The 546,285-nt window shown below is 47.8% G+C and overlaps 11 protein-coding genes across 42 annotated transcripts; 6 read left to right on the top strand and 5 right to left on the bottom strand.

The window, feature by feature from the left end:
• The first annotated feature begins 12,980 nt into the window (after positions 1 to 12,980).
• On the top strand, positions 12,981 to 47,011 carry ACYP2 (acylphosphatase 2). The gene is made up of 4 exons (XM_071582258.1): positions 12,981 to 13,282; positions 14,052 to 14,068; positions 15,803 to 15,912; positions 46,419 to 47,011. Exons 1-4 carry the CDS (start codon positions 13,213 to 13,215, stop codon positions 46,531 to 46,533), a joined length of 312 nt encoding a protein of 103 aa, XP_071438359.1. The 5' UTR covers positions 12,981 to 13,212; the 3' UTR covers positions 46,534 to 47,011.
• A 47,071-nt stretch (positions 47,012 to 94,082) lies between these two features.
• On the top strand, positions 94,083 to 212,077 carry SPTBN1 (spectrin beta, non-erythrocytic 1). Of its 5 annotated transcripts, none has more exons than XM_071582254.1 (36): positions 94,083 to 94,199; positions 128,909 to 129,107; positions 164,259 to 164,410; positions 168,452 to 168,625; positions 169,226 to 169,317; positions 169,914 to 169,994; positions 170,712 to 170,827; positions 171,666 to 171,778; positions 172,342 to 172,529; positions 174,636 to 174,753; positions 176,009 to 176,167; positions 176,759 to 177,061; positions 177,894 to 178,047; positions 178,706 to 179,576; positions 179,692 to 179,826; positions 180,412 to 181,168; positions 181,413 to 181,615; positions 185,713 to 185,803; positions 189,170 to 189,316; positions 190,749 to 191,012; positions 191,601 to 191,825; positions 192,022 to 192,111; positions 192,336 to 192,614; positions 193,748 to 193,878; positions 195,077 to 195,281; positions 195,372 to 195,746; positions 197,575 to 197,819; positions 198,134 to 198,272; positions 199,162 to 199,246; positions 200,121 to 200,317; positions 201,344 to 201,447; positions 202,004 to 202,067; positions 206,922 to 207,160; positions 208,757 to 208,930; positions 210,258 to 210,300; positions 210,695 to 212,077. In XM_071582254.1, exons 2-36 carry the CDS (start codon positions 128,960 to 128,962, stop codon positions 210,908 to 210,910), a joined length of 7,077 nt encoding a protein of 2,358 aa, XP_071438355.1. In that variant the 5' UTR covers positions 94,083 to 94,199; positions 128,909 to 128,959; the 3' UTR covers positions 210,911 to 212,077. The 5 variants fall into 5 exon arrangements, with proteins under 5 accessions (XP_071438355.1, XP_071438356.1, XP_071438354.1 ...); XM_071582255.1 differs by lacking the exon at positions 94,083 to 94,199 and adding an exon at positions 94,676 to 94,756; XM_071582253.1 differs by lacking the exon at positions 94,083 to 94,199 and adding an exon at positions 94,967 to 95,062.
• Positions 212,078 to 218,790: 6,713 nt separating this feature from the next.
• On the top strand, positions 218,791 to 305,992 carry EML6 (EMAP like 6). Of its 7 annotated transcripts, none has more exons than XM_071582241.1 (43): positions 218,796 to 219,092; positions 220,128 to 220,757; positions 244,047 to 244,206; positions 247,835 to 247,933; positions 249,274 to 249,342; positions 251,498 to 251,683; positions 253,540 to 253,675; positions 256,758 to 256,959; positions 260,399 to 260,536; positions 261,334 to 261,590; positions 262,200 to 262,412; positions 263,062 to 263,229; positions 264,072 to 264,181; positions 266,384 to 266,502; positions 267,231 to 267,417; positions 267,980 to 268,085; positions 270,681 to 270,774; positions 273,248 to 273,348; positions 274,940 to 275,142; positions 275,924 to 276,035; positions 276,192 to 276,319; positions 277,662 to 277,803; positions 278,835 to 278,987; positions 279,222 to 279,353; positions 280,116 to 280,204; positions 280,822 to 280,998; positions 281,078 to 281,279; positions 281,486 to 281,612; positions 289,873 to 289,951; positions 290,713 to 290,842; positions 291,861 to 291,959; positions 293,149 to 293,169; positions 293,510 to 293,683; positions 296,035 to 296,243; positions 296,729 to 296,886; positions 297,491 to 297,605; positions 298,385 to 298,573; positions 299,063 to 299,232; positions 299,958 to 300,120; positions 300,564 to 300,667; positions 301,616 to 301,769; positions 302,422 to 302,522; positions 304,787 to 305,992. In XM_071582241.1, the coding sequence occupies exons 2-43, from the start codon at positions 220,561 to 220,563 to the stop codon at positions 304,809 to 304,811; spliced, it is 5,898 nt and encodes a 1,965-aa protein (XP_071438342.1). In that variant the 5' UTR covers positions 218,796 to 219,092; positions 220,128 to 220,560; the 3' UTR covers positions 304,812 to 305,992. The 7 variants fall into 7 exon arrangements, with proteins under 7 accessions (XP_071438346.1, XP_071438342.1, XP_071438345.1 ...); XM_071582244.1 differs by having other exon boundaries at positions 299,060 to 299,232; positions 299,958 to 300,110; XM_071582239.1 differs by having other exon boundaries at positions 218,797 to 219,092; positions 264,075 to 264,181; positions 299,060 to 299,232.
• Positions 305,993 to 306,850: 858 nt separating this feature from the next.
• RTN4 (reticulon 4) lies at positions 306,851 to 347,627 on the bottom strand. 6 transcript variants are annotated; one of them, XM_071582252.1, is made up of 10 exons: positions 347,070 to 347,627; positions 340,867 to 340,902; positions 333,681 to 333,737; positions 330,489 to 332,903; positions 317,573 to 317,780; positions 316,045 to 316,183; positions 310,038 to 310,107; positions 309,373 to 309,419; positions 308,268 to 308,326; positions 306,851 to 307,898 (listed from the first exon to the last, which is right to left on the bottom strand). In XM_071582252.1, the coding sequence occupies exons 1-10, from the start codon at positions 347,518 to 347,520 to the stop codon at positions 307,856 to 307,858; spliced, it is 3,525 nt and encodes a 1,174-aa protein (XP_071438353.1). In that variant the 5' UTR covers positions 347,521 to 347,627; the 3' UTR covers positions 306,851 to 307,855. The 6 variants fall into 6 exon arrangements, with proteins under 6 accessions (XP_071438353.1, XP_071438347.1, XP_071438348.1 ...); XM_071582246.1 differs by lacking the exon at positions 340,867 to 340,902; XM_071582247.1 differs by lacking the exons at positions 330,489 to 332,903; positions 333,681 to 333,737 and having other exon boundaries at positions 347,070 to 347,616.
• A 43,578-nt stretch (positions 347,628 to 391,205) lies between these two features.
• RPS27A (ribosomal protein S27a) lies at positions 391,206 to 393,217 on the top strand. Its single transcript, XM_071582237.1, has 5 exons — positions 391,206 to 391,338; positions 391,941 to 391,995; positions 392,245 to 392,330; positions 392,623 to 392,754; positions 393,037 to 393,217. The coding sequence occupies exons 1-5, from the start codon at positions 391,291 to 391,293 to the stop codon at positions 393,184 to 393,186; spliced, it is 471 nt and encodes a 156-aa protein (XP_071438338.1). The 5' UTR covers positions 391,206 to 391,290; the 3' UTR covers positions 393,187 to 393,217.
• Positions 393,218 to 393,738: 521 nt separating this feature from the next.
• MTIF2 (mitochondrial translational initiation factor 2) lies at positions 393,739 to 404,002 on the bottom strand. 4 transcript variants are annotated; one of them, XM_071582234.1, is made up of 14 exons: positions 403,472 to 404,002; positions 402,259 to 402,480; positions 401,669 to 401,774; positions 400,250 to 400,421; positions 399,545 to 399,705; positions 398,924 to 399,100; positions 398,669 to 398,808; positions 397,957 to 398,081; positions 397,039 to 397,243; positions 396,226 to 396,478; positions 395,407 to 395,547; positions 394,455 to 394,619; positions 394,113 to 394,253; positions 393,739 to 393,997 (listed from the first exon to the last, which is right to left on the bottom strand). In XM_071582234.1, the coding sequence occupies exons 1-14, from the start codon at positions 403,571 to 403,573 to the stop codon at positions 393,828 to 393,830; spliced, it is 2,280 nt and encodes a 759-aa protein (XP_071438335.1). In that variant the 5' UTR covers positions 403,574 to 404,002; the 3' UTR covers positions 393,739 to 393,827. The 4 variants fall into 4 exon arrangements, with proteins under 4 accessions (XP_071438335.1, XP_071438336.1, XP_071438334.1 ...); XM_071582235.1 differs by having other exon boundaries at positions 403,313 to 403,564; XM_071582233.1 differs by lacking the exon at positions 403,472 to 404,002 and having other exon boundaries at positions 402,259 to 403,300.
• Positions 404,003 to 406,618: 2,616 nt separating this feature from the next.
• Positions 406,619 to 408,415, top strand: LOC139668508 (prolyl-tRNA synthetase associated domain-containing protein 1-like). The gene is made up of 2 exons (XM_071548110.1): positions 406,619 to 406,733; positions 407,889 to 408,415. The coding sequence occupies exons 1-2, from the start codon at positions 406,647 to 406,649 to the stop codon at positions 408,324 to 408,326; spliced, it is 525 nt and encodes a 174-aa protein (XP_071404211.1). The 5' UTR covers positions 406,619 to 406,646; the 3' UTR covers positions 408,327 to 408,415.
• Positions 408,416 to 411,261: 2,846 nt separating this feature from the next.
• Positions 411,262 to 477,851, bottom strand: CCDC88A (coiled-coil domain containing 88A). Of its 12 annotated transcripts, XM_071582225.1 has the most exons (33): positions 476,916 to 477,850; positions 476,685 to 476,785; positions 461,507 to 461,615; positions 457,640 to 457,709; positions 454,090 to 454,148; positions 453,430 to 453,513; positions 452,739 to 452,879; positions 451,887 to 452,056; positions 448,271 to 448,352; positions 447,575 to 447,733; positions 445,490 to 445,636; positions 444,884 to 445,028; positions 444,047 to 444,231; positions 442,467 to 442,604; positions 438,344 to 439,414; positions 437,777 to 437,904; positions 435,378 to 435,519; positions 434,618 to 434,794; positions 433,570 to 433,731; positions 429,381 to 429,658; positions 428,490 to 428,633; positions 427,728 to 427,914; positions 427,260 to 427,405; positions 426,615 to 426,707; positions 426,249 to 426,463; positions 421,740 to 421,823; positions 420,637 to 420,840; positions 420,293 to 420,364; positions 419,330 to 419,410; positions 417,762 to 418,027; positions 415,734 to 416,154; positions 412,852 to 412,951; positions 411,262 to 412,299 (listed from the first exon to the last, which is right to left on the bottom strand). In XM_071582225.1, the coding sequence occupies exons 1-32, from the start codon at positions 476,976 to 476,978 to the stop codon at positions 412,887 to 412,889; spliced, it is 5,589 nt and encodes a 1,862-aa protein (XP_071438326.1). In that variant the 5' UTR covers positions 476,979 to 477,850; the 3' UTR covers positions 411,262 to 412,299; positions 412,852 to 412,886. The 12 variants fall into 12 exon arrangements, with proteins under 12 accessions (XP_071438326.1, XP_071438328.1, XP_071438325.1 ...); XM_071582227.1 differs by having other exon boundaries at positions 411,262 to 412,951; positions 435,378 to 435,516; positions 476,916 to 477,851; XM_071582224.1 differs by having other exon boundaries at positions 411,262 to 412,951.
• Positions 477,852 to 495,224: 17,373 nt separating this feature from the next.
• CFAP36 (cilia and flagella associated protein 36) lies at positions 495,225 to 506,140 on the top strand. Of its 2 annotated transcripts, none has more exons than XM_071582217.1 (10): positions 495,225 to 495,386; positions 498,961 to 499,040; positions 499,915 to 500,016; positions 500,425 to 500,539; positions 501,523 to 501,610; positions 502,159 to 502,210; positions 503,029 to 503,152; positions 504,131 to 504,300; positions 504,701 to 504,853; positions 505,227 to 506,140. In XM_071582217.1, the coding sequence occupies exons 1-10, from the start codon at positions 495,272 to 495,274 to the stop codon at positions 505,311 to 505,313; spliced, it is 1,086 nt and encodes a 361-aa protein (XP_071438318.1). In that variant the 5' UTR covers positions 495,225 to 495,271; the 3' UTR covers positions 505,314 to 506,140. The 2 variants fall into 2 exon arrangements, with proteins under 2 accessions (XP_071438318.1, XP_071438319.1); XM_071582218.1 differs by having other exon boundaries at positions 495,226 to 495,386; positions 498,961 to 499,025.
• An 857-nt stretch (positions 506,141 to 506,997) lies between these two features.
• PPP4R3B (protein phosphatase 4 regulatory subunit 3B) lies at positions 506,998 to 526,212 on the bottom strand. Of its 2 annotated transcripts, none has more exons than XM_071582216.1 (16): positions 525,831 to 526,212; positions 524,610 to 524,665; positions 519,125 to 519,223; positions 517,897 to 518,517; positions 515,307 to 515,384; positions 515,033 to 515,149; positions 514,304 to 514,420; positions 513,809 to 513,940; positions 513,292 to 513,394; positions 512,333 to 512,374; positions 511,899 to 512,057; positions 511,387 to 511,556; positions 510,310 to 510,449; positions 509,917 to 510,101; positions 509,257 to 509,381; positions 506,998 to 508,548 (listed from the first exon to the last, which is right to left on the bottom strand). In XM_071582216.1, the coding sequence occupies exons 1-16, from the start codon at positions 525,970 to 525,972 to the stop codon at positions 508,453 to 508,455; spliced, it is 2,382 nt and encodes a 793-aa protein (XP_071438317.1). In that variant the 5' UTR covers positions 525,973 to 526,212; the 3' UTR covers positions 506,998 to 508,452. The 2 variants fall into 2 exon arrangements, with proteins under 2 accessions (XP_071438317.1, XP_071438316.1); XM_071582215.1 differs by having other exon boundaries at positions 509,257 to 509,459; positions 525,831 to 526,211.
• Positions 526,213 to 530,214: 4,002 nt separating this feature from the next.
• PNPT1 (polyribonucleotide nucleotidyltransferase 1) lies at positions 530,215 to 545,324 on the bottom strand. Its single transcript, XM_071582214.1, has 29 exons — positions 545,090 to 545,324; positions 544,407 to 544,467; positions 544,021 to 544,095; positions 543,340 to 543,445; positions 542,972 to 543,021; positions 542,448 to 542,511; positions 542,316 to 542,363; positions 541,515 to 541,628; positions 540,783 to 540,969; positions 539,969 to 540,020; positions 539,412 to 539,469; positions 539,190 to 539,286; positions 538,995 to 539,097; positions 538,154 to 538,224; positions 537,476 to 537,512; positions 537,018 to 537,084; positions 536,832 to 536,921; positions 536,507 to 536,560; positions 536,299 to 536,405; positions 535,630 to 535,701; positions 535,473 to 535,536; positions 534,644 to 534,727; positions 534,085 to 534,168; positions 533,324 to 533,430; positions 533,176 to 533,231; positions 532,575 to 532,653; positions 532,227 to 532,274; positions 531,752 to 531,910; positions 530,215 to 531,125 (listed from the first exon to the last, which is right to left on the bottom strand). Exons 1-29 carry the CDS (start codon positions 545,305 to 545,307, stop codon positions 531,111 to 531,113), a joined length of 2,427 nt encoding a protein of 808 aa, XP_071438315.1. The 5' UTR covers positions 545,308 to 545,324; the 3' UTR covers positions 530,215 to 531,110.
• Positions 545,325 to 546,285: the final 961 nt, after the last annotated feature.

Here is a 546,285-nt window from a genome sequence, read left to right as displayed (position 1 = left end):
CCGCAATTTGATAGCAGATTGCGCGGCCGCCTAAGAGGCTTATTTGAAATAATAACGCCAGTCAGGAGGGCAGAGCTGAGCCGCGGGCCGTGGGTGTGGATAAACGCTGATGGAGATGCGATAACACCGCCCGTACTGCTGAGAGCTGTTATCTCCAGCTGTCCGCAATAGAATTGTTAATTGAATTTCCCCCAACAATTACATCGTGCCCATACAACAGCTGCAAACTGATTAGATTTAACGCTACTGACAAGGGCAAATCCTGTTTTATGATCTTTATGCTCAAACTAGCTCTGCTTAAAATTAAAAAAAAAAAAGATGGCTAACTAAATGCTGGAACACACCAGGGGGAGGAGAAATGCCACAGGAAACCTAAATATGACAAGCCAAGGCATAATCGTGGCATTTCCCCCAGGAGTGCACTTACACCATCTACTCTCACCCTCTCAGACCTATATTTTTATAAAGGAGGCACAACAATTTTCTTTAGCCTCCCGTACTTTTGAAATGCCCTTCCATTCCTAGAAGAACTTGCATCATGTGATCTTGTGCATTGCATATATCAACTTTTACATGATTAGGAAATAGCTGGACTTTGTTATCGTTTTTGTTGTGATTTGGAGGGTGTTTGTTGCTGTCTTTCTCAGGGACTTCACAACTGTGTTGTCTCATATCTGTGTGAGGCAAAACAATTAATTTCAGAATCTCTGCCCTTTCTGTCCCAAACTACAAATGAAACTTTATGATGGCCAAATAAAGTACATCTTGGTTTAATGTTTTGCTGGTGAAAACAACAAGCAGAATTAATATGAAATGAATAGTTTTATCAGCAATTCACACAAGGATGAATTGGATAACAGGGCCAGAAGCTGTAATAAAGGAACAATATCCCTGGATAGGGAAAAGGATAAGTGAAAATATACGTGTTGAAACTGAAAAGTCTAAAACTACTTATTTTCTGTCACTTACAGGCAATTCTTTAATATGTAACTGCAAGGGAAGTTTGTTCAAACAGACATTTCCAGTGGGAAAAGTGTTTATTAAATTTGAAGCAGGCAGAGTTTGTTTGGACTTGAGAAAAATAAAACCCAAATTACTGTCCAATTTTCTGCAACTGAAGTTGGCAGATTCACAAGGAATTTCCAAGCTGCATTTTGTTGCTTCACAGCCATGTTATAAAGGAACACTCATGTCCTTTCTGACCCAAGTTTAAACTGAGGCTTGATTTTTCACGCTTTTATGAGTGCTTTGCAATGTAAATGAACACCCCTGACCTCAGGGGGCATGTTTTGTCTGAACCCACAAGCCGCCTCCTCATCTGTGACCTCAGACTAACAAGTGCTTTCCACCAGAACTAAACACTTATCTTTTTTGGGGAAAACATGCCAAGTGTGCCATCAGCCCCTCAGCCAGCCATCCTGCCATCTCCTCAGAAACACAGTTCCTCTTTCAGAATCTGAAGTAAGGCAAAAGGAGATTGCTAGTCCATTCACAACTGCAAGAGTAAGCAAACATACAGTATTTGCATTTGGAATGTGTTTTCTGCATATTGATTAATTTAATAATTACATTTAATAATTATTTAAAAACTTATTCTTTCCCCCTGCCTGAATGCTGCCATTCCACTGAATAAAACAGGAAAAAACCTGATAAATTTTGCCAAGTGAGTCAAAAATAAATGTGTTCTTCAAGTTTGCAGCATGTTTTGGCTGCAGCAGTGTGTGAGAGCACATTTGGTTCCTGAGTCACGTGATGAAGGACGGGCCTTTCATAACACAGGACGCGTCTGTGCTTCTTGCAACAACAGCTCTTCCCTCTCTTATTAAGTAGGAGGAAGAATATGAATTGTCAGCAACCCAAATATGGCTCCCACCTGTTGGGTTTGGCATTAAATCCTGAGGATTTGAGTAGTTGTGAAAAATATACAACTTTCTCATTCATGAGAAGTTTTGCCTGGTGCCCTGGGCTCAGGGCACTGGGTTGGTTGGTCACCCCTTCCCTCCCTGCACGGTGCCCCAGGGCAGCCAAACCAGCACAGGTACAGGGACTGGCACCTGGTCACTCAGCCTTTACCCTGGTTCCCAGGATATCTCAGCTCTCCAGCAACTGGTTTCCTTACAAAGGAACCCTGGCACAGGGTGCCCAGAGAAGCCGTGGCTGCCCCACCCCTGAAATGCCCAAGGCCAGGTTGGAGCACCTGGGATAGTGGGAGGTATCCCTGCACGTGGCAGGGGGTTGGAACTGGAGGATCTTTAAGGTCCCTTCCAACCCAAACCATTCCATGATTGTATGATTTACAGTTTGGAAAAGAACAGCCAATCCAACAGGAGCTTCATATTGTCACACCTGTCCTGTGACTCCATATCTCACAAAGCCCCATTGGAGAAACAAAGAGAAATAACTTGCTTTTTGATGAGGATCCTCAGACTTTCTCTCATCCCAGTGTTTCTAAATTGGTCAGTCATCCAAAGCTGGCACTGAAAGTGCCAAAGGCACAACTTAGAAACATGCCTATTGCATAAACTCCTATTTCACAGAGAATTTGTCTATTTGGGGTATGAGGACAAGAACGATTACAGCATGTGAACGAGGTGCCAAGAAACTTGAGCTTTCTGTGTAGTATGGGACAAAAATAGGTTCTTCTAAAGTGTGATTCAGAAGAACTAATTTTAGGTCCCTAAAATAAGGCTCCCTAAATACTCTATGACATGTTTCAAGTTGATGGGGAGGTGGGTTCATTGTCACCTACAGCACATAGGCTGAATATTGTTCTGTTTCTGTAATGCCTGTTTATATATTTTAATGTAAGTGAAACATTTCTCAATTTGGCCTCTGAGGCACTTGGGAAGGGGTTAAAGTGCTACAATGGGCACCTGAATAATTTGTTAAACTTTACTACCTAGACAAGGCTGACCAAATTGTGCAACATTGTTATCCTTCTCAGTGGTTCTATGAGATTTAAATCCATCCTCAGTTATATCCATTCACAAGACACTGCGTGGCCTCCACTGTTTCCCACTTGAAGTCAGTGGGTTACTGTTCTTACAATGAACAGCCACTGCTTGTACAAAAACAGGACCTAAATCCCCCTTGGTGAAACAAATTCATTTAGAGCAAAAGTGGTTTTCTCCCTCCAGTCCCTGGACTTGTTCTCTTTATGTGCCTTATTCCTGAGATTTGGAAAGCAAAATTGCCTCAAATCCACTAAGAGAATCTGCCTTTGACAGTGTTTCCTCTGAATGTCTGAAACTCCCAAAGATATCCCTGGAAACTATTGTGCCTGCAGGGAGAAAAACCAATAGACTTGAGCCTCATTATAAGAGGCTCCTTCCAAATTACTCACAGCTCTTTGAAATACATAATAATTCCTTGGACATGACAGAAATGCAGCCAACTTTGGGGAAAGAGACTGTTGGGTTTTTTTTTTCTTTTCCTCTGGAGCCACTGAGATGGATTTTTCTCAGAGTGTTGCTAAACAGAAACCAGCTGCAGAGGAGCATGTGATGACAGTCAGCTCCCAAAGGTCAGTCCCAGGGATTCTGCTGTTCCAGGACATCATGGAAACACAGTCCCTTGGCAGAGCAGTCCCTCATAGAAACTGCTCACTATGGACTGGGGTGTTCAAACTTGTTTTGCCAGGGCACAATTGTGACACACTTTACCCTGAGTGCTTGGCTACCTCATCATATTTATTGTGTTTTTAGTGGGAAATGTGTCTATTGCAGCTTCACCTGCAGTTCTCAGTTCTCTGGTTTGTCTGTTCAGATGAGAAACTGGCAGTGTCTGTTTAACCAAAAAAGAAAAGCCAGGATAATCAAATAACAGCCCAAAATCTTTGCTCAGGTTTCCAGCCTTGCTTCAAGCAGCATTCAGCACAAATAACTGTTGTGTTTATCATGGCTGTAGCTCAAGTGGTTGTTCAGGCTTTTTTTCTTTGGGTGGATTGAGTGTTCACTGTTTGGACATGTGAATCAGAAGTATTTACATATTTATGAATTCTGGAAGAGAAACAAGCTCACTTAAATATTCCCTTAAGCAACCAATCCTTTCTCTCCTGCTAAAGAATTATTTATCCTTTACTCCTGGTTTTGTGCATGGGAGACTTTGGGCACATTTCTAAAGCAGCAGCTCCTCTCATGGGATACTGTGGAGACACCCAACAGATTAACAAACCTTTGAGAGGATCACATGGAACAAACTCAGAGCTGTCTAGGATTCATTTGGTCTAATGTGGCATGTTGTTTATGCCCATGTCCTAGTAACGAGGGGATAATAACTATAATTGTGTCAGGGATTGTGGCAATGCCAGTCCTGCTGGGTAACACTGAGCTTCAAGGAACTCTAAATTGGTTTATTATTGTCTCAGGTGTCCCATTAAGAAGAGCTCGAGGTGAAGCAATGACTGTGCATTAACAGCCTTGGAGATGTAACTGTCAGGAAGGCTGTTTAGGATAGAAGGAATGTTTCAATTAAAGAACACAGTAGGCCTGTAAAGTTGGACAAACACCAGGGAGAGGGAAAAGTCGCTTTTGCCAGGTTTGTATGTTACTTGGAGGGCAAATGCAGTGGCAAACTGAGCCAGGTTCAGCCCAAAGCCATCAGCTGCCCTTCTGCTGGGCACAGCACCAAGAACTGGGGAAAGAACTATGGGGGCTTTAAAAACTCCAGTGAGAAAGAGAATCTGTCTTGAACAAAAAGAGCAGAAAAACCAGCTTGTAATCCCCCGAGAGGGCTGTGCAGGACAATGCAGTGGGCGTTCACTGTTGGTGTGATACCACTGCCTCCAACCCCATGTGTTTCTGGTTCAGTAGCTCTGCAGTGCATGGATACAGAACCTGATTCAGGCTTCCTTGGCTCTGCCAAGTGCATGCTCAGATCCTGTAGCTGTGCTCTGAATTAATCTGCTTACCCAAAGACAGAGCTGGAAAAAGGGTTGGTCTTGGAGGTTCCAGCCCCCTTTTCTCGGAGAGATGGAGTCATCAGGGTTTCTGGAATGCTGTTAGCAGGAGGCTGGGCAGGCTCTGGAATTAGAAGAAATTGCTTTAGCTCAGTTGGTTCAAACTTGGTTGGAATAACACCAAGGTCATGGGTTCAATCCCCTGTGTGGGCCCTTGACTTAAGAGTTGGACCCGATGATCCTTGTGGGTCCCTTCCAGCTCAGAATAGTCTGTGGATACATATCTATGAATACATCAGAGTCACTCTGGTTACCCCCAAGTATCCCCAGCAAACAACCACCTCTGAAAAGCAAGGTGTTTTGAAACAGGGCATGGGAAAGAGAATTTGGGGTGGTGCCAGGGGTACCAGAGGTATTGCCAAACACAGAGCACCACCAGGCTGATGTGCTTTAGCTGCACCACAGCCCATGAGACAGGCAGTGAGGACCATCAGCCCCGTGCACCCAGTGCCATCACACTCTGCACAGGTGGGGCAGCACCCCCGGGTCTCCAGGGGCTTCTCAGAGAGCAGCTGGTACCATCAGGGTGGCTTTGTTTAGTATTTCCTCCTGGCGCCCTCACTGTGACATTTTTAAACTCAGATATTCCATTTTCCTACTAGAGTCCCAGGCTCTGTGACTTTTTCTCTCTCCAGCCCCTGTAAACGTTTCTTTTCTCCAGGACAGCTCTCAGTTTCTTTTAGACTGCCCTTGGCCTTTGCTGCAGAAATGTGCCAGAACATTTTTCTGTGACAAGACCAGAAGCAAGAACTAAAGATGAAGAACTGGGTGTGCATACAACTGTACTTCCCCTCTGCATATTCTCCCTTTCCCTCAGTTAGTTCATGGGCAGACATCCTGAGTCACGGGTTATTTTGTTGTGCTTAATAGTGCTAAATTGGTTTTTCAGCCCCTCATTCATCTGCTTTTTAAGCTCATTATGTTCTGGCATCATGTTCTGCAGCCACAATTTCTGATTCATGCACAGTGGGAAAGTTGTTCCCTTTTAGATTGTCATAAAATTTGTAGCTGGTAGGTTTTCTTGTGCTGTGTGAGAAATAATGAGGCCTCTTCACCATCCATGATTGTACAGACCTGTGGCCCACAAAAAACATGCTGATCCTTCCTGTTTTATCAGAACTGCTCAATTTTTACTGTGTTGGATGGGAAGGTGGCACCAAGAAGTGTAAGAATGGGTGGAAGTTTGGGTCTGAAGTTGTCTAAGTGTTAAAGCAGTGACCAGCCCAGTGATGGCACAGGCTGCACTATCACAGTTCGAGATCCCAAAACACTAATTAGGGCTTTGCTTTGTTGCTTTGGAGAAGAAATAAAGGTCTAATGCAGTTAAGGAGAATGAATCAAATGGTTTCACAGAGCAGCAGAATGTAACAGCTGTCAACCCACCTCCCTGAGAAACCACTCCCTTACCAACCCACACTCTTTTGTGCATTCTTAGAGCTTTTGTAAAGCCCCAAATCCACCCCAAACCTGACACTGTTGTTTTAACAGCTGTGCAGAGGGTGATGCTTAAATTTCTTATGTTTCAACAGGAATAAAGAAGTCACTCCTTAAATGACCACGTGCCCTCCTCATCTTCAGCATGTGCAAGAAGAGAAAATATCAGTATCAGCAGCACCTCAAGGTGTTCCTCAAATTTTAATGAGTTGCCTGTGAATTGATATTTCATAAATCAAATGTCAGATAAATCTCCTGCTTTCCCATCAAACCAGGTGACTGAGGCTTTTAACGTGCTCCTTCTAACTGTGAGAGGGAATTTTAACATTGTTCACATGCAGAATAAATTTTCCTGAATAATGTTACTTTTACCTGTTTGTTAGTTTAGAATGTAATTTATATAAAACACCCTGGTCTTGGATTCACAAAATTAAAGTATTATTATTGTTAATTGTCCCTTTGTTCACAAACTGCTTGTAAAATTGGCTTTATGTAAAATGATATATACTGATCCTCTGTAATGCCATTATCCCCAGTCAATTTAAATCCTTTAAACTGAAATAATTTAAATGTAGGCATTATAGTAGGTGGGCTTGTGCTTAGATTTAATCATCAAGCCAAGGCTGACTCGACCCTTTATGTGAGTAGGACTGACAGACTTACCCCCAAGTTCCACCTGATTCTTATGCTTTAGGACTCAATAGTTTGAGAGTCACATTTTTGTTTGAAACGGATGTTTTTTGACATAGGGCACATCAATTCACATGTCCATGTTTTAATTACCAAACACTTCATGGTTTAAGAGAACTTTGCAGTGATGGTGCAAGTTTCCAGGGTTGATTTCCTCACAAGAAGTATTTATTTTTTACCTAGTGGTTTAGCTCCACATGGTGACTTCAGATTAAAATTTTACTATTTACCTAAGAGTCTTTACAAGTGAAAACACTTTGAAAAGCTTAATTTAAACTTTAAAAACTTAACTTTGTTTTCATGTGGTTTTGTTGGTGGAGATTTAGGGTTTATTGCCTTAGAGGAGTGCAGAGAAGTACTAAGCAAACCAAGGACTTGGAGAAGGCAATGATAAAAACATGTTGAAAAGTGGACAGAAGTTTAGTTCCACCAACTATTTATGTATCTGGATGATGTCAAACAAAATTATTGAGCTGTGAGTAGGATCCCAAGCAAGAGAACTTTGGGGACTGCTGCTTTAACTTAAAAAATATAAAAGCTCCTTTCAGAGAAACAGTTGACAGGACTTCATGCCCTAGACAGAATCAGGATACAACACAAAAATAACCCCAAACTAATACAAAATCTACACCCCATAGTCTGGCCACAGGCAAAGAACAAGCTCACCATTTTGAATCTGTTACCACACAAATTGGGTTACTTTCTGTAGGCAGCTCAGGATTGTGGAGCACCAGAGGGACAGATTTGGGTGCCTTCCACGCCAAGTTTGGCTGCAGCCCCGAGATGTGATCCGTGTGGGCAGGACCCTCACCCTGCCCAGCACTCCCTTGCCCAAGTGGGCACTGCACAGGTGGGGAACCTCCCACACGGATCAGGTTCCTGCTCTGGGAGCTCGTCTTGGAACTGGATCAGGAGACAAGTGTTGCAACCAGGTCCCCTGCCTGTGCTGTGTCACCCTGCAGAGTCACCTGCAGGGTAATCAATCACTCAAGCACCAGGCAAATCTGTCAGCAATTGTTATTTGCTGCCTGTCCATTACTACTTCCCCATTTTTATCTTTGATTGCTCCAGAAGGTAATCAAATCCCCTTTCAAAACCAAACACAGTATTGCTTTCAACATTTCTGCTGATGTTTTTCTTTAGGTCACATAGCAATACTTACAACAAAGCAACCTGGTAGATCCTTCTCAAAGGTCTTATGAAATTTATGTGGTTCAATTTCAGTTCCTGCAGGTCCACAGGACAGAGTAAGTTTTTATTTATGCTGCAGTTAAAGAACACAATTCCCTCCCATGTGGTTCTGCTTTAACACGAGACTTCATTTTTGCCAGACACTGCTTTGTTTTGTGTCTTATTAACTTAAGCCCAGATGCCTTATTTTTTTTAATAAACACCCTTTTTTCACACAGTCCTTAAACTCTCTATGGTATATGAATATAAAGCCTCAATCTTGACTTCTGTAGACACCTTTATGCCCATTCCACTTGGTTTTTATTTCCCTCTGGGGGAGCTGGCTCCTGGCTGTTGATAGAAGTGCTGGCAGAGCCCTTACAGGCCAGGAACACTTCCCTGTCTTGTATGGAATAAAAGTTATTTTATGTTTATTTCTGCACAGTTACATTTCTGTTCAGTAGTTCTGCAACAAATAATTGTTTTGTGTCTTATACTGCAGAAGGCAGACTAAAGTTTTCAAGAAGCCCTCTGGGAGCCTGTCTTGCACTTCAGGCTTCCAAGTCTTACCTTAAGTGCCTAAAAAGAACAAAGTCACTGATAACCAGTGAACTGCAGAAAGAAAAACTGGGAGATCAGACTTCAAAGAGCTTTCAGTGTATTTGGACATGATGCAAACAAGGAGTGCAAAAAAGACCCTGAAGAAGCTTGTACAGCTTTGAAATAGTCAGCAATCCTATTAACTTGCATTCAGAAACAAAGTTATTGGACATAATGCAATTTAAGAGAAGGAAATATTATATGGGAACAAGTGAAAAAGAAGGGGAGACATTTGTAATTTTGTTTGAAAAAGTAAACATAAAGGAAGGGCACTACCTTATGTAAAAGGATAGAAAATAAACTGTGTGTTACATTTTACAGCAAAAATGGAGGAAAAAAAGGAAGCTAAAGGCCAAAGTGAGCTTGCACAGCTTCTAGCCCCTTTCCTAGGTGCCCATACTCTGTAGGTAACAGCAATAATACGGCAACAGCAGCAGTGGCTTCTTTTATCTGGAGGCCTTGATGTTCTTTGGGAAAGCACTCATCCAAATCCTCTGGGGACTCTCTGCAGGTGAACAGGAGTGCAGTTTGGTTCAGATGCACAGAGTTGCACAGCTGAAGGTCCTGCCAGGAAACTCTTGCACTAAAAGGGAGCAGGAGAACAGAGATGCCATCATGGGCAGATTGTTTTATCGGCTTCCTTTTTATTGATAGTGGCCAGTGTCAGGGGCACCAATAGGTCTAATGCCCCCAACCAGCCTCACCTGGGGCCCACCCACAGCCCCTCTGCCCTCGGTGCAGCAGCTCAATTTAAGCTCAGGGTTGAGCAGAGCTGGTCCTTACAAGTTCTAGGCAGGTTTGTCTTTAGTCCTGGTGTTAGTGCTGCCTTTTGGCTGGACTTTCTCTCTGCTGTAGCTGTGTTTCCAGCTTCTGGAGGGATCCTGCTGCTGTCCAGGTACTGTGAGACTGTTGTTACTCTGTGCTGAGGTTGCTCCTTGTGCGTGTTCCTGCTGTTCCCTGATCTTTGGCTGCAATTGTAGTTTTTTGATATTTTCCTTTAATGGTTTTATTTGCTGCATTCTTTCTCTATGCAATGTCTAAGAATAACATTGTGGGGAACTGTTGCTGTGCTTGGAGGGAATATTGAAAGGAATTCTTTAAAGGCTTAATACTCAGACTAGGGGTAGAGACCTAGTGGAGAAATTTGCTGTGTCTACAATGGAGTTTTCCTAACTGCAAAAAAAAATTTGCTAAGGAAATCACTATTCTAGGCAGCTTCTAGAAAGGAGAAATCTTTTTGTACAAACTGAAATTGCAGCAGTAGTGGTACCTTGATGACTGTGTTGGGAGTGAAAGTCTGTGTAACAGAGGTGAGGACACAAGTGTTTTCCCTAAGAGGGAGAATAAAAGCTGGACAGCACAGACCTGAATTACTAAGTGATCAGAACAGAAAAAGTGGAGTTATTATGGTGAAGTAAAAGAAGAATCCTAAGCAAGGAATTATTATTGAATGTAGCAAAGACCTGGGCAAGCTGTTACCAAAGTGTTGCTGGAATTCAGTGCAGCCTGGAATTTCCTGCTCAGACTGATTATGGCTGTTGTTGCTGTGTTTTAGTAATAATAAGGTGACCTTTATTTACTGAATAGCAAACTGAGTCTGATGTGTGGTAACAGGGAAGCTGGCAGCAGTCTGAGACTCTGGGTTTGTCTTGCCAGGTGACCTAAGTGTGTTATTGCATCACAAACTCTGTTTGTCTGAAACATACAATGTGTTTGTTCACAGTCCCTTGCATTCTCTGCAGTATAATCAAGAGTATGTCTTATGCTGTTTAGGACTTTGTACAATTGGCTGTAGCTTTAGGAATTGCAACCAGCTGCTTCTCCTTAGGGCAAAGTCCCCACCCTGGAGCAAGCAGCTGGAAGTGGGAGGGGAATGAATTCAGAGCTTCCTGCAGGCTGCCTGCATTTCTGGGCTGTGTGTGCTAAAGCTTTCTTACTAATTAAAATATACAAATTCTGTTGGATTTCTAATGTTGGTTGCTTTGACTGTAAAATATTGTTTGAAAGTCTTGGACTTCTTCAAGCTCTGCTGCTTGCCATGAATTAGTGAGAAACTTGAACTTTTCTAGGGGGAAAGTGGCAAGATGTTCTTATGACAAATAAAAACTCCTCTTAAACTGACTTTTCTGAAACAATAGCAGTAGGTAGACTGGAGAGTGGCTTGGTGGTGTAATTAGGCTGCTGTTGTAAAGCTATTTTTTACCTATCTTGCTCTTCACTGCTGCCAGATGGCAGCAAATTACAAAGGATTTTCTATGTGTCCTGTGTTCTGTCTTTGTGTGGAATCCTCCTCTTTCAAAACAAAATGGTGCTGATTCCACACTAGTAAAATGTATGACCCCTTTTCAAGACAAGGGTTTAATGTGTCATGTAGTTAAAGGAAATTGCCAAGTTTTGTCCATTGTGTTCCTGTTTGGTGTGACACAGAAGCTGTCTGAGTCCATATAAATACTTGTGTTCTGTGTTGAATTGAGTGGTTGTTTCTCTAGTTAACTGTTGAGTCTTGGGAAAGAAATTCTATTATTTCTCTAGTATTTTATTTGTGTTTAACCTCCCCCTAGTCTTGAGATCCAAACCTGTGAACAACTTGGTTCTGTTGCATGGTTGCAGGACACAAACTTGTATGTGGAAAGGATAAACTTAAGGGGGGGGGGGGACACAAATAAAATTATTGCTTTTATTTTTATTGTAAAGTTGCTGTTAACTTGCCTTTACCTGTTGATGAGTAAGACAAGGTCGAGTTCATCTTCTCAGGTTGGTTAAATGCTATTCCTGGTGTAAAACTCTGCCTGAAAACAATTTTTTAAAGAAAAAAGGCAAATAGTGGGGTGAGGGGAAAAGTTAAACTGCAAGCAGACAGTAGAACACTCCAGAGAAAAACATTTGTGGTGTTTGGTTGGAGACTCAGCCTATGAAATAACCAGTTTTTAACTTTGTTTTTTGCACAAGTGGCATATAGATAAACAAAAGTACATGGTGACAGTACTGGAAAGGTTTGCTAATGAAAATTGGCAGATCCCACTGGAAGTTGGGTATAATTTGCATGAGGTGAGCCTCCTGTTTCTGGGGTCTGCTGCTCCAGGTGAGTTTGGGATTTATCCCAGCACAGGGACTGAACAGGGCAGAGAAATGTGCTGTTAAAGCTCTGGGTGAAGGTTTAAATCTCGTGGGGATGTGAGGGAAGGTGGTTGCACAGCTTTGCCAGCCAGGGATAAATTTAGGGTGTTTTTTAACATTTTGGCTTTCCACTACCTAACTTTCCACGATTGTGCAAAATCACCTCAGTGCAGCCATGTATGGAGCATGCTTTGTTTGGATGATTCCTGTAAATCCTGGAAAAGGCTAATAATGCTGGTTACCTGTGCATGGGATGCTTGAGTGGGGGCACCTCAGCGGGGTGAATGCAGCAGCACCAGCGCGGAAGGGGGAGGTGGTGCTGTTCGGACAGTTCTCTCAACATATTTCTAATCTCAAGTAGAAGCGAGAATACCGTGTGAGGGCTGTGCGGGGCCGCAGCGTGGCGGTCAGCGCTGCTGTGGGGCGGGCGGGGCCAGCCATGGCTGCCCCTCACGGCGGGAGCGCCTTCCCGCCCTCGGGATCGTGGGGGGGACCCGGCCCCGAGGGGGTCTCCGCTCGCAGCAGGAGCGCTGTCTGCCCTCGCTGTCCGCTGTTTCCCCCCTCATGGAGGGAGGGAGTCCGTCCCTCACTGTCAGGTGTGGTCTCTTCTCGCAGAGAAAGGTGATTCTCCCCTCACGGAGGGAGGAAGTTTTCCCCTCGCTGTCGGGTGTTTCTCCCTCAGAGACAGGAGTTCTCACCTCGCTGTCGGGTGTTTCTCCCCGCATAGGGACAGGCGTGTTCTCCCCTCGCTGTCGGGTGTCTTCCCGTGAGGGAGTTCTTCCCTCGCTGTTGGGTGTTCCCCCCTCACAGGGGGACGTGGTTCACCCCTCGCTGTCGGGTGTTTCTCCCCCCTCCGAGGGAGTTTCTCCCTCACGGGGACAGGGAATTCTCCCATCGCTGTCGGGTGTTTTCCCCTCACAGAGGAAGGGAGTTCTCCCCTCGCTGTCGGGTGCTCCCCCCCTCTAGCGGGAGGATGTTCTCACCTCGCTGTCGGGCGTTTCTCCCTCACAGAGGAAGGGTATTCTCCCCTCACGGAGGGAGGAAGATTTCCCCTCGCTGTTGGGCGTTTCTCCCCTCGCTGTCGGGTGTTTCCCCTCACGGCGGGCCCGCTGCCTCCCTCCCTCCCACCAGGGCTGGGTTCGGCTGCCGCCGCTCCGCTATGAGGCGGCCGCTTCTGCGGGAAGGTTGAGCCTCGCGCGTTCCCGTCCGGGCAGCGCCGCAGTGGCTCTTCCCTGGACGCTGCCATGGCCGGGCTGGCCAAAGCATCGGGCGCGCTCAAGTCGGTGGATTACGAAGTGTTCGGGCGAGTGCAGGGTAATGGCGAGCCAGGGCCGGGGCAGCCGCTCCGCGCGTGCGCGGCTGAGGCGGGCTGAGGCGGGCCAGGGCGTGCGGGGGGCTGAGGCGGGCCAGGGCGTGCGGGGGGCTGAGGCGGGCCAGGGCGTGCGGGGGGCTGAGGCGGGCCAGGGCGTGCGGGGGGCTGAGGCGGGCCAGGGGCGGAGCGGGCGCACCTGAGGGAGGGCCCGGAGCGAGGCGGAAGCACCGGGAAGGGTACTATGGAAAGGGAAGAAAAGGTTGTAAATACTCCCCTGCTTTAGGGCTCGGCTCCACCGAAAGCACAGGCGGGTCTGCCCAAAGTGGTTTCCATCGCTTTCGTGGCTTCAGTCATGCTGTTGGGTGGCCCTGTCCATTCACACACTGCAGTGTCTTTATTAGCTCTAAATGTATTAATGGAAACAGTCACTGGCTCAAGGCCACCGTGTGCACAAATTTTGTGCAGTTTGTCTAATGGTAATTTCGCAGCTGCTCTGAAATTGGTAAAAAAGCACCAATAACTCATCTAACAGTGGGATAATAAAACACATTGTATGTGGCTTACTATCTTTTTATATTAAGTGGAATTTAGTAATGCCAAGGTCATGGGTTCAATCCCCTGTGTGGGCCATTGACTTAAGAGTTGGACTCGATGATCCTTGTGGGTCCCTCCAACTCAGAATAGTCTGGGATTCTGTGAATTCCTGCAAGTGGTTTGTATTCGAATTATTTTACTGATTTTTATTATTTTAATACTTTCTTTCTTTTCTAGGTGTTTGTTTCAGGATGGTAAGGCAATACTGGATTTACCAGCTGTACTTTATAGCATAATATTTCCAGTGCTAAAAATACAGCAGCAGGTCTGTACAGTGTAAACATATCCAACCTGAACTTTGAGTCCTGGGCTAGAGGGTTGAGTATTGCAGGTGCATTTTAAAGGAGAAAAGTGGGTTTATGTTAAAATAGATTTTTAAAAGCTTATTAATGGATTGTGTAGCATCTAAAAATTGTATTTGTATTACTTGTCATGTAGTAGCCACAAGAATGTTGCCACACATTGAGCTTTGAAGAGATCAAAAGTTCTTCATTGGCTCCTGAAACAAGGTGTTCCAGTTTAATTTTTTTGAATGTTAATTTAGTGCCTGTGTTTAAGGAAGCTGAGTGTGTGTCCTTAGAAAAGTGCTCCAAATAAACACACTGTGGCTCCTGCCCCAGACAAGCATCTCCACCAGCTCTGAAAATGCAGCAGGTGCTTTTACAATTCCCAGAAATCAGGATACAAGGACACATTTGAAATAAGAGCAGGTTTTGGTCTGAAAAAAGAGGGTAATCGTTAATACTAAACTTAAAAGGTTTTATGGATAGGTTATATGTCTTGTGAAATAGTGGCAAATGGAGCTGAATGGAGGATTACAGTAGAGTTTGTCTTGAATTTAATTATTCTGTCAAGTGGGAAGCTCTGAGTCCCACCTTGCTTTGCCTCCATAATCATCTTGAGAAACACTCTTCATAGTTAGCAATTCTTTTTTTTCCTTGGCTAAATCACCCCAAAACATGTTTTGTCTTCTGAAATGGAGTCATATTAATGTGAGGTTTGGCTTTTGACAACAGAGTGTCTCAAGAGGTTGATGATGCATTGGGGACACACATTCTAAAATGTTTTGTGGCTTTTTCCACCAAATTATGTTGAAAATTCTCAGGTCTTGTTGGAGCTGTCAAGTTGTTGATATTCTGTAATAAAAAAATAACCTGGCCCATGTTTTTATCTTACACCTTTTTGACATGGAAGAAACAAAAAGAAGGAGGTACCTTTATGCAAATAAATATGTTAATGAAGTTTGTGCTATGGCTAAAAGTTTCTATTGTCCTACACTGAACAAATATTTAATGGATTTCTGCAAAACAAACTTTGTTTCCTACCATTTCAGTGTTCAGAGACAAATTATGCAAATATTTTATATGCTCATGAAAGAAAATTAAAAAACCCCTCAAGAAACAGGATACTTGGAAGTTGTGGGTTTCCTCACAAGAAGTGAGTGGCTGGGAAACCAGCACTTGTGGGATTGCAGAAATAGTAGAAAACCAATAGAAATAGAGTTCCTTTGCTGCCATTTGTTGGTAGAAATGCAGCATTTAGGGGTGAGATTCAAAGGGTCAAAGTCAGGTGGAAAGATTTAAAAGGAAACCAGAGGAAGGAAACTGAAGTTTGTAGCAAATTTAGTGAGTGTAACTGTTCTGGTTGTAGCTGAAAAGGGAAATGAGCAGGAATAGGAGTAGGTACAAGGGAATGGTGTGGTATCAGAGGACTTCTGTTATCAAAACCTTGTTCTTTTTTGAAAATTCCTGCTCCTGCTTCAGCTCCAGAGCTGACAGGAGTGTCTGAATGGCTGAGGATGAGCATCTGCCTTGGGGTTTTGTTTAAGTGTGGATCTTACAGCTACAAAAGTGGAAGTGGGGGTTTAAGTGATGCCCGTGGTGGGTGTGCTGGCACTGACTGTCCTCTCTCATTATTTCCCAACTCAGTACACAGAAGAGGAAGCCAGGAAATTAGGAGTGGTTGGCTGGGTTAAAAATACCAGCCAAGGAACTGTGACAGGCCAAGTGCAGGGCCCAGAAGATAAAGTAAATGCCATGTAAGTAATTTTGTGGTGTTTTTTTTTCTCTGAGTCTTACTAAAGTCATTTGCAGAAGCATTTTTAATAAGAAGTGACAAATAAATTCATGCACAGTAATGTAGCACAGCTTTCAGCCAGCTTTGCAGGTAAGGAGGTGCATTCCTGGAGCCTGAAAAATGGTATTATCAGCCAGTTTTAATTTCTGGTGTCACACAGTTGATCTTTGTATGGCCTTGGCATCCTCATTTATTGAGATGAAGAAAAAGCCTTCATTCCTGTTTTCAATTCATCAAAACTTCTCTGTTAAGAAACAGACTGAAAAACTTGAAGTGCTTGTTCAGACTTATTTAAATCAATTTAAAGGAAACCAGGTTTAAATATGGGTATTTTTCCTGATTAAAAAAAAACCCCAAACTAATGCATCAATACACATTTCATCCTGTCCTCTCTGCCATCTGGAAATTATTTTTTAAGTATTTTGGTGTCTTTAAAAGAATGGGTAATAATTTTCTTTATTAAATTGCCAATTTCCAGAAGCTTAAAGCAATTGCTCTGAGGAAATGATGCCTGGGAAAAACACAAAGCCCAATTCAACTGCTTCCAACTATCACTTTTTTCAAGTGTATATAAGGAGATTGTTGGAAGCTTTAAAAAATCCTTCAGGGGTTTGTTCTCTCAACAAAGAATGAGGGAGGGTAAAACTTTCCTTTTACAGATGGGCAATTATTAGTGCAACTCTTTCCCATACTGGAATTGCTTAAAAACTGAATTTTAATAAAGAGAAAAGTGGACTTTCTGCACAGAAAAGTGTCCCACTTGCTGGGAAAGAGATTTATACATGACTTAGTAATTTTCTTTTGCTCTTAACATGAGGTTGCTTATCTTAGGCTGCAAAATATTTACAAACACTGAGAAATGCTGGTTTTCTTAGAGGATGTTTATTTTCTGAAAGAACTCTGTCAATAACCTGAGCTCTGAATGTTTTGTAAACTCAATGTCTTTGTACCACACTCCCCTCTGGTTAATGTGTGAGAAGTCAGGGTTTGGTGATTCTATTTGTTGGGGCACTTTTTCATTTAAAAACCCCACACATTTGGAGCTAATAAAAATTGTTTTCAGCTGCTGTTTCTTTAATTCACATAAATCAGTGTTTTCTTCTGACATGGGACTGATGTGGCAATGCTGAAGCTGGAGTTTGGTTTTGAGGTGGGGATTATTAAACTGGGGATGCCCCAGTAAAATGAAGTAGAAAGACTTCTCCCTGCTCCCGGTGTGCATTCCAATGTATGGAAAAGGTAATGGGGTTATTTTTGGTGTTCATGTGGTGAACTTGCTGTTTGGGAACAGCTACTTTGAAAGGTCCTGATTTCTCTGTTGGTACCTGGTAATAACAGATAAAAATGGGTTTGAAGTTCTGGTAAGTTTTTTCCAGGGTTCACAGCAATTTTTTTAATAATACTCAGTGAAGGTTCTTGTGAGTTCATAATACTGTGCTCTGTATTGAAGGGTTATTTAAATGCTCTAGGAAATAAACCCAAAATAAGGCCTATCTGTGCTATGGCAGAGGAATATTATAAACCAACAACCCTAAACACACCCTTGTATTGCAGCTGTGGTGGATCAGGGCACTTTCTGTCACCACCTGCCTGTTTGTGTTTGCTGGATATTCAGAACTAACTTAAGGGACTGCGATGACAGTTCCTAAACATGCAGGATCTTCAAATTTTTAAAGAAATTGCACAATTTTCAGAGAAACAAGTGCACAAATCAATATTTATAAAATATTTCAAGAAAGTTTCCTGGTCAAGTTTGTTGCCTTGTAGAAATCCCACAGGAATAGTTTGTGCTGTGTCTTTCAGACCAATATTTCACACTTGCACAGGTTTCTAAATTAAACATTAAGCACAGAACAGTCTGAATTTTCAGAGCTGCGGCTCTTGGACTTGTAAAAATCACATGTTAATGGTAATAAAATTTATCAGTTGCTTTACTGGTTCTGGCTTTGTAATGTTGGTGTATTTTAGTGTGAAGGTGAAAAGGCTCTTTTGGTCTATCAAACAATATTTATCTTTTCATGATGCTAAACAGAACTAAAGGGGTAGGTGTGCCTTTAGAAATTACAGTTCCAGAGCAGGTAAATAGACAAAGCAATATGGGAGGGGAAAAGGGTTTGAAAAGAGGATAATGAAATGGAAAACGTAAAAAATGTGGAAACAGCACCATGAGGCTTTGCAGTGTTGCCAGAAGCACAGAGTGAATAACAAGGCTTTGTTCTGGAGCAGGATTGCATCAGACCTGTAACCCAGTGGTTTTCCAGCAGCTCCCCATCCTCTGCTGCTCTTTATTTATTTCTGTATCAGTAGTTGTGTTGTGAGGCACAGCCACGAAGCATCCAGGGCAGGCTCTTTTTTAGATGTTTTTTTTATAGAGGCTGCAAGGTAAGTTATCATTTGGGAGGAACTGGAGGGCAAACAGACAAAATATGATTATAATGGATTATTTGAAAGGTGCCATATCAAAATAGTTTGCTCTGGAGCAAACAGCTTGGCTGGCTCTGCAAAAGTAAGTTTTAAAGAAGTGTGAGCAACAGGCCCCTGAGAAGTGCTGCATGTGCAGGAAAGTTGTTCCTGATGGACCATCCACTTAGTGCTGAACATGGATATGGGATTCTGGGGAGTGGTGCTGGGAGGCTGATTCCCTAATGGACATTCCACGGGGGTGAAATCTGTCACACTGAAAACTGGCACAATGTCCCACCCTCCCCAAACCTGGGATTGCAGTGGGAATGTCACTGAGCTGCAGCAAACCCAAAATGTGGGCCCAAAATATTAACATGGTTTGACTTTGGATGTTTCCATTTCCGTTTTGTCTTCATTTTGTTTTTAATGAAAAGCTTTATTCCCAGGTGACTTTTAGATAATGTGTTTGAGCCAATTTTTCATTTTAGTTGGGAGGTAACAGAATGTTTTGAAAGGTGGTTTTTGTAAGTCTCAAGTATCTTTTTATCTGTCAGATTGCTTTGATATCCTTGCTTTTTAACTCTAGATGGAGCTGTTGGCTCTGAAGATCCTTTAGCCCATCCAGGCTCTGTTTGGAGTGAGTCTAATTTTAGGCTGCCATGGTAGAATCCATCTTTTTCCTCACCACCTTTTTCCTCACTGTATTTCATAGCCCTGTTCTGTTTGCTGCCCCACAGGGGCCACACCCATTGTCCTTTCCTACAAAAAGCTCATTTTTGGTGTTTTACCTCTCTGTAAACCAGACCACACCCAGTCACAAAAGGAGCAGAGTTGCACCATTTTAAAAACATAATAAATAAGGGGTTTTTGGCAAAGTGAAGGTGTTTTTTGCCAGCCCATGCATTGGTTGATGATAAAAAACGAGGGTAATCTTAAGTTGTGTTTTAATTCAGGGATACCCCCAGTACAGGGTTTTCATTGTAGTGTCTGTGCTATTTTTTCCCCTTTATTCATTAAATAAGGTTAGAGCTGTGTAGTCATGGTGGCTGTTGCCATGGCAACTGCACTGACAGCCTGGAACTCGCTTTCCTGGGGGAATTTTTGGAGCTTTGATGACAAATCCTTAGTTATCCAGTAAAAAAACAAGATACAAGAGTCTTTGTAGATTGCCAGATGTGGAATTTATGCCAAAAATCCAAGATTTCAACTCAGGCTGGCACTTGAAAATGTGGATGTTTTAGACAAGACAAGTGTTCTTTCTGTGTCTGGAAAGGCATGACTCTAAATATAGATGGCTTGTCTTGGAAATTGGTTTTAATTAGGAAATTAATGCTAATTTCATTTGAATGGTGTAATTTTTAATATCAATGTCAGTTAAGAAGAGTTAAGATTTAACTAGCACAATTACTTCAGTGTGTATCTGCATAGAAAAATCCAAACTAGTGAAAAGCATTGGGATACATTCTCATTTGTGATTGTAATTAACAGGTTTTACATTAATCACTGCTGAAGGTGATTTACACTGGGAATCAATAGCAGTCAGGTGAAAGAAATGATGGGATTTTTATAATTCAGTGTGGGTCCAACTGCAACAAGTACAGTTTTTTGGGTTTGGTTATACTTTTTGTTTAAAGGCAAAACTAATGTATACTGGTAAATGAAATTGGTAAACTATAATCTGTGTGGGTAATAAAATGGAAAATGTGACCATCTCTCCTCACAGTGAATGTTTGAGGTAATACTTTCTTATCTATGATTATTTGTTCATTGCCTAAAAATGACAATATGAATTGTGAATTATGCTGGTTATTGATCTGTAAATTAAATTTACTCAACTATTGATGATGGCCTGGGAAGGATTGGAATTAAACCTTGTTCTCTGGGGGTTTTGGCAGTTTAGATAGATGATTTAATTGGTTGTACCAGCTCTACTCTTAAAAGCCAAAGAATGGGGCAGGTAAGTCACAAGATGCAGGTTTCTGTTGCTGAGCTCTGAGAATAAAACCAAGCAGTAATTCCTTAGCTGAAGGAGGGAGCTGTCTGTGCTTCCAGCATAGAACTGGGGGCCCAGTGACTCCCCTTTGTGCAGCCCTTGCCTCTGGGTGCTGTCCAGCACTGTCCTGGGGACATTCCTGTGTTCTTTTCCCTGTGGGGGCCAGGAAAAGGCCCTGGGGGTGAGGGCAGAGCTGTCACTGCACTGAAGGTCACTCAGCCCACCAGTGGCTGCCAGGAATAGCAGGGCACTCCTGGCACTGCTCCTCTGCCTTGCACTGTGCTCTGAAATGCCATAAACCACAAAGCTTTTAACCATGCGCAGGTCTTTCTGGATATAGAATAGTGCAAAAAGTGTTTTCCATGCTCCTGTTTCTTTTGCTGGGGTATAAAGAGACCTGCCTTGTCTGACCTTGGGGGTTTTTTTTAGTCTGGTAGTTTTTAGAGTCAGTATGAATTTGCAGTAGCTCAGTGGAACTGGAATTCTTTATCAAGGATCTGCTTCCATTTCTAATCACTGAAGTGTTCATAGTAATGTATTTTTATAAAAATTTGTTCAATGCTAAGCATAGGCTTACAGTGCAAATAATTATTTAGGATTCACTAATACTGTGTTATTAGAGCTTAATTCTCATGTCTTCACCTTTAGAGTACTGGGTTGTTTCAAGGAGTGCAGACTGAGCAGGTTAGTGTGATTGGAGACTGAAAGAAGCTGCTGTTGAAGAGCACACCCCCCATTGACACAGGGTCACTGAGGGGAGGGCAGGGTTTGATTCTCACAGCCCGTGCCCTAAAACACGTTACTCCCTGGTCTCATACCATAAACACAAGTTGTTCAGGTACTGGAGGGAGAAGGGCACCTTTCAACAGCCTGTGGAATTTGATGCTTGAATTGATGCAGTGAGGAATAATTCTTCCTTCCAGCTCCCTCTGCAGCTGCCAGAAGTGTCTGTTTGCTTTACTGGGAGCCACATCACTCCTTTTGTTTGTTAAAATTGGAAGGTATTCCATTCTTGGTTTGTAGGTGTCTGAACAGGGGGAGCAAAGTTGCTGCAGGTCTGTGCTGCATCCTGGTCTTATTACTATTGGGCATATCAATGGTTGTTTAAATGTTATATACAGAGAACACACAAAGCTGCTTTTTACATTTATAAACCATTTCCTGGGTATTTCTGCATTTAAACAGGACTGAATCCTGGCACTGTGGCTCAGCAGTAAGAAGTGTTTCAGTGTATGCTGTCTCAGGAAGCTTGGTGTGTGATCTGGGCAGGGTGCTTTCCTTTTTTGCTGTCTCTGTGGGTGCTGCATTAAAGCTTCCAAGTCCTTGAGAGTGTTAGTACACCAAGGCTGACTTTGCTACAGAATTCCAGACTTTCACTGCCTTAACTGAGGGATTGCTGTGGTAACACACTTCCCAAATCCTTGGTGCACACTTGAAAGGGAGTAGGACTGTGAGGTTATGTTGGATTGCACTATAAACACAGGCAAGTGGAGCTGTTGTTGGAACACTGTTTGGGCATTTTCTTGCATAGCCAGAAGTGATCTGCCTTTCATCCTCACTGAGAAGTCAAACTTGTTTTGACTCTAAATTCATCTTAATTAAACCACAATAACTGTTCTGCAGCAGCTCTGTGCAGGATTGCTTGAGCTTTGTGGGAGACTGATTTCAGAATAATTCCTGTGTAATGTGATTTCTACTGGGAGCTTTTTATTCATTTTTTAATGTTGATGTTATTGGAACCACATGTACTGCTTTGGTATTTCCAAGGTGAAGGTGTTCTGTTACTGCTGATACAGTAGGATGTGGTGCAGTTCAATGCCATTATTGTGGCCTTTTGTGCTGAAGAAAGTGTTTTACATGTCCTTAGTGCTCCAACACACCACTTATGGAGACATTAATGAATAAAAGTTCAGTTTAAACCAGCACTTTTAAATGGCATTTGTACTCCAGCCTATTTTTGCACAAAAATAGTTCTTTGCCAACAAACTAGTGATTAGCAACAAAAGCATGTGCTTAGTGTAGCTTTTCTTGAAAGCTGTGCTGGATGTGATGCTTCAAACAAGGTCTGAAAATAACTAATGCCACTGTTTTATTATATATTACATATAATAATGTTATGTATAGTATTAACAGAAGGAACAACTTCAGAACTGCAATTTCTTGCTTTCCTTTTGTGTGTGCTGATACTTGATGATTAATAAGTAGGGAACAAGCCTGTTGTGACATTTTTCTGTCTTAGGAGGGGTGAAGGTTGTTTTAGGTCTGGAGATTGGTGTTTACAATCCACAGGAGAAAGCAACATTAAACTGATATTAAAGTTGCATAATGTGAGGCTGAGAGGACCTCTGAGGGGCTGCTGTCCCCAGAGTGGGTGTTACAGCCAGGGAGGGAATGTTTTTTGGGTGTGTTCCATCGTGTGTGTGGCACAGCCAGACTGTCCTGCAGGAGTGCTGGGATCATTCCAGACAGACAGCACTGGGCAGATCCTGCCCCTGAACCCTGTGCTCAGAGGTGAAGTTGGTTCTGAATTCACTGCTGTCATTGTGTACAAACCAGTGTTCTGGGGGAGAAAAGCAGCACCTCCAGGATTTCAGCATTCATTAGCCAGGGGAATCTGGGACTTCAAGCACAATATTCCTTATGCTGTGCTGCACAGGGAGTGCGAGCTGCTTAGGGCTTGTTTCATGAGCAAAGAACTTGGAAGCTGAGACACCTGTTGGGTTCATTCCCCAGATTACTGCAGTGCTGATTGGATGCATTGACAGGCTATGTTCAGTTTGTTTCCCATGTCTTTATAGAAGATGAATGTTTCACACAAGTGCTTCAGATACACCCTTTGCCACCAGCAGAAAATCCAGATAAATTGTCTGTGGTCTGCTCTTAGTGTAGTGCAGCAGTAGAAGAAATGTATCATTGGGTAACTTAATTATATAACTCAATTTTACATTGTTCTTTTTCCCCAACTCCTTCCTCTGTTCCCTCATCTCACTCTCCAGGGAAATACAATGTTTATTTGCTTAATGCCTGCCCTGAGATGCTTCCTTTGAACTCTGCTGGATGTTACCAACAGCAGAGTTGATATCACTCTGTATTTCTGCCTCTATGTGGCCCCTCTGAAGGGGGGTCCTCAAGTCTCTTTAGAGGGAATCACATCAACTTGGAGAAGCCCCTGGGTTTGGTCTGACACCCCTTTTGCTCTTCAGCTAATTTCATATAGTCACTGTATTAAAAGTTTTCTTTTCCAAGCTGCTTTTCTTAGAACTGCTTTTTCTGTAGCTGGGGTGGGACAGTTGCCTGGTTTAATCTTGAATTAATGCTCTGCCTGTGTACCTTAAATGCTTTCCACTGGTGTTTGGATTTGTGCTCTGCTCTCTTGGTGCTCAGGGCTTTTCCTGCTGTTAAAGGAACAAAAAACCAGTCTGGAAAGCATTCAGAACTCCATGAAAAAAGAGCAGTTTTTAATTCTGAAAAAAAAGGAGGTAATAAATTTAATGCCCAATTTAGAACTGGACAGCTGATAGTGATTTGGACAAAATTTCCTTGGATTCCCAATGAACAGTCTGATGGAAGAGGGTCCTGAAGGAGTAGGGTTCCTTTCCTTCTCTAAGCTATAGAATTTTAATATATGCTAGAAACAAACCATCTGAAACAAAACACCAATCTATTCTGGTTTACAAATCTCCCAGCAATCATTTAGTGACATTTCAGTCATATTTTTGGATCTGAGCAAGTCTGATGTGCCACACAGGAGCTCACCTGAAATGCTCTTTTGCTGCATAAATGCTGATGCTGAGCTCTGGCCCTGCTCCCTGTGACACTTCAAGGGCAGCACTAGAAACCCTGCAGACAGCACAGCTGGACCCCACTGTCCATCTGGGGAGGCTTTAAATTTAAACTTACATGGCTGGTGTTTTGCAGGGGAGATTTTCAGGGGTTTAGGAAATGGGCTGGTGTGGCTGGGTGTCCTAGGAGGGGTGGAGGAAAGCCAGACTTATCTCCCTGACCAGCCCTGGTTTTGTGGGCTGGATCCAGAAGCTGGAGCCTGGAAACTGAGATCTTCCTTGTTAGTCAGGGACTGCAGGGCTCCAGCCCTTTTTGTTGGAGATGAATTGCTGTATTCTGTTATCCTGCTGCCCTCAGGAACACTGGGCAGGATCCCCACCCTGTGCTGTGGGACCTGCTGGGGAGAGCAGAGCTACTGGAATGCTGTCCTAGGGATGAACCCTGCTGTCACAGTTGGCTTTATTTGTGTTTTCAGCTTTCCTCTGGCTGCTCCATCCTCTCAGTCAGGGCAGAAGTGCTGAATATTAGCCTGAGTGAAATGAGTTACAGCCCTGCTTGCGTTCACATTGAAGTGCTGTGTGCTGGCTCTGCCAGGGATTTCACTGGGATCTGCTGGGATGCCCTGGAGATCAGGATCTAATGCATTTCTGTGTTTTCAGGCTTCTGTATTGTCCTGTTTATACAGCACATGATCAGTTTGTGTGAAGTTCATCTGTCAGGACCTGCTGCTCCCCTCTCTGGGGGGGTTGGTGCTCTTGTTGCAGTAGGTGATGTCCTAAATCCATCAGTAGCACAAGTGTGAATTAAAATTGAAAATAGTTGTGTGGAGTAGCTGCATGTGGATTATTCCCATGCTGTGCATGTAGGAACTGGGGCACAGCAGAATCGGTACAGTCTCTTATGGCAAATTTGTCATGGAGCTGAAGGATTTGTGGGGCTGTTGGTACTGTTAAGCTTTGGAACAGAGTTTTCTCCCTGTAAGTTTTTGGCTCTGTGCATTGGTTGACTCAGGCCAATAAAGAAATGCTCAGAATTTCAGGATATTTTCTGCTTTTTCTAGTTTCCAGTAACTGCTTTTGGACTGCTTAAACTCTGCAGTTGTGTTATTGTGTCAGCCCATTTCTCTGCACCAGCTGGAGCAGGAGGTTTATCCCAGGTCCAGCAGAAACCCATCTTTCTAATTCCAAAATTCCCTTGGTCTTCAACAGTACAAAGAAAAAAATGTAGGCTGTGGTCAGTCAGATCTCCATTCTTCTTAACATGAGAGATTTGTGTGACCAAAGAATAGCCAGTAAAATTAAGGGAAACAGCCAGAGAGTAAGTATTAATTTATAAATGGAGACCTGCAGCACAGGGATGAACTGACTCTCAGTTGCCCAGGAATTCTGGTGCTGACTCTGAATTCCAGTTTCCTGATTTCTTCTTTACTCTTCTGATCCTGCAGTTCAGAACAAAACTGTTTGACATTCCTTGTTAGTAGCTACAAAACTCAAACGTGCCTTTTGTAGTTCTTGCACAACAGAAGTGCAGCAATTGTTAGTGTGCCAGCTGGCATTTTTTTGTTAAATGCTAACATTAGTAATAATTAATTGGATAATTACATAGAAGTTTCCTTCCTGGCTTGTGTCCATATGGATAGTATAGGCAGAAAATTCAGTGTGGAGGGGAACATTGGAGCAATTACTCGTTCCAGTGAGTGCTTGTAAACAAGGTCATCTCAGCAGGCACCAGGAAATCTCTTCTGAAATGTGATGCTGTCTTCATTAGCCTCTTAGAAGGGCTTGGGACAGCACCAGAACAGCAGCAGGATTTCTCTGCTGTGCTGTCTGAGTGCATACAGCACATTTCTCAGGGCTTGCACATCCATAGATGAACACTTAAAAACCCCAGAGTTGTAGTCTTCCATTAAAATTGTATATTCTTATCCTTGAATGCTCTTCTGCCTGAGTTTACTCACAGTTGTTCAGTAAATTTAGGTTAACAGAAACCTATTCAGTGTAGTGTCTGGTTTACTCTTTTAGCTCATATTAAGAGATGTTCCTGTTACTCCCAACCAGAAATGTGGAAGGCTGTCAACTTCAGTATTTACTGAGCCCCACACTCTGAGAAACAGTAAATATTTTGCCTGGTTGTGTTTAAGAAACTTTCAAAGTAATCTTGAGTTTTCTAGTCAGACATGCAGGGCCTGCCTGCTGGAGACATGGGAACTGCCAAGTATGGAGCATATGGACACGGAGCAGTGTGGGGATGGCAGAGGTGCCTGGGAGTTAAAATTGGTGTGGGATTGATGTGGGAAGGGATGCTGGAGCTGTGGGACAGCACTGTGACCTGTGCAGGGAGCACTGAGCAATCCTTCCCACTGAGACTTGCCACATGCCTTTATCCTGAGGAAACTACTGTTATTAACTCTCCTCTTCCTGACTGGGCTTTAATTATCCTCCCAAATGGAGATAAAAAATGAACTTAATGCCTCTAGCTGGACTCTTGCATGGAAACTTGCGTTCTCCCCAGGGGATGGTGTCACTGGCAATGTGACTCCTGTGGAAAGGCCTCAAAGAGGTCTGTGTTACCGAGGGGTTTGGAAATAGAACTTCCTGAAGTGCTCAGTGTTTTTCCAGCCCATGTGTCTCTCCAGAGGGATGCCATGAACCTTGGAACGCGTGGCTGCCGGCGGAGAGCGGAGCCCAGGTGTCTGCTGGGCCTGTGCCTGTGCATATCTCCCTGGTGCATCATGGCACTTACTGTGGCTGCACTGCCCTGCTCCCCGTGGATGCTGGACAGAAACAGGACACTTGTTTGTTCTGTGCCAGGTGATGTGTGCTGTCTGACACAGTGAACAACAGGAGCAGATGTGCCAGGGACTGGGGGCAGTGACTGAGAGGTCCTTTGGCCACGTGAGCTGTGCCCAGGGCAGCCAAGGGTTTGTTTGCAGCAGTTGCTGATTGTTGCTGTTGGTAGAGAAAGCCCCAGAGGACAAAGTGGGAAAGGACAGTTCATAGTTGCTTCAGGAATGTGTTGATGTCAGTGAAGGTATAGCTGGTATGTGGCAAGTGTTAATTTTAAACAGCTGTCTCTAGGTGGGAGTAAGTTCTGAGCTACACCTCTTGAAATCCAATGCAGAATGGGCTGGGCAGGGGATTAGGCAAATCCAGTGGGGAAAGAACACCCAGAGGGTGGAACACACAGTCCATTTCAAGGCAGTGTTGGTGCCACTTGTTTAGGGCATGGTACCCCTGTTCCTGACCTGCCTCCCTGCTCTTGGAGTGGATCAGCACTGGCACATGCCAGTGGCTTTGGGAATTAGTGTCAAGGTCACATCTAAATCCAGGAGGACAAAGTGGAAGGGCTGGGCTGTGCCCCCTCAGTCTAGGCAAGAATAACAGTGTGGTTTTATACAGCGACCCTGGGGTTTGCTGAGGAGGAAGGAATAAGATGAAGTACTCTAAATGAAGAAAACATTAGTTCTGGTTCTGTAAGCTGCTCAAAAAGCAAAGGTAAGATGAGCAGGAGAACCAGATGCTTCCATTTTTGTGTCCATGATTCTGTCCCTCTCAATAGAAAGAGCAGCAGACACTGAAATCAGGAGCACTTTGGGGCCCTGGCTCTGCTCCAGCTTGACAGGAAGCAAGATCCTCTTGTGGCAATTTAGATTGAGGGGTTTGGTTATATTTATACCACTGTAGTGTGGCAGAGTGACTGGATGACAAGAAATTCTGCCTTGATGAAATTTAAGCTGTCTAGTGATAAATAAAAAAGACTTGTGAAGGGTTTTTTCAAAGCACATAGTTCTTGATGAAAAGATTATGTTTTTTAAGGAAGGTTAAAAATTAAATTCCTTTGGGAGGAAGGGTTATAGCTCAACTTATGCCAAGAGGGTTATTGCTCAAGCAAGGAACTTCTGGTGTGGATAAAAAACGTCTAGAAAGGGAGGCTTAGTTTTTAGTTAATGACCTGTATGGAGAACAGGGGGTTTTAAGCCAGTTTTCAGGCACACTGGTAATATTTAGTTCACTGATGACTCATCTTGATTGACTGTATTGATAACAGAAGTTTTTTGTGACAATATTTTTTCTCAAATCCCCAATGCTTGGCACAAAACTGTTGTATAGGAATTGAAATTCTATTTTAAAAAAGGTTTTCAGCCTTATATTGCAGAGCAAGTTGGCACTGATGAGACAATACCAAAACCTGAGGGCAAGCAAAACATCTAATTTTGGTGTAAGGATCTCATAAGATTTCAGCTGGTCCCATGATTTCTTGGCATCTGATTAATACATCTGAATATGTGGGATTATCACTAATCTTTAGTGAAAAGAAGATAGTAAGAGTATTATGAATAATTTCCAGGTATTTCTTGTTCTGTTCAGCTTCATTGCACATTTTTTTCTTTAATAGGAGAATCAGACACCAGAACAAAAAGAGGGTAAAAATAAAGAAAATTATGTTCAAGTAATGCAACAATATATTTGTCTTATTTCTTCTAATCAGACTCAGGGTGATATTAATGAAAAAGAAAACAGGTCCCGAATCAGTTGGTTTAGCAAAATTCTGAATGTTCTCTGGGAAATGTTCAGCCAGAGCTGTATCTGAATCCAGAGAGGGGGCTCTCAATTTCTCAGCCTCAAAGTTAAAATTCTCCACCGTGGGAATCTTGTGGTACTTCTGGATGTGCCCACATTCCATCACTTCATCTCCTGCAGTCTCTCTTTGGACTGTGGGAGTTTTGGGACTTAGGAGGTGGAGGTAGGGATGTAAAGTGTAATTCAATTAAAATGTCTTGAATTTGTGGTTTGTGGTGTTTGTTCCTGTAGTTACATGAGATGAGGCTTTTTGGTAGGAATCAGCTTGACAAGTGCCATGCTGAGTTAAAATGCCACGTGTGGTGTGTCAGGTATGGTGGGGGAAACAGACAGGAGGAAACTCCCTGGGTCTGTCAGACAGTGCAGGAAAACAAAACTGGAGTGTCCTGTCCCAAAACTGTGTGCCTTTCCCTGTGTTTGGTGTCCCTGCAGTGCTTGGGTGCAGCCATGGAGCTCAGTGGACATTTCTCCAGTTATTTCTTGTGCTTTGATTTCAAGCACAGAACATAAATGGTCAAGATTCAGATTTTTTTTATTTACAATTTGAAAATCCTGAGTTGAGAAGCAGTACTGGCTGCACTGGAGCTTGGCAGGGGCTTTGGGGTTGAGCAGATTCCCCTCAGCTTTCCCTTTAGAACTCCAGAGGGTTTGAGTGATGCCAAGAAACCATTTTCCAGTTGACTTGGCGTGTACAGTGTCGTTACTGTCAGGAAAGTTTTGCTCAGAGTGTAGCTGAGTGCTGTGCCCTTGCAAACCTGGCCCGGGGAGCAGCCCTTGTTCCATTTTTCCAGCTGTATTTCCCATTTCCAGAGCCTGTCCTGGAGTCATGGCTCACTCCTGACTCATCATGCACAGGGTCCCTCGAGCCCGAAGGTTTCCAGAGTAGCAACAACCCTTGGGTTGTATCCACAACAGCAGGAACTGCCAGTTGTTAGTGACTAACACACTGGGTCAATGTCAAGAGAAGGAATTGTACTTACTCAAAAAAAGGAATTAATTTTGGCAATTAACCATCAATTGGGGCAGTAGGTTATCAGGATACAATTAATCATCAGTGCTTTTGGGTTTGAGGCAGATGTCCTAATATTGTTGTAGAAAGTGAGTTGTGAAAGAGTTGGGAGTTGTAGTGTGGGTGTTCCTCCATCAGCTTCTTCAAATACTGTTTTTAGATACTGCTTTTGGTAAGTTACTGAAGGCAAGAAGGTGCAAACAGGCCTGAGAGGGCTGAAACTGCCAGGAAAATGTATTTAGGTCCAAAATCTCTGCCAATGCCACCGGTACTGGCAGGAGCAGAAAGGTGGAGAACTTTGGAGGTTGGGCAAAGGTGTCTTCATTCCTGCAAAGACAGTTAATAAGCTGAATTCTGGGATGATGGTGCTGATGATAGAGTGGAATGACTATCAGAAGCCTTTTATTTGTCTCATCTACAATACATAGACTGCCTTTCCCTGCCTCTGTTCATTGTGCTAAAGAACACAGTTGTGTAGAGACTGTTGACACCACTCCTCATCAGCCTTTGAGTCAAATGAAAGTATCCAAGATGGTTTTCACTCATAAATTCAGCTGTTAAATCATGCAGACATTCTGCCTTTGACTCTGCTCTTTCACCTTACCCAGAGCTGGGCAAACCTCCCTGCCCAGCTGGCCTGTGCTCCTCTTTCTTCGTGTTATATCAGAGTTTTGTCCCTGATTCTTCCAATTCCCTTTTTCTGATTCACTGCTGACACCCCGTTTCTTCTGTTAGAAGCTGCCCTTCCTCAGTCTCTGCTGCAGCACTTCTGGCTCTCTGAAAAAAATGAAAGGATGTTTTAAGGTGGTTGAGTTTTGAGGATTTGATTCTCTTGTCATTTGAACGAATTTGTATGTGTTTTACTTCAACTGATCCTTGTTGATCTGCAGTAGGGGCTTTGTAGTTCAGTGTTCTTACACTAGATGTCAATCTGCTTGCATGTGTGGAAGTTGCTGTTCTGTGCCTTCTAGATATTTCTCTCACCAACTACATTGCTAGAATGCTGTTCTCCATCTGCCTTGCAGGGGAATCAGTGCCATGAGGAAAGGGATGAGTCCAAATAGCCATTTTCTTTTAGGGGTTAGTGTTGAAGAATACTTTTTCCAAATAAGACAGCAGTTTTAGGCTTGCCAAGTGTAATTAAACACTTTGATTTCAGTAAAGCTGGCTGAGAGATTTAATGGCAAATGAAGTTTGAACAGCGTGGAATGAGAAGGTGGAAAGAATTAGGTAGAAATACTCAAGTTCATTGATGAACAGCAGGTTAATATTCTTATTAATGTGGTGTTGGTTGTTGTTTCTTGCTCTTTTGGATGTTGTAGGTGTTGTCCAGCCTGGTCTGGGACAGCCCCAGCTTCTCTGGGCACCTGTGCCAGGGCCTGCCCACCTCCCAGGGAAGGATTGGGTCTGTACACCTGTTCTAAGCCCACTCTCTGAGTTTGAAGCCATTCCTCCTTGTCCTGTCCCTCCAGTTCCTGATATAAATATAACTCATAAAAATGCAGAGCAACTTGTTCCAGTGCTTCTTGCTTTAACCCCTTTCCCTCTCTTCACATACCATTCTTGCAGGGGCTGGTTGAAGTGAGAAGACCTTTGAATTTCCAGGAGTATTTCCCACCTTGCCATTGCAGAGCCAGCACTCCGAGGAACTGTTTGGGGGTGACTGTGACCAATTCCTGCAGGGAATGCAGGATTCAGTGGGTTACAGGGAAGGTTCCCCTCAGAGCAGCTCCTAATTGTTATTAACTGTGTAACTCCTTCCCTCTTTAACCTCCTCTCCTGTGTTACAATTCCAGTTTTGTGTCAGACCCTCCCCTGCATCTTCTGAGAGGCCCCAGAGTGCAAAAGCCTTTTTTATAGTTCAGCAATGTTTAAAATGTGTTTTAATTAGTGTCTGTGTTAAGATGAACTTGACTCTTGTTGGAAATATCAAAGAAATTATTTCCACTGAGGTGTGTTGCATTTACTCCAATTCTGTCAGATTAAAGTATTAAAACAACACTAATTCTGTCCTTAATATTGTGCAGGAGTTGCTACAATTTTGACATATTAATAATAGCAGGCCAATATAGGTAAAATTCTTCTTAAAGAAATGTTGTATTGTTTTCATGTCTCTGCTTGTTTGGATCAGAGTTCATATTTTTGTATGTCTGAATAAGGGAATGAAAGTTCCCCCTCATACCTGTAAGTCAAATCTCATTTATAGTTGCATCCCAACTAATTGCATTAACTGCTGAATTCTTCAAAGCTTCCAGGGCTTTGTCTGGGGCAAAAAGAAAACCCTGATTTATTTTCATTTTTGAGTACAAATCAATACCTTCCTAATATAGTTTTCCAGGATTTTCTTCAATAAATTGAAGAGAATAAAAATCTCAAACATCACTGAAGAACCAAGGTGGTCATTGATTTTAGTGATTTGGAGATCTGGTCTATATTATTTAGACATCAGTTTAAAAAGTGAGAGAATACCTTTGACATGTCAGTAAAACAGAAGGTGGAGCATTGTGGGTTGCTATGCTGGATTTTGATTTAATTTGCATCATCTCAGGTGGGAGACAGTTATTTAAGAATTGTCAGTATGGAGAGGCCTGAAGAATTTCTACTTCATTATGAAGTTAATTCCAGATGAAGGGTGAGCCAGACCTGGGTTTCTTAAAGAGCTTAATAAACAACTTGTTAATTACGGGGGGATTGATTCTAAAATATTAACAGGGTTCTTTGGCAGATCAAAATGCTTTTGAACTTCTGAAAAAAAAATTTCTTTGTTTGGGATTTTTAGGTGGTTTGAAGTCTTGGATTTTTGACTGAGATTCCTGGAAGGAATATGGTACAGTGTGGCCTTGATAGCTGTGCCTCATTTATTTGGGGGTATTTCGTTGGACTGAGTGTCAGTTGAACAGACATGAATTTGTCTGAAGTGTCTGTTAAAAGTGGTGAATGCACATAAAGTAATAATTAATGAAAAACAACTTGCTTTCAAAAACCTCTTTTGAGCTGGGATGATTTGTATTCTCTAGGCAGCATCTGTCATGCAACAGTTTCATTATCTGAAGGAATTTTGCCACGAGGGAAGTGTTTTGCATTCCATGGCACACAGAGCCTCTCCCAGGATTCACTGAGGTGCCCTGAAGAACTGCAAGTATAAAAAGGAATTGCCTGGGACTTCTCTTCAAAACTGGGTTGCCTTTCAGGACTTATCCTGGAGTGCAGTTGGAATGTTGCATAGTAACACAGCACAGATTTAGGCCCTTTATCACATTTTACATAAAAATCCCCAGCTCTAAGAGCTGTTGCTTTGGAGCAGCCCACAAAGGGGTTTATATAGAAGCACACAAGTGGAGAGTGAGTCCTGTTTTCATTCCTGCTGCTTCCATATTTGAGCATATGGATCCAGAGGAAGGTTTGTTCCCTGTCACCTGATCTTGCATTCCCACTCTGGGCTGCTGTCTCAGGGTGTTCCCTGATGTCAGACTGTGCAGCACAGATGTGGCTCGTGCCTCCCACAACCACCTCAGCAGGTCTGAGGTGTGCCCTCCTCCTCTAGTGCTTTTCCTGTTAACCTGCTGGAAATCAGCCCTGCTTGAAAGAGGAATACAGAGGGGGAAATGGAGTGATGAAGATTGGTCTGTATGTAACTGAGTGAAGTGTTCCCTGTGTCCCCTCTGTGCCTGGGTGCCCTCAGAGCTGTGGGGCTGTGCTGATTAAAGGTGGAGTTTGGAGCTGCAGCCACAGGGTCCACCCTTGGTCCAACTCCAGTCCCTTTACCAGATCATGGCACTCAGTGCCACGGCCAATCTCAGTTGAAAAACCTCCAGGGATGGGGAATCCACCCCCTCTCTGGGCAGCCCATTCCAATGCCTGAGCACTCTCTCTGCAAAGAATTTTTTCTCATCTCCAACTTCAATTTCCCCTGGCAGAGCTTGAGCCCATCGTGCCCCCTTGTCCTATTGCTGAGTGCCTGGGAGAAGAGACCAACCCCCAGCTGGCCAGAACTTCCCTTCAGGGAGTTCCAGACAGTGCTGAGGTCACCTCTGAGCCTCCTCTTCTCCAGGCTAAACACCCCCAGCTCCCTCAGCCTCTCCCCACAGCACTTGTGCTCCAGCCCCTTCTCCAGCCTCGTTGCTCTTCTCTGGCCCCGCTCCAGCCCCTCAATCTCTTTCCTGAACTGAGGGGCCCAGAACTGAACACAACACTCAAGGTGTGGCCTCCCCAAGGCAGAGTCCAGGGGAAGGGTCACTGCCCTGGGCCTACTGGCCACACTAGTTTGGATCCAGGCCAGGATCCCATTGTCCATGTCCAGGGGCAGTGGCTGGGCCTGGAGCTGTCACTCACCTGGGAATGCAGAGACAGGAGGCCAAGCTTTATTTCTCAGTCATCACCTACAACTTGATTAGCTGGGCAGCGTTTTGGGCTTTGCTTTTTTACTATTTTACTGCTGCTGAGATTAATATTTAATGAAATGTGCTGGATCTCAACTGTCATCACGTTGCTTTTTGTCTGGATTAAAAAGGGTGTTGCCTCTTCAAGTTCCTGCTGGATTTCCATGTAAGAAGCTAAACCCAGGGTCTATAAATGTATATATTTAATCTTTCAGCTGGGTATATTCCCAGTTCTTGGGGTATGTTTGTAACAAGGCTCTTGGCTTAAAATGTTTATAGATATCCTGAATAGGAAGCCGTTTCGGTGGTTAAATTTCATAGATGGTCCCTGAACTGATCTTTAATTACATCTCAAAGATAAAGGGACTCTCAAGAAAGGGACCTATGAATATTTACGAATTCCAGGGCTTTGCCTTTGATTATTGGAAAGGTAAATCATGGAAAACATCTAACAGATAAAAATGGGGTGGGAATAATTCTATGTCAAGCTAAAATGCAGAATTTTGTCCATTTGAGGGGATAAATAATTAAGGAAGCATGGTAGTATTTTTCTAGGTACTGTATCAGAATATATGGATAAGTGAGCAAAATCTCTTGAAGGAATAAAGGTTTTTGTGTCCTGGAGACAAAGGAGAAGGAAAGAACAGGAGAGTTGGTGCCAGAGTAGTGAAATATCTGCCAGTGCTTGAATTCTGAGCTCTTGTTCCTGTTGTTTCAGTAAACACAAAAACATGTAGGCAAGACTGTGACATCCTGTGCTCAGCTTAAGGCCAAAGTGGATGTACTGCTTTAATTAAATAAGCCCTTTTTGCTGCTTTGTGTTACAAGGGAAGGTTGTTCTCTGGTAAAGACACATCTCTTTACTTGCAGCTCTTGTGCTGTGTCTGTCCTGGAGCAGAGGAACAGGAGAGCTGAGTTCTGTGGGAATTGTTCATGTGTACCAGTGTTCTGGCTTTGCTGGGGCTGCACAGCACAGTGAGAATGGCAGAGCAGGGCAGGACAGACACGTGGCTGGCATATTTGAATTATTTAATTTTTCAAGTTCTGTGAGTGAATTGTCTGCATTGCAAAGAAAAGTGAAGCAACAACTGGTACTGAGCTGTTTGTGGCATTAGATCTGTTTGATGCTTAGTGAACACTTGTAGCACTGACTTTACCTAATGAATTGCTGAATGCCTCTGGTGACTGGATTTTGACATCTGTTGACTTCAAATGCCAGGATTTCCAGGCTGCTGGAGGAATTTGGTGCTAAAATCAGATGTGCTTTGGTGATTAAAGTCCTGTGGTACCCAGGAGTCTGAGGTAGTTGTTTTAAAAATGCATGTCTTTTGAACTGGAACCCTGTACATGGTTAATATATTCTATGTAGAGTTGGCAGAGCAAAGATTAGCTCTGTATTCCCTTTTTACACTATATATAAATGCAGATTTGCCCAAGTAGGATGTATTTCTCTTCTTTACACAGTGCCAGCACTTGTGCTGCTTCAGATGTCTTTGCTAATGAAAATTCCAGCAGAATAAGCAACCACTTATGTCTCCAAACATGGGAGGAGGATTCAGTAGGACCTAAGGAAGGAAGCTCTGATTGTGCCTCGCAGGAGTGATGTGCTCTGAGCTCCTTCCTGCTCTGTTACATCTGTCTAGTGCTGAAATCTGCCATAGAATCATAAATATTCTTACAAATCAGGCCTTGCTTATCGTGGAATGGGAATTCCTGAAGGCTTTGAGTGTCTCTCTGTGGAGTCAGATCTGTGGCCCAGCCACTCTGTTCATCCCACACATGCTCAGTCCTGAATTTCACTGCAGCTGTTGAGTTTGGGCTATTTTCTGGACAGTGAGGCAGCTTGTTGTTATAAACTGCATGATGACAGGGACTGGTCTGACATGAATTTTGTGAAGTGATTGTTTTAGAACTGCTCCTCAGTCACACTCCACCAATGTTTATAAGCTGGCATAACTCCTCCTATAAATTAGTTTTGTTGTTTTACCTCTAAGGTCTTGGTGCTGCAGAAAAAGGAAAACCTCTTTTACACTCTCTGCACTTAAATGGCCAAACAAACCATGAGCAAATTCCAAGAGCCTTTTGAGAGGTTTTATTCTAGGAATGCTTCAGTGTCTCCTCTGTTTCAGCTCCCTGCCTTTGGAAATCTTTGTCCCTGGAAGTATTGAGGAACTCAGGGTTTATTTTGAAGTGAGTTGAGGGTTTTATTTAAATGAGTTATTTCTTCACTTTTGAGGAAGAAACTTTCTGGGCTGTGGTTCTGAATCCCTCCATGATGTTCCTGTTCCTGCAGCTGAGCCAGGAGTGTTCCAAGGGACAAGAGCCAAACCTGCACTCAGGGATCACCTGACTGTGACCACTGCAGGGCAGACACCTTGGAGCAGAGTGGGACTGCAGGGAATCATCCCAGGGCCAGGAATTCCCTTGGAAAGCCCTTTCTGTGTGTGTGGGAGGGTGGGTGAGCTTTGTAGTGGGGAAAAAAATGTATTTCCAAGTGGTGAATCTTGATTAGCCCGGTAGCATTCCATACTCGTTCTCCTGGGTCTTAACGAGGCAATTAGCTACAAACCCTAAGCTTTGTCAAGCAGAGAATTAATGAATTATTTGTGCATAAATTTCAGTAAAATTAGCAAATAGAGAAATTCTTGCTTTTCTAGGATTTTTTGTAGTTCTCAATTCACGTTACAGTCCCTGTCCAGACAGAAGAAATCTTCAAAAATGGGGAAACGAAAGAAAGAAAATGGTATAAATTTCAGAAAACAAATGAGGTGTTTGATTCTTCTTGACAGCCCCTGAAGCCTGAGGGGAAGATGAGGGGAAAAAGGGAAGATGGAGTTTAGGAACGTAGTTATACTTTGCTGATAATTCTTTATGAAGCTTCTTGAAATATCACTGCCTGCTGTATAGTAGGAAAATATAAAGCATAAGCAACAAAAGTCAATCTGTGCAGGAGGTGCTCATGAATAGTTATTTACAAGACTTAGGAAAGCTTGAAAATAGTGTGAAATAATTGTCTTCCAAAGACATTTTATTTGATTTGGACTTTGTTAGATGTTCATGTCTTGTAAGTAGTTGTAGTTCTTTGTATAAATGTTGTTAAAAGGTCAAGTCTGTCTCACTCTGCTCATTACAGGGGTTATTATTGGCTGTAGTAGAAACAAGATGCTGCCTTCAGTAGAATTCTGCTTTTACTGTACTTTTTGAAGTCTGAAACTCAGCACCAAAGGCTTGTACTGTTAAAGGGCAGGTTGAGTCAGCAGGGAAATGTCCAAAACAAATGGGAAGTTTGGGTGGAAAGATCAAGCCAATTATCCCCATCATAAAGTAAATCTGGTTTGCTTTCTGTAAGAGGGAACTTCAAGCAGCAAATGCCATCCCTGCCTTGGGAGGGTGATAGCTTGGGAATCCCAGCCAGGGTTTATTTTGAGGGAAAAAAAGGAAGAGATCATTCTTGATTCATTTTATCACTGTTGCAAGGAAGCAGGAAAACATTTCTTTGGAAAATACTTTGTAAAGCAGAGTAATAAAAACATGATACAGGATCCAGTGACTAGCAAGAACAGGTATCAGATCTGATTTCAGCAAGTATTAAAAACCTCATTGAACAGTTTCTTTACACAAAGAAACATTGACCTAAGGTAGTTTTACATGCTCTGCTGCCCTCCTTAGATGGCTTGGAGCTTTCTGGGGGTTTTCTCCTCAGTGAGTAGATCCAGAGTGACAGTGCAGAGACCCCAGCATGGGCTCTGCCCTCGGGGTGTTGCACTCAATCAATCTTCTTTCCATCAAGACACTTTAATATTAATAGAAAAAATAAGGCCCAATGATTAGAGATGTTAAAGGTGATTGGGGTGATGTTGACATGGAGGAAAATGGGTGGGGTGTGATTGGGAGTTGTTTGGCTCTTGAGGTTCAGCTGATCTATCCAGCATCCCTCCTATTGGAGGGGTCTGGGATGAGGGCTGGAAAGGCCAAAAAAGCCTCGAAAGAAAGAACTAAGAGACTTTTTTGTTCTTTTAGCAGCACAGAAGAGTGAGGCAGTTCCACGGCACAAACCCACTTCAAGAACTAATGCCAGAACAGGCATATTTATACAACTACATGGTTGTGTATTTATATAACCACATGGTTACAGTGCATATTAATTTATTACAATGTGATTAAAATATTCATGTTTGGGCAGTACATAGGCGTGGTTAGAGGCAGAGCTTTCTGGATTTTTCTCTTGGCATCGGTTCTTGGGGTATTTTGGGTGCTCCCCCTGGTTTTCAGCCTCAGTCCATACTCTTCCTCAGTTTGGCCTTCTCAACTATTTTTCATAAGTGTCTTTGCCAAAATTTTGCAAAAAATCTTGGCTTCCTACCATTTTGTTCTGTTAATGTCTGGCTTACTTTCATTTATGGCTTCTAATACATTGTACTTTGGTCTCTAATAATTGCTTGGGCCTGGGTACAGTGAGCAACAACAAGACAACCTCAGCCCTTCCTCTCTGTTTTTTTAGTAATGTGGGTTAAGCAATTCTGCCAGGCAGGCAGCACTTTGCAAGGCAGGGTTAGATATTTTACAAAACTGGGGGGCCTTTTTCTCTTTCAGGTGAGGTATTTAATAAAGTGAAATTATAACTTTATGGGACTTAGAAAGCCAGGGGAAAGTGAAGTTTGTATTAGATCTGTCAAGTGGTGTTTGGAATGTATGTAAGTCATAAGAAAAACATCATAAAGTAATAACATGTTCAGGAAGGCAAACAGTTTCCTTGCTGTAAATGCAGTACTGTCCTTTGGGATGTGGCAGTGTGGAAGGGACAGCTGGTGCCACAAGAGCTGTGTGTTCTTCCCTGGGGCCAGCCTGGCCCATCCCACTCGGAGCCTCCCCTGCCTTGGGCTGTTGTGTCTGGAGCTGCCTCTGGGCAGCTGAGCTGGGCTGGCTTTGGGCAGGGTGTGATGGAATAAATAATTCATATCCTGGGGCTTTTGGTGGCAGAGGGGCTGTGCTTCCTGGGGAGCACTGTCTGTGCATCCTCTGTGACAGCTGCAGGGGGCCTGTGCTGTGAGCACCACACTGTGGGGGCACCTCTGGGGGCTCTGGGCAGGTGGAAACCAGAGTGACTGCAACATCCTTGTGGTAATTCATCTCCTGCCTCCCCCCTGTTGTAGCTGTCTGTGTAATGCCAGAAATATAGAGCATTATCAAAGGAAGTCTTGACAAAGCTCAGGTTTTCAGCTTATAAAATTTAAGCAAACTACTAACCAGTGTAAACCACTTGTTTTCCTGCTCATCTGTGCTCTAATAGAACATTATGAAAACATTTTCCTGTTCTTTTGATTCGGATTCTAAGATGGCAGTCAGGTGGCACTCAGCAATAGGACAAGGGGGCTCAGGCTCAAGCTCTGCCAGGGGAAATTGAAGTTGGGGATCAGAAAAAAATTCTTTGCAGAGAGAGTGCTCAGGCATTGGAATGGGCTGCCCACAGAGGGGGTGGATTCACCATCCCTGGAGGTTTTTAAACTGAGATTGGCCGTGGCACTGAGTGCCATGATCTGGTAAAGGGACTGGAGTTGGACCAAGGGTTGGACTTGATGATCTCGGAGGTCTCTTCCAACCCAGTCAACTCTGTGATTCCATGTCTACTGTTATATCACAGTTGATTTTAAAAAAGCAGTGTGAGGTTGGAGGTTAAAAAGATGGATGTAGCTGCCTCCTTGGAAAGGTTGCAATTTCAATTAACAAATTAAGTAACATGGTGTAAAATCAAGGGGTGAAATGGAGCTGAACTTGCTGAATGCTTAACAAGAAAATTGCAAAACACTGTTACAAGCTAGAGACGAAAAGAAACCCAAAATTCTCCAACTTGTTGGCTTGTGGAGTATTCCAACAGTGGCATTTTAGGGAAAGGTAAATTTATATACAGTCACTGCAACACTGGCAGTGTTAAATATTGTCCCTCAGTCTTGCTCAGAGCTCTACAAATTGGTGATGCTTCTTTTTAATATCTCCATTTTTTAAAAAATTGGAAATGGCAGCTTCTCAGTGAGCCTTCTTGGATTTTATTCACTCTCTTAACTGTTCAAAGAGATTTGTAAAGTAAGGGAGACTTTTGAGGAAAATAGCAGAATCCCAGCGGGGATTGAAGGCATTCACTCTGGTTTGGTCTGGCATTATTTTTAGCTCTTGCACAATAAATTAAGCTGTTCTCCTGTGTAAGTCTCTCAGCTACAAGGAGGAGGTGTGGCAGTGTGAGTGTTGGTGCTCCTGGGGCTGTTGTGTATGGCTGAACGTGGGTACCAGCAAACAGAAGTGTTGCCTTCCCAATTCCTGGCTGGGTTTGTCCCCTGCTCCTGTGGCTGTTGGGCTTTGCCCAGGCTGTAACAACAAGGGCTTTTGTGAAGCTGGATGGGTCAAGTGTGATAATTCATTGTGGCCTCTCAGTGCTTTGCAAAGGCCACGGTGAGGGTTTGAGGAAGGTTTGGAGGTGTCAGTGTGATGGTCAGAGGCAGCATCTGCAGGTGTCTGTTTTACACATGGTTCATGTGAGTGGTGGGTGCTGAGCTGCTCCATCAGCCTGAGGTGATTCCCAGCGGGAGCAGTTCCCCCTGGCCTGAGCTTCCTGTGGCCTTGCATTCAATAGCTGTGCAGTGAACTGGCTGTGCCATTCTGTGCAAGGAGTGGGGTTAGCCAAGATTCCTGCCCTGCCTGGTGAGCCAGCTTGTCTCCTGCAGAGGCTGATGGATTACAGGGAGAAAATACAATGGGCCTCTTAGCTGCCTCTGGCTTTCTGGGATGTGTGCTGCTCTGGGAGGACTGGCTTAACTGGAAATTCCCTTTGTCTTCTGCCTTCTGTGGGTCAGTGTGCACAGAAAAGCTTGTTTAAGTTACTGGAATGGCTGAATTTGGTTTTACTTTTCATTTGCTTCTTTACTTTGGACCAAATGACTGCAATGCTGCTCAGATTTGTCTGATAAGATCTCTGAGAGAAGCCAAAAGTTACTTGCCTGACATGGTTTAGACAGAGAGGTTTGCTGATAACTTTTAATGAAAATATACTTGTGATCTCATGTTGAAATTATTAAACTCTCCTTGAAGGTTACCAAAGTGATTAACAGGAAAATGCACAACAGATCTTGGCACTGTATATGACAAAAAAACCCCAACTCCAGGCTTGGTTTCTCTCCTTCTGGGATAATTCCTCCTCCTCAAAGTAATAGGTGAAGACATTTAACATAGATCAGATATCGATGTCAAAGTAAGTTTGAGGTACATGGGGCCAAGTTCTGTGTTAATGTAGAAGTGATCATGACTAGTTTGCATTAAAATCTTGCCAAAGACATCCAGAGTGTGGTGATTAACAGAGAAGTCATTTTTCTCCAGTTTATATAGACATGCAGCACCAAGATGTGTATTTGAGGCTTATTCAGAGGTGAGACCCCCAATATCTGTAATATCTCAGATCCTGCTAATTTGCCCTTGCTGCTGACATGCTTTGCAATATCCCTTGGGTTGTGGGTTCCCTGGGGAAGTGCTGGCCCTGGGAGCAGCAGGGAGGGAAGGAGTAAACAATGAACAGCATCCCTGAGACAGCTGGCTTTAAAACATGAGTCAGGCCCTGGTTGTGATTAACCCTCTCCCTGGCTAAGGCAGTTCCATAATGTGTCATTCCCTGTGCTGGGCAGCAGGGAGCACGGCCCCTCCTCTCCCCACACCTGAGCAGGTGCGTTGGTTTCTCTGTGTCCTTCACTCCTGCTGCCTTTAGTCCTCCGGGTATAACCCCTCCCTTGGCTTGGATTTGTGGGGCCACTGAACAGAGGGGCAGAAATTGCCCTCCCTTGCACTTTGCCTTGTTCTCCCTCTCCAATTTCCCTCCCTTTTGCTTGTGGCTTGAGTCTTCTTGGCCTTGTCCTGCCCCAAAATATGAGTCATGCTTCCCAAGGAAGAACTTGGTGTATTTTCCTCCATGTATTTTCCTCCAGCACCTTTTCTCCCCCTTAGCAAGGCCTTGGTGGCTTTTGCTGAAGCTCAAATGCTCAGTGTGCTTTGGTTGGGGTTTTTCACAGGCCAGACTGATTCAGACCATGTCAAATCCCGAGGTTTTATTGTGCAACAATAAACCCTATAAATTTTCTTTACAGATTCCTCTTTTCCTCTTGGGCTCTGGCAGCAGGAGCAGAGGTGTAGGGACAATGGAATGGGAGGTGTCTCTACTACCCAGGCTGTTGGAGGCTTTACCTACATGTGAAATTTAGGCTTATAAAAACAAAGATTGTCAGTAAAGTGTTCTTAGTCCTGAGGATTGTAGAGAAAACCTTGAAAACTGTGGCTAAAGTTCTTCCCAAAAGCTCAGAAGCCTGACAGCAACAAGGAAGAATTCCACATTTCCTCTGCAAATGTGGAAATACCAAGATTTATGAAAATTGGACAGTGCTGTTGCAGAAGGCAACATATTTTGGAGGTGTTTTATAAATATTTGCAAGCCTAGTCTATATGCTGTAAATACAGCCTTCAAAAAGATACTTCTCTGCAGTATCTTATCCTAAACAAAGGGAAATTAAGTATAAACAAGCCAGTGCCTTTATTTTGTTTCCATCTAAATAAAAGCACACATTTCTCTTGTTCCACTTAGGTGACACTGTGCTTGCGGTGAAGGGAATAATCCTAACCTGTCTAGTTCACCAGGTAGTGATGCTGTACTGGCATTGTATTTACATTTTCTGATATATAATAATATACTATCCATGTTATATAAATATTAATGGCATTTCCCTGTCCTTTTCTAGCACTGTAGACTGTAAATTTCACCAGTATCAGGATAAAAGTTTAGCCTTTTGCATACAAGAAATGAACTATTGCCGGGATAGTTTTCATATTGTAGGGAAATATTGCATTGAGAGAATAATGCCAAGCAGGCTGTTTATTTTAGAGAAAGCTGTTTTATAGCATAGGTTGGAGTTAAAAATAACCTTCTGATTCCCTGAATACAATTAATTTATTTCCTTGGTATTCCAAGCATTGTGATTTTCAGGGCTGTGCCAGCATTATTAATTATGATTATTAATCATGCCACTTGGTGCCCTGGTTTAGTTGACGTGATGGTGTTTGGTCCAAGGTTGGACTTGATGATCTTGGAGATCTTTTCCAGCCTTGTTGACCCTGATTGTCCTGTGTTAGAGGGTGAGGCTCCTTAAATAACATTTCCAGAGCACTCCCCGGGTTTGGCCTGGTCGGGACGGGTTCTGCCCAGGTGCCAGGCAGGAGCGTGTTCCTGCCTGGAATGCTGTGCCCAGCCAGGCTGTTTCTGAAGGACCCGGTCTGGGATAGAGCAGAGCAGCTCCTTGGCTGTTGTTTTCCAGAGCCCTGTTGAATAGGAAGAGCTCTGTTGCCGTGGTGATGAGCCAGCCTCGGTTAGCGGGGCTCCTTCTGGGTAATGCGGTGAGAAAAGGGAGGGAATGGCAGATCCGGTTGTTTCGGCTCCCAGGAGTAAACACCGGGACAGTGGGGATAGAGCAGCTGTGCTTCGGTGGGGACGTGTCAGGAGCTTCTGCCCTGGGCGGGGAGGTTGTGCAGCTCATAAATCTGGGATTATCCACGACTCAGAGCATGGCCAAGAGCCTCTTCATGGCCTGCAGTGCTTGAGTGGGAGAGAGACTTTTTGTAAAGGCCTGGAGTGACAGGACAGGGGGGAAGGGCTTCTGACAGAGCAGGGCTAGATGGGATATTGGGAAGGAATCCTTCCCTGGGAGGGTGTGCAGGCCCTGGCACAGGGTGCCCAGAGAAGCTGTGGCTGCCCCATCCCTGGAAGTGTCCAAGACCAGGTTGGACAGGGCTTGGAACAACCTGGGCTGGTGGGAGGTGTCCCTGCCCATGCCAGTGGGTGGGTTTTGAGGTCCCTTCCCACACAGCCATTCTGTGAAATAAAGCATGGTGGGGAATGGCTGTTTGGAGCTGAGCTCTTGTTCTGGGCTCCTTGGAGCAGCCAGTGTGGGGATGTAGCTGTGAACATTGCAGAGTAACCTTCAGCCCTGGTGTCCTGTGACAGGAATGTCCTTATTTGCTTCAGACAAGTGAGGTGGAGGGTGTCTTCACACTCCTGAGGAGCAGTGGGCAGGAGCAGTGAATTTTAAAGTGCATGCTATAAATGACAAGCTAAACCTCCAAATGCTGGTGATTGTAGCTCATCTCCTGCACACCCTGAGATCTGAAGTGAAAGGAAATTAGGAAGGCTGTGGAGCAGGAGGAGGGCACAGACCTTGTCTTAACTGTTATCTGGGTACTTGTAAGTTAATGCTATTTTTAAAAAGACCAGTGTTAGTGAAGAGATTGGAGATGGCATTAATGCCCACGAGATAAATGAGGTAACAACTGTAACTTCGAGGAAATCCTCATTTCCTGCTTTCTTAGCTTGTAAAAAATGTGCCTCTTCATAGCATTGGTGACCAGGATCTGACTTGAGCTCAGAGATGGGTGAGGAAAGTCCTCGCTTTCTCCCCTACTTCTGCATTAAATAAGGAATAAAATACTCATCCTATGAAGAGTTTCCATGGAGCTGGGTTGCTCTAGCCAGATTTTCAGTTGTGTGCCCCATCCTTATGTGACTCTGTGGAGCTGAGATGGATCAGGGTTCAGTTATTTCTTCACACATGGAACTTGGGAGGTGGAAGCAGCCAGGTGTGAATTTTTGTTGTGATCCTTTTGGCTTTGTCAGGGTAAGCTGACCTTCAAAATGGGAATGGAAAAGGAAATACTCTTTTCACTTCTGTTATCACACTTAAAACAATAACCTTTACTACTTTTAGAATATTAATTCAGTATCTCAAATACATGTTCTTCTTTTTCCCTCAAGGACATCCAATTTCATTAGAGACTTTCCTGGTCAACAAAAAGGACCTTTTTGGTTTTTTTTCCCTAATATGGAAGAAAATGGGCAGCTCTGTCCTTGGGTGTCTTTCTGTCTATTGGAATATCTGGTTTGCCTTGAGGGCTCAGCACAACATGGGAAGTTGGGTTCTGTTTCACTCCTGTTCCTGTGTTGTATTCCATATGGGAAAGGCTCCATCTAAAGCAGAGGAGGAGGGAGGTTGTTCACAACATGAAGCAAAGAACGAGAGGTGTGAAGATGTGGGAACATCTGACAAAAACTGCTTGGAGTTTCTCAGTGCTGAATTAAGGCCAGTCACACTTGGAACAGGAGATACCTGGCTCTGGTTTCTGCTCTGTGGGAAGGTGTTCCATGAAGAGCTTTTATCCGAGTGGTCAAATAGAACTGAAGGCAGGTGTGGAGTTGTCTGTGGAGAGGAATTAGCATAATTTGTGAGAGGATGGTTTGTCTCTGGTAAAAAATCTTGCACAAAGGGTCACCAGCTGTGTTTGTGTCTCAGGTGTGATACACTCATTTACTGGCTCAAGGTAAGCAATCTCTAAGCACAGTTCTCATTGTAAAGGCATCAGGATTAGGTCTCCCTGCAAGAATATTTCATTTTATAATGCTCGGTGTGATTTTGCAGAGGATTAATTAGCATAACTCAATAAGGCAACTTCTGTGGTCTTCAAATTGGTATTTAAATGAAGAATTATTTTTAATGCTGACCAGTTCTGTATCTGTACCAGTTTATGCATTATAAAAGGTGTTTGTGTGAAGGTATTTTTCCTTCAATATGGCACAGTAAATTCCTTTCCTTTTTTCTCTTTCTGAGGGTTTAGTTCAGCCAAAAATGCTGACCCAGTATTTCCTGTAAACAAACCTCTAAGCACTTACCTGCTGCAATTCCAGTGTTTGGATGTGCAGTTTGCAGGGTGCCTGTAGAACATCCAGCATCCGTTACAAATCAGGATTACTTTGACATCACTTGGATTTTTGTTTGCTATGGGTTTTTTTGCTGGTTTGGAACTCATTAATTTTCATTTCAGTTCCCATTCTGAGTTGCCAGCAGAGGGTAACTGGCAGCTGGAATTCTATTTTCATGCTATTTTAAATTATGAGTGGTTTTAGGTCCTTGCTGAAGTGTAGTATTGAACCTGCAAAGGTAATTATACCTATTTTAATTCTATTAGTAGTGTTTAAAAGGGATCATTACAGTAAATCAGCTTTCCCCTTTTTGTCAGCTGTGTTTTTATGTAATATTGTGTAACACTCCCTGAAATGCTGATGCCTTTTAAATAGCTTGGCTTGGTTTGAGAAAGGGAGGGAGCACAGAAAACAAAATACTTGGGGGAGTTTCCTTATTGAAAGATGCTTTTTATGGCTCTTAAATAAAAAAGGAGGGGAAGGCATGGCAGGAGAATAACAAAGCCCAGACACAGAGTTTGTGCTAACCCTGTGTTGTTTCTCTGCAGGAAGTCCTGGCTGAGCAAGGTGGGCAGCCCCAGCTCCCGCATCGACCGCATCAACTTCTCCAATGAAAAGGAGATCCCCAAGCTCGACTTCTCGGGGTTTAGCACCAGATACTGACCCAGGGGACACCCCAGAGCACAGCCCTGACACTTCTGCTCCATGGTGTGTCCTGGGCCTCCAGCCACTGTCACAAATGCACTAGACAGAAACATAAATGCTCCCTGTTCCCATGAAGTAAGAATTCCTAGTTTTGCTGTGCTACGCCAAGAATGTCAACGTTTAGCATCTAAAATGCTGATATCTAATTTATTGCAGCTTGAAAGACAGATAAATGCTTAAGTGTCAGTGGTTATCTGTGCACAGTGAGACTTGTTACATACCACCAGATGGTACCTGATCTTTACACTGTGACTCATATTTTAGATTCAAAATAATAAATTTGTGTTGCAGTTTGTAACCTCACCAAAAATACTAAATTGAAGAGCTGTTACATTGAGAGATTTATTGTAACATTTCTGTGCTAAAGATGATGCTCTTTGGGGTAATTAAAACGTAACGGTAACTTGAAATAAATATAAACTGTCTCAAACTGGGATTATCTAGCCAGCTCTGGTTTAAAATTGTCCATAATAATGCAGATAAGTCTTGGAACCTGATGATGAAATGTGTGGCCTCTCACTCACCCTGTTTTTTCCCTGCATACCTCCAGCTCACATCCATAGTGACTGTAAAGGATGTTTTGATCTCTTTGCTTTTTTGAAGTGCTCACTAGAATTGAAGATCTCCGTGGGGTTCCTTGTGTGGGTGTGTTTTGCTCCTGAGTGAAGGCTGTGTGGGAACGTGGTCCCTCCTGCTGCTCCTCCTCCTGTCCCTGCAGGAAATGCTGGGCCAGCCTGTGCAGCAGCAGCTCTAGTTCTCACATCAGGGCTCTCTCCACAGGCCCCACAGGGTCAGTCAGGGCTGGGCTGACCCTCACCCTCCCTGCTGCAGCCCCTGGGGCAGGGTTAGGACACCCCAGCAGACTCCATGAGGGTTCTGAGGCTGGTACTGCCCCTGGCTGCTCTGTCCCCCTTGCTAGGGCAGGTGGTGCCAACTCAGGCAGCTTCACCAAATCTGCACTTCATGGTTTTAATGTCAGAACAGACACTCCTCTGCCCTTCTCCATCTGTGCAAGGTGTGCATAGGAAGGTATTTCTGCTTATAATAGACTGATTTTCTTTGTTCCCTTGTGCATTAAGCAGCAAAATCTCTTCTCCAGAATTGGCAGGAGTTACTTTTAAATTGTGCTGTGCTTACAATCACCCCTTGTCAAAGGCATGGTCAGTGACTCTTGTTCAGCTCATGGTAAATGGCAAAGTTCAAGTATAGCAGGAGCTCAGTAGCTGTTCCATCCTCTTGGAAAGCTCTTTCCTGCCCAACAAAAGGAGTTTTATATTTTCCTTGGAGCAACCTGGCACAAGACACTCCTTTGGTCAAAGATTTCTCCAGTCAAGTTGCTTTGCTCATATTTTGGACAGCAAGGGAAAAGGAAGGCAGAGAACAAAGGGGGCATTAGATAGGGAGGAAGAGCAGCCAGAGATGGAATTTTGTCTGTGTTGGCAGGGGTGGGGCTGGGTGCTCAGAAGGACCTGGGAGTTTTACCCTGACTCCCCCAGAAAGGTAAGGCTTGAGGAGGGGGAAGCAGCCACTTAAAGTGCTTGGGTTTTCGGGGAGAAAATGTGTGAATAGAGAACTTTGGGAGGAAAAAAATGTGAATTTGTTAGAGCACCACTCCAAGGATTTGAGTGCCTTTCCTAACCAAGGAGGCTTTGCTGAGTAAATAAGCATTGCATGTGTGTCAGTGTTTCCCAGAAACTGAGCAGGATTTCCAGAGGAAAAGGGAAGGAGTGTATCACATTCCATACCTTCACAGTTCTAGGAAGTCTTAGGGCCAGTTGTCCTCTGTAGAATCTGGTTTATTGGGGGCATTTCTGTGTTGTTTTCACATGTTGCCTATTATTGCAACTAGCAAAGCCTTGGCTTGCCCTGTGTGCATTAATCTCCTCATTTCATCTCATCCTCAGATTGTTGCAGAGTCCTGAGCCCCAGACCAGCCCATTTGTGGAAGTGTAGTGTGTGCAGAACACAGAGCAGTGTCTCTAGATTTAATGAAAGCAGCATTGGTTGTGAGGAGCCAAAGGATTCCAGTGGTAAGACAGCAAAAAAGCAAGAGCAGTTGGTACTCGGACATCAGAACTGAGCTGAGATCTTGTTCCTGTTCTATCCATATTAATATCACTACATTGTGACTGTAGGTAGCCCTTAATTTCAGTTTTTACTTAGCTTTCAAAATGCAACGCAGCAAGAACAAATGTCTAGGCAGCTTCATTCTTGCTGTGTGGAAATAGTTTCTACCAAATAGTTTCTATCTAAATAGAAAGTTTCTATCTGTAGTTCCTATTCTACAAATAGTTTTTAATCTAAAAAAAGTTGAGACTTCTGGAAGTCCGTTCCCACTGTTTCCAAGTTGTTTGTGAATTCTGCACAATGCTCACTTTCTTGAGGGAAAATGCTGTGCCTGACTTGTACTCTAATTTAGTAAAGTTCACCCCATTAAACCTAAAGACCAGAGGTGTTAATTAAAATCAGAGGGTAACTCCTAAATAGCAGGCAATTTCAGAAATGTCTGGGTTTGTTTGTATTTGATTAAAGAATAGAAAATTGCATCTTCCCAAAGCAATGAGCAGACTGAGAATCCCCAGGATTCTCCTCAGGAATGATGTAATCAGGCATTATGCCTCGTGCTCCATATTTGTGGTGCTGTAATGCAGAACAGGGATGTGCTGCTGCTCCTACTCATTCCTGAGTCTCCATGCAGGGAGAAGCGTGGTGGCATCTCCTGCCATACTTTCTCCTGGGTGACACCAATCTGTCACTCTTTATTTCCTTCATGTCCTCAGGAGCTGCCTTGCTTGGCTTGTTTTCTTCTTAGAAAACTGTGGGCATGTTTGCTGCTGGAATCCTCTTACTAGACAGAGCAGAGTGGATTAGTGAGGAGAGCTCCCTGATTAATGCCTGGCTGCCAGTGCTCTGGAGGGCAGTGCTGCAGTGCCACAGGGGCAGGCACTGCTGCTGGAGCCTGGCATTGTTAAATTAGTGAGGAGAGCTCCCTGATTAATGCCTGGCTGCTCTGGAGGGCAGTGCTGCAGTGCCACAGGGGCAGGAACTGCTGCTGGAGCCTGGCATTGTTATTAAGTCTCAGCATACAGTGGCAATACCATCAGCTGGAATTCCTGTTGCATTGTTCATTCCTCCAGGCTCCTCTCAATCTGTGTAGTGGTTATAAGTATTGCTGTTAGGGGGGTCATTTCTGCCTCAAAACACACTGCAGGGGCTTAAAATAACTGCACTTGCCCCCAGTCCATTTGATATCAGTACTGACATAATTGGATAAAAAGTACTGATGTGGAAGATCAAAGGGGGAGTGACCTCAGTTTTGGTTAAAAGGGCTGCAGAAGTGGATTGGAAGGTTTGACTAGTCAAAATTCAGGATGATTTCAATAATTAGGAGGGGACTAGTTGTCTTCCACAATTAGGTGAATACACTGTAATAGTTAATTTGCCAAAGTGCAAATATAAGTGTTTAAAAGTAGTTTCTGATCAATCATCCCGTAAATCAGTTGTGAGATGTCTTTGTCCTTACCCCAGAAATGAGGAGTTACATTTGAATAGTGTTAATGGGGGAGTGGGAGAAGTTTTGGGCCCAAAATCCAACAAGCAGCTGAGTCTCTGATGCAAAGGCACTGTGGGCTCCCCTGTAGCTGTGCAAGTAGCTCCTTGGTGCTGGTTCCTCAGTGCTGTGATTCCTGTATTTTGGGAACATCAAAGGCTTGCAACACTTCTTCCTGCATTTGAGTTGTTCCTGAATGTGGACAAAGACACTTGATCAGTGTCAAAAATTCATTTTGTCCATCATAACCTTGTACTGGTGTGTGTTCCAGAAAAAAAGGGACAGTGCCCTGAGGATTTCTGGGACCAGTTCTGGATCTGCCATGCATTATCCCCAGGCTGAATCAGAGGAATACCCAGAATCCCTGGGTTCCTCCAGTAGCTGGAAGGTAACCTGGCATTCCCTGGGAACTGGCAGGGAGATAAAACAAACAATGTAGAGACACAAGTTCTGTGCTGGAGGCACTGACTTGTGTTCCACTGGAGTTGTGCCAGGGCCTTCAGTGAGAACAGTAATTGGTCATGCAACTGGAGGAGCTCGGAGCAGGGAAATGCATTATTAATGCACAGTGTTTGAGCAGGGGGAGACAAGATAGAGGCACTCAGGCAGTTCTTGGTGCTGCCTCTTTGTTTTCCTCATTACAGAAGGATCACTGTGGCTTCAGGAGCATTAGGAAAGCCTGGACTTTGTTGCATGAAGTCTGAAACCAAGGCAGGTACTCCCCATCCCAGACAGGCCAGTAATTCCCAGTGTGCACTTACAGAGCTGGGGTGCAAAGGTGGGAGCAGAGGCAAGGGCAGCCCCTCCAGGCCTTAATATAATACTAAAAATAAAATCTCAGCTGGTTATAGGGATGGTAAGTAGAGCAGGAAGACTGCAGGGACCAGAGTTCTAAGAAGATCCATGTGGAGAAATGTGCCTGTAATTGTGTTCTTGGAGCTGGACTCAATGGCACCACTGGAAATGAGTCCTTGGGGAGCAGCGTAAACACCAAGGGGTAGTGGGGAAGAGAGGCCTGGCACAAGGAAGTCTGTCTTGAAGGAGTTTTTGAGTTTGGGAAGGCCTTTATAAGCCAAAGATGAGGAGATGCTTTGAGTATGATACGTGACACTTCTGTAAGCTGAGCTGCTGCGAGGAGTTCAGTCACACTGGAGGAGAAATCCTGCTGCCAGGTAGGAAAACACAGGGGCTGTGTGTCTCCAGACAGTGAAGGGCTCTGCCAGCAGCATCTCTTCCCAGAAATAACTGTCTGCTGTCAGGAAACAGGCAGACAAAAAAACTGCAGAGCATGTTAAAGCTGGTTAATGACCCACAATGTAACTGGCAGAGCAAAAACCCTGTTCCGTTATCAGAGTCTGCTGACACTCTGGAAACAAAGTGATGACTAAATAGCAATGTGTGCTCCAAAGAGGGAGGGATACACCTCGATGAATAGGATTTAGGCACTGCTGATCACAGTTAAGCCACAGCCTGAATGCCATAGTGCTGATTCCTTACATTCATTGTGCAGCCAGTATAATCTAGCAGGCAGCAATGTGCCTGTGAGAAGGAGCAAACTATTTCTATTGTTTTAAACTTGGTTGTGGGCACAGACTGATTGACAAGGCCGTGCTTTCTCTTATTTCTGAAATACCACATTGATGTTTGTAACACTTTAGTCTGAAAGTCTGAATTCTTACATGGTACTGTTGAAAGGGACCATGAAACTCACCTCTGCTGCTTAAATTTTGAGGCTGTCTCAGCACCAAGGTGCAGGTTAAGTACCCTCAGGTGCTTAATTTGTGATCCAGGGTGTATTTTAATTGAGGGATGTCACTCCTTGTGTGTAAGACATGTTGGTGATGCCTCCATCATCCCTCTCTGGATGGCTGGCAGTGTGTGGGTGCTCCCAGCCTCTGTTTCAGTTTTTGTCCTGTGGCATAAATAATAGTTCATTTTCTGGTCTTAATACCCCTCAGAGTACACTGCAGCTCTGCACACAATTATTTGTAGAAATCATATATGAAATTACAATTTTGTTCTGACTCAGCCATAAAATTTACTCTTTGGGTGGCAGGAAATGTTGCACTCCTGAGCTGCCCTTCAGGGGGAATTCTGTAATGCTTTGGGAGGAAAGGAAAAAGGAACAGAATTAACCACAACTTGTGAAGGTTTTGACTTAGTCAAGGTACATCTAAAGCTCACCCAGATTCTGAATGAAATAACTGAATTGTCCTGAAAATCCTGAAGTAAGTCTCTGGTTGCTTTTTTAATTTCCAGAGAGTACTCAGGAAGTGTAGGGAATGAAAGCACATGGGAAAGCTGAGAGGGATTTTTGATGTATATCCTTTTTCTTTTATTCTGAAAGCCACAGCCAGGACTTACTTGCATTTTCTCCAACCTGTGTGTGGGGAATGGAGGCACTGAAAGCTGCGGTGGATGAGGCTGTGCTAATTAACACGTGCTTGAGGCAAGTGGCCAGAATTGCAAGTGCTGCTGAGTCCCAAGGGAAGGGCAGGGGTACATTAAGTTGCTTTGAAGCAAAGCCCTCAGAGAGAAGCTTTTTCCAGAGGTATAAAAGAGTTTGCAGAGCCAGAGCCATCCAGCTAAGGATGCCACAGAATCATCCATTCTGAACAACTTCAGCAATAATGAGGTGTCTTTGATGCCTTCACTGCAAAGAAGAAAAGAAAATGGGGTTTTCTCTCTGCTGCTGCAATCCAGGAGGCATTAACTTCTGGAAAGTAGAGGCTTCACCTTGGGTGCTGGTATTCCCCAAAGGAAAAGATGGAATGGCAGAGGTACAGTATTTAGTGTCAAACTGATGTGCCTAATAAGGGAAGTGAGGGGGAAATACCCTCTGAATTTTGAAAAGCTGCTTTAATTGAGGCAGCAAACAACCACAAATGAAAGATCTGCAGCCAAGAGAGAAATACTTGAGGGAGCAACCTATTTCCTAGTGACCTGAAGCAACCACTGAACTAATGCAATTGAAATAAGGATTCAGGAAAGAAAGTAAATCTTGCTACCTAGTAGAAAAATAGGTAAAAATCGGGATCTTTACCTCTTTGCTCCTGCTGCCACCTCTACTATCATGTACTTTTTGGCTGGATTGGTACATGTAGTACTTGCTGTTCAGTGGTTGTGGACTATTTGGTTATGGTTTTCTGTGTTACAATTGTTACAGAAAATGTTGCTTTCAGTGATACAAATCCTACCAATTCATGGCTTCACACTTTCCCACTGATTTATTTCTCCTCCAACATCTTTTCTCATGTTTTGCACAGCTGAGCTGTGATCCATCTCTGTGACAGAGATATTTATTCTTAGTTCAAGATGGAATTTCACACTCCTGTTCCTAGGTTACCATTTTCCTTTACCCGGGACCTGGATATTTGGATGTATGATATTGGCAACTCCAAATTTCAAGTAGAGCAACCAGAAAACAGAAGCACTTAGGCAGCTCATGCTGTCCTTTAGAAGCTGGTGCTGAGCTGTGAAGTGTAAGGACCATGCACAGGCTGTTCTACTCTGAGCTGCCTCCATGATTGTTTTTCCCCAGTCCTTTATTGCTTCAGATTAGAGTTGTCATATCCTAGTGGCTAATTCCTCTGTGTTTTCCAGCTCCCTGGAGTCTGGGGTCAGCTGGAGTTTTATAGCCTGTGAACTCCCAGAAACCTCTGCCCCTCTGGGATTTGCCTCTCCACTCTGTTCAGGCTTTCAGCCCTGACAGAGCTCCCTGTGCAGAGCCTGTGCAGACACAGCCCAGCCTTGGCTGCTGCTCAGTGCTCTGCCCCAGCTCTCCCTCCCCTGTGGCTGCCCTGCCTGGCCCAACAGCCCCACACTCCATTGAATGGTTGGGGGTGATCCTTCCTGACAGTGGAACCCCCTGGGAGTGCATTAGCCAGGCATGCAGAAAGGGGAGTGCCTGTCTGGCATAATAAAATAAACACACAAGTGGAGAAATCACCAGCCAGAGCTGGAGCTGGGGCTGCCCTCCTCATCCATCCTCATCCCACTGTGCTCCAAACCCCTCCCCTCCCTGGTGTGCTCAGTCTCTGCATTCCCTGAATATTGAAAGCTTTTCCATAAAGCTCCAGGAGCCTTTATTTATTTTCTTTCTGCAGGCATCTAGTGGGTTTTCTTCTGTTCAAGTTGCTCTCTTTCATGATGATGAAAATGTTCATATTAAAGTGAGGTCATACATGTCCAGGCTTAGGGAAATTGAATCCCTGAGCTGGCCCATCAGTTTAGCTCAGAGTCAAGTAAGTTTAATCCCAGAAAACCAAATTACATGAACCAATCTTATTTCTTCATCCCACTTTACAGTAAACAGTGTTATTAGATCCTAGAACTTCATTTATCCCTCCCTAGCCACCTCTAGCTCCTTCCCTGAAGCCCCCACTAAATCCCTCCCTGACTGCAGCCCACAATCCTTTCAGAGGCAATTGGCTTACAGCAAACAAGTGGGGCCCAGTTTGCCACCTCCCTGCCCTTCTGCCTTCTGAGAAATCCAGAATGACTAAATCCCTCCACAAGGCACCAAGCTTGGCAAGGTGCTTCATTTTTACCTCTTGCTGTAGGTGCAGTAGCCAATTTTCTCCATACCTTCCTAGGCAGTGCCCCCACTTACATTTACAGACACATTTCACTTGGGATTCTAAACAATTCTGTCATTGAGAGGGCTGAAATCCACCTGTGACCAGGTAAGTGGCTCCAATGACACATTAGGAGCTGTAAATGCAGAACCCAAAGCCTCCCATGCCCCTTAGGTGTGCTTACATTGTCTTTTAAATGTGTGTGTATGGGAAGAAAGGCACAGGAAAATTTGAACTTGTGGCCTTGTCTATTTTACCAGGGAAATCCATTTTCATTTCTGCCCTCCATGAAATTGGTGGATTCCCTTTTTTCTTGAGCTTAAATTTATTGCTGTCTCCTTTCTGGGTAAGTTATTTCTTAGGAGTAAATGAGCTTTCTGAAGGAAATATGGGCTAAAGTTGTGCAGTCACAAGAGGAGCAGTGTCCAAAAGGGTAATTTAAACCGAGGATGGGTGCTGTGGCTTATGCCACAGAGCAATGTCTCCCAGGCACTGGAAGTGGGTCTGGCTGTAGAAACATCCCCCTGGAGATGGGGTTCCTCCTTTGTAGCTCTTTGCTGCTTGGAGCTGAAAGAGGCTGTTAACTGGAAATAGGGGAGAATTACTCTGGACGGGTTGTTTTTAAGGCTGTGCGTGCTCATACAGTGCTTGGAGTGTCAGCTCAGCTCCCTGGTGCTGGACATGCTGGGTAGGGCGCAGGGGGGTAAAACCTGCTGATGCTGTAAGGTGAGAATGGAGAGCCCAAACCGCGGACTGGTGTGATTGCCCTGGGAGAAACGCCATCTGTCTATCCATCCAGGCCTTTTATCCCGATCAGTGCCCGTTCCTTCCCCCTGCCTGTGCCCAGCGGCCGGGACGGAGGCGCTGCCCGGCGCTTCGGGGGCGAGCTCCGCACAGCTCCCGCTCCGTGCTGAGAGCAGGGGCGTTTCCAGCCGCAGGGACGAGCGAGGACTGGCATAGGAGGGCCCTGGAGCCACTGCGGCTCAGCCGGTGCCGGCAGACGCCGCCGCACTCTCCTTTCCTCTGCTCTCCTCCCTGGAGCCTGAGGCTTCCCAGCACCGGAGTGCTGCCAGCCAGGCTGGCAGAGATGCGGGCGCAGCCTGCTGTCCGTGCCCGGTGTGTCTCCAGGCGCTAGCGGGGCAGGCACACCCTGCCTGCCTGAGGAGGGATTCAGGCACACACAGCCTGCTGTCCGTGCCCCGTGTGTCCCCAGGAGGAGGGCAGGCACAGGAGGGATTCAGACGCAGCAGCTTGGGATATGGAGCACGTGCAGGACGAGGCTGGAGCCTCCAGGGTTACCTGGGTGTGTGCAAAGTGGTGTGATTATTTATCCCTCTGAGAAACAGGGAAGGTTGTCCAGGCACTGCAGTGCTGCTGGAATTGAAGCTTGACTGGCTGTGTGGGCAGTCAGTGTCCAGCTTCACCTGGGGGTCCTGTCCCTCGGGTCTCCTCAGAGCTGGGACTGGTCTGGGGAGCACTGGGGTGTGGGGAGGTTTCTGTCCCTTATAGGAGCTTTTCCTGTGTGAGCTCTGGAGGGATTTGGAGGCTTCAGGCATGGACTGGCCACTGGTGGGCTCAGCAGAGTGTTAGCAAAGAAACCCGAACCAAACAACAACATAGACAGAAAAAGAAGAGAAAGGATTTGTTCCATAAACCTCAGTGTCCAACCGGGAACTGAGGTTGCAATACCAGAGCACTGTTTTGGGACTTGTAATTGAGATGTGGTTGTTTTCTGTAGATACATTTCTCAAAGGTAATTTTTCTGTCAAACTGGCTATTTTGTATGTCTTTTCTCTCATTTCTCTCTCTTTTTTTTTTTTTTAATGTAGCTACTCACACTCTGGATAAACAGTTTCACAGAGCTTTCCAAATCCAAAGATGGGGATGTCATACAAATTAATCTTTTGAAGGGAGGTATTTCCTGGAAAAGCCTTCTAAAGAATTTTTTTTTCATTAGTGAGTCCCTCATTACAGGATTAAAAGCTAAGCTACTTCTTCCCTCATTTCTTCCACAAATTAGGTTTTCATAAGACCTTTTATGTGTTTTTCTAAGTATTACAGGTCTTGCCTCTTCTGGCAGAAACAAATGTTAATAACACTAATGACTTTGCACTAATTAACTACTTTTGGGATCTGTTGCTGGGAAAGTTTAGGAATTCCTCCTTTCACAGCTTTTTACTGTCATAGCCTAAGTGTAGCTGGAAATATTCAGGGCCACATAATAAAGGAATGTCACTGACCACTTTGGGTCCAGTGGTCATGCTCAGCAGTGACAAAACATGCACAACAAGGAAATAAAAAAGGTTTGTCCCTTGGATGAAGTGTGGAATTTCTGATATATTCTGAATTCCAGTGCCAAAGGTCATTGGTGTTGCAATCCCTGTCTGAAAAATTGCTGGGCAGTGTCTGATGTTCTTACAAGGGTCTCATCTAAGGAGATAATTTCCCCCATGGAGATTTCATTATTACTTCATTTAACACTCTGGAACAAGTGGAAAAGAGTAACAGTTAACTTGAACTTTCTAACAATGGTGTTTATATACCTGTTTTCCTAGACAGGAGAGCCATGGTCATGCAGTTCAACACCGGTTTACAAGCAGTAATTCCTGGTTACATGAGAACATACAAGTAAAACTAAAACAGAAACATAGAAGATGTTCAAGCAATTGAACTGGAGCAGGTTCAGTTGGGGTGAGGATGAAAATCACATTGTGGAAAGAGCCAAACTGGGGAGAAGAGACCAGTCCAAATGTGGGACAAGAGGACCTGTATCTTTTTTAAACCCATTCCAAAAGAAACAAAAGTATTTGAGAATGTTGTTGCTATTTCTGGTTATGTTATAGGGTAAATGTCCAGGGTCACAGAGGAACTTAAAGGATAAGATTTGAAAAAGAAAGACTGGGGTTCTCTTGGCCAAGAGATCAATGACTGCAACTGAGGTGAGGTTTGACTTCCTGAGCAGCAGGCTCTGGCCTGACAATGTAGGAGTGATTAATAACAGAGAGAACATGTAATAGCAGAGTTGCTGCAAGAGCACGTTTGTTGGAGTGAGTGGGGTGTCCTGTCAGCACTGGGCTCCTGAGGCCTGAAAGAATTGGTATTTATTGCATATATAAATAGGTCTGACCACGGTTAACTTACACACTGAAGGTGTGACCGCACATCAGGGTCACTGGAGGAAGAGCTCTTGTCTTGGCCGAGTCTGATCCAGCCTGTTAACGAGGCGTTTATTTGTAAGCTGAATTGGTGTGTGGGTAAAACCAGACTGGAAACTCTGTAAGCCACGATCCCCCTTCCAGCGAAGGCGAGGGCAGCGCTGCCCACCATGAGGGCTGGGTTTGGGTGAGGGACTGGCTTTCCTCAGGGCATGTCCTGGCTGCCCCGGGCCCTGGTTGTGTGCGGAGCCTCCAGGCACAGCAATGGGGCCGATGTTTCGGTACAGAATTGCTGCTGGAGACTCAGGTGTGAGCGTTCCTTGGCTCTTTATCACTTGAATATTCTGCGGGAAGAAACTGATGGGTTGCTATGTGAGGCTTTTTTCTTGTTCTTGGAGTTACAGCACACACAATCTTTCTTTTCTTATCAGAAAACAGCCCTTGGCCCCTTGGAGAGCATTTTTTTCCTAAACATTAACTGTATATCCCACTATCGGTTCTGGTTTATCACTGTAATAAAAGGTCACTCAGCGTCTTGAAATGGCTGAACTGGCTGGCTGAGTGTTTTGTAACTGAGAACTGTTTCCTTTTGTAACTTAAGTACTTAATTGCCTCTAATTGGTTTCTATTGAAATGGAGGCTGCTCCAAGCGCCAGACCCCAGAGGAAAGGCTGGGGAAGCCCATGGTAACTGCTCATTATTAATGTGTCAGTGGGGTGATAGGAGGTGTCATTGTGGGGCAGCAAGGAGGAAAAGGAGTAAGAGGCCAAGGAGAATATCAGGCAATGATCACAGAGCGAGGGAGGGATTCTGGGAAAGATTACCAAGGTAAGTCCTGGCAAGGAGAACCAACAAAACAGAATTTGATGAGGCATAGAGTCCTCAGCTAATCAGTGTCCAAAGCAGCTGATGGAACCAGTGAAAACCTTGGGAATTAGCAAATTATTAGCACTTGGGAGAGCTGGAATCTCAGAACTAAATCAGGAATAAAACAAACAATGTTTAAAACTCTTGAACGGGCAACTCAGTCCAGAAATTGCTTTCAGGATCAACTGTGGATGGATCATAGTGAGTCATAGTCTTAGTTTGGGAGAACCAAGAAATGAACAATTTCACAGCAACTCTTTATACCACCTGACCTTCATTTCTGTCCTATGACTCAGGAGTAACTAGAAGAAAATTAGTGTGAATGAGAAGAGAATCCATTTTTGGCATTTGCTGAGGCTTAAACCCAGATTATACCTTGTCCTGGTTTCAGAACAGTGAGTGATGTCACCCAGGGCCTGCTGACCTCTGAACCAGCACATACTTTCATTTGCTTGGTGTAAACATATGTAAATATTATCAACGAGCAGAGTTCATGTATTGGTGTAAAAGTTCCTTCCTTGTCTGCTTTTGTCTTTCAGACTAAATACTTATGGCATTTTAATATTGATTATGCACAGGACTTGCCAGCAGAGACTTTGTCTCTCTCCCAAGTAAATGCTGCTTATGTTCACCAGTGGCACAATAATCCCCAATTACATTATGCAGGACTAATTAGCTCCACTGTCAGGCTGCTAAATGAGCCATTGTATTATTTGGGAGCAAAAGACACCAAAGCAAAACAGGTATGAACAATTTCAGTGTTATACAGGGGAAAGGTTTCAAACTGGGATATTGGGGAGAAATCCTTCCCTGTGAGGGTGGGCAGGCCCTGGCACAGGTGCCCAGAGGAGCTGTGGCTGCCCCATCCCTGGGAGTGTCCCAGGCCAGGTTGGATGGGAATAGGAGCAGCCTGGGATAATGGAAGGTGCCCATGGCAGGGGATGGAGCTGGATCATCGTTTAAGTCCCTTCCAACCCAAACCGTTCTGGGATTATAGTTGATATGTATGTAGTGTGAAATACCCATCAAATATCAAATGAGACCATCAGCCTTAGAGAAACCCACAATTAAGAAATGAGTCTGAGGCTTCACATAACCACAAATGTCTCTGGAGGTGTCAAAGGTGGAGCAGCACTATCAGGGTTGGGTGCTGTGGGTGCCGTTCTGAGGGGACTCTTTAAAACACAATAACAGCTGTAAATGTGCAATTTCACCTGGGGAGTCCCACGGGTGTCCTCACCCTCCACTGCACTGAGGAGTCCCCAGAGAAGTGGCTCAGGAGCAGTGGGGGAGTTGGCTTGGCCAGCCCAGCTCAGGCAGCAGCAGCACACGGGGAGCAGGTGAGACCCCTCCAAGATTTCTGCAGCATTGCATTGTGTGAACTGATCATACTGCACTGGGTGAGCTGCCCACACTGCACTGTCTACATTGTCAGAGCTGCTGTCTGCCAGCAGCTTTGTGTTGCATTGCTCACTTCTGTCTGTAGCCAGAAATGGCAAGTACCGTGCACTTTTTCAGATTGCACTTCCTGGGGAGCACTTGTCTGCAGAGATTTGTCTCCTTGTAGCAGCCTCTATTAAACACCACCCTGCTGATGTCAGTCAAGGTGCTTCCCCCTGGCTCTGCCATCCTGTAAACTACATAAACACTGAGTGTCTCTGCTCACAGAGTTCACCTCTCACTGCACCAGCAACAGCTGCTCCTCTGGCAGTTTGAACCAAACCTTTGAGTTACTATGCGGGGAAATGCTTCTGTTTAAAACCTCCCCATCTGGAGCTGTGAGGCTGTAAGAGCCTCCCTTCAGCTGTTTAAAGGTAGAGTTACTGGGTACTGTTTCTGAGGAGCTCGACTGACCTGGGCTATCAGAGGCCAGTGCTTTGTGTCCCCCTCCTGAGTGCTGGCCCTGAGCTGCTGCGTGCCCCTGGCAGCACAGGGAGCACAGAGCCAGTGAAGGGTTCTCTCTCCAGGGCTCAGGGCAGGCAGAACAGTCTCTTGTCCTTCTTTCCAAGCTGTCTCAAAAGCAAATTAATGAGAGCAAGTCTAGACCAATTTTCCCCAAACTGCTCAGACAGGCTCCCTCCCTGTTGCTGGTGTTTTGTCAGCAGAATGCCTGGTGTTTTGTGCCCTGCAAGCAGGGCCTTTGGGGAGCCAAGTCTTCCACCAAATCAGACTTAGGTGGGGAAAGCCTCATCCAAAGCGTCTGTAACAGGTGAGCTGACTGGCTGGAAAGGCAGTAGAGGTGTCCCTTTAGGGCTGTGGCAACACTGTCTTATCACCAGCTCCACTCCAGCTGCTGTGATTTCCATCACAGCTGATTTCTATGAGAAGAATTTGCTGGAGAGCAGCTGCAATCCTGCGTTTCTCAACTTCATGTGTATTTATTCTGAGGCAACTGGTTTGGGAGCCAACACCCTGGCTGACTGTGCCAGGGGGATCAAATGAGCCTGGTGCTGTCACCAGAGGGTGTTCCAGGAGAGCATGGACAGGCCTGGAGCCACCAGTGTGTTATGGCTGAACTGCACTGTCTTCACCTAAAAAACTCTCATGTAGATTGCAGTCTTAATGCCTGGAAACACCCTAAAACAGCAGATTATACTGCAGAACCCGATGTGTTTTCTCAACTGCCAGTGCAGATACACTTGAAATAAGGATAATACTGCCCTAATGCTCTGAGCTCCTCAGCTTCTGTGGGCTAATTAGTATTATGAAGTGCAGAGTGGGGCTCCCTAATTGGCAACTTCGGAGCAATCTGAGATGTGGAGGGAATAGGGCAGTGATAAAACCCTTTCAAAAACCTTTGGTAATTACAATAATTAAGAGAGGGAGGAAGAAGGGGAGATGTTTCCTTGAACAGAGGGACAGTTTCTTGTCTGCCCTTGTTTAAGGAGGGTTGGGCTGCTTGCTCAGGGCTCTTTCTCTTGAGTAATTGATGAAGCAGATTCCCTCTGCAAGACAGAAGCAAAGGTGGTGCTGACTGGGCAGATTTTGGAGCTCCTGAGGTCTCTGTCAGCAAAGGGAGGACAGTGACAGCAGAATCAGATCATTTGTTACTGCAAGAGCTCTTGTGCTGGCTTTCCTTCTTCTGGTGTGGGAGGGGAAAGAAATGGCAGTTGTTGGCTCCTTTTCCTTGCTAGTGGAGGAGAGGAGCATAGAAAATGAATGTCATGATACGGACAGGCACAAATCTCTCAGGAAATCAGTGCTCTTGGCTCACGAGGGCATCCCTGCCAGGTGTTGGCACAGAGCAGTGAGCAGGAGACTGTCAGCTCCTGGTACAGGTTTGGATGTCCCCATGTCACCTGGTGCTCAGGTGGCTGCTGCTGCACCCCAACTGCTGTGGGGTTTTAACTGTGTGGGCTGCTTTGCATTGAATCTGTAGCCAAATGGGAGGGACTTGTGAAACTGTGTTATAAGATTTACTCTGTACAGTCCAGCTGGTGTGGCAGAAATCAAAGGCCATGTTTAGAACCATGACAGCTATGGCTGAACACTGAGGAGAATGGTGAGAGGGATAATTAAGGAATTATTTTCATTTCTCTCATTCTTTCTGCAGCAAAAGTTAGAGCTGTTTCAGAGGTAAATAGTGAAATTTAGAAGGATTTTTGGGTGTGATGGTTGTTTACCTGAAGGATCTTGAAGCCTGTGACAGTCTCCAGTGGGTCACTTTGCCTGACTTAAATGTGTGCTGAAATAATATGTTCCTTTGTGACAGAAATCTGTTGAGCTCCTCTAGGAAAGATCTTGGCTTTCTTGGCTGTTTGATGTTGGCCTCGTGTCAAGGCAGATGGAAGTGGCCTGTAACAGAATGCTGGATCATCCATCCATGTCCAAGGAAGGAGAATGCTCTGAACTCCAAGCCCTTCCCCCTGGCAATGCCAATCTACTGATCCTAATATGGCCCTGGCATTGGTCAGTGCTTTTTGGCCATGTGGGAGCCCTTTGTTTGTATCCCTGGGGAGTGCAGCACCACCAGTTTGGTACAGTCTGGAGCCCCAAATGAGAGGCTGTGGGAAACTTCCATGGAGTACAGAGGGAACCTGTTTGATTGATCTCAGCCCAGCTGTGGAGCAGGTCTCAGTCTACTGAGTTCTGTTTGGCTCACCCAGGTCTGGTTTCCCACTCAGAAAGGTAAGATCATCCAAGATTTCAGAGTATTCTGAGCGGGAAGGGTCCCACAAGGACTGTTGAGCACAACTCTTAAGTGAAGGGCCCATTTGGGGCTGGAACCCACAACCCTGTTGTTATTTTTAGCACCATGCTCCAGCCAACTGAGCCCACCCCAGGTCAGCTTTGTTAGGAAACCATTGATCCACAGGAAACAAGGGCATTTGGGCAGTTAATGCTGGCTCCTGGTCTGTGCTCCCTGTGGGAAGCAGCTCCAGCAGTCCTGCTCTCCATGGTGTAGTCTGGGCAGCTCAGGTTCTGTGGGAACCCCCATGTCCTCCATTCCCCAACAGTCAGAGAGGGGTCCCCACTGGTCCTGGTGACTGTCTAGCCCAGTGGCAGCAGGCTGGGGCCAAGGGGCTGGCCCTGGCTCCCCAGTGGCCCCCTGAGCCCAGGGAGGGGGCCAAGGACAGCCCTGTGCCCTTGTCCCCCCCTGGTCTGAGCCGTGCCCGGCCCAGCTGAGTGTCTGGGCCTCCCAGACACACACAATGACTCGCCTGTGAGAACCCTGTTCCAATTACATCTTATCATCAAATCATTCTGTTCCATCACCCCACTTAATTAGCCATGGTCTTTGGTATTCCAGCAATGCTCTGCCATGCCAAAAAATGAAAGTATTCTTTGTGTGGTACACACCCAACAACTGCCTGGGCCAGCCAGAGGCACATCAACAACTGTGCCTCCTGCACTGGGGCAGTGTCTGCTGTGAAATGTAATTGCCCACTTCTGGTTTTTCAAACCACACTGATTTAGAGCTCTGGGCCTTTTCATCTGGGCACTCAGTTTTCCTTGCAGGAGAAGCAAGCTGGCTGCTCCTCAGCTGTTTGGGGAACATAAACTGATGAGTCACACGAAACCACAACTGAAAGGGTTCCTCGAGTGTGTGAGCTGTTAGTAGGGGCCTTTCTGTTTACAATTGACGATAAATGCAGGAAGAGAGGACAGGAACACTAATTAACTGCTCGTTAGCCGGGGCCCTGGACTTTAGGAAGGTGTATCAGGTGAAGGTCTGACCTAGTTGTGGCTTGTGTTTGAAAACATCCAAACCCAGGCACATCGTCACATCCCACTTTGCAACAAGAAAGTGCCTGATTTGGCAACCTGTGCTGTGAATGGCTGGGGTTTTTTCCTCCTTAAATCTGAGCAGTGAATAGTGTGGGTGAAGAGCTCTGTGGCCTGCAGAATCCTGCCTGGAATGGCTCATCAGGAAGTGTCAGCAAGGGATGCATTAGGAATTAGGAATCAGTATAATGGTTGGTTCCCTGCTACCCACTGATGCTGAGCCCCATTCTCACTGCCAGGGAGAAAGAGGCCACTGACCTACCTGTGACAAGGAACCCTTTTATTCAGTGGCCATAGGAGCTATTTATTAACCCCCCAAAGCCCTGCTCTGCCATCTGAGGCTTTTGTCAGGTGTGAGAAGGCGCTCAGCCTATTTTTGTCACACAGCAAATCCTTTTTCCTACTCTGTTTGGGGCTCAGTCCCATCCTTGGATATGAGCTCACTCTGCCTTTCACTGCCATGGAAATGTTCTATGCCTGAAGGTAGAATTTGGCTGGGATTGGAATAGATGTGTAATCTTCCCTCAGATGGGGATCCAAAGGACACCAACAGGTGCTGGTGAGCACACCCAGCCTGCAGAGATGTTTGTAAGTCCTGCATGGATCTTATATTGAAAATCTACCTTGGAGAGAACTGAGAGTTCCTACAGGAACAGGGTGAGGGTTCAGTGCATTTTCTGTATTGCCCATGTAGGACCTTAATCACCACACCAGCCAAACAGCCCAGCTGGTGGTTCCTGCCTGCTGCAATCACAGCTGGATGTGCTGCTGCCTCTTGCTCTCTGTGTGCAAATCTTTCTGTTCCTGTAATCCCTGGAAAAGTTAATTCCAGAAGCTATGTTACAATTCCAGCATTCCCAGGAACCCCTGGCTCTGGTGCCAGCTCTGAGGAAATACCTGTTCCTTTCTGCTGAGCTCTGCTTTCAGTGTGTGGGCCTGTTCCTGGGGCGAAGAGCTGCACAAGTACCCCCATCACTGGTATTTACTATTACAACACAGCCCTCCTGGCTTTTCACTTGTCTTCCTTGGGAAGTTACTTGCCTTTGTTTCCCTTCACCATCCTTTGCTGTGTGAGCCCAGCAAAGTGTCTGAACTGGGCTTTCCTTGCATCCTCAGCAGGAATTTGCCTCCCTGTCTCTCTGTCTTCAGATCATTCACCAAAAATCCCCTTTATTTTCCCCTTGTGTTTCAGGCCTTCTGCCGTGGGAGCTCTCCTGAGGCAGATGAGCTGTCAGTGGTGACAGGGCTGGCATCCTGTGGGCAAATATTCACCATTAAATTTCCTCTCCCTCCCCCTGCTGACACTGCCAATGTGTGAGGATTTCCTGGAGCTCCAGGGGTGAGTTTTGCTTTCTGTAAGCTGTTCTTATTTAGAGCAGCTGAGACTTTGTCTGGAAGGTACTTTTTTCATGAAATTTTCCTTTCACAGGTACTTCTAAACTGAAAGTGTAGGTCTATTTAAGGGGAAAGGAGGAGTTATAAAAGGCAAGAGGAGGTATAACCTCAAGCCTGTGTGAAACACAACCTTGTTCAGAGAAGCTCAGCCTTCTGCAGTGTGTAAATACCTTCCCTGCCCTTGCACTGGGCTCCAGGGATTTGTGCTGGAGAGTGAGTTAAACTGCAAGGCACGACCCGGTGGGGATGATGGATGGGGGATGCTGTGCACACACCCAGAATGTGTCACTTCCAATCTGAAGGGAAGCAATTGTTTCCATATGTTGGCACGTTCGGGGGCTTGGTGTGGAGCCAGTTGTCTGGCTGTGATCAGGCAGCAGCATCTCCAGTGATGGAAGGTTATACCTTGGAAAGGGGGTGCTCACTTTAGGCTGTATTCCTAAAAAGGATACAAATGCTGGTCACTTATCCGGGTTGTAATTTATGGTTCCAGTATGTTTTGACTTTACACAAAGGAAAAACCAGCTCTTTTCTCTATGCATATATGCATAAAAATTCCTTCCTGCCCCCTCTCCCCCAGAGGAATCCAATAAAACAATAGCTGGGCTGGGTTATGTGCTAACTTGGCTGCATGGGCTGGTGCCTGCTGAGGCTTAGAAGGTTTCTCCCTCTTTTAACCCAATTCCTTAGGGGTATTTTAACAGCTACATCCAGTTTTGTTAACTCAGTCCAGTTCCTGTTGCTCAGCTGAAATTCAGGCTCTTGGAACAGCTTCTAGAGATGCTCTGCACCTACCAAACCTCTCTGTTTGGGATTTTGGTTTTGTTGCTTTTTTAAAGTGCCAAACTAGTTGTGTGTTGCTGCACAAATGCATTAATATCACTCTGAAACTTCAGCAAGAAGATCCCTCCATGCAAGGCCTTGCTAGGTCTGCATTGAGCACAGGTACCCCAGGGAGGGATAAGGAAGAGGCTGCTGGGAGGAGGTATTTTAACATGGTAAGAAGGCACCAATTTAAAATGTTCTTCCAGTTCCCCACCTATCTACAATTCCCTGATTCACCAGTACTGGAGCAAAGCTGCCTGATGGTGATCTGGCCAGTGAGGGATCCCCTCATCCTTCCTGGCAGCACAAACCCTGCAGCAGATGTTGTATGTGTGACCCCAATTGAAAAACACCCAGGCAAGTCCTCAGAGAGGCACAGGCTCCTTTCTGTGTGCCAGGCCAGTCCTTTTGGAGAATATAATTCTAAAAATTGCTTTTTTTCCCCGCTCCCTAAATGGTGAGTGATCATCAAGCTTTTAATTCTGCAGCCAAAAGCCTCTGGCACTGTGAGACACAGTGGGCAGAACCATCCAGGTCCCTGTTCCTCCAGCTGAGAGCAATGAACACATCCCAGGCTCCTCAGCACACCCATTTCATCTGGGGGAACAGGCTCAATTAACATTTTAACTCTAGAAATGTTGGTTGGAGTGCCTGGGGGTTGTGTTTGACCACCATGATTATCTTCCCCTGCCAGAGTGGACATGTGTGGAGTGAGATGTTGGGCTGCTGAAGGCCAAGGATGCTCATTTCTTCCCAAGGTGACTTGCAGTGTTGTGAAAGGAAAGCTGAGGGGCAAACTGGTTTTTCTTTTCACTCATGTGCATGTCTTTTTGTAAATTTATTGGTACTATTACCTTATTAAGGCTCTTTACTGGAATATTTACTTAATATGTTGTGAATAGATAAAATTCTATTCAGAGAAATGAACTGATGTCTTTTAATAGATGATTAATTTGCAAGACTAATGTGCTGAAATGTCTGAGGATAGATAATGTGTTCAACAGCTACCAAAGCTTACTTTGGGAGTAATTTTATTGGGAATATAGTTTTGATCTTTGAGCAGGTGTTTGGATGTTGGGGAAAGAATCCTCAGTACTTGCATGTGAGCCACATGCACACTCAGAATTCTAGCAATGGCAACTATTCCCATGTGGTTGGAGCAGTTTGGATTCTGCCTTGTCTGTAAAGGATGGCATTTCTATGCAGCAAAAGCAGAGGGTGGAACTGATCACACTGTTCACTCCCATGGTTGGTGTGAACATATTTAAGTATATCCCTCTGTATTCCAGCACAGAGCTGGGATTTCCACATGGCTGTGGGGTTTGCTTCAGTTTCATGTATGGGTTTGGTTATTAATTATCAGGAATCACACAATTCACAGTTTGACTGAGGCCAGCACTTCTCTGTACAACAAGGAGTGTCATTCCAGCTGTGGCTCAGGCAGCTGGAGCTCCAGGCCTGCCTGCAGCTCGTGGAGCTCCTGGGCAGCTGCAGAGCCCTGTGAGTGCCATTCTGCAGGGAATTTCCGAGTCCTGTTTGCATTCCCAGCCCTCAGGGCTGCTGTTCCTGCTGCAGCAGGGCACAGGGAGGCCTGAATCACAGATTGCATTGGCTTGGAAAAGACCTCTGAGATCAAGTCCAACCCTTGGTCCAACTCCAGTCCCTTTACCAGATCATGGCACTCAGTGCCATGACCAATCTCAGGTTAAAAACCTCCAGGGATGGGGAATCCACCCCCTCTCTGGGCAGCCCATTCCAATGCCTGAGCACTCTCTCTGCAAAGTTTTTTCTGATCTCCAACTTCAATTTCCCCTGGCAGAGCTTGAGCCCATCGTGCCCCCTTGTCCTATTGCTGAGTGCCTGGGAGAAGAGACCAACCCCCAGCTGGTCAGAACTTCCCTTCAGGGAGTTCTAGACAGTGCTGAGGTCACCTCTGAGCCTCCTCTTCTCCAGGCTGAACAACCCCTGAGTTGTGACACACCTGCCAGGCCTGCTTTGGAATGACTGACCCCAAACTGCTGCCCTGTCCCACCACTCCTGCCTCCAGTGGAATGTAGGTCTGCCCGTGCTAATTAACTACTTCAGCATGGTAACTAACGGCCCTGCTAGATGTGTCAATACGAGGCTGACGCTCAGCTAACGAGCTGCTCGTATTAATTACGGCCTCATTGAGCCAGCCAGTTTGTGCAGAGTGGGAGATCCATTTCCCCCTCCTGGTGTGATGGCTCCTTCTCTCCCCTCCTGCTCTGCCTGGAGCCACGGTGACCTTGAGGGACTTGCCTGTTCCCAACCATCTCCTCCCAGATCCCATTTCCTCTGCCACTGTTCTAACCAAGGGCTTTGTTTTTGTGGTGACAGAGGTTATCACACTGAATGCTGGACCTGCCCTGGCCTCTGCTGCTCTGTGGGCCCACGGACCCCTCTTTGTGTGTGATGGTGCCTGTTCCCAAAATAAATGTCCTTAAATTAGCAGTTCAGTCACTGGCAGCAGCCTGGCTGTTGCAGCACAGCTTGATGTAGGCCAAGTAGGATTTTTTTTTTTTGAGAAAATATGCTCTTTTGAGGTTAATAATTATCTAATTACTTAGTTAATAATAGATATCTCTCCACATATTAATGGGATATCATATATTTTTCAGCAGGACTGGATCCTTTGGCAGGTGCAGGTCTTGGTCCAGCCATGATAAAGCAATAAATCAGCATCTGTCCACATGCTGCTGGTTGTTTCATAGGGATGCCAACTGCCAATTTATTCCAGTTCTCCTTCTCCTTTCTGGGTTTTTTTGAGGGTTTTGTGCCCTGGCGACTCTGACAACTTTGCAGTGCTGGGCTGTGCAGATGGAAGAGCAGTGGCCTACATTTCCCTGGGCTCAGGGAGACAGCCTGACCCACTTGAACACTGTAACCAGCCCTGCTTTCCCCGTGGCTGGGGACATGGCCCACCACTGGCACTGTTCTCATGCTGTGCCTTGAGCTGAACATGCAGGTTCTGGTCACTCTGGAGAATCTGATACAGAGAACTGAAATTGTGCTTCACATTTGTTTTCTTCCCCTCGTGCCTGGATGTGTCACGGTTCAGTGTAATGGGTCAGTCTGTGTTTCATTAAATATTAACAGTGAAAATGATTTGTGCTCATTTAGAGGGTAATACTGTTGTGCTAATGGACGGAAAATTTCCTGGAAGGCTGCTGGGAAAGGTGTAGTGGGTACTGCTCCTGAAGCATTGAGTGTCCTGCCAGGGGTATGGGGATGGGAAAAGGTACAAAATCTGTGGGAGAACAAGGAGAAAGATACTGTAATGAGTTATTCAGGCACTGCCAAGTGATCCAGCAGAGCCTTTCTGCTTTGCACTGCCCTAATTCTTCCAGCCTGGTCTCGTGCTGAGCCCAAAGCACCACTCTGAAGCCACTCCAAGAATGCTGCCCCTCAGCAAAACCTCTGAGATGTGTGAGCCCAGTCAAGTCCCCACTCCTGGGGCCACTTCCCCTTGTGGGAAACACTGTGGTCTCAAAGCCCCCAGAGCAGTGCAAGAGGAGCAGGTGCCACTGGTGTTCCCACAGCCTGTGCTGGCCTTCCTTGGCCAGGTGTGAGTGCTCCCTGGCAGGGTTGGGATGTTGTGTGTCCAGGCCCACTGGTGACTCCGGAGATGTTCCAGGCACAGCCCTCCCTCAGCCTCGGTGCAGCGCCAGGGCCCTGCTGACCAGGGAAAGGTAAGACAATGTCCATTCTCTGTGCTTAACGACATCCAGGGAGGGGCAGGGGATGTTTGTCTGGAGCTTCCGACTGTCCCTGCAGTGTGAGGGTTTGTTGCTAGATGCTTTAGATTTGCTAACAGTTCACGTTAATGACCTGCTCTTTTTTATAGTGCTGGGTCACGCTCGCCCCTGTATTTGTGAGTGTTGTAGCACCCGGGCTTCCTGTGGGTGTGATAAACAGTAACCTAATCGTAAATCACATGATCTGCATCGCTGAACAGGGTGTTTATGCTGTGACTTCACCAAACCCCACTGTCTCTGCCTGTGTAAAAGCTGCAATGAGTAAGGTAGGAGCAGGGGTAGTGCACAGCTCTGAGCATTAACTCTTGCCAGGCCCTGGCTCTTAGGAGCCTGTATGGGGTTATGCATTCCATATAAATCAGTGGCTTATCATAAATAGGCTAGAATATATACAAACAGACTCTGAGGGCTTCAGTAAGATCCAAAATGTGAGGCTCGATTGTGAGAAATGTTTTGGGAGATGCAGGGTGTGCTCGTTGCCTGTTTGTTTGAAGCAATCATGCAAAGCAGGCTCCTGTGTGGCGGTGCTGAGCAGCAGCGTGGGGATGCAGTCATAAATCCCTGGCCTACAAAGGCAGGGGCTCAGCATCGTCTCCATGGCAACCCTGCGAGCCGGAGATGAAATCTGATATGAATAGTCTGGGGGGGAAGAGCCGTATGCGAGTCACACACCCGGGCAGGGAGGCAGAGTGGTTGTGAACCAGGGCAGGGAGATGCGTCTGCTTTTACTTGTTGCTGCTCTGAGTGTTCCCGCCGTGCTGCTCCCTGAACACAGCCCAGCCATTATCCCGCGGGCTCCAGCCGCTCGGAGCCGGGCCAGGGGACACGGGGGAGCTGTGCCAGCCCTTGAGCTCATAAATGAACTCAGCACACAGCTGCATCCCCGAGCTGCTCATGTTCCCCTGCCTCATGTCAGCCCTGTGTCCCTCCCAGCGCGGGGGAGCTTTGGAGTGTGCACAGATAAAACCAGCGAGTGTCGGCCGTTCCTCGGGAGCAGAAACATTCCCCGGGGCTGCAGGGTCATGTTCACAAGACAGAGAAAGGAAACTCAGAGCAAAGCCCAATGACCTCACCCAGTCTCTTCCTGCAGAATTCCTCGGGGACAGCAGGCTCTGCAAATCACTTATCAAAACCAGACGTCAGAGGAATAGCCAAGGCATACCCCAGAATTCCTGTGGGAGGACACAGAAGTTCAGGCATTTCTCAGAGTGTTGGCTGCCCTGCTGGGGAGGAGCCCTTCCTCTCCTGTGGGGACACACTTTGGTGGATACAGGGAGAGGGGCTTTACTACTGCCCATAAACCCACGGGAGAGACTGATCCCACCGACAGCAAGGGATGCACAGACAGCCTGGAGTCGCTCTGGGGCTGTTCATTCTCTTATTTTAATATCAATAACACCAACCACGAGCTGACACCAGCGAGTAGTTGGAGGAACACAATCCTCCTTTGACATGCCAACAGCTGCACCAGGCTTGGATGGCTCCACAAAACTGTATATTTATCAGAGCCCTTTTTACCGGTGAGATTTCAGTGCCATCAACCCCTCGATTCTTCCTCTGTAAGATGATTTGTAAGGCAGTGAACACTTCCAGAGCTGCTGCTTAGAAGGCACTGGGATTCATGGAAAGGCTCAAAGCAGCCCCACTCTTCCTTTCTCTGCTTTGCTGGTGTTGTACCCCAGCGGGTTTATTCCCCCATCCCTTCGGGTGCTGCAATTCCCTGTGCCTGTGGTGGCAGCTGCTGATAAATGGGAGCCATTGTTGCTTCCGTAGGAAACAATGACAGCCAAGAGGGACAACTTGCAGCAGTCCACAGGAATGCCAAAATAGTATGTCACTGCTCTCCACAGCTAATGAAGACAAACGCTCCAAGCAGGGCTTTTGAGGGAGAAGAGAATGCTTTTGCCTACAATTTAAGTCTGTTTTTTCCCTCATCCTGAAGGGCATTAAACAAGATAACAGTGATTTTCTCTGGGCTTTCCCTCCAGACTAAGAAAACAATTGTTCAAGAGGCTGAAGGACAAGTTTTATTGGTATTTCTTAATTATTTTTCTTTGCACTTTTCACTGGCTTTCCAACAGATTTTCTCATGTATTCCTCCTTTTTAACTCAAAAAGAAAACACACCCCTATACAACGTGCTGTGATAATTCTTCATTTTTTCTTACTTGCTTTCTGTGACTGGAGTTTTTTTAATGTGAAGTGGCAGCAGCTCAGTGTTATATTTAATCAGATATTTATATAACACACACAGATCCCATCACTGTGCTAATTTACTGTTGGGCTTTGCAAAGACCAGTTTTAGTCCTTATTCCTCTAGGCATCCCATGGGGCTCCCCTGTGCCATGTGCTTTCTGGCAGGTTTGGCACCAGGCTCCAGAGTTCTGGTCACCAGCTGAGGGGTTGGGTCCCTGTGCACCCCCATGAGCTGCTCTGCTCCTTCAGCCTCGGAAATGGTCTCTGGGAGTCGTTCCCAGCAGCAAATTTTGGTTCCAAAGGGAGATGAAAGGCAGCAATTCTGTAGGAGAGCTCTAGCAGGAGGCTCCCAAACTTTCTTTGTAAGATTTTGACATGAGTGTGGGCTATTATTAGGAAATGAGCGTGATATGGAAGAGATGGGTCTTGGTTTATATCGCTTTCTCTCTCTTTATTTTAATCAGAGACTTTGTGAGCCAGAGACTAAAAAACACATTGTCAAGTCTTTGAAATGTGCTGACATTTTAGGGCTTGTGATGGTGGGTACTAAAGCCAGGAGTTCCCAGTGTTGCTGCCCAGAATGTGCACTTGAGTCTTCAGAGTGTTTGCTGCCTTTCTGTGACATTTGGAGGCATTGTTGGGAGCTCAGCCATGGAGAATTTCCTTGGGAGCTGTGCTACCCAGAGTGTCTGGCTCACTGGTCTGTGAGCTACAAAATGCTGTGAGGCACCAACAGAGGATAAAAGCACTTGTTACATTCTCACAGGTCACCAACCAACCCACAGCCACCCAAATAGGCTTAGGGAGGAGGTGCAGACTGAACAGGCAGTCCTGCCTTTTGCTGGTCAGTGAGGTGTCTGTGGGTTTTGAATATAAATGCAAGAGAAACATCAGGGAACATAGATTTTTAATTTTTTCCTCTGTCCTTAGATGGTGGGTAAGGATCAGTTAGACATGTGTGTGTGTGCTGTTCAGAGCTCAGCCACAGAATTGCTTTGGGAGCTGCTCAGTGTGTTTGGGTGGTTGGGCTGTCACTTTGGGATGTGAGTTTCCCACCTCTTTGCACACCTGGGTGGGCAGAGTTGTGTGAAAAGAAACGTGGGGGCAGGTGCCATGATGTACAGGAACCCCCAGCCCAGGCAAGCTGGAGGTGGTTTGCTGTTCATGCCTTGCATTTGTGCTGTGGAACGAGGACAGTGAGTGATGAGCCAGGTTATTGTTCCTGTAGAATGATTTAGAACAATTGGTGTGGTTTAGACCACCTGGGTGTGCAGGTGAGTTTGGAAACCCCTTACAATTAATAAGTTGTAATGGCACAAGCCTGTCACTGCTCAGCCTGAACCTGGAGTTGCACTCTGCTGCCTGATGCTTCACGAGGACGTGTCCACTGCAGTTCCATCCTTGCCCACTGCAGGAGCTCAGCCACAGGAGCTGAAGGAGGTGCCATTGTGGCTTACAGCAGCCTCCACAGCCAGTCCCGGGCTGGGGACGGGGTCCTGCCCCTGACTGGGGACGGGGTCCTGCCCCGGGCTGGAGTCACCAAACGGCGTTACTGTTTGCTGGCTGTGCTGGCTGTTCCTTGGGCCTCAGGGGCAGCTCTACCTCTCCGATACGTGTGGCTCCTCCTGGAGAGCAGAGGAGCAGCCTGAGGTTGCACCATCCAAACCTCACTTTCCAGGCCAGCTTGGCCAGTAATGCTTCCGTTTCCTGTGCCCTGTCCCGTTATCGTGGCTGTGGAGGATCAGCACCTTGAACAAAGCAGCAGCCGCTGCGAGCAACAGGGCACACTTTGAAATCAAAATAATTTGTAGGGGCCCGTGAAGTCTTCCCCAGCCCATCGGTGGCCCTGGGGTGGGCTGAAGAGCAGGGCGGTGCTGCCCACAGGATCCAGCCCTGAGACGGCACTTTGTGCCGCGGTTGTCTCAGCGCCGAGGCGTTCCCCGGGGCAGGTTAATGGAACTGCAGAGTCGGGGGGTCCAGCCCAACAAAAGGAGTGCAGCCCCCGGGGAACACACATCCCCCTGGGCTGGGAGTGTGGCAGCAGCTCAAATGCAGCCTTTGGAAAAGGCCCTGCCCTGCCACCGCGGCTCTTTGGCACAGATCAGCAGGGATTAGGCTGTGACCCATGGAAGTTCCTACTAGAACTCCTCTCTGAATGCAACTGCTGTCACTGCACATGGGAGGGGAAGTGGTTTGTGCAACCACAGAGTGTCTGTGAAACACTGTGGTTTGAACCACGGGTGAAAGTGGGGAATATCTGATCTGAAGTGAGTGAACACCAAATGTAATGGTTAAAATGTTGGGAGTTTGATCTAGGAAACCACCCTGCTGAGTAAGTGCTGGTGTCCTGATCACTGTCCTGCCCAGGATTTTATTCATATATAGCAGTAACTAAAGACAGATTTACTGGGAGCTCTGTGGGTGGTCTGGACCCCCTTCATAGCATATGTCAGTGCAGTTGTCCCTGTGGTCTTCCCTCTGCCTCCAATCCACCTCCACTTGTCCTCCAAAATGACATTTTTCAGTGTGAAGCCTATTTGCCAGTACTTGAGAGGAGGTGTGAGAGCAATGGGATCATTAAAAAATGCTAATCTTAATTTGGTTTGTTTCTAGTGACTCAGAAGAACGTGTAGAAGCCAAGCAGCACATGAGAAGGTGTGTGGGGAAGGTGAACATCTAACACAGGTTTGGCACTGATCTCCTCAGCCTCCTTCCCTGGACCAGACTGCCTGGAAACACCTGTGGACAGTGGAATGTCTCTGGTATGTGCAGCTGACACACTGGGCTCAGCTCTCTGAGCTGCTCTTGTGCAGGAGATGACACAGAGAAGACACCAAAACATTTATTCACTGCACATGTCCATTAAAACATTGACAACAGCAAGGTAGAATGTGGGCAGTGTTCATCCCACTGCTGAGCACCCAGATCAGTGTAAAAAAGAACCTGTTTCCACACTGTTTCATTGGGAACTTTTGGAGCTGTTAATTATTTAAGCCTGAGAATCAAAACAATTCCAGCCATGCAAAATTACAGAAAAATAGCCTTGTTTAAACAATTATTAGTGCATGTTTTTACAATGCTTTTTGCATATTTGGGTGTTTTGCTGAGCCATGAACTGTTTTCATTGAGCAATTGCTACTCCTGTCGCTGAAATGGGTCTATGCACCATTTATATTAACCTTGTACATAAACATTGCAAAGGCAAGATATCCTGAGAGTATTACCATGGCCTTGTCTTCAGACAAAGGAGTTTCTCAGGCTCTTGGAAGCAAATTATTCTGCAGGCTTTGGTGCTCCACACTGGAAAGAGAGGAAGGAGTTTGCTTGAATGGAACTCTGGGCTTTGGGCATTCAGCTGTGCCTTGGGAGAGCTGTGTTTGGTCCCTGGCTCTGAGCTCCCCATCCACAGGGGCCAGTGAGCCACACAATTTGATGAGCATCAGCCCTTCCTCTGCAAGGATGCTGCACTCCTGCTGTGTGGGATCAGCAGTTAAGGTACCAAGGCACCACAATACCTGGGGCCAGTCATGCCCAGCTTTAATTGTGTACTGCAGACCTGCTACTGTGCTAAATGCCCAACAGAGCCCAAGCCCAGATCCCAGGAAGAGTCTGTGGATGCTGGAGCACTGCCTGAGCCAGTGCCTGCTGATCTCCTTGGTGACAGGAGCTTGTGTCACTAACTGGTGCCTGCGTCTGCAGCGCGGGAATGACGCAGGTGGGCTGGGGTTTGGGACAAGGCTGGGGTTGAGCAATCGCAGCTCAAGGGATTTGGTGAAGAATTTGGTGAGAAAGGACAGTTGGGTGTGTTCAGAAGGTTTAATGAAAGGCTAATACAGATACCTGTGTTTGTTCACACAGACCTGTTGTCTGGGGAGTTGCTCTGAAGGGGAGCCTCAGGCTGCAGGATTAATGTAAGAACCCAGTTTGGTAAATCATCCTTTCTGTGCCCAAATCATTGGTAGAAAACAACTCTTTTGGTGAAGGTTTGTGTACAGCTCAGGTACACATGCCTGTGACTTTTATGTGCTGGAGAATCCATCCTTTGAGGAGGAACTTGCCCTGTGTCCCATGAATGGCTTTGCTGCTCTCCTGGTAGCAAGTTAAAATCGTGAGTCAGCTAATTGAGCTTGAAAAGCAGTTTAATCCTATTACAGCACAGAAGGCACCGTCTTTTTTGTTGTTCTGGCAGTAATGCTGGTTCATGCACTATTCCCAGACGTCAAGAAGCATGTTTGTAAGCAGTCTGTCTCCTCTAAAAACTGTGGATCCACAACAGAGCAATGAGTATTACACATTGCAGTGCTTGTCACTGGGACTCCCAAATCCCTTTGCCTGTGCCTTGGTTCTTCACCATTTGCACAGACCATGATGCAGATAGTTTGCCAAGATGTTTGGCTGGGATTTTTCCCTCACACACTACACCTGTGGCAAACACCTGGAGGAGGAGCAGCAAGTACCAAGAATGCATTCAGAAAGAACAGCAACCCCTTGCTTCGAAAAGGAAAGCTGTGAGGGTCAGGTTGGGCTGGTGAGGGGTTATTAGGAAAAATAATAATGAAGCAGCTGGCCTTTGAAGAAATATCTGGGCATGGAGAGTTCCTGGAGTGAGAAGCCTTTAGGGCTGTGGCACAGAGCTCTGCTGTGGCCTTGCAGTCGTGCTTGTTGCCTCTGGAGAAACAAGTTTGTGAGCTCATTATTCCACAGCAAAACTCTCTTTAGTACCTGTGAGTGTTCCATGCTTGCTGTGGGAACTCGTGTTGGCTGCTTTCCAGTGCTCCTGCTCTCCTGGGCTGTGTGACCTTCCAAGGAGAAACAGTCCAAGCTGGATTGTTCTGTGGACAAAGGCCTGTTCCTGTGGTGTGGGACTCTGTGTGCCCCAGGATGATCAGCCACTTCACTGACCTCACTTCCTTCACTTTCCTAAGGGCTTTAAAGCACAGCCCAATAAGAGGGACAGCACAGGCCTCCTGATTTAATCCCCACTCCACCCCCCAGTACCCTGTTGAAGCAGGGACATACAGGTAATGGATATTTTATTCCAGTGCTTGTGCATATTGAGCAATATATTTCCCTACTTCTGTGTCAGAGCTTGGAAGGGCAATCCATTTTTAATGAGCTGTACCAGGCACAGCTAATGTAGAACCTTAATTTTAGGTACAGAGTTTGGTTTTGTGCATGAGGGAAGGCTGTAAATCTCTGTGGGGAGTTGGGCTGACACGAGCAGAGTGTGGTCAGTGGTGGCTCAGGATCCCACGCACAGGTCAAGGAGCTGCTGCTGCTGCTGCCTGAGTCCCAGCTCATGGGACATACATAATGTAACAGCCTGTTCCAGCTGACCCATTCCAGAGCCTCTTAAAGGCTCAGTTCCCTGCAGGCAAGGACTAAAAATAAGTCATCTGAAAGGGGTACTAGCTCAGCTAATTAGCAGAGGAGCAGAGGCCTCCCTGCTGCACTGGTGACTGCTGTGGCTGCTGTGCCCCAGCCCAGCTGAGGGTGCAGCTGCTGGGGTGGAGGAGGAGCTCTCTGGCCTGGGTTCCAGCCTCTTTGGCCATCCCCAGGCCTTGGTGCCCTGGTGGTGCCCAGCTGAAACAGACCTGGCCTGGGTCCTGAGGAGAGAGGCCATGTCAGTGACAGCAAAGGTCCCAGGCCCGCGCTGCCTGTGGGGTGGTCTGAGGCTGCCATGGCCACACTGCTGGCCCTGCATCCCAGAGAGTTCTGGGCACACACAGGAGGGAACTCACTGCCAGGCAAGCAGAGAGAGACAGAAATGCACTGAGGAACTTTCCCCAGCTTCCTTTTCTGTTGGATCCCCTTCTTTACCTACTCTGCTCTCTGCAAAGCCACAGCTCCCCTTCCATGCTCTTCACTGCTAATTTGGGGTGCAGTGTAGGCATTTTTTGGTTTCCCCTAGTTCTGTTTTTGTTCTTTTTTTATTATTTTTTTCCAGCAGTCAGTGAGAACTGTTGAGTACTACATTCATGCTGATTGCAGGTGGCAGAGCAATACCAGTAAGGCCTTTGTGCCCCAGGAAATCACCAGGGCCCTTTATGGCTGCTGACTATTCATCTAGAAGCACCTTTTTTGGAATGTTCTCCTTCCCCTGCCAGTTGTTTATTCATGCATCCACAATGAGGAGCAACTGAAGGTGAGCTTACTCTTGCACTTGTAATATATTAAAATTAAAGAGCTGTGCTTCCAAGAATTGCACTCTCCTTCCCCAAACAGAAAAAGACAGGACAGACCTGAGCAAAGTGCACCAGGAGATATAATATGAACCTCACTCAGCTGACATAATTAAATACAGGGATCCACAAGATCAAAGGGCACCTGGGTAAATTAAAAGAAAAGCCTACATGGAATGGATCCATCTCTTGAGCAGCTTCATGTAGATTGAAATGATGTGAAGCTTTATCAGTCAAGGCCAAGATGAATATTGGCTGGGACTTCACTGTTTGGGCCGAGTGCACTTCTGGTTGGAGTTGAACCCAAAAACTGTTTCACAGACTGGCAGCAGTGACATGAGGTGGGAGCTGTCCCATAGGAAATGACTGTCAGAGGCAGTGATAGCGTTTCCATCAGCAGTGAGTGACACTGGGGGAAAGGTGTGTCCCCAGGATGTGTGTCTGAGCCAGGCAGGAGCCCCACAGGGAGGGAGTGACACTGGGTGCATGGGCAGGTATAGCAGGGGGAACTGGGGACTTTGAGCAACACTGAAACAGATCCAAGCTAGAGGAATGGGTGCAGGAAAGGACAGTGAATTCCTGGGAGCACTGGGGCATGGACAAACCCAAACCTGGGGCAGGTGGGAGTGACTCACATGGGCGTCAGTGGGAGCTGAAGCTGCTGGGACTCGTGCAGAGCTGGGCCAGTTTAGTATGAATTATTTTCCAGGGCACCAGTGAGAGCCTCTCTACTTGCCCAGAGAGTGTTTTTCAGTGCAGGAAGGCTCTTGTTCCTGTTCTTGAGATTTCCCACAATGCCAGCAGAGTTCAAGGTACTTCAGCATCCACCAGAACAGCTCTTGAGCTTCAAGGAGAGGAGGAGCTGAGGCCAATAGGCAGAGTTTAGAGGAACAACACATACTTGACTTTGCTATTGTAAATTATCCCACATCCTTCCTATGGCACAAACTGCCATCCCAGTTTATCTGCAGGGTAAACTCATGTCCATAATCACTGAGTGCTTATGCCCTGCTTTGCTAAGCCCTGCACTGGTTCAGAAGTCATGGGGTAAGTAACACCCCTGGAGCCAGGTGAGAGGATGGTACCTCATTCACACTTCAATGTCTGCATTGCTCCTCCAGGTCACAGCTCCTTTACAGCAGGTTGATGGTGTCTGGGGAGGGAAACAGGAGGGATCTGAAGGCCTGGGTCTGTGTGCTGAGCTCTTTCCATGGCAATTAGACAATCACGTCACTTGGAGTTAGGTGAGACCTTTGAAAACCTTCTCTTCAGAAGCACTGCCAGCTTTGCTGCCTTGCCCTGTTCCCAGTGTCCCTTGGAGTGTCCTGCTCTCCAGCCTCTGGTGCCACCCTGCAGGAGCATCTGGCTTGGCCACAGTGTGAGCAGCCTGAAGGTCTGTGCTGGGTCTGCCCTAACAGTGTCAGGAGATTTGTAACATACAGAACTGCAGTCAGTAACGAGCAGAGGTTCCCATGCAAGGAGTGGGAATGTTAAGATTGGCAACACTTTGTGCAATTGAGATGATAAATTGATTACTAAGGCTTGTTGCTAACTTAAAGCAAATTAACTTTCAGTGTTTGGCCAGGTCCTGCTGGTCTCAGAGGGGCTGTGTGTCCATCCCAGCATCCTTGACCCCACGGCCCATATGGGAGCAGGGAGGGGTCACTACATCCCTGCAAATGCTGCAGGCACTTCACATGCACCTTTCTATGTGCTCTCAGAACATCTTATTACTATTACTTTGGAGGGACTAGAAGGGATTTGGGAGTCTCCAAATAGTCAGGAAAACAACAGAGAAAATGGGGAGTGGAGATCTCTCAGCTGTGTGCTCAGTGCTTGGTGCATGCCCGTGACTGGAGATTTATTGTGCCTAAAAACCAAAGCTTTGGATTCCAGCTCAGTCACACACAGATCCAATCCACACAGGACATGCACACTGGGGGAGCCCACACACTGTTCCACCTCTCATTTAGGATCCAAGGCCTGCTTTCAATTCCCAGCCCATTTTCCCATCACCTTTGCTGTTTCTTACATAGCCATAGGGGTTTTTTATTGCTTAACAGGCTGCATGGGGGTTAAACAGCATTTACATTCACTTCTTTCTCTTATGACTGTTAGAATAACTCTGTCTCCTCCATTAGACAATGTTTAGATATTAATTGCAGGCTGATTAGTTTGCTCAGGAGCGTTCCTTGTTTGCACAGCTGAGCTGTGCATCTCAGGAGGTGATAAATAAATGTGCTCATCCCGGGAAATGTCAGTGATGGGCTTCCACTGACGTGTTCTCTCCAGAAAAGAGAAGGCAGGACAGTTGGTTTTGATTAAGGAAAATCCCTTCCAGCATTGCTGGAGATGGGCAAAGAGCAGTTTGGGGTGAGTGTAAGAATACCCAGAAGAACTTTTGATGTGGCAGAGCATTTCCCAAACAGAGCTGCAAGAGAGGGGAGCACCTGGTGGGATTCATTGCCTGGGATGTCCTGGAGGGGACAGTTGAGTGGGAATGGCTGCAGCAGGTTTTGGTTGTTCACCAAAAACTGTGCCTGGTTGAGCATCTCAGAACCACTCAGAGAAGTCATGCACAGATTGTCTTGAGACCCCACTGTGTCCCAGGAGCTTTGGTTGCTGAGAAGACATATTATAGAGAGTTGAGGTGTCTATGCCAATACCTGACACAGGTGCAGAGTCTGAGAGTCCCAGTTCCCCTTTTCCAGCAGCTTGTGAATGCCAGATTTGAACCCTTCATACCAAAGCATCATGCCTGTGGTGTCAGGCTTGGGTTAAACTTAGGACTTCAACTTTGAACAAAAGCACTTCAGCTCTTCCTCACAGACAAGTGTGTCCCATATTATGTGAGTTTGTTATAGATGGGTTAAACCTTCCTGAGCTGCTGGTTAGGAAGGCAGTTACCACAGGTGTGTGGTTTGTCCCTTCTGTGGAATTGACCTGGATTTAGACACTGTAAACCCTCAATAACACCCCCATCCTGCAGGGAGAGGCTTGTTAGAGGTCACCTGTGGGCACAGACAGAAATCCTTCCTCCAACTCCTGCTCCAGGGACAAAATCTGCGAGGTATGAAGTGCAGGGAAGCACCATTTCCTGCCCTCTCATTGCTCCCCAGTGTGGGAGGTGAAGGGAGAGGGCAGAGTGAGCTTGGCTGGCGTGGAGGGAAGGAGGCAGCACTTTGAGGGATGTATCAGTGCAAGGGTGAGGTCTGGTGTGTGGAATTGAGGAGATCAGCGTGACTGGAACAGGTTTCATGGAGCCTGAGTGTGACTGGGGAAACAGGGAGATGGGAAGCCAAATGATGGGGTTTGATGTGAAGCTCAGTGAGTGTTAGTTGTGAGCAGCAAAACCCAGCAAAGAGATGAGAAATGGAGTTAACAGCAGAAAGGAAAAGTGAGTGTCTGCTGGTTGCTATTAGGGATGTCTTTTCCTGGAAACAGAAAGAAGGCTGGGGCCCAGCAGGAAAAATTGTGTGTGATAGTTTCTAACAGGGGGAGGGATGAACTGCAATTGCTCAGCAGCTCTTCATCTGTGCAGGGGAGAGGCTGAAAACAGGGCAGTGGTTTGCTGGTTTGTGTTTGTTCTGAGGGGTTTGTGTTTTCAGCAAGGAGGGGCAGTAATCACTGCAGCACTCTAATAGGTTGCCTAATTAGAGAATAATGAATTCCCCTCCCCTTGGAACCTCCAGGTCTCTGAGGAAGACAAACAAACCAAGATGTAATCCAGTTTACCCAGAATTTATTGCTGGTGAGAGAAGTGATGAGGGATGTTGTGGCCTATGTAAGAGGGGAATTCAGGCAATTATTCCTCGTTGGGGAGTCTGTTCCTTCAGTTCTGGCACTGCTACGTCTGCTGTGCTTGATCACCACTTCAGCACTATTCCTTGTGGAGTCAGGGCTCCATGTGCCTGTGGGGCTGCAGAGAGGAGCAGGAAAGCTTTCCCTGCCTTGTGGCAACTCAGTCAGCGTGTTGGCTCCTGCCTGTGGCACCAGCCTGGCCTGGCAGCGGGAGCAGCACCAGCAAAGCCGGAGGAGGGGTTGTCTGGAGGGGCCCAAATCTCTCCTGGAGTTCTGAGGTCGACAGGAACCGGGTGATTCTAGAAGGTGCTTGTGGTTCTGTGCCTGGTGGGTCCCATTTCCAGCCTTCCCTGTGGGAATTGGCTGCTGAGGGGAAGCTGAGCCTGCTCGAGGTGTGTTCCTGTCTGTGGGGACAGGGGAGGTCACAGCGGGTGTGACACAGGAACAGGGGGCAGAATAGGACAGGCTGGGGGAAGAGGAGGAAATCTCACTTTTCTGCCAAACATGAGCATTATACTGGAGCCTTGAAATATGCCTGGATCAGGGAAATAATTTGGGAAACCACTGGAAAAATCTGTGTGGGGAGTGCTGGCCCATGGGCCCTGAGTGGTGACGCAGATGGGACAGGGATCTTGTCTGGAGCTTCAGCATCAAACCCAGAACCTGCTGGCCTTTTGGGAAGGGTGGGGAGGCCCAGGCTGTGTCCTGGGTGGAGCCCTGCTGGCTCTGAGCAGGGGCTGGGCCCAGCTCCATGGCTCTGCTCTCTGCTCCAGGCAGGCTCCCTCCTCCCAGCCCTGCAGCCTCACCGGCAGGAGCAGGGCTGCTCTGGGAAAGAGGCACAGCCAGCTGGGATTGTCATGGATCTCTGCTGGGCTTCCAACAACACGTCCTGAGTTCCTCATGAGCAGGGTGGGTATCCTGCAGGAACCTGCCTGCCCATGGCTGAGACCTGGAGCTGGTGCAGAGCTGAGTCGTGCCAGTGAAGGTCTGGGGGATGCCAAGGGAGTGTGACAATTCCCCTGCCCTGCTTTGGGGTGTGCCACCATTTGGAATGGGTTTGAGGGCAAACTTGGAGAACTGGGAAAGCTGAAGAGGTGCACAGAGAAGAAAGAGAGCACTGTGGGGGCTGTGACTGAGGCCTGTCAGGAGGAGGATCAAAGGCAGGTCTGGGTGTGCCCTGGGCTGAGCAGCCCTCTGGGAACCCTTCCACTTGGATTTTTCTCAGAGTTCAAGGCTCTGGAAAGGCAGACTCTCTTTTGGTTTTTGTCACTGACAGTTTTCTGAGGAGATATGGCAGGCTGTCACCTGGGAGCAGCTCCCTCCCTTCAGCTCTTCTGGATTCCAGATAATTCCATTTCTGTGCACTCATCATAAATATTCTGTCCTAAGTCACTGACTGAGGTTACCAAGTGCAGCCAGCACTGTGAGTGAATATTTGCAGCTCTTGGAGGGTTCTCCCCATGGCAGTGCATTCAAAGCCAACCCAGCACACAAACACTTTGCAGAACACATTAAAACTGTCTTAAAATTGCTTAATGCCACAAAAATCTTATTCCTTTTAAGTTCAGGCAAGGTGTTAATATCCTTGGCTGGCTGGAAACCTTACAAATACCTTTGACATCCCTCTTGGCTGTGCTTCCTGCTGGACCTGCCAAGCATTCTTTGGATGTCAAGGTCTGGATTTATATGCTGGAAAGCACAGGATATTCTGAGGGCACAGAGTTAACCAGGTTTGCACAAATGTGCTGGTTACATAAAATCATCTTTGAGAATGGAATGGATGCCTTGTGGCCAATCCTGAGTGTGTGGGGAGGAAGAGAAGCACATCCCAGCCAGGCCTGGCCCTGCAGGGCTCTGCCCCTCCTGTGCCCAGTCATGGCTGAAGGTCCCTGGCACATCCACACCCACACACTGACCCTCCTGAGGAGCTACTGGGCTTGAGGCTGATGAGGCTGAAGCAAAAAGGAAGGCAGGTGGGGTTTATGTTTACCTTTCAGAGGGGTTGGGTGCATTTTAAAGCATTTTTCAACAGCTAAAATAGAAAATAAACTGTGCTGGGTAGAGCAGCACAACCTGTAAAAAGGTCTGAGCTCTTGCACATTCTTCTTGTGATTTATCCCTTGACTCCAGGAGCAGGGAAGTCAGGGAGAAAAAGGTCAAATGTCTTGGAATTCCTAATAAAATGTATGTATAAGGAAGGATGAAGTTGAGCCTTTTAAATTTTTTTAAACTTCTAAATTAAAAAATAATTGTTTCTGGGGTCTGATGGTAAACAGCAAACAAACAGCCCTTTGGGGACTCTTACAGTTACTGAAAAAATGGGAATACCTTAAAGATGGGAGATGGTGGTGGGACCCAGAGATTCTGAGTGCAGTGTCCTGTCTGCTGTCATCATGTGCACAAATAAAGTATATTTGTTATACTTTTAGTTAATGGAGAGTGAGGTATTTCCAAAGGACAGCCCTGGAATGGGAGCTGAGGTTCCCCTGTGCTTCCCTGAACTGCAGCAAAGCTCTGACTGGGAGCTTTGATGAACTTTAACAACTACATTGACAATTACATTAACAATTACATGCCTGTGCTGTGAAAAGCTGATATGGATTATTACTAAGTGCATTCCATAATGGAAAATCTCCATTTTTAGGTGGGTGTGGATCCACCCTGAGCATGTCTTTGTTTATTTGTGGGATTGTTTCCTGCTTTTTCTTATCACAAACTTCCAGCTGGGAGTTAAAGAGGCGGCTGTGACGTCACCTGGGCTAAGGGATGGGAAGAGACCTTTGTGTCCATGCTTGGAAGGAGCTGGAAAACCATCCAGGGGCATGTGGACTCCTCAGCCTCCTCCCTTCAGCTGTGAGTTCAGCTCCACTGAAACACAGGGGGTAAGAGCAACAGCAAGTGGGGACTGTTTTGCAGTGATTTTTGGCCTGGTTTCACATGGAATCACATCTGTGTCCTCTGCCCTGGTTTGGAGCTGCTGTCTGAGTCCACACTGGAATTTTTAACAGGAATGAGGTTCTTACCAGTTTCCTAAAAAGAGGAGGTTGAGCAGATCAGAGCTGGATTTGCACATTTTCCCCCTACGAAATCTTTGGAACCTTCTCCCATTCCTCCTGCCCAGGTGCTCTCAGGGTTTTGGCTCAGGACTTAGGAGTAATAAATGGCATAGAATTCAATGTTCTGCTTGAAGAGACAGCAAGTCTTTATTTGAATTAACCTCTCAAGAGGTAACTCTTTAATTTGTGGGTGTTGAAGTGGCTGAAGTGTCTGTACATTGTTTTTCAAGGCCAGGAGGAATCCGTAGGGTTGTTTGGCATTTCCATGCCACAGGTCATCCAAGCTCAGGAAGAAATTCCTTCATCTGGCTGGAAGTTCCTCTTGAAGCCACAGGATCACCTTCAGAAGGGTTTTATTCTGGTATTTGCTGGAAATCATGAGCTCTCAGTACATCCAGAGGGAATGGTCCTGAGAGTGAACTACTCACAGTGGGGGCAAAATTTGCCCTTTATTTGGGGTGAATTTGCCTACTATGCCCTCAGCAGTGGATCTGGTATTTCCCTGAGGGATTTGAGCCTGAAGGGTGTTCTGTATTCAGTGAATGCAGTACTGGCTTCATCTCTGCTGGAGAAATTGGAACTAATGTCTTGATCTGATAAATGACATGCTTGAGCTAAACTAGTTTTATACTTCTGTCTGAGCCTTTCCCTGTATTAAACTTCTTTTTCTTTTGTCTCCAGACCAGCCCTCAAAAGCAGGTGCAGCACTCAGAGTAATGACAGAAGTCAAGTCATCCTTTTCTCCTGGAAAACAAAGGGCAGAGGGAGCTGACCCAGATTCCTCCTTGTCATAGTGTCAAAGTCAGTTATGAACATTTCTGAACATGCCAAATTTTACATTGCTGCTTTTTTCTACTTCAATCTGTAAGGAAAACGCTGGTACAATACATGTCAGTGGTCTTTGTTACTGAGCTGGGGCTCCAGTGACAAAATATTCCACTCTCTGAGAGCAGTGACCAGCCTGGCTGGGACTCCTGATGGGATGCCCCTTGCCCTGTCCTTGGCACCCTTCAGGCTGCTGTCCCTGCTCCATGGGGACACTGCAGAGTGCAGTGTGCCCATGGGGAGTCCTCTGGACCAGGGAATTCAGCACAAACTGCCATTCCTTTTAAACATGAATCTGAATCCAGACCTTCTTCCCATCTTGGCCTCCTCAGGAGCTGCAGTTTGAGTACAGAATGGGCTGAGCTGCTCTCCTGGGTGTGAGGCAGTAAATGTCAGCAAACATGGAAGAGAAATGGGTGAAATGGGACTAGAACTCTGGGATGGAGGGGGTGCCTCAGCTCCAGCTGTGCCAGGGATGGAGAGGCTGCCTCAGCTCCAGCTGTGCCAGGGATGGAGGGGCTGCCTCAGCTCCAGCTGTGCCAGGGATGGAGGGGGTGCCTCAGCTCCAGCTGTGCCAGGGTTAGAGGGGTGCCTCAGCTCCAGCTGTGCCAGGGATGGAGGGGCTGCCTCAGCTCCAGCTGTGCCAGGGTTAGGGGAGCTGTGTCAGCTCCACAGAGAACATCCCCTGCTCCTGCAGGACACACATTGGCTTGGGGGCTTCACTTGGTTCATGGTCTGAAGGACTGTGGTATCAGAGCATGTCTGGGCTTGTGAGCCATCAGGGAGGACGATTCTGTTTAATAGATTTTCCCTTTATTCTTTATCAATGTTCTTTAGTCCAGCTCTTGAGGTTCATTCTAAAATTAAACAAAAAATCACCCCAAAATTTGCATTTTCAAGCCACATTCCTTTGTTGGTACATTTAACCCTTATTTTCCTTTCCTGCTGTGCACTACAAACACAAAACTTGCATTACAAGTGCCAAGTGCCCCTTGGATCCCCCACCTCAGTTGGAAGGATGTCCCTGACTGTGTTTTGCCTGTGGAGCTGCTCCAAGGCCCAGGGAAGGAGCTTCCAGCAGGCCTGTGTGTCACAGACACTCCACTGACTCTGCCCACGGTGGGAAAACAGAATTTTCCATTCTCTTATTTTCCTTTCTGAAAGGACATGCAGTATGTACTGGCGTATTTTTTAAATTATTTAGACAACTGTATCCTGACAAGCTACAACTTCCTCCCGTGTAAACACAGCTCCTGTTTGTTCCTGGAGTGTGGGGCTGTGTTTATGAGGCTGGGGAGGGACCACAGTTACTGTGGTGTGTCCTTTTCCAAAAATGTCCCCCTTCATTTTCTCTGCAAACTCTGGGACATTCTCCTTATGTGAGTTTCAGTTCCTTGTACCACAAAACATGTTTTATGTAACCCATGGCTTTGTTTTTGTTCAACACTGTACCCAATTCCTGCATCCTCCCAACCTCTCAAGGAAGATCCAAATGTTGTGACTTCAGTATGGGTTTTGAATAACTACAGGTGTTTTCCACTGAGTTCCAAGAAAGGTGCAATTACAAATCTTTACCAGTCTCTGTGTATTTCATCTTCAAATTCCAGCATCAACCCCTTTGGTCGTGTATTAAAGGCCATTTTTCCATTCTAGGCTTCCCTTTTCTGGAGCTGATCAAAGCATTGAGGTGCAGAGTGCTTTGGGATGCCTTGAGTCTGAATGCAGGAAAAAAAGTCAAATTCTGGTCTGTCAGGTGCTTAAAAAAGTTCATTTCTTGGCCTGGAAAACCCCATGGTGTCCCCTGGGTTTGTGCTCTTTTCCATGGCAGCAAAAGGCTCTCAAAGCACTTGGGGACTGGGAAAACCAGCACAGGCAGCCTTGGGTGTCACAAGGTCTCTTCCCATCACCTCTCTCACCTTTCAGACTTTCCTAACAGTCATTTGGGTATTTTTTCTCCCAAACAACAGCCTTTCACATGAAACTGGATTGCCTGCAAATTCAGAAGCCTCGGGATTCTATTTCCTGAAGTCCCAAGCTCCGTTTTGCCTCCAAGGATCCCCCGTGGGTTTGGAATTGCTGCTTCCTCACCTCCAGGTGAGGGGGACCAGGTGCTCTGGGTGTGTCCTTGGGCAGCCACAGCTCGTGGGGAAATACTGACTCGTTTGGCTCTGGAAAAGTTACACTTTTCCCCATGAAAATAACCTGGAGAAAAAGTCATAACCTTTACAGCTGAGGTGACCACTGGGCTGACTGGAAATAAAGCTTGAGGAGACAGGATTCCTGGAGGGGAAGGATGCGAGAAGGGTCACCTGCTGTGGGAGTTTTGCTCTGCTTTCTCTCCCTTTGTTTTTGTTCCTAGAGGGAGAGTGGATCAAACAATGGCCTTCCGACTTGTTCGAGACTTGGGGAATAACATCCACCCTGAAAGACAGGAATTAAAGCATCGTGACCTCGGGCTAATGGTAATAGAGATGGAAGTTAGAGCGAGGGCTGAGGAAACTATCCCACAATTAAGATTTAATTCTGCAGTTCAGCATTCCCCCTCAGCCATCCACTGATGCTGCTTTGTGATGGAATTTCTGACAGATGGCTCTGGATCCTCTGGGCTTGGATAAACTGTTATTATCAGAATATTAGCAGGCTGTTAACCTTCCTCCTACCTTAGCTGGTGTGCTAATGAGGCACCAATCTCCCCTCCAGGGTCTGTTCCCTTTATGCTCCTGCACAAGTGAGTTTTCAAGGAAGCAGGGAAAGTGTTGGAGTAAATGTAGGTACAGCCTTGGAGGAGGATTTCCCTTCTCGTCCTTTCTGCAAAGGGCTAAATGGTGCTCTTGAATTTTTTTTTCTCATGTAAAAAAGAAGTTTGGACCTTGAATTCAAGAAATTAAGACCAAACTCAAAAAGGTTTTAAAATTACCACAGAAACAGAGGGAAAAGGACGTTCTGCAGGGAACTGCTGCTCTAGAACCAGGAGCAGGAAGGTATGAAATACCAGATTCACTGCTTTGAGATTCATGCAAGGCACTATTTATAGGGTGATCAGTGAAACTGCTCCAGACTGCACTTAAAAATAGATAAGCCCACGTTTCCCTCCTATGCCAGAATTTTCCCAGCTGCAGTTTCATGACTCTCTTATTGTTTTTGCTGAGCATTGCTGGTGGTTTGTGGGCACGTGGCTGGGCGGGGGGCTGATAAAATTGTATGGACAAACAGAGTCCCCTCCCTGCTTGGCAAGTGGACATTTATCCAGTCCCACCTTGGGAGTGAGGAGGGAATGTGGGTTCTGGTGCCTGTGCACAGACAAGACTCTGGTGACTCTTGAAAATGAGACTTTAGGCTTCTGAGACACTCCAGAAATTTTTCCTGCAGTTTGAAAGTCAGGTTTTATGAAAGGATGACTTGCTGTGTGGAATTCTGAGGAAATCCTGCAGGCCATGCCTTAAACCCTTAACATCTGCTCTGCTTGGCTGCTTTCAACTTTCCTTTTTTTATTTTTTTTTTGTCTCTGGCCAGATCCTTTCTGGGACAGAACTGTGACTCTGGCAGCTCTTTGCCCACCAGAGCCTGAGATCACACCCAAAGTCATCACTGTTGGATTCGTGCTGGGAGTTCCCAGCAGCAGGAGCAGGTGAGAGCAAGGTAATCACCACAGAAAGCATTGGAAAATTCATTTATGCTGAAGGGTTCTTGGAGTGTGTGCTGGTGCCTTAACCTGCCCTTAACCCACCTTCAGCTTCTGTAGGAAAAGGAGTCATAATGTCTTAAAAATGATTAAAATCTGGGACACAGCTAAGAATTTAACTTTTTTTTCCTTTATCAGTTAATGGATTAGTTGTACAGGACAACTTTGTTTTGTCAAATCACACAGACCATCCAATGTGTATTTTTCACAGAATCCCAGAATGGTTTGGGTTGGTGGGACCTTAAACCTCACCCAGTGCCACCCCCTGCCATGGCAGGGACACCTCCCACTATCCCAGGTGGCTCCAGGCCCTGTCCAGCCTGGCCTGGGACACTCCCAGGGATGGGGCAGCCACAGCGTCTCTGGGCACCTGTGCCAGGGCCTGCCCACCTCCCAGGGAGGAATTTCTCTCTAACATTCCATCTAAACCCACCCTCTGTCAGCTCAAAGCCACTACAGTTCTAATTGGATGCATTTCTAAAGCATCTACAGGAAATGAAGGGATAAAATTCTGGTGAAACATAAGGAGAAAGAATCATGTTTGGCAACAAGGGGCAAAGCTTTTGCACAGAATTGTGCAGGTTTTCCTGGGACACATAAAAGCTGAGGCTTTTGGTCACCTTCCCTCCCCTGTTCCTTTTGGTGCCCTTGAGGAAACCCTTGTGCACCAACACCTTCAACCCTGGGGGCTGAACCTCAAACTGCTGCACCACAACAGGGCCTTTGAAGGGGCAAGAAACTTCACTTTGCATCCTCCATGGCTGGATTTCCTTGTAGACATCCTCTGTGACTGGATTTCTTTGCAGGCATCCCCTGTGATTGGATTCCTCTGTATGGAGTCCTCAGGACACAAGAGCAGGTCCCAAGGCATTAGTTTTGTTGTTTAATGTACTGAGTTGAACACGGTGGCCGTGTCTGCAAGAGATGTCCTGGTAGGCTGACCCTGAGCCCCTGCCAGCTCTCACTAATGCTTCCTGTCCCTCCACAGGCCTCCTGCCAGGATTCCTCCCAGGCTGGAGGTGCTGGCAGCAGCACAGGAAAGCCATCTTGTCTTCACACTGTCAGCATTTCCACTGCTGACTCCGGTGGCGTGGGAAGGAGGCAGCAGCTGGCTCAGGCCAAGGCCAAACCTTGGTAAGTGCCCTGTGCTTGGGTCATTTTCCAGGGGTTGGGATGTTGGGCATGTGGAGAAATAGGCCTGGAGCTCCTGGGAGCTGGTGGTGGAGAGAATGGTTGGGAGTCAATGCTGTGGGCATGGGGTGGGCATGGAATAGCAGAATAGAGAAATAGAACTTTCTCAGCAAAAGGGTATGGCCAGGCCTCTGCTGTGCAGCCTGAGAGCAGAGTTACTGAGGGCCTGCATGTCCCTGCTGGCTGTTGCTTCCACTGGAACCCCTTCCTGTGGCACACACACTTCCCTGTGGCAGGGCACTGCCAGGTCTGTGCATGGAGGTGCCTGGATGAGAGTTGTTTCCTGATGCAGAGCTTGGGCTGGTCAGCCTTGTGAGCTGGTTATGGAGACGAGGGGAACTGAGTGAGGGTCAGACAGGTCTGTGTTTGCAGCAAATCCATCCCAGGGAATGCATTGCTACAAAGTGTTGCTGAAGGTGCTGCTGTAACGCTGTTGGGTGTAACCTCCATGATGAGCAGGAACAGTTCCCTGAGGAAATGTCTGTGACAGGAGCTCCCAGACACTTGTGCACACAGGGAGGGAACTGAGTGTTTCCTTCAGGCAGGTGATTGCCCATCTTTGAGTCTCCTCTCAAGAGCCTGGCCAAGTCTGCCATGAGACACAGCCCCAGTCTGGGTTTGTGCCCTTGAGCCCCACTCTGTGTCTGCAACCAGGAGTTACTGTGGAGAAGGTGTGTCAGGTGGGAGGGATGCACCTCAGCCCTGCAGGGAACCTGTGGAACTGGAACTCTGGTAGCAGAGTTCCCTGGACTCTTTTCCAGTCCAGGGGTACAGCCAGGAAGGTTTTGATGGCAGTGTGAATTTCTTGGTGTGTGTTTGTTCCATGGTCTTGGGAACTGCCACCATCCCTCCACAGAGCTTTTTGACTTTTAGCATTGCCTTAGCAATTGTGACTCTCACTATCTCAACTAGATGTGCTGCTTTTGTTTCTGCTTGGAGATACCTTTGTGCAAATCCAAATGTGGCCCTTGGGGACATGGTGTAGTTGTGGCCTGTAGTGCTGCCTTGCTGGTTGGACTCAATGACCTTGGAGGACTTTTCCAACCTAAACCATTCTGCCATTCTCCCTTTGTTTCATTTTATTTTGAACAGTGCATTAGGGTATTTAAATTAAGATTTATTTTTAAATTATCTCTCAGAGAGTCTGCAGTGTGTTTACCCTCACACACCTGTGCAGTGTTTTCCCCCTGGAGAAGGTGTCAATATGGATATATTTCTGTGGGATGAGCATCAGACAATGTTATTGAGTCCACTGACTTGGTAGATTTTCAAAAGGGAGAAAAAGCAGTTTAACTATTGCTTCGAGAAATCCTTGTTTTCCTCAGCAGAATGGGTGTGAGGGGAAAAGTCTTGAGCTTCCCAGCCGAGGTGACTACAAAGTAACGGCAAAACGGGAATGATTTAACGGGAATGATTTAGCCCAACCTGTTGCTTCCCCTTTCCACTTCACTTGGCAACAGTTTCTATCATGCCCGTTCATCCCAGTCCTTTCAGGGTGGTTAAGTGAGGGGGAATGTGGCCATCAGAGGGAACCATCTGTATCTAACTGGGATTACTGATGGTACTGGGAAGTGCTGGGAATTTACCCCGTATGTATTCCCAGATGAATTGTCACCAAACTGTCGGATTGGCGTTTCTAATGCTGTGAGTGGAAGGTTCATGCTGAAAATATGAACCAATAGGTGCAGTAATTTAAAAAAATTAAACCATCATCCTTTCTGTCAAACGTGGAGATGCTGCTTTTAACCCTCAGCAGCCAAACATTTCTACTTGCCCTATTCTTTACCAAAAGAAGAAAATGACTGTTAGTGACTGGGATAACTGGTTGGAGCCCACAATGCCCCTGCTATTCTGGTTCTTGCTTCTCCAGGCATTCTTTCCTGCCTAGTTATTTCCATGGGAATGAGTGGCCCACCCCTCTTTGAGCTCTGGGGGTTCAGACAGACACGCTCCTAAAATATGCTGCATGTTCTCACTCACTCCCAGACACTGCAATCTTTTGTCCCTGCCAACTTGCTTGATGGATATTAATAGTTGAGTGAAGGGCGATTTTTTTAGGGTGTTTCTTAATATCCTAGCATTTTAGTACAATTTATATATATTTGTATGTTTATGCACACATTTTTACTGCATCCCAAGAACTGGATATGAACCAGCACAGGTGATAAACATGGAAGTATGTTCTTAACTCTTATCAAGACTCTTGGGGGCTTCCACAGTGACAGACCATCTCCAAGAGCCTTTCTGAATTCCAGGAAAGCTTCTCCCAAGTTTGAGAGACTTAGTCCATGCAGACTCCCACTGGAAATTGGGCATCTGAGGAGGAGCAATAGGGAGGTGACTCTGGGGGAGTGGTCTTGGAAACCAAAGGAGAACAAACTATCCAAAAAACCAGGCTGATAATTTTGACAGGCTGGAAATGAAGCAATATTCCAGAGATTATGCCAGGAAGTGGATATTAAAACTTTGGCAAAGCAGCTGAGTGTGGAGGGGCAGGAGCCAGAGAAGAAGTTGAAGACAGGCACAGAGGAGAGGAACTCCAGACAGCAGTTAAATGGTTAGGAGTGAGTGTGGGGGTGAAGAGCAGGGGGAAAGGGAATGGTAACGAAGGAGGTGAAGGAATCCAAGGGTGGTTTGTTGATTTTGTGTTAAAAGACTTGGATACTGCTATTCCAGAGCTGTCCTGACAGCGAGGGACAGTGGACAGGAGGGAGGGAGCAGGGCACGAGGAGGGTGAGGGCACACGGGGATGGAACCAGCATGAGCAGAGGACACCTGAAGCAGCAATGTCTGCCTCTGACCTTGGCTGTGGAAGAGGGGAAGGAGGAAAGGCACGCAGGCTGTGGGACGACAGCAGTTTGCTCCGGGAAGACAGGCAGAATCCTGCCTAGGAAATCAGGAAAAGGGAAAGTGCCGCAGAAGGGCAGCTGGGGGCGAGTTTCAGGGCTTGTGTTACACTGGCAAAGGGAGGCTGTTTCCGTGGGAAGGTGGCGGGACTGGAGCGGGAGAGGATGACTGCAGTGAGGAAGTCAAACCCGGGATGGGGTTTCCACTCGGAATGACAGAGCAGCGGGAGGGAGAGCAGCACTAGAGGAAATGGATGCTGGGGGCGAGCCAACATTGTCTTTGCGATAGGAGCGGGTGTCAGAGGAGGAGGGGCGAGAGGGCTGGAGAGACCCAATAACCAAATAAATGTTGTACGGGAAAGGAAGGGGAGCCGGGAGCGGCTGGAGCACACCCGCGGCAGGGAGGCTGGGAGCGCGGGCCGGCGGAGGGGCAAGAGCGGGCGTGAGCGCAGGGCAGGCCCGCGGCACAGCACAGGTGAGGATGCGGGGGGTGCGGGGCGGGGCAGGGGATGCGGGGCCGGGGGATGTAGGACCGTGCCCGAGCCCCCCGCACGCAGAGCTCCCCGGGGCAGGGGATGCAGGGCTGGGCCGAGATCCCCGCAGGGCAGGGGATGCGAGGCCGTGCCGGGCCCCCGCACCGCGGGGCAGGGATGCTGGCCCGGGCTGGGCCGAGCCACCCGCACCGCAGGGCAGGAGATTCGAGGCCGTGCCGAGCCCCAGGGCTCCGCAGGGCGGGCAGGAGATGCGGGGCAGGAGGATGCAGGGCCGGACAGGGCGGGCAAGGGTCTTGCCGAGCCCCCGCAGCGCAGGGATGCGGGGCCGTGCCGAGTCCCCCGCACCGCACCGCAGGGCAGGGATGCGGAGCCGTACCGGCCCCCGCACCGCAGGGCTCCGCAGGGCAGGGGCGCGGGGCGGGCGCTCCCGCGCTGTCCCCGCCCCTCGCTCGCCCCTCGCTCCGCGCCGGGCGGAGCACACGCAGCGCAGCGCCGGGGGCTGCGGGCAGCGCCGCGCCGAGAGCCGCGCAGCACCGAGGTAGGGCTGGGACCGAGGCCGGGCTGACCCCGCGGGCCGAGTGTGCGGCCGGGCCCGGCGCTGTCAGAGCGCGGAGCGGCCCCGCCCGGCCCGGCCCTGCCCTGCCCTGCGGGCCCGGCCCGTCCCTGGGGGCCGCGGCCGCCGCCCCTGCCCTCGCTCCCTCCCTCCCTCTCTCTCTCCGTCCCTCCTGCGTTCGGCCCGTCCCCGCCCGCGGAGCCGCCCCCGCCGCGCAGCCGCACGCCCCGCGCGGTGCGGTGCGGACAGCGCGCTCCTGTCCTGCTGCTCTGCGCCGTGCCCGGAACGCACGTAATGCCCGATTCATTGGCGGGGGCCGGGAGGGGGTCGCGGCGCGCTGACAGCCCTGCCCGCGGCGGGCTTTGTGTGCGGGAGCGCCGCGCTCGGGGTGCGGGGCTGCGGGCGGGGTGCGGGGCCGAGCTGCGGGGCTGCGGTCCCAGCGCCGCCATCCCCCGCCTCCCGCAGTGAGCGGCGCGGGGCGCGGACTCGGCTCGGCTGGCTCGGGGCTGGCTCTGCTGTTAGGTGGGGACAGGCCTGATTTAACAAAAAAAATATGGCAGACTTGTGCTAGAGACAGACTGCAGCAGCGCTGGGAACGCTCGCCATGGCACCGGCGCGGGCGGGGTGTTCCATAGCCGATGTTTTTCCTCTCGGAGTGATTATACGAAAGCAGAGTGAGCATTGAATTTGTAACGTGGATGTCTTAATCGTGAGTAAAATTGTTTCAAGGTGAGTAGCGATCTGTATTTCTGCGTTGTACTCAGCATCGTTCGTAGGTACAAACGCTGCTGTTCAGAACCAGGAGCAGGATTGCAGTGAGAGAGAATGAACTGTCAAGATCCGGAGCGTTCGGTGCATCCTTCGACCTCTATTGACAGGGTGCGAGCATTATGAAAGCTGCTCGGTGAAGGGTTCAGGGGAGAGGCTGGAATGGGCACCGAGCTGCCAGGCACCTTGGGGAACAATGCTCCCGGAGCCGGGGCTGGGCGGGCAGGGCAGGGGGAAGAGATTCCGAGCGGGATCAGCCGGCTGGAAATGTCAGGGGAGGCTCCGACTCCTCAGGCCATTGCGGGAGGAAGGACTTGCATATGCTCAGAAGGCTCTGGAGGGAGAGACAGCAGATGAAAATGGAATGGGATAAAGGCCTGGGGAGGTGGGTGATGGTGGTTAGATGTGATTTCTAAAGATTTGATATCCTTCGGAATTCTGGATTTCCTCTGTGTCTCTCAGTGAAGCAGAAATGGCTGTAGCGGTGCCTCCATGACTTAGCAGTGGTTGTGGGGCTGTGGGGAGGGGACAAGGGGTTGGCTCATGTGTCACAGCCAGTGGTGGATAGGCAAAAAAAAAAGGAATATTTTGTTAGTGCATGTAGTGGCATAACCGTGGCAATACTGGGAGCTCAGGGCTGGATCAGCACCTGCTTTGGGTGTTCTGTAATGCAGGGTGAGTGCAGCAAACGGCACTGGCTACGGCAGGATGCAGCATTGGGGGATAAAATAGCAGCTTGCAGCAGTGCTGTGGCAAACCCCACGGAGATGCTGTTTCATCTCTGTGGTGGCACCAATCCTGCAGCCCTTGGGGTGCTGTGGTGCTGAGCCCTGCCTGCTCACAGGGTGATAGAGGGGCAGACCCCTCACACTGCATGTGTGGAGCCAGCACAGTGCCCTGTGCAGCAGCCTGCAAACCATGGCATGGCAGATGCCTTCTCTTCCCTCCATCATGTGTGAAATGGCATCAGCTAAACCCCAGTACTGATGGGCCTGCAATGCTCGTTGGCATTACGTCACCTGACTAAGGATTTATTTTTCATGTGGGTCAGTTACTTACAAGGTTTCATATCTGTAGCTGGAGTGCTTGTAAAATTACTGTATTTCGTTAGCAAGGAGTGCCTGGAGATGTCCTGTGGAGCACAGAGGAGAAGCTGTTTATGCAGATGTTTAAGGCTCGGACTGCAAAAGTTATTGAGACCGTTAATCTCTATAGGCACCTAAATTCCTTAGTCATCTGATCTGGGCACAAGTGAACAACCAGTACAATAGTTTGTCATTGCCCATTAGTCATGAGTCAGCTCCTAAATGCTGTCCAGGCTGCTGGCTGTGGCCACAGGCCTCCTGCTCGCTGTTCCCTGGGTCAAGGAAAACCTCTGGAAGTGGTTTCCACAGGGGCTGGATGGTGGGGTGGCATCAGGGCAAGGAGCCAGCAGCACCCCTGGCATCCTGGGGGGTTGTGTGGGACAGCAGAGCCTGCAAAAACTCCTGGTGAGCTCAGTCCTGTGCTCTTGGTGGGAACTGTGTGGAGCCATCAGGGATTTTCTGGCAGAGCAGCTCATGCCATGGGCTGCTCCTGTTCCCAGCTGATGGAGCTGCCAGCACGTTGGACCCTTCCCTCATGGCAGCTTTCCCAAGTTAAACTAGCAGGAACCTGGCCTAGATGTGGAAATCTAGTTGCCTTCTCTTGCTTTCTAGTGCATTTCCACCTTAGAAATGGACTGGTGTTTGATTGTCTCCCCAAATCCACTTGTCTGGTGGAGCACGTGGCACCGAGGGGTGTGAGGCTGCTCTGCAGAGCCCAGGCCAACCTGCCTTCCCCACTGCTGGGTGTCCTTCCCCCCACACATGGTTTGCATTTGTCAGGCTTTTATTATTGCTCTTAACATGATCTGTTGTGAATTTGTTTTTCTAATGAACACGAATACGATGTTGCAGCATTTACAGCTGCACCTCTCGAGGCTTTGCCTTCCTTTAATGAAAACATGGGTTTGGAGAGATTACATGTAAAAACAAATAAAAACAAGAAGGAAAGCTATAAGAAAAATTCTTTTCCTGCCCAGTAGACCCCAACTTCTTCAACAGCTCAATCAGAGTGATGCAGATCAATTCTACATATACTTAGGTAGGTTTTTTCTGTTTTGCCCAACTTCATGTCCTTTTCATGTATTGTTAATCCCAGAAATATTTTTTAACTGGCCATTCCTCATTAAAAATCCCAGTTTTGCATGGCAAAAGCTTTGATGTGTTTTGTTGGGTGATGGTTGAGTTCATAACAGATTTGATGGCGGGGGGGTTGTGTCTGGAACTGTTATTTCTGCTTGCAGTAAATGTATGTGATTAGCAAGAGATGTGCACCAATGTATGATCTTTGTGCCCAGGGATTGTGAACATCTTCCCATGGCCAAGGGCAGATTAAGGTTGAGGATTATATTGAGCCATTGTTTTTCAGCACCATTAACATTTTTCCCAGTCTCTTTGTGAGGGTTTTTCTCGTTGAATGGTGAAAATTTCAGGATGTTCTTACTTTTTCATATCTTTTTGCTTCCCCGCTGTTCTCTTAATATATTAATTGATCACTTACTGTGTATATTCTCTTAGTATATGTTATAAGTTATATTTGGTTTCAAGCTGCATGTGTTCTGTCACACTAGAAGTCCCTTTGGTGTGTCACCACTGCCACCAGGGAAACAAATGACACCGTTGTGCATCCAATTCTATTTCACAATGTGCTGAGTGTTAGAACTTTGCAAAGAAGGGGTGATTTGGTTTGATTTATTCAGCAGCCCCTCACACGAGGAGGGCAGTGGGGACTGACCAAAGAGCCCCTCCCTGTGAAGCCCTGGTGGAGCAGATGCTGCCCCACACCTGTTGGACACTGGGAATAGCCTGGCTGGTCATGCCCTTGGAACAGGAGAGGTGTGTGCCATTAACACCCTGTCCTGCAGCTAAAAATACTCTGCCATGGAACTGCTCACAGGTAAATGTTCCACATTTGGCAGTTTTCCTGTTTGCTGGGGTTCCAAACAGAGGCTGTTGTTCCCTTTTTGGTAAAAGTGGCCACACCTGAAGCTGCACGTGCAGAGCAGTTTGCAGCAATCTGGGAAACACGTTCAGCAATGATGCTCTTGGGTTTGGTCTCCTGGTTTTTTTCACACATTCAGAGCTGTAGGAAAGGGGAAACCATCTCTCCTGTGTTTAGGGGACACAGCTGCTGTGGGACACAGAGAGCTGTGGGCTTGCCATTGAAAGGGATGAGCAGCAAGGGGTTTGGATTTTACTTTTAAGACAGGAACAGGGATTGACTGACAGCTTAGTTTGATTGGTGTGACCACTGGGGTTGGTTTTGTTAATCATGGCTTAATTCAGCTGTGAGAAGGTGGATCCCTGGACAGGGTAGTTGCTACTCTCTGGTGTGTGGGGTGTGGGAAGATACGGAGTTGCAGCCCTGGAAGGATTTGTGCTGTGGGAATGTAACCAGCCACGCAGAGAGACAGACCCAGGGCAAAGCAGCCCTGCTCTCTGCCCAGGGAGTGGCTGACACCCGGGGTAATGGATTTGAAGGAGCCAGCTCCATGGATAGGGTGGCTCAGGTGCCCCTGTGGGGAGTGCTGGGCTGGCCCTCAGGCCAGGGGGGCTCCCACACCTTTCCTGCCTCCTGTTCCTCTACCTTTCCTGGGGTTTGGTCAAACAGCAGCCCATGAAGACACTGCCTGTGTGAAGGTCTGGGGCAGGGCTGCAGGGGAAGGATCCCAGCCCAGCCCCAATCCCTGGAGTTTGTTTCCATTCCCCTCCCTGGGGCCGTTGGGCCCAGAGCTGGGTGGGAGGTGCTCCGGGGTGACGCGAAGGTTCCTCTCCCAGCCTGGCCCTGGCCCTGAGCTCGCACTGATTGCCCAGTTTATCCCAGGCAGCACTTTGCCCAAGCCAGACCTACAGGCACCTTGGGGGAGTCTTTACTTTTCCCTGGATTCAGCCCCAGAGGTGTCCCAAGGGCTTCTACAAGGCTTTGTGTGTCTGGATCGGCACCTGTGGGTTCTGTAAGTTCCTGCCTTTTGTTCCGAGTTAATCCTGTTGTTCTGTGGATTGATTTATTATGGAATGACATGGACTGTCTGCTTTTGAGTGTTCCATGATAAAAGGCAGCCTTGTGTTTGGAATGGCAAGGGAGCTGTGGCTGGATCCTGTTTCTCAGGTCAGAGCCTGGATACAGAGGGGCTGATCCGAGAGGAACACAGAGCACACTCTGAGCTTGTGCACCAAATTCTTGTTTCTTCCACTCATAAAAGAAGTTTTGCTTAGTGTCTAAACACCACAAATACTCCAGCTAATTACAGCCAGTAGTTCCTCTGGTTTTTTTGGTGTAGAAGGGAAAAGATGCTTGCTGCATGTAAACTAATTAAATGTAGATAAATCTATTTGGACACCCACAGGTTTTGGTTTGGGCATTCCGAGCATTGGCTTTTGTCTGTAACTGAACTAATGATGAGATTTTCTTCCCAAGGGCTTTCACTGTCTTTTCTCTTGGCACCCAAATTTAGTAGGGGTGTTTTGGGGTGATCTGTGGCAGTCCCTGCAGGTGGGGTGGGTGGCTCTGGGATGCCAGAGGCACACACACTTATGGCAGCACTGGAATGAGCACAGAGCTAATCATTCTGTGCTTGTGAATGGATTCATTGCTACCTTTGGATTCTTAACCTTGTTTAGAGTAACCCATTCTTACAGTAATTTTAAATGCTTTTAGGAGGCCAGACCCTAAGCCTGGAAGAAATCTGGTTGACTCTGGTGGAGCTCCCCTGGTTATCACCAGCTGAAAATTCTGCCTTTCAGTCACTAAGTTTTGATAAAACAAACACTGGAGCCTGTTGTGTTTTATTCTGTTGGTGTTTTTGGCATCGCAGAAGCTTTTCCTGATTGTTTTCCTCATTTGAAGGCTGATTGTACTGAATGACCTCTTGCTACTGAAGGGTGGGTCAGTTTATGTGGGAAAGTGTTAGTCAGTGTGTCTGGGAGATAAGTGGGACTGCATCCCAACGAGCCCTGCGTTAACTCCTGGAATGTGCTGGGGCTGTGCCAGGAGGGTGGAAGCAGGACTGCGACAAGCAAATGCAGTCACACTCTCCCAAAATAGCTCTGTGGAGAACAGGAGACCTGCAAAGTTATCACTTACCTCATTTTCACACAAATTCTTTCCTAAAAATGGATTATTGACTGAGGGCTCGGGGTTTTTTTGGTCACATATTCCATTTGTGTTTTGAGAACCTTCAGGTGGTCTCAGGTCTTTGCCTGAGGGCAGGAAGGGGGACAAACTGTGGTACAGCCACACAGTCCTAGAGCAGGACAAGCCATTTTATACGGTGCTCATCATCACCTGGATGAGAGGGGAGATGGGTTCTGTCCCAGTGCAGGCAGCAGGAGCCTCTGCACATTCATCCTTTGCTGCCTGGCAGCAGCAGGGCAGAGATGAATCAGTGCAGCAGCCTCAGCCGTGCCCGGGCTGGCTGTGGGTGCCAGGGCTTTGGCACGAGCCCGCAGGCTCGGGCAGCCACTGCTGGGATGTTCCAGAGGGCAGTGGTTCACCACTGCAGGCTGGGCACGGACTTGGTTAAGGGTAAAACCAAACAAGTTTGATTCTCAGCCCCGTGTCAAATGTGTCAGGGCAGGAATGGGATTGCACAGCTTGACTCGCTGGCATAAGCCATTTAAACTTAAAACCTGGGATGCCCCAATTAGTTTCTTACAGAAGGAGGATGAGTTGGCTGCTGGATGGGATGGTTGCGGGGGTGGCCGGGCCTTGGGAGCCAGGTGGGATCTGCTGAGTCAGCTGGTGCTTGTGCTGAGCCCCGGAGCGAGTCTGCCTGTGCAGGATGGGTAGGAACAACCATCCCCTGTGCCTGCACTGCTGCAGGGACCTGCTCCAGGAGCCTGGGGAAGGAAAAGGAGAGGTGGGAATGGGAGGCAATCACGAGATTCAGAAGAAAAAGTCATGACCTTTCAGTGCCTGCAGATTTGAGGATGAGCTTTGCTCTGGAACAGGTGAATGGATTGTTTCATTTGCAGAGGAACACCCATCAGCTCCTGGGCTGCACTGTGAGCCTGGGATGGGCTGAGCCCACAGCACCACGAGGTGTAGCCCTGCCAAGGATCCTGACCAGCCAGCCCAGGAATCAGGGGCACATGGTGTGGGAACAAGAGCAGTGTCACGGTCCCAGAGGCTCTCCATGGCGAAGACACTGACCCCGCAGTGGTGCCAGCCCTGTGCTGCCCTGGTGTGCCATGCCCTGGGCAGGGCAGGCTGAGTGGGGCCCGAGACTGGTTCTGTGGCACACCCAGGGCCATGCTCAGGGGGATTCCCTCACCCCAGTTGCCCCTCTAAGCAGCTTTGCAGCTTCCCAGCACCCCAGCGTGTAAAGGAGCTTTGTTGCTGCTCCAGGGGACAGGTCACATCAACCCAGGGGACAGGTAAAGGGACAAAATGCCACCCTGTGAAGTGGCACCGAGCCTGGGCTTTCCCAGTCTCTCAGATTTTGTATTAGGAGGCGTGAAAATTGCCAGAAATGGCACTTTACGTAAGAGATGTGAATAATGGCTAATAATAAGTTAAACTGCCCTGAAACGCTGAGGGAGGGGGGAAGTAGCTTATTTTTAGAGCACTATTCTCACTGTCTGGTAGACAAACAAGAATAAGATGACTTGAGTTAAATGCACCACGAAGAAGTAAAGATATTTTTCGCAGAAGAGTATTGAAGTCACCATAGAGCAGAAACAATCTGTACTATCTGCCAGATCAGGAATTACACTCACAACTGCTGCTTCACTGTCTAGAGAGAAAAAAAAGGCTCTTTTATGCCCATTCTCATTGCAGTAGTGGGGTTCTTCCTGCTCTGTGATGCCTGAGCATGAAGGATCCCAACCCCTGGCTATCACACAGCTCCATCCCAGCATGGGAAATTGTGCCGTTCTCACCATCCCAGTCTGGGCACTGAGGTTTTAAACCATCTCCACATGGAAATATTCACAAGAACATACCTGAGATGATACTGTATCACTCAGTTAACGTTTCTGAGCCACACTAGAAATGTAAGGATTGTGAAGAAACATGACAAGACACCAAAATGTCGGCAGACAGGAGGCAGGGCTGGTGCTCCCTCCCTGTGGGCAGGTGTGGGTGACAGGCAGCACACAGCTCTTATCTAGCAGTGGTTTTAGTCTGAGTAATCCTAATCAGGTAGTAAATCCTGAGTGACATCATGCTGCTGCAGCAGCTGGGACAAAGATCAGCTGGAGGGGCAGAGCTGCAGAGGCTCTGGAGGGGCCTGGGGGGATATTCCTGTGAGCAAAGCACAGGGTGGGTTTTGGGGGCCTGCCCTGAGTGAGTGGAGAGGGAGCAGCACAGCCTGGACTCTGCTGTGCCTCCTGGGCAGCACTGACAGGTGAGCAGCACATGGACATTCCAGGGTCAGGCAGGGCCTCTGGATGTTGCCACAGCTGCTGCTGCCCAGCACAAGATGCCGTGAATCACCGGGGTGCAGTGGCACAACCTGCTGCAGGGTCACAGAGCCCCAGAGTCCCCATATTCCTGGCTCTGCCCTGACCCTCCAGTCAGCCTGAGGGCAGGTTTCCCAGCAGCACTGCCACCTATTCCAGGGGCCTGGAAGGAACTCTGGGACAGCTGTGGGCATGTTTAACTCCTGGTTGTCAGGAGCTGTGACAGCATGGAAGGAGCCAGGCAAGAGCTTTGGGCCTGAAGGAATTGTCAGCCAACTCAGGAGATCAGCACCCACAGCTAAAGTTTAAAGTGTGTGTGTGTTTGGGGATAAATTCATCTCCTCTCTGATGTTTAGGAGCTTGGCCATAATATCTCTGAGCAAGCTGGGAGGGCAGATATATAAAACCAGGGACAGAAATATCCTTGTATCCATTTTTGATGTCTGTGGCTCGATTGAGATGGTGCAGTTTGAGGGTGGTGACTGTTGGGAAATGGTCACTGTGGAGGCAGAATGATTGCTCTGTCAGAGGGGAAGGCATTTCCAAATTGCACCCCAAGCATGTTATTAAGGGATTAAAGGGATGGGCCACTCACCTTGGCTAACTGTCCTGAAACTGTGCTTAATAATACAGAGAAATGACTATTATGCAAATACTACTGTAACAACAAACCACACTTTGAATTTACTTTGTGCCTTACAAATGGCAAAGTCACTTGTTCCAGTGCTTGAAATGATAATCTTGTTTTCTCCAACCAGAAAGGGCTTTGGTTCCCTGTGTGGTGAAAAATATTTAATTTTGAAATGCAACACCTGATTTCTTTTTCTCTGAATTGGCTTCAGTACAGGGTAGCAGCCTGACATGTTTTGTACATAGTTTCCTTCCTTGATTAAGTAAAAATTTAAGGAGACCTCCCATTTTTGTCCTCAGGAGCAATAAATTCTTGTTCCTTACGAAAATCTGTCCATTCTGGTTTTGACTGACATCACCTGCTACCTGCAAAGGGCAGGTTTGTCTCTGCAGGGAGGGAAAGGCCTCAGTTTGCAGCAGGAGAGGTTTAGGTTGGATATTAGGGACAATATCTTCCCCAAAATGTTGTCCAGCCCTGGCACAGCTGCCCAAGGAAATGATGGAGTCATCCCTGCAGGGTTCTAAGCCGTGTGGATGTGGCACTTGGGGACAGAGTTTAGTGGTGACCTTGGCAGTGCTGAGTTAATGGTTGCACTTGGTGCTCTTAGAGGTGTTTTCCAGCCTAAATGGATCTATGATTCCATGGTTTTAGCACTTCCAGATCTGCTAGGAATAAAATGCAGTGTTTACTCAGTGCAGTTCTGCAGGCAGAATGTGGTGTGTGGGGGAAGCCTTGGGAGGAGCTCAGAGAGCAGGGGCTGGGTCTGATTCTGTTTCTCGGTGCTCCTCTTGGCTGTGCTGGTCCTTCAATGTTGCACCTTAGGGATTACTCCCCAGGAATCCCTGGGAAAAGCCTTGGCTGCTTCTTGGGGAAGTCAGTGAGCTGCCCCGGAGATGTGACCAGAGGCAACAACCTGTTCCCTGGGGTCATGTCTTGGGAATCAGGGCCTGATGGTGGGTTTGGGAGGCTCCAAACCACCTGCAGCCTATTTTCTTAATAACAATAATAATAGTTATACTATTGTGAAGTGTAACAGCTGGTTCCTGCCCCTCAGCAGTGGAATGACCCAGTCACCCTTGCCTGGGGTTTGGGTTTCTCCTGCAGGGAGCCCCAATTCCCAGGAAAGGTGTCACGTTTGGGGAAATGATGTGCCCTTTGTGTGCCATGACTGACACTTGGCACATTCTGCTGTTGGTTCGTTGCTCCAGGACCCAGCTCTCTTCCCTTGAGGAATGACCCAGGGCCTCTTGGTATGGAGTTATTGCCCTCTGGCTGTTCCTGATGGTGGCAGATTGCAGCCATAGAAGCCTCTGTGAGGTGGGATGGGATGGATTGGCATGGTATGAGCACTGAACTTGGAATGACATTGTTTAGAAGTTGTATTTTGTGGGGGAAATCCAGACAAACCACACTCTGTGGGCTTCCTGAGTCACTGGTTTGAGAAGGAAGGCCAGGGCTGTCCTGTGGTGTCAACAACAAGGGGGAGGTTTGGAATTGGAGTATCTGCCCAGACAGACACCCACCAAAGATGGGAGAAATGTGGCCAAGGGGATTTTTATACAAGTTAATTTTAGCTGGGAGTGTGGGATGTAGGGGCTTTCTATTGCCTGAATTCCCAGGGCTGCTGAGGGATGGGGAAGAAAGGAGCTGTTGTCCCAGTCAGCCCCAGTGCAGAGTGTGGCTCCCTGGGCTGGGCTGTGGCACCAGGTTGGGTTGAGCGGCCAATGCTGAGTAGCTCCAGAATCAGGAATGCTGTGCCTGTGCTGCAGGTGGTGAATCCCCAGCCCTGTTTCCATGCAGAGCCCAAAGCCATGGGAAGCACAAACCTGTCCCTGTAGAATCATAGAATGGATTGGGTTGGGAAAGACCTCTGAGATCATCAAGTCCAACCCTTGGTCCAACTCCAGTCCCTTTGCCAGATCATGGCACTCAGTGCCATGGCCAATTTCAGTTTAAAAACCTCCAGGGATGGGGAATCCACCCCCTCTCTGGGCAGCCCATTCCAGTGCCTGAGCACTCTCTCTGCAAAGAATTTTTTCCTGATCTCCAACTTCAATTTCCCCTGGCAGAGCTTGAACCCATCATGCCCCCTTGTCCTATTGCTGAGTGCCTGGGAGAAGAGATCAACCCCCACCTGGCCAGAACTTCCCTTCAGGGTGTTCTAGACAGTGCTGAGGTCACCTCTGAGCCTCCTCTTCTCCAGGCTAAACACCCCAAGCTCCCTTAGCCTCTACCCCCAGCACTTGTGCTCCAGTCCCTTCTCCAGCCTCGTTGCTCTTCTCAGTTGGGTTGGAAGAGACCTCTGAGATCAAGTCCAACCCTTGATCCAACCCCACTGTGATCACTCTGGCACTCTGTGCCATGGGCTGGTGATCACAGTGGGGTTGGATCAAGACATGGTGGATTCTCTGTCCCTGGAGGTGTTTAAGAGGACACTCAGTGCCACATCCCCTCCCTTCTCCAGCCTCATTGCTCTTCTCTGGCCCTGCTCCAGCCCCTCAATCTCTTTCCTGAACTGAGGGGCCCAGAACTGATCTCAACCCTCAATACTGTGTTGCAGTACTGTGGTTGTAAATCATCCCCAAAGCCACTGCATTGCTAAAAATAGGCCATTCCTTTCACAAATGCTATTACAATTCTGATATTGGAACATTAAACCCTCTCTGCAGCGTTAAAAATAGCTGTGAACAGAGGGATGGGCTCGTTGGTGCTGCCTGGGGTGCTGAGCACCCTGGGGGGGAGCTGAGCACCCTGGGGAGAGCTGAGCCCCTGTGCCCTCAGCCCTCAGGCACAGGGGGTGACGTGGGTGGGCACAGGGGAGTGGGTGGCAGAGGGAAAGCAGAACCAAGTGGATCAAAGCCAAGCGAAGAGCAGCTCAAATGAGGTGGGGGCACAGAGCAGGAGCAGAGAGAGAATAAACGCAGGGATTTCAGGGAGAGAAGGGCATTTGCAGGGCCAGGCTCTGCTCCTCACCCTGGTGGCACAGCCCTGGGGTGTGGGCACAGCCCTGGGGTGTGGGCACAGCTGCCTCCTGGGCAGGCTGTGGGTTCAACCCTCAACCACTGAGAATTGCAGCAAGCCGCTAATTGCCTTGGGGAGGCCACTTATACAAGGGCGGGAGCCATCCCAGGGTTGAGCCTGGTGGGAAGATCAAGGGCTTGGCAAGTTGGGATGTGTGCTCTGAGTGCTGACACCCACAGCCTACACGCTCCAGGAATGCACAAAGGAAAGGCAGGTGGTTGGTTTTCCCCCCTCCAGTGTCCTTGTGCATTAACTGAAGTAAAATTTAATAATAAAATACCATTTTGGCAAAATAACTTCCCTCAATTTGCCATCAACAAAAGATGTATTGGAAAAGAGAGTTTCCTCCAGGGTAAAGGACAAGCAAACAGGAATGACCATTGTAGGTTTAATGGGGAAAAAAATGGACTTGTCATGTGGCTTGAATGTCATCTTAATGATATTATGAGGCAAGGAAGGAACCAAACAATGCCCACCTTTATCATGGAAATGAAGGCCAGAAAGGCTTTCAGCAATCACTGTTTAGCCAAAAATAAGGGTAAAGGCAAATCTCATTTGACCATATAATCCTGTTGGTCCAGGTGAGTGGTGGGAGGGCTGTTCTTGCTGCCTTTTGAAGTTTCAAGTGAAAACAGATCCTTTTCCCCATTCTGCAGAGACACCAGCACTAACATTTATCAGCTCAGCTTGGGTTGAACCAGTTCCTTTCAGCTGGAAACCTCTGTGATGGTCAGAGCTGGAATCCTCTGGGGGAGGATCTGGAGCAGGATATTTCCCTGCAGTCCCAGCCAGGCAGGGCAGATCCCAAAGGCAGGACCAGAGTGATTTTGGTCCCTGACACTGTGGTTGGTGCCTAAGGGGCTTGGCCTGGATTTGTCCCGGGGGGAGTGCTGTTCTGGCTGGGCTGATGTGCTGCCAGGCTGGGGTGGGCAGGGTACACCTTGGTGTTGTCCGTCTGTCTGTGCTGGCAGCAGGGCCCTGGCTCCTCAGCCCTCCAACACTCCCCTCTGCTGGCTCTGGAGCTGTGCCCACCTTCAGCAGGTGCTCCAGGAAGGGTAGGGAAGGGAAGGCCCCTCTGTGCTGTCCCACTTTCCTGGCACTGAGCCCTCCTGCTCTGGTCGCAGCTCTGGGCTTGACTTCTCTGTGCCCATGTACAGCCCAGACCACAGAAACCCAAAGGAGCTGGATCTCAGGCACAGATGGCACACCTGGGAAAGCTGTGCTGTGAGGAGAGGAGAGGGCATGGCTGGGCACACACCACCCCCAGCACTCAGTGCTGCTCTGCAGGGGCCTCTGGGGGCTGCTCAATCAGCAGAGATTTTTCTCTTGCCCAGATCACCTGCTGCTGTAACCAGAGCCAGGATTACTAAGCACGTCTCTTCACCTTCCACTGGGTCCCTCAGGTGAGATACCTGCACCTGCTTTCATGCTGCAGGTGGCTGCCCTGACTCAGATCTGTACAGAAATGCATTTACTGGTTACCCTCCCTCAGTCATCCAGGAGGATTGAGTGGCTGCCCTTGGGAAGGTGGTGCTGATGTGGGACAGTGCCAGCCCCCAGTGCCCCCCCAGTCATGACCTGAACCCTATTAACCACTTTGCATACAAAGGCCTGAGGCACGTGGAGTGCCCTGTTGTGCTTGATGAGCCCCTAAGTGCATTATTTTAATTCAGTGCCATCCTGCAGGGATTACATTCTGCCAGTGGCATTGCTTCCTGGGCAGAGCACACTCCCAGGCCTCTGCTCATTGTCATCCTCCTCTGTGTTACCCTGCAAAGCTGTGGATGAAGAGGAGGGGTGAGTAGTGCCAGCCCTGGATAGTCCAGGTGTGTGGGGTGGGCATTTCCTTGGCAGTGGGTTGGCACTTCCCAGTGGTGTCAGTGATCCTTTCGTCTGACATCCCCACAGCTTTTGTCTCGCTCACTTTTACTCAGTTATTTCCATTTTCAGATGTGGGGACACAGTAAATGTCCTGACCCTGCCAGCCCTTGCCTGAGTTGCTGCGGTCATGTCTTGGATTTTATTTTGGAGGATATGAAAGTAAAAGTATCCAAAATAGCTTAAGGGCCCTTGGCTTCAGTACCCATTTTTCACTGGCAAAATGCAGCCCAGCTTTGTACAGGTGAGCAAAACTGGAAGTTATGAGAGGAGGAATGCTGAGACTTGCTGGAAGGGAAAGAAGTTGCTCAGACTTAGGGCTGGCTGTTCTCAGGAGGGGTAGAGTGCAGATCTCTTGTCCTCAACCTGCTCATAAACCATCCTTGATTAATTTAGTAGCACACTGAAGTGGAAGGAAGGAGAGGGAGCTGTGCTAACCTTGATGAAAGAGAATCTGCCTGAGGAGCAGGCAAACCCAAGCTGTAATTCCTGCAGAGCTTCAAACATGCCCCTAATTTTGCTGATTCAGGACCTCTTTTCTCGTCATCTTTGCACAGGCACCTGAAGGCAAATTAGTCCATGTCCTCATTTGTCCATCCCAGTGAGCAGTGAGGGCTGAAGGAGGAGCTGGAGCTCCCAGTAGGGGCTGGGAGAGCAGGATGGGCCTGAGCAGCGAGTGGGGCTCTGCCAGAGCAGGCTGGGCTCACGTGTGCTCAGGTCATGGGGGGAGAGCCCTAAATGGGGGGGAAAAAGACCAAAAAATGCCCTAGCAGCAATCCCAGGGCTGGAGAATTCCTGCCCAGCCCTGTGAGCACCTGCTGCTCTCAGGGCCCCTCCTCTCCCGGCGTGTTCTGTGGTGTGTCCACTTCGCTGTTCAAATTAAGTGTCCTGCAGGGTGTGATTTTTGTCTTGGTTGAAATCTCTCTCTGTGGTTATTCCCTGGGCTTGCAGAGAAGATGATGGCCCCCCTCTGATCCTGTGAGCCTTCCCAGAGCCTGGGCAGGGTGAGGGGGCCCAAAATCCCTGTACTAGAGGCAGAGCTGCTGTAAGGTGACTGTTTGGGGTAATAAAGGAGGGAGGGGACAGGTTTGGAGCACTGGGGACCCACTTCATTTGGGTGGGAGTGTTGGTGTCCAACACCTGAGCTAATGCAGCTTCCAGCATTATGCAGGTAAGGAAGTCACTCTGGGTTGGAATCTTGGTGCTGTTTTGTCTCAAACGAGGCATGTAGAGATTTAGAGGTTGTTACTTTGGAGATAAAACATTGCTGTTGGTGTTTTCTGTGGGTTCTGTTGCTGAAGGGAATGGTGACGAGGCTAAGTGTGAACCCATCGGTGGAAATGGTTAATTAATGAGTTGTTTGAGCAGTCACACTGTGTCTCCAGACTCTGCTGCTCTCAGCTCAGAGGGACACTCAGGATCCAGCACTGCTGCCCCGTCACCAGGAATAACCCGGACATGGAGCTTTCCCAGTGCTCGGTGTCAGAAAGCAGCAGGGAAGGGTTTGACACAGGAGATGTAAACTGAAAATGGGAGTATCCATTTCTCCAGGTCCCCAGCCTGTCCCCTCACGGGTTTATTTATGCCCTGAACACCCAGCTCTCCGTTTGGGCAGCTGATGGTGACTGTTCTATTTTAGCTGATAATGTGTCTGGTTGGGTGACTCCTGCCTGACACCTGGAGACAGGAGCCCAGTCCCTCTCGCTGTCCCCTGGGGTGGGAGATGAGGTCATGGGGCCCTGCTCTGCCTGGGGGAGGGAGGCTGTGACTCAGGAGTCCTTTTAATCCCCTGAAATGCCAGCCTGGTGTCCCTCTGGGACTGAAGGCGATTCCTGGCAGCCCCTGCCTTGTGTGGAATGTCTGAGGCTCTCCATGACTTCCTGCTTTCCACATTCCCTGCTGCCTGTGACCCTCACCCAGCACTGCTGTGTCCTGGGTCTGGCCAGCCTGGATTGGTGCCTTGCTGTGCTGCAGCTCTCAAACAACCCCCCCCCCCCAGGTGTGACTGTGCCCACGGCCATGGCATTGTGCTGCTGCCTGCACTGTGGTGGTCACAGCGGGTGCCAGAGAGGCTGATCCTGAGGTACCAGCAGCCCCAGGGCAAATGGCCAGGTTTCAATCAGTGTTCCTGCCCTGTGTGTGGGTTCCCGGGGTCCACTCAGGCTTGGGGAGTCCCCAGTGCTGAGTTCCAGCCCTGTGTTCCCTGCAGTACCCCCTTGCAATGCTGTGCTGTCCCAGGGAGAGTCCAGCAGCAGCCTCTGGGGAGGGAGCAGGGCAGTGCAGAGGGCTGGGCACCTTCCCTGACAGGCTGGAGGCTCCCAGCAGCCCCCAGGAATTCAGGGGGGTTACTTTACATCAAGGTTTCTCTTGGCCTCAGTTAATTTGCCTGAATTCACAGGCTGCCCAAAGCTGCTGGAACAGGGTAGCACTTCGGTTTGTGCTGCTTACACCCATTTTATACCAAAATACATCACAATAGGCTCTGAAAAGTGGAGCAGAACTGAACTGCAAGACAACCCCTGTTGTACAGGGCCTGTGATAATTTTGAATGGTATGAAGTTTTAATAGTCATGAAATCTTTGTTAAATATCCAGCATAACTCTTGTGTATCTGCAATTAATAAGTAATTCAGCCATGCCAAAGTCAAGCAAGCACAAATCCCCTTTATGCTGTACCATCTGTCTAATCTATCTGTGTCAAATATGGCTTGTTTGGGTCTGTCCTTCTGCAGTCTGTGCTGGGCAGATTAAATTAAAATTTCAGCTCAACTAAATAGTTTCTCTTGATGTTTGTAGCTCAGGTAACAACTCTGGGTTTGGTGCTGGTTTTTATAATGTGTTTGGTAAATAAGAACGTGGTAGTCAGCACAAATACCTTTTTTGTCATGGGTGGCCAGGGGTTTTTACAGCTCCAGCCCCTTTCCAGCAGTTCCTGAGCACAGCACTGCTGTGGAATAGCTGAGGGAGGGATTGTCCAGCCCCTTTCCAGGAGTTCCTGAGTACGGTACTGCTGTGGAATAGCTGAGGGAGGGCTGGTCCTTCAGGCCCTTGCAGGTGACAAGTCCCAGAGTGGACCCTGCAGATCCATGGATTGCCCAGAGCCCGTTCTGTGTAGATTCACTGCTGCCCTGGGCAAGCTCTGCTCTGTTTGGCTGCAACTTGCATCAGGTTTGTGGAAGGTCAGACAGGAATATTTCCCAGGACTTGCTGTTTCATTGCTGTTGTGCTGCTCTGTGTGTGCAGCCAGTGGTGCTGCTGCAGAGGGACAGGAACAACCCCTGGCTTTTGCTGTACCCTTTTCTTTGGACACCTTCCCAAACCAGAGGGATGCAGTGACACCTGTCCTAGGGAGGGGACAGAGGCTGCTGCTCTGGGAGCTGCTGCTGGAGCACAGGAAGCTCAGTGGGAGTGGTGGCTCTGGGGACTGTGGGCACTGATTTGTGGCTGCACAAATGGGTGGTGACTTGTTCTGCCTCTCCCTTCTGCACTTGGGTGACTGGTTTGCAGTAGAAACAGAATCTGCTGGAGGGTCTCTGGAGCAGAAAGGGTGGGCCTGAGGAGGGATGCTCAGTGAGTGACTCCTCCATCCACGTGATTCCCGGGCTCTGAAGGAAAGCACTGAGTGTGGCACCCCACTCTGGTGCTGCTGCCTTGCCCAGGGTGTGTGCCAGCCACAGTTCCCTGTCTGGGGTGCTGTTGGAGCAGCACAAGTACGGCCTGCACTCAGCATCACCCTCTCAGCCACACTGCAGAGCTGTTCCTGCGATGCCTGTTTGGAAAAAGAAGCCAAGGACAATGTGAAACTCTGTGTTTTTACTTAATCAGTGGCATTACCATGCTCTGCTGCTCACCCAGCACCTTCCCTGTGCCTCCCTGGCTTGTTCTGTGTCCCCAGCCTTCACCTGCATGTGCTTTCCATGGAGACTCCTGGTCTCCAGGCAGCCTGATGGGCAGTGCCATGTGCAGGGAGAGCAGACTCAGTGCTCAGGAATATTAAAATGGCTGAGTGGCCATGAATTGGGAGCGTTAAGATGGAGCCAACCAAGCAGAGCCTTCTGGAAGCAAGAGGGTTCTGGTTTGCTGTCCCTGCAGGGAGCATGAGACTCCTTCCTGTGTGTTGGTGGCATCGATACCATCACTAACAGTGTTTTGTGTAGAATTGCCCCTTCAGTGCTTCTCTCTGGCCACAATAAATCCCAAGTGGTGCAGGAGTAGAAACCAACAGGAAAGGAAAGACCAAAGCCCTGCTCCAAGCTCTGCTTTAACCTCTTGCTGTCCCCAGCACATGGCTTTTCATGGAGAGTATAATAATTGGAAAGCTGGCATAGTGTAATCCTGAGGTTTATATCAAAGCCTCTTATGAGTGCATGATGCATTTCCAAACACTCCCAGTAATATATTCTCTTGGAGAAGCGCACTGATCCAGGCCTTTCCTGGGTTTACTCTCCCAAATAAGGATGCACTAATTACTGCTGACCTGATTTGAATACGAGCTGGGCCGATTTCATTTAAAATATTGATTGCATTGGATTGGTTATGCTTTTGCTTTATTCCTGGAGCAGCCACGGTCCTCCCTTCCATCTGTGTGCTGAGGTGCAGCCTTGTCCCTGTTCCCATCACACAGGGATGCAGTGCTGACCTGACCTTGGCAGTTCAAACTCTCCTGGTGCTTTTCCATGGCATTCCTCACTTCTTTGTGGTGGTGGCCAGCTCTGGTGTGTGGGTGGAAGCTGTGGAGAGGATGGTGGTCAGGGCTCCAGGACACAGCTGGTCCCATCCTGGGCTGCGGTGCCAGCACCACTTGTGAGGTCTGGGAGAGCTGTGCTTTTCCCAGGGAACTGTTCTGCTGGATCCTGGTAACCAGGGGAGCTGTGCTTTATCCAGGGAACTGCTCTACTGGATCCTGGTAACCAGGGGAGCTGTGCTTTATCCAGGGAACTGCTCTACTGGATCCTGGTAACCAGGGGAGCTGTGCTTTATCCAGGGAACTGCTCTACTGGATCCTGGTAACGAGGGGAGCTGTGCTTTCCCCAAGGAAAAAGGGAGCTGTGCTTTCCCAAGGGAACTGCTCTGCTGGATCCTGGCAATGAGGGGAGCTGTGCTTTCCACAGGGATCTGCTCTGTTGGATCCTGGTAACAAGGGGAGCTGTGCTTTATCCAGGGAACTGCTCTGCTGGATCCTGGTAACAAGGGCAGCTGTGCTTTATCCAAGGAAAAGGGGAGCTGTGCCTTCCCCAAGGAAAAGGGGAGCTGTGCCTTCCTCAAGGAAAAGGGGAGCTGTGCTTTCCCCAAGGAAAAGGGGAGCTGTGCTTTCCCCAAGGAAAAAGGGGAGCTGTGCTTTCCCCAAGGAAAAAGGGGAGCTGTGCTTTCCCCAAGGAAAAAGGGGAGCTGTGCTTTCCCCAAGGAAAAAGGGGAGCTGTGCTTTCCCCAAGGAAAAAGGGGAGCTGTGCTTTCCCCAAGGAAAAAGGGGAGCTGTGCTTTCCCCAAGGAAAAGGGGAGCTGTGCTTTCCCCAAGGAAAAGGGGAGCTGTGCTTTCTCCAGGTCCGTGGCAGCTCCAGGGGGAGATCAAAGCACAGCTGGCCCTGGAGCAGGGAGAGCATCCGACCACAAGGAATTGTTCCTGCTTGAAATGCCAAGTGCAGTGAATGGCATTTGAAACAAATGCTGGGATGGGTCTGCTCCAATGAGCTCCTGGTAGGGCTTGGAGAACGTGCCCTCTGCATTCAGAGCTGTCGATCCAGCGTCGGGTTTGAAATCCCTCAAAAGAAAGCACTTTTCTGGTTGGGTTGGGGTTTTTTTATGTTTTCTTTGCACTCTTCTTTGGCAGCACTTTGAAAGCCCTAAGGTTTTGGTTTTGCCTTGAAAGTGAAACACGGCTCAGGATTTCCCCCAGGACAGGAAGCTTTTAGAGCCTGCAAAGCCAGGACAGAGCTTTCTCCTCTGCAGGGCTGCCCTCGCCCAGGATGGGTGGGGAGAGGGTGTGTGGGAGAAGGGAGAAGCAGGAGGGGCTGGAGAGCTGCCAGGCCTTTAACAGGGCTGGGTAGTAAACAGTCGTTAGGTGGAAAATGATCAGGATTAGCCCTTTCTAAATGGCTCCAGGACTGTTACGTTTTGGGGGGGTTGGTTTGGGTTTTTTTAGTGTAAATCTGCAGGTTTAAATCTGAAATGTGTGAGAACCTGGAAAAGCTAAATCAGGTTCTGCCGTTTGTCCCCATGGCTGGATCACCCTGTTGTGTTCTTTAATTGTTATTGGATTAAAGAATCATTGCAGATATATGAAATAAGGGAATGTTGACATAAGGAACAATTTGTTCAGGCAGTGATGGCAAGTGAAGGATGTCTCTCTCTTCCTGTGTGGGAATTGCTTCATCCATTTCCATAGCCCAAGACAATTCTTAGAGTCTTCTTAGTCTTCTGAAATTCAGGGAGAAGGTGGAGGTTTTCCATAGGAGACCCCGAGGGCAGGGATGTGATGCAGAAGGCAGAGCTCCAGTGGGCTGGACATGATGAGCCACAGTCTGTGCTGCAGCACTTCTGTCCTTGGAGGCACCTGGGCACATCCAGGTCTGGTGACAAAGGCAAAGCAAACCCCAACAAAATTAATCCACCCCACCCCATAAGCTGGATTTAGTTCTACTTTCATGCTTCAGGTTGAAATTTAGGGCAGATTTGGGTGGCCTGTGCAAATTCTGAGGGAAACAACAGCATTTCTGAGCCCCTTTTTATGCACTTGAAAGAACCACAACCAAAAGGGCTGAGGGTTTCACTCCATCCACTGGGAACAGCAGAAAACAGCTCAGAAGCTGCTCAAGGGGTGCCATCAGTGCAGTGGAAGTGTTTCCTCCCTGAAAGCACAGCTGTGACTGGTAAAGTGCATTTCAGACTGCAGGAAAAACTTAATCTCCAGAGACTTTTGCCACCCAAATGGACCAGATTGACTCTTTCAGTTGGGAACTGGGTGTCTGAAGCTGTAATGAGGTCTGACCTTCCCAGGAGCTGAGTTGTGCCAGCAGGGCTGGGGAGGAGGGAATGAGGAGGAGCTCAGCAGCAGCTCTGGGGAAGGACAAGGGCAATGCCAGGACTCCTGGCCAGGTGGGGGTGTGTTTGGGGGCACAGGGAGGGAGCCTGTGTGCTCCTGGCACAAGCATCACTGTGTTGGTTTGCAGAAATACAACACTTTCTGGTGTTTTATGCCTTGGGAAAACAACCAAGTGGAATGTACCTCCTTTTGCCATTTGTGCTGGTGAAAAGAAGTTGCTCATGATGCAATTTGAGGTGGCAAAACCATTAGAGGTCACTCATGAAAAATGCCAGTGACTTCCTTGGGTTTGTACTTTGCTAAGGGTTGCTGTCAGCCCCAGAACTCTGCACCTTCCAAATATTTTTTAGAATTAATTTAATGAAGCAAATTGGCTGGGACTGGGTTGCTTTTACAGGCAACTTGACCTGAGTGTTGGCCTCAACAAACTTTGGGCTCTGGGTACCAGGAGCAGCAGTCCCCAAAAATGATGAGCAGATATTGGTTGCCACATAATGGAAAAAAGGTGAAAATTATGAGGTATTTGGAATACTGAGAGGTGTAATCATGAATTCTGACTGTTGGGGATTTGGCATGATGTGTCAAGTTTAGGTTTTGGGCCATGAAGTAAGAAAGAAATGGTCTGATTGCGTTTGAAAGTTGCCAGATAATGAAAACAGCTGCCAAGATCTTATTTAAATATGAAATGAATATCGAGTGGCATTTATGGAACTCTGAAGGGAGATTGTTCTGACAGGAGACAAGTGGAGATCAAAAGTTATTGGTTTTTGAAGGAGGAATTCTAGAATATTCTTCCAGGATAGCACACATAGTTATCTTATTAAAAACTCCAAAAGCAAACAGGTGATAGAAACAATCTGTAAGATCCTGTCCAGTGGGGAGAGCTCCATAAATCTTCAACATCTGCACTCAATTATCCAGCTTCTCCAGACTTTTTTTTTTCCTGTAGTGCACATTTCTCACTATGAACTAATAGTACATAATAATAAAATCTTGGGTGTCTGCCAGCACAAACAGGGCTCTGGCTGACTTTTCCAGTGTTTGTGGAAGTAGGAAAGCAATGCAGCTGTTGGGTTGGGTCTGTGCCAGCTGAGGATCCATTTCCCAGGCAAAAAACTCCAATCAGAAAGAACTAATAATCAGATATTTCCCCTGCCATTGCTTTGTGCAGGTTTTCCCTCAGTGCCGTGAGGTTTGTGGGCAGGTTCTGGGCTTCTCACCTGGAGCACCCACAGTCCTGCTGTGTTTGCTCCTGACTCTCCCAGTGCTGGGTGAGGTGGGTCGGAGGTCCTGGTGTGGAAATACTTTGTGCTGTTCCCCGTGAGCTCCGCACGAAGGGCCCTGGAGGTTTGGGGCCAAACTGCTGTTCTTGTGTTCCTGTTCCCCTTTCCCTCCCCAGGGTGCTCCCTGCAAGCCCAGCCCTGCTCACGTGGGGCCAGGAGCTGCTCAGAGCCAAGTGCCAACAACAATAGCGGGATATTGGAAGGAGACAGAGTCCCTGGAGTGTTTATTTGCCTGTTCCACTTGGAGACTCCAGAGCTGTGAGCAGGGCCCAGGCCTTGTGCCCCGGCCATGCTCGGGGACAGCCACATGTGGCCCCGGGAGCAGAGGGGCCTTCCCCTGGCCCTGCCTCCTGGGAACTCCCTGGCCTGGCAGTGCAGCCAAGGGGCACCTCGAGGGGGAGCTGGGCAGGGCTGGGCAGGGGTTTGTGCTGGCTGGCCCTGGATGGAGGAGCTGGACTGGCTTGGAGAAGCATCTTGGGGGTGATGTGCAGCACAGCACTCCAAGGGTGAGCCATCTGACCTGGAAAATCTGGAAAGTGTCATCACTGTATCCTATATTAAATGATAAATATCTATATAAAACGATAAATACCTCTGTCTCACATGAGGCAGCACACAAGGATGTGCACTAAAATATTTATATAAAAAAAAAACCTCAACCAGAGTTGAAACATCAAAGAACCGAAATACTGACCTGAGTTATTTCAGATGTAGCTTTTCTGGGCTTTGGCTTCCCTTCTCTCATCTTATTTCCCAGGGTTTTAAATTCTGGCCTGTGTGCTTTTTCCTCCCGGGATGCATCTCAAATTGTTTGGTCACAAATGTCCTGAATAACAAATTGACTTAATTTAGATGGCATTAAGGCTTTTTAACCCATCCCCAGGGCAGGGATGCACTGAGGGCCTGCAGGCACGCCTTTAAATGGAGGCAATTATGATATATATTTCTTTTCCTTGCCTGGCTATTCTATCTATGTGTCAGATGAAAGTTGAGGGGGAAAGGTTTCTCTTAGTCTTGTTGGGAGTGGGCCAAAAAAAATGTCAAGAATGTAGAAAGGAATTAACAGCTGGTGTGCATTTAAAACTGCCATATGGGCAAAGCAGGGACTGCTCCGTTTTACCTGTTGTCTTCCTCTGGGCAGTACCCACTGACCCACGGGAGGTTTGGTGCAGAAGTGAGGAGACAGTTTGGATGTGCAGCTCTGGATTACCCTGCCAAGAAACTAATGAGTGGATGATGTGTTTTGTTTCCCCTGGGGAGGATGAGACACATTTCCTCCTCTTTGGGAGCCAGCGGCTCAAGCTGCGCTTGGTTACTCCAACCAGAAATCTCATTGGCTCCACAGAATTGTGCCATACACTGTCTGGCTTGGGGGAATCTACCTGTGTGACTGCTGACATTCCCTCCTTTCCTGGGGAAGGTCCTTCTCCAAGCAGCTTTGGCCACGTTTTGGTGAAGCACAGTCAGGGATGTGCATGTGCAGCACCTGCTGCACTTTGGGCTGATTGGCAGAACCATTTTCAACATCCCTGTTTTCAGGTGGGTATTTCATATCAAACTGCTCTGTTTCTCAGTTCACTTTCCAGTCAGCTGGCATTCCCTCCCCAACAGTGAAGTACTGGCCTCACATCATCTCACCAAAACCAAAATTTGTCATTCTGGGTTTAATTTCCTTAAAGGGAGAACAATTAGAACCCGTGTGGTACCTGTGACACACCCCAGTGCTGTGCTGCATTTGGCCATGGAGAGGCAAAGCTTTGCAAGATCCTGGCTGTGGCTGTGGCTTGGATTCCAACATCTGAAGGGAGTGTTTGTTCTGGAACAATCGCCTCCAAAACCAAATCAGAGTCCTTTATTGGGCCAGATCTTTGTCCAGACCTCCTGGGCTGCTCTCTGGCTACAGCAGGGCTGGCTCAGCGAGGGGAGGGCTCGGGAGCCTCTGGTGCCCAGAGCCAGTACGTGTGTGGGAGCAGGTGGGTCATCTGGGCAGTGCTGGGGAGTAACTGTCTTGTGTCTCGTTCAGTGACAGTCCCTGGTGCTGGACTTGGGGCTGCTCCTCCGTGGGTTGTGCTGGAGCTCCGTGTGCTGCTGCCCCAACCAGGTGTTGCTTCAGCTCCGTGCCCGCAGTTTCCTCATGGAGCGTCTGTGCAAACCCTGCCCGCCCTCGGCCTCTGGGGCTCGGGGCCTGTTTGTTTGCCAATTCCAAACCTGCCCACTGCGGAGCAGGTTCTTTCATCCGGGCTGGCCCTGTCAATGCTCCCACGGCTGCCTGGCTGTGAAATACCGCTCATAAACAGTCCCGAACAAAAGCCTCCGCAACAAAACATCCTTTTCTCCTCGGGCGTCTCCCTGGGTGCGGTTTCCCACTGCTGCTCTGCAGTTCGGGGCAGAGCCAGAACAGCTCTGGCTCATTCTTCCTCCCTGAAAGTTGTCATCAATCAGGAGCCTCCCCCGAGCAGCAGCGCCGAGCAGGGAGGAGGCTCCTGCACTCAGCCTGGCCTGAATTTCTCCTCCGCTGAGTGATGGAGCCTTTCCCTGCCCTTACATAAAAGCCTCCGGCCCGGAGGAGTCTTGTCGAGGTGTAAATCAGCGGAGCTTGACATTACTGCCTGTTTTCGTGCCCCCTCCCTGCGGACCACGCCAGGATTGCCGAGCTGGGAGTGCGCTCATCCTCCCACGGCTGCGAAGCGTTCCGGCCGTGCCGGAGCTCGGCACTGCGGCAGGAACGGGGTGGGCGGCAGGAGAGAGATGGGCAACAGAGCAGGGTGGGTGGCAGGAGGCCGGGTGGGCAGCAGGAGCGGGGTGGGCATCAGGAACCGGGTGGGCGGCAGAGCGGGGTGGGCAGCAGGGCCGGGTGGGCAGCAGAGCCGGGTGGGCAGCAGGCTCCTCCCACGGGGAGGACACAGTAATGCGGGCCAGGGAACACGGGCACAGCTCCTGCCGCTCCCACACAGCCACACGCTCAGTGTCTGTGGGTTGGGCTGGGGCCTCGAGGAAGGGCGCAAGCGGGAAGTGGAGAGGGGGCATAGAAGGGCAATAGACGGCAGGTGGTGAGTTTGCAGCCTGTGTGCTTGGTAGCCTCCTCCTCCCTAAGGAGGTCAGAGCTATCGCATCTCCTCTGGAGAGAGGAATGTGCTCCTCGGGATGGGAGTGTGGCAGTGCCTGGAGTCAGCTCAGTGTGAGCACAGGGCATGGGCGGGGTGATGGTGCTCTCCTTGTGCATGTAATTCTGGGTGAGACCCTTCCATTCAGTGAGGAGTGGGGCAGGATACTCCTGCTGTGGCTGCGTGGCTGAGGCAGCCCCGTGGCACAGAGAGAGCTCTGGGTCCTCTCCCTCCCCGGGAACAGGGGCCGTGGTGAGGCAGCCCCGTGGCACAGAGTTCTGGGCCCTCTCCCTCTCTGGGAACATGGCCATGGCTCTCCGCACCCCAGTGGGTGGATGCAGCAGAAACACACCCGTGTCCGTGGGCCACGTGGGCACAGAAGTGGGCACAGCACTCACTGTGGGCACGGAGTGGGCACAGCACTCACCGTGGGCACAGAGGCAGGCACAGCACTCACTGTGGGCACAGCACTCACCATGGGCACAGAGGTGGGCACAGCACTCACCGTGGGCACAGCACTCACCATGGGCACAGAGGTGGGCACAGCACTCACTGTGGGCACAGCACTCACCATGGGCACAGAGGTGGGCACAGCACTCACTGTGGGCACCGAGGCAGACACAGCACTCACCACACAGCCAAGTGACTCCTGAGTGGTACCTTCCTCCTGGGCCGTGTCTCACTGCAGGTTGCTGCTGTTTCCATGATGCCCTTCAGGAGGAACCACCTGGCAGTGCCAGTTTGCTGGAGCACTGTCCAAATAAACAGTGATGTCACTGAGGGCACTCAGGATGTCTGGGGCTGCCTGCCAGGCCTGGATCAGGATGTGAGGCTTTTTCTGCACAGACAGCAGTGCCTCCATCCAGAGGGGCACCAGCCTGTGACAGAGCCCAGGCTGCAGGAGTGGCTGTGCCCAGCCCTTCCCCAGGCACAGCAGGTTCACAGAGCTCTGTTTCTCCTAAGCTGGGTCACGGGAGAGTAGAGAGCAGAACATGGGGAAGCTCCTTTCCAAGGGTACCTGGTTTTGATGGGAACTCTGTGTGAGCACTTGAAAAATACTAAAAAAGACTCTGTTTTGTTCCACTGTAGAAAAACGTAAATAGCACTGTAGACAGTTGCCCTGTATTTTCACATTCTTTTGGTGAAGGTCAGCCCACAGATAGCTTCTAGAACATGGTGATACTAAAGATTGTCCTTTAAATGCCCTGCGAGTTGAGAAGGAATTTTTTTGGTAGTTTCTTTGGAAGCCTGTTGATGAGTAGTGAAATACATCAGCCATTCCACAGTCAAAAGGTTCTCTCCAAGTGTTTATTAGTGGCCTGCTGACAGTGGTACCCTCAGAGAAAGGGCTGGCCTGCCAGCTGCTGGGTGCAGGTGCAGGTGATCAGAGGGATCAGAGCACACAGGTGCTCAGGCCAGAGGAGTTGTCCTGTAAAGCCCTTACAACATTCAGGGTCCTATTCCAGTCCCCCCCAGGACACCAGCCCTGGGTTTGCTGCTCATTTCTCCCTTTTAACAGTGACCAGCTGTGTTTGCTTTTGGATGGCCGAGCACCAGGACAAGGCTGCAAAGCCTGGACAGCAGATTGGGGGATTTATTGTAAACTCCTGAACTGGCACTTGAATTGTCCTCCATGGGAGCAACCTCACTGGGCCTAAACTCTGGAAAAGGCACCTTTTCGATGGGTTACCCTACCCAGAAATGCAGCTCTTCCTGAAAATGGGTGGGAGATCTAATAACTGGGATGTGGAACTGAGAAGTGATGTGGGAATGGAGATGGGCAGAGGAACTGCAGAGCAGGGCTGAGCTGGTGCCCCAGGTGTTTCCCAGCCAAGCCACTTGCATGGCAGGACACTCCCAGACATCCTAATAATTCCAGAGACTGTCTTTCACTGACATAGGAAAGAGAGTGAGGGTGATGAAAGTGTTTTTCAAAAGTGATTGACCAAGAGCTGCCCAGATTGAAATCTGTGGCAGTTTCTTTGTTGACTCAGAAGCAGAAGGCAGGATGGCAGCTTTAGAAAATGCCCAGCTGATGTTTCACCAGATTTTTTGGGTGGGGTGCTGAGTTACTACATCTCTTGGCCATGCTGGGCCCAAAGGTGCTCTGACTTGGAGTGGAGCCATGTTTAATGCATGGCTCTCACTGAGCAGCCACGGACTACCCTGTGCCTGGAGTGCTGGAGCTGAACTGTGCTCTTACAGAACTGGCCTTGCCCAGCAGTGATGGCTGAAGGAGAGCCATGAACACACGAGGAGAGAGGTTGAGAGCTCTGTTTTGCTTACAAACTGAATCAGGAGGTTGCATTCCTGGGTCTGGGCTGGCACTGGCAGCGTATGGGGTTTCTCTCCCACAGCACAGCCCTCCTGGGTGTCCGTGTTCCTCAGTACAGGCTCTGCAGGATCCCAGCACTTCCTCTCTCAGCAGGGCTGGAGGAATGAGCTGAGGTCTGAGGGCAGAGCCCTCCCCTCAGCAGCTTGGCAAAATGTGGTTTACATTCTTCCAGGGATGAGGGGAAAGGAAGGGAAGGCCCACAAGGGATCTGGTGCTCACTCCACTCTGAAGTGTGTGTGGTAAGTTCAGCTCTGCCTCATCTTTGTGCTTCTCTTTATAAACTTCTTTCCCAAACCTGCCATTTTCTACCTAAAACATCTGAGATTTTTTCTGGTTTAGTCTTTTCACAGTTTGTGTAGTTGGTGGAGGAGCTTGGGCTTCTCTAGAGGATGGTTCAGAGGCCGTATCTATTCTGGGATGAAATTCATCTGAAGCCTCCCCTGCCCCCTCTGTGTTTTCAGGAGGCTCTTCAAATGATGTTAGCACATTTTGGGTTGCATCCTCAGCTGGGTGGAGCTACCCCAGATTACAGAGGACAAATTAGGACGCTACATATTAATTAAATTATTCTAAAGCCTTCAGGAAAAATTGGAATCCAGATTTGCTGGGTAATGGATGGGAAACTGGGTGAAACTTTGGCACCGAATGTGCAGAGCATCAGTTTAGGAGGTTTTATTGGTCTGTGCTGGAACTGAATGGTTTGAAATAGAGATTCATGTTTGCTACATAACCCATTGCAGTTATTTTGAGTTGCTCTGTGCCCTGCTGTGCTTGGCTGGTGGAACCTTGTCCTGTGCAGGGTGCTGGGTGTGCCCAGCCACCTGCTGGCAGCACTGGGGGTGCCACGGGGCTGTTCCTGCCCCCCAGGGAGCAGCACAAACACTCCCTCAGGTTGTCTCCGTGCTCACTGAATACAAAGCCACCTCCCAGCTGGAGCCTGATCTCCCAGGGCCCTCAGAGGGAAAACGGGCCCGTGAACCCCTCCCAGCTGCCTGGGCACTGGTTTCCAGTGAGGGGCTGGCTGAGCTTGGGAAGGACAGGCTGAGTGATTTTAATGACCTTTGCAGGCATTTCCAGCCTGTGTTGGGAATAAAGAGGCTTCAGTCTTGCCTTGTTTGTGCATTCCTGAAGTGCCCTACAGGCTGATTGTGGCATTTGAGTTCCTGGTAGCACAGCCTGTGCCCCCCTGGCCCTGACCTTTCAGGGAACTCTGGGCTCTCCATCCCCGATCCTGGACAGCCAGGGGAGGCAGCACCACAAAGCACAGTCAGCTTGGGAAGCAGAGACAAAACCAGGGAGCACTCTGGGGCTGGAAAATGCAGGAACAGTGTGGTTCTGTTTGTCAAAGGGAATATGGGACTGGGAGCCTGGCCCTGCATGAGAGAGAGGCAATACTGGAGGTCAAGGGAGTTACGGCCCTGCTGAGTTACTGCCTTTATTATTGTGGGATTGGTTCAGCAGCTGAAACAACAAGCCAGAATGTGAGGGAGTGTTCTCCTCAGTGCCCTGTCAGGACAGGGGAGCTCCTGTCCCTCAAGTTCTGTGCTGCAGTGCAGGGAGAGAGGCTGGAAAACACCTCCTTGGGTTCCCAGTTAAGAAATGTCCAGAACTGGGACAGGCATTTTCCAGTCTTTCCAAGCTTTATGCTCAGAAGTTCAATTTTTCAATCCAAGGGTTCTGTATAACTCTTGAGTTTCTAACTAGTATTTTGTAAAAACTTCAGGATTTGACTTGTGGGGGTGTTTGATGTGTCTCTCCTCAAGCCTCCCCAGAGGTGTCCCTATTGACCTGTGATGGGGCCAGTTTCTTCTCTGGAAACCTAAGGTGAGAATCTCACCCTGATGGGGCAACAAAATGTGGCTGGAGGCTGGGAGTTCAGAAGAACTTCCATTCTCCAGCTTAAATATCAGTTTAAAAATTATTAAGTGTCTGTTGTGCTGCTGTTATAGGAGGGAGATGAATGTTGCTCAGAATAGTTTGGTTATATTTTAACTAGGTTTTCCCTTTTTTGATAATATCACTGCTCTAAAGTGAATTTGTTGGACTGATGAGATGGTCTGAGCCATCAGTGGGAGAGAAATATAGTCTGGGATGGAAAGTATCCTGCAAAGAAAGAGTGATGGAGTTGGTTTCTGTGCTCATCCGGCCCTGGTTTCAGAGGGATAAGTGTGTAATTGTGGTTTCTTTGAGGTACAGATCTGATCTGTAGGTGCTTTGTCACAGTGGTTGTGCTCTGGTAAGCTGGAGGTGATGGAGGTGTCCCCTTCTCAGTCCTGTCACACATCCAGGGAGAGTTAAATACACAGTTGATCTCTAATAGTTGGGTTGTGTGTCTGCCTACACAAGCAATGAGACCATTGGGGCATTGCTGTTCAAAATGTATTTCCTTCAATCAAAACACCACGAAAACCTCTTGACAGTCCTTAGTAAGAGTAACATGAATCTTAAGTACAGCTTAGTGTGTTTCTTGGAAGAATAGTAACTCTTGAAAAAACAGTGTTTACTTCAAAGATAACTGTAACTATTAGAAAGTAATTCCAGATGTGTGGTTATGGCAGAACTTCAGGGATTACAGTCTCAGCCTGTTTAGTGAATTACATGATTGCATTTAAGAGTAGCCAATGAATTTTTTTAAAATTAATTCATTCTTCAGATGGGCTGAATAAAATTGTTTGTTTTCTATTATCTGAGAAACAAACAGAGCGGAATCTGGTTTATTTATGAAAATAAATACAAAAGGTCTGACCCCTGGATATGGCCTTTGAAAACTGTCTGAGAAAATGCTCTTCCTGGTAACTGATTTTTTTCTTCAAGCCATTTCTTCTTTTTGAAGAGAATGCCAACCCCCCCGCCCTCCAGTTATGCAATAGGTTTTAAAGAATGCTTTGAAATGAAATGGTTTGGGCTCTTTTGTCTCCTGAGGTCGTCTGGTGTTGGATCCATGGCAGAGGGCAGCAGTGTTGTATTTTATATTTTATCAGTGAGGAAGCTGGGGAAGGTGTGGATCTTTCTCTGCCCATGGTGGTGGGCTGTGCCGTGGACTCAGGGCCTCAAGCAGATCCACCCAATTTATTAATCCACCCCTGTGCCTCCTCATCCCTGGAATTGCCTCTAATATCTGTAAACCCAGGGGCACCCAGCACTGGCAGGTGCGTTGAGGAGGGCCTGGACCAGCTGAGAACCCCCAGTGCCTGTTTTGTCTTGTTTTAAGCCCTGTGTAACATCCTACAGACCATCTGATTTGTGAATGGTATTGAAACTGGGACCTGCTACTTCTGAACTGCCCTGACCCCAGTGTGCCTGTGGCTCTCAAACCCTGAGCGTGGGTTGGCTTGGAGGATGCTGCTCAGGATGCTGACAGCTGGAACTGGTGTTGCCTTTGGCTTTCCATGGAAAACACTGTTCCTCTCTCAGATGGACGTTTCAGCTTAAAGCCAGGCTGGGGGGTTGAAGTGACAAAGGCTTCTCTTTGTCCCTGCTCTGTGTTCTTGGTGGTCTCTGGGGGTGCTGGCGGGTGCTTTGTGCAGAGCACTGCAGGTGGCAGGGTTAAAATAAGGCTGTAAATACATGTGTGTGACATGTGTGTGTGTGTTATACACACACAGGGATTTCACCATGTGTCTGATACATGTGTGTGACATGTGTGTGTGTGTTATACACAGAGGATTTTCAGCATATGTCCAATGTATGTGTGTGACATGTATGTGTGTGTTATACACAGAGGATTTTCAGCATGTGTCTGATACATGTGTGTGACATGTATGTGTGTGTTATACACAGAGGATTTTCAGCATGTGTCTGATACATGTATGTGTGTGTTATACACACAGAGGATTTTCAGCATATGTCCAATGTATGTGTGTGACATGTATGTCTGTGTTACACACAGGGCTTTCAGCACGTGTCCAATATATGTGTATGACATGTTTGTGTGTGTTATGCACACACAGAGGATTTTTAGCATGTGTCCTCCACATGCAGGGCTGATTCCAGTTTCATTCAAGGTCTTTAACAGCAGACTCAGCTACTTTAGGAGCTGCAGAATACTCCCCAGTTAACTCTGGGTGGTTGCTGATGTTTCTTGAGTCACATGAGGACACCCTGAGCGCAGAAACAAGACGTGCTGTTGTGGCCCAGCCCAGCTGCAGGACCTCCACTCCTGGAGTTTCTGCTGAGCTTGTGTTTATCTTCCCTCCCTGTTCCTGGAGGCTCCAGCGGGTTGTGCTGGATCACAGAAAACTGTTTTGCAGCACAGACTGGAGATGCTGCTTGCTGTGGAGATGCACATTTGGGATCAGCATTCCCTGGTGTTGCCTCCCCTTCCCACACAAGGGCTCTGCTGCAAGGTGCTTATTTCCACCCTGCTCCCCTCCCTGCTATTCCTGTGCTGTGGAGCCGCATCCCAGGAAAAGGGAGTGTGATGGCAGGGAAAGAGGCACTGCTTTGATTGGAATCAGAGCAAGGATATACGTTTTCCAGCCCTATAGGTGTGGGATAACAGGCCATTTCATGCTCAATTTAGCTTTATCTGGGATAGATTTTGTTTGTGTGATGCTCAGGAAGGCTGAGAGAAGTGATAAAGCACAAGTTAGAGTTGAATTTATTCTGGATCCAGTTATGTTTATGTCTAACCAGGACAGATATATAAATAAATGAAACCCCACGGCTTGTTCCATCTGTATCAAATTACATGTCAGTGCATCCCGATTTTGGGGTCACTGCTTTTATTTTGACAGCTGGAGCTGCAGCTTTTCCAATGGCACATCTTCTCTTCCTTGGGCACTGGTGAATATAGAAAAGATGGAAACTGATGCTGTGGACCAATCTGTTCCCGCTCGTTGTTTATACCCTGGTTGCTCCATGGATTTAATTGGAATTAACCCCGATTCCTGCCCGTGTTCAGGCATCAGTGGGAGATCCCACTTGAGGATCAGCTGAAATGCTCCCAGTGGGATTTAACCCTTCCCCCGCCTTTGCTGCATCCCTGTGTGTCCCTGCGCTGTCGGGAGGGCCGAGCGCGGTGGTTCATGTCACGACAGGCGCGCGGCGGGCGGGGCCGTGCCGGGCGGCGCTGCGCCGGCAGGGGGCGCCAGCGGGGCGGGCCTGAGGCGGGAGCGGCTGCGGCGGGCGGGGCTGAGGGCGGGGCCGGCCGGGAGAGGCGGGATCGGCCGTGAGGGGCGGCCCCGGCTCCACCGTGAGGGCGAGCTCAGCCGTGAGAGGAGGCCCCAGCTCCACAGTGAGGGCGATCTTGGCCGGGAGAAGCGGCCCCGGCTCCACAGTGAGCGGCGGCCCCGATCGTGAGGGCGAACTCGGCCCTGGAGGAGCGGCCCTAGCTCTGAGCCTGGGTTCGGCCGTGAGGGGCGGCCTCAGCTCCACAGTGAGGGCGATCTTGGCTCTGAGGGCGAGCTCGGCCGGGAGAGGCGGCCCCGGCTCCACAGTGAGGGGCGGGTTCGGCCGTGAGGGGCGGCCTCAGCTCCACAGTCAGGGCAGGCTTGGTCGTGAGGGGTAGCCCCAGCCTTGAGGGGCAGCCCCGGCTCCGGGAGTGAGGGCGGGCTGGCCCCGCCGCGAACCCCGAGTCCGTGCCGGTGGCTGAGGGCGGTTGTGGCCGCAGCAGCCCCCGCGGCCACCCTGAGGGCAGCGCCCACCTCGCCCAGGTAAAGGCTCTCGGGCCTGTGAGGGGCTCGGCCTTGTCCCCGTATTTAACTGTATCGCTGGTGGCTGTTAGTGTTGCAAAGGTGGGCCGTGTGTGTCTGAGCTCCCCGTGCCCCTCAGGGCCGCCCCGGCGCTCTCGGGGCGCTCACCGGTGCCCAGCGCTGTTCCCGCAGGGTTTACATCCCTGTAACACCTCCCTCATAGCTAGTGCTGATAAATACGTGCAAGTTCCTGTTAGAAAACAGAATAAATATGCCCATAGCACCCGACTGCCTGAAAGAGGAGAAGCTCACCCTAAGAGCTGCGTTGGTGGGTGCCATGTTGTTGCTAGGGAGAGTTCAAAGCAATGCATTAATTAGATGGTTTTATCTGGATTAGTTCATAAATAAATTGTCAGGACCAGTCACAAAGTCAGCATTTGCTTGCAGAGATGGAAATGTTTTTTCAGGTTCATATTAAAAGGCTTCTGCTGGTCAAATGCTTATGTGGCTTTCTAAGGATCTGCATTTTTTTCCATCAGTATTTACACCATTTTGTAAAGGTGTTGAGGTTGTCTTTGCGCTTGAGGCTTTTCTTAGCTGAGTTATCCACAGCTCCATATGCTTTAGCCAGCACTCTCAGATCTATAAAGCTGATGGGCTGCTTTTGAAAATAACAGCAGTGAAAAGTGTCTTACTGCACCATTCCATGTGTATTCTGCTCTGTGGAGCTGAACATGATAATTTGGATATGTGGTGGCTTTTGGGAAGTACATAATTTTTAAAGAATATTTGTTCATCTGTTTATTCTCTGATGGTCTGGTTGGTACCTCACCTATTCTTGAGCTTGTGCTTCAAGCAAAAGTCACTGATTTTTGAAAACAAGTCTTGAGCTTGTACTTTACAACTTTCTTCCAATATATGTGCGTTGTCTAAAATATTATTATTGCATCTCTTTCTTTCAGAGAGGTCTTTAAGAGGAATCTGATGGTGAGGAGAGGTTAAGAAGGCTCAGGATGACGACGACGGTAGCGACAGACTACGACAACATTGAAATCCAACAGCAGTACAGCGATGTCAACAACCGCTGGGATGTGGACGACTGGGACAACGAGAACAGCTCTGCTCGGCTGTTCGAGCGCTCCCGCATCAAGGCCCTGGCTGGTAAGCACTGACCACAGGGGGCACATTCCATCCCAGTGTGCCCATTCACTCACAGGGGTGTACCGACTCCGTTTCTCACCTCATCAGTCAGTAACCATTGTGGCTGTGCATTCTAATGGTTCTGATTAGGCTTCTGTGCTTGATAATGATGCTGGTTTCCAGATTTGGAAAATAAAAATCAGAGGGATAACGAAGCTCTGCTTCAAAATATCTGCATTTGAAGGTGTGCAAAACATTTCACTTGCCCTGGAAAAGGGGAATGTGGTAGGTGGAGATAGTTGTCATGTAGTAATGAATGTTGGAACTATACAATTTTTCTGAAATACTTGCTGAATTCCACCCTCACCATCAGAGAAATGAAATTGGGTTCGATCTTCTGTGTTTAAAACATTTGATTATTGTGCATTAAAGGCTGTACATTAACCAAATTTGTTTATGCAGCAAAGAGATTACATCATGTCCTCTCAGCTCTGAGGCACTGCCCTGCAGAGTAATTTTTATGCATTCTGTAAATGATTTCCTCACTTTTATAGTAGCCTGCCCACATTTCTGACCTCTGAACAAAATGCCTTGGCAGTCTGGGACACGCATAGGAAACAGCTCAAAATATGCTGAACATTCTGGTGGTGAAATCCGAGCTCCAAGGACGGTTTTAAACCCAACACCTCCTGAGGTGTGGAAGGGGGTTTATGAACTGAGCCGCGCCGAGACAAAGTATCAGCTGCTCCATTTGTGATTCCGATGAGGACGGCCCTGGAGCGCAGGGCGCCCTTTCTGCTCTCCATTCTAGCTCTGGGGATGGGGCAGGGGCAGAACATCTTTGGTGCCAGGCACAGGGCAGGATCAGGTTTGGGGCTGAGCAGCAGGGGAATGGAGGAGTTCATGCAGGTGGGCAGAGAGCAGATCGTGTAACTGAGGACAGTAATATATCGACTTAATGAAGCTGCTCACACAGAGGGTGTGTTGGATTTTGCTGTCTTTAATTACAGCAGTTCCCATTCCAGGGGGCATTTGGAATGACAAGGAAAATGCCTGACCTGGACAGGGCTGTGCTGAGTGGGATCAGAAACAGTTTGTTTTGGTGGCAGATTAGTGGTGGATGAAAAGAATCTCAACTTGGGTTGTTTTACTTTAGTAGTCTAATCTTGTTTGAGGAAGAAACTGTGGGTTTTTTCCTGCCACGTTAGTAGTTGTGGGTTACATTCTGTTCCTTGGGTGGGAATGTTTTTTGGTCCAAAGCTCATGGGCCATGTTTGGGTGCCAGATCTTACTGCAGTTGGTTGTTCCACTTACTTTTGTAGCAAGCAGAGCTCCCCACCTGAGTAATGAATAATAAACATGAAACTCTTACTTCAAGGAGAAGTAACGCAAGGAAAGTACTTGAATTATTTAGACAGCCTAAAACAAATACCAATGTCAAAGCAAATAATTTTGCTGCAGATTCCATTCAGAGGAATATTTAAACATTTTCCCACAGTGTGGTGTATTTATTTTTCTTCTGAATAAGCATTACTCATAGTTATTTTAATTGGATACATTTTCATACCTGTAATTCTTTACTGTTAGTGCTGAGAATGCTTGTGCTGCCAAAACTTGGCTTAGCATCCTGCACTGCTGCAGCACTGCTTGACAGCCTAATCATGGTGCAGGGAGAGAGCACCGAAGAGAGGTTTGTGTTGCAAAGCTGAGGTTCTGGTCAGAGGCTGAGCCGTGGTACTCCTGGCACTGTGCAAGGTATATTTTCAGATCTGCTGTTGGGTGGGTCAGCTTTCCTTGGCTCTCCCCAGAAAGGCACTTGCAGGTTTTCAGCAGCTGCAGCCTGGAGCTGTGCTAGCAATAACCTCTGTCTTTGTCCTCTTTCAGTTGAGACAGGCTCTTTCTGGAAAGGTGTTCTCTAATTCAGCTGATTGTCATGGGATCAGGCACAATAACTGCTGTGTGAAACAGCCTGTGGCTGGTAATGCACAGAGTCATGCTGGGGGATGTCAGCAGGTTCTTCTGGGCTCTACAACCCCTACATTCACTGGCTGTTGCACCACCACTTTTCCCTGGCTGAATTTCACTGCTCTCTGAAGCAGAAGCAGCTGTGTTCTTCCTCAGAGTCTGGATTTACTGAATAATTTACTGAATACTCCAGTTTGGCTTCGATAGGCATTGGTTCTTTGTGGGGACAAGCACCTTCCCACATCTCTGAGACTGGCCACCTCCTGACAGCAGCATTTCTCTCTCCAGAGGTCCCGGATGAGGTGTATCTATGGACTGCCTGTGGTTGTCCCCTCTTGCAGTATGTCACCCTCATCAGTGACAAGATGAATGAAAAGACCGTCAGTGTCTTGCAGTTTACAAAATGCTCATGGATTGTTGTTGTTGCCCTGTCTGAGTATGAAAGGTTTCAAATGAACAGGCACTGGTTCTTTATTTTTCATCTCCAAGATGGAAGGTGTTGCATTCCAAATTAGAGCAGCCGTGGGCATGTTACGCTGCCTGACCAAGGGCTGTGTACTCACTCCCTTGGTGCCAGCATCTTCTGTCCACGTTCTTCTGCAAGCTGGGAAGTGCCTCTTCAGCAAGGCTTCCATCTTGTGCTCATTCTGGTTTACTGTCACTTAAGTGAAACTTATTTCCTCTAAGGTTAGGTAAGGTAGAGAGTGAGTAGGCGAGAAGGGAGGTCTGGAGCTGGAGTCTGATACTCTGTTCCACAAAGAGTCATGATGGCCCCACGTTCCATCAGGATGCTGAAATATTTAAACAGCAGTGGTGGTGGGTCAGCATAATCTGTGATGGGAACAGTGTCCTGGAGGAAAGCTCAGGTAGAGCTGGAATGATATGATGGTAATAGAAAAACATGGTTTGTCAGCACAGCAGCTGATAACCAATGTTGTTGAGGTGGTCTGTGTACCATGAAAAGCAGAGTGTGAAGGGTTGTTTGGTTTAAAACCAACAAATCATCTGGGAACTCAACTTTCAATCAGAATCCAGATTTGAAGGGATATGCAACCAGATTGGTTGTCATTCATGTTGAACTAACTCACTCTGCAACTGATACAAGAAGAAGGTAACTGATCCCTTCTTTGCCAAGTAAGGTATCCCAGTGCAGGAAATCGTCTTTCACCTGTCCTTGCTCTCTGTGGTGCTTTGGAAGGTCTTGTTGGAAGACCAGGTAATTCTACCCACTCTGTAGGAGTCAAACAGATATCATGTTTGAGCAAGATTCTTCATTCACAAATCCCCCAGTGTTGGATTTCGTCTGTGGAGGACCATTAGCTAACAAGATTTGTTGAGCAGCTCCTTGGGGCACTGAGCTCTTACAGAAGCCTTCAGAAACAGGTCAGTTGTTCAGCAGCATTTTTCACACTCAGCCAGGGACTGTGACATTCAGGGGAACTGTGCTTGCCACCTCAGCTGCTGTTTTCAGGTAGCATGAGAATTGTCACCTCTCACACTTTCCATTTCTTCACTTGGCTAATTCAATATTAAAAACACTTGGCTAAAGTTACTCGCTTTTCTGCTCATTTGTATGTTGCCCTTCCACCCTCTGGGTTGACCCATGTGACCAGAAGGTCTGTGACTCAGTTCTCTGGCACATGAATTAAAACCAGCTTCAAAGTTTCTGACATAAGAGGAGTTTCTTAGTGCAGGCAGGGGAAGCTGTGCCTTCCTTTTCCAGCTTCACCCAAGTGGCTGTGCATTGGCTGGGACACTGGCTGGTGTTGCACAACACGGTGTCCCTGAGCCTTCCAGGGCAATCCAGGTACAGAGGCTGCATTTGTTGGGCAGCTTTCCTTGGTTGTCCTTGTTGCACAAACTAGGCTTGCCATTCATGCCAGTGACCTGAATTCTCCAGAGGCAAAAGGAGGAAAAGCATTGAAATAGTTCCTGAAGTTACACCATGGAAAAGTTTTTCTTGTTAATGTAGTGGAGTACCCATTTCTTAAGGTTAAAAAAAATGAGAAAAAACTTGCAATGGGAAAACTCTGGGTACCATATGAGATGTTAATTAGCCCTTTTGACCCTGATATTTGAGCTGTTCCCCTCAGTGCAAACTCCAGTGCAAAAAGTCAGCAGAACAACCCCCCAAAAGAGTGCAGAGAAAGGTCCTGCATCCAGTACTCTCCAGGTGTCACACACCTGCCTGTTGCTGCTGTCAAGCATCTCACAGCAAAGTTTCCATTTGAGTATACACTAAAGATACAAAAGAATCTGCACAGTCAGAATGAAGTTTCAGGCCTCAAATCAATAAAAAAGGACAAACTACAATGATTTAGAACTCAAGAGAATAAACCTTTGGTTTCTTCTTGGCTTTGAAAGAGCATACTGAGAATAAGCCCTTGCAGGATGTTTCATGGGTATCCAGTACCTGAGCTATCCAAGACTTGAAAATCAGTGACTGATTTTAAGAACAGCAAATGGTTAAGGAGAGAGAGCTCAGTAGTCTATTGACGCTTGCAAACCAAGTTGGAAGGGCACCTGAAGGATTCGCTTGACACTGAAGAGGAATCAAAACCTTCCAGCAGTGAAATCTCCTTGGCACTGGCAGGGCAGTGCTGGTTGTGGGCCCGTGGGTTTGTTTAGCACCCAAAGGCCTAATGCAGGCGTTCTTAGATTAGCATGAAAGGGCTTATGTTGAAAATTCTTGTTTTGCTCAGATAAACGTTGATGGAATTATTTCAACAAAAGCTTTTCCAAATGTTGACCTCAGCCAGTGCTTTCCCTCTGGATTTTACTTCTGGAGTGGTTTCTCAGCTGTTGTTGCTAACCTTCCCAGAATCCACAGAGGCTGAGCTGGGAGCAGGAGTGTCACTTGGTGTGCTGTGTGTCCTGCAGGCATGAGGGGAGTGAGCAGGGCAGTGCAGAGGCTGCTGGGCTGGCACGTCACCTGCGGGGCTGGCACTGGGACTGCTCAGGCACCGGGCTCTTTCCACAGGACGAGAAGCAGCTCAGCCCATCTGCCACTGCACATTAATGCACTGGCTCTTAGAGCTGCTGGTGGAGAACTGTTTCTCAAGCAAATAGCAAAGACCAGACTATAAATAATATTTGTTCTTAGTGTTTATAAGGATTATCAGTAGACTGACCCAAAAAGAAAAGCCACTGTGTGTCTGCAGTACATAAAATAACTTCCAAGTTAACGAGAATAACTTCTATTCAATGAGGTCTCTTTGAAAATGTAACTTGGTACAGAAGTCATTTGTGTCTTATTGCTAAAACATGGTTTTTGGTATCAGTTAGGCATAGTTTGGGGGTTTGCTCCTTCTCTTTAGAATCAAACAAGTAGTGTTGCAAACTACATGGAGGTGTAAGTCAGATTCTTTGTAGTCTGATTAGATCCATGGTCCAGTGTAGCTTTGTGAGTATAGAGCCAAGCATTGATAAAAGGTCCTGCTGACCATGCCTTTCGAGTTTTCTGGAATCACACGTGCTTGTCTGCTCTGTGGACAGGATTTATGAGTACTTGGTAGCAGTGATGCATGACAGTGGTTGCATCCTGGTGAATAACTGCAATCTTGTACACATTGTCCAGGCAGGATGAGCAGAGCTGGAAAAATAGGCTTTTGGCTTCTCTGGGGCGGGAGCAGGATGGGAGCAGCTGCTGGCAGCTCTGCTCTGGAAAGTTTGACACTGCCATCACTTTGTGTCTCTGGTGAAATCCTTTCAGGACTAAGCAGTGTCGGGCTGGACACGTACACAGGACAGCCCAGAATCATGTCAGCGTGAGCCTGTATGGATTGATCCTTAGATCTCTGAGTTCCTGTGCATTCCACTCCTGGACTGGAATGCAGACCCATGGCTGCTTCTCATGGTTTCTTGTGGGAAGCTCCAGGCATTTGCCAGTCCTTCTGCACAGAGGACTCTCTGCTTGGACAGCAGTTCAGTAATTTAGCAAATAAGGTACCAGAGAATTCTGTGCTGTAGTTAAGATTAAATATAAAGAGCCATCTGTACCTAGAGGAAGAAAATGGAAAACTAATGGATGTGTGTGACTGTGTGTGCATAGCTGTGTTTGCATTTGGGATATTACCTGTGAGATACACACAGGATAATCCTGGAAGCAGGTAAATCTGTGTGACCACACCTGGGCATGTGAACACCTTCCACAGTGTGCTTCCTGCCTGCCCTGATTGTAGGTGAGAGCTGTGCCTTAACTAACCCCCAGAGCAGCACAGCACCCTCCTGTGCACTTCATTCCCTCATCCGTTCATCCCCATGGCATCGGTGAAGAGGAAGAGCTGCAGAGCGAGGCTGCCCCAAAACACTGAGCTGACAGGAGGCAGCACCAGCTGGAGCAGGGAGAGGCAGGGCAGGATTTGTGGAGGGCTGTAAAGCACTCTGGCTGCACCAGTTGCTCAGGGAAAGCAAAAATGCTCACTGGGAGACACCCTGCACAGAGTTACTGAGAGCTGAGCTGGACACTCCTGTGGGCTGGGTAAAATCGTGCTGAAGGTAGCAATTCAGGAGGAGACCTCCCAGCCAGACTGTCAGCTGGTACAGACTGCCATTCTCCCATGGCTGATGTGAGGCTGTGCTGACTTACACCTGCTGGGAACTCACCCAGAGTGGCCCATCACAGGAAACCTGAACACTGAGGAGACTATACATGTTCTTTGCTGTTGGAGTCGATGTTTTAGGGATATTTAATACTGAGAAACCACAAGCCCCTTCGCTGAGATAATGAGATCATTTTGAGATAATTTACTGAGTCTTTTTCATGGAAAGGATTTCTTCTTAATAGAAACTACATGCCAATAATAATGATTTTTTTTCTTCAAATAGTTACTTCTATCAGGGGTGAGCTTAGCTATGGATGAATTTCAAAACCTAGTCATGACCCTGTAATTCAAAAGAAGTCTTTCCACAAAAAATGCGTATGCAGAAGAGAATGTTCTGGTCTCATGTCTTTAGCATCAAACTAGCCATGTATCTGTATTTATGTTATTTATTCAGCCAAATCTGCAATGTGCCTCACATTTTTTTCCTTCTATTTGTTGCTGGGATACTGCCTGAAAGCACTCCCTGAAGTATAAATAATGTCCAGCAGAGCACACTGCAAAGCGGAATTCAATACAGGATTCAGAAATGTTTACTAATTTCTGTTAACCTTGGAGCTCTCCTAATGGGGAGAGATTAGCAATGAAATCATTCCCTCGGAACAGAGCTTTGATTCTTATCTGGAGGTAATATCCTGGAGAGATGCAAACCCTGATTGCCTGGAGATGAGTTGCCTTGACAGGGGAGAGGCAAAAAGAACAGGAACAGGGATGAGGACCAGCCAAGTAGCGAGGATGGTGAAAACCCACTCCAGGTTCCACGGTTTTTGTTTCCAGCATTCTCTCTAAGAGTTTTGAACTCTTCCAGTGGGCAACACAAACACTGCTAATTTTTTTGCCAACAATTTTTTATGTGTTTATTGTGTGATGATTTTTTCCAGTTTTCTTCCTTTAAATGTTATTAAGCCTTTAGACCAGATGGTGTCACGTGACAGCATTTGTACACCTAAGTGTGTACTGTATCTTTTTTTCTAAACATTATATAAAAATGCGTAGCTTGCTCTGGAACAGTAACTACCTGTGTTGGACACAGTTAATACTTGTCAATTGATCACTAAGCTTTTTGGCAGGGAGAGCAGCTTCCAGATAGGGAAATACTCTGGTTTATGGAAATATGTGAAGATCAGTGTGTTCTGCTGCTTGTTTCCACCCAGTTTCCATTTTGCAAGGAGCTTGAATTTTCATGCCTGAGTGATTTTGGTGTAGCAACAACAGTGCATCTTCTGTGTTCATGGTCTAACTGGGAAAAGGAGAAAAGGGTGCAAAAGGAAGAAGAGAAAAAGGAGGGTGGGAATCTCTCTCTCTTACATCTGAACATAGATGCAATTCAGATGGAGGAGAAAATAGGGAGAGGCAATGAAAATAATTCCAGCTTCTAGAAAAGTGCATTAAAATCCTTAAAAAAGAATTTTCTCTATGAACATTTAAAATGTGATTTCATGCCAAAATTTCACAGCAAGTGTGTTAAGTGTGTACCTGTGCACTGTGTTGGATTTGAGTAGAATTTTTAAGGGTTATTCATCTACATCAGGGAGAAAACCAAGTGCATTTGATGGGCAACAAATGAAACCTGGGAATGTAGTTCAGTTTTGGGGGGGTGACTTCCCTGCACTGGGGAGCTCAGGGGTCAGCAGAGCCCATTTGGGCTGGAATGCAAACCAACAGAAACCATCATTTCTTCCAAAGTGTTCTTGAGTTTTCCTGTAGCTCTGTCCTGGGGGCCTTCCTGGCAGGTGTTCCACTCCTGCAGTGAGCAAGGACATGCTGTTACAAAAGTCATGTCAACTTTCCTGTTAATCTGGGACTTGTGTAAACTGAAACCCGAAACCAGGTGGAACCGACCCAGTTTCAGTAATAAGTTCATATTCTGGCCTGATTTGTGAGAAGATTCCCAAAGGTTTTGTGCTGCTTTGGTTTCAGATGTCACAACCCAGAGGTTCCTCTGGAGCCCAAAGCTGGACTGTGCCTGGGACTTGGTGTGGAACTGCTGGAAGGCCAGCCTGGAGGTGGCAAAAGGAAAACATGTGAACAGACCTTTCTGTAATAAAAATCCTTGTCTTCTGCCTTTCAGTCTGTCCCTTTTATTTACCCTTTGATGGCATTGGCTCTCAGAAGCCCACATGAGTCACGGAGAATGTGTCTGGAAAGGACTGGGAGGACAAGGTGGTTGCCACTGACCCGAAGTCCCCTTTAAAGAGAAACACTGAGATGCTTTCTGAAATGACAGTGTTACTGAAGGGGAGATCTCTTGGTGTGACTGTGTTTCTTTCACCCTGAGGCAGTTCCCAGGTGTAGCAGGACATAGCAGGCTCCAGGGTGGGGGTTCTGCTCCCACCAATACCTGCAGCACAGGTGACGGGGTTGGCAGGCGGGCTCTGCTTGGTGTGTGGGCTGCTGCTCCCTCTGTTCCAGCATCTCGGGGGAAAACTGGAGGGAAACCAGCTAATCTTCAGGATTCATGGCATGCAAATTGTCAAATAGGATAAAAATAATGATTTCCTATTACATTCTGGAACAATCCACAGCAAAACCTCTCTTTCCTTACTCTCTTGCATGTACAGGGAGAGATTCTGTTTTTATAGGTGTGGATGGAGGCAAGTGTGTGATAATGAGTTTTCAATTCCTAATTGTGGTGCTAAGGAGATATGTAAGAACTTTACCCTCCTTCAGGAGAAGAGCAAAATGTTACGTGATTTCTCTGGCATTTCAGATTAATAAATCATCCTTTTCATCTTGTTGGTGACTAACTAGAAAAAATTACTAGAGAATTTACAAGTGCAAGAAAGAGTGAAGAGGAAAGACAAGGGTGATGATTAACCAGATTCATAATTATTGTAAGCTCGAGCTTAAAAACAGTGATTATTAGGAATTGGGAAGGTAATTTTTGCTAGAGCTAACATTAATTTCTTCCTTAGAAACATTAGTTTTTTCCTTTGTGGTCAGGATCCACTCATTTCAGCAGCAATTTTCAGAGCCCAGGACAGATCCCTTTGTTTTCTGGGGTAAGCAGCTGTCTCTGGATGTCCCTTGTACATTCATAATATCACTGTAATCAACCTCTCGTTCTCCTTGAGGCTTTGCAAGGCTCTGATCGTGCCAGCTAAGACACTCTGTGTTATGGTGAAGTGGATAATCATTTGTGTATCTATTTACTCTGAACAAGTACCAAGCAATGCAAGCCATTGTCGCCTGCCAGGTGCTGTGGGAGAGGGACAGTTCAAACAGTGCCAGCAAAAGTCATTTCACAGCTATGGGCAAAAAATGGCAACAAAATTTAGAGGGTGGAAACCCCCTGATTTTACTGCAATGCTGTAATCAGTAATTAATTACACCATGGCCAATTTCCAGCTGTGTTGACTTGGTAAGTTCTGCTTGGCCCAGTGCTCCAAAGCTATCTATGACTTTAAAGCATTCAATCCCCTGCATAACATATTATCTAATTAGTATGGTCAAGGCTTAGTCAATTGAAGATAACCACAGAAAAGGAGTAGAACCAGGTGCAGCAAAGGGCTCTGTGCTGTGAGAGCCTCGGGATCGATGGGCACAGCAGCACAAGGGCTCAGGTTTGCTCACTGCAGTGCCCAGCAACCCCCTGCATTAGGTGCTGTGACTCAGCCAGAGCTGGCAGCTGGCAGGGTGCCTGTCTGGGAGCAGCCCTGCTACATGTGGTGTAGCATTTCACAAACACAGACACGGCCCCGTTGTGCTTTGCTCTTTCCACTGAATTCCCACCAACCTGTTAAGCGGAGCCTTCAAACTGTGCGGCAGCGCCCAGCAAAGTGGCGGTGAGGCTTTGGCAGCTGAGCCAGCAGCACCTGGCACCAGGGCCTTCCCCAGGAGCTGGAACCATCTGCAACAGTCTGCCACATCTGCTGCCTGGGGGCCCGTTGTGCAGCCCAAATGCCAACCTGGACAGCAGCTCAAGGGAGGTCAGAACTTCACAGCGAGCGCTGCTGACAATGTGTTGGGGTCTGGTGTCTCTATTTGTCAGCCCTTGAACAAAATTAGCACAGTTCAAACACAGGTTCTTCCCTTCTCCTTTAGCTTTCCTCACTACTTTCTGTGTAGCCTGCACTGCTCCATCCATACCTGCTGCAATTCCTTCCCTTTTTAAGGAAACTTTTTAGTGCTACTGCACAGGCCAGGATGGGGAGGGAGGATAGAAAGGGGACAGGGACAAAAAAACTACCAAACCCCAAATTTTGTTCAGTGTTTCTTGAAGCTTACCAGGTTCAGTTGTCCCACAGAGCACAATCTGAAGTGTAAATTCATGTGTGTGTTGTTAATATTTCATGATGAGGTGGGTAAGGCCAGTCAGTGTTTTATATGGGCTGAAGCCAAATTATTATTTTTAGTTTTCAATGTTTTCCTTTTGTAATACTTTACTTTCTAATATTTTTAATAATGGCCATGTGTGTTAGTGCATTGCCTGCCAAAGGTGTTGGGAAAGCTTTCAGCTGGGGAAAAGTTCCTGACTCCTGACTTGTGGCCTTCATGGCGTTAAAAACGCTCCAGCTCCCCTGTCAGTCACTTGGACTTCAGTTTTACCATGTGAGCTCACATAGCAACACCTGTTTGCTGAAGGTGGGAAGGCAGTGAGCTGATACGCCTGCAGGTAGGGCCTGGCTGCCTGCCTGCTCTCCAGGGGAAGGGCTTGCATTTAATTATTACATAGGTCAGGCAGCACAGGCAGGGCTGCCGTTGGTAGGAAGCTGCAGGGAAAAGCTCCCTGGCGGAAATCAGCCTGTACTTGTGTGCTGGGCAAAACGTGCTCCTGGAGCTCGGGGGAGTTTGCCTGGCTGTGTTAACGGCTCAGTTTACCCAGCTCTGCCCCTGGGAATTTTGGAGCCTTTTGTATTTTTGAGTTGGCCTCCCTCCCTCCCACCCCAGCCTGGAAATCCCATGGCTGCGGCCGGCACGTGTGGGTGCCTGGGGGGAGCTGGCTCTTCCCAGCACTGAGATTAGCAGGGAGGGTTTAGCAGGAGCCCATTGTTGTCTGGGGAGCCGCATCCTGCCGGCCTGAGTGCAGGTGCTTCCTCAGCTCCCCCTGCCACCTCACAGACACGTTTGTGGGGCACGGGCCTGCAGGGCCCTGTCCCCTGCACAGCTGCCCTGGCACAGCCACCTTCTTCCCTGGCACTGTAAGGCCTGGCCGGGGCAGCTGGGGAGCCCTTCGTGGCCAGGGGTGGGTAGTGCTGAAAGGATTGAAGGCTGGCTTTGAGAAGTGTTTTAGGCTCTCCTGGAGGTGTGTGTGCTGCAGTACCAGAGCCTTGTGTAAATACAGCTATATTGAAATAAAGGGGTGCACTGAAATATGGCACTAAAATCCCTTCTGTATCAATACAACAACTACTCTGGACTAGAGCTATGGTGGTGTTTTCAGTAAAAGAGCAGAGTTAAAAGCCATAAAGTATTTATGACCTTGGGAGCAATATGCCAGGCATTTTCAACAGTCCATGTGTTTTTAGAAACTGCAGCTTCAGCTGAGAAGTGTTGGCTTCCATCACTTCTCCCTAAACTGGCAGTGGTCATGGTTGGGCTTCTCTCACATTTGTTCTCTGGTGTGCTGGCAATGGCTGGTTGAATTTCCACCTTGTGCCCAGCAGGACCTTGGGCTGCAGCGAGTCAGGGCAGTGGGCTGAGCTTCTCCCACAGAAATTGTCCTCACAGAAATTACTATATGACTTAAACCTTGTGAAATGACAGTATCCAAACAAAGGCAACATTTTGAAATGTTTAATGAGGGGATGGAGTGGGAGGAGGAGAGAACATGGATTCCAGTGGAAAGGAATTTGGAAATGCAAGAGAAGAAGAAAAGAGAAAACATTTGTGTGAACGTTATCAGCAGTTTTAAAAATGAACAGGCAAATGTTACATACTGAGAATATGAATGTGGAATTGACCTTTTAAGTTAATGATGAATAAGTGAGGGCTGGCAGCTCATGTCCCTGAGGGAAAACTGACATCCTCTGTCTAATACCATGTGCAGGAACTGACTTCTGGTGTCTAGTCCTGCTGCTGCTGTGGACGTTCGGACCTGGGCAGGGTACTGAGGTGCCAGTCAGCTCGGCAGGGCATCCTCATTTACGTTAGAGCCCTCCCCTCAGCGCACTGCACACTGATGACTGGGCAAGGAGCCACGCACACAGGGCATGTCAAAATCCTCTATATCATCGAGGAACATAAACCGAAGTGACAGGAATTGGCTGTTTAAAGAACCTTTCGACAAAGCTTTCGTTTGTTCGCGGTGTGCTGGAGCGTACATCTCCCCGCGTCCCCTCCTGGGCTGCTGCTAAATACTGAATGAGCGCTTCTGTGTGCGTGCGGCGCTGTGCAGGCGGACAGCCGTGCAGATAAATACTGAAGTGCCCTCCTTTTCATGTGATAGTAATCTGAGACTTTTCCGTTACATGAGGCTCTTCACAAAAGGTTGTAATTCCAGCAGCCTCGCTCAGGAAGGTACCACCGCGCGCCGAGCGGTGCCGGGAGCCGTGCCGGGACCCCTCGGGCAGCCGCTCCGGGCGCGGCCGAGAGACTCGCTGGGGCGGTGCAGGAGCCGGGCCGCTCCTCGCCTGCTCCGCCGCCCCTTCGCCCTTGGTACAGCCTTCCTTTCCTGCACCGTGCCGTATGGTAATCGAGTGACATCAGCCCGCGCCCGGGCGGCTGCTGATTATATTACAAACCAGCAGGAAGGTCTGAGGTGTGCGCGGCTCCTGGGAGCGCCGGCCGGGCGGCAGCGCGTGGCTCCATGCTGCCTGTACTTTGCGCTGAGTCGCAGGCTTGCTTTCATTTTACTGCGTTTCGCCAGAGCCAGGGAAGCATTTGAGTCGGATTCGAGCATTTGAGAGTTGCCTGTTGTGGAGCTGGGGAAAAAAAATCCACCCTGCTGGTGCTTTAAGTTTGAATCCATTACAGAGAGCTTACCGCCAAGCCACACTGCTGGATTTTGAACCGAAGCTGTTATTTACTTAGGGCTCAGGGGGAGCGTTTGGCCAGGGACTGCAGCCAAACTGCTCAGGAAGCTGGGATTTACCTGCATGTATGCTAGAGAAGCCTGTGGTTCCTTTATGCTGCGCTTCATCCTATCCCTGCGTTCCCTGTAAATGGAATTACAAAAATCAACCAGTATGCCCGGGCCGTTGTCCCCAGGATACGCCGCTCAGGTGCCGTACAACTATAACCAGTTAGAAGGAAGATTCAAGCAGTTACAAGGTAAGCCTGTGCGGGGTTTTGGGAGGTGTTGCCGTGCTGTGATCCCCGTAAACAAGTTAGTCTGGGCTTGTTCTCATTACAACAAGGTGAGAGAGGCCAGCAGTGGTGCTATGGGAAAAATCTCTGTGTTCTTTCGAGGGATTCTCTCTGGCTTTTCTCACTCTGAAGGTGTCCTGAGTCTTGCACAGCGTGAGGTGTGTGCCCAGCCTCTGAGCCACTCAGCCTTGCGGGTGGGGACTAACCCAGACTAAGTTGCTTAGAACAGTAGGGGCGAGAGTGAGGAAGTGTCTGCTACTTTTTTTATCCTTAAATATAATACAGTTGGAACTCTGGACATCAATCACAAACTGTGACTGTGTTTGGGGGCAGTTTGCAGTGCGAGGTCCCTTCCTAGCCCATGTACCTCCTGGTGGGTGGCTTCACTTCTTCAAATGAAGAACAGTTGCATAATTCCCAAACAAATTAGTTTGCTCACACCGTAGATCTCACAGAAAGCACTCATCATGTACTTTCTCATGCTTCTTCATTTTGGATTACTCTGCTTTTAGACAGGGAGAATGTCCTTGAAGGTTTCCCCATTAAATCCTCTGTCTCTGTGAGAAGCAGAGGGTTCTTTCGGGGCATGACCATGTGCTCTCTAAGGGATGACAGGCCTGGGCCCCAAACCCCCATGTGAGTGAGCAGGGCAGGGGGAGGATCGTGCCCAGCAGCTCTGCCCCAGGCAGGGTAGAACAGGCTCTGCTGTTCTCTGGGTAAGACACAGCCCAGGAATGAATGAACTCTGGCATTGCAGTCACAAAATAAAGAATTCTTCACCGAAAACAAACCTCCTCTTGCTCGAGCTCCATGTGACTCTGCAGATAATCCCAGGGCAGCAAAGTGCAGCCCTTCTGTGCATGTTTCTTATTTTGCTCTGGTCTGTGCGGCAAGTGTGGCCTGTGGTTCCTGTCTGAGAGGGAGGAAGAGCCTGCTTAGTGCAAAGAATGTTCCTATTTGTTGGCTTAAGGAGGGAGGGAAAAAAAAATCTTTCATTCATGGCACTTCGTCTTGTAAACCGGCACAGCAATGGCTGCAGAGTGCATGTAGTGAGACAAAATGACAACATCCTACACACGGGGTACAGAGACATTCGCGGGGCAAGGCATGGAAAACCCGGGCTCCAAAGCTGCACACGAGGGAATAGTTACAGGCTTTATCTTGGACATCTGTCAGATCTCAGTCTGCGCTACTTGTGTTAAAAAGAACGAAGTAAGTTTGTAGCACTGGGGGAATAAAAAAAAAAAACAACCAAAAAAACCCCCCAAAAAACCAAAAAACAACAATAACAACAAAACTAGGGAAAAACCCCCTGGCTCATGCCTCTTTCTTTGCTGGTTAAGTTAGCAATCTAAAGAAGGCAGATTTTATCACTTTCAGGGTCACTGCTTCAGGAATCCATTATCTGTGTGTTTACATCACACTGAAAGAGGAAAGCAGAGCTCATTGTTGAGAGCACAGAAAGTGAGTTTTCCCCTCAGTGGAATGCACTGTGTTGACTTAAAAAAAATTTAAAAAGAATGCAGTGCTCTCCGTAAACATACTGTAATTTCCTCTGGTAGAGGAGATAAAATGCAATGAATCCTCTGCAGTTGTAAGGAGGGATTTTGCAGCAGACCATCCTGTAGCTCTTTACTCATATCACAGCCTTGGAAGTGAGTGCTGCCAGTGCTCTTGCTCAGGGTGGAGCTTGGGTGCAGGAAGTGTTGTAAATTATGCACCAGATACTGCCTGAAATGCTAAATAGCCATACGAAATATCAGGTGTGCTGTAGAGGGAGTGGCTTCACTCTGCTGGCACAGAAGGTGTCTCTCCTTGGATTAATGGCTCTTTGCTTGAAAAAGATCTACAAAGCCATTATTTTGGGGCTGTAAAATCTTGAGGTGATTCTTGCTGGGAGACTCTGGTGCAAACGTTCAGTGTTCTGTGGCACTGGGCATTGCTTGGGGCACCCAGGCTCAAACCAGCAGGAATGAGCTGAATATATCTAATATTTTTAAATTACAGCTTTATCACCACTTTTACCTTTTTCACTATGGACGTGTACAAACAAGTGAAAACAGATGCATTTCAAACCTTCTTCAATCTCTGGCAAAAAGCAGGGAAGCTTTCCTGCCTTGTTATTTTGGTATTTTCCTCCATTATAAATGTTCTACCTCTCCTGCCTCTGGTGGGATGGATCTCTAGAGTGGCACCACAGGTTACCGTAACCTCTGCTCATGTTCCTCCCGCACTGAATTTATCCCTTTTGTCACAGTTCGACAGTTATCACGTGAATCCCCAGCTTAGCAGTAGATTATGGCAAGGCACTGTTCAGATCTAGTGAATGTTGGGAGTTTTCCTCAAAAGAAGCACTTGGGAGCATATTGTTTTGTCTAAAATAACAGAGCAAGTGCTCAGGCCCTGTACAAAGAGAAGTCTGAATCAGCAATGAGTAGGAGACGATTCTCTCTGATCTCCTCTTTCCTAAGACAGACAATGCATTGGGCTTGGCACTGGCAGCTTCGAATGGGGAGAGGAGCCAGGCTGATTCTCTCCCAAATGTTACTGACACAGCATGTTCGATTCATACCCGATCCCCTTGGCACTCCTACGTTCCACCTCTTTAAGTGCCTCAAAACGGTGGTTGTAACGAAATTCTTGTTCCACTTGAAGGTGGTTGTGAAGCGATTGAAGCAGGTTTTCCAGCCCTGTCCCACCGGGGCATGAGGCCAGTGCAGGTGTGGGACTGCCCTGAGGGGACCAGACCAGCTCCCTCTGCACCTGGAAAGGGTCACTTTGCAGGGAATCCCAGCTCCCGTTTGCCTTGATGGGCCGGAGGGAAGCAGGATATGGCAGAAGCCACTGCTAGGAATGCATCAAGTCTGTTTCTAAAGAAACCCTGAAGTCCTGTGTCTGATAATCCAGGAGTTTTAGCATGCCCAGTCCTTGTGCTCGTGAGAAAGTCAGCACAGGTGTGGGGAGGAAAATGCTGCAGTCAGTTGTGTTTCCTTTATTAAGTTTCAGTAAGTTCCTATTCTGGTTAGTTCACCCAGTCCTGGAATGATAAGTGAGCGATACCATCAGTGGTTGCTACCATCCTGAACCTAGGTGTGGAGTTTTGGTTCTCATGGCCACTTGTTCAGTGTGAAGGGATCATGTTGCAGGGCTGGAGCTGCTCTCTGCAAGTAAAGACAGAACCCCAAAACTCGTTTGTGGGAAACTCGGTGCCACGGAGCTTGTGCAGGTTATGTCAGTGGGGAAGATTCATCCTGCTAAGCTGAGGAATTAAATTCAAACCAGATATGTTACTATAAACAAGCTGTCATCTGTGCTACTTGAGCCTGGCATCGGCTGGGCACGGGTCTAGGAGCTGGCAGGAAAAGGTTAATGCGAGTCAGGAATCTGGAAGGAGATCCCTGGAGCTGTATCACCTTCCAGCAGGAAGACAGTGGTGTCAGCACAGGGAAGGAGCTTTCGTCGCTGCCCAGGGGCTCCTGCCCAGCTGCTTAGCAGGACTGCAGGGTATTTATTGACCTCCTGGCGTTTGGGAGCTCGGGCACTTTTATCGGCTTCCGCTCCAGGTCGTTGGAAAGTCCGAGGCTGTGCCTGAGGTGTGAGATTTCCAGTGCTAGTTACAAATGTAAAATCAGGGGGATGGGGGCGATTAGATCAGTGCTCCTGATAAATCCCAGAGTAGAGCCAGCTCTCAGGGGAGCTCTGTCGTGTGCCCTGCTGTGTGGGACGTTTTGGGTTTGGTCATTTCTGTAATGCTGCATTTCAGGTTGCAAACTGGGCATTTTTACTGGGAACCTGGTGTATTTTGGTGACCAGGCTGCCCGGGAGGAAGTGCCTTTATTTTGAGCTATGTTAGAAAGAGTATGTTTGAAAAACTGTACACTGCAATAAGCCTGGAGAAAAGGTGAGCTGTGTTTGCCATCAGAGGTGTTTATGATCAGTTCTAAACTGTTGCATGGGGATACAGACTGGCAGTGCAACTGTGTGCTGGGTGTGTGGGGCAGTTCCCTCCCTCTGACAGCAGTGCCTTGCAGCAGGGAGCTCCTTGGCCGCGATCCTTTGATCTGCAATGGCCAAGTAGTTTTGCTCTGGGTTCCACTTTGGCATGGGAAGTGACACACACTTCTGTTTGTCCCTGGTAATGGTATAACTGCAACAATGTATGGATCTGTATATGTGCGTTGGTTCACATCCAGACTGCGGCACTGCGGAAACATAGTCCTCATTTTCTGTTCCTCAGCAGGGTTTTCCCCCAGCTTTTCCTGCAAGAAAAGCTTCTCCCCAGATCCCTGCCTATGCCCAGGGATAAACAGGAGCTCCCGCTGCCAGCAGAGGGGTTTGCAGGAGCTGCAGAGCTGTCCTGCACTGGGCACAGAGTGTTCTGTGCCACCAGGATCCCCTGAGCCTCTGTGGGTGCCCCCTGAGCAGCCAGTGCCTTCCTGCTTCCAGGATTTACCTTGCAAAGGCTTTGATTGCTGGCAGCAGTGACCTGCATGGCTCCAGGCAGTGATTCCTGACCTGGGACACCCTACTTTGGCTACCAAATGGGGCACTGGCATTTCTTGTCATGGTAATTTCTGGTAAAGGCCAAATGCAGGAAGGCTGAATCTCATTCCACATGAAATGTGTCTGTTCATGCGGCTGCTTTACACGGAGTTTTGGCTTTTTCCCCCCTACCTCCTCAAATCCACTGAAGTTGCAAATATATTCCTGTTCTGTGGCAAATTTTGCTGGATTTCCTGCTGTCTGCAGCACTGCAAAGCCTGCAGGTGTCACAACTTCAGACTTGTGGTTTTGGTGAACACCTGAGCGCAGCCTACACGGCTGGAAGCCCTGTCTGAAGGGTTTTAGAGGGGTCTCAAACTCACTTGAGTGCACATTTGTGTGATAGCTGGGCTCTTATCCTTTCTAGTGCAAAGATTCCTGCCAACATACCTGCATCCTTCACTTGTTTTTGGGGCAAAAATTTACCTTTTCTGGTCATGGGGTTTGGTACTTGTGAAGACAGAGAAGGCAAGTTAAAAGAGCTCAGGGTAAGGTATTTCTGCTGTTCATGTGGTCAGTGTTGATACAGGTCGAAAAGTAAACATTTAAATTGGATTGGGCTCCTCACTGAAATAACATCAGTGAAGGTTTACAACTCTGAGCTGTTGGCTCGGGTTTTCTGTAGTCTGTTCTCTTCAGTTTTCATTTAGAGTCCATTTGTAGTACTTGGGGTTTTAACTGTGTGTAAGAGCTTGATTTGAAAGCAAACAGAACTCTCTAGGTGCTGTAGCACAAATTTATTTCAAAAAGAGTGATTCTGGTGCACTTTCTGTGGCTCTGAAATGGTGAGGTAAACAAAGCCTGTCAGCAGATATTTTCACATGGGACAGCGAGGTGGTTTGAGTACCCTGGGGGTGATTTGCAGGCAGTTAGAGCAGTAAAATGATTTGTGTGATGCTCATAACTGCTGTAAATCCCTGTGGATCTGGGAATGCAGCACAGGAACCAGCCCTTGGGTGTTTCTGCATTCCATGTCTCCAAGAGGCTCTGTGTCACAGGCCATCCCACTGTTTTGTAGGTATGTTGTAACTACCTGGGAGCTCAGGCTCCTATTCCAGATATTTTTCTTATCCAAGAGCCCTATTCAAATGGATTGTGGGTTTTGCCATTAAGTTCTGTGGAAAGTGGGGCAATAAAGAAAGCCTACGGACAGAGATGAAAGTGGTGATAAAACACCAGAACAATGGTTGTCTTCCACTCCTGAGCTCTTTCCCAAATTGCAGTTGTGTTTTCCTCCTTTTCCTTTGGTTCTTTCATCTTTCTGTTTTCTGTTGGGTGCTTGCTTTGATTATTAAAGTGGTGGAGCTGCTCCCAAAGCTAAGCAGAAATGGTAAAGAAAGGCAAATTATGGTGTGATGCACAAAATCTCCATTTCCTCAACTGTGAGATCCCAGCACAGGGGGTGGGCTTTGGTAACTGCACCCCTTCTGCTCAGAGTCTGAATTTCATGAGTGTTGGATTACTAACAGCTCTGAAGGTCTTTTTGTTCCTCTTTAAGTTGAATTGAGAAGTCTTAAGTATCAGCTATTAAATGGCAGGGTATGGCAATGACATTTCTTTCCTCATGTGAAAATGAATTATCTTCATTGAATAGGTGGGTTTGGGTAAACAAATATTATATACACCAAATATTGGGAATTAGTCCCTGTTAACTTTCAGAGCTGTGGTGAAGGAGATAGAATAACTTAAATAAGGTGGTTGAGAACCTGCCTTGCTCTTTCCACGGGAAATCACATCTGGAATTTCATTTGGAAGTCTATATCTGGGCCTGGCAGGTAGTGGCCTTTATCCCAGTGCGATTGTCTGACATAAGGACACCGAAGATTAACGCTGATTAATGAGTGTTAGTTACCAACACCCTTCCCAGCTCCCAGTGAGCCCTTTCAAAGTAAAGGGTCATTTGTGGAGAGAGTGAGGAACTCGTGCATTACTCTGCTATATATGCATTTTCAGGAGCAGTGAGCAATTTTCAGCTCCCATGCCCTCCTTAATTACATGAGGCTCACTGCTCCTGCAAATGCATATAGCTGAGTCCTCACATTTCTGTCAGAGCAGAAAAGACCAGAGGGCTGGGAAGAGACCAGAGGGCTGGATGGGGAGCACTGGTGCTTGTGACTTCTGCTGCAGAGCGCGAGGTCGCGGTGCCGGGAGAGCCCACGGGAACACAACAGGCCTTGTCCTGTGGCTGCTGGAACGAGGGTATCCCGGGCTGAGAGCCTCCTTTGTTGGGAGGGAACTGCTGTAGCCAAACTAATATTAACCAGGCTGGGAGCCCAGCTCAATGCCCCAGTGTTCAGGAGAAAGGAGCTTACAGAGAAAGGCCCTTCATTCAGTGCGAGGGGACAGCACAGCCCCGCAGACACGCAGGCAGCCACTGGGCATGGGCTGGGGGCCTTTTCAAAGGCCCTCTGAAAGAGCTGCCATTGCCAGTGGCCTTTCCACAGGACAACTGGAAGTGCTGATAATTCCTTGTTCAGTCAAGCTGGGTTTGTGCATGAAAGTATAAGCTGGGACTGCTGGAAGCACAGCCCCAGTAACTTGTGCATGGCAGACTGACACTGGACAGGGTTTTGGTGCTCTTTGGTGGGAGTCAGGAGTGTCACAATCCTGCACTGGTTTGGTAAAACTGTGTTGGGGTAGGGCATCATAAATACTTTCCATGTGTTATATGCTATTTATGTGGGCAAACAGCTAAAGTATCATCCCAATGGCATTGTAAAGGAGGCATGTTTGGTGTCCCTTGTAGAGACTTCAGTCATGGCCTTGGATATGGCCAAAATGGCCAGGCATGTGTCTTGGAGGACTGGTTTGGGATTGGGGTTGGATTGTGTAAGTTCTCCTGCCTGTTTTAGTTCAGTGAGAACTGAGTTTCCAGGTAGAGGAGCTGGAGAGTTGATCACCAGTCAGTGCAGAAAGCACAGTTGGTGAGGTACCAACGTGATCTGTGTGACCACAGCGCTCTAATCACAACCAAAGGGTTGACCTTATGGCTGCAGAGATTAAACAAAACATGTGGTTACAAAGGGATTTAGGAGTTTATCTGAAGAGAATAAATGCTGGCTGCCCAGATTGTTCTTGGAAAAACCCCTATGTTTTAAGAAAGATACTTAAATTTCACTTAATGGCTTGGCATTTCTTCAGAAGTTCAGCCAATATGCAGTGCCCACTTCTCAGATAATCTAAACCAAGGCAGCCCTGTTAAAGTAACTGCACAACAGCACAGTGCTGAGGGACTTGGTCTCAAATCCAGGCCTGCTCCTGCCTTTTTCTCACATAACAACTCCCCCTTGGCTTCAGCTTCTCCATGCTAATACCATGTGCTGTGTTCAGTCTTCTCCTTCCAAAAACCCCTGAAGTCCAGTTCTTAGTGCCCATTTTGTCCAAGCAGTGTTTCCAGTTTCTGTAAGTATGATCTGCTTGTGATTTGGTTCCAGGAAAAAAGAGAAGTGCAAACCTGGCCGTCTCATCTGCACTCAGCCAGCTACGGTTTGCTTTGGGTAATAATTAATTCTACATCTACTTTAGTACCTTTCCACAGTTATTTCCAGGCAAACTAGACTTTGGTAGAGCAACGGCTGCTTTTATCAGGGTGTGCCTGGCAATAAAATGCAAGAGGCTGCTGTGAAATCTGGGATGTGACTGTGCTGTGATTGCAGTCTGGGATGAGTAAGAGCCATTAGGGAATGGCAGTTAGGTATGGCTCAGAATAAACAGGGGAGGTATCTGGAAGCAGCACATATTGGTTGTGCTCTGAACTTCTGACCTTTCTGTTACTTATGGCAGGGAGTTCAATAACTTGGTTACCTCTGCCTTTGAAGGCTCAGTGGCTCATGTTCTCTAAATAAAAGGAATTCCTTGGGATGCAGTGTCTGTACCCACTGCCACCGCTAAATGGAGGGGCTGGGCTGTGCCCCCACATGCTGGGGCTGGAGGTGCTGGTGAAAGCCATGGGATATGTGGCAGTTCTGTGCTCAGGTGGATGAAGCCTGAGTGGACCAAGGCTCCAATCTCGAGCCCAGAAAATAAGGAAAGGACTTTGGGAACTGTTCTAGCTGTGTCTGTGGGAACTGCATCTGCTTTCTCAGAAGGGAATTGTCCCCTATTCCCTCGTCATGTCTTTGTTCACCCTGTGGGGTGTGAGTTGAGTTTCATCCTCATGGCCTCCCTGGGGACAGCAAGGTGTGTGTCACTTCCAGCTCATGGAAGTTGCTTTAGAAAACTGGCAGTGCCTACAGCCCCTTTCCTTACTGTTCCCAGGGTGACATCCTGGCCACTGCCACTTGTGCAGGTGTACTGACAGTCCCTCAGCCTTCAGCAGCAGATGAGATGCCCCTTGCCTCTGGACTGATTGCTCTGAGCTCTTGCCTAAGTCCTTATGGAACGAGTTCCCCGGGCAAGATGTGAAATTATGGCACGTTTTTTCCTTAAATCCACTGCTGCTGATACATGACTAAGTGCCTCTCTCTCTGCCTCTCCTCCAAAATAAATATGTCTGCTGGTGTATATTATAAAATTCCCACGATATAAACCTTATTTACTGGAACATTAGCTCCCCAGAGTTGAGGTGCCCTGGCATTTGCCAGCACGTGGGTGCTGATGGTGCTGTGTGCCCTGTGTGCCTGGCGCCAGCCGAGCTCCAGCCAATCCCTCACTCAGAGCCCTTGCTCCTACATACAGGCAGTCCAAGTTGTCCTGGAGAACAGACAGCACTTAAGGACACCTCATCTGTAAAGCCCTGAGCCGTGCAGCGTGTCCTGGCAGTGCCACCCCTGTAGGGATGGATTGTAGCTCTGCCCTGGCGCCAGCAGAGCTGCTCCCCAGGCTGGCTCTGCCTCTGGCAGGGCTGGGACCAGCATGGAATACAAGAGCATTTCAGAGGGGACTTCCCCCTGTTTATCCTGAATTACTGACATGACTGGGCAGGGTGGTGTGATGGCCACAGCTGTCCTTTCCCACTCCTCCAGCCTCAGGGGCATGGCCCTTCCCAGCCCGTCCTTGGCAGGTTTCAGGTGTCCTTGCATGAGCCACCCAATGCCAGAACACCTTTTGTTTTCTGAGCTGCACAACGCAGCTCTCCCTTCTGGTCTAGCTTCTGCTGCCAAGTTTAGAAACACTTCCCTGGCATCAGGTGCAGGTCACCATGGACTTCACATTCAGTAGTGTGTTCATGGAGCTTTTTCTTCTGCATGTACACCTGGTGTGTTTGAGTTAGACTGAAATGTGCCTGTAAGTTTGAAGAGCTGAAAATCAGGGACCTGTCACGTTTCAGGCTTCAGGAACACAGAATGCCATCAGTGCATTTTCATGCCTGTGTGCATGTGTGCATGTGTCCCTGTGTGCATGTGTCCCTGTGTGCTTGTGTCCCTGTGTGCATGTGTGCATGTGTACATGTGTGCATGTGTACCTGTGTACGTGTCCCTGTGTACATGTGTGCATGTGTCCCTGTGTGCATGTGTATGTGTGTGCGTGTGTACATGTGTGCATGTGTATATGTGTACATGTGTGCATGTATCCCTGTGTGCATGTGTACATGTGTGCGTGTGTCCCTGTGTGCATGTGTACATGTGTACGTGTGCATGTGTACATGTGTGCATGTGTGCATGTGTCCCTGTGTACATGTGTCCCTGTGTACATGTGTGCATGTGTGCATGTGTCCCTGTGTACATGTGTCCCTGTGTGCGTGTGTCCCTGTGACTTTGCCACGGAGCTGTGTGAGGTGGGTGCAAGCACACAAACAGTCTGAGTTCAGGGAGTCTGTGCAAGTAGGCAAGAGTTCTGTGCTTAGCCAATACCTCAGCTATGTTCTAATGACATTGCCACAGAACTGGGAGCATCAGACACTGAGCTTTCACAATTCCTTGTGCTCTGTTTTCTTTATTTAGTGCCATTATTTCATGGTCTCCTTGGGGCTTTGTTCTGGTTTTGGGGGTTCTTAAAGAAAATACCACACCACCACATTTTAAGGGAGGAATACAGAGCCCAAATGCAACATGGTTAAGGCCTCAGTGAAATCACTGACCAGGAATGTTTAGTTGCTTTTATATTGATTAGGCTGAGCTGATGATGTTGACACTTAATTTTCTGATTGCGCTAAACATGAAAGAAAGTAAATGAAGGTGAATTGTTGGGATCTCTCCTGGGTACCTTCCACTGGAGCCACACCTTTGTCCCCATGCAAAGGCTTTCAGTTGTTGTTGTCAAGGCCTGGCACAATCGGCAGGACTCACAAGTCCACTTTTAAGACTAGAAAAACAAGTGATGTGTCTGCAGGAGGATACACACTTAAGGTGTTCAAAGTATCATTTTACTCAGCTAATTCCTTCCAATTTGCATCACCTTTTAAAGCTCAGAGAGGCCTTCGAGGGTTTCAAACAAAGGGGGTTTTTCTGGTGCTGCTTTGAAAGTTACTACCTGGGCAGGAAATACGGAGCTGGAGAGTGATCTCTTTTTCCCACTCTTGCATAACTCCAAAGGCTAAAATGGTTTTGCTTAAATGTTCCACATTGTCCCACAAAAGCAGATGCATAAATGACCTTTGGATTGGAATCAAACAGACCAGCAGGAAAATGTTGAGGTGAGGAACTGGAATGCATGTGCAACTTGTTTGTGCCTCAGGGGTCTCAAGAAAGCAGGTATGGCATGAAAAGAAAGATTTCTTATTATTAATTATTATTTTTTAATTTCTTAAAAGCCCCTCTAGTGTACAGAGTGCCGGGTTGGAATGTGTGTTCAGGTTAATGCTGTGGTTCAGTTTTCTGGAGCTTTTCTTAGCCAAGTGAACAGGTGAGGGTGTCAGTTCTGCCACCTCCAGACACCCACTCCAGACTTCCCTGGGAGCTCTGCATGATGGGTTTGCAGATTAGAGCCAGAGAAGATTAGGGATTTTTCCTCTAATGCTTCTTATTGGCAGTTTGTTTCAAATCTCATTAAAATGAATGCATTTTTCAAACTCCCTTTTTAGAAATAACTGCATTTTATAACTACCAGGGTTCCTTCAGGTCCACAAGCAATTTTTATTTTAATCTACAATATTTTTGTTGCTGTTTTCATTCAGCTTTCCCCATAGCTTGGATTTAGTTTGGATCCCAGGCTTGCTGAGGCATGGCCTGGTTTACCTGTGGTGTTGCTGCTTTTATCCAGCATCCTGTCAGCACAATGTAGTGGATCTGAGTCTACAAAACAGCAGGCAATTAACAATAGGAAATTATTGTGTGACCATGAAAACTGCAGGAGCTAAACACATTGCTCAGCAAGGCTCTGAATTCAGCTCTCATTAATCCCTGATCAACACAGTGGTTGTTTAAATACATGCTCTTCCATTTGAAACATTTCTGTGATAATGAAAATTATAATTTAACAGCAATTAATTATAATGATAACATCTCTTAGTGCAGAGATTTAATATTTTGAAAGGATTAAATGCAGTTATCGTAGATTTCTTTATTTTCTATTCATGCTTTTCTGTCATTAAGGTGAAATTAGATTTAAACATGAAACCAACACAGGTTTGGCCTTTCTTTCATCTTCTCTTTGCCATTGCAATGAGTTTTTAAGGAAGCATGGTCAAAACACACCACAGATTTGACTTTTCTCTCCATGTAATGTCTGAACTTGTGCCTCCACTGAGGGAAGAGATCCCACAGCTCTCTGAAATCCCTCAGTGGGATTCCATGGGAATACTGGCAGTGCAGTCTGGCCTGTTCTGGTTTGATGTTGCTGAAATTCAGCTGATCACAGAATGCTTCTCGCTGGCAGAGTTGTTCATGTGGTCCAGCACAGCTGCTCAAGGCAGGGATGGCTTCCATGGTAGATGAGGCTGCTCAGGGCTTTGTCCCCCGGAGATGTGCTTGTCCCTCAGGATGGGGATCCGACAGGCTGTGGGGAGCTGGTGTCCAGACACCCCTCAGGGACAGCTTTCCTGCTGGAGGTCACAGCTCTGGGCTGTGCTCTGGACAGCGTGGATTCAGCACCCCTTCTGCTGAGCCCTGTGGCCGTCTGGGTGACTCACTGCTGGGTAACAGTTACGCTGCTGTGCTCCCATCCCTGGCCAGGGAGGATCCCAGGCTGCTCACAGAGCCACACTGTGGGAATAGCAGCGCTAACAGCCCTGTGTGAGAGCTGCTGCATTCTGGAGTGCTGCAGGGAGAAGAGAACAGGCTTGATAGAAACACCCCACCTTCTTCTCCCTGCCCGTGTTTTGCTTCCTATAGACAAGTGGGAATGCACTGTACAAACTCTCATTGTGCTGGGTTTGCTGAATGTGGCACAAATCAGACCTGTTGTAGGGAAGTACCTGGCATGTTCCCTGCCCGTGCCAAGCCCTGCTCTCACCCTCCCCAACACTGCCCATCAGACAGTGATGTGGACTGGTGTGGAACACTGCTTTTGTCCCCCAAAATCCCCCAGCACTTCCCTGCATTATGCTGACAGTGTTTTCTCAGGGAAACTGCTGAGACAACCCCAAGATTGTGTGTACTTGAAGCAGTGCAGTGGCCTGAGGTTTGCACTGTTCTCCTGTGGGAATGCCACAGTCAGTTTCCTGGGACAGGCCAGGGCATTCTCCAGGCTCTGTTGGATGAGGTGATTTGTCTCTTACACAAAAGGGAGAAATGGCAACAAGAGCAAAGCACTGACATAAGTCAGCCAGGAGGGGTTTGTGTCCTGTCCTGCAAAGTGCCCACAGCACTGAGGCATTTTTTGTGCTGCTGTTTACAGGAGGCCCTTTTGAACTGTCATGAGGTCAGAAAGCTATTCCTTTATTCAACTGTATGTCTGCTGTAAAGTGGTTTTGTAACATCTTTCTTCAGAAGGGAAAAAGAGAGGCCCACAGAAGGCCACCAAGGTGATCAGAGGATGGAGCAGCTGTGCTGTGAGGAAAGGCTGAGAGAGCTGGGATTGTTCAGCCTGGAGAAAGGAAGCTTCAGGGTGACCTCACTGTGGCCTTGCAGTGCCCGGAGGGAGCCTGCAGGAGAGATGGAGAGAGACTGGTGACAAGGGCCTGGAGGGACAGGCCAGGGGGGAGGTTTAGATGGGATATTGGGAAAATCCTTTCCTTTGAGGTGGGCAGACCCTGGCACAGGGTGCCCAGAGAAGCTGTGGCTGCCCCATCCCTGGGAGTGTTCAAGGCCAGGTTGGACAGGGCTTGGAGCAGCCTGGGATAATGGAAGGTGTCCCTGCCCATTGGGGTTGGACTAGAGGATCTTTACGGTCCCTTCCAACCCAAACCATTCCACGATTCTGTGATACAGTTTGGGGGCCAGGCCTTGGTTCTCTTGAACATTTGCCTTGGATTGCCCTTCAGTAATGTGAGCAGTTTTGTGTAACCAAGGGCAGAGGGTGGTGGTTGGAGCTGAAGGAGGGTGTAGGTGTTTCCAAGAGCAGCACCCAGAGGTGTTAAACCACTTTAGTCAGTCACTAGAAAGGTTGTGCTTTTCTGGTTGCTTTCATTTCATGCAGAAGAACAAGCAGTCAGTGGGTTTCCTGGAGCACCGGAGAAACAGCTGAGTGGTGGCTGTGGGTGAGATGGGCTGTGTGTTCTGGCTGTTCTCCACAGCAGGGAGCTGGGCCTGTTGTGGGGAGAGTTCCATGGGTTGTGTTCCAGTTTCCCTGAAGTTAAACAGGCAGTTCACAGAGCAACCACCAGTGCTTTTAAACATGTCATCTTCGCTTTCTGATTAAAAGGAAAAATAAAAAGCCACAGCTGAGTTCTTCCACCAGTTTAATCTGTCAAACCCAGATGACTTTCTCATTTCATTTATTTGCTGTGGGAGACTTTGCAGTGATGATTTGCAGATGAACATAATCATTCAGGTACATGAATCCAAAGCTGGCTTTTGGAAGGTTTATTTTTGAGTTGCTGACACCAAAATGCCATAAACTCTGTGTAAAAATAAAGGCAATGGAGGGACCTGCCCTTCCACACCCCGTAATGCTTGGCTAGCTCCTGGACATTGTTCTGTGCATGCTGTCATTGTGTGAGGGAGTTTGGTGCCATCAAAGAGAGAAAGCAGCAGAATTGTTTGTCCCACATGCTGCATTATGGAGCTTCCCCTCTTCTCTTTCCAGAGCATTTTCAGCAGTGAAAGTAGTCACATGCTCTAGTGTTTAATAGGCAAGGGTAGATATTTAATAGGATTTAGGAACTGGCTGGTGCATCCTAGTAAAAGCAAATGGATTGCTGAACACACCCTGACTTCTCCACAATAGTCAGAGTCAGGAAAGCAGCAAGGATTTTGCTCGTAATGAAATCACCAGCTAAAACCAACATGAACAAAATCCCCTCATTGCTTTGTCATCTTTAACATTTGCATTCAAGTTCTTGTCTAAGTCATGTTGGAGCATGTAAAAGCTTTGGTGTGATCTCAGCATTTGGGATGGGGAGTCACTCCACAGATTACTTTGTGCATTAAAATAACCATTAATAAATGCATCCTATTTGCATCAGAGCCATCAGAGTGAAAGTGAAGGAGGTGCCTTTTTCTAAACAGTGAACTCATGTGTATCATGTTCTCTGTGTGACGTGTCTAAGTTTGAGTTGCTGCAGGTTTCCTTCTGTCCCTTGTCTCTGCACATGTGTGTTTTCTACATTAGGTTCAGTTTTTCTCCCATTTTCACCGACCCCAGTTTTCAGTCCTGACCCATCATCTGCAGCTGGAGAAAAGCAGCACCCACTGTTCAGTTTATTGCCTTGCTGATAAGAGGGAGATGGTTATAGGACACTTGAATGTTCAGAAAAATGAGTTTATTTCTTTTTTTCCTACAGACACCAGACAGTCCTCCTCCTGACTGAGCAGTCCTTCCTCCTTCCTTCCTTTTCTTCCCTATGTATCAATTCCAGTATGTTCCCATTTAGACACTGTGCCTGACTGTGCATGCTTATGCATTGTTCCCTCTGGGCTTCCTGATGCCACGGGGACTAACAGAGCATGTGTGGGGCCATGTGGAAAGGCCATCATTTTGGGAGTGTTTCTCCCTGCAGATGTTTCCCTCCTCAGCTGGGCCAGTGTAGATACACAGAGCTGCTCTGTTCCCCTTTGGGCTGTATTTAGTGCTGCATCCCTTGAGTGCACCCCCCGAGCTGGCACTGCCACACGGGGCTCACCCAGGGTGGGGTCCTGCTGGGCTGTCAGGACACCAACCCAGGCTCAGCCTCTTGCCCCAGCCTGGGCACAGTCCCCAGCCTCCCTCTGAGCACACAGCCCTTGGTTTGGACAGGGAATTCAAGGACCAGGAGCCCCCAGCACTGTTTGTTTCTCAGGGTGCTGCTGGCCAGACCCACTCAGGGGTCTGTGTCCCTCAGGGCAGTGGGGCCCATCAGGGACAGCACAGGTTGGACCTGTGTTAGAGTTATTTCTTGTTTACAGTCACTCTTGGGTTACTCTGACAAATGGTGAAGGTTATCACAGCACATCCCTTCGTGGTGTTGTTTCCTGATAAAATCTTGTTTGATCACCACACTCTGCTCCCAGTAGCTGATCTGCCCTGCTCTTGGGCATCTTTCTCAACCAAAAACTTCCCAGCACAGCTGGACTTTGTGATGCTGCGAGTATTCCTGGCTATTTGCCTCCACATCCTCGTGTCTGTGACAAAGCACAGGGTGATGTCCTGCACCCTGAAGAGCTCCAGCAATGGTTATGTTGGCCTGTGAAAGGCAGCTCTGTTTTCTCTGTGCTCAGTTAAGTGAGGCTGAGCTCTGGGAAGTTCTGGGCAGCTGTGGACAGTGGGCGCAGACAAAAAGTAGTGTTCCTGGAGCAGCACTCAGTGATCCTGAGGCAGTGTGTGCAGCAGTGCCCCATGCAGTGCCCCAGCTGCTGTGGTGAGAAAAGGAGCAATTGGAAACTGCAAAAATTACTGTCAGCATGGAAATCAAAAAGATGTAAACTTGCAGGTGACCTGCTTTTGGAGTTAGGGATTGAAAGTCATCTATGACTTGTCTTGCATGAGGGATTCCGGGGATCCTTGGCCACTGACAGTGCCTGGAGCAGCTGCTGGGCTCGGCAGGGAGGCTGTTGGTGCCACTGATGACTGCGCTGTCCTGAGGTGTCTGAGCACTCAGCGGCAGTCCCAGGCTGCTCCTTTCAGCTCTCCTTTAGTGCTATAATTTCTCTGCTTCCTCCAGGAGTGTTTGGGCTCCTTGGAGAGCACCCTCTTTCCTGTGCAGGGCTGGCAGGAGCCATCACACACCATCACACACCTGCAGTCATTGTACCTGTGCAGGGCTGGCAGGAGCCATCACACACCATCACACACCTGCAGTCGTTGTACCTGTGCAGGGCTGGCAGGAGCCATCACACACCTGCAGTCATTGTACCTGTGCAGGGCTGGCAGGAGCCATCACACACCCGCAGTCGTTGTACCTGTGCAGGGCTGACAGGAGCCGTCACACACCTGCAGTCATTGTACCTGTGCAGGGCTGGCAGGAGCCATCACACACCCACAGTCGTTGTACCTGTGCAGGGCTGGCAGGAGCCATCACACACCCGCAGTTGTTGTACCTGTGCAGGGCTGGCAGCAGCACCAAACGCGTCTGCCATGCAGTCTGGAGCAGAGCCAAGGTCAGAGGTTGGCAGTGTGGTGTGACTGGTGTGGAGCAGCAAGCAGGTGTCCTTGGAGCTGTGCTTAGCAGGCAGGGCCCACAGGGAGCCACTCATGGCCAGTGCTGTGGCCTTGTGCCAGTCCAGAGGGGTTTCTCAGTCAGCTCCTGCAGCCTCACCGCTCCCAGGACAGCTACTGAAACAACTTCACCATTATTCTGCCACAGCCCCATTGAGTTCGCTCAGTGTAGCTGAGCCTGGCACAGAGGGGGATGGTGTGTGTGACCCCCTCCTGCTGTCCTGCACTGGGCACTCTGGGCTTTCAGCAAGTTGACCACAGTTTTGTTGGGATTTTTCTCATTAAATTAGTAGAGGAAGATTTGTCTCTCCTCAAGCGAGGAGGGGACTAGCTGCCTGTCTGTGATCCTGTCCAGCCAAGTTTACGTGAGCTCCAGTGTACAAACTCCAGTTTATTTACCAAAGTCCTAAACAAAGTCAGTCCTTGATGTGTCCCAGCCCCGGGGCTGCAGAGCCCTGTGTGCTGTGCTGGCAGCATTGTCGTGGGGGCTTCCGCACGAGGGACATTTCCTTCCAGTGTTGCCTCAAGATAAGTTGGATTCGCTGTTATCGATACTGTGGCTTCCGTTTTCCTGCTGTGCACGGTTTGCATGTTGCACATTTCTCTGTACCCTTGGGAAACAAATGTTTTCACAAGCTGCAGGACACTTGGGGCTCCACCTATATCCTCAAGTTTTAATTAATCTTCAAAATCTGTAACTGTGCTTTTGAAAGCATGAAAGGACATTTGTCAAAACCATCACATGAGGTTCATAAATAGTGCTCAGGGCCTGTAGCTGATGTTAAATCCCTGGTGTCACCACTTGTGGATGCACCTGGCCCTTAGTGGGAAGGTTTTTGCACACTAAGAGAGGCACAGTTGTGTTCTGTGCTTAGCTGAATTGTCAGAGCTTTGAGTACCACTTTTCTGTACATATCTTTCCCTGAAACAGACAACCTAAATTCATGGGGCTTAATTCTGTGTGTGTTTTAACCTGAAACCCCAGAGCAGAAACATACAGTTTATCAGTTAGAGAGGGTTGGTAAAAGCATTGCAAAAACCTGCTGCCATTGTGAAACACCATGTAGAAATAATCAGGAGAGGTTATAACACGACCAGCCCCAGTCACTCCACTTTGCAAACAGGCTTGGTTTGCTTTCCCACGTTGTGGGATGCGAGAAGAGAGAAGCGATGCGGGGGTAAGAAGGGCTGTGCCCTCCCCCTCCAGGGCCGAGGGTGTCAGTGGGGAATCAGAGCTGTGCTCTGCCCGTGCCAAGGGCGGGATAAAGCCTGGCCTCCCTGGGTGCCCGCGCCATGAAAGAGCGGCTGTGTCTCCGCGGTGGCATTTCCCGAGATAAGCTGGCAGGGTGCGTGGGGCCTGGCTTGGCTGCGCTGCGGGCAGCAGGGCTTTCCCACGGGGCACGCACGGACCGCTCGGCTTCGGCCCTTCTTGCTGTCAGCGGGGAAAACAAAGAGCCGTGAGGAGCTGCAGCAGCGGAGCTGCCCAAGCACACGCGAAGAGCCGCCTGTAGGCTCAGCACGAGGAGTTAGTGCTGGAACCAGCAGAGCTGCAGCCTCAGGAGGGGCTCTCGGGGTGTTTTGATCCCCTGGGCGCGCAGGGAGGAGGCGAGTGCCGCAGAGGATGGGTGGGGAGCAGGTGAGAGCAGCGGGGCGGGGGCGGAGGTGGGACCAGAGAAACCGACTCCGCCGAAAACAGGAAACCGGTATCAGAGAGCGAGGCGCAGGAAACGGGAAGGCAGAGCGGAGAGTCCGCGGCTGTTTGAACTAGAGCAGGGAAAACACACGTGAGGGCACCGCGATCAGCGCCCAAGGCACAGAGGAGCCTCCAGGCTCTGTGCCCATCCCCTCTCTCCTGAGGATGCTGAGGCAACACAGAGGAGGAGTCGGGGGAGCTTTCTCAGGGCTTTTCCCCGAGTCCCCACTGCCCCAAGGATGCACTTTGTCCTCCTTTAAGGCCACTGGACGTGGTGGGGGAGACTTTTGGGAAAGCGGCCCATCAACGCTGTCCCCAGCAGGCACCTGAAGGCCTGCCTGGAGCCTCTGATCTGTTCGCTTCCTTGCCTTGCTGTCAACAGCAGAAGATCCCAGGCTGGTGTCAGTTAACACCAGGGCACCAAAGGCTTCACAGCCTCACTTGGTGTGGCTCTGCATTTCCCACATCGTGTCTTTCATCTGGTCAAAATTAGGCTTCTTTTACTAAAACCACATGGATGTTCTTTTCCCACCCATTACTCTTGCTGTGATCCTAGACTGGGAGGTTTGTTGATAACCATAACTTTTGACCACAGATGTTTCTAATGGATGGCTTTATGATGGTATTTGGTAGCTTTCTTTTGTTTTACATAATAATTTCTATATCCAACTCATTTTTAGGATCGTGTACATCTGCATTTCTCTGTGGAGTGAGTGCAACCACTGGGTTCTCAGTGTTGTGCTTCTGTGTAGAGACTACAGTGATTAAATAAACAAACGTGCTGAGCTGTTTTGGGGCTTGTTCAAGCTGGTGAAGGGAGATGTGGTAATTTCTGTTGGAATTTTCTTTAAAAAACACCAGCTATTGCAAGGTTTCTCTTCTGTGACTCATTAAAAAGATACTTCAAGTAAAGGCACGGATTACTAGAGAAGCAGATATGCAGATACAGCATTCCCAGGACCTTGCTATAAATAGTTCACAAAATATATATTTCAGGCTAGCAGACACTCTGCAGCTCCTGCTGATTCCCTTTCTCTGCCTCTGTCACAGGGATCCTCTGCCTCACGTGGAGTGAGGGCAAACCATGAGTTCACTGAAAGCACACGCTGTTGTATCAGTAACCCCAGCTTTTACAGCTTGCCAAGCCCTGGTTTTAATTTCACACCTTACAGGGAGGTCAAAGCTGCCAAAAATGGGGCAGTTTCAGAGCAGGAGCTGTGGTCACACCCTAGCACAGGGGTAGCAAGAGCAGAGTCAGAAATCAGTGGGAGGAACTGAAATCTCAGGGTGGGGTTTGTGCAGTTGTGCAAACGCCCACTCCAGTGCAGGGCTGCTCTTCCTCCCACTTACACCGTTCTATTAGCTGACTTCTTTTCTTAGTGTCTTTATTATTTTACTTGTTTTCCAGCTTTCTGTCCTCTTCAGCCTCAGCTTCTGTAACACTCCATGCCACCAAACGTCCTGTGGGTGTGGAGGTGTCACTGGTTATGACTGTGCTGGGATTATGCCCCCACCACACTGTGCCGTGGGGAAGGGGGCACATCCTTCCTTTACAAGGAGAGCATCCATCACAACCCTGGGCAGTCAGATCTGCACCCACATTAATGTTTTCCATTTCAAACAACACACTCAGAGCTTTCAGAGCTGGAGATGTGTTGCATTGTGGTTTAGGATTCACCTGTCTCCGTGGCCTGTTTCTGCATATGCCAACAACTTCCAGAGGCTGAGGGGAGGCCTGGAGCCTCCTCTGCTCAGGGCAGCAGAGCACTGCCATTCCCATGTGTAACTGTGGATTCCAGAGGCTGAGTCTGAGCCACCTGTGTTTTGACAGGTTTGGTCTGTAGTAGCTCCCAGCTCAGTGAAAGGACTTCTGGCTGACAAGGAAGGGCTTCATCCAAAGCCCTTGGCAGAAGAATTTAACCACAGAGATGTATAATGTTTTCTGTCTGAGCGTTCTGGGCTTGGCAGATGGCTGGGTAGGAGTTTATGAATTAATGTGGACTGAGTGAGCCTGTGCAGTGAGAGAGCTCTCCGCCAATGTTTTCATGTATAAACACTTGTGAAAGACTCTGGGAAGGAAGGATGGAAAGAATCCATTTTTCTATGGCTTGAAATTAATACAAGTGCCCTACAGGCATGCAGTTATGGAAAAGTTCGTCTTGACATTGTGTAAATACAGTCACCAATGTTGAATCTGCAAATAAATATTGTCATGAGGAAGGAAAAAGTCAGTGGGAAGCTTTGGCCTCTGCTCTCTTTTGTACCTGTCTTAATCCAAAGTGACTTGTGGTATTTTGGGGACCTGTTGTGGATTTGTGTGCATATTCCAGAGCAGGTGAGCTCAGCAGGTGAGGAGAGGTGACTTTCCAGTGAAAAGGCCCAGTTTCATCAATGATTCTGCCAAGAAGACAAGCCATACCTTTCATTTAATGTTAGATGTTGGAACATCCCATTTTCAGACAGCTCCCTGAGCTGAGATTTATCCTGAGTGACGTTGTGTGTTCCCCACAGATGAACGTGAGGCTGTTCAGAAGAAGACCTTCACCAAGTGGGTGAATTCCCACTTGGCACGCGTGTCCTGCCGGATTACAGACCTGTACACTGACCTGCGTGATGGAAGGATGCTCATCAAGCTGCTGGAAGTCCTTTCAGGAGAGAGACTTGTGAGTGTCTGTTAATACCCATTGTGGTGCTGTGGTTTGGGTGGGGTTTGGCGAATCTGTGGCTCCACTCAAGTACAGCAAAACCAAGCACTGAGAGTTCAGTCTGCCAATGTCTTTTTACACTTTAAAGGAAAAGAAAGAGCTCTGTTGGTTCAGCTGGATCCAGACACCATTAAAATACCTTCCTACTGGTTTCAGTGGGAATCAAAGGAAGGAGTTTTCAAAGGTTTCTTGCTGGTAAGATGCTGAGTGCTTCCAGCAGCATGTTCCCTGCTCCCGAATCTGCCTGTGCCCAGGTAGATAAGGCTTGGGCTTTATTTGGTGAGGGGAATATCTAAAATGAATTTAAATAAGTGAGTGAAGTTCTTTGGGTGTGCTGAGACACCCCCTTTGACAGCAGCACGGGGCAGTGGTGAGAAATAAAGACCCTGCAGTGCAAACTGGGTGTGAGGAAACAGCTGGGTATCGGTTTTTCCTTCAGTTCCTTAAATGATGGCCGTGCTCTTAACTGTCTAATTTAAAGCAATCTTTTCAAAGAAACACGGGGCTTTAGCTAAGACCCAGGGCTGTGTGGGGCTGCAGCTGTGTAATCACTTGTCATCAAGCTCTCCTATTAATGGAGCTCCATGGCTTAAGACTCTGCTTAATGAGTTCAACATATGGCCAGTGCAGTGTGTGCACGGTGAGGCAAGAGAGGAGCTTTCTCAGTGCATCTGTGAGGGCAAGGGCACTCTGAGGGGCACAGCAGTGCCTGTATGGGTGGGGATAACTGATCAGTTTGCCAGCTGCAGTTTGCCCAGAAGCCCTTTCTGTCTCTGCTAGTCCATCTCCCTCAGCGAGGTGCTGGTTTGACGTTGCTCCCTGCGGGCAGCAGGTGTTTCATGCAGGGCTGACCCAGACCAACATGCCCCATGATGGAGGGCTGAGGCAGCAGCTGTGCCACCTCTGTCGCAGTGTCCCCTCCTGCCTGCCAAGATTTGCCTTGCAGTGGCCCAGGGGAAGCTCAGAGTGGCCCCCTGACTCTGACTGGGCTGTTCATGTACGTTTTACACTCCAGGTTTTGGGAAATGCAGGCAGGGCTGAGGCGGCTGTGGGGTGGGGAGCGGGCAGGAGCCTCCTCTGGAGCTGCACTTGCATCATGCTTTGTGTGTCACGCTGGCAGCTGCCAGCACCACCACAAATCCCTCTGTAGCTTCCTTATCTGGGGCTGGAGGACAGCAGGCTCTGTTTGAGCAGTGCATTCCACCACACCTTCCTGTCCACACGGGCAGCCAAGCACTGAACCCTGAGACCATTACACACACCCAAAGTATGCCAGGAGGATGGGCACAGCGTCCACTTGATGTCCTGCACTCTTTTGGAATTTACTTTAGTGGGCATTGCCTCAGTTCTGGCATCTCCATGGCCACCAAGAGAAATCTGAAGGCAGATGTTATGCAGAAAGCTTCAAATCAAGACTGTAAACACGAAAAGAAAGCAGACACTAGCTAAGTACTTTAATATGGTGTGTTTACTGTGCAGTGGAACAAGCAGGAATTGCTTCCTAACTTTTGAAATTGGCATTCACATTCTGGAGCTGGAGTCGTATTCCTGTGGAGCACTCTGGGATTTAGGATACTGATCAGGGAAGCAGGGTGGCTCTTTGCCCTCTCTGAGACCTCCAGCTTTTGCCCTGCATTTTCCAAATGCTGCTGTGATTTTAGTTGATCAAACCAGAGTCCTTGGACCTGTGTTGGAGAATTTAAAAATGAGACTGTCCAAAAAGGGCAGCACCTGCCTCTTCCTGACTTTGTTCTGTTTGGTTCCTAATCCCAGTGTTCAGTCCAGCCTTTCTACACAAGGTGCTCTGTGCAGCACAGTATTTGGGAAGAGGCTGCTGGCGTGCCATGGTCTCTGAGCACAGTGGGAAAGGATCCAGCCAGCGTGAAAGGACAGCTGTAATTTGGTTTGCACACACTGTTCACCAGCTTCTCCCAGGCAGAAAAATAAAGCTGGGAATTGTTTCCCGCATAAGATTAAGCATTGAGCGCAGTTTCTTCCATAACTAAATAAAGGATTAGTAAATTCCTTACAATTTCTGGATGCTCAAAGGTCAAACCGTTTAAGCACATTCTCTGTAGTGAGTTCTGTCATGTTTTCCCTTGGAAAGGGGAAGGGGTTGATGTAAAATCAGTTTTCCTGTGATGTGCATGTGAAGACTCTGGGTTTGGGTGCCTCCTTTGCCTGTGCTCAGTCTCTGGAACTGTGCAGCTCAGTAAATGTGCTCGTTATGGCTCACTGTGTCTCATCCGAGGGCTGTGCAGGGGAGTGTGGCAAGCACAGCCACACCTTGCACAAACCAGACTCAGACGCCTCTTCCTCTAAATAAAACATGTCTTGTGACTGGCTCTGCCTCTGCCACCTTAGTGCTGGAGCTCCTCAGAGCACCAGGACAGCTTTGCAAACCATTTTCTTTCTGCTCAGTGATTTGAGCATTAGAGTCAGTGCAGGTGCCCCCCGGGGAGGTGAGAAAGGCTGTGTGAAGGCAGAGGGGACAGGCTCAGGTGTGCCACTGCTGCTGGGAGCTGGGCACAGCCTCAGTCACTCCCGAGGGCTGGGAACGTCCTTGGGGGAGTGAGCCCAGGGCTGGGAACGTCCTTGTGATCTGAGCCGGCGGCGGAGCTGCTCCCGGCGTGCACAGGGCTGGGCTGGGCCTCCAGCTCCGCTCCCGCCCTGGGACAGCCTTCCTGCCCGTGTCCTGCCCGGTCCAGCCCGGTCCAGCCCCGGGGTTGGTGGTACCGGGGCAGGCTGGCTCGGGACTGGGACTGTCCCTGCATGGAGGCATGTCCCTCCGGCTGGGTGGGCTCTGTGTGCCGGCAGCGTTTGGGGTGGTGTGTGCTCAGGGTGCACATCCACTCCGGGCCCCCTGGGAGGCACTTCCAAAGCAGTGGCAGCTCCTGGGAATTCTCCCCTTGCTGGGAGCTCTGGGTTGACTTTCTTGGCCTCGGGAGGAGGACAGAGCCAGGCAGGCTGAGGCCGAAGGTGAAACCACCGCATGGCCTCAGGGTTTATGTGTCCCAAAGGGCATCTCTGTGGCAAGTGTTCCCTCTGCACCATCCCCTGGGGCACAGACTCTGTTCCCAGGGACTGAACCATGGCTGTGGCTCAAACCCTTCCCCTTCAATGGAGGCTGGGGTGAGGATTTTGCCTGGGCTATTTCCATGGCCAGTTAATTACTTTCAGTGCAGAAAACAAGGACATTATGATGATTAGTCGTTGGCTGAGTACCTTTGGTGACATCCCAGTGAGCACTGAACAGGCTCTTCAGCTGGTAATCTTTATCTGCAGAACAAAGTGCCTTCAATTTTATTCAGTTTTACAGATTTCTGCAGGCTGTTAATATGTTCATTGCTTTTTTCACTTGCACTGGGCCTTCATAATATCATGTTTATGTTGGTGTAGCTGATTTTTTAATTAGTGTTTTTACTTTTTTTTCCTGTGAAGAAATTGTTTGGAATAAATTTCTGTTATTTTCTTACTATTTATCCTATTTACTGACAAAAAAAGAGCAATGCCAGTTCCTCCTTAAGCAGTTGTATTGAGTCTCTTAGGGTTCAAATCTGAGCTGCCTTTTTGGAGAGGGTGGATCTGTATTTACAGAGCATTCATTCCCAACTCCCCCTATTTGCCAGTTATCAGCTTATCTCATGTCTATCTTTGCAGAATCTTCTCCTTTAGTGTGGAAGGACTTGTACTCGGGAAAATGTACTGGGTGTGGCATGATCTGAGCAGAATCATTTCTCTTCCAGCTAGTGAGTGAATATCCCAGACAGGACAGAGGAGGGGAAGCAGCAGGCAGATGAAATTGGTGCCATGTGTCCAGCTCAGATGGAGGGTGTTGGCTTTTCCACCCTGGGTTTGACACAGGCCGCCATTACCCTGGTGAAAATGGGCTGGGAGATGCAAGGAGTGGTTTTGTCCCTGGAATCTGAAGGACAAATGCAAACAGTGTGGCTGTCTGGGAGTGAGGAATGTGGTGTTTACCTTTCCTTTTCCTTCCAGCCTAAACCAACTAAAGGAAGGATGCGCATCCATTGCCTGGAGAACGTGGATAAGGCTCTGCAGTTCCTGAAAGAGCAAAGAGTGCACCTGGAAAACATGGGATCCCATGATATTGTGGATGGGAATCACAGGCTGACCCTTGGGCTGATCTGGACCATCATCCTGAGGTTCCAGGTACAGCTGTGTGCACAGACCCATGCCTGGCTGAGCTCTCCAGGCTGGTTTGGGACATGCCCCATGGAGGAGCAGAGTGCCCCCAGCTCTCCCAGCTGATGGCAGAGGGCAGTGCTGGGCACCTCCAGATAAATCAGTCTTCGTGCTGCTGCTGCTCTGGGGTGGGAGCTCCTGTGGGGAAAGTCACATGGCTTTATTTCTAAGTCACTAATACATGAGAAGCTCCAGTCACAGAACCCTTCACCAGAGCAGGAGGAGATGCTGCCTCAGCTGCCCTGCTCCTCCCTGTACTTATCCATACCCTGGCTCACTTGACACTGCCAGGATTAAGGAATTGGTTCATGTCCCAGCTAAGGGCTAAAGTGTCTTGTTTTCCAGCAAGCTGCATGTTGGTCTCTGCCCTCAGTTAAAACAAGTTGGAAAGTCCTTTTGCAGAAAGAATAGTAAATCCGTATGATAAATACATAATTTATAATAAATAGCACAGTAATAAATATTTGATAATGTTAATTTTGGTGTTTCTCAGTGTTCCTTTCATCTGTTCAAAAGAGGCAATATGTTCTCTCAGAGAAATATTGAAAACTTCTGTGTTAATTTTAGATCCAAGATATCAGTGTTGAAACTGAGGACAACAAAGAGAAGAAATCTGCTAAAGATGCTTTGCTTTTGTGGTGCCAGATGAAAACAGCTGGGTGAGTGTGGATTAAGTGATTATCTCTAAAGCTCTTGCAGCATTTTGAGTTTTCATTGACATAATTTTAAATGGGCAAACACACATCTCTCCTTAAGTGGATTCAGCCAAGAGAAGTGAATTGATGTTTACAAATCAGAAAATTCTGAATTTATGACATTAGTGCTGAGAGATAAACATACCAATCTGATAATCCCTGAGTATATATAGTAATGTGCTGACTCTTTTTCACCCTTTTCTGGAGAAATATTGATGCTTCAGCTGTTTGCCACCAACTTAACCCTCTTTTCAAATCTATGGAAAGATTTCCCAAATGTCTTTCTCTGACAGTATCCTTCTTGATAATTAACTATCCATTTGTAGGAACTGAGTATGTTTCCTCCATGAAACTTGGATGTCCCTGTGCTGATATGGGACACTCCAGCATTATTTGAGTGGTACCTCATCTTCTCCTTCCAAGAACTCTTGTGAAGGTGGTTTGTAGCAGCCTGACAGACATGCAGAATACCCAGAGCCTCAGCCAATAAGCTGTGCTGTGTGCCCACAGCTGCAGTGGGCATGTTGTACTGATGGCACTCCTTGTTCTTGTTCTGCCAGTTACCCCAATGTCAACATCCACAACTTCACCACCAGCTGGAGGGATGGGATGGCTTTCAATGCACTCATACACAAGCACAGGTATGTGTGGGAAGGTCTGCCCTGGCTCTGCACTCATCTCTCAGCTGCAGTTCCAGACCCATGGAGAGCAGGAAGCAGAGGCATTGCTAAAAGTTTCCCAGCAGCTTGCCCTGTTTGGAGCTTTACAGCCCTGGGGGTCACTGTGAGCTCAGTGGGCAGCAGCTCCTCCTGTCACAGCTCAGAGCAGGGTTTGGCTCAAAAGAGTAAATTACACCTGAGATTATTTGGGTTGGGTTTGGTTCTAGTACCTTAGTGAGGAACCCATACCCAGGTCTGGTTGCCCAGAACTGGGGGGCAGGAGTGGGGAACCACACACATAGCAGCCTGGAGGGGAAGGGAGTCCCTGCACAAGGATGGCAGCTGTGGAGCTGAGCTGGCATGGCTGGGGTGCTGCCCATGGCAAGCGTGGGCAGAGTTATCCGGGTGGCTCACACACCTCATGGGCATGAGGAGACACTCGTGACCACCCCTGAGTTCTGCTCTCCAGGGTGACCTTCCCTGCTGTTTGGCTCTCCTGTGTCCTTTCCCAGGGCTGGGGCTGCCGTGCCATGTGCTGGGCATCGCTCTGTTCCTTCAGCCCTGCCCTGGGAATGCACAGGGCTTTTGGGCACATGAGACCCTGGCAGGGTGTTCTGGGGGTTGGGGATATTAGCTGGTTCATTTGAGGGTGGCTGCACTGTGCTTTGGGAAATGTAAAGAATTTTCCATCCTGTCTAGGCCTGATCTGATTGACTTTGACAAGCTGAAGAAATCAAATGCACACTACAATCTGCAGAATGCTTTTAACCTTGCAGAGCAACACCTTGGTCTTACCAAGCTCCTGGACCCCGAGGGTAAGAATTCCTGTAGTTTCGGCACTTGAGGGCTCTTTGTGGGCTCTTTTCTCCCACCCTCCTTGTCAGAGCACATCTCTGTGATAGATTTCTGTGCTCAGGAGCAGCTGGGTGCTGCTGACTCACCTGCTGCTACAGCCAGAGAGGGAGGCAGGGAAAGCAAGGTGTGTCCTGCAGAAACCTGAGCAGCAGCAGTACAAGAGCCCTTAATCCATGTATCCATAAAGCCATTCCAGTCAGGGCATCCTTCTGATCTGCGCTGAGCAGCTGAGAGGTCTCAGGCCATTCTTCTGTGGGAGTATGTGTGCTCAGAGCTGGGACAAGAACCTCTCTTGTCACAGGGCAGAGGGGATGTGTTTGGCAAGTTTCTTCCCTGCTTTCCAGGGCCTCAGAATTGCTGCAGCAGAGGAAATACTTTGGTTTCCACCTGTATCTGTCAGATTTGCCTGGACAGAAAGACAGTTAGGTTGGAATTCCTGTCTCCAGATGCTGACACAGCACTGAAGTTCTCAGTTAACAGTAGGACTGTCAGCTCACACAGAGGAGTTATCTGCCCATGCACAAGCTGTGGCAAAGTCTGACTGTAGGGCCCAAAGGCCCCCATGCTTTAGTCCCTGCTAATCCAAAGGGATAAAGCTGCACTTAGTGACAGAGTTCAATACTGTCCAGAACCAGCCCAAAGCTGCTCAGTTTGTTTCTGATTAGGAGACAAACCCTGGGAGCTGAACTGCCACTGCCCCATGTCTGACTGCCAGACACATCCTTGGTGCACTGTGGGCTCAGGTGGGGTAACCCCTGCACTCTCAGCATGCTGAGATAACCCCTCTTTGGTTTGCAGATATCAGTGTCGATCACCCTGATGAGAAGTCAATCATCACCTACGTGGTGACCTATTACCACTACTTCTCCAAGATGAAAGCTTTGGCTGTTGAAGGAAAACGTATCGGAAAGGTTTGCAAGTTTAAATTCTAAATTGTTGCAAAGCAGGCAAAATATTTCTGACTTTTTTCCACTTGGGTGTTAGTTTTTTAAGAGTCCATGCTATGGTCGGTTTTAGTTTTGCTTTTGAACATGATTTGAATGTTAAATATTGCCATATGACTGAGGAGTAGTTAATTTCCAGCTGCCTCACATAAGAAAACACTTGGCTGGTGTTTTATTTTTGCTTGTTAATTTTGCATCGTTGCTGCCTTTCCTTTCTCATTAACTGCTTTTACCCTCTGGCTCTTCTGTATCTTCTGGAGCCCAGAGAAGGCCCTCCTTTCAGACATGTGCAGCCACTCTGTGCCCTTTGGTGACATTGCCCCCATCCTTCCAGCTGGCAGCTGAGCATGGATGCTTCTGTCAGCCCCTGCCCCTCTGTGCTGTGGGATCATGGGCATGCAGTGCTGGGCACTGCTGCTGTTCCTCGGGGCTCCCAGCCTGGCTCAGAAGACCAGTGTCCGGGAGTGTGTGTTGTGTGGGTGAGCAGCGGGCACTGCCTGTGCCTCACGCCGTGCTGTGCCGCTGTGCAGGTGCTGGACAACGCCATCGAGACAGAGAAGATGATCGAGAAGTACGAGTCGCTGGCCTCCGACCTGCTGGAGTGGATCGAGCAGACCATCATCATCCTCAACAACCGCAAGTTTGCCAACTCGCTGGTGGGAGTGCAGCAGCAGCTGCAGGCCTTCAACACCTATCGCACCGTGGAGAAGCCGCCCAAGTCAGTCTGAGCCCTGCCGCGGCCACCCACGGGGTCCTGGGCACAAACACAGTCACCTTACAGGGGTCCTGGGCACCAAACACAGTCACCCACAGGGTCCTGGGCACAAACTCAGTCACCCACGGGGTGCTGGGCACAAACACAGTCACCTTACAGGGGTGCTGGGCACGAACACAGTCACCTTACAGGGGTCCTGGGCACAAACACAGTCACTGACGGGGTTCTGGGCACCAAACACACCCCAGTCACCCACGGGGTCCTGGACACCAAACGCAGTCACCCACGGGGTGCTGGGCACGAACACAGTCACCTTACAGGGGTGCTGGGCACAAACACAGTCACCCACGGGGTGCTGGGCACAAACACAGTCACCTTATAGGGGTGCTGGGCACAAACACAGTCACCCACGGGGTCCTGGGCACAAACACAGTCACCCACGGGGTCCTGGGCACCAAACGCAGTCACCCACGGGGTCCTGGGCACCAAACACAGTTACCTTACAGGGGTCCTGGGCACCAAACACAGTCACCCATGGGTCCTGGGCACCAAACACACCCAGTCACCTTACCGGGGTCCTGGGCACCAAATGCAGTCAACCACGGGGTCCTGGGCACCAAACGCAGTCACCCACGGGGTCCTGGGCACCAAACACAGTCACCCATGGGTCCTGGGCACCAAACACACCCAGTCACCTTACCGGGGTCCTGGGCACCAAATGCAGTCAACCACGGGATCCTGGGCACCAAACGCAGTCACCCACGGGGTCCTGGGCACCAAACACAGTCACCCATGGGTCCTGGGCACCAAACACACCCAGTCACCTTACAGGGGTCCTGGGCACCAAACACACCCCATCACCCACAGGGTCCTGGGCACCAAACACACCCAGGCACCTGCAGGGGTCTTGGGCACCAAACACACCCAGTCACCCACAGGGTCCTGGGCACCAAACACACCCAGTCACCTGAGTGGTGCTGCAGAGTTTGCTTCCTGAGCAAGCCCAGCTGTGCCCCTTCTGTTTGCTGGGTGCTGTTTGCGTGCAGATATAACAACAGCAAGGAGAACAGTGTGTCTCCTACAGGATCTGGGAGCCCTGGAAGCTGCCCTGCCCTGAGAGGCCTGTCTTACCATAGCAGTGCTAATAGCACACTGTGGTGGTACAGTGGTATCACCACTCATGCTTTAATAGCAGTGTCCAGCACCAATACAGTGCTATTAAAAGATCCCTCCTGCTGATCCAGCATCAGGAGGAAGCGTGTCTGGCTTTGTAAAACAGCCCTGCTCACTAAAACTGATACAGCCAAAACTGGGCAACTTCTTTTGGGGAAGCTTCTTTTAGCATCATGATATCAGATCTGTTTATTTTTGTCTAATATAAGTTCTAATGGATAATAATCACAACCCAAAACATTAAGGAGTATCCAGACATCTTCTAAAACTGCAGACTATTCCCCAGTGCCTCTGGAGTTTGTTTTTTTCTCAGGCGTACAGCTCACTGGGAAGGGTTTAGTGGCTGCAGTTGGCTTTAAATAAAACTTCCATTTCTTGTGCTGATGGACTAAACTGGGACAAGGCACGTACTAGAATAAAAAAATGCAGCTTTCTGTCCCCCAAGGGGGTTTAAATCCAAACACTCAGCCAACTAACTTCTGTGAAGTTGCTTTTGCTCTGTGACCCAAGTGGCTCCAGGGTAAGTGTGGGCTGTTTCCAGTGCTTCCAGCTTCCACACAAGATGGAGGTGTTGATCTGAACACTCCACTTACCATGTCAATGTTTTAAAAAAGTGTTTTATTGTAGTTTATTTTAGTTGAATATATCCAATATCTTATACACGTGCTTCCCTGGGAGGGTGGGCAGACCCTGGCACAGGTGCCCAGGGAAGCTGTGACTGCCACATCCCTGGAAGTGTCCCAGGCCAGGTTGGACAGGGCTTGGAGCCAGCTGGGATAGTGGGAGGTGTCCCTGCCCATGGCAGGGGGTGGCACTGGGTGGGCTTTGAGGTCTCTTCCAACACAAACCGTTCTGTGACTCCACGTTTCTATGGTTATACTTCAGTAGCAACAAAAGCTTGAGTGTAACTCAGTTCTCTTGCAAAATTTTGTTTAGATTTACAGAAAAAGGAAACCTGGAAGTGCTGCTTTTTACCATCCAAAGCAAAATGAGAGCCAACAATCAGAAAGTGTACATGCCAAGGGAGGGCAAACTCATCTCTGACATTAACAAGGTAAACTGAGCCAACTCCTCCTGTGTGAGTCGACATTTTGTTCTTTTCTCTCGGCAAACTGGAAAGGAAACCAGTTGTGATCTCCAGCCTTGGGGTGGGGCCATAAGGGCTCATGTAGCTCAGTCTCACTGCCCTGAGCCACGTCCTGGGATGTCCCCAGCAGCTGGAGGAGCACTCAGTGGCTCTGGCCATGGGCTGGCAGCCCTGCCTGGGCCCTCGTGGTGTTACCTGCTGGAGAAGTGACAGAAAGCAGCAGCAGTAGGTGTTGTGCCCTCCTTTCCCCTCTCTCCCCTTCCTGGGCACTGTGGGATCCCTCCCAAGGTTCCTGCAGCTGGTTCTGCTGCTGCAGCTGCCAGGGCAGAGCAGGGCAGAGCTGGCAGCTCTCTCAAGGATAACAAACAACTTAAACCTCTGGGCTTTCCTCGTTTGTGTTTGATCATGCTTGGCATTCCCAGAGCAGCTGCTCTGGGTGTCTGTGGCCTCACAGGGAGCAGCAGCCTGCACAGCTCTCCCTTGTTGCAGGGAGAATGCCCAAAATACTTTGTATTCCAGGCAGTTTCACATCTGTTCTGATTTAGAAGATTTAGCTTCTGTTTAATTGAGGGTATTTTTGTTGTCTGTAAGAAGATCTGAAAGGTGATTAGCTGACTTCCCACACGCTTCCAAGACTTCTGATTTTTGTAATATCACTGTCATGCATGTGAATAACATCTGCCTCTGGGGGAAAAAGGACTTGTAAGCACTAAAAATAACTGAATTCTGCTGTTGGGTTTTTTTATCAAAGTGGACGAATAAAGAACAACCGTTGTATGTTGATTTTAGAGGTGAGAGGCCATAAATCTTTAGTTCCAATTTCCTAAAGGAGGAAGATAGAATCCACTTGTTTGGGAGATTTTATGTTTGTTAAACAAATACTTTCTTACACATTCAAGCCAGTGGTTTGCTCAGGCTTTGCTGGAGGGGGGAGAGAAAGAACCAGAGAAAATGCATCTGAGATAAACAACTCTTACAGTCCTTGCTCAGAAATTGACTGACTAAATTGAGAACAGATTTGAAGTCATATGCTTCTATTAGCAAACAAGGTGTTTTGTAGCCAGCACAAACCAGATTTAGTGGCTTATAAATAAAGGAGCCAGTTTGGTGAACATCGCCTGTAGTGACTTCAGTCCTGATTCCATGCAAAATAGATGGGATTTATCATAACCTTATAAGAATGTGTGTTCACAAGCCACGTGTTTTGTCTCCACGTCTGCAGGCCTGGGAAAGACTGGAAAAAGCTGAACATGAAAGAGAACTGGCACTGCGAAATGAGCTCATCAGACAGGAGAAACTGGAACAACTGGCACGGAGATTCGATCGCAAGGCAGCAATGAGGGAGACCTGGCTGAGCGAGAACCAGCGCCTCGTGTCCCAGGTGCTGCTCCGGGCACTGCCTGGGGCACCCAGAGCACCCAGCAGTGGGAGAGGACACAGCTCTGGCTCAGAGCACATGTCCTCCCCTGTGCCTCGTGTTTTACTGCATCTAGATATGTGTGCTTTTATTTATTGTAGTCAGTCAGTGTGTGTGTGCTGTGTGTCCTGTCTGTAGTGCATTTGGGATACCCCTTCTCTGGATCTATCAGCCTGTGCTCAGGGGACTTGATGAGGAAAGAAGTATCCACAGAGGTTTTTTATCTGAATATTTTGGTGAAGTCAGTGAAATTAGCACAGGAATTAATTTAATTTTATAATATTAGAGATGACTTGAATTAAAAATCCAAAGCTCCAGCCTAATCCTGATGGCCACATGATTCTCCCTCCAAAGGTGGTGGATGATACCTCTGATTTTATGAGTGGTTCTCTGTTATCAGAGGTGTCTTATTTCATTAAAGAAGACTTTTCAGGGCATTTTTTGATGCCAGCTTTGCTGACCAGTGCATTCTGCACAGCCAGCCCTGGTGTCAGGGCTGGGCAATGGGGCTGTTCCCCTCAGCACCGGTGTTGAAGGAGCGCTGTGTGTTTGCAGGACAACTTTGGCTTCGACCTGCCGGCCGTGGAGGCCGCGACCAAGAAGCACGAGGCCATTGAGACGGACATCGCGGCATATGAGGAGCGTGTCCAGGCCGTGGTGGCCGTGGCCAAGGAACTGGAGACCGAGAACTACCACGACATCAAGCGCATCACCGCCAGGAAGGACAACGTCATCCGCCTCTGGGAGTACCTGCTGGAGCTGCTGCGCGCGCGCAGGCAACGCCTCGAGATGAACCTCGGCCTGCAGAAGATCTTCCAGGAGATGCTGTACATCATGGACTGGATGGATGAGATGAAGGTGGGTGGAAACTGCTGGAGAGCACAGACCAAACATTCTCCAGAGGTGGACATGTCCTGTTTGGTCAAGTTCTCAGATTCATTTTGCCCCTTTGGCTTAACAGCCAAACTCAGAGATTCACATGCAAGAGCAGTGAACAAATTCCTTACGCTAATTTGTTAAAAATAAAGATTAAAAACAAGCACACTCCTGGAAAAAGCTGCTTTCCAGCTTCAGGCCTGGCTCATAAGGGTCAAAGGCTTTGTTTACAGTGCCTGGATAAAGAGGACAGGTTTGGTGAAAGGGAATTAAATCATCCCTCATCACAATTTAGATGGGGAACAAGTCACCTCTTCACCTGTGTGCTTTAAAAAGCTTGAATTTCTTCCTGTCTGTTCTCATGGGATCTGGGAAGGGAAAGGACCATGATTTGTCCATCAGCCAGCAGAACTTGGAAGCTGTTGGAGGAAAGAAAGCTGTGTGCTGCTCAGCAGGAGCTCACAGCACTTGGGCCAAGTGCTGCTCCTTGGTCCTGCTGAGCTAACTCAGCCTCCCATCATCCTAGACTTGAAGCTCGTTAAAGAGCAGTCAAGTTCTTCATGGTCGCCAGTGAGTTTAAACATATTGGCCCAAATTCGAGTCAGCCTTGTCTCTCTGCATTTGGAGTTGATGTCCATATTGGCCCAAATTGGGACCAGCCTTGTCTCTCTACGTTTGGAATTGATGTCCTTATGGACCTGGTGTTTCTCTGACTTGATGAACCAACAGCGAATGGTGTCTTGCCTGGGGTCAGGAAGAAAGAAACGGCTTGAGGCCTTCAGCCCATTTTACTTGTCCTCTACATTTTGATCAGGTGCTTCTGCTGTCCCAAGACTACGGCAAACATTTGTTAGGAGTGGAAGACCTGCTGCAGAAACATGCCCTGGTGGAAGCTGACATTGGCATTCAGGCTGAGAGAGTGAGAGGGGTCAATGCCTCTGCTCAGAAGTTTGCCACTGACGGAGAAGGTAACCAGCACCTGACACGCCCTTCTTAATGTTAATTACCTGTAAGATCAGTTCTAAGGCTCGTTAGTTCTGCAGGGTAGGTTAGGTTGAGTTCCCCAGCAGAGTAAGCAATCCAGCTGCATTAGTTCCCTCTGAAGGAATTAATTCCTCCCTTGTCAGTGATCCATTTGCCCAGGAGCCTGCTCAGGACTGAGCATGGCCTTGTGCTTTGCACAGGATGTCACGCTCCTCACCAGCAGCTGCTGTGGCTTTACAGGGTCACCATTAGTGCCCCATTCTGTGCTCCTGGTGCAAACAGCAGTCTGTTAGGCCCAGTCTTATGGTGTCCCAGTGTATGCCAAAAGGAAGCAATTCCCTAGAAATTCCCATTAATTAGAGGAAATGACATCCATTTTGTGCAGTTGTGTAAGGAGCTGGTTTAAATCTAAATTCAGTGAATTTTGGTTTGGTTATTTTGTCTTCAGGCAAAGAATAATATTTTCTGACCTGTACTATTGTGTGGTGGAGCTTGAGTAGCTCACACTCACTTCCAGGAGGGTAACTATGGATTCTTTGACCCAAACTTGGAATAATCAGGAACTGAGGGCCTGTGCATGCCCCAGCTGTAGGGTGGCAGTGCCCGGGCCCAGGGTGTAACGTGTGCTCTCTGTCTGAGCAGGGTACAAGCCGTGTGACCCGCAGGTGATCCGTGACCGCGTGGCACACATGGAGTTCTGCTACCAGGAGCTGTGCCAGCTCGCAGCTGAGCGCCGGGCGCGCCTCGAGGAGTCCCGACGCCTCTGGAAGTTCTTCTGGGAAATGGCTGAGGAGGAGGGGTGGATCAGGGAGAAGGAGCAGATCCTGTCCTCTGATGACTATGGCAAGGATCTCACCAGTGTGGTCCGACTCTTGAGCAAACATAAGGCGTTTGAGGACGAGATGAGCGGCCGCAGTGGCCACTTTCAGCAGGCGATAAAAGAAGGTGAAGACATGATTGCGGAAGAGCACTTTGGGTCCGAGAAGATCAGAGAAAGAATTAAGGATATCCGGGAGCAGTGGGCCAACCTGGAGCAGTTATCTGCCATTAGGAAGAAGCGTCTGGAGGAAGCCTCTCTGCTTCACCAGTTCCAGGCTGACGCTGACGACATCGATGCCTGGATGTTGGACATCCTCAAAATTGTGTCCAGCAACGATGTTGGCCATGACGAGTATTCCACCCAGTCCTTGGTGAAGAAGCACAAGGATGTGGCTGAGGAGATCGCGAGCTACCGGCCGACCATCGACTCTCTGCACGAACAGGCCAAGGCCCTGCCCCAGGAGCACGCCGGCTCTCCCGACGTGCAGGGCCGGCTGACTGGCATCGAGGAGAGGTACAAAGAGGTTGCTGAGCTGACCCGGCTGCGCAAGCAAGCCTTGCAGGACACCCTCGCTCTGTACAAGATGTTCAGCGAGGCTGATGCTTGTGAGCTCTGGATTGACGAAAAGGAGAAGTGGCTGAATAACATGCAGATTCCAGAGAAGCTGGAGGACCTGGAAGTGATCCAGCACAGGTGAGAATGCCTTTCCCAGGAAGTTTGGGCAATACTGGCTGGAAGCTTTTTGCTTGTGGCTCAGATTCCCTAATGGGTGTGGGGCCTTTTGTTTGTTTGTTTTCCCTGACTCCAGGTTTGAGAGCTTAGAACCCGAGATGAACAACCAGGCGTCCCGCGTGGCAGTGGTGAACCAGATTGCCAGGCAGCTGATGCACAGCGGCCACCCCAGCGAGAAGATCAAAGCACAGCAGGACAAACTCAACACCAGGTGAGCGAGGGCCTCCTGCTCATGAACGTGGTACTGCCTGGAACAAGTATGGTGGTGCCACCTGGGTTCCTTATATATGTTTTGTAAGATGTTCTGATACTGGTACCTGGAGCATCTTCAAGGTAGGCCTTTAAAGCTTCAAAAGGAAAGAGCTGCTGCACCTTCCAAATATTTGATTAACAGATGGAGTTGTGCTTTTGACTTAATCAGGCCCTGAGTGTGTCAGTGCCTTGATTTGAGAGCTGGAAATTGACTGGAATGATTATTATGAAAAAAAAGAAACCAGTATAATTTCATGTAAACTCACTCATTTTTTAGCTTCGGAGTAAACTAAGAGAGTGCATTTAGTATGAAATACTGACGTAACTGGCAATTTTTCACTTGGGGAAAAACAATACTCAGTGTGCTTGGTTAATGGTTGCTTTGCTAGAATTACTGCTGGTGTGGGAAGGACTGAGGACACCATGAACAGCTGGGTGATGTCATGGCTCACCAAACTGGGGGGAGCAACTGCTCACTCAGCAGCGTTGCCATAGCCTTTGCCCACAAACCTCAGTTTCTCTGCTCTTCTCTCACTCGTTTCAGGTGGAGCCAGTTCAGAGAACTGGTAGACAGGAAGAAGGATGCTCTGCTCTCTGCTCTGAGTATCCAGAACTACCACCTTGAATGTAACGAGACCAAATCCTGGATTAGGGAAAAGACCAAAGTGATTGAGTCCACACAGGACCTGGGTAATGACCTGGCAGGGGTGATGGCCCTGCAGAGGAAGCTGACGGGCATGGAGCGGGACCTGGTGGCCATCGAGGCCAAGCTCAGCGACCTGCAGAAGGAGGCGGAGAAGCTGGAGTCGGAGCACCCCGACCAGGCTCAGGCCATCCTGGCGCGCCTGGCCGAGATCAACGACGTGTGGGAGGAGATGAAGACCACCCTGAAGAACCGTGAGGAGTCCCTGGGAGAGGCCAGCAAGCTGCAGCAGTTCCTGAGGGACCTGGATGACTTCCAGTCGTGGCTCTCCAGGACACAGACTGCCATCGCATCCGAGGACATGCCCAACACTCTGACAGAGGCTGAGAAGCTGCTCACTCAGCACGAGAACATTAAGAATGAGATCAACAATTACGAGGAAGACTATCAGAAGATGAGGGACATGGGGGAGATGGTGACACAGGGGCAAACTGACGCTCAGTACATGTTCTTACGCCAGCGCCTGCAAGCCTTGGACACTGGATGGAATGAGCTGCACAAGATGTGGGAGAACAGGCAGAATCTCCTTTCCCAGTCCCATGCCTACCAGCTGTTCCTCAGAGACACCAAGCAAGCAGAAGCTTTTCTTAATAACCAGGCAAGTGGTCAAGATATACCTGACTTCATTTCTCCAGGCTGGCATTTTGTATACTGTAAACAACTAACAGAAAAAATCATTTGGCAGGAGAGCTACAGATAAGTTGCCTTTTTTAACCGTATTTTACTTGGAACTGTTCTTGGGAGATGTTTGCTGGGAGATGTGTGATGGGTGTGTGTTGTTGGAGCAGCAGCACAGCCTGTATGTAACAGTGTCCCCTCTCTGGTCTCTGCTGTAACCCCAGGAGTACGTCCTGGCGCACACCGAGATGCCCACCACCTTGGAAGGAGCAGAGGCTGCCATCAAAAAGCAGGAGGATTTCATGACCACCATGGATGCCAATGAAGAAAAGATCAATGCAGTTGTGGAGACTGGCAGGAGGCTCGTTAGTGATGGGAACATTAACTCTGACAAAATCCAGGAGAAAGTGGACTCTATTGATGACAGGTAAGGTCAGGGCAGTGGCAGAATGTGGCTCTTGGTGACTGAATTCTGTTCTCTGAGAGAGGCCCTTTTTCCAGCCTCCAAAGGCAAAGGAACAGCTCAGAAGATGTCTGTTGCAGACTGTTTCCTTTGTCCTGTGGAAAAATAGACTCTGTCATGTTTCAAAAATGCGCTGGGCTAACGTTAATTAAATAATAGCTGTCCCAGTTTGTAGAGGCCTGCTGGGTAATGAGCTCCCTGCCCAGGCTGGGCTGTGTGAGGAGTGCTGTGCAACTCTGGAGTAAGAACAGAGTTTGTGCTGTGGTGGGAGCTGTAGCAGTAACTTTGTCTGGTCCCACAAGCCTTGGTTCCTGTGCTGGGGTAATTATAATAAGGTATTCCTGTCCTTCCTCTGGAGAAGGAACGTGGCTCTTTAGGACTGGAACTGGCAGTGCCTCCACCGCTTTGATCGCTTCCTCAGCCTGTCTGGCTGGAGTGCCATCAGATTAGGAAGCACTGGTACAAATGTGGCTTTCATCCTGGAACAAGTGCTTTGCCTTCTCTCCGTGGCTGTGCTACAGATGCTGCAGAACATCAGGAGTTTCTTTGTCTTTGAAACTCAAATGCTCCATTTTTGTGGCTGTGATTCATGGCCCTTTCTGCTTTTGGGTTGGGTAATAGTGGAGTCTTTCAAGGCACTTTGCAGTGGTGACATCAGAACACAGCAGAGAACTGTCCAATGTTACTGATCACCCTTCCTTTGAGCCCCCTGGCAGCCCAACCCCAGGGATACCCCACATTTCCATTCTCTAACCAGCTTGACTCCAGATCCCAGGGAGCATCTGCAAGGGCAGGAAGAGGGCATTATATGAAAGCAATCAGACAGCTAGGACAGTAATTATCCTTATTTACCCTCTCTCACTTTCCATGTCCTCTGCTCTGAGTTTTCCCATCCACTTAGGGATATCACAGCAGATGGGCAGCTGCTTGTTGCAGCCTGTCTGGGGTGGCTGGGTGGAACACTGGCCTGTGTCCTTTGTGCCCTGCAGGGGGGTCCTGCTGCTGTGGCTGTCCCAGTGTCCCAGTGCAGCTGCTCCCTGTGTCCCCTCTGTGCTGGGGCACCCCTTGGCCCCTGGGCCGTGCTGCCTGTGGGATGTGCTGCAGACTGTGTTGCTTTAAGGCCACTTTGCCCAGAGTGTTTCCTCAATCCCAGAACTGTTCCTGCTGAGTGCTGCAAAAACCATCCGGTGGCTGCGCTTCAGGAAATCCGTGGAATTGCTCCCGAGTCTGTCAGGCTGATAAGCCTCAGGAACAAAGCCTTGGGGCTGGGTGCACTGGGAGTGGTGGCAAAGGAAGCCTCTGCTTTTACAGAAAGTGGCTCTCCCAGCCCAGCTCCTCCTGGATCTGTAACAAAGGACCCAAACAAACAAGTACAAGTATGTGCAGTGGCTCCATCCTTCCCCCACGGAGCTCTTTGTAGTTTTCTGTGGTGCTCAGTATTTTCCACAGCCATGCTCTTGAGCTGTTCCTGAGGACAGCCCCTGTCCCTTGGTGCAGCAGGGACACCCTGCCCTGCAGTGGCTCCACCTCAGTAGGGATGGTATGAGGGAGAGGAGAGTGCAGCAGAAGAGAAACAGTCCAGCTTCAGTGCAGGCCACAGGGAAGAGCAGTGGAGATAAGGCCATGGAGAAAGGGTGGGGAAAGGAGCAGGGGGGTTTGAATCAAGCTATCCCTAGCTTTTCCAGCTGGGAAAGAAGCTGGTCTCCCTGCTGCAGCTGTCCCTGCTTTGGGCACTTCTGCTACTCTGGAGCCTTTTCTCCTCCATTTTCTCCTGGAAAAGTGTTGGGGTACTGCCCCAGCCCATGTTGCCTGTGCGTGGCCTCTCTGACTCTACAAGTGAAATTTCGTTCAAAGACAGTGGCAAATCTGGCACAAGTTGTGATCTGGGCCTGTTCTACATCAACTTTTGTATTTGTGCAAATTTCTGTTCAACAGAGAACAGAAGTAATTTTTGTTCTTGCCCATTCAGAAGGGAGAGGCCTCCTGTTAGCTGGGACAGGAGGAGCTGGGGCTGCCCTGCCTGTATCTCAGTGTTCCATGCAGCACTTGCATTCACATTGATGTTCACAGCACGTGTAGGATTTATTATTTCTGCACAGGCCTTGAAAGCCACAAGGCTTTTGCAGTTAAACCACAAGTGGTTTTGTCAGTTTTCAGCACTGTCAGCATTCTCAGGGGCCCCTTGGAGTCAGCATGGGGACACTGGGACAATTGTGGTGCTCTGTTCTTGCAATCATTTGTGTCAGATCTTACACTTAGGGTGGAAGGCACATGTGTGATACAGGCAGAGGAGTTCCAAGTCATTATAAATAACTGGGAACCTGCAGAGCAAAGTTTTCTGCAAGTGTGGGGTCTTACTCCACAAACTACCATAGCAAATCAGTAAGTCAGAGAAAACCTTAAGTGTGAATTCTTTTAAAGAACAAGGAGTTCTTTATTTGAACAAGGAGTTAATAGTATTTAGTTGTAGCCAGTCTGGAGCAGGAGAACATAAAATTGTCAATGAAGAAAACGCAGGAATTCCTGTCTGTTCCAGCAGTGTCCATTCTCACAATGCTTCCACCTTGTTAGAGCTCAGCCCTGTTCAGGGAACAGCCACTGTCCAGGCTCACTCCAGGTCACCTTGGACAACAAAACAACCTTTTACAGTTAGATAGCTCTGAGCAGCAAAGTTCATACTTGTTGTGGTATGTCATCCTCTGTTTGGTATCCCTGCATGGTTTCCTCAGAGTCCTTGGGATTAGTATTTCCAACACTCAGTGGGAGATAATTTTATTAGTTTTTTAAACTCAAGGTTTCTAACATAGAAACTTAGTGCTTAGTCTTAACTCCATTCCAGTAAATGTCATGAAAGTTCTCCTTTTAACTTCACAACTTGTGTCCTCTCCAGAATACACAAGTCTGTAATGTGATCTCACCTTAAATCTATGAAAACATGGAGATAAAATCACCCAGGCAGTTCTTTGCTCCATTTCAGCAGCCTGAGTAATGCCCTGGGTTTGCCCAGGCACAGAGAATGCAGCCAGGAGAGAGCAGGCTGGACCTCAGGGGTGTTTGCAGCCCTGGAGAGTTTCCTCCTCAGGCACAGTTTGTGTGTCTGTTCCTTGTGCTCTCTCAGGTAACACCTGTCAAAGGTTCAGGCTCACCTGGCCTGGTATTCCAGGCTCTTGCTCTGGTGGTTATTTGTGTCTTCCTGGCCATCCAGTCTGTGGGTGCATTTTCCTGACCTGCAGCCACAGGGTCCTGCTCTCCTGGTTATTCACAGGCAGCTGTTGAGACCAAAGAGAGCAAACTGAAATCCTGCAAAGGGTTTTCTCCTGTTCCTCTGCCTACAGACCTTGTGCTTTAATAGCAAATGTATCCCTGAGTGTTCCTGGTGTTCCTGAAGGCACTAAATTCGTGCCTGAGTTTGCTCTGGTGCCTTGTTGTAGAGCAGGGAAAGTGCTCTCGTCATCCAGCTGGTGTCATCACCATGTGATTTATGGGCCTCTGGAACACTGGGAGTCTCTGGGGACCTCCACTAACATGGATTTATTTAGCTCTTACCAGCATGTGCTGAGCTCATCTTATAAATTGCCACCCTCTAAAATAATTTCCAACTCTCACTACCTATTTGTCTTATTATAAATGGCAGCAATATTTCACTTTAAACCCCTGCACAATGCAACAGGAACAAATAAAAATTACCTTTTTTACTCTGTCTCTTCCATTGGAAATCACCTCATAAACAAAGAAAGGACAGGGATAACTACTCCAAATGAAGCATTTTTTAAAAACATGCCCAGAGGTACCTTGAGATCAGCTCTTCAGGGCCATTCCATTTGAAGAACCCTCCAAGACCTTTGGGATTATCAGCATGACTCATCCTTCAAGTGATGTATCAAAACCAGGAATTCCAGACTAACCTTTCCTTGTCTTCTGTCTTCTTAAACAGTCTGAAAAATGTGCTCCAAGGTGCACAAAGCTTCTGTCCCAGAGAGGCTCCAGGAACCAGCAGGGCCAGCCTGCCATGAAATAAATGCCTGTTTCAAGTTCTTTTCTCTGCTGTTTTTTGTGACTAGACACAGGAAGAACCGTGAAGCAGCCAGTGAACTGCTGATGAGGCTGAAGGACAACAGGGACCTCCAGAAGTTTCTTCAGGATTGTCAAGAGGTAAGTCCTGTCCTTTCACTTGTACTGCTCAAAGCTGCATCCTGCAGAAGGGCATTCACTCCATGTCCTGTGAGGACTGGAATGCTCAGCATTTTGCAGTCAAGTCATCCAGTAGTATTTGGTGTGGAGTAAACAGAAAAAAACCCTGCAAAAAGAGTGTTTCTTTTTTCTTTTCTCATGAATCGACTTTTCTTTTGTCATGTAAGCTAAAGAAATAGGAAACTGCCAAAAGCAATGAAGATTTTCTGCTGTGGGATGAATTATAATCACGTGGGATTAGCACTACACTTACTAAGGACTTTGTCTACAGCTGTATGTGGCCTGGTGCAGGAGAGTCCAAGGGATTTCTACCAAATATTAGTCAGAAGAACAGGAGGTTAAGGAATAAGAGGGGAGCAGGGTTAAGCTGGGTCATTTGTACTGGGTGATTTACATGATAGGATACATGTGCTAAAATTAAATATTATGATTTTAAAAAAGAAATGGTTTCCAGATTTTCTGGTGACTTGCATGGCCTGTTTACAGGGAAGACATTTTAAGGTTTAGAACACTCTTGTCCAAGCATGAGGAGCGAATCAAATAATTTCCAGGTTATTTCATGCAGCACTGACAGATACTAAAGAGTCTTTCCTGGGAGGTTTTGATGGTGAGCTGGGCGAGTAGTGCTGTGTGTGGGTGCCTGGGTGCAGTTCTGTGTCCTGCGCTGTGTGAGCCCTCCATGAGCTTTGCCTTCAGCTGCTCCTTCATTGGCAGTTAAGCAGGACAGATGAGCAGGAATGCTGCTGTTGTGAGCAGCAGCTCCTTCCCTCCCCTCTGCCCTCTCTGGTGCAAAGTTCCCTGGCTCAGGGTCAGCGTGGATGTGTTCCCTGGGAGCTGGTTTTCCTTGTACCACTGAAAGCAAAAGGAAGGCATGGAAGCTGCAGTGTTGGCTGCCTGAGTGCCTTTGCCCTCCAGCCACTAAGGCATGGATGTCTGGACTGCACATTTCAAAGCAAACCTACAATTACCCAAATGTCACAACTGTCTCTGCTCCTCTTGAAGAGGACACTGGCCCTGGTGATGATGGAAGGGCTGTTTCCCGGGAAGACTGAGCCATAATGACCCTTAGGATTTACATCAGCATGGTTCCAAAGTGCTGCTGACACTTCTGTGGGGCTGGAGGGGTTGTGTGATGGAGCAGCACCGCCCTGTGGGCTGGAAGGGAGCCAGGGGAAGCCTCCCCCTTGGTCAGCCATGCCTGCGGGGGAGCTGCTGGGGCACAACTCTGAGGCTGCCCCTGCTCCCCTGGCTGTGATCCTTTGGCCTTCCTGCCCCAGGGACAGCGTCCCACCCCTCTGTAACCTGAGCAGAGGAAGAGTGTGCTCTGCAGAGTGTCCCTTCCCAGGGCAGCCACTGTGCTCTCTGTGCTGGGTGTTGTTCTAGCAGTGGCCTCCTGCCCCTGTCCTTCCTGCCAGGCCCAGGCAGGGCCAGCGGGGCCCAGGAGGGGCAGGGGAAGGCTTCTCCAACAGCTCAGCAGTGACAACCCTTCCCTCCAGGGTCACAGCCAGGGCAAACAGCAGATTGTGTGTTTGGAGTCACCTTCACTGGCACAGGTTAATCCTGGGATGCTGCTTCTCCTGCAATCCTGAATGTGAATGTGTTAAATAAACGTGTGAGCGAGTGACAGAGTGACAGCAGAACATCCTGAGAGGAGGCCACGTGATAAATGTTGCCATTTGGCTTTTTTTGCCTCCCTGCTCTTTCTCAGCTCCCCTTGGCAGCGTTTGGTTGGTGTCCCCTGTGCCTGGCTGGCACTGGCACTGCAGGATGTCACAGCCTGGGGGCTGAGAGCCCCAACAGCATTTTATGGGGCAGGGGCAGAGGATGGGAGGCAGCCCAATGCTCTGCTGGCCTTAACAACTGGCTGAGGGCTTCCTGGAGAAATAAATGCTCCAAGGCTCGATGTGAAGCAACTTAGGGAATTGTATTATTTTCTGAAAACCTGCTTTTGCACTGAAGATTCTGACTTCCAGTGCCTGCTCACCAGACTTTAATAGCAAGCCCTTCAATCCTGTCTCTGCATTTCTGTGCCTCAGGAGGAGCAGAGCAGCACTGTGGGAGGCAGAGAGAGGGGTTTATCCTCACCCAGCTGGGAACAGGGACCTGCTGCCTGCCCTGGGGAAACACTTGGAAACCCTGGAGCCTCGGGGCTGTGGCTGGGTGGAAGCAAACAGGGAAAGCCAAGCAGTGCATTTGCAGGGCAGAGCAGTTCTCTGCTCCCCAGGAAGGCAGGAGGGAAACCACCAATTCTGGGTTATGGCCTCACCCTCCATGGAGCCTCGCACTGCTCAGTAGCCTGTGCTGACACCAGCTCCTGCCTCCAGAGGTCTTCATTTACATGGGCATTTTTCTGTTTAATCTGGATGGGAAGATCCAGTGAGGAGCTTCTCTGTTTTGCCTGATAAGTTTTCCCTTTGTATGGAATTTAACGGTGCTTTTAAGGGACAGTTGGAAGAAGGCCTGTGAGTGCTCAGTGGAATTTGTTGCCCTGTGTCCTGAGCACACACTGGAAGCCAGGGCTCTGTTTCTGTCCTTTTGGAGCTGCTTCCTCTCCCAAGAAGTGTTCTGGAAACCAAGCTGAGATTTGTTTTGACATTTTCCACTTGGGTAGGTCGCTCTAAATATGCAGAAAATGAACCTTTTCAGATTCTATAAACACTTCTGTGAATGTGGTTTTTAAGCACACCTAAGGGACAGATGAAGCACTCAGACTCACCCCAGGAGGAAATGTGATGTTGGCTGCTAGCATCATTTCCACATTCCATTTGCCCTTGGCAAATCAACTGTCTCTGAAAGTATTGGTTTTCTCTAGTGGTGATATGGAAATTGTTCTCAGTGCCTTTGTGTTTGCAGGAAGTCAGAGAGAAAATAGTCTTGGATTTTATATAATGGGAGAAGAAAAGTCTTGAGTACCACAACCCTCCTGGAGATTGGACAAATAAACAAATTATGTGTGTAAACCTGCAGAGAAAGAAAGGCCTGTGGGCAAATGTGTAGATTGATGGTCCAAAACCATCTCTGCTTTTGATATGAGTAGAAATAGGGAATTTCCCATGGAAAGTTGTCCTTTTTGCAGGAGTCACGGGTTGGAGAAGGATGATTACATTTCACTGGTGAAGAGGTAGAGCCTGGACTGAACCTTGAGTAAAACCCTGAGTAAGAGAAGTCTTAGAATCTCACACAGCTCTTCTCTAGAGGCACCTCTTTGTTCTTGATCTGGAGGCACTTTGATGCTTTGCCTTGATTCACATTAGGAATGTTCCCACAAACCCCGGTTCCTTCACACAAGGAATGTTTCCACAACCCCCGGTGTGTTCTCCTTTCCAGCTCTCTCTGTGGATCAATGAGAAGATGCTCACAGCCCAGGACATGTCCTACGATGAGGCGAGGAACCTGCACAGCAAGTGGCTGAAGCATCAGGCATTCATGGCAGAGCTTGCATCCAACAAGGAGTGGCTGGAGAAGATTGAAAAGGTAGGAAAAGGACACCTGACAAATGCCCTGCTCGTTGTCCAGAGTGGTTGTGCACAGGGGTGGGCCCTGCTCCTGTGCAGAGCTGGCTCTGGACTCATCCCACAGCCAAGGCCAGAGGAGGGTTCTGCTGCTCTGTCTGACCCAGTGCGTCCCTCACTGATGGTGAATGGTTTGCATCCAGGCCCTTCTCACACATGAGCCATTGGCCGCAGTGCCAATTTAGTGTGTCCAGTCTTTGCTGCCTGTCAGGAGCAAGGCACAGCCTGGGTTTCATACCCCAGGGGCAGACAGGGCAAGTGTGGGCATTTGAGCTAACAAGGTAGAAGCAGTGCCCAGGAAATAATGGGATGGAGGGGAATAGCTGAGTTTAGCCTCCTGTGCTGCTAAGGGGGGTTCTCATTCATTCAGTGCTAAACCAGGCTGCCTTTCCCCATGCAAAATTAGTGCATGAAGGAAAGTACAGGCAGTTTTGTCATTAATTAAGATTCACAGCTCTGTATCAAGTGCCTTTGAAGCTTTAATACACTGTGATGAGCTGTACTTCCCCCCATTTCTCCTGAGCAGCTCTGGAACGCTGAGGAGGTCTCCTCTTTGCTCTGACAGTGGGTTTCTGTTCAGTGTAAGTTAGCTTAATTGCTCATTTCCTCTCCCACTTTGGCACTCCATATCCCATTAGAGGCTTTTCTGTGATCTACAAATGGCAATACCCTTTAATGGTGTAATTAGAAGGCTGCTCTTAGTACTGGGAGTTCTTTTTTAGTGATGCTAATACATCCTCCCCCTTTGCCTCTGAAAAATCAGATTGCAGCAAAGGACCAGAGTTGTGACAGTGCCTGGATTAACATTCATACTGATTAACATTCGTGCTTGGGAGCAGCATCCCAGGTGCAGAGATAGAGGCATCATTAGAATAAAGAAAATATTTCCAAAATGAATACAATTTTATAAAGGCAAAAGGTGCCCAAGTGCTCTTCTGGTGCTGGGTGCAGGGCTCCAGCTTCCCAGGGAATCCTGTTCCCTGTGCCTTGGACCCAATGGCACAATGCTCTCAGTGGCACAGCTCGGGTTTGGTGCCATCAGCTCCCTCTCCCAGTGCTGCACTGGGTGCTCAGGGCCCCAAAAGCTGGGGACACAGGGTGTGCAGCTCCAGCTCCTGCTCCATCCCACCCAGCTGTGCCCCCAGAGCTCCTCCAGGGAATGTGTGCGGTGGGGAAGGGAAGGGAGGCACTGCCTGACCTTCCCAGAAACCTCTCCTAGGCAACAGGGACCTGGGGGCTGTGCTCTGCAAGGAGTCACTGGATAATTGAAGATAGGAAATGAGTGGCTGATGCTGCCAGCGCTGAGGGATCCTGAGTGCCCACTAATCAGGGTAATTGTGCCCCAGGCTGGGAGTGCTCCCGAGGGGGTGCCATTGGTGCTCTCTGCTTTGCAGGAGGGGATGCAGCTCATTGCAGAGAAGCCAGAGACCGAAGCCGTGGTGAAGGAGAAGCTGACAGGCCTCCACCAGATGTGGGACGAGCTGGAATCCACGACCCAGACCAAGGCTCAGCGGCTCTTTGATGCCAACAAGGCAGAGCTCTTCACCCAGAGCTGTGCTGACCTGGACAAGTGGCTCAATGGCTTGGAGAGCCAAATTCAGTCGGATGACTACGGGAAGGATCTCACCAGTGTCAACATCCTGTTGAAGAAGCAGCAGGTAAACAGAGCACGGGGTGCAGAGAGGGCAGGCAGCAGATACTGCACTCACAGGAGCAGCCAGGGGATCTTTCAGTTTAGAAAAGGGGTTGTTTGCTTTTTTCTCCCTGTTGTTTCATGTCTTTCAGAAGAACCAGAACTACACACGGAAACAAATCAGATGCCCATTTCTGGGTGCCCTCTCTGCAATGACTGCCTGCCTGTGGTTCAGACTTGCCCCTGACTCGCTGCTTTAAGGCAGCAAGGAGTAGCAGGGACAGCAGAGAGCAATGAAGCTCTTGCCTGCATTTAACTGAGGTGCTCCAGAGTGTTTCAGGGTTCTCTGACCCATAGAGGAGACTCATCTGTCATTGCCAAATTGACCATTTGCACCAGCAGGCACTGCTGAGGGGATCAGCAGGTGCTCCCAGTTGTGGATCTCTGTCTAAACCTGGTTCCTTGTAACATGAATGCTACAATAATTATTAACATGGTGAATCCTCACTGGCTGGCACTTGTTCTTCCTTATGAGGAAGCTGTTGATGTGCCCTCATTGTACCAGCTGCCTTTACCCTGGTTTTCAGGCCGTTTTTGCCATGTCTCTGTTTAGATGCTGGAGAATCAAATGGATGTTCGTAAGAAGGAGATAGAGGAGCTGCAGAGCCAGGCCAGGGCTTTAAGCCAGGAGGGGAAGAGTACAGATGAAGTCGATGGCAAGCGCCTTATTGTAGAAAAGAAGTTCTTGGAGTTGCTGGAGCCTTTGAATGAGAGGAAGGCAAACCTGCTGGCCTCCAAAGAGATCCACCAGTTCAACCGGGATGTGGAGGATGAAATTGTGAGTACGGGCAAAATCCTGTTCCCCACCCAACAGGAAAAGTTCCCACCTACTGCAGAGCTATCCTGGGAGGAAACCTCTTGAGTATGTCTCCCCAGCATGCTGGAGTGCTGCTGCCTTCTGCAGCCTCTCTCTGCTGCCCTCCTGGGCCTGGGCTTGTTTGAAATCACCTGTGCTGCTCTTCTCTCCCTTGCAGTTGTGGGTTGGAGAGAGGATGCCCATTGCTACATCTACTGATCATGGACACAACCTCCAGACTGTGCAGCTACTGATAAAGAAAAACCAGGTAAGTCAGTGCTCTTATAGCTCCACACCTGCTTTTTCTCCTTAGTGCTGACTGATTTGGGAAGGTTTGGGGCAAAACAGTGGGTGCTGTGGTGGGCCATGGGTGGTGGCACTGCCCTGTCAGCTGATGACATGTGTTTTGCTGCCTCTCGGGGGTTAAGAGCCCTGACCTGCATTTCCTTTCTGCTGGGCATTGCCTCATCAGCCAACCTGTCTCCCATGCAGACCCTTCAGAAGGAAATCCAGGGCCATCAGCCTCGTATCGATGACATTTTTGAGAGGAGTCAGAACATCATCACAGAGAGCAGCCCCAATGCTGAGGTGATCCAGCAGAGACTTGCAGACCTGAAGCAGCTGTGGAACCTGCTCATTGAGGAGACGGAGAAGCGCCACAAGCGCCTGGAGGAGTCGCACAGGGCACAGCAGTACTACTTCGACGCCGCCGAGGCCGAGGCCTGGATGAGCGAGCAGGAGCTCTACATGATGTCAGAGGAGAAGGCCAAGGTGAGCAGCTCCACAGCAACACCAGCTGGGCTTGAGTGCTTCGCTGGGGGGAGGCAGGGACATCATTTACTATGGCCTGAGGTAGTGGCACATGAAGGGATTGAACTCCCGGGGAAGCCTTGAGTGGTGGTGGGTTCTGTCTGGTGTGGCATGGACAGGGTGGAGGGTGGGCCCTGCTGCAGGGCCAGGGAAGCATCCTCAGCTGGCAGCTCTGTGCCTGCCTTTGCTGAAAGGTTGGAGGTACCAGTGTGGCCCAGTCAGGCCCAGTTCAGTGTTAGTGCTGAAGGACAGCACAGTGCACCTGGCTGTGAAATGGGGCCTGGTGCTCACTGAGCCGTGCCACTGGGACCAGCTTGGACTGCCAGGGACATGAGAGCAGAAGGGCATCACACATACCAAGGAGAGCATGAACTCCTCCTTTCCAAGGAGGTGTTAGGGCTGGGTCTTACTTGTATTGACAGAAGTGCACTGTGTTCCCTGCCCTGAGAAAATAAAGCTCAGCTTTGTATCTGTGTAACACATTCTGTGGGTGTTCAGTCTCCAGCTGAAAGGGTTTGTTTTCTTTTTTCTAAGCAATGCAAATAAGGAGTATTAATGCAAACAGTTCATTATGCAAAATATCCTAATGAAAAGATTTATTGACAATACCAGTTAACACTGAGAGTTGAGGTTATTTTAGTCATAACAGTGCATAGAAAGTTTTGGTTGGAGCTTCTCCAGGCACTGTGGTGGAGAATCCATTGGCATGGGCTCCATAGGATTTCTGTTCTTTGCCCCACACTGTCACTGAGGAGCCTGACAAGTGATGTGCCTAAACTGTCCCATGCTTGTGGGCCCTGCACAGTCACCAGCGTTGTAGGAACACACAAAGAGCTTCAAAGTGGGAACTCCACTCAGTGCACAGCTGATGTCATTTTGTTCTGCATCCCAGAGGGGCTGTTGCATTCTCTCTTTCACTGGTTGTTTTGCTCTCTGTCAGTGCCCTTTGCTGTGACATCAGCTGTTCAATACCACTGGCAGAACAACTTGTCTTCAAGTTGTACTTGGGAGCAGGTCCTTGCAGGTCTTCCCTGTTTGCTGCCACACCCAGCTGTGTGTTGGGGGCCTGACTGTCCTTTGCTGTGCCCTTGCAGGACGAGCAGAGTGCTGTGTCCATGCTGAAGAAGCACCAGATTTTGGAACAAGCTGTAGAAGACTATGCTGAAACTGTGCACCAGCTTTCAAAGACCAGCAGAACTTTGGTGGCAGATAATCACCCAGAAAGGTATTAACTGCCATTTTTAATTGGATCATTAGGTCTTTTAGTAGTTTGGTCCCTTCCTTAGGTTTTCCTGACCCACAAAGACTACAACAAAGAGTAAGTAGCTCAGAAGAGGAAGAGAAGTTCAGCCTTACTCAGTTCAAGATGCATGTTGGATCACCTGGACCAGAGGCAGGGGCAGTATGTGCTGCTGCTGATTTCTGGATGGTTCTGACACCTTCAGTCACTGTCTGTTGTACCCCTGTGCAGGCTGGTGGTGCCAGGTGTGCCAGCACTGATGAACCTCATGGAAGTGTAGCAGTCCTGAGGGACAAGGTCCAGGTTGGCTCATCCAGCCAAAATCCTCCTGCAGCACTCCCCAAAATCTGCCCCCTCTCTGAGATTCCAGCAGAATCAGAGACTGCAATCAGATGCTTTAAACATGGGCACATTAACATCTGGCATTTGGGAAATTTATCTCCACTTTCCTAAGCGGCTTTCCCTGGGGTAGAATTCAGGAAACATGAGAACTGTTTTGCTGTAGGAGCTGCAGCTCAGCAGACAGAATCCTCCTCTGGCTTCAGCTGCAAGGCTGACTCCACTCTGAGGCTGCTGAGTGTAACTGCTCTGCCTTGGCACAGACTCCCTCTGCCTCCCGTGCAAGGTTGTTACTGAACTCAAAAGCACTCTCTTGTGGTCATGATCATTTCTGAGGAGAGGGGACTTCTGGCTGAGCTGGCTGAGTACTGGAATAACATCATCAAGTGTTCAGGGGAGGCAGAGGGAGGGCACTTTGACAGGGCTGTATGGCTCAGACAGAATATTGGCCAAAGATACAGCAAGTAGAACTATTAATACCTTGTGGAAATCCTGAGCTTTAGTGGGTAAGAAACCCATGATTGCTGCTGGACCTGGAGGCAGAGTTGAAATGAGAATGAAGTGCCCCAGCCCCGGCAGCCCAGTCCCTGCCTGTGGCTTTGGAAGAAGACTGGTGTACTCTGTGGCCGGACAAGTGCAGAGCTTGGTTCCCAGCTCTCCTCTCTGTAAAGCCAGAGGGTTATCCTACAGGACAGCTGAGTTTTCCAGCCACTGCAGCCACCTCTGCTGGCTGCAGGTGTGCCCTCTGTGCACTGGGTGCCCGGGGCAGGGGTCTATCCCGTGCAGCTATCCCCGTCCCCGTGCCCCGAGGGGCGGTGCGGGCTGAGCGCGGCTGTCGTTGCAGCGAGCGGATCAGCATGCGGCAGTCCAAGGTGGACAAGCTGTACGCCGGCCTGAAGGACCTGGCCGAGGAGAGGAGGGGCAAGCTGGACGAGAGACACCGGCTGTTCCAGCTCAACCGCGAGGTGGATGACCTGGAGCAGTGGATTGCAGAGCGGGAGGTGGTGGCTGGGTCCCACGAGCTGGGCCAGGACTACGAGCATGTGACGGTGAGTGCCACACAGGGCTGTGGGCCAGCCCGGGGCTGCTGTGGGCCCTCGGGTGGTGCCTGTCACCACAGCACTGTGCCTGCCTTGCAGATGCTGCAGGAGCGGTTCCGGGAGTTCGCCCGGGACACCGGGAACATCGGCCAGGAGCGTGTGGACACTGTGAACCACATGGCGGACGAGCTCATCAACTCTGGACACTCGGACGCTGCCACAATCGCAGAGTGGAAGGACGGACTCAATGAGGCCTGGGCTGACCTTCTGGAGCTCATTGACACGAGAACACAAATCCTTGCAGCCTCTTATGAACTGCACAAATTTTACCACGATGCCAAGGAGATCTTAGGGCGCATCCAAGACAAACATAAGAAACTGCCTGAAGAGCTTGGTAGAGACCAAAACACAGTGGAAACACTACAGAGAATGCACACGACGTTCGAGCACGATATCCAGGCACTGGGCACCCAGGTGTGTGGCAGGGGAGCTGTGGGCATGGGAACCTGAGTGAGGCAGTGCTGCTGCTGTCCTTGGCCCCTCCGTGCCTGGGACACACAGGGCTGCCAGCTGCTTCCCAAGGGGATTGCTGTGGGAATAACTGCACCTGCACCCATCTCTTACCTGGCTGTCTGCTCCTCTGTCAGGGCAGTATGTTGGTTATCTGAAATAGCCATCTGTAAGTACACAGGCTTCTGAACACATTGGCAGTTGTTTGACATTACTCCATTTCCTGCCCTTGGCTGAAGAAGTGATAAAGGCAGAGAGCTTCTGTATTGATTTAAAGTACAAATATGAAGGAATATATAAGCCTGGTTGGCTGGGCATTGATTTTTTTTTAGCTGGTTGCTTGGTTTGGGGTTTTTGTTTCAAAAAACACCAAATAAGCCCCAAGCAAACCCTCTTGTGCCAGGCACTGTTTATTTTTCCTTTCTGAGAGGCAGAGACAGTCTAAAAATCCACACAGGGACTTTCTGACTTGGTTATGAACCTGGGCATTCTGATTTAAATACAGCCTTTCAAGGTGCTTCGTACAGGTAGAGTGGAGAGATTTAAAGTCCATAGCCCAGGGTAAGACTTTTAAAAGCACCCAAACTTGATCTAATTCTGAACCTTCTGAAGCCAAGATATGTTAAATAGAAGGTGGCAGCTGCTTATATAGCACGTGAGGGATTCTAAACCAAAATGAAACGTTCAGCTGCCAGAATGAGGACTGGGAAAGGGAACGAGTTTCTTAAGGAATGGAGGAATTACAACTGACTGCACTTATCCCAGTAGGTCAGGAAAGAGCTTTTATGGCCAAGCTGACAGCCAATTCTTGGGTATGTTGCAATTTGCACTAGAATAAAGGGGATAGAGCAAGCAGTTGATTTTCCAAGTGTTCTACTTTCAGAAGCTGTAGATTTTATACAGAAAATGGGAGACAATCACAAAACATCAATCCCAGTTTTTCAAAAAGGTAATTATAATCAAGACCTAAGTGAGGAATATGTAATCATAGCACAGAGCTCTGGGGAAAGCACTTAGGATAATTTTTGAGTGAAACAGCCAGAGCACTGAGATGGATCATTATGAGAGGCATAGTCCCCATGCCTGTAGCTAGAAGGCAGTTTGTTTTGATGTTAAAAAAGTGATTATTACACAAGAGCTAATAGAATGTTTCCTGGCTTGAAAAATACTTGAAACAGTCAAGAATTAGCATTTGATGTCCCAAGACAGCATTTGAAAGGAAAAGAGCCTTCTAATAGTGGAAGGGTCTTAACACCTCCAATTTTTCTTCTCTTTGAAGTCATTATCTACATTTTTGGGACATCACCTCTGTCAGCTGCAGTGGTTTGGATCCAGAGTCCCTGAGTGTCACTGCCACTTGTGTGAGGGGAAGGAGATTTGGTGATGCAAATGCTGCCCACTTGCCCTGACATTTAAGGGTCAGTTTGTTTTGGCACCACAATTTCCAGCAGGTTTAGGCAGCAGCAAATCTTTGCTCTTTAGGCGGTCCCTTGACCCAGCAGTCTTCTCTAAAATGTTCTCCATGGGATATATTGCCTAAACAGCAGAACAGCCCTTGTAGTGTTGGCACTGACGGGGCCTGGAAAGCCACTGGGGTGCTGCACTGGCAACGCAGTGCCCGTGTGATGGCTCAGCGCCCCGTGTGGTGTCTCAGCACCCAGTGCAGTGGGTCAGCACCCCGTGTGGTGGGTCAGCACCCTGTCCAGTGGCTCAGCACCCAGTGCGGTGGCTCAGCACCCAGTGCAGTGGCTCAGCACCCTGTGCAGTGGCTCAGCACCCTGTCCCCGCCCAGGTGAGGCAGCTGCAGGAGGACGCTGCACGGCTCCAGGCCGCCTATGCTGGAGACAAGGCCGACGACATCCAGAAGAGGGAGAACGAGGTCCTGGAGGCGTGGAAGGCGCTGCTGGACGCCTGTGAGGGCCGCAGGGTGCGGCTGGTGGACACAGGAGACAAGTTCCGCTTCTTCAGCATGGTCCGGGACCTCATGCTCTGGATGGAGGATGTCATCCGGCAGATTGAGGCCCAGGAGAAGCCCAGGTAATGGCAGGCAGCTCTTCTGCAGGGGAGATGAGGCTGCACGTCATTGGGAACCTCTGTCAGGGTTGGTGGCACTGCTTGTTCCTGTGTGGGGCTGGGGCTGCTGAAGTCACTGCAATATAAACTGTGTCCTGAGGGGTTTGGTCATTCATTCAGTGTCTGATTCAGAGCAGAACGGTGCTGCTCCTTGGGAAACGCTTCCTGTTCTGCAGAGACATCTCAGAATCCATTCTTTTGCTGTTCAGTTTGAAAATGTAACTTGTCTGCAGTGTAGCAGCTGTGAAATGCAGAGTCCATGGGTTTGCTCCCTTTAGGGACGTCTCCTCCGTGGAGCTGCTCATGAACAACCACCAGGGCATCAAGGCGGAGATCGACGCACGCAACGACAGCTTCACCACCTGCATCGAGCTGGGCAAGTCTCTGCTGGCCAGGAAACACTACGCCTCCGAGGAGGTAACTGTGCTACTGGGGGCACACACTGCCCTGGGGCACCTGCACCTGCATCATCTCCATGTTCTGAGTGGTGGGTGGCACCACAGGGACTTCTGCACCCTTGTGCTTCTGGGAAATTGTGTGCAACCTCACTCTGTGGGTTCATGGGGGGTAGCAGAGATGGCATCAAGGGTTAAAGGGTCCTTCTCAGTGCAGGAAATGCAAGGAAGTTGCTGTACTCTGTTCTGCAGAGGGGAAGCTCTGGGGTGGAGATGTGGCTTCCTTGGGAAAGGCCAGCTGTGAGACAGGCTGGCCTTTGTACAGGGGAACTGGAATGCTGTGGAGAGGGGAAGGAGCAGGAAAAGTTGGTTGTGCAAGGAGTGAATCTGGGGAACATTCAAAGAAAACCATATCCAAGTGCTTAAGGCCTTGATTTATTTTCTGATGTGTTCAGGCCAGAGAACAGAGGCTTAACCTCTGTATCTCCTGCCTCCCTTTGGGAGAAGAGGGAAAACCAAACATGGTGAGGCACTGCCCACTCAGGGAGGGAAGCAGTTCTAGAACAGACCTGAGCTGGGTCCACATTGTACATTGTTTGCTGTAGAAAGGGCAGAAGATACAATCCACGATTGCACTGTTCACATTTGTTTGCCCATTGCACCCTTTTTAACAAATGTTCTTGTTGCTGTAGTTTTTAACAGACACAGAATGCTTATGCAAATGTGATATTTTGATGCAAATGTCATATTTATTTATACTTGGAAGAGAAAAGCAGCTGTTGTTTCCCTGTTGAAGTCACTTCCTGACAAACTCACAGTGTGTCTGTCAGTGCCATTGGCTGCACAGTGTGTGGGGGTGAGCTGGTTTTTGGTGCTTGTGTAACAGTCCTGCCCTCTCCTCTCCCATCCAGATCAAGGAAAAGCTGCTGCAGCTGACTGAAAAGAGAAAAGAAATGATTGACAAGTGGGAAGACAGATGGGAGTGGCTGAGACTGAGTAAGGACATCCTTGGATCTCTTTTGGGCTGGGCCATATCTGACTGTCCTCACTGTGTCTTTCTGAGTGTTGAAAAAACCCTGCAGCTCCTTATCTTTGCATTCCAGTGCTTGGAATGTGCTGGGATAGCTGTAAGGCTCACACCTGTTGGTTGTTAATACTGGAGCGTTGGAAACCAGGACACTGCACCAAAGGCCTTGCCCTGTGTGGTCCCAGTTGGAGCTCGGTGCAATAGCTTCACCTGTTTGGCAGGTGTCACATTCCGACAGGATTTCTAAGAGGATGCACTATTGGAAAACAGGAAGCAGTAAAGTCCTGCTGCTCCTGCATGTACCCTGCCTGCAGTTCCTGCAGGGGCAGTGTGGGTGGGCCCTTCTCTGGCAAAGGGGAACCTGGAAACACTGCAACATTTAGCAAGCTTTGTACCGCCAGCAGCCCAGTTCTGATACTCCTAATACGGGCAGGGGAAATAGGCAACTGTAGCACTGTAGAGAAGCATCTGAGGTACAGAAGTACTGTTTGCTGAGGAGAACTGCAGCTCCTGTCCAGCTGTTCCCTACACAGGGCAGCCTGGGGGAGAAGGCTTCCTGTGCTGAAGTTAGCAGGTTACAGCAGACTAGAACAAAAACCCTCCCCTGAACCTGCAAAATGAGATAGAAGAAATGAAGGTGAGCATTAACTTGCACTTTTCCTCAGAGCAAAGCCAACAGGAGAATTTTCTGTGCTTTCAGTGATCCATTCCATTGACCTTAGTTAAGGGCAATACTTAGCCAAGTACACGTCCTTTGTTCCTGAGCTGTGTGCCAGTAAACGCAAGAGCTGCCTGATGAGTTCATGGTGTGAATGGTGCTGACGGCTGTTCCCTGTTTCCCAGTCCTGGAGGTGCACCAGTTCTCCAGGGATGCCAGCGTGGCCGAGGCGTGGCTGCTGGGCCAGGAGCCCTACCTGTCCAGCCGGGAGATCGGCCAGAGCGTGGACGAGGTGGAGAAGCTGATCAAGCGGCACGAGGCCTTCGAGAAGTCGGCAGCCACCTGGGACGAGCGCTTTGCCGCGCTGGAGCGGCTCACCACGGTGAGTGCCACAGCCTGTACTGCCTGCCCCGGTGCGATCACCCACCTCAGCTCTGCTTGGGGATCCTTTGCTCAACCTCAGCCAGCCCCACAGTGCCTGAGTGCATGTCCCCAGCCATACTAACTGTGGTTATTTGAACTGAACTACCTGCAAGGAAAAACTTACATGATCAATGACCTCAGGAGTCAGCAAGAGCTGTGTTGGGCCTGCAATTGATGATCCGAAAGGAAAGTTATGAGCTGAGCAGCTTTCTCCAGCCCTCTGCCATACCAGTTGTGCTCTAAAAGGGAAAGGGGATTCTGAGTGAAGAGACCTGGATCCAAACACTGGGAATGATTTTTGGCTAAAGATGGCAGTAGTGGGGAGGGGGCATCGACAGAAATGTTTGTTGTGTTGTGACTGCTCCAGGGCAAGGCTGTGTTGTCCCTTAAAAAGTCACAATAAGGGAAAAACCCCAAACCCCATTTTGAGCACAGCTGCAGTGTCAGTAATTAGTGCTTGTGGAGCATGTTGTCATCTTTGGAGAACAGTTTGGCTTTAGACACTAAAAGTGAAGTGAGTTAGTGTTTCACTCACAGTGTCACAGCTGCAGACAAGAGGAACTGGAGTTTCTCAGCATCTCCATCAGTCAGGCTGGTCTTATGGAGATGGTTCATTTCAGGGATTCAAATGTGGAACATTTTATTTCTGTTCTTGTTAGACAGACAAGTGGATGTTACTTTTTAATGTTTTAATAACTGGAGCTGTTGTGTGGGTTTGATTCTAGTAGAATAAGTTGGAAAATAACCATGGCCAGTGTGGGCTGCTGCCCAGGCCCCACTGGCTGTCACATGTTGAGCCTCTGCCTCAGTGCCACAGACTTGGCATGGCCAATACTTCCAAAGACTGATGCCTTCCAATTGTATTCCAGCTCACTGTAATTTCAGTGATGTTTCAGAAAAAATTACAGAGCTATTTTTAGTTTCTAGATATCCCCCTGAAAGATGGGCAGTCCTTCTAAGTGCACAAAACTGTTTGCTTTGGCAGCTGGAGCTGCTGGAGGTGCGTCGGCAGCAGGAGGAAGAGGAGCGCAAGAGGCAGCCGCCCACCCCGGAGCCCAAGGCAGAGGATGCAGACTCCCAGCAGCAATGGTGAGCTGGGCTCTGCCCCAGGGGCCCTGCCACACGGTGCTCAGGCTGAACATGGTCTGGGAAGGGTTGGAACATGACCCCTGGGAGAAGACTTAGTGGGTTGTGGGGCAGAACCTTTCCCAGCCCCCCAAATTCACTGCTACGTGGAATGTTCCCGTGTTCCATCCTGACACAGTGTTGTGACTGCGGAGGTGTGCCTGGCCTCACAGTGGGAATGCTGGGTGTACACCCCCTGGGCTGTGAGCTACAGTCTCTGAACAACCTTAGCTTTCTCCTTTGATGGGCATCACTTACAGATTTTAAGCCATATCCATGGAACATTAGCATTTATGAAATTACTGGTGTGATAGGAGGAGGCTTATTTGAAAGGTAACTGTCAGTAAAGGCTGGTTTGATCTCACTTCACACTAGATTTATTCAGTTAGCCCTGAGGATTTTAGGAACTTGCTTAAATATCTTAAAATTAATATTCAGTAGGAAGATGTCATTTTGGTGAAAAGAGTGGATGGCTTTCAAGAACCTAATACAATTTCCTTTTCTCCCTCTGTGCCAACAGGGATGGGACAAAAGGAGAGCAGGTTTCCCAGAACGGTTTGCCGTCAGACCAGGAGTCTCCACGGGTTAGTTACCGCTCCCAAACCTACCAAAACTACACAAACTTGATTAGCAGACGGACAGCCAATGACCGCTCGTGGTCTGGACTGTGACAGAGTCCTTTGCAGCAAAAGACACCTTTTCCACTATGGGTTCCTGGTACTGGTTTCATCTTTTGGCTTCAGATTTCCCTGCTGCTTTTCTCTTCCTTCCCATCAGTTGACTTTTATTTGATTAGCAGCCCTTGGTGATATATTTGCTTCACTTTAATCTTTGTTATTTGAATCTCCCCACTGACACTCAGTTGCTTTAAGGTGACACATTTATTTCATGTTATTTACTGTGAGTTTTTCATGTCGCTAATAGTATTAAGATTTTCCAGCTAAATCGTCCTTTATATGAGTAATTGAGATTTAATGAGATTACAGCCTAATGAAGAAGAGCACTAGAACCTGACAGGTATGACGCATCGAGTTATACTAACAGGTTTCAGCACGGCATTATTCGATATTAAATCAGCTGCATTAGCAAGAGAGTTATTTACAAGGCCAAAGATAATCCACACAAGTGAGCTGGGCAGGAAGGGCTGGGAGGGAGGGGGAGTGTAACTCTGCACAAACAAAAGCCTTAGGGTTAGCTGTATAACATTCCATGCAGAATGGACTCATTGACTGCAGAGACAAATAAACATGAAATAAACCATTGAAAACCAGTATCTAGATTTATCTGGGGTTTAGTCCTCGTGAAGGGCTGTGATCTTGCTGAAGTTGGGCCCTGTTTGGCCTCAGTCCTGTCCAGTTGGCACTGCAGCCTTTTGGTGTCCAGGCACTGGAGAGACAGTGGGGAAATGAGATCAGGGTGTGGCCCCTTGGGGAGGTTTGTGATGCTTTCCTTTCAAAACTGAATAAAATACATTGGTCTAAGATGCCAGCTCTTTCTTTTATCTAGATGCAGGCTGAATGCTCCTACTTGTTCCTTCTTGGTAGGGGGTGCCCCAGTGGGGTCAGGATGCCTGCTAAAAACCTGCCAGGAAAATGCCAGGAAATTCCTGTGGAGTTAATGCACCACAGGAGCTGAGCCTGGCTCCTCTCTCCATCCCCTTCCTGCAAAGCCTCCTTGTTTCAGTTAATGCTTTGAGTGGTGAGAGACGTGACCCTCCTCTTTGCTGTTGACCCTGTCCCTCTGAGGTGCCTTTCTGGGCAGGAGGGCTCCTGGAGGGCTCAGGTCCATGGACATCAGGGCTCCTACCAGTGCTGCAGAGCAAACACGGGGCCCAGCCCAGGGTCTGCAGGAAATGCCTCTCAGCACAAGTTTATCTTTCCATTGGCCCCTCCCAGTTAGGTCTGAGTCTGCACACAGGGGACAGGCAGTTCCACCTCCCTCTTTCTTGAAATAAAGCCTTTTGGTTCATCTCTAATACTCAATTACAAGTGAGCTGTTGTACATTCTAATGCTTATAAATTCTCTACAGTTGTGGCAGGGAATGTGAGGGACCTGTAAGCAAGTCCCAGACCACCATCTTCTTACTTACCAGACCCTTATACATCACCTGGTTGCTTTTTTTTTATTTTATTACCATGATACATAATGCATTTCCACGTTCATCTTTGCCATCTGCACTCCAGTCTTTCATGAGGACTTTTTAGCTCAGTTTGTTGAGTCCTGTGTTGGAATAGCTCAGGTGTGCCCAGCTGTGCCAGCCCTGGTGTGAGGGGCAGATGTGCCAGCCCTGGTGTGAGGGGCAGATGTGCTGCTGTTGCTCAGAACTGTGGCCTCTGCCAGAGGCTGAGCAGTGCAGCTGGATGGTTCTGGATGGTTCTGGATGGGCTGAGCTTGTGGTGTGAGAACGGGGATGGAAAGGATGTGCTTCAGCAATTGTACTTTTGTCTTTTCACTTCATGATGCATGTTTTTTTCTTTTGTCAGGATAACAACATATAGCTTCTTAATGCTTGTAAAAGTTCCCTAGGACTGTATGGGGATGCTCTGGTGGCTGCCACACCAGTGCTGCTCCCTGTGCCTGTCAGGTGTGCCATTCTCAGGGCAGTACAGCTGCAGACTCCACCATCCACGAAGCCTTCACACGTGTTCTGGCTACAAATTAGTACACAGGAGTGATTTATAGATGGACTTTTTAAACTGTATTAGTACACTTATATAAAAATCCCACTTCTGTGATGAGGAAAAATTATTGTCATTGGTTAAGGTTATAATTTTAGGCACTAGAATTGTAAGATTTCACCTATTTATTACAGCCTGTGGGACTGGCTTAATGCATTAGAGAGGTCCTTTTGCCAGAACAACCCGTCATCTGTTTGCATCTGGAACAGGCAAATCCATCTCTGTTTTTTAAGCTGTGCTGCAGAGCCTTGAGTTGATGAACTGAACATAATGTTGCTTCAAGCACTGTGGAAACCTAAGGGGTGTCTCCTGTCGTTGTCACCAGCTGTCCTGTTGCATGTCACACCCCTGCTGTACGTCTCTGCAGAGTGGCCACTAAAGCACTGCCCACTAACCCCAGTCAGTCCCTGGAGAGCCCTGAGCTGTAACTGTGTGGTGGTGTCTGTCCCTGGGCCCTGGCTCCGCTGCCCGGTGCATGTTCCCATCGCCATCCCTGCCACTCCTCTTCTCTCTCCACGTTTGTGTCACATCCTTGCAGAGCTGTTCATGATCCCCATTTATTTTGCTTGTTCTCTGTTAATTGTAGATAACATGTGCCAAGGAAATAAAACCTGACAGAGCAGCAGGAAAGCTTTTCTTAGCCCTTTGACAACCAGTAGAGCTGGATGCAGAATTGCAGGCCTGGTGGTGTGATGGGAGCTGGCAGCTGCTGTTTAAAGGCACAGGGTGCAGACTGCAGCACTGAATTCCATGTTATTTCCTGGGAAACACATCGAGTAGCTGTGCAGTGGCTGCTGGTGTGAGCTGGTGTGTTGTGCCTCCGGGCAGTGCTTGCAGGTATCCTCAGGGCAGTGCCATCCTCACATCTTGGTGCCACCGCCCCGGCGAACACGGTGCTCTCGGTGCCAGGGCAGGCCACAGGCAGTTCTGGGGAGTTATCTCCTGGTGGAGACGAGTCACTGTGGTCTGTGCCATCCTCAGTGCTGGTGACAGGTGCCAGCTCCCTCAGACGGGGCTCCAGCCAGTGGGAGGGCAGAGTCTGGGAGGCAGGAACGGTGCCAGGGGCTCTTGTCACCCCTGAAGGGGCTCTGATGGCCATCCTGGTTAGTTGAGCTTCCAGGAGTGACTCCCAACTTGTTCATTCCAATACCCATGTGCTGGCAGTGCTCAGATAATCTTTTATTTTACCCTCTCCCCCACTTTAATCCAACATTTTTGGTACATTTTGAGATTTGCGTACAAGCAATGAGGTTTGGTGGCTTAGAGTGATCCTGATTGTGAAGGAGCAGTGTCAGGCTAACATGTCTTTAGAGGCAGAGTAAAGCAGTGCAGTGTGAGCTGGGACTCTCAGGGTGTAGTGTTTGGGTTACGGAGGTTTAGGTTGCCTAAAAACAATCCTTCCCATGTCAGAGTAAGCTGACCCTCAGATCTTCCCAGGTGGGTGTGTGAGGTACAAGAACAGGTACTGGGCAGGTATAGGAAGTTACAGCAAACAGTTGCAAAACTGAGTTTGTTGCATAATAATTTGGCTGCTTTTGAGTTGTCCAGGCCATGTGCAGAAGTGGGAATGTCTTATTATTGTGCCATTCACAAAAACCTGCTTGTCTGCATAAAACCAGTCCAGAATGTTTGTAATCTACTAGAGTATTAGCAGCACTGAGCTTTAGTAACTTGCTAATAATAATACTACACACTGGTTGTGTAACTCCTGAGCTGCTACCAACAGCTCTACATGTCAAAGTAATGGTGCAGGAAAAAAAACCTGGGACCAAGCTGCATTTCAAAAGCTTATAGCCATTAGGATTCCAATTTAAATGATTTTTGGATGAATGGCTCCTGAAGACGTCGACAGCCTGAGCAGTGAGAGCTGCTGGAGCCCCGGCTGCTCTCTGGGTATCGCTGCCCGTGCGACAGGCACCGCGACCAACAAAGCAAGTGATGGGCAAGGCCTTGGTTCTGTCTGTGTTTGGGGGTAAATAGCTGTGTGATGCTGTGTGACTGTGGTGGTTTTCAGCTCCTTTAACCAAAATCCAACCTCCTAATAACGCCAGTCTGGAACAGACTCCACAATTGACACGTGACCTCATTCCCTTGTCTTTATGATCCAATCTCCTAACTGGAATGGTGGAGATGAAATGCATGGTGTAATCTCTCTAATTTCTGCATGTTTTGATTTTGTTGTGTCACTAGGGGAACGGGGAAAGTGGGAAAGGAGCTTTTACAGAAACAAGTGAATTGCACACATTTTTGTAAATGCTCCTGGGCTATTGTGACATCTTTCTCTGCTGACTCATAGTTAATACCTTTTATGGACCTTTAATATCCCAGTAATGCCATAAATGTATCTAAGGTGGCTGATGTGTATAACTTCTACTGTTCCTCTAGGTCTGCAGAAAGTGTGATTGTTACTGTTCCAAACATTGGAGTACTTAGCAACAGAACTGAATGCTCTCATTTCAGGAATAACAATATATTAAACAATATGAATTGACCAGCAGAGCAAAGCACAGTAAAATTCACACTGGTTGTTCAGCTGCTCTTATTTTCCCTTCTCTCCACCTATAAAATGGGTACTAATCCATTCCTACCTTCTAATTTCCTTGGCCTCCTGTGTCTCCATGGAGTGCAAGAGAGAACTTACTGGCCTGTGTCATTTTCCAGGCAAAGTTTATACACAGCCACGTTGTGCAGGGAGACAGATTAGCTGCAGGGTGCCCCAAGCTGGGAGCTCAGGCTGAGCATGTTCTCCACTGTTCCTAGGTGGCAGAAACTGCAGAAACAACCGAAATGGTCAACGGAGCTGCAGAACAGAGGACAAGTTCCAAAGAGTCCAGTCCAGTTCCTTCCCCGACGTCAGATCGCAAAGCCAAGAGCGCCGTTCAGGCCCAGACTGCTGCTACCCTGCCAGCCAAAACCCAGGAGATCCCCTCAGCTCAGATGGAGGGCTTCCTGCACCGCAAGCATGAGTGGGAGACACACAGCAAGAAAGCCTCCAGCAGGTACAGAGCCCAGTGCAGCCAAGGGGTCTGACCCACGTGTCACACTGTTGAGTCCAGCCCTGCTGCTGTGTCCTCTCACAGCTCCCAGCCCTGTTGCTGTGTCCTCACAGCTCCCAACCCTGTTGCAATGTCCTCTCACAGCTTCCAACCCTGTTGCTATATCCCTCTCACAGCTCCCAACTCTGTTGCTATATCCTCTCACAGCTCCCAGCCCTGTTGCTGTGCCCTCTCACAGCTCCCAGTTCTGCTGCTGTGCCCTCTCACAGCTCCCAGTCCTGCTGCTGTGCCCTCTCACAGCTCCCAGTCCTGCTGCTGTGCCCTCACAGCTCCCAGCCCTGTTGCTGTGTCCTCTCACAGCTCCCAGCCCTGTTGCTGTGTCCTCTCACAGCTCCCAGTCCTGCTGCTGTGTCCTCTCACAACTCCCAGCCCTGTTGCTGTGTCCTCTCACAACTCCCAGCCCTGCTGCCCTGGGGACTGGCTGCAGGGCTGCAGTGTGTGTGGGGAAGCTGCAGGCTAAAGACACCTGGTAGGAAAGGCAGTGTGAGCCGTATTTGGAGGGTGGAGAACTGAGGCACAGAGACAGCACGACTTTCCCACTGCACAGGATGGATTTGTGGCAATGGTGGGATTGGATTCCAGATCTCTCAAGTTGTATGTTACTGCAGGAAAGAAAACCACGTAGGTGTGAGACTAGAAATGTTCATGTTCTTCTGACATCTTCAGTTTGCACATTACCACTTCCCACCTACTCTGGGATCTGTTCAGCATGAGCAGAAGATGCTCATGTGCCATAGGCCATTCCTTTCCCAAGGACCCCACAGGTCTCAAACAGGCAGAGCTTTGAGGTTGGTCTGCACTGGAAAAGCAGACTGGGGTCCTTCACGACCTGAGCGAGCTCTTGAAACCAGGGTGCTGATTTGGCTGGCAAGGAAAATGTTCACAGCAAGTGCTGAGCTACAGCAACATCTGTGGGATTTGGTGGGAGCCGAAGCACTCGGCAGAGCTGAGATCACAGCTGAGCACAGTACTCCAGTAGTTTTGTTCCACTAGAGTTGTTTACACCAGAGAGTGCCTTGGAGGCAGTGACAGCCACCAGTTCCAGTCTCTGGGTGCTCTCATTTCTAGTGATTGTTAATTTTCACAGCTCTATTAAGGAATGAGGCACATGATGCCACTAAGAGTATTTGTGTCAGTCAGGGATTTCACGCCCAGTTCATTCATCAGTTTGCAGCACAGTGAGGATTCCTCCTACAGCAGAGCTTTGCCATTAAAAGGTCAGTCAGTTTCCCTCCCAAGAGTGCAAAGTGCCCAGTGTGCCCAGCAGTCCTCCCACAGTGAGGACACCCTGATGTGCTCTCACAGGGAGCTCTGGAGGTTTCTGTTCCATTTGGCTCAGCACCAGTGCTTGTGTCCCAAAGCTGTGCTTCCACGAGAGGATTCCTAGTGTGTGGTTTGTGGGACAGCATGTGCTGTGTTCCCATCCTCACACTGATCCAGTCTGCACTGCCCCACAGAAACCCTTGGGTTTGGTTACTCGTCTTGTGCAAGTGAGAGCACTGCACTGATCCTGCTCCTGTTCCTTGCCCTGTCCCCAAGGTCATGGCATAATGTGTACTGTGTCATCAACAACCAAGAGATGGGCTTCTACAAGGACTCCAAAGCTGCTGCCTCTGGCATCCCCTACCACAACGAGATCCCCGTCAGCCTCAAGGACGCGCTCTGCGAAGTGGCCGTCGACTACAAGAAGAAGAAGCATGTGTTCAAGCTCAGGTGAGCTGGGCCTCAGGCTGGCCCTGGGAAACAGGGGGGTGTTTGCTGTGTGGGTCCAGCCTGGGAACTGGGCATAGCTGTTTACTGCACCTGCTTTTCTGAGCGAGCTCTTCCCAGCGCTGACACAGGTCTGGCCATCAAAGGGAGTGCCACGAGACAGTGCCACAGTGAGCAGGGCACTCTGGGGCCAGACCAGGTGCAGGTGCCTGAAGTTGGGAGCCTGAGTCTCACAGTGCCTTTCACAGCTCCTCAGCTGCTCCCTCTGGAACTGCTTGAGAAGGATGCTTGTGGTTCTGCTCTTTTCAAAATCAGGCCTCTTGTTTAATTGTTTCAGCATGAATTTAGGAGGCTGCTGAAGACATCTCTCACGTTTTCAGGTCCACAACATGCAGTGACAGACCATTTCACTCTGAAGTATGTTCACTCTGGCTCAAAGGTTAAAAAAAGGGCCTTTTCCTTGTGAAATTGTTCATTTTGCCGAACAATCTTCAATTAAATGCATCTTCAAAATATTTTATCTTTACAAAGCTGTGAGGTAGTCCTGTGAGAGGAGACTGACTTCATGAACTGCTCAATCATGTATTCCAAGACAAAGGTGTTTTGGTTTGGTTTTTGTGGGGGAACTAATTTTATGTTGGTGCAGGAATCCTCTAAAGGCATTAGAATCCATATCTGGGGAAAATTTGCTTTACAGAAAATATATAGGGAAATATATAGCAAATACTTAGGGAAATGTAGCTTTCTTAAAGACAGGCCTGCAGCTATGTGATTGATCCTATAGACTATTTTAAACCCCTCTGAATTGCTAATGTAAGGATGTGCTGTTCCAAAACCAAAGTCAGGCAGAACCAGCTGCCCTTTTTTCCCAGTGCCCCCTCATGTGTGTCAGGCCCCTCGAGTACTTGCAGGTAGATATTTTCTTTACTCAGTCACTGCTATTTACTGTTTAATACTTAATTTCATTTCATAAAGAGATGTTAAAATGCCTGGGTTTTGTGAGGAAAGGTGAGAAAGGCTGTAACAGCTCCTGCTGCCCCTGCCTTCTGCTTGTTCAGGTGCATGGTCTGGTGTTACTCTGTTGGTGTTTAATTAATATATATCTTCGCATACATTGCTAAGTGTGTTCCAGTGAGACTATCTGAGTAAAATCAGCACAGGAATCCAAGAGAAGGGAGACTGTGGCCTTCCCTGTGAGGAGAGGCAGCTGCTCAGCATTGCAGCTCGAGACAGCAGCACACAGAGCTCTCTGGGTTTGTACCAGCAGCACACAGAGCTCTCTGGGTTTGCACAAGAGCCACGAAAACTCCGGGTGTTGTTTCCTTTGCAGATTGACCGATGGCAACGAATACCTCTTCCAAGCCAAAGATGATGTAAGTGTGTTTATCTTATGGTTTGTGGCTGCTGTGACATCTGTGCTGTTGTAGCACAGGGACAGAACAGCTGCTGAGAGCTCAGGGCCTGTTGTGGGCCCTTCACTGCAGAGCCGGACTCGGTGATGCCCGCGGGTCCCTCCCAGCTCGGGGTATCCTGTGGGCTGTGAGCTGAGTGTGCTGTAACCCCAGGGGCTGCAGGGGGGATGTGGATGGTGTGTGGCTCAGGGACAGCTGTAGGAGTCTTGTCTGCAGGAGCACAGCTGGAGCAGAGCCAGGGCACAATCAGGGCCGCATCTCCCTCCGCTGCCCACCTGTGCCCGTTCCCCCTGGCAGAGGGGTCAGAGCAGGCATGTGGGCTCTAACAGCTCTCTGCCTTTGGGGCTTCTTGAAGGAGGAGATGAACACGTGGATCCAGGCCATCACATCAGCCATCTCGTCGGACAAGATCGAGGTGTCCCCCACCACGCAGAGCACTCCGGCCTCCAGCCGTGCCCAGACCCTGCCCGCCAGCGTCACAATAACCAGCGAGTCCAGCCCCGGCAAGCGGGAGAAGGACAAGGAGAAAGACAAGGAGAAAAGGTTCAGCCTTTTTGGGAAAAAGAAGTGAACTCCATCTCACACACTGCACTTCTCTGACCGTTCCAGTGGAATTCCAGCATGCGAGCTCAGAACCAATACGTTACTCTCTGTGCCTCATGTTCCTCAATGTGATTGACATTTTTTTATTTATAGAGCGTTTTAAAATAAAAAAAGCCAACAAAAAAAAAAAGAATCTAAAGTTACAAACGTATGAGGTGCATTGGGCAGCTTCTGTAGGAGAGGGAGAACCAGGTTTGGGGGGTTTGTTTTTGTTTTTGTTTTTTTTTTTTTTTAATGAAGTTAATGTAGATTAGATCTTACTATTTAAACTGTTCCTCAATTTTGTGAGGCTGTCTTGGAAAATAACCCACTCCTAGTGCTATTGGTATGCAAGGCAGCGGTGCTTTCGAACCTCCTGTGCACACGAGGAACCTTGTGCAGCTCAGAGCCCTCCCAGCTGGGGCTGTGCAGGAGGGCTTGCCCCGAGAGCCTCCCCTGGCAGCTCGAACCCCGTGGAGGGCACTGTGTTCTGGCAGAGTGCAGGGATGTGCAGCTTGGTTATTAACACGGCCCAGGAGCATGTTGGTGTTCCAGACGGACAAACAGGCTGAGACAGTTTGAAATAAGCTGTAATTTCAAATTGGGGTTGTTTTTTGGTTTTGTTTTTGTTTTTTTTTTTTTTCCGAAATACATTATATTGTATGTTTCAGATAATTCTAGTACAAAGTATAATAAGACTAGATGTATAATAAACCCTTTAAAATCATCGATAAGTGTAAAAGTGGAACTGAAGCATTTACTGGAAAAGTAATGTTACTCAAATGGTTACTTGCTTGTCAGCTGCAGCACTGTGTGTTATAATTTTGCTACATTACCTTGCTCTTTGATACATAGTGTGCATTTCTGTCACTGTAACTATTGTAATGAAAAATTTTCATCTTACTGCACAATCAAAAAGTACATTTAATAGGAATGAACTTTCAATGACTGGGCCTGTAGTCAAGAGTAGTACTGGAACTGGCTTTCAGTTGTATCGAACTGTACCTCTAGACTTTTACCCTATCTGTTAAATATATGCGATGTCATTAAATGCTTTTAAAACTAAATATGCTGGGTAAGTTTCTTATTTCATTTCTGACTCTGTTAAATCATAATTTTGAAAGAGGATCAAAAATAAAGTTATTTTAAAATGTCATCTCTCCTGTGCACTGAAACTGATGTCTTCAAATGTAATTCCATTCTCTTGTGCTGAAGTTCATTCTGAAATAGTTGGTTTTTTTCTTTCCTTCACTTCCCACCTGCCCTCCCTTTCACCCTGCTCCCCAATTTAAGTGCCAAAAAATAAAGAAAATGGAATTAAATCAATATTTTGTAAAATATTTGGACGTAGACACTGTTTGTGAGGAGTAAATCCAGCAGAATGGATGGAAGTAAAGCATAAGCAGGGCCTGGGGCCATGGAGTTACCTGGACATTTACCTGGCTGAGGTAAAGCTCCAGGTAAAAGTTGGCAGCCAAAGCACATCGTTTGGAGCCAGTGCTGTTCTCCAAGGCTGTACCCACCTGTTGCTCAAGTGCTTAATTAAGTCCTTTCCTTACCTTGGAGGCCACCCAGGAAACCATCTAAGAGAAATAACTTTGAGAAGCTCCATGCCATGTTTTAAAATCAGTGAAATGTAAGGAACCTGGGTTTGTAATCATTACAATACATTCAAACATAATTTTAGGTGGAAAGCAGACAGACTGCAAACTAAAGTGTTTCCAAGGGACCTGTTCCTGAACATGTGCCCAGTACACAGTGTCTGAATTCTTTTCATGGACTGTACAGTGTTCTCTGGGTTTTTCTTGTTTTCCAAAGGTTTTGGTTGTTAAATAATGGAATATTCATGCACATGGGTTTTTACTCTGTAATGTTGCATTGTTTCATCTAATTATTAGTGAAATGTAGACTAACACTGCTAGTATTGTAAATGTAAAGTTTAATACAATAGAAAAAGCTGAGGTGCAACATTATTAGAGGCTACGAAACATTGTTCTTAGTTGATTAAAGTGCACAGAGTTGTGGATGCCTTAAGTATGTGTCACTTAATTGAGCTGGTGCCCTGAGCATTGTGCAGATCCACCTCAGTGGCCTGTGGTGTGTGTTTCTGGAGTGCCTGGGGTGAACGTGCCTGCAGAGCTGTTCTCTTGTTTGTCTTGCCTCTCACTGAAACTTGTTCCCAAAAATGCCTTGAATAAAAGTGCTTTCTGCTTAGGACCTGCCTGGAAGTTGCTGAGGATCAGGAGTGAGTCCTGGTCAGCCTTGAAGTGTAAGGGAGCAGTTCCTGCAGAGAGAGGGGCCGAGCCAGGAGCAGCCTCTGGACATGGCCAGGCAGAGCAGGCAGGTCAGTGGGCACAGCCCGTGTGCCAGGGCGGGGAGAAGGAGAACAGGGATCTCCTGGATCATGGGAAGGGAGGGACTGCTGGAGAACAGCGGGGCAAGGAGAAGGGGACTGCCATGGGAGCAGCTGTCACTGCACCCGTGGTGCCTGTCCCAGGTGGCTGTGTCACCTCCCAGACTGCACCAGCAACCATGGCCCTGACACAGTTATCCACTGAGGGGTGAGGGTTTGTAGCTCAGTTTATATTTCAGGTGGTTTTGTAAGCTAACCTGTGCTTAAATTGTGAGATTTCCTCTCAACATACGTAGCAATACAGAAGTTGAACCTTAAAACTTTAATCAATTAAGACCAACCACTTCCCAGCTGTGTTGCTGTCATAGTTAAGAAGAGGAACCATCCTTTAGTCAGGTCAGTCTGCCTTTTTCCCTCTTGGTTTCACATTCCAAGCTGAGGGAAGGTCTCAGAAAGCTGCTCCTGAGAGGTCCTTCCCATGTCCTGGCAAATTGAGTGCAATGTGGGGGCAAAACCCAGAACTCCTTAGCTATAGGAATTAAGCATGTGTTGGTGGGAGGGTTTTCTTTCAGACTGATGCAAATAATCTGTTAATCCATCTGTTCTGCTCAGACAGTGTGTTCTGTGGTAGGGCTGTACTCTGTAAAAGGACGATTAATGGTGATGGTAAAGGAAAAGAAAGGAATGATTAATCTCTGTCCTGAGGAAATATTGGTTTAGATGGTTTTTCCCTTCACCATGGTCTCCTTTTTAATGCTTGAGTTCACTGAGTATGGACTTTAAATATGCAAGATCTTTAAGAATATACTTTTGTAATTAATATCTTGCAGGTATGGTGTAGTTTTGCTATTTTTGGTGGCTCTTTTGGTTTTTGCTGCCTTAACTAATCAGACATAGCTGAATGATAACAGTAAGTTAGAACAGATATTAGATTAGTCCTAATGTCCTATAATTTAAAAAAAATTATCAGAAAACCAGGCTGTGCTAAAAGAGTAACTAATGTTAAGAATTGAATTGCCTGGCCTGAGCAGGAGGAACAGCAGAGCGAAGCGAGGACTTGGCTGCCCTCCTGCATCCTGGCACTGCCCTACACTTGGAGGCCAAGCAGAGCAAAACTCAGGTAAGAAAGCACCGTGTTCTCACTGCCTTGGGGTTGGAGGTGTCCCAGGCTGGGGCTGTGCAGGGCCTGCTTGAGGAGTCAGTGCTCTGATTTATTTCCCTCCTACTGCTCAATGTCATTTATCCCCTGTCGAGCGTTTTTCTCTGCGACAGCAATTGATGGATGCTCTGGTTCTGGAACATTCTCAGCGTTTGTTTCCAAGGATTTTAAACAAGATTAAAATACAAATGAGGTGAGGCTTGAACCAACCCCCAGGGCAGGACTAAACGCTGCGGCACATGGGGCCAGGGGGAATAAAGGGAAATGTATGCCAGGCAGAGCCATAGCACATGGAAAGCACAGGACAGGGGAGCTTTGCTCCAGTTCAGCAGGCACCCTGTGGTGCCATAGCGTGTGCTGGTGCCAGGGAAGGGAGGGAGGGCAGTTGTGGTGGTGCCATGGGAGAGAAGGAGAGCAGGCAGTGGTGGTGGTGCCAGGGGAAGGAGGGAAGGCAGGCAGTGGTGGTGGTGCCATGGGAGAGAGGGAGGGCAGGCAGTTGTGGTGGTGCCAGAGGAGGGAGGGAGGGCAGGCAGTGGTGTGTGCTGTCAGCTGATATCCCCTGACATCCCTGTGTGGGCACCTCTGCAGCGTGTCATAATGCAGCACGTCCTGCTGCTGGGGACATGGGCACAGGGCAGCCCCCCCACGGGGGCATGGGCACACAGGGCTGCCTGGCCTCAGGGTGCCCACTCATGGTGTACAGGGTGAACACAAGGGGTTTGTGCATCAGTGCCTGCCCCATCCTCCCCTGCCCTAAGCCCAGCCTGCTGCTCAGCCTGGTGGTGGGGAACACCACAGCCACTCACAGCACAGCCATAGCACAGAGTGGACACCACAGCCACTCACACCACAGCCACAGCACAGGGTGGACACACCTTGTTCCACTCACATCATAGCACAGGGTGAATGCACTTTGTTCCACTAGGTATAATTTACTTTGTATACCAAATTGATGGATTGTACAGAATACTCTTTCACTGTTAGATGAGGCGCTGTGGTGCCTCATTAGGTTTTAAGCATAAAAATTACCTGGGCCTAACATAGATTTTGTTATGAGTCTCCCCTGGCTCCTGCTTTTGTTTTCCTCCCATGCCCAATGAGACAAAGCTCCCTTGCTGCTGAGTGCCAGCAGCGTCCATGAGAGGTCACTGTGTCCAGGGAGATGCTGAGCCGCAGCAGAGCCGCTCTCACTGGAGCACCTCCGTGAGCATTATCTGTGCACTGAGAGAACGGAGAGCTTCGGTCAAAGTTCTCTTAACTCTCAGTCACCTCTCTGAAGAGTTATATAAACCCGTGGCAAGACTTAGACATGGCTCAGATGCATCGCAGTAGGAGGGAACTCGAGTGGAGCATGGCAGCAGGGCACAGGAGGGTGAGGAGCAGCCTGGTGTGGCACTGGTGTGGCATGGGATGCTCGTCCATGGGAGGGCAAGGGGCAGCACCAGCCTGGTGCGGCACAGGAGGGGAAGGAGCAGAACCAGCCTGGTGTGGCACAGGACAGGAGGGCAGCTCATGGGAACACCAGGCTGTCTGCAGGGATGGTCATCATTTTGAACTGATCACAGATCCCATGCAAAGATGGCAGGAAGGCAGCCCCCAGGAAGGTCTGGTTGAAGACAGGGAGGGTCCCAGTAGAGATGGGCTCTGGCAGACCAGTGTTTGGTCTCTCAGAAATGGGCTTGAGGATGGAAAAGACTCCATTTTGCCTTTTCTCTTTCCCTCCTAATGCTATTTCTGGCTGGATCTGAGTCTTTCATTAAGGCAAATCAGTGTTCCTGCCCACAAGGAATAAGAGCTTGGAGCCAATTCCCCTGTTATGATTTTGTAGTTAAATCGTAAAACCACTGAGAGGCATCAATCAGGATTGGATTAATGTAATGCCAGGCAACAAACAAACAGAGCCAGATCACAGCTCCTGCTTCTGATCCCTCCCCCCAGGGTCTCAGGGATTTTATAGAATTTCAAAAAGCATTTGCAGCTCAAATAAGAGGTACCAATTTGGAAATACTAATTAATATGGCATCTCTGTGCAGCTGCTGCACATTCATCCATAAAAATACTGGTTACAAAGGCTACTTTGTGGAGCAGAGATCTAGGACATAACACAGATGTTTGTGTGAGGGAAAACCTCAGTGTTCATTGTTAATCACAGCTCTTGGATATGTACAGAGTGGGCAGGATGTATCACAGAGGATTGGAGCTCATTTGATATTGGTGCTTTTTGGCATCTTCTATACAAGGCTTGCTTTAAACAGGCAAATAAAAAAAATAATTAAAAAAACCCAACACCAAGCCCAAAACCCTCAAAAAACCCACCAGCAAGGAATGGCCCCTTGGACAGAGAGCAGTGACTGCCATTCAGGTACTACTCGTACAAGATGCTGTGTTAGTTGGTGCTTCCATTTAATACCAAAGAAAGCAGTAAAACCATGGGATGTGTTCCACCCCGGGGCTCTTTGCCACAACCAGGAGGGAAAATGCTGCTGCTATTGCAAATTCTTATGTCTCTTTTAATTGACTTTTTCAGTACATTTTAAGGTGTTCATCTTTTACAAGAGTTACGTTAAGCTGGAAATACATTCTGACAACTCTTTTGTTGAACAGAAAGGCCCTTTTTTTTTTACTGAGGTTCACACTCTGTCTTGGTCTGTGTTTTTCCTTCCCAGCCTTGGTTGTGTTTGTGCTGCTGAGGCCTCCCAAGTGCAGCACTAACAGCAGAGCCCGCGGGGCAGGAGGGACGTGCCGTGGGGTGACACTGAACAGCAGGTCACAGCACTGAGGACCATTTGCAGCAACGTGACAGCTCCTGATGGAAAAGTAAATAATGCATTTGTTTTAATTGAAAAAAAAAAAACAAACACAAATCCCTCACCATTAAATTAATTTATTGAATTAATTAATTCAATCACCACAAAAAAATTCACTGAATTGTTGAGGGTGGACATGACAGAAGAATGAGTGAGAATGAACTTGTGTAGCTCCACATGTTTAAAGGTTTTATTCTGAGGTTTTATTGGGGTGTTGGTTCATGACTAGTGTAGTTAATTGCTAAAATAATGATTTATAAAGATAATTTTTTCCTCAAACTGAGGATCCTAAAGGATTGAACACAAAGTTCAACCTGACTGCCACTGCTCTCAGGGGTGACAGCCACACCAGCTGAGGCTCCAAACCAGTAGCTGAAGAGCCTGTTTGTCATACCTATGAATTTTTTAATTTAACAAAAAAGATCATGAAAGGAGAGCTGTGATCACATGGAAGTTATTCCGTTGAACAATAGTGGGATGGGAAACGGTGACAAATTCCTAATTCTGTGGAAGCCTCATTAGATACCCACATCCAAGGGGTGACAACACAGCTTTCCACACTGTGACAGAAAAGAGAGATTGCAATTATTTTGGCAGCTGCAGGAAGATGCTCAGCCCAGCCCGAGGGGGTTTGGTGCAATGCAAGGCATTTGGAGTGTTATTTCACAGCTTTCCGAAGCGCTGCAATGAGACCAGCTGTGCCTTTCACGCTCGGGGGCTCAGAATTCGGGGGCACAGCCCGGTGTTTGGGGAGCGGTTGCTGGCGAAGCAACTAAACCCCCACCCAACCCAAGGTGCCCACGGGTTTGGGGGTGTCTGTGGGGCTTTGGGGGTGTCTGTGGGGCTTTGGGGCGCTGCTGTGCAGGGGAAGGGCCGAGGGGCGGGTTCCAGTGCGGGAACCGCGAGACGCTCGCGGGGCCTCGGGCTCGGCCCGCACCGAGGGCGGGAAACGCCGCAGGCACTGGGATGCCCCGCGCGCCGAGGCCCCGCCTCCGAGCGGCGCCGTGAGGGCTCCCTGAGGGCTCTGCCCGCCCGGGGATGGCACCGGCACCGTGAGGGCTCTTTGAGGGCTCTGCCCGCACGGGCATGGCACCGGCACCGTGAGGGCTCCGTGAGGGCTCTGCCCGCCCGGGGATGGCACCGCCACCGGCACCGTGAGGGCTCTGCCCGCCCAGGGACTGCATCGGCTTCGTGAGGGCTCCGCCCGCCGAAGGCCGGCACTGGCTCCGTGAGGGTTCCATGAGGGCTCAGCGAGGGCTCCACCCGTCCGGGAATGGCACCAGCACCGTAAGGGTTCAGCGAGGGCTCCGTGAGGGCTCCGCCCGCCCGGGGCCGGCGCTGTGAGGGCTCCGCCCGCCGAAGGAGGCACCGCCACTGTGAGGGTTCAGCGAGGGCTCCGTGAGGGCTCCGCCCGCCCGGGGGCGGTACCGGCTCCGTGAGGGGTCTATGAGGGCTCCGCCCGCCGGGGGCCGGCACCGGTTCCGTGAGGGCTCCGTGGGGGCTCCATGAGAGCTCTGCCCGCCGGGGGCCGGGGGCCGGCACCGGCACCGGCATCGTAAGGGCTCCGCTCGCCCGGGGCCGACGCTGTGAGGGCTCCGCCCGCCGGGGGAGATACCGCCACCGTGAGCGTTCTGTGAGGATGCCGTAGGGGCTCCGCCCGCCCAGGGCCGGCGCTGTGAGGGCTCCGCCCGCCCGGGGGCGGTACCGGCACCGTGAGGGGTCTGTGAGGGCTCCGCCCGCCGGGGCTGGCACTGGGTTCGTGAGGGCGCCGTGGGATCTCCGCAAGGGCTCCGTCCGACCGGGGCCGGTGCTCGACACGCACAGCCGTGTGAGGCGTGTTGTGTGGGAAAAGGTACCGGGGTGGTTGTCTACCGTGGACTCCCCTCCTCCCGTCCGCCTGACAAGGTTCTCTGGTTGCAGCATCCCCTTCTCCGCGGCTGTGGCCGAGGGTCCGGAGGGTGGGGCTGCGCTCCCGAGGGGGACACCATAAAGCGGTGGGTGCCTTATCGCCAGCAACACGCAGCAACCACGCTCGACTGACCGTGACAATACAAATTCTGCTTTAGGAAAAGCAGAAGACAGGCGAGGAAATGTGTTCCTTGGAATAGGATTCCAAAGGATGACAGTACCAAATAAAAAGCCACAAGCATTCACTGTCTCATGGTGAATTGACGTGACTGAAATTAAAATTGTTTTAATTCCATGGTTGCTGCAGAATCCAAAATGAGGAAGGTTTGGGTCGCTGGGGGATAAGGAAAGGTGGGATAATATCCTCATGTTTATGCTGGATGTTGTATATGAGATAATGTTCAAAGAGAGGGTTTATGTGTGGGCTCAGAGCGCTGGATCCTGCTAGCAGGGCTCAGCAGCACCCAGAGCACTCACAGCACCCATCCCATCCCTGTAGAGCTGCCCGTGCAGACAGTCCCCCCATCCCCGCAGAGCTGCCCCATCCAGACAGTCCCCCCATCCCTGCAGAGCTTCCCCATCTAGACAGTCCCCCCATCCCTGCAGAGCTGCCCCATCTAGACAGTCCCCCCATCCCTGCAGAGCTGCCCGTGCAGTCCCCCCATCCCCACAGAGCTGCCCCATCCAGACAGTCCCCCCAGCCCCGCAGAGCTGCCCCATCCAGACAGTCCCCCCATCCCCGCAGAGCTGCCCCATCCAGACAGTCCCCCATCCCTGGAGAGCTGCCCGTGCAGACAGTCCCCCCCATCCCTGCAGAGCTGTCCCATTTCAGACAGTCCCCCCATCCCTGCAGAGCTGCCCCATCCAGACTGTTCCCTCATCCCTGCAGAGCTGCCCCATCCAACAGCCCCTTTGCCTTTTAAACACACGTGCACTCTGCAATTCAAACCCACGGGGTTTGTGTTCTCTTCTCTCACAGCCCTGGCCCGAGGGTCGCTGTGTTAAAAAGAAGAGCACCCAGGAAGCTTTGTGCAGGAAGCCAAGAAGGTGCAACACGGGAGGCGCAGCGGGGAGCCCTTGGCAGGTGGTGCTGGTGACGCACAGAAGTTACTTTGCCTTCGGAGAGAAAAAAAAGCCGCGTCTGCTGCTCATGTAGGTGTGTTTTGTGCCCCCGAGAAGTTGCCGGTCGCGCAGCGGCGGAGCGGCGGCTGCAGACGATGGTGGCGGCGCGGCGCTGAGCGGCGGCACCGCGGCCCGGTGCGCTGCCCGATGCGCTGCCCCGCAGCATCCCCGCGCCCCAGGGCCACCTGAGGCTCCGGCACGGCACGATCGGCGGCGGTGGAGAGGGCACAGCGTGCTGGGCAGGCGGGGCAGCGCCCGGCGGCGTGCGGGTGGGCAGGGGGCTGGTTATCATGGCGGATCGGACGGCTCCGCGCTGCCAGCTGCGGCTGGAGTGGGTGTACGGCTACCGGGGCCACCAGTGTCGCAACAACCTGTACTACACGGCAGGAAAAGAGGTCGTGTACTTCGTGGCTGGAGTCGGCGTGGTTTACAACACCAGGGAGCACAGCCAGAAATTCTTCCTCGGCCACAACGATGATATTATCAGGTAAGGGGGCTGACTTCTCTGGTGGTGGGGTGGGGTGGGGTTTAAAGAGAAGGGAGGAGAATGTAGGACTGGCAGAATACCCCTTTCTTGCTGCTTTCAGCTCGGCTCGTACCGGCCGTTTTAAAGCAGCCCAGATTTGTTAGCGGCAGCCTGTGGCAAAGCTGGATTTCCAGATACTGTCGGTTATCATCGTTGTGTAGCAAAGCTTCAAAATGTTGCAGTAATGAGAGAGAAGCTAAGTTTTTCTCTTGCGCTGCACCAAAAGCAAAGCGTTTCGTTTCAGCCCTGGGAAGATCTTAGTGCAACAGTGCTGCAAAGCCGCGGCTCCAGCACATTGATCTTCCCAGGGCTGGGACCCCAGCTCATCGATTCTGGCACCGCACAGGCGGCAGGTGTGGCTGTCCTTACCCTCAGCAAATCCCAGCACGAGGGTGCAGAAATCTGACACATCGCTCAAACTAAGCTGCTTTTAATATCACCCGGAAAATGTAAATCAAAATCAAGTTCGGCTGTTTGCACTCCAGGCAAAAATCCCAGGCGTGCTGGTGCAAGATGGCTACAGAAGCACAGGTCTTGCTCCTCGTCTGTCCAGCTTATCCTCTGTTTCTCTCAAATTCTGCCAGAGAAGTGCATTTAATTGATGTTCTTGTCCTACAGAAATGCTGATTTTTACTGCACCTCACAAAATAGCACAATTAAAACATGGTTAGAGCATTCAAGGTACCCTCTTTAAAAATCTGTCTGAAATACAGAAATTTATATCAGAAACACAGAAAATTGATGTTGTAGCTACTACTTCATGACAGAAATGTGAGCCTAGAATATCCCTGTGAAGGATGTTGCCTGGTGATGACACTCCTCTGAGCACAGCTATCTGCTGCCCTCCCTGTTCACCCAATTCAGCATGAATGAAGTGTTTTCTTGCTGATGGGAAACCAGAGCAGTCCCAGGTGACTCATGGTGCGGGAGTGCTGTGGAACAGCTGCTGAAGGCAGCAGATCACACCACTGTCATGTCAGCCTTGTTTACACAAACCCAGCCACTTTTCCAAGGAAGAGATTTGGGCTGCTGTGTATCCTCGTAGCATCCTTCTCCTCTCTAGGATGTGTTAAAGCATTTTGTCAAGTACTGTGGATGTGATTAAAAGTTTATTCTGGTTTCAAAGGTATTACCACCTCCAAAAGTATTTTAGATCCATCTGCAATATCATGAAATTAAAAGTTTTGCTTGTTGTATGGACATAAATGTTGATATTCTGTGGAACAGGAAGTGTAATCCATGTAGGGAGTTGTCTATTTCTGAGCTTGTGTTTGAATACTTATTAAATACTAGAATTATAATTTGTCAAGACAGAGCTCCATAACTGAAGATATCGACTGGGGTTTTGTTGGACAGTGATGCTTTGGTTCTTTTTATTTTTAATATTTAGTCAGCTGAGGGGAAAATGTCTGAAATATTATACTCATATTTTTAAATAGATGATTTCTGTGTGGTCATCACTCATATGGGTCACAAATGTAGGAATTTAAATTCTCACATTTTAGGCTTCATGGCTCTTGCTCGATTGAGATGAATGGGATGAAAGGACTTACCAATTTTCTGTTTTTCTTGGGGTTTGCTTTCCTGAGATCAGCTCCTAAACAGCAGTGTGTGCATTTGCAGTCCAACAGGTTGTCATTTCTAAAGAGGTTTGAAACAGCATTTTAAAAAAGAAAACTTGCAGATTTTGGAAAATGCTGCAAATCACTGATAGCAGAAGACCTTGAAGGGAGAAGATCTTCTGCTTCCAAGGACTGCTGTTATCTCCTTTTCTCTTGAGAGGTCTTTGTGAATGCTTTTCTGTGGGGAAAAAATGATGACCCCATGATTCTCAGAGCTGATACCATGTATTACCTCAAAGTGTTTGCTGGAGTCACGATAGGAGATGTTTGTCCTTGGTGAAGGGGTCGGGTGTGTGTGTTTAATGTGTTTTTACAAGATTAATGGTTCTGTCTTTTGTATCAAAATAACGCAGTTGGACATAATTTAGTTTGGGCTCAAGCAGACCAGAGTGTATTGGATTAATGGAGAAATGCCATTTTTCCCAAGGTTCATATTTAAAGACAAGCTCTGTGTGTCCCAGGAACTGGACGTACTGCACTTGGCTAATAAGGTCGATGCTCTGAGGGAACAAGTGAGCTCAGAATGTCCTGTTTTCTGAGCAGAGCCACCACCAGGTGCTGTGGTCCCCAGCTCTTCCTCCCTTACCTTGAGCATGAGACATGTCCTGAATCACACCAGCCAACCTCCAAGTGAGCCCTGCTTTGCAGAGGGGTTTGTGGGTGATCCCCAGAGCTCCCCTTCTGAACTGAGGTGTTCTGTGGTTCCTTTGGGGACACAGTTCTCCGTGCATGTTATTTAGCTGGGGAGGAGTTAATACTATTGCTTAGCAAGTCCTGTCATGATAGAAGAGGATCGACACATGGCAGAAGTGAGTCAGCATTAGTTCTGGTCTCTGCAGACTCCTGGGCCGCTTTGTTTGCAAACTAAAGAGACCTACAATTTCTGAAGTTTATAATCAAAGAGCGTGAAACAGACCCTGTTCTCGCTGCCATCCCTTCCCGGGATGTAAACACAGCTATTGCAACCTGGGAATGGGGAGAGTGTCCTGTAGGTGTATCCTTACAAATCCCACTGATCCTCACTGCACTGTCATTGCTGCTGGGTGGGGTTCGGTTGCAGGAGCTGATAGGAACACACGGGGATTCTTTTCCTTCTCCAGTAATTGAAAAGTGGGCTTTTGCAGCAGCTCCTTGTTGTGGCTGAAGTCTGTGTGCCGGTGAGGAGCTTGCAATTCCCGCAGCATCTCTGCCTTCCACAGGATTCATGCCAATGTGGGATCTGGTTGCAGCAGAACCTCCTGCAAGGCTGGTTGTTAGTTTGGGCAGGGATTGAATACTTTCCAAAGAACAGAAGGTTATTTTGTGTTGTGCCTTACTTGTAGAACAGTGATCCATTAGATCACTCCTTGTTTTTCTTTCAATAAGTGTTAAATGGAGGCAGTTCTTTTTTATAACTTTTCTGCAGTTTTTGCATGTGGAAGCCACAGAAAACAGCAAAAGTAAAAATATAATCAATTGAGATACTTCTCATTATCATTTAAAATACAGTTCATTTGATTTATTTTTACAAAAATCATTTGCAAACAGAGACTCATTCCCAACTTCAAGAAATTTTTCTGCCGGTGTAGTAGTGAAGTTATGTCTCTTTGTTCTTAAGTTCCAAGAAGTTCTGCAGTATTGAGCAGTTTTCCTGAATATGGCAAAGCTTACCGGGAGAACATCTCTGACAGCATACTGAAGACTTCACCTGCACTTTTTGTGCACCCCAGTTTCCTGTGGTGTCTGGTGTTCTGTGTGCCATGCATTTACAGGGGCAGTGTTGCATCCCAGTTCCTCCCAGCACGTCTCTGCCAGGCTCTGTGCTGCCTGGGGGTGGCACCTGCCCGGCCCCTGCTCCCCAGGGCTGCAGGGCCGTTGTTTGTGTCAGGCTGCTCCCAGTGCCCCAGCAGAGCGGGATTTATCCGAGTGTTGCTGTGGCTGTGCTGGGCTCCGTCTGTGTCTGTGTGTGCCCCTGTGCTGACAGATTGGGATTAGAGCCACGGCCGTGCCAGTGGGATGAGATTTACTGACATACAGACTGCAGGCCTGCTTTGTGCTCCACAGGGGTTGTTTCAGGAGACAGGATGTGTACTGGAATAGGACTGGACAGTTTTTTGCCTTTCTGCTGTTGGGAATAAAGGAATAGGGTGCTTGAAGCAGTGTCGTTTGCTGTTGGCTGTAGCAAATGTAATTTTGGAATAAGTAAATTGATGGCAGAGCTGTGCAAATCAAAACCTCAGATACAGACTATCTAAATTGTACTTGAAGATTTTTATTTGAAATTATGTATTATAATATCTCTGCCTAGCCTTCATTTTTTAATGAATTCTTTAAATTTTCTCTGTGTTAACTCTCTGCAACTTTTAAACTTGTTTTATTCCAGTTTGATTTGAGATGACAAAGAGTCATCAGGTAGTTGAGTGTAATCATTCTTTACTAGGAGAAAACTCATAGAAAATATTTTGATATAAGTAACCTTAATTTCAAATTTGCTTCTTAATTTGGAGGATGGGGAGGAGCTTTACGGCATGACACAGTTTTGTGTTAGTGTTTTGTACCATCAAACTGTGTACATAGGTACATGGTATAGGTATTATGTACAAATTCTGGTCTTTACAGACCTTTATAAACTGCATCTTGCAGGCCAGAAGAGATCAGCCTCCACAAACTAATATTCCTGTCTTTCTTCTTGACAAAATGGTTGTCAGATAGATTTATGAAGGCAATTTCCAGGTACTTTTCCTTTCTTCTAAGCCTTGATTAGGTTTTTGCAGGAAGATGAGATGCATTTCTGCCCCAGGAACATTTGGTTGTCTGCATTTTCCAGCAGACTCGTTGGATTTGAATTCTCCTTGAGAAGTGGTATTTATGACAGACTGGGAATGAGACCTCCAGAGCTTCAGGAAGGCCTGATCTTAAGGCCTTGTATATGTTTATGTCAAATTCCTCTAAACATTTCAGCAGCACAATGAACTTTGGTGCTCTGCATCTTCTTGCAGGAACTTCTCTTAGTGCTGGCATTGAAGCCAGTTCCTTCTGCCACAGATGGACTGAAATGCACTGAAAGGATGGTAAAAAAAACAGAATATGAAATAAAGGTTACTCTCAGAGGGATGTAGCAACCCTGCCTAACTTTCCTTGTTACAAAAGAATTCACTGGGTTTTGTATTGGGAATTTTGAGTGCCTTCATTATTTTAGCAGACTGGAGTGTTCAGGGTGTAATCCTGCATGAAAACTGCTGACTAACCAGTACTGCAGTTTATATGTAGTCACACTAATACTGATGCCTCCACATCAAAATTGGGCATCCATTCATGCCAAACATCTGCTCTCTTGTCTTCAAAAACTTTCTCCCACATGCAGAGTTGAACACTGCAAGTGTCCTTTACTCTAGTGCTGTCTTTAGGAGTAGCTTATTACTTGCAATTATTAATTGCAAAATACTGGTATTTCTAACAGTAAATAACTGTAGTAAAAAAGGACAGTAAAACATCCCCTCAGGTTTTCACAGCTCTACTTGCAGTGACAGTTACAGCCCCTTTCCTTTCACCCTGACTAGGGAGATCACACTTCCCTCTCTGTCTCTTAACAGCTCTCTAACAAACAAGAGGTGAGTCGCAGTCAGCTGCTGTCTGACCAGAAAACATGTTCAATGTATTCCCTGAACTTTTCTTTCATCTCTTTAGTTTTTGAGCACTGTAAGGCACCTTAGGAGTCTTTTGGCTGAGTTCTGTGAATGCTGGAATCTGTGGTGAGGTGGAAGCTGAGCTGTCCCCGTGGCTGCTGTTTTACCAGACGGGAGCTGGTTCTGTGTGTGACCCTGCTGGGCCTGGCTCTGGCCCTGCCCACACCCGTGCTGAGCATGCAGGGCGTGGCTGCACTTCAGTGAGGTTTGAGCAGCAGCTCTGAGCAGGGTCCTGAGCCCTCTGAGATTCTGAGGGATTCTCATCTGTTTAGAAATCTACTTTTATTGAAACCTATGAAATGCTGTTCCATGGAACTCCTCTCTTAGTGGCTGTAAAACAGGTTTATAACATGCAATTATGTTCCTGATCCAAGGAAGGCCTTGTGCAGCTACAGTGATTGTTACCTGTGTTCTGGCCCTCTACTTCCACAGGGGCTTGTTTGGGTTTTTTGAAATATGTGGCATCAAGAGGTGGCCTCAAATGCCTAAAATGACATATATTGAGCCTTTGTGTAAACTGGTTCAAAGAGCTATTTCAAAGCTTTTGCTTGTCAGACTGGAGAGGTTTGGCTGGTTCTATCTGGGAATTAGATCAAACCCTATCAGTCTGACAGGCTGCTTTAGGAGGGGCAGCTCTGAGCTGCATTCCTGCCCATGCAGACCCTCCCTCCCCTCTCCCAGGGAGCTCCCATTGCAGGCTGGTTGGTGTCTTGGTGCAAACTGCTGTGCAAACACAGTGCTTGGTACAGGTGAGGGGCTAGCCCAGAGTTACTGCTGTCAGACTAAGCAGAGTTTCTGCCTGTAATAGTGGCCCTTGTCCATCTTAATCCTGGAACAGGTTTTCAGGAGCTGCCCCTGGGTGGTGGAGTTGCAGAAATCCGAGGCAGGAATCTTGCTCCCTCCTCTGAGCTGTGTCGGGTTAAGGGGCAGGGGAGGAGCTGGGGAAACAAGTGCTGGTTCGTTAAACACTTAAAAAAGCTGCACAGCGGAGACTGTTCCCTTCCCTGGGCACGCACCTCCCTGCAGGGCTGTGTGTGCACTGCAGGTTTTACAGAATCCCTTCGGCTACTGCGATTCCAGGGCACCTGCTGGATGCACCCGCTGGATGCACCTGCTGGATGCACCTGCTGCAGCACAGCCACCTGCAGGAGCCACCCATGGAGCAGCCAGCAGGGTTTAACATGGATGTGACATGTGTGTGCAAAGGTTAAATAAAAGCCTGGGTGTTTCTAGAAGATTCAGATCATTGGAAATGGGCTCAGGGAACAAAGTCTGCTCTTTGAGACTTGGTCAGATCTCTGAGTGTCTAATGTTGTTAAATAATGGTGTTAAAGGAATGTCACTGTCCTTTTGTCTTTTGTGATGGACTTTCCTCCTCTACTTATTTCCCACACTGATCATTTAATCAGTTGGTTTTTATACCACAGGTCATGGCATTCAGAATGGAATTAGAATTTTGGAGAGCTTCTTTTGATATGTGACTCCTTCCAATACAGCATTTGTGATATAAGTTGTATCCCAGAATAAATATCTCACAGGAATTTCAAGTGAAAATTTGATACTTCATATTATGACAGAAAATTTTGACAGAGAATCAATGAGGAAGGCTAATTCCCTTTATTTATTTTCTATTAAGTAGAGGGAGGACACCTTTTGAAAGGAATCTGCACATCTGTTTTACATTCATTTCTCTTCCCTCTTATCTCTCCTCTCTGATGAGGACAGTTTAGGTTATTAAAAATTATTCTTTTATCCTTCAAATTATCCTTATATCCTTTAAAAATTATTTTTCATAAATTCAGGTCCTACTTGGCAGAACACTAATAATTTTATGAAAACAGCAGTTTTGTAAATAACTTCAACCTTAAGAAGATAGATATAAAGTAATTTCTTCCTTTGAGACAGAACCCAGTCAAGAACTTCAGTTTTGAGGGCCTTGCATATTTTGTTCCTTTCTTCATGTAACAGGAAAATACAGAAGTTGCCAAATGTTGGTATTTTTAAGGCTTTTGTCCAAATATGCCCAGTTGTTTTATTGTCTGTTTGGGAGCTGTAGAGGAGAATGCTGGAATAACCTTCATAAGCACAAGGGGCAAATCCTACAGTTTTCAACTCTTGCACCAGGTTTCTTACGTCAGTGTATATGTTAACAATTGTTATTGTAGTTGTTGCATTACCAGAGAAAGCAGAAATAAGGATGTCAGAAAATGTGTGGCTTGAATTACAATTAATGCCAGGACTGGGGTGAAGTGTTTGGAGTTTGTGCCCTGTAATGTTTTCCCAAGGTTGATACTGGAGGATTGGGTGATAAATGGTCCTGCCACGGGTTTCGGTCGTGGATACACTTTCATTCTCACGGCTGGAGAGAGGGTGTTTTGCTGAGGAAAACTGTAAGGGAATAGAAGAGCAAGTAGATGCTGAACTGTGTCCAGGGACACAAGAAATCTTCTTTGACAGCTTGTGGTTTTGACAGCTCTGAAGGCAACACCCCTCCGTAACATCCACGATGCATAAGCTGGAGAAAACCCCGAAGTATTAGCAAATGACAAGCGGTAAACCAGATTATCAGTGCCTGAGGGTACACCCTGCCAGGCAGTTACATAATGGCACAGACTCCTCAGCCTCCACTGCAGCACCGGACTGAAACACAGCAAAAAGGTCTCCCAGGAGCCCAGCTCTGAAACTCCACACAAGGCACAGCTCCAGGTTCCTCATCTCTGCTGAAGAGTTGGCTAAGAAATCAAGAGAAATAATAACAATAGGCAAGAAAATTAATCATAATGCTTACATAAAAACATAACAAGTCATAATTCCATGTTAGTTTACATAACCCCTGGTATTAGTCTCATAGAACAGAAGTTTAAAAGGCATTCTTTGGATCACCCTGATCTTCCTCAAACACACCATGTCAGGGGTTTTGGTAATGTCTGACTTCACACCTGCTCCCCTGTTGGTGTCTGCAGCTGGCTGCACGTCCGGTACAGCACAGGGGAAGGAAGAACTGGTTGGGTAATTAATACCTGTATATTGCATTGTTCGGAGTCATTGGGGTCCCATTCTGAGGGTGCCCAGTGCAGCTGGTCCTGTGTCCAGTACAGCACAGGGGAAGGAAGAACTGGTTGGGTAATTAATACCTGTATATTGCGTTGTTCGGAGTCATTGGGGTCCCATTCTGAGGGTGCCCAGTGCAGCTGGTCCTGTGTCCAGTACATCAAAGGGGAAGGAAGAACTGGTTGGGTAATTAATACCTGTATATTGCATTGTTCGGAGTCATTGGGGTCCCATTCTGAGGGTGCCCAGTGCAGCTGGTCCTGTGGAAGGAGAAATAAGCTGCAGTGGGTTTGAACATCTTTTCTAAATGTCTGGTCAGTGGTTCACAGTACAGGAAGGTTGGTGAGCCCCTCAATGGCACTCTGGCTTCTCAGAAATTTGGACTGCACATTCTGCTTATGGAAAACATTCACGTAATTCTGGGGTGTGACTTTGCATTGAAACTTTGCTGTATTTACAGTTCATAAGCGTTCATTGCTGTGTGACTGTAGAGCAATCCCATGGACATCACTTGAGGTGAGTTCCCATGGAGTCAGTTTTGCCTGAGCCTGGGGGGCCTTGAACAGAGGGCCAAGTGTTTGTGGACTTTCTTTCCCTGGTCTGGCTGTGGTGCTGCCTGAGGTCCCCAAGCTGGGAGCCTGAGCCTGCTGATGTGCACAGACAGGTTACCTCAAACCTCTGCCAAGTTTGGTTCCTAAAATAACAGTAAGGAGAGATTCTGAATGATTTCCCTTCATATGTTTTTTCCCAACTATCCATTTTGTAGCCAGCACGGAAGGGAAGTTAACTTGATTTAACGAACATGCTGAATCCCCAACTCTGTCTTCACTTTTTGCTATTTCTCTTCTCCTTCTGCAGAGTTTCCACAGACATGATCTGCCTTTTAGCTCTGTGGGCACTGCCTTTTGTGTGAACATATGAATTGCTCTGCTACACAGATGGATAATTTGAAAAGTTTGGAAGTAAATTCAGCTTCCATGTCTAAGATTTCTAGAAAATACCTGAATTTCCAGGGCTCATTGTATGCTCTGATGAGAACTAGGATGTGGATCTTGAACTTCCCAGAGTCTGGAATAGTGAGCATGACTGGGCATGAGGAAATCCTCGATCTGCAGGGGAGAGGGGTGACACCTCTTTGTTTTTGTAAATGTCTGTATTAAGGGTGTTGTAAATCTGAACAGAGTCCTGAGAGCTGCCTTATGTGAGATGTAATTACAGCGTTTGTAAGAGAGCTGAGGAGGCAGCATCCATTTCTCTGAGCAGGGAGTGTTCTGGCCCTTTTCTGCATCAGTATAACTGTACAGTTGTGTTTTGGTCAACTGTTAGCACTGGTGATGGGTCACAAGCTAATTTAAATTAGGAATAGCCACGGTATTTTGTGCTTCAGCAGAGGAGAGATTAAATGGAGTATGAACACACTGCTGTTAGATCAGACAGCTCTTCAGATGCACTTTTTCTTGCAGTACTAAATAGTTATTTGATGGAGTTGTTGTGAATGTGCTCTGTGCACAGTGTGTTGCACTGCACATTTTCCTCGTGGTATCTGTTAGTTTTCATTTGTAGTCTCTGGGACTCCCCACTGCCTAGAAGTAAATGCTCTTTTACCTTGTCATTTAGTGTGGTAGCAATCACTCTATACAGGATGACAGTTAAGTGCACTGCACAGTCTTGTCCCTGCCTTCTCCCTCCCTGTCAGACACAACCATTTCATCACCCCGAGCCCCTCAGAGCTGAGCATGTTCTGCAGCTGGCACAGGTCACTGCCAACTCAGCTCTACCTTCTGGGACCCACCTCAGTTTCGGGCAGGATCATGTTCTGGATTTTTAAACACAAATACATACATATATATATATTTATATTTATAATATTATTACATGAATATGTGGTATTATATAATGCATATACATAAAAATTACATATATTTGACTTTCAAATAACTTGCTGACTAAATGTCATCCCAGGATTACCCTTTTAACTTCTAGACACCCTCTTTTCTGTCTCGGAGGCAACAGTAAGGAGTGATGCTGACCCTTTGTTCCATCTCTGAAGGTACTGGACTTACACCTGGAACTGCTAAGCAACTAGAACTAAATAGAGATGTTCAGGATTGGCAAATCTGAACTTTGTCTGAGTTGCGGCAGGATTTGAGGCTCCTAAGAAATGGTACCAGGAAAAAAAAAAGCTCTTGCATTGTGACAGAGGGTTTTTTGGCTCTGGTATGTGATCTTACAGTATCCCAGCATACTTTCCCCATCTTATTTGGAAAATTGCAGCATGTCTTTGATCAGCTGTTTCATAGACTGGTAAAAATCCCTGAGGAATTTGGTTCACAGGAAAAGTTGGCAGCATATAACACATTTTGAATATAATTTTGTTGTTAGACATTTAATCTTATTTTTAAAATTAGAATATTATATTTTAAAGTATTCTTCTATTGTTTTACTAATTTTTCCTTTTTTTCTCAAATTTTTTATATTTCTGTTTCTTCCATTGTTGTAACAAGAGGCTGAGCTGACAGAGTGAATCAACACAAGTGCTTCTCACTGCCCTGTGGGGAGATGAGCTCAGAGTTATCAATTAAACTGCCACACAACTGTGGGAATCTGCTCTGCATGTGACCCCAGTCTCCCCTAAAGGCAGCCTGGGGGTCTCTGTAACTCAGAGACATCCTTGCAATGAGATGTGGGAGGTTTCCTCACTGTCTTGTTTCCTCCTCATTCTCTTTTGCTCATTCCACTCTCTGTTCTGTGTAATCCAGATGTTTCCTTACAGCTCCCCCTGCAGTGGTTGATGACCTGCCATTGCCATGGCTATTACACACTTTACACCAAGATTGGATGTCTCACTCCAAGGAACAGAAGCAATCAGGTCTCTGCCAACAATCCGTGGCAGTTTTGGGTGCAGTGCCCCTGTGCAGACTGCCAGGACCTGTGGCTGCCACAGAGGGGCATTGTGGACACTCCTGGCATTAAACTCCCCCACACTGGTGGCTGAACTGTCTTGTCCAAGCTGCCCAGAGCAGTGTAAACCAGAGAGAAATAAAGGAGCACCTTCCCTATCTGTTCATATTTTAGTTTTCTGGCCATGTCTGTGGTCTCTTGCAGGTTCACTGTGTGTTGCTTGTTCTCCCCTGTGCATCAGAAGGCAGTGCAATGCTTACAGCAGAGGTGTTTTTTCTGAAGAAGGGTTTGAACTGTTCCCCAAATACTGCCCTGAAAGCTGAGAGATACCATCTTTGTATGTAACAGCTATTTCCACCTTCCTGGGAGGAGCTGTGACTCCCGTGTGTGTGTTACCTGCACAGAGATTAAATGAAAGTGTGGAAAGGCTGCTCTGCCTCAGCCTGCTATGGATGTGTGAGGGTGGCTCTGCAATGAGGACTCCTTGGGGAAATACACACCCCTGTTCAGGTGTTATGGGGTAGTTTGAACTGCACCTGAAGCTGTGTTTAGATTTGCTCTTAATGCATATCAAGTAACAGGATATATAGATTTATTCTGTTGCAGCTCATTTCCAAAGGAAAAACACAAATATTTCTAAATGTATTTGTGGCTTCATTGTAAGATCATAAAAGCCAAAGCATGTGATTCTGCTATTTTAATATTCAAACAATGAATATGGAATAAAGCTTTGGCTTTCAAATTTTTTTCTAATTCTGAGATGATTATAGATCTTTTTTTACTTACTCCAGCTGCCTGCAGAATACAAAAATAAAAGCAAATGTATGCAAAATGCATTGCACAAATTAACATGCATTAAAATTCTGGTTATTTCTCAGCCAGGCTGACATTTTTGCAAGAGAGAGCAGAATGTGGATTACATGTCACCCATCAGTCATCTCTATTAGTATTTTGCTTTCAGAAATACAAATACAATCAGAAAACAGTTGTGGCTGTATTGTCAGCTCAGCTGCAACTGTGTCAGTCCTGCAGACTATAACAGAGGTATTTTAAACCAGCAAATTTGGGTACCACTGGCAGGGAACTTGACAAAGAGTGAACTTCTCAGTTTTATTATTCCTTCTGTGGCAAACCTGGGAGTTCCTCCAGTGCTCCCTCAGCTAAGTCAAGTCCCTGGGCTTGCTCACACACACACTGTGTGCTGTGTCCTGTGGGACATGCAGCCCTGTGCCCATGCACAGCATCTCCCTGTGCCTCCAAACAGGTTCCTCACAGGGGAGGGGAAGTGTGTCCATCCCAAATTATAATGTTGCTGTTAAGTCCTGAGTTTGGGGTTTACAACCTCAAGAATAAGACTGTGTATTGTGGAAGTCTGATGAGTAATTTGATTTTCTGGTGCTGCTGAATTACAGTTTCTCCTCTGAAAGCACTGCTCATACCCCATGAGTCTGCAAAAATACATTTTGAGAGCTTGTGCAGCCTTTGGGAGATTCCAGAAGGCAAAAGCAAATGCAGATTTTCCTTTGGCTTGTGTAATTATTCTTAACAAATACATTTGGAGCTGCTTCTTTCCTTTACTTTGTTAAATTTTGGGTTGATGGAATAATATAATGGATTTTCTAATGGACTTTCTAACTCCTCAGGCAGCTTTTGTGTGGCCCACCAGAATGGGGTGAGCTCCGTGTTCTGGGTAACTAATAAAGCCATTCCCTTCTTTACTCCTTAGTTTAATGCCTTTTTTTGCAATAAAAGCATAAAAAATACTTGCCCAACAGGGCAGGACATGACTTAGAGGAAACAGTCAATGACATCACAGGAACATACTAAGGATTAAAGAAGAATTAAAGTGGAACAATTAGAACATTTTTGAGTGACTGTGCAGAATTGATTTGACTGTTAAGTATCACAGAATAATTGTTTTACACATAAAGATAATGAACCTTTTCCTGATGTTAATTTCTATATTCAGCTGAGTTCAGAAAGTGCTCCAGGTGAGTTGTGCCTCTCACCAGACACAGGTGAGGCCTGTTGAGTTCTCCTGCTTTGGGGCTTTACACTGCTCTGGCCAAGGGTGGTAGTTCCCTACTCTTAGTGCCTTCTGTAAAGGTAAACCCAACCACACTGGAATGTGCTGAGGGAAGGAAGGAAGATGTGCCCTGATGGTGGTCTGTGAAGACAGGCCAGGTAAGCATATTCAGGTGTGTTTTCACAGGGGGAGCAAAACCCACACTGTCCTTCAGTGAGAACTGCTGAGCTCTGGAAGTGCTTTAACACCTGCAGGCAGTGCCAGGGGCCAGACTGCTGGAAAAGTTGTGTCCTTGGGTTACCTGTGAGCAATGAGGCCTTTGTTTCAGTAGGAGGCTTTTAAGTCAGGCTCTTTTCCCCTGGTGTGTGGAAACCATCCCACCCCAGGGGATGTTTGGTGTAACACCTGTGTCCTGGGCACTGGAGACTCCGCTGGCAAAGGGCCCTGGCTGCAGAATGAATTCTGTGATAGCAAACTGATAGGAAGGAGAGAAGGGTAAAGGAAACAGTGGGAAATTCTGTTCAGCACTAAATCTGAGTGTGTTTCTGTGGTGTTTACCACTTCCCTTTGCAGATTTTCTGTGCAGAGCACGGGTGTGTTCCTGGTGAACCACTTGGTGGTTTTGCTGTGCTGCTGCACAGCTCTGCCATCAGAGGGGCAGCAGAGCACAGACAGAGCTGGGTGTTGGCCTTAACTCTGGGTTATCTTCTAGTTTGGCTTTAAAAGCAGTGGGACCTGGAGAGTTTTTAATCCTAGGCCATGGCTGGTGACATGTCCTTAGATGTCCCCTGCAGCTCAAGCAGGCTCTGGAAAACAGGATCCATTCTGCTCTCTGGGAACTGTAGCAGAGTTTTTGTGTCAGCTATCACACACAAAGAGGCACTTGATACTTACAATCTTCAGCTTGTGTCTGAGGGTGTACAGACCAGGTAGCAACTATCACATCTATTTTAGTAGGTGTATTTCTCAAAAAATAAAGTTGTTTCATGGACTATTGTATAGAAACTTTTCTTGTTTGAATTGTTAGGAAAAAAGTGCAAATGGATTTATACGTATGTGTTTACAAACAACCTGAACATTTAGCAATACTGTTTGTATTTGTGTTCTGTGAAATTAACTGGTGAAGCTGAATTTCAGAATCCTGCAAAGAGTGCTCAGGACACCGATATTCATGACTTTGCCACTGTCAGTGGGAGTGCAGAGTCCAGACCCATTCCAGTGTTCTCTATAGTTCCATGTCCTTCTAGTCCCCATGTGCTGTGTGTTATACCTTGAGGTCTGACAGCTTATGGAGCTTTGTCATTCAGAAAGGACAAAAGGAAACTGAAATCTAATCCCTTCTCCACAGGAAAACTCTTTTATCACCCTCGGTGTGATCTGATGATCCTCCAGCATACAACACTATCTTTTTGAAAAATAACAAAATTGTTGCTCTTGGCTTTGCTTTCGTGGGAGATAATGAGAAATGTCAGCTGGCAGCGTTCAAAAATCATCCTTGGGAGCACTGAAACTCCCTCTATTCTGAGGTGTCTAAGAGCGAATATTTTTCTGCAACCACATTTGATATTGCCACATTTGTCATTTCTGCAGACATTCTGTGTACAAAGAGCCATCATCTGTTCCTGAGCCATGAAATGGCCTTGGTGTGCATTCCTTTGATATATTATTGACTCCAGCTCTTACTCTTCCCCACTTCTTTCCATTAAAGTGCTTAACCTTAAAGTGCTGTGGACAGGATTGTCAGGAGAATGAATGCCCAGGTAGGATGAGCTGTAACACCAGGCAGGTATTGCACTTGAAGCAGGAACACTTTCCGTGGGCTTAAATCCCTATTTCTGATCAGCAGAGAGGGGCAAACCTGTGCAAACAGTGTTATTACCCCAGTGTGAATGTTGTAAGCAGAGTCTGTGAGTCTTGTCAGATCACAGTTTGTCATAGATGGGAATAAACCCCAGGGATTTTCAACAGGAGGAGGTGAGATTGCTTAAACTGAAAATTAAACTGGGAGTGGTCCAGGAGTTGTGACAATGGCCGGGATTTTTCCTTGTTTTTTGTAATACTTCCCATTTCTCCTTGACTGTTTTTTTCTGGGATTTTTAGTTCTTTTTATCACATGTTCTGTATCATATTGTGCTCCCTCTTGATTCCTCTTTTTTCCAGCACTATCTTTTGTCTGTGCTGTTTCCAAGATTTTCTCCCTGCGTCCCTGTGGTGATTCCCACGGTGACTGACATCACCATGCTGTGGGCAATTAATTAGTGCTCAGTGTTTGCTGTTCCCTGTCACCACCAGTCTTAGAGCTCTTGGCTCAGTCTGTGCCTGAGTTATCATCTCATCTCTGCTTTGGGGAGGAAAGGCACAGCTCCATTCAGGCCATTTGCAATTGTCTCTGCCCTGAATGGGGTGAACTGGAAAAATAAAGGGTTTGACTGCAGTGGCCATGGACAGTTTGGGTCTGTTCTGACTGCACTTTGGTTCTGGTGTTTCTGCAGTCAGGCTTACAGACAAGTCTGGTGTATAAATTCCATTTTCAATCACAGCATTCAGAATGGCCCTCAAGTTCCTTATACCAGATGGGCAGGAATGTGTTGCTGGTTTCCGCTGAGCACTACTAAATTATCAGCAGTGTTTAATTAGTTTTCCATGTGTTGGGAAATCACTGAGTTACTCTGATGTCATTCAAGTTGCTGTTCTGATCTCAGCATCATGGACCAAGACCCTCTTTCAGGTGTAATACTGCAGGTCTTCCTTGAAGCAACAGTCACACCAGGCTGCATGTGGAGAGTTCTGGAAATTCCCTAGTGATGTCCCTGGGGGGTTATTTGCAGATAGTGCACCAGGCTGCAGGCAGCAGCAGGGGTTTCAGATGGAATCAGGCTCAGCTGGGAGCTCCGAGCATGCACAGCAAACTGGAGTGTGGTGGGTTAATTCAGAGGGAGGTTCAGGCTCAGCTGGGAGCTCTGAGCATGCACAGCAAACTGGAGTGTGGTGGGTTAATTCAGAGGCAGGTTCTCCTTGGGGCAGTGTGGCTGTAGGGAGTGCTGCCCGTGTTCCCTGATGCCCAGTTTCTCAAACCCCACGGCTCATGAGGACATCAACTGTTGTTTCTCCTTACCTTTCAGTGCCATTAAATGGTCTTTGGATAAAACCTCCTGGGATTTCTTTTTGCTGGGAGAAGAGTTGCAAAATATCCACGAGATGTCCATGGCATAGCTCAGATGAGAAAATGGATCATTCCAGAGCTGTGTGGCTGCTGTACTGCTGCAGCCACGGTGAGGGCAGCCCTGGTGCTGCTGGACTGTACCTGCCAGCACACCTGCCCCCTTTTCTCTCTGCACATTCACAGGGGTGTCAGTCAGAGCTGGCCCTAATTACAGAGCACAACATTTCTGCTCAAACCATCACTTTTTAAAGGGGTTTTTTTTCTCTTGATGTTATTGGGGAAATTTTAATCACTTGGTCAAAAGCCGTTTATTCTTTAAATTTGGCCTGACTCTGTGAGCCCTCTGTGGCTCCTGGTGCCACAACAAATTCCATGTTCTGCCAGGCTTATGTGGCCTTTTGGGCCTGATATGCCAGGACTTCTGATAACTGCACTGGGTGGATGAACAAACCTTACTGAAATGTGGTGAATAAGTTTCTGAGCTTGAATAACAAACAGTGGGACGAGGAGCAGTTCAGCAGGAATTTCCCAGGGACAAAGAGTGGCAGGAATGGTTATAACTTTGCATGCTTCTGTCACCTTTCTACCTCTGGTGAGTCCTGCAAGAGTCAGAAATAAAATCCTTGCCCAAAGGCCCCTTGGATTCCCAGGGGACTCTAAGAGTATTTGAGTTAACACCACCTATTAATGTCTGTGCCTCCAAGAGCTTTATCAAGCCCAGCCATGCCACACATCACCTCATCAATGATTCACCTTAGGCTGGGTTTGTGGCCAAGCGTAGCACAGTGCCCTCAGTGTGCTCTGCACTGGCTCCATTCACAGCTGGGAGGGTGTGCTTGCTCTGAGGAGCAGATGGGAGCTGTCTGAGGTGGCCACCGAATTCCCAGATCCTGCCTGGCTTTTGGAGTGGGAAGCCAGTGCAGAGTGGTGAGTTAGTGCTGGAACCTCGAGCTGTGTTACTGCTTCCTACACAGGGAGTATGGAGGGGAAAACAACCAGGAGGGCAGTTAGTAAGAGCTTGGACCTAAAAATGTCTAAATGATCTTAAAAAAACATGATTCTGTATGTGCTTCCTCTGTTCAGTGTTATTTATAAACCAGATATTACCATATAAAATCGAAGCCAGTAAATTAAAATTTCACCATTGCAGCCTTTCCATCAATATTTATATTCTTATTTTGTCAGGATAAATATGTTCTGTACTGGAATTGCTTGCAAGAAGCATGTGGCAATATTTAGTATATTTAAATATTATTATGGCTATACATTCAGATATGTAAAGAGCATTTCAGTTGGATGTGTGTGCACTCACTGTACTAGACAGGAGTAAGTGTGCACACAGGGCTCTGTGTGTCTCAGGCTGCCCCATCTCAGTTCTCCCACTGGTGCCATGTGCCTGCAGTGCCCTCCCAGAGCCCCCACACCTGCCCCATGCCAAGGACAGCTGGTTATCCTGCAGTGTGCCCTCCCTGCCAGCCCAGCCCTGTGCTGGGGGACCACAAGGGTGGCAGCTGTGACTGTGTACCAGCAACAATCCCCTGCATTACTGAGGGCCTGACTGTGCTCCTGCTGGGGAGTTGGAGTTCCAGGGGTTACCTGGGAGGACAGGAGATACGGGATAGGCCTGTCAGAGTCCTGTAGTTGTCTCAACACTCCCATTTTTGCAGCAGGATCTGGTGGGGTTTGTACTGGTTGCCTGGTTCCTTCCCCTTTCTGGTGTGCCCTTGTCCTGCAGCCCCGTTTAACTGCTGGGCTTTGTTCACTGTTGCTCTGGGTGGGGCTGGGGCTGTTTTGTGCTGTGCTCAGGAACAGGGACCCTGCCTTATTTGCTTCTGAGATTGCTGTCTGTGCAGCGAGCTCCCCTTGCCCCACAGCAGAGAGAGGGAACTCCCTTTGTTGTGTGCAATGGGGAATTGCTGAGGAGGAGGGAGTGTGTTCTGTGCCTCGGGGACAGCTCTGTCCTCAGCACCGTGTGAGCTGCAGCACCGTGTGGCTGAGGAGCATCCTGGTGTTCAGGCATCCCTGCTGGCCTGCCAGCGCCTGGGAATGCTGCCCCTCCTGCCAACCCCTGGGAATGCTGCCCCTCCTGCCAGCGCCTGGGAATGCTGCCCCTCCTGCCGGCCCCTGGGAATGCTGCCCCTCCTGCCGGCCCCTGGGAATGCTGCCCCTCCTGCCAGCCCCTGGGAATGCCGCCCCTCCTGCCAGCCCCTGGGAATGCCGCCCCTCCTGCCGGCCCCTGGGAATGCCGCCCCTCCTGCCAGCGCCTGGGAATGCCGCCCCTCCTGCCAGCGCCTGGGAATGCCGCTCCTCCTGCCAGCGCCTGGGAATGCTGCTCCTCCTGCCAGCCCCTGGGAATGCCGCCCCTCCTGCCGGCCCCTGGGAATGCCGCCCCTCCTGCCGGCCCCTGGGAATGCTGCCCCTCCTGCCAGCGCCTGGGAGTGCTGCTCCTGTCGCATTGGCAGCTGGCACTGTGGGGCAGGAGGGGGCACAATGGAGAAAACACCTGCTGGCACATCATGGCTATTTTGGGGCAGGCTCAGAGCCTCTTGGAGGTATTTTTCCTTCAGAGTTATTTTTTGCTACAGGAAAAAGTCTCAAGAAAAATGGTTGCAATCTTATTTATCTGTCTGGCATTCAAGCAGAGCAGTCAGTGCCCCGAGTACTTCACAAATTTGACCTCAATTCTGAGGAAGGACCTGCTGTGTTCTCTCTTCTGCTCAAGTGCAGGATTTGTAGCTGGTTTGGAACAGGAAACATTATTGAGCCTTTCATTGCTGTCTGAAGGGAATTAATGACATACAGACAGTGTCTGCCTCTCCCCACATCTCCCTTAACATGATCTACCATTATGTTACAGAAAACACAGTTCTGTAAAGAGGTATCTGAACATAAACATTATTCCAAATTTAAAACAGGATGGATTGGAAGTAGATTAATTGATCTAACTACCTGGAGTTATTTTAGATTGACATCACATTTGCATGCTGATTTAAAGTGCAAAACATCCCAGCACAGAGACTGAATTACATTGTCAAGAGCTGGAGGGCAAGTCCACCTGACGTGGGGATTTCAACCAGTCTGCAGTCACTTCCCTCAGAGCTCCAGGTGTTTGTTTCCTTCTTCAAAAAGCAATGTTTTTGGCAGGTGGGATGTTCTGGAAGTGAGTTTTAGTTTGTATGAACAAAGAATAGTTAATAGTATGGTTATGAAAAGATTCAATTTAAAATGGCATCCAAAATAGAAAACAGAACTTGAAAAATTATACACAAAAACTCTAAAAGCAAATGTTCAGCTTTGGCTGCTGCAGTGACAAAGTGTTTTGCCTCCCTGATAAATAGGATAGTGCAGGAGTAGATCTAAAAGGCCCAGAGAAGTGAGTTCTGAAGCTCTGTCTCTTCTCTGATGGCCCCATTTCAAGATCTCCATCAGTTCCCTCTGCCTGTATCAAAGATAACAGAAATTGCCTGCTCTTTGCAGCATCAGGGAGCAATTATCTAATGCAAGGGAACTGCTGTGAGCCAAAATGCATTTTTACTTTGATTACTTTAGACTGATGTATTTCAGTATTTGGAACCACAGAAAAGTCTGGTTTGGAAGGGGCCCCTGGAGATCATCCAGTCCAATCTGGAGAGCATGGCCTTAGGTCAGGCTGCCCAGGGTCTGTCCAGTGCATCCTGAACCCCTCCCAGGGGGGGATTCTGCCCCTCTCTGGGCAACCTGTCCTGTCCTGCTCTTTCGTTTTTGTAATAGGGAATGTTTTCCTTGTGTCCAAACAGTATTTCCCACAGAGTAGCTTTTTGTGCTCTCCCTGTGCATCCTTGTGAAAAGAGCATCTCCTCCTTCTCTGTAACTCCTTCTGAGGTTTGAAAAGACCTCCCCTGAGCTTTCTGTTCCCTCCTTGATACTTCCTCAGCCATCAATTCCCTCATCCCCTTTTTGTTCTTCCCACTCATCCGTTCTTTCTGGCATCTGTAATTCTCTGGTGCCTCAACTGTGGGCTTTTTGAAAGAAAAATTGTTTTATCTGCAGTTTGGGAACAATTTAAATACAGAAATTACAATTTAACATTTGATTCAATCAAGCCAAATAGTTTTCTACTTAGTTCTGCCTTGGTTTCAAACTTCAGATCTGTACTATATGTTATAAAGTGTATGGAGCCCATTACAGAAAATCAGGACAGACAGAATACAATGTAGATAAGAAACCAATACTTTCTGTCTCTTGGAATTCTAATGTGGTCATAAAAGAAACTCTTGGAGAGGGAAATGATTGCAATAGGAATTGTGGAGGTAGGAAGAGTTTACCATCTGGCAAGGCCCCCAGACCAGATGGATCCAGTAATGACTTTTACAAAGCATTCACCAGAGCTGCTGGAACACGTGTCAGGCATCTTTAATCATCCTGAATTACCAGGGTTCCAGCCTTGGGTGTGAGAGTCAGGAGTGCTGGTCTTGGAAGGGAAGGAAAAGGAAATGCTCCCTGAAAGCTCTTCTTGCTAACATATCTTTTTATTTATTTATTACTAAGGTGTAATGGTAAAAATTACCTAAGGTTATTGGTTCATCCTAAAGGGATTGTTTGCATTAAAGAAGTGCCTGTGGAGGCACTTGGATTAACGAGGGTTCTTGCAGACACCTCAGAGTGCTTCTGGAATTTCTGCAGAAGCATCCAGCTACTCAGGAATCAGCCTGCCAGGGATCCCTGGCTTGCTTTGCCTGCCCTGCAAGGGAGGGAAGGGCAAAGCTGTTGATCTCTGGCAAAGCTGCTGATCTCTGTGTCTGTCCCTCCCTGTGCCCCTCCTGGTGCTGCTCCCACAGAGACAAGGCCGAGTCCTGTGGGGAAGGGGCTGCCCCTGCCAGTGGCCTCTCTGCTCCCATCCCAGCCCCTCAGCAAGAGGCAGTTCCTCTCCTTTTCCCTCAAACCTGGAAAAGTGGGAGAAAATCTGCCATGAAATTTCTACTGTCCACCTTGCCTAGACCTTGTTCTTCCTGGAGAAGGACTAGGAATTCATCCCCTAATAATGTGTTTTATACCACGAATTCCTGTTTGAATTCCCATATTTTCTAAGCATATTTTTCTATAATAGTATTTCAGTATTTCCTAGTGGTTGAAAGAGTGATGTGGTGTCATTAGAAATGGTCTAATTGCCTACACAAGTTGAATAAATGCACCTTAGGAGTTCAAAGCACAGGCAGTGAGGTTTATCCTCTTTTCAGAAGGCAGGGAAGGTCCCAGTGGCTGTGCCAGCAGGAAGTGTCCCCCCTGAAGGCAGCACGTGGCCCACAGGCAGAGCTGTTGTGTGGGTACATGGGTAATTTTGGGGTTTCACACACATGGGACATGAAGTCATACACAGGTAGCAGTCCCCAAGAGCTGTGCTGGAAACTGGGCTGTTTCCCTCCTGGAACCCAGCGCTCTGCCTGCCTGAAATAAGCCCCTGGTTCTCCAGCAGCCAGACTGAGCGTGGGCAGGCAGAGCACTGGGAGGCTGCTGGGGAGGTGGGTGAGTGTCCTCAGCAGGGCTGGGAAACCACAGTGCTGATGGGGGCAGGAATTGGGAGTACTCCCTCAGTTTAGTGCCCACTGGTGATGTCACGTCACACAGGGTGGCACAAGTATCAGAGACACTCAGAGCAGCTGTATTTGTGTTGGAGGGAATGTAAAAGGGAGGTTCTGGTGGTGAGAACTGCTCTGTGCTGAGGGGTGCAGAGGTAATTAAGTTCTGTTCTAGGAGGGAGAGAGATTAGCCCAATTAATCTGTTCCTTCTGGTTCTTAGCGCTGAAGAAAAGCGTTCTCACATAATTACAGGTATCATACCTTGAGTTTGAGGTGTCACCCTCGGTTCCCCTCGGGGGTTTAGGCTTGGGCTGGACTGGTTAACACTCAGTGCAATGCACAAGCCAGGCCTGTGGAGGGCAGGAGGAATGGGCAGGGGCACATCGAACAGCTCAATTGTGCTGAATTGCTTCTTTCCCCAGAAATTGTTCTTTTCCTCTGAACTGTCCTTCAACATGAAAAAATTGAAGATGTGTGTTTGTGAAACTCCCCTAAGTTTTTTGATTAATTCTTTTTAATAATTAGTATTAGCTACTCCTGGGATAGCAGAACTGTTCAGCTCCCCTAAGCCATCTGTTGAGTGCCAGTTTATTAATAGGATGTTTTCCCTTATTCCATCTGTAGCTCATGTACTCGGCCATTTGTTTCCTGAATAACTGTGAAACTGTCTTTGTACTCAGGTGACTTTACAGAGGGGCTTTATTTTTTTTTTTCATATCTGAAGGGTTGTGAACAGAATTATGGTTTGACTCTGGTGAAACAGTTTATTTCAGTGTCTCTTTTGAGACTGCTGTCTTTAAACATATAAAGATGAGAAAATTTCTTGTGTGTATTTTCCCCAGTGAAAAATATCCCTTATTCAGCCCCTGGTCCATATTTCAGAGCATTGGAGCTGATGTGCTAAAGAGGAGTAAATTGTGGAAAATCATCCACTGACTTCATAAAGTTGTGAAAGACTAAGACACAAGTCTGTGTTCATTCAGCTTATCAATCAAGAGTATTTAAAGAAACACTGGTTATGTTTTTGCTTAATTTTTCTATTTAAAGGATTATAACAAGGTAAGCTGTGTTCTACACTCACCACGCTGGTCTCAGCAAAGCATTATTTGATAAATAACGGCACATACTGAGTTTTGAAGACAGCTGTTATGTCATTGCAGTGAATGAAAAGGAACTGATGGGCTTGGAACTGAAAAAGCCGCTCTTTTTAATGCAATGTCTGTGCGTGGGAGGGTGTGTCTCACTGCTTGTGTGTGTGTGTTGCAGCCTGGCCGTGCACCCCGACCGTACGCTGGTGGCCACGGGGCAGGTGGGCAAGGAGCCCTACATCTGCGTGTGGGACGCGCTGCGCCTGCACACCGTGGCCGTGCTCAAGGACGCGCACACGCACGGCATCGCCTGCCTCGCCTTCGCCGCCGACGGCCAGGTGCGTGCCCGGGGTCCCTGCTGCCCGCTCGGGGTCCCTGCTGCCCGCCCGGGGCAGTGGCGTGGCACTGCCGAGGCCTGGCGTGTGCCACAGCTCAGTGACAGCCTCAGAGCTCTCTCAGAACCGCGCCTCGGGGCTGACAATCCGACCGAGCCACGTAGAGGGAGGTGTTGGGCAAACCTGGGCAGAAGTGCCCCTCTGTGCTCAGCTGCGGGGGCTGCACCGCCATTGTCACCTGCTGGGGAAAGGCAGGGGCTCCTGGCAGAGCCCTCCCAGCCGAGCTGCGCCGATCCCGCTGTGCAGACAGTCCCCTCGCTGGGCGCCCCGGGTTTACCCGATACAGGGTAGAGGGCACAGCGGGGTTACTGCAGCGGATGTTCTGAGACAAGACTACAAACACAGGAAAGGGTGGGCTGGGCATAGCTAAACACACTGAGGTTTATTTTCCCCCTGGAGGTGAGCTAGTAAAAGCTTTCAATTGTGAATGAAGTAGGAGGAAAATAGATCTAAAATTCACATACCTGAGAAATACTTCACAGAGCTTTATAAATAACTCTATGTGCTGTTTGACATTATGGGTGCCCTGATGAGTTTCCTGGTGGAACACTTGAGAGCTGGTTGCTAAAGTATTCTTGGGAATGCTTGGATGGGCTGATACCTGGATTCTTGCATGGATCCCTCCTGGGTTTGTATTTGCTGCACCTCAGAGTTGCATCCCAATAGGGCAGAACTAAGGGATGTTCTGGCCTTTAATTGATTTTCTTAGAATTGTGTCCTGGATGGGTTGCTGATGGTTGAAGTGCTTTGTTGTCTTGTACTTTGCCACACACTGCTTTATTAGTAGTAGTATTAGTATAATTAAACTGATAATATTGATTCTGTAATTATTTATTTATTCTGAGCTCAGAACTGGCCTTCAAGGCATCAAATGTATTCTCACATGAAACTTTTTGTGTGCAGTACCTTGTGTGCATTCAGTTTAAAGTCTGCAATGAAGGACATGAATGTGAGCAGTTGCCTTTAACATGGTAAAAAAAAGCCTTGGGTGACTTGAGTTCTAAACACCACCACGGATTATGTTTCCCCATTAAAAATTGGAACTAGCTTTCTATTTTAAGCCTAGTTTTCAATGACATTCTTCCAGTTTTCTTAAGGTAAAGCCATTTCCTCTAAAGTCTCCTGTGCCAATTCTAATTAATGAAAACTGTGGTCCTTGGAACTGTGAAATAAAAAACTCACATGAGAAAACTCTCAGATCCACAGACCAAGATTTCTGATGCTGTAATAGTTTTAAGGTATCATTCATTCAGAAATACATGTTCTTCATTTCCCCCCCCCCCCCCCATTTTTAACTTCACAAGACTGGTGGATAAACTTTTTCTTAGACCTATTTAAGCAGCTAATGGGAATGAAGACTCCCTGAGGAGCCCAGTTGCTGTGAGTGGGAGGTGGAAGCCTTTCTAAAGGTCCTTCTTGTGGTTCAGCCCCCACCCCACTGCTGGCTGCCCTGGCAGGACAGTGACAGTCCTTTCTGGAAGGGCTGGACAAGCTGCAGTTTATTCTGGAAATGGGAATTTGCCTTGAATGCTTTTATATCTGGAGAAAGAGCAGTGCTGGAACACATAAATATGGATGATGCAACTTGGCTTTTTGCTGCTCTTTCTGGCTCTGCAGAAGGAGCTGCTGTGCCCAACGAGTTAAAGGGCATGGAAGGAAGGCTCTGAGTATCTGGAATTCAGAGCTGCCAGCAGTGCTGGTTTGTTTAGTCAGCATTCCCAGGGGGGCTGGTGTCTGTGACAGGGCTAAACAGGCTGTGCATACACTGCCTGCACCTTCTAATGCAAACCCTACCTTCTTTCATACCCACTGGCTGCTGATATCCAGGAAAGATTGGTATTTCAGCCCCAAAGCACAAATTCAGCAGCCAGGGAAGGTGGAGATGCAATAACAGCTCTGCTCTTGGCTCTGTCAGCTCCACCTCTTGAAAGAAAAGTGGGCAAAACTCCGGGGGTTGTGCTGCCCTCCCTGGGTGGATCCTCCTGGGTCAACTTGGGTTCCCCCCAGAGTGTCCTGCTCTGTGTGTTCCCTGTGACCAGTGCTGCAGCTTAACAGCTGAAGGAGCTGAAAATCCTGCAGGGCTGTTGCTGCATAAAAATATTAATTTCACTTTGGGTTTTTCTGAGCAGGAGATGCCATTTGGCAGGAGAGGGACTGCCCTTGGTTCAGATGTGTAATGAGGAGCTGTCAGTTTGCCTGTGATTAAAAATGTCTTCTCTCAAATATGGAATTTACTGCAGTTTCTCCCTAAAAGCTCTGACATCTCCCCTTCACAGAGTTACCTACAAAGCAGATGCCATGTACTGAAGTGTTTTATCAATACTGCACAGTCAATTTCTGCCCTATTTTAGATGAACCCTTTTTGTGAGAGTTGTAAAGGTATTTATTTTTACTGGAGTCAGGGGGACACTGCCATAATACATATATATTTCTAAGCTTTTTGTTAGGTAGCTCCAGGCTTCTCTAGCCAGATCTGCTAAATCTGTGCAGATTTAAAAATAATTGTTAATTATGTGCATAAACTACTTGGCAGATATTTTCTTCTGGTAGGTCTGTGAATTCTCGGAATAGAACTCTGTCAAATTCTCTTCCAGAAGGAGGACTAAAAGTGTGTTTCAGCCAGGAGGGAAATTCAGCATTTATCACTTTTCTGTCAGCAGGAGACCTTCCTCAGCAGACCCCTGCTGAAAGAAAATAGAAAACACTCTTGAGTTTGCCGTGGTGCTTTCACTGCCCATCTGCCCCAGGGGTGGTCCCTGCCTGGGGGTTACAGCCCAGCCCCGAGGTTGTTCACATCACACATCTGAAAGATGCTGGCAGTGCTGCCATGGTTTCCATGGTGAGGAGCAGGATTAAAGAGGTGACAGAAAGTTGGAATCAGTGAAGGTTCCCTGAAAAATAGCTTGTGTTTTGATCAGTACAGCCAGACCCCTGCGAGGTGTAGATTGCTGAGGGCAAATAACATGCACTCTGCCTTTTCCCTTCCAGGTTTTCCCTTCCATTTTATTCTGTTCTTTTTCTTTCTTGTGTTATTGAGATTGACAAGTATTACAAGTAAGTTGTTTTAATGGGTGATCAATAAAACTTTAATTTAGCTAGGTTACTAATTAATAGTTATTTTAGCTGGTCATTTGACACACTAAGCTATGTAAAAGGCAATTCTTAAAAGTACATCCAGTGCTGATTCTAAAGCTCAACAAAATGGATGTAATGAACAAAATGGTAGCTGGAAATAGTGAGAGCTTTGATTTCCCATTCCCTTTCATTATCAGATGAATCAAAGTGCTAGAATGGGGTGCACCTGAAACAAGCCCCTCCTAGTAAGAATTTCACACGAGACATTGGTACCTGAGGTCAGTCCCCTTTCGGAAAAGCACCGTTTCAGTGGCAGTGGCGGGCGCTGGGTGTGTTCGCCTGTGCACGTGCGGTGGGGCAGCCACGGGGCTGTGATTACACCCGGTGGGGCAGCCACGGGGTGTGATTACACCCGGGGAACAGACACGGGGCTGGCTGTGCGTTACACCCGGGGCTCGGGGCTGGCTCTCTGTAACCCGCGTACCTGTCTCCTCAGCGCCTCGCGTCCGTGGGACTGGACGCCAAGAACACCGTGTGCGTGTGGGACTGGAGGAGAGGGAAGCTGCTGGCCACGGCCACGGGGCACTCCGACAGGGTACGGCACCGTGGGATGGGCTGGGCGGGGTGTGAGAGCCCTGAGCGCGGGGCTGGGGAGCTGCACAGGGGGCTGCCAGAGCCCTGCACACAGGGCTGGATGGTGCTGGGGGGCTGCAGAGGATCCTGCCAGAGGGAACTGCCACAGCCCTGCACACGGGGCTGGGGGGCTGCAGAGGGTCCTGTGCATCCTGCCGGGCCTGGGAACGCTGCCCAAGTTACTGTCCTCCTCCCTGGGCCAGAGCCAGCACACAGCACTGCTGGGGAGCCCAGGGAGGAAACCCTTTGCACTTACACACTGAGTGAGTAGGACGATGTGCAACTCCTCCTGTGAGGTGTGCAGTGTGAGTTAGGTGGGCACAGGTCGTGTTCTCTCTGAGGATGCCAAGAACACAGTTTGTCCTGAGGGCAAATTTAATTACACCCCTTTTAGTTTTGCTTAAGACAGTCACCTGTAGAAACAACTTAATCAGGATAAATATTCCTGTTGTATCTGTTAGCTTCAGTCAAGGATCATAAGTTAAATAAAGATGAGAACGGGCCAGGTTTGAGTTTAGGGTGTTATTCAGGATTAGGAAATGTTTACCAGGTTTAACATAAGCAACCCCCTTGACATATATAAGCCCCAGGATGCATACATAAAATACATTATGGATACAGTATGAGAACTTTTCTTGTATCTGTATTATGATACTATAACTGTTCTAATATGGAGGTATTATGTTTTCTGCACATCCTGTATGCAAAGCCGCAGGCTGAGCTTTTCCCTGCAGTCTGTGTGACATACAGTCTGTCTGCATCTTGTGTGTCAGCTGAGTTATCTGGTAGTTCATTTTCACTTGCAGTGTTCCCAACACAGCAGCCTCTCAGTCCTTCTTGAATTTCAGAACTGATGCACTTCCCAGTTCCTTCAGTGGAAGTTTTGCTACTGATCTCAGTAGGTCCAAGATCAGGTTCTGAATTAGCAGAAGACTCCAGGACAGGCAAGAAGTACTAAAATCTTAGTCCCCGTAGACTTTCACACCCAGAAAAAGGAGCTTTTGTGCAGAAGAGGGAGTGGGAAAGAATGCCAATCTAAATATTGTTTATTCAGGTACATCTTGGAGCTGGAATGGGTTGGTGGTGTGGAGTCAGGGATGAGGTGTGTTGACACAACTGTGTGAGGAACCCTCCATGTTTGCCTTAACCTTTGATTACAGTTACAAATTTACCTGAAGAGTGTTCTTTCATTTTTACTAGTATGTTCCACAGAAATTTTGGCTAAGCACTGGTAAAAGCAATATGAACCTACATGCAATTACTGTGTAATTTAAAATACCAGCTTAATGTACTTCTTAACAGATATTTGATATTTCCTGGGATCAGTATCAGCCAAACAGGATCGTCAGCTGTGGAGTGAAGCACATAAAGGTAAAGAGCTCTTATTGTTAACTTGGAAAAAGTATTTGCACCATAAAATCACTGCTCTTACATGAGGAGGGCTTTAAGTATAAGGCAGTTTATATTTTTCTTTCTTTACCCTGTGAACATTTTTGTGTGAAGACAGTTCAGCCGTTCAGCAGTGACTGAGGTACAGGTCCCCTGAATGCACAGGGTGGGAAGATCATCATGATATACTTGTGATTTTGGGTTTCTCTGCTGCCTCAGCTTTTAGGGGTTTCTCTCAAGCATGACAAAGGCTCACTGCACAGCTGCAGGAGGAACTGAGTTAAAAAGTTAATGAAATGGCCTCTCTTTGGCCTCTCATTGCCAGCATTGGTAGGAGCACCTGCAGTGGTGACAACTCCAGTGCCCCACTATTTGCTCCCTCTAAGTCACCTTTGTGGAAGTGTTTGAAATATAAACCTAGATATATACAAGATGTTTAGGGTAAAACATCCTCGTGCCTGTGGAAAGCTTAGAAAGGAGTCCTTGTTTGCCAATATTCCCTTCAGGGTTCTATTTTTCTCCTGTCTCATCAAAAACCTTCCTAACAGATGGCAATTATTTCACATGACTGTGGTGGGAAGAGCTTTAACTAGAAGTTTAGGAAACCAGTTAATATCTCTAGTTCTGGTTCCTTGTGCCCTTAAAACCACCACTGCTTTCAAACTGTGGGTGGTTTTGGCAGCAGTGCTACCATCTGTTGTATCCTGCAGGCTGTTTGCCAAACCCTGTCTTTGTTTGGCACCTGTGCCCTGTTTAAAATGCCATAATTGCCCTGAGCAGGCAGAGCAGCAGCACTGCAAATACCTGGAGATACAGACATGCCAGCACAGGAGGGGAGAGCAGCACAGGGGGAACAATCCCAGTTCCCTCCAGAGGGGCCACAGCAGCAGCCTGACCCTGCTGTTCTGCAAAGGCTGAGGGAACATGAGAACACAGCTCTGAGGGAGTGGTATCACTGGAAGAACTGGGACTCAGCCTTGGGAGTGGCACCATTCACTGCTTCAGCATGGCAGCTCTGCTGGCTCCTGTGGCTGAGCAGCTCTTGGGAGCTGTGGAAGAGCCTGGGAATGGGGCATGTCCCCCTGGGCTCAGGGTGCTGCCTGTGCCCTTCTCCTGGCACTGCTCCTGCTCTCCCTCTCCTCTGCCAAGCAGCATAAGGGCTCTTCAGGCTGGACTCCCTGGGCAGTATTCCCTCTGCTGCTAAACTGGCTGATGGTAAGAGGCAAAGGGAAAATTCAGTTAAATTAGAGAGAAGCATCTGAAATAAAAATCCTTGATCCAAGGATTTTCTGGAATTCAGTTTCATAGGAGTTTTATAGGACATTTTATAAATTTTTCTTTTATAGAGAAAGATCTAAAAATTCAGGTTATAGGCAGGTAATGCAGGCATATGAAGTGGGAATGAGATGGACATTATGCACCCAGATTCAAAAAGAAACAATATGGAATTTCTAGCCCACCAGTAAAGACAAACTCTGTTTTCTTCTCTCCTTTTCCCTTGCCCAGTCAGTGTGAGACTCCTTTTTGCACAGTGTCAGTGCCTGGTAGAAGCCAAGTGGGTGCTGCTTCCATACTCAGGGGACCTGTTTCTGTGGCAGTCCCAGAGCTGTGTCACCCTGCAGTGTCCCAGTCCCCTGGAGCAGGTGGCCCCTCTCTCACTGTGTTTCAGGGACACATCTCTCCCAGGGCTCTGCACGAGGGCAGCACTGTCTGCTCCAGCACGCATGTTGTCCAACAAAAAGTATTGCATCACTTCAGCTGTGGTTTAAGTTTTGCAGACAAGGAAAAGGGGATGTTCTGACTTTAGAAACATGCACTGCAATGGACAGCTTTTCCCAGCCAAACCTGATAAAGGATAGTGAGGGAAGGGAAAGGAGTGGTGTGGAATAGTGAGGCAGCTTTGTGCCTCAACAGCTTGATAACTTATTTTGCTTTTAGACTTACTGCCTTTGCCTGGATCTTTCCTTGGGAAATGGGCTGGTCTGGGAGTAACTGGCATTCTGGTGGGACTGAAGGAATGACTTCAGTGTGTGCCCAGACACTGCTCTGTCAGGATGTGCCCCTGAGAGCTGCATGCCAGTAGGAAAACCAGAAATTCTGCAGCAATGTTTCCTAATGTGCCATTTGCATTTCACAGTTTTGGACACTGTGTGGGAATGCTCTGACAGCAAAGAGGGGAATATTTGGCAAAACAGGAGATCTCCAAACTATCCTGTGCTTGGCATGTGCTAAAGAAGATGTCACCTACTCTGGTGCTCTGAACGGGGACATCTACGTGTGGAAAGGGCTGACCCTGGTCCGCACGATCCAGGGAGCACACGGGGTAAGTTGTGGTCTCATCTCTGACAGGAGTGTGCATTGCTTTGGAAACCTCCCTGAAGGCTCAGCTCCAAAGGTTTCCTTCTGTTTGGGGTCACAGGAGTGTCTGAGGCTGTCCATCCATTAGGAGCTCAGGTATAACATTGCACTTGGTTGTCACGTTGCCAGCAGATGCTGAGCTGACAGTGCCACCACTGCTGAGATTCATGTCCTGGGCCAGCCAAGCAAACTGAACCTCCAGTGAAGGTTCTAAACCTCAAGTTTCACACACTGAGGAGCGTCAGTTACAATCAGTTTACTTACAAAGAGTTGGTAACCAGGTTATCTACTTTAAATAGACCTTTACCACTGAAATTCCCAGGACTGGAAACTGACTCCTCACAAGAGCTTTAGTGTGCAGTAAACCTGTGGAGTCTGTGGATTTGCATTCCAACCACGTTCCAAGGGCAATTTCCTCCAATTAGCCTCATAACACACACCCACACACCACCACCCCCAATCTGGAGCTCTCCTAATTACAGAGCAAAGGGCAGTGTTTAGGATGGTGTTACATTTCCAACCACTCCAATATAATTAATGTACCTCTCTGCTGTTCCTGCAGTAGAGGCACAGGAGGATTTACTTGTCTTATTTCAGATGTCTTTGAGAACTGCTCCTATTTGCAATAGGACTGTGGTTAATGGCATTCTGATGTGGGGTTTTGAGCAAAAGGAGACAAGACTGTTTTCCTTAGGAGAGTGATATGAAATCCAATATTTGGCACTGTAGTTTGCTTCTAGGTCTTTTTTAGAAAGGGCACTGCAAACTTGATGGGTTTTTTCTGACCTCCCAAAATTGGTTATGTTGACACTTCATCAGGATTTGTAGAAACTCTTCAGATGAGATCTGAGTGTGATGGTTGTTTACAGAAGTAATCCCCAATTTCTGAAAGCAGAGAGACTGGAGTCAGTGGGACATCTTAGCTGAGGAGCTGCTGTGAGGTTGCCACATTGGTGCAGCTGCAATAACAGAATGTCTTTGGCAAACAGTAATCCCCTGTAGCAGGTTTGCAGAACTTTATTTAGATGCATTAGAATGATTAAATGCAATCTCTTTGTATATAATGTGATAAATTATGGGATTTGTCATGACTAATATACAATCTCTTGCCCAATTTCTAATCTCTATGTAATTAATAATTAGAAATATTACTGTATTAAGAAATTGCACAAGGCCACTTTGAGTACTGAGTTCTCGTCTCCATTGAATTAATTGCTGTGCAGTTCAATTGTGTTTTAGCTGAGAGGTTTTCCTGACAGAATCCTGACTCAGCAGCCACTCCCTGAGCTCTTCCAAGGTAGCCCAGCACAGTCAGCAATCATGAGGCATTTTGGAAAATGAAGAAGGAATTCAAACTGTGATAGAAACTTGTCTTCAACAAAGAGAATGAACTGACACTCTTTCAGTTCCTGTCAGATTCCAAAGGCTGCCTGAACTGAATTTCTGAAGGAATGCCTCAGTTCCCTCTGCCCCTTTAGGAACATTTGTATGGCGGGTTTGCTTGGGGTTGGTTTAGTCTGGGAACTCTTTATTTCAAGTGTTTCATTTTTTATTTCAATGTCCTTGCCATAATATTAGCTGGACCAGATTTGAAGTTCTGCAGATAGGCCATCACTGCTATTGGTACAAAGATTTCTACACAATCCCCTGAAGTGGAGCACTTGAAATAAGAGCTGTGTGTGCTGGTTTGTGTTCAGGATGGACAACACTTTGCTGCTCAGCAGCTTCTGGCCTTTAACAAGAGTCTGTTCAAAAATGATTGCTTGGTGTGTTTCTGTGGGCTGTAAAGGGCTCTAAAACCTGTTCTGCCCTTGGCTGCAGGCTGGGATTTTCAGCATGTATGCCTGTGAGGAGGGCTTTGCCACCGGGGGCAGAGACGGCTGCATCCGGCTCTGGGACACAGAGTTCAAGCCCATCACCAAGATCGATCTCAGGGAGACAGAACAAGGGTACAAAGGTAACGAGATGCTCCTTCAGTGGCTTCTGCACATCTCCTTTCTGCATTGTGACACCACTGAATGTGAAGCACAGAAGTCTCTGCATGCTGCTGGGCTTTTTCCTTAGGGGCTGTGTGTATGTTTGGATCTGTATTCCCCTTTTTCTCTGATAATGCTGTAGCTTGAAGCTTTCCAGGGTTTGTGGTACAAACAGAGGGATGCTCCCCACCATGCAAATGCAAGAAGACAAGTAAAAACCAATAAACACTCAAAGATGAGAGAATGAAGTTAGCCAACCCCTAATTAATTAATTAATTAATTAGTTGTGGTTCATTTAACTGTCTGAGATTTGTGAAACCTGACACTCAAAGGTGCTGACCATCAGAACACTCCAGGAGTGCATTTGGAGTGGCAGCACCTGCAGATTTGTGACAGAGAATGTCAATAAACTGGTGGTTGTGGCTGTTGAATCTCATCCTCTCCCTGTGAGCTCAGTCACCACTTTATGCTGAGGCTCAGAGCACTCTCAGCCTCCACACATGGGGGGGCACAGCTGGACCTGCCCCAGCACTTTGCCTCACTGCACTGGTCACTCCTGGCATTCAGCCCACACAAAGCTGTGCAGGACATCCAAAAACAGTCCCTTTGCAGTCCTGGCCTTATGCAGTTCTTTGCAGCCAGAATCACAATGTTTAACATGAATTTCTGGAAAAGAGGAGCAGTTCCTTATGGCCATTTACAGCAGTTTTGCAATCCTTTCTATAAATTCTGGAGCAATAACTGACTGTAGTTACACTGAAGGTGAATTCTCATCGGACATGCCATGGAGTGACTGCATATGGAATAATGCCATTATTCCTACCATGTCCTAAATGCTGCAGGGCTGAGACAGTGAAAAAGAAGTTTTTCCCATCATCTCACTTGGCAAAAGCAGTAAAAAATGAAAAAGTGAATTGAGCTGCCATTTGGACTTGTATATAAATTGGAACAATTTAAAAAAATTGAGAAGATCATTGATTTCTAAAAGTCAACCCAGAACAATGTCTTCCCAGCACTGAAATCCTTCAGGTTTATGTTTGATTGTCAAAAAAACCCAAAGCATTGCAACAGGGCCTGCTTTAATTGCAAGAAACTGCCTTAAGCAAGTCTGCAAAATTTTTTTCAAGCTTTAGGCAAAGATAATGTGCCCATGAGGATAATCAGTGGGACCAAGGAAAAGGACATGATGGTGTATCTGTGAAAATCTGGTGGGGCTCCTGCTCTGACTGCAGCTATAAAAAATGAGGACCTTGGAGGAGGCTGCAGGTCATGAAATCCAAGCATGAGTTATATATCCCCTGTCACCATCATTTAAAGAAATGGCATCTTCTGCCTGTTTCAGGGTTTCTGTGTCTCTGTTCCTCTGCTGTGTTCTGAGCTCTGCCTGCCTCATTCCCTTTTGTCTCTGCCTTTCTGCTGTTTCTGCCTGATGTGCCCCTGATTGTCCTGCCCTCAGTGCTGGCTGTGGCAGTGCAGGTCTGTCCTCACTCCTCTTGTGGCACTCAGTCGTTTAAGCTCATCTGGAGCCTTAACTGCCTGCCTGGGACTTTCTGTTCCCCCTTCCACTTCCTTTTTCCAAAGCAGTTTGCAAAGGCAAGGCCTTTCATAGTTTAAGCATCGTTCCAGGGTGCCAGGAGGTCCTTTTTTAGCCCCTGTATTTGCTGTTCCTCAGTCATCCTGCACTGCAGGGCACTAACACTTTAAAATAAGATGCCCCAGCAGTAACCATGTGATCACAGGCCTGGCTTTGTATTGAAATCCATAGGTATATTAGTAACCAGCCCTGGGAACAGCTGCCTCTGTGTGCAGTATGTCCTAGAGGACATGGCCTTGCCCACAGCCCAAGGTGGGCTTTGTGTTCCCCAACCCAACAGTGCCCATTTCCCACCCTTGTCTGTATTCCATTCCCTGTGTGCTCCCTGGGGTGTGTCCAGGGGATGAGAGCCACAACTTCAGCATGGACTCAGCTAAGTCACACAGTGACATTATCAAAATTAAAAGCTGCTGGAAATGAACAAGGAAATGAATGAAGATAAATCTGACCTTCTCAAGAGATGAGAATATTTTATTTATGTGACCAGTAGCTAATTGTATTTTGTATTTGGTTCCAAAAATATGTTAAAGTGACAATGTGTTTGACCTTGGCTACATGACAAATGGATTTTTTTATTCATTCACTTCTCACAGCATCTAGACCTATTACCCAACCTCTAATTTTCTTGTACTAAAACAGAAAACACAAGCACTGCAAGCAGCTGGCCAGAGAATGCCCCCAAATGGCTCAACCTGCTTGTGGTCAGTGACTTTCCAGCTCCACATTAGGATCACATTTGTGGAATAAAATCAAGCTCTAAAAGTTATACAAAGCAAAATTCTGTTGGTTTCAGGTTTGGGAGGGAGGATGTTCTGTGTGTTTGTTTGTTTGCAATAATCCATTTTGACTAAAGTGGGTAAGTGTGATGACATGGGCAAAAGCATTTAGATGCCCCATTAGCATTTTATTTGAATGTGCAAATAGTAAAGTACTGAAAAACTGCATAAAGCCACTTCAGTCACAGGAGCCTTGCCCAATGGAAGGCTCAGCTGCTGCAATCCTGGGCAGTGGAACTGCAGAGTGAACTCCCAGGGTGTGCTCTGAGCACGGCGCGGGGTCCCTGGGGAGCAGCAGCAGCAGCATCAGTGTCACACTTACCCCATTGCCGGGGCTGAGCTGGCTGTCCCTGTGTCACACACAGACTGCTCCCCACCCGTGCTCGGGGCCTTTGGATGAGGCCGGGGGGCCAAACCCTGCCTGTCCCCAAGAAGCACCTGAAGTCCCGCGAGTGCCCGCTGTGCCCTCTGAGGGTGGCACTGCCCCTACCCTGGGCCCCTGTGTGTGGCACTGCCCTTACCCCGTGCCCCTGTGGATGGCACTGCCCTTACCCCGTGCCCCCGTGTGTGCCCCTGTGCCCCGTGCCCCCTGTGTCGGGGCCCTGTGCCCCTTACCCTGGTTCCCCGTGTGCCCCCTGCCCCGCGCACCCCGTGTCGAGCCCCAGCGCTGACGGCAGCGTCTCCTCCCGGCAGGGCTGTCGATCCGCAGCGTGTGCTGGAAGGCAGACCGGCTGCTGGCCGGGACCCAGGACAGCGAGATCTTCGAGGTGCTGGTGCGGGAGCGGGACAAGCCCATGCTGATCATGCAGGGGCACTGCGAGGGCGAGCTCTGGGCGCTGGCAGTGCACCCCAAGAAGCCGCTGGCAGTGACGGGCAGCGACGACCGCTCTGTGCGGTAAGGCCGGATGGAGCCTGGGGGTCTTGTCACTCCTGTGCTCCTTCATTTGCACTTGCTTTGGTTTCTGCCCTGAGCTTTACACTCCATTAACACAACTTTTCCCCGTGGTTTTTTTAGCGTTTTGCTTTTTCTCTTCAGCCTTCATGTTTGGGCTCCACACATCATGTAACAATAATGAGAGTTTGTGTTCCAAACATGCTGGGTATCTCAGCTCTGCTGGAAGTGCTGATGCCTTGTTGTTATGGACAGCAGCTGTGAGGATCTAAATGAGAATGCTCACCTCCTATCTTAGTTCTGTTAAGAATAAGTAACAAGCCTGGTTTCTCCTGACCCTACTATCCTAATTTCCAACTCCTCCATCGTGTGTTTTTCCAAACCCTTTACCAGATGGATGGTTACTGCTTTTTGTTTTATACAGAAGATTTGATTGCATATATTTAAATCAAGCCCAGGCAGTTATCAAAGTGATTTTCAGCTTTTATGAACTACCAGTTAATTTGGAAACATACCTGTGTGCTCTACCCTTTGGGCATATTTCAATGGGCAACATCAGTCTCTTGCCATACCTGCAGCTTGTGAGTGATGGCCCCTCAGGCTGCACATCTCCACTCCCCTGTGCCTTGGAACACTGTCTAAGCACAACTGAAACCCCAGGTGTGAGACTCACACAACTGCCAGTTGCTTTCTGGTCGGGTTTTCTCCCTGGTTGCTACACAAGTGTCATTCCTTTCAGTTTACACAGTGGGGTGTGTGTGCCCAGTGGCACAGGCAGGCCCAGACCCACACTGGAGGGTGCAGGCCTGGCCTGAGGGAGAGCTGCAAAACTGAGATTAGCTTTGCACTGCTCTCAAGCCAATAAGCCACACTGAGACTGGATTTCTTGTCTTGGGCTCATGTTGTGGTGAGCAGAGGAGCCAGCTCTGGCCTGGGGCTGCAGGAGGTGCTGCTGACTCAGAGTGGGCCTGAGCCCAGTCCTGCCCCTCCAGGAAGCACTGCGGGATCTCTGTGTGAACACCAGGCCTTAATTAGTGCTGCTCTAATGACTCTGATCGCTGGGGTGGCAGTCACGGCATCCCTGCTGCCTTTGCACATTGCTCTTCTCTCAAATGGGCAGGGATTTTCTTGCTCTTTATGCTGTTTGGGCACTTCAGAGTGTGGGATTTGAATTCCAGTTCAGGCAGTGGGAGGTTTTTATATTCCAGTGAAACACACAAATATTTGCATTAGGATAAAAATCAACACAAAAGGATTTTCTTCCCATTTTCTTTTCAATATTCAAATTGCATTGACAGCAATGTTCCTGTATTGGTTTTCAATGGGTAATTTCTCTTACTATGTGATTATCATGTTATGTTGAAAAGAGTGGGTATGGAATACAAATCTAAATTGTTCTGGAAGCAGAAGTGTTTGGTGAGTCAGGTGATATGCTCATGTCTGAGGTGTCCTGGTGAGGAGGGATTGCTGCAGACTTTCCCTAGCCCAGCCAAGTGTAGGCTTCAGCATTTCAGACTTGCAAAGCCAAGCATCTGAGCTGGGAGAGCTGCCTGCTGCCTGTCTCAGCACAGCCACAGGTGAGAAGGGCCATTCCCTGCAGGGCACCCAGAGCTACCGACCCCATCACTCCATGCACCTCACACTTGTCTCGGGCACCGCAGAACGTCCTGCTGCAGCACCACGGGGGCTCTGCCAGAGCAGCTCTGCTCCACTGGTGTCCTCTCAGGGCCCCTCTGTGCTCCTGCACCTCTGAGCACATTGGGCACAGCCTGTTTGCCCAGGCCTGCCTTAGGATGTCTGTCCCTGCTGTTTGTGCCAGGCCATGTCCTGCCAGGGGACGGGCACAGCGCAGGGCAGAGCTGCTGTCACAGCAGTGCCAGCTGTGAAGTGTCCCAGCAATCCCCTGGGAGGCTGCAATCAGCCTGTGCTCCCATAAACAGGCTCCTCTGTCAGCTGCAGGACAGAAAAAGCTGTAATGATAACTGATGAAGTGATGTTTCATGGGGAGTTTAAACTCAGGCATTGAAACAAATGCACAGGGAAGTTGCCAAAGAGTGGTGAAACAGTCTTTGCCTTATTTTAAAAGTATGTGCACTTTTTGTATGGAAAAAGTATATTTCTCTGATTTTTCAAAAAATAATGTGTAGAAGTATTTTGTCAGAGAAGATACTTGTTCCATTCTCATAAGCAAAGCCAGGCTTTTACTTTGTCAAGTGTTAATGCAAATGCCTCTATGTGTGCAAAAGCTTTTAGAGTATTGGACAAAGTGATTTATGTGGAAGCATAAATTTTGGAGACAGATTTTATCCTCATGTTTCCTTCAAAATATTTCCAAATCTTTCCTAGATCATTCATTGTACTGAGCTCACAGTTCCTGGCTTGTGAGGCTGCTGGATTCTTGATCCTAATTCTGGTTTGTCTTGGAAAACAGTTTCAACATCCCACATTCATTTTTAAACCTTCTTTTCAGGCTGCATCCATGTTGTGTTTGTGCTGTTTGTTCTTCTGCAAACACGGTCCTTCAACATAACTTTTCCTCCTTTGACATTTCTCCTACTGGTGTATTTTTGGGAGCAGTGCTGTCCCTTCCCAGCCTTTGCTTCACTCAGATGTAAAAGTTATACTCTCTTAGTCTTCTTTACAGTGGTACAAACTTCATTCCCTTAATCATCCTCATAATCCATCCCCACATCTGTTCCTGTCTTCATTCTGATTCCTGAGGTAATTCATAAATTATCATCCACATAGGTCAGGGAGTGTTTCTATTAAAAGGGATTTTATAAATACTTTGGATTTATAACACTATCCTCAATATAAAGATAGTTGGGTGGTGTTGACTTAATTTCTTGACCCTCAGAGAGGTCTTTTATGTATTTTTTTGCATTCTCTTCATTGTTCTTTAAATTTCTAAGTCTTGCAGACTGCTGAGATCTGATTACCCATCTTGCAGTGATCTGGGAAACTTCCTCCTTGCCTTCATAAAAATATAGATACATTTGCCTTTATGTTGGGGCACGATTTAGTGGCGAATTCTTTTCATTGGAGCTGCTGTCAGTGAGTGGCTCAACATGCAGTCTGGGTTCAGAGTTAGGACAAGCAAGTTTTCCCCATGGCTGGCATGTTTATGTGCTCTGAGTGCTGCTTTCAGTCTGAGCTGCACTGACCCCTCCTGTCTGCAGCAGCTGCATTTTTAGGGTTCACCTTGGGGCATTCTATCTGACCAGGTAGGTGAAGCCTGGAGGTAACACCAAACCATGATGCAGTTGAGCTTCAGCCTGTTTTCTTCTCCCCTGTCAGAGTTCAGGTTGGAAAGGACCTCAGTCCTTTGCAGAGTATTAACACCATGTGTGCAGCTGAGCTGGCCCTTTGGGGTGACTCCTGATGGCATCCAAGGGGTGGCACTGAGGGAGGATGTCCTGCTGTTCCCCTATGTCCGGTGCAGGTTGTGGAGCCTGGCTGACCACGCGCTGATCGCTCGCTGCAACATGGAGGAGGCCGTGAGGAGCGTGGCCTTCAGTCCCGATGGGGCCCAGCTGGCTCTGGGCATGAAGGATGGCTCCTTCATTGTCCTCAGGGTGAGGTAAGAGGGGCAGGGCACTGGGGAAAGGAATAGGCATGGAGAGAACGTGCTGTGGAGAGGGGTCTCCTGGGTTGTACAGTTCGTTCCCATCATACTTGTTCCAGGCAAAAGAATTGGTGATGGAAAGACATTTTAAAGTATTTTCAAGATAGAGTGAAATAGCCAAACTCCCAGATTTCAAAACACATAGGCTGCTGTAATTAATACTTTGAGGAATTTACCCCTTCCTTACCATTATTCCAAATATTTGCTAAACATGTATGTAAAATTCTTGAAACTACTGGTTGGTAGGAAGGAAAATCCTGTGAAAACTCCTGTGATGCTCTGCTTTAATGACTTGAACAAAACTTAAGTGAGCTGTTCATATTCATTTAAAAGCCTTCCCAACCACCGGTATTTTTCTAAGCAGTTAATCTTTGTCTCTCAGTAATCTTGTCCTTGCTAATTTGCCTGACACCTCTTAGAAATCTGTCTTAGGCTAGGAATGATTCTCCTTGAAGGATTCTGCTTTCAGCAGTACAGTGTGTCAGGATTGTGCTTACAGAATGCACGTGTTTGTAAATTAACTTGAGTCTTCATTTTTGTAGTGTTAGCAGTACTCAATTAGTACAAGTGGACAGCATGGGGAGTGTTGTGGCCAGGTGAGGTGGTTCTCTCTGATGCTGAGAGCCAATGGCAGGAGTAGGAAGTTCTCACAGACAAAGTGTTTTACCGTGAACTCTGTGTTCAGTTGTACAACTGACTCAGAGCACTCGCTGTCCCTGTCCCGGGGTTGCCATGTGCCCCGGTGCCTGCAGGGACATGACAGAGGTGGTGCACATCAAGGACAGGAAGGAGGTGATCCACGAGATGAAGTTCTCCCCGGACGGCTCCTACCTGGCCGTGGGCTCCAACGACGGCCCCGTGGACATCTACGCCGTGGCCCAGCGCTACAAGAAGATTGGCGAGTGCAGCAAGTCCTCCAGCTTCATCACCCACCTCGACTGGTCTGTGGACAGCAAGTTCCTGCAGACCAACGATGGGGCAGGGGAGAGGCTGTTCTACAGGATGCCCTGTGAGTGTGGGAGGGCTCGTGGCATGGGCCAGTGGGACTGGGTGTGGTCTGGAAGGGAACACCGCAGATCTGAAATAGATAAAACACCTGCAGGCAAAGTTTTCTGGATAGAACTCACGGAAATACCTGCTGCTCATTTCCTATTCAACATTTCCAGAATATCCCCACCCTCAGCTTTGAGTAAACACTGTCTGCATTTCTGCTGCGTCAGGTGTGTGTTTTTACATCAGAACTTCCACAGTTTGAACACTCCTGGTAACTACCAAAGCACCTGTCCCTGTTGTGTTTCTGTCAAATGATGAGTGATTTCTGTGTTAGTGATTAGAATGCAGTAAATCAAAATAGGAATTACAGCTCCAGCTGCTGAAGTTCTCAATGGTACAGCTTGTTATAGAAACAGTAATGGGAAATGATTACTTTATTCCTACTCTTCCTTGAGAATGCTTCCTGATGTTTAGAAGATCATAGGAGTTTAAAAAAGATTGTGCATCTTCTTAATTGAGGTTAAAAATTAATCCCAATCATAATACACAGGTAAATTTTATGTAAAGAAATAGAGTTTACCCAAAAGCAAATTATTAAATTGATTATTCACTTTCATATTTTCAGCTGGGAAGCATCTCACTAGCAAAGATGAGATCAAAGGAATCCACTGGGCCTCCTGGACCTGTGTGATAGGATCTGAAGTGAGTGGAATTTGGCCAAAATACACAAACATCACAGATGTCAACTCTGTGGATGGAAATTACAGCAGCTCAGTGCTGGTGACTGGAGATGATTTTGGGCTGGTGAAGCTATTCAGGTTTCCATGCCTAAAGAAAGGTAGGACAGTGTTTTGTGCTGCTGGCAAATGCAATATTTACCTTGATACCATAGCAGTATATTTTCTAGCGTGGCTTTTCATTCTTATGTACAATTCAAATTCAAATGGACAATTTGTCATTATAAAGAGACATAAAGATGAGACTTTAACCTCTCTGCTTGTAGCAATTCCTGTCCCTACAGGGTATGTACTTGGTTTCAGAACTGTTGAGGATGTGGTTGTTTCCTCAGGATTTGCACTATACTGAGCATAAAGCCAACAGTAAATGGAACAACCTTTTGGCTTTCTGTGATTTCAGTGTTTAATTTGATATCACACCAGTTTCAGAATTGGTGTTTATTTTATAGGACATGCAGAGTTCACACTGGCAGTCATGGCCAGAAAGGGGAAAATTACACCCTGTGTGTGTCTAGTACTTCCTGCCAAGGTTTAAGTACTTTTCTGAAAACTGCAGCTATGGTTCATATCATTTTATGTCATTTATTTTTGTATTACAATTGCTTTTGTATCAGAATATCCAGCGAGGCATTGGAGCATTTGTTGGGTTTCAGTTTTCCCTGGCGTGTCCAGACTGTTTCCATTAGAACCCAACCTTGTGAGTGCTGTTGTGTCTCCTGCCCTGCTGACAGCGGTCCTGTTGTGTTGCAGGAGCCAAATTCCGGCGGTACGTTGGCCACTCAGCACACGTCACCAACGTGCGCTGGTCCCACGACTGCCAGTGGGTGCTGAGCACGGGCGGCGCCGACCACTCCGTGTTCCAGTGGAGGTTTGTCCCAGAGGGGGTGACCAATGGCAGCCTGGAAGCCTCTCCACAAGGTAAACGAGACCTCTGCTGAAGGGTTTAGCCAGGCAAATCAGCACAGAGTGCAGCTCTTATTGAATTGACAGGATGTATTTGTATTAGAATTGTCTGGAATTGCAGATGCTCAGCATGTTTGGAGGTTTGAATTTTCAGAGACAGCCACTGGTTGGAGGCAAGCTACATTAAACCTGCTGCAGCTGAAAATCATACAGTCTTGTGTGTGTAGGAACACACAGTAGGACTCATCCAACTGTGCAAAAGAAGACATTTGGAGAGACTTGATAATTAAATTTTTGAGCTTAGCCATGTATGTTGCATTCAAAAATCTGACTACCTGTGTTGAGTGGTTTAATTGTATTTTGCGGTGCAATCTCACATTCTTCTGTGGTAGCTGTACTTTAGGTTTTCTCTTGTTACACTTAAAATATTTTACCAAAGCCAGATGAACTGCATAGTGACAGTTGCTAAAATCTGGATTCCCTGCAGAAAAACGGCAAAGTTTCACTCCATGAATGCACAATTTGGTAAAATACCCTGAAACGTCAATTATTTTAAACGCAGAGAGTGTTCAGTGACAGGTTTTGTTTGGCACTCGTGTGTATTTGCTCTCCAAGGCCTGTTAAGAAAGCAGAGTTATGTGATGCTGGCACTGTCCCAGTGGCTGCTCGGTGATGGTGCTCCCTGTGCCACCTTCCTGCCCCGGGCAGGCACACCAGGCAGCCCTGGGACCCTCCCAAGCTGCCTCAGCTCCCAGGGGTCTTGAACAGAGCCTGCCCATGGCCTGACTGTGCCCAAGCAGCACCTGCTCCTCCTGGCATGGCCTGTGTGCAGGGCAGTGACGGTGCTGTTCCCAAAGCAGAGGGCGCTGTGGATTCCTGCAGCGAGGAGTCGGACTCGGACCTGTCCGACGTGCCAGAGCTGGACTCGGACATCGAGCAGGAGGCTCAGATCAACTACGACCGCCAGGTGAGCCTGGGGGGCACGGTGCCAGCCAGCTGGGAGGGCACACTGCCTGCCCAGTGGGAGAAGCTGCTGCCAGTTCATCACACTGCTCTGGGGGTGCTCAGCACATTGTGCAGCCAATACACCGAACCCCGAGTTTGCTTCCACTGGGGTGAGACTCCAGAAGGGCTTGGAGAAAAGCATTGGAAAGGGGTTGAAAGGTGGAACTGCGTGATCTCTAAGGCTCCTTCCAACCCAAACCATTCTGTGACTTTGGCTTCTGTTTACAGTCCAGTGGAGCCTGATTTTTAGGAGCTGCTGTCACTGTGAATGGGACGTTATGTGTCCCCTTGCACTGTCACCCTCAGTTGCAATGGTGAAAGGGCAGAAATTCCTCAGAGCAGGACTGGGATCTTGTATGTATGTATGGCCAAACTTCGCGAACGAAGATTTGGGAAGGGCTGTCCCCACGTGGGTGTGCCCTTCCAGCCTGCGCAGTGAATTTTAGGTGAGGCTCAGCGTGCGCAGAACTGGCCCCACCGTTTAAGTCCTGAGGTTCATCTGCCACGGCCGAGCGAGCTTGGACGGTGCCAGTGAAGTCCTCAGGACTAGAACCTACAGCACCCGGCATTTCCCAGGCGGTCTCCCATCCAAGTACTAATCCGGGGCTGACCCTGCTGAGCTTCCGAGATCTGACGGGATCGGATGTCAGGGAGGCATTTAACTGCCCGGGATCTTGTAGGAAATGTGAGAAATGCAAACTGAGCTCGGTTCAGGCTTGTTTGAGGGATTTGATGGCTGACATGGGGCTGCTTTCTGGAACATGGAAAATTCACCTGTCATGTCCCATGCTTTAGCCTAAGGCATCCTTTGTCTTTTCACCTCACTTCCTATATTCTGCAATAAATTGCACAGGTCCTTCTACCAACAGCTTCTTTTACCTGTTTATTGCAGAGATCAATCACATTTGACAAATGAAACAGAGGGCTTTGTCAAATTTTCTCCCTCCCCTCTCTTTTACTCCAAGTCTCTCTGCATCCCATCCTCCCCCTCCTCCTTCTCCTGATTTTTCCATCTGTATTCAAACCAAACAGCACCTCCTCCACACTGTCTATGTGTCAAAAAGGACGTCTGGGTTGAAAAACTAAGAGTGAAGAGGTAGTTGTAGGCAGTTAAACAGCAACACTGCAGGCAGGTTAATGCATGGAAAGGCCAGAAGCAACTTAAAATAGCATCTTACATAGGAAGTGTGAGACAGCCCCAAGCAGAAGCTGCATTCAGCATTTTTTGAAGGAAATAATTGACAAAAGCACATGGAAACAAAGCCATTAGTCTTATTTTGAGAATTGGGCGTTGGGTTGTGTTTTTTAATGTTATGGCTGAACAGCATAGAGGATTCTAGATTGTGAGATGCATCAGCAAGTGATGCTCCTGTTTTCTCTTGCATTGAGGAGCAAGAGTAGATGGGTGAGAACATTCCAGATAAAATACCTACTCAGTGACAGGCACAATGTGCTAAGGCTCTGTGTGCCTTCCATTTCCAAAGCTCTGTTGGTTCTGTGAACACCTTTCTCCCAGAAATCCAGTGTTCTGTGTTGGCATTTGGGCAGATTCCTGTGGAATGGCAATTTCCTTGTCCATTTGTCCAGCAGACACAGAAAGCAAACAGAAAAGCTGCATTTCAGCATTAGAATGGATTTTTTGGGGGGCCACAGCTCTGAAGATGCTTCAGACATCTTTAGCAGCTCCCCAGAGTTTCAGCATTTCTGAAATGTTTAAATGGAAAGCATTTTGTGTCTGTAGTGTAGTTATAGAGCTGTAGTTGTACTCTGTCTGTCTGGACACACTGGCACGTCACTGAAGTGCTTTTGGTTCCTGTATCCCACATAGAATCAATGCTTTCAGCTCAGCTTTGAGCATGGACACTGAAGCACATATGAAGTTAAGACACTTAAAGATTTCCAGTCAGTATTTACATTCCTTTTCACCAAGTGACTTTGGAATTTTGTAGAAATAAGTCCTCTCTGCTGCCGTTCTGGGCCACTCAGTTCAGGGCCATCCAGACCACACGTGTTGCTGTCAGAGGGCTCGGAGCAGTGGGGCTGACTCTGCTGTGACTGCTCAGCATCACATTCCTGAATTTCATCCTCACAGCCCCTCTCCTTCACATGGACAAACATTCAGAAGAGCAGGACCCTGCAGTTAACTTCAACAATTCTTCTGCAGGTTTACAAAGAAGACCTACCTCAGCTGAAACAGCAAAGCAAAGAGAAAAACCACTCTGTGCCCTTCCTGAAGAGAGAGCGAGCGCCCGAGGACAGCCTGAGGCTGCAGTTCATACACGGGTAGGGAGTCAGAGCACGGCAGCACTGCGGGGGTGTCACAGCTCAGAGCAGGGCATTAACCTGGCAGGGGCTGGGGCTCACCCATCATCACTCGTTTGGCGCTGTTACCGGGGCTGATCTTTAGAGTACCAGACATAGATTGGCTTTGTTCAGTTGTATTTCAGGGCCAGGCTGGATGGGGCTTGGAGCAGCCTGGAATGGTGGGAGGTGTCCCTGCCCATGGCAGAGGGTGGGACTGGATGGGATTTAAGGTCCCTTCCCACCCAAACCAGGCTGGGATCCTCTTTGTTAAGGCATAAGGGAAGGTTACAGTACTGTGCCCATTTGATAAATGATACATTAGTGTTGCATTCTATAAAACGACCTTTTACACTGGCTGTTCTCCACACCTGGTGTTTCCTGGAGCAAAGACCCTGTGTTAAGTTGCCTGGGATTGATAGCTGTGATTGGTTAAAATGCCTGATAGATTTCTGCTTGAATCCCAATCCCTGTGAAACTTCCCTGGACAGTTCTATGGGAACGATACAGTGTTTGTGTGAAACCAGCTAATGTAGGAATTACGTGCAAAGTAAAGCGCGAGAAGCTTCAGGGCTGGGGCGGTCTGTGGTGCTGTGGAGCTGCAGCTGGCACTGCAGCCTCCCCTGCCCTGCCGTGCTACAGGGCTGGGAATCAGCGTGTGCTGCCCCGTGCCCACCGCAGCCCTGTGTGAGTGTGTGTGTGTGCCGCAGGTACCGGGGCTACGACTGCCGCAACAACCTGTTCTACACGCAGGGCGGGGACGTGGTGTACCACATCGCCGCCGTGGCCGTGCTCTACAGCCGCCAGCAGCACGCACAGCGCCTCTACCTGGGCCACGACGACGACATCCTCAGCCTCAGCATCCACCCCCTCAAGGACTACGTGGCCACGGGCCAGGTGGGGCTGCACAGGGGGGAAATGGAAAAATGGGCTTCTTCTCTGAGTCAAGGTCTCCTCTGTGTGTTGGTCTCTCTATCCCTGCCAAGCTGAACGTGATGTGATTGTTGTGTCCTATATAATATAAATATGCCAGTCTTGCACTGCGGCCTTGCACTGTGGTCTTATATGCACATTGAACCTCTGATTTCATCTGTAAAACACAGGGCTGTGTTTTACCCATGTCTGAGGAGGTTTGGGACTTTCATTAATGGCACGGTGTTTTTGTACTGTAGTAACTTTCCAAAGCTCAGCTAAAAGCTGGTTTGTGTTGGACGTTACTGATACCTGGTACTGAAGATGATACAGTCAGTGTATTCTTATGGAGAATTTACACCATGAATGTGGTGCTGAGTAGTGTCATTTCAGAGACCATCCACTGATGTTTGTCTGTAAGGGAAAAGAGATCTTGAAAAAGATAGAACAGGGAAAGTGAGAAAGGAGTTACCTGTGGGGTGTTCTGGAGATGTGGTAGTGCTGATTACTTGTGTGGGCAGCTGTTCCATCTTACCCTCTGGTGCAGGTGGGAAGGGATGCTGCTATCCATGTTTGGGACACCCAGACACTGAAATGTTTGTCACTGCTCAAGGGCCAGCACCAGAGAGGAGTGTGTGCACTGGATTTCTCAGGTGAGCCACAACCCACATTTCTCTAAAGGATCATTTGAAAAGCAATGCTTGGGATGAAATGTTAATTCAAATAGCTGTCAAATTACATCCAGTGCCAACTCTGCATGGAAATCTGCTTGGATAAAAATAGGTTGTGGTAAAGTCAGCGGATCAATAATTGATTTTGGTGGTGTCTGAGAGACAATACCAGTGCACAGCTGGAATCCTGGTGGCTGTCACGTGGTGGGGTAAGAATTTAAAAGCAGGCAGGATGATGACTCAAAGTATAGAAACAAGCTGGAAATGTCATCTCTGGGCTCACACAACTCTTCACATTTCCTAACAATTCCCACGTTTTCCAGGCAGTTTACAGAAGTAAATATGACACACAGTTGTCTGCACTCTCTCCTACTTGTCTTTCTGAGCTGGGTGCCCTGAGCTGTCTCACTTTCTAAGGGATGATTGCTGTGTGCAGCACTGAAGAGCATCACCCATATGGTGGGACTTACCTACTTCTGCATCTTTATAAAAGGGCTTGAAAATTTGTTCTCCCTTCTTCTAGTAAAAAAAAAGATCATTTTAGCTCAAGTATCCTTTTCTTAATCTCTTTTTTTTTCAATTACACAGAATCTATTTCATATTCTCTAGCAGTGTGGTAGGCACTCATTAAGGCATAGATCACACTTATGAGACAGGACTATGTGAAAGAAGTTTGACTTCCACAAAGACTGTGGAACTGAGTCATACTCCATTGGCAGAGGAGCAGCCTTGGTGTCATCCAAGAGCTGCAATTCCGATGTGGAACTGCTGTCCCTCTGTGTGTGTAACCCAGCTCTGAAAGCAGGTATGGTGCCAGAAGGCAAAAAGCATGATTTAGTTGACATTGTGTGCAGAGATGTTAAAAAACTCCTGGTTAAGCCCCTTAGTTGGACAAACGCTCATATGTTTGGAAATACTTTGTGGTTTACATTTTTGTCCAGTAGGAATGTTCTGGGTGTTAAAATCCACATACCTCTATAAAAGTCTAAGGAATAAACTGGCCACATTTCTGTGAGCATAAATCTGTACAAAAATACTGAAGCTCTTTTGACATGTAGTGACCACTCAACATTGCAGTGCTGCTTCAGGACACGATCCCAAGAACAGTGCACAAACCACATTCCTGGCCGGCTTCAGTTCGGGTCCTGTGCCAGTATGCCCCTCTCTGTGGGCTCCAGGGCTGCCCTGCTCTGTGGGGGGAGTTTTCAGGTCATGCTCCTTGAAGCCTAAAGAAGGAACCCCAGAGCTCCCACCCTTGGCTGGCAGTCGCTGCTGTGGCAGCAGCTCCGAGCAGGGCCGGCTCCCTCTGCACCTCGGGACTCCCAGACCTCGGGATTCCCAGATCCCAACTCATTCCTGCGGGGTTCGGCTGTGCCCTCTGCTGGCTGGTTTAACAGCCATACCTTGGGATGTTAATCCGAGTCTGTAGTCCATAGTAGTGCATAAACCCTCCTGTTCTAAGTGAACAACGTTTAAATGGTGTTGTTTTATTTTGTCGTTTTGTTGTTTGTTTTTTTTTTAATAAACTCCATTGTGGTTTCCTGCCCTGTTTTTCTTCTTCATTCCTTCCTGCCTATGTACACTCCTTCCATCTGGGCCTGTTTCATTCAACTCTGAAGCCTTTTCCTCATTTTGGAATTGCCCTTCTCCTTGACTTGCTTCCCATAGAACTGGCACTGAGCACTGGGAGAGCATATTCAGCCTTGTGAACTTTGAAGTTGTTCTGTTGGAGCAATTTGTACCAGTGGCACTCTTTGTATTCTTGAAGTGAAATGTGCCCAAGCCCGGAATGCTCAACATCATCAACTCCTGTGGGCATCACCATTCCCAAATCAGGGCTGCCCTTAAGCCTCAGAGTCTCTGCTCAGCTCTGCTCCCTCCAGCTTTAACTTTTCCTTCAGTTAAAAAACTTAGCAGATAATGAGCTCCTGCTACACTCTATAAAGTTCTATTGTCTTGTCATGTACTGCAGCAATTATGGCTTAGTTTTGCAAGTTTCCCAAAATTTCAGGAGAGAAGTTTGTCTCTAAAAGTTTAACAGTGGTGGTTTTTAGCACTGGTTCATGCCTGGGTATTTTTGAATTATGTATTTCTCTTCCTCTCATTATCAGTGGTGCTGTGTCTTTCCTGCAGTGAAAGAGAAGAGCCAGCAGTTATTTTTAGCCCTAAAATTCCGTATCATATTTATAGTTTCATCACACTGCCTGTGAAAATTTAACCACCTATTTCATACACTAATAATTCTTTTCACCATTTCAGGCAAAAGAAAAGAAGCATCATCTGATCAGAAATATTTCCAATGAAATGTGATGTGAATTTAGAGTTCTTGGGCCTTACGAACTTGACTGTCCTTGTCTGGTTTGATGCCACCTCCCTTCCTTGTGCTGACACAGGGAATGGGTGAGATCAGTGGTTTGCAGGGAATCTGAACTTCAGTCTCTTCAACTGTTAGTTGTGGGGCTTTTGCTTTATTATTCATCATTAGAAATGCAGCTTGCAATGTAATTGTGTTCCTTGCCTGCCATGGTCTGAGCTAAAGCCTGAACACCTTTAACACCAAGTGTTGCTTCTGTGCAGCTGATGGGAAATGCTTGGCATCTGTTGGGCTGGATGACAATCATGCCATTGTGTTCTGGGACTGGAAAAAGGGAGAGAAGCTGGCAACAACCAGGTGAGAATGCACAGGGTGTAAATGTCCCCTCTCATTGCATTTCTCTGAGTAGCATCATCTACATTTTTCCTATAAACAAAGTAAGAAACCAGAACTCTGAGAACAGAATGGTGCTTCAGCAACAGCCCAGAATCAAACCCTGGGATCTGCAGCTCAGTGTTTGGAAATCCCATGGGCCATTCCTGGCAGGAGCTCCCTGGCCTTTCTGGCAGGATAGGCTCATTGAGATGGAGCTCATGGAAGCATTTGCAGTTCAGTTGGGATTCTCTCCAGCTTTATGTCCTGGCTCAGGGCAGAGCTCATCAGAGCTGTCACTTCCTCTGTGCATTACGTGCCATGCTGGGTTCCATTGCTGCACACCACCAGGTCACTTCTCTGGAAAGAGAAAGCATTCCCTGTAAAGCAGACATTTCAAGGACTGCTGATCCTGCCTTTCTTCTGAGTCAGCTCTTCCTGAGCTGTTTGCTCTTTGCAAGCTGAGCCAGTAGCCTGACACCACACATCTTTGCAATGGTTTGAAGGGACCAGTGTTCAAAGAGAGTTGGATTCAAGTTTACATGTTGCTGGTTTATTCTCCAGTATTGAATTGCAAAAATAGCATTGAGTTGTAGAAGAATCAAACTGTTTGAGAACCTGGGATCTGTCCTCCCCTTGGACAAGGCAAAGGCACCCTGAGGTCAGGGACCAGCAGTGAGCAGAGCTCTGTGGGGTGGGCACAGGTACCAGTCAGTGTCACCTGCAGCCACGTGACATGTGTCACTGCTCAGTGGCAGGTCCTGGTGTAACTGCAGCCAAGGGCCTGTGAGAGGGAGTTTACTTGCACTGTGCACTGTGCTGGGGGGGCACATTGCAGAGGAAATCAGATGTTCTCTGGCAGCACTGTGTGCTGGTGCTGTACCAGCACTGAGGAAATGCATGTTTTACTCTGTGCTTTACTCTGATCTCCATTAGCCACACAGTTCTGTCTCAGACACCCAGGTTATTAGGCAGGAAGTCTTTAAATCCCATTTCAGAGATGTGCTAGAGGCTTTGCTTAGCAACAGCCTTGGCTGTGCTGTAAAACATGGCATTTTCTCTGGCTGTGCCATCCCAGCTCTGCTGTCTGCAGACAGATTGTGCCTGACATGCAGGCAAAGGATACCTCCTGTATTCCCAGGCTGACCTTTAAGCTCCCAAACACGAGGGAACTGTGAGCTGTGTCCCTGCCTGGCTCGTGGTACTCACGGGACAGAGGGAACAATGAGCACTCAGGTCACAAAATGCTGTGTGTACCCAGTGGATCTCCTGCTGCTGCTGATCTGTTACTGGGGAATATAGAGAGCCCTCACAAAGAGCAGAAAAAATTAATTTCTCTTCCAAAGTGTTCCTGTTTAAATGATTGGTTTTACTTTCTGGTAAGCTCAGTATGTCGTAGAGAGACAGAACCCAAAAGAGGAGCTGTGATCCTCAAGTGGCCCTTGCACACAAGAACAGAAGGACATCTCCTTACAGTCCTACAGACTCAGATAAGCCTGGAAACTGAGAGTAACTAACTGTGTACAAACATTCATTCTGTTTATTCTGCAGTTACATTTATTTTTGATGAATATTCTTCTTGCTGATCCATTTTAGGATGGTTTATTTCAGCATGACTTCTCAGTGTTCTTGTTGCAATGCTCAGGACATGCTTTTATTTACTTGCTGTAATTGCTTCAAGAGAGAACCTGTACAGCTGTTTTGTTAAAATCCCTGTTGAGTGAGTTGGACTCGGCCACATGTTGATGTGCTGCAGATGGCAAAGGTGCCCAGGGCTGGGTGGCATCCAGACTGACCCACTGAGGGCAAGTCCTGGCTCCAGAAGGGCTTCAGATCCACGGGATTTTCCAGAATTGCTGCACCTGTCAGGCACAAGTGGCATTGTCCCAGGACAAAACCTGCCAGTGGATATTGAAAGTCCGTGGTGCCCATAAATACTGACACAACAAGCATAACTATAATTACCAGAGCTCTAAACCTGAAGCTGTCTGTGCTGCTGAAGGAACTGTTTCCTAAATTATGTTTTTAGAATTTATTACTTTACTTTTCTTCTTGAACCACAGTAGATTAAACAGTCCCTCATTTTTCTTGTCAGAGTATTTTTTTTTCATATTTATTAGTTGAGTTCTCATCCATTTAAATATTTATGTTGACCTTTAAGCCTTCTCTTAATTGGCTTGCCCTTTGCTTCCTGCTTCTTCATTTATGACTTAAATGAACTGAAAGCCAGGAACAGAGTTTTCACTCCCCACATTTCTGGACTCCAATTCCCCTCTGGGTTCTGCTCAGATTCATCCTGCCACCTCTGGGGGGCAAAATTCCAGGGCTAAACCCTTGCAGATTAGAAATATGGCTCTCTACTTATTGTGACATGGGGAAATTATTTATCTTAATTATTTGTTTGAAATATTAAGTCATCTCTTACCATGTTTTTTACTAATTTTTGTCTTAACTGCAGGGGCCATAAAGATAAAATATTTGTAGTGAAGTGTAATCCACATCATGTCGACAAACTAGTTACAGTTGGGATAAAGCACATCAAGTTTTGGCAGCAAACAGGTGCTGTATTGGATATTTTATATTTAATTTATATGAGAATGTGTGTATTTTTGAAACAGGAACATCATCTTGTTAGTTTAAGAGTCTGCTTTGCTTGTGAAACAATTTTCCAGTTACCAAAATGTTGAAGGGGTGAAAAGAATTTGCGGGTAATTGTGTTTAAACTAATCATACTGTTAAGGAATTTTCCTGAGCCACATCCTGGGCTCCCAGAAAAATGCAGCCCTGAAATTCCCTCAGACACAGCATGGCCCTTCTGGGAAAAGTTGCAGAATTTATGTCTTATCCAGGAGGCAAAAAATGCTGGTATGATTTCACAAGAATCAAGATATCAAGGTAATGTATTTGTTGTGCAACACAAGAGTTTTGTTTTCTTTTCTAAATAATGAAAAATTAAAATGAGTTCCAGTATTTAAAACAGGGTAAGATTCTGCAAAGTACTAAGGGAAGTGTTCAGGCTGTTCTGTCAGACTGAGAAAGGCCACAAGGTTGCGTTCTGAGCGAGGGTATTTTTAACTCAGGAGTGTATTTTTCATTCCTCATTAAAAGTTCTTCACACTCTTAATTGTGCACACATGGCACAAGGACTCGGTGTGGAGATCTCAGAGAGCATCTTCTCTGTGTAAAACTCAGCACAAGGGCAGCTAAAAATAGACCTCAAGACAGCTCAAAACGAGAGTTTTGAGAACTGCCTCCCCTGTGCTGTGCTTTAAACGTTCAAGGGGTTCAGGTGCTTGGAGATTAAAAGTGAGAGTTGAAGGTGTAGGTTGTTTTGGGGTTATTACTAGGCTTGCATTGCTGTTTGCCAGATTCCATTGCAGGAATGTGCACTGAGCAGTCTGTCACTGCAGGAACAGCCCCTCTGCAGTAGGAGAGCTGCCCTGGGGGCAGGTTTCTGGTGCAGTGGGGGCTCGGTGTGGTCTGAGCTGCGGAGGGCACAGTGCCCTGACACAAGGCCACTGCTGCCAGGGGGCTTGGAACTGTCTATAACCATTAATTCATGGGTCTTGTGGCCACCTCTGCTTCTGAACCAAAGCAGGGCATGGCAGGTTGGTTCTCTGGCAACCAGAAGAGCAGCAAACCCTGTCATTTATCCTGCAGAGCTGCTATCCAAGTGTCAGGGTGCCAGGGGACAACTAAAACAAACCTCTACTCCTGGTCACCTGCAGGGAAGGGACTTGGGAAAAGCTGCTCTGGGCAAAAACTATTCTGCCAGCCATTGCATTAGTTCTTTTTGCACAATTCCTCCCCAGATTTATGACGTGCTTGCAAGGACAGTCTGAGAACCGGAGCTTGTGCTGCCCCAGAACTGTTGTTACAGGGTTGGCTCTCTGGCTGTGCTGTTGCCCTTATCCATTCCCTGCCATGCCCTGGGCAGCCCCAGGAGCTGCTGGGCTGGGTGTCTGTGCCCTGGGCAGCCCCAGGAGCTGTGGGCTGGGTGTCTGTGCCGTGCCCTGGGCAGCCCCAGGAGCTGTGGCTGGCTGGCTGTGCCATGCAGCCCCGTGGCTGCCCCAGGAGCTGTGGGTGGCTGGCTGTGCCCTGCAGCCCCGTGGCTGCCCAGCCCAGAGCAAAGCCCCGTGTCCCGACACAGGCGGAGGCTTCACCTCCCGGCGGGGCACGTTCGGCGCCGCGGGCAAGCTGGAGACCATGCTGAGCGCCTGCTACGGCCGCAACGACGACCTGGTCTTCTCGGGGGCGGCCACCGGGGACATCTACGTGTGGAAGGACACGCTGCTGCTGAGGACGCTGAAGGCCCACGACGGGCCCGTGTTTGCCATGCACGCGCTGGACAAGGTACTCCTGCAGTCCCTCAGTGGCATCTCTGACAGGGACTGTGGCAAGAGACAGTGTTGGCATTGCACAAACGAGCTTAGGACAGAGCTCTGCCTGGGGCAATTTGGAGGTGTTGATAAAGAAATGTCCTTTCTGAGGTTATAGGTTCAGCTGTAGAGGTATAGCATGAGAAGAATGTTAGCTATTAATATTTTTGTACATCAAGGTCAATTAAGATCCCTGGGGCTCAATCCTTTTAGGCCCTAATTAATTGTTCCCAGCTTTTCCATCAGTTTGTGTTTGATCTTGGCACTGAATATCCTCTTCACTTTTTGTTGGTTAGTTATTTATGGTGTTTTACATTCACTTGGCACAGACAATCTGCCAAGGGAATTAATCAAAGAATTGGTCCCTGATGCATTGTTAGAACTCAGGTTGAAGCATCTGCTAAGTCCGTTGAATCTGGAATAACCTGAGAAGCTGTAATTCCAACCACTGCCTCTTCTAAGGATCAAACACATCTTTTTGCATAGTTCATTTCCATGTGCATACAAACATCAAGGTCCACCATTACATCTTACAACTCTATGTGCTCTGTGTGCTTTGAAACCTTCATACCCCCAGAAAAGCAACTCTAAATCTTGTCCCCTGGTATTTTTTCCCTCCTAGGTGCAGACTCCAGTATTTTTAGTTTCACACTTGAACAAAATGCCAGGGAGACTTTACTCTGCCTTTGGACATGTTTTTAATCTCACCAAATGAGTGCTGACATTTGCGTGTGTTTTCCCTCTGAATTGTACAGGGCTTTGTAACTGGTGGAAAAGATGGAATTGTGGCCCTTTGGGATGATATGTTTGAGAGGTGTCTGAAGACATATGCTATTAAAAGAGCAGCCCTCTCTGCCAGTTCCAAAGGTATGCTCTGTTCAGTGTGTTAAATAAGGATTGCAGTGATTTGTGTATCTCACGTGTCATGATTTGAAACAGATTTAATTATATCTAAACTGTGGGGTGTGAGGCTCTTTAGGATTTCCCAGTACAAACATGACAGTGTATCTTTGCCTTGTTCAGGGTTACTGTTGGAAGACAACCCCTCTATCCGAGCCATCAGCCTGGGGCACGGGCACATCCTGGTGGGCACCAAGAATGGGGAGATCCTGGAAATCGATAAAAGTGGGCCCATGACTCTGCTTGTGCAGGTACTGTGGGGATCCTCCCTGCCAGAATATTCTCTGTGGGAATACAAGACACTGGGAGATTTTCCCAGTTGTTTCTGGCTGTTTCCATTAGCCCTGTTGGCCACCATTCCTTTCCTTGCTCAGCCAGAACTTGGTGCTTTCTTATGTGAATGACCTTGAGATTCACTGTGGGTTATGGAATTCTGAAGGTAAAACCAACAGACCCTGGAGGTCAAAGCTGATGAGATTCTTTGTGAATTTTTTTTTTGACATTTAAGTTTAGGACCCAACATAAAAATGAGAAATGAAGGGTAAAACTGACACAATTTATTTTACTTGGACAGTTTGTTTCCATTTATCTCCTTTTACAGGAACAGGTGTTCTGAAGGATCCTGTGAAAAAGGGTCTAGCAATGACAGCTTCCTGCAGTGACACACAGTTGGCATTGCAGGTGCTGCAAAGCATAAAGGGACTTTCTTTGGGGGGAAAAAAAGTATTTTTCAAATTTTGGTTAAAAAATTTTCATGTATGTATGTCCACTGATGTATTTGGTGCTGCTTTGGTTCAGTGCCTTTCATAACCCCAGCAGAAAATTGCAGAGAACATTTACTGAGTTACAATTTGTCAGAGTTTTGCCTTTTGCTTTTTATAAGTGACTAACATTGTTTTTTTACCAAAATGCTATTTCTTTGGTCTTTTTTTTTCCAGTTAGCTCTAATCACATGAAGTAATCCTTGAAATTTGTCTTGCCTACACGGCAGCCTTACTAACCTAGATATGTGAAGCTGTATTTTATAAGTTGTTGAACCCATCCACTGATCCAGAGTGGGAGTAGGAAGAAATGATTTAATCTTGACACAGTGCCAGAGGCTGCATGCAAGCTGAAGGAAATCTGGGAAAAAGCAGGAAGAGTGATTAACAAGTTGGAAAACTGATCATGTGGGGGAAGGTTAAAAGAACTAAGTATGACTGTTTGTTGCAAACAAGCTCTCCAGGATGTGAAAAATGACATAACCCTTGAAGACAGATTAGCCCATATTAGGACTTCAGGATCCTGTTTGGGCATAACAGTTTCATGGTCATTTCAAGTCTGGAAAAGAGAATATGGGAAGAACAGGAATTACAACTAGGACTGTGGAAGAGTGTCGTAGACAGTTGTCAGAGGTGTCCAGGCTGTTTGAATGGGGAAGGCTTTGGAGAGGGGATGGTGGAAGCTGCCTGGGGCTTGCCAGCTGAGCAGGGCAGGGCTGGAACTCATGGCACAGCCCAGGGCTTTGCTGTCCTCAGGGCCGCATGCAGGGACAGGTGTGGGGCAGGGCTGTGCTGGAACACATGGCAGACCCCAGGGCTTTGCTGTTCTCAGGGCCACATGGAGGGAGAGGTGTGGGGCCTGGCTGCCCACCCGCTGCTGCCCGTGTGTGCCACGGTGAGCGACGACAAGACCCTGCGCATCTGGGAGCTCTCGTCCCAGCACCGCATGCTGGCCGTGAGGAAGCTCAAGAAAGGTACCCTGCCTTGCCCTGCCCTGCCCTGCCCTGCCCTGCCCTGGGGCACCCCCTGCCACAGCAGCAACTCAGGGCACCTCAGCCCTAATTGGGCAGGGACAGGGCACCGTCATTAAGAAATGGAAGCACATGAAAAGAATAGCCTTTGGCATGTGTCAAGTCAGTGAAAAGGGTGGAAAGGAAAAGGACTGTAATCTATGGTAATGAATAATAGTAAAATGAACTTTCATCTCTTTTCCTCCAGTTTCAAGGGGAATGAGTTGACCTCAGAATCCTTTTCCTTCCCAGCAATACCTAAGGCCAGCATAACAGCTTCCCTGCCCTCTCCTCTGTGTAAAATGAGATTTGCTGTGGTGAAATGCTGCTTTCTCTTGCTTTGTTTCCTCATTGATATCCTTCAGGAAATTTTATATTGTTCGTTTTCAGTGACAGATCCAGAGCACAGGAACTATGGCTGAGGAAAAACATAATTAAAATGGTTTGGAGAGGTGAACTCAGGGGTGGGTGAGGATAGTTGTAGGAGAGAGGATGATCAGAAATGGTGCTGAGGCAAAAAATCAGTGGAGGAGGTGTAGTACCTCTGTTTTAAATGTGCTCCACTGAAGGGAACCATTACTTAGTCATATAATGAAGAAGGTTTCAAGTGTGGTATCCCTGAAAGACATGTAGTTACACTGCCCTTAATGAGTTTGACTTTTCCATCTGGATTTCCTTTCTGTGTGTGTTTTGGGGGGTTATTTGGTTCTATTTCTCTCATTGGTGTGTTCAGATCCCAGCTGGAAGGTGGTATTTGCACATAAACCCGTTTCAAGAGGGATCAGGTCAGCATTGTCAGCTCCAGAACCCCCTGTACAGGGGGCACATTCCCCTGTGACAAAATACAACCATAGCCCAGTATAACATACTTGTTTTAATGAGTAACAGATGTATTTTAAAGCTGTATAAACCATGTTGTTGCTGTGCCAGGCTGTCAGTGTGGCTGGGTGCAGGTTCCAGCCTGGGCTACTCACTGAGCACGGTGTCCCTGGCAGGTGGCCGGTGCTGCGCCTTCTCTCCCGACGGCAAAGCGCTGGCCGTGGGGCTCAATGACGGCAGCTTCCTCGTGGTCAACGCCGACACCGTGGAGGACATGGTCTCCTTCCACCACAGGAAGGAGATGATCTCCGACATCAAGTTTTCCCGAGGTACAGCTGGCTCCTGAGGTGGCAGGGGGGGTTGTGCTGGGGTTTGTGCTTCTCCAGGCAAGGCTGAGTGATCCAGGCTGGCTTTGGGTGTGCTCCGTGCATCCAGCACTTCCCAGTTCCATGGGCTCTGTGCAGCCTGCTATCAGGGACACACCCCGACTGGGGTTTGGGGACACTACAGAAGTGCAAATCATAACAATAAGGTTTATTAACCTCAGTGTGTCCTCTTTGCAGAGTCAGGAAAGTACCTGGCTGTGGCCTCCCATGACAACTTTGTAGATATTTACAATGTGCTTACCAGCAAAAGGGTTGGCATTTGCAAAGGTGCTTCCAGCTACATCACCCACATCGACTGGGACTCCAGAGGTAGGTTGTGTGGGCACAAGTACTGCTGGCAGTGCCCAGAGACTGGGGATAGTACCCACTAATGCCTTCCCCATGGAGCACCCAGTGGGGCCAGTGCACTTACATTGGTGCTGTCCAATTCCCTCTTCTCGCTGGGCACTGCCTGGCAGCCACTGGGGTGGCACAGCTAATTAGGTCCAGCAGGATCGTTAATGAGCTCATGGAAATAAGCCTTCCCAGAGCTAATGTGATTCCCTGTGGGACCACCTGTGTGTCTGGGCCCTGCTTCCCCTGTGTGTCCCAGCTGTGGTGTGGGATCACAGCCAGTAACACCAGTTTGTATGGGCAGGGAAAGCTCCCCATCCAAGGGCAGTTTGGTGCCGGTGGGCACTGGAAGAGGCAGGAGCTGACAGTGCTGGAACTGTTGGGAAAGCTGTCTTGTAAAATTGTAATGAAAATTATTAGCACAGGCATTTATTTTTCACTTCCATTAGCAAAGTATTTCCTGTCAGCAGGAACTGGTTTGCTGTACCACGGTGGCTTTCTAAGGATACTGGATGGTATTTAAAGGATGGTATTTAAAATATTACTTACTCAGTGAACCAGGAGTAAAGCATCCTTAGGAGACTGGGTTTCAGCATCTGTCTTACTTTTGCTATGAATAATTCTCTGGAGGAGAATTTTTCAACTTACATGCAGAAATCTCTTTTCTCAATCAAAAGAAAGTACATGATAGTCATAATAATTAATAAGATTCATAATAATCTCTCATTTTATATCCAGGAAAGTTATTGCAAGTCAATTCTGGTGCCAAAGAACAACTATTTTTTGAAGCACCGAGGGGAAAAAGACACATTATAAGAATTGCTGAGGTACCAATTACATTGACTGGGTTTTTTTACTGTGAAAGTTAATTGTAAGAATTGTCTTCAAGTGGTGTTTTTTGCCCTTTTATGATGCTATATTTGCAGTGGTTAGAATTGGAATTATTTAGCCATTCCACAGTGTGTTTCCTAGCATTTGTAAATGGTGGAATGTGCAGGTTTCTGTTTGGATCTCTAATTTAGTGCTGTTTAATTACTGGCAGCCATTTGCCATATTCCCTTCCCTGAAGTGGCCTGTTTGCTGTGCAGTCAGTCACATACAGGCTCTAAACCATCCTCAAACAGCACGGCCTGGCTGTTTAAGATGTTGATTCTTTGTGACAGGTAGTTCTGCCACAAGATTGCCAGTGTTTAACACCTCAGAAAATCTTCAGGGAGATTTGTGTCCATATGGAGCTCAGCAGTGTTTGAAGTGTTGAGCCTTTGGTGGAGATGCACAGTATCTGTCCAAATACAAAATGTAAATGTAAATACACATGTAAATACAAATACACAGTGGACAGTTCCTTAAAAACTAAAGAAATGAAGTTCATATCACACACCTGAAGCTTGTGTTTGGTATGTATGAAGTCAGAGGAGCTCTCATGGGGCAACTGTGCTTGCAGATAGAGAAGATCGAGTGGGACACGTGGACGTGTGTGCTGGGCCCCACCTGTGAGGGCATCTGGCCCATGCACAGCGACGTCACCGTGGTCAACGCAGCCAGTCTGACCAAGGACAGGACCCTCCTGGCCACAGGGGATGATTTTGGCTTCGTGAAGCTCTTCTCATACCCAGTGAAGGTACTGAGTGTGTGATTGCTGTAGCTGGAGGGGCATGGAGGAGGCTGTGCCTGGGGGCTGACTGGGGCTCTCTGTGCAGGGCCAGCATGCCAAGTTCAAGAAGTACGTGGGGCACAGTGCCCAGGTGACCAACGTGCAGTGGCTGCACAACGACTCGGTGCTGCTCACTGTGGGTGGCGCCGACACCGCCCTCATGATCTGGACCAGGGAGTTCCTGGGCATCCAGGAGAGCAAGCTGGTGGACAGCGAGGAGTCAGACACAGATGCAGAAGAAGATGGAGGTAAAAAGGGTGTAACAGTCTTCATTCCACAGAGACTCACACAGAGATTTAGTTTGAAGTGGGAGAGGAGCTTTGCTGTGCTGAATTTCAGTGGAAGGAGAGCTTGATAGGACTTGCTTCCTGCCTTTCACTGTGCAGATCTTGCTCTCTACTCTCCCACTGTGAAACAGGGGTAGTTAGTTTTATTTTCTGCTTTGCTTTTCAAGGTTATGACAGTGATGTTGCAAGAGAAAAAGCCATTGACTACACCACCAAGATCTATGCAGTGAGCATCCGAGAGATGGAGGGCACAAAGCCCCACCAGCAGCTCAAGGAGGTGTCAGTGGAGGAGAGGTATGTCCCACAAGCTGAGTGTGAAATGGGGGAGGAAAAGTGAGAAGAAAAGTGTTGCACCCCTGGTTTTATCACAATGTTTTAACAGTCACATTCTATGCAGGAGGGTTAGAGGTTTTTTCACTAAAATGTTGAACCATAACATGTTCTTCTCCCCTTCTTCTAGAAATATCTCTTTCCATTTCCTCTTTTCTTCATGTAAAGAATTTGTTCTTCCATTTTTCTATAAAAAGGCATAGTGTGTCATCTAGTTAGTGTGAATATTTGAAGACTGAGTTAAAAAAGGAAACAAATTATTTTATTTTGGGTGAATATTGCTAAATTGTTATTACATTTGAAATAGCAAATGCCAGTGGTACAATGGCCAGATGTTTTACACCAGAAACTCCTCTGCTCAAGTACTTCTTCAGAGTGCCTGGGCAGGAAAACAGTGTGTCACAGGAATAATTCAGCCTATATTGTATCCCCAGGTTCTGGATTGAAGAGAGTAAAAAGCAAGGTTTTAACATTCCCATCTTTTTTTGTTTCCTACTGTCTCTGTGTAATCAACAGCTTAGTACTTAATTTTCACATAGGTTAAAAACAGACCTTGTAACTGTCCTTTCCACCTCTCCTGCCTGAGAGCCACAGCTGTTGTGCTCATTTTGTGTGTCCTTTTTCAGTTGCAGCCACTTCAGTATGATCACACCTTTGATGGTTGGAATTTGCTGCTTTGATAAATTTCTCAACACATCCCATAATTTTCCTGTGTTGCTTTTTGGGCAAAGAGAAATTCTCTTCTCTTTCTTCATGGTGGTGATGTAAATAGCCAGACTTTGCAGTGCAGTAAGCAGGAGCAGCAGTTTCATAGTGCAGTGTGGGCACAGCTGTGGTGTCTGAGGGTGCTGTGCCTGCCCAGGGCCTCGAGCTGGGCCAGTGCTGGGTGTGGGGTGCAGAAGGTGAGATGGGTGTGTTGGCTGGTGCAGCCCCTGGCCCAGTTGTACAGGATGTGCCCAGTTCCTGCAGAGTCCTGGCACCGCCAATCCCCAGTGCCTCGGGCACGGCTGACTTCTCCCATCAGACCTGGGAATTGTGAGGGAGATTCCTAGCTAAGCCAGCTTCCATCTTTTCTGAGAGCACAAGAGAAAGGAGCAGCTGGAGAAGGAAGGGTTGTGTGAGCACACAAAGCTCTGCCATGGCTGGGCTGGCTCTTGCTGGCACTCCCAGAGATCCAGGGTGACAGTCCATCCAGCTGGGTGACATGGGAAGTGTCCCAGTCCCCGACTGTCACCATGCAGGGAACTCCATGTCCTAAATCAGCAGGTCTGGAGGACCTGGAGTCTGGAAATCCCTGTGCACAGGGCTCAGTGAAGTGGCAGCAAGGAATATCAGAGCCACTTCTCAAAGCTTTAGATTTTCTGCCAAAGGCAGACCCTCCCAGTCCCTTCACATTTGGAGAAGGGGCCCAAGGGGATGCATCCCATTCTTTTTCAGGAATGTATGTGGAAAAACCTGGTAGGCTTTGGAGGAGGAAGATTTTCTGGCGGAAATACTCCAAATCTTTCCTCTTTATAATATAATTGTACCGTATGTCAGTATGAAGATCCCAGCGATTGTGCATTAATGGGATTTGTGCACTGTGAATATTCTGACACTGGTAACTTACTGTCTGTGCTTTGAAAACTCTGGGACAAGTTGGGAGGGCACTCAGGGCAGAAACAGGGAGTTTATCATAGGGCCTGAAAAGCTGCTGGTCCACTGCAACACACAGTGAGGGCCTCAGAGGTGTCCCCATTGCTGGATTTCCATCATGGGTCTGGGAAAGGAAAATCTGGGATTTATTCACAGATGTAGTGGGAAGAAACTCTGAATGAAACAAGTAAGTTTAAACTGAGAAAAGGAAAAAATAAAATAGTGCAAACTTCTGTCTCAAGCAAGAGACAGGAATAGCTGGGGCTGCTGCTCTGAGCTGCTCCCTGGGAGCAGGACTGGGAGCTCACAGCCTTTCTTTCTTTGAACAGTAATATTTGGAAGGTGAGCTGTCCCTGAACAAGTTCCTTGCCTGCTTATGTAATGCACACACGCTGCAGAGGTGCTGTGTGGCACCCAGGAGGCAGTTCCATCTGTTGGACCTTTCTGTTTGCTGCAACAGCCCTGCAGGATGTGCTGCTCTAATAGCAGGAGTGGGCAAGCTGAAAACCTCAGGGTGCAGTATCTCTAGAAATAACAGGTCATTGTGCAGTTCAGGAAGGGTTTGATCTCAGGAAAAACTTACATGTGACAAACTTGGGGATAATAACAAGATTTTCCCTCAGAAATGAAAATGAAAGCCCTTTATGAAATTCATTTTTTCTGTCAAATTTGAACGTGGTGAAAACAACCATGATTGTGCAAAGTACCTTGGAGGAAGGGAGAAGGTACATGAGAGATTTTACCTGTGGGGTTTGAATGAAGTCCTGGGCTGGTATTTCTGGTATTTTGCCCTCTCCACCAGCAGTCACAGCTTTAGGACGGAACAGTAGTAGGGGAGGTGAGGCTGAGGAGCAGTTCTGCCCTGTGTTGTGGTTGTACGAGTGCATTTGGTTAAGGTCATTAATGGATTGTTGTTTTCTCTCCTCTCCCCAACCTTCTCTTCTCCTCTCTGTCCCTGTCTGTGCCCCTCCCTCCCTGCCCCGGTGCCCCGTGTGCTGCCCCAGGTGCAGGAGGGGGGTGTCCCCTCGAGGGGCCGCAGGCGCCGTCCCGCAGGGTGGGCGCTCACCCCGCGGTGCCCCCACGCCCCGCGGCCCCCCGGGCACTGCTGGGGCTGGCCCAGCCAACCCAGGACAATTGTAAGCTATGCTTGTGACACGGAGGAGTTGTGCTGTGCTGGGGGAAGGGCCAGCTGTGACCCGGGGCCCGTGGAGCTGGGCAGGAGTTTCCCTGAGTGGCAGCACCACGAGCCTGCCTGACCACTGCGTTGCTGTTACTAATCTAGAGGCAGAGACCTGTTTGCATTTGGCCTTGTACTAACCCCAACACGTGCCCGTGTTTGCAGCTGCATTCAGTGCCCTTTGCATGGCTGCAGAACCTCTGCTAACACCCCGGGCATGGAGACCCTTCAGAGCAGGCTGGGGGTGTGCCAAACAAAAAGCAGCATTAGCATGAGGGGCTGGGTTCCTGTTTCCTGAACATCCTGCCTGTCTCGCTGCCCTCGAGGTGCCTCGGAGCCTGCTCTTCACGGAGCTGTTTGCAGCAGGTGTAATCATATGTTCTCAGCAAGGAGAAGAGCTAAAGAAGGGAGAAAAGTTGCCTTTCCCCTCTTTGAATCTTACTCTTTTGATTGTTGATTTCTTTAAAACTACATGAGCTGAATTATGTAAGCTTTCCAAGTAGCCCCCACAAGGCTCTGTAAACTGAGTTATTAGACATATGGTTACAAAAATGCTGTCTGCAACTTTTCCACACACACATCTGTGGGTGCAGTGTAAAAGCTTGGAATTGAATCTGTGTTGTATTTATGTGGAGGTGGGAACTATTCAAAATGTATCTGGAAAAACATGTCTTTGGGGTGGAGAAAATAACTTGGGGCTTATTTCAGCAGAAACCTACTGTTTGGGAATGAGGAGCATCCTTTGGAATATTCAGTTTTACTTTCTCAACAGCACTATGTCCAGTTAATGCAACCTAAATGTATTTGACAGGCTGCTGGTTTCATCCCAGTTGTCCCCAAGGCCTGACCACATTGTGCCTGGTGTTTGTCAGTCCCTGCCAAGCAGTGAACTCAGTCAGTGTCCCCTGTCCCAGAGCTCAGCACCAGGCTGGCCCAGAGGCCCCTGTGCTGTGTGTGGCACGTGGGGATGGATGGATCTGTGGTGCCAGCCCTGCCACGTGGTGCCCACCTTTTGCTCCCTGCTCCAAGGCTGATGTGGAATACTCAGCTTTCCTCAGGGTTTCTCTGTGAGTTGTCCAGAGCTGATGGACAAAGCCTGTCCCTGAGGTTGTGCTGTGCAGAGGGAGGATGTGCCTGTAAAACTGCTGTGTACTCTTGATTGAATAGTTTTACTTAAGCACAGCTTCAAAGCATGTCAGAGTTTGTGGAAGGAATAACAAAACAAGTGTAATGGACTCTGTTCCTCTGACACAGGTCACAAACTCCGAGAGGGGCCTCAGGGAAGAGAGGCCTTCCAGGCTCTGCTAAAGCTGGGCTGATCCTGGTGCCTCAGCACCTGCAGAAAGCTCTCCTGAAGTCTCACTCTTGGAGGCATTCAGAACATTTGAGCCCAAAGACAGAAATTCAGGCTGTAGTCAAAGTGTGTTACAGAGTGTTCTGGGAGAGAGGCTGGGGGAGCTCCTGGGCAGCCATGGTGTCCAGGGAGGGCCAGCAGGGCCAGAAGGTGGGGACAACAGGTCTGGGGTGTCCCTGTGTGAGGGACAGCAGGGCCAGATGGTGGGGACAGCAGTTCTGGGGTATCCCTGTGTGAGGGACAGCAAGGCCAGAGGGTGGGGACAGCAGGTCTGGGGTGTCCCTGTGTGAGGGACAGCAGGGCCAGAGGGTGGGAACAGCAGGTCTGTGGTGTCCCTGTGTGAGGGACAGCAGGGCCAGGGTGTGGGAACAGCAGGTCTGGGGTGTGAGGGATGGCAAGTCCCAGTGTGTCCCTGTGTGAGGGACAGCTGGTCCCAGTGTGTCCCTGTGTGAGAGATGGCTGGTTCCAGTGTGTCCCTGTGTGAGTGAGGGATGGCAGGTCCCAATGTGTCCCTGTGTGAGGGATGGCAGGTCCCAGTGTGTCCCTGTGTGAGGAGCAGCAGATGCCTTTGGAGCAGGGCCAGCCTGGGTTGGGAACAGGAGTTACTTAGGGAACATCTTCAGAAGGTGTTCAGAATGATGAACTTGTTAAGCAGTAAAGGCAGTAAAGGCCCTCAGATTGGCCTCCTTATTAATGGCTTTCTTGCCTGTTTCCCAGCTGGTCACTGAGCTGGAATGCCATGGGAATGCAGTGCCAGCTGCCCTGCCAGGGCCTGGCTGGCCCAACCATACCTTCTGCAGCACTTCTGGATTGTTTTTTACTGTTTTATTTAAAGAGTGCATCAGCATACATGTGAATTATAAACACTGTACCATGCTAAGGTTTTTCCAGTGCTACAGTTTTGAAAAACAGTTTAGGTTATGATTGATGTTTCCCTCTAGCTCTGTTTCAGCCTTGCTTTGTTCTGCTGTACTTGGGAGTAGTGAGTTTTTGTGTCGAATCCTGTTCTTTTTGTTATCTAGAAAGTGGTAAGAAGCAGTAACAGTGGGAAAAGTTGGCTGTAAAACTCCTATATATATTGGGATGGGAGAATCCAAGGGTTTAGAATTCACAAAATCTTTGAATCCCTTCCTGCGGGTCTAGGAGTTCTGCAGCAGTCTGGGGACAGGATATTTTTTAAATCCTGAATATTTGGTCTGTTGCCCCAGCAAAGCTCCATCTGACCTCCCTCTGAGCCTCTTTCTCTTCTCAGGAGCAGCCCTGCTCATGTTGTGTGGCACCCAAGTGTGTTCCCTGTCCCATTCCCAGCCATGTGAATCCCTGCCTGGGTCTCCCCTTCGGGCTCTGCAGTTTCCCTGCCCATTGCTGCTGGCTCAGCCCGTGCCCTGAGAGTTGGGGCACTTTCACCCCTCTGTCCCTGCTGCAGAGCCCTTTGTTGGGCCCTCTCCTGTGATGTTTCTGAAGTTCAGTCCTGTGTCCATTGGCCTGGGAACAGGACCTGTGTGGGTTGCCACCTCCTCCCTGGCCCCCGTGCCCTGCTCTTGCAGCCCCCCGTCCCTGTGCCCTGCCCAGCTCAGGGTGTGCCCCTCAGTTCTGTGCCTGGTGCTGCCTGTTCCCCCAGCCCCTCCATGGCCACTCCACATGCTCTCCTGCCTCGCTGAGGGCCCTGCCACGTGTCTGCCTGAGAGTGGGGGTGAGAGTGTGTGTGAATGTGGAGTCCTCCCACTGGCAGGGCCGGGTGAGCTCCTGTGAGAGCATCCCCAGCACTGCCTGCAGTGACAGGAGCTCCATTGCTGTGCTCACAGTACCTGAGGACTGAGAGCCCTCTGATGTCTGACTGTGTCTGATCTTTCCTGGAGCTCAGCCACCCACAACGTAATTAAACGTTTATTTAAGTTGCTGGAAAGAAAATCATTAATGCTTGTGTTATGTTTTAACTTGCTTTCCTCTGGAGGCAGGGAATTGTCAAGTAAGTACTGGCAGGGAAAGCCCAGGCTGCTGGGAATGTGCCTTGCAGACTGCACAGGTCCAAAGGGCAGAGGGATGTCTTTGCTGCAGTGCAAACTTCTTAACAGTGTTACCTTCTGTCTCCAAACAAAGGAGGTGTAGTCACAGGCTTGTTAAAAATGAAATTACTTCTTCAAGTGTTAAAAATGTGCTGCTTTCTGTTTGTTTTATTGAGATGATAATAAGGCAGTGAATGCACACGTGTGTATATATACATGTCTGTGTATATATGAATGCACACACATCTGTGTTTGTGAGTGCTGTGACAGGTCTCTCACAGGATCTCTGTGTGTCTCCAGAATAAACCTCATGCTTAGTGACTATCAAGCATGTCACAGTGTTCTGCTTTCATAAAACTTTTGGCTTGCTCTTGTCATAAACTTTGATATTTGTAAGTGAAGAAATGTGCAAATGATCCATTCTGAAATTACACTAAAACAGAAAAAAGAGCAGGAAGCCTACAAGCAAATGATTATTTTGTGCTGGCTCAAAGTCCTTGTAAACCTGGGCTGAAATGAATTAGTCACTGTATTTTGTAAGAGATTCAAGTTTTGTAGGCAGTCCCTGTGCCCCTTCCCTGCTGCTCGGTCCCGTGGCACCCCGGGCTGTGTGAGGGCACCCCAGTGCCCACTCTGGGCAAATAAAGGCAGGACAGGCTGTCCTGGAGGGGGTTGGCCATCCCACAGCAGCCTGAACTGGGGTAGGGAACTGGCACCCCTTATGTGGGATGTCCCTGTGCTCAGGACACTGGCACCTTTCTGCCAGTGCTGTCCCTGCCCTGCAGCTGCCAGGAAGGGACAGCAGAGTCCCATTCCCCTCAGGGACAGGCCTGGGGCTGCCTCTGGCCCTGTTCCCCAAGGCTCTGGCTCAGGCTGCCAGGGGCAGTTTGTAGACTGGTGCACTCTTTCATTTCTGTTTTAGTTGTTGCTGGCATGCTTGGCTGGCACGTGCTGTGCCACGGGTGGGGGGGGCTGCTGGGCTCTGACAGTGCTTGTGCATGAGTGACTTCCCACAATAACACCTAAACTCTATTAAGTCTCTTGCTTGGCTTTGTTTGCTGCTTTCAAGGGGATCAAGGTAACTCTTTCATCTTCCACTCTCACGAGATCACCTGCTCCCGTACCCGTGAGTTTGCTGTGTCCTGTCTGTTCCAGGGCTCAGGTTTCAGGCTGTTCTCCTGCACTCACTGTCCCACTGTGGAGCAGCAGCTGCTCCAGCTGTGGAGTTGATCAGCTGTTGCCTTTAATACCTTCCATAAAAATCCAGCTCCAGAAAAAGCAGCTGCATGTAACCAAAAAGGGGTTTCATTCTTGTGCAAGGAATTTTACTGGTGGTCACTGTCCCAGGACAAGAACACATTTCCCAGCTTAGGGCATGGGTAGCAAGGACACACCCTTTGGAAACCTAAAACTGTGGGAATGCTTTCCAAAGGCTCCACAAAGCCTCGTGCCTCTTTTTCCTTGGTAGGATCAGTAGCAGCACAAGAGGTTATCTGGCCTTAAAGACCATTTGCAAACCTCAGGTTTTTTCTCAGCCTTTGTCTTTTAGTAACAGTAGTTACAGAAAAATGCATTGCTGGCCTTAGTCTCTTAAATTCACATGGCTGAATGGCTTGTACATTTAAGTGTCATCATTTTATCTTCAATAAAATCTTCTCAAAATCACACTGGAGCCATGTTAAGGTTCTGGGATGGGGCTCCTCAGAAGCAGCAAGGCTGGGCAGAGGTCAGCTGTCAGCTCTAGAAAATCTTTGGGATCACTTCTGAAAGCACTAATTTACTATCATGTCATATCCAAGGGGCTTTCCATGGATCTATATCAGTGTGTTTTAGGGGATTTTTAATGGTGTAAGTTGGTCTGTTCTGCCATTCATCCACAAAATCAACATCAGTGTTATTTCTGTTCTTTCCATCAAACACTCTAAAAAGGGCGTGAAGCTCATGCAGGGGCAAATGGCCATTTCCTGCTCACATCCAAAACATGTGCTGAGGTTTTGAAGGTTTTATTTGACCTTTAAACATATTGTCTTCTTTTTTAAATGTTTGTTCCAGGCCACCAGTCAGCAGAGCTGCTCCTCAGCCTGAAAAACTGCAAAAGAACAATGTCCTCAAAAAAAAGAAACTGGTTGAGGTCAGACTTCTAATACTTCCTCATTTGCTGTAGTAGTGACATGTGCTGGGTGGAATCCATCCCTGGTTTGGGGACAGTTTGCAGCACTTGCCTGGTCTGTGGGTGTAGCTCAGGTTGTTCCAAGGGAGCTGCCGCTGCGTTTGGGACAAGCATTAAACCTGGTTCCAGGGCCATAGGGCAGCTTTAACAACAATCCCATCCCTGGCTTTCTGGAGGAAATTTCCTTGGCAATTCCTTGTTGAAAGCTGCAATTACACCTTTGATTAATGTCTTAATTACAGAGTTACTTACAGCCTGTCTTGGCTTCTTGTAAGGACTTGAAGGTTAGAATTTGAGCTGTTGAGATTTGGTACTTCATGAGAATGATTTTTGAAGACTCTCAAATGTATTTCCTTTATTAAATACCTGATATCCTGTATAGGTATTAAACTGTGATGGGCAGAATAATAAAATTGGACCTGTTCTGTAAGTCGTATCTATTTTGAATGGAAATTCTCAGAAAGAAGCCTTTACAGCTGGTTAAGTTATTAAAGGAATAATACTATAAATGCAGTGCCTCAGTTGACCAGTTAAAGTGTTGTAGGTAGTCCATGAGGATGTCATGCCTCAATAAATGAGCAGAACGGGGATAGCTAATTATTGTTTAATTATTCTGCTGCCTCTACAAGCTCTTTGTAGCTTGTGCAGTTCAGAGTTGTGTTTGTGTGCTCCAAGCTCTGCAATGCCCCTGTCCCCTGCCCCCTGTCCCTCTGCCCTGCCAGGAGCTGGCTCTGGACCACGTCTTTGGCTACCGAGGCTTCGACTGCCGCAACAACCTGCACTACCTGAATGACGGCGCCGACATCGTGTTCCACGTGGCCGCCGCCGGCATCGTGCACAACCTCTCCACTGGTACTGCCCCTGCGCTGGGTGGGCACCAGGTGGCTGCCAGGGGAGGGCTTGGAGGGCAAGGCTCGGCTTTGGGAGATTCCTGTGCCTTTCCTGCAGTTGGCATGGTGATAAATAGTGCGGGACCTGTGGATGGCTGGGGATCAGACTGGCGGTTCCTCCTGCTCAGCTCATCCTGTAGTGAAGGCACAGAAATGGTTTTCTCTTCCAGGAGGAGATTGTGGGTGATCAAGTGACCAGAACCCCCCAAAATATAAGAGCTGTAACATCCTTTGTTTCATTTTGAGTTGTTTTAGCAAAGCCATGCTACAACAACTTTATTTTTGACGCAATCCAGCCTGGACAAGTTGCTCTTTGGAAGGGGCAGAAATATTCCCTGCCTTTCGGGTGATGTAAGGGAGAAAGGACACCAAAATATATCTGGCCCTAAACTGAAGCACCAACAACTGTATTCTTCGTGTCTCTCAGAAAAAGGGAGGAGTTACAGGAGTTGTGAATTGATTTTATTCCCAAATGGTCCCACCATGTGCTGAGCAGCTTTGCTGCCAAGGAGGTGCACAGGGAGTAAAGGGGTCACATCTGGTGGCCTTTGGGTCCTCCAGTCCTAGTGTGGCCTCTGACCCATGGCCCTGGGAAGCACAGATGGCCCTATCTGTTCTTTCTGGGCCCATTCCCTTGGGAGGGTTTTGTCTCCACTTTGCATCCTTCCCACTGACCTCCTTACTTTGCTGGGGTTGTACTGGGAAAGCTGAGCCTGTCATGGGGCAGTTTTGCTGTCCCTGCAGTTCCAGGTGGCTGTGAGCTGATTGCTGGGCTGGTGCCCTGGTGTCCCCAGCACTGCTTGGTTGGCTGGCTGTGTGCCCATGGTGGCACTCCTCGTGCATGTGGGAATGCCTGGGGATGGGGCAGAGCAGCCGTGGGCACTGCCCTGCCCCAGGAGAGCAGCAGCTGCCCCCACTCTCTGTGCTGCACTGGGGACTCTGGGGGGCTGTGGGGACTGAAGCCTCTTTGGGTTTGTCAGGCAGTCAGAGCTTCTACCTGGAGCACACGGACGACATCCTGTGCCTGACGGTGAACCAGCACCCCAAGTACAAGAACGTGGTGGCCACCAGCCAGATCGGTACGTGGGGCTGCCCACCAGTGCCCGGGGCACTGACTGCTGGGGGGCTTGGCTCAGGGGGGATGGCACCAGTGGGGCTGCCCTTAGGCTGCATCTCTGGTTTGGAAGAGGTGGTCTGGCTTCAGGCTGCTCTTACGATTTCAGTGCTGTCTCTGACTGTGAGTCACTGGATTTTGGAGGTAATTGTAGTGTAATCTTAGTTCAGAAGGCAAGATTTGACACACTGCCTAAATCATCTCATCAGTGTGATCTGTGGAATGCCCTGTGTCCTTCCTGTGCCCAGGGCACCGTCAGGCAGTGAGGGAGCACTGAGGGCTGTTTCCTCTGCACAAGCACAGGAGCTGCACAGCATGGGAGAGAGGCAGGGAAACCTCAGCACAACCCCTGACACATGTCAGGTGCCAGTGGAGAGGAGAATCCATAGGGATTTATGTGTTTTATTATCCACATGGAGAGCCCTGTGAGATTCCCTGGGACTCTTGCAGGAGTAAACATTGTGTGTGGAATGTAGGATGGCTTAGAAGGACCTGCTGCCTTTTGGCTTCATGCGGGAATAATGAATAATGGAATGTGTGGAGAAACAGGGTCAGAGGTTCTAACTCTGGGAGGAGACTGGAGTCCAGAACTTTAGGACAGAAGTAACATAACAAGGAGCAGGGAAGTGGTTTCAATGAGCACCATGGCAAACCATCAGCTGCCTGTGCTGAGCACTGTCCCCTCAGTGTGAGTGTGGGGGGAGCCCCCCACCCTGCACAGGGTGTCAGAGCTGTTCCAAATGCTGATTTCTGGGACATGGAAATGGTGACTGTTAAAAGCCCTTTTCTTGGGACCCAGGAGATCAGTGTTTCTGACTTTGTTTGATACTTTGTGCAGCTACAGAGTCATTTCACTTTTAAACTGAGTAGGTTTTAAAACATGCAAGTCTTTAGCCTTTCTTTTAAATGCCACTTTTAAAACTCAGAAGTACTAAATATTGTTGCAATATTTGTGTATAAAAACCAATATACCCAAAATAGTTCAACAATATTGCTGCTTATTTGTTTTGTTGATTTAATCCATATCCATTTCCAAGTTTTTAATTTTTTTCCTTCTGGTGCTGATGCTGGCACTTGAGCATGAGAAACATGACTTATTTCACCTATTGTTTTCCCTTGGTGCTTCCTCATTTGCCATTGCTCTCACAATGCAGGTGACATGACAGAATTCCCAGGTAAGGCTGATTCCTTTGTGACTTGTACCAGTTTCATGTTGCCTGATTGTATCTGAATCCCAGATACAAGTGAAACATCTACAGACAGTTTCCTTTGCATGAGGCTCTTCATAAATGTTATGTTGTTCTTTTAGAACTTGTCTGATTTCATGGACTCCAATGATTCCCCCTGTGTTTTGCAAGCTCTTATGATTTCTCTTTGTGTTCCAGTAGTGTTAATCTTCAAAAAAAAACCAACCCCCAGTTTCTGTCTGTTCAGGTTAAATGTTCTTGGAAAAGGCCTGCTTTGCACTGGAGCTTTCCAGACTGAATTCTCTTTAATGCTGCTGTTTGCCCCCAGGTACAACTCCCACCATCCACATCTGGGATGCCATGAGCAAGCAGACCCTTTCCATGCTGCGCTGCTTCCACACCAAGGGCGTCAACTACGTGAACTTCAGCGCCACTGGCAAGCTCCTGGTGTCAGTGGGGGTGGACCCTGAGCACACCATCACCGTCTGGAGGTGGCAGGAAGGTAAAGCACAGCCTGGCACAGCGGGGCACTGCTGGGCACTCTGCCTTGCCAGCCTTGGGGCTAGATCTGTACTCCTTCCCTGAGCATCCCAGTCCCTAAAGCAGTTAAAGGAGATGGCAAAGGGCTGGAAAACATGAATAAGAAGTTTTAAACATCTGTTGTAAGTGGAAGTTAAGGAAAGAATGTTGTTTAGAATCATAGAATCATAGAATCGATTGGGTTGGAAAAGACCTCCAAGATCATCGAGTCCAACCCTTGGTCCAACTCTAGTCCATTTACGAGATCATGGCACTCAGCGCCACGGCCAATCTGCATTTAAAAATCTCTAGGGATGGTGAATCCACCACCTCTCTGGGCAGCCCATTCCAATGCCTGAGCACTCTCTCTGTAAAGATTTTTTTTCTGATATCCAACTTAAATTTCCCCTGGCAGAGCTTAAGCCCATCGTGCCCCCTTGTCCTATTGCTGAGTGCCTGGGAGAAGAGACCAGCCCCCACCTGGCCAGAACTTCCCTTCAGGTAGTTCTAGACAGTGATGAGGTCACCTCTGAGCCTCCTCTTCTCCAGGCTAAACACCCCCAGCTCCCTCAGCCTCTCCCCATAGGGCTTGTGCTCCAGTCCCTTCACCAGCCTTGTTGCTCTTCTCTGGACTCGCTCCAGCCCCTCAATATCCTTTCTGAACTGAGGGGCCCAGAACTGAACACAACACTCAAGGTGTGGCCTCACCAACGCAGAGTCCAGGGGAAGGGTCACTGCCCTGGTCCTGCTGGCCACACTATTTTTGATCCAGGCCAGGATCCCATTGGCCTTCTTGGCCACCTGGGCACAGTGTTGGCTCATGTTGAGCTTCCTGTCAATTAGTACTCCAAGGTCCCTTTCTGCCTGGCTGCTTTCCAGCCACTCTGTGCCCAGCCTGTAGCACTGCAGGGGGTTGTTGTGGCCAAAGTGCAGGACCCGGCACTTGGCCTTATTGAACTTCATCCCATTGGAATCAGCCCATCTCTCAAGTCTATTCAGATCCCTCTGCAGAGCCCTCCTGCCTTCCAGCAGATCGACACTCCCTCCCAGATTGGTGTCATCAGCAAATTTGCTGATGATGGACTCAATCCCCTCATCTAAATCATCAATAAAGATGTTAAACAGGACTGGACCCAATACAGACCCCTGGGGAACACCACTGGTGACTGGCCGCCAGCTGGATGCAGCTCCATTCACCAGCACTCTCTGGGCCCGACCCTCCAGCCAGCTCTTAATCCAGGAGAGGGTACACTTGTCCAGGCCATGGGCTACCAGCTTTTCCAGGAGTATATTATGGGAGACAGTGTCAAAGGCCTTGCTGAAGTCCAGATAGACCACATCCACAGCCTTCCCCTCATCCACCAGGTGGGTCACCTGATCGTAAAAAGAGATCAGGTTGGTCAGACAGGACCTGCCCCTCCTAAACCCATGCTGGCTGGGTTTAATCCCTTGTCCACCCTGAAGGTGCTGTGTGATTGCACTCAGGATGAACTGCTCCATAACCCTGCCAGGCATGGAGGTCAGGCTGACAGGCCTGTAGTTGCCAGGGTCCTACTTGCAGCCCTTTTTGTGGATTGGGGTGACATTCGCCAACCTCCAATCATCTGGGACCGCCCCAGAGAGCCAGGACTGTTGGAAGATGATGGAGAGCGGTTTGGCAAGTTCTTCTGCCAGCTCCTTCATCACCCTGGGATGGATCCTGTCTGGTCCAATAGACTTGTTAGGATCCAGCTGGCTCAGTAAGTCAGTAACTAAATCCTCCTGGAATACAGGAGGGCTATTCAGCTCCCTCTCCCTGTCTACCAGCTCCAGAGGCCAGTTGTCTTGAGGGCCACCTGTCTTACTGATGAAAACTGAGGCAAAGTAGGTGTTAAGTACCTCAGCATTAAATTAAGGAAATAATTTCTTTTCCTTCCTAAAATACTTGCAATTCTGTGCTGTAGGTAGGCCTTTGGGAAGTCATTTCCAGGAAAGAGCAATCTTTGGAAAAGGTGATGGGTGAGGGGAGAGGAAAAGTGTCTCAGCTCCCCAGTATGTCCCTGGGCACTCACAGGAGGGGAATTCACTGATGATCTCCAGCATTTCTCTGTTGTTGTTTCACTGACCCAGGAGAGGCAGGTTGTGCCCTGAGGGCCTTAAATCTGCCTTTCCTAAAACTGGGGCTGCAGTGGAATAACAGGGACCTTGTGGGCTGAATGCATGAGGATTGGCACACTAAACAATGTTGGGATTGGCAGCTCTCGGCACCTGGGACACAGACCCCAGTCCAATATCAGCTCAGTTTATTCTGTAAAGTCACCTCAGAGCTCAATTTTCCTTTTCTGATTGGAACAGGGGCCAAAGTTGCCAGCAGGGGAGGACACCTGGAGAGGATCTTCGTGGTGGAATTCCGCCCGGACTCCGACACACAGTTCGTGTCCGTGGGGGTGAAGCACATGAAGTTCTGGACTCTGGCTGGCAGTGCCCTGCTCTACAAGAAGGGGGTCATTGGCTCCATGGAGGATGCCAAGATGCAGACCATGCTTTCCGTTGCCTTCGGAGCCGTGAGTTGCACTTCTGCTCCAGAGTTTACATTGCAGTGTTACTGTAACTGCCAGGGTCAGTTTTCCCTGTTGGAATCCAGCCCGAGGGGGTGGTGCTTGGTAATGAAACGTGGATTTAACACCTGCACACCTTCAGATCCTTCCCTACGTTTTCTGAGCACAACTGGATTCCTCTCAGTGAGGATTTGCTGTTAAGGTCTGTGCACACCTACTGCCTGGCTTGTATTCCTTTTACTTTGCTGGTTATTTGGCACTTCACTGGTGAAAAAGCTGCAGTATTGTTAGTCTGTGCAAGGACTCTGCAGCCTTTCTCTCTGGTGGTAGTTTTGTGAGACACATGCCAGTGATACAGGCAATGGTGACAACTCAGAGCCCTGTGCAGTGTGGTCATTCGTGAGTCTTCAGTTTGATGTGGAGGGGTTTAGTTGAAGGGAACAGAAGTGCAGAGGTGTTTATTACACCAGGGGTCGCTGTATGTGTTGCAGAACAACCTGACGTTCACGGGTGCCATCAATGGGGACGTGTACGTGTGGAAGGACCACTTCCTGGTCAGGCTGGTGGCCAAGGCGCACACGGGCCCCGTGTTCAGCATGTACACCACGCTGCGGGACGGGCTCATCGTCACCGGAGGCAAGGAGAGGCCGTAAGACACCTCACCTTCCTGCCCTGCACAGCTCCTGCCTCTGGCTGGGTGTGGGTTTGCCCCATGCCCGGGGGAAATGGGCGCTGTGCTGGGGCAGCTGCACTCCAAATGGTGCATAACCAGCCCAGGGGCCTCAGTCAGTCAAGGACCAAAGGAGGACACTCACTCCAGGGTTGCAGTTACTCACCAAGGACACACTGAGCCTCCTAGGGATTGATCTAAACACCTGGATAAGCTCCTGGTTGCCTGAACTCCTGCCATAAGTGGGATTTTCCTAATTTTAACTTCTGTCAAACTCCAGCCAACCTCTCCCAGTGGAGACTCTGTAAGTTAACAGAAGTAACACATTTGCCAAGTGCCAGAAATCTGAGATTGAGTGACAAGAGAACAACTGGGTGTCGTTTCTTGGCAAGAGAACAAATTATGATGCTGTTTAAAACATGAAGTGTGAAAGCATTTTGTTTTAATAATTCACCTCCCATTCCACAGTCAGGAGGTGTGTTCAGGTAGAGCAGAGCCGAGCGCACATGTGTTGTGAGTGAGGCAGGAGAACACTGGTGGCTTTCCCCGCGGGACAGCCGGGTAACACAGCCCTTGTTCGCAGCACCAAGGAGGGCGGCGCGGTGAAGCTCTGGGACCAGGAGATGAAGCGCTGCCGAGCCTTCCAGCTGGAGACGGGGCAGCTCACCGAGTGCGTGCGCTCCGTGTGCCGCGGCAAGGTGGGACACGGGGCGTGTCTGTCCCCTCCCTCCCCGGGGCACACACGGGGCCTGTCTGTCCCCTCCCTCCCCGGGGCACACACGGGCCCCTGTCTGTCCCCTCCCGGGGGCCACCCCACCTCCTGAGCCCGGCACGGCCTTCAGGCTGCAGTGCTGGTTCCTGGGGCAGCCTCTGCTCCTCCTCAGCAGGGAGGGCCGGGCTGTGCAGGTCCCCAGGGGCAGTGCTGAGGGCAGGAGCACACCTCTCCAGGGGGACCTTACCCCCGGCTTTCTTTGCAAACAGCAAAAGGAATTGGGGTCCCTGCAAGGTTTGCTTCCCAGGAATGCAGACACAGCTCAGATCTTTCCCTGGATCACAGCTTACAGTTTTTTAAAGTCACAAAAACCCCTGGAGAATTGCTGAGGGACTTTGGGTTTTGTAAAGTGGGAAACAATAGAAATGGCAGAGTAATTTGAGTTGCAGTCGCTGTTGGCCACGTTTCAATTGTACCTGGCGGTGTATTCTTGTGGTGCCCCATGAGAGGGGTCTGTGGTGCTACCCACACTGGGTGACTGTCCACTGAGCTCTGTCCCACTTGGCATATCAAGGCCCAGGAGTTTGCCACACTCCTTGGAACACCCCACTAGGTACTGCTGGTTTTTATTTCTAGTCAAGTAGCCATTAAGCAATTCCAGACTGTATCTGTGCCTCTGCCAAGGAAGCTCTGGCAGGTTAGACCGTGACAGGATGTTACTGTGACACTGACAACCTTTCCCTGTTCTTTTTCTGCCACAAACAGGGGAAAATCTTAGTGGGAACAAAAGATGGAGAAATCCTTGAAGTAGGAGAAAAAAATGCTGCTTCAAACTTGCTGATTGACTGTCACATGGAGGGGGAGATCTGGGGCTTGGCAACTCACCCCTCCAAAGACATCTTTATCTCTGCCAGTAACGACGGTACCGCGAGGATCTGGGACCTGTCGGACAAAGTGAGTGTGGCTGAGCAGGAGGAGTCTGTGCAGCCCATCCTGCTGCTGCAGGGCTTTATTCCCCAGTCAGAGTGACTAACTACCACCAGTGATAAAAACAGCAAATAAATACAACATTAAAAAAAGCCAAAATAACAGAAAGGTTTCTGCTCATGCTGGGCAAAAGAAACCCTTTCAAAAGGTCCTTGCCTGAGCTAACAGGGATGAGTTTTAATAAGGGAGTGAAGTTGTAGGAGATATCAAAGTCACCTTTCAAAAGGATTAGGAAATGGATTTTTTAGCTTTTTGTGCTAAGTAGTTGTGTTTCTGGTGTGGAACTGGCTGCGACCCTCTGACATAGCACCGAACCTGGCACTGCCCCTGAATTCCCGGGTGCTGGGTGTGGGACAGCAGCTCGCTGCTGTTCAGGGGACACGGGCAGTTTGGTGGGTGGGGCAGCTGGGCAGGCTGGGTGTGGGGCGCTGTGAGCCTGCTGTGTGCCCACAGAAGCTGGTGAACAAGGTGGCCCTGGGGCACCCCGCGCGCTGCGCCGCGTACAGCCCCGACGGAGAGATGGTGGCCATCGGCATGAGGAACGGGGAGTTCGTGCTCCTGCTCGTCAGCAGCCTCAAGGTGTGGGGCAAGAAGCGTGACAGGAAGTCGGCAATTCAGGATATCAGGTAGGAAACCCCCCTGGGGGCTCTGAATACACAGACCATCGAGTGCCACGCTCCCCTGAGGTTCTGCAGCTCTCTGTCTTTTGGACCCTCTGTGAAATGCTGAAGGGCACTCTCACAGGGCTTGTGCTTGCATTCACTTAGAGCCTGATTGAAGCACAGCCCCACTGCAGAGCTGTGGCTGTGGGAGTCAACAGGACAGTGCTTTTCCAAGTTGTAATTCCTGCTGTGTATCCCAGAGGAGCAGAGTTACTCTGCATACTGTCAGGGCACCGTTAACAGCAGTTAACTACAAACAATACAGAACAAAATCACATCCTGCTTTGGGTGGGAAAGGTTCTTGAACCTCATCCAGTGCCACCCCTGCCATGGCAGGGACACCTTCCCCCAGCCCAGGTGGCTCCAAGCCCCATCCAACCTGTCCTTGGACACTCCCAGGGATGGGGCAGCCACAGCTTCTCTGCCCAACCTGTGCCAGGGCCTGCCCACCCTGACAGGGGAGAATTTCTTCCCAATAACTCATCCAGCCCAGCCCTCTGCCAGAGATACCCTCAGTCTTCCTCTTCTCTTAAGCATCTGGGTTTGGTTTGGGTTCAATCTTGTTGTCAGTAGTAGTATTTTCTTGTTTTCCAGTAAAAAAGCTTTATTGTTGTGTTGATGTGGGAAACAAAAGCAAGTCTTGCACAGAGACAGCCAGTGATGTCCCCATTGCATACTTTGTTGTGTAGGATCAGCCCAGACAACAGGTTTTTGGCAGTGGGATCACAGGAACACACCGTGGATTTTTATGATCTCACTCAAGGCACAACCCTGAACCGAATCGGGTACTGCAAGGACATTGCCAGCTTTGTCATCCAGATGGACTTCTCTGCAGACAGCAGGTACATCCAGGTATGTGTGGGCTTGATTGTGCCATGGGAAGGGAGGGAGGCACTAACTAAGGTGTGCCAAGGGCAATGGATCCCCCAGGGCAAGGTGGCGGTGCAACTGAGAAAGAAATCATGGATTGGAACCACATGGAATGGCTGTGATGATCCCAAGGCTGGGATGTGTGAGAGCTGCATTCATTGGTGAGGTTTCTGATTAGTAAAACTCAGTAGAGATAAAGCAGGGAGTGTAGAACAGAAGGGAATCTGTCAGCTCTGCATAGGAATCATCATCCTGTAATGTTGTCATTCCTTCGTGTTGCACAGGATGAATTCTAGATAGCCAGGAGACATTTTATCCAACCTGTTTAATTCCTGGTAAATCTGGTGAGACTGTTATGCTGGAAATCTCCAAGGGAATGGTGTGTGTGTGGCAGAGGGCCCAGCTCCTTCCTTTCCCACTGCCAGGTGTCCACAGGTGCCTACAAGCGTCAGGTTCATGAGGTGCCCCTGGGGAAGCAGATCACAGACCCTGCGGTCATCGAGAAGATCACCTGGGCCACGTGGACCAGGTAAGACCCAGCGACCACACTGTGGAGCTGCACCTCACACACTTGGCATTTACACACATCTGTAGCTGTTGGCTGGCTGCAGTAATTACTGCTGTAGTAATTACACCAGGGGCTGTTGCAGAGCAGTAGTGGCTTCTTGTCCTGGGCCCCTCACACGGCTTGGGCCACTCCAGGCTTCACTTCCACTGTCACACTGGGGTCAGCACTGCCTTGTCCCACACCTGCAAAGAACAGCAGCACAGCAGACCTGGAAATGTGCCCTGGTTGTGTTAAGGAGTTGTGGGTGTCATTGAAATACATTTCCTGATAATCCAGGAACCTCTACCCAGGATTGCAGAGCTCTGGCTGGGCTCTTCCTGCAGGAAGTGGGACAGGCCAAAGGCAGATCTGACAGTGGATGAGAACCAGACAGGTGTGGGAGAAGGTAAATGAGAATCCTCCTACTCCAACTGCTCTGCTGTTGAGCATAGAAATGTGCCCCAAATTCCCAGTTCCTGAGGAGTCCTGACAGCTGGTGGGAGGGGGGCACACACCTCTGGCAGTGACTGGGTTACAGAGAAACTGCTGGTTTTGAGGACTGGTCACCATCCAGACAAGCATTCCCTGACTGAGGAGCTCGTGGCTGAGGGAGCACTGCAGCCAGAACAACCTGGGCTGGTGCAGGAGGCCAGAGCTGCCAGAGCTGCACCAGGTCCTAGGTAGAACAGTGCCCGTGGTTCCAGAGGAGATAAACCTCGGGATTTATGGATGGAGACGGTTAAAGAGTCACACCAACCCCACGTACTTGTGGGATGCTCTCTGGGCTGGGGGCGCAGTCAGGGCAGCAGGGTGGAGGGTGAGGCTTTACTGCCGAGGCAGCCCTTGCTCCCCTGGGGGCTGTGTGGCCGTGCAGGAGCAGCAGAGAGCCGGGCCCCTGCCCTGACGCTGCTGCTGTGCTGGTTTGGGCAGCACCCTGGGGGACGAGGTCCTGGGCATCTGGCCCCGCAGCGCGGACAGGGCCGACGTCACCTGTGCCTGTGTCACTCACGCGGGGCTCAACATCGCCACGGGGGACGACTTTGGCCTCGTCAAACTCTTCGACTTCCCCTGCACTGAAAAGTTTGTGAGTGGCTCTTTGCTGTTCCCCAGCCCAGCTTTGGCTTTGCTCGAACTCCTCAGCGCGGGGTTTGCCAGCACCCAAACCACACGGTCTGGCCCCGACAGCTCCCAGCACAGCCTGGGGGGCACACGGACCGGCGTGTGCAGCTGGGATTGCTGCAGTCTGCGAGCTGCGGGGCCTGGAGGGTGTGTGTGTTCCCTGGGCTATCTGTGTGCCCTCTGGTGTATCTGTGTCCCCCCCGAGCTCCTGTGTCCCCCCGATGTGTCCGTGTCCCCCCCGCAGTGTGTCTGTGTCCCCCCCCACTTGGTGTGTCTGTGTCCTCCCCCCGCCTGGTGTGTCTCTGTCCCCTCTGGTGTGTCTGTCTGCCCACCAGTGTGTCTGTGTCCCCCCCGGTGTGTCTGTCTGCCCACCAGTGTGTCTGTGTCCCCGCTGAGCTCATGTGTCCCCCCTGGGCTGTCTGTGTCCCCCCGGGCTGTCCGTGTCCCCCGGGGCTGTCCGTGTCCCACCCTGATGTGTCCGTTTCCCCCCGTCCCCCCGGTCTCCCCTTCCCAGTGTACCTGTGTCCCCCCTGGTGTGTCTGTGTCCCCCACCCCAGTGTGTTCGTGTCCCCCCTTGGTGTGTCTGTGTCCCCCCAGAGCTGCTGCTCCCTCCACAGGCCAAACACAAGCGCTACTTCGGCCACTCTGCGCACGTCACCAACATTCGCTTCTCGCACGATGACAAGTTCGTGGTGAGCACCGGAGGGGACGACTGCAGGTGAGGGGGGGCTGGCACTGCCACTGTAGGTGAGGGGGGGGCTGGCACTGCCACTGCAGGTGAGGGGGGGCTGGCACTGCCACTGCAGGTGAGGGGGGGGCTGGCACTGCCACTGCAGGAGAGGGGGGGCTGGCACTGACATTGCTGGGCTGGTTGAAAGCTCAGCCAGGGCTGCACACAGGACACAAACAGATGACACACACACACACACACACATAGAGTACAGACAGAGAAAAAATAATTTGAATGTAAACAAACTGAAATCATGCTAAGCACATGTCACAGTCATGACATGCCAGGAACGTGCCACAGACATGCCATACCGTGAACATGCCAAGAACATGCCACAGTCATGTGAAATGCTAAGAACATCCTAAGACCATGTGACATGCCAGTAACATGCTAAGGTCATGGGACATGTCAGGAACATGCTAAGAACATGCTAATGTCATGGCTCACGCCAGGAACATGCAAAGAACATGCACTGGTCTCATGACCCACTGACAACATGCTAAGTACATGCCAAGGTCACGAGGCACACCAGGAACATGTGAAGACCATGCTCTGGTCAGGTGAAACAACAGGAACATGCTATGAACATGCCAATGTCATGTTACAGGCCAGGAACATGCTAAGAACATGCCAAGGTCATGTAAAAAGACAGGAAAATGCTAATGCGTGTCACATGACATTATCATGATCTTAGCATGTTCCTGGCCTGTGACATGACCTTGGCCTGTTCTGAGAATGTTCCTGACGTGTCACATGACCTTAGCATGTTCTTACTGTGTTCCTTACGTGTCACATGAATGTCGTATGTTCCTAGCATATTCCTGGCATGTGACATGAGCGTAGCATATTCATAGTGTGTTCTTGGCATGTGACATGACCATAGCATGTTCTTGGCATGTTCCTCACATATCACATGACCTAAGCAGGTTTTCAGCATGTTCTTGGCATGTTCTCACGCATGTCACTCAGCCTTGGCATACTCCTGGCATGTCATATGATATTAGCATGCTCTAGTTATGTTCTTGTCATGTTCCCACGCATGCCACATGACCTTAGCATGTTTTTAGCCTTGCCCCACATATGTCACATGACCTAGGTGTGTTCTTAACATGTTCTTGGCATGTCACGGGACCTTAGCATGGTCTTGGCATGTTTACAGCATGTCCCAATACCTTAGCATGTTCTTGGCATTTTACTGGCATATCATGTGACCTTATGTTCTTACCATGGTCCATGGTTCCTTAGTCTGTTCCATGTTTCTTTAGCATGTTCTATGGTCCCTTCACGTCTTTTAACATGTTCCATGTCATGAGCATTTTCCATGGTCCCTTACCATGTTCTTGGCCTGATCTTAGCATGTCACATGTTCTTACCATGTTTCACAGTTGTGGTGCTTTTTAGCTTGTCTTTACATGTTCTTAGCATGATTTTGGCATATTTGTCCCTAAATTGTGCATGTCTCATACAACCCACATGTCACACACAGACACACACCCTTCCCATGCACACATCACACACATGCCCATACATGTCACATACACGTGACACCCACACCCCCACGCATGTCACATACACCTTCCCCATGCACACGTCACACAACCCCATGCACATAGCACAGCCCACACATATCTCACACACACACCCCTTGCACACTTCACACACACTCACCTCACACACACGCAACACTCACACTCCATGCCCCCATCACACACTCACACATACACCCCACACATACGTCACACACTCCTCCCTCTCCGGCCCCGCACACACAGCACATGCAGACATACACCCCCCTCACACACTCCCCACCCCCCCCGCCACACATCCCATGTCACACACACATTCCACACAGCCTCACACCCACCTCTGCATTGGTTTCATCTCTGCTGTGAAGGGGCCGGTGCTGGTGGGTGGGGAAGAGCTCCAGGGATGAGTTGTGCTGCCCCGCAGCCCTTGTGCTGGCACTCCTGGGGCAGGGAGGGGTTACACACCCCTGGCTTTATTTCACACACACACACACACACAAATGGATTTATTTCACACATAAACTGTGTTTATTTCAGAGAAAATGGCTTTATTTCACGCCCAATGTCTTTGTTTCACTCACACACACAGAGTGTTTCTATTCCTCACACACACACACACACACACACACACACACACACACACACACAGAGTACCTTTACTCCCCCTCCCTGTGCACCAGGCTCTGGGCCCCCCCAGCCCCTGCTCCTCTCTCTGTCTCTCCGCAGTGTGTTCGTGTGGCGGTGCCTGTGAGGAGCCTGTTCCTGCCCCTGGCACTGCCCCCACAGGGCTGGGCCTGGATGCCCCTCTGGCTGGGCTGGCCAGGGCCAGCCCCCAGCCCGGGGAAGGAGCCGAGGGGTGAAGGGCAGCCATGGGGCACCGAGGGCTGCACAGGCCCCTCCCACCGCTGCTCTGGCCGAGGCTGGGCTGCCCAAGGGAGCAAACTCTGGGCCAGGGCCGGGCCCTGCCCCGTGCCAGGCTGGGCTGGAAGGGCTGTGCCCGGCCGGAGGTGCCCAGCCCTGCTGCCCCTGCTCTGTGCCCGCAGCAGGGCGGGAGCGTGTGCCAGGCAGCTCAGGGGCAGCGCAGCCTCTGGCAGGGAAGGGGCCAAGGAGCAGCTGTTACGGCCAGTGCAGTTTCCAGTCTCTCTCTTTCTGAGGCTCCGTTTCTCTCCCTGAAGTGCCTTGCCCAGTGGCTGCAGGCATGGGGGGCTCCAGCCTGGCCCCAGCCCTGGGCACACACACGGTGCTACAGCTCTGCAGCTGCTCTGCCCCTAGGAATGCCAAAGGGATCTGTGCTGGCAAGGGCAGGAACCGAGGGCCTGCTGGGGCAGCTCCTGGGACTGTGCTGGGGCAGCTCCACTCCCACAGGGACACAGCTGGGCACAGACCCGGCCAGAGACACTGGCAGAGCAAGGCCCAGGCAGTTCCTGCCCAGGTGCTCCTGCACTCTGCCCTTCCTGCCAACAGGAGCTTCACAGGGACCTCCTCCCACAGGCACTGCCCAGCCCTGGGCAAAGCCTCCCTGAGTGCCCAGTCCCTGCTCTGGGGGGTTCCCCCCAGGATGGCACCTGGCAGGCCTTGGGGCTCCTCCTGCAGCCCCCGAGCCCCTGGGGCAGCCTGGGCACGGGGCAGCTGAGCTGCAGCAGGGAGGGCACCACACTGGGGCACCAAAGGGAAGGGAAAAGCACTCACCTGTTGGTACAGCAGTTGGGCAACACCAAACCCCTCCGGGGACAGAGGAATGGGAAAAAGAAGAGCAAGTTGAGCTTTTCCCACTGGAAGTGCTTGGAAAGGGACAGCAAATGTGGGCAATGCCAAACATCTATTTAAGCTACTGAAAATTCCTGCTGTGGAGCTACTACCATATTTTGCATTTCCTTTCTTTGTTAATTAAAAGAAATAAAGGCTCAAATAAAACATGTAGACTTACTTACATTTAGTCTTTGAAAAGCAATGTTAAATATAGTGCTTTAGTCCCAGCTCAGGACAGTGGGATTTGAACTCTGGAACCTTCCTGCCAGTCCACTCTCCCGCCCACTGCATGGAAAAGTAGCAAAAAAAACATCCCATTACAGGAGTGATTCCTGCTGGCTTAACACACCAAGTGCTTCAGCAGCCTCCAAGGCTCCCCTTTTCCCAGGGGAATGTCTCAGTGCCTTCCAGGCTGCCCAGCAGAGCAGCTGGCACAGGCACAGCCAGCCCTGGGGCCAGGCCTGCTCTGGCACTGCTGCCATCAGGGGGCACCTCTGCTGGGCTGTGCCCCCTCAGCTTGGCCTGTCCTTCACACTGATCGTGTCCCAGAGAAACCCAGGGGTGGCACAAGGAATGCACCAAGGGATGTGCCAATACCCCAAAGCAACAGTGTCTGTCAGGAGAGCACTTACAGTTGGTGTGTTCCCTGCTCTGGCTTCACGTGGAACATGGGCCAAGCAACGCTGTGTTATACTGGAAACTGAAAGATTAATGCATGAATTTATATTTTCCAAGGGCCAAGATGCTATTAAGTTAAAATCTGTCTCAAATAAATTTGGATACAAGTTCCCAGTGTCCCATGCTTAGATGAGAACCAACAAGTTGAGCTGAAACCTGTTGGGACTTGCTTTCCAATTTCCTTCCAAGTGGAAAATGGCATTGAACAGTGTCCCAAAATGCCAAGAGCTGCCACACTCCCTGGGAGCTGGAGCTGCCCCCGTGGGTGGCACTGCACAGGGGCAGAGGGGCCGTGCCCGAGCACCCCCCACCCCCAGGGCCAAACAAACAGATCCACCCCACTCACCTCAAGGAACCAAAGTGTACTTTATGTCTATAAGCTTTATTGATACTTGGGGTTCTGGGGCCGTTTTTTTTTTTTGCTTTTTTGTTGGGTTTTTTACATTTCACAATGCATTCCACAGACTTAGTTCAGTACAGCTCAAACTGCAAGTGTATAAATTTTCACTTATCATTTCTTGCATAACAGGACAGGGCTTTAAGTTTCCAAACAACATTTGCAGCATTAGATACTCGGTCCACAGATCATCAGAGTCTGAGAGCTGGAGAATCATTTGCTCAAGATCAGCTACTGCACATTTGTGCACAGAGTGTGTGCTGGAATTCTCTCTTGCTCTGTGTGGAGGCTCTTTGTTCGTCTCTCTGTTGTTGTTCCCAACAGATGCCAGTGTTTACAGAGACCTTGGGGTTTCTGAGGCTGAGCTTGGAGCTCACCCAGGCCTCAGCCAGTTCTCTGAAGTGCCAAGCACTGTGGAGCAGCTGAAAGATCTAAGCTTTGTGAAACACATATATATATATTGGCAATTGATAAAACAATAAAATCACAATACAGCTATACTCATACCAAAAAGGCAAGATTCTTCAAAACTTGCTAAACTGGTATATTCTCCTAAACATCTCATTTTAGAAAATCTGCATCAATCTACACAGACCATACACAGTGCACAGACTGGGAAGTGTTTGCTCTGCTGTGCCCCTGCTCTCCCTCCGGCCCAGCAGAACTCCTCGGGTGAAGCGAATGTACAGCTGCCTGTCCTGGGCTGAGCCAGCGCTGCACACAGCACAGGGAAAGAGGATTAGTTTTAGATCCATACATAGCAGCTTACAATACTTAAGATGATGAAACACATGGCAGTCAAAACAGTTATTTTTTCCTCAAACACTGCGTTGCTAAAAAAATTAAAGATCTGTGAAATTGCACTGCAATGTCAAGGGCTTTGCTATTCCCTGACCCTCCCCGTGGAAATCCAATGAGTATTTTCCCCCTTCAAAGATGAACTTCCTATTGATAAGTTGCTTCAGGCTTTTTTATTCAGTTTTGCGCTTCAACCCCGGGATCTTTGCTTGGATCCTGCAAGAGGGAGCACAAGGGAAAGAACAGCACTTGAGTAACTAACAGAAAAAAGAAGGGATAAACAGAGTCTTGAAACAGTAATGTGTGAGCAGACCCATCACAGCACAACTAATTACACTCTAGACTCCTCATTTCCCCCCTCCAACTGCACTTGCTGAGGGCCTCAGGTGCCACTAATGGGCTGAATGCAGAGTTCTGTTACAAATCATACAGGCCCAATTTAATAAAACCATCGGCGAGAAAGGAGCTGATTCCTCACCACTCCAGAGTCAAACAGACCCTTTTGCTCCCAGGGCTGGCACATCCAAAAGCACATTTGTTGTCACAGACAGGAGTACAAAGGGAAACCACAGCAAACCAACTCACTTTGCCATGGCATCTTTGACATTCTTGTTCACGAGTCCCAGGTAATGGTCGATTTGGGCCTGCAATGGAAGCAGACACAAGTTAGAGCCCTGCTCTCCCTGTGCACAGTGCCACAGAACCCTCCCTGGGTGCAGTGGGAGCTCAGCTGTGGCATTCCCACTGTGATGCCAGGGCTGCCATGCCAGTGTGTGCCTCCAAGACTGCCCAGGGCACAGCAGCAAGCCCCCAGACAGGAATGCCAGGCTGCTGCCTGGTCCATCCAACCCAGGTGTGGGTGCCCAGCCAGGACCCTGTGGGCCCCAGGGAGCAGCAAAGCTGCTTAGTTAGCTGGGCTGGGCCTGGTAACCAGCTTGAGAGGATTGAGCAGCCCAGGCTAAGCCCCACAGCCTGTGCATCCTTGCCCAGGGCTCCAGGGCCTCCTTTCACTGCCCCAGCAGCTCCTGTGGGGCTGCACCATCTGCTGCTGCCTCCCCTCTGCCAGGCCCAGCCCGGGCTCCGGGGCCCTTGTTTGTTTGTGAAAGGGGAGAAGGAACGGCTAAGCCAGAGCTGGCCCCCTCCTGGGCTCTGACCTGCCACACACAGGCCTGGCTATAATTTAATCAGAAGCATTTTGCTTTGGCTCCTTCTTCCCTCCTCCTTTTACACTGGTGTCTCTCCCCAAGAACTTGGACCAGGCCAAGCAGCTCCCACACCTCCTGTTTTTGCCAGGGCTACAAATTCCACGGGGCTTTGGGAAACCAATCCTGAATATCAGTTCCAAAGAGGTTTCTTCAGGAATTGTTTTGGAAGTGCTTCACAGCAGGATTAGCACACCTTGCCTAGTGCTGCTCTGGCCCTGACCAAAGCCTCTGGCTTCATCAGGCCTTTTCCATACCTCCATGCTAGGGAGGCCGCTTCCATTTCCACCAAAAAGAAGGAAGGAAGCACACACAATCTGAACTTCAAAATGAACTTGATTTTCTTGGCCCTGGCTCCTGATTAAAGGCTTATTTTTAAAGGTTTTAAATTTTACAAGACCAAAATTAATTTTAGCTTTGTTTGTTTCTGGTTTGGCTTCAACAGGCCAATTTTATGAAACATTTAACAAATTCTATTAAACACTCACCTGATGTCTCTCATAAATAACAGGAACACTGAAGAGCGAAATCAAAGCTGGAAAAGAGCACAGCAAAGGTGTAAGTATTGAAAACAGAGATGGTGTTCAGGCAAAACAAAGCCTTGTTTCCATACCTCCACATGTCTTAAAAAGAGTACAAGCAAAAGAAGTACCTAAGCCCCAGACACACACTGTTGGCCACTAAATTAGATAATCCCTATTAAGGAGGGCCTGGGCTGTCCTCCAGGGCTCACTGTCACAGTACAGGAAGTCTGGTCACAGGTCATTTTTCCACTGTGGATTATGCAAATGCTCCCCCGAGGATGCTCAGGCATCAGCTGGGTCTGACACCTGAATCCAGCCTGCTCAGGGATCCAGGGAATAGAACTGCAGTGGGCCAGGACCACGGCACATCCTGTACCCCCCAGAGCCCCAGGACATGCAGGGCAGGCTCACCCTGGCAGGGACAAGCACACCCACATGCCTGGGAACACACTGGAAAATCAGCCATCTCAACATTCCACATGACCTGCTCTGCAGTGTTACTAAAGTCTTAGGAAATGGACCCAAACCCACATCCTAAGAGGACAGGAAGAGCCTCCCAGCACTGTCCAGATCTCAGTGATTTGCCAGGCTATTTGCTGTGGCAGGAACTGAACAGTTTGAACACTTACCCAGGATCAGCAATGTCAGACCATTGAACAAGGCACCAACATAGGTGAACACCCACATCAACACTGCAAACTGCAAAGGGAAAGAGAGCCATGAGCCCCAGCTGGGACCAGCACACACAAACACCCAACCCCAACTCCACCTCAGCCTTGCACAGCACATGTAACCACAGCTGGTGCAGCAGGGGGCTCAAGGATCCAGTAAAGGGTATGTGGGGTCCAGGTCACAGGGCTGGATTCAGCCCCAGGCACAGCAGGGACCAAACACTGCTTCATGTCCTCTGCCCTCCCAGCACTGCCAATGCCATGGGCAAACAGAGCTCCTGCCTCCCACCCTCCACAGACAGGGGCCAGGCCAGGCCAGGCTGAGGGGCTGGTGCCACACACAGAGCCAGAGGGCAGGTCACTGGTGGGGTGGGGTCTGCACCCAACTCAGAGGCATCCACTGTGGCTCCAAACTGCCACAATCACCCTTGGCTCAGCAAAGGTCTCACTGAACCTGGGACTAGACCAGGCAGAGTCTTCTGTCACATCAGAGGAAAGCCCATCTGGAATGTAATATGGTAGGGTTGGCTTGATTTATCCTTTCTCCTTAAAAAAATCCAAAGGTGCTTTGGATATTAAAAAATTTAAGAAAAGAGGAGTGAACAGTGCCCTAAAATGGAAGCTGGCTCCAAATGAGAGGCAAACTCAGAGGCAAAGCCACCCCTCTTGCTGACAGACACTGTGCCCCCGTGCCCCCGTGCCGCCCCCATGACACACACTGATGCCCCCGTGCCGCCCCCATGACACACACTGTGCCCCCGTGCCGCCCCCATGACACACACTGTGCCCCCGTGCCGCCCCCATGACACACACTGTGCCCCCGTGCCGCCCCCATGACACACACTGTGCCCCCGTGCCGCCCCCATGACACACACTGTGCCCCCGTGCCGCCCCCATGACACACACTGTGCCCCCGTGCCGCCCCCATGACACACACTGTGCCCCCGTGCCGCCCCCATGACACACACTGTGCCCCCGTGCCGCCCCCATGACACACACTGTGCCCCCGTGCCGCCCCCATGACAGACACTGTGCCCCAGGGCCACCGTGCAGGCCCCATGACAGACACTGTGCCCCAGGGCCACCGTGCAGCCCCCATGACAGACACTGTGCCCCAGGGCCACCGTGCAGCCCCCATGACAGACACTGTGCCCCAGGGCCACCGTGCAGCCCCCATGACAGACACTGTGCCCCAGGGCCACCGTGCAGGCCCCATGACAGACACTGTGCCCCAGGGCCACCGTGCAGCCCCCCATGGCAGACACTGATGCCCCAGTGCCACCGTGCAGCCCCCCATGGCAGACACTGATGCCCCAGTGCCACCGTGCAGCCCCCCATGGCAGACACTGATGCCCCAGTGCCACCGTGCAGCCCCCCATGGCAGACACTGATGCCCCAGGGCCACCATGCAGGCCCTATGACACACACTGTGCCCCAGGGCCACCATGCAGCCCCCATGGCAGACACTGATGCCCCAGTGCCACCATGCAGGCTCATCCCTCCCTGCTGCTCCCAGCCCTGCCCAGCCCCAGCCCCACTGGCTGCACACAAAGCTGCCTGACCTGCAGCCCCTCAGCCCTGCCAGGGGAGTGTCCCAAGCACACCTCTGACCTATCCGGCTCTATTCTGGGCAGGATTGCTCCCAAGGAAAAGCAGCCAGCTCCTTCTAGAGTTGCAGGCTGGGGAGGGGCTGGCAGTCACCAGAGTGGCTGTGCCAGTCTGCCCCTTCACACACAGCCCCCCAGCCAAGCATAGGGCTTGTTTCCTGGGCAAGCACCAGGGAGCCCTGGACAGGCACACAGGAAGACTGGCACAGCACCAGGGAGGGAGAGCGGGGCACAGGGAACAGCCCCAGGTGAGGCAGCAGGGAAAGGATGGAGACAAAGTGCTGGCAAGAAATCCCCACTGAAGGGATCAAGGTGTGGACCAGGATCCTGCTAACTGGCCTGCAGCCAAGTTACTAAAAAGTTACATATCCCAACATCCAATTTTAGCTTCTTTTAAGATGTAAAATACCCAAAGCAAACAAGTCAACAGCCAGCAACAAGTAAGGGCAGGACACAACACAAGTTTAATTCCCTGACTCCTGAATGCAATGAGGTTTAGTGGCAGAGCCTCCTTCAGAGCTGACCCCATTCCAGACCCTGGGGAATGAACTGCAGGGGGGCAGTTCTGCTCTGTCAGCACTTTGCAGCACAAGGAAGCAGCACAAGGGGCACAAAGCCAATGCCCAGCCTGCAGCACTGCCAGCACTCACTGGAGGTTTATCAGGAAAAAGAAAGCGCATTTCCCCAGCCTCCCTCATGGCTGATTCAAACCTTGGCCCAGCTGTGCCCTGCAGTGCCAGGGTGAGCCTGGCATGGCCTCTCTGCACGAGGCACTGTCAGGGAGCAAACAATTCCATGGCAGAGGCAGCACATGCAGCACAGCCCCCAGCCCACAGAGGAAAGGCACCAGCTGTTACTGGGCAAAATGCCCCCCTGTTTGTGATGGCTCTCAGGGACTCTCTGGCAGCAAATTAACTATCCCAACAGCCATCCATGACTTGTTCCTCATGGACACAGCTCCCCAAGGCTCAGCACCACCCTGGGCAGCCCAACAGCAGGAACATGGCTGACAACTGTGCCCAGGGCAGAAAATGGGAGTTCATGCAAGCAGAGGGGTAACAAGACATGATTGTCTTGGTCAATCCCAAAGTCCAACAATTATCAGAATTATCCAACCCTATTTAGTGAGTACAGAATTTATGGCTCAAGAAGGAGCAAAATCCAGGAGTTCACATTTGACTGAGGTGAGCTTTGCTTCTCCCAAAGCCTGCCCGGAGCAGCCCCAGGGTGTGCCCGTGCCCTGCACCATGGGCAGGCTTTAGTCCCCTCCCCTGGCTGCTGCTGGGGGGCACAGGGACCCCAAGCCCACCCCACACACTGCACAGTGAGGGGCAGCTCTTGGGAAAGCCAGGGCTGCAGACCCCAAAGCTCAGAGCCCCCTCCCACAGCTCCCCTTTGCACCCTTTGACACCCCCAGCAGCTCTCCCAGGATTACTGGGCTCTCAATCCCACATTTCCCTATAGGGCTCTAGGGGTTTGCCCGTAGAAATGAGGCAAACTCAGAGACCCTTCAAAACACTACAAGGCTTACCTGAAAGGTGTAAGAAACCCTTCCAAACACAAAAAGGCTGACCTGGAACACCTCTAAATGCCTGAAGCTTGAAGCCAGGAACCAAAAGGGCAGCAGGCAGCCCAAGGTGGGCCCACAGAGCTGATCCTGCTCTGGGGATGGGGCAAAGCTCAGGGTGGGCCCACAGAGCTGATCCTGCTCTGGGGATGGGGCAAAGCTCAGGGTGGGCCCACAGAGCTGATCCTGCTCTGGGGATGGGGCAAAGCTCAGGGTGGGCCCACAGAGCTGATCCTGCTCTGGGGATGGGGCAGCCCAGGGTGGGCCCGCAGAGCTGATCCTGCTCTGGGGATGGGGCAGCCCAGGGTGGGCCCGCAGAGCTGATCCTGCTCTGGGGATGGGGCAGCCCAGGGTGGGCCCGCAGAGCTGATCCTGCTCTGGGGATGGGGCAGCCCAGGGTGGGCCCGCAGAGCTGATCCTGCTCTGGGGATGGGGCAAAGCTCAGGGTGGGCCTGCAGAGCTGATCCTGTTCTGGGGATGGGGCAAAGCTCAGGGCCCAAGCTCAGCCCAACCCTCCCAGTGATGAGCACACCAGTAAAGCCCTGTCCAGCTGAGGGACTAAGCCCAGATTTGCCAGCCAACACTGGCAGATCCAGAACTGCCCCTCTAGCCCTTCTTTCCTACAGAACATTCCAGACCCAGCCCAGAGCTGCTTCTCAAAGCTCAGCTGTTCCCAGTGCCAGCACAGCTCCCATTGCACTGATCACTCTCTACCAGGACAAAGTGCAGCTTCTCCTGGGACTCTGGCAAGGGCTCCTCTGGAATTACTCCTCTCCTTGTGCTGCATAAATATTTAGAGCCCACTTTAAGATTGACCTGAATCTTCACAAGACAGATTTTATAGTCACAGTTATTACACACAAACTGACCTGCAGACATTTTCTGTATCACAGCTCTGCAACTTGAATTATACACAAACACGAGGTTTCCTATAGTGAAGATGTTTAAACTACACGAGCCAAGGTATTTTTATTTATTTTTAAACCAGGGCCATGGTGTTACATAAGGTTCCAGAGTCCCAACGTTCTCCTCGAGCACAAATGCTTCAAAATCAGTAATTTGTGCTGGTGAACTGTCCTGACATTCACTGGTTTCATATCAAGGGTTGTTCCCAACTACCATAAATTAGACTAATTAACCTACATAAAACATTTTAAATGTCAGAAGGAGGGGAAACGAATTAGTTCAGCTGAACAAACATGTCTTTCCTATGTACTGTAGTATTTTGAAAGTGATTAGAGTGCCTTCAAGACATTCTGGCTGGAATTAATTCTACTTCCAGCATAATTCCTCCAAAAGGCCTCGTTTTTCAAGCAGTGTTCCCTGGAACAGCAGCTGGCTGCTCACTCCTCCTTCACTGCAAGGGACTGGATCTCTATACAATGGTGGGAAAGTTTTCCTAACCCACAGCAAGGAACGTGCCACAAAGGGCTTCATCAGGAACACAATGACCTTGTGATTTTGTTTGATCAGACCCAAACACAACCTAAGCAGAAGTGATCACGTCCAGAAAAATGACCAGAAGAGAACAACACACACCCAGCTCCTAAAAAATCTTCCACACAGCCCTGCTGGAGCAGGGAGAAAATTCCACAACCCCGTCTCCTCTCTCCCCTGAGCAAACGGCTGTGTCAGGAGAAGCAGAGCCCAGGGAACCATCCTGACATCCTTCCAGTGCTTCCCATTCTCCAGAGGGAAGGGACTCCGTGCAGGAGCCCTGCACAGCTCCAGGTGCAGCTTCTCTGCACCAGCTGCATTAGGCTGGAGCACAAAGAGAAACTGCACCTACAAACTGTGGGTAAGGTCCCGAGATGTGCCTCCAATTTCTACATCACAAACCCAGCAAAGACTTGGACAGACTTCCTGCTATTCCCCTGTTCCACATGGAACCCTCCCCCAGCACCACAACCCAGAGGCCTTCACAAAGCACTAAGGAGGGGATTTACTGGTGGATAAATGCAAGGGTTTTTTTTTTCAAGTAGATTAAGGAAACTGAAAAAGAAGGGGACAACACACTGTACTCATAAAGGAAATGCCAGTTTGAAAAATAAAGAAAGGTGATTAAAGCTTGAAAGGAGAGAATATAATTCTCTCAGAACAAAACTGAAGGGTTTTCAGCTAACTCTTATTATTGAGGGGTTTTTGTGTTTTGTTGGGTTTTTTTCCCTTTTCTTTGTTTCCTTTTGTTTGTTCTTCTTCTCTGCAGCTTTGCTTTGCCACCCTCAATAATCACCATTAAATGCACTCCAATGTTCTCAAGATGCCAGACAGCAACCCACACTCCGGGCAGAGTAACTGCAAACCCCAGTCAGTAATTCACAGCACTAAGAGCAGCAGCTCTTCACTCCCAAATCCATGGGCTGGAACAAGTGTCCACCTTCCCAGCAACACAAGGGGATCCCTCAGCCCCCTATTCCAGCAGGAAGTGGACACAAAACTCCCCCAGTTTTAAGAGGGAGCTGTGCACTACTCACAAACAGAACTCCAGGCCCAAAATCAGGTTTTCAAGAGGGACAGAACCACATTGGAGACACATCCTGAATGCACTCATTGGAGCAGTGCCTTGTTTCCTTAACAGATTCCTGCTGGGAAGCACCAGTGAGAGCTGGAACTTTATCATTCTGCCCAAGTGCAGACAAAGCTATCCACCCTTGTGCCTAAGGCACCTCCCCAGGCAAACCAAACCTCGTTCTTCCCTTCACCAGGACCACTGTTCATGGCTGTGTGCAAGGAGCAGGGGGGTTGCTGCCCTCCCTGCAGGGGGCTGTGTGTGCCAGAGGGGAAGACTCACCTTGAGGGAATCCACGAGGTCGTCGACGAGGAAGAGGCGGCGCAGCTCGCGCACGGTGCCGTTGACATGGCCCAGCACCACGTTGCTGTACTTGTGGATGAGCTCCTCGGACACGGCCACATCGCAATCCAGGTAGGCCCTGGGGAGGAGAGCCATGAAACCCACTGGGATGGGCTGCCAGGCTGCACCCACAGCTGTTGCCAACTGCACCCACACATCCACCCTCCCTCTGGGGGGCACATTGCTCTGGGAGGAACTCTAAAGCACACAACACAACTACTCAAAGCAACCTCAATAAACTTAAAAAGAAGTTTATGTCTCACAGCCTCTTAGGGGAAAAAACATCTTTTTCTTGTTGCTATTTACTCAGTCACACATAGCCTAGGTATGTATGTGGGACAGATACCAGAAAAATGTCCTACAAACCCACCATACCCACCATTTGTGCCCCTGGAAGACACTAATGGAGCTACCATTAAAGCTGTAACAAGCATATTATGGCATAGGAAAGGAGCTGAGTTTTTCATCATTTGTTAAAAAAAACTTCCTTGCAGTTAGTGACAGTTCTTTTTTACACAAAGATACAAACCCGTATCTGGTCACGTCTCCTTCCACTCCACTGCCACTTTTATCTGTAGTCACACTGGCTGTGGCAATTCAGAGTCCCCCAACAAGGTATAATTTATTATCTATGTGCATGCTGGAGGCAGGAGGAGCAAAGCAGCACATCTGTACAGGCAACTCATTTTACAGTTGTTACACTTTTGGTTGGGGGGATTCTGCTTGATTTTAAAAAAAAATGCACAGTGGAGGGCCCTGCGTAAGCCACTTAAGGCCAAGCCAAACATGACCTTGTGGCAAATCCAAGACAAATTAAAGTACTTTAAATGGCAACTGCAGCAGCCATTTCAAGGCTCCAATTTGCCATCACCCTTGGCTTCCATCTGCTCACCCTTCTCAGCTCATCCACAAGATACTCACTACCTGCATCAAAAATTCAATGATCTCATGGGATATTTCAAGTAAAAACATCCTTTTTCTTTTCAGATGCAGCTTTGCAACAGCAGGCACCTGGATTCTGTCAGGGACAAGGCAGCCTTGCAAGTGGGGAGCACAGAATAAACCACACATTTTAAAAGTATCCAGAAGAGTTCCAAAAAGACAAAAGTAGTGCCCTGCTGTGGTTTAACCCTTGCTACATTTATTCTGATTTTTGGTATATAAATTGTGTTGGAAGTGCTGGGTATTCTTTGAATTCTGTCCCTGGTTCATATTCCAAGGGCCACACCACCCTGAGATGCACACATTACTTCACTAGATGAAGTGCCTTATTTCTTTAATGCATTCCCAGGGAAATCCATCCCCTGTCCCAAACCCTGGGTGCAGTTTCTGCATTTCTTGTAGGACTGCTGAGACAAACAAGCTGCAGGGAAGGTATTTTCAGTGCAGACACTATTACATCGTCATGCAGCCCCTCAGGGCACATGTCACCCCCTGCCCTCCCCAGCAGTCCCAGGGGAAACCCCACCTGAAAGGGTGGCCTTCATCGGACTTCTGGATGGCCTGGATGACTCCCTTGTATATCCTGAAGCTGATGGTGACGGAGAGCAGGGCCAGGGCGATGTAGGCGGTGACGCTGACGATGCTGAACACGGTCAGCGAGAGCAGCAGGAACAGGCTGGCCCCGAACACCACGCCCGTCTTCTTGATGTCTCGCCAGTACAGCAGGTCAACAACTGTGGAGGGAACAAGGGAAGGGGTTAAACCAGGGCCTTGGGCACCCACAGGGACACAGAAAACAGCACTGCTCACTTCACTGCTTAGAGACATCAGAATGGAACTCGTTAAAGCTGAAATCGCAGCTAGAAATCAGTTATTCAGCACTGATTCTGCACCGGACTCCAGATCATTGGGATTATTGTTATTGGGATTACCTCAAAGGCAATTGCGAGAATTTAGGAACAATTCTGCCCTTGAGCAATGTCAGAATCAATCTCCTCAGCTCCTGAGCTCGGCTCTGCACCAGAACCACAGCACTTTGTGCTTCAGTTCATCCCATTGTTGTGCATTTTGGGGAGGTCACTCCCTGAAGAGACTGATTCCAATTCCCTGTTAGGACAGATGACAAGACACCAACACATCTCTAAGCCATTGGATCTTTCCAAGTCTGGTCGAGGCACAGGCCCTGCTCAAAGACTCATTAACAGTTTACTTTGTTTTCTTTGGATGGAAGCATTCCCAGGGGAGTTTATAATGTTGATTACTGATGACAGACTGAGCCATCAAGAGGGAATAATCTGACTGAGATGTCAATCCAGGCTGAATCTGCTGTGCTGCAATGCAAAAGACTTCATTTGCAAACCAAGTTTAGTTTTCCTTAAGCGACCCTCATTAGAGAGCAGTGTTAGGCCATTTTTAGCACCACTGTTCAGAGTAAACTCCACCCTTGCACAAGCCTGAGGCAATGCCTTAAGACACCCACTGCAGATTTGTTTGCTTGTATTAAATACAGAGCTCAAGATAAATTAGAGAAAAATTATTACTATTGCACTGCACTTTTACTAATCCTATCTCACCCTAAACATCACCAAAATTAACTGTACAATAATGCATCACAGCATCTGTTCTGAACTTTCTCTGAATGGCTGTAAAAATAATAAAAACATCAAACTTGACTTATTTCTTGCAGGCTGAAAAGATGGTAATGCACCAACATTCACTACTTGGCAGCCTCAGCAGGGCAAAGTCTGTGTCACCTCTCTGTAGGTACAACACGCCAAAGCCACTGGGGCTCTGCAGGGTTTTCACAGAGGTCCTTTCCCATTATTCCCCCAGGGAAACTGCACTGAATAGCAAGAAGGATGAAAATCACAGTCAGAAACTTAAACCCCCCGTTTTCATCATGTAAAATATTTCACCTAAATGTTTAGTACACATTTCAGTAGCAATTCCCTGCAGCCCTCCAGACAGAGCCCAGGTGAGAGCTGCACAAACACCATCAATGTATCCCAGACCAGAACTGCCATGGGCAGAACAGGCTCCAGCCTCCACCAGGACCCATCCCAGTCCCTCCCTCCAGCCTGGCCTCCTGTGCTGTGCCAAAGCCATCCCCTGGCCCCAGGGGCCACACCAGGCCCTGCAGTGGCCACCATGTGACAGCACCACCATATGGGCTGAGAGATAGACCCTGCACCGCCAATCCAAGCCCTCCTCCAACTCCAGCCCAGCCCACCAACATTTTCTTGGGTTTCTTGGACTTTCTTCTAGTCATAGAAGGGCCCATTAGTGTCTCTGCACACCCTGCATTAACCAAGTCGAGCCTGTTAAAGGAGCTTACCAAAAAATCGGGAGCTTGACCTACAAGTCGTTGTAACTTGCAAACCTAAACTGAACTGCAAGTAGGGCCCTGGGTGAGATCTTCAAAACCAGGCCTGCCAAAAACAGTTGGTGGATTTTGTGCTCCTAAGTCATGCAAGAAACTAATTTCTTTCAGAGCATCTGCTGCAAATCCTGAACCTGTGTTTATTTTTAAATGCTGCAATTTGAGCATCCACGGTGCTGGATTTGGGAGCTGCCCCTGTATCAGGTGACAGACGATGAGCCCCGCTCCTGTTTGCAGCAGCAGTTCTGTGACTGAGACTCCCTCCTCTTTAAAGCCTCTCCACAGAAAATCACTTATTCCTTGCACTAGTGCAGTATAGAAGTTATAAGGGATGTAGAGAGAGCAATTTATCCTATGACAGGTTCCAGGACAGAGAAACACAGGCAGATTGCTGAAATTAAAGCACACAGCAAATGCCAAATGGCCTTTAGCGACCCATCAAGTCCTTTGTTCTCGGTAATCAATAAGAAAAATCCCCAAGCCAGGAGCTCCCAGACCAGAGGGAAGCTGCACATGGAGCATTTTTCCTCATTCCACCTCCACTCCATTTGGAGAAGGAGCAAATGATCCTCGGCTTAATGACATATGGATCGGGTTTCATTGTAAATTCCTCAAAGGAAATTCAGTGTTTTAGTCACTAAACAACTGCTTTGTAATTCTACAGTCCAAGAAAACCCACAATACCCATAATTTATATTCTCCTATTGAGGAGAATCAGGTACTTGCGTTTCTTGCCAAAGGAAAGGATTCAAAGCATTACTAGAAGCAACTTTCTGGCTGTAATTTACACACAAGACAGTCACAGCAGATGGAAAAGAAACCCAAATACAAACCCCCCAAACCAGTTCGAGGACCAGCCGTGCAGTATCTTCCCTTATACAAACTGCTTCATCTTCTACAACCTGAACAATAACCTCCCGCATGCACTGCCCGGACCCCAGGCCTGTTCTAACCCAAGAACAGCTGCCTACATTTGGTAAGCACGAACTGGCACTTGGCACGTCTAAAAATAGTGCTGCTCCATCCGTGCCTTACATGCACAACTCATCCAGTTACATTTTGCTTTAAAAGCAAGTGCTGCCAAAGCATTTCCCCCCTATTTTTTAAAGCCTTTTCTTTCGCCTATTTAACTTACAACTGAATTTACAGCGTTTTGCATGGCAAACACAAGAGGTCTGGTATCTTTAGCGCGATAATCCTCTTTTAAAAAAACCCTGCACCGAGCGCCCGCCTCCTGTTTTCGAAAGGGCGATGAGAAGCTGCGCGAACGGAGGAGCAGCAAAGAGAAAACGAGGAAAGCACTGACCCATTCTGGCCTCCATGGCGAGCTGCAGCCCCTGGCACGGCTCGGCCCTGGCACGGCTCGGCGCTTTCCTGTTCCTGCCGGGGCGCGGCGGGGTCGGGCTACGCAAGCTCCGGCAGCGCAGCTGAGCCGAGCCGAGCCACGCAAGCTCCGACAGCCGAGCCGAGCCGAGCCACGCAAACTCCGACAGCCGAGCCGAGCCGAGCCACGCAAGCTCCGACAGCCGAGCCGAGCCACGCCACGCAAGCTCCGACAGCCGAGCCGAGCCGAGCCACGCCACGCAAGCTCCGACAGCCGAGCCGAGCCGAGCCACGCCACGCAAGCTCCGACAGCCGAGCCGAGCCGAGCCACGCCACGCAAGCTCCGACAGCCGAGCCGAGCCGAGCCACGCCACGCAAGCTCCGACAGCCGAGCCGAGCCACGCAAGCTCCGACAGCCGAGCCGAGCGCACACCAAACAGCGCTGTGCCACCAACACGGGCTGCGGGGTGTGCAAACGCTATCACACCGCGGCCTTTCTGTCTGTACGCTCAGAGGGAGGCACAGAGCCCCGGTGTTCTGCTGGGGACAGTCTGGGGACTGCCAGGGACGTGCCGACACACAACGGGACACGAGGGCCGAGAACACCAGCGTTCAGTGCAGCGTCACATCGGCCACCCAGCAGTGGGTTTTCTCCCCAGCAAACCCCAGAACACGAGCAGAAATTGGTGTCGTTCCTGCTCAGAGAGGCCTTTCCCACCTATACTCCATCACCTCCATGCTCACGCTCTGTGCCAGGTCCCCGAACCCTGCCCCGGGGACAGGCCACCCCCCGGCAGGTGGGCACTGTGTGCAGCACCCCAGCACTCGGGGTTGACCATTATTTACCATTCCTGTTATGTCCTAAAGGAGCAGAGACTGGGCCACAAAATCGAAGCCTCCGTTTCCCCTCCTCTAACGCATCAGGAGCCAGTTTGGCCCCTGAGTGTCTCCTGGCAAGTCAGAACAACCCAAGAGCCCTCGGGGCTGGTGGGACTGGGCAGTTCCACGTGCCTGTGCCCAGCAGAGCCCACCCTGTGCCAGGGCCACCATCCCCAGGAGCAGCATAGCCAGCGGGACGGAGCCCAGCCCAGGGGTCACAAGGCTGCATCACACCCATCCCACACCGGCCACATCTGCCCCACAATCCCCAACAAGAAAACACATTTCACAGCCCAACACTACCAGATTCTCCAAAATTCCCAAATATGATCTAACAATTACTAATGAGCCAAAGAGGCATTTTTCTTTCATCCACATAACGACATACTGGTGCATGTCTGCACAATGTACCAGCTGGGTAAAACCAGGCCAAAGCCCTGATTATTCACAAAAAAAAATTAAAAATATCAGGAGCAGCACAAGGCTATGCAACCTTTGCTTTCATTTAATGAAGCTGAACCAGAATTCAGACAGATTTGCAGTACAGAACTTAAAAATTACGCATCCTGGGATGGCCTGGCAGTATAGCTGTGGTGTTCATCCAACCATTAGCAATAGTCAGACATTTAAACCTGACAATTCATTGAAATCATTACAAATTACAGAAAAAATGTTACATTTCAGTACCAATTACTCCACAGAGCCTGTCTTTAGAGAGCTAAAAATAACAGTCATGCCACCCTCTGGGTACACCTATTTCATCCTGCCTATCTAGATGATCAATAGCACAGATATTAATCAATGCCACAGGTTGCACCACTGGCATTGTGCTGGTTCCTCAACTACCACCCAGCTCTAACTTCAGGATTACATTCATTAGGAAGCTGTGCTTCAGCTGCAGAGCCCAGCTGTGAACCAGCCTTTTTGCTCTTCTCTAAGATTTGATTATTTTTTTCAAGTAATTTCTTAGCATGGCAAGCAGCATGTTGCAATGTTTGCTTCTCTATTTATTTTGGGGCACAGTGAATGGTGCAATCAGTCCCTGAACTTTACCCATCATTTTCCGTGCCACTGGAGCCTGACCTAAGGAGGGAGGAACACCAGACACGGCATCCTCATCTTGTTCTAAACAAAAAAGCCCCCACTGAGCCAGGCCTTAGCAGCTGCAGTAGGAGAGGAACCAGGCTCTTCTCCTTCCCCCCACACCTTCGTGCCTGCTTCCATTTTCTTTCCGACCTCATCGCTGCAAGTTAAATCAGAATTAAACCTCGAGGCTGTAGGGGCTTCCTTGGAGGGAGGAACAGGCACGGCACCAGCTTCCCCCTGCTTAGGGGGTGTAGGAACAAGGAGGGGGGATTTAAAACACTGCTTGGAGCAGTTTTACAGCACAAAACCCACAGGCAGGGCAGGGCCAGGTTTTCTGGGTTCCTTCCATGATGGTTCCATCACACCCTGCCACAGTGCTGGCCTGGGCAGGGGAACCCCCCAGAGGGCGCCGTGCTCAGGATGGGCAATTCCTGGCTTTTAAACCCAAAACCACTCCACTGTTCCCAAGGCCTCGAATCCCAGGATTGGAAATGTCTGCTTTCAGTGGCAGGGAGGGGCAGACCACCAACCCTGCTCAGCTGCTTGGAAAGAAACCTGAAAATTGGGCCTCAAAACCCAAAGGGAACTTGCCTTTCAATTTTTGCAAAAACCTTCCGACCTCAGCCCTTTCTTTTCTTTTAATTTCCTAATTTTTTTCCCTTTCCAACCCCAAGAATTTCAGGCCTGATGTACAAAATGCTGAACATTTAAACTACTTACACTCAACAACATATTACTGAACACTGCAGAATATTTTTTTCTAATATTTTACAGCCCTTTTCTGAAAGATTAAACTTCGAGAAGCTTATTTTGCAGGGGCAAGTATTTTCACCTGCAGGGCTTTCTCTGCTATTTATTTAGGTTCTGCTAGAGCATTCTATGGATTCCAGCCGGCAATTTTACCCAAGTGGAAAAAAAACCAACAGATTTTGAATAACAGTCATAAAAAAAGGGGGAAACCTGATAAGAGCACCAAGCACAGACAGGCCCCTTTAAAAAGATATTTAAGTATCCAGAGATGATTAAATTTTTTTCAAGCTTGTCCTGTTGATAAAGTATGAAGATTATTTATTCAAATAAGGCTTAAACTCTAGCACACTGAGCACTAATGTAATGATCCACAGAGATTTACACCGGAGATCTCCCATTGGTGCTCACAGGAACAAAGGTCAGCACCACACTAATTTAAGGTTAGCTACTTATTTACCTCCAACAATTTGATATTAGGGCTGTAAATCCCGACAAATCAGGCAGTTTCCCCTGGAATTCCCCAGAAAAACCCACAGCAAACGCCATTACGGGTGGATTTCGAACACGGTGTCTTGCACAGAACCCTCCCCCACAGTCTGCAGGCGATTTCTCTTAAAATCATCACACCCCGACCTGCAGGCACCGTGGGCTTTGCAGTTAAGGTGGGTATGGATAAATCGCTAATCATGTGGCAATTCCCAGGGCACAGGGGCCGTGCCGGTTTGTGCTGCGCACTCCCCAACAGGCTGCTCATTAACATGCTCTGTGGGCTCAGCCAGATCTGCAGAGTCACACGAGCCTCTTCACCTGCATCTATTATTTATTATCCTGCAATGCTCCTTTTTACCCGTTTTAACTCACACCTTTGCAATTCCCAAGGCAGAGCGCAACCATCTCTCATCTCAGACCCATTTCGCCATCAAGTACGTGCCACAAACGCCACTCGCTCCAAACCACCCAGAAAACAGGGGCCAAAATGCGCAAAACAAATACCCTTGTCCTTCCAGGCGCTGAGCTGGCTGTCCATGTCTCCGCGGCTGTGCCCGGGGCCGGGCGGTCAGTGCTGCATTCCACGGGGCGCGGGGCGGGCGGCGGCTGCGGGCGGGGAGGGCACCATGGAGGGCCCGCCGGGCGCTCTGCGGCGGAGCTGCAGCTGCAGCAGCAGCGACAGCGGCACGGCGGGTCAGCTGATGGGTGTGCGGCTGACGCAGTGCTGGCAGCGCTGGCACGGCCCCGGCACTGCCGCCCCACGGCTCGGCACACACACAGCCACGGCCGCAGCCAAGGAGGCTCCTCCAGCCGCGCTTTAAAGAGCTGCTGGATCACAGAGCTCCAAGGATGGAGGGCTGGCTGCCCCTCGGGCTGCACACAAAGGGCTGAGCCCCGGCAGGCCCAGGGACACAGCGCTGCCACACCTCTCCCTCTGAGCTGGAAGAAAAGAGAAAGGAGCCTTTCTGTGCCTGCAACAAAAGCGAGAGGCTCTCGGAGAACACAATCGCTCTGTTTGCTGGAGGCTCCAGGCCTTAGAACTGCTCAGTCGTGGTTATTCATCTTAATGGAGCCCGGGGGAGCAGCTATCCAGCCCTTTGCCCAATTCCCACAGCCAAACACCTTCCCCTTTTTAATTTTCCATCGGCGTTCTCTGCTGGCAGCTGCTGACCCGACAACTAAACGTTCCCTTCATTTAAAGAAAAACAGGAACCTGAGAGTTTACACTAACAACGTATAGAGAGTAACATACTGCACAGGAATGAACTAGAAATCTGAAAGAGAAGAACTGTGAGAATCAAGCTGTCATTTTGTTTCCATCCCTGCTGACAAAATCACTTTGGAGTCTCTTCTTAAAATCTGGGGCTGTCAATAAAATGCTGAAACTTCCCCAACACTGCTCAAAAACCTCTTAAAAATTTGATCAATCATTTTCTGAAGAACTAGAAAAGGACATTCCCACATTTCCACAGAAATACTGTGCACCAGGTGAGCTAGAGATCCTAATCCAGACCTTAAATAGATTAGAAATCTTAAACTGAGAACGATTACTACAGTTACCTCAAAGCCACTGGGTTTGCTTCAGTTGTTATGTAAATTTAAGGCCTCCTTTGACAGCAAGACCAGTTGAATCTGTTTTTAACTTATGTAAGGACATGTATTTCAGTCACAATTTCAACAGGTAAATCCAAACATGTCCTAAAAGAGGGACCTGGGCAGCTCATATGCAAACATCTCGGTGCAAGCAAATGGGAAAAGTTGCATTGCACAAAAAAAAGGTACAAAACAAGTCTGAAAAATCTGTGTCTGTCTGAGCTGAACTGGAAAGCACCAAAATCTGCAGGTTCCCTGCACTTGCACTGTTACTAAATTAGGCAGACATGATGCTTTCAAAGGTCTTTTCACCAATTGCCAAATTTGTAAAGATACACAAAGCCTCTTCATTTCATGTTCGTTCTCCCATATACTTAAAGCAGTGCAATTATGCAACCCTTCCTCAGCAGACATTTTGTGGTGGCCACAGCAGAGCAGCAGCAACCAGAGCACAGCACAGACACCATTCCCAACCCTCCATCCCCAGTGAGTCCCCCTCCCCGCCCTCCAGAGCCTCCTCCTTGCTCCTGGCACACTCCATGGGCACTCCAGCATCCCTCTGCTCTCACACCTCCTGTTTGGGGCAGGAGGTGACTCTGCTCTACACCCCAGCTGAGCACCAGCACTGCCAAACTCCTGGAAGGGTTTTGGTGTTTCAGGAGGGAAGTTCCAGGCCATTCAAAAACAAAACTGCCCAGCACGATGCTACTGAACTTTGAGAGGTGCTTTTATCGGCTCCCCCAGACAACTCAGACACAATCAATTCTGAACACATTCCAGGGAACAGCCCAGTTCCAAGGGGCAGCTCCTGGCAGGGTGAGTCCTGTGCTCACTCTGCACACAGACTGAATCACCCTGAGCAGGGGCACTGGCACCAGCACTCCTGCCTTCCCCCAGAGGGGCAGTTTGGACCCAACCTCCTCCTACTCTTGCTCCACACTGCTGCCTGTCCATGTTTCTGGGAAAGTGGAAACTTCCCCCAAGGCTCCATTTCCTCCACAATTCTGCCCTTCAGCAGGGAACTCCCACAGGCCTTGCCCTGGCAGCAGCCCCAGCTACAGAACAGGTCTGGCCTCTCCACAGGGGCCACAGGAGCATTACGTCTACGTCTTTCCTTCAGAAAAACTTCCCTCATTGGTTTGTGTTTTCTTCATTCTTCCAACTCCTCTGCAAATTCTCCCCCCTGGAATCAAAGTCTCTATTATTATTTACCTGGTTGCATAAAAGACTAGAATCTAAGACTACAGTGAATTAAATTAAATCAAGATTTTAAGCTGAATTAAATGGAATTTTACCAATCTGCTTCTGAAAGAAACTCCAGACATTCCAAGGTATTTTTCCTCCAGGGAAAAAACAACACACAAAACAAACCAAACATTTCCCATCTACCCACACAGTAACTATGAGAAATGACCCAAACGGGTGCAGATGGTGTCAGGCAGAATTTCTAATGTCCTTTAAGCTTAACACAACAGCAATGACCTGGTTTGCTGTTCTAGCATCACAGGAAATAGTTTATTTCTGCAACAGTGTTTTAGGGTTAAAGAGCAAAGATTCGGCATTAATACCACCCTCTGAAAGTACATTTCCCACCTGGACTTCACCTTTGCATTTGCCCCTGCAAGAAAAGGCAGGAAATGTAAACTATTAGTAATGAGCTGTATTTCTGAGTGCCTGGGGGGAAAGCAAATAAACCCATTGGGTATAATGTGATAGGAATGACTACAGAGCTGATGGCCAAACCCACCACAAACAAGGTGCCCTGGCAAACTGAGCGTCCTGACAGGAAAGCTCTCACCATTATTGCCAAATATTGTAATGCTTGGTGAGAACATACTGAGAGATTTAACCTGCCAATCTGCATTTCAGTACACAACCTTGTTATGGTCAGAGATTTTGAGCTGATAATTCAATTACATAAATACCAAAAATAGAAAATGCTGACATCCCTTCAATCCAAAACAGGTTCATGGAAAACATGGTTTTCCAGCCGATTTGGGAGAACTAATGATGTCTATCAGAGAATAAGTCTGTGCAACAGAAGGGCTGGGATGTGTAATGTATTTAGTTTTCAAGTCTCAGACTGTTGTTTCTCCAGAGCTGGGAGGGATTCCTTCCTGCCCAAAGGGCACCAGGAGCTCAGCTTCCAGCTCAGTGACAAACACTAGGTGGCATTAAAGGCCTCTCTGTCCTGGGAGCTGGGCTCACCCCACGAGTGCCCAGCAGCCCCTGCTGCCCTGCCGTGGTGCTCACACCTCCTGGCAAGAGGGGAGTGGTGGTCCAGACCAGCAGCACCCCAACAAACAGGGACATCCACTCTCAAGTCACATCTTAGTATATGCTGATGGAGCTCAGAAATGGGGATTTTGAGCTCCGGTGAGGGAAAGTGAAGCAGCTCAAAGCCAAACACAGCAGGTACTGAGAAATACAAATTTGAAAAAAGCATCACTGTCCCCAGGACAGCAGAATTGCTGATGTTGCACGGGGTGCTTGCCCTTGAAATTGTTCCTATTGTTACAAGGACAGGGGTTTCTTTACAGTTTCCCACAGTTCTGAATTTATTGCTTTTTTTTTTGTTTTGAGTTTCTTAACTCTGTGCAGCTCTGAAGTAGAAGGTCCCCATGATCTCACACCATTAAACAGGTCACCCAGGGGTGTGCCAGCAGCACTAAACAAACCTCCTTCCACCCAGAGGCTGCTCAAAGCTTTACATCTGTTTTACTGGCCTGGTGCAGTTTAACAAATACCTGCAACCTTTCCAGAGTCCCTGTTAGCTCCCTGCAGCCCCCTGGGACTGGGGGAAATCACAACACATTGGCATTTAGGTTCTTTCCCAAAAACTTGGGAGTTCGAGATCCTTGGGTTTAAGTGCACCAGTAAGGCAGCTCAGATTGATGATTTAGCAAGCATCAGTCACACAATTCCACCAGCTGAATTCCAGAAGCCTTAAAGCCCAGTAAAATCCATTTCAGTTCCACTGATGGGAAGGCAGGAAAAACCCCACACAACAAGAGTAAACTCAGAAGGTCAAACACACCCAGAGGTGCACTTGGCCTACAGATGAACTGTCCCCCTCCTCGTTAGCTCTTCAAGGATACTCTGACATTGTGACTAAGCAGTGTGGTGTTCAAAGCACAAAGCTGAGGCTGTCCAAGGCTTGTCTCAGAAGTCCAGTTCTGTATTCTGGAATACAGCAGAAGTGAGCCAAAAAGTAAACAGCAGCGTGAAGAAAAATCTAGAAGAAATGTCCTGTTTTTGAGCTGGTACTCTCACCTATTTAACTTTAAGCAAGTGTTCCTCCAGAATAAAGAAAAAAATGAAGATGTTCTTCCCAAACCACACAGCAGGTCAAAAATTAAAACTGCATGTGCTTTAGAGAGTGAACATACCCTGATAGACTGCAGCTCCAGCACAGCTCACACCAACACTGACAGGTTTGTGCCGCATTCCACCACTGGATGGAAAAAAAGACATTCAACTCTCTCCTGCTCTTGCAGACGGGTCTGTGCAGCTTCCCAAACTCAGAAAAGCAGTAGTTGTGTCCTCCTCAGACCCAAAGGAAGAGCCTCCCTTCCCAGGGCAGTGACTTGCCACCCCAAGCCTGCTACATAAATGCCATGATTAAAGACCCCTCTGCAAAGGTCTCCTGGTAAAAGAATTAACATAAAAACTTTATACTAAGTGTTTTGGGTTGTCTTTTTTTTTTTCCTCTAAAGTAGTCTGAGCTCTAAGCAATTAACCCCTTGACATGAAGTCCAAGATCCACAACAGCTGTTCTCCAGACAGTATTATCTGCTGAAGTCTGGGTGAAAGGAGAGGAGACTTTGCAGAACACACACCGTGTTTTAGCAGTGCAGGTACCACCGAAATCGCCCCCCAAGAGAAAAGCAGAACTCTCCTTTCTGCCTACCTGTGTGTATAGAAGAAGTGAGACAGGAGAAATGGCAATTACCATGCAAAGGTAAACAGAAATATGACATTTTGTACCTAATTTCTAAACTCTATTTCATTTGCATCAACACTGGCATTCTCCTCCACATACCTGTCATTGCCTTCCCCCTCAGGGTATGCCATGGTTGTGCTTGACTGCACAAACCCAGCACTGCTGCAGAGTCAGCCACTCCTGGACTTCTGGTCAGAGCACCAACAGGGCTTTGGCAGTACCTGCTTTTTAGTGTGAATGCTTCTGGTCCAGGCTAAAGTAGCAGCAGTGCTGAGATATCAAAAAGCAAAGCACTCTTCCAGCCTGCAAGGGCTGAAATTCCCCTGAGTGTTCAGTTTAGAGAACAAAACGCAATGCTCTTACTCTTCCTTCAACTTCCTGCTCCTGTAACTACACGTTAACCCCAATGAAGTGCAAGCCCGACCTGAAAGAGAAATAGAGATTAACACTGTGCTGTGTGTAACCAATTTCAGTGTTTGCAGGGGTCCTGCTGGCCACTTTTCCAGCAACCTGAGTATTAAGGTCCCTCACAGGCACTTGTTTGAAACCCCTGGCCGTGATCTGAGCCAGGCTGCAGCGTGGCAGTGCCCAGGCTCTCTGCCACGTTCCAGGCACATCCAGGGTTATGTTCCCAAGTGGGATGCTCAAGCTGAGAAAGAAATGCCTCTTCCAATGCCGTGCACACAGCAGACCATCCAGGGCTCACTATCCCAGCCAGTCTGGGAGGCCACCCAGGGACACTGATTTCTGCAGGGCCAGACGCCGAGCAGCAGAACTGAAGGAGAGAACTGGAGACAATGAGTCCATACCTGATAAACAGAAAAAAGGACTAAAGCAATCAGAATATAGAAAAGGTACAAGTGCAGGCACTAACATTTGCTGTTACCCTCAGCCTACTGGCAGAAGTCTACAGAAAGCAACTTAAAAAGAGCAAGTTATGACATGCTTAAGTTTAGCTGAAGAATTAGGCAGATTTGCAAGACAGCATACACAGATTACCTGAAGATTTAGTCAGCTTGGCTGAAAATACAGCAGGAGGCTTTTTCTTTTCTTTAACAGAAGCAGCTGCTTTCTCAGCTTCCTTCTCCAAAGCTCCTGGTTTTCCTACACTGACTATCTCTTTGTCAGCAGGTAAAGGTGAGGTATCCGTGGCCGGTAAGGACATCGTGGGTACTTCAGGCACTTCTCTGTCCACAGCCTCCAAGGACTTTTTCAAGGCATTGGTATCTTCCTCAGCCTTTGCTTCTACATTCTTCATAGACAGGTCACAGGGCAGCTCTGGGCAAGGCAACTGCCTCTTCTCACCTTGGATCACCTTACTGATCTCTTCATCTTTGTGCATTATGTCTCTGCCAGGGGCTTCTGTCATGAATTCAGGAGAGGTTTTAGGGTGACCCAACATCACAAAGTCGTCTTCCACTGAGACTGGGGAAGAGTCCATGGGTGAGAGAGCTTTGTCATCTCCTGTTTTTGGTTCCATAGCAGCAGACACATCAGCTGAATAAGCCAAAGCATTCAGCTCTTCCATTTGAAGAGGAATCTTCTCTGCCTTGGCTATCTTTGCAGGTACTGGCTCAGATGGTGGAGCAGCAACAGTTTTGGAGGAGTCCAGCTGGGGTGGGAACGACTCCAGGTAAGGCTTGCCTGCAGCAGCTCCTGAACCCACCGGCCCTTCCTCATGTTCCTCATCAGTAGTAACGCTCTCAGTGGATTTGCTCTTTAAGCTGAGAGATGGCTCCTCACTCAGTTCCTCAGCAAAGTCAGCTATTGCCTGGCTGCTAAACAGTTCGGATTTCCCAAACTGTGGAGACAGTTTTCCCCCCAGTTCCTTGTGTGCAGGCACATCCTGAGGAACATGTTCTGTGACCAGTGCCTTTGAGCTCTCTGGAAGGGACGGAGCAGCAGCTTCACCAGAGCCCTTTGTTCCCTTGATCAGGTCACAGGCAATGGATATATAGGGAGTCTCCAGATCTTCAGGAGTGGTGCTGCTCTCCCGAGCAGGTTGTTTGAATGCTATCGCCTCCTTGGCTTCCTGGGGCTGTGCCAGAGAGGCAGTCACGGCCTCTTGGTACCCAGGGGGTTTCTCAGCCTCTCCCTGTACCCCCTCATACTTGGCAGGGGCAATGAAGGTTTCCAGAGGGGAAGCTTGCAGTGGCACAGCAGAGGCCTCAGCAGTGCCCAGCGGGGCCTCCATGACGATGTCTGGCAGGATGGGAGAGGGGGCAGCCTCGGGCCCTTCAAAGGAGGGGCAGATCTGGGCCACAGGCTTCAGGCTCTCCTGAGCTGCCCCAGAGCTCTGCACCAGGTCAATCTTGCTCTCGTACACCAGCTTGGTGCCTCCTGCATCGTGCATTTCGCTCTCGTAGGCCTCCTGCACCAGGTCTGGCGTGAGACCCTCGGGCATGGCGGTCGCGGCGTCGGGTGGCACTGCTGGCCCAGCCTCAGCCCTGGCGGGGGCAGCCCCCTGCCCGTCCCTCCTAAAACCCCCTTCTGCTGGGCTTGGCTGAGCCTTCATTTCTGACATCTTTTTCTCGTCATCAGTTCTGTTTTCTGAAGTGCCTTCCTCCAGTGGAGACAGAGATTTGGCTTTGTCACCATCAGGGCTTGGAGAGGAGTCAAATTTAGTACAAGTGATGTAAGTCTGCGAAGGTTCTTTTACAGCTTCTGGGGTAGTTGGGAAAGAGGCATCTTCAGCACTGCCCTCGCTCTCTTTTTCATAATCCTTCTGCACATTCAGCTTCCCCACACTATATTTCTCATCCAAACTGCTCTCCAGTTTGGCCTCTGTCTTACTTCCAACATCCTCCTTCATGCTGCTCAGTCCATGACTAGCACCTTTTACTTCCCATATTGGCTCAAATGGTTTGAAATCTGCATATTCTTCCCTCTTAAGAGGGTCTTCCTTCAATGCCCCTTTCTCACCATGATCTCCACCACTGTACATGTCTCTGTTATAGAAGAGATCTTCCTCCTTTCTCTCAAACAAGTCTTGAGGACTTTCTGGAGACATTCTCAGGGGCTGTGCAGGCATTTTCTCCAGGTTAGGTGATTCTTTAGGGCCCTCTAGCTGTGTTTCTTCTTTAGCAGGAGATAAAATGGCTGCTTCGGCTTTAGCAAATGGGGGTTCTGAGTATTTTGCCTCTGAAATGTCTTTGTCATTTCCCTCTGCAAGAAAGGGATTTCTGGCATTTTTCATAGTTTCCTTATACACCTCACTTGCACTTTCTTTGTACGTGCCTCTTGCAGGTAATCCATCTGAGAGGGTATCAAAGGCTGTGTGCTCTTTAAAGGGCTCAGCTGAGAGAGGAGAGAAGGAGGGAAGAGAAGGAGCAGCATCAAGCAGGACTGCAGTGAAATCCTCTTGCCCAAGCGCCTTAGTGCTACCTGGCTGCTCCTGCAAGTCCAGAACTTTGTCTGTGACAGAAAGGAAAGTCAGAGAATGCAAGTGCTCTTTAGTCAATGCAAACTTTCAAGACAAGTTCAGGTGATTTCAGTTAATGAGGGGCTCTTCCAAGTTCTACCATGGGTACTACGAGCCACGAATACACAGCATCAGTTTACAGCTACTCTATTTCACTTCTAGCACAAGAGCTTGAGGAGCAGCAACTTTATGCAGCACAAAGATCTCAGTAAAGCTGAAGATGCCAGACAAGTACAGAGGGCAGTATTAACAGAGTCAGAGCAGGAGGGTGGCAAGGGGGGACAGAGAGAGGGGACCTGTGTGTGTTTGGGCATAAATATGTGTGCCAGCAAAGTCTTTTTTAACATTTATTTTAAATGGCAATTTGGTGGACAGTGTACCAAACAAAAAGCACTAAGTAAATACTACAGGTACAAATTTTACTTCTATAAAATACTGCAGAAAGTTACTATGGATTAAATCTTTCTGCTAAATCAGTAAAGCAACTATGCTCTATGTGTTAACCTGTTAACAGTATCCACTTCCCTCCTACATCAAGGGTCCAAGAATTCACAGATGGCTGTACATTCTTCATCAAGCAGTTTTTGCCATGTTGAGAAATGGATGCCTATTAAAATGTGGAACAGATCAACTGCAAAGTTAAAACTGAGCAATGTGACAGAGGCTATTCTTGGACCCGTGCTGACTGTGGTCAAGGCAGACCAGAGGGACAGGGTTAATGAGCTCAGAGAGGCAGGAGGGGTGAGACAAAGGGAGCAGAAAGAACTTGCCTGCAGAGGAGGGCATCAGAGGCGCAGGTGTAGCAGGAAGAGCAAAAGGGGTCTCATCTGAAAAACAAACAAACAACCTCAGCAGAAGTAAAGGGTAGGGTGAAGAGGGAGAAAGCACACGAGGGGTCAGTTCCCAGGAAACCAGGCAGAGCCAGGGAACAGCACACAGGCTGGGTGAGCTGGGAGACCACACTCAGATCCTCCATTCACAGCTGAGGGAGCCATGACCAGTCTCAGCTAAAATACACCACAGCAGCCACTCTTTCTTTGCCCCCTCCAGACTCCCCCACAGCTGAGCAGCTCCCCTTGCACTGGCAGTGCCACACAGTCCTCACCCAGCTCGGGATGCCAGAGGCTCCCCAGCACCCGCTGTGAGAGCAGCAGCCCAGGGAGCCTCCACCACAAACTGTGCAACATTACAATGGCTGAAGAAGCCTTGAAACCTCCCCAAACATGGCACCCACAGACACACCATCCTGGGCAAACTGGCCACAGTAAATGACTATTTGCTTTGTACCTTTATTTTCCTTGTGTTGTAACACAGACAAGCATTATTTTAAAGCCTTCTTTGGCATGATCCAAGCAGCCAGTTTGACTTTGCTGGGTTTGTTTTAAGCCTAATGATGCCTAAGAATGTGATTTAATGTAATTTTAGAAGGTTTCAGAATCATAGAGTCTCTGCTAAGTTGCCCTGATCTTAAGTCTGAATATTAAAGTGCCTTTCTCACAAGCTTGGCAGGCCTTGTCAAGGCTGAGCTGTTTTGAGCAGACACCTGCAAGGTAACAGAAGACAAACAACAGGAGAAGGCCTAACTGCCCCCCTCCCCCCCCCGCCTCCATGACGAAGGGGCAGATTGGCAGGACTTTTGGGTGGGCACTAGAGAGAAATGGGAACTTCTGTTTGGATGTCCGTGAGGGGTATTGTAGTAGTTTTGTCTCAAACCAAGACAGGTATAAAACCCTGTGACTTCCTGACCATAGGGTCTGTCCTGGGGTCAAACCCCCCTGGGTTTGATCGTGGAAGGTCCTTCTAATAAACCCCTATATCTTTCTCCATTAACTTGTCTGCAGTGTGTCTCTGTTCACAGGAGTACACAATCTACAGGCATCACTAATATCTCACAAAGCAAACCCAGATCTCCAATGCACACTCAAAGCAGCAGTGCCAGCCCTCATGAGCAACCAGGCAGAGACAACCAGAGCTCTGCACTCCTGCATCAGCATTATGCCCAGGTCTGTCACGGCCCATTGGCCTTACATTAGTGTAAAAACCATAACATTTAGGGAAGTATGTTTCATTCTGAAAAGTGCATAAAGTTCTCAGATTGTTATTTGCCTGGACAAAATCAAGTACTGGAAAAGAGGTGTGGGGTTTTTTTTTAGTTTGGAGGGGTTTTTTAATGAAAAGTGAAGAATAATAGAAACCACTGAATTTAAAAGATAGAAGGTAAGTGAGAAATGTGGGAGCTGCAGCAGCACATCCATAAGGACCCAGCCAGGCAAGGCTTTAGGGTAAGCTGGGTTTGGCCCTGACCCACAGCTCTGTGCAGGAGCAGTGCCTCTTGGAGACACTCCTGACCTGCCTGGCTGACTCAATCCCATCAGCAGTTCTGCAAAACCCAAGTCTCCTCAGACTTGCATTTCCTGTCACAGCAAACAGTTGGCTGGTTTTGTTTCCCAGAACGCTGTTAACTGGCTGTAGTTTGTGGGTTACAAACACCACCTGCAGACAACAGCAAACAGTCACAAAGCCGGAAGGTGGGACTGGGGAGTTCAAAGCTCCCTCCGCTCCTGCCAGACCAGAGGGATTTCTGTTCAGCTGCCTAAAAATGACAATTCTCCATTAAGGACCACACAGAGAGAAACCTCAATTCCAAATTTAGAGCACATGACAGCAGAGTCACAGCTCAGTGGTGGCAAAAGCTTCTAAGGACAAAACCCACACTGGAGGACAACTGATCAATACATGACACCCAGAACCACAACGCTCAGCCCTGGGGTGCCATGTGGGCCCCTTATCCCAGGAGCTGCTCAGCTCCACATGCCCTGGATCCTTCCCACAAGGAGGCTGCTCCCAAGGGGCCCACAGTGCCATGGGGCAAGCTGGCAAGTCACCGGTTTGGAGGGTGAAACAAGGGGCTCTGAGTGCAGCACAGACTAACCAGTCCCAAGAGATGCTCTGCCTCCCTCAAACAAGGCTTTAGCAGGAACAGAGGTTTTCCTTCAGTGTGCCTGGAACATCAAGGGCCAGTGTGAGCTTCAGTTTTAGGCCAGAAAGCCTTAGGTTGGCAGCAAGCAGCAGCACACTCTGCTTTTGCCCTCAGCATTCTGCCTGGGCCAAGCAGGAACATCTCCCCAGCACAAATGCAGAGCTGTGTCCCTCCAAGAGTGCACTGGGTGCTGGTCCTGCTGCAGCCCCTGAGGACAGAGACCAACAGCCCAACAGAAAAGAGTCTCACAGGGAACCAACAACAATAATACAGTGTTGTGTTACAACACAACAATGGAGCGGAGGGGTCTAAAATGTAGAAGGAAAAGAAGGACAAAGAAAGACAACAGAGCCTACTGGGCTGAGGAGGCAGAGAGGAACATGCAAAAACAGACCCTGAAGGAGCAGTCCCCTTCCTGCCCAAAGGCCAACTGCAATCTCGACCAGAAACTCTCGATGTAAGATCTCTGAACCCTTTCCAAGCCCAGAGAGAGAGGCCTCAGTCTCTGGTTCCAGGAGCATGGCTGCCAGTTCTGTCTCAGTGCACAAAGTCCTTCTCAGCTCTGCCTTCCATTTGCTCACCACAGTCGCACAATGGCCATGCAGGTCCCTGAGCTCCAGGTTCTCTCAATGGCAGGATGTCACATCCACACCCAAACTTTATTTTCCACACCAGGCTGGAGTGTGAGGAGAGATTACATAAAAGCAGCATTTCCTAAGCAGCCCAGGGGAACCACCCACTCTCCCTCCACCCACCTCAGAACGGCATTTTTCCTGCTGGAAGGAGAGAGATACAAGGGCTTTTCCTGCTGTGCTCCTGTGTAACACCTCCAGGCAAGCAGAGAAAATGGGGCAGGACAACTCCCACACCAGCAGGGATGTGAAGTGACCCCTCACTCTCCTCAGGCTGGAATTCAGATGACCCTGAGGACTCCTCCCCTGCCCTGCTGGAGGCAGAAACCTCCCAGAACCAGCTCTGTGGGCACACAGGGCACATCCAGGACAGCACTCAGGGTGGCACCTCCTGTTGGCATCTCAGTGGCACAGACCAGGGGACAACAACCAACAGGTAGCACACAACTACAAGAATCAGGTAAAAGAAGTTTCAGGATACATCAGCCCCTAAGCAACATTATTTGCAAGCAAAGGTGGGTATTTAAAACACTTTAATTGGCCTGCAAAGTGAACCTTCTCTCCAGCAAAGTTTCACCCAAAGTTATGCAGAAAAATCTAAGAAACCTTCAGTTTTTTATAACTGAATTTCTCCTTCAGTAAGAACTGCTCAGTTAATGCTTTCATCACAAGACACATTTGTGCCAGGAAATACAGAAGAATGAGCTCAAAATGAACACAATCTACAGTAAAAAAGTCTATTCTCCCAATTTATCTGTCAAAAATCCATAATGATGCAGGTCAGTAAAGTCCTTTCAGCACTGCAGTTTAGAGAAAGGCTGCCCACCTATTTATGAGTGGTATCACTTGCCATTAGTTACTGGGCACTCCAATCCATGGCTTTTATAGACAACTTGATAGACTCAACCTGTCTGACTGCATTGCTATTTTTGCAGAAACATTCTGCAAATTAAATATTTCCAAAAAAAATCCACCCACAAATAACCCTGTAGCTTCTCCTTTCATTAGCATGAACCCTCCAACTTTAAAACTCTGTATTTTGGTTTCAGCTAAAACACAGGGTCCCTTAAGAAGAATCAAATTTCAGTTTTGTTCAAAAATAACCCCCTGACACCAGTGAAATTTTAAACTCTAATTTTAATTTTTGCTGAATGCCCACTAGCATTAAAATGCTGATAATACCAGCATAAAACTTTATATTTAAATATCAAAGTTTCAGATAAAAAGTAGAGAAATAAATGGAGGGAGCTTTCCTAGGCAAGGACTGAAGTGATATTTTGGTGCAAAGATTTCCAGAGAAAAAGAGGAGAATGTTTAACATTAAGAAATAGTAAACTGTCAATTCCAAGAAAAGCAATTTATGAGAAAATAGCCCTTTTTTTTTTTGCTTCCCACAAAACATACTTGCCAAAGGAAAGCAGGACTTCAGTCTAGAAATAAAAACTTCAATCAGAAAATGAGAACTCAGCCAGGGATTTCCATCTCTCCCCACTGGATTTGTGCAAGTAAATTCCCTTCCATCTGGTCCCACCTGTGTTCCTTCCAGCCACCAGCACCAGGGCTGTGCTCAGTGGGTTTATTGTGCTGCTCTCATTTTCTGTAGGAGCTCAGTGTTCAAACTTAAGAACCCCCAGGAGAACCCTGAGCAAACTTCACCTGCTGCCCAGTTGAGCTTTGGCAGGGACTGCCCTGGGCTCCTGCATGGCAGTTTCAGCCTGGAGAGCATAAAACCATTTCCTGCATTACTTTGCTGAAAAATGTAAACCAAACTTGGCAAGAATGGAATCTTTCAGCATCCCCTGCACCTCTGCACGCTCAGGCAGGGAGCAAGTTCCCTGAGCAGCCACACAGGGACGGCTTTATCTCCCAGACTGACCACGCTGGGACACTGACTGTGAGGGGCCTCTCCTGTTAACATAAATATATAACAATACAAGAAAACAGAGTAAAATTAATATGCCAAGGAATGGTATCTGTGACATGACTCACACTGTACAAACGTGCCATTTGCAGCAACCCCTCTGGGCAGATCTGAAAGAGAAACTGTTTCTTTCCTCAATGCACCAAGTTGTTCCTGTGTCAGCATTTCTAATCTCGGGCTGTTTGCAACACTCGTGGCCCCTTTAGAAGTTAAATTGAATTATTTCAGGTTCTGGGATGCCTAATTTCTGACTGCAGTGCACAACAAGGGCACACAACTTCACAAGAATTTCCTGAGAAAAACAGCTGCCCACACAAACTCCATTTAAGCATCTCCTGTTATGATGCCATTGTTCTAAATTCGGGATTTCACCAAATATTTAAGCCATTTGAGATTAAGAACATTAACTATTAATAGCATCTCACATCATTAGATCAGGCTACAGAGCCACAGCGAATAATTAGCTTCTCTCATCTGGCTGTTTTTAGTTATAGTTTATAAGTTTATAAAGAGGTTTCCAGTATAAAATACTTGGAAATCCTGGAGCAAAGTGTACAAGCTGCTACAGAAGACAGAGATTCTGTGGCAGATTTCAGGGGAAAAAGTTGCTCAATTTTTAACATCTTGAGAGAGTCACAGTTGGGATCACCAAGGAGCCAAAGCTTTTGCTTGGCAACAAGAGCAGCTGTAGGTCACTGCAGGCCCTGACGGAATTTACTGCAACTGGCATCACCTGGACTGCCCAGGAGAGCTCTCATTTCATGCTGTTTGAAGCAATAAAGTTCAAACCAAGCATTCTGGACAATGCTGCTGCCTTAAACAGTCTGTTTGTGCAGGCACAGCAGCAAGAGCTGCTTTCTTGTTGTCTAAGCAGGGTCTGTAACCATCCTGGTTTAGGCAAGGGGGGGATTTTCACTATCGCTTTTGCTGGAACAATCTCAGCTTCTCCTCTGCCAACCCCTCCACCTGAGGCCAAGTGCCAGTACTGCAGAGCCCACAGGGCAGTGGCAGAGGGGAGGAGGTGCCACTGCTCCTGATCAGCTGCCCAGGGAGGAGAAGGGCAGCAACACCCCCTGCAATCCCAGAGCCAACCCAAGCAAGAGAAGTGAATCTGCTCTATCACAACGCCCTCCATGGCAATTTCCACACTGCCAAAGCAAAGCCCCACTACGAGGGGCTTCCTAACAGGCCATTCAGCACTTCAGCCAGCACTGCAGGCTCAGCTCAGCCTTGCCCCGCTCTGCCCAGTGCCAGCATGGTCAGGATCCAGAGGGCGGTTCTGTAAGGCCACGTCCTTCTCAAACCCCTCACCCAGGGCAGTGTCACTGCAGCTCTGAGCAGGGACAGCGTTTCATTGGGCACATTGTGTTACTCACACCAAACAAACACAGGAAAAAGTCTCACAGTTCAGCTCCAAAGAAACTTTCACTGTTCTCACACCAAGAGAAACTCCCAGAAACAGGTTGCACATACCCATCATCCCATTCCAGCAACCCACAGGGGCTCGCCAGGAGGAGAGTCCAATCCTCTGAGGAACAAGGAGAAACCTTTGTGGCTTCTGAGGAGGATCCAAGCCCAGGGAGCAGTGAGGGACACAGCCCAAGTGCCACAGGTCACCTGGGCCTTCCCCAGGTGCATTCACTGGCCAATCACAAATCCTGCTTCATTACCCAAATTACCATCAGGTAGTGGCAAAGCCTCCCTTTATTGAAGTCAGGTGGCCACAATTCACTCCAACTGCTCCCAGCCTGGAACACCCACTGCACAATCCCAACTTTATTTAAAATCTAAATCAGATTTAGTTTATAGCAAAGCTTGAAATTCATTTAGAGCTCTCTCAGATATGAACATTCCCAGACTGAGCATCTCCAGTCCCCAATTTCTACTATTTCAATGTATTTGATTAAAAAGAAGCAGAAAGAAACAATGTAGCCAACTGCAAACACGTGTCCAGCCAGCCACAGCTTTACAGCCAAGTGTGCAGTCTCTAGCAATAGTTGTAACAAAAAAAAACACTAAATAACTCCTCTAAAAACTAAATAACTCTTAAGCCCCAAACTCTCTACCATACATTGAAGTAACAAACAGCAATTTGGGTTCTGGCAGTGCCACAAAGCAGAAAAATACAATAATTACATCGGAACTTATTCAAAAGCAGGAGGTCTAAAGAGCCATGCAAATCCTATCATTATGCAGACATGATCCAATTTAATTTTAGAGATTATACCAATCATAAGATTCCCTTTCACTGATTTGTACAGATGGAATTTTTCCCGGCTTTCCCCACAATTAAACAAATTATGCAGTATTTAGATTAGCAACCTTATCATTGCAGAAGAATGTGTTTATTAGCTAAATTAATCTTTGCAGAATGGAAAAGAGATGCTACTGATTTCTTTTGGCATCTCTTCCCAACACATTACCTTGTGTGACAAGCCTCTGACACAAGAGCTTACAGTCTGGAAAATAAAAACAAATTGGTGCATAAGAAATCTTCTCAAATAAGGGAAAAACATGGATTCATTATAGCCATTAGTACCTGCAGAATAGCTTTTAATGAAAGAGATGAAGCAGAGTGAAGATTCACTGTCCTGATGTCCTTGTGACCCTCCAGCACTGCAAGGCATTTGGATCAATACAGGGTTTGCAAATCCACTTTTATGTCATTTAAGACCCAACACACATACAGGGGAAAGCTGATTTTCTTACCTACCAATGTGATCATTAAACAGAAAACTGGGGTTTAGAACACTCTCAGCTCTGGCTGAAGGCCCTGACTGGAGCCCTCTCTCTGCCACTGCCATTTCTGTCCCTGCTCCCTCCCCTCTGTTCTGCAGTTCCAACCTGTCCTTTCATCTGCTCCCCCTGGCACTGGATTGCTCAGCACACACACAGGACATGCACTGAGCAATTTATCTCCTGCCAGAAAAGGGGACAGCAGAGTTCAAGGGAACTGTCACAAACCAGGGATACACTGGAAAAGCAGGAGGATTTTGACAGACTGACAACAGCAAAGTTTATATTTATCTCAGTCTTGTGTCTTATTAAAGACATCTTAACTACCATATTCTTCCTAGCTGATGAAGTTGATGACATGATTGCCCTGTTCATTAAAAAGCTGCAAGTACAAGTTGACAGCATTTCCTCAGATACAGGGCAAGATCCCAGCAAGGCCAGGGAGGGTCACACTGGCACTCCCAACACTCCTCCATGAGTGGGGGGAAACTCAAAGCGTGCTTGCTTTATACAGCAGAAAGCAACAAATACAGACAAACACATTAAAGAACATGGGGGAAAGTAGCAATTTAAAACCTTAAAGTCTAATCTAATTGAAAATCTCCCTATTTTGACAGTTGCAGTTGGCAGCAGATTGATTATTTCTATTTGAAAGATAGAAACACTGAGATAACTTTATTTGCTCAGACTTTGTGAATATTAATAAGCCCATTACTTTACTGCTTTTGTAACAGTTCTCAGTGATGGCAGGCCCACCAAACGAGTGCCACCCAGCTGGAGCTCAGGGGTGTCAGTGCTGCCTGTCCTGTGCTCCCCACAAACTGACACTGGAGAACAAGGAGAAATCATTATGCAGTGTTTCCAAAGCATAACAGGATTAATTTCTATTTTAGATCATAAACCATTAAAAAAAACCTGCATGGAAACAGTTCATGTTCTACTGAGGCCTCAGTTCACTAATTTTACTTGGCAATAATAGCTTTATGTCTTTCATTTCTAATGCAGATTGATAGTTATACAATTTCCCTCCTACTTCATGCATAAGCATTTCTGAATCTCCCAAGACAATCTACCTGTGAGCTTTATGTTGCTTTACATTTTCCAGCCAACAAAAGACCAAGAACTATCTCCTTGCTTCCAAACTGTCTGGAACCCAAAGGACATTTTCAGATTGAACTCTGCATTGGTAGCTTTTGTATCTGAGTTTCACAGTTACTATAGAAACCTGTCAGCACAAAAAAAAACATCTTTCAAAATATTAACAGAAAATAAAGAACCAACTCCAGCACAGGAGACATGCCTCAGGTTTAAGGCCAACCAGCCTTTGTTCCTTCCCAGCACACAAAGACAGATCCATGAGGGCTGACAAGCAGCTGGGTGTGGCAAAATGGACATGGAAAGGAGCAGACAAAGCCTCTCCACCCCCAGAACTGTGTGGCAAGCACCAAACCCCCCCCAGAATTCTCTCCAGGTTCACAGGGATGCCTCTGTGCCTCCTGCTACAGCCAGGCTCCCTGACTCAGTGCTCTCCAAAATCCCAGGATTCTGGAGGAAGAGGGATGGAAAGGGAAAACAACATCCACTTCCGCAGAACTTTGCCCCAGTGAGGAGCAAACCACTGACTGGGAAGCCTGAATGCTCTCCTTGACTTCCCCAGGGGCTGCTGGCTGGGCTTACCTGAGAGGTGAGAGAGCCCTTACACAGGCACCAGTGGGGATGCAACAAGGGGGACTGGACTGTGGGGTCACTCCATGGCCATGCTCCAACCTTCCTTAACTACAGAGAGCCAGGAAGGGGGGAAAGGGCAAACAGTGGTTCTTCCCTGACTCCTAACTTGTGGTTTGTAGGATTTCATCTCCAAGGGGAAAACTCCCAGTGCAATTCCAAACTTCCCTGAGGCTACATCATTAGGGTAGGCGGAAGCTGTGTGGTTTTACCCTGGAGAGCAAGTCAAGGGCTACACACACAAAGCAAATATACCATAAACTTGGCAGGACTGTCCTTGCAAGGACTTCTGGTTAACAGAAAAATGAGCTGTTTGGTTTCTGAAACTCTTACAGCAGCTCAGTTACAGAAACAGGCCCAGTGCAAGTCACTGCACATGACAATGAATAAAACTGAATAAGTAACTTGATCCCCTGTTGAACTCACCGAGATGAGAACACAAAACATGGAAATGAAGATACCAGCATTACTATACCAGTCAAATTGCTGACTACTCTCCTCCTTCTAACACACAAAAAAAATCACATTCTATCTTAGATAATCCAGCTTATGACCACCTCCGTTAGAGCTTTAGTGACTATATTTGGGATGAGAAAGGGTCCTGCACCTCAGAGAAACACTGAAGACAAGTGGGAACATATTTAATCAATGAAGGGTGCAGATGAAAGTCACCAGTGGTAGTATTCAAGGACAGCCACGGGTTTTTTCCAAGTCATGCTGCACCATGTCCTTAAAATCCACACAACTCCCCTGCAGGAGTCCGTGCACACACAGCAGCACAGCAGGAAAGTCTGGGGAGCGGATGAGCTGCGCTGGAATGGGTGTAAAATGCAAATGCTGGGATGTGCAGGGAGAAGAGTCACCACCCTCTGGGGTGAGCAGAGGCAGGTACAGACACTCCACCCAAAGAGCTGGGCCCAGCTTGGCCAGGGCACAGACAGCTCCAGGCAGCTTTGCTGACCTCGGCCTCACACTGGCTGGCACATCAGCAAACCCTGCCGGAAACCTCTCCCCAGCATGGATGAATTACAGAAAAAGTCCTCCATAATCAAATGGAAACCCAAGGCTAATTAATAAAGTGGCCCTTCACAACATTTGCATGTGTATTTAACCGAGGTCAGTGCAGGCAAGCGAGACACAAGGAAACATCTTTATTCTCTCTGCATGCTGGCCCAGGGCCAGGCTGGTGGCTTCTGTATACAGCTCCTTGGAAGTGCAGTGTAACTTCACAACACTACAGTCTGTTCCAGCAAAGTGATATATGACCTCCCTTTAAAAGTAGGATCCAGTGCTGCAGGATGTAGGGCTTGAAGGGGGAAAGTGGTATCCACTCATTACAGCACATTGGTTATTCTTACTTTGGGCAGCAAGCCAAAAAAAAAAGGAGGGAGGGGCACTGCTTTGACCATGCACAACTTCCTCAAACTGACTTTTCTTTGCACTGTCTGTAAATCCAAGTAATCAAATTATTTCAGTAGTAATCTCTCTAGGAGGGCTATAGGTTTTGGTGCCCACACAACAGCAAGTACCAAGACCCCAGAAAGCATCCAGGAGAGCCCCAGTGTGACTGCAGTGCTCCTGCTTGTTTTCCTCTCCTGCAAATATTTATATTACCCTTCAGGAGGCAGGCTCTGTTACCCTGCCAGGGACCTGCACCAGGTATAATTATGTCCCAGTCTCTTATAACAATGATACTGAATACTCTTAACTGTGTAACCAAGAGCAGTTACAAAGGTTTTCTTTTCAAGAACACGCCCATGTGTATATAAAATATATTTTAATGGGCCATCAAGAAAGCAATACATTTTTGCTATTGTTACGCTGACAAAAAGCAGCAGCACAGCCAATTGTTGCAGATCAAAGAAGCCCTGCTATTCTCAAAGCTCCAAGTAAATGAAGCCATAACCCTGCAGAGGGGGAACCACCCCAGCCACGTGGCTGTTCCTGCCATGGTCACCCTACCACCAGTTGCAGGCAGAACATTCATTTTCCCAACTTCCCAACATGACTCAAAGGGAACTCACGTGAAGCCAAGCCAAATATTTTGCCCCAGACAGTTTTAACACCAACTGCTGAATGCAAAACTAACAAATACTTGATGTTTAAGTGAATGCTCCTGCATCTGAGAGGGCCAAAGTGCTGAGGAGATAACCTGCCAGTGCTTTTATCAACACAGCTTGCTCTCATCTACGAGTTTCAGGTCTAATATTTCAACTCATCATTAGATCAGCATTGTGTACAACACCTTGCCTTTGGAAACCAGGCCTCCCCCAGATGTCAGTGCTCACTTCAGAGCCCTAAATTAATCACCACTGACAAATTAAAGGAACTCTTTGATACCACTTCCCAGCTGCACCACACAGTTCTCACAGTCAGGTCTCCTCTCTGCTAACCAAGAGCTATTTCTGGAATTACTGTGCTCTTTTTTTGCCTCAACCATCAGGGGTCAGAGAGTAGAAAACCAGATCACCTCCAGAAAACACACTTTTCTCCTGACTTTTCAAAGCAACATGATTTGATCTTATTTCTTCCATTCAGTTCTGTTTAAACCTTCCACAGCTCCACTCAAAGAACACGTCTAGAAAAATTCTGTTCACTCATCACCCAGAATCCCTCCTCTTCAGTCTGTTGCAAGCTTTTGTCATCATCTGTGCTCCAAATGGTGGAAACAAAAAAAAATTAATCTCCTCAGCATATTGCTGCACAGAGAGCTCCCAGAGGAACAAAAAACCCCAGGCTTCAGGAAGGGCAACAGCACAACTAACCATGAAGTCCTGTCACATATGCAAATCAAACACCTTGTGAAACTCCTCCTGACAAAACTAGAGTCAAGTATAACAGGCCTTTTTTTACTATTGGTCCAGAGGCTTTTCTTGATTAGATCTTAGGGATCGTGCCCCCTCATACTGTGATATCAAGTTATTATCAAAATCCTGCATTTTTACAACATATCAATGCCACAACAGCAGTGAAGGCAAGCACTCCCCACTGTGATCACGAGGCACTTCTATTTGTCCATATTCACTGTTTTAATGGCCTCGAGTCAGCTCTTGCACTGTGAATTAAGCAGAAGCAGAGCCAAAGCACCCTCGCAATCCGCATGCAAGGCATTAGTCATGCGGGTCAGCTCCTGGATTAGACCTTGCCAGAAGGGCTCTGGCATTCCAGCAGCACCAGGAATTGTGGGGGGCGGCACCACCCCCCGGGACACAGCTTTGAACTCCGCCGTACCCCACACTGCGGGGCGCGCCTCGGAGAAGTCCCAGGTGACAGCCTGGCCATCCAGGACGCGGGGCTGACATTCCTCTCCGGGGCTGCCACACCTACAGAGGCGAGCAGCCCGGGCGCCCTTTGTGCTGCCACACATTCCTCCCTAGTTTACGAGTTCCCCGTCCGGGGCTCAGCCCCGCGGTCCGCGGCCGGGGAGCAGCGTCCCCACGCGCGCTGCGGCCGCAGGGCAGTGCCGGGCAGGTGGAGGGCAGGCGGCCCTCCCTCCGAATCCCCCGCTGGCCCCTCCCTGCAGCGCCGTGTCCAACATGAGTAAGATGACAAGTATCTGTGCTGCCCTCCTCCCCCGCGCTCCACCCCGGGCCCGCAGTGCCGGCCCGGCTGGGGGGACCCGTGTGCGGGACAATGCGGCGCGGGCGGGGAGGGGAGGGGCGGGCTCTGCGCCGGGGCAGGGCCGGCCGGAGCCGCGCGGACCCCGCGAGCGGTGCCCTCGGGGCTGGGCCGGTGCCCGCGGGTGCCGCCGGTGCCGGGGCTCGGCCGGTGGCCGGTGCCGTCCCCGCTGCCCCCGACGCGGCCGTTGCCAGGCGGCGGCGGCCTCGCCCCCGGGCGGCCCATGTGCGAGGCGGCGGCCGAGGCGGCGCTTCCCCTCCCGCCATTAGCATAACACAGAGGGAAGGAGGAGAGAAAGAGGAAAAATTACAATAAAAAAAATAAAAGAAAGAAAGGGGAGGGGGAGCTCTTTTTCCCGCATGAGCTGCGGCGGGGCCGCGCCCGAGCACGGCGGAGGGGAGGGAGCGATGCCGCAGGAGGCGGCCGAGGGCCGGCAGACAAAGAGACCCTCCCGGCAGGGCAGCGCGGACCGAGAAGCGGAGCGGCTCGGGCGGAGGCTTCCCAGCCCGGCCACCGCCCTCCCATGCCCCGGGGCGGGGGCACTCACCAGCCGAGCCGGACGAGGACCCTCTTCTGCGGGGGGCGGCCGTGGGCTCGGGCTTGGGCGGCTGGGGCTGCGCGGGCCGAGCGGGGGCCGCGGGCTGCTCCTGCGCGGGGGACGGCGTGGTGGCGGAGGAGGAGGAGGACGACACGGCTCCCCGGGGGCTCCAGTCGGGCTGCGGCGGCTCCGGAGCGGCGGGGCGGGGCGGCTCGGCGGGGTCGCCGAGGTCCAGCAGCTGCGGCGGCCGCTCCTGCGGGGCTGCGGTGGGAGCCGCCACGGGCTTCCTCTCCATCACCTCCAGCTGCTCGTCGAAGTCTTCGTCCTCGTCTTCCTCTTCCTCCTCTTCTTCCTCCTCCTTCTCGTCGTCGAGCACAAACTGGTAGTTAAACTGTGGCTGCTGCGGCCGGGCTGGCCCGGAGGAGGAGGAGACCAGGGGCGACTGGTCCAGCTCGTCCATGGTGCCTGGAGCAGGCGGAACAATGAGCAGTGCCGGCGGGGGAGGCGCGGGCTGCGCTGCCGCCGCGGCTGCGGGACCCGCACTCCGCCCTGTGAGTCACCGCAGGGCGCGGCCGCCCCGCCCCGCGCGCTGAGTGACAGCCGCGCCGGCCAATGGGAGCGGCGGAGGCGGCGGCGCGGCCAATGGGGAGCGGCGCCGGGCGCGGCTCATGAATATGCATGACGGGTGGAGCGGCCGCACGAGTCGGTAAAGTTCGGTGCGGGCGGGGCGGGGCGGGGCGGCGCGGCCAGGAGGGTCCCGCACCCACGGAGAGTCCAGTCCCCTGCAGGGTCCCGCCGCCCCCGGCACTGCTGCGGGATGCTCCGCCGTGGTCTGCCAGCGGCAGTGGCACTGTCTGTGTTCTGTTGATGTTGAACAGCGGCCAGAAGCCCTCGGCGCTTTCCCGAGACGGAAGGGGACGTCTGGGCTGCGGCACGGAGGGTGCGGGGCACCGACCCACCCGCACCCGGGTTCTCTCACCATGGACATGACCGAAGGATCCCGAGGCATCGCGGGTGTCTCCGCACTGCGGGGCCGGGGGAGGCGCCGTCCCGATCCTGATCCCGCTCCTTCTCCTCGGGCATCGCGCCCATCACCGTGGGCAGGAACATGCCCTGGGGTACAAGCGGAGCCAGTCAGCGCCTTCCTCCGAGGGGAATGGGAGTTTAACCAAAACATGATGCAAAAGCCTTCCCATGTCTGAAAAAAACCACGGAGCAGACACTGTCAGAAGAGCAAAGTTGTTTAACCACCCGTGTCAGTGCAAGGCAGCCCCTTGAGCAGATCCCATCGGTTCTAAAGTCTGCATTTAAATTGTGCAGCTTCTGCAGGAAACAATGGAAATGAAAGGAAAGAGGACGGGGGAAAGGAAGGCATGGAAGAGAAAGAAAAGAAAAAATGAAAGAGGAGGAAAGGAAAGAAGAAAGGCAAGAGGAAAGGAGAAAGGAAAAAGGAATGGAGAGAGGAGAGAGAGAGAAGAGCGCTTGGCGCCTGCCTCTGTGTCAGACTCTGGTGCGGTCTCCAACTTTCTGCTCAGACATGGAACATTGGCCAAAGCCCTCAGGGTAACACTTAATTTAACTAAAATAGCGTCTATTTGGATGCAATTTCCACCCACACAGCTGCCACAATAAGACCAAAAGGCCCTATAATGCTATATTTAACACTACTCCAACATTATTACGAGTTTTTAACGCACAGATGATTTATTCTCCCACACATGCCTGTATAAGGGGATTGGTACATGGAAACACCCGGAGCAAGCAGCTGCATGTTCAGTGAGACACGGCAAGGTGAGGAAAAGCAGCAGCTCTCCTGTCACTTCCCTTCTGCCCTGTAGGATGCACTGGATGCAGACACGGGTGTGTGGATGGACGGGAAAGGTCTCTGCCATGAAACTGGGGACAATCTTCAGCTTCACTCACTGTCTTAGAAACGGGGCAGCAACACACGGATGGAGGGGCTGCCCCAGCACTGAGCCCTCTCCTGTCCGAAAACGTATCACATTCTTTGCCTGGACTGTCTGGACCCAAGTACTTGTGGCTGGTTTTGTACTGGAAAGGCCATTCTAAAATATCTCATTTTCTAAATAACTACAGACCTCCGTCTACTTCCACCTTTGCTAAATAACTAGAGTCCTCTCACCACTTTTCCCTTTAATTTAAATTGTTCTTTGAGTTTTCATTTCTAAGAATACACTTTATCCAGCCCTTGCTTTCCTAGGGCATGGCTGGAGAAGCTGGGCTGTCACCCTTTCCCTTGCTGCTCCAACAGCCTTTCCCTGCACCCAATCCTGTCTCAGTTCAGGCACAGGAAATTCCAGATGAGAGTTTTCTTTTTCCAGGAATGTAGAAACCCATCAATATTCCCTATCTCTACCAGAAATTACTAGAAGGAATGTACAAAGTATCTTTATAAACACAGTGACGGCAACACTGTTATCCCCAGGGAGACAAGCGTTTCCCAGCAGGTGAATAAGCACTTGGCAACCTCTGAGATCTTCAGCCTCCATTCTTTGCCCCTCGGATTTTGCATGTCCTGTTGATAAATTATCTGTGCATATTCTCAAGTCAGCCCTTTTTACAGTGATATAAGGGACGTTACAGCAGCAGCAGGATGGATATACAGCAAACACAAATATTTTGATTTAAAAAAAGTCTTTATATTTCACCAGCCAATCTATTTTTCAAAATTCCATTAAAATCTACGCTAAGGCACCAAGGTACTTTTAAAAATTTGTAAAATTCTGAGCATTGACAGAGCACTGAAACTAATTTTAACTTATCTAACTAGGGGGATTTATGGTCATCTACAAGTAGGAAAACTCTATATATAATTTGGCTGATTTTATCAGAACACTTGGAAGAGTATCTATCATCAATTAAGGACAAATGAAAGGGGTTTTATTTAGAGACAGGAAGTGACTAAAGGTCTTGGAGAGAAACAGGAAGGGAGTTCCAGATTCCCTGAACAAGCCAAATTAACAAGTAAGAGGAAAACACAGCTCTCCAATACTGACACCACACTGCAAACCCCCTTTCTTTTAGCTCTTTGGAACTAAAAAAAAAAATAATAAAGAAGCTCTTTCACAATTCTGATATGAAGATTGTCAACAAGGAGTATTTTGCAGATATTCAGCAATTTAATTTACAAACTTGGTTTCCAAGAGCTGTCCTGCCACAGCAAAGTTAGGAAGAAAAGCATTCCTCGGGTGTTTCGGAGTTTCCACACCAGTGCTGCCAAGAGCTCTGGGGATTTTTTTTGGCTGGAACTTTTTCTGTCCACTTTGACCTTCTGACTGATCTCACAGAGAAGTAATATGATATCACAGCATATCATAGACTAGGACAATAATTGTGATGGGCCAAATGCAGTATCATCACTTCACAGCAGGATCCAGCACAAAAAACCTGTATTTAGGCTCAGATAGCAATTTTAAAGGCTGGGTTTAAAACTGTGAGTGTGGCTGGATTTCTGTCCCTGCTTTGAAGCTCAAAGGACAATCCCCCAGGTTTCAAGCACCATGTCTTTATCTCTGGAAGGATAAAACTCTGCAAATCTCTGGTTTCAGGTTCTGCCTGTGCTGCAGAGCCCAGGGTATTGAGCACATTTGCCTCACAGGTTTGTCTTTGCTTGAACACCTGCTGGGGCTCAGCAGTGGGATATTGAGACAAAATCACTGCTTGGGGTACTAATACAAATGCAGCATATGGATGGGAAAGGTAAAACAACAGAATTAAGGGATTGCCATCTCTTGGTGGTAGCTGAGCCAGGTTGGCTTTGTCAGAATCTTAAAAGATGACACACAGTTGATTTTATGCCTTTCTGACCCCCCCACCCCAAGCAGTGGGGCCCTTCCACACCCACAGAGGACTCTGTTTACACTGACAGAGATGCAACAACCTCAACCATTCACTGCAGCACTTCCATGTTCCTGGATACCTTCCCATCTACACACCGACCCCAGCAAAGTGCTTTGCCCTCTGCCCAGTCAGAGGGGAGGGTTGGGCACTCTGAGGGACCATGCAGACAATCAGAGAAGTCCTGAAGTGAAAATGAAGACTAAAGACACACTCTCATTATTACAGTGGTGCAATGTATTAAACAACACAACTGACTCAGGGCTGTCCATTCACACATTAATAACAGTGCGCTAGGAAAACAAGCCCATGGAAATGTGGCAGAATGATGCACACTGAACAACTGTACACATCACTTTCTAAATGCATCAGGTCACTGTGGAAAATTTAAACACACAAGAATGTGAAATCTTTCCCATTTCTAAGGAATTAGAATGAATGGTGAGCATTTTTCTAATTCCCAGGACATAGGTGATTCCCCACCTTAGGTTTCATGTTGCTGCTCTTCAGCCCCTCACCATTTTGAGAAGGACAATTAAACCACTCACCAGTCTGGCCATAACTTCTCACTCCTGGGGAACACAAGGCCCACCATTTCATTGGACATAGACACAAAAAATCCATTCTCCATTAACACTTCTTACAAACTCTCCAGGTTGTATCAACTACTGTTTCTCATTCATGTTCTCCCTTCCTACTTTTCATTTTATATCAATATCAAGTTTAGATCTTGGCATTACTAAATCTATACCCATGGCCATGTCTGATTTCAAGCTTTTGGGGTTTTTGTATGGATTTATTGTAGTTCTGTTCTGTGAATATCCCCCACTGCAATTAAAAGCAATGTTTGTGGTCTGTGTGCCTGGGGGTTCCATGGAAGGAAGAAAGTCCATTAATGCTCAGTAACTGTGGAGTCTTCCTGACTGACAAATTTGTCCTGTTCAGTTGCCAGGGAGTGAATAAAGGAGGATCTACTCATTACACCACAAATCAGAGCATGGACAGAGCAGTTGTGCAATTAAATTGTGTAGGTGACTCAACTTACACCTCCAACAGCAAGAATGAACTACGAAATGATGGTATTTTACCTACATTATTTTAAATCTTAGGGATTTATAACAGTTACAATAACTTGGAATTTAAACTGGCTTCCATTTTAAAAGGAAAAGTGCATCTAGTTTAAATTAGAAATAAATTTTTGCTCTTTTCAGCAGTGATATTGACCCACTTAGGAAAGAAACAGCCTGGTAACCAACACTCAGGATCATTCCCTTGGCTGCCAGATGTGCCTGAGGAGCAAACCCTTGGAAGGTGGCCACGTTACCATCCCTGTGGACAAGGGTGGTGGCTTCAGTGCTGGACACTGGAACACACAGGCAGGGTGTGCCCAGGGAGCTGTTGTGCCCACTGGAGCTGCCCCACCGTTGGGAGGCCCCAGCTGCCACTCCCCAGCACTCTGGGAACCAGGGAGCTTGGGGGGTGCCCATCCCTTTGGGGAGCTTGGGAGGTGCCCATTCCTTTGGGGAACTTGGGGGGTGCCCTTTCCTTTGGGGAACTTGGGGGGTGCCCTTTCCTTTGGGGAACTTGGGAGGTGCCCTTTCCTTTGGGGAACTTGGGGTGTGCCCATTCCTTTGGGGAGCTTGGGGAGTGCCCATTCCTTTGAGGAGCTTGGGAGGTGCCCATTCCTTTGGGGAAATTGGGGGGGTTCCCTTTCCTTTGGGGAACTTGGGGGGTGCCCATTCCTTTGGGGAACTTGGGGGGTGCCCATTCCTTTGGGGAACTTGGGGGGTGCCCATTCCTTTGGAGAACTTGGGGGGTGCCCATTCCTTTGGAGAACTTGGGGGTGCCCATTCCTTTGGGGAACTTGGGGGGTGCCCTTTCCTTTGGGGAGCTTGAGGGGTGCCCTTTCCTTTGGGGAACTTGGGGGGGTGCCTTTTCCTTTGGGAGCCAGCAAGAGGTTTCTAAAGCCTGTCTGTCATTTACCCAGATGGCAAAAGCAAAAGGGAGGATGAGAGGTGTGAGAACAACTGAAGCTATTCCAGGACAGAGATGCAAACAATGTAAGACCTGGAGCTATAGGAAACCTGAATTTGCTTGTTTTGCAGGTTTTGGAACTAGTTTCTGACTGCTGTAGATCGGGGTGTGTTTTAGGTGAGTCATGCCAGTGGAAGTCTGAAGACTACCTGGGTGCAGCCACAGCTTTGGCAGCGGAAAAAAGGAAGATAAATCCCATAGGATGAATTCTCTCAGGTACATGCTGTGAAAAGAAGCAGAAAGGAAAGGGAAAGAGCTTGACAAAACAGCACACTAAAAAGAAGTTACATGGGGCTACTTTATTCCCCAAAGAAAATCAAAGTTCTTCAGACTTCTAGGGCATAATGTTTGGCAGGTGTCACTTATTCTAAACTACTTTCAGTGCATTTTTTTAGTGCAAATATAGTTTTTACTCTTCTTATTGTAACTCATAAAAAAACTAGCATATTTCAGTAAAAACTAACTACTTGAATACCAGGCAAGTCCGCTCAAATTACTACTTCAGTACAGGCTGTTAGGTGAGATTCACTGGGTTTATTCCATCAGGTGAGAAACAGGTTGCTAAAAAGTGCAAGTTTTAATATATGAGCCTGGAAATAACCAGAACTTGACTATACCCTGGGTAGAAATGCGTGAGTAAATTGAGAAAACCCAATCAGTTTGGCTTTAGAGTTAGTTAGTTATTTATTTGTTTCACATCCAATGTTACCCACATGAAGTTTCAAAAATAAAATCAGAATTTAGAACTAGCAGTCTTTAAGAGTTATTCAAGTAAACTCATTCAACAGAGTTGCTGTAAATGACTGTTGCTTATGAGAATGGTTTGGGTTGGAAGGGACCATCAAGACCACCCAGTTCCAACCCTTCTGTCATGGCCAACCTTGCACTAGAGCAGGTTGCTCCACTTCTTTTTTCCCCTTAAAATCCATTTCTGTGGCTGCTCCAGAAGGCTGAACTTGGAAAAGTAACTTCTGTATCCCACTAGGGAATAAGAGGCAAGACAGCTGGGGGCAGAGACCTCCAGAACAGAAAGATCAGCACTGGCAACTGGCACAACCTCAAACTATTCCCTTCAGCTCCCTCAGACTAAAACAGCCCAGGACTGGGGAATTCTTCCTTCTCCATATGGCATCCATTTAACTGCAACCAAATAAAGATAAACACATTATTATTCCTAAAAATAGAGCAGGAGATCATCGCTCATATTTTTCAGAAATAGCAAGTGCTATTTGAACTGCTTTGACAATGGAATCAGGTGCCCCCATATAAATACACAGTATATGATCCATTCGTTCCATTTTAGACCATTTCCTGGCAACTGGATAGTATTTAAACTTTTATTGCATTCCTACCAATATGTAACTTTTAAACACATTGTCTTAGAGTTTTTTCTTCCTGTATGCTTAGAAATTTCAGTTCAAATTATGGCTATTCTAAGTATTACAGCAGTGTGGGACATATTTGTATGGATGGCTAAATACACATCTGAAATGTCAACCAAAAAGTGAGTGTCCAAAGGTGTGCCTGGCTGTGTGACATGAACTGGGCTCCCTGTGCCACACACCCTGCCATGTCCCGCAGTCAGTCCCTCCCACACACGGCTCCCAGGGCCCAGCACAACAGGTGCATGGACAATGTGCTGCGTGGGGGTGTTTTGGAAAACTGAGGCAACAACAGAGCAAAGGGGCCAGTGGAAAAACAGCAGTCAGCTTGTCACCTGCCATTGCTGGGGAGCTGTTTGCTCCTGCAGAGGTTTGGGTTTGGAAAGACACATCCAGAGCAAGCAAGGGAAGATGGATGTGTGTTGGAAAAGTAGTAAACAGATGAACTTCAGTGAGCTGGGAGCACCATGCCACAGCAGTAAATTTGCATCAGGCCTGTGTGCTCTGTGAGAGGCAGTGCCAGGCACCCCTGGGAGCTCCCCTGGGCTGGAAGCTCCCCAGGCAAAGCCCCTCACTCTCTGCCGTGCCTCAGGAGCCCCTGCCATCCGGGGGGCTGTCAATCCCTCCTGGCTCCAGGGCCCTGCTGGGATCTCCCCCAAGCAGATTCCCCGCCTCGGCAGCCAGAGCTCTCAGGGCAGCTGTGGGCACCCACCCTGGCAATCCTCATTCCCATGGAGGGAATGGCACAACGCACAGAACGGGTTCGTTTCCATGTCTCTGTGTCGTGTCAGCACAGGATGGTTGGCTGGAAACCCTGTGCCAGTTTGGCAGCGGAGGTGTGTGGGAGAGGAGTGTGCAGGGTTTGTAGCCATGGCACCTGGGGCAACATCACAGGGTTTGGCACGATAGGCGGGTCTGGGTTTGGCAATCCCTGGAAAGGGAACCCACGGGATTGCTGCAAGAATAATGGTGGGTACCTGTGTGGGTTCTGGGGCCGCCAGCAAGGGCTGGGTGGGAAGGGACTGAAGTGGCAATGAGAAGAGTGGGAAGGGCACAAGGCTGTGCTGAGAGCTGGGCAGCCCCGGGAGCAGAGCACAAGCCAAGCACTGTCCAGCAGCGGCAGCTGGAAAGAGAGAGAACAGGCACAACAAAATGGAAACTGTGTCCCTGAGCTTTGGAACAAGCGGCCAGATGTGAAAGGGAGAAAAGAGTGAAAGGAATCATGAGCCCAATGCACAGAAATCATAACAGAGAAAGACAAAAAGGAAAGGGCAAGAAATCCCCTCTTCTAGCCCAAGAATAGATGAGACAGAGAAACAGTGAAAAATGTAATTTCAGGTTACCTTGTTGCACTGAATATATTAACAGTTTGATTCAGTTCTGTTATTTGAAAGGAAGGCAGAAGAAAGGAAAGGGCATAAAGTCCTCCTTACAAGCAGAAAACCAGATGAGGCAGAAAATAAGACAAAAATTTCTAATTTCAACCTCTCTTGCTGCACTGAATATCTATAGTTTGGCTCAGTTCTGTTATTTTAGATATACAGTTAAGCCTGTATTTTCTCTACTCTTCCTTCTCATTCCAAACTCATTTCTGTGGAGCAGTTTTTCTCTCAGGGACCTGCATCTAAATGTTACTGCAATAAAAGGCAGTTATTTGTGGATATCTGAGGGCAAGAGAACTAAAATCTGGAGCAAGATAAATCAAGAGACAGTTGTTACAGTGCTTTTAGTATGACCAGGATCAACTCTACAGTCTCCTCTTCCACTCTGTTGTTCCAGTTGTATAAAGATATCAGAATAGGAAGGTGCCACCCTAACTTAGACAGTGTTCTGGAACAGCCATGCATTTGTTTATTGAATAATAACAATTTTGAGACTCTGAATTTATGAGTATCACTCAGATTAAACTCCTTGTAGACTAAGAATTCACCCTCAGTTGACTATTAAGCAAAAAACCCACCCACAGCTAAAAGCTGAAAAGGCATTTGAATACATAATAATAGTAATAAGCAAACCCATTACTATGATTAAGCCTTTAATGTGATTAATGCATTTTGGAAGGATTACACCTAAAACCTAGAAAGCACAATGGAGCTGGGGAGAAAAAGCAAAAGGTGTTCAGCCTTGGAAATGAGATGCAGCTGTTTAGCTCATCATTTCTTCAGCTGGAGGGAGCGTGACTCCAGTACAGCAGAAAAGGGCTCTGCAAAGTCTAAAAAAATCCAGAAAAGGATTGAAAGGAATTGTTGATAATAACCTTTTTTCTAGAACTGTGTACTAGGTTTCATGCAAAATACATTTTTAAAGCTATCTGGCTTTGCTGGAAACTGTGTCTCTGAACACAAGTGGATGTTGCCACTCCCTGTATTTTTCAGAAACCAATGGAACGGGATGTGCCCACAAACAATCTCTAACTGCACCCATTTTCCTGTGCCTGCAGATCTAATCTCTGTACCCGATTCCAAGCTGCAGGGTCTCCTGGATAAAATCTACACATTTCTGAGAAGAAGCAGTTCAGAAATTGCTATTCTAGTTCCCACCATCCCACCAGAACTGAAATAGCATCAATTAAAATTGTCATTGACCTCTCACAGAGCACTGATATAAGGGCCATTCTCCCTCTGTCCCAGCTGCTTTTTATACAACGGGGTGTTTGATTTCCTCTGAACACTTGAGAGAAAGATTAAACTGTTCAATGTTTCCAATTAAAAACAGTTTGTGTTCTACAGTGGGTTTAACTACTTCATTAAATCACTCATTATGTGTCTCCTCACCACACTATTTTCAGTTCTTTCCTTCAGTCTCTAAATTTTTTTCACTTATGGATCTAATAAAAACATCAGGAAGCTGAAGTTTCATTCATATGCCAAGTATCACAAAGATGTAATTAAAAATCATTACCAGGATTCCATCTGGCACTTCTGTGCTGTCAGAGCACCTGACTGCTCTGCAAGAGTGCTAAGAAGTCTGCAAATCAGTGCAGGCTGAGCAGAGAAAATGCCTGTGTTCCTCAGATCTCCCCACACTCACGGTTCCTTTTGCAGCACTCACCCAGGGAATGGGGCCCAGAGCACAGGGAGTGCAGTGCCTCCCCTCTCCCTCTGGGAATACTGCCAGGGCACCTCCTTGCCTGTCTGGGACGCCTGAGAGCAGCCTGATGCCAGCCCTGCGTGCTGCTGTGTGTGCCTGCAGAATGGGCACACTCAGCTGGTGCCCAGGGCCCTTGGCAGCAGCTCTGCTGGCAGCAGCAGGGCGAGCACACACCTCCCCAGTGGCTCAGTGCCCCTGCTTGCCAGCCACAGTCAATACTGGCCTCAGGGGGCTTCCTCTTGACCTTGACAGTCTTGGAGAGTCCCCATGAGTGCCTCCTCCGAGGCAGTGAGCCCCTCACCTTCCCAGTTCCAACCTCTGGCTCACCTGGGCCCTCCCTGTCCCACAGCAGGTACCACACGTGCTCAGGTAATGGGAAACTCAGCTGCACCCACTGGCTTTCTCCTGCAGAAATGTCCAACCTGCTGTGATCATCCACTCACAGACAGATTGCAGTCTACAATTTTTGCCCCTTAAATCCAGGTTTGCTGTGCAAAGTTATACAGGTCCTTAATTTTTATGTAAATGCTGTATCTGGTTGTTATACACTAAAACACAATCTGGAGTTGTCACTCTCAGTCACCCCTCCCCTAATCAAACTACACTGAGCTTTAAGAAGCAGGTGACAAACAGACACTAATCCTGGTGGCAATTCACAGTACTGGGTGAAAAGATTGAAAACAGTCACATCTCTTTTGAGATTCTAAGCACTAAACTGAAAAGACCGTTTAAGCAATAGGCTATAAGCATGTTTACTAAAATAAGAACATTTCTTCTTTCCTAATCCTGCAAAAATGGTTTTCACAGATAAAACTGTTCAGGTTCGTTTTGCAGCCACTGTTTGCAGAGAAGCAATGGCTGTGTGTGAATGGAGGGCACAGCCCGTGTGTTCACACTGGGCACTGCCACAGCCTGCGATGCAGAGGGCTCATTGCTGAGCACTCCAAGCCACGGGAAAGCCGATACCGGCCTCTTTTTACTGAAAGTTTGGCTCAGCTCCAACCTTCCCGCAGCTTAGGGAGGAGTTAAACTACTTGTCAACAAAGAAAACAAAGTTACTCAGCCACTTCACTTTTCTGGGATCATTTTCCTTGAGATCTGTTCCCCAGTCTTATTCCATGTGCCAGAGTTTTCTGTGCCAGTCCCAGGGTCACATAAAGAGGGTGGGATCCACTCACCCACGGTACCTTTGCTGCTGCAGGTACTCTGTAATTGCTACAACTCAATCTTTTTATGGTAGTAAAAGGAGGTGTGGTTTGGTTCCTGCCTCTCAGAGGGGCTGGAGGAGTTTTCACAACACTAAATCAACACTGCTTTTATTTTAGCAACAAGAGCTGTTCAAGTGATGGCATTTAAGGAATGAGGTCACATATTCAAGCTGTTTAGATACAACAGTGTTTGGAGATGTCAGTCAGGCTGGAAAGTAGATAAAAAGTGCATCAGCTGATCAGCCAGACATTTCTAGTGCAGGGCAGGCACAGAAAGATGCTTCTGAAGCCTTCACACTGTAGAACAGGCAGGAAACACAAATTACAACCCCTGGAGCCCATCTCTCAATGCCTGTACCTCGTGGCTCAACAGGAAAAATGAGGGTTCTGCCAGAGTCAGTGGATTTTCTCTATTAGCAAAGACTTCAGTACAAAAGATGCTGCAGCAGGAAATCCTACAAAACCAAACACATTTCTTTACTGTTTGGGAGAAACTTACTCAGCAGTGCAAAGTACTAATCTGGCTCTGGAACTCCATCCAGATATATTTAGTAGCATGGAAAATTTGGCTGAAGGTTTCTGGCCAATGGCAGAATATATTTGAGTGTTCCCCTGGACCTACAGAAAGAACAAACTCTACTCCCCTAAATATCCCCTTATGTAAAAAAATTGGGTCAGTGGTTGCCATGGTCTGAAATTGGCTGGTATGGCTGTAACCTCAGCAGAAATTTGCTTCACCACAACTAGACTTAAAGGTGATCCTCTGTAAGAAGATCAACAAATGGTAGAGAGGCAAGTGGTTCAAACCTGATTTACCACCAGCAACTCAACTGAAATCCACAGGGGTCTAAACACAGAGACCAGATTTTATTTGACCCACAACACTGGGCCAAATTTCTTTTCAAAAGTAGTTACAAAAATCGTCTCACTTCTCCTGAACACAATGGAGCATGACAAGTCAAATACGTGACAATTTCATGTGAAAAATTCAAAATTTGTCTCCCAATATTTTTCACTGCTGTAAATTTTGTCTCAATGGTGAGATGTCCTTTCTCAAAACACATTTCAGAAAGAGTATTTGCCACTTCAGCTGTTACAAATATATTTCTGGTATATGTTTAAATTGTAATTTCTGTTCCAGCAGAGCCAAAATTAGGTATAATAATCACTTGCATGAGGAATTTACACTGACCAAAGCTCCACATTGGAAATATTTACATGCAGAGTTGGATAAGAGTATTCCCATAAATAAACTAACTCCTGTGTATAAATGCTGCAGACCCAGCCACAAAGATGCCAGCACCCAGCACAAACCACTGCAATTGTCTTTAATAGGTACAGGATCAACCAGGCTGTCAGGCAGTGATCTGTATTCAAGTTTTATGGAACAGTTCCTGCCAGATAAACATACTCTGACTTCTAAAAGGCAGAATTATTTCCAGGCCTCACTCATCTACCAGATTCTTACATTAGGCTTTAGTAATTTACATCATTACAGACATATCAACATTGGGCCCTTACACTGGCAAATATTTCCATAAATCTTATTTTCAGGTTTCTAGCTCCCCCTAAATTGTATTTTACTGTTTGTGTACTGAAGCAACAAGATTGCAACAGCAATAAAAAATATTTATGGCACATTTGGATTTCCATTGCTTCATGTTTACACAGAAGCCAAAATACTCAGCAAGTCTCACCTGCACACGTGTATTCTACTCAAGGAAGTCAGTCTGTGTTGCTCAACAGCAACAGTGAGGTGCATAAAGAGTGGGCTCCAACCAGGCCCTGGATTGCAGGAAGGAACCTGAGAACCTGCTGGAACACCTGCTCCCATTATCCTGTGCTGTCCCAAGGCAGGGGAGAATCAGCCCCAGTGGCACCAGGAATCCCAGAATTATTAAACACAACTTCAGACTTTTCCAAATGTGATCTTGGCAACTACTGGTAATGTTGAGGAGGAGCAGGAGGAGGGTGGCCCAACCCTCTGGTACACACTTGATCCACAGCAGACATGCAAATGCACAACATAATCCTGTTGAAGTGTAACAAAAACAAGTAGCAAGTTAAGCAGATAATTACTTCACTGACTTCTGACCAAAAAGATTAACAGTTTGGTAACTACCCCTTTTCCCCTGTAGCCCAGACGGCAACCCCCAGGACTGTGAGATACTCAGCACTTGTCCCCAGAGAGAAGGGAGAATGGTGGAATGTCCAGCTGTAGGAAAAATCAGTGACAGTTCTGCCATGGGAAGTGAAAGTACCGAAGGGAGCAGCCACTGGGTAAACTGAGACAGCTGGAACTGAGTTTCTGTTTGAAAAAGAATATTTTCACTGCCCTGATTACAATTATTCTTGTTCAGTTCCACACCTATCCATCATTCTTTTCTTTCTCTTCCTCGACCAACAGTAGACAGAGATAATTTCTGTCCTTTCCTTGTTCCAAAATTAAATAAAAACTGCCTAAAAAAGACTGGTTTTTCTTTCAGGAACTTTCATCTCGCCCTTTGGACTTAAATTGGAATTTTTTTGACCAAAACCCTCTCATGTGTAGGGCAGAACAAACACCTCAATAACCTCCCAGATAAATGAAACCCATCTCAAGTTGTCCATTAAGCAATTTACAGCCAAGATAATTTGCTTCTGTAGTAACCAATTAGTGGGGTACTGAGAGCACTTTACCACTTCATTATTTCATGTTATCAAAATGGGGGTGATTCACCACATCCCAGTATTTCATTTTATGGCTGCACAAACGTTGTCACAGTCATTCTGCACATGTGAGTCACAAAATCTGCCCTTGTTTCTTACAGTGCAGCTCAAACAGGCAGGAATGACTGAGCCCACTGCAGTTATTTCCCAGATACACCAGCAATTACAGTGTTCCTAATTCTTTGTTAATGGAAGGTGCATTACAATTGTGCTACACTCTGGACTTACTTTGGCCAGGTCCTCAGCTACCACAAACCAGCAGAAGTCAATTATGTTAATTAACCTGTGTAATTTAGGACACTGACTGGCACTGCCTTCTAGATGTGTCCATGTTTTTTAGGCTTGCCCTTGTTTCTTGTGGAGAAGGAGAATTACCAAGTGTTAGGTGCAAACAGAGCACAGGCCAGCAGAGCAAGCCTGGAGCAGCCCCTTCTAAAATCATACACCCAAATCCAACAGTTTTTTAAAAACAACTGCTGACCTCACTTCGACACTCTGCCTTCATTCCCTTCATCCACATAATCTTCCTCTTTTCCTCTATAGTTATTTTCATCTTTCTATGCTTTCTTCCTTCAAACCCCCTCTAATCTTTAATTGTTTTTAAACAAAAACGTTTTTTGGGGGGGAAAGAGTGATAAAATTCACTACTGGATTGTAAAGGGGACACACAGCCTTGAGGTGACAGCAGATTGTCCCCCAGCCTCAGTCTCCAGATTGACCCAAGCCCTCAGGGAATCTTTCCCCTGTGTCCCACAGTCATTAAATCTCCATGGCTTGACTTCCCCACGTTACAGACACACACGAGACACTCTAAACTGTGACAGGCTTTGCTGTTCTTTCTGGCTTACCCTCAGAACATTAAATGCACCATTTATCTCCATGTGTTCCCAAGTCCATTCATTGTTTATTTTAAGCCTGGATTTCTTGCTCAGAGCCAAGAGAGATGATAATGAGAAGCCCTCCAGCTCAGTGCAGTGTGCACAGACCCCAGGGTATCACTCAGCTCTAAGGAACATGCCATGGGAACCTCTCTCAAATATTTCACTCAGCCAAAATCTGTAGCTTAAACTGTCTATACATTTGCCCTTCTGTGAAATAGGTTCCTGTTTTCCATCCCCTGTTGTCCTTCACACATTTTCACCTGCCAAAGCACATTTTCATGCTCTGTACAGAGAGCAGTAGTCTCAGCTCACAAATCTCCCTCATTCTTTTTCCAGGACTTCACGGTGAAATACTGATCCAACACACACAATTCCTGCAAACACTGGGACATGGCACGTGCCAAGCTCTCTGCAGGCAGAGCACAAACCTGGGTCAGCAGGGAACTTGCTCCACAGAGTATTCCTTGAAGATGGAAATATTTGCTAAGCCTGGAGGATAAACTAAAATTTTACATTTCTTAACCTTATGAACAAAGCAGCTGCCTGTTGAACATCTGTGTGAATGTCTGGAAACCTGAAGCCTCCTCAAAATGCAGAGGGTGGGCGAGAGCAGTGAAGAAAATGCAGCCTTTTCTCTCCCCACGGTGTTCACACAAGTTTCAGTGTGCAAAGATGCAGCTGCTGAAAGAGGAGCCACGTAGCCCCGATGGTTGCCCAGAGTCTGGTTTAGTCACAAGCCATGAGGTCAGACAGGTCTTGTTACTGCCTCGGGCACGAACAGCACTGGGGCATTTTATTTCCAGCAACACCCAGCAGGAATACTCACCTGGAAACTGCAAGATCTCCTTGTTGCCACTTGGTCACACACGGCTACAGTGCAAGAGCAAACCCACCAGATAATGATTAACCATCTAAAAACACACCAAGTGAGCTCAGTGTCCCAGTGAAACAGCAGCTACAGCAAATCCATCTCCAGCCTGTCGAGGATGGGTAAGAAAGGAAGGCAAACCAGAGGAGCTAATTGTTCATCTTTTCCCCTTTCCAGTCCTTGGTGGAACCCACCAAGCCCAGCTCTGCCTCCCCTGTTAAGGACAGCAGAGCCCTGCAGGTCTAAGGGGGGATGGAACGAGGAGGCCCAGCCTGTGCCATCTGCCCCTCAACTCCCTGGGCCCAGCCTCCCCTGGGGATCCTGGAGCAGCCAGACACTGCTCTCAGCTGCTCTGACTAAGCAGCTTCGGGCTGAGAAAACCTTCAGCTATTCCCCCACTGGGACCAACATTGTCATTCAGTCTCAGCATTTCCTAGTTAGGGCTACACTTGCAAACATCCAAGGACAGGCTTGGTCCGTGGTGGGTAAATGCTGGTGAACAGCTCAGAAAGGAATCCACAGCTGGGCCTCTGTTTGCATCCTGAGAGTTAATAAAGGGGTGGCAGGACACATAAATTGGACAGGAAACAAACCAATAAAGATACTTCAGGAACAAGTTCTTTTCTTGATAAAATATGAACTACAGATACTTTGCAAGAATTTACTAAATCTAGTACTAAAACTACCTGTCTTTTTCAGGGTAGGAGAAAGAGTCACAAACTGAGCCAGGTGTTACTGGTGAACAGACTCTGTATAATCCCACATGCTGTATTTCAATGCAATATTGATGATGCTTTGGAGCATAATGCGTAACTTAATATCAGCTCTGTATTTACTGCTTAAGAATCTGGTAGTCAAGGCTTCAGGAAAACTGCCTCACACAATCCATAGGAACTGCAGACAGGTTTCCTGTCAGGAGTGTGACCCTGGTGCCAAACAGTACCTTTGTGTCTGGGAGGAAGGAACGTGGCAAGCTCCTGTAGGCTGGCACAGACCCCTCCCTGCTTACATTCTGCACTCCCTGCTGTGCCCTGCACAGCTGCCTTGTTTGCAGATGACAGGGTCTCTCAGCAACCTCAGCATGCCAAGCAGAAACAGTGTGTGTCAGTAAGAACAATGCAGGAAGTCAGGCTTGCCTTCCTTCCACAATCTGGGAGTTCTCCTTTCCCCTACTATGCCTTTTGCCTACAGATTCCCCAGCGATTCCAGAGCTGCCTCAGGTGCACTCCTGTTGCACACACAGAAATGCCCCAAAGGGGATGGGAAATAAAGGGCATAAATGTAAATATACAGGTGAAATGGTTCTGTTTCACAGGCAACTCCACAACCCAAGTAAACATTCCACGTCCTATTCTACATTATTGGGGGAAATCTCATCCCTCAAGCAGTTTTAGGGCTGTTGACAGGAAGGATTGCAGCCCCTTAGCACTCAGATTCATCCCACTTGGATATTGAGTGCTTCTGAACAATCACTCTGGTTTCACCTGATCCAAGCGTGGACAAGTTAAAAAGGGCTCTAATGATGAGTTTTAACATTCAGGAAACAGGCACACTAGAAAGCCATTTAAAGCTTTTCCCTAATGGTTATATTTTGGAGTAGAACCATTGGCCTCTTTGGCACTTCTGACTGCAAATCCCATTCCTCAGTACACAATATGTTTACTATATATCATCATATTAATTAGCTCTCCAGTGCAGTCCCATAACTATGGCTGGGAGCTGCTTCTTCACCATCACTGCAATTAATTATCTTTGCATCAAGCCTCAAACTGACAAGCAATGAGAACTACAGAGATAAATGGCCCAGTGTGGCCAACACCGAAGTGCTCTGCCATTTACACAGCCTTTTTCAGGTGAGGAGGAGCAAGAGCAGCCTTGAGCCTCAGCACTTCTGGGGGGTGCAGCCAGCCAGGTTAAACCATATTCACTTACCAGCTCCAGCTCTGCCTGCAGAACTTGGGACCAAGTGGAAAACAACAGCAGCAACTCCTCAATGCTCGGTGCCATTTGTCCTCTCATGGCTCGTTTTGGGGAAGCAAAGCAACTTGTTGCTGGACACCCTCCACAGAGGAGCACAAAGGAAGGGAAGAAGCCATGTCTCCATGTCACTATTCCCAGCAGGCTGCTGTCCTGCGGGCTGTCAATCCAGCCCTGAATATTTATATCCCTGCCAGTCACCAGACTGTTCTCCCAGACTGCAGCCAAAGTGATTGCTCACGGCCAAGCTGCTGCTGCTCTTCCCTGTGCTTTCCAAGGGCTCCACTTCCCCATCACTACACAGGGAAAGATCAGGCTGAACAAGGCAACATTCACACATTCTCAAGCCTCAAAACAAGAAAGCAGATTCATCCACATCCCAAGAACCAGAGGCAGAAGGAACCATCAGTTGGTCCTCTGGAAGAGGAGTTGCATCAGGAGACTCTACAGGAATAATACATTTGGACAGCTAAGTCTGTGAGGAGGGTGGTTGGAGCAGCAGGACAGAGGTGACATTTAGCTGGCCCTGTGCCTGCCAGCTTGGAGGGATCAATCACTGCCTGATAGAGGGGGTGCATTTCAGAGCAGAACAGGCACTAGAACTCAGCACTTGGAGCACACAGGATGTCACCCTGACTGTTCATCCAACACATGACTGAGGAAACTGGGATGGAAATTCTTGTTGTCAATGTCATTCCTCTGTTTTGTCATCTCTCAAATTACCACCTGACCAGATGGGATAAGTGTCAAAGTTTTAAACCAGCAGCATCTGTCCCACTCATTCTGAGCAAGATGTGGGGAATATAGTAATTTACTAATAGTACTTACAGAAGTTATCACGTGAAGAGTCACAGACCTGGTTTGTGACTTATCCACCATAGAAGGGCCAAGTCAGCCTGCTGACAGGATGGAGCTGGAATCAGCTTCTCACAGTGACGGAGGTTTTCCTTAAACCTCCCTCTAACTAAGACATTTACTTATGCAGAATAGTTCAATCTTCTTTTAATAAACTCCTGAAACTGCTATGGAATGTGCTCATGCTCTGCAGCAGTGGGGCTCTCCTTACTAATGCCAAATACAGACCTAGGGCTGTCAGTTTTTATTTCCCTCCCAGGCCGCCCACAGTTTTGGCAGTGGGCCAGACCCAGGGACACAATCACTCACAGAAAACTTTCAGCTGAGCACATTCATAGTCCTGTTCCCTAGCACAGCTCACAGGCTCATGGCAGCGGCATTTGCACAGGAATGTGGCTACAAGGTAAGACAGGAACATCTTTGAAAGGTGATCTTTGAACAAATAAACCTTATTATACTCTTCATTGTTCCCTGCACACTGAAGAACACATTTTGTTAAAATTAGATTACTATTATGAAGACTCTGAAATGCTTGTGCCTTATAGTTCAGGGGAGGCTCCCTGAGCTCCATTAAAAACAAAAGAGAATGAAAAGCATGACTCCCTGTATTTTTGTCTCTATTTAACTTCTTGGCTATGATCTTCTGATGTGAGGCCCAGTATTTGCCAAATTTTATCCCCAGTCCAGGCCTGTGATGGGCTGCTGTGGCAGCACCTGTATCCAATACCTACGAGCCATGTCTCTCTGTGTTAGCTCAGCTCTCTACTTGTCTAGAACAATAAACAGAAACAAATGTGGAAGAAAATATAAAAGTATTTCCCCCCCTCTTTTAAAAGCAAATATTGAGTTTCCTGTGTTTGAACAGGCCCTAGGACCCTGTTAAGATCCAACAGTTCCAATAAAAATGAGGAAAAGGTAATACCTATCAGCCATAAAGCAATTTGTGACCCCTATTTAAAAGTGGCAAGAAGAAAAGTCTAGAACATAAGCCTTAATTTTTTCCTGCTTCTGAAGCAAAGGCAGAATGGGAATGAGTTCAACCTACTCCAGTTACTTCTAGATGACAGATGACTTCATCCATTCAAGTTGCAGCATTCCCTGAGGTTGCCAAGACTCAGAGGAAACAAAAATTTCTTTTGCAAATTGCGGTGCAGATCTGCAGGCTTTGCACCAGGAATGGCAGCTCTGCAGAGCCTGGAGCTCCTTTCCTTGGGAATGCTCTGTGCCTGGGCCACAGGGCCTGCAGACATTCTGAAAGGCCCAGGTGGGCTTTGGCAGCAAAGCAAAATGGCAGCTCCCCAAAAGTATTGCAGCTTTACCAAATGTGGCCACATTAACTTCAGACCTGGTGGCTGGAGCCCCAAACAGATCCCACCAATGCTGTTTCCCCGTGTCTGCAGGGCAGTGTTAGGTCTGTGGTTGTTTCATGCAAGGGAAACCTCTGTTCCTGTGGTGCTGCTGAAACGGGGCAGAGTTTCTGCAGGCCAAAGAGGAAGAAAGCTGCAGTCACATGCAGGGTCACACCGATGAAGTCACACATTGGCATAACAGCAAGTGTTGTCAGTTGTCAAAGGCCATCTGTGGCCAGCAGACTTAAACTGTCATCCTGGAAAAAGATGCAAACAAGCCTAATGGGAGATTGCATTATCCTCTCCCTGGCATTCAATCAATGAAGCTTGTTCCCTGAACAGATATAGCAAACAAAGGGCCACATTCTTTCACGGGGTTTTTTTCTTCCTTAAAAAGAAAATCATTATTTTTTGGCAGTTGCTGTATTTTCAGAATGACAGGAAAAATAAGAAGAACCAAAGAACTCCAGAACCAAAGAGTCACTTGTCCAATGTGGCTTGTGTATTGTTGTTTGCTGCTACAGGAAGGGAGGGATTGCTTCTCTAGGGAGAGAGGGATCGCTCCTGCAGGAAAAGAGAGGGATTGCTCCTGTGTTTGCAGAACTGACTCACAGACTTCTGATCTCAATCTTTTAGGGGTGTTCTACGTCAGCAGTTTGACACTGTTGGTGTGTTCTCTCTGGGTTTGGGGGTGGGGAGTTATTTTTACAGTGTCAAACATGCTGTGGGAACTGCTGGAAGAGGATACCAACCAAGAGATCCCTTCCTTGGAGCAGGAAATGGAGGCACACTGAGGGAAGGTGCGTTAAGCACTCCCGAGGATGAGAGGCGGTGGCTCCCAAACACTCTGTGTCTCTCCAGCTGGGCTCAGGTTCCCAAACCAACCAGAAACCAGACGCGCCCGCAGAGGCCACACCGCACCCGTGCAGGCCCCAGGGAAGCACGAAGGGAAACACGGCGAGGCCGCGTTGCAGGAGGCAGAGATAAATACATGGGATGTTTGGTCGGCCCCAGCGCAGGCAGCGGCCAGAGAGGAGCGCGGAGACGTGAAAAATGAGCCTTGGGATCTGCGCCTGGTACCGATGCAAATGAAGGTGGAACTATACAAACAGCAACACAATCAGACCATTCATCAGTCCTTCATTAGCAGCTTTTCTTTGCGACTCCATCACCAAAGAAAAAACCTTCCCTCCTTTTAGGAAGGACCAAGAGGATTGAGAAGAAAGCCTAATTGGTGAGTGTAGAGCACGCACACTGTAAGGCCATTTGTTATGCAAATAGATGGCCCTGAATCCATAGGTGGTGTCAGTGTAATTCAATTTACTCAGCCTTTGTACCACGGGAGCTTACTGAGCATGTGATATGGAATCTCAGCTTGTGGCTAAACAGTGTCTGCCGCAACCAGAAAGCTTCCAGCCACCGTGCCCAGATACAAATCTACACTTCTGATGAAATCAGAGACGTGTCATCTCGCTCAGATTTACGGGAAAGGTCAGATTTCCATAAGACTTGCAAATCTAATATGCTGCCCTTGCTAATCCACAGGAACACAATCACTGGCAGTGAAAAATGATCACATTATTTTAAAATATTTTACATTCCTCTAACAATATAAAAGTCTTTCATATTCTTTTCTCTTGAGCAGTCTAACATTAGAGTTGTGTGTTTTCATATGTGTGTACTATACTCTGGGCTCACAGAATTCCATACTGTGAACATTCCTGCCACTCCCCATTAAAACAACCTGACTTCAGCTCTTACAAAGCTTTGTGTCAAAATTTTCCATGCCATTGGCTGAACATTTTGGAGAGCTTTTCAGCAAGAAATGATTCAGCTGTTTCCGAGAAATAAGCCAGAGAGAGAAACACACTGTCATGGTGATGCTAGAACAGGAACCTTAAGACAGTTGGGTTTGCACTGCCTTGTATTTTTTCATCTTGAGGAGCATGTAAATGGTAAGGTGTGCATCTTGTTGTCCTTGAAATAAATATGCATAAATATTCCTCAGAAAAATTCTAACTCGTATGTACTTTAAAGAGTTTCTTGAAGGAAGTCTCTACATTTCTAGAGATCCCAACATCCTTTACAACTCCATGCTCTTGTGAGACGCCCCTGGAATACTGTGCATGGTTCTGGGGCCCCCAACATAGGAAGGACACGGAACTGTTGGAGCAGGTCCAGAGAGGTCATAAAGCTGATAAGAGGACTGGAGCACCTCCCCTGTGGAGACAGGCTGGGAAAGGTGAGGTTGTTCAGCCTGGAGAGGAGAACGTTCTGTGGAGACTCACAGCACCTTCCAGTATCTGGAAGGGCCTACAGGGAAGCTCTTTGTCAGGAACTGGAGTGACAGAACAAGGTGGGAATTGGTTTAAGCTGAAAGAGGGTAGGTTTAGATTAGATATTAGGAAGAAATTCTTGGCTGTGAGGGTGGGCAGGCCCTGGCACAGGGTGTCCAGGGAAGCTGTGGCTGCCACATCCCAGGAGTGTCCCAGCCCAGGTTGGACAGGGCTTGGAGCAGCCTGGGCTGATGGAAGGTGTCCCTGTCATGGCAGGGGTGGCACTGGATGGGCTTTAAGGTCCCTTCCAACCCAAACCATTCTCTGACTCCATGTAACTGGACAGGTGAAGCTCTGCCCCCTTGCAGAGGGTGGGCTCTGGCACCCACAGGGCTTTGCTCAGGTGCTGGAGGGCTGGCACTGACAGCGAGGTCGGGCCCCTCCTGTCCTGCTCACAGACCCTCCTCCTCAGTGCAAAGGCAGCTGTTCTCAGAGTGAGCACGGGATTGACAGAAGGGAATGACACATGGGAAAGGAGTCAAATGGGATAAACTGTCTTGCCTGCACAGCCACAGAGAGCTGATTCCACCTAAAGGTTTTCCTTATTAAAATAAAACAAAGCATTGCCAGGTTACCAGAAAGATCACAGATGGGCATCAGGGCAGCACAGCTTGTTTCTTACTTTCCCCTCTTTGTTCCAGTCACACTATTTGTAACTGATTAATGCATCACACTCACTGAACTGCTGACCTGTGGTGTGATGGGGCTGCAGGATTTCTGTGCTCAGTGTCCAGTGTTTAACCCCAGGGAGACAGGGAGAAAAGCAGAGGCTGTGTGTCCAGCTCAGGCTCTTTGGAGCAGTGCCTTGCACCACAGCAGGCCCTGCCCCCGGACTCAGAGCAGCCCTGATGCAATCCCAAGTGTGCTGGCACGGCAGCTGGAGCAGGGCTGCAGCACAAGGATTAGGGGAAACTCATACTTCAAAAAGAAAGTGCAAAAATACCAATAATCCATCAGTGATTGAAGGAGTGCTTCAGGAAAAATAACACAGCCGCAGAAATAGCAGTAAATTCTGTGGAGGCACAAGGAGGAACAAAAGAAATTCAAGACAAAAGGGGATTAAGCCTTTGGAAGCAGACCAAGAGCCAAGGATTCTTTGGATTTAAGGTCAGCCTTAGCCACTGGCTGCATTGCAGAAATCGTATCTGAACAGATTAGAATAAATGCAGATTTCAGCACTGTGGTGCCTGAGCCTGAACACTTGCCAGCCCTGTCCTTGATTTGACTTCTGCCTAAGTCTGGGCCAAGTCTGAAGAGCCCTCCTTCAAGCCATGGCTGATCAATACGGATCTTTAATGCATGAGCTGCCCAGTTATGAAATACACAGTAAGGTAACTCGCAGTGGAGACAGAGGAATGCAGAGAAGATGCTTTTGAACACATGATGCACTACTAATTCCTGGCTGTTCCACACAGCAGATTCTCAGACGTGTTTCCCAGAGTCCAACCCTAGTAAAATCAAAAAGGTAGGTGGAAGTTTGGTTAGAAATGGAGCTTATCTGTATATCAGAGTAGCTACATAAAGATGAGCAGGTCTAGACACTCACAAGTTGTTCTTGCCACTTTGGAAAGGACTAATTCCTTTCAATCAAAAGCTGGAGATACAAAACAACAGAAACCAAAACTGGAGAAACAACTGTCCGTGATGTTCCCAAATCATACACAGGTTCAAATGCAAATTTTAAATTCTATCTCAACCAGCACAGCTGATATTTGTCCGCCTGGATTTATCTCAGACTCCCCCTTTGCACAAAAATAAAGCACCTTCAGAACAGTTTCACATGCTCAGCTGCTGAGCCTGTTTAAGCAGGACTGCACAGAGGAAAATGTGGCCCTTGCTCTGGGGTTTCACAGTCTCAGATCTTGATTTGCCATTATTCACATTGCTTAAGCTTCTCCTCAAAGCCAAATGAGAGCAGTGACCAAAGCACAAGGGATCGTAGTGGGGCCTAAAGGGACACAAACCAGGATCAGAGCAGGATGCTGAGCACTGCACAGTTTAGTTCATTGTTTCTGCAACTGAAATCCTTACAAATGGAATTCTGTGCAAGGTGCAACATCTCTATTGCAAAGAGGAGGCAGGAGGAACAACCAGCCCTTGACCACCCTGAGATGCACTTCTGAGAAAGAGGAACAGCAAGGAACAGTCAGTTTGGCTGAGCCAAGTGTGCTTGGTTTTCCATTTCTTACGTGAAGCTTCCTCGCATTTTGTAGAAAGTTGGCAAAGAAATTTTCAGGAATAAAATAAAGAAGGTCACAAAGAAAACTAATGAATGCTTCTGATGGGCATTTCAACCTTAAAGACCAGTTACAGAGTGGCCTGTGAGAGAACAGCACGGTCACATGGCCTCTTGAACTAAGAGGCAGTGCTAAAGCCACATGCAAACATAACTGGATTTAAAACTAGATACCTAATTAAACTCCATAGATTAGATCAAAAGAATTAAAACATTTTCTTCTCATTCATTATTCTCAGGAATTTATTTAGTAGCATCAACAGAGTTACTGCTACTTTGATGCAGTTTCAACATCTCTTTTAGATGGAGAATGGACACAAGAGATGATCCTCCTCCACTTTTCCAGCCTAGCTGCTGATGTTTTGTGCAGCCCTTGAGAAATTAAAGATCTTCTACAAGAAGTACTCACCCCACCTAACCTTGGTTATTCACAGCTGATAGAGCTCTTCCTGCAGCACACAGAGCATTTTCCCTGGACTAAAGAGGAGAAGCCAGAAGTGGGTAGAATACAATACAATACAATTTCTAGAAACCAAACCAAGTTTTAAAGGCTGTGGCTGCAGCAGTCCTGGAGAGATGCTGGTTTTCCCTCCTTCTGGCCAGTGTGGTTGGGGTCAGGTCAGACCCCTGGAAGCTGCACAGTGATTTCCAGGGCAGACACAGCCCGAGGCTCAGCAGCAGCACTGGCTGGAGCCCGCACAGTCAGCCTGCAGTCATCAGAGTGCCCCAGCATTGCATCACCCTTGTTTCCTTTGTTTCCTTTCCCTTTTTAAACACAGTCTTTTCAGATGCTACAGCTCAAAAATAAAGCAAAAGAACAGCAATTGTACAGTTGTTTCTTTAGTCCAGGGACAGCAACAATGGTAAGATACCAACAGCTCTGATTTCTACATTGTTAAAAAAAGGTGTTCTTGAAAGGCCCTCGTGGGAGAACAAGTAGAGCTGGAAAATTTCTGTCATTACTGTATGCTCTAGAAGCTCCTAAGATAGCAGCCAAGATGTTCTTGTGCAAAGAGGGCCTCTTGGCTGGAGGTTGGTCTGCAAGAAGAGACCAACTTTAAGGCACAGACACAAAATGACACGTTCTGATGCACTGGAAAGGAAGGGAAAAGAGAGTGTTATGGCAGAGCTTGCCAGGTGTGTTAGCACTGCGGAAGGGAAGCCAAGCAGCTCAGGAGCAGCATGAAGTATTTCTGGAAACAAAATATTTCCATGTAGTGCAGTCCCCCATTTCCCAGGATAGGGAATAATTTACTATATACAGTCCAAGAACAGAAATATGAGGCATAGTCTTCCTGTGTTCATGACAAAAGCTTTTATCACACCATGTAAATGGAGATTCCCTTAACATGGAAAATGAAAGGTTTTCCATTCTGTCAAGTCTGCTAATAGTGATGTCAAAGACAGGATATATACCAGGTATTCACTTGGAAAAAAATCCTCCTTATTTCTGGCCTAGGGAAAATTCAGAATAGAACTGAACTTCAGAAATTAAGCTTTCAGTGGGATTCAAGCAGACCTTCAAACAGCCCCTAGATGGGAGGAAAGTCAAGACCTGAATTCAAGCTATTCTTTTGGGTCTCCCTCTATGCCAGAAAATCCCTGCCATGCATATACATGGAATTACCCTGGCCTGAAGTGCGGTAGTTCTACAAAAAGCAAGAACATCTCCCAGGACCACACTCAAAGCAACTGGGATTGGATTGGGTAAGTGAATTCAATGCCTGCCAACACCAGTCTAACAGGTAGAAGCTACTGAAACAGCAGCTACTGAAACTGTCATGCCTGTGTGCCTTATATTCAACTTTTACATCAAAACCTGCTAACAGTAATAATAACAACAGTTATATTACTTGTGCTAAAAATGATCAAAAAGCAGCTAAATTTCAAACAGCTTTCCAATTATGAGTAATCTCTTTTGGAAATTTCAGGGTCAATGAATTTAACGGGACTGATTTGTTCATGGCCATGTTGTACATGATGAAAACAATTGAGAGAAGAGGCCAGAATGTCTCAGGTTCTTTGGCATGACCACAGTTTGCCAAAAGAAGAGATGCCTCTGTTGCTCTCAAGTACAGCAGTGCTTGGCACCTCAGCTGGGTGCTCCTGTTCTGCCAGAAGAAAGATGAAGGCTTATTTCCATTGGATCAACAGTGTCTCAGCACCAGTGAAATATTTATCCTTCCAGTTGCTTCTAAGATCAGTGCAGTTATCATTGTAATTTCACACAGGGGAGAATGGTAACACAGCCAAATCAGGTCACTTAATTAGCACCCACTGACAACTCAACAGTGCCATTCCAGGTTAAAAGTTTGTTCTGTAAGCAAATCTATTTATTCAGCATTTCTCTCTGCCTCTATCCCAGGAGCCACGAGCAGCTGAACAGGCCTGATTGGAACTGCTGCTTCTCTGTGTTTGGGGCAGGAGCAAAGTGATGAACCCAAGGCAGGGCTGTGGCAGTCAGGGCTTCTTCCCCGGGAGGATGAAGGACATTTGCAGTCACAGAGAATCCCAGCAAGTCCACTGGGCCACAGGGTTTCACAGATGGGCCAAGCAACGCCCATATCCAGTGACTTCAGGGGGACACACACTTGGTGTCATGCCTGGGAACCAGGTTTCTGTTTCTCTAGCAGCAAAGTGAGATTGGTATTTACTGCAGAGAGCTGTTACAAGGGTTGCATAATGCTGGCAGAGCTGTGAGCATGAAATATGCCTCATATCCTTAAATATGTGACAGATGTACCTGCAGAGAACTCATTAATTCTAATTTCTATTCCTGTTAGTCTAGAAATATTAGCATCTAATTGTTAGTTTCTAAAATATTCTGACAAACTTTTTTTAACTGAAAAACTGTGTCAGCATTTATTTTGGAATATCAGAGGGAGTCTGTTCTCTTGCATGCCCCTCAAGTAATGTGTTACAATAACCTCAATTACCTAACAGCAAACGACAGGGCCTCAGCAGGAAGGCTGGGAAGTCTCTGCTCAGGAAGGGAAGTGCAGAAGCCTTCAGTGTGACAAGAAAATCCAGGATGGACTGTTCTGAAAATGAAACCAAGCCCAGTGCATGTGTGAGACAGACTGTGGCAGCACTGTAAGTACTTTGAGATGCACTGCAGGGCTCACTACAGGGCAAAGGGCTGGGTGTTGCTAGCTGTAACTGCAGTCTGGAATAAGGAAATCCAAAGGAATTTGCAAACCTTATTTCCTTAAAGAGCATGCTAGTAGAAGAAACACTGAATTTCTCTCTTCTGATGTTTTTTTTTCCCTTGGAAGTCTCGAGATCAGTTCATTCTACACAATAATCAGAGCCTGTCAGTAATAACAGACTAACCAATAGCTGTGTACAAAAGCACTGCAAAAATGAATCCATCAGCGCCAGACAGAGCTCACCCTCCAAATGCTGCTTCCCTGGTAAGGATGGCAGGACACCACATGTTGTTCTGTGCAATGGCATATGGGGACCAGGAACTTACTGCAGGTTTCCCCAGACTGCAGCTTTGGGGACAGAATCTTCTATCAGCTTAGACCTCTCAGCCTGTCTCCTTAGCATCTGCTGACTTGAAATCCTGAAGAGGGAGACACCAAGAAATGGAGGAGCAAAGCACAGAAGCATCTTTGCAAACACCAACTGTATGAGAAACTAGACCATGAAATACAACACAGCTTCAGCTCTTTCCTAATGCCCAAAACATGGAGATTTGCACCACTTACAACCCTGGTCAACAGCAAAGATGGAAGTTACTTACTGGCCAACAGATCTTTGCAGGAAATAAGCTGTTTCATTGTTGAATTATGTGGGGAGGGAGCTAAAGAGAAATGCATGGAATAAATGTGTGGGAATGTCCACATTTGCACAGTGTGGCATCACAAGTATGGACAAGAGAAATCCCAGTGTGGGTTTGCTGAGCTGTTTCCCACAGGACCTGATTACAGACTATCTAATGACCCCGGGAAACAGCGGGGAGGAACTGGATTTCCATAGGCAAATCAGGGCAAGTTTTCCTCTCTGCTCCCCTCACTGCTGCTGAATTATTTTTTCTTTCATTGTCCTGGTAATCCAGAACACAGGTCTGTCTTGCTGAGGCTGAGGCTGGCTTTGTTCCTGGAATAGCATGTGCAGCAGGATGCCCCTTCAGTGGCTCCAAAAGCAGCTGCCAACCAAAGGGTTTTCTTCCATGTGTATACAGTGAGGAGTAACTCTTTGCACAGGGTCTGAGATATTTTACTACCCCAGCTTTATTTTTAATTCTCACTAAATGTCCACAGACTCCATGTCCACCTCTGACCTGTTTGTGTATGATTAGGTGTTTGAATCAGCACAGTGGGGCATCTCACCACGAATCAGAGTTCACTCTCTGCACATTCCTACAGTACTTGCAATTTCATAGGAACTCAGAGTCCCAGCTGAGTAGGATGAAACACTCTGAGATCTGTTTCTAAGCAATACTATAAGTTTTGAACCTCTAATAATATTTGTACTTTGAGAAACCAAACCAAATTTGGGTTCTTGACTGGTATCACTGGAAAAGAACAAGTGTTCTGTGTGAAACAAGTCATGGTGCCTAAGCAAATATGGCATTTCTGAAGTACTGCTAAGTAAGGAAGAAGACCTTATGAAAGGGTAACGTGTCATTGCCTTAAAGTGCAGCGTGGCTGAGAAAATGATTTGACATGTCTGGGTGATGGACTTTGCTCAGCTTGGCACATTTTCTTTGTGCCATCCTGGACCATACTGAGAATTACAAGGAGCACTTTGAAAAGAGGACACATGGAAGAAAAGAGAAAAGGGGGGTAGTAAAGGGTCAATTAGTTTGACAGAAGCTGGAGAATAAATAGAAATTATAGACACCAATTTCATCCTTTCAATCCAACATAGAGCTTCAGTGATATGCAGTTTATGCTCCATGTTAAACACAGAGGTAGTTAACACATTACATGCTACAATACACTGAAAACAGCACATTTGAAGCCACTTCTGTTCCATATACTCTGCCTGAGTTTCTGTGCAGGGCTAATGAAGGGTATTCCTGCTACTCCCCCACCAAAGCTATTAGTATAAATGGGCCCAACTCCCAGTGTCACAGACAGCACAGTGCTAAAAGGTTTAATAGGCTGTTTGGCAGCAGACAGACAGAATGGATTCAGCTGCTCAAATGGTGACACTGACACTGTGCCCTTTGTTGCCCGTGTTCTTATCTTTCCCCACAGAAAAATCAGTGTCTGATGGTGTGAGCTGTCAGGCTGTGGGTTTGTCCTCAGGCTGAGCTGCAATGGCCCTGCTGCACAAAGAGGAATTTATTTCCCAGGAATATTTGTAATCTGTTGCTATTAAAGGTTTAATTAAATATAGCTTTAGGGCACTAATTAACACATCATAATTACATGCTCTGACCATCCTCCACACCCATCATCCAGCAAATATACAAGATTAAATCAAAATGGGTGCACAAAGTATATACACGGCATGGCCTCACTTCCTTCCTACTGAATTCAACAATAAGGTTCTGCAATAATCAGGCAGAGAACTCTGCCCTAGAGAATAATTTGCCTAAAAGTAAAATTGTGTGCCTTGACAAGCTGGCATTACACAACAGTTTAGTATTCATTTATGGGTCACAGTTTTATTTCCAGTCCTACCGACATTTTGAGGCACATGAGCTAAATCAGGGACAGGACACCTGACCAGAACTGTGAAGACACATTTGGTGCCTGAAACAGTTAAAAAGAAAGACTGAGGGAGGAGAGGGGGAAATCAACAAACCCAACAAAGCCAACCAAACAAGCAGCAAACTGTACATAGATAAAAGACAATGTAAATATTGTGTTTTTCCAACCAGAAAAGGGCCAGGCAGCTTTGTGCATCCTTCACAATTACTAGGCCAGAGCACTGTTCCCAGAGTTCTCTACTCCCTCAGGAATGCTTATCTAATGCATCTTTAATCCCTCTGTGTTTTCACCTGAGTGCTGAGACCCAGAGAGAGCTCCCACATGCAGGCATCCCATCTTGTTGCCTCCACCATTTATAAGAGCAAAGCAGTACTTCAGCGCGTTGCAAAGCATGACTAAGCATAAAAATCATTCCTGACATACCATCCCCTTCACACACACTCATGCAATTATTTATTTGCAGTGACTTGGCCTTCTGAAGGCTTTATAAGGGTTTTATTTGCCACATGCATTTGTTTCAGACAAGTCACTGCTTTTGAAGTGCAGCCACATCTGAACAGAGGGCTTTTTTCCTCCTGCCATGGGCATTGCGCTCTGGAATCCTGCAGTGCTTGTCTGTGGCTGTCGCTGGCACTGCCATCAGGCTGCAGACAGTTCCGGTCCTTACACGGAGCAGCGGGTGGGGGCGGCTTGGGGCATAACTTGTAGTTCTATGAATTAAATTGGGAAGCCATCCCAGTGGAAGTCCCTGGGAGCAGAGCCCGGTGACACCGAGCCAGCGCTCCGTGTCGCACGCGGCGTTCTCGGGCACCACCTGCCGGCACTTCACTGATCCCGGACTCTGCTCTGCCAACAGGCGCTTTCCCCTCCAGAGGTGGAAGGAGGTCCAGCCAAGCCCAGCACAGCGCCCAGCCAAGCTCTGCAAACACATCTTTAGGTCTAGTCTTGCCCCAGTCCCGCTCCTGGCAACCAAAGGTGGGCCAGGAAGCCCACCCACCCCGCAGGAGCAGAACGCCCGGGAGCACCTTGGCTGCTCCTGCCACGCCAGGACCCACAGCCAGCCGGCCCAGCTCTCACTGCAGCCCCAGGGAACCAAAGTCAGCAGTGCCAACCTCCATGCCCACAAGTGTCCTGCCACCAAGGGCACGCCACCCCAGCAGCTGGAGGTGACATCTGTGCAAGCTCCCAACCCCACAGCCTGGCCTGTTAATGCTGTTGCTCTTGCCACACCTTCACACACAACAGCTGATGCCAAGCCACAAAATATGGGTCTCAACTGCAAACGCGACTGTGAGCCTTGTGGTCATTCTGACCAGCAGAAGGGCTGTGATTCACCCTCTCCATCAGAGCCAAAAGTGTGTGTTGTGCCAAGGTCTGGACTCCAAACCATCTATCCCTATTTCCCTGAAGCTCAGAAATGTAAGATTCCAGTTAATGCCTATTCCTAGTCCAGACTTACTCGCTCTTTGCAGACAATGGCACCACACACTGTTATGGAAAGAACAGACTGTTGTTTCTATGGGTCTCTGTCATTCCAAGCCCAGCAGAATAAATACCTCTAAGAGCCAGATACTCCCATGAGGCACAAGAGAATTTGGCATTACTTGTGTGTGACAAATAGAATCTAAATTTACAAGTGTATGAATCAAACAGGGAACTTCCAGAAGCACTTTAGAACAAGACCATTGAGCCGTCCCTCTTTAAACAAACCTCCTGCCATATGTAGAGTGTGGAAGGAGGAAGAAAACTTCTCTTCAGATGACACAAAACTTAATTTGGAATCATTAGCTGATGAAAAATACAAACCTGCTCCTACAACCACAGCTATGAGGACAAATTGGTTATACTCACCACATGGAAGTTATAAGTATATTTAATGGCTGGGCTTAGCAGAAGCAAGTGTACAACTATTAAACCCTGTCATACATTTTTTTGCCAAAGGATCAACCCTAAGAATAACTAAACCCACCCTGTAAGTATCTCAGTGCAAAGAGGATTTGGACATGTGCAACTAATGAGGGATGTATTAATCCTGATGCATAAGAATATTTATACCCATACTCAGTGCTGAAGGAAAATCCTGAATATAACCTCTGCATTCAAATATTCCACGAGCAGCTGCCAGCTCCTCATTGCACTTCAGATCCCAGCCTGGAATGCAACTGTTGGGATGCAAATTGGCACAACATTACTCGCCTGTGGGTCTAATTAAAGACACAGACCTGCTGCAAATATGGGCAGAGCAACACTGGTTGAGCTGCACTTGGCACAGGGCACCCTTTACAAACCCACCATCACCTCTCTGCTCTTCTCTCCAATCCCATTTCAAATATCCCAAAGGAGAAAACAACAATCTCCCTCAAAGCACACTCACAATATTCACACTGGTAAGAAATACTTCCTCATAATCAGCATAATTTAACCTTTCTGAGTTTTCAGTTCATTTCAATACTGTTATGACTGTAAACAATTCCATTCTTTGTTTGGGCTTCTCTATTTTCTTCTAACTGAAAAGCTCAGGGAAAAGGAGCTTTTTGTATACAAAAAATCCCCCAAAACCCAAACAAGAGACTCCCCTAGAGGAATTTAAAAAGAAAGACATAAAAGCTATTCACTTACCACCTGAAGGGCCACTGATGACAGTCTTTTCTACCTGGAAAATAAAAATATGCCTGTCTTGGTACATTCCTTCTCCCTTCTTTTTGTGAATTCATGGTTGTTTTCTTAAGCATTCCCTGCTGTGTACCCAGAAACATCTGCATTATTTGATTTTCACAGCTCAGAGATTGCCTATGATTCCTTAAATTTCTGTATCCTCTCCAAGTTCAGAAACAACATTAAACTTTTCTCCTCTCTTTCTTCCTTCCCCACCTGCACATGGGTCTCCTCTTTCAGCTTTCCTTCCTGAGCAGCAATAAACTGCCCCTCTCCAATCTTCCTGCTTGGATGAAACAGGTAACAAAAAACCAACTACCTGATGATACAAAACACACGTTTTTATGGAATAATATCACACATTCATGGTACAAAGTTGCAGCTTTCCATCCAGTGTGAGATCCTGAATGCTCTGCCACAAGAAACACCAGTGAAGTGCCTTGGGTGCCCCACACAGAACCTTCACCCCTTTCTTTCCCCAGGCCTCCTGTCCTGCTCTTTCCACAGTACTCTTTACCTTCCAGGTGACTCATAACTAAGTTTTCTTCCCCTTCTGACACTTTCCCACTTATCTCATCCCTCCATACCCTGATCTAATAAATTCTATTTATTCCTCATGGATCCTAAACTTTACAGCTCATTCCAGAGAACTCCCTCTACGGGGACTGATACAAATTTAGCAAACTGTTCCTGTGAAGAGATGAACTTCAAACATGGAGGCAAGTGAGACAAATGGAATAAGACTTTGTTCTGAAGCAGTGACAGAGCCACTTCCACAGCACCTGCAGCCTTTGGGAGGGCTCCACAGCCCAGCCCAAGCAGCAGCAGCAACTCTGTTGACATCACTGCCTTTGCCGCTGGTTTGAGTGGAAAAATATAAAGGAGGAGGTTATGATTTGTCACCACACTGCACAAGAGCCCTGACCAGAAACAAGACTTCATTTGCAGGGCACTATCTATGGAACAAAAGACAATCAGCATTCCAAGGAATTTACTGTCTGAGATGAGACACAACACACGTAAATTTTCTGCTAGGGGAGTAATGAGATAATAATATTGGCCAACATGAGAAGTGCTAATCATGCAGTTGGGATCAAGATTTTTGTCAGCATTGCTGTAAGAATTCATATCAGAATTTTCAAAAAATTAGTATGAAAACAAACAAGTTCACCCAAAGAATATAATTCATCACAATTAAGAAGAAAAATGTACTTGTCAATAGTAATTTTGACTGCAATGCAACTTTGAAAGATTAAGATGGTTTTTTTACTGTATCAGACCTAACATAAAGCCTTTTTTTTGCACAAAAGAGCTAACAGAGAACCGCAGTAAAATTTATGTGAAGGAAAACCTGGATCCTTCATATGATGTGATAAATATAAATGTCAGTTCAGCCAATCAATTTTAATTAACTGGCAATCAGAATTGCAAAGACAGACTACAGTAAAGCCAACAGTGTGTTCACGTTCTGCTACTGATGAAATAAATAGTAACAGCTATTAAATCAAATTATAATGAAGAGGTAATGTTCAGAACTAGGAAACATTTATCCTTCATCAGTGGAAAGTCTAAAGAAATTTCAGTAATAAGCCCTCAGCTTTACCAGTGCTGATAACGGGGTCGATACTGCAAACGCATTTGTAGAAATGCTGATGGAAAGTGTGTGGGGTTGTGCTTTTTGTTCTTTTAGTGTTGTCTCCCTTCTAAAGAGGAGGCTCACGGACTCCTCGGTGTAGGTGAAGGCAGCTTCATGGCTCCCTAAGGATGCCATTGTAGGAGGATATGCACATGTCACCTCTTCCAATCTGCTCACCTCCAGCAAAAGCCAAGGGAGGCAAAGAAGCTGCTCCAAACTAGAGATTTAGAGAGAAACCAAACTGGAGTGCTCTGAAGGGGCCTCTGGCACAGCGTCTGTACAAGGGCAAATATCTTTGCTGAAACATGGACTAATAGTCTCCCTCTCTTTCCTCCACCCTTTCTACAGCCCCTGGGAAATCTTTCTCCTCCCACTCCTTACAGCTTCCTTCTGTTTTCCTGCTGCGGAACGATCCTGTTGCCTGAGCAACAGCAGTTGCGGAGGGGAGCGGGGAGAGGGCTCTGGCTCTGCCCCTGCCCCATGCGACAGCAGCAGCCTCAGCACAGGAACAGTTCCCTGGGCCAGGTGCCTTGAGCTGCCTGGAACCTCCTGGTAGGGGCTGGGGATATTGCAGCCACCTTATATTTTTGTTCAATAATCCGTAAAATGACCTAACACTCAAGAGAGTAACACAATGAGTTGTTTGGCTTACCGACACACCCAGACTGTATTCACAATGCAGCCACATTTGTCACACTTTAATTCTGGTCGTAAGAGCACTCACACATTAACTGGTAATTAAACTCTAGAATCAGAATAATCCACTCTGGAAATTGCAGATTATTATGCTGTGTCTCTCCCACCCTTTGCTCTTTTAATTGTGTATTTTAGAATCCATGAAAGCAACCAGAACAAAAGTGTCTATCGATGACCTTTCCAGATCCACTTCAATATTTGTCCTGTGCTTTCTTTTCATCTTTGCTGTCTTTTGATATTTGAGCAACATCTGGTAAAATGAGAATGTAGTCTCGATGCCATTGCTGTGCAAGAAATAATAATCTCTACAAGATATCCAGCAGAGATGTCTTTTCCAATATTGTTTTATTGGAAGAAATCCTTTTTTTTTTCTAAATAGCATTGTGCTTACAAGGCTTTGTATTCCTAGAGTTTATGAAACTCCAGGGGCTGCCTCCCCCCTCCCATGATGGTTTATGATCAAAATGACTGTAATTGGCTGCTCTGCTGATTACAGGAGGGAGGCTTGTGAAACTTTTCCTGCTTTCCAGCAATTATCACTTTGAGGGACAAGGATGGAATAGTCTGTGCTGGTATTTCTAAATGAGTGTGGCTACTGTGACCCTGCACTCTTTTTTATTACTATTTAATTTTTACCTCTGAAGTAGAAGCACAGTTAGGTAGAGGTTCCAGTTATACCAGGTGTTAACAGGGAGTTACTGGGAAATGACTTGACCTTTTAAATTTGGCTCAATTGGCTCAATGTGAGCTTCTTTCAAAATTCATTTCCTCCAGCTTCCCCAACTGCCTTCAGCAGCTGCATCACTGCTCACCCTGTCCCCTGCACTGTATTTATAGCACTTAAAAAAACCAGACTGTTTATTTTTGCTGACTATAAAACAGAGAACAACTGGAGTTTAAGCTTGACAGACTCAACCACAAAAGCTCAGCCACTAATCCTTCAATTTTGCTCTGCTTTCTTCAGAGATAACCTACTTTTCAGTTTCCAGCAGAGTAGTCAGAGTGACTATCACCAGAGCAAAACACAGCACAGAATTTATGGCTTACTGAATTCAGGGAGGAGCTTTAATTAATGAAGTCTGGAGCACTGTGACTAAATGGCAGATTCCATCAATGAATTTGGAATAAAGCTATCAGGATTTCCCAATGCAACTGGAAGTTTCCAAACCACCTGTCAAAACAGTGTTAATCCATCTAGGACATAAGTGATTGTGCTTGGGAGATAATTGGTCAGACCCAGCAGTGCTGCCTCTTCCCCAGCTCTGAGTAAAGGCCTCAGCAGTGCTGCCAATCCGGCTCTCAAAGCAGGAGGGAAACAACAGCCATGGAGTCTGGGGAGGGAAAAGGGGTAAGACCAAACAGCCTTGGTGTGACTCATGGATTTTGGTGGGATTACAGAGCATGGAAATAGCCCACATTTACTGTATTAGGTCACCATGCCAATATCAGTAATCTGCCCTCAGGGAAAGATTGCTCCCTCCCATGCTGAGAGGTAAAGGATGAGGATAACTGACCCGGGGGGGTACAATAAAGCTGGACAAAAAAAGGGAAGCAATGGGAAGTCTTTGAAGAAACATTAAAAATTGGATATCCTGATTTCCCTTCAAAGGTCCTCATGAATCTCACTTACAAACTCTCATCAATACAGACACTTTTATACTGAAAACCTCCTACCTGTGACTGGCACTCAGTAAAAGCTGTATCACAAAATTTTATTTGGCTGTGGATAACTTCAGAACACCCAACTCTTACATCACATAAGAGCTTTGTGATTAAAGCATGCAAAGATCTCAGTTACAGCCAACTCCATAAAACTTGCCAGAGTAACATAAAACCCATCTCACAAAGACAAGATGCAATAAAAACAATATCACTTCCTCAAGCTCTAATGAAATTTCTCAGTGGGGAGTGGAGCAAAATCCTCTTATGTGTGGTAAGGGCACTCACCTGCAAGTGGACCTTGGATGGGCTTTGTGCTTTTTCCACTGAATAATGAATTAATTTTAAAACACAAGAATTCCACGAAGCAGGAAGAACAGCTTATGATTTCCTCCCTCAGGTAAGTGTCCTGGGCACCAGGCTATGTAACTAACCTCACATTTCCTCTAATTTCAGTACCTTTAATCTCTCATTCAGGACTAATTTCTTCATTAAATCAAGGTACAAAGCTGTGGCTGACCTTTGTGAGGTTTGCATTGGAGGCTGTGAGTGCAGCCCACCAGTCAAGCAGAGAAATAATTAAATCAGGTAGTCAGAGCTTGGCAGTAGTGAATTGCAGAGGACCATAATGCTGTGTAACTGTGCATTTTGTTCATTCTTTAAGTACTTTAAAAACTCACAACCACTTGATTATATTTTGATCACACCGTTGTATCCACATCAAAATCTATCCAACAGCAGGAAAATTATAAATTCCAAATTTGATTAACAGATAAGGAACAAAAAATAAATGAGAGTACTGCCAGTATCCAAAATGTTTCAAAATCTCTTACCAGTGAGGTGACAAGACAGCTCTCCTGCTTCTCCACCTGTGAAACTGGGTAACTTTTCTTCAAAATAATGTCTGAGATTAGGAATCCATTCCTTACAAAACTGTGTCTCCAAACTTGCTTAGGCATTTACAGATATCATCATCTTTTATGAAATTCCACCTCTTCTCTATACGTAACTTTGGGTGTTTGAATATGACTAAAATACCACTTTTTTATGGACCCTGTGAGTAAAAGTGTATTGTCACCTTGCTAGAGGGAATTTTTAAGACAGTTTTTATTTTTGTCAAGATGAAGTGACTGAAAACTCTGGAGGTTGCTCTCCCCCTATTCCTGGCACACACAGTGTCTTTGGCCACACTTTGGGTCCCTTGCTGGTGCCTGGGATTTAATTATAGCTCAAGTTTAACTTCACAATGCAAGTTGGTCACAAGTAAAATTCTAGAACTTCATAACTAAATCAAATGATGTAACTTGGAAGAGAGATGGCTACTAACCTCTGCCTTCATCACATGTGATGATTCCAGACTTTGGAAAAAGCTCTCCCAGGAATTCAGCTGCAGAAGGGCAGAAGTCTGTGGTCCCTCAGGTGGTGTCAACCTGAAATAAGGAGAAGATCAGGTGTCAGTAATAAAAGTTCTAGTTCTGTCACAGCAGTAACACTCTGGGCAGCTGAAACCATCTCAACCTGCAAGACAGCCAGAAATCCCCCAGAAGGCACCACACTGACCTCTCCACCCGACTGCTCCTGGAGTCCCTGCATCAGCCTGTGCCTTCAGAGGGGCAGGATTACATTCATTGCACTAAAATGAATGGCAAAAAGCACCAAGAGGGAAAACTATTTGCTTCATTTATAGTTCAGCCTCAGTAATTCTGGGAAAATATACTTAAACATTAGTCAAAATTCAGCTGCCATGGTAAGTTAGGTAGACATCACCTAAGTCATTTATTCCTGAATATATTCTTTACACTGAGGCTTTAATAAATACTTAAACCTCTGTTCTCACATTCTCTTGACAGCTACACTTTTCTCACTGCTCTCCGGCAAACAGAATTACATCAACTGCCCTTTGACTGTTAAAAATGTGAGAAATTCCTTCTCAGCATGGCAGATGGAGGATGAAAAATGCTGCATCAGGTTAAAAAATACAAAATAACCCAGGGAAAGATGAGAACAGCTAAAACAATTACAAAAGCATCTTGCTCAGGTCCTACTTCCCAGGGTCACAGAACTTACCTTCTCTGTGGCACTGAACACACCTCAAATACCACTGAACTGGCCAGTCTTTTTATAGATTTGAACCACTCTTGAAGCAGCAGTTCTAATGCTGATTAGAATAAGTGTATCCTTAATAAAATTTGCATAGATTACAAGTTCTTCAGAGCAGTAATAATTCAGGAGCATTTTGCAAATACACAACTAACTGGCAGGCATTACTAGAAAAAAATACTTAACACTAATTTATTTCAGGAAACATCTCTACATTTAACTTAAGGGTTACACTTATAAGACATTATTCTGCATGTTTAAAAGTGAACTTGCATACCTTCCCTTGTACCTCACCCACACAATACTTTAAGTACCCATAGATTTTTAATTCTCCCCTTTTCAAGAAAGTTCTCTTGTTAATGTAAACTCTACAGATTTATCCATATAATAACTATGGCCCAGCAGCTTTTAAAGAGTGCCAGAATGTGTTAAAGCTGAGATGAAGCAGCAGTAGCTACATGTAGCTTAATTACAGAGATATCTGTTATTTGGGAACATTCAGCACAGTGACAACAGCAAATGACATTCTGTGTTCTTCCTGTTGATTCTGGTTGTGGGCTGAGAGCTAAAAAGAGGCTCTGCCAACAGGCACCAGGGAATCTGCTGGCACGTGACTGCAGTTGGGCATCTTGCTCTCCCTGAGCCTGAATTACCCATCCCTTAACACCCAGCCTAGGCCAGGCCCTGGTACTGGCTCTTACAGTGTATAAATGGTGCTCAAAGCAGACAGTCCCACAGCAGTCCAAGGAGCAGGGGGATGAATGTGACCAAGGGGTCTGTTCTGGGCTGACATGTGTGGTGTGTTGGCAGGATTTGTTAATTATCTTCATAACCTTACTTGTACCGTGCCTGCAGTGATGGCCTGGCAGGGAGGAACCCCCTCAGCCCAAGCACTGGGGTACGTCTGCAGTGCCTCCCTGTGCCCAGCTGCCCAGTGAGGGTCCCTCAGAGCGGGGCACTCACCCTGACTGTAACCCCTCGTGCAGACTCTCCCTCCAGCACCACACTGAGGACACATTCGGTGCTGAAGCTGAGAACAGAAGGCAAAGCAGATTCCTGTCACTTCCATTCCTTCTCCATACCATTCCAGAGCTTTCTTCTACGCTGAGAATTCGCTTTAAATGAAATACAAACACACACACGTTCTCACACAGACATACTAAATGGCCAAATAACTGATATTTGATAATAAAATCCCTCTCAGCATCGTTTGTGATGCTCAGTATTCCCCACAGTTCAGACAGCCAAAGGATTCTTCACCTGCCTGCTGTAAGTGCTCCCTCTGCTGTTATGCAGAGAAACTACCAGAAAACGTTCCATCGGGTTTGTATCTTTCTTACTTTCAAGAGGTGAATTTTGAGGCCCTCCATCCTACGAGGAGAAAATTGATACAATTTTCTGAGATAACTTTTCGTGTTTATTTTCTGCACAAGCAAATGCTGTCTTGTTTCAGTCTTCCAAAGTACTGGGGTATCATTTAGAACAACAATGCATCTAAGAAGAAAGAAACCAACTCTATTTAAATGACCTGTATTTGCCCTAAAAATCTTTCTGCTGTTCATATTAAGCTTACAGCAGAACTCATTCACTGATGTCTAAGTGCACTATAAATCCTGAGTTTAAAAAAGAAAGGTGATGAAATTAAAGATAATTTATTGTAATTTAAAAAGCCAAAGGCCAAACTCCCTGCTTGGACTCAAAAATCACTTCTGAAACCCACACAAGCAATGGAATGACTGGGGAGTTGCAGGCACTGAAGATAAGGGCAGCTCACTGGAGCAAGACACAAAAAGCACAATTAGATACAAATCACCACCTGTGGATGCAGAAAACCCAATTTGCAGAAATACTGCCTGTGAATTTCAGCACTTGTCTTAGCTAGGCCCAGACAGGTATGGTTGTTGTTCTGCAGAGTAGTTCTGGACCTGGCATTGCTGCCACGTGGTTTGCAGCAGGTCCTGCCCTCGGCTGGGGTTCCTGCTGCCTGCAGAGCATCCTTTTTGGGATGGGCTGAGATAAAAGACAGGATAAAAAACCAGAACATCACTTAAAAAAAAAAAAGAAAATCATTGTTTTCTAATTCACTGTTGACACACAAAATTACTGCAGTGTTAGAACAGTTTTCCAACAGAAAAATCAAAAATCAAATACCAAGATTATTATGCACTTGGTTATTTACCTCTTCCTTTCCCCACCACAAAACCCCACAATGATCATGACCAATTTCCCTGAACACTAGAAAGGCAAGTGATAACATTAAAATAGAACCTTTTACTTGAAAAGATATATATATATATATATATATATATATATATATATATATATATATATATTTCCTTTAAGTAGAAATCTCACAGAATGAGAAAATCAAGAAACACTAGAAGAGACGATAACCTGAAAACTCCTCCTTAAAATTATTTGAAATATGGCCAGGAAATCAAATAACACACAAAAAGTTGGGATATTTGACTTCACTTCAAATGCCTTCTATACAAATGTGGCCACAAATATCACATTAAACCTGAAATAAATATATAAGTATATTGTAGAACAACCATGAAAGAGCAGATTAACCTGAAGAAGACAAGGTATTAAAACAATCCAACTTTGCTAATGTGTTCCAGGACTTTGTGCTGTGGTTTAACCCCAGCTGGGAACTAAATCCCCACAGTGGGATGGGGGAGAGAATAAATTAAGAGAACTCATGGGTTGAGATGAAAACATGTAACACTTGAAACTAGAAGCTGCTTTTCACTCTTCCACCCTAGAGGAACTGAAGTGCTGTCTGACCACACTGTATTTAGCAACACTTTATGCTTCCCAAGGTGGTCACACAGCATGGCTTGAGAGACACTGTTCAGTGTGAGGATGTGACTGTAAGAACAATGATGATTTCAGCATGTCCAAAGGCCAGGCTGGAGCAGTTTCTTTGCATGAGTAGGTAGATTATGGGTTGGGACTGAAATACAGGAGAGGCATTTTGATCCTGACACAAGGTGGTTTAGAATCTCAATGTAGAACTAAAATATGGGCTAGTGTTGAAGAATGCTGTTCCTCTTCACAGAAATGTTTCAGTGGCAAAGCAACAATTACAGTTAATTTAATACCAGACTCTTGGATTTTTCACCATCTCAAACAAACCTACACTGGATTGGAAAAAGTGTCTCTGAAAGCTCAATGTGTTCTCCAAATCAAAATTGCAGAAACATTTCTAGAAATTCAAATATGATTGTATCCTATGCCCCATAACCAGAAAAATGGAGGTCAAGGGCACATAAAGGGGTTACAGTTCAAGCATGTTTTTAGTGTAATTGTGTTTGAAACCGTGGAACTGACATCACCAATAAAACAAAAGAAATTAATATTCTAGTCATTAGTTTTTTAAGCCAAGGAAGCCTGTGGAAATCTTGTATTTAAAGTACAGCATAAGAGAAGAGAGTCAGGCAGACCTGGAGTCTGCAATGCTGCAAGAAAGGCTGACAGCCACCAAAACACATCCTTCAGAAGGAGCTGTTGAAATGGTTCGTTTGTTCCACACTTGTATTGAAGATTTATTAAAAGAATAAACTCCATGAATACATTTTTGGTTGTGTTGTGTTCGAGAGGATTTCCTCTGAAGAAAAAGCAAAGCCCGATGGCTCGGGAAGGAATGGAGGATGGGCTGAAGGTCTTTAAACATACAATTTTTGAAGTGAGAATACAAAAAATATAACATCTACCATTTGAGAAGAACTAATCTAATTAATCAATGTCCAAAAAGAGCAGAGAGCTACTTCTTTGTGGCATTCAACCAGCAGGCTATAGATGAGTTAAGGAACTAATTTGTTTGGTTGTGTATGCAATTGTTCAAACAGCCTCAGCTACTACTCATGTATTCAAGCAAGTCTTCACTCTGCTTCAGCCTTTCCCATATTCTGCAAGTGGTCAAGAGGCTGTGAGGTGTTTTTACACGGCCTTCTCAAGGGCCAGGCCGAATCCTGGGATGTCACTTTGCAGGACGGTCGTGTGGAGACACAGGCCCCTGAAAAACTCGCCATCCCTAAAGCAACAATCCACCCGAGAGCCGCCACAGTGCGCAGAGAAACCGGCACGGGCGGCTGAGCGACCCTTCCCTCAGGGCAGCTCCCCCGCCGGCGCCGTGAGGGGATGAAGGGCCGCCATTGCCGCTGTGAGGGGATGAGGGGCACGCCCTCATGGCGGTCGCGCCCCTCACGTCCTCACGGCGGATCCCCTTCCTTCCCTCACGGCAGCTTTTCCCCCATCCTTCATGGCAGCTTTTCCTCGTTCCCTCACGGCGGTCCCGCCTCCTCCCGCCATGGCGGCTCCTCCTCCCTTCACGACGGTCCCGCCTCCGCTCACGGCTCCTCCTCCCCTCACGGCTCCTCTTCCCGTCATGGCGGCTCCTCCTCCCCTCACAGCTCCTCCTCCCGTCATGGTGGCTCCTCCTCCTCCCCTCACGGCTCGTCCTCGACTCACGGATCCCCCTCCCCTCACAGTTCCTCCTCCCGTCATGGCGACTCCTCCTCCTTCCCTCACGGCGGTCCCGCCTCCCCTCACGGCTCCTCCTCCCGTCATGGCGACTCCTCCTCCTTCCCTCACGGCTGCACCTCCTCCCCTCACGGCTCCTCCTTCCGTCATGGCGGCTCCTCCTCCTCCCCTCACGGCGGTCCCGCCTACCCTCACGGCTCCTCCTCCTCTCGTCATGGCGTCTCCTCCTCCCCTCACGGCTCCTCCTCCTCCCCTCACGGTGGTCCCGCCTCCCTCGTCATGGCGGCTCCTCCTCCCCTCACGGTGGCCCGCGGTGCACTGTGGGAGCCGCCGTTCCCGCCCCCGGCCCGCGGCAGGACTACAGCTCCCGGCGTGCTTTGGCGCGGCGCCGCCGGCGGGGCATGCCGGGACTTGTAGTCGCGGCGCGCCGCCCGCCCCTGCCGAGGCGCGCAGGAAACCCCGTGCGCGCGGGCGCGGCGCTCTCTCGGCCCCGCCGCCATTCCGCGAGCAGCGCGGGCTGCGCTCGGCCCCGCCAGGCTCCGCCATGCAGATCTTCGTCAAAACCCTCACCGGCAAAACTATCACCCTCGAGGTGAGCCAACAGCGCCGCCGCCGCTTCCCGGGGCACCGCAGTGCGGGGGGCGCGGGGAGATACCGGGATGCATGGGGGAACACCGGGATGCGCCGGGAGATACTGGGGGGCCCGGGGGAACACCGGGATGCGTGGGGGAACACCGGGATGTGCCGGGACATATCGGGATGCGCCGGGAGATACTGGAGGGCCCGGGGGAACACCGGGATGTGCCGGGACATACCGGGATGCGCCGGGAGATACTGGAGGGCCCGGGGGAACACCGGGATGCGTGGGGAACACTGGGATGTGCCGGGACATACCGGGGTGTGCCAGGACACACCGGGATACATGGGGGAACACTGGGATGTGCCAGGATATACCGGCATGTGCCGGGGAACACTGGGATGTGCCGGGACATACCGGTGTGAGAGGGGGATCACCGGAATTTGTCGGGACATACCGGGACACGCCGATCCCACGCTGCCCGCAGTGGTTCGGGCCTCGCCGTGAGCGCCGCCAGGGCCAGGGCTGTGCCAGGAGCTCCTCGTGGTCGCTCGGCTTCCCTGGGCCCACCGGGAGGCCAAGAGCCTTGTGACACTGTTGTTTCTGTTCCACGTTAGGTTGAGCCTTCTGATACTATAGAAAATGTGAAAGCGAAGATCCAGGATAAGGAGGGTACGTTCCAGAGGCACTTATTGATTATTATATATTGGTATAAATGAAATATTATCAAATATATAATAAATATTATATATACTAAATGTACTATTCTATCAATCCATATATTTTTCTATATTCTATTGATATACGTCAGTTTTGGGGAATGATCTCTCTTGCACAGATCATACCATGCGCAGCACTCTGTGTTTTGTTCCACCACGGTACCGTTCCCATTCCCAATTCCTCCCCATTTGTGCCCCTCAGGGATCCCCCCGGACCAGCAGCGGCTGATCTTCGCTGGGAAGCAGCTGGAAGATGGACGCACTCTGTCCGACTACAACATCCAGAAAGTGAGTGGGAAAGGGCAGGGGCTGCCACAGTCACAGCTCAGGCACCTCAGCTGCTCAGCCTCGAAAAGGTGCCAAGTGTCTTCAGCCAGATCAGTGGATTGAGGGTTGGGTGGCAGTGTTGGTGCTGGGGGATTGGGATGTCACCTCAGGAGCACGTGGTGCTTTCAGAGCTCTCCTGGTGTATTTAATTCCTGCCACTTGAGACCTACTTTCTCTGGATCAAAAGCCTGTTTAAATGCTGCTCTTGCCTTGAGAAAGCCCTCTGAGCCTGTTTCATGTGCCTTGCCCACAGGAATCAACCCTCCACCTTGTGCTGAGGCTGCGGGGTGGTGCCAAGAAAAGAAAGAAGAAGTCTTACACCACCCCCAAGAAGAACAAGCATAAGAGAAAGAAGGTTAAGCTTGCAGTGCTCAAGTACTACAAGGTAGGTGGGAATATGAAACTTGATGAAAACCTAGCTCTCAGCAGAGCCTGTGACTGCTCTGCACAGAGCTTGGTGTCTTTAGTACTCAAAGCCCTCCTATTTGCAAATATCCCATCTGGTAAAGAAAACAGAAACCCACGGTAGCAGTTGGGCACTTCTGAGCTTGGCCTCAGGAAGTTTGCTGCATTAGCTGTCACAGGAGCTGCTTGGCCAAGGAAGCACAGTCATAATTCCAAAAAAGGAGGGGAGTGTGAGTGAAGTGTTGTCTGTTTGCCCCCCCAGGTGGATGAGAACGGCAAGATCAGCCGCCTGCGCCGCGAGTGCCCCTCGGAGGAGTGCGGGGCCGGAGTGTTCATGGCCAGCCACTTCGACAGGCACTACTGTGGCAAGTGCTGCCTCACATACTGCTTCAACAAGCCCGAGGACAAGTGAATGTGCCACACAATAAAGAGCTGAACTTCTCTATCGTGTCAGGGTTTCTTTTTGATGCTGGTAAGAGAAAAATCTGTGAAGCTTTGGATGCTGCCAAATAAGATGAGATACTTTGAGACTGAAGCAGCAGCTCGAGTTAAATAATAAGGGGTACCAGTTGCAGAGGGAAAAACAAACAACACTCCAACTAACTTTTGGTCTTTTAACATGAGACAGTAGAGTAGCTCCAGTGAGAAAAACAGGAGCTCAGGCAGTCCAGAGTCATGCTACAAGTGGCTCAGTGCTAGAGAAGGGTAGCTGAAATGCTGTACAGCTGCACTGAGGGAGGGGAAGGAAGATGGCTCAGCTAGTCTGGATCCAAAGGTAGTCACCAGAAATATTTGTACCATGCTGGTTTTATACAGTTGAAGTGCTTGTAGTTACTTGGGTAGTTTATCTCATGTTCCAGTGGGGTAAGGTGGTTGCTTGACACGATAGAAAAGCAGACTATTTCAGGTATGAAATATATCTGAAATGCTCTGATACAAAGAACAGATGGTAAAGCAGCTCCTGTGCCTCTGAAAGTTCATTTAATGTTATGAATTAAGGGCCAGCCAGGACTACAATGCACATCCTTTAGTGTTCATGTATTCAAATGTCTTTTAAAATCCCGGGTCCCAGGAAGTTGTCTGTTGGACTTCTGTTTCTTCATAACAAATAATATCATCCCCAATGCTGAATTCCAGATTCTTGTCCAAACTCAATCCACAATCCATTCCTGCTTTTATTACCTGGGCATCGTCCTTGTGATGTTTCAGTGATGACAAAGATCCTGCAAGGAGAAAATGCATCAGAGGGAGCCCAGCCCCAGCAGAGCCCAGCAGTGGGCAGGGCTGCCCTTCCTGCACAGCTCACCTTGTTCTCCTGTTTGTGCCAACTCCACTTACCCTTCCAAATAACGTCCCCCCTGCGGATTAACTTGAACTTCATCTTCCTGTCCAGCAGCCCCTTCTGCACTCTGCACCCAGCCACTGGAACCTTGTTCTTTCCCACTGTTACAGAGAAGGTGTCCAGAACAGAGGCTTCCCCTGAAGGAAGAAATTGTGCATGACAGTAACAACCTGGCATTGGGTATAAACAGGTGGCATTTTCTTCACTTACCAAGCCTTGTAACAACAAAAAGCAGGTACAGAGGAGTATAAAATACTTGAAACAACAGGAACACTTCACTGGAGAATAAACTTTAGGCCACATTGTGAGCACAAATGTATCAGTGAGTGACAACCCACCTATTGTCGTCTCCACCACAGCTGGGGGCAGTCTGCTGTTCAGCTCCTCTTTCAAGTCATCTATAAGTTTGTAGATGATGTTGTGAAGTTTGATTTTTATTCCTTTTTTATCAGCCAGCTTTTTGACACTTTCACTGGCTGTCACACTGAATCCATATATAACACCTGAGAAATGAAACAGTTGCCAAGTAATGACTATGAGAGATCACTCCTGTACAGAAAGTGCCACCTTGTAGCACAGGGTAGAACGAGTGGTCAGCAAACCAGAAGCATTTTACTGTTGCTTCCCTTTTAAGGAATTTTACTCATTTTACAGCATTTTACTCCCTGCTTGTCCCACCAAAGCACATCAAGTACTAAAAACCTTGTCTCAAAATAAATGGCCCAAAAAAGCCCTCACTGAAAGGTCCCTGATGGCAGAACTGGAGGTATCAAGGCAGAAAATAACACTTAGAGCTCAGAGAAATGACACAGACCTGCCAGTTTTAGGCTGGAAAAACAGCTTGGTCAACCCAATGAAGCTGGAAGTGAATTCTACATCATTCCCATCTCTGTGTGCTGTGGCAGGCCCAGTGACCTCACCCTCCAAAGCAGGTGAGAATTACAGGGGACAAACAGGAAAAACTACTGAGTCAGTCTGAGATCCAGCTGCCTCCCTGAGCAAAAGGAGATAATTTTCTAACTTACTTTGCAAGCTTTGCCTTGTTTGAGCATCATAAAGCAACCTGAGTGAACAATCAAAGTTTAATCTTAACTACTGGCCACAGCTTTTCCAGAATCCTTTCACTTCCATGAGAATTCCAGCCTGCACTAGATGATGTTCAAGGAAATAAGATACATTAAAGGTTATCTTCGTGATGCTGCTAATACTGAGAAAACAAAACCCAGCTGAGGCCTACCCATTTCAGTAATCCAGTAATTTCAAAACTATTACATTGATTATTAAACACACCATTAAAAGTTTCAGCAAGAGTTAGATCATTTTCAGTGATGTCTCCCATTCCAAAGTGGACAATATCCAGTTTACATTCATCCTCACAATCATAGCTGTCCAGAATGTTCAGAATAGCTTCAACAGATCCATCCACGTCACCTGCAGGGATAAATGGAAGCACTGCTGACTTTGGATACAAAGAAACATGAAATTATAACTAAGTGCATGGTAACTCAACACTGTGCAACAGAAAGTCTTTACATATCTATCACTCTTACTACAAAACCCATCTAACAAGTCTGTTAATTCCAAAAATCAACTGATAATAGGACCAGAGCCTCAATATCTGTCATTTTTCAGGTCAAGTTTGCAAAGTTTTTCAGTACTGTCACCACTTGTGTATCACCAAATGTGAGGTCAACACAAGTTCCTCCTGTCCCACTTGAATACACAATTGTTCTCATTCTCCATTTTGCTGATGCCAAATTATTATAGCTTGTATTTTTTAATAATTTATATATATATAGCTGTTTATATATGGGTTTTTTTTATAGAGAGAGATATATAGATATACACACACACACATAGGGGTTTATAGGAGTGGGTTTCACTCAGGATTTCCTGGTAAGGGGGTTGGCCATGTGTGTTTCCCTGTTGCTCTGGCCTTGCTAGAAGTGCATCCTGCTGCCCACTGGGCGTTTTCTGCTGCTCCTCCCCTTGCTGGGAGAAGTTCAATCATCTGTTCAGTTCTAAACTGACCAAACTGCTGGTAACAGAGACGGTGTAGCTGGTTCAGAGTTCTGGGTCATGAGAGAGGCACAACCCCTGGAGCAGCACCTTTAACTATGACTGACAGCGTGTTCTCATCCACCTCCCTCCTCTCTGTAGGCCTCTGGAACATCAGGTGCTTGTTGGCCTTGTACAGCACTGCCTTCCTCTGCCTCCAGGTGAGGTGGGCCAGCTTCTGTTGCTTCTGCTCATACTGCATCCTGTGCTCCTTTTGCTTGGCCTCAATAACTTCCACATCCTTTTTCAGCTTCTCCTGCTGTTCAATGTAGACCCTCCAGTCTATCACTTCGTGTGCCCTTTGCTGGGCAGGGAGACAGAAACACCATCTTTAAAACATCAGAAAACTCCACAATAATGCAGTTTCATCTTTTTGCATCTTCTCCACAGGCTCACTCATTTTCTTTCACATTTAACTCTAGATTTAGCTGCACAGATGGCAGAGAATGAGCACAGGAGCTTCCTCCCTGAGCTACAACACAGCTCAAGGCCTGTTTTTATGGTATCTCTGCAATGCAGCAGAGAATTATCCTTCATTCCATGTGCTGTTTGTCCAGCTCTCACAACACCCATTTCAAGCTGCATTTTATGGACATTCCTGTGTCAGAAACCAGTTCTCTCACTCTGAAATGAAAACACTGGATTATTCCAGTGGAGATGAGGACAGTCCAGGAGGGGTAAGGTGGGAAGGAGGGGCAATATATAACCCCTCATTCCTCTAACAGAGCTCAGGTCCCTTAGCCCCCTTCTCAGTCTCCAGCTTCCATGGGATTATCCAGGTTACTCAGAATGAAACCTCCCTCACTTTGTTCCTCAGCTCCTTCCCTGCAGTATGAGTTTCCCACTGCCCAGTCCTCCCCATACCTCAGACTCCACCTCCAGGATTTCATCTCCTGCCGAAGGGATGTCCTTCCAGCCCATGATCTCCACTGGGATGCCTGGTGGGGCTGCATCCACAGCCTTGCCATTCTCATCAAACATGAAGCGAACCTTGGCCCACGTCTTCCCTGCAACCAGAACACAGCCCTTCCTCAGAGTTCCTCTCTGGATGATGGCTGTGGTAAGGGGACTAGTGAAGAGCAGAGGAGAAAAATAACACACAAGAGAAAAGTGACACTTCTCCCTGTCTCCATGGTTAGTGCAGGCAAAACACACACCAGAATGGACCTCTGATCCATCACAGGCAGAATATTCCTGCTGGTAAAATTTTACAGTGACTTGCAACCCCCCAAACCTGTACTGTTACCCCTCATTTCTGCAGATCAATCCAAAATCTGGCATTTGTGAACCCAGCAAGATTGATTTTACCCATTAACTGAACCCCCAAAAAACCCCAAACAACAAATCTCAATAACTTTCTAGAATTCAGATCACTTTTAAAGCAGGTAGAACATGCCTTGTTCACACAGAACCTGCAAAAGGACTAAGATAAATAAGAGTGGAGTGTCATGTCACACACAATTCACCAAGAATTGTGTATATATTCTAGCTGTTAACTTCATCATTCCTACTGTTTTAATGACATTAAAAATTACATCTGTTCTGGTTCTGAACTGGTTCCTGTGCTTTATATGATTTCGTTTCAGTGATAGGATGAATTTTGCCCCATCAGCTTATAACCTTTTTCTGGCTCTTTAGCTGCAGGGTAATGTTTCAAGGCTTTAGTTAGAAGCATTGCAGAGAAACTGTGACAGCTTTATCTAGGGAGGTCCAAACCCCTGAACTGCCTCCCTGTGGTGTTACAAATGCTTCACGGAAGTGGAAAGGTGGCAGAAAACTCACCCTTTGCCTTTGTCTTTGCGAGACTCGATCACAGTCCCCTCCACCAGGCCCGTGGCATCTGCCTTCAGCTCCAGCATCTCTGCCAGAGCCACAGTTGCTTCAGCTAAAACCATCAGGTTTTCCCCCTGCATAAAACCACACACACACAGAATGAAGGAAGTGCCCAGTTAAAGTGAGATCAGAAGTTGAAATCTTGGTGCCAAATTCCTCCACTGAAACTTGGTGACATTTAACAACCAAGTCACAACTTTAGGACATCAAAGACAAAACTGATGGGCTCCTTTTTGCCCCCTATTTGTTCTAATTACATTTTGTAAGGCCATTATGAAACTGTGTTCCTGTTATTAGGCCTGTGTTAGGAAAATGTTTATTTACCTGGTTTGAATTTTTCTCTTCATGCAGAGCATTATCACCAACCTTGATTTTGCACTGATTTCATACAATGAGCACACAGCAATTAGGGTTAACCCAAAAAACATCCACTGCATTTGCAGAAATAAAACAAGGTATTATTGCTCCCTAAAAGCCTGAGCCTCGAAATACATTTCAGTGTGTTTCAAATAATTCTGGTGAGAGCCAGCAGCACTGAGCTCATGGCAGGGTATCAAATACCAGGAAGAGAAGTACTTTATTTTCCAGTTGCCAAATATAAATGCATCTCTTTGTACATATTTGACACTCACAAACACCATTTTTTCCACCATGACTTTACCTTGAGTGCAGAAATATTTACAGCTTGAACATCACCTCCAAACTCCTCACACACCACATCATGAGCCAGCAATTCCTTCTTCACTCTTTCAGGATCCGCTTCGGGTTTGTCACATTTATTAATGGCGAGGATAAGAGGAACTAAGAAGAGAAGGAACAAGCTCAGCACCAGCCTGCTCTCACAGGTGCAAGCAAAGGCTGTGGCCACGCAGACCAAGTGCCTGCAGGATGGAACATGAGCAGGGGCAGCCTGTACCTCCTGCATTTTTGGCGTGCTGGATGGACTCTATGGTTTGCTGCATCACACCGTCCTCTGCCGCGACCACCAGGATGACGATGTCGGTGACGTTGGTGCCCCGTGCCCGCATGGCAGAGAAGGCTGCGTGCCCAGGAGTGTCCAGGAAGGTGATCTTCTCCCCAGAAGGCATATGCACTGTGAACAGAAGGACAGGGAACAGCTGGAAATCAGCACCTCACCCAGCTTTTTCCTGATGTATTGTAAATCAGGCATTGCTCTTTTAATAAAAATAATAATAATCACAGATTTTAGGCAGACAGGTAAGTTAACATGGAGGTCAGAAGTGCTGGTACATCCTCAGGAGTGAAAAAGCATCCTGGGATCTTCCATAATCCAAAAGATTTCAACTGTGCAGACAAGTCACTTCCCAGTTCCCCCTACTGGTTCGTGCCATTCCTCAATAGCCTCTTCTGCCTGTTCACCTCTTGTCAGTGTGATGTTACCATGGTCATTGGCAACAGTCAAACCATGTTGTGATTTCCAGCAGTTTTGGATCTTTCCCAAAGTTCCAGCTTTCCCCAGCACCCAGGCCAGGCTGCTGTGTGAGGTGCAGAGTGACCCCCCCTGTGCTGCCCTTACCCAGGAAGGCCCCGATGTGCTGTGTGATGCCTCCTGCCTCCAGGGAGGCCAGCTGGCTCTGGCGCAGCCTGTCCAGCAGAGTGGTCTTCCCGTGGTCCACGTGGCCCAGGATGGTGACCACAGGGGGCCGTGGGGTCAGCACTGCGGGGTCTGCAGGGGGCCTGCAAGCACAGCAAACATGGGGGGTTAATGCCAGAGCAGCTTCACTGAGGGGCACAAGGAAGAGCCATTTCCCAGAGCACAGGGAACTCCAGTTTGGTGGCCCCTCCTCACACAACGCAGCAGCACCACAGGCAGCCCCCAGTGCTCAGAGCAGCAATCAGAGCAGCCACTCAGGGTACCAAACAACTGGCTTTTCTGCAGAAAATGCCATAGAAAAAGCACACCTACAACAGGCCACATCTGAGCAGCAGTTTTATGACCAAATATATAAACTGAGATTGGCCGTGGCACTGAGTGCCATGATCTGGTAAAGGGACTGGAGCTGGACCAAGGGTTGGCTTGATGATCTCGGAGGTATTTTCCAACCCAATCCACTCTATGATTCTATATCAAAATAGTAAACTTCACCTTTTAAAGATTATCATATTGTGATTGCATCAGGTATTAACAACAAACCAGCAAACCAAAGAAATACAGGGTATGACAAACAGCTGCAGGAAGAAAGAGACTACAAAGAGCCCAAAAGAACAGTTCCCAGCTTGCCTTTTCACAGCATCTGTGTTTTTTCTTTCTTTTTCCTCTTTCAGTTTTGCTGATTTATATTTCATTCCTGATTTCTGAACAATCATCTTGATGTGGTCTTCATATAGGATGGAATCTGGTTCCAGTGAATTAAGGTCAATGTCTGTGTACAGCAGCGCTTCATAAATATGGTCTGTGGAAAAGATAAAGACATTTAACAATTACAGCCACAAAAACATGTGGGACAAAGGGACAAACCCCCTCCAAAAATTCATACAGTGTAAGACGTTTTCATGAGCAGTTTATCTTGTGCTATTTATTAAGTTTCATCCATAAAGCACTTTTCCTTTAGCTAGATTTATCTAGAAGCTCCTGTTACCCTACACACCTGCAGTGAAGAACCCAATGGAGAAGGATTTACAGAACCTGAGTGCCTTATTAAACACTATAATCTTATTTCTCACTCAAATTTTCATACCCTACTTTTCCATTAACTGCCCAAAGAAGAAAGCAACTGAAACTCATCTAAACCAAACAGCAAAGGAAGATTCCAGGAGGAAGGAAATGTGATCAATCTGATCATGTGCTGCTTTCCTTGGCAGCAGAAACACAGAACAAATGCAGGAGTAAGAAACTGTTACGTGCTGACCTAAGGACTGCTGCACACCTAACTCAGAAAGGCCCAGCACCACAGGACAGACCTTGCTGCTTCTCTACTCATTGCTAAAAGGGAAATTTGCCAGAAAAAGTCCCCAGCTGGACAAAAAGAGACTGGAGATTGGTATTATACAGCTGCAGAGTTATTTCAAATGTCAACAATCAAAATATGCCAATAACCCCCTAAAATCACTTAGAACTGGTCAGGCAGAGCCACTGCACAGCCAGGAATGGTCCTGGGGTTCCAGGAACAAACCTGCTCCTGTGACCCAGTTATCTGGGCAGTCACACAGAGAGGGGAGTGATTCCAGAGGAGGCTTGCCCACTCCCAGCTAATTAAATCACTGTTTTAATGAAATATAAATTGCCCCTGGATCCCAGATCCCTGATCCCAACTCCCAGGGCTCTTCAGCCATGCCTTTGTAACTCCCAGGGGTGCAGCTCTGCCAAGCCAGGGTGCAATGTATTCTTTCCAGAGGAATTTATCCCTCGGGAGCCACAGCCATGAGGAGCAGCCCACAGGGATCCTTTGTGCTGCAGACAGAGGACAATCCTGGGTTCTTCACATCTAAATGTCTGGCCTGGTCATTTGGATGGCCCAACTTCCTTTCTCTTTAACCTGCAGCTCTGTCTACCAACAGTTTCTTTGGGGTGGAACCAACTGCCGTGCTGAGGGGTGGATTAACAACCACTAATTAATGCCACTGAAGAGCCTCTGCCTCTCCCACTCACAGAGTGGTGGGACACTTGAACTGCTGTTTCACCCTCAGAGAAGGCTCTCACCTATGTCCTTCCCCATAGCCCGTGCCAGTTCCTCAATAGTCATTCTCTGCCTTATCTCCACTTCACCTCTGGTCAGTGGGATCTTCTTTTTCTTCCTTTTTGTCTCCTACATGGAATTAGACACGAATATAGGAACACAGTGCTGGCATAAACTAAGGAATAACAAAAACAATATTAAAAAGACAATGGTCTCAAGCCATAGGAGGTAAACACATCTTTTTCACTACAACATCAAGGAATTAAAATAAATAAAAGTACTTTACACACTATAATGAACATTTAAAATGTATAGTACACTGCAAAATCATTTTTAATTTTTCAGAATAAGGACAAAAATCAATAACATCATTTTCATTTTTGGTTTTTAATAATTTCTTCCTGCCTCTGCAAACTTCATGATGCTACAGGTCTAAGTCAATATTTGAGAGAGAACCACAATAAAGTCACATATTAAGTACATTTTGTCTGATGAATTTATAATACATTCTATATATTCATGAATAAAGCAATTTTTTTTAAAATTTAAATGTTCAAACTGAGCTCTGGAACTTTTCACACAAACCCAGGGATCACTGGAGTTTGGTAATTACCTCCTTTGTAGCCAGCTGTCTGCAGTGTGATAACGGACCTCTGATTACCCTGTCCCGTGGCCAGAGCTGTGGGTGCAGCAGGACAGAGCAGAGGGGACGAGCAGAGGCCTGCACAGGCCCCCATTGTGCCCCCCAGCCTGCCCTGGGGCACAGGGCACGGAGCTGCTGGCGGGCACTCCTGAGCTGCACCAGCCTCAGCACCAGCCCTCGGTTCATCTCCTGCTGCAAACACAAAGGACACACTGTCATCACGGGCTCCAGGACTCTCTTTCTCAGGATAAAATGGACAGGAGCACAAGGCACAAATGGTATGTTTCCAAACAGACTTTTCAAGACCGAAGAAGGTGAACTATTCAGCAACTGTCCCAGTTGGTCCATTTCCTTCAGCACTTCCCCTCTCCATGACCCCACTGCAGACACAGATCCACTGAGAGCTTACAGCTATTTCTCCACTGATTTTTGACATAAACTACTAAAGCCTCCAGTTCAGGTTCTTTGACACCTTCTAGGAAAAAAGGGCTATTTGCAGTCCTTGTGCTTCAGTGACAGAATTATCCAGGGGCAGGCTCCCTCTCTGACCAGTAAAACACACTGCACAACGCCCCTCACTGAGCACTGAGAGAGAGAAGCACCACTCAAAGGGCACTGCAGCAACACCAGTACTGTGGTGTGGACAGACACCCTGGAGGCCAAACCCTGGCTCAGCAACTAAGCCTCCTAAGATGCCCCTGTCAGATCATCCCACTTCTTGTTTTAACCATCTGAGCTTCAGTCTGAGTTCTTTTGCTAATTATCACAAACAACGATCTCCTCTTTGAACTGCCAGAGCTGCCAATCCTGCTCCAGCACAGCTGCCCAGAGAGGCTGTGGCTGCCCCATCCCTGGGAGTGTCCAAGGCCAGGTTGGGTGGGAGCTAGAATAGTGGGAGGTATCCCTGCCATGGCAGGGGATGGGACTCGATGGGCTTTAATGTCCCTTCCACCCAAAGTATTGAATAATTCCATGGCTCTGTGCCGCCCAGGGATGCCACTCTGCCCCTCCCCTGTCCCCTCACCGTGTCCCCGTGTCTCGGCACCGCGTTCCCAGCCGCTCCAAGGGCAGGGAATGCTCTGGGCTCCTCCCACAAAGGCTGCGGGACCCTTTAAACCCTCCCCTGCACCCGGACCCTGTGGGAAGTGACCCGATAACACACCAACCAACCAAAACCACCTACTTTGGGGTTTTTTTCGCCTAAAGAGAACCTGAAACGGGCTGAATCTGTAAAACCGAGGAATTCCAGGGGCGGCCACAAGACGCTGCGCACACACACACGCATAGAAACACACACGGATACACACACAACTAACACAAGGTCAGGGCGACACCGGGCCAGCTCACAGCGGCGAAACCCGCGCTGACTGCCGGGGCAGGAGCTCCGGCTCCTCTCGCACCCATCCTTCTGGCTAATCGATACCTGTCAGTGGCAGCCCGCCCTCCCCGCGGTGCCAGCGCCCTGCTTCGACCCCCGGCTGCCCGCCCGGCCCTGCTGAGGGGAAGGGAAGGGAAGGGAGAGAAGGGACTCCCTGAGGGCACCCCTGGGACCCCGCGCTGCCCGCCCGGCCCTGCCAGCCGCGCTGAGGGAGGGAAGGAAGGGACTCCCTGAGGCCGCCCCGGCCCTGTCAGCCCCGCTGAGGGAGGGAGGGAAGGGACAGAAGGAACTCCCTGTTCCGCCCCGGCCCCCGCGCTGCCCGCCCGTGCCTCACGCCCGGCGCGCCGCTCTCTGCGCACGCGCCAACGCCACACGGCGCAGGCGCAGCCACACCCGGGGGCGGGGCCTCGCCTCGGGGAAGCGGGAAAGCCCCTCAGGGAATGGGGAGAATTCCCCAAGTGGAAGCGGGACATGGAGCCCTCAGGGAATGGAGGGAATCCCCTCAGGGAGGACATGGAGCCCTCAGGGAATGGAGGGAGTCCTCTCAGGGAGGACATGGAGCCCTCAGGGAATGGAGGGAGTCTCCTCAGGGAGGACATGGAGCCCTCAGGAATGGAGGGGATCCCCTCAGGGAGGACATGGAGCCCTCAGGGAATGGAGGGGATCCCCTCAGGGAGGACATGGAGCCCTCAGGAATGGAGGGGATTCCCTCAGGGAGGACATGGAGCCCTCAGAGAATGGAGGGAATCCCCTCGGGGAGGACATGGAGCCCTCAGGAATGGAGCGGATTCCCTCAGGGAGGACATGCAGCCCTCAGGGAATGGAGAGAATTCCTGTTACTGAGGAGAAGAACACAGAGACCCTCACAGGACAGGATTTTCTGTGCTTATCCTCATCCCAGGGTTTTGGAACTTATTTTTGAAAAGCATATCTCACTAGTATGAAGTATGTGCATTTATATATATAAAATGTGTCACAGTAGCTTTATTTCTGTGCCTTGCCCTCCTGCCCACCTCCAGTCTACGGCTTTGACACGGCTGATCATTTGGTCCCAGCTAGTCTGGAGTCCTCAAAATAAAAGCCCTTCATGGACTAGGGAAAGCAACCACCTAACAGGAGGATGTGTAAATGAAAAAAACCCTTAATATTCCCTGGTTAATGAGGGTTGCCCATAAACCAATCTCCACACCTCTGAGCTTTGCCCATAATGTGGGCCTGGGGTGGTTCCCACAGGTGGATTTCTCTGTGCAGGAGCAGGAACCACCTTTGCTGCCCTCGGTGTCTCTCCCACAACCATTTCCTCATTCGTGGTGTTGTGTTGAGAAAAACAGTGGTTTGAATCTCAAGGCACCACCTGCTGCTGATACCTTGGAATGCACAGGGCCCTCCAGTGTTTCTCCACAGACAAAAGGGGAGAAAATGCCTCAAAAATAAACCACAGCACACTAAAAACCAGCTTAAATACCCGAAGTTGTGCAAAGGCATTCAAAGCAATTCCTGCACAGGGACATCATGGAGCTGCCAGCCAGTCCCATGCCAAGGGGAACACGTCCTGGCACTGCCTGGGATTGACCTGGAAAACCTTTTATTGGAAGGATAAATATGGTGTGGAAACAGCCATGGGAGTTCGCAGCAAATCTGCTTTGGAGCTGCTCTCCCACTGGATGCTGCTGCTGGAAGGCTCTGGGAATCAGAGTGGGATCATATTTTACCCACATGGCCCTGAACCACAGGGTCACACTGTTGCAATTCAAAGCTTTATTACAGATTGCCCATTTTCCTGAAGGGCAATCTCAAAACAAGTAATTATTGATGTCAGAGGTCAAGACAGGGGTTTGGGCTGCAGAAATATTTCCCACTTAACTGTGTGGCTGTTAATGCTTAGCTTTGTCCCTTAGTTGCAACTCCTGATTACTATTGGTTGCCTTTAAAAAAATACATTTTTAGGGTGTACCATAACTAATTTACCTCACATTGATTCCCTTTTTAGCTTTGATACTTTCTTAACTTCCTTGCTTAGCAGCAATGTTGTCAGCAGAACGTGTAAGCAACGAGCCAGAACCTGAAATTACAGTAAGGACATGTGGATAAAAATTAATAGTTAATTAAAGCTGAGAGAAATACCTTCTTTGGGTTGAGTTAAGAAACAGTCAAATCCAATAGAATAGAATAAAATCCTTCCTTTTATTCAGCACTTGGAACATGGGGGGTAACCCCACCAAAGATGCACAATGAGATTTTTGTGTTTCCAGGTTTATATACTCAGTGAGAACTGAAAACTCCTCCCCAAAGTTAAGCAGGATATTTTGGATGACTCTGAACGGCTCTAGAATGTGCTGCTCTTATCTCTGCAGATCTGTATTTCCTTTTAACTAAACAATGTTACAGCTTCATGCCGCTAATCTACACAGGTTTTCTGATTTATTTCTTACAGCTCAGCCTCTAATCTAAACAGGGGTTTGATTTATTACTTAAAGGAGGTTGTTCTAACACAAGACACCCCGCGCGGTGTGAGCAGGAGGTTGTTCCATGACAGGACACCCCGCGCGGTGTGAGCAGGAGGTTGTTCTAACATGGGACACCCCGCGCAGTGTGAGCAGGAGGTTGTTCTAACACGGGACACCCCGCGTGGTGTGAGCAGGAGGTTGTTCCATGACAGGACAGCCCGCGCAGTGTGAAGTGTTTGAGCAGGAGGTTGTTTGCAGACAGGACACCCCGCGCGGGGTGATGGATGGGGAGCGCTGCGGTGCGGGCGATGCGCGGGGTGATGGATGGGGAGCGCTGCGGTGCGGGCGGTGCGCGGGGTGATGGATGGAGAGCGCTGCGGTGCGGGCGATGCGCGGGGTGATGGATGGAGAGCGCTGCGGTGCGGGCGGACACCGCTGCCCCTCGGGGGCCGCCTCTCGGCCGAACACACCCCGTTCACGGTGCGCAGCGGCCGCCCCTGGGCGGGTCCCGGCGGAAGGGGAGGCGGGAGGCGATGGCGGCGGGGCCGGAGCTGCGGGAGGCGCTGGAGCGGCGGCTGCGGGAGCTGAGCATCGCCACGGTCACGGCCGAGCACCCGCAGGTACGGCGGGGACAGCCCCTGCCCCCCGGCGGCACGGCAGGATCGGGCCCCACGCGTGTTGTTCGGCCTTTAGCAATGAGGAACTCTGAACGTGGGGCCTGGCAGGATGCTGGGGGGGAAGTTTTTAGGTCGCCTCGACTCTGTTTGTACCTCCAGGTCGCCCCTTTTCCCCTTCAGTCCCCTGGCACTTGGAGGAGCTACAACGCATCCCCTTGCTTCCCCTAAAGCACGTGTTATCCCGGCTCTTCCCAAGCTTTTCCCTGCTCCCAGTTAAAGGCACACAGGCCACGTCATTCCAGCTGTGCGGTGGAGCTGCGAACAGGAGCGCTCTTAGAGCTGCCCTGAAATGAGGGACTGCCCGGGCACCACACGGGAATGACTCGGGGGCACCGTGGCACAGCTTGTGCGTGGGCTGTTATAATTTATGAGAACAGGGTACAGCTTTTAGGCCAAATGGGACATTCAGTATTTTCTAGGTATGTAACAGCAGTACCTGCTAGCACACAGCTGGGAGTCTAACGGGATAGAGCTGTATCAAAACTAGCGTGGCCAGCAGGCCCAGGGCAGTGACCCTTCCCCTGGACTCTGCCCTGGAGAGGCCACACCTTGAGTGTTGTGTTCAGTTCTGGGCCCCTCAGTTCAGGAAAGAGATTGAGGGGCTGGAGCGAGGCCAGAGAAGAGCAACAAGGCTGGAGAAGGGACTGGAGCACAAGTGCTGTGGGGAGAGGCTGAGGGAGCTGGGGGTGTTCAGCCTGGAGAAGAGGAGGCTCAGAGGTGACCTCAGCACTGTCTGGAACTCCCTGAAGGGAAGTTCTGGCCAGGTGGGGGTTGGTCTCTTCTCCCAGGCACTCAGCAATAGGACAAGGGGGCACGATGGGCTCAAGCTCTGCCGGGGGAAATTGAAGTTGGAGATCAGAAAAAATTCTTTCCAGAGAGAGTGCTCAGGCATTGGAATGGGCTGCCCAGAGAGGAGGTGGATTCCCCATCCCTGAAGGTTTTTAAACAAGATTGGCCGTGGCACTGAGTGCCATGATCTGGCAAAGGGACTGGAGTTGGACCAAGGCTTGGACTTGATGATCTTGGAGGTCTTTTCCAACCCAATCCATTCTTTGATTCTATGATAGAGCCTCACACCACACTCCTGCTGTTTTCCAGGTGTTCACTGTTGAGGAAATGATGCCCCATGTCCAGCACATGAAAGGAGCTCACAGTAAAAACCTGTTCCTTAAAGACAAAAAGAAGAAAAGCTTCTGGCTGGTGACTGTCCTGCACGACAGGCAGGTCAATTTAAACGAGCTGGCCAAAAAACTGGGCCTCGGGAGTGGCAACCTCAGGTTTGCTGAGGAGAATGCCATGCTGGAAAAGCTGCAGGTGGGCCAGGGCTGTGCCACACCACTTGCCCTCTTCTGTGACCAGGGGGATGTGAGGCTGGTGCTGGACGCTGCCCTGCTGGAGGGGGGCCACGAGAAGGTGTATTTCCATCCCATGACAAACTCTGCAACCATGGGGCTGAGCCCTGACGACTTCCTGAAGTTTGTGAAGTCGACAGGCCACGATCCCATCATCCTACACTTCGATGAAGATGTTAAATAGGGGAGTTCACTTTTCTACTACTAGGCATAGATTTTGTAGAGCAAAACTGCTGAAGATCTTGTTACAAATAAAACTTAAAAAAAGGCTTACCCTTTTTTCATTTTTTTTCCAACTGCTAAGTTTATATTGGATGATCTGGTGAGAAAAAAATACTGTCTTTAAGTTAACAGAAGTTTCACAATGTTCTTAAAAACACATTTGCAATCTATCACTAAGTAAGTAAAAAAGGCATTATTTAAAGAATTTTATAATCTCCATTAACAAAACTGATAAAACTGAAACTTCCCAGGTGTGGGACTGGCCTTGAAGGTTTAAGCTTAACATCAAGACAGGGAAGCAGTGAAAATAAGGGACAGAACCTGAAGCTGATGGGGGCAAAGGCTTTTGAAGGCAGCCTAACAAAAATGTCATGTCCACATGACGCCTCCAGGGCAGGCAGGAGCATCAGCACAAGCTGAGATAACACACATCAAACCTACAGGAGCATGAATGAGAAACATGTAAAAGGATTTGTGGCCTTGGATGGATGAACAATTACTATTAACTGAGTAAGAAAGAGCGTCTTCTGGGGCGAGGCAAGTTCCTTCACCCGCAGCCTTACCATGGTTGGAGGGGCCTGGCCCCTGTGCCCAGAGCTCCTGGCCACAGAACCTCCACCATCCAACCATCCAGCAGCTTCAGCTCCTCCCTCCACCCGGACAGACACAGCCCAACCCCACCTATCAGGGGAGTCATCTCCAGTGGGAAAGAAGTGACCCAAAGATGCTGAGGCTGTAAAAGAGTCACTAGAGAGATATCCATAAAATTTATCTTGCCCTCTGACACTCTCCCTCCCTCTCCATTAAGGTTTCTTCTTTGTGGTACCCCAAAATCCTTTAACAGAATATTCATTTGACTTGTCCAGGTTTTTAAGTCTGGAATGTTTTAAATGTGACAAATAGTTTTAAGGATGTGCACAATCCTAGATCTGCACTGCCCAAAGTGTAACTATTATTGTCCTCAGGAGGGATCTGAGACTTGGCTCAGCAAAAACAATCACCAACAAAACTAAAGATACAAATACATTTGGCAAATCTATAATGATTTCCTTTTGTATTTAGTTATGAAATTAGTGCTGTTTTACTTTTTGTTATAAAGTATCAACACAGTGTACAGTTAAAGCTACCCAAGTCTACACAAATCCCACAGAACAAACTACACACGGTCCAGAAAAATTCTGCTACAGTTTTATCAGTTTCCTTTGAGCAGAAATACTCACTGCACACATCACCGACTGAGCACGACACCAACACCCTGCCAGGAACACCAGTTTCCAGAGAAGGTGTGTATGAAATACACACACACAAAAGGAGAATAAAAATTATTTGGTTTGGCATTTTAATAACATCATTAATAAATGTATACAATGGCGAACATTAAAAAAATCAATATGTAAAGGAAATTACAGTTTTAAATAAGAGCTTTTTAAGTTCTGTTTCACACCTAGGTACATTCCTTTAAGGCAGTTTTATTAATATCAAAGCATTATTTACATATACATCATCAGCTACCTCTAAAAAAAAATAAAAAATCACACATGAGCTCCTTTGTTAGGCTGCATCATGTCCTGGAGAATGTTTAGAAATAATTATACGTGTTGGGAATGTTACTAAATCCTCACAGACTATCAGAAAAGTAAATAAAACATACACATTGTATGGCATGACAACTCCTTCCTAACCTGGGCCTGGCAGGGAGGGCTTTGGCAGCTCCTGGGGTGCCAAGCTGGGTGTGCTCCTGTGGCCACTGTCCAACAGCTGCTTCCCTGGCACTCCGTGACTCTGCACTGGGAAGTGGCTCCCAAATTACATTTACTTCTTTATTTCATTCTAAGGGCACAGACTGAGAAGATGAAGGAAGGAAAAGGTGAGCAGGAATCAGCACATCCCAGACCCTCCTGACTGCTGGACTGCTCTGGAACAGTTTCTGTGCAAAACAAAGTGCTGGGGAGAAGCAGATTAATGCCTTGAACACTTGTGTGTCTCTGGTGCTGCTCTGGGCTCCTTTGGCAAAGACAACCCCAAGTGCCACTGTGGCCTTTGCAGGTCTCAGGCACCCAGAGCTGATCTGCCAGGGAGGATCCTGGCACCCAGATCTGCCCTGTTCTCTCACGAGGAACACCCACCAAGGGTTTGGTGGGGGTGGTTTCCAACCCCAGGGGTGAGATAAACAGCAGCAGTGAAGTCTGTGACCCCTCAGAGGCTTTGGGAAGGCTGAACTGAAATAACCAAAGTGGAGAAGCTGTGAGGGGGAACCCTGCACACCCTGATGCCTCCAGGGGAGAGCTGAGCTGACCAAGGAGACTTGAGGGGATTCCCCAGATGGAAACAACACCTCTAACAGCAGTGACACTATTAAATGGTTTGGGTTGGGGTCTGAACTGCATCAGTCCTCTGTCATCAGAGTCAGGAGAACCCAGTCACAGGAGCTAAAGGAGCCTGAACACTCTGTGATTTGGAATTAGAGATACCTTCCTAATGTTTATGGTATCTGATTTCTTTCTTACCCTTATGCCTTTATACATCTTTTAGCCCATTTGATAATAAAAAATATTTCAGAAGGAAGTCCCTTTAAAGAAAAAAGACAAAAAAAATGTCCTAAAGCTTCCTGAACTTGTCTCTTTTTTGCCCTTTGTGACAAGACTTCCTGCCTTTGGAGCTGTGGAACTGCACTCAGAGTCAGGCTCACCCTCACTGAGCGAATGGAGGTGACATTACAGACCTACCTGCTGGACACTCGGAGGTGACACGGGGATGGAACCCTCTAGAACAGCCAGGACAATGTGCTTACTGGTTTTAACAACATCACAACTCATTTGGGACCCAAAAAAGCTCCTGTCCAGCCCCTCTGAGCTCGCTGCAGACCTTGCCAGACACAAACAGGCAACCACCACACGTACCAACAACGTCCGTGGACTTTAATATAAACCAATAATGAACAAACTGCATCTAGTAAAAGAGAACCTTCAAGGGAACTGATTGTAAAATGCATATGATATTATTTACATTTCTTTTTGCCATCAAGAAACCTCCTAAGCCACACTCAGCTCATGTCAAGAGACAAACATTAAAAAAAGAATTAGTCAATACACAAACATCGTAAGACAGTCATAACCTGGAAATGGCATTTGTGGAAAACAGTCTTATATTAAAATAAATGTTATAGAAAACTCAGAGCTGACAATTTCCTGCCAGAAACATCTGAACACACATATGCAGAGCAACTGGGGAATGTGAAGAACACAAAGGACAAACAGTTTCTGTAGAACACCATTATCCCATGACTCCCAACTTCTGTTAGTTACCCAACTTTTCCATGGATGTAAACAAATTTTTCCTCTTGCAGTATGCAACAAAAATCAGCATAAACTTTTTTTTAAGAGCCATTCCATGCAGATTATGCTAACCAAATAAGGCAATGAAGTGCCAGTAGCTGTGAGGTTTTTGTATCTGTATATACAGTCCATTTCAACAAAATACTACAGCATTTCCTTTAGATTTACAGACATAAAGAGAAACTGCCAGTTATGGGGGTTTTTGGCGAATTATTAGCAGAAGCTTAAGCAAATCAGTGGCTAATTTCAAAAACAGAAGATGAAAGAAGTTTTTATTTTTATTTTTTTTTCCCTGGAGTAATTCTTGAGACCTTAAAATCCTCGGTCCTTAGGGAGATGAGAACTGTCCTTTATTCAGTAGATCTTAGTGCAATGTGCAATAATTCCTAAGCCCATCTACACATTTTCGGCAGTAGACTCCAGTAGAGCTCCTTGATTCAAGGAAGGAAGGAAGGTAGGTAGGTTTTTATGTCTTGCCTGCTCTAGTCACGAAGAATGTACAAAATTCCCTCAATTTTTTATTAATGACTCCTACAGTCGCTGTCTTGTTACTTCAGATATAAAGGCTTCACACTGAGATACTGAAGGACACTTTTCTCTCTGTGTTCAGTCGAAAGGCAGAAAGAGAAAAGAACGTGAGAAAAGCTGCAGGTGCAGAGGCACAACACAGAGCTCAGACACACATAGAACTAACAGCAGTGGGAGCATGCACCAAGGGGCAGGGACAGCAGCACACACAGCTCAGAAACACACACTGGGGGCACTCAGCACCTCGGGGCTGTTCAGCTCTCTGGGGTTCACCTGTTCCCTGTCTAACAACTCACTGCAGGGGCCTTTCTCAAGGGCATTTCTGTGGGCTTCCTTCAGGAGATGTGGAAAATAAAAAGAAATGGTGTTTTTACAGGCAAAATGCTGAATGGGACAAGGTTCCCTCCTAAGGAAGGACTGCTGGAGAAGCACCAGTGCTGGCCTAACTGGTCAGTCCTGGCCTAACTGGTCAGTCCTGGCCTCACCAGTGAGCGTGAGAGCAGTCAGTTAAGCAAAGCAGGATTCACACCTGGTTAATGCAATGTGCTCTGGGTCTTAGATGTAATGCTGTTAGTTTGTTGTAAATGAAATTCATCTCATTTACATTCTGGGCAGGAAACTCACCACTTGGCCCACAGCTCATGTAGTGGGGAATAGAATTAGGAGCTTTGTTGCTCCCTAGACCTGCTTTTTGAATTTCTGCTTTCTGGGATAGCTTCCACATCTGCAGAGAAAAGCATTTCAGGTTATTCATTGTGTTTATCAGGACATGAAAAAACCCCTCATGCATTAAATACATTCTACTCGTTAGGAGACCAAAGGATAAATAAACACTTTTGTTTTGCTTTTAAGAGGGAAAGACAGAGGAGAGGGACAGAAGAAACTCACTGCAAGTGCCTACTCAGCTACATGGACATTCCCCTCAGCACTTAGAACTGGTTTTATTTCCAAAGCCACTGTCAGATGTATCTCACTTTTAACTACACCAACCCTACACTTCTGCATGTATGGAAAGAAAAAATAATGAGATGCAATCAGAGCTGACTGACCCCAATAGAGAACTCCCCTCAGTGTATTTTGACCTGCTGCACCGTTGACAAACATTCACATCCCAGTCTGCAAACTGGGAATTCTCTGCATGCAACAGCTCCAACATGCAAAAGGCAGCCCCTGAGCTCACCAGTCCCTCACAGCAAAGCATCAGGCAAACCCTGGGCCAAGCAAAGCTGCACTGTGAGCAGAAGACAAAACTGCACAACAGAACCTTTTGGCCAGCAGCACATTTAGTGTTTCTCAGCACCATGCAGGCCCAGCTCAGGGGTTTTCAAGGCAGCAGGACCAAGGAGCAAGCCAGGGCTCCAGGTGTTTCACAGCTGAGGAACAGCAGGGATGGGAATGGAAGGAATCCCACAGATCCTTACACAATTTGAGCATAAACAAAGAGGGACATCCATGAACTTCTTGTTAAAGAGCAAAAGTGGAGAAAAAGTCAGCTGTCCATGAAAACTTTTGCTTTCTTTCATATCTAACAAACAACTGTTGCAAGTCATTACTGTGAGCAGTGAACACTCTCTAACAGAACTTGCACTGCTGCTGCTGAACAAAGGGGCAAACCAATGCCAAGTAGTGGCTTGAGCAGGACAAGGTGAGTCCCCAGCTGCTGGACAGGTGAGACATGGAGTCCCAGACACTCACACCTGGTTATCCCAAGGGTGCTGGAGGGAAGCTGGGGACAATGCTGCAAGGTTTTGTAGGTGTGACAGTCTAAGACCTAAGGCAGACAAGGAGGCAACAGCACTCCTGAGAGCTCTTGAGGCTTCTCCAAGCACAGCAACCCACCTAAAGCTCCAGTTACAAACCTGGCTCCAAACTGGAACCAGCAGAGTTGCTGCAAGACCCAGGGAAGACAAAAACCAGACAGTGGCAGCACAGTATGAGTTTATAGGAAGTGCTCTCAGAGTACTTCAACATTTCTCTTCAGCTGCTCATCTGGGATGCATGGAGTTATTCCCTGCAGAATTCCCATCCTCCCAAAACCTTGCAAGCACCTTGGTTACTTGTTCTTAACATTTTTTGTTATTTTTTATACCATCTTGTTTTCTGCTGTATCAGTGTTAACATCTGTTGAGAAGAAAAAATGGATTTCCACCATACACAAGACAGGCTTTTATTCCTACACATCACAAGGAGGCTGTTATTTGACTCCTGATAAAACCCAACACTTCCCCACAGCTGTACCCCAGATGTGGAAGGACAGAACAGACCAAAGGGAAAAGGTGGAAAAGGCCATTTTTCCATGGCAAGTGCTGCATATCACGTGACTATTTGCCACCTCCTCATAAGAATTACCATTTCTGTTTAGAATTATGAATGGACTGTGTGTTCATTACTCAGTAATTAGTATTTACTGTGCAAACTAGAGGTCCTGAACTGGTAGGCTGTGGTTTGCTCCTTGTGCATTTATGCCAGGGCGTGGCATAAATGAAAAGGGGAAGACACTGAGATCTCTCCAAATGCTTCTCTTCACTTCTGAGAGAAGGGGAAAAGAAGCATTTTCACTCCAAGTGGATGATGCATGTGTTCGCAGCACCCCTGAGCTGCCAGCACTGTCCCTGTCCCTCCCCAGGCCCGCTGTCCCCTGCGCCACTCCCGGGACGTGGCATGCGCCTGGGGAACATGCAGCAGTGACCACAGGACACCCCAACGCTTGTGCTGCGTGACACACACACACAGCTTGGGTTATGAAGGCATGCAGGATGTACACAGTGCAATTCATGTCTCATGCAGGCTTTGGTGGGGTTACAGTTCCACATTCCAACATGCCACAGTCCACAGCTGTCGTCCGCAGGACACAACCACCCACGGATCAGCCAGAGAGGGCTTGTTCTTTGAGGGGAGTTTTCTCTGAGATCCAGTGGACATGGAGAGCACCTCTACGGCATGTTAGACTTGTACACGTTCAACAACACCACCTGCTGCTCAGACACAGCCATACTCGTACCACAGGGTCTGGTTATCCTCCGACACCAGCAGCGGGGCCTCGGCCTCGGCGGTGCTGGCACTGGGGGCAGGGCTGGGGTGGTCCCTGGGCACAGCTGCCCGTGGCTCCCCCTGGGCAGGTTTCTGAGCAGCGCAAGGCTGTTCCTGGATCCAGGGCACTGACCTGAACGCCGAGGGGTTTGCCTGCTCAGCTGCTCTGGCCGTGACTCTCTGGGGCACTCCACTGATGTTACTGACTAACTCCGTGTTCAGGGCTAGGAAGGGCTGGGGCCCAGTGAAGGCCCCCGTGCCTCCAGCCCCAGCCCCGCTGACCTTCTCCCACACCACGCTCGTGCTCGGCCAAGGTCTCTCCCCACAGTTTGGCCTTTCCAGCCTGGCAGGCTTGGGCACCTCGGCGGCACATCCCCCCCGAGGCGGTGCGGGCGCCTCGCCCCGCGGGACAGCCCCTGCCCTGGAGGGCCCGCGGGGGGCACAGGGGGAGGAGAACCCGTGAGCCGAGTACTCACTGGAGCCGGGCGGGGCCGCGTCCCCCGGCGCGGGCGGCCGGCTGTCCTTGCAGCTGTCCTTGCACAGAAAGTCATGGATGCTGGTCCTGCGCGTGCTGCCCTCCGCCGTGGAGATGACGCTGCTGGCCCGGGGCAGGGTGGCGTAGGGGTTGCAGTCCCGGGGCTGGCGCTGGGGCACGGCCGCCTGTGCCCTGGCCCTGGCGCTGCCCGGCCGGGCCGTGCCGGGGCAGCCGGACGGGCACAGCGGGTCCGAGCCGCGGGGGCCGGGCCGCGTCTCGGGGCCATCGCCGGGCACCCGCACGCTGAGCGACCGCACGATGCCACAGCCCGGCACCTGTCGCGGCCGCGCCGACAGCTCCGCGCACTCGCACAGGCTCCGCATCACCTCCTCCAGCAGGTTCTCCTCGCTCGCACACTTGGCCTGCCAAACATCGGAAACGCAAGTTTAGAGAGTGTTCCTTTTACACAGTCGTGGAGTTGCTGAGTTTTACCTTCTCTTAAGCAATCCTGGGGGGACATAAATGAAGACCGATCCTATAAAGATTATTATATTCTTTTCATTTCTCAGCTCTAAAAGCAATACTAAATGTGATAAAATATGACTAAATTTGATACATACTTGGGAGTTTTCTACACAGCTTACCAAGCAAGTGCTTTGAAACCCAGCTGTCAGCCAGCTCACAAATGTATGTAGTTAGTTCTGCAATACTGATTGACTCCACAAATCCGTGAACTAAACTGCCAGTTTATGTCCTTGCCCTCTGCCATCACTCCTCAATAATTCCTAAGCCATTTCACACAGGCTGTTACTTTTAACTTACACTGATCACCCAGGGCTTAAAGCTTAAATTCTCTATAAAGACAAAAATCTTGTAACAAAGCATGTAACCTTCAGGCACCCTTGGTGCCCAGATTTGGACTGACAGCTCCCAAATTTTTCTTTCTGAAAAAGATGGAGCTAGAAAAAAAACCAGAGTTCAGGTGAATGCCATTCACAGACTCAGCAGAGAAAGACTGCAGTCATTTCCAAAATGGTACAAAAGATAATTTGGAAAGAATTAAGCTAAAGGCATTAAGGAAATGCTTTAGAAGACAACTGGAAAGAGACTTTTTAAATATTATCCTTCCATCCACTCTGTGATGCTGTGAAAGGGATTCTGTGATTTATGAACAGCAGTAGAGTGGGTTTGATGACCTGGGTGGGGGGGTTTCTTTATAATGCCAGAAAAGCACTGTCTAACAATTAAACCCCAAAAATCCTTGTCAGGGAGACCACAGGTGAGAGGTCATTTTAAGTATCCAACAAAAAAATGTACTCTCCTCCAGACACAAGTCTCTGCCCCCACAACCCCCACCAATTCAGCTGGGAATGTGTATTTTCCCATTTCACTCCTGTCATTTAAAATAGACAGCCTGGTCCTTCCTCCTGAGGTCCTGGTCACAGTGACTGCCTGGATTTATCTATGGCCCTTCTACTCAAGACCCTGGGATGAAGAAACTGGAATACTAGTGGAGAAGAGGTGATTTCAGGCTTTCAACAAACTGTCACTGTCTACAGAAACATCCTCTTCATCTGATTCCTCTCAGAATTCAATAAGCTCCAAGGTCGCTTTTTGTTTCCCATTAAAGAGATGGAACTGAAGCAGACAAGAGTCTCCTCAGGCAGTGAAGTCCAACATCCTCCTTGCTGCTGATGCAGGACAGATCTGACAACAGCTTCTGCTGAACAGAAGTGCTGGACTGGAAGGAGAAAACTGCACCTCCTGAGTCCTGGCCTTCCCCCTGCACTCCAAGTGTCCCAGGCACGGAGCTCTGAGCTGCGCAGGACTGCCCTACCCAGCCCAGGGGGCCCTGACACTCCCCAGGTGTGTGGCTTGGTGTGTGGTGCAGCAGGTGCAGTGTCTCAGGGTGCACAGGACCCCTTAGTGCAGCAGTTCCAGAGCTCCACAGGGACTCTGCTCCCTGTGTCCTGCCCTCACTCTGAGCCCATCCATGGCACACCACGCTGTTGAACACCTCCAGACTGACCTGGCTGGAGTTCCTCTTGTTGCTCTCCTCCAGGAACTGCTGCAGGGTGACCACCTCGCTGCCCGGAGAGCCAGCGTTGGCGTGTCTGCTGCGGCGCTGCGGCCCCTCGGGCGTTCTCTGCTGGAGCACGGGGCTGGACCTGGTGGGAGCCCTCAGGAACTGCGTGGGGCTGCTGCTGGAGCTGGACCACGCCTCGGGCTCATGGAGGAGGCTGAATTCCCCACTGCTGTGGCTCTGGGGCCGGCTCTGGCTGCTCACTGCACCTGCTTTGGGGCAAGCAGCATTGAGCACTGACAGCCTTACTCACATCTGCAACATTCATTGTTTTGAACGACTAAAAATATCCAGTTGTCCTTTTTTACTCCATAAAACTGCACTCCCCTGACTTACCTTCTGCAGCTCTTTAAACATGGCATGATTTTCTTAAAAATAAAAACTACCTTTCACTTGTAATCTGGGCCTCCCCTTGCATATTATTATATGCAAGAGGCTAAAGAAACACTTCCACTCTTAATCAGCATCACTGCGAGGCACACGGCAATAGAATGTTAAATGAAATACAAAGGATTGAATGGAAAGGAAATATTTTTTCCAACAAGAACTACTTAGGAATGCTGCTCCTCCAACAGTCTTTGCTGTTACTCCTGCTTGGTTACAACTGGGACCTGAAGGAAGCACTTGGTGTTCAATGCAAAATAAATTCCACTACTCCAATTCTTTTTATTTGTCAGTAATTGTGGATTACTAAGAAATACTGAGATATAATCAAATATTTCCAACTTTGTGTTATTCTTAAGAAACAAAATGCAGTTTGAACAAAGATAAATTGCTCACAGTGGGAATTTCTAAACTAGGGCAAGGAGGACATCAGTGAATCTTTTACAGGAGGGAGCAATCAAAGAGGTGTAATATGAACTATCAGAAATAATCAGCTAGCATTCATTCCTAAATTTCCAAACAAACAGACACCACTTAATAAATGAAGCCACGAATATTAAATAGTCTTGAGCTGGCCATGCTCTGGTCTGTACAACAGTCTCCAGCTGGAAGGGCCATTAGATAGAAAAATGTACCAAGGCTCATAATATATGAAGTTCAGAGACTGTGATAAATCTAGGGATATTACTAATCTATTAAATCCAAACCAGAAAAGTTTCTAGGATGTACCACACAGTCCATTTTGTCCAGTTGTACAGCACTCAGCTCACAGCAGCACTGCAGGAGGATGCTTGGAGAAAAAAACAGGAGCAACTTGCCTGCTTAAAAATAATTTTTCAAGTAATTTGGGGGAAATGTTTTTTAAGCATCATTTACCTGGGTTAGGTTTGGTTGAAAAGAGTTGGTAACTTAAAAACTAACACCAACCTTTTAATATTTATTAAAATCATCAGTTCTGGTAATACTTGTGTTCCCAGCCTGGGGAATGGAGGCTCCAAAATACCTCAAGAAGCACCTGCTGTGGTTTGCAGAGGGAGTTTTTTGGCTGTGGGGTTTTTTAATCTATACAGATGATCTTAGAGAGACAAGAATGGAAAGGAAGCCTGGGAGTGACTTCACCTCCAGCGTACCTTTGACTTCATGGAGTGAGGCATTGTTATTGCTATTGCTAGTGGATGTCCTGCCACTATCAAGGCTGGCTGGTCTGGAAGCTGAATGGAAAATGAGGAGACATGGATGAGCAGGATGTCAGCAGAGGCCACGGTGCCCTCACACTCTGCTCCCAAAGTGTGCCGGGGCACGGCACACGCTGGCACTGCCACTGTCACAGGGACACAGGGGCTCACAGGGCAGGCAGGCCAGGAGGAGCTGGGGAAAGGGCACTACAGGAATGGCACAGCAGAGGGGAGAGGAACAGAGAGTGCATTTAGAGCTGAGGGTGACTCAGTGGGAGGGGGACATGCAGGGGCTGCTCATGGCCAGGGCACGAACAGCAAACCTGGCACAGGGTGGGGGGCCACGAGCAGCAGAGCAAGAGCATCTGCACAGACAGTCCTGCACTCCTGAGCCAACACAGAGCAAAAGCTCTGTCAGTAGCCTCAAAAATGTTTGCTGCTCATATTAATTGTAAATGTTTGTATCAGAGTTAAAACTTCACTTCTAAATAACCTACAACAGCTTTCATTTCAAAGTTTTCCCTGAAGGAACATGGAATACTTTTATAAACTACAGCACATGGCAAATTTAGGCTCCACTGAACAACAAACACTGAGAACTCTGGCCAGATTGGGATTTGGGTTTTTTTATTTACTATTAACTCCAAATGGAAGTTAAACCATTTTCTCACTAAACAGGAAAATATTCTGACCCTGTTCAGATGCACTTCACAGGTACACAGAGACAAAGAACATCTGTCTGATGTAGGAGACAAGGAAGGAAAGAAGAGTCTGAAGAAATGACACAATACATTCAGGAGACATGCAAATCACAGAGAACATGCTCAGTGCAACAATGTCATTCACTGGATTTTGGCAAACTTTGTTAACATTCACATCATACATCCTTAATTCGCACAATTAAAGTTCACATCTTACCATGAACTCTTGATCCTGTACTAGAATCATCACTAATACCTTGGGGACTTACATCTTCAAAGGATGTAGTATCTACACACAGAGACATAAATAAAGATGTAAAATAAAATAAAACAAAAAGATCATTGAAATACTTATCACTGGTATAATATATTACATTATTTTTCAAAGCAATCCATTTTTACTTAGGAAAAACCCTGAGACATTTTATAACTGCAGTTATTAAACCCATTATCTTAGCACTACAGTCAATTATTAAGATTGCTTTTTGTTGAAAAAGTCAAAACATGAGAAAAATCAACATTAGACAGTCACATCACGGTGCAAAAAGCTTCTACCTCTACCTTTATTATTTAGCAACTGCTTGGATCTGAAGCCTGTGGAGGAGTTGACAGTGGCAAAGTTGATGGCTGTGGTGGAGAAGGCCATAGCTCCCAATTCCTTCCTCCTTTTACCCGTGGACATATCATCAGGACCCTCCAGATGCTCAGAACTACCTGTCCATTGTCCTCCTGCCAGGACCATGGACTGCACCAGGTCATTCATGGCTGGGATGCAAATGAGAGCAGATGATCAGCGTGGGCCGCGGCCGTGCCCGGCTCCTCCTGCGCACCGAGGCTGGCACGGGGCGAGCGTGGCAGCGCCCGGGGCCGGCAGGCACACACAGCAACATGCAATCGGCTCGGGGCAGGCAGGGGGGCAGGCACGGGGCCCCCAGACACATTGCTTGGGGTACTCGCCATGCCAGGGCGCCGGGCAGACCCGGCCACGCTGCTCGCCGTGAGATGAGCAGGGAAAGGGGCAGTGCCAGAGGGATCCTCGCACAGTGCAGGTTACTGCAGGCACACAGGGTGGGTTACAGAGCCACAGGGCAGATACCACAGCTGAGAGATCCTCCTCGAGAGCCCCCACCGCCAGGAAACTGTCCACCCCTCGCTCCCAAATCAAACCAAACCAAAGGATCCACACAACTTTGGCAACGAGAACTGATGAGCACTTGCAGAGGGACAGACCACCATAGAGCCTTGCACAGTTTCCTACACTTCCTTTAAACAAAAGAATTACAGTGATTTCTTAACAGAACGTGTCATTTAGAACCGCTTCTGTGAACACAGTGCACTGTAAATTTATATACACATGGGGCCATGTGTATATAGACATCTATGTATACAAATATATGCAGTCACGAGGCACTGAATAGATTATATGGGCGTGCATGGGAACGTGTGTGTGCACACATATAAAGTATTCAGGGCTAGGGTTTGTAAAAAAAAAAAAGGGGGAAAAAAGTAAAAAGAAAAAGCTCCAGCTCCTTGTACTGTAGCAGGACTTGCACATTGCAAAAGAGGAGGAAAAATACAGCGCAGTCCAGGGAGAGGTTAGTGAAAAATTAGTAAGGAAGCCAGTGTAGCCATTGAGAAGAAGCTGAACTGTCATAAAGTCTTACACATGGAGCGACGGTAGAAGGCCTTCATTTTGTCTTTTTCCTTCGGTCTGTTCCTCAAAAAGGGCAGTCTTTTCAGTGCACCCACTTTTATGTCATAGCATGAGGAAAAACGAAACAGGGAAATGAAAGAAAAAAAGGGGAGAAGAACAGATGGAAGTTAAATGTTGAAACTAAGGACAGAAATGAATGTCTCGAGCTTAAGCTATGTAGGCTACGCTAAAGGCTGTCCCTGCCACAAATTCAGGGGAGCTGCTGGTGCTCAGGAGCCACCCTGGGGCAGGACACTGCCCTGGGCAACTCCCACACTCAGACACTGCCTGGGGAGGGTGACGCCCCACTACCTTGGCAGTGCAACACTCCCCTCTACTCCTCAACCTCAAGGCTTTGAAGCTCTTGGAAAAAGGGAAATGTAACTGCTTTTCCAGGTGATTACAGAAAATTCCCATGATGCAATTCTTACTGTGGAAAATAACATTTTTTGAACATAAAAAAGCAACTCTAAGTACAACTTCTACTTTAAAATATGTTCCCATTGTTTTTTTGAGGTTAATTCATGTTAATTCATTTTAGCAATGGTTTGCCCTACACACCTAGCAGGACACAATTTATTATCAGTCTTTATTCTTGCTTTTTGTGCTCAGTAAGAATTTTGGTCACCTACATGTAGAAAACCCACATGGGCCTCCTGCTCAATGCACTCTGTGTGCAGTGATTTTAGCATTTTACCAAAATAATCTGCTTCAAATGTGCAAATATCTTAGCTGAAAAAATACCAAAGGAAACCACAGCACAGCAAATCCACATGTGAGTGTTGCTGCAACGTTTTGGGAGGGCCCAAAGCAAACTGAGATACATTCTATGAGGGAAATTACAGAGTTAAAATTACAAATAGTATTAAAGGGTGGAGCAGTGCATATATACATATGCATTTACAAGTGCACATGGGGTACCCTGCAAGGCAAATAAATACATTCCCCCTCCATTGTCTCATCCTGTGTCTGCACCCAGAGGAAGAGGCTCCCAATGCAATGGAACCAAAGAGGCCATTCTGTTCTAGTTCTACTCTTTGGCACCAAGATGGCAGGTGAATCTTCTGCAACTTCTATAATCCTGTACAGACAAGATAACACATCCCTCTATAATCCTTTATAGACAAGATAATGGAGCCCTCTTAATTAAAAACTCCCTAATCTTATTGAAAAGCAACCAGAGGATGCTGAAGAATCCTTTGAGTCATTTGTCCTTCCTGCCCATTACCACGGATCACCTCCAAAAGGGTTCATTTATGGCTCTCAGCAACTGTACCCACCAGGAAACTCCCCTGCAACTCCTGATGTCCTGGAAATCCTGCATCAAAGCCTGGTCTTTGTCCTGGAAATTGTGCATCAAAACCTGGCCCTTGCTAAAACGCAAAACCTGCCTGAAGGGGGAATCATGTAGGTAAAATGTCTGCATAAAACACATCCCAAGAAATGTTCTTGAATAATGATGATAATTAATACTGGAACAGCAGAAATTAACTATTCTTTCCCTTTTCAGTATTCTGTGAACAAGCTCTTCCTTTCTGAGCTGAGAATGAATGAATGATGAGTATTGCAGAATTCCTCCCCTGATCAGAACATCTCCTGTTTTATAACCTTGCTCCTGTTTGCAAAACATCCTCTGGGGAATTCTGTACTCAAATCCTCAAATGGTTTTGTTCATGCACACAGAAAACATGAAGCAGACATCTTCTAAATGTCCTGGTAACAGAAAATGCAGCCCAACAGATTTTTTGCTTCCCCTGTGTATGTGTCTGCTGCTGGTGCCACTCCTAGAGATGCAAATGTACTGGCCAAGGGGGAAGACAGCAAAGGAAACCTGAGTTTGTCCACAGAGAACAGAAAGCCCCCTTGCCTGCCTCGGGTTTCCTCTGGAAAAGCCCTGACTGGCCCCATCCTGCCCAGAGGAAAAGCTGCCCAGGGCAGGTGTCAGACCCAGGGCGGGTGTGTCAGACCCAGGGCACTCACCTGACCAGCAGCAGTGACCAGAGGGATCTGTGCTCAGGTCTGGGGACAGGGAGACTGCACTTCCAGCAGGGCAGTGGAAAGCCAAGGTGAACCCAGTAGCACCATATGCTCAGTGCCTGCAGGCACAGCAACAGCCACCCAGGCACCCCCTGGTTCCCATGTCAGACCCCCTGACATCCCATGGGAGCCCTCAGGTGTTTTCTCAGCAGGACAGGGAACCTGACTTGGGGCCAAGAGTGCCTGTGAGGTAACAGGTCTTGGAACCCACCTGCATGGGAAAGTGGCCTGTGCCAGGGAAAGAGCCTCCCTCACCACCCTGCAAGGCTGGCACACCCCGTATCTCTTCATCAACAGTGGCAGCAGCAGGGTAATTAATTGTGGAGTCAGTGTCTCCGATGGGGAATGTGGGGTAGGAACCCTCAACAACCTGGGATCTCCAGGGCACACACTCTGTCCTGTAGCTTAGGAGAACCCACTGATGTGTGCCAGGGAAGGGGAGCTGCCTTCTCCTGCCTCCTGAGGGACATGCAGGACATTTCACCTCACAATTCCTGCTGGAAGCAGCTCCTTTCCCAGCTGCCAGCACTGCCCTGGGCCAGCTGGAGAGCTCCAGGACCTGAGCAGTGCAACTCACACGTGTTCTCCCTCTGGCAGCTCCTGCAGGGGAAGCTGCTGTGCCACACTGCTTCTTACAGGACAGAAAGGCTCCCAGTGCCCTGGGATTTGGGATCTAGTGCCTCTAGGAGCAGAGGAAACAGACTGCAAAATGTGCACCATCATCACCAGCACTTGTCATGCTGAGATACTCTGGGAGCCACAAAGTGCCTCAGCAAGGCTGGCAGAGCTGAGTTGGCACAAAATGCACCCCAATCCTGCCACACTCGGGGGTTGCCACGGCGACGTGTGTAACGCAGGAAGCTTTGGCTTCAGAATTAGATCAGCCCTTCCAGTTTGTGGATAAACACACTAGAATTAAGGGAGACATGAGCAAGGCCCATGGAGTAGAAAATTAATGAGGTATGTGCAGCTCCAGCCCTGTGTGGAGGCACAGCCACCATCCCTGCCCCAGGAGAGGGGACTAACCCTGCAGGGCCCCAGCACCACGCACAGCCCCTGCCCCAGCACAGCCCCTCACAGCATGCCAGGGGGCACAGAGGCAGATGCAGACCCCCAGCACAGCCCCTCACAGCATGCCAGGGCACACAGATGCAGATGGAGACCCACAGCGAGCACACTCTGCCTCCAGCTCACACACATACACCCAGGGCTGCACTCGCTGCCACCCACACCACGCTCGGGATGTAAAAGCAACAGTTGCTCTCTTTAAAGTTCGAAAGTACCTGTTTTGAACCTTACAGTGTGTTTCCCCATGGGACAAGTCAGCACAGAAGTGCTGAAGTGTGGTCTGAAACTTGTTGCTTTCTTTAGTTATTCAAAAAATACTCACAGATCTGATTTTAAGTTTCCCTGAAATTGCAGTTTTTTGCTGTTTTCAACTTTGACTGAGCTTCTGCAAGAAGCACAGAATTAAAAACATGCATCATAATGGCTTTAATAATTTCTAACACAGCAGATTCCCAGCTGGCACAAACCCCAGAAATCAACCTGCTGCTTTTTGAAACCCAAGACATCCAATTTGAAGTTAGTACTGCAAGGAGTGGAAGTGACTGTTAATGCTCACGTGTTCTGATGCTTTTACATGCACAGCCAAAATGCTTTTGGTGCATAACTATTACACAGAACCATTCCATTCTGGTAACCTGGCTGCAATACTGTCTCTCAAAAGTTGTGAAAAACTGGGCAGTTTATGATTCATGTCAAGAGTGGGTGATAAAAAAATAAATAATAATAAACAGAATCTGGCCTTTTATACCACGGGCACCCTAATGTCATGGCTATGAGGCTCCTCCAAGGTTAGCAACTTGTGTCTGGAATATTCCACCTATCCCACCCTCTGTAACCCTTCCCACTTAGCTCTAATTTTAGGAACAGTAACAATGCCCATCCTTTTAACAGACTGTGTGTCTGCATTAACTCTCCCTGCTGCATATTCCAATTTGATCAGAATTTTCCACTGTTGGTTTTGTGAGGTGCTGGGGAACACCTTCAGACAGGAGGTGTTCTTAAGGATGTTGTTAGCACAGCCAGAACTTGGAAAACACCTTCAGGACAAGGGGAAAGATTCATGCTGGGACAAGAGGGAGAAACATAAGAGGTACTAGTGGTGACATCTGCCATTCCATCCAAAATTCTGCTCCCTGACCCAGTCACAGTGCCTGCTTCATCTTACCCAAGCACTGCAAATGCACTTCAACATTTACATTTAGAGCTTCAGAAATGCTCAGAACTACCTCCTGCCCCAGCACTGCAGGGAGCTCACAAGAAGTCACTACAGACCTGCCCTCAAAATAAACACCTTTAAACCCCCTCCAAAACACTGAGTCTCCCCCACCACTTAGCCAAGGTTTATCAGCAGAAGGCAATGTGCTGCAGTACTCACTGCTACTCTTTTTGGTGCCCAGGGTCTGGCCATCCTCCAGGGAGTTGGAGCCCACCGAGGAGCTGTCCTGGCTGTCCTGGTGGGGCAGCTGCAGGAAGCCCTCGCTGGACTCGGAGCGCGTGGGCGTGAGCGCCACCGACTTGAGCCGCTCCCGGTTCCCGTCCTTCTTGGACTTGATCAGCTTCCTCATCTTCAGCGTGATCCAGTTGCCCCTTCTGCCAGCAACAACACAGCACAGTTAGTTTGTGCCCTCAGCCTCCTCCTGACTTGTGTGCAACACACAGACAGCATTCTGCTCCCCTGAATTTATGGAACAGAACAGGTCTGGCACATCTCAGAGCTGTGTTTACTGTTATCCATCAGTACCTTCGGGGAGGGGATGGCTCATAAAACTTGTACTGGTCCATGATCTTCTCCTCCAGCTTCTCCTTCTGCCGCCTCAGCTCATTGAGCTTGTCACTGCAGACAGAAATGCACCAGATGTGCCTCCAAATACACAGGATGCCTGGGCAGCACCTTCCTTTGGGATCTGTTATCCCAAAGCTGCCACCTCCTCAGACAACACTTGTTTCTCATTGAGAAAGCAAGAGGCACAGCAAACAAGCAGACTTAAGTTTAACTTCATGATGTAAAATTCAAAAAGTCTCCATTCACCTTTACACAGCAGCATTTTCCCCCTTTTTAAATAAGAAATGTAATTTAGGCAAGCACATTTTCTCTTCTCTCAAATTCACTAAAAAGTTTAGATTACTATTCTAAAACTCTGCCAGTAGCAGAATGAGGAGTAAATGACATTTTTGTTCCCCACTTGCATCATCAATAATGAACACAGTTGCACTGATCCTCTACAACTACCAATTCAAAGTCTGTAGTTTTTATCTGCTTTACATTTATAATTGAACATTTTGTTTCAAAAAGAAACATTTCAGAAGCAGCACACATTTTAAATTCTACACATAAGAGAAGCTTTTTTTACAAAAATTAGTGTACCACAGTGATTTTCAAACTCACATGTACTGCCTTTGCTCTACATGGAACAGATCCTTGCTTTCCATATTCTGCTCCAGTAATGTCCTATTTTGCAGCATTAAAGTCTGAATTTGATCCAGTAGGTGCCTGTTCTCCTCCTCCAGGTTTCCTTTGAGCTGGCTGAGCAGCTGGAACATACATGAAACAGCACATGTGCACATATGTGAGCACATTTTACACACAGAAAACGAGATTCTGGAGAAAATTTGGGTTTACAAAGGGATTCTGAGAGTCAAATCGAACAGGAAACTAAATCATGGCTCAACTGAGAAAAGCCTCTTTGACTCTTTAAATGATTTAAATCTGTTTTCCCAACGTGAGCCCGCACAACAGGCAAATTAATTAGTCTTGATTATTTACAAAGCATTGACTTATTGTCAAGCACTTGGTGTGATTTTCTGACTCCCCAAACACACTGCTGTGAATATTCCAGACAGGATTCTCACACACCTCACACTGATTGTTCAGCTTTGTCGACGTGATGTCCAGCTGCTGGTACTGTTCCTTGAGCTTGGAAAACTCTGCTTCCAGCCGTGTCTGTTCCAGTTTGGAGTTGTTCAGCAATGTTTTCAAGTTCTTGTGGTCAGTTTGGAGAACTTCATTCTCCCTCAGGAGCTGGCTGTATGTGTGAGTGAGCCTGGGATTGACAGACACACCAAACAATACAAGCAGGTGGAAATGTTAATTGTTACCCACATTCCCTCTGAAACATGGAATTTCCAAGGCTCCCACCACTCCATAAAATACAAATTCTTTACTATCACACACTACAGGTAAGTCCCCCAGTCTAATTTTCCTAAGAATGTGTTCTGCCTTTAAGGCAAACACTCTGTGTTCTCTGTATGTTCAGACATAAAGCAGGATCTCTACATCACCACTGGTTTGGAAGATGCCACTTTTCGAAAGAAAAGAATCTTACAAAGAGACAGGACTTCTTGCCAACATGAAACAGGAAGGAAACAGAACAGTCTGAGGTGTGGCCACCATGAAGGTTACACATACTGATTCCTGGGCTCCCTTTGTCCCTCCTGGGCCCTGCCACATCTCCTTGTCCCACACGGACCCTCAGGACACAATGATTATTTCTGTGGGATCATGACTGTTCTGAACTGCAGCACCAGATGTTGTGGATGATGAGAGAGCACGACCCCTGTTCAGGCTGCAATGGCAGGTGCTCACAGCTCCACTGACACACTCCACACTTGCCTTTACCTTTCATTTTCATCACGAAGTTTCTTATACTCTGCTGCCACCGTTTCGTGCTTTTCACTTTGCTGCAGCATTTTCTCCTGTTCTGCCTTGAGAGCTTTCTCCAGCTCTTCCAGCTGCACCTTCTGTTTCAGCAGCTGGTTGTACCTGCACAGTGAGACAACCCTCCAGCATACAGCGTTTTCATGACAGGATGACCTCCCAGAGTTTCAAACCCTAATGACTGCCATTTCCCCAAGCTCCTTGGTGACTCTGCAACCTCCCAGAGTTTCCAATCATAACAATTCCAGCAGTGCCATTTCCCCCACCTTGCTGGTGGCTCTGCCACCTCCCAGAGTTTCAAATCCTAGTGATTTCAGCAGTGCCATTTCCCCCCAGCTCACTGGTGGCTCTACAACCTCCCAGAGCTCCAATTGTAACGATTTCAGCAGTGACATTTTCCCCCATGTTGCTGGCAGCTTTGCCACCTTCCAGAGTTTCCAATCATGATGATTTCAGTAGTGCCATTTCCCCCAGCTCGCTGGTGGCTCTACAATCTCCCAGACTTTCAAACCCTAGTGATTTCAACAGTGCCACTTCCCCCAGCTTGCTGGTGGCTCTGCAACCTCCCAGAGCTTCCAACCATAACGATTCCAGCAGTGCCATTTCCCCCACCTTGTTGGGGGCTCTGCCATCTCCCAGAGTTTCTAATCATGATTCCAGCAGTGCCATTTCCCCCACCTTGTTGGGGGCTCTGCTACCTCCCAGAGTTTCCAATCATGATTCCAGCAGTGCCATTTCCCCCACCTTGTTGGGGGCTCTGCCACCTCCCAGAGTTTCACACCCTAGTGATTCCAGCCATTCCCCCCAGCTCACTGGTGACTCTGCTCCCACTGTGAGGCAGGTGATGCCCACCTGTCCTCCAGGTCCTTGTGCTCCAGCTCCAGGTTCTTGTGGGCGCTCTTGAGGGTGCCGTGCTTGGCGATGAGTGCCTCGAACTCTGTGGCCTGGCGCTCGTGCAGCTGCTCCAGGCGCTCGTGGTCGCGCAGCAGCGCCTCGTGCAGAGCGCGCAGCTCCTCGCGGTCCTTGAGCACGGCCTCGCTCTCACCCTCCAGCGCCGACTGCTGCAGCAGCAGCTGCGCGTTCTGCGCCATCAGCGACGCGCTCTGCGAGTTCAGCGTCGAGTTCTCCACCTGCGGCCCCAACACTGGTTACAAATTCATTGGGGTACTAGTCGACAGGAAGCTCAACAGGAGCCACCAGTGTGCCCAGGTGGCCAAGAAGGCCAATGGGATCCTGGCCTGGATCCAAACTAGCGTGGCCAGCAGGCCCAGGGCAGTGACCCTTCCCCTGGACTCTGCCTTGGGGAGGCCACACCTTGAGTGTTGTGTTCAGTTCTGGGCCCCTCAGCTCAGGAAAGAGATTGAGGGGCTGGAGCAGGGCCAGAGAAGAGCAACAAGGCTGGAGAAGGGACTGGATGTGGCACTGAGTCTCCTCTTAAACACCTCCAGGGACAGAGAATCCACCATGTCTTGATCCAACTCTGTGCCCTGGGCTGGTGATCACAGTGGGGTTGGATCAAGGGTTGGACTTGATGATCTCAGAGGTCTCTTCCAACCCAAGTGAGAAGAGCAACGAGGCTGGAGAAGGGACTGGAGCACAAGTGCTGTGGGGAGAGGCTGAGGGAGCTGGGGGTGTTTAGCCTGGAGAAGAGGAGGCTCAGAGGTGACCTCAGCACTGTCTGGAACTCCCTGAAGGGGACACGGGCTCAAGCTGCGCCAGGGGAAATTTTAGTTGGAGAGCAGAAAAAAATTCTTTGCAGAGAGAGTGCTCAGGGATTGGAATGGGCTGCATTCCCCATCTCTGGAGGTTTCTAAACTGAGATTGTCCGTGGCACTGAGTGCCATGATGGGGTAAAGGAACTGGAGTTGGACCAAGGTTGGACTTGATGACCTTGGAGGTCTTTTCCAACCCAATCCATTCTAGATTACCTTGTCTATCTCCCACTTAACGATTTCTTGGGTTAAACCCTCACTGACTGTCTTGGGATGAGCTGCAAAATGCCAAGGCCCAATACAGAGTGTCAGAGCCACCCTCCCCACTGCTGAGAAAAGGGAGGAAAAAACCTGGAAACCCAAAGCAGGTTTATGTATTTATACAGAAAGGAGAAAATAAAAATAAAACTACAGTATAACACACACACACAAGTTAGAAGCAACAAAAAATAACTCCCCATCGAACACAATTCCCACTATTCCAGCTACAAATCACTCCAGAGAACTCAATCCCCCAAGGGACAGACCCAAGCAGAGAGAAAGACTAAGAAAAAACGTTTTACTTCCCTAAGATAACATGGTGGTAGTGTGGCACTGGGCCTGGTTCTTCCATCCCTCCTGGGACACCACAGTGTGTCCTACTGGGACCAAAGCCATGAAGAACTGAGAAACTCTTCTTACTCTACTGTATATTTCAGTTTGTGTCATCTGGTATGAAATATTTCTTTGATTGCTTAAGTCAGGTGGTGCTTGTCCCCTCTAATCTACTACAATTAAGGCTCACATCTAGGCCTAACTAAACTACCACAGTGACCTTCTAGTTGTTCCACTACCTGCCAACCTTTCATGGGAATACTTTTTTCTTATATCCCAACAGGCAACTTGTGAATATTCCAAGAATATTTTTGTACAAGTACTGCAGGAAAGCACTGGAGCATATGATTAAACTGACAGGGAGGGATCAGATTCTCATATACCTTTCAGTATCTGTTAAAGTGCTATCTAGACAAGAGGCACATTTTCCTCTGGCATCAAAATATCTTGGAGAAATGGATCCCCAGTGAACCTGTTACAAGCTAAATCTGTGACAGGACTAAATTAAAAGGAAATTTCATATTGGCAAGGAGATCTATTTTTACAAACATCTTTAATGCACAGAATCTGTACTGCCACTGTAAAATCTTTATGGCACCCATGTATCCTTTCACAAGGAGAGTTCAAACAGGAGCATCCATTTAACAGAGAGAAAAGGAAGCGAAAAAACAGGACCTGAAGGGACTCCCCATATTCTGTTCTGTACTCTTTTGTGGAACCAGTTCTCCAGCAACTATGCCAGAACAGTATTAATGTGTATTAACACACTAAAGCCTTCAAGATTAGACAAATTAAAAAACCCCTAACGACCACCAACTTCACTTTTTGTGCCTCTGGAAAGATCAACCAAATCTAATCCCTGGCTATCTTGTCACCTGACCTGAATTAGGCTCATTTCCTCCTCTTTCCCATTCAAGAGATGAAAACCACAAACTGCTGAGGCTTCTAAAACCCTCGGGGTATCTATAAAGGGAAAAAAATTCAATCTCCCACTCCAGTGCCTGCTGTTACCAGGGAACAAATCCCTTCCTGTTGGAACTGCAGTGCTCTTTGTTACACATGAGAAAGCTGAACCTTTCCCTGGAAATGAAGTCATGTCTCATGGCAAAGCCCAGACTGAATCCCCAGTTTTGTTACTCAAATTGCCAGTTACCCCCCAAAGCACCCTTTCTCCTGTCTGCTCCGTGTGGGCACCAGCAGGAAAAGAAGAGCCAGCTGCCAGGAACAGCCTGCCAGAGTCCATGCAGAGCAGCTCAGCCTGCACCTCAGGTCCAGCTGGTAGTTCTGATTCTCACACACACATCGCACCTCTCAGGCTCATTTGGAGTTCATGGAGAGCTGCCTGGTCAGAGGGGGAAGGCCTGTGCTGTTGTGCATGAGGCAAAACAGGAACTCCACAGAAATTCCTGGGTTCTCCTTGACAAATGGAACTACAGAGCAGTCCTCATGTGGTTAAAAAAGGGTATTTCCATGCCCATTGCTGTTTAGTGACCAGACAGGGCAGAGTGTGTGCCCCAGAGTCCTGCTCTGCTGTGCTGGGCACTGATGGGATTGCCATGTGGCAGCACAAAGAGCACCCATGGCACAACAACTGTGTTCTGCTGCCCAGAAAGTCAGGATGAGAACTCCAGGCATTCTCATTTAAAGCTCCTGACACTTAGATTCCCACCAACCCTCCATCCTTTCTGACACTGTCTACTATTTCTGCTGAACTGGGGACTTTTTATTTCCTCTTTAAGGAGTTCTGGTTCTTAGAACTCCAAAAAGCATTCAATCCACAAACAGGAATGTTTCATTTTTAGAGATAAAAAAGAGGTATATGTTTAATAACCCTAATAAAATATGAAGGATGACATCTGAATTTTGGCCATGAGACCTGCAAGACGCTGGGAACAACCATTTAAATAATTTCCAGAGTCAAACATTATCTTCTTTTGCCTCTGACTTGTCTACATTCAGTCTTCACATATTTAAGTAGTTTTCAATTTATTAATTTTTTCTTCAATTCTGCACTTTAGTATCTTGGTTTTCCTTTTAGGTATGGCTTTACTTTTTTTTAAAACTATTTATAAAAATAGACAAATTTTATTACAGTCTCTGGACACACCACTTCCCTGACCTAATTTAGGTGTATAAATAAAATTAAATAATCCCACGCAATCTCAGAAGACTGGATAGAGAATCTACTCTACTCATAAATCAAGAGTTTCAACTGGACAAGCATGCAGGATTAAAAACAACTCCTAGAAATGCAATTATTCATCAACAAACAAAGTATTACTTGATGTGGGGGTGACAGTGGGTCTGTGGACCCTCTAATGTCTGATGCAATTGATGAGGGAATTGATCTTGGATAGCTCAAGGTGTATTCTTGAAAGAAGAGCAGTTTGGAGTGCACCCCTGAGGAGGATGGAGCCACCTGAAGAAAGCAGCAGACTTTGCAGCCAGGAAAATGTTTCCACGTATGCTTGGAGAACTGACTAATGGTGTAGAAAAGGGGTAGATAAAAACTGAAGCTGTAACTAAAAATTAAGTTCTTAGCTCTTTGTTCCGCTGCTGCCTGAACCTGCCTCGACCTCTCCAGACCGGCACAACTCCGCCTGACTAACTCACCTTACCCCACAACGTGACTCTGAGCGCAGGCTATTTGCACAGCAGCTCCCGGCCCGTGTGTGCCCCAGAGGCACAGTGTGCTCCCAGCACTCCGGCTGTTCCCAGCCCCGGGGGCAGCTCACCTGCAGCTTGGCGCTCTGTGTCTGCAGGTTGGTGTTGTGCTCCTGCAGGGCCGCGCTCTGCCGCTGCAGCGCCAGGATCTGCGCCTGCAGGTTGCCGTTCTGCGTCTCCAGCTGCCGCAGCTGCGTCCGCAGCGCCTGCTTCTCTGCCTGCAGCGTCGCGTTCTGCGCGGGAACAGGGACACACGGCTGGGATCGCACCTGGCACTGCCCCCGGGGCACACACACAGCTGGGATCGCACCTGGCACTGCTCCCAGGGCACAGGGGACACACACACGGCTGGGATCGGACCCGGCACTGCCCCCGGACACACACGGCTGGGATCGCACCTGGCACTGCCCCCGGACACACACGGCTGGGATCGCACCTGGCACCGCCTCCCGACACACAAGGCTGGGATCGCACCTGGCATCGCCCCCCGGGGCACAGGGACACACACCCGTTGGGATCTCACCTGGCACTGCCCCCGGGGCACAGGGACACACACATGTCTGGGATCCCACCTGGCACTGCCCCCCGGGGCACAGGGACACACACACAGCTGGGATCCCACCTGGCACTGCCCCCCGGGGCACAGGGACACACACACAGCTGGGATCCCACCTGGCACTACCCCCGGGGCACATACATGGCTGGGATCCCACCTGGCACTGCCCCCCGGGGCACAGGGACATCCAGGGGGGCACTGGGGGTTGGAGACACCCAGGGACACACAGTGGGGGCACTGGGGGCTGGGGACACCGGGGGAACCCACGTGGGAGCTCTGCAGGGACACTCCCAGGCCTCGGGTAAACAGGGGCTGGGTGAGGGGCACTTAAGAGAGGTCTGTGGATCCAAAGGGCAAAGGCAGCCTTTTATCTTTCCTCTGAAATTCCTATCAAGTGTTTTAGGGCCCCCCTCAGAGCAGAATCCAGCTGCTCACAAACTATTTAATGCAGACTCTGGCTGGGATGTGAACTAAGGGGTAAATCACATGCTTTACAACACTCATTTGCATGACTGCAACAGCTCACAACAGATAATCACAATCACATTTAAATCACATCTTACATTCCTTTCCACTTCAATTAATCTATCTTTAACTTTCAGTAATTCTCTAGTAGTTTCCTGATTTTCTTTTTCCCACTTATTGACAGACTGATTTTCTTCTCCACTTCTTGGAGGGGAATTCTGAACCATCCTCTCCTCTTCTTGTCTTTGCTTGAGAGCTTCATAGTTCTTTTTCACCTGCAATTATTTAGGACAGCTCAGATTAGGTTCAGAACTGCCCATTTTATACATCCTAATGTATTACCTGGCCATGCCACTTCCTTTGTTACTGTAATTGTAAATATGCTTTTTCTAAATGTTTGGGGAGATGATGTACAAATTGTTTATGAATATGGACAACTCCACACTAAAAAGCGTTGCCTAACAGAAGGAGACCTCTATTTCCTATTTAATTTCAGTGCTTTCAGCTGTATCCCCCCAAATTTTACAATAAAATCCTACAACCAAGGTAAGGTGTTGTATTCCACTTTTTAACCAGTCTGCTCAGGCTGTTGAAGGGAGGTCAGAAAATGTAACTGGAAATTACACCCCAAATCAAATCAACTCCAGATAATTAATTTATCCACCTGACATTCGCAATGAATAGTGAACAAACTCAACAACTTTTCATGTGATTTCGACACGGTTTTAAAAGAAGTCACACCTCTGTCCTGCTTTCATTACCCAAACAATGCCCACCTTTTGCTGTCTTACTCCAAACCAGAAACAACAGCACATACAGGAACCATTCAATCTTCCAGAAAAATGCCCTTTTCCTTACTGTTTTCAGTTCCTGACGGAGCTGCTGGTTTAGATTTGTTGATTCTTCCAAACGAGCCTCCAAAGCAGCGATTTTTTCTTCTTTTATTTCCAGAGACTTCTTCAGCGTGGATTCCAGTTTGGACTCTAGAAGCTTGTACCTACTGGTCAATAACAGAACAGAGCCTGTGTTTCCCTAACTTCTGGGAGGCACTTTAGATCCTGGAATGCCCTGCCCCAGCAGCCTCGTGGCTGCATTCAGGACTGCTGGGATGCTGCAGTCCCTTAGGGCAGGAACACAGCTCAGTGTCACAGAAGGCTCTGTGTCTGAGCCACCAGGAGATGGGAGCAAACCCCATTTCTGCCTCCTACTCTCTGTCTCAGGCACAGCAGGAGGGAGTGGGGCACCCAGGAGGGGCTGTTCCTGTGGCTCATTCTCTTGGGGTGAGGACTGCACTGCCCCCAGCTCTGCTCCAGCTGGGACTGAACTCAGGGAGCACGGGGAGCATTTGGAGAACAACATTTCCAGAGGTTCCCAATTCCTGCCAGCTCTCAAAGGGGAGGGCAGGGCAGGGAAGGGCCTGGCAGGTGCACACTCATCTGCTGCCTCACTGTGCAAACTGCTGCCTCAGCCCAGCTGCTGCTAGTTCAGCACTGTCACCACCCCTGATGGGGAAAGCTGCCACTTCTTACCATATTTACAGTATCTGAAAACCCCAAAGTGCCTACTGGGGAGAGAAGTCATCAGATTTAGACTGTATCAATTTATAGCTGTGTCTCCTTCACAGAAAATGCTGAAAACCACACTCATTAGTCACTTCTCAGCAGTTCAGTCACTGCACATGTGGCCCAGAACCTGGAAAACATCCCACTGCTCCCCACAGCTGGCTGAAATAACCCACCCCACAAATATCCCCCTTTTTAATCTTGGCTGCTGAGGGATCTATCAGGTTAGTGAAGGGAAGAGACTGCAGGGGACTCCTGAATGGACAAGGGCATTAGATCCAGCCAGGAACTGGAGCAGAAGACCAATGGGAAGGGAATTAATAAGCAGAAAGCTGTCCAGTAGCATCATGTAGTAGGATGGGAATCCTACATTTGAAGATATGACAAGTAATTCCCAGGGATTTAAGGAACAGTAGCAGCCTATGACTATAGAATATACAGTATTTCACCTTCAGAGACGAAACAGGAATTTGGCTACAAACAAGAACTTCTGTTCCTGCAAAGTTGCACACTTATGTAAAAAAGACAAGTAGCAGGGATCCAATACCCAGTTTCCTTCTGAACACCTAACAATGAAAGTACAAATTTTCTAATGTAATTCAGCCCTGGATATTTTGTATTCAGAGTCAAAGTCCATGAATGTGTTTGTTCAAGGACAACAGACATTGGAAAGACAAGAGAAAATGGGAACACTTCAAATTTAACTCCTAAAATGTGGCCATCAGACTCCCAACAGAAAGACTGGAGTACTCCCAAGAATACTCATTAAAAACACAAGCACCTCTCTCCAATCAGGAAGAGAAAAATGGGGCATTTTTCATTTCCATCATCAAAATGACAGGACTAGCCAAAGTCCTGAGGACTGTCCTGAACTCCTGTGGGAGCTGAGAAAACAAGAGGTGGTCACGGATTCACCCACAGAGCTCTGGCACCACCTCAGTAACAGAGCACTGGCAGCAACAAAGGGGCACTGGATTAAAACCCCGAATATTATTTGGCTTTCTTTTGACACAGAAAGCCCCAAATCAACTTCCATGTTCGTGCCAATCAGTTGTAACAACAGATCGTGACACTGAGCAGCGCTGTAAATGAACTAAAGCTTGGCCAGAAGCCCATAACACTCTGCTTTTCTCCTGTCACAAATTGCCCCTAAATCCCTGCAGGACAGGACAGAAGAGGGGAATACAAGATGTTGGGGCAGCAGCTGCTTCCCCGTGGCAGGTGTTGTGTAGGGACGGAGCCAGGACCAGTCTGGGAGACACTCAAGGGCTGGATACCTCCAGCCAGGGTGTGGGAATGCAGCTTCCCTTTGGTAGGAGGAATCAGGTGTAAGGAAGGAGACGGTTTAAGGTAACCACTACCTGGTAAAGTGGAAAACCCACTTGTGTCAGACAAGCAGGCAACAGGGAGAAAAATACATTTTATGCTAATTATCTCTGCCACTGTTCCTGCTGCTGACTGCAACATGGAACATTTAATTATAATTAACTGTATCTGCTGACACACTTCAGTGAGTTTCTTAGCAACAAAAAGTGGCAACTCACTCTCTCAGACTGTGAGAGCACATCAACTCTCTTATTAATCTCCAAGAATAGCAAGTTCCATTTGGGCTCTGTGAGTGTGCCCTACAGATCCAAGAGGATGCACAAACCCACCTCACCCCTCTCCTTTGTGCTCCCTCCCTGCCACTCTCACCTGTCATCACTGCTCTGCTCATCGTGCAGGAGACGCTCCTTGTTCAAGCCAATCTTTTCCAGCTCGTGGGCAAGTTTCTCCAGATCATTGTTCATTTGTTGGGTCTTCAGCTTCTCATTCACCAAGTCCTTGCAGAGAAAAACACACAGAGTCAGTATTTGCAGAGAAATGAAATAACACAGCTTTAGTTCTAGGAGTGCTCAGACAAGAGTCTTTCATCACTACATGACCTGAATAATCCAATGCTAACTCTCCTCTCCTTCCAGGTGACAGCTTCCAGCTGGAGCAGACACTGAACTAGGAGTTCACTGTCCTTCCTTTCTGGAGAATTTCCCTTTAAATTTGGTCTTGAACCCAACAGTGAAGGGGAAATGTTTGCTATTATTTCTTTCACTACTCTGATCACATTAATTTTGATTCTCTAACCTTTCCTCCACCGTAACCATTAACAATGCTGAGTGCACAGATTACAGCAGAGAAAACCACAAACCAGAACCTTCTCCAGAAACACAGCTCTGGTTCCTGTCTGACAAACAGATGAGGGTGGGATGGTAACCAACCCCTTACCTCTCTCAGAGTGACCAGGGTTTTCTTGTCAATGGTGGCTCTTTTCACAAGCTCCTTGTTTTCCTTCTCCAGCTCCTTCAGGCGCACACATGACTCCTTGTACATGACGATTTCTTTGAACAGGGATTTGTTTTCCCTCTCCAGGTTGCTAATTTTGACATTGTTCTCCTCTAAAGTACTGTCTTTGATTTCTGCTTGTTGGCGAAGCCTTTTGTTTTCCTTTTCTAGCTGTTTCTTATCCTTTTCCAGTTGGGAAGTCTCTTGTTCTAACAACTTGTTCTCCTTCTCCAACTGCTCCAGGCGTTTACTAGAGATTTTTAACTCTTCCAAGTTCTTTTGCAGGGTCTGATTTTCAGACTCTAAATCCTGTAGCTCACTTTCTAATTGCTGAATCTTCTTATTGCTGTTTTCCAGGGCCTTCTGGAGCCTTTGGTTTTCCGTGTCCAGCCCTTGGTAACTGACTTCCAAGCGTTCTGTCTTCTTAAAAGAGGCTTTCATGAGCTCGAGGCTTTTTTTAAGTTGCTCCTTTTCACTCTCCAGCTCCTTATTTTCTAGCTGTAACTGTGCCACTTTCATGCTCGTACACTTCAAGGATTCAATTGTCCTCCTCAATTCCAAGTTTTCCTCATCGAGCTGCGAGTTCTCCTTTTCCAGGGACTCCAGTTGGAAAGTGAGGTTTTTCAGGCTATCCAAGGTTTTTTTCAGCTTCCTGTTCTCCGTCTCCAGGTCCGAGTTCTCCTGTTCTAAGGCCTCGATCTTCTCACAAGTGATTTTTAAATTAGTGATTTTCTTCTGCAGTGACTCGTTCTCCTTCTCCAGGCGGTGCAGCTCGTTCTCCAGCTCTTCTGCTCTCTCCCCTTTCTCTTTGTAGTGTTCCAGTTCCTTCCTCACCTGCTTCTTCTCGAACTCCACCTTGTTCAGTTTGCTGCTGGTCTCCTTGATGGACTCGTGCAGGATCTTGTTCTCCTTCTCGATATCCCTGGCCCTGGCCTCGGCGCCGATCTGGGAGCGCTGCCGCAGCGCCGACACCGTCTGGCTCAGGTGCTCGTTCTCCTGCTCCAGCAGCTTCAGCTGATGGGAGGCAAAGGGAGAGCTGGTCAGCAATAGCCCAGCCAGAGCTGCTTCATTTATAACCTGAAAGCCACTATCACAGAATCACAGAATCAGTTGGGTTGGAAGAGACCTCCAAGATATCAAGTCCAACCCTTGATCCAACCCCACTGTGATCACCAGATCATGGCACTCAGTGCCATGTCCAATATCACCTTAAAAACCTCCAGGGTTGGAGAATCGACCCCCTCCCTGGCCAGGCCATTCCAATGCCTGACCACTCTCTCTGTAAAGCACTTCTTCCTAATATCCAACCTAATCCTCCCCTGTCAGAGCTTGAGCCTGAGCCCTCTTGTTCTCCTGGGGTTGCCTGAGAGACGAGACCAACTCCCATCTGGGTACAGCCTCCTGATAGGTAGTTCTAGACAGTGCTGAGGTCACCTCTGAGCCTCCTCTTCTCCAGGCTAAACATCCCCAGCTCCCTCAGCCTCTCCCCACAGCACTTGTGCTCCAGTCCCTTCTCCAGCCTCGTTGCTCTTCTCTGGCCCTGCTCCAGCCCCTCAATCTCTTTCCTGAGCTGAGGGGCCCAGCACTGAATAACATTTCATCATATTGCCTCTTTATTTAAAGTTTTGAAAGTAATTCTTTTACTCTGCTGGGATTCATTGGAGGAATTACAAACATACACGTGCCCAGGTGAAAGCTTTACAACAAAGCAAGTCACAGTGAATCTTCAAGTCTCTTCCCCTTGAATATTAATAGATAACATCAAACCAGAACTAATGAAGCACAAATTTGTGTCTCAACACAATTTATTTTCATTTCTGTTTACCCACATTGAGACTATTTTTTTCACTTCAGTCTTAAGTTTTAGCATTTATTGAACTGTTCAGTTGCTCCAAATAATATGAAATGACTTGGGCACGTAACAAGAGAGAGCAAAACCCAGAAAACTGTTTGGATCAATATTTAACTGTACACTAATAACACAGTGTAAGGGATGTTTCAACAATAAACTGCTGGAGAAAAGCAAAAGTGCTACTTGCAGTGAAAAACAGGCTGAGAAAATTATAGACTGTTCTCTCCTAGTTCAGTGTGAATGCAGCTATTAATTACAGAGCCAGGGCTCCGTTCCCAGCAATGCAAACTGCTCTGAAAGGATCCCCCAAAACTAATTAACAGGTGTGTCAAAGCACAACTTTGGAGCTCCTGGTGTGCCATGAACAGGCACCATGGAATTCTGCTTTATAACCCCATTTTAACAGCAAACCATGATAAATGTCTCTGTATTTTTGGGGAGATCAAGCAAACCTTGTACAGTCGACTCCAGCCCAGCAAAGGGTTTGTGACAGACATGGAAGATGGTCCTGACCCACCAGCCTTTAAGAACATTATTTTAAAATATATTTCTTATTTTTAAGTAGAAATAGTCCCACTGAAATGTCAGCCCTACCCCAACAAGTTTAAACAATGTATGTACCTTTAAATGAAAGTAAAGCCTCAATACCAAGTGGGGTTTTTTTTCCCTTTTCTTCTTTCCAAGTCTGGAATTTCATTTACTGATTAAAGCAGGCCTTTGAAAATCATCAGCATTTTTGAAACACAATACTCTGTATTTCAGGATACTGCACTTTTAAACGACACTAAAAAATGGCAATGCCATCAGGAGGTGTAAGTGGAATTTATGAAAGATGACTACACAAAGAGATACACATAAAAGATGAAAAATAACTACAGGTCTAATTCTAAAGGTCTCAATTACTAAATGTGGGATTTCCAGAAGTTTCCAGAACTCCCTCCACATCTCTGGATTGCTCTGCACCTTTACAAGGTGCCAGTGTCCTTAAACTAAAAAGCAGGATGTAAATTCTCCTTTATCCTTGAGGTAAATCTGGGAAACATTTCCCAGAAGGAAAGTAACTCTAATGTGATTTACTTTCTCTGGAGCTGTTCAGGAGCAGCATGGCCAAGGGCTCTTCTCACCTCACAAATCAGTGTCATTCAGAGGTGTCTCCCCCAGCTGCTGCCTGTTCAGGATTCCCCACATCCCACACATCCCTCTGCTCTACCCCGGAAACACTCCCTGACAGTCACAGCTGGAAACATTCCGGAGCAGGGGCGGAGGATGGAGGTGGGCATGGTGGATCCTGCCATGGGCCAGGCTGGCTGCTGGAACCCTCAGGAACACTGTGCCATGGCTCCAGCTGCCTGGGGGCTGTTCTCCTCCATGGAGAGGGTCTGGCTTCCCTCTAAACTGCCCCATTCTCTGCTCTGCCTCAGCTCCACCCTCAGTGCAAACGCCCAGCCCACTGCAGCGTTTCCAAACACCGGGAGCTCTAAGGCAGCCAGGACAGGATCAAAACTAGAGTGGCCAGCAGGCCCAGGGCACTGACCCTTCCCCTGGACTCTGCCTTGGAGAGGCCACACCTTGACTGTTGTGTTCAGTTCTGGGCCCCTCAGTTCAGGAAAGAGATTGAGGGGCTGGAGCGAGGCCAGAGAAGAGCAACAAGGTTGGAGAAGGGACAGGAGCACAAGTGCTGTGGGGAGAGGCTGAGGGAGCTGGGGGTGTTCAGCCTGGAGAAGAGGAGGCTCAGAGGTGACCTCAGCACTGTCTAGAACTCCCTGAAGGGAAGTTCTGGCCAGCTGGGGGTTGGTCTCTTCTCCCAGGCACTCAGCAATAGGACAAGGGGGCACGATGGGCTCAAGCTCTGCCAGGGGAAATTGAAGTTGGAGATGAGAAAAAACTTCTTTGCAGAGAGAGTGCTCAGGGATTGGAATGGGCTGCCCAGAGAGGGGGTGGATTCCCCATCCCTGGAGGTTTTTCAACTGAGATTGGCCGTGGCACTGAGTGCCATGATCTGGTAAAGGGACTGGAGTTGGACTGAGGGTTGGACTTGATGATCTCGGAGGTCTTTTCCAACCTAATCGATTCTGATCAATTCTGTGACAGTGACCATGGCAGGGCTCAGGAATGTCCTGAGCTGGGAAAAGGTCCTCCTGGCATCCCTCTGTGCCTGTGGCACCCACAGGGGACAGTAGAGCACAGGGTACAGCCCCGTAACGCAGCACTCACTTGTCGCTCCGAGTTCTCTTTCAGCTCCTCCAGGCTCTTTTCAAGCTGGGCCTTTTCTTTCATCAGGTCTTTGCTCACATTTTGACTGTTCTGAAGACTTTGTTTCTCTTGGCTCATTTCATTCTGCAGCTCTTCAAGCTGGGAAAAGAGAAACAAATGTTTTCAAATGCACTTAAAGAATGACACTTGTATTGCTCTTAGCTGGGCTGAAGCACCCCCACAGAAATTAATATATAAAACATGGAAAAGAATATATAAAATAGAATGTTCTCATCTTTAATTGAAGAACTAATTTCTTCTGGGAATACATTTACTTCTGCCAGAATTTTCTCCCTGCCTCAGCAGACTGTATCTATAAAGTACTTTTGCATTAAAAAAAAGGGTCAGATTTTCTTAGGCTCTGGATATTTCCTCAAGCATCTCTTTTTTCTCTCTTAAAATTCCATCTTAGTGAGATTTCTACTGCTCCTCCAAGTCCCTTTTAACTTACAAAGGTTGAATACTGTTTGATCTTACTCAACTGTTTGAACAGATAATGATGATGATGATTCCCTGGGAATAAAATATTAGCTTTGTTTTGTTAAGTGGTTCCACCTCAGTGTCAACAGACAGCAAAGCTATTTCAAATACCCATTTAAGTTCTAGTAAGTTAATTAGAAGCAACACACACATGGTATTTTAAATCAAGTCCATTGTCCATGTAATTCAGACCCCAGGCAGGGGGAACATGTTTAGAAACAAATTACCTGAATTGGACATTAAATTTCTGCTAAACACTGAGAAATAAAATCACAAAAAGGCAGCAGAATGGAAGCTGTTCCTCCATGAAGCAATTTGTTGAGCTGAATCACATTTTTGTGCTTTTTATACCAATTGCTTTTCTTTTAGACCTCTCAGCTGCCCTTGGGGCACTGCACAGAAACTCAGTGCAGAGAACTCAGGGAATTATGGAATACAGCAGGGATTCCTTTCCATTTTCCTTTCTTTTTTCATTATCTCCTACCAACTCCAAGAATAGTCTTTCACCTGGAACAGCTGCTGAAGTAAAAGCTATTTCAGGAACTTGAGACATTTCACTCCACTGTAATTAGCCCTTTTTTCTCCCCCAAATTTTTATTTTCTATAAATACCACTGACTAAATTACTCTGATAGCTATAATCAGGAGTGAAATACTGCAGATCAGCACAGTTAAACCTGCCCAAGTCCTTCATCACCTGCTCCTCCATCCTTGGCCCACCTTCTCACTGGCTCAGCCCAGACTGAGGACACAGAACCACATTTTAACAAGCACTTTCTGCTGCTTAATCATCACAGAAATGAATGTCCTCAAGGACCCTAAACCACCCTCATTGCTCGTTACAGCCCAAAGGTGTTAGTATTTTCCCCTCACTGCTACAAGAATCACCTGGTCACATTCTTACATCAATAAACAAGCAAAACTAAGAGAAAAACCTCTTTGAGCTGACTTTATATTTTACCATAAACACTTTAATACTATTTAGATTCTTATAACACTTTATAAAAAACCAGCAACTGAGAGAGTTACCCTAAAATGGCAGCTCACACACAATTCCATTACCCTTTTGCTGAGTCTTTGGTTTTCCTTCTCCATCTTCAGGATCCTTGAGCTGGTGCCTTCCCCAGAGCCCACTGCACTTTGCAGCTCCTCCACTGTCTTCAGCAAGCTTTGGTTCTCCATCTCCAGCTTCAGCAACCTGCTGGATGTCAGCTCGTTCACCTCGTGGCCCAGGGACTTCTGTGGCACTGCAGGACAGAAACACCACCATTAACAACAGCAGAAAGGGATCCTTAACCTGGAGTTCTTTGCATTTCCAGACTGAAGGGACTCAGCAGCCCCTGAGGGCCCCGCAGGGCCTCCCTGTGCCTGGAGCTGGTGAGAATCAATCCCAGCAGATGATGCTGCAGATAAATCAAAGGAAATGTTCAGCTCTCCCAATGTTCCCAATACCAGCAGAGATTTGTTTCCCACAACTCAGGGTGTATCTCTGATTTCCACAAGTGCTCTCCATGGGATCCAGTGTATGACCAAGCCATGTTATACTGGAATAATCCAAATTTCTGACACAGCTACCTCTGCAAACAATTTATTGGTAACTCTGAGAACAGCAAAGCAAGAACACCCATGATCTGGGCTGCAGAGTATACAAATCTGAATGGCAAAAGAAGGTGACTCCAGGGTATTTATGGGGTTTACACCACTGTTTAACTGAACAAGAATGACAAGACCAGGCTTTTCATGCAGCCTGTATGTCTGAGGATACCTGGGAATGAGCATCTCTCCAGAGGACAACACTCGGTACTTCAGAAACAAGGGCCTTGAATTTCCTGATGCTGCCCAGCCTCTGGGAAGTCAACTTTCCCCTTCCATCACTTTGCAAGTGTTAGGCCTGCTCACCTTCAGAGATCTCAGTAGTCCTGTTGATCTGCTCCAGCTCCCAGCCCAGGTGCAGAGATTCATCCATGCTTTGCTTCTGAGCCATTTCCAGGGTCATGTTCTCCTCCATCAGCTCCTCGATTTTCTTCCTGTCCATATCACGCTCCTGGAAAATTATTCCTCATGTTAAAACAGCCTCACCACCTGCCAAGTCCTTTATTCTCCAGTCTGCCAGAGAGGTGTAAAGTGCTTTTTCTGATGCCCCAACCAGACTTCCTCCTCCCTGAGGGAGAAGGGGAGAAGGCAGAAGTGGGGAGAACTTCAAAAGGAAGAATAACAACCACTCACTCAAGAAGAACATGTGAGAGGAACCTCTTTCTCCTCACCTACAGCAATGACTCTCCACCTTCTCCAAATATCAGGAAAGAGTATCCAGGATAAAGAGAGGATTTCAGTGACAACAGCCTATTTTCACATCTAAAAACCTGATCCTCTTGCTCTTACTAAAATGTCAGTAAATCAAGAGGTCCCTTCCTTCCTTCTCCCACTATTTTGGTGGTTCTTTTATTAAAAATGGAAATGAAACTCCATGTGTATCAGTCTCCTGTGCCCTCCCCTGACACTTACCATCTCCATATCATGCAATTTAGCTTTTAACTGCAGATTCTCCTTTTCCAGCTCGTGCAGTTTATCTGAACGGGCTCGGGTCCCCTCCAGCTGATCCTCCAACATTGTCTTTGTTTCCAGCAGCACCTGATTGTCCTCCTTTAACTCCTGCAAGAATTCAGCAACAAAAAAAGCTCAAAACAAAAGCATTTCCTTGCTCATGCAACCTTTGATACAGGTCACAACCAGTTTTAGAAACCTGAGGATAAAAACATTCATTTGGAAGCTGTAACAGACCTTTTATAAAACACATTTACAGCCATTTCACATAACTGTAAATTTATGAAAATTCCACATAAATTAAATCAAATATTCCCCAAACCACTAAGAATAATTAAGGTGTTGATAATTACAACCAAACATCAGTATCTCTGTGGTGTGAGCTGTGATGGGGGAAGTTGTACTGCAGGTACAGCCCATAATTAGGTTTATAGGCCATGGGGCCCAAAGTCAGGCCATGGTGCTGGAATTGTATCCACATCCTTCAGACACAGCCAGCCCCTCCCAAAGGTCCTGAACAGCTCTAAGTTCTGTACACACAGGATTTCCCTTCATGGCATCTGAAGAAAATAATGTGACAAAATATATAATTGGCAGCTTTACTCATGATACAAAGACAAAACTTTTCAGACTTCAGCACAGTCAGCTGCAAAGTCTGAAAACAGATCAGTGAATGAAACATAAATATTTATCCACCACACTGCTCCCCACACAAATACTAAGTTAACTCATAATTATTATTATTATTGTTATTATATGAAGCAAACCCAACTAATTGGCATCTGTGTCTATTGAAAAATCAGATAGTTTACAAATTACAAAAGACATAAACAGATTTTAAGGTTTTTACTAGTTTAAACATTCCATGAAAATGGAATTCCTGCTGGTTCCAAGTCCTGTACACCAATCTCTTTTCCTCTACCAATGTTTTTATCACATGGCATTTGGCATTTCCAGACAAAATCCTGCAGGTTGTTCTGTTTCCTAAATCCCTGAGTCAGGACAGAACTGTCTCCCTTGCCTGGGGCCACGACACCTTTTTTGGGGTATTTTATGCCTCCAATGCCACTGTCCTGGGCTCATTTCTGGAACAGTCACCATTTCCTCAACACTTCACTTAGAAAACTGTCTTCCCTTAGGACTCTCAAGGGGAGAAAGAAATGATGGTATTTATAGCATTTTTTAAATTAATCTTTCCTTGGGTTTCTCTTACTACATCCTACCAGAGGTTCCCACTAGCTGTGGTGAATCCTGCTGCCTTTCATGCCGGGATTCCTCCCTGAGCACTGGGATGTGGAACAGAAGACTGGCTCTCACACCCCAGAGCCACCAGCTGTGCTGAAGGTACCAGGATTGCCCCCCGAGCACTGGGATGTGGCACAGCAGACTGGTTCTCACCCCCAGAGCCACCAGCTGTGGTGAAGCCACCAGGATTCCCACCTGAACACCGGGATTCCCCCCTGAACACTGGGATGTGGCACAGCAGACTGACTCTCAGTCCTCAGAGCCACCAAGATTCCCCCTGAGCACTGGGATGTGGCACAGGATACTGGCTCTCCCCTCTGAGCACTGGGATTCCCCCTGAGCACTGGGATGTGGCATAACAGACTGGCTCTCCCCCCAGAACCACCAGGATTCCCCCCAAGCACTGGGACATGGCACAGGACACTGGCTCTCCCCCCAGAGCCACCAGGATTCCCCCCAGCCCCACCAGGATTCCCCCTGAGCACTGGGATGTGGCACAGGACACTGGCTCTCCCCCCAGACCCACCAGTATTCCCCCCGAGCACTGGGATGTGGCACAGGACACTGGCTCTCGCCTCAGACCCACCAGGATTCCCCCGAGCACTGGGATGTGGCACAGGATACTGGCTCTCCCCCCAGAGCCACCAGGATTCCCCCCGAGCACTGGGACGTGGCACAGGACACTGGCTATCCCCTCAGAGCCACCAGCTGCACTCTGCTGTCCCCTGGCAGTCTGTCAGAGCTCAGGGTGCCCGGGCAGAGCCCCAGCCCCACCCAGGGTGTGCTCCCCCCCGGCAGTACCTCCAGCCTGGCCTTGTAGAACTCGATGTCGTGCAGCCGCTCCTTGTAGCGCCCCACTTCGCTCTCCAGCTTGTCCACACGGATCGCCTTCTCCCGCAGCGCATCCAGCTCGTCCCGGTACACCCTGGCCGAGCGGGCGTCCGACAGCAGGCCCATGTTCTGCAGAGCACAACAGGCTGGGGGCAAGGGTGGCACTGCCAGGGCATGCCCACCGTGGGAAGGGTGTTGCACAGGGGAATTGCTAAGCCAGAGAGGCAAAGGAACGCTGGAATTTTGGATGCCCTGTCCAGGTGATGCATTCCCACGAAAACACTCTGGCCTGTGGCAAGGACTCCCAACACACACTCACAGCCCAACAATAAACCAGACAGGTGTTTTCCCTCACTGTCAACACACTCAAAGCATGAAGAAAATCCAGAAAAGACGGGAGTGTGTGGATTTTGAGGATACACTGCAGGGGCACAAAGTGCCTGAACACAGAACTTGTGGAAACAAAAAAATCAGGGAAGAAACACTGGTTTTCCATCTGGTTTTACCAGCATAATACCAAATAAAGGAATAGATTACACAAGATCATGTTCAGAGTATATAATAAAAAATAAAATTCATGAAAATATAATTTTAATACAAAAAAAGGGGGAATTGTTCCAGTGGTGGCACCCTTTGGTTTTGCCTCCCCTTTTTTTTTAAACGTACCTCTTGCTGAAGTCTCTTCAGTTCAGCTTCCATCTGCTCGAGTTCTTGTTTACAGTCAAGCAGCTGCTCTGTCTTTTCCTCCCTGAAAAGAGAAAACACAAAGCAGTTAAACATGACCACAAAACCTGCCAGTGATCATCAACTTAAGAACAAAATGCTGAGATTGCAGATTAAAAGGTGGAAGTCTCACAATTCCAGGGACATCAGTGTAAAATAAAATGCAGCTTTGCCATTATGATTTGGGTGTCCTTCAGGTTTTAGTCTTTAGCTAATCTTCTAAATTTGACCATATTTTTCACAGCCCTTTAAGTTGTTCAGTAAGATTTCCTACTTGTGCAGGGCAGCAAACAGAGTGCAATGAGGGATTTTTTGTAAAAAACCCCAGGCAATACCCAGATTGTGTACCAGGAGATTCACACCCAAAAGAGAACTCAGAATAATTTCAAAATACACATTCAAAAGCTCCATGTACTTTCCAGGACAAGCAGACAATGACCACCTTGTCACAAGCAGGCAAAATCAATTTTAAAAGCATCTTTACACTTCTGCAATTTTTATTTTTCTTGCAGAGGAGAAATAAGGTTTTCAGGGGCCTTGCTCAATTGAGTAAGATGCTGCTTAATAACTGCAGCAATTTCATGAAACACACACTGACTTTTAGTTTTATGGAATCAACACAGTGTCTTGGTGTACTCAGAAATTCATGATAAATACAATGTGACACAGGATACTACAATTCTTACAGGGATCATTCATAACTTCCAGCTGACATTTATTTGTCAATCCTTAAAAAACAGGTTTGTTAAATAGTAAGTGCAAGGGAAATATTTGTCTCAAAGACACAAAATATCTGGTGTTCAGTGTTCAACTGCACCTCAGAACAAACAGGATTTGCTGCTGAAAAAAACCTGCCCTACCCAATACTGTATATTGAATATTTAAATGTGTTCCTGTATTATTTCATGTTTTGGCATGAATGCAAGAAATAAAAGTGAGTAAGGGGGAAATAGGAGGATGTAAAGGACCAAAATGCACAATACCATCTGAGAGCAAACATACTGATCAAGAATAGATCTGTTTGAAACAAAATTAGAGCAGTTGGTTTTTAAAATGAGCCAATTCCATCAGGAATGATCTTTGTGCAAGCAGACACTGCTGGGAGAAGGTCCCTGGGAGCCCACAAGCACAGGGGGCCCAGCTCAGAGCAGCTCCCAGTCCACAGCCTTCCCTCCCCACAAACACACTATCCCGGATTCCTGCTCACATTCCTGCTATTGTTCCACATGGAAACACACAGGACTCAACACAGACAGCCAGGTGTGCCATTTCCAGCTCCAGGGCTTCTATATTCCAAGCCTCAAATCCCTGGTTTGCATCCAAGTGACAAATAATCTTCACAGACCTTTTATATGGAATTACAGCCGCTCCAGTGCGTGTGAAACCAGGTATGAAGGTTCACTGCCAAAACCAGATTATAAACACATTTGAAGCTGAATATTTTCAACTCTGGAATTAATGTAATTTCAAATTAAATCAAATAGATGCAGCACTTAATACTGAATGCTGCAGACAGAAGTTAATGTATCCAAGTCTGGTATTTTAAAGATTCTGCTGCACGCAAAGGAAATTTATTTACGAACTGAATTCAAATCAGAGTGTAAAATGTGAACTGCTCGGAGCCATCAGTGCTGCCCTAATTGCATCCTTCAGCTACAGACTGGAGAGGATTGGACTAAATTACACAGAACAGCCCAGTGCTCACTGTTTAGGCTATCTATTAACTGTCAATCAAAGTAATAACAGCAATTTTTCCCCTAATTTCCTTGGTGCAGCTGTTTATAGAATATCCTGGGCGGGCTCGTGTCAGCACACACACAATGATGCAGCACCAGGAGAAGGGCCCTGTCTTTTGTCCCTGCTCCTCACCAAGCCCAGGATGCAGTGGGGGAAGGGGATCCTGGGAGCAAATCAACAAGGTTCTGATCCAGCCAGCTAGAAATGATCTGATCACAGACTGACACCAGCAGAGCAGCAAACTGGCAACTGGGGCTGTGCACCTTCAGCCTGTTTAATGCACCTGCCTCCTCCCTCTGCTGAATTTATAAAAATAACCTTTATTTAGGCTGTTTCTACTCTATAGAGACATTACTGTACATACTGAGCATCTTCAGGTTTAACACCTGTGTTTTTAATTCAGAACACACAAACTGCTACAACAGATTCTCCACAGGACTGTTCCTGTTCTTCTCTTCAAGTAACTCTTCCCTTTGCTCAGATTTGATCCTAGACTTAGAAAGTACCCACTGATACCTGCTGGACCAGGAGTAGTTCCAAGGAGCAAACAGGTGCTGTGCAGACAAGAACCTTTACACAGAAAAAAACAAAGTGATGTGGGACAAGAAATGATTCTAATGGAGACTGTTGTCCTGTCTGCAATACATTTAAATACTTCATAAACCATGAATGAACCAGAGGTGTGTTTCCAACCAGAAGCAGGTCACCCAGATGCTGCTGAGAAGGAATCACTCCTGTACCATCTCCTTTTCAAAAGGACATTTTTGCCACTGATCCTTGAATGGTCAGGACACAGCTCTTGCTTACATCCCTACCTGGCTGCCCCTGTGCAGTTGTTCTTGAGTGTGTCACCCCGTAATTGCCTCAACTGCAGAGATATTGTCTTAGGAACACAGAAACACTAAAACTGTGGGCAGATGTTCATTAATACAATGAACAACAGAGAAGTGCAAAGAACTTGCCTCTGAAACAACAATATTTACAAAACACACAGGGAAAAAGCAAGGTTGCATTAAATCAGCTGTGAGTACTTCTAAGAGGCAAGTTCTGTGAGCAAAGAGCCCGTTAGGGTGTTGTAACACCCTGCAGAGACTGCTCAAACACAGCCAGTTTTCCAGGGAGCTCAGAGTACAAAACATACAAAACTGGCACTGATTTCAGTGTGTTTATGGCAAAACCATCAACATGATCCATAATGCAGAGACAAGTAGAGATGAGTTGTATCTGTCACATGGGTCCACAAATCTGTTCCAGTTGGTGCTGGAGCAGGTCCAGAGAAGAGCAAGGAGGCTGGAGAAGGGACAGGAGCACAAGTGCTGTGGGGAGAGGCTGAGGGAGCTGGGGGTGTTTAGCCTGGAGAAGAGGAGGCTCAGAGGTGACCTCAGCACTGTCTAGAACTCCCTGAAGGGAAGTTCTGGCCAGCTGGGGGCTGGTCTCTTCTCCCAGGCACTCAGCAATAGGACAAGGGGGCACGATGGGCTCAAGCTCTGCCAGGGGAAATTGAAGTTGGAGGTCAGAAAAAACTTCTTTGCAGAGAGAGTGCTCAGGCATTGGAATGGGCTGCCCAGAGAGGGGGTGGATTCCCCATCCCTGGAGGTTTTTAAACTGAGCTTGGCCGTGGCACTGAGTGCCATGATCTGGTAAAGGGACTGGAGTTGGACCAAGGGTTGGGCTTGATGATCTTGGAGGTCTTTTCCAACCCAATCCATTCTATGATTCTATGAATTACAAAAATACGCTTCCAAAAAAGAAAGAGAAGTGTTTCCAACTGCGATTGTGCCAGGACCCCTGCTGGTGTGCAAGGGCGAGCCCAGGTACTCACAGCTCCTGTCTGAGCCGCCGGATCTTGGCCTTGGCGTCGGCCAGCTCCACGGAGAGGTGCTGCCGGCTCTCGGTGCGCTTCATGCCGGGCGAGCCGCAGGGCGACTGCGCCGCCGAGGCGTGGGGCAGCAGGCGCAGGCAGTCCCGCTCCTCGGACAGCTCGATGATGGTCTGCGGAAACAGGGACACACACACCGCTCAGAGCCGCCAGCCTGCGGCATTCACAGCCTTACAAATCCAGCGGCAACAACAATGGCCAGGTCTTGGCTCCAAAAGGAGTTAAAAGCCCTGCTTTGCACCTCTGCACCTGGAGAGCCACAGCTACTTAACAGGACCATTTAGCTGGTTTATTTTAAACTTTCAATTGAGGCTTTGAAGTGCACTAAATTAGCAGTGCTCAGAGGGGATTGGGCAGCGAAAGGCAAGAACTCCTGTGACATGAGGATAAATCTGAGTCTCTGGAGATGTTCTGCGGTGAGCAGCAGCACCCCTGGAAACCAAGCAAAGCAGTAGACCCGCAGGAATATTCCAATTTCCTCATATAAATAACGGTGGCACCCAAACGTGAAGATATCTCGTACTTTAAGGCTGTTTTTCCTTTGCCAAAAAGCATCACCACATGTTCTCTCCCTTCTATTTCACTCCTATCAAGGCTGTGAACTGGACTATTTGGAGTAACTGCAACACTGACACGGCCACTCTGAGGGGCAAACCTGGGACCACCAAGACAATTCATAACTTGCAGTTGTTGTTAAATACATTTCTGTTTCTTGGCTCTCACACAGTCCAACAATTGTGCCTCACAAGGACCCTGCTCCTGTATTCTCTTCCCACACCAAATCCAAATCCATACCTCTGAGTGCTCATCCCTCTCATCTATGAGCCTTTTCAAATGCAATGCCATGTTTTTCAGGAGAGGTTCAACATACTCCTGTGTCAGCACAATGACATCCATCCACTGCAGATCAAACACGTTCTCCTGGTTATGAGTTACCTGCATGGGAGCAAATGGGAGACAGAAACATCCTCTTTGAGACTGGCAGAGTAGGAAGGAAGCATAAAAAATAAATCCTCTAGACGAGGTATGAAAATGTTAATATATTAATTTAATATATTAAATTGTATGCAATGGAAGAGTTTCTTGTCTACCTGAAAGTAGCACCTTGTACTTCTGGCAAAACACAAAGCAAAAGGTGATTGTGACTTATTATATATCACAAACATGGGGTTGGAATTTTATTTTAAGAATAAATTTCCATATGAAAACGTCACTAAACTTAATTTGCTGTAACTCTTGAGAAACTCCTGAAGCAACAAACTTGCTTCTGGTACTCCTTTAACAGTGTAACCCAAAAATGCTCAATCATGAAATCTTTCTGTGAATCAAGTGAAAAAATAAAGCTTTTTTTGCTTACTAAAACCCCTAGATAAGCAAATCATGTCTGATTTACTTGCTTTTGAGCAAATGCAATTCATGTTCCTACAACACAATATTCCACCTCAAAAAAAATTAAATTAAAAGCACAAAACACCCCCCAATATACCTCCTGAATATGGGCTGCAACAGCTGCTCTGGTGTCAAAATCCAGACCTTGGATTCTTTCAATAAATTCTTCTTTTTTCTGACACTAAAAATAAAGACACCTTTTTATTTTCATTTATATTTATCGCACAGGTATTTTCATTCCTCTTTTGTATTTCTAAGATCTAAAACTTATACAGTTGACACTGCAGTGATCACATGATCAAACTATCACTCAGTAATTCTGTTAATCAATAAATCCTTGGCTTGTGCCTTGTTACAGTAATTATAACTTTTCAGTGCTAATTAAAAGATAAAAACAGGTGGAAATGGGGAAAGGAAGAGGTTTGTTAAAGCAGCTACTTATTCAAATTTTATGAGAGGGAGTGAAACAGTTGCATTAAGGTGTATGAACAAGATAACTCTCAGTGCTTTACTATTTTCATCCTTCCTCCACAGTATCAGGTAAATGAACACTATTGAAATTAATAAACTACTAGAAATTCTGTTTTCTGTCTGTGCAATAAGAGGTGTAGGGTTGTAGCCACTGTAAGAATATTCAGATTTTAGTCCCAGTAGAGGAAGGAAGGCCCAAGTTTTGTACTGTCTCAGGTAATAAAAGAGTAAGAAAGATCAGTAACAGTTCAACATTTCATACAGGTCTGAACACAATTTAACTCACCTGAACTGCACAACCAAGTAAAAGCAGGAGCAGCTTTTTTACTTCTTCAGTACCTGGTTCTAAGGAGAAAACAAGAAAAAATGGTAGGTGTAAAGTGGTAATTTCTGCCCCTAACCCTCAGAAAACATCAGGTTTGCTCATTATTTCCACATTTATATTAACTTTATTTAGAAAACGAACACAGGAGGAAAATCCATCTTTCCAGCTTTCAGCTTGGTCCTTGTGCCATTTCACTGCCAACTTTCAGAGTTAAAATCCAACATCCACAATAATTTCAAATGAGAAAAACCCCTTAATTTCAGCCCTTCAGAAAACAAAACTTCACAGTGACATTTCTAAAAGAGCTTTGGAGATGTACAATCAGGTTTTCAAGGGTAATCTCAGGTATCTCCAGATAGTTCCAACACTGCTAGAACCCCCTGCCACCCCCAAGCTGGGAGTGAGGTGACAAGTTCACTTAAATTCTTTCCCAAAGCTGCATTAGATATTCATCTGCACATCTAAAAATCAAAATGTATTTTCAAATCTGGCCTTAAGCATCTTAATCTCCTAAAGGAGCTTAAGTTAAAGGACTCTGTTTACAGATTAGCAAAAATGTTTCTTACTTTTTACATTCAAAATGTCCTCATCTTGCTGCTAAATATAGAAATTCAGGCTATATCTGGAACAGAAATGCCATGAAGCAAATCCTTCAAGGAGGTAAAACAGGCACTGCCTCAAGCTGCTTCTTTCAGAGGGAGCTGAATTATGTGTATAATCCCAATGAACAGGGCATGTCTGATTTTGCCAAGAGAGGTTTGCCAGGTTACAAAGAATATCAACTCAAAAGGGAGATTTTTATCATTTATGCACCTCTTGTGTCCCAAAGCCTCGAGCTGGGAAGTCTTTCAGGTAGAAATGGAAAACATCAGTGAACATTTCACCAGAAGCCACTGCAGCCCAAGAAGGGAAATTGCACCTGGCTGCCTGTCTTAATGAAGGTTAACTGGAATACTGGAACAGGAGGAATCCATCCCAATAGCTCCCATTCTAATAAATTAGTCACACTTTTTCATTTTTGAGCAATCCCTGAACTGCTGTTCACTCATCACCTCCTGACTGGCGTTTAAACACCTACCTGAGTATTGTTTCCTTCTCTTTGTCCCACATTCCCTGACAGAACACAGCAAAATATTGACCAACCTCAGCTTCCCTCTTCTATGTTTTTATTCCTTTTCCTCCATCCCAAACACAGAAAGGGATGATTCTCTTCTACACCCTCCAACTTGCTGCTTGAACTTTGTCCCTGCCCTGTGTTCACTCCCATCCCTGGCTCGCCCCCTCAGGAACAGGATCTTGCTTTAATCTTCTCCTTTCCCTGTCAAAGCCCCTTTGCCTCGCCAGTATCTCCTCTCCCCTGTAATGTAATTTACAGTCACAGCTTCTCTCCTGCCCTTTCCTCCTCCCACTGGCTTCCTGCCAATTAGCTCAGCTGAGATGTTCCCTGATAAAGCCCCTGATGACCTGTTTTATCAAACCTCAAATCCAGCATTCCACCTGCAGTTCCCTCACTGAGCCAAGTGCCTCCCAGGGAGTCAGACACACTTCCCTTCCTTAAACCTGCTCTTGCAATTCCTGATCTTCTGCTGTTTCCCTGCTGATCATTCCTTAAGTGCCAAGTGTGCCAAGGGGAAAAGCTGGGAGACATTGCTGTGAAAAATCACAGCTCCAGGCTAAGCCTCGGTGGAGCAAATCCCAATGATTATCAGAGAAGTGCCTTTCCCTCTGGGGCTTGCCCAGGAGCAACCACATTCCCAGTGCAGGTCCCTCCAGAGGCACTGGGGTTCCCACCCCTGCACCTGCCACCAAAAAACAGGCTGGAAAAGCCACGTGGGGATGAGACCCTGCTCAGGCTGACCCAAAGGGGAAAGGCTCTGGATGGATCCCAAAGGAACAGAGCTATCCTCTGGTTCAGACCCAGCTCCCCAGTGAACTCAGGCAGGAACCTGACACATCTTCAAGATGTTGCCCAAACAGAACGATTTCTGGTTTTGGTAGGAGGGCTGTGCTGCAGGAAAGTCCTGGTTTTCTCCCAGATCCAATCAGTCCCCCCAGGAGAGCAATGCACACACCAGCACAGGTTCCAGCTGCCAAGCCACAAAAGCTGCACAGATCTGGCTGAGATCCCAAACCACACAGACACCTCCTTATTAATGACTGAAGCACAGATTTTTTATGTCTACAACCAAATACAATATTGTATCTCTGGGATTTAACAGTACATTTTTAATAACATCTCATACTGCAAAACATGTATCTTGGTATCTCAAAGAGAAGAAAAAAGCCACTAAAAATTCTATGACCTGTTTTTTTTTTTTAATCTGTTCTTCCATTAAATCTGGTTCCTGGGCAAATCCACAGAGTCTTTCAAAAACCCTCAGAAAGTCTGGCATCAAAATAGAAAAGCAAGGAGCATTCCAGTCTCTTGGAAAAGGAGAGAGCACATTCACACTTGTTGTGCATATGACAGCAGCTACACACAGAGAAACTCAAAAGCTGGACCTCAGCAGCAAAAGCAGCAAAATCCAAGAGCAGAAAGGAAAAAAGAATTCAAGCAGGATACCCACACACATGGGCTATGTGCAGATGGGATATGGGAATAGCAAGGTCATGACCCTGGGATCGAGGAGGGAGGGAACACAGATGGTTCTTCTGGCTCATGGGACAGCCCTGCTCTCACAGACACAGAAGCATGGGTAGAAAACATCCCAAAGAAATAAAGAAAACAAGCCAGGGGAAGCTACACAGCCTGTCAGAGCAGTTCCTAACCTCTGTGCTGAGGTGTCAGAACATCAGAAGAGCCTGGCACACACTAGAGCCAGGGAAATGACCTGTGCCCAGTGCAGAGTGGCTCCTGCAGGCCAGGTGTGTCTGCTCCGTGCTTCTGGAATTGAGAGCAGGGTGCAGAGTCCCAGGAGGATGGGCACACTCAGCTGGCTCCACACAGGCCAAGTGTCCTGGGCTGGACACTGCACCTCCCAGAGCTGGAAGCAGAGAAGGTGGGAGCATGGAGAGACAGAGTCAGTTCAGGGCAGAGAGCAAGGTCAGTGCAATACTGTTCAGGTAAGGATGCAGGAGAAGCAGGAGCTGGGGGGAGGAAAAACAGGGATTAGGAGCTGGGGGGAGGAAAAACAAGGATTAGGAGCTGGACTGAGTGAGATGCTCTGAACTCCCTCAGCAGTGCCACAGGTAAGGAAAGGTGCAAGGGTGGCAGCTGGGAGTACATGACACTTAAACTTGGCTGCTGGGAACTGCACTCTGGTTCAGAGTAAACCCTACGGACAGCCAGGGCTCAGGAGGGGACGGCCATTTCTGATGGTGGGGGCCCTTTGTGGGAACAAAGAAAACCATCATTACATCATTCCTCATCATTATTAAACCACTTACTTGCTAAAGCATTTACACAATTTTCTGCTGAAAGGCTTGATCCTGTATGAATTTAATTTCCAGTGAAATAACAGAAATTATCACACCAGGACACATTTTTATCTTAAGTCAAAAATAAACTTACCAGAAAAAGGATTTTTGCCAATGATTAACACATTTGGCAAAGACATCATGATGAGCTGCTGCAAATTCTCCTGTAAAAGTTAATTAAAATATTATTTGCACCATATGTATTGAAGGAAAGCAAACATCAAATACCAACATCCACTGGTGTCACATAAATTAAACTTTTTCAGGTGTTAATGCATAGATGCTAAACACTTCATTATTTGGACTCTAATTAAAAAAAAAAACAAATTTACAAGTGTGAGTTACTGCTACAAAAGCCTTGTTTTAGTGGTTGGCATGGTCATCTCCCCACAGTGAAATCCTCTCGTGGCAATGAGCTGGCTTATGGATCTTAAGCCAACTAGATCTCAGTGAGAATGTAGCAAAACCCCTCTGAATTATAATGCCTAAGTTTCTCTGAGTAACTTACTGATAAACGTTTATTTTATTGTCTCTAAGCTGTATCTATAGTGCAAAACATCAACTCCCTCTATTTCATATCCAGGGTTTCCTTGGCTCTCCCAAACTGTGGATGTGACAATCCCAGGGTTGTGGCTGCAGTGCCACAGAACAGCTCTGAGTATAAAGGTGCAAGCCCTGTTTGCACAGTCCCACGGGATCTGAGGCACCAGCTCTGTCTGTCCCACAGAGCCCACCAGGCACCAGCTCTGTCTGTCTGTCCCACAGAGCCCACCAGGCACCAGCTCTGCCTGTCTGTCCCACAGAGCCCACCGGGCACCAGCTCTGCCTGTCTGTCCCACAGAGCCCACCGGGCACCAGCTCTGCCTGTCTGTCCCACAGAGCCCACCGGGCACCAGCTCTGCCTGTCTGTCTGTATGTCTGTCCCACAGAGCCCAACAGACACCAGCTCTGCCTGTCTGTCTGTGCCACGGAGCCCACCAGGCACCAGCTCTGTCTGTCTGTCCCACAGAGCCCACCAGGCACCAGCTCTGTCTGTCTGTCCCACAGAGCCCACCAGGCACCAGCTCTGTCTGTCCCACAGAGCCCACCAGGCACCAGCTCTGTCTGTCTGTCTGTCCCACAGAGCCCACCAGGCACCAGCTCTGTCTGTCTGTCTGTCCCACAGAGCCCGCCAGGCACCAGCTCTGTCTGTCTGTCTGTCCCACAGAGCCCGCCAGGCACCAGCTCTGTCTGTCTGTCTGTCCCACAGAGCCCACCAGGCACCAGCTCTGTCTGTCTGTCTGTCCCACAGAGCCCGCCAGGCACCAGCTCTGTCTGTCTGTCTGTCCCACAGAGCCCAGCAATGGAGAGTTCCTGTGGCCAGGAATGGCTGTAATCGGGTCAAATCCCCAGTCTAGACAGAGCCTAATTCTCCTGCAGCACAGGAGTCTCTCTCCTGTTCCCAGATGTTTATGCCCAGCAGATGCCATGCCAGCAGCAGCTCAGGAGTGGGGCTTTTTGTTTTTCCACAGTGACAGACTCATTAATACAGAAAATGTCCCTACTCAAGAGCAACGTATTCCAGAAGAGCCAAAGGCACAAAACTGTCACACTGAAAGCTAAAAACCAACCTCAGAAAAGCCCAGTATTTCTTGAAAAACACCTGTAGAAATTACTAGCTATAGCTCTACTTGAAAGTTCCCATCAGTTCCTATAGGACATAAAAAAATTACATCGGAATTGATTAATATTCAACTGAAAAATGTGTACTCTCCCAGCACATGCCTGAGACAAATCCTCAGGAGGGAGAGCAGCTCTGACCTGCTCAATCATTGCAATCATTCCAATCAACCATGACACCTGCACTTCTAATCGATAATTTTCAAATAAATGAAGATACAAAGTGCAGCACAAGGTGTTTTAAACCAATACAGAACACGTAACACACAAGGAAGTCAGGGAGCATTTACAGCTGCTGTGACAGAAAACCACATATTTTAAAAAGTGGGGGCTTGGTGGCTGCTTTGCTGGGGTTTTTGGTGATGCTCAGAGAGTTCCCTGATGCTGTCACAAGGCTGATCACACTCCATCATGAAGCAGAGTGTGAGCAGCGGTGACCAAACCATGGCACCATCACCTGTTCCCTCACAACCCCTCTGCCTCGCTCCAGAGCTGTGTGCCACCTTTCCTGTCACCTGTGTCACCTGCAGCACCTGCTCCCAATGGGTGTGTCCTTCTGAACTCGCTGCTTCTGGAAAAAAACTGCATGGGAACCCAGGTGTCCCAAAATTCCTGCCTTTTTAACTCTTCTTTAACCTGCAAAACCCAACTCAGCCTAGTTACAAAATTCTGCCTTGCTTGGACAAAGCTTTAGAGTTCACAAGTATCCATTTTACTTCCACATAACATTTTAATTTTGCAGGTTGTGTTCTACAGTGCAGCTTTTTGGACAGGCACATACACAGCACTGATGGAATTCTTTGCTACACTGGGAGAACATTTCCCACAGATGTTATAAACACACATGGAATAAACTAGCATGGACAAGGTCACAGTAAGAAGCTTTAAGAGTTAGGTTAACTAGAAATTAAACCCCCTGGCCACTACTGTCTGATTCCTACACAAAGAAATACAGGATCTCAGCAGAGATTGCTTTCCACGTTCACTCCTCCTGCCCCTCAGGCACGCCCAGGGAACGCCCCAAGCATGGGAAGCACTCAGGTGTGAGGGCTCCTACCCCAGGCTACCAGGGGCCTCTCAGTTTGATTCCAGGGCATCCGTCAAGCCCCAGCTCTCCTGCCTGGGGGAATTTCACAGGTGACAGGAACTCAACTGACCCTTCCCTGGAGCTGAGAGTGCTGAGCTGCCCCTCCCACACACACAGGCTCTGCTGGGCTGCTCCGAGCTGGAGGGGAACAAAGGCTCCAGCCCATCCTTTATCACTGAAATAAACCTTTAATCCTGCTAAAACACCAGTCCTGCAATGTTTCCGTGCTCCCTCAGATGTGGGGCCAGAAGTCTGAGAAACTGGGGAGGAGAAGGGGGAAAAGTGGATAAAACAGAAGTGCAGATGAATATACATTCAATCTTCAAAGCAGGGTTTTAACATTTTTTTATTTTAAAAAAGATATAATACACTCTTTCTCTCACAGAGGTTTGGAGGAGCAACATTCCCAATCCTGAATCACTCAAAGATCCCTAAAGGCCAGGAATTGTGCCTGCTACTGAAGCACTAGGACTGGCCCAGGCCATGAGGCCAGTGCAGCACAGGGAAGGGTTCGTATTCCAGGCAAGGCCAATTCTGTGAGTGCCTGTGCCTTGTGCTGCACCAGGAGCGGAACAGCAATGCCTGGTGGGGAAGCACTTCCATCAGGAGCAGGGGAAGCACAGGGGTCACAGCAGGCACAGCCACGTGCAGGGGCTGCCAGGGACACAGCCATGGGAAGGGCTGGAGAAACACCCAGGGCTGGGCAGGGCAGGGCCAGCTGGGAACCCTCAGGGCACTGGGAAAGCACCCACAGGGAGAAGCACATCCAGCACAGGATGCTCAGCCAGGGGCACAGCAACGGTGCTTTCCTACCCAACAGCAAACTCATTCTAAACCCCAGACATTTCATTACATTGTTCCTGCAAAAATTCCCTTGGTAGGACTAAATGCAGGTGGAAGAGTCTCCCTCTCTCAGGCACAGAACTCGCCTCAGGTCAGCACACCCCACCCTGCAGTACTGAATGCTCTACAGCAGTAACTCAACAGGCACAGGATCTGTTGCACAAACAGATCATCTTCACACACAAGTGTCTCCACACAACCTCCACAGCTGTAAATTAAACAGGATAAAACACTTGACCAGAGACATAAACAACCATTTCTACAAGTGTCTCCAAATATTCACCTTATTTTTGTTACCCTTTAAGGCAAAACTATAGAAGAACACTTAGAAAAAGTTTCAGGCAAAACATAATACAAGAAACAATTACTGACCTGATAGTAAGTTTTGATTTGTTTCACCAAAATAGACAAATTTTGAATCCTTAGTGAGGCATCATTGTTTACTTTTTTGTTTATCCTCTGATTGGCAGACTTTGGATTGCTGCAAGAGGAAAAAAGAGAATAAATTAAAGACACTGAACAATAATCTTAAAACACTCTTTATAGATCAAAAGGTGTAGTTAATGTGGCACACTGACAAACTATACAATGCTGTTTTATTATCCTGAGGCACAAGAAACAATGATGTGTGTGAAACACATAATGCTAACACACACCAAATTATTTTAAATGCATTTACAGGTGATTGAGCTATGCCAACAAAGGGATTATCCACTGGAGTTTTTCTCAGGTCCTATCACAACCCACCAGAGCTTTCTCTGGTTTGTCCTGGATTCAGAGAGGAAATCAATCTCCTCTTCCTTCCCAAAGCGAAAGGACCTGAGGAAGTGCAGCTGAGTCACCCGTTTGCAATACCTCACACTACACCAAGTTATTAACACACAACAGGACAGTGTGACAACCATTCCTTGGGATCTTCCATGGAAAACAAAGCAGAGTCAAAGCACTCCCCAAACACCCTCTCCTCAAGGTTTAAACAACTCCTAAGGGATGGCCCAAGTGAAGGTTCTTTTACAGAGATCCCTGATGCAGTTGCACAACCCAACTTTTGCGGTTTAACAGGATAATTGTGCTGTTTAATGACATTATCACCAGCCAATGAGCAGCTGGCTGGGCTGCTGCTCCAGCAAGAACCCCCCAGCTCCTCCCTGGCAAAGCAGAGCCCCCGGGCAGGGAATGTGCCTGCTGGCTCTGCTGTCAGTCAGCACTGCCATGCACCACTCACAATGGAACACACAACACGCTTCCCACAACTGCCACTGGCAAAGTTTGGGAGGAAAAAAACCCTCAACAAACCTAAACCAAAAAACCAACCTTCATAAAACACTGTGGCAATGGAGAATGATCCTGGGGAAATGCAGAAGGGCTGGGCCAGCAGTGTAATGGAATTCAGTACCTCACATACAAAAGGGTTACCCTCAGAACCAATGCAGAAGGAGGAGTGATTTGTTTTAACACAAAAATGACCTGAACACTGTAACATCTTGGCTTATTTTGATGCAATTTATCACTTCCATTGGCAGTTTCACAGTGTCACTACAGACAAAAGTTATTTGTTTTCACTTAAATTTAAGTTACCTAAACAAACTTTATTTGTCTCTTGCAACTTGCTAAACTTTTAGCACATCAGAATTTTTCAAGGATGTATTTATGTCTTTTATTCAGTTTATTGCTATCAGCATTTCCTGGCTTGTAAGGACAAATGGGAATGCCAGAAAAACCAGTGCTGGGAGAGGAAGCCAGGTCATACACAAACTGCACTGCCAACACAGTCATTTGGAACAGAACAGCAGCAGGACAGCATCTTTTTTGTATATATGAACATAAATCTGGGGAAATTAGGACACAGGTAATTGCCTCAGTCCCAAATGCTCATCACCAGGTTCCTAAAATACTATAAACAATTAAAAGCACATCTGAGAATATATTAGCCAAACCTGAGTGACTGAGATGTCACCTTGGATTTATTAGTTCAGCCAACCTGTGGCTGCAGAAGGAACTAAATGGGCTAAAAATAACTGTTCTTTGCAGATGTGCAGAACTGAACTCCTTTCCACACCAAATTCATTCAGATTTGTTAAAATCAAAGAGAAAATCCACAGTAAATCCTGCTGACCTACAGAGATCAGCTGAAGTCTCCTATTTCTGCAGTCATATCTCCAAAAGGCCGATTTGGGCCCTTAATCTTCATGTTTAATCTTAATGACCATGGGATTATCTCGGGGCTTTTTCATCATCTTCAGCAGCATTTCTGCAGCTACACATTGGAGAGGACTCTCCCTCCACAGCACTCAAAGCAGAGGGCACTGGAGAGTCCCGCAGGTTGTGAAAGCTCTTCTTTGGCCATCAACACAAAGATTCGTGTGCAACCACGAGTTCAAAACCCAAATGTCATCAAGGCTCAGGCTCTACCTTTTCCCATTTCAGGAGCTGAACTAGAATATTTACACTGACCTAAGCAAACAGCATTCAACTTTTTTAATTTCTTTCTTCTTGACATGAATTGCAGGAAAGTTGACTGAGATGGTGAATTTTTGCTGGGAAAACTCTGGAGCTGCATCCTCACCATTAGAAAAAACTCACAGTCCAACCACATGATGCTCTGCTAGTGCAGGTGACAAACAATTAAAATCAGAATGCCAGTCCCAGGAACACCTGGAGCACAGAATGAATTTATTTCTCAAATTTTCCAACATATTATGGCAATGGGTCCAACAGAAACCCCAAACCCCAAATTCCCTTAGCATTTTTCAGCATAACTGAAGTTTAACCCCCTTGCTTTTGAGGGTCAATAAACCCAAGGTGCTTAGATATCAGTAACATCACTGATCTCTACCAATCATTGATAATTTAATTAAACATGTACCTTCTATAACTCACTGTAGGTAGCAGGTTTCTTGGTCATTTTTCTTTACATGTTGTATTGTCTCATTATTCTTCAAACCAGTTGTCTTTAACACTCTCAATTAACATGTTAACATGATCAGGATGACTGACTTGGCAAGAAAACTGTTTCTAACACTTCCCAGGAGAAATCCTGCTCTCCACCAGGGCAGACAGGACTCTACCTCTGTGCTACAGCAATTTAGATCTTTCCAACCACATGAAGTCATGACATGGATACAAACACAGACTGTCCAGAGGCTCCCAACTGAAATGCTGCCCTTGCCCACACGCTGCAAAGCAAACACTGAAACCAGAGGCCACTTGGTCCAAGAATCCCTCAGTGTATCTCCCAGGGCTCCCTGAGCTGCAGGCACTGCCCCCTCCCTTTCGGGTGAGGGCAGAGCTGCCAGGGCTGAGCAGGGCCTGGCACATCCCTGCTCCAACCACACAGTCCCCAAAAGCACCATCACCAGGGTCCTTGCACAGAAGAGTCCTGATTTAAAAAGGAAATAAATAAACCCACCTGCACTCCCAGAACTGACAACCAGGCCTCATTCTCCCCAAGTCTCCAATTATAAAGCTCAGAAGTCTCCTTAATCCCCAAACCATCCTATTAAATATTCTGCATCTAGTCTATACAGTCCATATAGTCCAGTATTGATGACTTAATTTGCCCTTCTCCAAGAGCAGATAATACAGCACCCTGCTGGCTACACATTTTTTATTACATATTATTTGTAGGACTGTATTTTGTCAGGCTGGTCCAAAACAGGTTGTACTAATTTTCTTACTATGCATTTGAAGTAACTAATGAAATATGAGGTGCAACTATTTTTCATGCAGAAAGATAAATTTCTAAGCATAAACTGCCCAAACCTGTATTGGTTACAGGAGCATCTTTAAAATAGCCTATGTGTCTCAAAAAACCAATTTATTAAAGATTTAATAGATTATTGTATCCATATGTTGAATTGCTTAATTTTTATGACCAACAAAATGTTTGTAGTAATTACATTTTTATTAATGCAAAACAATTCTGTTTATTAGAATACATTTGATCCAATACCACTGAAATAAACTGGCACATGTTGGGAACAGAGGATGCACAAGAAATAATTCTGAATATAAACCGGTTCCAAAACAGAACTCTGTGAAAGACCCAGTTTTAAAAAGCTGGGTTTAAAGCTAAGATTGTGGTGGCTACTCTAACCATTTGTAAGGCCATGAACTCCTCTTTTCTGAGTGGAGATCCTGGCCTGCCTCAGTGGCAAAGAGCCCAGCAAAATAGGGCAAATCTGTGCACAAGTCGATAGGAAGCAGAGCGGTAAAAGATCCCCTTCAGCAATTCTACATTTAAGAGCAACCTACTTATGACAAGATACATTAATTTCAATAGCAATAAAAGCAGACAGGAGCATCTCTCCCAGTAATGCTTTGGTTTGAAACTCCTGATTACAGGGGCAACTTCAGTGGGTCTGAAATACTCCCAGTGTCAGGAATCACAGACTGGGACCTCATATAATCAGGGATTATGTGTCTTTAATTTTTCATTGACCAAAATCTATCAGAAATGGGAATGTGATAGCTTAATGGCTTCATGCTTAAATCTATGCAGGCTGCAAACCAGTTGTGTCCTCTCTGCCATCTGTTCCTTGATGGTACTTAATCATTAAGTCTGGTATCGTAATGCACCCTAATTTTAAATATTCCATTGTTTGAATGTATCTGTTCAGCACAGGGAAATGCTGAAACAGCACTCTGGGAAAAATTCTACACAAGTGAGCATCTCAAAGAGTAATAAATATTGACTGCTGCCCTGTGCTTTAGCTTGCAGTAGCACAGCAGTCAGTTGTACAAATAAATGCTGTTTGATTACTAAAATTGTACTTTTTGCAAAGTCCTTTTAACTGGAACACTGAGGCTCACTCTTGCTCTCCGACAAGTATTTCTGTAATTACTGATAACAGAATTTTTGGACAGATTTCAAATGAAGCAGCATTTCCAATATTTACTACTGGAAACAATAAGCATGCACAAAATGTTTTACAAAGGGATTTAATACAGTGGTGTGCTTTTACTGACAAAACAGTAAAAACCTCAAAATAAAACTGGGGCCTTCAAGGGAGAATAATTGATAACATTCAATTGCTTGAACATTTGAAGCAACACCAGCCAAAGTGGTGCATTGAGGCAGTGAGGTTGTCAGAAGCAGGTGGGACAAAAGGACCACTGGCCTTCACCAGTATTATTTGTTTAGAAATCATCAGTTTGGGTGAGTCTGCAGGAACTACAGCACTAAGAAAAGGGGCAGACTCTGAATTTACCATATTTCCAGTATCCAAACCTGTGATCACACGTGTTCTAGAAAGGCTGGCACAAGATGCCATCCTGCAACTCCTCCTGTTGGCCTGTGCAGAGAACTAACTCAGCACAGGAGTAGCTGAAAACCAGATCAATAAAATCCTTCCCCTCTTGAAGAGCATCGTGCAAGACATGCCAGACCTGAGGCTGCAATGAGTGGGTGACACTGGACATGTGTGGGTGACACTGGACAGGATGCCCACTGATTCTGCCCCATCACACCTGCAGAGCCACAGCCTGACCTGCTGAACACTCCAGGGATGTTATTTATGCTCCAGAGCTGCTCCAGGGGTCACTTTTCAGGCCTGCTTAGCCACCGGATCTCTGTGCCCTTCCATGGGATCAGGAAAAGGATGCTCTGGCCCTCACCTGCAAGCTGCAAACACACTGAGACAAGGCTGTTCAAGCAGCAACCAATGCACAGTTAAAATGGCCATGTGTTTCTGCAGACACCTGCTCAAAAACAATCATTCCCAACACTGAGACACCCTTTGGCACAAAACAGGGTACTGCCATCTCCATTTAAGGACACTTTGCTACCTGCACTTAGCAGAGACTGAGTACATGGGCCAGAAGTTCAGCAGCTGCATCCAACATTTTTTGCCTCGTGATAATGGGGGCTTTAGGAAGTAGGTCTAACACCATGAGTCTTTTGGCCCTTGCACAAAACCCCACCTCCCAGGATTATGGCCAACATCATAAGCTATTTGGAGGAGGAAGCCTTATGCCTACTTCAAAAAAAAAACACCAAAAAAGCCACCACGACCAACTGGCCTACACCAAATTGCCTGGCTGTGGGATCCCAGGGAGCTCTGCCAAGGCCGGGAGTGGATCCTGGGCCTTTGCAGGCATCTTCCCTGTCCCACGGCGTCTGACCAGGCCCAGCTGCTCCCAGAGGGGCTGCAGCAGTGCCTGGGCAACCGTGGTGGCACTCAGGGCAGGGAAGCTGCCTAATACCTCATGGTGCAGGAGTGCTGGAGTGGCTGGAGCTGCAGCACTGCCGCAGAGGGACCCCATGGCTCCCTCCCAAGCGACATGGACCTGATGCACATCCTCCATCCCCTCGGGCTGCCCTGCCCTGGACAGGGACCTGCTGCACACCCTCCATCCCCTCAGCCTGCCCTGCCCTGGACAGGGACCTGCTGCACGCCCTCCATCCCCTCGGCCTGCCCTGCCCTGCCCTGGACAGGGACCTGCTGCACGCCCTCCATCCCCTCGGCCTGCCCTGCTGTGCCCTGGACAGGGACCTGCTGCACACCCTCCATTCCCTCAGCCTGCCCTGCCCTGAACAGGGACCTGCTGCACACCCTCCATCCCCTCGGCCTGCCCTGCCCTGAACAGGGACCTGCTGCACACCCTCCATCCCCTCGGCCTGCCCTGCCCTGAACAGGGACCTGCTGCACACCCTCCATCCCCTCGGCCTGCCCTGCCCTGCCCTGGACACGGACCTGCTGCACACCCTCCATCCCCTCAGGCCTGCCCTGCCCTGCCTGGACACAGACCTGCTGCAAACCCTCCATCCCCTTGGCCTGCCCTGCCCTGCCTGGACACGGTCCTGCTGCACATCCTCCATCCCCTCGGGCTGCCCTGCCCTGCCCTGCCTGGACACGGACCTGCTACACATCCTCCATCCCCTTGGCCTGCCCTGCCCTGCCCTGCCTGGACACGGACCTGCTGCACATCCTCCATCCCCTCGGCCTGCCCTGCCCTGCCTGGACACGGTCCTGCTGCACATCCTCCATCCCCTCGGGCTGCCCTGCCCTGCCCTGCCTGGACACGGACCTGCTACACATCCTCCATCCCCTCGGGCTGCCCTGCCCTGCCCAGCCCCGCCGGGAGGGTCACACCGGCACCGAGACACAGCCCCTCACACCCCCACACTCACACCGCATGTGCCAAGTCAGGCAAAACCACAGGATACTCAAGAGCTCTCTGGAATGATCTTTGATTCCTCCCTTTCCAGAATCCAGAACAGCCCACATTTACTTTTGGTCCTTCCTCTCTCCCTTAAGAGCACTAAGATGCCTGCAGATGAGCAAAATGTGAGAAAGCAAGAGAGGAACCAGTTCTGTCACTGACTAAGCACACACTTGTATCACTGAACTAACACTCTCCCAAAATCCCTAAGCTCCAAGTTCACAGAGCACCTGCTGCTTTTATCACATAATACCAAATAACTTTATTAACTATTGTTTCGCCTTGACCACTTTTTTCCTAACACACTAAAAGGTACCATGTAAAAAAATAAAAGCTTTCTGCCAAAAATTGAGCCCAGTGAGTCACTGCTGACTGTCCTGAGTAACCTGGGTGAGCTCCCCACAATAATCAGAGAGAATGTGGAGCACCCTCTGCTTCACAGCTGGCAGGAGGAAGGCAAACTGCCTTCCACCAACATCAAGTGTCTCTGATAAAATGGACACAACACTGTCACACAAAATACACACACAGAGGTATTAAAAACCTGAGAATTCCACAAGAAACATTCACAAATGAAACTTTTTTATGAGGAAATGTATGAGAACCACAAGGTGTGACAAACACACTTCATTCCAAATCTAAGTATCTTTCAAGGGTCGTCTTGTTGGTTTGCTTGGTTGGTTTTGCAGGGCTTTTTTAACTACTATCAACTGTTGTTTGAAAAGGCAGAATGAGAATGCTGCAGTCCTTGCACAAGACTGCTTTCCAAATTCAGCTAACCCCCAAAAAAGGTGCTCAGGATGCAGGAGGAGTGTTCAGCCTGCCAAGGTCAGGCAAGCAAGAGGATGGACATGCCACGGAAACAAAAGCACTGAGGATCAGGAATACTCAAGTTTTGACTCCTACTTCAAGCTCCTTATTTTCCCTCTCAGGGTCACCTCTTTACTTCCGAAATGAGTTGAGATTTTAAGATCCATTCAGTCCAGTACTAATTAACAGAGTAACTGAAAACGACCTGACGTTGTGATTAACACCTCCAAGCAACTGCCCGCTAAGCCCCTGCAAACATTGACACCCACGAGGATCCTGTAACAGCAAAGAGATCAACTCACAGCAGTCGGCGCTGCCAGATCTGCACCACAAGACTTGGCACCCAACATCGCAGGGCACCCAAGTGAGACAACCCTCTTACAATCCACCTTGGGAACAATATTCTGCGAACACACGGGAATTACTCTGCGAGGAACATCAGGAACAGTTATAGAGGGAGCAGAATGGGGGCCAGCAAGTTGTCATCGCTGACAGGAAGCAACGAGCAGTACAGAGGTGAGGACAATAAACACTCACTGCCCTGAGCAAATGACATTTGTGGAGCTAAAATGACATCTGTAGTGCCAACATGCTTTCTAAGATGCTTAAAATATTAATATAAGGGAAAATGACTCTGTAGGATTTTTTTAAAATGCATATTTATGCAGTGCTCTTTATTTAAGGTTAAAAAACCCTCTTTGGAGTAGTTTGTATGTGTAAGATTTTTCTTCTACCCTCCCAAACTTCCAGCCCCACAGCAGCATGTACTTTGCTTTATTTGATAATCACAGCACTACCAAAAGTAATTTCTCCTTTGGAAGACTTGGAATCATGTTCACTCATTTTACTCTTGCCTTCTGAGAATTTCCAGCTCCAGCAAAGCTCAAACAAATCAGTTAGTACTGCAGAGTCAAAGCAGTCTCAGCACAGGTACAACATCTCAGCACTCTGAGTGTTCAAACCACAGGAAATATCGTGTGATCAGCCACCTGAGACGACACCAAAGCCACCCAAATATTGCAGCTTTAGTGACTAAAAGGTTCTTCAGTAATAAAAATACCAACACAATCATTTCCACTGAATACTTTTGGTTATAACACTATGACTTTTTATTTCCCTTCATAAGGAAGGGAAATTCTACCTTCTAGGAGTAAGTTAATAACAATAAAATTCACATCTTCATCTTTTCCCACACCAATTTCTAGACTAGTGAGAGCATGACATTTGAGTAAATTCTCTTACACATCAAGTAGTGTCTGTATCCTGGTTTTGTGCAGCACACACAACACTAAACACACAGCAAGTGTATTCCCAAACCATCAGAAAATTACACCAGACACTTTCTGCTCAAGGGCTTATTTAAGAAAAACAAAGATAGCAAACAAAGGAAAACTAGAACAAATATTTCCCTGAAGCTTAAACCAAGATAAAATTCTGCAATAAACCTAAGTGGTTATATCTCATATCACTACAGGAAAGTAAGCAAGTTTTGGAGTGTACCTAAAGGGGCAGCACAGACTCCAAGATTCCTCAGAGGGCAGGAATGTGACACACACCATTTCTGAGGCCAGGAATATGATACACAATTCTTTGTCCATCCCTTACAGTTTCCCAAGATAAAGACACAACATCAGGTAATTTTCACTCAAGTCAAGCAGCAGCTTTTGTTCCATTCTATGCCTTGGCATCAGTAAATCCCATGAAACATTTTGTAAACACTGTTCTGCAAGAACAGCCCCTGGAGCATCCTCAGGATAAACACTGGAGTCTGAAACAAACCAAACTCACAACCAAACCCACAGAGTTATTCCCAAATAATCTCTGACCACTGAGGTCACGTGCTCTAACTAAGCAGCATTTAAAAAAATGCCTTGATCCCTAAATAATTACTACATAGGGAAAAGTGGTGCAGTAAGAAAGACAAGGAAACAAAGTGGTGTTTAGTTCAGAGGAACCAAAAATAAGATGGACATACAAAGGAGCACAAACCTTACAATTCCCTTCTTAGCAGAGGAAACAAATGATGAAAACCCAGAAGCAAGCTTGTCAAATTTGGCATAGATGTGCTTGATTTAGCAACCCATTTTTCAGTTACCATGGTTAGTTTTTAAAAGAAAGATGAGAGCACTGCAATGCTTTGCAAAGGTTTCTGCTGCAGAGGCCCCCAGCCCAGCCACAAAACCTGGCTCAGGACCTCAGCAAAGGGTCTGCAGCTCACCTAAAACTCTGCATTTTGCTGCTGCCATTATTTACATGGAGTGTTCTGAACCAGCAGGTAGAATGTGACTGAAATGCAAAATACTCTGAAAATGAAGTTATAAAAGCCATAGTGAATAGATGTTGTTCCCTTGCCAGGATATTTCCAATGCTGAAACAAGTTATTCTGATTTCAGATCCAAGACCATGGAACAGGTAGACAGACCCAAAAAACAATTCCATATGTATTAAAAATGGTTTTTAACCCAGTTTTCATTCCCTGGCCCCAGACACCAGCACACACTAAAGATGGGATAAGAAGAACACTGTCAAAAGAAAGACAATCAAGACAGCACATGAAGAGGAGAGGAGAGCAAAGAAGTGGATGTTGCATGTAGAGGAAGATTAGATGGTTTAATTCCTAATCTCCAAAATTCTGCAAGGAACAAGAGTGAACCACAAAGAGTTTATTGCTCAGCAACAGATCAGAGTAGCCAGGATGAAGGAAAGGTGACATCAACTGTGGAAAAGGGTACAAAAATGCATAAAAAGCCTTAGTAAAACTAAGTCTAGATCAAACACTTTCTTCCCGTTTCCTACCAGGCACCTCAGAGGTGCAAGGATCAGCTTGTGTGTCCCTCACCTGCCCAATTCCAAGCTCACTGCAGGCAGATGTTTCATCTAAAATTATTCATCATTACACTAAGAACTATGTTTTCCTCTTCTGTAACCAAATGGTTTCATCCCACCAGTCCTGATCATGGTGCACATTGTGCTGACCATTTATTAAAAAAGAATTAGTTAGAAATCCAGCTTTCCTAAGAAAGGTCTGGGCCCTGCTGCTGCCAAAGAGAGCAACAACTCTGAACTATGAGTGACATGCACCTTGCCCTGTGGAAACCCAAGAGAGCACGTCTGAAAAGGAGAAAATCAAATCCATTTGCTACAACAAAGTGAGAAAGGTGTAGACTTAATAATATTGGACCTTTTCCCTAAAGCAGATACTTCTACAGCCAAATTAATTTCCCTCCAAACTCTGTCCCACTGCCCTGCCCAGCAGAACCTGCCCCTTGTGCCTTCCCAAGAAGGAGTTAATGGGATGGAGTGGCTGTTGCTGCTCCTCTCCCAGGGCCAGGCAGCTCTGGCTCCAGCACTGCAGACACAGTCCAGTTTTCAGGGGAAGATAGAGGCAAGCCAGAATATGCCTGGCTGGCTCAAGAGCTTGGAAAAAAGCACAAACTGAAGAGAGAGGGCTCGGCAGAGCAGCCAGGGAAGCAGCCACATTCTGGGCACACACTGCCAGGGTGCTGGAAGGAAACACTCACTGGGCCACCTGGAAAATCTGATGGGGGGGAAAGGCCTGCAAGTGGATGGGCAGTGAGAAACAGTGGCAGCATGGCAAAGAGGGAAAAGAGCAGGAGAATGATAAAATGCTTTGCCTTTTCAAGCAGTTTTCAGCACATCTGGATGCAAGGACTGATATGGAAAGTATCTGTTAATACCCTAAATTCAGAGCTCAGTTATAAATGGCACACTGGGAGGGAAGCAGGCAGGTTTTCCAGACAGTGCACTACATTAATTCAGAGTTTGGGTCTGTGCATTACCAGCCCTGCACACAGTCTGTGTCCAACTGTTCTTTAAACCACATTTCTTTCCACAAATGCAGAGCACAGTAAAATAAAGCAAAAAACTAAAATATGCTTTCGAGTCTTTGTTGCTTGACCAAATATTAATGGTGGTGGTAAATGTAATGAAAGCCCCAATCCTGTAACTATTTGCAGCTGTCTGTTTTTATTCAAAGGAACTAGTAAGACTCTTGTCAGTCTGGGAACCACAGTCCATGCTAAAAGACTGTCAGCATTTCTTACACAATCCTACTGGAATTCAGTTAAACATCAGAGAACAAGACTTATCAAAAATGGAAATAAATAACACTCAGAAAACAAGTGTTTCTGGAAAAATACCTTGGGTTTATTTGGATCAGAGGAATATAAAGAGTACAATGCTCAGACTATAAAAAACCCTGAGGTGATGTTAGTCAGGTGCTGGAAAAGCATCTCTAGCACAACTAGGTGTTGTTTTCCTGCAGTTGTACAGAGATGTGCAACAGGTGACTGATGCATTGAATTACACGGGTTCATTCACTTCAGTACCACACACAGCACGTTCTACTCCAGCCTGGGAGCTCTTTATAACGTCCCAAGTCTTGTGATGCAGAGGTCCAGCAAAGGTGTGAAGCATTCCTGGTCTGCCCCTCCAGCCCCTGCCGTGGCAGAACACTCTGCAGAGATCTCTGTGTTCTGATTGATTTGCAAGCAGCATGACCCCCTTTTGTATCAAAGAACACAGAGATAAAGGCTCAGATTTAGAAAGACAGATGGGTTTCTATGCCCAAGTATCAGATAGTGACTGATCCCAGCAGAAGGGAAGTAACCCAATACTTCTGAAGAACTGGACCTAAATTTAAACAGGAAATTAGAGACATTCTGTCAAATCAGGAGCTAATATTGTAACACTGGGACTCAACTTAATTAAAAACAAAATAAAAAAATAGTAATTGAATTAGCCATAGCATCTTCAGTAAAGGAAGAGCTCTGCAGATGTCACTGGGCACTGAGTGGAATCTGTGCACTCTTCAGGTGTTCAGAGGTGGCCAAGAAGTCCAAGGCAAAGGACAGACAAGGAATGCAGTGAATCCTTCCCTCTCACACACCAGGTACCAACAACTCAGGGCTGATAAAGCCCTGCAATCTCAGTACCATCATCATCCTGCAGCTATTCCAGTGCTGACACCTATTTCTGAACCATTACAATTATTAAAAATAAAGTTTCCAGATCAGCACAGGGAGAAACAAATCCTGTACTCACCAACTCTCCCTTGTAGCTGATGGAGGGCAGGATTAACTCCTTTCCAACTGAACAAAAAACCTTCTCTAACCAACAAAGCCACTTTTTTTGACTGTGTAACTTTTTACAAACCATGCCTAATCCAATATTAACACTCACTTTTATGGTCACAGAATTTGTTTTTCCAACATTTGGCAAGAATAAAGTAAGTATTAAAGTATATTTTGAGCAGGACCACAGCACCTTAACACGGCAAGAGCTCCTCACCAACCACAGATCTGCAGTTCTCATGGGAAGTCACTGAGAGCTTTAAAAAAACCCCAACCCAACCCAACCAAATAAAACCCCAACCCAAACACTCAGAAGAAAAATACTTTTCTTTTGAAATCATGTGACACAAACTTTTCTGACACACTTCCTCAGCATATGGTACTTAAGAACGAAAGTAAAACGATAATAAAAATGGAAAACACTGAAAATATTGATTAGTTGGGGTTGCATCTTTGAAATGTTTTTGCAAGTGAAGAACCTGTGGTTGTAGATGGATATTCAAAGTGAACAGGACTGGAAGTTACCACAGGTTTCCACAGTGACTTCACCACTGACAGAATCTGTCTGCAAAACATGAAACAATTTTTCCCCTCTTCCAATCCTGGCACAAAACCTAAAACAAACTGAGCCTTCCCAAAACATGAACACAGCTCTGAAAGGCAATTCTAAGTAGTAACCAATCATTACACATCTCACCTCCCCAAAAATGTGTTTTAAATAAAATACACCTTCCAGTGTAGCTACATATTTCTGAAATTAATTTTATTTGTACACCAATCCTTTTACATGTACCTCTAGTTTAAGGAGGGTTTTAACTGTTCTGACTTCCAAACTATTTTATTTTCAATTTACATCTCCAGTGTGTGTTTTTTTATACCTACACACCCAACACCTCCTAAGCAGCTTCCAGCAATCATGGCAAGGGGTCAAAGATCCACAAAATCACAGCCAAATTCAACATACAGTGCCTTAGGCATGGGAATGTTCCCTCTCCACAGCTTCCCATTTTACATACCTGTATCAGATACCAATTTATACTCAGTATTAAAATATTACTGATAAAGTTTAACTTCAGGACTGTATTCTTCAAAATCACCTTGTTCCAGTGCTAAATTTGCCTTCCAGGTGTCCAATTTTTTTACCAAATAGAAAATTTCCCATTAAATGCATGGATGTAACTGACAAGATATTTCATTTATATATAGCCCATGAAACAAATAAATTGCAAAAATAAAAGTAGTGTGGTCCAGTGAATGCATCACTTAAAATTCCTGTTAAAATGTGCAAGAATATACTCATCAGATCTTTTTCCAAAAAGTTCAATTCCACAAAGTTTTCAATATTTCTCAATGACAGAGTGAACATTAGAAGCAAATGCTTGGAATTGTGGTTGTACAGAGACAGGTGACAATGAAAATTGCTGTTTTAAGAGGATGTGAATTCCCACTTACATGTGGCAGGGTGTTGCTCTTCTGACATGGATTAGTTATACAAGCTGAGCATCAACAGCACAAAGTTTTAAAGCCCTAAATATGAGTAACAGCTTTAAAGAGTGAGAGGACACCCCTCCCTGAGCATGTTCCTGAGGAACAGCTGCCCACACAAGTTGCCCATGCCCTGATGTGCCAGCCAGCCACAAGTCCAGCTTTCCACACCTACACAAACAAAATACTTATTTCTCTCGAAAGACTTAAAATATATATATAAAACATAATGATCTATATAAATTTTTGCACTAGTAACACCTTTATGACTCCACCAGCAGACACCTGACACAAGTGTTACTCCCCAGCATTACAGTAGTGGGCAACATTCCAGCCAAAATTATGATTAACAAAAAGTCACTGTGAAGAAATCTTTCTAACAATCACAGTTTGTCAATAAATGGTTTATAAACCCATAGAAAAATGTTTCTTCTGTGGTTTGTATCCAGAATACATTCTGTACTCTCAAAATAGGAACTTTACTGCTCAACTGCACTAATTTGGAACTGTGGAAAATAATGAGGCAGGAGTTAAAGGACAGTCCATTTGCTCAGGGAACAGTGTGTGACTCGCATAGAATCTTTAAGTTGTATGTCACGTGAACCAAGATATGGATTAGAATCTTATTAGCCAAGCAAATTTATTCAAAATTTTGCTTATGAGCCTGACTTGCAGCAGAATGAACCTTTATGCCTCTCAGTGGAAATGTGGGAAACTATTTACAGTCATGCCATTTTCCAGTAAGTTCCACAACCATGATTCAGCCTGTATCACACTATACATCCTGCAATTCACCCTCGGACATCAGCCATGCTCAGCATCTGCCTCCCTGCCAAGCCTCCCTTGAACTCACCACACCACCGTGTCATGTACAAAAGAAAAATCCACCAAGGTCAACACGGGGAGAGAGCGAAAGGATGTTTCGTAAGGAAGCAAAAATACACGAGAAATAAACCCGCAAAAAAAATCCCCCCAAGGCAGCGCTTGGCCACACTTACATTTGCAGCATGACTTCGTTGAGATGCACTCCATCCACCAGCGCCACATATTCCTCCAGGTTGGTCCCATTTCCTCCAGCTAACGGCCCGAATGTCTTCACCTGCAACACAAGGACCATCATCATCGCCACGCTGACATTATTAATCCCACCTCGCTCCCTCCGCAAGGCACTTCTCGCCAAACAATGAGCAAATAAAACGAGCGACGTGCGAGCGAAAATGAACGCTTACCCAGGTGACGAGAGGGCTCGACATGAACTGCTCCAGAAGGGGTGTGAAGATCTCGTTCTCCATTTTACAAAGAAATGGTTAACATCAATGCAGCTCCTCCGATGCAAAAAATTAGAGAAGTCCTTCACTGCAGCAACTCTGGAATGCTCCGAGGATTCAGCTGGAGTGCGGGAACCCCATTTTGACCAGCGATGCAACAGCAATAAAAAAGTCAATGCAGCGGCAAGCGGGATTTATCTTTCTCTTTCATGAAAAAATGCATCTGGAAGTCCATCTACGCGTATTTCAGCCTTCCCACTGATGCCTCTCCCTCCCTACATAGCGGAGTGTGGAAGGAAGCACGGAAAGAAAAGAGGGAGGCTGCCTAGCTACTGATTCTGCATCAGACAAAAAAAGGGAGGAAGGAAAAATCCGCTTCAGCAGCAGCAGCGCCTCGGAAAGGAAGAAGAAATTCCAGCGAAACTCCGCAGGCTCATCCTGCCCCTTCCCCACACAAAAAGGGTGAGGGGAGCGGAGCCCCCGCCGTGCCACAGCCGAGCCCGCGGGCTGAGGCTGCACAGCCCGCACGGGCACCCGCCCCGCGGCCACCGGGGGCTATTTTAGCCCGCTTCCCTTTTCCACCCCTTCCCTTTTCCACGAAGCTCCGCGGGCACAGCGCGGCACGACCCGCACACGCTGCCCGGCCCCGCAGCCTCGCCCTTCCCCCGCGCTGGCCGCTCCCCTCCTCAGGCTGCGCTCTGTCCTCGCCGCTCGGAGCCCCCCGGAGCCTCCCCAGCTGCTCTCCCGCCGCGGCACCAGCCGGGCCCGGCCCGCACCGCCGCTGTGCCCGCAGCGGGGCCGCCTCCTCTCAGCCCCGCCGGCCGCTCCGCATCGCTCGCCGCTGCTCGCCCCGCTCCCTCCCGCTCTGCCTGGCCGGCGGGCGAGCCCGGCGCGGTGTGGATCCCTCCGCGTATCCCTCCGCCGCCTCCGCCGCGCGGGGATGGCGGCGCTGGGCGAGGGGCGGGGCCGGGCCGGGAGAGCCGCCGCAGGGCGCGCGCGCGGGCGCGGCCCCCGGAGCCCTCACAGCCCCCAACGCCCTCACACCGCTCAGACCTCTCGGAGTCCCCGGACCCCACAGAGCCCCCGAAGCCCTCGGACCCCCCGGCGCCCTCAGAGTCCCCAGAGCCCCTCGGAGCCCTCAGAGTCACCAGAGTCCTTCGGAGCCCTCCGGAGCCCTCAGAGCCCCCCGGGGCCGGCGCTCCCTCGGGAACGAACGCGCCCCTCAGCGAAAGACTCTCCCGCGCCTCTCTCGGGGAATAAACGTGCCCGCGAGGGAGATGCTCTTCCGTACCCCTCAAGGGTGATAAATGGGGAGGGAAAAACTCGTCGCGGGAGGGATGGTCTTCATTTCCCTCAGGAGAATAAAGGTGCTGTGAGGGAAAAAGCGCGGGAGGGAGCGATGGACATGCTTTTCCCATTGCCTTTAGAGGAATAAAAGTACCGGTGAGGGGAGAAACTCGGCAGAGGAGGAAGAAGCTCTTCCATTCCCCTTTGGGAAAAAAAGGTGCCCGTGAGGGGGAAAGGGCGGGAAGGAGATGCTTCTCCATTCCCTTTAGGGAAATAAAGGTGCCTGTGAGGGAAAAGCTCGGCCCGGGAGGGAGAGCCTCTTCCCCTCTTGAGGAATAAAGGTGCCCGTGAGGAAAAACGGGCGGACGGGAAATGCTCTTCCATTTCTCTCATGGGGAATAACGGTGACTGTGAGGAGGAAACTCGGCGAGGGAAGGAGGTGCTCTTCCATTCCTCGTTTTGTGAAGTAAAGGGAAGAAGAGCAGGAGGGAGATGCTCTTCCATTGCCTTCCTGCAGAATAAATGTGCCCGTAAGGAAAAGGGCGGGAAGGAGACGCCTTTCCATTGCCCTTAGGGGAATAAAAGTACCTGTGAGGGGAAGAACTCGGCGGAGGAGGGAGAGGCTCTTTCCTTCTCTTCTTGAGGGAAAAAAGGCGCCCATGAAGGGAAAAACTCATCGCAGGAGGGAGGATGATGTTCTTCCATTCCCCATTTTGGGAAATAAAGGTACCCGTGAGGGGAAAAGGGCGGGAAGGAAATGCTCTTCCATTCCCTTCAGGGGAATAAATGTGCCTGTGAGGGTAAAGAAGGGCGAGAAGGAGGGAGATGTTCTTCGATTCTCCTCACTGGGGAATAAGGGTGATAAAGATGTCTATGAAGAGAAAAACTAGTCACGGGATGGAGGAAGATGCTCTTCCATTCCCTGTTTCAGGGAATAAAGGTGCCCATGAGGGCAAAACGTGGCGAGGGAGTGTCTCCATTCCTCTTAGGAGAATAAAGATGCCTGTGAGGGAAATACCTGTTGCAGGAGGGAGATGTTCTTCCATTCCCTTCTCTGGGGAGTAAAGGAGCCCATGAGGGGAAAAGGGCAGCAAAAAGATGTTTTGCCATTCCACTTTGGGGAATAATGGTGTTTGTGGGGGGAAAAGCTCAGCATGGGAGGGAGAGGCTCTTCCAATCCCCTCTTAGGGAATAAAGGCATCCATGAGGGAAAAAGCCTGTGAGGAAGAGATGCTCTTCTACTCCCCTGTGGGGAATAAAAGTGGCTGTGAGGAAGATGATTTTCCATTCCCCTTTGGGAAATAAACATGCTGATGAGGGACAAACTCAGTGTGGGAGGGAGATGCTCTTCCATTCCCCTTTTGGGGAATAAAGGTGTCAGTGAGGGGAAAATCTCAGAAGGTTTTTCCCTCAGGAGGTAGAATCCAGAAGCAGGACAGGTTTTCTCCTCAGGAGATGGAATCCAGAAGTAGGACAGGTTTTCCCCTTAGGAGATGGAATCCAGACACCCACATTAAGGCAAAATCCAGGTTTCTGGAGAGGTTTCTCAGGGAAGCAGAGGATGACAAGCAGTGTGCTGGCCTGAGCCATTGTCCCTTCCCTGAGCCACTTCCTGCCACTTGTGCTTCCAATCTCTCATCCTGCACTGACACACAGGGCTGTATCTGCTCAGTATGTTATGTAGTTTATTGACAAAGCATCTTACAAATCTCCAGCTGAATAAGCTTTGATTCAGTGTAGACTGGAGTTGGACCAAGGGTTGAACTTGATGATTTCCAAGGTCTTTTCCAACCAAATTCATTCTATGATTCTGCAGCAGCATTTTTCCCAATACCTTCAGTTTTGTACTAACAATAATTAAAAAAACCCCACTAAAATCCCACAAAACATTGCAGTAAAAATGACTGAAATTAATCCCTTTTGCAAAACATAAAGTAACAGCTAAACGGATTATTTTTTTCTTAACCCAAATACTGGATATACTATTTGTCCTAATGGTCCAAAATTCCAATTGTGACCTTTTTCCCATGAGGAATGTCTAGGAAAGAGATTAGAAAAATAAATTACAGACCTTAAAATATTAGGATGTCATTTGTATTCCAAGGATTTTTAAACACAATGTTGCATAGTTGAATGACTGTTTTGATTCTCACAATTCTCCTTTTTCAGCAAAAATCATGTCTTTCCCTCCCGAACCGCATCCTCTGAGTGAACTCAAAACAAAAGAAATAAGGAAGGGCAAAGGAAAACTCTGCAGTCTTGGTTCTGAATAAGAACCTGGTGATCCATGGGTCAAATAACTGCCAATAAACTCCCAGCCCTTAAAGACAGCCACAAAAGCATTTTTGTACAAGCCTGACCAACCAACCGCTGCCCTCCCTGTGTCTGGCAACAGTCTCTAAACAGGCAATTGTGCCCACAGTGCCATGGAACTGCTCTGCCCCATCCATTTGTTCCTTGCGGGCTCTAATTAGGCAGTAATGACTTTGGAATAAAGCAATTTCTAGGAATTAAGAGACTGGCTACTAGAAGTTGATAGCCCATGTTGTAGTCACGTGTTGGTAACACCAGCTGGCTCAGGAAAAACATTTTATGCCGAGATTCCGTAACATCATAAATTGGATTGAAGAGTTTTAGATGTTTTTCCTTCCATCCACATCACTCAGTTGGCCTGTGTGCTCAGCATGGCTGTTGATTGCTGTTCCTGCAGATTATATTTTAGATATATTGAGAATATATATTTAGATAATGCTGCATAATAAAACGCCTTGTCATCTGTTTCATCTCAGATGTTTTACAGTTCCTTGTTTGAACCGGAAAAGATAAAATTTCAGAAAAGCTCTTCAGAAACAGTCAGAGGAATTTTATTTTCGGTTTTGGTTTGGTTTGTTTGGGGTTCTTTTAGACTAAGAGCCCTGAAAACCTATGAAGAAGCCCCAGAGTTTCTGTAGCTCAGACTTTGTCCCAGCAGGTGTAAGAACATTTACCTCATTTTCAGGTACACACAGACACGGACCAGGATGAGTCTCTGCCAGGGCTGATGATTGCAGTGGAGTCAGAGCCAGAAGAAACTGGACTGCAGCCACTGCAGAGAGGTGAGACAGCTCACCCAGCACAGGAAGCTGCCAGTCTGTGATGGCTGAGCCCTCCTTTGACAGGCAACCCTTGGAATGAATGAAAATGTCTTTTGAGTTGTTCCTCTGATCCCAACCTGAATATGGAAGGTTTCCATTTCTAGTGTAGAGTTGGGAGTGCTCAGGAATATTGATCTAGGAAATACAAGTCACAGCTCCACTTCAAGTGGTGGGGCAACACTGCTATAACCTGTAGCTTGGGATATATTGGGCTGCTTTGTTTCTGCACTTTTTACCTGGGATGGCTCCTAAAAGCAAGTCTGATGGCTGCACTTGACAGTGGTAGATCCCAGAACTTTGTTACTGCAGTTCAGCACCAGCTGAGGAAGTTGGCAACTGAAGTTATCTGACCCAGAAACATTATTATTAAACTGAAGTTTTAATAGTTTTAACTATTCTAGGAATGTTTATTCAGGAATATCTTGGAACTAAAAAATTATCCTTTTTATAATTTGAAAAAATGCACAGAGAAAGGTCTTGTTCTTTCATATCTCATTCTCCGGAAAAGACCTGTCAGTATTTAACACAGTGTGTGGTCCACTGCTTCTGGAAAAACAGATTTATAGCTTAACCTTGTTTGAAGGGCAGTGTTTGTTCTTGTACAGGTAAAAAGCATCCCCATCTCCTTTCTCTTGCATCTCCTTTGGTACCACAAACCCTCCTCACAGGAGATACGGAAATTATAAATGACCTGTGCCCAGACCCCAGATCTGCAAACTACAGAGTTACTTCATCTGCTCAGGGAACTCATTTTGCTCATAGCATCATTTCCTGCACCTGTTGCAAAATAATGATTGAAAAAGAAATCCTTAGAACACCAAGTGATGCCTTAAACCTCCAGAGAGCAGGAAAGTGCAACTGTACAGCCTCACCTTGCCAGAGTTTGCCAAAGGATTTTTGGTCAGCCCTGTCCTCAGTGAGCCAGGGGCAGTTTGGGAAGTACATTACAAACAACCTGCCCTTTTTAGCTGATGCAAGAGACAGTGGTTTTCTCTTCCTCTCCTACACAGGCAAAGAGGTGACGCTGCTCTGGCTGCTGGTTTTGCTTCCTGCTGTGCTGAAAGGCCTTTGCCTGAGGAGACGTCAGAAAAGGGGAAAAACAGAGACCAAATGTGGACACTTGGGATCCACAGCAGGGCTATGAAACCACAGTCAAAACTAGAATTTTCTGATTATGGGCTGACTTCATAGGACACTGCCTAGTGCAAACTGCAGGCTAATGACAAGGAGAGTCACCTTCCTTATCCTGTGTTTGCTCCCAAAGCATCCTGTTTCCCTCCCAAAACAAGACTATAGAAATAGATGGGGCAATAAAGGGAAGGGTAAGGGCACTGAGGGGTTGAGCTTTTTTAAAATATTGCTAGGAATTCCTAAAGGTACCATAAAAAGTTACTTCTTCTTGTGCAGGAATGTAAAGAGGGGGAAATCCATCCATAACACGAATAAAGAACTGAAAATTGCACAACAATCCTTGAAGATTTCTTCCCTGCTACAGCATCTGCTCTGCATGACCAAAATCCCCCATCAGCTTTCAGGGAACTTCCTGAGAAAACAGTAAGTAACCTCAAAATCAGAGTATTTTGAGTGAAAAATTAAGAACAAAACAGTGGGGGCTTGGGGAAAGTTGGCATTGTCCATTTAAGGTTTTTTACAGATCCCAAACATTTCATAGTTTGTGTCCAATTATACCAAGGAGCAAGAAAAGAGTATAGAGACAGCAGACAAAGAATACCCTGCATGGGTATCTGCCCTCCAGGACAGTTCTCTGCACCCAAATTTCCTGTCAGGCAGAATGTTCATTGCAAGAACAAGTAGTGACCATTTCCAGCCATGCCCACCTAACACTTTCCTTGAAGGACACACTGACAGCACTGAGGCTGTGGAACAGCTGATGGAAGTGTTATATCCAGTACTGGGGTTCAGCTGAGGAGGGAGGTGCCCACAGCTTTTTGTTTCCTTTCAAGCAGTTGGAGTGGCAGGAAGGATGTTACTGTGGCAGCTCAGCAGATGTGAGCAAAAATAAACCAAGTATTTACCCTGATTTTTAAATTTCATAGCAGTTCCTAAATATTTCCATAGGATGAGACCTTAAAAGAGTGTCAGGGAAATACTGCCTTTCAAAGACAATTCATTTGAACTTGGTATTACAATACAGATCTTTCTCCTGTTTAGCCAATAAAACATTCCTCTGTGTTTCTGGCTGTCATTTGTGCACTACAAGACTGTCTAATAATGTTGTTTGTGAATTTCCCTTTGTTATTTGCTGCATACAAAGAAAAGAGATTTTTCAGCCTCCCTCCATCAAGCATTAAGTATTACAGCAGGAACAGCAGTTACCAGGACAATGGCTTTGGTACCACTCCTGTTGGGGCCAGTGGAGTGAGACTGAGCCAAAGCTCTTGCTGACACGCCTTCTGTCAGACACGGCTCTGCCAGGCGGGGCAGCGCGGGCTCTGAACTGGGTCAGGGCACGCTGTGTGTGCTCTGCCGAGAGCACCGGGCAGCCCAGCCAGCTCACTGTCAGCGCTCACAGCTGGCCGTGTGTCTGCGCACACCGAGGATGGACCTGGATCAGCAGCACTGCCACCTCAGATCCCTCTTCCTGGTGTACAGCAATGTGGAGCTGAGTGTCTGCTCTGGTGTTCTCCTTTAGCACAGGGCGTTCTCACCACTCAGCCTCACAAAACACAAGAGGTTTTGTAACCCCTGGGAAAGACTTTTGTACCCCTTCAAACTCCAGTTGCCTCAGCTTTGCTTTATTACGACATTGAGTTTGCTTTCCCTCACCCAGCACCATGACACTGGTAACTGCCTTTTCCTTGCCTCAGACACCCACATTTTCAGTCTTGGTGTCACCTGACCCCAGTAACTTGGGCAATGCTGCCATGAGACCAGGATTCCCGAGCTCAGGAAGAGTTATTACCTTCCAGAGCCCTGCATTAACCTTTGATGTTGGCACATCTCATTAGAGAGGCATTTCTCTCCAGCAGGAGATGGTGTTTGGGATCTTCCCAAGGAAGGTACATAATGAACTGCATGGAGCACATTTCTGTGTTTGAGGTTTCCATTTGTGCACATGGACTTCGTTATGCCCACAAGAAGAAGGAAAAAATACACAGCAAGAAGAATATAATTGTAATAGAATTACTTCTGTTCAAACCTCTGTTCTTCTGAGCTCCCTCCCTCAGGATTATCCTACTCATTTAATGTCTGATTTTACCCCTGGTTATCTGGCAAATTATTTACGTCTGAAAACAGCTTTTCTCTTTGTGAAATACTAGTGAAACAATTAGAAGCTTTTAAGATATCCCTATTTTGCCTTTGGGAAAATCTTTTGACAAGCTTGTAGAACAAGAAAACACAAGTTATTCTTTTGCAGCATTGCATTAAAAAGACTAATATTAAAATATTTGAACTAATTAATAGGAAAAATAAAAGTAATGAAAAATAACTAATGCCAGATAAAAATAATAATTACATTGATTAGACAGGATTGCTGATGAAGCTTCTTGCAAGAGTGTGGCTCATGAAGCACCTAAAACTGGGAACAGCCTCTTCAATGACATCTCTGCCAGGGACCACTGTTAACTGTAAGACCCCCTTGCAGTAAGTCCAGAGAGCTCAATTCACTGTGGCATCAAGTTTAATTGTCAGTTTAACTGGAGGTTAACACAAAATCGAAATTCTTACCTAATGCTGTTCATCTCTGTAAAATATGACCTTCTTTTACCCAAATCTACCACACCTTAAAATTTGTCATTCAGGTATTTTATTATGACAGCTAATTTTTTTTTCTGCTAAAACCTTCAGTGACACATTTGATCATTTTGTTTAGGGTTTTCTGAACCACTGTCATCAACAGCTATTTCCTGCCTGCTCCTTTCCAATGTCTAAATATCTCCCTTGGGTGGATTCTTCTTGCCAGCTATATATACCTATAAATTGCTGTATTTTTTCCTAAGTTTGTCATCCAGTATTGCAGTTCTTTATGATTTTTTTGTGCTGCTCTGTAACATAATTCCTGAGTTAAGGGTTAGTGTGCAGTGGCTGAAAGGTCAAAGGATATTTTGGCAAAAGACTAATTTTTCCTTGTAATTTCACGCTTAGAGATGGCAATTGTTTGGGTTTGTTTGGGTTTTTTTTAATCTATTATGAAGCAATTTCATACACTACTGATTTTTAATGCTAATATTAATAAACAATCTGCTAACATTATTACTGACTGCCCAGGGAAGAGGTGGAGTCACCATCCCTGGAGGGATTTGACATGTAGATGTGGCACTTGGGGACATGTTTTAGTGCTGGGTTAATGGTTGGACTTAAAGGTCTTTTCCAAACTAAAGGAGCCTATGAATTGTTTCATTTTTTTTCCTTAATAACCTGGATAAGATTAGAGTTCTAATTTCTGTGTATATCAGTTTTGATTTCAGCTTGATAATTCTTGTGTGGGTCAGAAAAGGTTTAATTTTTTTAAAGGCTATTTCAAGGCTATTACTTTAAAATATTAGTAGCAGGTCAAAATATATAAAATATTAACAGTAGGGGAACATCAAAACCTTTTTCACATCTTTTTTTTTCAGAAAATGCTACACTGACATATTGAATAGCTTAAAATTTATTCCTTTCTGCTACTATGACCTATGGGATATTTTCGATCATAGAATTAGTCCACCTTAACAGTCTGCCTTAAAAGGATGAGATTATTCAGCTTGTTCAAGCTGTATCTCTGCAAAAGGAAAACACCTTAACAAAGAATGGTTTGTTGCTGACCTGCAGCTGGTTATGGTATTTCATCTGAAAGCCTATTTAAGTCCTTAATGGTAACATTTATTCCCTCTCTCTCAGAGAAGTATTTTACAAACAAAATTAATTAGCAAATGAGGACAGCCAATTTTGTGCTATAGTTTGGGCTGACAGTCACCCAAGAGTGGTGCTGGCAGTAATAACAATCATTATCCCAAGGCATGGAGAGGTTCCTGCCTCTGCTGAGATCCCTGCTGGAGCTGCAGCTCCCAGCCTGGGTGCGTGTGGAGCACAGGGAGCAGCTGGCAGGAAGGCAGAGGCTGCTGCAGAGGGCACTAAGAGTGGAAACAGCCCGCGCGTAACCTCTGACTCAAATGACCCACCCCTGGTCCCTGGAGACTCCCCCAGTGCAGCTCTACGTGCATTAAGAGGTGGCTGATGCCTCCAGCCTGGGAGCCTTTCGTTTAGTGTTTCAGAGTTCCTCTCTGAGTGGAAATACAGCCTTGCAAATGGTTCAATTGACTCGACCTCATCACTGCTCCGAGCCCACCTCTCTGCCCTGGCTGGTTCTTTCTTTCACTGCCTCTGTTTGGATGCATAAAGTGGGAGCTGTGACAGTGAAGTATCAGGAGTTCTGGGGTTTCCTTTAGAACAGCGACATGGACTGTGCTTAAGAAATTAGTCAGCCATTTAGGAGCTGCTAATCCTTCTTGTGAAGAATACAAGGCTTGTTTCTTCGAAGGAATTTCTCACTCAAGAGCCCATGGCATAGTTCAGTTGTACCTACTAAATGCTCTTGCAGCAAGACCAAAAAAAAAGGCAAAAAGAGGGGTTTAATGTAATTTTCTTTCCCTACTGGCAGTTTTTCTTGGGCTGTTTTGTGATGGCATTGTTCTGATAGACAATATCATGTTTAATGTCTGCTCTTTGAAGAGCTAATCATGGTCCCAGTGCTTATTAATAATGAGAACAAAGAGGCTCAAGGAGCTTAACAGCATGCAGGTTGAAAATAATTTCAATTCAATTGTCATAGGATTGGGAAATGGACACCAGGCAGGAAGCTCCCTCCAAATTACCAAATAAATTCCTCCCTGAAGTATCCCAGTTTTCCCTGTCACTATGGGTCGTGTTCCACAAGATCATGGACAGCCAGTTTATTTCCCCCCTGCTTTTACACACACACACACACAAATAGTAGTTGCAGAAGCAAAAGGAAAAACAATGAGACATGTAAGGTAACTAAACACCAGATTTCTCAATAATAACCCTTCATTCCTAGTGTGACCCTATTTTAAGTGAAAGTTGAAATTCTCACAGCAGACATTTATATAACTAGATGCACTTCATACCAGAATTATAGAACTGAAGCTCCTTTACCTTATGTAACACTTATTTTAGCTTATTTTTAACTGTGACTTGAAAGTCATACCAGGAGCTCCTTAGGCTTTTTTTTTGTCAGAGCACTACAAAGGAAAAATCAAGATGAAACTGCACCTCCTCTACATTGTGCTTATACCAAGAGTGCCCCCATGAGGATTTTTCTTTATATATATGCATAGGACTAGGAAGCTTGAGGGTGACCAACTACAAGATGAATTAAACTTAGTATTTTTACCCACAAATAAAGCACCAGAAAGGTACAGACAATATTTCTACCGATTTTGTATTAGGCTGATGTGGATACAAATGAGCCTCACTGCTTCCAAATCCCCCTGTAATTTTGCCTAAACCATGTCACTAAAATGCCCACCTCCCAAAAAAGCAATATAAATTCTACCAAATCTTGAACAAAAATAACAGTGCTGATTTGTGGTAAAGAGTAACATAAAATGCTTTGATTCAGAAGATGAGAGTGGGGGGAAAATAAAAGATTTTGACAGGTAAGAAGGATTTGAGAAATAAACCAGATGTAAGATGACACACCAGATTATGAGGAGAAAAGGAGAAAGTATGTTAAAACAAAAGTTTTCTGACATAGAAAAAAGTACAAGAGGAACAGCACATGAGAAATTCTGAAAGTGTTGGGTATAAAATCTCACCAGAGAACTGCTGATTTGGAAATGCAGAGCTGCTGCTGTGACAGGGTGTGCCCACACAGGGGGCTGGAACAAATTAATGGCACTGAGCTCAGTTACTGCTGATTGAAACGATCTGACCCCAGAGGATGCAGCAACTGGCACAGCATCACACAGCTGCTTCTGTCATAAAGGAGGATTTGAAGGCTTGGTGAGTTGGTACTAACTTGGACACTGATGCCTCAGAGCTGTCCTTTGTTTTGCAGTGCCCCAGGTGCTTCTGTCCCCAACCTGCCTCCTCAGCACCCCAGGCAGTTTGCTCTGGGATCTGCTGCACCATCAGAGCCCCTGCATCCTTTGTGCTTACAGGACTGGCATTAGACTCAAGGGGCCTTATGCAAGAGCCTGGCTGAGCCCTGAGGAGCAGCAAGGGCTGAAGTGGGCCCTGACAACACATCTCTCAACTCCTGTGCACGCCCAAAGATCCAACCTACCCTTGAGACCTGGGCTTCTTGGCCTTTATCTTGTGGCAGTGTGCCATCAGCATTACCCTCCATGATACAGACTCAATGCACCTTAAAACTAAGAATCCTTGCCCTGTGTATCTCCAGTCATCTGCCCCTAACCAAACACAGAACATCACTCAGCCTGTCACAAACTGTCACTTACCTTTCTGAGCTCCCTGTCCTGACTCCTCAGTGTCAGAGCTCCTCACTGTGTGTTCTGTGCTCAGCAGTGAAGGCCTGGCACAAACCCTACCATTACAGTCTTCAGAATTCACTGTTACCTTTTGCTCAATGACTGATTTATCCCATTCTTTCACGTTGGTTCAGCTGCAGAGTTGGCCACTGCTCTTTCCCATCCATTATCCCTCTGGCATCCTGGACTTACAAATGAAAATCCTGCCCCAGAAAGTGCCCACCAGGCACACAGCAAGGGGCTTACACTTTGTGCAGCTCAGTCTGGATCACTCCATCCCATTGCAGAGCAGTGCACAGCACAGAACACCACAGGAAGCATTGCCCAAGTAAAAAGTATGGCTTTTCATCTGTCCTAAAGCTTTCAGGCCATATTTTTCTCATATAGAAGTATTCTGGCACAAAAATGCATACAAACAGCAAGAAGCCAGTAATATTAATACCAAACATGCTAAACTCCATTTATTTCACTGAAAACCATGTGTATTTCTGCAGGGAATGTAAAATTGAATTTCAAGTACAGGAAGTGCTCTATTACTACTCTGGCACCACAATGCAGAGCTGCTTTGTTGTTTGCTCTAAAATAGTCAGCTAAGCCTGTCCAGCCAAGTGAAGTGTCAGGAAGGAGCCTTTTGATCCCCAGCCTCAAAATGGATCTTGCTGTCTCTTGTCAGCTTTCCCAAGCAAGCACTTTTCCTACTTTATCACTGTGAACACATTACTGGTATTAAGACTCACAGCAGAGTCTCAAATGCAATTTCTAACCTCCCTCCGACCCTTGTCCTTCATCCAAGTCTCCTGGCCTAGAGTCCTGCCAGGATTTCTGCCAAGAGTGCAAACCCACGGATTAGCTTCACCCTGTGAGCCCTGTTTGCCAGCCCGTGGTGGGCATATGCAAACCAGCAGAGCTCCATAAAAACTCACAGAGAAACCTCATGGCAAACTCCTTCCCAACAGATCCCGAGCTTTGAGAAACCAGTGTCAGGACCTGGCTCAGAAAATGCACCACCCTGCCCCCAAATACCCCAACCCCAAGATAATAAAACCCCCAAAGCCCAAACCAACAACCATAAAGAGGCAAGGAGTGATAAGCCTGGTCTGACAAGATCCTCAATGCTCCTTCATTTTGGAGACAGCACTTTGTCTCAAAGACTCTCCATTCAGCCTTGTCCCTGCAGGCTGGGCAAAACAAAAGCTCCTGGGTGACTCCTGGCCCCTGGAGCTGAAGGTAGGGTGGCTTTTGGTCCTGTGCCTCTCAGAAATCAGAGTTAGGACCAGACAGAAAAGGTCACAGCAAAAACCTTTGTGCAGCAGTACCTTCCCGCTGCCTTCCACTGTTACACTAAAATGAAATCACTAGTTTTGCTACTGCTCCTTTCCCCTCATTCCCTGTGTGTGCTTCCCACAAGCTCTAACCCACCGGCTTGTTCACACCTTGGTAAGGAGTGTTTACAAGTTTGATACACTTGCCATTCTTAGAAACTTTTACAAGGCTAAAAAAGCATAACCACATCATACAGAGGGTGAAATAAGTCCTGTGCACTGAGAGATAGTCCCCAGCTTTGAGTTCTACTGTGAGGTAATCCCTGAGACAGTCACAGAATAACCACAGTTACACACAGCATCATTTGATAGTGAACATTCTATACAAGCATAGTTGCCAAACTGTTTCTTGGGTTTTGTTTGGTTTGTGGGTTTTTTAAAATCATAACATTAAAGCAGGAGTAAAAAAATCCCATAGTCCACAAATACAAACTACATAATAAATAACTCATGGTGCCTTCATAAAGACCAACTCTGAACAGTTACACAGAGCTTAATGGAAACCACCCATGCACTGGAATCCTACACTCAGGGAGTGCTCCAAGCAGGAACAGGAGCAGCCCCACTCATGGTGCTATCGTTTAACCTGTTCATAGAGCTGGGCAAAGCTCCAGCTTCCTCTTCCAGCTCTGCTTTTTGTGCCTCCCTGTGGTCACACGTGCTGGTGTGGCAGCTGGACCCAGACAGACACTCAGGGAAATACTCCTGGCTGTGTCCAACCGTCAGCTCTCCCACTATTCCACAGGGAGCCTCTGGAATGGACCCAACTAGAGAGCACCTTAGTAGAAAATAAATACCAGAGCAAGAGGGAAGCAGCAGCACCACCACACAGCATCTTCATCCTTCCCAAACCCCTTGTTGCCCAGTGCCCCTCACCTGGAAGCTGTTTGAGCCCACCTGCAGCAGTGCTGAGTTGTGGGGGGAGTTTGGAGTTCAGGGGCTGTGCTCAGATCCCAAAACAACCCACCCTGACACTGCTGTGTCACCCTGAGTGGTGAGCATGAAATCTCTTCTGCACCTGGAAAATGGATAAACTTCTGCTCTCTACTGTATGTAACCTGCTAATCTCATTTGCATAATTCTCCCAATATCTGGTGTGCCCCAAGTTCCATCATCTGACAGATGCTGGTCTGTACAAACCACTTCCAGCTGCATCTCCATGGAACTATTTCTTTCTTGTACATCCAATTGATTTTTCTGTTTCAGCAGTAGAAAGCACAGTTTCTGTGAGGCTCTCCAATGCATTGTCTTTTCTGGGTTTTGGGGTTTTTTTGGCTTTTATAATCAACAATACAATGCAATTAGCCAAAGTTCTTGGGGGCAACTGAAACATGTGGATAATAAAACTCAGCAATGCAAACTCTACTTCAGTTCTTCCACAGAGCCCCCAGAACCAGCACTTTTGTCTGTAAATGCCTTGTTGAAAGCCAAGCCCTGCAGTAACACTAAATGACTGAAACCAAACTCATGTCCCAAACTAATTAATTCTCCCTTGCCCTGTGCAGACAAGGAAACCCCCGGGCTGGGCAGCCTTCAGATCTGTTCTAGTCCCACTCCCCAGGTATCCTCAGGGAACACTTCAGTGTTCCTAATATTGAGGAATCTTTCATGTCGGAAGGACTAAAAAGAAATGAAGTGCATAATTCTTGCAGTGGTAAAAACTGAAGGGAAGGTGAAAGGAGCTTGAGTGTAGGAGTCTTTGTGCTTAGTTTTCATGACACTTGGCTGCAGATGGCACAGATTCACAGGAGGAGGCTGGGACTTGTGCAGAGACTTTCACAACCTGAGAAATAGGAAAGATCTTTCCCCAAAATCCATACACAATATTCAAGGCTATGATTTTTAATTTTTAACTATTATGATCACAACTCGTGGCAGCCTTACTTTCCCTGCTCTTAATCTGCAATGAGAAAAATGCCCCTGCATCTGGGAATTTATTATTTTATTATTTTTAACCCTCTCACACCCTTACTGATACCATTTCATACTCCTCAGATGCTGCTTTTCCTGGTTCAGAAATTCCCTCCTTTCAAATAAAGGTCACAGAGCTTTTCCTTTTGCTCTTTTTCATTTTTATCCTGCTCATGGCTGCAGAACTTGGTGCCAGGAGAGATTAGAACAGCAAAGCTCCCAGGCTTCAAATGAAACCACATATTTCACCTTGCTCTAGTTCATCTTCCATCAATAACGACTGAAATTGCACAGGAAAATTCACTCATTTCAAGGCTTTTTAGAATTCAAGAGGTGCAGACACCACAGGGGAAATAATGGTAAAAGCACTGCAGCAATTACTCAAATACTACTAAAATACTTGGTCAATGCATGGAGAAAATCCCTACAGAAAATATAGAAGTATGTCTGGGAATGAATCCTATTGTTGGTAAATGAAGAACAAAATTTTCTTCAGGAAAATAGAGGAAATCAAATTTATGGACAGACTTTTGGATAAATGTGTGGGTAAAATGTGCATAGTTAAAACGGGTGTGCAAAGTGGCAAATGCAGAAATGGAAAAAAAAACTAAAAGAGGGAAGAAATAAGTGTTCTTGTAGTTTTATATCTCTTTTTCTACAAGTTATAAAGTGAAAGCATTAGATGTTGGGTACTTGAGATGCTTTTAAGATTAGATAATTTAGCTAAGAATCAGTTTCATACGAAAGCAATGGCATGTGCTTATTATTAGATAATTACATTAGGAATGGCCTCTCAGGCAGAGTGGATTCTAGGGAAGCACTTGGATAAACCCTTCAAGTCCCATGAGAGAAGACAAGGCTTATAAAAGGAAAGAAAATTACCTAAATAGGAAGATGTTCAGAAGTTCTGCAGGAGCTCAGTGTCCCTGTGGGGAGCAAATGAAGATAACTCACCATTCCTTATTGACTTCAAGCACTTCTGCACAGTGTTTGCACTGCTCAGAACCAACTCCTTTGACTAAAGTACAGTGAAAGCCCCTGAAGCGTAACATATTCAACCCAAACCCCTCATCAATATGTAATTGCCAACAAACCCAAACCAATCGATATTTTAACTTTTGACCTTTATGCAAAAGCCACATTCAACTCTGTCTGCTGGACTGAAGAAAAAGGCCTTTGCACCACAGGTTTCCAGAACTTGAGCTCAGATCCTCTTTGAGGTCAGATTTATAAAACAATTCAAGAATTTCCTTTCAGAAATAGGATTATTCCCTAAAAAAATCCCTCCTGAACAAAAATGTATGAAAACAAACTGGAAAAGTTGTATTGGGTTTAAGAAGGTGAAAACAGTTATAGTTCTTGCAGGTTTAAGACTGCTACGAAACAGGTGGATTGGAAGACTCAAAGCCTAATCAAAAGATTAATTAATAATAAGACTGTTTAACTGTTTGCCAATATCCTTTAAATTACTCAAACATTATAAAATTATCCACATGGAAGAAGGTAAAGTAAGACAAAAACTACTGCTTTGCCAATAGCTGAAATTTCATCTGCCTCACTTTTTGCCTCTTTTTTGTTTATAAATAAATAAATATTTAGAAACACAGTAATAGATCAACAGTGGCATTCACCAAAATGAAGTCAGATATTCCCAAGATTTTGGAATTTTAGACTTCCTTATTATTGTGCATTTGAATGGAACCACTGGAGTGAAGTGAGCTGGGCACTGACAGGAAGAATTCAGTGGAATGCAGAGTCTGGAGAGGCCTGAAAAATTTGCCTGTCAGCATTTATATATGTACATATATATATAAAGCAATGACACAAGAATATGTCAAAATGTCTGAAATAGCAACTTGTTCAGAGAAGACAGAAAATGAAGCAACAATTTCTCTCTGTGACTCAGACAGGGAGCATTTCCTGCTCTATCTTTTGTGTTAGTTAACAACTAAAGCTCCCGTGTTTCCCCTGACACCTTACAGACAGAACATGATAATAAGGGCAGTGTCCTGTGAGGGGATAAAATGGCCAATAATATATTTCAAAAAGGATGAGGAGGTTTCAAAGAGTTTTGGTTATTTTGGTGGGGATTTTTTACTTACCACACCAGTAAAGCAACATTCATTCAGCATTAGGAGAGAAATAAATGTAAACATTGGGGAAATCTTTCCATTCTGTCAGCAGTGTAACAAGTGAGAGAAATTACCTTTATTTTAGTGGAGAAAAGGATTGTGCCACAACCACCAGGCCTAAGAAACATCCAAATAATGAAGTGTTAATGTGAACCTTCTTACCTGTTGTAAATTCTTTCCCAATTCTTACACCGTGGGATATTTACAGTATTACTGAGTTACAAATTATCCATGTTCTCGTGAAGGCCTGGTGAGTGATTAACATTTAATTAGAATTAGAGCACCAGGTACAACAGCCAACAGGGCATGTGAGGTTTTGTTTGCTCCACAATGTCGCTGCACTCTGGCCACGATAAAATAGGAGATAATGGGAATTTCCCACCATCCAGGATCATCCCGCACGCCTTTATTTTTATAAAAATGGAATGTATAAGCCCAACCTCGGCTGTACGGTGACACTGTGAGTGGCAGAGGCGTTATAATAACAGCGGGGGTCTCCAGAGGGCGCGGGGCCGTGTCTGACATATCCCGATTATCCCCAACACCGGGAAGCCGCGGCCTGGCTGAGGAACCCGTTCCCATGCGCAGTCACTCAGTAAGCGGTGATGGGCATCGGGAATTAACGAGCACTGCAGTTAGTCATGTCTTCTATTCCAGCGCTGCGGGGTACCACGGGTCGGACTGCCGGGGATGCTGAGGGGATGCTGCGGGGTACCACGGGTCGGACTGCCGGGGATGCTGCGCGGATGCTGCGGGGTACCACGGGTCAGGCGGCCGGGGATGCTGCGCGGATGCTGCGGGGTACCACGGGACAGGAGGCTGGGGATGCTGCGGGATGCTGCGGGGTACCACGGGCCAGGCAGTTGGGGATGCTGCGGGGGATGGATGCAGCGGGAGATGTTCCTGGATGCCGCCAGCCCCCTCCCGCCCGATGCCCACCGTCCTGCCCCTGCACCCGGTAACCGCCCGGGCCTGCTCCTCTCCGTGCAGGTCCCGGGCTCGCCGTGGGGGCGGCCCCGATCCGCGGCGGGCCCGCCCCGTGACGCCGTTGCCATCGCGGCCGCGCCGCCGGCCATGGCGGCCGAGGAGGAGGACGACGTGGAGTGGGTGGTGGACACGATCGCGGGGTTCCTGCGGGGGCCCGCCTGGTCCATCCCCATCCTGGAGTTCATGGAGCACAACTGCGAGGGTGAGCGGCGGCGCCGGGCCGGGCAGGGCCGGGCCGGGCCGGGCGGGTCCCTGGAGCCCCGCCGGGGGCTGTGTCGGTCCCGCAGTGTCCCCGCGGGATCCCTGCGGTGTCCCCCCGGCGCTGTGCGGGAACGGGCGGCCCCCCCGCCGGCCCCAGCGGGCCGTGGGTCAGGACGCGGCATTGGCACCATTAGCCCGGCCGGGATTACGGCAGGAGCTTACGGCCCGCACCGGGCGAGCTGCGGCCGCGCCTCGGACCGCACAGCCCAGGGCGTGCCCAGGCACGGGGGTCCCGTGGAGAGTGGGCTGACAGCCAAAAGCGCCGCCTGGGCAGGGGCACAGAGAAAGCTCGGAGTTAAATTCCTGCAATTATCTGAATATTGGCGGTTAAGAGATGAGAAGCTCTAAGGTAGTACCCCTGCAAAAATGGTAGTTAGCTCTAAAAATCAATGGTTACCAAAGATGTCTTGTAGGTGGTCTTGTGTGTGAGTTTAGCTCAGAAGCAACTCCAGTTAAACCTCCTTTCCTTCCTCAAAAAGGAACTGAGGGAATCAAGGAATAATTTGGGGAACAGGCTGGGCAAGGGGGAAGTACAGGCAGTGCAGGGGGCTGGGATTGCCCTGTAGCCTGGGAACACCTGTCCAGGTGTGTGTGCAGTGAGGAAGGAGGAAACAAACTTCCCGGTGCAGAGATTTGGCCAAATTACTTCTGCTGCTTGCAGAACAATTTCTGCTGCCAAAGGACACAGGCATCCTTATGGTACCAAAAAAAGACAATTTGGGCAACCCTGAACACAGTTCCTGAGCCCTATGAAAACAAAGCAAGCTTTGTTTATGATTATTGACAAAAATTGCTTCTCAGTTACCCTGAATCGTTTCCACTCCTGCCAAGCTTTACCCGAGGCATGATCATCCTGGGGCCATACACCTTTCCCTGCTGTACCAGGAAACGAGGAAGGGAAAGCTGGTGGAGCCTTCAAAGCCAGGAAGGGAGAGAGGAATCCACACTTGAAGTGTTCTCTTGGGAAGCCTGCCTAAACTTTGGGTGGGCCCAGCATTCTGGTTATCATGCAGAGGGTGGAGATGGAGGTGTCCAGGGAATTGATTTATCCCTCTCGGGAGCAATGATCTCTCTTTAGAAGGTTGAGGGGAATTTACTGGCAGTAAGAAGATTTGTGGAACCGCTGTAAATTTCCACGTAATGTGAGGCAGGATTTTGATGGTGCCTCCGCTGTGCTGGTTCCATTGCTGCTCTTGGACCCAAGTGCTTTGTCAGGACAGATTTCTTCACCTTCCCCAAACATTTAGTCTTTGGTCTGGACAAGCAAATTAGCAAGATTTTAATTAACTGACAATAGTTTGTGATTCCTCGAAAATACAGCGAGGATTTGGGTATTTGGTATGTAAGGAATTCATTTTGGAACTCCAGTTACTTGGGCCAAGTCCTTGCACTTCAACTTATAAATAATCATAATGGTTTTCTATAGTTCATGACTGTTTGCTTTCTCTCTCCCTCTTTCTGGGAACATGATTAATTTCTTATGACTTGATTAATTTCCCCTTATGTGGAACCAAAGTTAAATTGATGGGAGTGTATTTAGGTCAAGAAGGCCTTTTATTTTTACTGAGATGTTCCAAGGTACTAATTGAAATATCATTTGGACATAAATAGGCTTGGTAATAGTTGTGAGCACCAGCAGATAAAGGTAGCAAAGGAATAAACAGCTCTGGTGGCCTGTGACTCCCTCCCAACACAAAACCACCTCACCAGTTCGTGATTCACGTCAAACTTGACTTGAGCTCATCCCTTTTGAGGGGTCCTAGCCAAGATTTTCAGTTTTACCAGGAAAATGGTGAGCTTGTCTCCCAGGATATCAGGGTCCCCTGGCTTGTCTTGATAGGATGGTTCTTCAGGCCTTTGTTCCTGCTGGGCAGCCAAGGACTCTGTGCCAAACCCTAAAGGAATAATGACTCTGTGATTTAGCAGCCCTGACTCAAGGAAATCCAAGGTCTCTGTTCCAAGTCCTGCTAATGCTGCTTAGCCAGGAGGAGATGCTGACTGGAGCTCGCTGTGCTTGGCACTGAACCTCATCCCCACCACGTGCTGAGTCTGAGGACAGGGCACATCCCTGTGTCACCCCTCCTGGGGGCCCAGGGTGGGGAGGGACAGCAGGACAAAGGGAGCAGAGAAGCCAAGGGTGAAGGTTGGGGTCTGCCCAGGGCTGGGAGGGATCCCTGGAGGGAAGGAGAGGCAGGAGACAACAGAGCCTGTCCAGTGTCTTCACCCTCTGGGGTCTGGAAATACAGTGCTCGCCATGGGAATAAGGTTTATAGTACTTTTCCTACCATTTGAATTCATTCATTTTTTTTGTACGTTTTTAATTTCTTCATTAAAAGTATTGCCTTGTGCAAAACCCCAAAAGCAATGTTGGTTTTGCAGATTCTCATTAAAAAGCAATTTCCTTTGCTTATGGGGGGCTGAACTGTGGGATTGGATCCCTATCCCTGCACTGCTGTGAAGTGGCAGGAAGTGGAGTAGGTACCTCCTGCTTTTTAGGAACTGCCACCTTGACTCACACCTTGTCCAGGCTTGGAAAAGGGGCCAGGTCCTTTCAGAAAGTCCCTCAGCATCTGTGGGAAGGTCACACCCCACCAGGATGTCACTGGCACAGGGAGAATGATCCACATGTACTCACCAACTTAAGCACGATTCCCATATTCTTCCTGCAACTTCAAAGGATGCCCCTGGGAAGTGACTTGTCCAACACAAAATGGTTAATCTGGAAGGGGATTGAGCAGCCTCATTTCTAAGCCTCTGCTTTAATTGTCAGGCTTTGCATTCCCTCTCTTTGTTGCTGCCATGAACAAAATGTAAATGAACCCCCCAGACCTTCGTTTTCAGCTTCCCTGACATTCTGCAGCTTCCAGCTCTTCTGCAGCACAGAGATCATGAGCCTGATAGTTCCAGTCGAGAGTTTTTAATATCAGTTTACAAGGATATGATTAATATGGCCCATGTTATAGAAATGCCCATTTCTCCCAAATCAGGATAGATATCATTAAAAATAACCTCCCTGCACCACATTTCCTCTTTGGTTTATCTGTTTTTATGCAGGTGGGGACTCATTTTCCTGCATCACCTTGGCTAAATGACTGACAGTTAAAGAAAACTAGTTTAAGTTATTAGTAAATACATCCTCCATGTAAATACCTGGAGAGAGAGAAATTTCCTGCTTTCTGTGTCACCTGCCACCTTGGAACAACCTGCCCAGGTTCCCGTGGTAGTTCTGCTATTGAATCTTCCTTTTTAGTGAATCCTCAACTAACGTCTGTTACGGAGATTCATAATTTAATATTGGCAAAATGTAACTTAATTACTTTAAATTACCAAAAGTACATGCTTAGCCTGAGCTGTGTGGAAAAAATATGTGATTACAATCAATCATGTCTATGCTTTCATGTGATTAATTATATTAAATATATTACCTTGTAACGGTTAATCTTGCTACTTAAGGCATAAGTGAATTTGTGGGGCTGTTACACTGACTGCAAAATGTTTGCTCCTCCCTCCCCCAGTTTTTGACGATGAAGAAGAAAGCAAGTTGTCCTACACAGAGATTTATCAGGAGTACCAAGCTCTGGTGAGCATCACTGGGGTAAATTTCAATGAAAAACAATTTCAAATGTTACATTAGTATTTAGCCTGACTTCTAACTGGGTTATCTCTGCTATTTAGGATTTTCTACTATTGCCTCTTACAAGTGCTGTTTAGAATCCTTTGAGTTCCAGTTGTCACTTGCACTTTAGTGCTGAAACAGCAGATGGGTAGAACAGAAACTGTAACTCAGTCATATCTTATGCTGTGTTACAGTTTTAATTAGAATTAATACAGCCACTCGCATCCAGACTGTATTTATAAGCCTGGTACTGTTACTTTCTGTCAAGTTCCAATGACAAAGCAGGAAGGCTGAGAGCACACACATCTTGTATTTCATTCCCTAAGGAGTCTGGAGATCTTTTCAATTAAATTTCAATTATCAGAAATAAACTACAGGAGGTTAAATACCTAATACCTATAAACCAGTGCATGCAGATTTCCAAAATACTCCGTTTGTGATGAGGTTTGGGAATACTTGATACTAAAAAGTTAAATAAACACAAACCCACATCCATCCCTGCTCTGACTGTAAAGGTTTTCTGGCACAGACTGGCAAAAAACCTTTTACTTACATCAAAAAAGGATGAGGAAAACTAGCCAGGGGTCTGGGGAAAACACAGACAAGTGAGATTCCTGGAAATTGGAGAAGATAAATTAAGTAGGAATCCAATTACACCAATAAAAGTGCTTATTTTGAACAGTGCATGAAGGCAAATAAAGCCTGACATACCAGAAAAATAAGTTATAACAGTCTAATGATTTTCCTTTGAGTTTAAAAAACACATTATCAGAAAAGAATATCCAGTGATGAAAAAAACACATATGATCCTTAGGGAAAAGCCTTAGAAAGTGAGGCCTGTACTTTCTTACAGGTGGAGAAATTACTAGAGGACTATCTTAAAGAAGTTGGAATTAATGAAGAGAAATTTCAGGAAGCTTTCTCATCCCCACTGGCAAAGACTCACACGTCACAGGTATTTGCCTTCCTTAAGCAAACAGGTTAATTCTGAGCTTTCTGATTTAGATTTCAGTCTTAGCTTTATGTTCCCACTAAAGAACGGGGGGAGATGAAGCTTGGAAAAGTTTTCTTGTTAAAACTGTGATTTTCAAAGGAATTGCAGTTGCAAACTTACACTGGGAAACCCAGTTTTGTTATAGTATTATAATAATATTGTCATATTACTGTAGGTATATTGAACTAAAGACATAGCCCAACAAATTCTTTTCCTGTATGTCTGGAAAAGCAGACAGGTGGGAGAAGGAAATGTGATTATTAAAAACATGGTCCTCAGAGCTGAAATCTCACTCTGATTTCAGGCAGAGTGAGCTGGTTGTGATTCCTGCAGGGCCTTTGATTTTGTGTGTTCTCCCCCCATTTCCAGGCCATTCTGCAAACGGTGTTGGCAGCTGAAGATTTTAGACTCTTTAAAAAGATGATGGTGCAGAAGAATGTTGAAATGCAGTTGCAAGCCATTCGAATCATTAAAGAAAGAAATGGTAAGAAGGGGTGAATGGGGGCTCCCTTCAGGTGTTGGTGTTCTTTACATGAGTGTTTAACCCATCCAGGGAGGAGTGTGGAGGTTCTGTTCCAGTTCAGCCTACTGGAAAACACTCAGTTGCTGTTGCTGGGACTGCAGTGCTCAGTCCTTGGCTTGCATTCCCAGGGACAGCTGTCTGGGTTTTAAATTTAACGCATTTCTCAGTTCAGTTTGTCTAAAGTTCTCTGTCAAACCTGTCTTAGATTTTTGTTACAGAATTTTGGTGCCAGTTTTGGGTGTTAAAGCAATCAGATCAGTTCCTCAGACATGCCAGTATTGATGGCTGGGATTCTGCTGTGCTTACTCTGCAATTCACACTGAAAAATCCACACAGAAAGCAGGGGGGCTTTAAAGCCTCCACCGTGCTCATACAAACCTGGACAAGAAGATACAGAAGAGAAAGTAACTCACACCCAACTTGGCTGCTCTGATGATGTTTCTGAAAGCATTTTCATCTCCCCACTCCACTCTCCCTTGTCTTTGGTTTGACCATTTTGGTTTGTCTTCTGTTTTTCAGAGAATAATGTTTAAGTTTCACCTTCCATCTAACAGCTAAATTTGGGAAGGGTTCAGTTGGCTGTGGCTGAACTGCAGCCTGCAGGAAATGCCACATAGTGGGCCACAGAGTTTGGCTTAACCTCGGATGCCAAGACTTTCCTAGTCAGAAACCTTTGCCTTTTTGCTGCCAGGACCTGGGACCTTTTTCTCTGGGATCATCTGGGGCCTTTTTGGAAACAGTGACAGAGAGGAAGAATTGGAGAGCTTTAATTTTTGTGGATGTGGTTTCCTTGTGTTGTTTTGGAGGTTTTGTTTGTTTGTTTCTTTGTCTGGGTTTTTTGTTTTGTTTTAGGTTTTTTTGTTTTTTCTTTTCTTGTCTCTGCCAATTGAAGCCCCAAATCATTTTCTTTACAGTAATGCATAAATTCTGCTGTGTTTTGTCAGGTGTGTTGCCTGAGTGCCTGACAGAGGGGTCTGATGTATTCAGTGAAATTGAACAAGAAGAAATGAAAATACTCAGGGAGGTTCTCAGGTAAGAAACAAATCAGTCCTGATTTCTATGTTATATTAAAATAAAAGATAAAGGTCTGTAGGAGCTGATTCTTCCAGCCTTTCCCAGGAAACTGCCTTCACCTTACAGGTGACTGAAATGTTCTGCCAAAATCCTGTTGCTGTGACCTGAGGGGTGTGGGGGCTGACACAGCTCCTGTAGATCAGCCCCCTCTCTCAGGTCACATGTGTATCAGCAATCCAGGTTATATCAGATGGAGCTGTTTCCCCTCTGTGTCCTGCAAATGCTTCCCTTCCTGGCTTCAAACCAGCAAAAGAAACAAGGGATAGATAAGCCCTGGAAATTTTTTGCACAGGGAAAAAGGATGGTGGGGATTGTGTGTTTATGCCAGTTATTAATTACTGTAAATCATGTTTTGTTGTAAGTCATGGAAATATTTCAGGTACTAATAAACTTACATTATCTTGTTAGTCTTTGATAGTCCTCAAGTACTTAAGCAGTGCTAAATTTACCTAAAATTCATTAATACTAAAGCAGTTCTGAGTATTTATTTGTGTGTTGTGTTACAGAAAATCTAAGGAAGAATATGAAATGGAGCAGGAAAGAAAGAGGACTGAAGAAGTGAGTATCTTACCTTTGCCCCTGAGCTGTCAGTAGGAAATGCCCCAACATTCCTGTCCTGGCTGTGACTGTCACTCCAAGTGTGCCACCAGTACTTGTATCCCATGACAACCACATTCCATCTCAGCACCTGAATCCTGAAATCCTGGGAACAGATGTCAACCTTTCACAGCCAGAGAACATCTGAATTACTGATATGGGCAAGATCAAAGAGACTTCCAAGTATAAGCTGCTTGGGGATGACAGCACTCATAATCCTTCAGGAATTACCTTCAGGATCACTGGGTAGACAGTGTACTTTCCACTGAGTGCTCACAGTCCTGCCAGAACTAATCAGCAGGACCCAGAAATCCCCTCCAAGAGCCCAGCCCATGGTGTCCATCAGAGCAAACTGAGTGTAAGTGGGGACTGGCCAGAGGGTGCAGTGGTGGCAATGAACCTCCCCTGCTCCGGGAAAACAGGCAGGGGTATCCAGGAGTTCCTCAGGAAAGAGCTGGGCTCATCCATCTGGACAAAGATGAGAGTGTTCAGTGGTGTGTTTGTTCTTAAGAGAATGTTTCATTGCAAACCAATTCAGTATTTTAATGAGTGCTGGTGAGTTCTGATGGGAATTGGTGAACAGACATTTTCTGGGCAAATCCCAGCTGGCATTGCTGCTCCAAGAGGTGGATTGCATTGCATGGCATGTGAACAGCACAGTTTTAACTGGAATTCTTTTGGGGGAGCTTCCTTAGTGTGGAACTTCAGTTCAGTGCCTGAAGTGCAGGGGCAGCCACTGTAACACTTGGCTTGCTTTGTTTGGTTCTGTCCCATTTCAGGCCCGAGCCAAACTCAGAGCCCCAGAGGTCACCCAGAGTTCTGGAGACTCGAGGGGAGCTGTGAAAGCCAAGGAGTCCACGGAGGGAGCTGAGGGTGCTGAAGAAACCCCAAGGTGTCCACCAGGTAATTTTAGGGGAGGGGAGAGTGGGCAATGCTGTGCAATATCAGGCTGTTTTTAAATTATAGAGCAGTCCACTTGTATCAAGAGTTTAAGGACTGGCTGGAGAACTTTAGTGTGAGTAAAACATCCCAGGTCTGAGCAGGGTGTTTGCATGAGGTGCCCTGCAGGAATCCCAGCCTGGATTGCTTTAGGATTCCCTGATGTTCTCCAATGGAGAAAAAACAGAGGAGTCCAACAGCAGTTTCCATCTTTGCCCTTGCTGTGCTTGTGCCACCATAAGAACAGCAAATTCCCTGGGAGCAACTCTGAATCAAGGACTCAAACAGCTCTGCCCTCTCTCCCTTTATAGAATAAATGTATAGATTTAATTTGCAATTGTACAACAGTTCTTGACAGCAAATATCTCTGAACCTTCAACTGTTAAGAGTCATTCAAAGGCCACCAAACAATCTTTTTGCCTTGGGTTCAGATTTTAATGACTTGTTTTAGTAATTTCAATGTAACATTCCTGGGTTTGGGTGGGATTGTGACACTTCCCAAATTCCAGTCCCAAGGAGAGGTAATTAAGGAGTTGTGAACTGCTCTGGCAGGAGTTCAGCTGGTATGGGCAGATTCAAAAAGTGAGCAGAGCAAAACTGGTATTTCCCCACCTGTTTTCTTGCATCTGTATGAACATTTTCAGGCAGACAGGACAGAACAGTTCCAAGCCTCTTCAGAAGGATAGAAGAGCAGGACTTTACCTTACCTGGGATAGTTCTAGTAAAGAGGAGTCCTGGTGAAGTTCTGGAACACACTCTGCTCCCCTTCTGGTGACTGGAGAGGCTCTGGCTTCCACCTCAGGAAAATGGGAGAAATGTGATTTTTTATAAGTTTGCATTTCATGAGAAGACACTCCTGGATATCAGAAGAAACACTGATTGATTATTTTTATCTCATGTATTTCTCTTCTTCCTAACTGTTTTCTCTATAAAATTACTTAGAGGGATCTCATAAATCTACAAAGGAAGACTTAAAACCAGTCTGCCCACAACAGAAAGGAACTGAAAACTTACCTCAGCCCTCTTGTGCCAAGGGGAAAGAAGACACTAAGAAAAGGTCTGCTGGGAAATGTTCAGAGAACACAGTACAAAAAGCTGGGGTGAAAGGACCTGTAAGTCTAAAACAAACAAGTAAGAATAAACCCCAAACATAGAACTAGAAGGCAAAAAGCAGGATTACAGCTGGAATATGCATTTAAGACAGTATTATTTCTGTGCTTGTAATCAGGTTGCTTTGGGTTAGTTTTATTTTTTTAAACCAGCATGCAAACACTGTTTCATGATAGTCACAGTTTAATTAGCACAGAGTTCAGCTGATGAGTTGGTTTCAGAGTAGGATTCAGCCTTTGTCCTGTGGTAATTTCTTAGGAGACAGCTCTGGCTTGAACACTCAACTGAGACTCGTTTTTGGCTCATAATTTTGGAGGCAATTAGGATGTAAATGCTTTTCTTGCACAGGACTTTGATACCAAAAATTAATTTCAACATGTATTTTCAATTTCTCCCCCCCAGAATTTATCAGAAAGTGAAAAGCAGCAGCTGAAGGAACGTGAGGATTATCTCAAGAAGAAACGAGACCTGCTGCTGGCCACGAGGAGGGAGTCAAAGAACAGTGTCCCACCAGCAACCAGCACGGAGCAGAGAGAGGAGGAGACACCTAAGGAGGTGAGGGACTCCAACACTGCAGTCACTCCATAAACCCACCCGTGGTTTTGGTGTCAGTGCTGCTGCTGAGCAGGGAGCAGGGGGAAAAACAAGTGGGGGAAGCAGAGAGGAAGCATTTCCAGTGTTTTGACTGGTTCTGCAGAGCTTATGTCAGGAAGTTTCAGTGATAAGTTGGCATTGGTTGCTCCGGTGTCATCAAACCTTCATCACTCATTTCAGTAATGAATGGAGAAAATGCCTGTGTGGTCCGAGTCCGTGTTCCAGTTTGGGCTCCCTGCACTCTCAGGGGTTCTGTGGTGTCAGGAGCCCCATTCCCCGCTGTGGTCCCTGTCAGGGAAGCTGCTCACACCCTCCTGCTTTCCCTCTGTTTCAGGAAATGTCCCAAGAGAAGCAGAGGCTGCTACAGAAGAGGAAGATGCTTGCAGAGAAACTCAAAGAAGAAGTTATTAACAAGCGATAGTTTTAAGCAGCTCCTTGCAGACCCCAGGAACAGGAGGAGGTTTTAGAATTAATTGTGTCATCAATAAGTGAAGGGATTTGTTTTGCCATCTCACACTTAGTTTTATAGAATTTTCAGACAGGCAGCTCAGTCCTTGGTGAATCAGTTTTTCAAATTGCACTGAAACACACCATGAAGGCTCCTTTTCCAGCCTGCTGGAGCCTCCCTGACAGCTCAGCAGTCCCAGCTGTGCCCCAGCCCTCCCTCGGCCTCTGGAGAGCCTGTAGAACAGAAGGAGAGAGGGAGAGCAGGTGAAGTCCTTCCTACAGACAGCTCAGAGCTAGACATGGTAACTCCTGCATTTCTAACAGTGTGGAACTTGGTTCCTTTTATTAACCCATTATAAAAATCACTCTTTCTCAGCTGTGCAATGTAATAGTCTGATTTCACAAGGAATTGCAACCTTGACCATCTTATTTTTGAGAAAGGGAACACAGCTTGGAGTTGAGACATGTAAGATTTAACTCCAGATTACAGCGTTTTACCAACTTTGGGGCAATTTACCAGCCCCAAGGCCCAAGTTTGCTATAAACACAACTTGTAAGTAATTAAAGTAATTGCTCTAATTGCAAAGCCAGGGCTGTCCCCAGCAATTCCCTTGCAGAGTAGCAGAAATCTTTTTAAATCCTTTACTGGTTTGGCCTTGAGGAACTTGAAGTGGGGACAGAGGTCCCCCTTTGCCCAGGGCATCACATCCCTGACTGCCCCAGCAACGTGCAGGAAGAGACAAACCCACCAGTGAAGTTCCATGTAATTTTTTATTATTAAAATAGCATTTATACCTGGTACACGCTGGCAGGTGTGCTGTTCTTTGCAAGGGAGTGGTGGTGGGAGGGCCCTGCTAGGGGAACAGACAGGGCTGAGGGAACCAGCATGGAGGGCGATGGCCCCAGGGAAAGCCAATCGGAGTGCTGGGTGTCACCTCCTCCGGGACTGCAGGGGGGCAGGGGGCAGCTAATGCCACTCGACTCCTGTGAAAATTCATGACATTCTTGCAGTTGCTGTAAAAAAATTTCCTGTTCATGTGTTTGTGAAGCTTCTGGCAGTGCTGCAGCGAGGAGGGCGAGAGCAGGGCCAGGCCTGGCTGTCCTGGACACCGCAGAGAGCGGGGCTTGGGTGGTGCTGGAGACGCTCAGGACAGTGCAGGGCCTGCTCTGGTGATGCCAATCCCCCCTCAGGTAGGTGAAGGCAGGTCCTTGGGTGGCTGCAGCTCCATTGACAAGGAAGTTCATCTTTATGGAAAGAAAAGCCCCATCAGGGAGCAAAGCCCAAGAGGGAGGTGGTCGTGGTGATGCTGCAGCTCCATCTCCCGGCAAACATTCCCCAGATCCAAAGCTGTTCCGTCCCACAGGTGGAAGATCAGTCGCTGTGCCAGGTCCATCCCAGTGCTCGTGTCCGGCTCCTGCAGCAGGAAAAGCTCACACCTTCCCTCTGGGATTCCATCTAGTGGTACTGAGGTACTTTTCCAACTGCATGGAGAACTCACCCTAAACAACATCCTAAACTGGCCACAGTTAAAGTTCAGAGTTGACTTACCATATGTAACAAACCAAACAAAAGCAGTGATTATGGAATTACAGGGTCACATTTTAATTCCTGAATTTTACAGTTCAGCATTAATATCACCACATGTATACAAATGGTGTAAAACAAGTACAGTGGTATCTTTAATACAAAATAAACTTCTGTTTTATGGAAAAAAAACTATACTTCATATCTACACAAACAGCCCATCTTTTTCCAAACAAGAGCTAAAATTAAAACTAACTACAAAAAAAAATCTCCAAAACAGAGAAACTGCTTCAGTTTAAACTATTCCAGGAGAAATGGACCCATAACACATATTACAAGAGTGATCTATGTGGTGGATTGCAGCTGGTTCCATCCTTTAACAGTTGGGAAACTTCCTCTCACTTAGCCATGATCTCAGATCACAATGGGCAAACTAACATTAAAATATTTACAGTTCACGTGCTGCTCTGAAAATAAAACCTGGACTGTTTGCCTCTACCCACTCCCCTATTTCTGTCACAGTTCGCTCACCCACGTGGAATGTGCTTTTGTGTCTTAGAAAAGCAGCTTTTGTCACGCCCAGGTTCAGGTGCTGCCTGTTGATCCTGCCCCAGCTCCCAGTGTTCCCTGGCAGTAATTCCATCCTGGCCAAGCTGCCGTGAGTGTTACACCCTGCTGTCCCTCTGCTGGGAGAAGCCTGTTAGTGTTTCTCACTCCCCCTCAGTCCTGCGGTGGCTCTGGGAAGCACCCGGAGCACGGCTGGAATTGGGGGTCCTGCCCACCCTGAAGGTGGCAGTTCTGGGCTGGGCACAGCACAGGCAGCTCCTGCTCCCTGGCACTGGTGTTACTGGGTGTCTGATGGAGCACAGCCAAGCAAACCCTTCCACTCTGAATGCACCTTCTGTTCCCTCCCTCGGGAACCTCGACTGGAACCTCAGCTGAGCTGCTGAAACAACTCCACGTGCACTGTCACTGCACGTCCCTCCCTCCAGCCACGGGAAATGCCATTTAGCTGGTAAGAAATGGTCCCAAAATATGGATTGTTCTTATGCAAACAGAGTTAGTTTTCCCTTAAAAGTTTTTTTAAAAGAGGCATTGCTAAAAGAACACAACTGACAGCACCATTACAAAATTAAGATTACTGGGTTCGAAATTTAAGCTTGAATTTTATTTTTTTTCCTAGTTCTGTTAAACACTGGGGAAACCCTGCAATATATTTTAAAAAAGTATTACCATACCTTTCCCTCCCCCTGCCCTCCCGACACCTGAGACTTTCCTTGCTGAGAAGCCATCATCCAGGTTCTGAGAATACTAACCCACCTTTTTTTTTTATTTTATTTTTCATTTTTTTGACAGCCTGAATGGCAGACTCCTTACTTTCTAGAAAGACATTAAGTTCCTTGGAAGCTTTGTGTTTACAGAACTAACCCTTTCTAGCTGATACACCGAGTTTCTTTTGCTACTCCTTGTATTATCTTATGTACTCATGGGAGAAAGCTTTCTGAATCAGACTCTTTTTAGCTCTTAAAACAGTTGCAGCATTTGAAACCCCGTAGGAAAAGTTCTTATTCCAAAGTTTTGGTTTCTTTTATGAACCCAGACGAGGTCTTTTCCTTGGAGATGTCTCCTCCTCTTCATCATCATCTTCATCATCAGGATAATCCACTAGGCCAACCAGACTTCCCTGCCAAGTAGAGAAAGGGAAAAAGGAAATTCTCACCTTGAAGAAGTGCTGAGAAATGTGTAGTTTTAGGACACAATGCCCAGCCCATCTGCCAGGACACACCAGCCTGCAGCACCAGGTGTCTTGGTGGTGCCTTTGGCTGCCAAGATCCCTTTGTCTGGGGTTGGGTTTGAGGCTGCAACTCCCTTGCCCCTCTGGCTCTGGCCTCACAATTGCTTAGAAATGCCTGTTGGAGCTCCCAGCTGGATGGGCACAAACTTCATGATGCCCCTGAGGTCCCTCTGGCTTCTCAGCCTCAGGGTGGGGAATCACGACTCCTGGCACCCTCTGCAGGAGCTGCTCAGGGGTGGAGATTCCAACAGTGCCAGCTGTGACAGGCACCACAGAGGGGTCACTCACTGCCTTTGTCTGCTTGAACTCAGGAACTGCCTGGTGAGGGCGCACTGACAGAGCTCCCAAAATCCCAGTCTCCTCTACCTCACATACACGGAGCAGCAACTGGGCAGGGAACAAGCTGAGCAGTGAAACCATGAGGAAAATGTGGGATGAGACTGTGCCACCAGATACCACCAACAGGCTCCAATCCCACCCAGACCTTCCCTAAACCTTCCCCCCTCCTCAGGACGGCTGGGGTGGCCCTGTCCCTCTCAGCCCCCTGCCCGTGGCTGTTGCTGTGCCAGGCCAGGGCTCCCGTGCCAGCTGTCCCACCTTGGACGCCGTCACCGCCGGGGCCAGGGCCGAGTTCTTGGAGGAGGAGCCGTTGGAGCTCGCCGGGGCCGTCTGAGCTGCCACGGATTTACTGTTTGCCCCGTTGGCACCGTTGGCTGCGCTGGCTGAGTGGGAAAAAGTGAATTTGAATCCCCCAGCTGAAGTCCTTTTTGGAAGATTCTCTTTGTCTTCGCTCTCCTTAGCTGAGGGACAAACATTGCCACACTTAGGAACGGGCAGCGCCCCACGGAGCACAGTCTGCATCGCGGCACGGTCGCAGCGCAAAAGCCAACGCGGTTTCTGGGTGTAACTGAGCTCAAAGGGACAGTTCCCCACCCACCTCCTCCAGAGCCCCCAGCAGCAAACTGGGCAGGGCCCACGTGCTGAGGGCACAGGGACAGGGCTCACTTGGAGCACGCAGGCACCAAGGCTTGCTTCTGAATGCCATTTAAACTACATGCATGCCCAAAGCAGTTTAACTTGTTATTTTAATCCTAAACTGGCTTGCAAAGACACGTTCCGATTCCATGACTGAACCACACACAACACCCTCAGTGCTGTTCATGGTGCAGAGCACAAACCACTGGTTACTTTAGGTGATGCTCCACAGACCTGCCATGGAGCCCTTCGAGTGCCAACACGCTCAAATGCAGTAAATACCTTTTTTAGTTTCCATAAATTTTTCATAGCTATCAGGAAAGTCATCCTCCTGTTTTGACTTCTCAACTGGAGGGACAACAGCTTCTCCTTCTTCCTCTTCATCCTCATTGAACCACATTTCCTCATCCTCCTCCAAGGCCCTGGCATCCCTGCGGAACCTGTTGCTGCGCAGGATGGAGGGGACGCTGCAAGAGACACAGCACAGGATTCCAGCTGTGCTGCTGCGGCAGCCCCGGGAGCAGAAAGGGCTTCCAGAGTTTCACAGGGAATCTGGTGTGTCTAAGCAGCCCATCCAGCTCCACTCCCAGTCCTACCCTCACCCCAGGAGTCACCAACACCCGTCTGACCATGAGCCAGACAACCCCAACTCAGAGCACACCAACTGGGGCCCACCTGTTCAGCTTCTGGTTCTGCCGGTCTTTTTCTTGCTCATACTTGGTCTTCAGTCCCTTGAAGGTCTGAACATACTCAATAGATTCAAGTGCATTATAGAAGTTTTCAACTATATGTGCAATAAGGGACTTAATGTCTTCCTGCAGAAGAACAGGACAGGGTTTCACTCTCAGGTGGTCACAGGTGGAGTTCAGAAAGCTTTTCAGTTTAGATTGGAAAGGGACTGAATTCTTGCCCAGAGCCAGAACATTCTTGTACAATACCATACTAACCTGACATAATCAGATCTGTCTTTGCTAAAAGAGCTGAGATCTGGGAATAATCATTAAATTTCCCACAGAAACAGACAATACACTCAAACAGCGTCCCAGTGCTATCTGTGGTGCTTCCACTAGCCGGGATGGCTGTGCCCTGCTCTCCCTGCAGCTTCCAGGGACTCCTCTGAGGACCCTCATGGTCAGTCCCCCTCTAACAAGTCTCTCCCATATCAAATACTAACATTCCTAATTTTCTTCCTGCTGGAAAAGAGCAGCTGTGATATTCTACCACTAAAAACTGGCCTTCACTTTCACAGACCACAAAGATTCCCTGGAAAGCCTCGCCCACATGGAGGCTCTGGCAGCTCAGGAGCTGCTCCAGGTCCTTGTTTCCAGGGAGCTGGCTGCTCCTGCCTGTCCTGCCCACACACCGTGTTCCCACAAACTGGTTCAACGCTGGCACTGGCCAAGGAAACACTTGTGTAGGACTTTAAGGGATGATCATTCCAGTTTGTAGCCAAACTGGTCTCATTGAGAGCCAATAACACTCAGATTTGCTCACATACAACACTCAAATCCTCAGTGCCAAGCTTGGTCCAGAAACAACACATGGAAGCCCCAAGAGGATCTAAACCCCCAGGACAGTTTTACACAAACAGGCTGACACATCCCCTGTGATGGGACAATCAGGGACAATGACCAGGTCACAGGTCATTTGATCTGGGTATGGATCCACAAGATTTCCAGCTGGGATTTTAGGGAGAAGGGGAAGACTGGCATGCCCTGTGTATGTCAGAGCTGCAGCAGCTGCTCAACTCACCACTCTGATGAACTCGAACAGCTCCACCACAGCAGAGTTGAGCAGGTTGTACCGAGTGCCGTTGTCCAGCAGAGCGTTTATCACTGGCTCAAAGAGGTTCCCCTTGGTGATGTAACGGTTATAAAATTCATCTTTCAGGCCAATTATCCTCCTCATGAAGCGCAGAGCACCTGTGTGAGCAAGGGGGTTCATGGATTTCACACCACATGGCAGGCCCCAGCTGACTCCCCTGGTGTTCCCCTCAGGAAGGTGCACCCAGAGCAGGAGCCGCCAAAAGCACCTGGGGGAAGTGCAGAAGCAGCAGGTCCTGACAGGGCACCTTTCCTTCCTTCCTTTGACTTCCCTGTGTATCTGAGGGTCACCAGGGACCACTGGTTCCTTTCTCAAGCCCAGCAGCAATTGGTTAGCAGTAGTAAATAGGCAATTAACATGAATTTTAAGTGTGCAGTGGAACACCTGCCCCACAGCGCACACAAAGCCATGAGGAAGGAAATCAACAGCTCCGTACTCACACAAGGCCAGAAACGTGTGCTTGGAATTCATCAAGACCAGGACTCTCCTTAGCAGATCTTTGTTCATAATGTAGTTCTTGATGTGATATGTGTGATGCTCCACACAGAAAGTAAGCAGCTCCAAAATTAAGGCAAGCAGTTGTGCTGTTTGATAATTATCTGCAACAGACACAAACAATTTCCATTATACCCATACAAACAAGTACAGTCATCCACCAAATCCTCACCAAGCTCAGCTGCTACTGCAGTTCCTGACATGTCTTTGGTGAAGTTTTGTTTCACTGCATTGTTTCCAGTTGTCTCAAATGAAGCAAAACACCCACATCTACCTCAATAAAAAGTATTACAAGAAATAAACCTAACTTTTTTTTAAAATAAAATACCATACACAGCAGACAATGTAACTTTCAAAACTCAAAGTCAATTAAACTTACCAGGACAAATTGTATTACTCTTGGTGGATCCAACTACTGCATCTGACCAAGAGAAAATAAAACCAAACATCAGGAAAGGGTTTTCAAAGCCCTGTCAGTATCTAAAAGGTCACTTTTCTTCAGACCCAAAGTTTCTGTAAGTTGTACAGAAACCAACACACAGCCAGGATGAAGCCAGGGGACATTTCTATACTCAATTTTCATTACAAACCTTCCAACCCAACAAGGTGAAAAGGTGGGACACAATACTCAGAATTATTACCTAGACATAAAGCCCCTATTCTAAATTCTTCAAATAATACACTCAGTACTACAGATATTTTACCAGTTTTATTTTTCTATAAAATGCATAAAACATTTGACTTAATATTGAATATGAGAAAACAGGTAAGATAAAACAAGTTTTTACCCAATATGTATTGGTTTGATTTAATCTCTTGAAAGAGTGTTCACAAAATCTGTCAGGAGGCTGCACAGTCCTTAAGTTTCTGTTTGTAAAGCACTAGAGGCAAACTAATGAGTGTTATTTACATGCAACAAACAGATATTTCCAGCTCTTTTACTGGCAAAATTAGGGAAAATTGAAAAAGAAGCAAAAATTAAAGCAGAAACAAGATGAAGGAGTTCCAAGTTGCACTGCTTGAATCACACAACACTGAGGGTGTCAGAGCAAACTTCACACAAAGGTGACCCACAGTCTCTGCTTTCCAGCAAGGATTTTTCAAAACTGTCCCAGTGAAACTGGACCACTTTTAACCATTGTCTGTGGCGTTGGGGAAGCCCAGATTTCACAGAGCACAGCACGAGGTTCAGCCAGCAGAGCCGTAAGGAAGGGCTGGGAATGCTGCCACAGAGCCTCATCCCTGGGAGCAGGAGCTTTCCACAGGGGCATTCCCAGCCCTGCCAGGCCCTGCCCACCCCACAGCCCTCCAGGGGACACAGGAGGAGCCAGCCAGTACCTTTGTCCCCCCTGTCCTGGGCGGTGTTGGCCAGCAGCGGCGCCGTCAGCACGTGCATGCAGTGGTTGTAGAAGAAATTGAGGAACTCGCTCTTCTCTGTTTTCTGAAACAAAAATCACTGCATTAAACACTGCCACTTGGACACAGGCTTTTAAATAAGAGAGAGCAGTAACATGAGAAACAGCCCACAAAGAATTCCATTCTCTCCTACAGGTCTGCCTGGACATCACCAGCTGGGCCTGCAGCTGTGTCTTCACTCAAGGAAGACTGACTGACTTTTCATTTTGGGACAGACAACCAAGGTAACCATCACCAAAGAATCCCCACCACGCAAATATATGCTCAAAATACTCCAGTAACTCAGGATGCCTGACAAATTAGTTTAATAAATACCTGCACAATGCCCTGAAAACATTTGTTTTACTGTCAAAAGTTAAAGGAAACTCCAGCTTGTTTTCCACCTTGTTTCAGTTCCCTGCCAGCCCCAGACAGGGAATGCCAGGTTTATTTTGCTCACATTGGCCGTGGCCAGCATGTTCTCGGGGTCGATGAGGGTCCTCAGGAGCCCCATGAGCTGCACGGCCCCCCCGAGCTCGGGGTCAGTGTCACAGATCATCTGCTCAATGACCACGTTGATGAGGAGGATGTCCTGCACAAACCCAACACACACAGTTACACCTTCAGCAGAGAAAGGGACTCCCCCAAGCCCTGCCATTTCTGGAGAGACAGATTTAAGTCAAACTGAACAATGAGGCACGTTTGGATACAGAGATTCTGCCAAGCACAGCCCTCCCCACCTACCACCCCTGCCAGTCAGACTTGCCATCTTGTACCTGCACACTCAGGGAACACCAACATGCTCAGAAAGGTCTGTATTTTAAATCTCTTTTCTACTTTGTTTCTAATATCTACATTTTTGGGTTAAACCTCTCCAGAATTTGGGATATGCTTGTTTTGCTGTCCTGTTTGCTCTAAATCTGGTTTATTCCCACTCCAAACCACCTTTACTCACATCATCACTCTGCTGGGCCTCTTGCATTACAAATTCTCGGACCATGGATGGGCTAAATTCTACTAGATAAGAAAATATATCTGTAGCAGCAGATCTAACTTGCAGATCATCCATTCCCTAACAAAAAAAAATTAATTAGAACAAGTCAAGATTGGTGTTTATTATCAAGTAAAGTGCAAAGAAGAGGGATTTGAAAGCTTTGTGAACGTTTCATTGCAAAAGTTTCTGTGAGAAACACAGTAATGGGGTTACAGAAAAACAATAAACCATCAAAATGAATTGCAATGGTCAGGCAGCAATAGCTGCTGTAACTGAAGGAGTAAAAAACCCTCCTGTTTTCCCACTGCTGATTAGGGCAGATTAATCTGCTAAGGACAGGATTACGTGCTCTTTCGGGTAGGGAGCAGCTCACAGTTCAAGATTATCTAAAAATACTCCTCTGGCCCTGCTCCAACAACAACCACAACAACAACAATTGAGCTGCCAGGGAAAAAGAGCCTCTCTGAATTTTGACACCAGCCTGTCCCAAGGACTGAGCACAGCCCCCTGTGCCATGCACAGTGACAGTGACCAGAGCACCCAGGTCAGAGCCCTGGGCAGCTCTTGGATTCTGAAAGTACCAACCACCTTCCCCTCCCAACACTGGCACAGGTGCCCAGCAGATCCAAAAGCTGCTCCAAGCTGTGGGGTTTCCAGTTAGAGTGAAATCCCCCTGAAGTTGTCACTCACCATTACAATTTCAAGAGCTGGAAGAATTCCCAGCTTGGCCAGAGTTTTGAAAAATGCATCTCTGTTCTGAGGTTGTAACGTCTGAGAAAAGGCGCAGAATTCCTTGAAAAAGTTAACCTGTTGCACAGGAAAAGAGCAGTTACAGGTGGATTTGGGTCAAGACTCTGGAAAGAGGAAACAGTTCCAGAGCGTAGCAGAGTCTGTGTCCTGGGGGATTCCACAGAAACAGCTCCCACTGTTTGTACCTCAGCTGAAAGCCCGAGCCCTGACTTACCAACTCACACCGTTTGTCATCATCTGTGGCTTCATCTGTTAATTGTGCAAAAACTTCAGACAGAAACTTCTCATCTTCCTGTGTGACACACAAAAGGAACACAACTTACACAGTGTCCCTGGACAGCTCACCCTTCCATCTTTGCAGGATCCCACAGTGCAGCAAGTCCAGCTCTCCACACCCCTGTTCCTTCCTCACAGGGAGGGCAAACACCAGAGCAGGATCATTCCCAGTGGCTTTGGGACTATTTGACTTCTCATATTCACATTCTCTACTATCAGGAGATATTAAAGTATATACAGGACACCACCTCACTTCTTGTGAGGCATTTCAGTCACCCCTGGCTTAAGATCAGAGGTACAAGAAAACCAGGGTGAACACGACCATCTCTCCAGTGCTTGAGCACCTTCTGCCCCCTTGGGCCTGTGGTTTCTCTGCACTCCTGCACATGGCAAACAGTGCTGGCATTCTCTCAAATCAAATGTTTGCCACCTTTCAAAGACAACACAAAGCTGAAGGCAAACAGTAATACACTCCAGCATCACAGAATTACACATCACTGTACTCCTTGTGTCCGACTGTATGAACTTGTGCATTGAACAAACCACACGTGAGCCTCACAGTGCAGGACCTGGAGGGTGTTCACCTCTCTGTGTGCTGTCACCAACACCTCTGTGCTTGTGAGAATAACTTCATACACAATTCCTATGGTTACAGCAATGCAGCCACAAACCTCTTTCTGAGGATTTTAAGGTGTAGGGAAAGAAGTGCTTTACAAACAAATGATACCTGGAATCAACGTCACAGAGAGTGCAACATGCACAGATTTAATAATTTTAAGCTTTTCTGGCTTCAACAGCTTCGTTAATCCTATTAAAAACCCAAACCATACCACAATCAGAACAGATAACCCAGACAACCCCTACTACACTACACCAGCCCACAGAAAGATCTCTTGCTTGTCTAAGGCTGCCCCAGAGAGATCCTGATGTCCCAAAGCCTGCCATGGATCTGGGTTTGTTTCCCCTCCACCACCAGCAGCACTGGGAACCCGAGCACACAGGAAGCAGCTTCACAAACCCAACCTGCTCCCCCCATAGACTGCCCTGTCCAGGGAGCTTTGCCAGGGCATTTGGGGGCACAGGAGCCCACTGTGGTCACCAACCCCAAGGAGCTGTAGAGCTGCTGTGCCACAGCAGGGAGCTGACACACGAGATGGCTGTGCCAGCCTCACACCACCACAGAGCTCCCTCTGCCATGTGTGCTTCCCTCTCAGTTTGTAGTTCTTAGGAACTAACATTATTTGTAAATCACCACCCATGTCTCATTTACAGTCTTGAAAACAAGCAGGCAAACCTTTGTGCCACATACTCTGTGATGGCCAAGAGCAGTGACAGAGCCAGCAAAGAACTGTCACAGGATTTCAGAACCTTCTGCAGAGAGTACCAGAGGGAACAGCAAACCACAGCACAATTAAATATCCATTACTTCAATGCCTCAACGAAAAATAAAAAATTTTACACACTTAATCTCTATATGGAAAGGACTGTGGCCTCAGGAGAAAAATACTGAATTTATTTTTAGTATAAGAAAATATAGGCAAGAGAATTTAAAGGGAAATCATTATTTAACACAAAGTTGTTAATTTTGCAAGAGGGATTTAATTTTTAGTTTCTTTCTGCTATTCAGCCACAAAGAAGAAAGTAGAAAGAAGCCAGAAAGCTTACTCATGCAATTACTCACTTCTGATTCTTTTTCCAGTCCTCTGTTGAACTCTTTGCCATATTCCATCCATCCCTGCACTCATTACCATGTCCCATATGGACATGTTACTTCTCCAGTGCCCCTCTCTTCCCACAGTTCTTACTCCCCTCCTCTTCTCCTCAATTCTCCATTTCACAAGCTCTCCACACCCAGCCCAGGAGGTCTGTGATCTGTTCTACACAGATGTAGCATGTTTGGACATGGATCCAAACCAGAATGAAGCCACTTTGGTCCCCATTAGTTTGCACAACAGAACACGAACTGCAAACACCCAAACACCACCAAGTTGACACTCAGCTCTTCCCTGAGGCTCCTGCCACAGTCCAGCTCCACTGGCACACCGAGCAGGACAGTCTGACAGTCACACCTTGGTTATTTATTCATTATTGCTTCTGGATATCAGTATGAAAAAAACCAGCAATGTGAAATTGGTACCACGAAGTAACAGCAGCATGACAGGAACAGTTCTGGACACACTCTTTGGAATCAGATCCAGAATTTGTCGCAAAGACACCACAAATGGCCCTCATACAGGACACCAAAACTTGCTTGTTCCGTGAGTACCTACAGAAAACCAGCTCAAAAAGTGTACCTGGCTTGGGAATTCAGGAGAAAAATCTTTAACTTTTTACAACCCATTAAAGATATTAATATACTCACCTAAAAGCCACCTTTTTAAAATAAAACCCCAAAGGTCTCAGAAAGAAGGGGAAGCACTCACAACAGAGTGCAGATGGAAGTGTGTGTGATTAACTGTAATCCACCTGAAACTACAGCTAAGGGTATCCACACACAGTCCATGCAGACCACATTAAAAACCACTTACCTGCAACATACTGACAATCTCAACTTTGTTGAAGAAAATAAAGGAAGTGAGGGTAGAAAGAAAATTCTCTTCAAAAACAGATGGTGTTGGCAAGATGATGTCCTGAATATACTGTACCCTGTAAGTCTGGTGGATTTTTTGCCTGAGTTCAGAGTCTGTAATAGGAATAACCTCCTTAAATTTGGCTGTTTTGGTGAGGAACTCCCGGTGCCGTTTGGGCTGCGCCAGGGAGGGGTCGTACTCCAGGCAGCCCACCACATCCATGATGCACTCGTCAGAGAACATCACCTCGAACAGAGTCGCTTTGTTGAGGAACAGGATGCCCCTGATGATTTCATACAGGTGGTGCAAGCCCTCGGTGTTCTCCAGGTTCTCGCAGACCTGGAAGAGCTGGAGCAGTTTCTTGATGTAGCCCTCGTTCTCCAGGGCCAGGGCCAGCTTCTCCCTGCGGATGGGCGAGGACAGCACCGACGTCACCAGGTCCGCGATCTCCTCCAGTTTGTTCAGCTCACACGGGGGAAGGTCAATCAAAGGGCTGGTCTCAGGCATCTCCTCTATGTGTTCCTCTTCTGACTCAATGAGGTCCTGTGTGACTTCCACCGAAGGATCCTTACCCTGAACCTGAGGGGAGAGTGCCCAGTTACCACCTCACCCCACACAGAAACAGTGGGGGCAGGAACTGGAACAGCAACCCCTCTCAGCTGCCTGTTTGTCCCAAGGAGGCTGGTAGGGAATGTGAGCCCTGTGCTCCTTTAGTCCACAGCCTCACCTTCTCCAGGCCCGAGAGGGTTCTGGCAATTCCCAGTCAAGGCTGGGGGGTTGAGCCCCTTTGAGGCTCTGCCACCTCTGTCTGTCCCTGGCAGACCCAGCTCCTTGTTCCCTGCAGCACCTTTGCAGTTCCACTGCCCTCCAACAAGCCGATTCCTGAGGCCAGCTGGGACAGGCACAATGAAAAGCTGGTCCCTTTTTTATTAAAAACAATCACCCAAACCTCCCCAGAACACCCACACCCAAGTCTCACCACTGCACTGATTTTCACAGGCCTGACATTCAATCCTGGAAACCACAACTGGTGCTCTAAGCAGGGGCAGCTTCAGATCTTACACATGAAATAACAATGACTATTTGTTTGTTTTACAGGGAGGTTTCAAAGGGAGGCACAAACACCTCAAGTCACAGAAGACACTAAAACATCTGGAAGACACAGAATGTATGAGGTTAGCTGTACCTGGCAGATTTTTTCCCAAATTTCATCACAGCCAGCTTTTTCTTGAAAACTCAGTGCTAAATCATAGTTCTCTGCTTCTGACCAAACAATCAGGGTGTCCTGGTTAAGATAAAAATGAGAAAATAATTATTTCTGAAACAGGTCTGCACTGCATAATAATCTCTATTTTCTCACAGCCAAGGATTAGAGAAGAAATAGTTTTATTTAAACTTGCACTTGTCAAAAAAAGAACATATGACACTAAAATATTAAGGATCATCAAGGATCATCAATTTTCTTTTTTGCTGTTTTATGATCACTACCTTACACTTAATACATTTAAATACACTATTTTTCATATCTTATAATGGCACTTTTCTGCAAGATACTTCTTGAGCCAACACTTTTGAAATGGGAATGCACACACTGGAGATTAAGCAAACCTGCAACAGAATTTAAGTATTTTTGTATTTAGTAAAGTAGAAACAAACCCCCTGAGATTTCAGCTTCCTTCCCAGAAAGGGTCTAAGACAGCCCTAGCAATGAGAGAAATAATGTTCAGATACGTCCCCCAAAACCAGTGGGATGGGAAGGGAATCCAGAAAGGTGAAACCTGCGGGTTGTCACAAGAAGAGTTTAGGACAGGTAATAAAGTAAAATATCATGAATAACTATAATAAGAAAGCAATGAAAAGGAAGATAAAGAGGAATAAAACTCCAGACAGACAAGTGGTGCTCAGTGCAGTTGCTCAGCACCCCTGACCCATGTTCAGCCCATCCCTGAGAGGTGATTGGCCCCTCCCAGCCAATCCCCCCAGTTTATCCACTGCCCACGTTGTCCTGTGTCTGGAACATCCCCTTGGCCCCTCAGCTGTCCTGGCCTCGCTTCCTCCCAGCTCCCTGTGCAGTTCCTCACCTGCAGAGTGTGGGAAACTCAACAATTCTTGAGCCAGGGTAGGCACTGCCCAGTGACAACCAAAACATCCCAGTGGTATCCAGGTTATTCTCATCCTAAACCCAAACCACAGCACTCACTAACAGGAAGGAAATGAACTCTATCCCAGCTGAAAGCAGGACAGCAGCTCAACATCTGCAGCAAAGTCCCCTCAGGTTCAGGTGTCCAAACTGAACAGCTCTCTGCTAACTCTGCACTACATCTGATGGGCTCAGCAGAACAGTTCAACATTCCATCCAGTTTGCTGACTTCCTGAACTGGTACCACAGTTTGTAAACTACTGAAGTGTTTTTAAATACTAGCAAGCCCTTGCTCAACAGTCAGTAAGGTCATTTACTTCCAACATTTACAAGGCTTGTTAAGCCTTTCCCTTATGCACCCCTTTTATTGGAAATAAAACATTCCAAGTGGTTTTTAAGCTCAGCAATGAAATCCAAGGAAACACCTGAATGCCAGGAAATGATAAGCTAATTGATTACTACCTGCAGGGTGTTCCCTTTTACCAAAGGCCAACCCAGGACATGGACTGGCATGTCCCACACCTGTCCGGGACTGGCATATCTCACACCTGTCCGGGACTGGCATGTCCCACACCTGTCCAGGACTGGCATGGCCCACAACTATTGTACCTGCCACAGACAGAGGGACACACACACAATTCCCAGGGATCAGCACTCCTCTTGAACCCACTGCCAGTGAATGTTCCTCAAGCATTGACCATCACAATCAGGTCAGACTGTCAGTGCAGTTGCCTGGGCCCACCTGGCTGCAGGTGTGAGGGCACTGCCATCTGGGGCAGGACAGCAGGGAAGCCCTTCCATCAGCACAGTTATTGGGAACAGGTACATCTGTCTCAACAAACACCACTTGCCAGCTGCTGCAATCACCACTCCAGAGCAGGAATGAACATCAGCAGTGCTGATACAGGATTAACTCCTCAGTTCATGTCTAATCTCAACCTCCCAATGCCCACAGGTAATTGTATATTTTGGGGTGTTTGCCTTTTTTTTCCTTAAAGAAAGAGTTTAGCATAACATCATTGTGAACAGGTGCCTGCCAACAGATCAGCTTCCTCCTCCCAAACATAGTCACAGGCCACACTAAAACAACAGCATTTACATAAACTAAGTTTGTTTTTTTCTTACCAATTTTTACACTTTTCTTTAAAAGAAACAAAATGTTTTCCCCACTCTGGAGAGCGCTGGGCTCGATGCACTGCAGCTTTAGTGACGTTCATGAGTTGTTCATACTGCAGTGTACCCTGTGTTACACTTCTCTTCCATCCCACAGCACAAACACCCTGGGGAGCCTCCCTGCTTTGGTGCACAGAGGGGACAGGCTCTGAGAGCTGACACTGCCAGCTGTCCCCCCTCATCCCCAGCCCCAGGACAGCTGCAGCTCTGCCTGTGCTGGGCCCCTGGCAGGCAGCACTGGAGCTGGGCTTGCTGGGAACACCTCTCAGCTGCAGGCACTGAAAAGCCTGACCAGTTCCCTGATCTGGCTCTTTCAGAGATGTATCAAAAAATAAGAATTACTTAATACAACTTTATAGCTGTTTCAGAATTCAAAATCTGAAATGTTCCTCTTGAAACACTCTGTGAAATTACTGGTGCCCTGACACTCAAAATCAAGCCACTTCTAGGTAAGCTGGAACTCAGAGGTGCTTCCCTGAACAAAGGAGGAGACACTTTCAGCAGGGCCTATTCATAGCCCTGGATGATTCCAGGGAGAGAATTAGTGCAGTAACTTCAAATGCCTCCATGCATCCCCAGGGACTGCAGTCAAACATTTGGGAGAATTCTCGAGTTCCTGAATGGTGCTCCTGACAATCTGTACTGCCCACACAAAGCACAAGTTATGTAAGTTCTTCCAAAAATATTTCAGAAAGACTGAAGGCTGGTTTCATCAGGAAATAATTGTCCAATACCAATATAAAAGGATGTGGCACACACTTCCTGCATGACCTCAGCCAAACCCCAAAGAGCACAGTGATGCTGTGCTGGGTGTGCCCTATATCCCAACAGCAACTCTCTTATCTACCCAAACACCACAGAAAGACCAAAAAATCAATTCTGAACCAAAACTGAAGCTCACAGTAGTGCAAGCCCCTCTTCAGTGCTGGTGTGCACAAGGTGTGCTGCTCTCCCTGCTCCTGTTCTGGCCCCCCTGTGCTGCACAGGGGCTCAGATGGAGGAGCACATGCTGATAAAAACTGACCCAGCACCACCACGTTTTTCAGCTCCCTCAGCCTCAGATCTCCTCTGCCACACAGTACCATGAATGCACCAGGAAACAGGAGAGAGAAGCCCTCTGGCAACTGCTCTGGCAGTCCCCTGCAATTGTGTGAAATCCCAGCCTCAAGCAGCTCTCATTTTGCCTCAGGCAAACAGTTCTGTTGTCACGTGAGTGATGGCAACTCTGGGCAAAAGGCAACGTTTGCACACACTCCTCATCCTGCAGCTGAAAATGCACAGAGCAGACCTAAAGGGAAGGCAGCAGGAGAGGCAGCATTCCCAGCAGTCACTTCTGGGGCAGCTCCATGCCCTTCTGCCAGCCCTGCCAGGAACAGAAACCTCAAGCAGAGGGTGAGACAACAAATGGGTGTGGTAACAACTTTTAAAACTGCTCCTGCAAGAGCCTCCTGAGCACACCTGAGCCTGCCCTTCAGCCAGTGTGGGTGTCCAGCAGAGGAGTGTCCCTCCCAGAGCCTGTGCCCCAGAATCCAGGGGGATCCAGAGCTCCTCAGGCTCTGCTGAGCTGCTGGCACCTGTGCCCAGCCCAGCCCTGGACTGGCTGTGCAGGACAGCCAGAGCCACACACACCTGGAGAGGGCGGTTAACAGGCCTGGCCTGTTTGGAGTTGGCCAACAGTTCCAGCAGCACCTGGCACAGACTGGGCACTACTGGAAATCACAGACTGGGGCACAGCACTGACAAATCCTTGGTTTCCTTTTCTGACAGAACACTGTTCTGCCAATCACAGCCTGAGAGGTAACTCTCCTGCAAGGCCATCCACGTGGGTCACACGCAGACAGATGTGCAGGCAGGGCGTGTTTCCCTCCCAGCCAAACACCAGCCTGTCCCTGGAAGTCACCAATCACTATTCCTCTTGAAAAAAGCAAACCCAGACTTCCTCAACAGAGGGAACAGTGAAGCAAACCCTTTCTGCCACAAGGACACAAAAGCACGAGGACCAGGAACAAAAGCCAACCCAAACCTCAGCTGGAGTTTTTCTAAACTACAACCCACCTTTTCCACGCGAGAAATGACAACCAAAGCTGCTTAAGTCACTTGAAACTTTGCTAGCAATTCAGTGAGAAAGGCTTTCAACTAATCACTTGTGTGAAGTTTCAGGAAACAGGGTGCAAAAGGAAGCATTTCAAAATCCTGCAGTACCATAATCTGCATTTGTATTTCGTTAGGTATTGGTTTCCTTCAGTAAACAGGAAACAGTTCAAGGCTCTTCATTTTTGGAGCCCTGCAGAACTCCCCAAAGACCCATCTGAGCATGGCCCACCCAAGGACAGTCATGGATGTCACCCACCTGACCAACCTCTCAGAACCCACAGCAAACAGGTCCTCCTGGAAGGGCTGCCCCAGACTTCACTCACTCCCAACCCAAAGGGAGCCAACCCAAGCTCAAGAGCTAACAAAGTTTCTCTCTTAAATTTGCACAATATAACAAACCCCAAATCCTTAAACGTGTCTCTTCACGATTCAGGAAGAACAAAATTACTGTTTTCTAGTGCTGAAACACTTCTGGGTACCACAGTGATGAAGCACAGGATCAAACACTGAACAAAAGGATCACAGAAGCTACTGAGAACAAAGGAACAGACAGAAAAAAATCCATGAAACCCATGAGACCAATGTAGGCAGAGACACCAAAAATGAAAGCTGGAAAAGGCACACAATAAGTGATAGAAGCAGTGGGGATTCAGTCAGCTGAGTTAACACAGCTCCCAACTGTTTCACTGCTTTGTGTGCAGGAGGTTCTCCCCAAGGAAAGGGAACCACTCAGGTAAATCTCACCGTGGCTTCTTGTGGCCTTCTCAAAGCACAAGTTTTCAGGACTTAAAATAGAAACTAAACAGCAACAATGAAAGAAGTCCCACAAAGACAAACTCCTTTGTTTTATTTGCAGAAAAAGAACTCAAGAAGCAAACAAATACACTTTAACAGAGCTGGCCAAAGTTTTGCTTCCTAATTCAGCAATTATTTCAGACAGCTTGGGGTGGGAGACAAAAGTTACACAAATACGTTTTGAACTATTTTTCCTGTAATGAGTTCAATATTTATCCAACCTGCATTTATTACCTTCAAAGCCTGAAGTTTAACATGTTTTTTTAGAAGACACACATTTTAATCTCTAGAATGTCAAGTGTTTTAGGCCCTATAGGGTTCTAAGGAAGTAGAACCTCTGTAAAAAGCACCATCAACAATTCCATGCCATCCTGTTTTCCTTTCTTCCTGAAAAATACAATTACTTCGAGCAAAAACAATTCCTCAGCACCAGCAATCAGAGTAAACAAAGCTTAGCAATAATACTTGCCTGCTGTTTCTGATATGCAGTATTTGGATTTATCTTCGATTCTAACAGCAGAGAACCTGAAAAAAGTATGAAGAGACATTTACAGAGTGCAACAAAACAATCATCTCCCTCCTCAGGTGCCAGCACTGCCCATGTGGCAGCCAACACACGCTCAGCTCCACCCAGATCTTACACAAAATCCAGAAGAACCACCTTCTCTACATATAACTCCCTAAAACAAGCAGGGTAAGGCAAAACTCAACAGAAATATCCTCGTGAAAGTGGAGATGGCTCTTCTAAAGTAGTCCAAAACTCTCAGCAGCACTCCTTTCTGAAATCTGGTGCAAGAACCAGCTTGTCTGAAAGCCATTCACCAAACCCGCACAACTTTGCAGCAGGGAAGGTGCTGCCCAGCATCGGGATGTTTTTGCCCACAGGAGCCACGTGGGCCCTTTGCTTTTATTCTCTCCAGAGGTGAATCCTGCAGGTCCTACAAACGCGGGGCCTCTCTCTGTGCGTGCAAGTGGTGTGTGTCTCCTGGCAACAGCTCCGCGGCAATCTGCACAGTCTGGGGGTTTATTTAGCACCTGTCGGCGATGGAGAGGCAGCACGAACCTCTCCACTCTAAAAAACACCTTAAGGTGCCTTCAAAGTGCAATAAACACGAGCAGCACCACGCGACTCGAGCCCCACCAGTGCGTTCCTGAGGGGGAAAGAGCAAGCAACAAACAACTTTTTACAGCAGGAGGGGGGGAAAGGCACTTCAAAAGCAAAGGAAATCCTTCTGCAAGCGAACAAAATGCCGTCACAGGGTGAGCTGTGTGGAGGCCCGGGAGCTGCAGCGGGCCGGGGGATGTGCCGGGCCGGGCAGGGGGCGAGGGGAGGCTTTGCCCGGGGGTGGCCGAGGGCACCGAGCAGGGTCCGGGGCACTGCTGGGCTCTCCAGGGGCATTGCCAGGCCCGAGAGCACCGAGCAGGGTCCGGGGCACTGCCGGGCTCTCCAGGGGGATTGCCGGGCTGTCCCGGGGCACCGAGCAGGGTCCGGGGCACTGCCGGGCTGTCCCGGGACCGCTCCGAGGGGAGGCTCGGGATGGCGCTGCGAGGGGAAGGTGCGGGGGCAGGACAGTCCCCCCGGGGCGCAGGAGGAGCGCGGGGCAGCGGCAGCGATGGCAGCACAATGCGCTCGGTGTGCGGAGGGAGCCCGCCCGGCCGGGGCTGGGGCAGGGCCCGGCCACGCTCTCACCGTCCGACTCGGCGCGCACCAGCAGCGACATCCCCTTCAGCCGCTCCACGTAGCTGGAGGAGACGTGCCCGGTGCCCCTGTCGTCCCATTGCCGATCCTCGTTGAGCGTGTAGACCTTCACCCGCCGGCGGGTGTCCGACATGGCGCGGCCCGGGCGCTCCGCGGCGCGGGCGGGGCGCGGTGCGGGGCGGGCGGCGGGGCCGGGGGTCGGGGCCGGGGCTCAGGGCCGGCGCGGGGCCCCCCGCACGCCGCGGTCCATGGCGGGCAGCGCCGCCGGGCCTGCAGCCGCCGCTCCGCTACCGCCGCGCTGCCGCCATCTTGCGCCAGAGCGGGCCGCCTTTCTCTTCCTCCCCTCCCCGCCCGGACAGGGGCTGCCCGCGCAGGGGCTACGGCGGCCGCGAGAGGCCCCCACGCCGCCGAAGGGACGGCGGTTCACGGGGAGGGGCGGCAGCGAGCAGGGAGGGCCGGGCCAGGCCAGGCCAAGGGGAGGGCCGGGCCGGGGCGGCACCGCGGGGCGGGAGGGCCGGGCTGAGGGAAGGCCGGGCCTGGCTGGGGGGAGGGGGGGCGGGGCCGGGGCGGGCCGGGCCGAGGGGAGGGCCGGGCCGGGCCGAGGGGAGGGCCGGGCCGGGCCGAGGGGAGGGCCGGGCCGGGCCGAGGGGAGGGCCGGGCCGGGCCGAGGGGAGGGCGGGGCCGGGCCGAGGGAAGGGCGGGGCCGGGCCGAGGGGAGGGCGGGGCCGGGCCGAGGGAAGGGCGGGGCCGGGCCGAGGGAAGGGCGGGGCCGGGCCGAGGGAAGGGCGGGGCCGGGCCGAGGGAAGGGCGGGGCCGGGCCGAGGGAAGGGCGGGGCCGGGCCGAGGGGAGGGCGGGGCCGGGCTGAGGGGAGGGCGGGGCCGGGCTGAGGGGAGGGCGGGGCCGGGCTGAGGGGAGGGCGGGGCCGGGCCGAGGGGAGGGCCGGGCTGAGGGAAGGCCGGGCCTGACTGGGGGGAGGGGGGGGCGGGGCCGGGGCGGGCCGGGCCGAGGGGAGGGCGGGGCCGGGCCGAGGGGAGGGCGGGGCCGGGCCGAGGGGAGGGCGGGGCCGGGCCGAGGGGAGGGCGGGGCCGGGCCGAGGGGAGGGCGGGGCCGGGCCGAGGGGAGGGCGGGGCCGGGGCGGGCCCCGCTTCCTCCCTCATGTCGCGGGCGGAACAAAATGGCGGCCGCTCTCAGCGTGGGGCGCCCGCGGTCTCTGGGGCGCGACTTGGTTCGCGTGTCCCCACAAAACTTTAAAATATGTATTTTTTGTTATTTTTAAAGCCTGTCCAAAAGCTGGTGGCACCACTGAGGAAGCACACCCCGCCAGGCCGCAGAAGGTGCCCCCCGCTACCGCCACACAAAATGACAGGCCAGCCCCGCAACCCGGACGCGGCATCCTGAAATGCAGCGCAAACATCAGGGGAATGTTTAGGGCAAAAAGGCGTCCCTGTGTCACCAAACAGCAGAAAGGTCACGGTGGGATGTCCCCACAGCAGCAGCCGCCCCACAGAAGGCCCCACAGCCGGAGCTGTGCCCTCAGACTCCTCAGTGACAGGTACGCTGTTCCCTTACTGACATCGCAAGGTAACACACCTCTCGCTGCGCCTTGGGGAGGCTCTAAAGCTGCCTTTTCCACACTAAATGCCCCCCACGCATTCCCTCTGTACTACTAGTGAAAAATAAATACATGCTGGTGTTTGCGTGGGACCAGGGGAAAAGGACACAAAACCGTGCAAGAAGTGAAGCTGTGAAATGGCAGGGGCTTCGGGCAGGAGGAGAAGCTCAGAAGCGTCTCAGAACCAGGTTTTGGGCTCTGGCAGGGAAGGCAGAGGGAAGGCCGGGCGAGCTCCCGGGAATCCCTCCCAGGAAAGCAGCGACCCCGGGCCAGCCCCCGTTCTACCAACCCAGCACTCCGCGGGGAAGTTCAGTCTTGTTACAGAGGAAAGGAAAAAGTTCACAACAGGTAACTATGTTCACTATGGGTAACTATGTACAACTTTTCCTTGCGCTAGAAACACATTCTCTAAGCAGACTTAGGAAACTTGTATCTATGTCCCACTGAAGTCTCAGCTTTTGCTTTGATGTTCAGGGGAACAGGCCTCTCAGATGTATCATGACTTTTCTTTGCAGAGGATGGTAAGACACAGCTCTGAGAACTATCACTGCACTTACCTTGAGCTGTGTATGAACATACTCTAGCATATGTACATCGTTATGGATAAATAACTCAGTAACTATACAAAAAACCACATTACTCCAGTAATTTCACCAACAATGATTTGAGTCACACTAAACAGTTTCCAGGGAGGGTTCCACACAAACCTTCCCCTCTGTGTCAGTCGCTTTTCCCATATATCTGATCCTCTCATGGTTTTACACACTGGGCATATTTCTGCCTTAGTAAAAGCTCAGTAAATAAAAAACACAAACTAAAAACCCAGTGCCCACAACAGATTGCTGCCTCAGGACACCTGCCACTCACAAACTCCCCTCTGCACAACTCCTGTGTGTGCTTTTCAAGCCAAATGCACAAAAATAAAGCATGACTTCTGCTCATGAATAAATGCAATACTTCTCCAGATATATAAAATAGCAAGAAACCACAGCAGAAAATTCTGGAGCAAATTCTTATCACGGTGAACAGCTACAGAAGCAGACACATGAGCCAGAATTGGCACGAAACACTTTCTCCTGTTAAGCTGTGAAACAAATCCATGGTTAGCTTAAATTCATGGTCTCTTCCAGGCATGAAATGAATGACCTCTGTGGATAAACCTCACTCCAGAACACACAGGGATTGCATTCACTCACATGTGGGGGCTTCTCGTTGCACCAAACAGCACCCAGGGGTTATGAACCCCTGTCATCTCCACCCACAACAAGCAGGGGGGCTGTGCCTGGAGAGGACATGCAATACATGCCCCAACAGCCCCCATGCACCTGATTTAGGGCCAGGGTGAGACCAGAATATTATATATCTGAATCTCTGCACTGTCAGATGCACAGAAAGCAGGGCAGCATTGCCCACTGTGGTGCTGCACCTGCCAGCAGCTCATCCCTCCCCATCACCACCATCAGGCATCGATCTCAGAGTTCTGCCCTTCACCCAAACCAAGATTTCTGTTGGGCAGGGCTGCAGACAGAGCAGCTCAGCAAGTGCCACCACATGAGCAGCAGGGAGCTGTAATTTTTCTGTTTCAGAAGCAAGACAGACAACTCATTCCTATCACTTAAAATTCTAGGAATGATATTAAGAGACCATATCATTCCCTCTGGCATGTAATCCCAGAAGTACAATTAGGCCAACTCTTGTGCTTTTATGATAGTACTTGTAATACTTATTGCTGGCATTTAGAGATACCCCAGCTTTGTGCCTGTGTGAAAAGTTTGTCAAAGGCACTTGTGGCCCTCCTGACCTGCTGTAATGCTGCAACTGCCCAGCTGCACTTTCCAAGGCAATTCCTTTCAATAAAAGGCACTTGTGGCCCCTCCTGACCTGCTGTAGTGCTGCAACTGCCCAGCTCCACTTTCCAAGGCCATTCCCTTCACAGGATCCATTAAGATGGGTCACTACAGCAGCTAATTATCTAGAGCAGTAGAGAAAAATTAAATCAATCACTCTTGCAAACACGCCAAACCAGCTCCTGCAGCAGGACTGTGCCTGCTCTGCCAGGCACCATTAACCCACCTGCTTCCTGATCATGCTGAGGGCACCTGAGAAAGCCCAGCTCCTCCTGCAGGGTCCAAGCCACGCTGCCCACACGCTGGGCAGAGCCCAGGCTGAGTCCAGCCCTGCCTCCCTCCAGCCAGGGCACACCAGCACACTCTCCCTCGGCTCCCACGGAGCTTCTCCTCAGGAAGGAGCAGCTGCTCTCTGCTCCTCCCAGATATTCCCAGGTGGATTTCTTCCCCACCCCTTCCCACAGGGCCTGGAGGTTGTTACAGGTGCAGAAAGGCAGGCTGACTGTACAGGTTCTGCCACAGGAACATGAAAGCCTTTCTCTGCTCTGTCATCCAACAAACAATCCCCAGCTCCAGTGGCTCATTTACTGGGAGCAGCACCAAAAGGAGCCTTCCAGAAATTATCCTACACTAAACCTTGGAAAACCACTTAGACTGGGGAGGTCAGTTATCAGAAATGGGCACAGCTGGGCTTCAGCAATGACCCACATCACTTCATTAACACTCCTCAGGACATGTAACAAACAATGCACCAGCCAAATGTCAAAGGAAGAGAGGACACTGGAATTCTTGTTAAGAAATAACAGAAAACTCCTCAAAAAAGAGGAAGAGATTGCTAAGGAAATATTTTTCCAATCCTTCCAATCCATTTTTCAGTCTTGCACGATGAAAGACAGAGACAACTACAGAGAAGTGTACCAGTCATTTCTTTCTTCTTTAATACTTTAAAATAATAATAAAAGAGTAATTTTTACTGTACATTCACATTCACCTCTCCCCAGTGCTTGCTTTTTCTTTCAGGAGGTTCAGAGCCCACTTGCCTTCAGGTGGGAAGCTGATTTTCCTACTAGTTCTGCATACAGACTGGGGAACATCAGAAGGACCCTCTGACTTTCCCAGTCTGTATCTCACTGCAGAGTCATTCTCTGAGCCCCTGGGAAAGGTTCTGGAGTCTAAAAGAAATCGGGGAACTCACTGATGGAACATAATTGATAGAGGGATTCTGTTAATGAGAGCGTTTTAGGGGGAAGACTTACCCCATCCCTTGTTTATTCCAAAAGAAGTACTTAAATTTTAAGGTTCTAATTATTTATTTAAAATTCACTGTTACCAAACCTAGATAATAAATGATGTTTCAGCCAGGTTGTTTTACCCCTCTTCTGATCAGGTATTTTAGCAAGTCTGAACCTTGTGACAGTTACAGATGTATTTATCTGAAACTGCACCAATCATGTTAAAGGTGATACTTGCAAGTCTTTATGTTTTATTCAACATTTCAACCCTGCACACTGAAAAGCTTCTCACATTCTCAATTTTATTTGAGCTGATAGCAAGAATCTTAAGCTCTGAACTGTCCATCAGACTCCACGTTCCTACATCCTCACCTTTCCCTTGCTGCACAAGAGAAGCGCATTGCTTGTTTCTGGCTTTATTTTAAATGTTTTTAATCCATGTGAAGGCTCTGAAGTTCCACATCACCTTGAAACATAAATAGTGTCTATTGTAAAGATGTGGTTCACTACCATCCACCTGCAGACTCTTGCAGGGCAGCTACAGGTTCTAGCAAAGGTCACTTGTATTTCCAGGAGAGATCACACCTCTTTTTCCTGAAAGAGAGAGAGTACTCTGTGACCAACTGATACCAAGGTATGAGATGCAAAAACATTTCCTAAACCCAACATTTCTTCACAGTGCATTTTCATTTTTCCTGCTGTTGTGAATCATTCCTAGATTTCCTCAAGCTATCACTGGTGCCCTGTGCCAATCTCACTGTGTAATGGCTCCTGATTTCAAATCAGACACCTTCCTCTTCTAGTGGCTTTCTAAGGACAAAAAAACCCACATAGGTTTTGGGGAAAGTTCAGGTTTAAGTCTATTGACAGTCAAACACATGCTGAAAGATTCTGGGAGACTCTGGGCATTTCATTAATCAACTGAGACTGACTCCAGCTTATTTTTCTTTCATTAATCAACCGAGATTGACTCCAGCTTATTTTTCTTTCCTTCCTCTACCTTGCTTTTTTTTTTTCTTTAAAAAGCTGGTGGCAGGGTAGAGAGAAAGGATGTTGTAGATGACCAGTAAGTTTGGTTTGGAGCAAACAGGCCATGTAGGAGGCCTGAACCTGCTGAGGCACCGGAACCAACTCCCTCCCACTCCAGGACAAATGCCCAGCAGCACATGAGGAGCCACTGGGCTGGCTGACCCCCACCCTGTGCCCACCCCAGGGCTCACCTGGCCCTGGCAGGCGTCGGGGGGCGGAGGGGCAGCCCCTCCCAGCACGATGCTGCCAGTGTCCGTCAGGCTCCTGGGCGGTGCCGCGCCCGCGCCCTGCAGGATCTTGCGGGACAGCCGCATCCTGCCGTCTGTGGGGTCGCGGCCAAAGTACTTCACCTGGGGGCAAACACAGCACTGCCAGCGTGGCCAGGCCCAGCTGTGCTGGCCTGAAAGAGGGGGGCTGCTTTGGGGTTTCCCAATTTTGAGACAAAGTGCCATAACCAGTCACTGTTCAGCCTGTATTGCTCTGCCAAATCAGGTGGTGCTGCACAAGAGGATGACACTACAGAGCTCAGGCCTTTAACCAGCACACACAGGGAATCCAACATGGCAAAATACTTCCTTCATTTAACACAAAACAGCAAAATCCATTTAGATTCTAAAATATCAACAGCAGTTTATCAGCATTTTAAAGCGAAACAAAAATAATTACCTGAATTTCTTGTCCAACTTCCAATCCCAGGGCACTAGGGTGCTTAATCTGGAACAGTGTTTTTCAGAAAAAAAATTATCAGGGATTGGTTTTGTGAGGTTACTTTATAATGTGACATGGGGAAGTGTATTGCAGAGCTAGAGAACCTGGTGATGTGCAGAAAAGCCCCCTAAAAAGGACTGTGCCAGCCAAGCAGCTGCTTTTCTGCAGCTCTAGGTACGAGGCAGGCAGAGTTCACCAAAAGGTGCTGCCAATCTGGCAGCTTTTACCATGGCAATGCTACAATGCAGAGCTACAGAAGTGTCAGAGCCCTGAGAATGGTTAAAAACCAACACAGGCACTTCTTACCTTTCTCTGATCGAGCTGTGAGTTATGAAGCAACACTGGTGTCATGTTTGGGTACAGCTTTACCATCACTCCAGAGTCTCTGCAGCAGAAAACAGCACAGTGCTTTCCACATGCATTGAGAAAACTGTTTCACTCTGATATTTTGCCCAAAGCAAGCATTAGTCAACTTCCAACAGACAGAATGTTACTCTCCCCTTCATAGAAACCTTGTACTAACCATGACACATCCACTTATTTCTCCTTATGTTAGAACTGGATGGAAATTTCTTACTTCAGGACAGACTATTTCAGTAATAGGTACCATTTTACAAGACTAATAGTGGATTGGAAAGTGGAAAGCAAATCTATACCCCCTCTTTCATATACAAAGATGAGAAATGATGATTGATGATAATTGATGGGAACATTCTAGAAACTAAACAAGCAGCAGAAATAAATAGCCTGTTTAGGAAACCATATTCTCAACAAAGCCAACATCAGAAATGAGGCTGGTGATGCATAAGCATGGCATCCTTAAATATAAATTATTTCCCACCATGTTTAAGTATCAGCTATGTAAGTAAACCAATTTCTACTTCTACTCCAAGGGCAGCTTTTATACCTTATTTCAGTTATTGTGGCTGTATAAATCGCACCGAATTCCAAATTAACTTCTTGCTGCAGAGGGGAAGAACAAAAGGAGAGCATTAAGACAGGCAGTGCCCCCAGGCAAAGTGCCAGAGGTGCCAGGGGAGGGCCAAGGCGCTCACGTCGTCCTTGCAGAGGTCCCCAATGAAGTCCCGGGCCTCGTGCATGGCGCTGGGCGTGGGCGCAAACACCGAGAAGGTCTCCTCGTCCAGCTGGCTCACAGTCACACCTGGGGCAACAAGGACAGCTTTGGGGGCACATGCAGCAGGCAGCACATCAGGACAGGCTTCCACAGACAAAAATCTTCTCCACCGACTCACAGGATTTCAGTTTTACCCATTTTCAATCCTCACTTTGGGCTCTGAGCATCTTTACATGCAGTTAAATGGCCAGCACTTTACAGGGATCCCAGATAAACAGGGATCCAAACACCTGGAGAAACCTGCGGTCCATGAAGGAACACAGAGTCATTTGTATAATCCTTTTATGGCAGGAAAAAAACTCTTGAAAGAATTTTGGGGTTTATTAATGAATTTCCCAAGGATTTTTACTAAAACTACAGATTTCATTAACAGCTGATGGAAATTCCAGTGTTTTGGAGCCAGAAGGGTAAAATTCTTTGTACCTCCAGAGTAGTTTTGTGGCCAAGGGACTGCACCAAAATGGAAATAAGATTTTCCCTCCTTTTCCCCAACCCCCTGAGCAGGACTGATCACACTGGCAGAGCATTCAGAGTTTCAAGTCCAAGCAGCTGAAGCAGAACATCTCCCTGCCACTCTACACACACATTTTTAGTCTGAGGATTGGAATATCTAAATGTACAACTCTAAAACAAAGGGAAACACACTGGAATAAACCACCACAGGAATCAAAAGGGTCTCACCAGTCTGTGCTTGAAGCTTTTTCAGATTATAACCCCCAGGACCAACGAATCTTAATCTTTTTGATAATGGAACGTGGACAGTTTCTGAAAGAACATTTAAAAATGCTTTGAAATGCTAAATAAGAGTCATCTGTAAAACTACCCCAAGAAATAGGTCACATGAAGTTGGGTTTTCATGTTCTACAGCCACCTGTATTATTTGCTGCACATGGATGGAATTACATTCAAGAACTGACACAAATGAAGGCACAGAATAGATTGTGATGACTGTAAATGACCTTAGGCCACAACTGCTCCTGACACAGGAAGTCAAAATGGATTTAGGGGTTTCACAAACTTCACCTGAATTCTGTTTCCTGCTGTACAGTGAAACAGTGCAATGCTGCCCTACATGGCAATAAAGAAATCCCCCCAAAATAACCAACCCCCCCCATAAATTAAAAATAACCCCATGAGGCAGACACATGTGACAAACAGGGATTAAAGAATCTGCTTTGAGCAGAAGTTTGTTGTTAAAAAGGTGATTGTGAGAGGTGAGAATCCACACAACCAACATTACCTACAACTGGTCCACTTTCCTTTCTGTGGGGTCTGGGTTTTGCCAGAGTTTGGTTCATGATTTGTAAAATCTCCCTCTTTGCAGCTGGAGGGGAAGGAGAAGGAAATCAACAATTTTGTACAAGATGCAAATGAATTTATACAGGATTTGTTATAAACTAGGTAAGCATCTCTTGATAAAAACCTGCCTTTTTACCATGTCTCATGGTAAGTGAGCACATTTCTGTACATTTGTTGAATTTATGCAGCCTGGACCACCACACACAGTTCTGTTTCAGGGGATTACTGAGAAAAATCAGAGTGCTGATAAAAGCACCAGCTTTGTTGCCCTGCCTGAAGGGATGCACCACTGAGCAGGAATTCCCTGTCCTCATGAAAATCCTAAGATCTTGCTGTTACTATCAAGGTAACAATTTTCCTATTAAAGCAGGTGCCTTCAGTTCTTGCTGTGCTTCAGGAATATTTTAGCTGTCCATGTCAGAACACAGACAGGAAATACACCAGGATTTATGGGAAATGAGAAAAAGGTTACTATTCTTTTCCAGCATTTCCCCTTGCTGCACCTGGCCCACCAACTCCCTGAGGTGACACACACTCAAGTTCTAAGAATCCACTGCTCAAGAAACCTCCATAAATTGGCCTGAAGTTATTTAAAATTATTTTGGATCTTACTTATTAAACCACACCAGTTTAGGAATAAAGCAGCTTGGTTTTCACCATAATGAGAATAAAATATGAGTAGTTTATTATTTAGCTTCATAAAACTTGGAATTGAACACAATTTATCATTTTATGGGATAAAATGGGTGCAAATACAGATCTGGACCCACCTGTGGCTTGCTGAATGGCCTCCATGACAATTTTGATTGGTATTCCTGGCAGCTTTAGGTCAACCTTAGGAAAGAGCCAAGTGTCATCAGCATGTCAGGAAAGCTTTTCTAACACTTTCCCAGAGTTTCACTTTAGGAATATTCCATGTTACAATACCTGCAGGGCAGTTATTCCTTTATTAGTACCTGCCATCTTGAAATCCATATCTCCATAATAATCTTCAATTCCCTGCCAGCACAGAGAGAAAAGAGCAAATTGGGGTAACTCTATCCCAGTGCCACATCCCCCTCTACTAAAAGTCCATAAAATAGTCCTGCAGCCTTGGAATTACTTCTGAGTTTTCCTTCTGCCTTATTTTGCTGTTCAGCACTACCACTGCTCCTTTCTCTCCTTGGGAATGAGCTTTCCTGGATGAGTTTCTGAACAGCAGATCCACAGCTGGTTTTGTACCATCACTGGCTGCAGGATAATAATGTGCATTTTCCCTCCCCAGCAACTCCTCCAAATGCTCCTTCTTCACCCAGTACATTGTGTTTTTCAGGAAATTATTCAAGAATTATTGATCTTTCTCCCCAAAGACAAAACTCATTGGAAAAAGAAAGCTCAAGAAAGCTTAAAAAACCCCAACCTAATTACATAAAAAATAAGAAACATGATTGGACATTCATAGAGATTTCTCAAAATAAGGGAGGAGTTTGGGAGACAAAACAGAAACTAGTCTTTCCAGCAGAAATGTTCCCCAATTAACTGGGTGAAGCCTCACCAAAGAAGGCCCAAGGAGGATTTGGCAGCCCTGGGCAGCCCCAAAGCCCAGCAGAGACTCACCAGGATGTCCGTCAGCAGCCGGTAATCCTCAATGTCCCCTCTGTCCCCACTGCACTTGGTGACCAGCCCTATGGCCACACCTGCCACTGCACTGGACACTGGGACCCCTGCAGTGGCACAGAAGGGACATGGGAAGCCTGTGGGCATTTCCAGAGCACCAAACACGCTGCCACACACAGTCTGCCCTTGGAAGTGCCACATTCTGTACCTGCATCCATCAGTGCCAAACTGCCACCGCACGCAGAGGCCATCGAGGAGGACCCTGCAGAGGGGGACACAGGGAAAGGCAGGGCTGAACCACAGGAAAATGGGTTATATTCTCACTCTGCAGCACAAACATTCCCCCAGACACCATTTCACTCAACCCCTCATTTACATCTCACAGCAGTAAGAAAGGTCCATTGTTCATGACCATGTACATGCTGTTTAAATACTTCAGGTAGCACAGCCACTAACACTGAAATCTATTACCTATAACTCATTAAGAACCAAATTTAGTCTCTACACTAGTTTAACAATAAAAAAAATGATACCATTTGACTCCAGGACTTCTGAAGTAACTCGTATTGTGAATGGGAAATCCTTTGGAATAACTGGTTTCAAAGCTCTTTCTGCCAGTGCACCTGTTTAAAAAAAATCCCCAACACTGAGTGATCCATGAATAAAACCAGATGGAACATTGAAACTCCCAGCATGGGACTTGCCCAGTGTGAACTTACCATGTCCAAGCTCTCTTCTGTTCAGACCAGTGACTTTGCCAATCTCATTAGTTGCATAAGGAGGAAACTGTGAAGTGAAAAATGTGTACACAGAAAATTAACCTCCATTTCTTTTCCATTTTTAAACATACACTTAGAAAAGAATTCTTAGAAGTTTTGGTGCATCTCAAGGTAAAAACAAATGAAAAAAAAAATCAGTCAAATCCCCACATGACTTTTATCAGTCACTTGGTTTGCAGTGCAGGAGCTGTTTGGTAAATGTGTCACAGAAGAGAATAAAGCAGCAGCAAATCAGCTGAGGAACAACATGACAAGCCAACTGCAAATGAACTTGTCAAACAACATAGCAAAGTGCTCTTTCTGTCACACAGATAATGGAACAAGATATCCATTTAAAAGCCAGACATGCAGCCCTTCTGTGAGTCATGCAGAAAGCTGGGACACAGTAAAGCTCTCACCTCATAATGCAGCATGAAGTTTTTATCTTTTATTCCACTATCAATTGAAAACAAGACCATGTCAAAAGAAATGAGCAACCAAACATGTCTTACATACAACAGGTAATTCAAGATTATATTGCTCTGCTTACAAAGGACCCAGACAAACCCAACAAATCTGTACATTCTCTGATCACCCACAACTGCCAGAATTACAGAAAATGGACAAATTACAGAATATGGCACCTCCAGGCCAAAAAAATGCAACTAAAGGAAAGCTGACAGGTTAAGATGTGAAAACTCCCACACTGCTGGGATGGGATCCCTGACCTGCAGCTTTGAAGGGAATTTGTGTCACTTCAGCCCTCAGCAATGAGGTGGTAAAAGCACAAGGACTTGCTTGCTACAGTAAGTTACATTTTCTTTGTTCCATTAAAACAAGAATACAAATATTTTAAATATATAAATCAGACTGGAAGTTTCTTGTAATACTCTCCAGTTTCAAACGTGTTTCTATGGAATTAATATCACTTTAACACAAAACACCTGCCAGGATCTCTGGAAAACAGGCCCCTTCAAAGTCTAATTTTATATTTTTTCAGTCCTAATGAATAGGTGTCAATGTAAACTTCAAGGGACTTTTATCCAATGCTCACCCTCTTCTATCAACCCTGCCAGAACACCAAAACATGGACATACCTCACTGCTGTAGAGATCAGATCTGATTTTACACTTGATTCCAGAGAGTCAAATGTAACTGTACAAAGAACCTGAAACAAAAACAAAAATAAACCCCCTCCTCTAAATCCCTCCACCCTTCACAACTTCTGCTTATGAAGAATCAGAAAGAACAAGTCCAGCAACAAAAAAGATGCCACTTCTAAAACTATTTTTCTCCTTCTCACAGAAACTTATCATTAACCTGTAAAGATCATACAATCATGTTTAAAAATAGCAATTTAATGCTTCTTAGTGTGGCAGGAGCCCAGCCCAGCCTGTTCCCTGAGAAACTGAGTCACCCCAAGTCAGAGGCAGGGCCAGAGGCAGCCCCTGCTGTGCCTGCCCCACACTGACCTGCTCTGGGTGCTCTTCCCAGTGGGACAGGAGGGGACAACAACAAAGAGTAAATCACTGTTTGCAACTCCCACCCAAACCAAGTGCATTGAGTCAGATCAGGGGCTGAGGGTCTTGTAGAAAAAGGAGCTGGAAAGATACAGGAGACCAAATCTCAAGTACTTCTTAATTTAGACCACCCAACAGCTGACACTTTTGGCAAAGAAGAGGAAGAAAATATCTCATTAATGCCATTTTTTGGGTGCAATTTCCCTTTTTAGTTCAGGTTCTGCATGAAGTTCCTTTTAAAGGATCTCTCATGACGTGCACAGTGCCCTGCACACCATCTCCTTCCCAACCCACACACCTTTTCTACTTATTACTATTTAAATGAGAAGAAAGAGGAACCTTGGCATTTAAAGGAAAGGCACAAATCTGTCAGCTTCTGACAACTCATTTACAGCCTCTGATGGTTGAATGGCACTACCTGGGTTTGCCCTCTCTGGAACAAGGCTGAGCCATGAAGCATTTTGAACATGTCCACCTCACACTTGATGTCTCTGAGGGAAGTCAAGTCCCTCCCGTCACACCTGAGGGTATAAGGAGGAAGGATGGGATCAGTGACATTCATCTTGCCTTAAAAGCTGACAGATATTACTGAGTGGGAGCTTGGCAGGCTTACCTTCTATATTCATTCAGAACAAGATTTCTAAAAATATCCTTTGAAACCACATTGAAAGCTTCCATGATTTCATAAGGCTCAGCCTCTGGGAATTTTTCTGGGGATAACAAAGAAATTGCATCTGAAGTTGGAAAGTGAATTTCACAGTACTGCTCAGGAGTTACAGTAGAAGTTCTAACTCCATTTAAGCATTCTCTAAGTATTAAGAAAGCAAAACAGTACCTTTCAGCTGCTCTTCTGTTTCAAGCCTGATTTTGTTAATTGCTTCATCTCTTGAGATCTACAACACAGGATTTGCAACCAGTTAACTCTACAGGGCAGAAGAACAACAGAGGTAGGGGTTTGGTTTGGTTTGAAGAGCTGTAGAATCCAAGGAATAAAAAAGCAGAACTGTCACACACATTCAGAAACCAATGGCCAGGTTGGAAGGGACCTCCTGGGTCAGCTGGGCCCACCTTTCCTGGCAAAAGCACAGACTGAACCCACCACTTCCCTGTGGAGGGTATTCCCATACCTGGTGTGCTCCCTGTGAAACATTTTCCTCCTATGCCCCAACAATCTCCCAGCACTGCCCTGTACTCATTTCCCCTCCTCTTTTTCAAGGAGTCTCCATCTCCCCAGACTGCAAATGAACACTCTGGCACAATTCATCATTGTCATTACAAATACACACAGAAAAGGAGATGAGTTTGTATTAACATCAACTTGAAGAACTAAAGCTTACTGGCATCACTGTGATATTAATTAAAACCCAATTACACCATGTTTGGAGTACTTACTTTATCATGGCTAGAATCTGTGAACACTGCATAGATCTTGTTAGAAGAAAGTCTAAAGGAGGAAAAGGAAGACATTTTCAAAACACAGACTAAAAACGATTTAAATATTTTTTGAGGACTAACCCTTTGTTTCCATCCCCAGCACCAAAGCACACACTGTATAACCATCCACAGCCTTTGTTTCCACCCCCAGCACCAAAGCACACACTGTCTATAACCATCCACAGCACCAAAGCACACACTGTCTATAACCATCCACAGTACCAAAGCACACACTGTATAACCATCCCAGCCTTTGTTTCCATCCCCAGCACCAAAGCACACACTGTCTATAACCATCCACAGCCTTTGTTTCCACCCCCAGTACCAAAGCACACACTGTCTATAACCACCCCCAGCACCAAAGCACACACTGTCTATAACCATCCCCAGCACCAAAGCACACACTGTCTATAACCATCCACAGTACCAAAGCACACACTGTCTATAACCATCCACAGCCTTTGTTTCCACCCCCAGCACCAAAGCACACACTGTCTATAACCATACCAGCCTTTGTTTCCACCCCCAGCACCAAAGCACACACTGTCTATAACCATCCACAGCCTTTGTTTCCACCCCCAGCACCAAAGCACACACTGTCTATAACCATCCCCAGCACCAAAGCACACACAGCCCATATCCACCCCAGCCTTTGTTTCCATCCCCAGCACCAAAGCACATACTGTCTAGAACCATCCCCAGCACCAAAGCACACACTGTCTATAACCACCCCCAGCTCCAGCTGCCCCTGCATGGTTAGTCCTGGCCTTACTTCTTGGCAGCCTCCACGATGTCCTCGGGGGGCAGGAACAGCTTGTGCCCGGCTCTCTTGGCAGTGCCCTGAGCCCTCACCAGCTGCTGGATGCCCTGGATGATGTGCTGGCTCTGCCTCACGCCCACCTTGATGGCGTGGCACAGGTCCTGCTGCAGGATGTTCTCGGCAGTGGCTTCCAGCATCACTGGAAAGGGAAGGGAACACGGAATAAATGGCTATTTTATTGTCTGACTGAGCAACTGAGCTCAGCTCAGGGAACACACACTCACATCAAACTGCACAAATACCATGGAATTTACTCCAGCAAAAGTTACCCAGCACTGTTGGTTAATTCTGCCATTGTGTAAAAACACAAGTTTCAAAGATTAGAATCATAGAATGGATTGGGTTGGAAGAGACCACTGAGATCATCAAGTCCAAGCCTTGATCCAACCCCACTGTGATCACCAGCCCAGGGCACACTCTGTGCCCTGGGCTGGTGATCACAGTGGGGTTGGATCAAGACGTGGTGGATTCTCACTCAGTGCCACATCCATAGAATCACAGAATGGATTGGGTTGGAAAAGACCTCTGAGATCATCAAGTCCAACCCTTGGTCCAACTCCAGTCCCTTTACCAGATCATGGCACTCAGTGCCATGGCCAATCTCAGTTTAAAAACCTTCAGGGATGGGGAATCCATTTTAATCTTTATTTAAAGCCCTTCCCAGATAAAAATGAACCTCCTTACCAACTTGATTTTGTGGAGCTCCAGCAACAACTAAATTTAAAGCACTGGCAGACATTTGCTTCCGAGTTGGGTTGATTACAGTCTCTCCATCCACCAGCCCCACCCTGACTGCACCTGCAAGGAAAGCCCAGAAAATTATCATTATTACAACAAGGAAGTTCATTAAGGCATCATTTTACTTTGAAATTTATACATCTCAAAACAATAATTAAAGCTATAGATGAATTTTAAAGTATCAGTATATTAAGAACAAATCTAGAAGACAAATTTATTCCTTCTTTATTTTCTTTTGGATAATACCACTGGGCAGAGACATGTCAAGGGTATTTATACACAATGCTGTGAGTCTAATGGGGTTTTCTTAGTCATTTGAGCACATGTTTTCTAGCAGAAAAAGGCAGGTGACAGGAAAACAGAGCTAATTATTTCTCCTTGGCCTGAATAATTTCTTTTCCCCAAAAATGTTTGCAATTAAATAAAGGTCTTGAATTCCTGGATAAAAATTATTCTTACACAGCTATTTTTAAAACAATGCTTTTCAAGACTAAGTTACTCTTAAGAAAAAAAATCATTTATTGGTCTCTATACTCCACTACCTTTGGATTTAAATCCTCCCATAAGTGTGTTTAGTCCAGCAAAATAATCCTTTGAAGTGCAACAATCCTACCCATTGTAAAATTATTTTCAATGCTTGAAATGCAATATTTAGATTCAGCTTCTTGCTATAAAACAGAAGCATGAGCTGTGGTCCAGGTCTTCCACTGCATTTAAATCACCCAAAATTTCAGGATATTTACTTACCAATAGGACCATTCCAGGGGATATCAGACAATGCAAGTGCTGCAGAAGCTGAAATGGGGCAGGAAAACTGGATTAGAAGGAATGGATGCCCTGAAATGCCCCCCAGGCTGTCCCTTCCCACAGAGCTCTCACCTCCATTGATTGCCAGAATGTCGGGATCATTGACACCATCTACTGCTAAAAGATTACAAAGGATCTGGCATAAGATAAAAGACAATGAATAATTGTGACCTACACCCTTTTCTTAGCTGTCAATACAAAGCAAGGGCAGCAAAGCAAAACATTCCACACATCTGCACAAGCTGAGACTGCAAACGGAAACTCGTCAGGTGTCCAAAGCAGAAAGCTGACAAAAAATAAACAATACTGTGCCATATCATATAAAACAGCTCCTGGTGGCCTTCCCTGCCTCTGTTACACAGAGGAGATTTCAATTTTTAAATTCTATCTGGACAACAAAATTAGGAATTAGGATGTAATAAAAATAGTCCCATGGCAAATTAAAAAGCAGCTTTGCACTATCAGACTGGGTTGCAAAGTGTAAAACCAGCCCTGGATGTGAATGCAAATCATTGTCCTTAGAGCAGAGCCTGTTCCATGTGCAATTCTCCTTGTTCATCCCCCAGGTGTCCATTTTGGAGGTTCCAGTGACTCACCTGTGTGTCATAAAAGTATCCTCCTGGGAAGAGGGGTCTGACAGACCGATCTGCAGGAGAAACACAAACAGTCCAAGCAGGAGTTGGTTTCCAGCAGTTAACAGTCAATTTGTCTTGCAATAACCCCACCAGACACCGACCAAATTATCTGAATTAAAGACCCAAACAAAGCCAAAAAAGGCAGAGAACCCAGAAACAAATTTAGTGAGACATATACGACTCTTTAAGTTGAAATCAGTATTGATAAAAAAGAAATTATTTTATTTTCTGCCATTACCAGAGAAACAATCAACTCAGCAGTTATAAATGATTCTATTTCCAAACACTCCTGAGAACATGACACAGTATCTGCAAATGTTCCAGCCTACCTATCACTCTGCTTGTGAGGATTTCTTTATCCGTGGAGCCCAGCTCTCTCCTCAGGTAGTTGGTGGGGATCCTTCCTGCTGCAGCCGCTTTCTGCCTGTAGTCAACCTTCCAAAACCAGGGTAGGGATGGTTAAGGACAGCTGAGCCCTTCCTGCAGAGCCACAGCAACACCAGGTGTGAGGGGACACCTGCAGGGGTTTCTAATCCAAGCCCTGCTCAGAGCAGGGTCAGCCCAGCGTTCAGGTGACATTGTCTCAGCCCCAGGCACGAGACAGGCTCTGGGCAGGACAGAGCCCTGAGGGACACCCTGACATCCCACTGAAAGGTGGGGTATCAATCCTGGACTCAACAGAATGGCCTGGGTTGGGTTGGAAGGCACCTCATGGATCATCCAGCTCCAACCCTCAATAAGCACAGCCCTGGAAGCCTCACAATCCACACAACAAAACCACATCTGGGCTTGGCTGTTGTGGCAGAGTTGGCAAAGCCAAGGCAGACCCTGCAGGGCTCAGCCCTCCCTCACCACAGAGAGTGAGGATCCCACACCAGGCATTTTATCCCTGTCAGGCTCCTGTTTGCAATCCCCACTGCCCCAGCACCCTCATCCTGCTGCCCCAGCACCCTCATCCTGCTGCCCAGTCCCCCTGCCCATGCCAAGCCCAGGCTGGTGTGAGCACTCACCACTAATGGCATGAACTGGGAGGGAGTAGGTTTGGTTTTGCTGACTGCTGTCACCATCACTGCTGTGTCACCCAGCTGGGGAGGGAAAAGAAGAAAAAGCTGAAGTTCCCTGCAAAGAAAACAATCCCTGCTGTTCTGAACTTCCTCATGAACTAAGGCAGGAAAAACAATTATTCTTTGGAGGACACAACCACATAAATCCACTCCTCATGCCTTTATTTTTGCTTTTCAAGTATAATTTCTCCCCATAAAACACATCTGTACTTTCATGAGGGATCAACTGAGTCTCTGTACCCCCATATGACACACTCTGATGCCCCAACAATGACTTTTAAGATGCAGATATTTTGAAATTACTCAAATTTTCACTACCTTTTTTTTTTTACCTGAACAACAGCAGATCCATCAGCAAACTTTGCAAGTTTTCCAGAAGACAGTTCCATCTTCCTAAGGGAAAGAACTATCTGTTACTCAGGGTGAATTGAAGGGTTTCCCAACAACTCATCCACAGCCCCAGAACAAAGGCCACACTTCAGGTAAGGCACAAGCCCCTCCTCAAGTACGGAAAGTGACTCTTCAACCAAAAGTGACCATCTCTTCACTTTAAGGAGCTCTGGCCTCACCTGTGCTGCTGCTCTCACCTCAAGGCAACGCCCGGCAGGCCCCGTGGGTGTCACCAGGAGTCACATCCGTGCCCGAGGAGAGCGGGGCTGCGGCCCCCGATCCCGCCGGGATCTCCAGGGGAGGAGAGCCCGCTGTGCTCACAGCCCCGGCACTGCGGGCAGTCCCACCTTAAACCCCTGCAGGGACGGGGAATCCACCCCGTCTCTGGGCAGCCATCCCAACGCTGAGCCCTCTCTCTGTACAGAATTTCTGGTACCCACCCACCCTGCCCTGGCAGAGCTCCAGCCGTGCCCTCCCGTCCCTGGGTCAGCCTCACTCTTTGCTGACGGGCTTGACACACACACAAGAGGCCGCCAACACAGGCCCGACCGGCCGAAGCTCACCGCGACATATCGCACCATCTCCCCTCACGATTTCCCACTGCCCGTCGGGCACACCCCCTCACCTGCCGCCCACCTCCACCGTCACGGCCTGGCACTGCCCGGGCCCCGCCGCGGCGGAGCGGGCGGGCACCCAGCGCGGCGGCGGGGACAGGGACAGGCCGGGCAGGGGCAGGGGCAGCGCCAGGCCGGGCAGGCCCCGCCGCCACCGCGCCCCGGCCCCGCCGCCATCGCGGCCCAGCGCGCCCAGCGCGGCGCGGCCGCAGCTCGTGGCGGCCGCCATTGCTCCCGCCGCACCGAGGGGCCGGCACGCCATTGGCTGCGGGCGACGGACCCGCGCAGTAAGCTCGCAGCCGATTGGCTGCGCCGCTCCCGCGCCCGGGCCGGGCCGTACGGCCGCTACGGCGCCCGAGGGGGGTCAGGCGGCGCAGAACGCGCGAGGGCGGGAGAGCCGCCGCCCTCGACGGGCCTCGAAGTGTGAGGTAAAAGCCGTCAGAAAAGACTCGAGGCGGTGCCTGAGGCGGCCTGGGAGCCTGATCGGGATGGAATGTGCGGGAAAGCTGCCCAAAGGTGGCTCCGGGCTCCGCAGAGCTCACCTGCCGCCTTCGCTCGCCCGCGCGCCTTGGGAGACAAGACGGCAGCGAGAGGCGCGAAGGGTTCCGGGCCCGCCGGGAGGGGCAGCACGAGGGGTAAATACATGAGGGAAATGCCCTCCGTGAGGGTAAATACGTGAGGGAAATGCCCCCTGAGGCTAAATAAGTGAGGGGAAATGCCCCCCCGTGAGGGTAAATACATGGGGGAAATGCCCCCTGTGAGGGTAAATACATGAGGGAAATGCCCCCCCGAGGGTAAATACATGAGGGAAATGCCCCCTGTGAGGGGCAGTACAGCATTCAGAGGGTAAATACATGAGGGAAAATGCCCCCATGAGGATAAGTACGCGACAGGGAATGCCCCCATGAGGGTAAATACATGAGGGAAATGCCTCCTTGAGGGTAAATACATGAGGGAAATGTGGGTGTTTCCAACTCCTCTGCCCCACAGACCTTGGCCTGGCCCTCCTGGTTTCAGAGCTCTGACACACCCACAAAAACTCCACCAAAAACCCCAACCCAACCAAAAAAAAATCCCCCAATGCCCACTACACACAAACGCTCCCTCAAACCCAAGAATCCCCCAGCATCTCAACATAAAGAAGGATGATTAACCCCCTGGATCCTCTCAGGGGCTGATGTTACAGGCACACGAGAGGTCCCTGTCT

The sequence above is a fragment of the Pithys albifrons genome, chromosome 2, assembly GCF_047495875.1.
Source record: "Pithys albifrons albifrons isolate INPA30051 chromosome 2, PitAlb_v1, whole genome shotgun sequence".
In the NCBI taxonomy this organism is placed as follows: Eukaryota; Metazoa; Chordata; class Aves; order Passeriformes; family Thamnophilidae; genus Pithys; species Pithys albifrons.
Note: the sequence above shows the minus strand (reverse complement) of the source record. Positions and strands in the feature narration are given on the sequence as shown.

What these genes read in the sequence shown, in the direction of transcription:
- CCDC88A (XM_071582219.1), bottom strand. Translation starts at nt 476,978, where the DNA reads ATGGAGAACGAGATCTTCACACCCCTTCTGGAGCAGTTCATGTCGAGC. An exon ending in CACAGAGCGCCAAGCTGCAG is followed by an intron (nt 429,659 to 433,569) that starts GTGAGCTGCCCC and finishes TTGGGGCCGCAG; the next exon opens with GTGGAGAACTCGACGCTGAA. An exon ending in CTCACTCCATGAAGTCAAAG is followed by an intron (nt 418,028 to 419,329) that starts GTACGCTGGAGG and finishes CTTGCCCCAAAG; the next exon opens with CAGGTGCAGTGAGCAGCCAG.
- MTIF2 (XM_071582233.1), bottom strand. Translation starts at nt 402,636, where the DNA reads ATGGACCAACTGGGACAGTTGCTGAATAGTTCACCTTCTTCGGTCTTG. An exon ending in TAAATATTTCTGCACTCAAG is followed by an intron (nt 398,082 to 398,668) that starts GTAAAGTCATGG and finishes GGTTTTATGCAG; the next exon opens with GGGGAAAACCTGATGGTTTT. An exon ending in TCTTGCTGAAACTTTTAATG is followed by an intron (nt 394,620 to 395,406) that starts GTGTGTTTAATA and finishes TTCATTTCTCAG; the next exon opens with GTGTTATATATGGATTCAGT.
- PPP4R3B (XM_071582215.1), bottom strand. Translation starts at nt 525,972, where the DNA reads ATGTCGGACACCCGCCGGCGGGTGAAGGTCTACACGCTCAACGAGGAT. An exon ending in CAGCTCTTGAAATTGTAATG is followed by an intron (nt 514,421 to 515,032) that starts GTGAGTGACAAC and finishes TTTTTTTGTTAG; the next exon opens with GGAATGGATGATCTGCAAGT. An exon ending in TGTTCGAGTTCATCAGAGTG is followed by an intron (nt 510,450 to 511,386) that starts GTGAGTTGAGCA and finishes GTTCTTCTGCAG; the next exon opens with GAAGACATTAAGTCCCTTAT.
- CFAP36 (XM_071582217.1), top strand. Translation starts at nt 495,272, where the DNA reads ATGGCGGCCGAGGAGGAGGACGACGTGGAGTGGGTGGTGGACACGATC. An exon ending in CAAAGACTCACACGTCACAG is followed by an intron (nt 500,017 to 500,424) that starts GTATTTGCCTTC and finishes CCCCATTTCCAG; the next exon opens with GCCATTCTGCAAACGGTGTT. An exon ending in ATACTCAGGGAGGTTCTCAG is followed by an intron (nt 501,611 to 502,158) that starts GTAAGAAACAAA and finishes GTTGTGTTACAG; the next exon opens with AAAATCTAAGGAAGAATATG.
- EML6 (XM_071582238.1), top strand. Translation starts at nt 220,561, where the DNA reads ATGGCGGATCGGACGGCTCCGCGCTGCCAGCTGCGGCTGGAGTGGGTG. An exon ending in CCTCTCTGCCAGTTCCAAAG is followed by an intron (nt 276,036 to 276,191) that starts GTATGCTCTGTT and finishes TGCCTTGTTCAG; the next exon opens with GGTTACTGTTGGAAGACAAC. An exon ending in TCTGGGACCTGTCGGACAAA is followed by an intron (nt 298,574 to 299,059) that starts GTGAGTGTGGCT and finishes GTGTGCCCACAG; the next exon opens with AAGCTGGTGAACAAGGTGGC.
- SPTBN1 (XM_071582254.1), top strand. Translation starts at nt 128,960, where the DNA reads ATGACGACGACGGTAGCGACAGACTACGACAACATTGAAATCCAACAG. An exon ending in CAGGACAAACTCAACACCAG is followed by an intron (nt 179,827 to 180,411) that starts GTGAGCGAGGGC and finishes CACTCGTTTCAG; the next exon opens with GTGGAGCCAGTTCAGAGAAC. An exon ending in GTGGACTCTATTGATGACAG is followed by an intron (nt 181,616 to 185,712) that starts GTAAGGTCAGGG and finishes TTTTGTGACTAG; the next exon opens with ACACAGGAAGAACCGTGAAG.
- RTN4 (XM_071582252.1), bottom strand. Translation starts at nt 347,520, where the DNA reads ATGGACGAGCTGGACCAGTCGCCCCTGGTCTCCTCCTCCTCCGGGCCA. An exon ending in GTCCTCGTCCGGCTCGGCTG is followed by an intron (nt 340,903 to 347,069) that starts GTGAGTGCCCCC and finishes TTTATTTTCCAG; the next exon opens with ACTGTAAGCTCTTGTGTCAG. An exon ending in GTCAAAGATGCCATGGCAAA is followed by an intron (nt 307,899 to 308,267) that starts GTGAGTTGGTTT and finishes TCCCTCTTGCAG; the next exon opens with GATCCAAGCAAAGATCCCGG.
- RPS27A (XM_071582237.1), top strand. Translation starts at nt 391,291, where the DNA reads ATGCAGATCTTCGTCAAAACCCTCACCGGCAAAACTATCACCCTCGAG. An exon ending in GAAGATCCAGGATAAGGAGG is followed by an intron (nt 391,996 to 392,244) that starts GTACGTTCCAGA and finishes TGTGCCCCTCAG; the next exon opens with GGATCCCCCCGGACCAGCAG. An exon ending in CCGACTACAACATCCAGAAA is followed by an intron (nt 392,331 to 392,622) that starts GTGAGTGGGAAA and finishes CCTTGCCCACAG; the next exon opens with GAATCAACCCTCCACCTTGT.
- ACYP2 (XM_071582258.1), top strand. Translation starts at nt 13,213, where the DNA reads ATGGCCGGGCTGGCCAAAGCATCGGGCGCGCTCAAGTCGGTGGATTAC. An exon ending in GAAGATAAAGTAAATGCCAT is followed by an intron (nt 15,913 to 46,418) that starts GTAAGTAATTTT and finishes GTTTCTCTGCAG; the next exon opens with GAAGTCCTGGCTGAGCAAGG.
- PNPT1 (XM_071582214.1), bottom strand. Translation starts at nt 545,307, where the DNA reads ATGGCGGCCGCCACGAGCTGCGGCCGCGCCGCGCTGGGCGCGCTGGGC. An exon ending in ATGGATCTGCTGTTGTTCAG is followed by an intron (nt 544,096 to 544,406) that starts GTAAAAAAAAAA and finishes TTCCCTCCCCAG; the next exon opens with CTGGGTGACACAGCAGTGAT. An exon ending in AGAAGTCCTGGAGTCAAATG is followed by an intron (nt 536,561 to 536,831) that starts GTATCATTTTTT and finishes CCCCCTCTGCAG; the next exon opens with GGTCCTCCTCGATGGCCTCT.
- LOC139668508 (XM_071548110.1), top strand. Translation starts at nt 406,647, where the DNA reads ATGGCGGCGGGGCCGGAGCTGCGGGAGGCGCTGGAGCGGCGGCTGCGG. An exon ending in TCACGGCCGAGCACCCGCAG is followed by an intron (nt 406,734 to 407,888) that starts GTACGGCGGGGA and finishes GCTGTTTTCCAG; the next exon opens with GTGTTCACTGTTGAGGAAAT.